Here is a 576,716-nt window from a genome sequence, read left to right on the forward strand (position 1 = left end):
GAACTCAGAAGTGCCTGATTCTGCTACTCTTGGTCTCAAAACACAAGAGACTAGACTAACCCTTTCTTTGGACTTGAGATGAAATCCTGCCTCCATTGACGTCACCAGGGGTTTTACTACTGACTTCAAAGGGGCCAGAATTTCACCCTTGGTCTCTTGGTTTGAGCACCCAGGAACTTCCATGCTCTAATCTTTACCGACACTGAATCCTTTTGTGGCCTTTAGCAAGTCGTCTAATTTATCTGCCTCAGTTTCCCCATCTGTAAAACAGAACTAAAAATACACATCTCTTAGGGGTGTTTTGAGGGACTAGTTCTGAAAGTTGAGTGCACTCAACTCCTACTGGGAGTACATTCAACACCTAGTATGATCAGACACTAATTTCTTACTTTATAAACAAACTAAAGCATGTTTCAGTATTTTTAAAGTGTGTGTGTAAGAAACAACAGTTGACGGGGCTTTACACTAGCTAGCAAAGACACTGTCCACCTATGTAATTATGAAACATACAAAAGCACAGGCTGAAACTACTATCAACCTCATCTGAGAATTAGTATACCTGAACGTCCTCTACCTACCTACACACCCCCAAGCAGTTCAGTTTGACCAATAAAATGTTAACCTGTAATGTTATTTTCAATGAAAGAGGTGCCTATATTTCAAGTTTTATTTTATATTTTATTAGTTTTTCCTTTTTATTTGTGAATATTTATCTGCATGTGAACAAACACTTTCACAATAGAAAAGAAAGGAAATTAGTGTTAATCTAAATAATTATAGGAACATATGATTTACCATACCTAATCATACCACTGGCCTGCCAATTTGGTATTCCTCATTCAAAAATAACCAATAACTGACGTTTCAGAGAAAAGCAAAATAAAAAAACTACACTGCATGTAGCCAATTGTGCATTACTTATGTAATCCCTCCTAATCCTGTGCTAAAATCCTTTTTCTAAAAAAAAATTGTAAAGATAATTCATTTTCCTTAAAATATAGATTAATAATTTCAATGACTGGAGTAATGTCTGTTGAAATGCCCCATCTCCTGGAAGCTTGAATTTCTCTCACTACAAGGGCATGTGCCTGTTGTGTGTTTTCTACATGTGTGTGAGATGTACAAATGGGAGAGAGATTATATAAATGAAAGAACATCTGAGTGCTCAACTAAAATAGGATTTACAGTTCAAAAAAACAAAATTAAATTATTTAATTATATAAGACCTTGAAGAGACACTAGTAAAAATCAGTTCTTCAAATTAAAAGCTATTTCTGGACAACAGTGAAGCAATATGTTGACCTAGTCTTTTTTTTTTTAAATGAAGTTTCTTTTTGTCATTAAACTTTTTGATGCATTGAATCAGAATATTTTAAATTACATTTTAATTCAGTAGAGCTAGAATTTGAACTGCTTAAAAAGCAACAGCCAGACAAATACAACAGTTAAGAAAAGATTGCTGCTGCTCTACAAAAGACATCATAACATTTTCTTTTCAGGAAGAAAAGGTAAGATATGATCCCATCAACAATACCTGTGATATTTAAATGACAGGACAGTGTGTGAAGAGATTAATATTGAAGAGACAGAAAATAACTTTAGACCTTTGTTTTGGCAACTCAGTAGTAAAGGAAGATGGGTACTGGAAGAATTGAGTTCTTCATGCCAAAAATGTGGTGCTTTTATGGCATACAAATACAATCAAATTTATCCAAACTAAAACCCCTTCATGAATAAAAATGCACGGAAGGGGAGCTTTGATTTTGAAAGTGGCAGCTGGGCAACCTCCATTCCATTGCATCATTCTTAGCTGAAGGAAAAGCTAAAGGGCCATAGGGTCTGTTTCCCACCTTGATTTTTGTAGCAGTCAAGATCCATTAGAGAGAACATTGCATAATTGTGAGTTGATCTTGGCCATTCCAGGGGTCCCATACTACTGCATGGATATTGGCTAGCTTTGTGCCAGCCACATGCTACTAACCCCTCTACAGTATGTTAATTATGCAAAAGGGAACTTGTTGCAATTACAATGTGTGTTGCATCACAACTTACACTGCTCTGAGGTGGGCGCATGCTGCTTCCTAACTTCATATCCTCTGGCTTTACATCACCCAATTAAGCTGCTAAAGCTCAACTACAGTGGGCACAGAGGGGCTAACAATGATGAGAGCGAGGTATGCGTTGGTTGGGAGATGTAACTGAATAGCTACCTCTCATCTGCCCAACAGAACTTTCACAATCTGGCTGTCCTATGAACCATACAGCAGAGGCATGTCTATAGCCCACATACTGTCTATCCAGCATATAGACCTTGATTACGTACAAACTTTATATTGGGGGTGATATGGCCTGCCTCTTATCAATTACCTATGTGAATTTGTACAGATAACTGTCATTAACAGTAGGAGGAATTACATGTTTGTTCCTGGACAGGGAAACAGACACCTATTAGCTGTATTAAAAATATTGCTTATTAAAAATACTTCCGTGTCTAGAGTGCAAGAAATTAAAATTTAAGTTGGATCCTTTTCTGTATTTTGTTTCACTGTTGGTACAGTGGGTGAAATCCTAGCTCTACTGAAGGCAATTGCTAACCTCCTCTTGACTTCAATGGGGCCATGATTTCACTCCATATGTACATTTAGAAAGAGATGGTTATAGAAATATTTGCTTAAATCACCCACAATCCCCTCAGGACTCAGTGTTGAAAATGAAGAGCAGCATAAGAGCCAGCTGAGTTCTGTCCGGCTGCCTCTCAAAGAGGCACTGTTCAGTGAAGAAGCTGTAAGTGGCTTTGCGAGTGTCCATCTTGCCTCACTGCCACATCTTTGAGGAGACACAGGGAACAAAATGGTGCTGATGAGAATGGATCAACCCCTCGAGACGTGTGATGATTTCATAGTCAGGGAGCGCAAGGCTGGTAACATTAAGGCCCAACATATGCGAGACCACCTCACGGAACTCTGCCAGCTGCAAGAGCAAACAAACAAATCAATCATTCAAACAAAGGGAAGTCTGGAAAAACATTTACACACACACACACACGTACGTACGTAGTACTTGTATCAGGGATTCAAAAATTATGTAATTGCTCCTTACAATTTGAAACTTTTGTCATTGTTCTTCCGCATGATTAGAGATTTTAGTGGACTAAATGGCTGGGGTGATTGGAGACTGGACATAGAGTCTTCACCTCTAGGTTTAATAGCAGAAAAAAAGTCATCCTATGAAGTCTGTTGAGCAGCCTGTGTTTAAAGGCAGGGGTTTTTGGTCCAGTTCCAAGTGGACAGGTGTCCACATGAAAAGTCACCATCAATATTATTGGCAGTCACAGCAGGAAAATTAGGACAACAGCAGCGATGACACTGCATGCACACGGGTGACACATCTACTGAGTAAAAATGGCCCAGGTCTACGTAGTCACTTTTCAGATTAGAACCACACTTTAATAAAAGCTATGAGGCAACATTCAGACACCATCTCTCCCTGATTAGATTTTCTAGCCAAGCTAGTTTAGCACTAAGGGAAAGGAGAAGTATTAGCAGATGTGCCTGAACTTGCAGCTTCTAACTTCCCCATATTGACTGTGGCAGGCTGCAGCCCTCGGCCAGCCTCTCCCAGCTAGTTACCTTTAAATTACCTTTATCCAGCTCCAGCCGCTGGCATCAAAAGTATTTCAAACAAAGTAGAACTCAAAACAGCATCTTTATGATATTGTCCTTTCCACCCAGGCATCTTGGCTTTTACATTCTTCAAATCTTCCTCCACCACTTGCAGGACAAGTCAACCCACCTGTCCTGTCCAGAAGAGGCCAGCAGGTAAACAATCCTTCTCCTGCTAAGATCTCTGCATTATGATGGAAGAGCCAGAGTATATACTGCCCTCCTTCCCAGAACTTGTCCTGATTGGAGAGGATTCTAGTTCCACCCTACACTACTAAGTCATGGTCCCAGACCCTTAAGGAAACAATAATCTGGGTTTTATCCCAGACACCGAATTTTACCCTTAGACCACTTCCTTTCCCCCAGCATCTGCCTCTGCCATTTCCTAGGCCCTCATCTGCTCCAGAACTTCTGGAACCTTATAGGGGCATGTCAACGGTAAGGGCTTGGCTGGACTCAATCCTCACTATTTCTTAAAGGGGACAGAACACCCTGTTACATCACCCATATCTGTCTTTGAATAGTGAGCTAGGTGGTTTTGCTGTTGGGATACTAGATGAATTTCTGTCATCATGGGCAAATGAGAGAGCCCCCCCACAACACAATTAAAAGAGAGAGTAAGAGAGAGAAAGCCTTCTCCTCCACAATTTCTAAATGGTTTTTATTTATATTACCAGCAGTACACAGAGGTCCCAACCAAGATCAAGGCCCCATTGTGCTAGAAAGGGTACAAACACAGAGTAAGCTATACTCAGGCCCTGAAGAGCTCACAATCTAAACCCCCTTAACTCACTGACAATTAAGCTGTAAAATAGAGTAGAAACAAAAAACAAATACACTCCCAAAATACGCAGGTTACCCCTCCCCCCCCAAATGGAATCCAGAACATTAAGGTTATTATAGCATACCTAAACCAAATTCAAATTAAGAAAAAACAAATGCAAAGGCCAGGTCCTGAAGACTTTAGTCAGGCAAAGTCTCACTGCAGTCAACAACAGCTTGCGTAACTACAGACCGAGTGAAAACCGAGTACAAACCTTCAGGATTTACAGCTAAGTTCAGAAAAATAAATAAATCAAATAATCATAAAGTACTGAGGGATCTTAAGGATTCAGACTGGTAATATCTGTCCTAAATTAGGTCCAAAAGTTGAGAGAGGAAGGTTATAATAGTAGGCTAAACAAATGCAGCACTGAAGGGGCCTCGTATTTCAAAGTGTTCTTCCCAGGGACTTCAGAGCCAAGCCCGGAGGCTATAACTCAGAAGCTGCGGTGGAATGCTGGAGCAGCATGGTGGAGAGTTAGCTGGATTTTTTTTAAAGGGCTCGCTCAAGGTTGGCTCCAATAGGCCGCTAAGCTGGCATTTGTCAACCAGGGCCTCAAACATGTTTTTAAAAAAAGTCTGGAGCACCCATGTAGTCCTCTAGCTCTTGGATCCATGAGCCAGTCGGCCAGGGAGCATCCAGCAAGAGTAGCTCCTCATGTTCCTCCTTTCCTTCCCCTCTAACATCCTCAAAGCTCCTGATCAGATTCATTCCTTTCTGTAGAAGAAAACTAGAAGAGGCTCCTCTTGCATCCTACTTTGGCCAAGAGGATTCACTCAAGAGCCACATGGGAAACTCTCTTCTCCCATAGGATAAATATGATGCCTCAACAGCACTTCCAGTCCAAGCTGACCAACATGCTCAAGATTGAGCTTGGTGCATGTTTGTTGTTCTCTGTATCGTAGCTGAAATCTGTTTTTCAACCTTTCCTTGAGTTGAAGTAACAGCCTTTATTTTTCAAATCTTGCCTTCATTTTTCGGGAGTCAATTCCACTGTAATAAGCCAGTTAAGGGACATGTGAGTATGCATGGTTTAGCACTGCTAAATGCCAGAATGAAGGGAAGCCACAAACTCTCAAGGTATGTCTACATTGCCATGCATGCAAGCCACAGAATTGCTGACACATGCCAGCCATAAGTGTTTTATTGTAGCATAAACATACCCTCAGACTACTACTCTGCTTGATTTCAGCCAGTGGAAGATGCATATAAAAGGATATATAGAAATCTCATTATTTCCTTTCTTGTCATGAAGGAAAGTTACTGGCATAAATGGCGACATTTAAGGAACTGTAAACATTTTAGGAATTTGGAATACTCACATACTTAGTATCTACTCCACCCTTCTGTACACACTATATCCATCATTTTCTTGGCCATCCTCTCATTCTTCCCCTGCAAACTTCATACTTATATCGTTTCAATCTCCTCCTTACAGCTTATCTGATATCACACACTTTGGTCTCGCTCCTGATGACATCATTCCACATATGTGCCCAAAAGGTCACCTCCTCACTGCCCTCAAATATATCATTACAATGGCTTTAAGTCTTCTCAAGTGCCTCTCTTTGGTCACCCATGTCTGTGATCCATACAGAAAAGTTGGACTTACCATGTTTTGTATAGTTGTCCCTTAAATAACCTGAGTAACTGTTTATCATAAATCACTCCCACTTATCTTGCTCCAGACTTCTCCTGCACTCAGCAGCCTTGCTTGCAGTTCTGTCAATTTCTTCATTTGCTGCTAACAAATCATGAAGGTACTTAACCAGAAACCTTTAACATTCATCTGTCTTGGTTCTGTGCAAGTCAACTACATGACTTCAGCCCTTGTTTTACTCATTTTGAGGCCATACTTTGTTAGTTCCCTGTTCCAAGTATTGATTGTCTGGATCAAATCTTCCTATCAGCCATTAGCGCAATATCAGAACAGATCAACTTCATACTACCTATGAAGTCTGTCACAATTATGAATACTAACAGACTAAGCACTGAACCCTGGTAGAGCCCAACCTTCACCTTGAAACCCTCCATTACCCAAAGGGCATCTGCTCTTTTTCATCATGGAACCATCATAAAAACCCATCACTATCTGGACAAGATCCTCTGTTATCCCACAGAATCATAGCAGAAGTCACCTAGGTAGTATGTTGAATGCTTTTTCCAAATTGAGGAAAGCCCAAGTGTACTTGATGTTTCCCTCCAACTTCTTTACCACTATTTGTTTAGCAATGCACATACCATCTGTTGTTCCTTTTCTAAAACCAAAATTACGCCTTTCTTAAAACGGGTTCCACTATTTGGCAAATGCGGCTATGATTCTCTCCGTTTCATGCAGTGAGAAAGCTTAATTCCTTGGTACACCTCCACCCCGATATAACGCGGTCCTCGGGAGACAAAAAAATTTCACCGTGTTATAGGTGAGACCGTGTTATATCAAACTTGCTTTGCCCCCCCCATTCCTTGTTCCCTGTCCGCCTCCTCCAGAGACACCTGTCCCTAATCACCCCCAGGACCCCAACTCCTACCCAACTCCCCTGTCCTGACTGCTCCAACCCCTATACACCCTCCCCACCCTCTGACAGGCACTCACCGGCAGCAGAGCATCCCGGCCCCAGCACGCTCCACTCCGCCACCTCCCACCCACGGTGCTCCGCTGCGTGCCGTCGGTGACTGCGGAGAGATTGGGGAAAGGATGCCCCCCCGCACTCACCTGTGACGGGAAGCAGAGCGACATTGCCCCAGCCTGCTGCGCTTTCCTTGCCCGGCCCCAGCCGTGTTACTGGGGGGCAGCTGGGGAAAAGTCCTGCACTAACCTGCGGCCGGAAGCAGAGCGCCATGGCTGGGAGCTGGCGGAGTAGAGCACTCTGGGACTGCGGCACCCCCAAAAGTGCCCTCCCACAGCTCCTGCCCCCCAGACCCTGGGGGGGAGACCCTGACCATCCCCTAGACCCTCTGCCCCTTATTGAAACCATCGGCCCCGGCCCGGCACCCTTAACACGCTGCTCAGAGCAGCGTATCAGAGCTTTATCGCCTTGTATGCGAACCTGCGTTATATTGGGTCACGTTATATCGGGGTAGAGGTGTACTTTGAACAGTCGTGTATCTCACCTTTTGTTTGTACATCAGTACCAGTATGGACGTTCTCCATTCTCTTGCCATTTTCTTCTCTTTTTAAACTGAGCACAGGACTCACCTGAGCCAGCATACACCAATCTCTCTCAAGTCTCTGCCATGACTTTGTCTAAATCTGTTGCTTTTCTGGATGCAATCTTCAGTAGTGCAGCCTTAACGTTTGCCTCTGACAAGTCAATAGATATTCAGTGTAACTGTAGTTGTGTTGGTCACAGGATATTAGACAGACAAGGAGGGTGAGGTAATATCTTTGACTGGACCAACTTCAAAAGCTTTTCTCTCTCACCTCCTGAAGTTGGTCCAATCAAAGATATTACCTCACCCGCCTTGTCTCAGGTCAATAGATAAATACTAAGAAAATCAGCTTTCCTGCTAATGAATTGTAGCAAGAAAACAGGAAAATCTGTTTGTTCAAGAAAGAGGTGAAAAGAGAGCTGACTGTCCAGCAGAGCAAAATACATTATAATAAGCTGACCAAAGAGCAACATTGCTCCCCTTGCAAAAGTGCTGAACAAGAGACATTGATTTTTATTCAGACTATTTTAACAAAGTGACAGGTCAAACAAAAGCAACGTAAGGAGCAGTGCAAATATACGTCTACCTCAATATAACGCTGTCCTTGGGAGCCAAAAAAAAATCTTACCGCGTTATAGGTGAAACCGTATTATATTGAACTTGCTTTGATTCACCAGAGTGCGCAGCTCCGCCCCACCGGAACACTGCTTTACCGCATTATATCCAAATTCGTGTTATATCGGGTGGCGTTATATTGAGGTAGCGTTGTATATACTAAAATATTTCCTTAATGCTACAGTATGTCTTGCCTGGAGCAGAACTACACATTTGTGTTCCTAATTTGATGCACTGCTGTATGTGTTTCATGAATATTTATTAAAATTTCGTACTAAAATATTTAGTGACTAGAAAAAAAAACAATGAAAATTCTGCTTCAACTTTGTAAACAATCATCATCATCATGACAAATATCCAAGGGACATGGCTTTGTGGCAAATCAAGCACCACCTGGGTTTATCTCTGACAAGGAGTTTGAGTGGTCTGGCTGTATATTCAGCATATGTGCATCACTGGCAATCCTGTTGTGTCACCAAAACTTTTGGTGGCCACATGCTCTCTGGCCATGTAGCCACAGTCCTTGGGACACACTTCAGAATTCATTGGTTTTCCATTCTTATATGTCCATACCAAGAAAGCTGCCAAAACTGAACTGATGCTGATGGAGGGATTGCTGGATTTGGCTTTGAATATACTCATTTCTGATTTTGCCATGCCACTTGCTATGGAACAGCTGGTGGAGATCACAAGAATCAAAAACGTCAGTCTGCTGTTCTTCAGCTTTCCTCAGTGCCCACATTTCACTTTCATACAAGAGACTTGTATGAAAGTATAACTGGTTGTGATGGGGTGGACTAGGCCCAAAGGCCCCCTGCTGGAGGTTTCAGGGTTCTGCCACACCCATCCCTTTAAAGGAGCAGTGGAGAGGTCCTCCAAGCAGGCTAGAGTAGCTGCAGGGGAAGCAGCCAATCAGGGCCCAGGAGGACCATATAAAAGGAGATGCAGAACAGAGCAGTAGTTAGTTGCTGCATGAAGCAGGAGAAGAATGGACAGCAGGCCTGGCTGCCGAAAGAGCTGCAGGACTAAGGCTGCTGGCAGGGACTGGGGAAGCAAGAGGCTCCTAGCTGGCTGCTAGGGACTCAGTAAGTACTGAGCCTGGGGTGGGCTACAGAAAGATAGCAGCTCCAGGAAGGAAGCCCTGAGGATACAGCCTCATACCAGGGCTGGAACACTTAAAGACTAAAGCCCAAGGAGGGCTACAGAGAGACACCATCAGAGGGGTACTGAGATAGGCCCTATGGACTGTATACCCCAGAAGGGGTTTGTGCTGGCTAATGTGCAGACAGTGTGACTCAGTTAAGTCACTGAAAACCCTCCTGAGCACCAATGAAAGGGATCCAGACCTAAAGAATGCAGACACGCCCAATAAGAAGGGGGCACTCACAAGAGGTGCCAACCCCGTTACACTGGTTCTACAGATCTGTCACTTTGTAGCAAGCTTGATATCATTATGCCCCATAGAGGACACTCAAAGGCCCAAAACATGGCAGCAGCTGCTGCTATAAGAGCATCTGCATCTTTCCGGCATCCTCCTTTGAAAACAATACCACATGGAAAATAAAAGCAAGACTGTTCGGCTGAAATATCAAAAACTGAGACTAGTATTACATATTGTATGAACACACTAGTATTACACAGCGAATGAACTTTCATTTAAGGGTTTCTTCAGATGCAACAAATTCTTTAGACACAACAAAACCTGGCAGGGGTTTTGACCCTTGTGGTCCCTTCTAACCCTATGATTGTATGAGTCTATTATTTCAAACTTATCGCATATATGCAGAGTCCTAAATTTCACTTCATCCAGTAACAATTTTCACTAATAATTAGAGAATAATAATCTCTATATAATCAATATTTCTGATGCAGAAATAAATAAATTCACATTATATTTTCTTTACCCTCAGCCCAAGAAGAAAGTTGAAAAGGGTCTTCAGCCATGGATAATAGGGAGAGCCAAAGGAATCTTACCGCACACAGACCAAAAACTGAACCAAGTGCGGTGACATTTACATTCCTATCAAACATTAAAATATTGCATTTCAGTGCTTGAGCTGAATCAATATCAAAATAAAATATATTTGGAATTTTCTTTGTGGTTGATTGTGTATAAAGGCCATGTAGGGATCTCAACAATTGCTTTGAATGCTCTTTAGACTGATCTTACTAAGATAGATGATATTAGATTTAATAAAATGCAAGTATTATTCTGGAATATGCAGTAATGACAGCTAAAATGGATATGATTTTCTTTTCATAGTGCAAATACAGAGCTCTAAGAGATTACAGGTGCTGAGGGGGGCTGCGCAGCGGTGCATGGCTTAGGATCCCCTTTGGTGCTGGGGGGGTTGGCAGGCTCTCTACCCAGTTCCGCATGTCCCTGCAGCTCCTAGGGGGAGGGGTGGCCAGAGGGGCTCCGTGTGCTGCTCCCACCACAAGAGCCAGCTCCGAGCTCCCCCTGGCCGGGAACCACAGCCAATAGGAGCTGCAGGGGTGGTGCCTGCAGGTGCGCACAGCGCGTGGAGCCCCCTGGCCCCTCCACTTAGGAGCTGCAGGGACATGCCGATGGGAGCTCCCCACCCCAAGGTGAGCACCACCCCTTTGCCCCAACCCCCAGCCCTGAGCCCCCTCCCACACACACAGACTGCTGCTGGCCACTGCAGAAGTCATGGAGGTCACGGAAAGTCACAGAATCTGTGACCATGACAGACACGCAGCCTTACTTATACAGAATATTATCTCAGCACGCTCCCCCACCCTCGAGCTTTGGCCTCTGTTTTCAGTTCAAGCAATATTTTTCTCTATAAATGAACGACTTCCTTCAATATTTATTTTATTATTATACCTGCAGATATATTTTTGCCCTAACTATGCTGCAGCCTCTGTTCCCTCCACACTGGTTCCTAGGCCCAGCCTCCTTGTCCAACCAGTCTCAGTCTTTCCCCCCCCCGCCACCCGTCTCCTTGTCCACTCTCAGTGTTCCCTACCCCCAGCCAACTGGCTCCCAGTCGCCTACCCATTTCCCCTCCCTGGATCTAGTCCCAAGCTCCCCTCCCCACAAGCTCCCAGTTTCTTTGTCCGGCCAACATCAGTCCCAGTTTCTCTCCTCCCTCTCCAGTCCAACCAAACTCCTTGTTGCAATCTACTCTTTTCCCCCTCCCACCAGTCTGATGTTTGTCCCCTCTGCATTCAGATCGGTGGCTTCCTCCTCCACACTGCATGGGTGGCCCAGCAGTAGGAGCAGGGTCACTGGGAGCACAGGAGAGACAGGCTCATATTTCCAGTGCCTGGCCCAGAGCAGCTGAGAGCAGCTATTACAGGAAAAGTCCAGTCTGGGCTGGAGCATGCTCAGTCACTCTGTGGGGATGGTGCATGTGCAGCCCAGTCACAGAGGCAGACATGAGTGGCTCCAATGTGCTCAGTGCGGATGGAATCTTCAGTGATTTTTTAGTTCCTAAAATCTAAGAATTCTCTACTGAGCATATGTGAATTGAGATTTTTTCAAACATGTAACCCTTCATGAAAATCTGCCCAGATTTGGCAGAGACAGCAAAAGGCTTGTTCCTTAACATAAAGGACAACTCCTTGCTAAATTTCAAGTCCCCGTTTCAAAGCATAGGGGCATTACAACTTTTCAAAGACACTGTTGCCAGGATTCTTTTTTGAAAACATGACCAAAACAATCTTTTTACCTAACTTTGTTCCTGGAAATGGGTGAACTGTTTTAGCTGAAATTTTCCCATAAATTTCAGCCCAGATGGTTAAAGTTTGGCAATGTAATAGGCAACTCAAAACGGTCTTATAATGGGAAGTGTTGGGAAACCTCAATAATTGCCCCACCTGTAATAATCAAACACAAGCAATATGTAGTAGCAATAGATGCACATATGTGATATGCAACAATGCAGTTGGTGGCTTTAATTTTGCACCTTCCAATGACCTCTCCACTCTCATTCTGGATTCCAAGATAACAGTATAAAGCATTTATTTATATCTAAACCTTGGAGGTTCATGAAGTATCAGATCTTAATGTCACAAGAGCCTGATACCAGGACTCACGCAGCCAAAGGTTCCTCAGGTGAGCCTGGGTCTAGCTGCTTCAACCTTCAGATGATAGCTTAAATGAGCCAAGCAGGGCTATGGAAGAACTGTCTGATTGGCTGGCTGGACCAAATTGGCTGAAAGGAACCAACAGGTCTGCATTTATGCTCAGCAGTGGATCGCTGGCTGCTCAACACTTACACCCACAGCTGTGATCATCCTGGCCTGCCTTTTTCCTGTCCTCTCCAGTCTGCCCCAGCCCTACTTTTTTGCCTTGCTTCTGACTCTGGCTGTGACTCCTGGCTCTGGTGATGATCTTTGGCTTGATTCCTGGATCCTAACTCCAGCTTTGGCCTGTGGTTCCTGACTCCTGTCTCCAGCTCTAACGACTAGGTCAGACTGCCCAGGTCCTGATCCTGACAGTTTGAGCAACCCCCCGCCCCAAAAAGAGAGGACTTTGTTCAGCTTTTGGGATGGCCCCCCCCTAAAGCCAATGTCTCTTTACTGGAGTTAGTGCGCACCCTGCTGAATCTATAGCGCTAGATCGATGCCTGGCAGGCGCAGAATGCAGGCTGCAGGCCATTAGTGCCATTAGTGATTCAGACCCATCGAGAACCAAAGTTTCCAATGCCTGACAAGCTTGATGGTGGACCACAGAAAATTCCGTCAGTTCTTAAATCAGTGCCACCTCTTGTTCCTGCTGTACCTACAGTCGTTTTCCAACATTTGAACCAGGGTGGGACTTAGCCTGCTGTCCAGGGAACCGCTGGTCTGAGCTTCCCCACTGCCTGAGAAATCCAGTCCCCTAATTGAGTCAGTTCAAGGAGTTTGCCCAAGCCATGTCAGTGATCTTCAACCATCCAAATCACAAGCACATAGCAGAATCCAAGTTCCAGATCCTCATGCAGGGATGCTGGCCAGTTGCTAACGATGCTGAAGATTTTCAGTGCCTGGTGACACAAAATGGAACAAGGTGCTACCACTTCTGGCTTCGTCTAAAGAATGAAATCAAGGATGAGTTGGCGTGGCTAGAACCCCCCAGCTTGTCCAGGCTCATTTATCAACCTGTCCATCGAGATTATCAATCGCTTATCAGAACGCCACCAAGAAAGAAGAATGGCTTCTCAACCCACACCCAACTTAACAGCTCCAGCCAGTCAACATCCAGCACCCACCCTACAGCCTGAACTCATGCAGGTTGATATGGCCCAGACCCACTCCGAAGCAGAGAAGGCCTGACATTAGGCATCAGGTGTCTGTCTCTACTGTGAGGAATCTGGGCACTTAGCCTCGACTTGCCCCACAAAGACCCGTTCTGCATCTTCATCAGGAAATGCCAAGTCCCACTCCCCACATCTGTCCACCATACCTCATCAGAGCCCAACTCAGCTTCTGCTCAGTCCACGGCATTCTGTCACATCTGAGGCCAGCTTGAAAGCACTGATTGACTATGGCATCTCCAGTAGTTTTATGGACTTGGTCTTCATTTGAATGCAGTGAATCCCAACTCATAAGGCCTTAGCTGATCTAAGAGAATCCACTGACAGATCACTCCTCATCAGGTCCCATCATGCATGATACTGCATGCTTAGAACTCAAGTCTTCAGGGCCATCGCAAAACTCTTCCGTTTCCACAATTTGCCTACTGCTCCTGACACAAGGTTTTAAATTCCTGGTAGAACTCCTTACCTCATCAGCATACCACCCACAGATCCCACCAATGGACAGACCAAACCAGATCTTAGAGCAGTACATCTAGTGCTTCCTGAATTATGACCAGCATAATAAGGTCTCCCTGCTGCCTTATGCAGAGTTGGCCTACAACAGTTCGATCTAGGCCTCCCCCTTACAGAGCCCATTCTATGCCAATTGCAACTTCCATCCCTGCTTTCATGCAGCATTGACCACAGACTCCCTGGCCACCCACCTGCAACAAGAACTTATTGAACATCTGGAAGCCACCAAAGTAACCTACAAGCATTATGACAACAGCAGCTGCCAGGATGCACCAAACATTAGTGTCAGGGACAGGGTCTTTATATCATCTCAGAATCTGAAAACAACCAAAGCATCAGCTAAGTTGGCTCATGAATACTTAGGCCCATTCGATATTCTTGAGCAGGTCAACCTGGTGACACTCAAGCTTCAATGACCACAGTCAATGAAGACCTATCCAGTGTTCCAAGTCTCTCTCTTAAAACCTTACCTATATAACCCTTTCTTTGGTCAATCCAATCCACTGCTGCTGCCCATAACAGTCCCTGGAGAAGAAGAGTACCCTGTCTGTCTGACAGATTCTTGACTCCAAGCAAGTTTAATTGCTTGGTGGACTAGGATGACTATGGTCCTGATGACCAGTCACGGGAACCGGCAGAGAACATTCATGAATCAAGATTAGTATGTGATTTTCATTGGGTCCATCTGAAAGAAGTCCAGGTGAAGGGCCCCAGAAGGTGCTCCTGACAGGGGGTTACTGTCAGGAACTATGGCATTGAGTTCCCTCAACAGAGCCTAGTGCTAGCCAGTTCAGCATTCAGGAAGGTTAATGGGCCCAGCTGGGCTGCAGCAGAATTGCCTGATTGGCTGGCCCACCTAATTGGCCAAAAGGAGACAAAAAGATCTGCATTTAAGCCAGCAGAAGCAGCAGTTTGCTGGCTGCTCAATGCTTACACTCACAACTGCCATCTCTCCTTTGCCTGTTTTCTTCCCAGCCTTGCTCCTGCCTTGTATCCAGTCTTGGCTCCGGCCTTGCTCCGGTTCTGCTCCAATTTGCTTCAGTATTCCCCCAGCTCTACTCCCCTGCCTGGTTTTTTACTCTGGCCATGACCCCTGACTCCAATTAGGCTCTGGCTCTAGTCTTTGGATTGATTTTTGACTTCAGCTTTGGCCAAGGGCTCTGGCTACCAACTCCTATCCCTGGCATTAACCAAGCATTGCTCAGACTCTAACCACTAGGTCAGACTACCCACATCCCAGTCCTGACACCTGGTTTGTTGAAAGAAAAAAAAAAGTTACCTTTGATATATTTTAAAAATATTTTTGAATTTCCCATGAATCTGTCGCCTATACATGGCAAAGTAACTAGGTTTTACTGGCTGATAAATATGAAAAATGGAACCCATAACAAAGAAGTTGGAGTTCTAAAGTATTTTTTAATCTAACTTCTCCAAAACGTGGCATAAACTGAATACTTAGTGTCATACAGTGACACAAAACGTCTTATTTGGCACTCTTTTGGGATGAGTTGCATAACTCTGATGACTTTGCCACTCATGAATAATGCACCCATCCCAAACTCATGTCAGTAAAACCTTAATACTAACATACACACACGTTTTCAGAATGGCAGTATAATTAGTCCAGATACCAAGTTCTCACTTTCCAAATGGCATCTAACAATTATCTATCACATTTATACCTACCTGCCTTTCTCTTTTTGATACCTCTGCCAGGGTTGTTTTAAGCGCCTTCAGTTCACTGGTAACTGCTTCTAGCATACTCCTGGCCCTTTCTTTATCCTCCTTAGCTTCATGCTCCGTAAACTGTAGTTCTGATTTGACACAGATCAGCTGCTTTTCAGCCTTCTCCTTCATCTTTTCCAGCTTGCCTTGAGACTTGTTTAGTTCCTCAATGGTTCTAGTCTGTTCTAGAGTTTTGACCTACAAGATCAATGATAAGAGGACTCTTAAGTTCTTCACATTGCCATTTATGAGTACTGCAGCACTGAGGTCAGTGCTCATGCTGACAGAATGAAGGAGTAAGTTGAAAACAAATGACACAAGAAGCTGAAAGAAGAAAGCGAGCTTTTGGATAAACAGTCAATATCAGGAGCTTTCTTTCATTAAAGGCCTAGAGAGAGGACACAGCATGATTGTGCCAATGAATTTGTATGTCATCGGACAACCGCTGTTAATTGCTAAGGGCCCTATTGTTGACTTTGTGCAACAATACTGTCCAGCAGCAAAACTCCTTCCTAATGCTGACAACCTCACTCATAAGTATCTGAAAGAAAATAACAATGCTTTACAATCTAAACAGATGGAATGAATTGATGGAAATGTGGTGTCTAGGCTGATTTTTTGATGAGTCTCCTCGTGCCTTGGACGGTCTGATTTTTGGCCTTTTGTTTTTTGTTTTCAAAGTGAATAAACCCACATTCTTTTGTGCTGATGTGACATGCATCCCCTCTACTAACACCCATTTTGTTGAGGCAGCAATAACTGACATGTTTGAGATGTACCAACTAACTTGGGATAATGTGGCCACAACTAACACAGATTCTGATTCCTACATGGCTAAGTTTGCACAGGAGATTAAACGCAACCAGTAACTGGAGATGCTACCTATTACCTGTCCTGCTAACCTGATTAACATTGCACTAGCAGCAGCTATTGCTATAGAAGAAATGAAAGAGGTGAAATCATTGGATCATTGGATTTGAGGTCATTTTCAAGCATGCAAACAAGCTGAAGGCTTTGTTTACACAGTGCAGAGCCAGCCGCTGATTACCTACCCGTTATGCCACATTAGTGGATGAGCTTGTACTTCACTGCCTGTTATGTAAATAATGTGTGGATTGTGCTAATGTGTCTCCTAGATCATACTGAATTTCTTGGTTCTAAAGCAGAAACTCTGAAGAGACTGGCAAATAACCAAAATTACAGCCAGATTCTGCCCACCAAGGTAATGTTCATTGTTGAAAACTTGGAATCACTGTGTGACACACACAAAACACTGGAGTTTTCTCTGACTACAACATGATTGCCAATACAGACAATTACCAGATCCTGACAACCAAAATCTCAGATGAATTAAGCATAAAAGTAGCAGGAGAAACATATAGCGAGAAAACCCAGATGCTTCTGGAAATCCTCCTGACCTCGCAACATGAGAGAACCAAAAAAAGCATTCCAAACCTTCAACACAATGCTCAGCGAAAAATGGGAGATGACTGTTGCCAATAATCTGAACCCTAAAGAGTTTGGTGCTGAAGATTCTTTTTGAAATGTCATCTAGGTGTTGTACCCATTCCTCTCAAGGTGAATTTTGCAGCAGGCTATGACCATTATGCTAGAGTGTTTCAATGATTTGCCACTAAAGATGAAATTTCAAATCTGAAAAGGGAATTTACTGCTTACATGAACATGCCTAACCATAACAACGTGAAACTGGATGTGCTGGCTTTTTGGAATAGTCATCAAGACACACTTCCCAACTTCAGCAAAGTGGCACAGCAAGCCCTGGGATCTATTAATACAGAGTGTTTATTTTCAAAATTGGACTACCTCCAAGACAGAATTATGTGAGTGTAGGCAAACCAGGATTTCTTGAAAAATTATTAGCTCAGAGAGACAAAAAAAACCTTTGTACATTTAAAAAAAGTTTTAATTTTACTGTAGTAAAATGTGTATATTATGAACTTTTTTTGGTTTTCTTTTTTCCCCCGTTTTAAAATTATTTTTAACCAATTTCATCCTGGTTTTAATGTTTGGGAAAATACCAAAAAATTCCTGGAATTAATTTTTACAAAAAAAGCTGAAAACATGGAACATTATTCATAATATAAAATGCGCTCCAATTGTATTCAGCCTTTTTCCTCCACTGGTAAACAGAAGCAGTAAAATGTAACCATGTTACTCACTTTCAGTTCACTGGTGTCAGACAGTTTGGCTTTGAGGTCAGTGTTAGAGTCTCTTGCCAGGCCCAGCTCCTTCTGTAACCTCTCCACCTTCTTCTGTAATTTTCTGATGGTGAGGTTGGCGTCATCTCTCTCCACAGCCAGAGCTGTTCGCACTTGCTTTTCCTCTTCCAGCTGGGATATTTTCTGCCGCAGAAGGTTCATATGCAGCTCTTTGCTCTCAAGCTTTTCTTTCTGAGCTTTCAACTAGTTTTAAGAGAACAAGGGGATTTCAAAAAAAAACAAAAAACAAACATATATCCAAATTTAGCAGCAATCACATGAATGGATTGTCATTGTAAGTTTGGTCCTTCTGAAGCACATTTCTGTAAGTCTGACCTTCTCATTGTTTCCTGCAAAGCTCCATACAACTCTGCCCTGCCTACATAGGTACTTCAGCTCTATCTAATCACCCTACACCTCACCTCTTACTGCTTCTCTTGTCCACCTCCACTGCTCCTTCTATTCTGCTGCTTACATGTAGAACACCGACCCTATCCTATAGGATTACATACTTCGGCATCATGCATAACACCTGAGCTTGCTTTTACAGTTACCAGACGTATGTTATCCTGCAGGTTAGCCTAACAGTGGGTGAAGAGCTCAACCACAGTAGGATGGCTTATAGTATTTGAGCCAAACCACACACACGTAACAGATTTCAATCAATGACATCATAGCTGTGTCTGAAAGTTTAAAATACCAAAAAGATCAAGTATTTACTAAAGTACTAGTTCAGTTTTATTAACTTCAGTGAATGTGATTTGCAGACTGTGCCAACAAAAGGATACTCCTACATTTAAATATTTTTGGTATGCTATAACAGTAGGGGTGTTGTTGTTAGGAGGTGTTCAATTGACCTACTTTTTTATTGTTGTTTTACTATGCAGTTTGGTTGCTCTGGGTTGCAAACATGTTTATCAACTCCTCTTCGGATGACAGACTATCTTTGTATGTTTGTACACAGTGGGGCTTCAATTTTGATTGGGGCCTCTGGCAACTACTTTAATGAAATATAGTAATAATAATGCTCTTCTTTTTAACAGATAGGAGATGAACTCAGCCCTCCTTTACCTACCTTCCTTTGTAGGTTGTGTGCCGTAGTCTTGTTTTCAATCACTGCATCACTTTCCAGTTTGACCAACTGCCCTGCACGGGCCAGAATTGCATCCAGGCTCATATCGAGCCCAATCTCAAATGCAACACTGTCCAGCTTCATTTTAGCTGAAAGTTGTTCCAGAAATTTAAGATACTGAAACAAGAAACGGGTAAGTGGGGAGAGAAGAGGAGTCATTTAGAGCCCTTAAATAATCCAAACTATTTTCCTCTGTGCTGGTAGCCATCTAAGTACAGCCAACAGTCACCATTTCAAAAACATGAAGCTCACACTTAGTATCCTCTTACAGTTAGTACAACTCAGATATTTCTCAAACTGATCTCTCTTTATAGGTATTTGCTAGAAAAGAGTTGAACCTATAGTATTTAGTAGTTTAGTGATACCAGGGATCCTATAAATCTGTTTGCCAGATAAAAACATGAAATTTGTGTTTTTACAGAGAATTTTTAGTTTTTACATTTTGTAAAAAAAATAAAAATGTATACAGTGGAACCCTGATTATCCAGTCTAACTGGGACCAAGGCCGGATTGGATAATCAGGAGAATGGGTGGGGCTCAGGCTGTCAGTATAAAAATTGTAAATATATTCAATAAAATATTGTGTTCAATCGATACCTATCTATATTGTGGCTAGAGACACTAAAGTTCAGCATTTAATCGTGGAAAAACACAGATTTTTATGTTTCTTTTTAATTGGAGAATTTGGGGGCGTTTATCATGGCAAACTCAGATCCCTGGTGATAACCTACCATGATACATGCCAAGCAAAACTGATCTAATAGATAGACTACAAGTCGAATTTGTATTATACTGTCACACATGACATTGCTGTGTAATATTTTGTTTAATTGTTCTGGAATGAGAAATGACATTTTAAATCCAACTAGATTTTGCCCCTAGCTTATACTTTATCTAGGATGAGGTTTGAAACAACATGAATATTTTGTGAGATAACCGTACAAGAATAAAACCAGAGACAGCAGATGTGAGGTCAGGTGTTGGGAGCGAGTACACAGAGGATGTGATGGTGGACTGAGGAGCAGCACAAACAGTACACAGAAGAGATCTACCGATTCAACTATTGGATCTTTCTTAATCTTCTATCCAGTGGCGTAGCCAGGTTCTAACATCAGGGGGAGCGAACACATAAAAAAAGGCGCCACCCGACATATCAAATTACACCTCTACCTCGATATAACATGAATTCGGATATAACGGGACAAAGCAGTGCTCCGGGGGGACAGCCCCTCTCATCTCTCCTGAGGGGGCTGCGCTGCTATCTGTGGCCCCTGGAAGCTGGCAGCACACAGGCACAGTCCCCCGCATAAGAGAGACAGTCAGACAGAGGTGAGCAGGGTCTGTTGGGGGTTCAAATGGGGGAGAGGTGGGTGGGCGGATGCACTGGGAGACTCTCCAATGCAGGACCTAGCCACGCTGGCTCTGTGCATCATGAAGCCACTCGGGGAAAGGAGGAAGCAAGAGAGAGAGGCTGAGGAGTGCCCTTCCCCTCCCAGCTGGGTCTGTGAGTCCCTGATCTCACAGAGTCTCAGTGCTGCAGGCACCCAGCCCCCAGGTACTGGGCTGCAGTGCAAGCTAGAGGGGCTGATACAGAGAAGTCAGGACCAGTCAGAGCACTTCCCATGTCATAATGAAAACTCACTCCTGGAAAGCTGGGTGAGGTAATATTGGGGGGGGGGGGGGGGTAATATATATCAAGGTGGGTGAGGTAATATATTTTATTGGACCAGCTTCTGTTGGTGAGAGAGACAAGCTTTTGAGCTTTAACAGAACTCTTCTTCGGGAAGAAGAAAGAATTCCATGAAATCTCCAAAGCTTGTCTCTCTCTCTCTCACCAACAAAAGTTGCTCCAATAAAAGATATTACCTCACCCACCTTGTGGCTCTAATTTCCTGGGAACAACAGGGCTACACCAACGCAGCATACAAAAATGCAAGATTCACATGAACAGCACAGAGTGACCATCACACCAGGACACTATTTTCATGATTCATCTTAGCATAATGTCATTGTCACACTAAGGCAGTAGCACTATCAGCACAATGAGATAAATATAGCCACATGTGCATGCCAAAAATTCACAGTACAAGCACACTGGGATCCACATAGCAGGATAGTAGTGTCAGTTTAGCTCTCTGTCTCTGAGTCCATCCCCACTAAACTACATCCAAAGTTTCAGCTAAACACAATTGGCACCTGCAAATAGCTGTACTAACAGCAGGATCTATACTGGCACAATAAGAGGAGTTGCATGTCAGGGCACTAATTCCCAATCCCAGTGCAAGGCAATATGGGATCCAGGCACCAGGTCCTTAGAACCAGAATTTGTACTAACAGGAGAGTGGGATGAAATTAGAGAAGTTAAAGAAGGCAACTCCCAAGAAACAAGGCATTGACCAAATGGCTGGGTGGATGTTAAACAACCATCACCAGCCACTGTGTGCAGCAAGTGAATGACAATTAGTAACTTAATGACCACCATCACCAGAGAATTACTCAACCCTGGGACTCACCAATGCCTCCCCCTCCTCCCAACGTGATCACAAGCCCTTCCCTTAGGAGCCAATTCAAGTTTCCCCTGATAGGAGAGGGAAAAATCAGGCTACCTCTCCCTGCCCCCCAACATGGCCACATCACTAATCACAGAATCTCAGGGTTGGAAGGGACCTCAGGAGGTCATCTAGTCCAACCCCCTGCTCAAAGCAGGACCAATTCCCAACTAAATCATCCCAGCCAGGGCTTTGTCAAGCCTGACTTTAAAAACCTCTAAGGAAGGAGATTCCACCACCTCCCTAGGTAACCCATTCCAGTACTTCACCACCCTACTAGTGAAAAAGTTTTTCCTAATATCCAACCTAAACCTCCCCCACTGCAACTTGAGATCTTTACTCCTCCTTCTGTCATCTGGTACCATTCAGAACCATCTAGATCCATCCTCTTTGGAACCCCCTTTCAGGTAGTTGAAAGCAGCTATCAAATTCCCCCCTCATTCTTCTCTTCTGCAGACTAAACAATCCCAGTTCCCTCAGCATCTCCTCATAAGTCATGTGCTCCAGACCCCTAATCATTTTTGTTGCCCTCCCCTGGACTCGTTCCAAATTTTCCACATCCTCCTTGTAGTGTGGGGCCCAAAACTGGACACAGTACTCCAGATGAGGACTCACCAATGTTGAATAGAGAAGAATGATCACGTCCCTCAATCTGCTGACAATGCCCCTACTTGTACAGCCAAAAATGCCATTAGCCTTCTTGGCCACACTGTTGGCACACTGACTCACATCCAGCTTCTCATCCACTGTAACCCCTAGGTCCTTTTCTGCAAAACTGCTGCCTAGCCACTCGGTCTCTAGTCTGTAACAGTGCATGGGATTCTTCCATTCTAAGTGCAGGACTCTGCACTTGAAGAGGTCTGCAACATCATCACCCAACGTGCTGGGTCATATGAAGACCTACTGATGACTGTGAAGAAGCACAAGCTGAAGCGGTACAGCCATGTAACATGATCATCTGGCCTATCCAAGATCATCCTCCAAGGGACAGTATAGGGGAAGAGAAGAAGAGGTAGACAGAAGAAGAGATGGATTGACAACATAAAAGAGTGGACAGGAATGGACTTCACAGAGACTCAAACACTTAGGCCTGGTCTACACTAGGCGTTTAAACCGGTTTTAGGAGCGTAAAACCGATTTAACGCCACACCCGTCCACACTAGGAGGCACCTTATATCGATTTTAATGGCTCTTTAAATCGGTTTCTGTACTCCTCCCCGACGAGAGGAGTAGCGCTAATATCGGGATTAACATATCGGAATAGGGTTAGTGTGGCCGCAAATCGACGGTATTGGCCTCCAGGCGGTATCCCACAGTGCACCACTGACCGCTCTGGACAGCATTCTGAACTCGGATGCACTGGCCAGGTAGACAGGAAAAGCCCCGCAAACTTTTGAAATTCATTTCCTGCTTCCCCAGCGTGGAGAGCTCATCAGCACAGGTGACCATGCAGAGCTCATCAGCACAGGTAACAATGCAGTCTCCTGAGAATCGAAAAAGAGCTCTAGCATGGACTGCACGGGAGGTACTGGATCTGATCGCTATATGGGAAGAGGATTCAGTGCTAACAGAACTGCGTTCCAAAAGACGAAATGAAAAAGTATTTGAAAGAATTTCTAAGGCTATGACGGATAAAGGCCACAGCAGGGACTCAGTGCAGTGCAGAGTGAAAGTTAAGGAGCTCAGACAAGCCTACCAGAAAACCAAAGAAGCAAACGGAAGGTCCAGGGCAGGTCGAAAAACATGCCGCTTCTATGCTGAGCTGCATGCAATTTTAGGGGGCTGCGCCACAACTACCCCACCCCTGACCGTGGATTCCGAGGTGGGGGTTGTAATCTCTGCCATGTCTGAGGATTATGCAGACGGGGAAGATGAAGATGAAGAAGAGGAGGACGACCTAGCAGAGAGCACACAGCACTCCGTGAGCCCCAGCAGCCAGGAGCTTTTTCTGACCCTGACGGAATTACCCTCCTCCCAGCCCTCCCAAGCAACTATCCCAGACAATGACGCCATGAAAGGGACCTCTGGTGAGTGTACCTTTGCAAATAGCAAACATTGTTTTTTAAGCAAGCGTTTTTTAATGACTGATTTGCCCTGAGGACTTGGGATGCATTCGCAGACAGTATAGTTACTTAGAAAAGTTTAACATGTCCGGGGATTGAGAGGAAATCCTCCAGGGACATCTCGATGAAGCGCTCCTGTAGGTACTCCAGAAGTCTTTGCAGAAGGTTTCTGGGCAAGGCAGCCTTGTTCCGCCCACCACGGTAGGACACTTTACCACGCCATGCATGTAGCAAGTAATCAGGTATCATAGCATGGCAAAGCATAGCAGCGTATGGTCCCGGTGATTGCTGGCATTCAAGAAGCATCCGTTCTTTATCTCGCTGTGTGATCCTCAGCAAAGTGATATCGTTCAGGATAACCTGGTTAAAAATCAGGAATTTAAGTAAGGGGGATGGCCATTTTCCTACTGGGTTCGTGGACTGCAGCAGCTTAAAAAAAACCTTTCCTGCACGTAGCTGCCGGGAGGGGAGGAGTGAAATGCCGATGATCTTTTTTGTGTTTGGTCACCGGCGATCTTCCCCAAGCTACCAGCCATGCAGTGGGTGGGGGGGTGGGAAGGGTGTTGATTAGCAGGGAGCTAGCGTGGTATTAGCCATGCATTGGGGGGAGGGGTAAATCACTGCAGAAGCCGAAAGACAGTGGCTTACCATGGCCGCATGCAAGTTGAATTCTGATGCCTGGACCTGTGTCTGTGAGATCTGTAACTCCAGAGCTGCAGGCACTCACTATTAAGATGAAAAATGCGACCTTGTAGGGAAATCACATGTGCTATGTAAAGTGAATAGTGCTGTTCACTGTGAAAGAGTATAACCATTGTTCTGTAAAATGTATCTTTTAAAATATTTCTCTCCCTCGTGCAGCTGCAAATATTTCAAGCGTCCCTCCTCTATCCCAAAGGCTAGCACAGATAAGGCGGAGGAAAAAGAAGACGAGAGATGAAATGTTCTCGGATATTATGGAAGTTACACGCAATGAAAGAGCTCATCTGAATGAGTGGAAGGACGTGGTATCAAATTACAGGAAAGATGCCAGTGAACGTGAGGACAGGAGAGACACCCGAGATGAGAGGTGGCGGCAGGAAGACCGGCAGGAAAATCAGAGGTGGCGGCAGGAAGATCAGCGGTGGCGGGATGCAACTCTGGGGCTGCTGCGTGATCAAACTGACATGCTCCGGCGTCTGGTGGAGCTTCAGGAACGGCAGCAGGATCACAGAGTGCCGCTGCAGCCCCTGTATAACCACCCTCAACCTTCACCATGTTCCATATCCTCCTCACCCAGACGTGTAAGAACGCGTGGGGGGAGGCTCCGTGCACCCGCCCACTCCACCCCCGTGGACAGCCCAACCAGAAGGCTGTCGTTAATGTGAAATTTTTTTAACGGCCTTCTCCATCCTTCCTATCCTCCTCCGAAACCACACCCTTACTTCTCTCCCTCTTTTTTATAATGAATTAATAAAGAATTCATGATTTTTAAACGAGAGTGACTTTATTTGCATAAGTAAGCTGTACTCGAAGGGGGAGGGTGAATTGCTTACAGGGAATGAGTCAATCAAGGGGGTTGGGTGTTAATCAACAAACACAGCAGTCACACTGTACCCTGCCCATTGATGAAGCTCGTTTTCAAAGCTTCTCTGATGCGCACCGCTTCCTGGTGTGCTCTTCTAATCTCCCTGGTGTCTGGCTGCGCGTAATAAGCAGCCAGGTGATTTGCCTCAGCCTCCCACCCCGCCATAAAGGTCTCCCCCTTACTCTCACAGAGATTGTGGAGAATACAGCAAGCAGCAATAACATAGGGGACATTGGTTTGGCTGAGGTCTGAGCGAGTCAGTAATGTCCGCCAGCGCGCCTTTAAACGGCCAAATGCACATTCCACCACCATTCTGCACTTGCTCAGCCTGTAATTGAACAGATCCTGACCACTGTCCAGGCTGCCTGTGTATGGCTTCATGAGCCATGGCATCAAGGGGTAGGCTGGGTCCCCCAGGATAACGACAGGCATTTCAACATCCCCAACTGTTATTTTCTGGTCTGGGAAGTAATTCCCTTGCTGCAGCCGTTTAAACAGAGTAGTGCTTCTGAATACGCGAGCGTCATGAACCCTCCCTGGCCATCCCACGTGGATGTTGGTGAAACGTCCCTTGTGATCCACCAGTGCTTGCAGCACCATTGAAAAGTACCCCTTCCGGTTTACGTACTGGGTGCCCTGGCGCTGCGGTGCCAAGATAGGGATATGGGTTCCATCTATCGCCCCCCCACAGTTAGGGAATCCCATTGCAGCAAAGCCATCCACTATGGCCTGCACGTTTCCCAGAGTCACAACCTTTTGTAGCAGCAGCTTAGTGATTGCTTTGGCTACTTGCATCACAGCAGCCCCCACAGTAGATTTTCCAACTCCAAATTGATTCCCGACTGACCGGTAGCTGTCTGGCGTTGCAAGCTTCCACAGGGCTATCGCCACTCGCTTCTCTACTGTGAGGGCTGCTCTCATCTTGGTATTATGGCGTTTCAGGGCAGGGGCAAGCAAGTCACAAAGTTCCATGAAAGTGCCCTTATGCATGCGAAAGTTTCGCAGCCACTGGGAATCGTCCCACACCTGCAACACAATGCGGTCCCACCAGTCAGTGCTTGTTTCCCGGGCCCAAAATTGGCGTTCAATGGATAGAATCTGCCCCATTACCATCAGGATCTGCAACGCTCCGGGGCCCGCGGTTTGAGAGAATTCTGTGTCTACGTCCTCATCACTGTCATCGCCGCGCTGCCGTATCCGCCTCCTCCTCGCCTCGGTTTGAAGGTCCTGGTTCACCATATACTGCACGAGAGTGCACGAGGTGTTTAAAACATCCACGATTGCGGTATTGAGCTGAGCAGGGTCCATGCTTGCTGTGCTATGGCGTCTGCACAGTTCACCAAGCAAAAAAGGCGCGAAACGGTTGTCTGCTGCTTTCAGGGAGGGAGGGGTGAGGCTGTACCCAGAACCACCCGCGACAATGATTTTTGCCCCATCAGGCACTGGGATCTCAACCCGGAAATGACAAGGGGCGGGGGAGGCTGCGGGAACTATGGGATAGCTACGGGATAGCTACCCACAGTGCAACGCTCCAGAAATCGACGCTAGCCTCGGACCATGGACGCACACCACCGATTTAATGTGTTTAGTCTGGCCGCGCGCACTCGATTTTATACAATCTGTTTTGCAAAACCGGTTTATGTAAATTCGGAATAATCCCGTAGTGTAGACGTACCCTTACATACAATTGTCAGGGGTGGAGACAATTGGTTGGTTGCTTATCAGTGATGGTGCCACAATGACCAATGTGGTTATGGGAGTGATGATGATGATGAATCCGACTATTAGGAGGCAAGAGGCACAAGGAATCAGTAATTTTGCTCATGTAAGGAGATTAGCTTCTAGATCTGCCGCTTGGCCCAGCCTCTCTCTCATAGAATATCAGGGTTGGAAGGGACCTCAGGAGGTCATCTAGTCCAACCCCCTGCTCAAAGCAGGACCAATCCCAAACTAAATCATCCCAGCCAGGGCTTTGTCAAGCCTGACCTTAGAAATCTCTAAGGAAGGAGGCTTGTCTTCACATACAGCACGCTGTTGCACTTTAATGAAGACGCTACTACACCAATGGGAGAGCTTCTCCCATTTGTGTAGTTAATCAACCTCCCCAAGAGGCAGTAGCTATGTCGGCAGAAGAAGCTCTCCCATCAGCATCGCACTGTCTACATAGGGGGTTAGGTCGGTATAACTACATCATTCAGGGATGTGGATTTTTCATATCCCTGAGTGACAGTTAGGCTATGGCTACACTTGCACTTCAAAGCGCTGCCGCGGCAGCGCTTTGAAGCGCTAAGTGTAGTCAAAGCGCCAGCGCTGGGAGAGAGCTCTCCCAGCGCTGTCCGTACTCCACCTCCCTGTGGGGAATAACGTACAGCGCTGGGAGCCGCGCTCCCAGCGCTGGGGCTTTGACCACACTGGCGCTTTGCAGCGCCGCAATTTGCAGCGCTGGAGAGGGTGTGTTTTCACACCCTGCTGCAGCGCTGCAAATTTGCAAGTGTAGCCAAGGCCTTATATTGATATAGATCTGTAGTGTAGACCTGGCCCTAGTCACTAGGGCCCTGAAAAAAAAAATAAGGCTCAATGCAAATTACTTTAAAAGAGTATTTTGTTGAACATGTCTGGTGTTAGTAACTTCTCTGTAAGAACTCAGATTGAAAAGAAAAGCATGGTTAGGCGGTGTTAATGGCTGCAACCAAGCAGGTCTTTGATGTATAGACAATCACAAACTTGATTAATGCTGATAGGTGTGCGCAAAGCACCCTTCTTTCAGGCTAAGTGGAAGGAGCAATTAAACTCTGATGTAGTGAGATAGCTGGAGGAAAACAGAAGCCACCACCCAAGGCAACATGCTGCATGTTGAGGCCTGATCAGAAGCTAAGCTCTATGGTTTGAGGGATTTCCTTGGGACAGATTGCAAATACAGTGGCTAGGGGATTGTTTGGCAAGGGTTGTGTGTGTTTGTGCATGTCTGCTTGTTTTAAAAAAAGCCAGTGGACAGTGAGAGAAACAGTGGTGACCCTGAGAGAGAGCAGAGAGAGAGAGTTCCTTGGGCACAGAACTGCCCGGAGGTGTAGTTTAGTGAGCAAGAAAACTGCCTGTTTGTTTCTACTGTGTTCAGGGAAACAGGACATTGTTTACATGTTTGGAAACAAACTAGATTGCACCAGAGAATATACCTGACTCAGTCATTTCTCCTCCTGATGGAAACAACCCTACAATGCCCCTACTATTGGCTAATCACTCTGGCCAAAGGGGGCAATGGTATGCAAACATCTTTGTATAAATATTGGATCCAATCCTAAGCACTGCTAGGAGCTCTTAGCTCCTTGCAGCATTGGGTCCAGTATGTTATCCTGCATGGACTGTCTCTCCAAATTACTGGTCCCTGCTCTTATTGCTGAATACATTTTGTTGGCCCCCTGAAATGTCTACGCAAAGTTAGGCTAATGAATACTTAAGAAATGGAAATCTGAAACCTCAGTCACTTATTCTGACTGCTTAAATTATTTATCCAATACATTGGAAAAATTAACATTGGCCAGGAAAGATAACTTGAAATACTACTATTTGATTTGGCACCATACGAAAGAAATATATGTCGTCTCTTCACAGCTTGCATTAGTTATTAACAACCCAGCAAAAATTAGCTTGCCATAGAGGTACAAGTTGGGGAAGCCTTGCTGGGTGTAGCAGAAGAAGGGTAGCAACATTTTTAAGGGATGATTTTTCAAATAAACCAGGAATCTGGGAACAACTGGAAGATTCTCTGCAGCTTGAGGTCTTCAAACCACAATTTGAGGACTTCAATAACTCAGACATAGGTTAGGGGTTTGTTATAGAAGTGGATGGGTGAGATTGTATGGCCTGCGTTGTGCAGGAGGTCAGACTAGATGATCATAATGGTCCCTTCTGACCTTAAAGTCTATGAGTTTTCTATGCATTCTGGTGAATTTAGTTGTTTTTTTCTATTATTTTCCCTTACCCTTTTCAGAAGGCAATGACATAAAACTCTTTGCAGACAAAGAGCACAAGCCCGTCTGCTGTTACTCATATTTTTGTAAAACAGCAACAGAGGTAAATTAAAAAGATCTTGTTCAGTTTCATGGCTGCCTTTAGCATCCAGGAGGGTGAAACTGTCAAGAATCCTTTCCGATTAATGCTGCTGCTGGTTGGAAAAGCTATGAATGTCAGCAGAGGCAGGAACTGGAGTTATTCACTGAGGATCAGAATCTAAAATATAGAGACTGCTGATGGGTGGCAGAGTAGTGAAGAAAGACCGTTTCCTCACACCACCTCCTTGCAGCAGACATCTGGAGACAAGTAAAAAAATGAAAAGCCTCTTCCCTTATGGGGGTAGTGGGAGGATTAAACAGAAAGCTCCATCTCCCTTCCTGTAGCTAGAGGTGGAGGTTGACATTTACCAAAATTTACTGTATTAGCAAGACACTGATACAAAAGGTGGAGGATCAGTGTCCAGAGACAGCAGTCTGGTAGACAACTCAAAACAGTCAATGGCTTCTCACCAAAGCATTGATCCTGGACGGATAACCTGGATACCTATCTTTGTCTTTCTTCTCTACCTCTCTGGCTAGTTAGTTTAGTCCTTTAGGTATCAGTTAATATTTCAAGCCCTTATTTAAAAATTTTATATGCCCCAAAGCACCAGCATGTGAACTCACAGTTTGAGTACTCACTAAAACAGGGGTTCTCAATCTTTTTCTCTCTGAGGCCCCTCTCGACAGGCTATAAAAACTCCAGGCCCCAGGAGGGGTGCGGGGGCATCAGGGCAGAGGCCTTGGGCATAGGCGTAGTTTGACTTCTATTTGGGGGGGCAGGGGCCAGCAGGGCTCAAGCCACCTCCACATGACGGGGTCCATGGAGGGAGTGCCACCCCCATCCCCTGACTCACCTCAGCAGGCCACTCAGGTTGCAGGGAGAGGGGTACTAGGTGCTATGTGCAGGCAGGGGGTAGCTCAGGGTGCAGGGAGAGGGTGGCTAGGGGCTGTGTGCAGGCAGGGGATAGCTCAGGATGCAGGGAGAGGGTGGCTAGGGGCTGTGTGCAGGCAGGGGATAGCTCAGGATGCAGGGAGAGGGTGGCTAGGGGCTGTGTGCAGGCAGGGGATAGCTCAGGATGCAGGGAGAGGGGTACTAGGTGCTGTGTGCAGGCAGTGGGGTAGCTCAGGATGCAGGGAGAAGAGTATTAGAGGCTGTGTGCTGGGAGGGCTCCTCTGCAGTCCCTATTCCTGGAGGGGTCTGCCAGCCACAGAGCCATGTCTCCTAACCAGCTGCCTCTGTGGGAGCAAAGGGAGCTGGGAGCTGAGGAGCAACTTCAACCTGGGGCACCAGCAGGAGATAAGGCAATGCTGCCACAGCCTGCTCCATGACACCAGCCAGAGCAGCAGCTAGCCCACGCTGCCCAGCTCCGGCTTCCCGCCTCCGACCTGGCCATGGGGCGGGAAGAGGAGATGGGGAGGGGTGTGGAGCTGCCTCCCCGGGACTTTCGTGACCTTTCGCTGCAATTGGGGGTGAGGGGCAATGCCCTTCAAGTCCCCAACTCTGCCTATGGGCTCAGGACTTCTGCCCCACAGGAAGCACCAGAGCTCAGGGTTCCAGGATTCAGCCCTGCACCTCCCAGCTTCAGCCCCCCGGGATGGTGCCAGGGATCAGGGCTTCAGTCCCACACCTCCCAGCTTCAGCCGTGTGGGGGGTGCTGGTTCGGGGATTCAGTCACGGGGCCCCACAGCCCCCTTGAAAGGGCTTGCGGACCCCCAGGGGATCACGGACCTGATCAAGAACCGCTACACTAAAATACAATAAATACACTCAGCTACATCTCTGGCTTGCGAAAAACATTCCCACAAATAGAAATAACATATGTTTGTTACTTTTTGTTTCTCAAGCTTCAAATCATCTCGCATCACATCTCCAGACACCAACTCCCCATCCAGACGCATCAATTGATCCTGGAGTGTCTCAAATTGTTTTTCTGCTTTCCTGGCCTTTTGCAGAGCCTCCTGGTACAATCTGGTCTGATTCTCCAGCTGCTCAGTCAGTTTAGCTATTTGGGCTTCAAGCTGGGACACCATCTGGGAAGCAAGAAAACCGACAAGACAGACTCAGTTAACTTGACATGTACATGTTAGAGGACAAGAAAGACGCATCCCCAAGCTACCAAACAGTGAAAGATTTCCCACTTCTAGATAAATATTTTTTTTAAAGAAAGGAAACAAAATGTGGGATAACTATCAGAAAAAATATTGTATGCAGTATTCTTGTATGCAGTTGGTCCCAGGAAATTAGAGAGACAAGTTGGGTGAAGTAATATCTTTTATTGGACCAACTTCTCTTGGTGAGAGAGACAAGCTTTCAAGCTTACAGAGCTCTTCAGAAAAAACGATAGAAGCTGTTGGGGGAAAAAATGCAGCAGTGAGCCACTGCCCACTGAATCCGAAATGGAGAACAACACGAAGACCCTATTATCTATGCCAGAGGTCAGCAACCTTTCAGAAGTGGTGTGCCGAGTCTTCATTTATTCACTCTAATTTAAGGTTTCGTGTGCCAGTAATACATTTTAATGTTTTTAGAAGCTCTCTCTCTATAAGTCTATAATATATGACTAAACTATTGTTGTATGTAAAGTAAATAAGGTTTTCAAAATGTTTAAGAAATTTCATTTAAAATTAAAGTAAAATGCAGAGCCCCTTGGACTGGTGGCCAGGACCCAGGCAGTGTGAGTGCCCCTGAAAATCAGCTCGTGTGCCGCCTTCGGCACCCGTGCCATAGGTCGCCTACCCCTGATCTATGCCTACACTGCCAATTAATTTGAAGTAGCTAACTCTTTTGTAAATGTTAATCTAGACGCTCCATGATCATTCCAGAACACCCATTCACAACTTACCCTACATTTCATCCTAGGGCATAAAACAAAAACTTTTCTGTCCTGAAATGTGGAGTGTCTAGATTAACATTTACAAAGATGTTTGCTAACTGACTGATTACTAATTAACTCAAATTTCAATTAAAATAGGCCTACAAACTCCGGTCTGCATATACTCTGGAAAAAAGGAACATTTTAGAAAGATTGACTAATACATTTTAACTAAGTGGGTTTTACAAACATGTTACCCCCTAGTGTAGATACTGTAGTGTTAAAAAAAAATTTAAATGTGTTCGCTTGTCCTGATCAACATTAGAGAGCGTAGGGTTCACCAGGAACAATTTATATGTTTTTAAAACATGTCTCCACTCAGTGTTAATGTGCTTTTAAGCACCACTTATTTAAAATGTGTTTGCTAAACACATTTTTTCTAAAGTGGATAAGAATTAAACCTCACAATATAAACCAAAAATCATTTAGCTGTTCTCTATTAACTTTACAACACTTACGTGATTCACTAACCAATAAACTCAATGGAATGGAATTAAAAAATGAATTGTTTAATAACTGGAAATAGCAACAAGATGGCTAATTACAATGCTGCCAAATGTTAAATTACTTGGCTATATTCAAAAGGTTGTTTTTTTTCCCCTCGCATTTGCATTGCATGCTCATTTTTAATTCCACCCTCAGATACTCATCCAATAGTCCCTTCATTTCTAGCATCTGTTGGCCTCATGTTTACAAACTGGCCTGATTCCTGATTTACACACACAAAACTGCCATTAATTTCGGTGACACTTATCAAAACATAAGGGCTGCAGCCCTGGGTTAGTGTTAAATAAAATGGCATAATTGAACCAGGACCAAAAAGGATTTACGGAAATATTATTGATTGCACACTGAGTGGAACGACCCAACAACAACAAAATACAACCCAAAGAGAAAAAAAATCGACAACCAATAAACACATTATTTTCTATTGTATGTCACTAAGGGGCAACTCTAGCCCTCATTAGATCGGAGGAGAAACTGGCGGCAGGGGAGGAAGACTCCTCCATCAGGCTACAGAAGCTCTGCAGCTGATTTACCTGGTTCACCTTTGGCAGAGAACAGAAGAAATGCACGTAGCTTCAGACCAACCCAGCCCCATCCTCTTTTTCTCCTGTACAATGCCATTCAGGAGGCTGCTAGCACACAGCAGGGTTCTGCAACACACACACACACACACACACCCATGCACAATAAAGCTACGCTAATTCTGCAGAACAGAGGTCCTTTGGGGTGGCAGAGTAAGAGGTGTGGATTCAACTGAGGGCTTGTCTATACTGGAAATGCTACAGCGGCACTGCTGTAATGCTTCAGTGTAGACACTACCTACACTGATGGGAAGGGTTCTCTCGGTGGTGTAGGTAATCCACTTCCCTAATTTGAGAGGAAGTAGGTAAGTCAACACAAGCATTCTTCCTTTGACCTCGTACTGTCTACATAGGAGGTTAGCTCGGCTTCGCTACATCACTCATGGGTGTGGATTTTACACACCACTGAGCAATGTGGCTAGGTTGACCTAACTTTTTAGTGTAGCCCAAGCCTCAGTGAGTGAAATATGCATCTCATGATGCTGCCACTCAAATGTTGCCATTTATTTCAATGGGAAAAGCATTAGGGCTTGATTCAAAACCCATTAAATCAATAGACGTTCCCGGGTTTTAAATTAGGTCAGTCCCATAACTGCAAAAGTATATACTATGTCAGAAGATGACAACTCATTTATTCTTAGAGCCTGTCTACACTATGGCTGCTATAGCAGCTCAGCTACGGCACTGCAGCTGTGCCACTATAGTGCCCTGAGTAGATGCTTCCTACGTAGATGGAAGGGGGTTTTCCACGGATGTAGTTAATCCACCTCTCTGAGAGGTGGCAGCTAGGCTGATGAAAGAATTCTTCTCATCCCTGAGCTACACAGCTGGGTCAATCTAATTTTTAAATGTAGACCAGCATTAGAGTCATCAGAAAGAAGGGGCTGATTCTGCAGTCATCACACTGGGGAAAGAACTGTGGAGTTTAATACAGTTGAACCCTGTTATGTCGCCGGCCTAGGGGTTTGCCAAAAAGTGTCGAGATAACCAATGATCGAGATATCATCAGGCGGCAGGCGAAGTGGGGACCGGGTATGCGGGGCCGGGCGGGCGGGACCGGGAAGCGGGCCGGGCAGGCGGGCGGCGGCGAGGACCGCGGCGGGGCCGGGCGGACGGGCGGGCAGCGAAGCGGGGACGCGGGGAGCCGGGCGGCTGGGGACGCGGGGACGCGGGGAGCCGGGCGGCGGGGGACGCGGTGGGTCGGGGACGCGGGGAGCCGGGCGGCCGGGGACGCGGGTCCGGGGCAGGAGTCGGGCGGCCGGGGACGCGGGGCCGGGGCAGGAGTCGGGCGGCCGGGGAGGGATGCGGCAGGAGCCGGGCAGGGCCGCCGCCGGAGTTAGTAGTTTACCGCTAAGTGGCAAATTCGGCGCTCTTCTGTGCTCGAGATATTAGGGTTCGGCGAGATTAAAGAATCGACATAACCAATGAGAAACCGATAAGACAAAGAGGGAGTTTGGCGGTTCCACTTCTAAAACGTCGACTTAATACGATTGGCAAGTTAACCGAGGTCGAGATAAATGGGTTCGACTGTAGTACTTTTGCCTGTAATGTGACTATAGATGTGATCCAGATTAGGAAAAAATATCTGAACCCTGACGACACGTAGGGCGCTCAAGACCTGATCTAGTAGCTTTAAAATGATTGCGATTTTAAATTTTAACTGCTGTAGAACAATAATTAATAGCAACATCTCTTTCCCACAACAGACTTTATATTAAAGGGCACTTGTCATTTTTTGTCTTAAAAAAAGGCATACCTCTGGGCTTTCTACAGATTAAATTATGCTTGTCAACAGATGCAAATTACTGTCAGGCATTCTCCCATTTCACTGGGTTAAATACCCAATTGCAGAAAGGTTTGTAGCAATTTTTAGCCACACATTTATTATCTATTATAAGCTGACTGGAATGCTGAAAAGTCATCCAGGTAATAGGATAGGCTAATGTGTAGGCAGTTAAAGCTCTAAAAATGGCCTTTCTTCTGTCACGTCATTGAAGGCATTTAATCCCTTCACTGACAATCTGGGTGCAAAGTATATACACACCATCTTCAACTTCTTGATTCTAATCCTAGAAAGGGACTAGATGGTACAGAGTTCCAGTGAGACCCTGCCCAGGCTAAAAGGTCAGCACAGGCATAAAGCTTTGTAGGACTGGGGCCTTTCATTAAGATTTGAAAAACAACTGCACTTACTCATGAATGTAGAAAGTGTAAGCAAAGCTAGACTAAAAACAACCTACACGCTCTTGGGAATGATTCCTTTCAGGGCATGCTCAAGTCCTTTCTCACATAGTTATTTCAAGGTCTGACCTTCATAAAGAAACTCTCCTGAGAGAAGCAGTCCATACTTCTTTATTAGAGTGCTTCACTTTAGGACAAGGCAGACAGAATAACTCCTCGTTCCCCATACCTGTGACACACAGTTGCAAATTAATAAAGTTTCCTCAGCATGCACGTTTGATATTTTTTTTGTATCTTTGTATTTACTGAGTTCAGTGGTAATTGATATGTAGCTAAAAATCCTCCCCATGTTTTTTTTTTAATTTAGAAAATGATAAAAAAGTAACAAAAATACAGGGACAGAAGGCAAAGAAAGGAGAAGGGAAGATTTGCTTTTCTCTCCCCTTTATTATTTTAAGGATGAAATAAAAATACTATGGAGGCACAGGTTAGCTCCATAGTTAAGGCTAACGTGAGTTTTGCATTTAAAGCAGCAGTGCCCAGTCGTGGCACCCAAACCACCTTAATCCTGCCCTGTAGTGACACCAAAGGTATGTCTACACTGAGACATGACATGTGGGGTGGTCAAACACCCCTCCTCCTGAACCTTTAAATTGTGCCGCACTATCAATATTTACATGTTGCCTCTTTAAAAAGGCGTAGTCTTAACTCAGATTAGCTAACCCTGTTGGAGGTATTTGGGTTGAAACAGCACAGCAACACAGCTTTTAACTTGGCTCAGCAGCTCAAGTTCAACCCTGAGCTGCCCTGGAGGCTTCAACTCGAGCAACTAACCCAGATAAAAAGCCAACTTGCTGTGTCTTCACTGTTATTTGAACCCAAGTTAGCAAATGTAGGTTAGCTAATCCAAGTTAAAACACATCTTTTCATGCAGTGTGTAATCTAGGTGGGGGGATTAAAAAAAAAAATCTAATGTGTCTTTAAAAAACAGTTTAATCGAACATGTAACTTCAACAACTATTATGCATTAATTACAATTGTCTAGTTACTGCATGATGTTACTACTGGGCAGAGTTAAGTTTGATTAAGGAAAAGAACATCTCCATACCTTCATGTTTGGATTTCTTAAATTCAACTTTAACTCTGAATTTCCTGGGTTTATACCACTTACTTTGGGGATAATTATGGCCCTATAATGGTTTTACCCTAAACATCTCATATATACTTCCAAAATTAACTTCATTTGAACACAGATTTTGTGTTGGAAAATATATACACACATGCGTGTGATACTACAGTTCTTACCTTTAAAACATCTTAAATGAATTTGCCTTGTGTGGTATCTTTGAAAAACCAATATACTGCAATGGAAAAATCATTCTCTTTTGCCATAGCTATCAAAACAAAGCAACTGTTAAGCAACCTTAGTGCTTGAAAACTACTCTTCCTTTAAAAAAGCCCTCCAGTAACCTTTACCTGCAGCTTTGGACTGTCTAACCGTGGGTCACTTTTTCAGTGTGTAGAGCCATAGTTTTCCACCATGAACCTCAAATAGCACTGCATGCATACCCCTCAGGCCGTTTTGTTCTCCCAATACCCAAACTGGCCAAGCCTGCCTCCTTGCAGCAATGTTTATGGGAAGGGGAGAGCCATTTCTTTAATTCCTTGACTTTGTACTTGGGCTGTCTCATCCTTAAGATTCCGGTTTTCAATGTCAGAGTTAGTTGCTCTTCTAGGTAGCCACAAGTGATTGTCCCAAACTAACAGTATCCAAGACCCAGTTCAGGTTACTTTGAATTTAAGTTGATTTTATTGTCACATCAGCAAATGGAAAGATCATAAAATAAAACGTATGCGGAAATAAACTCTTTGAATCAGACACTACAGAAAGCAATGCTTAGTGAGAACAAAGCTCAGAGTACTGAAATATTATCTATACGGCACAGCAGAAAAAGTCCTTGCTCTCCCTCAGCCTACAGCTGTTCATTTCAGCCATCTAGAAGAAAGCTCACTCACGTGTTCAGCAAGGTAGGGGTGGATGGGAGAGAGAGAGACCTTCATTTTATAGCCTTCTGTTAAGGTCATTATAATGTACCATTTCCTCACTTCCCCTGAACAGTAATTAACTTAACTTGTTTTCCACTAAAATGAAATGCATTCCTTTTCAGATGCCAGCTTATGCTAAATAAACAATGCCACTTTATGTTTCCCAATACATACAAACATTTAAGCAATACTGGGTCTGATTCTGATTGCACTTAAACTGGTATAAAACAGATGTACTGTAAAGTCCAAGTCACCTGAGTTGTGTGGGTACAAACAAGATCAGAGGCAGACTCAGTATCTTTAAGTACCCACACCTCCACTGTCATATAGGGTTTTTTTGCTCAACTTGCTAACAATCCAAACACAAGGCATGTTTTGGGAAAGTTCCTATCTGGTCAGGGAGGCAAAGTCACACAGCAGAAATAAGATTAATTAAGATAAGAGACACCAGATACATTTTGACATCAGAAAGATTCAGATTTAATTCAAAACTATAAATCAGTCTTTGTAACAATATTAAAGGGAAAAAAAAACTTACCCTTAAGGTTCAATTAAAACTGAACTCTCAAATCCTCAAAAGAAATTCCACAAATTGATCTTTTAAGAACAAGTCAGGGAAGCAAATTCATTATGGCATGTGAACTAGCCATGCGGCCATAAAAGGAGAGTGCCTAAATAGAGCATAGAGAAACTTCTACACCACTGTCCAGTCAGGGATCTGTGAATTTGGTCTGCAGCTTCCTGTGGATCCCTGGTCTACAACTACATGGACAATGCAAACACTGCTCTCTGCATCGTTTGTGAGGCTTCATAGCACACACAGGACCCAGGTCATGGATTTCTGAAGGAAAGTTTTCCTTCTTCTCTATGGAATCTTTTCCATCAAAGGGATCGAGCCTCACATAACATCCTCTTTCAGTAGAAAATTATTTAATCTTTTGTTAGATTTGAAGTTACTCCCATTAGATGCACAATCTGATTATACAAGCAAGTCAGTAAAAGCAAGCATTTGCACATGAACCGCTCTGTTACAACCATCAGCTGTTCAAACCAGAAAGCACAATACATATTTTACTGGTATGGGTGTGGTTAAATGGATGCTAGCAAGATTAAATATAAAGACAAGATTTTTTAAAATCGGAGCCCACATTAAGGCTCCTAGATCTAAATAAATGGCCTAATAAGAGGCCAAATGTTTAGAGGTATGAGCACTCAACAGTTCCTATTAAATTCTGGCCTGATTTTCAATGGGAGTTGCTGAGTGCTCAGCACTTCTGAAGAGCAAGAACCTTTACCTTAAGGTGCCCATTTCTGAACACAGAATCCTAGAAATGTAGGGCTGGAAAGGGCCTCAAGAAGTCATCAAGTCCAGACCTCTGCACTGAGGCAGAACCTAGTAAACCTAGACCATCCCTGACAGGGGTTTGTCCAACTAGTTCTTTAAAATCTCCATTCATGGGCATTAAGCCTATTCCAGAGTGTGATGGGACACCCCCTCATTCTGGTACAGAGAAGACTAACAAACTCTTCCTGGCCTCTTCAGCGCTAACAAGGCACACTTGCAAGGTTTGTTCAGCCTGGAGGGAGAAGAGCTTAAAAGAAGAAAAACTTACAGCAGAAAGGGGCAGTGAATAGGAAGAAGGCTGCTCTGTCCCAGAGACTGCTGGTAACAGAGGTGGTCCAGCTGAGGAGGAGACAGCCACCTCATGCACTGCTCATGAAGCTGGCCTGACTGGCAGCAAAGCAGTACGCCCCAGAACAAGAGGCAAAAGGTAAACCCCACAAAGGGGCAGTAGACTGACAGACTAGGCCCATAGGGCTAAATCCCAAGAGACTGCCTGAGAGACTGGCCATCTTTTCAGCCAGATCCTCTTCTCTTGCAAGGGGAGGAGAGGAGGCTAAGGCAATCCTTTGCCGGTGTGCGTTTGCCTCAGAGAGCTCCCCCAGGTGCTGCCAACTTGGGGAAGAGAGAGAGAGAGAAAGTAAATGACAGAGTGGGACCTGGCAGGGGGGGGAAATTCAGGGAGCCCCTGCACCCCACACAGACCTTAACAACCCTCACAGTTAGAAAGTTTTTCTTAATATCTAGCCTAACTCCCCCTTGCTGCAGATTAAGCTCATTACTTCTTGGCCTACCTTCAGTGGACATGGAGAACAATTGAGCACAATTCTCTTTACAACAGCCCTTCGTATGTTTGAAGGCTTATTAGGTCCCCCCTTCAGTCTTTTCTCACTGATTAAACCATGCCCAATTTTTAACCCTTCCTCATAGGTCAGCTTTTCTAAATCTTATAATTTTTGTTGCTCTCCTCTGAACTCTCTCCAATTTCTCTACATTTTTCCTAAAGTGTGGCACCCAGACCCAGTACTCCACCTGAGGCCTCTCCAGCATCGAGTAGAGTGGAACAATTTCCACCCATGTCTAGTATATGACACTCCTGTTAATACACCCCAGAATATTAGCCTTTTTCACAACTGCACTGCATTGTTGACTCATTCAACTTGTGATCCACTACAACCCTGAGATCCTTTTCAGCAGTATTAACACTTAGCCAGCTATTCACCATTTTTTAGTTGTGCTTTGGATTTTCCTTCCTATATGTAGTCCTTGGCACTTGTCTTTACTGAATTTCATCTTGTTGAATTAAGATCAATTTTCCAATTTGTCATGTTCATTTTGAATTCTAACCCTGTCTGCCAGAGTGTCTGCAACTCTGTTCCATCTTGATGTCATCCAGAAATTTTACAAGCATTGTCTCCACTCCATTATCCAAGTCATTAATGGGCACGTGCGCACACACAATTTTTAAATTAATGTCTTCACCTGTGTTACTAACACAATTATTGAAATTGCTTTCACTATTAATGCTGTTTGCTTACTTTTTGTCTCTCTCTTTACTTGAAAAGTGAAACTAGACTAATCAGTTTCACTTTGTTTTAAAAAAATCAATTAAAATATACCTATTTCCATTAGGTTTTGTATACACTTAATCGTCTTAGTCTTAAAAAACACAATCAAAATGTTGGGTCTAAATCTATGACAATGAAGATTTAAAATTGGTGTCTACTGTAGCTTAGTTGCTGATTTTTTCCTTTAGCATATTATACTAAAGTAACATGGCAAATACGCTCAAATGTTTTTTCCTCTTTCCCAAGCAAATAAAGGATGACTCCTCTCACTCAAGATGTGAGATGACCAGCATAGCAGCCCAGTATGAATACTTGGCATGAAGGAAGAAAGCAACAGCCAGAAAGAGCCAGTGGTGAAGCAATTTCTACAATTTCCGGCTGTATTATATACTACAGCTACAAAGGGACTGAACCACGGTTAGAGAACTAAATGGACAGATCCAGCATGCGACTGAGTCTTATATGACATATGAGATTTATGTCATATAAAAGACATAAATCACCTGAAGACATCCCCATTAAACTTCAGACATTGCTCTTAATCATCACTGGGCTTAAATCCGTTCCCAGTTAAACATTCCAATCAAGGGTATTGTATAAAAAGACGGCAAGCCGTCAACAAATGCACAAAATATTATTTCATACAAGAAATTCTCAGATCTGGAATTTTAAAGCATACCAGTTACAGTGACACAGTCAGACAGAGTGAAAAAAATGAAGTTTTCTGAAAACAAAATTTTGTAATACAAAAAATTCTAGTGCCTCAGTGGGAGGTGCTGGAAACCTGAAATTTGGAAAGGATGTAGACCCTAGGAGATGCTTTCCAGTGGTCCAATGAAAATGGTTTTGATGTGGCAGAATTATAAGGGTTTAACAATCATGTACTTCACATATGCACATTTGTTTTATCATTTAACAAAAAACAATCTGCCAGTGTTCCATTGGCAATGCCCACATAAATAGATTCATAATTTCCATGGAATAGATATATTCCACCTGATCTGTGCAGATGCATGGGTTAGAAAATTGAGTGGGATTTCAGCTTTAAATATGTAGGTGCTTTGTGGAATATGGTGTTGTGTAAGGAATCGGGGCTCAAATAATAAAGGTGCAGATGGAAGAAAAGACAGGATTCTGAAGAAGGCTATAGCCTCTTCCAAATTACAATGCATAAATAAGAACACAAAGGCTGCTATTTCATTCCTTGCACATGTTGTGCAGTCCACAATGTTCTACTAGCATACAGCAAATATGGAATTCATTTCCATCAATTCCTTCTTCCTTTTTTCTAAAAAAGCTTGGAAGTTCTATACAAAACAGCTGCATTAAATGAACATTAAGGCTACAAAGTGAAGCAACCAAACGTTAGGAAATGCCAATATTAGGACTGTCTATTATTAGGGATAGATTTTGTGCTGCACCTCTCAGGAGTATCCCTGGAGGAGGAGCCCTAAAGCTACCTTGGTGCCTTCTCAATTCTGCCAGCTCCAGGAGCTGGTGCCACCCTTAAGACTGCTCTTACGACAGCCTCCCCATGGCTCTCAATGAAATGTTTCACAGTTCAAAACAGCTGTAATGATGAACATAGCGGCCACTCCCTCACCAGGGTGCTGCAAGGGCTATCAGAGTACAGGTGCCATGGGAGGGGGACTATGATCTGGCCTTCAGTCTTTAATTATATGATCACTTCTTATTTTTTCCCCTCACAGAACCCACGACTTATTCACTGTGCACGATGGACTGATCAGTGAAGGAGGCAGATGTTTAAAGTTCATTTTTTTCCTTTGTTATTTAATGTGTGGTCCTGTGTCTCATACACTGCACAACATCAAAATTCCGCTAAGAGAAGAATTTTTCCTTCATTCTTAGACTTTCCTATGATGCCACTCACAGGCGCCTCTGATCACCTAATGTTACTGAATTTACTTTCAGAATAACCCTGTGAGCACTCCATTTTACAGATGGGGGAACTAAGCAACAGACCAATCAAGTAATTTACCCAAAGTCACACCAAAGTGAGACCCAGTTCAGTGTCTTAAACACAAGAGCATCATTTCCCCGCCCTGAGGACTCCTGTCTGACTTCCTGACTAAATCAGCTTCATAACAAACTACAACTTCAGTGAATGATCCAAAGTTGTTCTGGACCCAGGCCTGTCCAATTTGCATACTGAATGAGGCAGGAGTCCTGTGAAAAAAATATTATAGGACCACATTAGTTAAGATTCTATCATAAATGCAACACATACATGCAGAGTATGGAATTATAGCTAATATGGAAAAGGAGCCATACAAAAATCAAGCAGATTGAATAGGTACAGAAGCAATCCACTTACTATCTTTTTGCTCTCTTCCCTGCGGCCAAGTTCTCGAACTCGCTCCATGATGGCCTCCTCGGAGGGCTTAACTGTTACAGAACTGTTGCTAAGAAGGGTAGCTACTTGCTCTTTAAAAGCACTCAGCAGGCTCTGAGCAGTCCTGGCCTCGTCTATGCTGCTTTTCAGACTCCCATCCATCTCACTGGAACATCTCTTCAGGTGGTGCAGTTCCTGCTTTGAGGCTTCCCAAGCCCTCTGGCTAGCAGACAGCCTATCTTGGAGGCTTCTGATCTCCTTCTCTAGACTCTGTTTGGCTGTTAAAGCACTGTCCAGCTCCTAAAATAAAAGAAACAGAAAACCAGGCTTAATCCAGGCCAAAAATAAGGACTGGGGACTAAATGGCTAATTTTCAGCATGGAGAGGTGAGTAGCAGAGAGGTGCAGGAACTAGTAGCATTAGGGCCAAAATTGTTCATTATGGGCCCAATCTTGCAAGTCCTTCACAGACAGAATACCTAGTGAGGTAAATAGGACTCCCACATGCATTTATTATCAATTACCTTCATGGTATAGTGAATGGGGAAGTAAGATTTGAAGATGACACAAAATTACTTAGATCTATAAATACATTGCTTAGATTGTGATGACTTTCATTAAGAAAAATGGTGACTGGAAAACTCAGTGGTGGATGAAATTTAACACAGACAAGTGCTGGTAATGCACACTAGAAGAAATGGTGTAAAATTTAAAACTACTTGCATATACTGATGAGGTCTAAATTAGTGATATAGGAAAAGATCAAGACAACATCTCAGCACACTCCATGAAGACATCTGAATAATAGAGCCTCAGGGGTTTTAAAAACAACAAAAAAAAGAAACAAGCATACCAGGATTATTTCCACACAAAACAGGGGCGTGGCTAAATGAGAAAAAGTTATGATAGCATATAAGGAAAGTGCAAATATTCAAATATTGATTGGTTGCCTCATCTCAAAGACGGCACAGATGAGAGAGGTGGAGAGATGAAGAATAAATCAGATTAGAAGTGTGATGAGGAGACTTTCAAAGGAGAAATTTAAAAACTGGGACTATGCAGGGCCACATCATGTGGGGCCAAAGTTGTCAAAAGGAGGTGAGGAATGTCAATATCAAACTAGCCAGCCTTCCCCTTGAGCCTACAGTTACCCCTGTGTGTGAATACTGCTCAGTCTGGGAAACAACACAGCACCTGTGATCAAGTCCTGGCCTTGACCACCTTTATCGAAAACAGTTTTTGACAAAATCTAAAGACAGGCGCCGTCTTCTTGGATTTGACTGCCGCCTATGACACAATTTGGCACAGAAACCTTTTGTTTAAACTCTCTCAGGTTGCCCGCATTGGGTGTTCGAAGTAATAGAGCTCTCTTTCTCCAACACAGGCAGTTTACAGTACACCTGGGCAACTGCTGTAATTATTGGCAGTGTCAAATCAATGGCTTCCCTCAAGGCTCAGTTCTTTCACCAGTGCTGTTCAATGTGTACATCAACAACCTGCCAGCTATGCTCTCGTGCAAGTTCATCTATGCCAACGACATCTGCTGTAGCCACCAAGCTGTCCTCAGAAATTGACAAGATCTTGAATGAAGATGTGAATCTCATGGCAGAGTATTGTAGTCAATGGCACCTGCGGCAGAGCTTTTCTAAAACTGCTTCTAGTGTATTCCATCTGCATAATGCAAATGCAAACCAGGAGTTAAACATTTTCCTCAATGGCCAATGCCTGCGGCATGATCCAAACCCAGTTTACCTCAGTGTGACATTGGATAGATCATTAATGTATCGCAACCATTGAGGAAGACAGCAGTCAAAGTCAGCACTCAGAACAACCTGCTCAGAAAATTGGTCAGTTCAACCTGGAATGCGAGCACCAAGAAGCTTAGATCATCAGCCGTTTCCCTCTGCTATTCAACAGCAGAGTACGGTGCTCCTGTCTGGTGTCGCTCATCTCACGCAAAGTTGATCGATGTAGACCTTAACAAAGCTATGCATATTGTGAGTGGGACTCTGTTGCCATGGCTACCAATACTTAACATAGCACCACCCCATATTTGCCATGAAAAGGTCTCTTTCACACTGCTGGCTAAGATCCATGAGAACAGCGACCTGCCGCTGTACACAGACCTCTTCGACCACCCAGCAGCTCGCGTCTTCTAGACGCCTGTAATGAGGTTGGCTCTCACCTTTTATGAGCACCTCACATGGTCGATGGGTTCTTCGGCAAGTCTTCAGTGACTCAGCCCTCCAGCCACATCACACACTGTCTGTAGGTGGAACAGAACAAACCCATTTTGATATACAGTCTTTACCTTCCCCCAGCCCTGGCCTGGGGCCATACCTCCAGGGCTTCCTCCCTTAAGACATTATCTTCCTGCAGCGCTCCCTGGGCTGAGTTCTTGCTCAGTCCCCTCAGCCAGTCAGGAGCTCCTTCTTAGCTCTCCAGGTCCCTGCCCACACTGAGATTTCCATGGCCCTGATGCTCTTTCAGCCAGCCAGGAACACGATCATCTCTTCCAGCTCCAGGCAGCAACTCTGCTGCTCCTTTTTATATGGCCCTCCTGGCCCCTGATTGCCTGCTCCTGCAGTCCCTCTGATTGGCTGCTTCCCTTGCAGCCACTCTAGGCCACCTGGAGAACTTGTCTTCTGCTCCTCTCTGAACCAGGGTGTGGTAGGGTTCTGAGGCCTCCAGAAAGGGGCCTCTAGGCCTTGTCCAGCCTGTCACCATTTTCTTTATGCTCATTTATGCCACCACAGGACATGACGGTGGAATCTGCTTGGCACAAGTGGTCAATGAGGACAGTCCTTAATCACTCTCTCATCACTGATGCAACCTGTCCATCAGGTTTTGATCTGCCAAGGCACCTGTGTTCATCTCTGACTATGTCACATGTCATTGTCGACTGCCCACTGACTTATTTCGACGGCAGGCTACCGGCTCTCCACCTGGCTGATGATGACACCATTAAATGGCTGGGCATGTTGCACATATGCCGACAAATCTGGACTCCGCAAATTTAGGGGACATGGCAGGATAGGTGAGGCAGGACGGCAGCCCTATCTAGCATCCCTGTAGAATCATCTTTAGAAATTCCTGAGGAAGTTAATTCTTGCATAGTCCTTCTATGTCCTTAAACGGAGGGTACACAGCAGGAATACACAGACAACAATAGCAAAGGTCCCAAAGGAGCTATGTTGCCATGAGATACTGGAGCCTGGGGAATAATGCATAGGGGCTGCTGCTCTGTGAATACTCCAAGATCCTGGGAATATTCTCATGGATCTCATTGGATCTCACTGTTGTAAAGCCTTGACCCTTGCCTCATCTTGTGTAAACTCTCAGCGCTTGCCAAGTAAATTTTCTCTTCTTTGTGATGATCCAGTCATCAGTTTGAGAAAGAGATAGAGGCAGTAGATATGTCAGGGGTATATAAAATAAGGAATGGTATAGAGGCGGCCAGTTGGACCACGCTGCATACACTGTGCTGTGAAATAAGAATAAGAAGCCATTCAATGAAAGAGAAAAGATTTTAACACAGACAAAACCAAAAACATGGTTCTGCTTCATTTAATCAGCCTGTGAAACTCTTTGCCCCAGAATATTAATAAGACAAACAGTTTAGTAAGATTTTTAAAAGGATTAGAGATTTATATGAATAAGAATAAACTCCTCAGTCAAACCAGCTGGGATTATGATGTAGCAAGGAATATAATCCTTCACACTTCAGGGCACTGTTTGATTAACAACTAAGAATGGGAAGGAATTTCCCTTCCCACAAGGTACAACTTTACACGACGAGGTGGGTACATTTACAGGGAGTCATTTGCCTTCTCCAGAAGCATCAGGTTTCAAATATTGTGGGAGGCAGGATACCAGACTTAATTGGTCAGGTTTGTTGCAATGTGATAATCCCTGTGTTAACTATATTTAAGAATAAAAAAAAGAAACAAAACCATATTAATTAGGTAAATACTGTCATTACCCATTACTAAACTAATTTTAGAACTGTCAACCAAATCTTGGCATAGTTCATTTTATTTCCCTTCTTCAACTCTAAAGAGGTCCTCTTAACAGAGAAATTATGCCCAGAATCAAATTATGGGTATTATAGGAAAGAATGAAGGGAAGTCTATTCCAATTATAATATTACTTCATCAGTCTGTAGATTTCCTTTCGCAGGTTGCAGCACAACAGCAGCTAGTCAACATAAGTGTGAGCATTAACCAGTTATGATCTCAGTTTATTTTTTTAAAATTTGCAAACAAATACAGTTGCTTCAAAAGGCCACGGTACCGAAATGACAAATTGGATAAAATAATTCAAAAGGAACACAATTATCGTGCCTCTTTCTCATTTTAAGTGTCATGGGTTATAGTAAACCATTTATTTTTTTTAAAACTTTCTTTTTAAGAGTCATATTTACAAGTCAGCTGATGCATAAATCTTAAAAAAATAAACAAATGCAAGTTGAAAAATGTAGTAAAATTCTATGTTAAAATTAAATGCTGAACAGCTTCATAGATATAGTTTATCAGGTCAATATATGTATTTAACACATTTTTAATTATAATTTTTAGGATGGTCTTGCCAATCTTAGCAAATGTTGGAACTGCAGACAAGAAAATGCCAATATCTCAGATAGTCTGTGTATTCATAAAAAATTGTGCATATTACAAGCCAGATCAAAAGCCCACTGAATTTAATGAAAAACTCCAACTGACTTCAGTGGATTTTGAATCATGGATTGTGGAGTCATGCTGCTAGCCAGGATTTCTCAGTGTGCAAGTCAAATGACTATTTATGATTATTAAGTATGAGTTTATTATACCATACAAATAATCTGGTATCTGACAGACAAGATACTTCACTACCAGTTCCTTTAATGGAATCTTTAGGAAAACATTTTGTTAAATATTATTCAATGAATTTCTCTCTATTTCTGAAGAACAAATTTTACAGCAATTTAAAAAAAAAAATCTGGCTCCAACTGCATCTCCGGATACTCCTAATTCTCTATGGAAGAATACTTGTAATACTCCCTCAAGCTTACTTCAAGCAATAAAATATGGATTTCTTAGCATACATTTCTACTCATCTATCAGACTCCTACCTCAATAGTTCTATACGTTAATGCGGACTTACACAACATCTGCCCAGCTACCACTTTGAGAAGGCAGTAACCGGGGATACAGTTGTTGAAGGAGAGTGAAAACATCACTCTATCGGCATATAAGGAAACATCAACAGTAAAGCAGAGCTCTCTAACAAAAGCATTTTAATCTCCTAATATTCTTGAGCCTTCATGAACTTGAAGGTGATAACAGAAAAATACTTATTTTAAAACTAAGCATAAAAAATATATATATCCAACCAAACACCCTAGCCTGATAAGAGTTTTCCAAACTAAATTTTGTTGGTAATAGCATGTGTTGAAATCTTACCATAGTTTACTTTCATTTCACACCATGTTCTTCTACTGAAAAATGCATTTTTCATTTCTAGAAATAGATCTCTAAGACACACAGACATGCACACTAGAAAATAATTTACCTTGCTAAGCTTGTCCATGTCTTGGGAGTAGGCTACAGCCTTTTTCTGCTCTTTGCTGACTTCCGAAACAAGCCTCATGATGGTTTCTCTGCTAGCTTTTGACTCTATCTCATGAACATTGATAGCCTCTGCAAGAGTGGCAATCTGCCCTTTTAGCATTGTATTTTCTTTATGCATCTGATTGACCTAGACAGAAATACAATTCAAATAGTACATATTACTACAATTCTTACACTGTTTCCTGTTAACGATTGTCTTCACTCATTTAAATGCATTTTCTGTTCCTTGTCATCATAAAAAATGTTGTTTGTAAAACCTTTAGGGTCAGATCTATGACTATGTTCTTCTATTCATTTCCAATGTTTCCTTATAAACAAAGTAGAAAGAGCCCATAATATACCACGAGAAAAGTATGCCTTAGCATAGCAAAGGTTAATTTGGTTTAGTTATCCACATACAAATTCTCAGCACTAGATCAATCATCATCATCTGGAGGGCTGTTGTCATTTCTGCATGTCCACACTGGTGATAAGGCAGGGCAGAAAATAAAAATAGATTATACAACTATCTCTATGTGGGAAGCAGACAGCTTTTCCATAAGATTTATGGCTAGCAAGAATTTGGAATGGGAAACCAGCACTGGACATTGAGAAGTGATTTTACATTTGAAATATTCTGAGTCATAGGGAGCCATGTGATTTGGCAGCAGACTCTTCTTGACCATATGAGAGAGTAAGGCTATCTCCTAACAAAAAGGATTTGGGGAGCTCTTTTGAGCAGCAGCCAGAATTCAGGGAAAGACGAGCCCCAAGCATGATCTTGATCTGTTGAGGTAATGCTGCAGTAACTCCAAGAAGTGTAAAGCCCCACAGGTCTAAAACCCAAGCCTGTAAAACTACCAAGTAGCTGGCAGCTCCAGTCTGACACCCAGCAGAAGCTGTAACCAACTTGCACTCCATTTCCCATGACCCCCTGCGGTCACAGACCATGGGAAGTTCCACCTCAAGAGTCTGACAGACAGCAGCCCCATGGCTCCTGATTGGCTCACTGCCCTATATAAAGCCAAGGAGCATTCCAGGAAGCGTCCAGGCAACTGGCCGCTCTGTAGCTGCCATGACCTTTCCTGCTCGATCTCAGCTTGATTTGAACTTTGCCACCTGACTTAGACTCTGACACTGGCCTGGACCTGACTACAAACTCCTCTGCTACTCCCAGCCTCAGGTTTGCCACTGCTCTGTCCCTTGGCCCTGACTGCCATTGTGGGAATCCTACAAATCTGGGGTGGGGAATATCTCATGACACTTCAAAACGAGCAGAAAAATACAGGATTATATGTCCCCTTGAGTCCTACTTGAATGATGACTAAAGGTGAAGGTGGCTCCTATTCTGTCTTTAACTCTAGTCGTTGCTGAGAGAAAAGACATAGATGAGGGGGGGGAATCCAGAACAAATACTCTGTTCTAATACACATTGCTTTCAGTGTACCCCTTAGAAAAGAAGTAGAAGTGAAAGACTAGCCAGAGAGTGCAAAAGATGTATTAAAGGCAGGTAGGGAGTGCCATTGATTTCATTTTCCTGAATGGGAGCTCAGCTTTCAAAATTTTGGGAAATGCTGGAGGAGAAAGGTATTAAAGATTTTGTATAGCATTCTCTCAGAACTATGCATAATGAATGAATAAAATTCAATTGTACCTTGTAGTAATTGTGAGTGTTTTGGTACAGGTTCAGAATTAAGGTTGTTTCAGTGTGTGTCCCTGAGAATGTTTCTGTTTAATGGCATGACTGCATTAAATGAGTGTTAAGAGTACTGCCAGAATTGTCGTAGTGGAATTTTATAGTTTTTAATATTTTTAGACAAGCATTCACTTGTATGTATTTTCTTGATTTGTACTTAGCAATCGTAATTGTAAGTTAATATTACAGGAACATACATAAGGCCTCCCGGAGTTCAATGAGAGCTGTGGGAGATCACCTCTGAAAACCAGGCCAATACTTGTAAACACTATTTTTATGGTAATGTGCTCTGTATATCCTTATTTGACAACAAAATTCTGATCTTTAACATTTAAGTTGTTTAAACAAGTGTTCTGTTTTTCTATTATAAAAGAAAATTGCAGTATTAAATTTTCTACATCAAACCAAATATTTCAAAGACAGTGCATCCTTCTACATTAATATCTATTAGAGCAATACAATGCAGTTAAATATTTAACAAGTCTCTTCAGTATGTAGGAAAAAATAACTGCACATAAACACCTTTGAAATTAAATGTTTGTGTGGTTCCTCTTTTCCTCTGATGTCTACATCCAAGAATCCAGAAAGCTGTGCTAAGAATTCACCATGCTTCCAGCTGATCTTAGAAGCTTGATTCTTGCTTTCTTCACACTCATTCAAATATTTGCTAGTCAGACAAAACAAACACACGTCAGGAGGAATATTTACAAACAGTATTTTCTAAAGCAAAAGGCAAAATTATCTCAAGCTCATTGCTTCAGCCTACCTATTCTAGCACAACCTTCACCAAAGTTAAATGTGGTTTAATGCATATACTATGGGCCAACAGGGGCGGGGAGCACTGTTAGATGCAGCACATTCTGCCTCTAAGAAAACAAGCGCCTCACAGACTTATCAAATGATGCCCCTCTGATGATGGGCTCTGAAGATCTCTCATCAGTCCATGCCAGCAAGATGTTTCTATGATGTGGTTTGTTTGGTAGTTGTCCTATTATGAGTAAAGCATGGGTTGGAAAGGAAGGAAACTCCAGAAGCATTCCCCAATACACACCCTTGGAAAAATACCACATATTAAAATCATGTTCTGTATTTTAATAAATAGCATAATTTTTGTAATTGAAATTAATAAAACAATTACTATATTTTTAAACACACTGGATGAACTACTGGTTCCACATCACCAATTATGCATATTTAAGAGGACACTTAACTCTTTGGTTGAATTTTTTTTTTTTTTAAATTTCTGAAGAACAACCTTTACTCAAAGCCCCAAGAGAACAGAAAACTCACATAAAGCCAGAGACTTTCGCCTTGAATTCTGCACAGAAGGGGAAGTTACTTTTCAGTTACAGTAACTGGACTCCCACTGCAGAACCCCCAAATACTTAAACACGGTAGAGGGGATGGAAGGGTGAGAATGTGCATATGGACAACACATCTCAAAGAACTTCCCATTCTCCTCCAGGTGATTGTCCATATCCATATACCACTGCTAGTGACTCTCAAGCAGTAACTGTGCTAAGGAGGTGGGAACTAAGTGTAATTATTTAAATAGAGAGCGAAGAACTGCTATACTCTTTGGGCCTGGAGGCCTCAGTCATGATGTAGTGTCTTGGGAACATGTACATTGATGCCCAAGTGGCTGCTTTACAGATGCAGTACAAATAGGGTGACTAGATGTCCTGATTTTATAGGGACAGTCACGATACTCTGGACTTTGTCTTATACAGGCGCCTATTACCCCTCCATCCCATCCCAATTTTTCACACTTGCTATCTGGTCACCCTAAGTAGAACCTCAGAGTTACAAACCTCGGGAATGGAGGTTGTTCATAACTCTGAAAAACACATTATGTTTGTTCTTTCAAGTTTACAACTGAACATTGATTTAATGTAGCTTTGAAACTTTACTATGCAGAAGGAAAATGCTGCTTTTAACCATCTTAATTTAAATGAAAATAAGCACAGAAACAGGTTCCTTACCTTGTCAAAAAAAAATTAAGCTTTCCTTTTTTCTTTTTTGGAAGTAGTTTACGTTTAACACAGCACTGTACTGTATTTGCTTTTTGTATTTGTCTCTGCTGCTGCCTGCATACTTCTGGTTCCAAATGAGGTGTGTGGTTGACTGGTTAGTCCATAACTCTGATGTTCAGAACTCTGATGTTCTACTGTGTTTGATAATCGTAGACTTCACAGTGATGCTGCTGGTACAACTTGCACTCTAGTGGAGTGAGCCCTGATGGATGGTGGATCTACCATGGCCACTTCACGGCATGTTTTAATACCATCAGAAACTCAGTTTTATGGTATCTGGGATGAACTTGCAGAACCTTTTGACCTCTCTGTGATGGAGCTTAACATAAAGTCTTAGTGATTTTCTAAATACTTTGGTTCTGTTTAAATAGTAGGCCAGTGCTCTCCTGACGTGTAGAGCAGGGTTTTTCAATCCCCTGGGTTGTGACCCAAAACTAGGGTGCCAGAATGTGGCACACATTCACATAGGAAGCCCGGAGAGGAGAGTGTCAGGTCCTACCCCTGGGGTGAAGGCAGGCCCTGGGCGGTTTCAAAGCCCACCCTGCATTCACCCTGCAGTGGTCCTGTAAGGCTGGCTGCACTCAACTCCCTGCTCCAGGAGCTGATACCTGGTGCACAGGATTGCAGTGCTGCTCAGGTTTGTCCCAGCTGCTCCTCCAGGCCAAATTTGAGTGAGTGGTGCTGTGACCCTCTGCACAAAGTCACTACATCACTCTCCCAAATTTGGCCCAGCAAGCCCACAGGCTAAATCTGAGCAGTGCTGCAACCTCAAAGGTCACACTGCCTGGAGTGAGGAGCCGAGCTCACCCAGTTCCATGGGATAGGAGCCACATAAGTTGCCACTATGGAATGCCGGGTGTAATTATTTTGTACTTACTACATTAATGTGTATATTGTATTTCTTACCCACAATATATTTAGTAAACCAGATTTTTTTTTTTGCACTAAAGCTATTTACTGGTCACAAGAAGCCATCAAAGTTTAAAAACAGGGGCTAAACCCAAAAAGGCTGAGAACCACTGGTTTAGAGTGTGCAACATCGCCCCAGATTTGGATGCATGAGGTTTTGGGGGAAAATACCGGTAAGTGTATTTTTTGGTTCTAGTGGAAGTCTCTCACAATTCTGGGGAGACATGTAGGGTGTACGCTCCACCTTGTCTGGGTGGAGCACTATATAGGGTGGGTCAGCCATCAGTGCCTGAATCTCCTCTACTGGGCTGGCAGAAGTTATAGTGATTAAAAATGCAATTTTCACAGAAAGGTGTAGAAAGGAAGAAAAGGCCATAGGCCAAGGAAGAGTAGGTCCCTGAAGGCTGAGAGTACCACTTTTAAGTTCCATGAGGATCCAGGTTCCTTGATTGGTGGGAATACCTTAATTAGGACCTTCAGGAACCTAATTACTAACAGATTGAGGAAAAAATGGTATAGTCCTCCACTGGTGGAAGATGAGCTGAGATGACCAGTAGGTAATGCCTGACTGAACTGAGTGATGGGTTCTTGCATTTTAGTTTGGGTAAGTAGTCAAGAATTTCAGGGATCAAGGAATGATGTGGTACCACTGATTTTTGGTGGCACCAGTGAAAAACATCATCCATTTTGGCAGGCAGGTTTTTCTTGTTGATTCTTTTCTGCTGCTTATTAGAACTTCTCTAACTAGAGAGGTGCAGGCCTGCTCTATAGACAACAACCACCCTTGCTGTGAGCTGCAAGGATACAAGATTCAGGTGTTGGGTCTATCACTTGTTCTGAGACAGCAGGTCTGGGAGCAAAAGAAAGGCTCAGTAGGTCTGTGAGCTAGAACTGTCAGGACCACACTGGAGCTATGAGAACTAGCTTGGCCTAGTCCTGTTTCAGTTTGCAAAGTACTCTGGCAATAAGAGAGGCCAGGGGGAAGCATATATCACAGGGGTTCTCAAACTGGAGGTCGGGACCCCTCAGGAGGTTGCGAGCTGTCAGCATCCACCCCAAGCCCTATTTTGCCTCCAGCATTTATAATAGTGTTAAATATATTTAAGAGTGTTTTTTAATTTATATGGGGGGGGGTCACACTCAGAGGCTTGCAATGTGAAAGGGGTCACCAATACAAAAGTTTGAGAACCACTGATATATCAAGTCTCCTGTCCACAGTAACATAAAGGCATCTGCGATGGATTCCAGTCTCATTCCACCCCTTGAGCAGAATCTCAGGCACTTGTTGTATTGAGTGGCAAACAGGTCCATTTTGGGATTGCCCCAGTCCATGAAGATGTCCAACAGAATCTTGTCTTTGATCTCCCATTCACGATCTCGGAGGAAGTATCTGCTGCGATTGTCCACAAGCATATTCTGCAGTCCAGTTAAGTGTATCTACACACCAGCAATAACTATATGTTTGAGGCACCCGTTCCAGAGCGTGATGGCTTCCTGGCAGAGCAGAGAAGGCCTGTCTCCAACTTGTTTGTTGATATAAAACATGGTGGTCATGTTGTTGATCATGATTTATAGGGACTGACCTTCTATTAGGTGGAGAAAGGACTCACAGACCTCCTGTATGGTTTGAGTTTTAGGAGATTGATGTACGTTCTCTTTGCCTTTGGGGACCATAAATCCCGTGTCTTTAATGTGTCCATGTGAGCATCCCACTGTAGCAAGGATGTGTCTGTGACTACGGTCTTCGATGGCAGGAGCATCCAGAAGTCGACCCCTCTGCAAGCACTCTTTTTCCCCACCATTTCAGTGAAGACAGGACCATGGGCGAGTTAATGAGGCATCCAGGCAATTTTTGGAGGGTGTGTAAAACAGCTTCTACTAATCCTGCTAGCAGTGGAGGTGAAGTCTGGCAAGCGGTATCAAAAAGGTGCAAGAGGCCATCTGATCTAGAAGGGCAAGTGTAGAAGGGTTCGGCCGGGTTCGGCCCTCTCCGGGGTGGCGGGGAACCAGACCGCCTCGCTAGGTCCGTCGGGTTATTTCGGGGGAACTAGCCTGGCTGCGGGGTTTCATGCCGCGGCAACAGTAGAGATCAACAAACAGCTCTATTCCGCAGACCCAGGCCCTTGTACCTCTTCTGGGTAGCTTGCCACAGGCAGGCTTAACAGCTTCCCCCGGGTCTGGTCGGCATCAGGCCTCGGCTGGTCTGGCCAGTCCTCAGCTCGGTCGCAGACTGCAGGAGTCTCCCCACCGGGAGCTAAGCCACAGGCATCTGGCTTCTTGGCGGCCGGGGCTCTAGTGAGCTCTGGGGTTGGGCTTTTGTACTTCCTGTCCTGTGCCCTGACCTCTCGGGGGCGGGCGGAAGCTCCACTGGCTCCGCTCAATTTGGCGTCCGGAGGGGCTCGTCCCTCTCTGGGGCAGCTGGGAATCAGATCACCTCGCTACAGCAAGGCACAACCTTCCATTGGTACATGGATTTCCCTCCAACTGAGAGTTAGAATGGACAGGTTCTCAAATATGTCTTGAGGCATATGGGCCCTGGATGTGGAAGAGTCTAAGATCACACCAATGAATTCAATCCTCTGATCTGGGATTACCATCTATTTCCATTTGTTGACTTTCAGGCCTGACCTCTGAAAGAGGTTGAGTGCATTTTGGATGGCTTCAGAAACCTGTTTAGGAGCTGTCCCCCATATAAACCAGTCATCCAGGTAAGATTATTTATTGATGTTAAATCTTCTCAGGTAAGCTGCCACTACTGATAGCACCTTGCTAGATCTCCTCAATGTTGTGGAGAGTCCAAAAGGCAGGGTTCAATATTGATAGTAGTCCTGGCCAACCATAAATCTTAGGTACTTCTTGTAGGCAAAATGATGGAGATATGGAAGTACTCATCCTGCAGCACAAGATATTTGAACCAGACTCCAGACTCTAGAGTTGGGATTATCAGTGTGAGGGGTACCATCCTGAACTTCAATTTGTGAATGAATGTGAGGTTCTACAAGTCCAGGATGGGTTGCCAGTCTTCCTTTTTCTTCAGGATAAGAAAACAGCTGCTCTAAAACCTTTTCCCCTGGACTGAGGAGGGACCTCTTCCATCACACTGAGAGAAAGGAGCATGAGGACCTATTGATATTACAGATCCTTGTGAGAAGAATCCTGGGAAAGGGGAATTGAGTGTAGGCACTGCTGGAAACCAGATGGTGTACCCATGTCTTATTGTGTCTTTGGCTCGTTGGTCAGGGGCGAAATAGCCAAGGGAACCTCACGGGAAGGAATGCCATCACATCTTCAATGTTAACTATTTCAGAGACTGCTCTAAAAACACATGTCCAAAATGACTGGTTACATGACATACCATCAAATTTATCCTGTACTATTCATCAATTTTTTCCCCAATATAACAGTGAGTTACCCCCACGAACAGCATGTGTGTACAATATGTTCTCTATGACTACTGTCTCACTGGAAGATACGCCAACCAGGAATTATCTTGAAAGTTAATGAAAATAAATTTCTTAAGTGACAGCAACAGCACATAGCATTAACCTACTTTTTTTTTTAAGAGAGTGTACATTTGATCAAGTGAATTTCTGTAGAAATACCTGCACCTCTGATGTGTCTGAAACCACAAGACTGACCTAGCAAAACTAACCTGTGTGTGTATTCTGATCTAACAGTGTATACACTTTTGTTTGGCATGCATACGGTCCTGAAGACTGTTAAATTGATAAAGTCAGCATAGGACATTGCATCTTTTACAATGTAAAGTTGTATATGACAAAAAACATTGCCCAATGAATAGTGGGAGGGAAAAAAAATCAATGGATTGGAGTATCTAACAAAAGGGCATATCAGAACTGCACATGCTGGTAGATACTGCATGTAAGCTTTCTTCCTACCCTAATAGCTATCACCAGCAATGGTTCTCTTCCTCTCTCTTGGCATAACTATAACTACAAACATACCACAATATCTGAGCATCTTGATATTGAATTATCCAGAGTGGTGTATGTAATAGAGAAAAATACAAAAGGTTATATTAATGTAACATTATTAGTTACAAATATGAAAGTTCAAATACACGGAAATGAAAAATTTAAAAAATTTTCACAGTAAGTTGAGCCACGTTGTACAAACTGCATATTTTCTAGTGTATACTTACATAAAAAGTAATATATTCATGTATGTATTTAAAAACAAATACACAAATTGAAATTACAATGCATGTATAGCATAACTGAATTTTCCATATTATAAAAACCTTACTTTTCTGGTTTCATGACTATTGAGCATTTAAATATGCAATCAAGATCTTAAGCACAAATTTTTGTATTTTCACTTCCCTGCTTTTTCTTTCACGGAAAATCCAAGCTATTAAGCTGGAAGAGCTCACAAACTCCACTAGTGAAGCTAGTGGATCTCCTAAGCCCTTAGAAATTCAGACTGGGGAGATTACAGGCTCAATGACTGCTGGTGAAACTTATAGGAAAGTCATACAGATTTTCAGCTGCAAGTGATTAAATGCTTCACTGGAGTAAACCTCCCTCCTGCAGAGTTTATTTATAACCTTTGTAAAAACATATTGTTTTTCTGTCAGGTGCTACTGGCTGCCATCAGACAAGTCTTTGGTTCCAACAAGCACAGACCTAGTTACTGTTAGTAAGAGCATCAAGCATTCTTTCAGATTCAGTGGAATAAATAATTTAGCCTCTTTATTTAATACAAACAGCTATAAACAATGGAGGATAGCCCAGACTATGTGGCAGGTCAGGGATTTCCCCGATTGAAAACACAGGGGCTAAGAGATTGGTTTTTCAGCCTGTGTGTGGTAGAAGCAGAGAAAGCCTGTAGAAGGCATGGTGAATGTGACCCTGAGAGGAAGCAGAAAAAGACATTGTCAGGCACAGAGCTTGCTGGAGTGGCACACTTAGGGGTATCTAAGCTAAGAAAGTGTGCCTGCTATTTGTTTCTACTATGTTCAGGGAAACTGGGCTTTGTGTACGTTATTTGTAAATAAACAAGATTACACCAAAGAACATACCTGACTCATATCAAGTTCTCTTCCTAAAGGGCACAACTCTGCAAGGCCCTGAATACTGGCTTACTGCCCAGGCCAAAGGGCCAATAATATACAGCTCAATACAAAGCTGTAAATCTGTTTCTGCACTGAAATTTGACTACAAAAGTAGTTTTCTATGTTGGCAACTATAGTACAGTGACATCTCAACCCAAAATTATACCACAGCTTGATTGAAACTCTTACTTCAGTTTGGCTTCTTGGTCATGGATCTTTTCCTTCAGTTCCCAATTCTCCTGGAGCAACACCTGTGCTGTTAGGTCTGTCTGTTTTTTGGAAGTGGCAAGCACACCTGATTCCTCTTCCATCTCCTGAACGCGATTTTGCAAAGAGAGGAGTAGAGAGGATTGTCTAGCATTGTTTTCCTTGTAGCTTTCCACTTCAGCCTTCAGCTCCTGCAATGAGACTTCTTTAGAGACCATTTTGGATCTGAGATCTAGAAGCTATAGACAGAGGAGAGGAAGTGAGGAAAAAAACAAATAATTGTAAGAAGAATTCAATATAAACTACACATTTGAACAGTCTTAAATTATTATTTAATTTAATTATTATTAAATTGTTTATTTTTAAAAAATCTGGCAGGAAATACCTTTTGGAATCAAAGTATCTTATTCTTCTACTCTATTACCAACGGATTCAGTGGGGGGGGGGGGAGTGACAATAGCTACCACTTTTTCAATATTCACAGAAAGCAGTATGTAAACTCCAGCTTCAGTATGAAGTAAACAAAAATAGCCACATTGCTTTCAGTGCCATTCGAAACAATAGCAAAAATATGCATTAGCCAAATAAAATGGGCAAAGTTAGTAAGAAGAAAAATGTTATTTTTAAATATCTATAAAGGTATTTAAAAAAACAGAGCAGAAACAAAAAGAACCACTGTTTTTTAAATTATTTTAAATTGAGTTTTATATTAGGTTGAAACAACATTAAGGTTTGTAAAAATCACATGTACAAAAGTTAGGAAATGCCAGAATTAAGGTTTCCTGAGAAACCTTAATGATACAGTCTTTAATTGTGATCACACATTTTTTCACAAGATCTCTGCCTCCCTGTTCTCAGTTCTGGTGTCTGGTGCCACAGTGGCCTCTCATTAATGGAAAGAGTAATTGCAAGAAAAGTCCTGCTCAGTCCTGGGCTGGAGCGTACTCACTAAGTTCTATGGCAGGGGTAATCAATAGGCAGACCGCAGGTCTAATCCAGACTGCCAGATGCTTTTGAACAGACCCCAAAATCTTTTTATTTACTTATCATCATCATACTTTTTTAAAAAATTATTTCCTCCAGAGTCTTGACTATACTTTGACCAAGAAATTTGGACCTTGACAAAAAATAATTGACTACCCCTGCTTTATGGGAATGAAGCACGCTCACTGTGGCTGCGGCTCTGAAGAGCTGCAGAATGTTCAGGGAAGACAGAATGTTTGGAGAATTTTGCTAACAAACCTCTACACAGCATGTGCAAACAGTGATTTTCAGAGGCTTAAAATTCAGTCAAGTAGATTAGGTAGATTTCCATAGGAACAGCAAAAGGCACCTCTCTGATTCCCTAGTGGCACCCCTTGCCTAATTTCAAGTCCCTGTTCCAAAGTATGAAAATGCTAGAGCTTCTCAACAAACGGTTCTAACTTGTTTTGTTTTTTTTTAATAAACTCTGGCAAAATAATGTATTTTCCCTAGCCTCATTCTCAGAAAGAGTAGATCCATTTTTGCTGAAAATTTCCCAGAAACATTCAGCCTGAGGCAGACCTGGCATGTAAAATTTCAGCCTAAATGGTCTAAGTTATAAACAACTAAAAACAGGGATTTACAATAGAAAGTGCTAAGCAACATTAGGTGTTGTTTCCAGCTCCATTATAATGAAAAATATGCAATATGTGGCAGTTAGCTCTTACCACATGAAAACTAAAACTATGATTAACAAGCTATGTGAGTGCTCTTTTAATGCAAGAAGGATGGATCTGTGATTAAGGCACTGGACTGGAACTCAGGAGATCAGAGTTTAATTCCTGGCTTTGCCAAAGATATCCTGTGTGACCACAGATAAGATACCTAATCTCTCTGTGCTTTAATTCCCCACATAGACATGGGATAACAACACTTCCTTTTTCTCTCTTGTCAATTTAGACTGTATACCATTCAGTGTCCCTTATTATGAGTCTATACAGCACCAAGCACAAGGGGGCTCTGAATTCAGCTGGGACATGTAAATGTTACAAACAGCAACATGAATTTAACAAGAATTTGAGTATTTTGGATGAAAGTGAAGCTGGCTCTCTTTATTCCCTTTCTGCCTTTTCCAAAAACAGCAGTGAACAAAATTCTATAAAGTGGTCTGTCACCATGACAGTAAGGAAAGAGATTATTAAAGTATTTACTCCCTTCACTCAAGAGTTGGAGTCAAGTAGAGGATCAACAAGAATCTCATCTTCTTTAATTCTTTCTGATGAAATGTAAAGCCAAGCTACTGATCACATACATTAATTAAAGGTCGGTAGGCACTTTTTGCAACAATGTAAGGGTTAACTGGCCAAATTCCAGCTCAGATAATTACATTCTACTGATCTACATTCACCCCTGTTTCACTTGGATATAGTATTAATAATTTATTGTTCTAAACTGTTGCTTATCATTGCTGTGAACTATTTAAAAGTTGCTTGATTTCACAACAAATTTAGTTATATTTCATTCATGGGCAAAGTGAATTTTGATTTTGATGCACCATACAGGTGGATCCTAAGCATTTTACACAGAGAGAGAAGGGGAGAAAGAGAACATGCTCTTGTAACATTTATTAAATGCTTTAGATGCCACCTGGATGAAGAGTGCTATCAGTATAGGATGCTATTCATTTCTATCAGCACAGAAAAACCACCTCTCTGCATGACTGTACTGCACGGCTGTATCAACTAAGCTTCATTCAGTAATGGAAATAAAAAATGAGCATGTTAACAAGTGGGAAAATATGGGACCCCTGGAATCAACAAATGTTAAAATCACTCAGATAACCACAGTGTTGAAATATTAACTTTGGTTAGAATTGTGAAATGCTGTATTTTACATCCAAACACACACAATAAGAAAATCATCCTGGTGACAACTTCAATTAACGAACAAGATAATGGCACAAAGACTGACAACTGATATAAGCAGGAAAAAAAATCGTGGCAAATCTGAATAAATGTAATCTGAAAACAAAAACAAAATCCCACAATTAATTAAACAAAGATACATTTTACATTCCTTCAAAGGAGATTTAGTGGATCTACTTTCTCCGCAATGTGTGCATAGCTCACATTAACAGGAAAATAACTTTTAGGGGGTTCTTTTGGGGGGAAGGGAGGGAGGATGATTCTTTAAAACTTACCTCTGACTGGGCACATTCATACTTTACCAGAAGTGCTGCAAGTTCACTACGGGCAGTTTCAGCCACAGCCCGATAGTGATTTGTCTGTTCTCGAGTGACAGGTATATCCAGAAGAATGTGATCATAAGCTCCCTGGGAAGACATCACAGTCAAGGCAAAATGAGAACCATCAGACACCATGTTTCTGAACAACTTTTCTTCAGATTTGTTCTGTCATTCAGTAGCTCAAAGAAATCACACTGAAAATGCTGTGCACTAACATTGGGTGCCATAGCCACCAATGGTGTAAACAGACATAACTGTACTCAAATCAATGGAGTCTCTCTACTCACACTGGTGATGAATTTGGCCCTCAGTCTGTTAAATTGTTAAAATTCTAGAGTACAGCAGCAAAGTTACTTATGTAATTATTACATGATTAAACATTAAAGACAAAAAAAGCTTTACAGACTGTCCTTGGCCAGAGGGAGATTGTGTGTCTCTACTATTTCAGTATTTAAACTCTGTTCCCGCACTGCACACTGATTTATAGTTTTGCAGACAATAAAATATCTATGGGGGGGTGGAGGGGAAGTAGTATGAGGGATTAAAAAGCATCAAAACACAATACATAGCAATGTAACTATTCACTTCCCAACACCACCCTGTTCCTCTTAGCTTGTTGTTCCTCTTAGCTTTTAGACTTCTCCCATTCCCCAGCAGACCATATCTGACATTTTGATAATGTATAGAAGTGTTCAGCTTTTAGATGCTCTAATCTGGATGCTCTGAATCCTGAGTTTTGTTTTCGTTCTCCGAGTCCAAGAGCACCTTGCAGCACTTATCACAGGAATCCCAATTAGCTTAAGTAAAACCAGTCCATTTAATTTAGAAAAGAGAGAAATCAAAGCCAGGCCTTCCAATTTAGGTCTACTCCAGGGTCCGGGCAACAGCCCCATTCGATAGGACACATTTTGTAGTTATTGTAGATTGAAACAATATTAAATCTGACATTCTTAGAGCAGAACTGTGTTTAGTACATGCAGGGAATGCAAAGGCGTAGGGAAAGGGCACACAAAAAAAACCTCTCTCTACCTCCACCAACTCCCATGCAGAACTGAAACATAACTGTGGTCCTTGCACTATTACAAAAGAAAGAAACTCCCATCCAGCAATACTGTTAGAGCTAGAAACCCCAGAGCGGGCAGAGATAGAACACAATCCACACTGGCCTAAAGAGTTGGTCTCACTCTGGAAAGGGCACACTCCCTCCTCTTCAAGGGTTTCTCAGGGCTTGTCTACCCACAGAGTCATTCCTGATTAACTCCACATGTGGACACTTTTATTCCAGAATAAGAATGTTCATGCATATTGTTCTTCAAGAATAGTTATTCCAGAATAACTATTGTTAGGGGGCTTATTCCTTCACCCTCTCACTTCCCTGGTCCTTCTCGCATGAACAGAGAGCAACAATACCCGAAGTCCAAAGATATTGGACTTTTTTGGGGTGTTTATTGATGTTTATTGGGGTGAACTTTCAGCAAGCATGATTCCAGTTTCCTTCCTCAGTGTCCCCCTTCCCAGCTCTGACACCACAGAGCCTTGCCTGTGTCCCTGTTCCCATTCCCCCCTTAACTTCCTGATTGACTGCAGACTATATAGTAAAACTTGAGCTCAGCTTAGCTATACCATAACCAATCATTTTACTGACATTTAACTAGCCAATCCTAACATACTGTAACATGGTTATTTAAGCAATTAAATCCCACCACCTTAATTGCTTTACACCCAACAAAATTAATTATACAGCAGACAGAAACAATCACAGAACCAGACAGATTATACAGACAAACAATAGGGAAGTGGAGACTACAGTGACAGAACAATGCAGAAATGAGGATTTCACATCCCAGCTATTGATAAGTGAGTTCTTGCTAGACAGGATGCTATCAAACTAAGTTTCCTTTCACATTTTCTAGGCTCTTCCCTTTCTCTGGAGGTGATAGGAATATCAGGACAGGATTGTATTCCTAATAGCCCAATAGCATCTTATTTCAATGTGACTAGTTTGGAATGTCAGGATGTGACCATACACTTCCCAGCTTATGGCTGGCCTCTGCTGCTTAGCTGAAGGCCTTAGCCTAAGAACCAGGCCTCAGACTGTCACAGTAAGAGAAGGCCCTTACACCGGCAGACAGTGATTTTGATTCTCTCTTTTATACCTCTATAACTAGCTTAGTGATAAGAATACACCTAAATTCTTAAAGTATAGGCCTTTGCAGACAGGCCTGAATATCTATATCCTAACAACTGTCTCTGAAGAACTCCACCTGCAGACAAGTCCTCATGTCTATACCTCCAGGAGCTCCCACTGAGGCAGTGCACCACACCAAACCCATTGCATGCCAAATTGCACCCTTGAATTTTGCATCCACGTCTCTCTCCTAACTTGAAAGAGCGATGAGTAAATAAAAAAGGGAATTCACAATAGAAACCCATAGGCAACCTTATAGCTGGCAATTCAGCTATAATAGAGAAAATACATGCAGCAGTGTATTTTCTGAGCCTGAGTTTGGGATTATGCACATCAGTCACAAGTGGTGAAGATATTAAATTTATGCAGGTCATCCTAAGCAATTGTTTTGAGATATTTAAATTTTTCTTCTTATATGACTTTTGCATCCCTCTGCTTGTAAAGTCAGACTCCCTTATCATTTAAATCCAAATGTATAAGTCCATAAGGGAGAGGAAAATTATAATTAATATATTTTTTAAATCTCTAAAAACTACTACAAAGGTTTTCTATAAGTAAAATAATAGGTTACTATAGGTAAAATAATAGGTTACTATTTAAACCAAGGCAAGAAACAAGTGGTATGCATCTCCCTGGAAGAGGGAATGCCGAGCTTTCCAATGATCTAAAGCTCTAGTTTCCTCGATGGGTCACAAGAGATCAGTGAAAGCTGTCAGTGGTGCAAGACTGAATATTATCCCTCCTACTTCTGAGGATAGTCATTATTTTGGGGATAACAGTTAATTTCATATTTAAGGGGAAAAGGACAAAACATTTCTGTGGCAGGTTGTTTTAAGAAAACTTTGGAGTTGATGAGAGTTGAGGAATGTTAGCAGCCCTAGGGGTGACAGAGTAATGAGTAGAATGCAGGGAAACATATTTAGGTACACATGAGACAGCCAAAAATTAAAGATAAATGTGATTTATTACACTGCTCTGGAATTTATCACGACTGTTATCACCACATGGATGCACACATGTTCTTCTCCTATGCATATTTTAATTAGTAGTTTAGAAAAACATCAGCCTGCTGAGGATTAGTATCTTGGGAAAAGTCACAAAATAAATTATCTAGATGAAATAATGCCACATTTGTTCGTTGGTCAAATGTCAGTCTTAACATACAAAGGACTTGTTCTTGTCACTCAACGGCCTGGCACAGTTTTGGGGAAACTATAAAAAGCACAGGTCTGGTAATAACACTATATCTTTCCAATGACAACACAAAGAATTTTCATTGTTTTGATGTTGTAGTGAATACAACACCCTGCTAATGTACTTAGTAACTAGTTTTGTTTGCTGATCAAAGCAGGTACACAATTGAAAACTACATACTCTAGTGCTGAAAGAGTAAATACTGACATTATAGCTTATAATCAGGGCTTCTGTGTTGGGTTTCTTTAGTTTATTAATTTCATTTTGGGGCTTTACTTTTTGCAATTTTCGTTTGATGTAATACCCAATTTTTGGACATTTTCAGGGCTTGCTCTCTCTGTATATACTAGAATGAGTAATGTATATTATTTTACATTACTCATTACAGTAGCTCTGATATGAGTAATCTCTTTGTAATGTTCCCTAAAGCCCTTTAATGTACTGGTTCAAAGAGCACTAAGTTAAAACACAAGAGGGAACCTTTACTGCATGCCAGCAGGGCTACCCAGCAACACATTAGTGTGCTTTAGAAATCACACCTCCACAGGGCAGTGGTTTTCCCAGAATCCTGTCCTTACCACCATATTATGCTTGCTACTTATTACAAGCACTTATCTGCTACCATCCTCTCTCCTGTTTTACTCCACGGGTTGTCTAAACATCACGTGCTCAGATTTTTAGGACGGCTTTTATTTTTGTTCCATATGCATACAACACTCAGTATAACAGATCCCCAGTCCACGATTTGGGTTTCTAGGCACTACCACAATACCAACAAATGAAATAGTAATATCACCATCTCTTCAGGCTGAATTTCATATTACTGTGAATTTCTCCTTTCCTCTACACAAACATAAAATGAATAAATTTAACCACCATCTCTTATTCTCTAATATCATTACATAGGACTCTCATCAAACTGATAAATACAGCACAAAATAAGAGTGTAATGTTCTAGAGGAAGATCCCTGATCCTCAGCAATACAAAAATGCCTTACTGCCTGAGGGGCTAAAACCTGCACTGTTCATCTAGGGACAGATTGACAAAGGTATTTAGGTGGCTAAAGATGCAGACAGACACCTGAGGGATTTACAATAGTCCCTCAGTAGGTTCGGCACCTAACTCACATTAAAGTTAATGGAAGTTAGCGCCTAACTCATGCACTTTTGAAAATCCCTCTAAGTATCTATCTGCATCTTTAGCCACCTAAATACTTTTCTCAATCTGCCCCTAATGATCATTGTGGTACCAGGGACTGGAAAAGTTGGAACTTCTATATTATTGTCCATGTGGATTTTCTATATATATTCATGTGGGTTTTGGGGGGTGAATATGTATATTTATGTACACATTAAGTAAACACATTAAATTTCTACATTTTGCTACTTAGTATGCACAAACCTGACTGGTGAGCCATACCAGCACCAAGCAGTTAGCTAATCATGAGTGACTGAGAGATTTTAAAGTATATTAAGCAGATCTGGCACTCCCTCAAACAAGAACAGAAAAGCCCACTTGCATAATGCCTCATCTCTACCATTCATTCTTGTCTCACAAGCTGGTGCAAACAACATGAAATAAATTAAATAACATTTTTTAAATAATAACTACAAGCGAGTTTTATCAACTGTCACTCATCTTAGATCTGCATGGTATAATTCAGTTCAGAAGAAGTGTCTCCAATGCAGATCAATAAAATTCAAGTCATTAAAGCTAAATGAAAACAATCCAATCCATATAATACACACGTAACAGATGTCTCTCCTGTCCCTTTCACATGGGGAACAGTGGCAGCAATCTGGAGTGGATTATGGAAATCCCAAAACCAGCTACGGCCAAAGGGGTAAGGGGTAAAGTCAGTGCCTTCCAACCTCCCCTCCCCACCAGTTCCAGGGGAACAAGCCCATTATACTGGACCCAGAATCCAATCCTACAACTCCTTTATATGGGCAGTAGCAGCTGCCAGGAGAAGCCTTCACATATCCTTTGCTCAACTTTGTAACTTGGACTCTTGATGTATTATTGATTTCATTTGCTATAATACCTTTCATTGCTGTCCTCTTTCATCCCAAGTGCAAGCAGGTGGATACCCTCCAACAACACATGATGCCCGAAACAGTATCTCCACTCTTTGTAGTCTAAACATACCCCTTTTCCTGGGGTTTTTGGCTTTACTGGCTGATCACACAACAAGAAAAATGCAAACCTCAGCCTACTGGTGTTCCTATGGTTTCCCTGTAGAGACTTATCTGACCTAGGCCCCAGTTTCCTGTTACAAAGAGCCACTCTCATCTTCCTTATATAAAGAGTTGAGTCGGCAAGCTGCACCTGCCACAGTGAGTCAGCAGAACTTCAGTAGCTTTATGCACAGCTCCACCACCTCCTAAAGAAGGTGGATCACCAGAAGAACCACCTTGTTACACACCCCTGCCCTTTGATATCACTGCAATACTTTAGCTGCCCACCATCATTCTCTTCCCATTATGTTTTTGCCATCTTTCTTTCTTTAATTCACACAACCCCTTCCCCACCATTCTTCACTATCATTTAACCCCAACAACTGCCCTCCCAAAATCCCTAATACTAGTGAAACAAATATATAAAGAAATATACATCAAAACAATAAAAACCCTCCATAAGCCAAGTGTCAACCACCATCCTAATTGACCAGTTGGCACACTGCATCCCTTTCCCCAACACTTTGTCTGTTTCGACCCCGCATGCTATTCAGAACAGAGATGGCATCTTCCTCTGTATCTGAAAAGCAACTAGCACATTTCGCAACAGAAATAAAAAATGACTCACTAACCTTTTGTGCCTCTGTTCTTCCTTTGTTTCTAAAGAAACAAATGGGAGAAAGAATTGAAAAAAAAATGCTTGATATCAAAATATAGAATATCTGAGAATTTTCACATATCTGTTTTATTGACCTATTTCCTGTTGTTCCATCAACAAAATAAGGGTATAATAGCAGGAGACAGCAAGTGTAGGGAGAGCTTCTGTAGCAGCCCATCAAAGGCCCCAGCCACCAGAAGCCCTCCGATAGCAGCCAGAGCAGCCTTCAAACGCTCATCTACCCACTGTCATGATAGACTTTTTCACACAGCCTATGATCTCTGCTCCAGTTACATTACCAACTTTTGTCCAGTCACCTCCTCTACCTTTACCCCCTCTGATCTCCTTCCTCTTCTTGCCTCATCAATTTCCCATTTAAGCCCGCAGGCACAAATCAAAACAGAACAAAAAATAAAATCCATGCAATAAACATAACACGAGTCAACCTTAACCATAAGCTGTTATTTGTATGTTGCATCCCTTTCCACCACCATTTAACAGTTTTTAGTCTTTTTAGATTGCAAGCTCTTGGGGAACTGTGTCTGCCTATATATTTGTACAGTGCCTAGTACACCAGGTCTCAAGACTGATTGGAACCATTGGATCTTAGCACAATTAAATAAAAAAAGGGGAAAAGCTGACTAGTATTGCTAAGCCCAAAGCTTCATCTTCTACGTCATACCAGATTCTTATTTAACAAAATAAAGAAGAGTTGTGCTGACAGTGTTTCTATTTTTAATTACATTAATATTCATGGACACACATGTGCATTAAAAAGGGGCTCATTCTGAACAGTTAGGTCAGGGGTCCCCAACACGGCGCCCGCCGGAGTGTCTAAATGCACCCGTGTACTGGCCAGCGGACAAGCATCTGCCGAAATGCTGCCAACAAGCTGCGTCATCCAGAGGTGTCGCCGCCAAAATGCTGCCGATTTTCAGCGCTATTTCAGCGGTGACGCCTATTGACATTGCCACTTGTTGATGGAATTTCAGCGGATGCACGTCCGCCACCACGGTTCGGGACCACTGAGTTAGGTCAGTAGGAGGGGCGAGATTTGGACTGCACCTCTGATAGTATGTCTACACTGCAAAAAAAGAAAAAATGGTGTGTTCTTAACTTGGGTTATCTACCCTGTATTAACTAACACAGATTAAAATAGCAGCCAAGATGTGGTAATTTGGCTTTTAACTCAAGTTAGCCTGTAGGACAGCCAGGGGTTGAACTTGAGCTCTTAACTCAAGTTAAAAGCTAAATTGCCATGTCTTCACTGATATTTTAACCAGAGCTAGTTAATGTGGATTAGCTAACCTGAGTTAAAGAACACATCTTTTTTGCAGTGCAGACATACTGTAAGAGAGAAAGTACAGAACTAGCAAGCCTTGGGGGGTGGGGGTTAATGTGGCTTTAAGCCATTCTTGCACCATCCTGATTCTAGACAGCTTTGGGAAAAGGGTCTGTTGAAATCATGGCAGCCTGTCCCTGACAGCCTGTGGGTGACAGTGCTTCCCCCTCACCCCCACTGACACACACACCAGGGCTTGCAAGGGTACCCCAGAGGACAGCCTATGGCTGTCTTCCCGAATTCCACGAGCTGTGCCAGAATTCTCCCAGAGTTGAATCCACACCTTTTAAAGCCCCTTTCACACAACTTTGGTCATTTTACCTGGAGTAAAGGGCCCAGAAATCTTTGATATTAAAGCAAAATAATAATACACCTAAACCAACAGTTCTCAAACTTTAAAATCTAGCATATGAGATCTAAAACTCAAAAGTACTTAGTGTAACACCCTTATAATATTAACCAGTGTAGTTATAATGGATTCTACTCTGATAAACCAATCCATGTGGGTTGTGAGTTCAATCCTTGAGTTGGCCACTTAGGGATCTGGGGCAAAATCAGTACTTGGTCCTGCTAGTGAAGGCAGGAGGCTGGACTTGATGACCTTCAGGGTCCCTTCCAGTTCTATAAGATAGGTATATCTTCATATAGAATTACTGCATTTCAGTTTTATCCTCTTTATTTTCACATTATGGAAAAGGTTGAAAACAATGTCTGATCACTTTTCACTATATCCTTCATCATCAAAATCAAGTCTGCCTACCCAGTTAGTCTTCTCCTTTCCAAACAGACCTAACTTTTGGCTTGTAATTTCTGCCAATCCTCTGATTATTTCTGATGTGCTTCTCTGGATTTTTTCAAACATTACTGTACCTTTTCTGAAACAAGCATAACCTAAAAATAATAGTCCAGGTGAATAAAATCAATTATTTCTGGCATTTTCAGTGTTTCTCTTCTGAATGTAAGTCCTGCCCAATCTGCTGTAGTCATTAAAATATTGTTAGACAGATAATCATTCTCCACTATTGTTTATTTATTAACAAGCCTAATTCAAAGTTGTTTAATATGCTCAAAAGAAAGTCACATGGCAACCAAAAAGTTATTCTTACCTTCCAACACTACAGATAGCACTTAAATTCGCTCTCTCTTCCACTTGTCTCTTCATTATAGTGAGTTGATCTTGGACCTAAATGTGATAAATAACTGTTTAGCATGGTTAAGAACAGCAGTTATCTCAAGACAATTATGAAAACATTGGTATCTCAGCTTTTATAACAACTTCTTACATCTTCTGGTAAAGACTTGATTAATTAAGGGATGTAGTAAAAAGAAAACATCGGGGAAATGGGTCCCCCTGCTGCTTTGCTTCAACAGTTTTGTGAAATAAATGCTGTGGAAAAGCTGAATGTTTTATTATTTGTAATTATTTTGAGAGCAACACCTCTTATACGCTTTAAAAAACAAAAATGGAAACAGAGTACGGATCTTGCTGCCAGCAGACGAAGGGTGGGAGGAATGAGAGGCAGTAACAACAACTGACTGTGCAGAAAGTCACCACTTGCTCACATGCAAGTTTCATTGTTTGCTTTGTTTTATCTATTGGTTGTATAAGGCTTTTTAGAAGAAATTAGTATTAATGAAAGATTTGTAAATGGAGGAGAAACCACAAAGGTGATGGACATTCTAACAATGCCAATATTCTATTCTAATATCCTCTTTGTCTTACGCTTTCTATGTCTTGCATTTCACTGAACAGATATATGCTTATGAATATATAGTTGGCTTGCTCACAGCATCTCTCTCTACTCCACCAGCTCTGATCAGTCACAATTATTACATATACTTCTGCATACCTGTAGAAGTAATTTTAAGGGTGTTTTTCATTTAGAAGTCACCTAGTTACAGACCATTTTTTATATTTCTTTTTTACTATCGATTCTAAATTAGAAAACTTTTCAGTAGCATGAGTTTTTAACAGGTTGAAAGCTGTATTTACTAAAATGGCAATGGACTTCAGAATGTTGAAAAACAAAAATTCTAAGCAGAGCAACAAAATAATTTAGCGCAACAGAAAAATCACATCCCACTGTTAACAAAAAGTCAGCCGATACTCAGCCATTCACTCTATTAATAGCTGTTTTTCCTACTGAATAAAGTATTGTTAAAATGATGGACTTTTATATTAAATACGCTTTTTGCTATTGCTTTAGCAGGCAAGTGGTTTCATTTCCTTCCAAGCAATATCCTTGAGCCTCACCTTTAACTTCACATCAAAGCCATCATACCACAGTTTCAAAGGAATCAGTTCGAAGAAAGATAAAGAAATGCAACGAAGAAGAGCCTTGGATAACACAAGTAAATTCTTAGCACACTGAGCATACTCCCTTTTGCAACATTTAACAAGAAAAAAATTTGTCCTTGAATTTGTAAAGATAAGTTTTAATTATCAGTCAGACTTTATTTAAATTATTGATGAGGTGAAACTAAAAACTGAAACAAAAAGGGAACTTGTAGTCACATTTTGCAGTATGAAAATCAATGTCAGTCATCCTCCACAGAAACAAGCAATTAAATAAAAAGGCTATCTTTTTCCCCCTCCAAGTAACTGAAATGTCTGAAAACTGGTTAACGGATCAATAGAACAGCTTTGAGGCAGTTAGAAATTAGCCATTCTGTCTTGGAAACACTAGACTAGAATTTCTTGAACTTGAAAAAACTCTGGCCAAATTTTTCCAAAATTCATGCCTCCTCACAAACACATTAATTGCAATTAAAACTGCACACCCTACTCCTCTCAGACCCTGGTGTTAATATCAAGGATTAGTTTTTTTCCCAAGTTTGTAAATCCTCTGTCACTGGCTTCAGGAGTACCTTCATCTGATTTTTTTTTTTTAATTCCTGATGTGTGTATCAATCTGGAGGCTTCCAACGGGAAAAAAAATAAAATAATTATTCAAAAGTAAAACTGGAGATAAAAGTCAACTGAGTCTAGAAATGCTGGTTTAGCAGTATCTAGAAGCAGGAGTGGATTCAAAAAGAGGCAAATAAATTCTGCATACAAAAATATGAACCTTGGAACTGTCAAGGATCTGTGGAAAGTCTTTGCAGACCCTCTTATGCTATGGAACACAGTCTGAGAACCACTACATCAGGAAGTCACTAAAACAGGTAGGGTTTCTATCAGCTGTTAGTGAGCTGGATTGCATGTTCTTGTCTAAGGCTTTGTCTCCACTGCTAAAAAAGGGTGTGTTTTGCCACATGATAATTAATATGCATTAGCAACCGCACTGTAAAATCCCAGTGGAGAGGGGACATTGTAATTTTACCATGAGATAAACTAGGCAAGGTCAATCATCTGCAAGGAGTATAGTGCTAGTAGTGTGTACAGAAGATCTTCAATCTATCTCAACTCCATTCTGTAGGAAACCATCTAGACATGCATTTGTTGTTACACCTCTTAAACCCACAAATCTTCCAGGGGCCAAAAAGCCACTCCTTGAAATTGGTGGCATAGGTGGGAGCACACATCATAAGAGTCACGATGGGGAACGGTTTTCAGAAATGGCACACGCAATGAAGGGGTAGCAGGTCTTCAACAGAGTGAGTATACTCATCCTTACTAGAGTAAGGGTTAAAACTTGGGTGTCACAGCTGCATACAGCAAATATAGAAAAATATTTGAAAGGAACATAAAATTACAATGAAATGCAGGTTGATGCCTTTTTTAATTTTTGGAGGGGCACAGGGTTATTTAAAATTTTTAAGTAAATATCATGTGATACAAGGTGCTGGATTAGTAAAGTGTTAGTTAAAATGGGGAGGAGGAGGTTGGGATGCTCATTGGGAGTCTACAGTGAGGCTGAGGACCAGTATGTGGCAGATGCCAGAGTCAGCCAGGAGTTCTACTGCTCAGCCCTGGCCTTTGGTTCTTCTCCCCAGCCCATATTTGTGCCTCCCCACCATGAGAAGCAGCTGCTTCCTCTGGTGAAGCACCTGTGATTCTGACTACATTTACACTATGGTGACTCTACTGGCATCGCTAGGCCAGCACAGTCCCGTAGCAGAGGCACAGCTTTTCTGTCACTGTAGTAACACACCACCTGGGGGGAGACACAGCAATTGGGAGCAAGCCTGGGGTGCCAGAGTGCACTAATTAGCAGCAGAGCACCTGGATACCTCCGGGTCCCCAGGCCCCTGCAGTCAAAGCCCAGCTCCCTGGCCCTAGCGATGGCTCCCTACAGCCCTTTCCCACCTCTTGTTCTCTGTACCACTGTTACTCTTTAGGAGTGTTTCTTCTGACTCACAGTGTGACTCTACAACTGTGCATAAACTCCTCCACCCTGGAACTAGGCAGCCAAGCTCCCGGGAGGTGCAACGGGGTTCTGCAGCGGGCTGGGGCCAGGGAACTAAGGGGCAGTTCCGTTGCTCAGTCCATCCCGCCCCCACACACATAGAGCCTGCCTAAGAAACGTTCCCCCGGCCCGCCTTAGGACCCCACAGAGCAGTGAGATCCCGGCGCAGCGCTGCAGGAGGACGCTGAGCCCAGAGAAGAGCAAGGTCCTGGTCCCAGGCAGCGCAGCCTGATAGGAACAGGAGACGCTGCATCCAAGCCCGGCTCTGCCCCGCAGTCCGTGCAAACCGGACAGGGACGCGGCTCGGTACCTCAGCAGCGGGAGGCGCTGCAGCCGCGGGGCTGGGAGCGAGCAGCAGCGCCGCGTTGCTGGTCACGTCAATGAGCCGGGAGCAGGCGGACCCCGCGCGCGAGCTGCCGTCGCTGCTGCTGAGGCTGTTGCTGCTCATGTTCCCCGGGGCTCTGCGCCGGAACGTTCCATTCAAATCCTCCCTGCTGCTCTCTCCTCGCGCCCCCAGCCTGCAGCGCACAACGTTACCCGGGGCGCGGTCGCCATGGCGACGCGTACACTGAGGAGGCGGAGCTTCCTCAGCTGTCGCGAGACTTGTCCAAATCGCGTGGCCCTGTTGTCGTGGCTGAGGCTGGGCTCTCCCCAGCCCGCGCGGCCTCAGGGGCGGGTGCAGGCCCTGCTCTGGGCACCGGGGCAGCAGCGCCCCCGCCAGGCGTTCACACAACACATTTTTTGGTGGCCGCACTGACAAATTTTCCTAAAATAGTTAATTTACTTTAGGAAAAACAAATAAAGATGCACAGAGACACCTCTAAACCATTATGCTTTGCTGGCTAAATCATTGTGATTTATTGTGATGCAGGGTTTTTTGCACTCCGTAATAAAAATAATGTACAGTTGCCTATTCTTTACTGGATCTAAGCAGAATAGAACTAGAAGGTGCTTTATACGTTCATGTCTATTTTCTTATTGTTTTTTCTTATTTCACAGCAGACTTACTCAGTCCTAGCAAGCCTGGGGACAAATTAAGCCCTGGATGAGGAGCTGGTTATGGAGGCAATGGGGCATTAGGGAAGGCAGCAGGGGTCGGGGTGATTGGGGAGGGTGAGCTGGGTGCCACAGCACATCACCTAACAGCCAGGGAATGGCGCCCAAAGCCCTGTGAGTGTAGCCTGCCATGCACCACCCCAGGGCTGAAGTCCAATCTCACTCAGGGAAGGTGCAAGGATGGTTCGCGCCCTAGGCGAAACTTTCACCTTCCCCCCCCCCCGCCCGAGCCCTGTGGCAGCTCTCCGCCTCGGCCCTGAGGCGCCCCCCCCCCCCGGCAGCTCCCCGTGGCCCAGGGAGCCGTGCCGCAGCTCCCCGCCCCAGCTCACCTCTGCTCCGCCTCCTCCCCAAGCACGCTGTCACCTCTCCACTTCTCCCGCCTCCCAGGCTTGTGGCACCAATCAGCTGTTTGGCACCGCAAGCCTGGGCGGGAGAGAAGCAGAGCGGGGTGGTGTGCTCAGGGGAGGAGGCGGAGTAGAGGTGAGCTGGGGCGGGGAGTGGTTCCCCTGCGTGCCCGCCCCCCCCTTGCTGCAGGTGGCCCTCCCCGCACCCCCCTGCCCCAGGTTTCTCCGCCTGAATGCCAACGATGACCAGGCCGGCCAAAGATACGACCCCCACGGTCGCCGCCGAAGGACCCAAAATGCCACCCCACAAATGCTAGCACCCTAGGCAACCGCCTAGGTCACCTAATGGGTTGCACCGGCCCTGATCCCACCACCCCTGGGAAGATGAGGAACACACCAGCTGTCTGCTCCTCCAACTTTTCTATTTCCAGAGGTAGCCAGCGCCCAACCACTGCTGGCAGCCCTAGGGAAGGAGCCACTGCTTGGCCCCTCCCTACCCCATCACCACGCAGGAGGCTGTGTCCTCAAGAAAAGCCCCCTGGTGGCTGCATTTAAGAAACATGGGGCTAGACGATTTAATGGTTGCTTTTTTGGCCTCAGGTGCCCTTAATCCGTAAACACAGCTTTGTCTCGGCTCCTTCAAGACCACTGTGTTAACAGCTCCTCTGATTGTACTGGGAGCTGTGTAATGGTGGTGATTCACAAGGCCCAGCTCTTGGATTCAAATGGTCAGTGGCCTAAAGAAGAGCTATGTGTAAATGTGAGAGTTCGTCTCTCTTACCAACGGAAGTTGATCCAGTGAAAGATATTACCTCACCCATCTTGTCTCTCATGAAAATCCCGGCTTTCATTTAAATACATGAAAAAGGATGTTTATAGCTCAGGGAAGATAAGACAGACATACCCAGATGCAAGCATTAAACCCCACTCTGACCAGTGATCCAAACTGAGCGCTATTCACCACCATCATCTCTCGTTTCTTGTCATTATCCAAATCCTACAATCCTTTGTTTGGGTGTGTTTTGGGTCCGAGGTGGAAAAAGTGAAAACCACTGGCTTAGAGTATGGTTGTGTAGTTCATCTCTGTCTACACTGGAACAGAGGAAATTAGGTTATACTGTGGCAAGAATTGCATTTTATCATGGTTTTGGCTGGCTACGGAACTGACATCAGAGTGCTAGTGCCAGCAATAGCACAGCTCTATTTTACCAGGAACCATGACAGTTCCTGAGATTAGCAAGTTAAAACAATGTGTGTGTAGGAGATGATCCTGATAAAATTAGAGCTGCCCAGAAAATTCAGGATAGATGCTAACAGTTAAGGTAAAATTTAAATAAGATTATGCTTCTGTACAGACATGCTTTCTTCCCTATTGGCAAGTGCTTTGTGAAATTGATGGTCCTGATCATTTATCACTTTCATATTGCAGCTATGACTCCAACAACATGGGAAAAAGTTGCCATGCAAGAGTGCCACCCTAGTCTTTTCTTAAAATTAGCCCATGAGTTTGGGAGAGGAGTGCTTCAATCACTGTTCAACTAGCAGGGCTCCTCAGTGAAGTCACCACAAGCTAGTGTCCTGTAGTAGGGCACTATGGAGGTACTGTTAGGAAGGAGAAAAGGTGATTATTCACCTATAGCAAGGGTGGGCAAACTATGGCCTGGGGGCTGCATCCGGTCCTTCAGACGTTTTAATCCAGCCATCCAGCTCCCGGGATCTGGGGCTTGCACTGCTCCAGTGCTCCAGCCAGGGAGCGGGGTCGGGGGCTTGCCCCTGCTCCACATGTGCCATGGCTCTGTGTGGATCCGGAAGCAGCAGCATGTCCCCGCTCTGGCTCATAGGGTGCAGAGGCAGCCAAGGAACTCCGCACGCTGCCCCTGCCCCAAGTGCCACCCCCACAGCTCCTATTGGCCGAGAACCATGGCCAATGGGAGCTGCAGGGGCAGTGCCTGCAGACAGGGCAGGGCACAGAGATGCCTGGCCATGCCTCTGCATAGGAGCCAGTGGGGGGACATGCTGTTGCTTCCGGGAGCTACTTGAGGTAAGCGCCACTCAGAGACTGCACCCCTGACCCCGTTCCATGCCCCAACCCCCTGCCCCAGCCCTGATCCCCCTCCCACCCTCCAAACCTCTCAGTCCCAGCCCAGAGCACCCTCCTACACCTCCAACCCCTCATTCCCAGCCAGAGCCCCGCCCTTCCCCTCCACACCCCAACCCCCAATATCGTGAGCATTCATGGCCTGCCATACAATTTTCATACCCAGATGTGGCCCTCAGACCAAAACATTTGCCCACCCTGACCTATAGTAACTCCTGTTCTCCAACTACATTGCCCCCTACACAACTGATTCTCTGCATTGGAATCCAGCTGGAAACAGAGTTCCTGGAAGTAGAAAAAAATGCAGGGTCTGTTATTGGATGTGGGATTGACTATGCTCTCCATTTCAATAATTGGAATTGAGGAATCTACTTCTGCTTTAAAATGGTTCTTTGGTTGTGTATGAAGGAACAGGACTCCTACAGCATGGCTCTGTGCAGGCAGTACAGTTGGGAACAAGAGTTACTGTAGGTATCCCTTCTTCTGGATAATATGATGCCAGCACTACTAAGTAGCATCACTAGACTGCAACCAGGAATACCAAAGCTCTCTCCTCTTTTAACCAGAAGCCCTGACAGATCCTGGGCTTAAAAAGTAAAAGAAAAATGAAAGGCCCTTAATAAAACCAACAGTGATTTTATAGCAAAGTGGTGTCCCTACGGCATGGCCCCTCATGCTGATTGTGGCATTGTTGCAGCTGTGTCAGTTTTGCTCTTGTGTTCTTCAGCCTATTTCTGCTGTAGAAGCGGCCTGACCCTGCAGCCAAGACAATTCAAGAGTCTTCCCCTTTCTCAGTCCCAGAGTCCCTACACATCCAACATAAATATAAAGACAACTAAGTCTTCAGCCCCAACCAAGTCCAGTTGGTCACTGCTCTCCTTCACAGGTGAGCCTCAGTTGGGATGCAATATCCTCACATAGGTCCCCAGGCTCTAGGGTTGCCAGCCCTCCAGGATTGTCCTTGAGTCTCCAGGAATTAATCTTTAATTAAAGATTGTCATGTGATGAAATCTCCAGGAATATGTCGAACCAAAACTGGCAACCCTATCAAGCTCCTATATTGCACTCTATCCCATGGTCTAGAGCTAGCACAGTTCTCCACCTTCCCAGGGTTTCAGAAAGGCCATTGTCCCCCAGATTTCAGGCACTCCTCTGGAGCAGACTGCCAGCTTCTCTACCCTTCCAGCCTTCTTAGGGTGTGTCTACATTTCAGCGGGGATGTGAGATTCCCAGCTTTCATAGACATGCCCATGCTAGCTATGCTCAAGCTAGTGCCTAAAAATAGCAGGAGTCCGCAGAGGCACAGTCCGCTCCTCAGTCTATCTGCCTGAGTACAATCCCACCTGATCCCCGTGGTATTTACTTGGGTGGCTAACCCAAGCTGCTGCCTGTGCTGGCACTGACACACTGCTATTTTTAGGTGCTAGCTTGAGCACACCTAGCGCAGGTAAATCCCAGCTCAAATGTAAACATATGCTTGGCCTTCTATCAGACCCCTTCCTAGAGAAAGGAAACTCACTAAGTCCCATCCCCTAGTTTTCCTCTCCCAATTGTCCTCCTCTCTCCTCTTTTAAGTCCATCCCCTTCACCTGACCATACCCTCCCCAGGTGCAATCAGAGACATTACACTGTCAGGCCTCCCTTAACCCTTCTGGTGCATATATGGGGTTTACACCCCATCACATACACTCCTCTCAAGACTGTACCCTGCTTAGTACAGGGTCTTTCTGCCTGTAGTGTGGATGGAGGAACACAGAACATCCTCTGGGTACTGTCTTCTTCCCTGTATCCCTTTCTTCTTGGGTGTCGTCCATCCACAAATGAAGCCACACCTTCTTGTCTTCCAAAAACTCTACTAGGAAATCCAACCTGATCCTGTCTTTAGCCTAGGGCCGCCCAGAGAGGGGGGCAAGAGGGGCAATTTGCCCCAGGCCCCGAGCCCCACAGGGGCCCCCACCAGAGTTTTTCGGGGCCCCTGGAGCGGGGTCCCTCACTCACTCCGGGTGCCCGGCAAACTCTTGTGTGGCCGGGCGCAGGAGCTTCTGCCGCTCCCGGTCTTCGCCGGCGGGGGGGTCCTTCCGCTCCGGGGCGGAAGGACTCCCCCCGCTGGCGAATTACCGCCGAAGACGGAGCGGGACCCGCTGCCGAAGTTCAGCTCGGTCTTGCGGTAGTCGGCGGGGCCCTTCGTTCCTGGACCCTCCGCCGAAGTGCCCGAGACCAGCGGGGCCCCCTGCCGCCGAATTACCGCCGAAGACCGGGCTGTGCTTCGGCAGCGGGTCCCGCTTCGGCGGTAATTCGGCGGCGGGGGGCCCCCGCCGCGGGTCTTCGGGGCACTTCGGCGGAGGGTCCAGGAACGGAAGGGCCCCCCGCCGCTGAAGACCCCGGGCCCCCGGAATCCTCTGGGCGGCCCTGCTTTAGCCTCTTGCTTTTTCTCTAGCAGGCCATCTGCAAGCCAGTCTCTCTCAATGGCTTTTCATTTCTGTCGACACATCCTCAGTTTCCTTTGACCCACCTCTGACTTCACACAGCTCCTTTCCAGACCTCGGACTGTCCAGCGTCCCCACAGCCATACTATTCTCTGGGCACTATGGAGTCCCCAAATCTCTTTTCTTCACCCAGTGAATGATTCTTTTCTCATGCTCTCTGAAAGGCTCCTCTGCTGCCCATCCAATATGGACAGTCGCTTCGGCAGCTCCAACTGCACCTCCCACAGTTTGTGTTCCTGTTTTAGGAACTGCATGAGGACAGCCTAGATCTGTTTGGACTGCTTCTTGCCACTGAAACAGAACCTCTCTCTAGTAGTTTTTGCTCTAGATACACAGACTCAGGTGCACTGCACCCCACTCCCTCTTAAAGGGGCCCATCACCCTGTGACATCTCCCTTTTAAATTTTCAAGTCAAAGACTACTCCAACTTTACTTCAACCTCTAAAGAAAGTGGGCTCTGATTTGCATGTAATATTTACAGGGTATAAACTTAAGGAATAAGTGCTATAGCTCACCTATTATAGCAGAGCTTTAAAGTATCATGTCTCTATTTACAGATTCTTAGGAACTGCACTGTTAAACTGAAGGTGGAGCACAAGGAAGTCTTAGCAGGAGTTGTTTGATGTGCATTCACCAGACATTACTTTGTCTATAATAGGCTGCTTCCCTTTCCCCACCCCAGTACTGCACTATCATTCTGCCATCAGTTCAGCTCCATCAGTAGTACCATCTGTGCTAATACAGACAGACTTCCATGTGGCCACCAGCATTTTAAACACCATGTCGTCTAGCCAACAGAGCTAGTTGATGCAGTGCTAAAAATGTAATCGGCCATCTGCGGGATTGTCTAAACTAAAACTCCTGTCATTGCTACCCTGAGTGGAGCTGAACTGATGGTAACAATGATGGGACATTTTTAGCAAAACAGTCTAGTGTAGACAAGGCCACATCTAGGGGACAGGGTACAACACAGGAACCCAGTAACAAGTTCCAACTGCACTGAATCTCTCTGAGCCAAATTCTTCTCTCAGTTAAAATGGCATAAATCTAGATTAACATATTTGATTTATTACAAAAAAAGTAGCATTTTGACTAAAATTATGCTTCTGCACAGATGTACTTTCCTCTACACTGGCAGCTACACTGTGAAATTTCTGGTACCTATCCACTTGAAATTCCTGTTGGGGCTCCCATGGCAAGAAAACAGTTTCTGTGCAATTGTGCCCCCACCTACTAATAATTTTTCATAGACTGACAGTGTTCCTAAACTGAAAGAAAGAAAAAATAAATGGAAAGAGCAAGATTTAGAGGAAAAAAAGGAAGAACAGAGGGAAGAAAATACTACAAGTAGGGCCAGTACAAGACAAATGTACAGTGAATATAAAATAAATACATAGTATTCTATGGAATGGCACTGTGGTCTAATGGTCTGCTCACTAGACTAGAAGCTAAGAATTCTTGAGTTCTATATACCGGCTTAACTACTGTGCATCTTTTGGTATGTCACATCTTTGACCTAAGTTCTGCCTTGATTATACAGAGGTAAGTGAATTTAAGTCACTTGAATTACTTCAGATTTACCAGTTTAACTGAGAGCAAAATTTCGCTCTTAGTGTCTCACTTTCCCTATGTCTAAAATCAGGCTAATAGTCCCATCTACATAAGGAAATAATCGTGTTAGCTAATACAACTTTCAAAAATACATTAGTATTTAGTAGTAATAGTCTAGACAAGGCCATAGGGATGTTTTCATTTGTTAATGTTTGTACAACACTGTGAGAATGTAAAGTATTATGCAAATACTGAAGATAGATAATTGCAGGGTCTCATGTTTTCAGCGCTCATGAGAGAGATTAATTATATCAAACCATTAATGGTATCAGCCTTAAGTGCTGCCTTAAAGCACAATACATACTACTTGTATAATGAACTCAGTCCCTCCTTCCCCGACAGCACTGGAGCAGCACCTCAGAAACAAAACTCATTTAATAGGTGTGGTGCTGATAGGAAGTAAAAGAATGCCAAGAGGCATTGTAATGGAGTCAAGCCACATCTGTTGGAATAGTTCAAAGTAATGTTACCGTTATTATCTTCATGTATCTGTAACTTGTTGATTTGCATTGTGTATATATACCCCATATGCTTAATTAGCCCTAGATTAGTGATATGTGTTAGCATAAAGACGAGAATTTGCTTGATATGTGAACTTCCTGAAAACCAAATTAATGTTAACTTTATTGCTTTAAATTATCTATTTCTATTGTAATGAGTAACTGGCAATTGTATTATATCATTGTAACCAAATTACTTGTGTATGCATAGGAATTAGAATGTTAATTTCAAAGCAAGTAGTCCTTGATGTGGTGACCCAAGTCAAAGACTCAATATGCTAACTTCAAAGCAATAATGGAAGCCCTGTCTGCATTAGCTACCCGTCAGAGCCCATGCTGGGATGAACGGCCCTGTCAGCTTGCTTTCCTGTGAACAAGATCTATAAAATACTGGAGCCTTTGAGCAATTTTTATCTGATTCCTCTCAATGCTATCAGGGGGTATTCCAGATAACAGACAGAGGTTCCCCAAAAAGCCATTTTTGGGAAGCCCTGAGGAACTTTTGAAGAGACTCTAAGAGACTGGCAGACTACTACATCTCTGCTATATTTGGACTATAAACCCTGATCCAACTGTAATGTATTTTATCTGCTTTAACCTCTCAATAACTCATTTCTTTTCTTAGCTAATAAATCTTTAGTTTTAGTTTACTGAAGGAATTAGCTACAGCGTTGTTTTTGGTAAGCTCCTGAGTGACCTGGGGTAAGTGACCGATCCTTCAGAGTTGGAAGAACCTACTGTATGTGATTTTGTTTTTAATAACCTTTTATATCACAAAGTCCAGTTTATCTGGGTGGTAAAGAGAAGCTACAGAGCATAAGTGGATTGTCTGTGACTCCATGGGAAAACTAATATAGTGATCCAGGAGTACACTTTTGTTACACGCTTGGTGAAATCTAATGAGAGAATATACCACCAGTCTGGGGTGTTTGCTCTGGTTTCTAACAGTCTGATCTGAGTTTGGCGCACACAGCTTTGAGCCACTCCAGGCACCATGACAATAGGATTACACTAATTTTTGTACTCTATTACAAAAGATTAAAATATGATCCAAAGGAAAATAGACTTGGGGGGATGAAGATGGAGGGAAAGAAAACTGGTTACAGGATATCAGAAATTTAAAATATTAAAAAACAAAATTTAATGCATGGGGATGTGATGATAGCTGCATCTGCCTTCAAAATCTGTTCATATTTGTACTTTCTAAAATTAGAGACTACATAAATGATCATAGACATATCAGAGTTTCTCCAATGATTCCAGTGAGACTGCATGGTTCAGTAGACAGAGACCTGGCCTGGGAGTCAGAAGACATGAGTTCTAGTGTGACTATGATAAATTTTGTGCAAAGAGTGCCTTGAGAGATATAATTTGAAAACTCATAATCCACTGAACATTATTGTCCTGGTAAAATATGTGTTATCAACATTATAAGATTCTACTGTATCACATTGCTGTAACGTGATCCAAGTTTAAGAAAAGAAGGCCAAAACTAATTTCTCAGAAACAAAGGACAGACCAACACCCAGCCTGGTGTTAAAAGACCATCATCTGTTTAAGCGGCAACTCTCCAGCAGGGGGAAGGCATAAATAAGAAATTTACATTTCATCACAGGGACAGTTCAAACCTTACATCCACAGGAGACTGCTTGTCACCTGCAATCCAGCTGGGGGTAATCCTCAAAGAGGGGAGAGGGGTATAAGAATGAGAGTGAGTGGCCTCCAAATCACCTCTCTCCCCCTGCATCTTTACTCATGGCAACTACAATTCTGTAAAAACAAAGAAAGCACCATTGAACTGGAGGAGGAGTGGTCCCGGCTGGAAGGCTTTTCAGCCAGTACAGACAGCTGTAAGCATATGGTGAAACAAAATCTTTTTGCTTTTCAGTTCACTTAGCTTGTTAAATTAGATATTCACTTGTGCTTTTTTTTCCTTTTTATTTGCTTTGTAATCAGTTCTGACTCTTATGCATCATTACTTGCAATCACTTAAAAATCTATCTTTCTGTAGTTAATAAACTTATCTTGTTTTATTTTAACCAATGTGTTTGAATTAAAGTATGTGGAAAACTCCATTTGGGATAACAAGGCCTGTGCATATCATTTTCCTTTGATGAAATCATGGACTTTCTATGAGTTTGTACTGTTCAGGAGGGGACTTAGCAATACAAAATGGACATCTCTGGGGGACAAAGCTGGGACTAGGAATTTGTGGGTGTCACCATTTATGTCAGGGGTGGCCAACCTGAGCCTGAGAAGGAGCCAGAATTTACCAATGTACATTGCCAAAGAGCCACAGTACTATGTCAGCAGCCCCCCCCCCCATCAGCTCCCCAACCCCGCTCCCAGCACCTTCCGCTCACTGGCAGCCCCGCTGATCAGCACCTCCTCCTCCCTCCCTGCACCTCCCGCTCAGCTGTTTCGTGGGATGCAGGAGGCTCTGGAGGAAAGGGGAAGGAGCGATGGCACGACAGGCTCAGGGGAGGGGGTGGGAAGGGGTGGAATGGGGAAAGGGCCTGTGGCAGTGAGCATCCCCAGGCACATTAGAAAGTTGGTGCCTGTAGCTCCAGCCCCAGACTCTGTGCCTATACAAGGAGCCGCATATTGACTTCTGAAGGGTTGCATGTGGCTCCGGAGCCACAGGTTGGCCACCCCGATTTATGTAATTCATGAGTGACTAGTCAGAGCATTCATGTAATTTAGCTGGGAGTGATTTTACATGCTAGGGACTGTGTATGAACTGGCCAGGAGTGGCTGTTCTGACAGCCCAGCAGTATAAAAGGCACCCCAGGCTAGAGAGTTAAAGAGACACAGCTGTTCAACAGTCCAGATTGTACCCTCAGGCATCTTACACTCAGTCATTCATTTATTATGCAGGTCATTTTACTTTCTGTGCCCCAACTTCCTCCTCTGTTAAACAGACAGTTATACGGATTCACCTGCGTAAGTGCTAGAAGATCTGCAGTTATGAGTGCTAAGAATTATTACTATACAGGAGTGTGAGAACAGCCATCAGAAAATTTGAGTCCCCAAAGTAGTAGAAGTTACAGCTTAAAGGGACTAAAAACATAAAGCTCAGTAGGGTCAGCATCCTTTGGTGCTGTGGGAGGAATAAAGGAAGAATATGTATGTTAGTACTCAAAAATTCATTGGTTCGAAAAGCATCAAGAAAGCTTATTCTACAATAACTGGAGTTTCTGCTGGTTTTTATTTTTGTACTCTATGTTGGAATAAAATTCTTTTTGGGGTCACTCACTCTGTAACATTAAATGACTCATTTATGTTGTTAGTGAGTTTAAGCATATTTCATTTGACAGCGATAAGATAAGTCTAGATAACCCCATTATCAGTAGAGAAAGCATATATGCCAAACCTGTCTTCACTTATAAAAGTATACTAAATGGAACTGGTACAGAATTGAAATTGAAGATGTACATATATACAAAATTGATACTAGAGCTGGTGTTTTATTCCTTGCAAAAAAATGTAAGGAAAATGAAACTTTGTCAAATTTTCAATTAATTGTTTATATTTTAGTCAAAAAACATCATAGTTTCAACCGTCATATATATTGGGTTGTCAACAACTGAAAAAAATGTTTGGTTTACAGATTGTCATTGAATATTCACAACATTTCAAAGAAAATGGAAATTCTTCCATGAAAATGTTCATGCCGTTATAAATACATTTTTTTTGGCAAAGTGTTTCTGACCGACTCTAATCGATAGATTTTTCTCTTCCCTTTCCTCTACTACAGCAATTTTCTTTCTTATATAAAGGAACACAATCAAATTCAGTATGATTAGGCACTAGATGTGTTAGTCATACCTATCTGGCTAAGCCAAAAGAAGGAAAACAAATATGTATTTATTCAAAATATTTCACTTACATGTTTATCTCCCATAAAAACCTCTTTTCAAATTTGTGTGGTTGTTTCAGAAGTCTATACCATCTAGAGGTGAAGCAAACTGATATTTGTGACCTCAAACAAATTTAGAATAAATAAAAGAATTCACAGAAACATGTTTTAAAAGAAAGCCCCTTTCCTTATTTAGCTGTTTTAAAAAATAACCCATGGATTTAAAAAGAGGAGCATGGATCAAGGATATTAGGGAACTCACTGGAGAAGAATCCAACTTCTATCTCAAGCTACAGGAGGAAAAAGTTAGGTTTAACTAAGATCATCTGAGACAATTAGACTTCTAGGTCATTTTCACCAGAAATTGCCTTTCAGCTCATAAAAGTCCATTGGTAAGCCTTTCTCAAATCAAGAACACTTTGCTGAAGTCTAAAATAAACCTATAATCCCTTTTCTGAAATTTAGAAAGCGGCTTTCCATTTGGACAAGGTCCAAGCTCCCATTGTATGAACAATTAGTTTGGCTTTTGTTTTTATTATTGTTTTTAATTATTACATAGTGGTGGGGGGATTGTGGGATTTGCATGACCTCTTTTAGACATGATTTGGACTTCTTGAAAAGCATGCCAACTTCCTTGTAAAAGGGAACTATAACTCTTATTAATAAAAAGAGAGCATCCAAAACCTTTGTTCCTGCGATGGACCACTTTTGCTTGTTTAAGTTGATTGCCAGAGTTTTGACAGGAAGTTACAAACAGATTAGAAAAGTTTTTGCTGACTAGTAAAAATTCAGACAGTGTGGATTTATTACAAATTGGAGTTCTACCAGCAACGTATATGGAGACTCATTTATGGGAATACTTTTTCCAGAAACACAATAAAAATATATTCAACTCATTAGATTTTATCTTTCAGATTATAACATTTTTGGCCTCAACTATAACATGCCATTATTTACAGACTGACTCCCTGGCAATCAATTGAGTTTGGTCACACCCCTTCCCTTGAACAGAAGGGGCCACCGCAAATTCACCAGATGACTTGGTTTGCTTTTCAATATGGTCACTAAACTGCTAGCTGAGGCCTGGTCTACACCTAAAATTTAGGTCAATTTATCTATTTTGCTCAGAGGTGTAAAAAAAACCAACAAAACTCTCACACAGAGATTTTATTAAGATGACCTAAGCACCAGCGTAGACATTGCTAGATTGATGGAAGAAAGCTACGGCCTCTTGAGGGACTGGATTTTATACACCTGTAGTGTGGTGAAAGAGGAGACATGTTTCAGGGCATAAAACAACCTCTATTTACTGAGATTAAGGGGGAAAACTCTCTTTAAGAATTATTTCCATACTGCCTAATGCAGGGTTTCTTGAATCTTCCTCTGAAGTACCTGGTACGGGCCACTGCTATAGACAGGATGCTAGACAACAGGGACAAACAACTCTGATCCAATATGGTAATTCCTATGTTCCTTTGACTAAATGTACACTATTACAATCTTCTGTGGACTCTTGAGTTTAGCAGCACTCACCAAACCAGGGTACCAATAACCTGAGTTCTCTCCTAACTCTCTTGAATACTCAAGTTTGCCCTGCTGTCCTCACAAAAATAGATGGCAAGGGAGAAGTGGAATCTGCCAAAATTCTGGTTTTATTCCAAAGGCCAAGGAGAGAGCTTCTCAGTGAGTAATTGATCCTTCCACTGCACAGAAGTGATAACTCTATTTGGCCATAACACGGTGTTAGTGCACCTGGCGAATATAGTTCAAGACTCCCTTAGTGCTATTTTAAAAAGGAGATGGGCTCAAACTGTCAAATCCAGTTCTTGAATACTCTTAAGTCCTAGAGCAGTCAACTCACCCAAACTGAAAGTGACCCACAGATTCACTCTACCACCCTACTCACATCCATTGCCTGCATTTGGTGAGAAAGAGGGAATGGGAGAGGGGAACTGAATGATAATGGAGAGAGAAAGATGAGAGATTGTGACAGAAAGAGGGAGAGAAAACACTGAAGGTTTAAATTAGAGATAAAAACATTAAAAGTTTGTTCTTAGCTTCATTTTAAATCAAAGATTTAGTGAGTTTTGTTTTTGTTACACACAGCTAAACAAACAAAAAAAATCCAAACCCTGAGATTTTCCAGCTTTGGGAGGGGACTACACAAACCCTTGCAACATCTGATACCTCTTGGATTTTATACATCAAACATTCTTTTTGAAAATAAGACACATAGCAGGTTTGGGATGCTCAGATCACGGGATGTGAGATCAGCTCTTCAACTGATAATAGGGTTAAAATGGGATATAAAGGAATAATTTAGGTTGATACCAGTTTTTAAATTGAAAGGAAAAATATGAATGTCATGTGAATCTTAATATAATTTGTACATGTTCACTGGAAGGTAGGTTTGTAACTAAACAAGGTGCTTTCTTGGCCTTCAGTTCATTTTGAGTTGAAGGCAATCTATACCTCACATGAAGCGATCTGCATCTTTGGGGCTGGAGCCTTAACTGAGGGTGTTATTTAATTCTTCTTGTGGGTCAAAGCTTTCTTTTTCAACAGCATATGAAATCGCTTTGTTCTATAAACCAAGGCTGTAAGGTATTTGGGACATGGACTACAATTTATTACTTTTGGACAGTGGAGCCTTAGTTCTTGACTGAGACCTCTAAGCACTATTCCAACACAAATAATAAAATAAGTAAAATTATATTTAGAGATTTAAAAGGGAGTATTGTACATAGAGTTTCAGATAGATGAATGTATTCTTTTGTTTCCTGAACAGTGAAATCCTGAAGAAGTTAGGAAACACTCTTTGAGAATGCACCGAAGAACTTCTGGTGAAAGCACCAGAGGAACCAGCACCAGGTGCCAACAACAGTTTGGGAACCCCTGCCTAAGGAGATATATTCTGCTTTAAGTGAAATAGTTAGATAGGAAGCAAAGGTGAACATCCTCACCAGGGCTTGAATCTCCTTCGGGACTGTCTAATAGGAAATCAGGTTCCTTTACTAAAGCTGCAGTCATCCATTTCAAACCATAGTAGAGGATCTTGGAAGAGTCTCTCTTGAACTGGTTTTGGTGTAGCAGGAATTCCAAGACTTACAGACAAAGATACCTTCACGAGGCTGAAGCATCAGCTTGCTGTACTCCAAATTCTAAGGAAGGCTGTCCTATCCTGACATAAGTCTCAGCTGATGTGATGAGGAGGCGGCCCCAATATACCTGCTAGGCTGCAAGGCCCTTCCTCTAGATAAGCAAGGTTCTGTGGGCTAGGACATAGGGCCAGCCTTAAGGGTGGGTGATCAGTTTTATTGTTTTCTTTAAATGTGTAAACATTCCTATTGGCCTTAGGCTTTATAAAAAGGTGTGGTTTTGGGGGGGTAGTTTTAAGCTTTAAATTAAGCTAAATTTAAAGTATCATCCTAAAGATTATGCAGTGAACTGCATGAAATTTAATTCATCTGCCTTAGAAGGATGCAGTGCAGAATTTACTATAGTGGGGATTTAAATCTGTTATTTCCAGGAAGGGTTAAGGTGAAATCCTGGCCCTATTGAGTTTTGCCATTGACTTCCAATAGGGCCAGAATTTCAGTTCTAGTGTTTTCAGCCTGATGCTTACACTAGTAAGCCATTTCCTCCTGCCTTACAAAGATGTTAGTACAATCCAAATAGATATGGTTGAACAATTTGATTGGGAGTGGACTTAGGATGTGCCATGGGATGGACTAACCACAGAGAAAAGCTCTTCAGGTCAGACACCTTGCCTTATACTATCATGTTTTACAGGAATACATATGTGCTTAATAAGCCTGAACATCTCAGTCCTTCTCTTGCCCTCCGAACAAATAGCATGCATGATGGCGGATAATCCAAAAAAAGTGAACACTAAAAACATCAGATTTAAAAATGAAAGAAAACAAATCAGTCCACTGTTGTGTAGCTGTGACGAACAGCAAACCGTCATAATTCCTAAAAATAATACTTGTTTACAGACTGAACTGGGAATGAAGTGCAGTGAAGATTTCTCTCAAAAGGTGACATGCTACCTCTATTTTTGCATAATTAAAAAAAAAAAAATCAGCTCCACTACAATGGTTAACCATTTTTACTGATTTAGTATACTCACTCAAGGCTGCTATTTTAGGGGAACAGTCTTGGCTACACTTGCAGATGTGCAGCGCTGGGAGTTACTGCTGTCTTCGTACAGCTGTGTAGGGAAAGCGCTGGAGTGTGGCCACACTGACAGCTACCAGCGCTGCAGTGTGGCCACATTTGCAGCATTTGCAGCGGCGTTCGGAGTGGTGCATTATGGGCAGCTATACCAGCGTTCAAGTGGCTGCAACGTGCTTTTCTAAAGAGGGGGGTGGGGTGGAGTGTGACAGGGAGCGTGGGGGGGGAGAGAGAGAGAGAGAGAGAGGATTTTTGGAGCCGACACTGTGTCAGCTCCCTGCCTTGCAAATTCTGACCATTTCCCCGACGATGTCTCATTCACTCCTAAATGCAAACAGCCTGCAGACCAGATAAGCAGCTGCTCCTACGGACTCCCTCCCCCACACCCCCACCGTGCTGTTTCTCTCCTAAAGCAAACACTAGCTGTAGACATTCATCCCCCTGCCTGCCTCATTCATAGCAAACAGGAGCTGTGTTTGTTTTTTAGATAAGCAGCTCTGGGAGCCCTGAGTTCACAACAAAACAAAGAGAGGGATCATAACAAAACAAAGAGTTCTTTAGTTAAAAGCATTATGGAAAAATTCTGCTGGAGGCCAATTACAGCGCTTTTGGTGGCCACACTGGCGGAGCAGCGCTGCATCACCAGCGCTGCAATAGTTATACCCGAGGCAGAGCAGGAGTACAGCCAGCGCTGCAGCCAGGGAGATGCAGCGCTGTATGTGCCTTGCAAGTGTGGACGGTGTGTAAGTTGCAGTGCTGTAAACCCACCACCAGCGCTGCAACTCTCCAGTGTAGCCAAGCCCTAGGCCTCTAATCCTTGGAATGCCCCAGACTCCACCCATTCCTTAAGAAGTGTATTTTATCTTTCCAGATTTTCTTCATTAATAAAAACAATAGCCAAGTGGGTACCAAATAGAAATGAGCATTTCTACAAAAGTCTAGATTTTTCTGTAAGGGAAAAAAGGAGAGAATACTGAATCCATGTCACAGCTACAGACCTGATATTTTTCTATATTTTCTATCCAACATCCCTCAGGACCTGATGACATAGCCACCATTGGTCTATCTGAAGACACCTCATTAGGACTCCTTTGAGAAAATATCAAGGAAGCATTCATTCAGCTAAAGGACTGCTGTTTAGGGGTATTTTCAATACAATACTAAACATGTTTACATAATGCCTTTTATTTAAAAAAAAAAAGTGCTTTACAATGTATAGAGGAATAATTTCACCAGCAATAGAAATACAGCCACTTGTATGGAACATGGCAGCCTCGTAACAGTGCACAATAGTATATGTCTATTTAGGGCAGGAAATAAAATATCATCCACTCAAAACTGCAGGAATAATTTAGAGTAGACAATGCAATTACCTAAAGCAACAGGTTTAACAACCCCATTCTAAGAAAAGTCTTAAATTTTTCACTGATCACAAGTTTTCAGTCACTATTGAAAGACCTGCAATTTGAGCAGTTTACTAATCCCTATCACCACAATGGAGCATTTGCTCAGTACTGACTTAGAAGGAAGAGTGCCACTTAATGAGTCACCAACACCACATCATCAGCACCCTGGTTCTCTTGGGAGGTAACCTATCCAAGTGCTGATGTGGACTAATTCTGCATATAGCTTGAAAGGACTTTCCACTCTGTTTTTATGAAACACCTAAGAAAATGTGTTTGTTTTATTTTTCATGAGAGTTGGACAGAACAAGGGCAGACAAAACTTTGTGTACTAGCAGCCTGTTTTTACAGATCATTCCCCTCTCATTTGGCATCAAACCTTGGTTTTGCAACTTTAAGCTAGCTATGTCTCAATAGTGTGGAAAAAATTATATCCATTGGAAAGATTTTACAAAATGTTTCTTATATTGCAATAAAATTATCTAGTGTACCAATCAGCATGGAGATATTTAATAACTATAATCCAGAATAGTATCCAAATATTTAAATAACTTTCATTAGTATTCTTTCAGACCTGCTTTTTGGAGCAGAGTAACCATGGATTGAACCTAGCGTTTAACAGTTTGTATTGGAACACTGGCAAGAAACAACAAGGAAAAGACAGGAGTCTAGCTGATGCAACAAATACTACATTTATATTGCATTTAAAGTATGTTCTAAAATATGATGGGATGACATTGAATGAATACTGTAATACATTGGGGTTCAAGAATCACACTCAAAATCCAGACTAGTTTGTAGAGACTAGAAATTAGCTCTTAAAAGATTTTATGGTTTCTAAAGAAATTTTAAAAAAGATTTGACTAGATCATGTAATAGGAGAGAAATCCTACATAATCAGAATACAAACATAACACTGAGATTGTGATACTGGTTTCCAGTTCAGAACATTGATGAGTGCACAAAGTTGAAAGAAACTGAAGGCCACAAATTCTATTAATGGTAATTACAACTACCCAAATATTAGTTGGGCAAAAGTCAAATCAAGACAGTTCAGAGAAAAAAAAAAATCACTCATCAAGATGGTTGCTTGTTTGAAAAGCTGGTTTTGAAACAAAAAGTTTATTCTTGATTTAGACCATAGTAACACATTGAAAGGGATATCTATATAGAGATTTTAAAGGAGAAAGCTACTTAGAAAGACAAAAGTTAAGTTAAAATCCTTGGAATCAGGATGGAGGCTACTTATACTTCAGTTTAACTGAGATGCTGAAGTTATGCAAATACCTAAATAAGACAGGAAGAAGAAACACAATGAGGTTAAAGGGCAAGGTACAAAAGTTTATTCAAACTAAAAGGATGTCTTTCAAAAAGTGGAAATCCAGTCTGAGTAAAGCCAATAGAAAGAACACACCATAGCAGGTAAAATATGCCTAAATTAAGAGGACTATGAAATTTAAAGAGGAAACAGTAAACAAATAAAACAAAAACCAGCTGTCTTGGGGGTTGTTCCATTAGGAGGAGAAATAGATGATGTCAGGTATTTCTTTGATGCAATCCTGTTTATTTACAAAGCATGTACACACTGTCCTGTTTCCCTGAGCACAGTAGGAATCAAATAGTAGGAGACAATTTCTTTGCTCACAGTTCCAAGTCTCTTTCCAGGCAGCACTCTTCTCACAAGCACTCTCAGCTTTTTTGTGTGGATCATGCTGTATGTTTTATTCTGGCTGTTTCTAGGGCTTCCTTACTGCCTTCTCTGTATGCTTTCTTAGCTGCTTCTGATCAGACACACAACTGTAATCAAATGAAACCCCCAACCCCAGCATATTGTTATGGGACCCCCAGGAATCCGCTTTGGCCACATGGCCCAGCAATTCTCCAGGCTTGCATGCAGCCTAATTCTTGAGCCATGGTTTTCCATTGTTTCAGCTATCACTAAATAGAGAGGCATTTAATTTGTGAGGTGGTGTGATTGCCCATAGATAAGGCTATAATTTAGTCACAGAGGTCGTGAAGTCACAGAATCCATGACTTCCAGAGACCTCCATGACTTCAGCCTGTGATGGTCAGGAGCTGCAGGGTCCCCCACTGCCTGCGGGGCCAGTGAGCTCCCAGCCACAGCAGGGGAATCCCCCAGTTCCTGGATGCTGCTCATGGCGAGGGAACCCAGCTGTTCCCAGCTGCCGCAGGAAGCCCCAAACTGTGGGGGAACCTCACAGCTCCTGGCTGCCGCAGGTGGCAGGGGAATATCAGAGCTGTGGGAGGCAGGGTACCCCACTGCCTCCAGCTGCTGCAGGTGGGGGAGGGCAGGGGGCTCCCTCCCCTCTCAGCTGCTGCAGGCAGCAGGGGACCCTGGAGCTCCAACACCCAACCCACAGTGGGGACCCCGGGAGCTCCCAGCCACCCTACAGCTGCCCCCGCTGTGGTTAAAGGGCCCCCCGCTGGGGGCTGCGTGGGAACCCACAGAACCCTATTTTTTCACAGATATTTTTAATAAAAGTCATGGCTTCCATTAATTTTTCTTTAATGCTCATGATTTGTCCATGATGTTTACTAAAAGTATCGGTGACAAAATCTTAGCCTCACCCATAGATCACATATATGATTGGTGGGAGCTGCCCAACCGCCAGCATAACCGAACCTTTGGTTGAGTAGACAGTACCTATGTTTGGAAGGAACTGTTTTAAATCTCTTTAATCAGCTGCTAGTCATACGTTCTGGAAGGGAAGTATATTGCAGGTGCCAAGCACATTTGGACCTGTAGTATTACTGTGGTTGGAACAGGGGACTGCTGCCCTGGGATCCAGTCTGAGAGTAGAAGAAATTCAGGGTTCCAACTAGACAAACAAAGGTAGCAAAAGGTGTTGCATGAGGGGTATAAGGCAGCAAGCACCATATATAACTGGGGCCGTATAGTGGGAGCAAGGCATGTTGTAGCCTCGTGAACCAGTCTAAAGTGAGGTGAACTGTGAAGTTCCACTCTGGGAGAAGTACAGGTGGACGTCTATCACTTGAAAAGAATGCCCACCACAAGAATGGGACAGAGATCATCATGAAAGCTCAACTCTGAATCATGCCAGTAGGTAATAAAGAGATGTCAAAACAAGTGAATAATTATTTATGGTAACACCTAGAGGATCCAGTCAGAATTGGGGCCCCACTGACTTAGGCATTGTAAGAAGCACATAGGAAGACATGGTTGTGACACCCTGCACCCCATATTCACCATGGTGATATAATTATATGTTTTGTACAAGGTATGCCTTGTGAAGTATCATTCTAAAAGTATCAGAGGGGTAGCTGTTAGTCTGTATCCACAAAAATGAGGAGGCAGGTGGCATCTTAAAAGACAGGTTTATTTGGGCATAAGCTTTCGTGGGTAAAAACCCCACTTCTTCATATGCATGGAGTGAAAATTACAGAAACAGGCATAAATATATATTGGCACATGAAGAGAAGGGAGTTACCTTACAAGTGGAGAACCAATGTTGAAGGCTAATTCAGCTAGGGTGGATGTGGTCCACTCCCAATAATTGATGAGGAGGTGTCAATATCAAGAGGGGGAAATTGCTTTTGTAGTGAGCTAACCACTCCCCGTCCCGATTCAAGCCCAAATTGATGGTGTTAAGTTTGCAAATGAATTGTAGCTCAGCAGTTTCTCATCAACAATTTCTACCCCAGCATCAACCTCAGCCTGGACTAGCTGACACAAGAGATACACTTCCTGGACACTACAGTGCAAATAAATGATAGTCACATAAACACCACCCTATACTGGAAGTGGTTAGCTCACTACAAAAGCAATTTCCCCCTCTTGATATTGACACCTCCTCATCAATTATTGGGAGTGGACTACATCCACCCTAACTAAATTGGCCTTCAACATTGGTTCTCCAGTTGTAAGGTAACTCCCTTTTCTTCATGTGCCAATATATACATTTATGCCTCTTTCTGTAATTTTCACTCAATGCATTTGAAGAAGTGGGTTTTTTACCCATGAAAGCTTATGCCCAAATAAATCTGTTAGTCTTTAAGGTGCCACCGGACCCCTCATTATTCTGAAAGTCTTATTCTGTTGAACATTAATATCCTGTTAAGTTGTATGTGCTATCATATATAAAGTTATGAAGTTTTGCTATGTATGTGCTACTGTAATATATTGTGAGGTTGGGAACACCCACAAGCAGACTTTCAGGTACAACAATGAAAAGGCCAAAACAATGTTGATGGCCCATTGAGGAAATACACAAGGATTACCCCAGGAACTGGGTACAACAGGAACCTCTCAGAGATAGCACTACACAATGGGAACTGTTTGACTCAGGTCACAGCAAAAGATCTTTCTAGCAAGTTGAAAAAAAAGATATAAAAGAGGGCAAATGACATCATGACTGGCCTCACTCCCCACAAAAAGAACATCTGAGGAACAAAGACGGAACTGGGGGAAGTGCTGGTCCCAGGCAGGAAAGAAGGAAGTCTGTCTGTGTAGAAAACCTTGGTGTTTATACTATCTAACAGGGTGAGACACTGCTTAATTCAAACCCTATCTATTATATTAGGCTTAGTGTGCATTTTTATTTGCTAGGTAATCAACTTGGTCTATATGCTATCACTTTAATCACATTATGGAAGCTTTTACCCTTTTCTGTAAAACATCTTGTACTAGCTACAGTTGAACCTCAGAGTTATGAACACCAAAGTTACGAACACACCTCATTTGGAACTGGAAGTATGCATTCAGGCAGCAGCAGAGACAAAAAAAGTATATAGAGTACAGTATTGTATTAAATGTAAACTACTAAAAAAAGGAAAAGTTTAAAAAAGATTTGACAAGGTAAGGAAACTGTTTCTGTGCTTGTTTCATTTAAATTAAGATGGTTAAAAGTAGCATTTTTCTTCTGCATAGTAAAGTTTCAAAGCTGTATTAAGTCAATGTTCAGGTGTAAGCTTTTGAAAGAACTGTAACATTTTGTTCAGTTACAAACATTTCAGAGTTAAGAACAACCTCTATTCCTGAGGTGTTTGTAACTCTGAGGTTCTGCTATACTATTGGCTAAAGTATTGGGCTAGACTGGGGGTTCTCAAATTGGGGGTCGGGACCAGTCAGGGAATTGCAGTTATTACGTGGGGGGTCATGAGCTGTCAGCCTCCACCCCAAACCCCACTTCGCCTCCAGCATTTATAATAGTGTTAAATATTTTTAAGTGTTTTTAATTCATTAAGGGGGTCATACTCAGAGGCTTGCTGTGTGAAAGGGGTCACTAATACAAAAGTTTAAGAACCACTGGGCTAGACAGACCACTGATGTGGTTTCACAATTTTTATATTCCCAATAAAGTTTTAAATCATTTTTAATAATTAAATCTACAACTTGGCTAGCTCAACTTTTAATGCTTTGATCCAAATTCTTCAATAATATTCTTTGTACAATTATTCTCTACACCATGCAAGATGTAACATGGTTGTCACAAATAAGCTATTATCTAAAGAGGGACAAGAAATTGGACCCAAGAATAACTTCCAAACTCGCAGTTTAAGATTTTTTTCTGATTAGAAAACTAATTAAGTTTCCAGTGTGAACCAGATGTCTTGAAAGCATATGAAAAGTCCCAATTCCAGAAAAACAAAATCTTGAAAAATACTTGCTCTGATAACAGAAAACCAAATTGCTTAAATTAACAGTTGTGCATATTTTAAAGATGGAAATAGAAATGACCCTTAAAATACCATGTCAACATTGGTTTTGTGTGTGTATTCTGACCAAGTCTTAAGTCGTGCTATTTGTATTAATATTTTATTTTGCATTCTTAATTGCTACTCAGTTTAAGCAATTTTGAGTTTAGCTTCTTCAGTCAGGTGAGCATCATCCTAAGCCTTTGTTTTATAGTTTGAGAGCAAGTGAGAAATTCAGCAGACAGAAAAGTTCTTCAATCTGCAGATACTCTATGTAAATAAAGTTCTATTGTAATGGAACTGGTATTTTAAATTCAATTTGGTTTTTGTAAAGCGGTACATTTTATAGTAATCCTCACAGAAAACTAAAGTGACGGTTCTCTCTCTGTTGTCTGAACGATTCCAACTTGTCAGGGAGCAAGGAGTTAAGTGGTTTAAGTATAAGTGGAAGTTTTGTCTGAACTTGCAAGAAACTGTTTCAATTCCAACCATATATACACCCATAAGTTATTCAGGATGGCAGCAATAGACTAGTACATTTTAAAAGAATTATTGGGGAGAGACTTCAGTTATGCTTAGTGGGAAAATATTAAGTTGTTTTTCTCTTCCTTTGAGTTCTTTGAGTTCGGGAAACACTGTTGCTAAGATAACAGAAATTTGGCATGTGGTATAATACTTTGAAAGAGAGTCATTAGCACATATGCAGTTGAAGGAGGTTCAGGGCTACTGCCCCACATCCTTAAAACATTTTAACTTGCAAGATGAAATAACATTAAAAGCTGTTGGGCGGAGACTAATTGGTTTTATATATATTTTTAGGAACCCTTCTCTTTTTTGGTTATGCCCTATGAAGGAGTGTACTATCTCTTTAAGGGACAGGCTGCAGCCAACATTTGGAACAGCTTAGGGTGTAATCAAGGAAGTCCTATATGCCTGGGATATATAAACAGGAAGAGGAGGTGAAGAACCTGTGCATGCTGCAGTGGCTGATGGTTTCTCTCAGGCTCCAGAGGATCAGCCCTATGATACTCAAGGCTTGTCTATATTTACAGTGCTGTAGCTGCACCAGTGCAGGTGTAGCATGTAATGAAGATGTTACCTATGTCTCTGGGAGAGCTTCTCCCATCAGCACAGGTACTCCACCTCCCCAAGGGGCGGTAGCTATGTCAAAGGACCTCCTGTCAACATAGCACTATATACACTGGGAGTTAGGTCAGTATAACTGCATTGCTCATGAGTGTGGAATGACAGTTATACCAACATAAGTTGGTAGTGTAGACCAGGGCTCAGAGACTTAGTATTATGGGCTATTATGGGCTTTAAGATGAGAGCTCTCAACCAAGGTCTGGTCTGGAGGTGAGGACTTATGAATGTTTGTTGTGATTGCTGCTGCCCACAAGCCTCATTAAAGAAGGGACATACCATTTTGTTCTTTTGTGCTGTCTTCTCCTTGCCTTGGGCTTTTAAAATGGAAACCTATTGCCACCCAATCAGGGGAAATTAAGATGGGGCATATCTACAGCACCACACTGTGGTGCAAAGGGACTGCCCACATCTTTACATGTCCTACATTTTACATAGAACAATTCTTGATATAAGAGAAATATGGAAGTTTTACTAAGCTAGGACAGGATTTGTTGGAGGAAAACTTGAAGGTAAATTTGGGACGTATCTCACCCTAAATTTACCTTTTCTTTAATTAAATCAAGTTTTATAACAAAAGCCTATAAACAACCAGTATAAATTGAAAAGAAAGATTTCTGCAGTTCTAATCCTGTGCTTATACAAAGGTCTGCTTTTTCCATTCAAAAAATATTCATAATTAAAAGGGAAGGAACACAGACTTCCATTTTAAAACAAATGGAAATATATTGTAAGACTCTCGTGTTCAAAGGTTAGGTGTTGTCTGAAGATTCTTTTTAAGGTTTGACAAAACAATATCTATTTTGATGAAAGGGAAATTACAGTTCAGCATAAATCATTCTTACTGAAGAAACCCATACTTGAGTTTCAAGTTTATAAATGTATTGCATGTTTTTAATACCCGGATTTGTCTTAAGAAATATGTTTACAACTTTTTATACATTCATGTTGACTTACTGATTTCCAGAGGCTGCGAACTACGTGTGCAACAAATGATTTTCCTGGAGTTTGTATGATTATAGATAAGAGCCACCATTGTAGTTCAAAATTCAAAAAGTATGAGTTAGAGCTACACTTGTTCAGAAGGTGGATGGAAATGCCCGTATCCTGGTGATCATCTTGGAGTTGATTAGAAATACCCTTCGCTGTTATGAAAATTCAAATAGCACACAAGGAAAAGCCCAAGAAATTGGTTTAGAAATCCCCTGTGGGTTGTAGATTATAATAATGCAATAAATGTTAGAATAATTACATAGATATAATGTAAGTGAGCAGGAAGCATTTCCTTAAACAGAGGTATTAAAAGTATATCCTCATTCTATTTTGTTCCTACATTAATAAAAAGAATGAGTAGGCTTCCTCCTAATGACATAAGCATACTGTAAGTTACGTATTACAAAGGAGTGATTAATAAACATTTAGGAAAATACTTCACAATATACTTTGCTCCTAACAACTAAGCACATTTTTCTGATGAAGTATCTTATTGTAATAGGTAGGGTCTATATGACATGTTTGCATGGGATACAAATACCATTAGTTTTTTAGGAGAGGATAGTTAGTCTGCAAGCCCAGTAGCAATTCAATACGGTTCTACTGTGTATTCAGTATCACATAACAATCATTTAAAATCGTTTTTATAAGGTGCAAAGTTAAGCCTTCAAATTAGGAAGTGCCAGAATTAAGGTTGCCTCTGTACATTTAATGTGGCCTCTATTAGGGTGTAAATTATGATGGCGTCTTTAATTACATTATTACATACCATTATTTCCACCTTTCATTTAGTGTACAGGATGTGTCCTGAGAATGAATAGTGGTTGTGTTGCTAATGATGCTCTTAGCTGTTGGATCCCTGCCTCATTTGTTGCAGAAGTTGGAAGGAGTGTAGTGAATGAGGCAGGAGAATGCAGGAAGAGAGGCTATTTTCATGGTTTAGGGAGGATGGAATGCTCCTTAGAGAACTGGAGTCTCTACTAGAGAGTTCCTGGGTGATGCTGGGCAAGACACTAAACCAAACTTTTTACAGATGGTCACTGTGTTCCTCATTTTCAAGGTGGCCAATAAGATACCCAGGGGTCTGACTGAAGAAGTTCTAAACACTCACAGCTGCAACTGAAGTAAATGGGAGATATGCTCTGAATATATAAAGTGCTATAAAATACTAAGTTTTCTGGAAAGAGTCAGTCCCTAGGCATCTTAAATGGTACACCCAAAGTTAGTGTATGTTTTTACCTTAGTCTCTTTGCCTCAATTCCCTATCTGTAAAATGGGAATACCACCACCTAACTCCAGAGGTTGAAACATTCATTAATATTTGAGAAGCACTCTGATTAATACTTCTATATTCAGAGCAAGGTTTGAATAGTGTACAGTAATTAAAGCAAGGGGTCACATACTGGACAATGACAACAAATGAAATCCACTAGCTGCTCTTCAAGTGAGCACTGTCCATCCTATGCACTGAATGGGGTAGAGGTACTGTGCAAAAATATAGGATGTCATGTACTTAAAAGACGATCAAAACATATGCTCAAGGGTAGGGAAGAGAATGACAGTTGCCTAGGCAAGCTTAATTCTAGCTAAGACACTTATATAAGCCCCCATTCCTGCAGACCCTGAGTGCTTCATAGCACCCCAGTGAGGTAGGGAAATGCTATCTCCATTATACAGATGGGGAACTGAGGCACACTTTAAGTGACATACCCACAGTAACCCAGAAAATCTGTGAAAGCAGGCAACAGAACAGAGGCTTGAGTACCAAGCTGGCACCTTAACCACGGGACAATTCTTCCTGGTATTTCCTAGCTGTTGAGTACTTCGTTTTTAAACCTTAATGTTCTTTCTGTAGATTTTGTGTTTGTAATCTCCTAAGCTTTAAAAAAAAGCAAATTGGGGAAAAAATTCCAACATGTGGCTTACAGTGAGACCCAAGCAGTCATCAGCAGAGCAGGAACCTTTAGACCCACCTCACAGATATCTGCTGCTTGAGCTAACAGTAATTCACAGCAGTGGTAGGTTGTCACCCTGCACATGCACTCTCTATTAGAGGGAGATGAAAGACAGGTTGCGCTGCTATTTTCTGACAACACAGGAATTTGGGATTTAGTCTACGTTTTGAGGAGCGTGTGCAATAATGGTTAGACCCCAGTGCATACTTCTCCACCCCTGCACCCTTCTCCCCTTGTCCTTCCAGTCTGTCCTTGTCCCAGGTCTCTTCCCCCCCGCCCATACATGCAGCTCCCCCACTACACCCAGCTCACCTGAGACCGCCTGCCCTACCCCTTCCCTAGGCCTAGCTTCTCACCCCTCTATTACAATAAGAGCACTGCCACCACCTCACTGTATGGACTACAATAGCATAGGAAAGAAAATACCACTGCTCAGTTCCTGCTCCCAACATTTGGTTGCTGAGAGGAGGAACTCATGGGAAAATCCTTCTCCAGTGCAGAGCTGCTGGGTTAAGAATGCTCAATATTTTTCCCTTAACCTTGTTGAGAACAGCTGACACATTTTTGCTGAAACTTTCAACAAAAAAATTCTCTTCAGCAGGAGGCAGACACCCAGCACAGAAATTTCATCTGAAACAGATATCTTGCAGTATTATAAGCAGCTAAAATAGGGTTGCATCACTAATGGAAAGTCAGGCAACTTTAACTGTACATATTGTTACCTGTGCCCTCTCTCTACTACAAAGAAGGATTAAGCATAAATCCTGAATGAGTTTACCAAGATATCTGCTCCCTCACAACCATATTCAGGCTAACATCTAAATGAAGTAGGGGTGTGGTTTCCCTGCTCACTTACACATACTCATGCTAGCTCTCATTGTGCTAGTGCAAGTATAAACAGCAGTGTAGTTGCAGTCACACAGGATAGCAGCAGTAAAGGCACAGCTTGGCTGTGAGAGCAAGACTGAGTATGTGTTCACAAGTGGCGGGGGAAATCACACCCCTGGCTTGTCACAGTGTCAAACAATTCTTTCCACATCTTTAAAGATGGACTCTTACTCCCAATTTCAGAGTCTGAACTTGTCATGGGGGAGGTGGGGGGAGGAGGCTACCCCACTTGGCAGGCACTACTTGTGTCTTAGTGCTCTGACTCAGTTGGGCATCTGAGTCTTCTTTACAGGACCACAGTCTCACCCCCAAATGATCCTTCCTTAACCCACTGCTGACTACACCTACTTAGTTCTTTTTAATAGTTTTTGCCATTCTGAAAGCTATTTGCACATATTGACCACACAGATGAGAAAACATTGTCAATTTATGTAAAATACTCTTTGTGAGAGACAAATCAAACAGCTTTAAAATAAGACTTCTGTTGCAGTGATGCAGAAAACCCAGACGTTAATTTTTTTAAATGCATGAATCTAAGTACCATGCAACATATGGCACTTGAAAATGCCAAACAGTACTGGAACAGTAAATGCATGCGAAGGTGGAACCAGTTCCACAAGTAAATTGTATCTTCCACTGAGCATTAATTCTCTTTACTTACTGAAAGATAAAGTATTCTTAGGGACAATTGAAGTCATGTTCATCGTCAACAGATGTTGACATTTTAGATCATAAAATATCTACAATTTAATAACTTGAGTGTTAAAAGGAAAGTTTGTAAACTGTTGCACAACATCTTTAGCTTTTGTAAATCAGTAGTAACAAGCTACTTGCCAGAAACAGGTAAACGAAGAGCCCAAAATTGAACAGCAAAAGCACAGCTCTCTGAAACAGTGCAAATTAAACCTATTCCTCGGTAAACTATCAACCTCGCACCTGAATCACAAAGATGCATCAAACTGAACTACTCCGTATTTCCCACATATCATCCAGTCAGGTTCAGAAGTCACAAACTGCTCACCTTGTCCAGGTTTCAGACCAACCTGAACATCAGATTTTAGTGTTCTCAAGCTGCAGAGAGGTGCAGGATGAAATTTGTTTAAGGCTTGATGAAATGGAACAGTAAACTCCCATTTTCTATCTCCAGTTAGTTTCCTGTAGTTGAGATCACCTTTAAAAATAATTAAATGTGACTTCTGCAGCTCAGTGTACAAGTCAGTAGCAACCTGAGCCATACTACAAAATTCATGTGGCAGAGTCCAAAACATGTGATCATGGTAAACCAAAACTCCTTTTTTAATATAGCCCTCCCAGTTCATCCCACACCTAGACATCCACCTATTATTAGCAGACTGCAGCTGTTTAATAGTCCAGTTAAAATCTTGCTTTGTAGTATCCGATACATACCATGGTATACACTTTCCATGGAAATGGATTTCAGTAACTAACTTTGATGATAACAGGAAGTCAGCCAGTATTAGATCAGTAATAAGTTCATATCCAGCATTATCCAGGACTATGTCAACTCTAGTAACATCTTTTGACGTTCTTCTTTTCTTGCTGTTAATAAGCAGTGACCAAATGCTTTCCATATCATCCACTAAGATGAAAGTTTTCAAGTTGTCCAGCGATTTTAGAGGACTGGCTTTCTGAGAGTTGTCTTCACCAGCTGAAATGGAGAGGTCGCACTTATTCCCCCACAATGAAACCTGAAGAGAAAAAAGTCCATTTTGCTAAATCTCATTATTCTGTAGTATTTTGTTTTGTTCTAGAGACAGTGGGACCTGACTCCACATACATACTCCCTATTAACGCTCAACATTTTGTACATAAAGAGTTCAGAATGATTTCTGGGAGAGAAACCAAAATAATACTTTTCACTTCCAAAGAGACACCAGAAATGAATTGGAAGGGGGAAATACAAGCCTCTTTCCCATCTTTATCTTGGACTCACAACAGATTAGGTTTGGTATAAACACACTGACAGAGCTAAAGAAATTTATATTATATACACAACTCCAAAAAGCCTTGGCAGGGGTACACATAGGACTAATAATGGAAGGATAAGTGAGTTTTGATTACCTGGAATTTGTTAAGTTGATCTATATTGCAAGAATATGAAAATGTGCTCTTTTATGAAGTCTCAACAAACAGCTAGGTATGCAGCGTTGCCAACTTATGATTTTATTAAGTCTCATGGTATTTGGTGTTTTCCTAAAGCCTCAGCTCCTACGGCAATGAAATTATGAGAACTTCAACTTTCAGTTAAATAAATAAGTTTCTATCCCTAATGGTTAGAGAGAAAAGCTTGAATTTGTAAACACCACAACAATATTTTTTTTTAATCATGACAAGCAAATCTCATGACTTTTTGGAGCCTGACTCATGACTTTTGAATGCTTAGGGATGGCAACACTGGATGTACATGAAAAAGAATAAGCAGGGCTTGGAACATGTAATAGACCACCAGCGGCATGGAATTGACATGATTCTTGTCAATTACATGGCTACTCCTGTGGTCTTATTCAAAAACCCTATATCTAACCAGAGTCTTGTTAGTTTCACTCTGCTGCTCAGATCTTTAGCTAGCAGCAGAGGCACAAGAAATGTCTGCAGACTCAGCAGTAAACTGTATGTCAACATATGATAGGATATTTGCAAACATAAGGCCTAGAATTTTAAGTTTAAAGTTTAAGTTTTGCACAACTCAAATTTTGTAACTTGCCACAGGCAGGAACTGTGAATAAGAAATGCCAAGTTTACCTGCAGCAGCTTAAAAAATTCTTCTTGAAGTTGTTTTTCATTTAGGTCCTCAATGTTTTTAAGAAGTTCCTGCAAGTAAGTGCATATGGCAATAGCAGCTTGTTGGGATTCAAAGAAGCTGTGAACCTTTGCTTCTTTAAATACATCATAGTCGTCAATAGGAGGACTAAAATAGGAGGGAAAAAATATAAATATTAATATGCTTTCCATTTTCTCACAGCAGCAGCAGCAGCAAGTGTTAAATACAACTTGGTTTTTTTACATGAATGTTAAACTTGGGGTCCTAATCTGAAATTCTAGAGCAGGGGTAGGCAACCTATGACACGCATGCCAAAGGCAGCGCACAAATTGATTTTCAGTGGCACTCACAGTGCCTGGGTCCTGGCCACTGGGGGAGGGGGGGGGCCTCTGCATTTTAATTTAATTTTAAATGAAGCTTCTTAAACATTTTAAAAGCCTCATTTACTTCATCTTCAACAATAGTTTAGTTATATATTATAGACTTATAGAAAGAGACCTTCTAAAAACATTAAAATGTATTACTGGCATGCGAAACCTTAAATTAGAATGAATAAATGGAAACTCAGCACACCACTTCTGAAACGTTGCCAACCCGTTCTAGAGTAATGTGGCATGCCAGACTCCTACATAGCTCCAGTAATACTTACTTTGCATGATATTCTGTCTCATTTATTTTAAGCAGCACATACAGGTATTTATCAATAACAACCATATATATTATGGTTGTGGCCAAATGTCTCAATCACGATGGGCCCCCTTCTTCCTCCATTATATGGAGCACTGTATACACACTTTGGCTGCCCTTGAGGGTTTTCAATCCATGAGACAAATTGATGAAGGGTGACAAGCCAACTAGGGTTAAATAATTGGCCCCGTTTTTTTTCAGTACATTTGTATTTATGGTTGTGTAGCAACTTTTCACATGGACATACCTAAACCCTTTATGAAGGGAATGATTTTGTGAAAAATTTTCATCTGGGCATTCTAAAAATTAGCATAATAATTCTGTTAAACTTTATAAATGTAAAGGTTTTTTTTAAATGTATTGGAAAAGATAAAAACAATTTTTTTGGCAAATGACTCCGTATACCACACACACAAAAAAATAAAATAAAATAAATAAATAAATGTTTTAAGTCAAAGATCCTCCGGGATTTTGATTCGATGAACAGAAAAGCCCTTCATGTTGTTGACTTTCCCTAAGAGATTACAAAAGAAAAGAATTCTTCACTTTTGGTGTGAAGGGAGATTTAGAGAACACAATTCCAAAACAACAGGAAATACAATGAATGGATTCCCAAATGTGCAACTGACACTGAAACTGACATTTTCTGGTTTGGAAAAAATGTTCTTTCCCTACCTCATTTTGGAAACTAAAAACAATTTACCCATTTAGTTTACAAAGATTTGTGTGACATAGAATAAGTGAAAATTTTAGAAGCCTTCTTTCACACTATGATCTTTCATTATTTGTTTTGTGTATGGGGTGAAGCTTTGTTTTGGAGAACTGAATTCTTAATATTGTGGCTTACATTAATAACTCTTTTTCTACACAATGGGTACAATTTTCAGAAGTGCTTAAGTCTCACTGAAAGTCAGTGGGACAAAGAGGCCTAACTCAACTAGGCTCTTTTGAAAATTTTATCCAAAAATATCAGAGGTAAAAAGTGTATTAGTATGTGTGATTACAACTAACTACTGCCACCACATTTTTATCTTTTAGTGCCTGCTACTACTCCTGTTGAAATTAATGGGAGTTTTGCCATTAACTTCAAATGAAAGCTGGGGTTGGCTTTTTTTTCCCAAATGAAAAACACCAGCCAGTTTAACTTTTTTAGAGGGCACACAGAAAACGTTAGCTCAACCTCATATATTACTTAATTAAAAGGGAAGGCTAGCAGAGTTTGAATTATGTATGTTGCAAAGGAAGCAAAGTCTCACTAGTACCTTAACTGGGGAAATTGTTGCTAAGACTTTTTTTCAGTGTTCTACTTACTCCACTGCTCGGACTACTGCTCTACATTTGTAAGAAAGGTCTGCATTTTAAACTAAATCCTCTCGGAAGCATCAGTAACTTTTAACACTCAACCTGAATTACTCTGCAAGAAACTGAAAACTCAGGCTCAGATGTCTCAGCAAAGTGAATCACGAGAACTGGAGCAGAAAAGTGACTGACTTAATATACTTCCAAGATCTTCAGCACAAAAAAAATGACCAAAGACAGTGAGCGAATCGGGGGGGGGGGGGGTGTTGTACAAAGAAAAGGAAAGATGGTGAACGTTTAAAACAGCATTGTTTCATTTTAAGCTTACTCCCCTTTTTATGCCTCTCAGATGCACACAAAAAAAATCAGAAGAACTATACAAAGGGTAACAACTCATGTTAGAGTGTATACTTACTTATGAACTAGTGCTTCATGAATCCGGCGGTACATGTAACACTCCACATATAACCAAGGGGACTGAAACCAGCTTGGCTGTTCATTTCCATCTAATAAATTTTGTTGATATTCTAGGTATTGATTCCACAGTGGAACATCAGGGAGTTTATCATCCAAGGGAACCAATGGTTTGTCTGTTTGCAGCTCATTCCTTAACTTAGAGAGGATGGATATAGCGTTCTTCTCTGCCTCAATGCCTTTCTGAAATAAAATGGAAAATAAGTGTCCCTAGTCCAAAAATAAATTCCTGTATAGCTACATACTCTATGGTAGATAAATTTTACTGCAAAGGGAAATAAGTTTTGATTCTTAAAAATCAAATAAATATCAGACTCTTGGGATCTTGCACTTGAACAGAGACAAAAGTCTAAGTCTAAGTGATGCTCAGTGAAGCTTTTGTTCTACATCTGACATTCACTGCAGTTTCACACCTTCCAAGCTAGAAGAACCCCCATATGCCATGAAAAGTATTTGATTCTATGTTGAGACAGGACCTTTTGCTCATACTCCATTATGTTCAACAAAATGCCTGGTTCACTGGGGAGAACTGTTAGGGGTCTACTACAGTAGTGGGCAGATGAGGTTCTGTAGACTGCAATGTGCAGGAGATCAGACTAAATAATCATGATTGTCTCTTCCAACATTAAAGTCTACAAGTCTATGAGAACAGCAGCCTAAACCTTGCCATCCCCACAAGGGCCAAGATGGATATGCCACATACCGCCATCTAACCAAAGAACAGAAAACTCAGGAAGTTTCAGGAGCAGAAAGCCAAGAAAAAACATTAATAAAAGTCAGACGTAACATATAAGAAATAACCAGGAAAGGAGAGGAAAAAGACAACTCGGGGTTGAGAAAAAAAAAAGAGGCCACGTGAGAAAAATTAAGAGGGAAGACAACATGAGGAAAACAGGAATAAAAACAAAGCAGAGAAAAGAGATCTCTAAGAGGTTTCAGTATGAGAAAAATAGTATGAAACAACAGTACTCTTACCTCTCCATGTTCTTCAAAGAATTCATTTTTATGTCGGTGCAAAGTATCAATAACCCTAGTTAGGATTTGAGGCAACCTGTCCTTAATTGTAAAATATGCAAAAGACCTAACAAGAAAAGAATCACAGCAGTACATTACTTACTTTCATTAACACAAACAGATTTAATACCTTTTCCCTATTTATTCATTACTTTAATTTCAAGTGCAATCTATCACATTTAAGGATAGCATATAAAATGTAGTAATTTCTGTTTTGCTAGCTGCTTTTCAAGTTAGAGGAAGGAGTTGGCAAATGTGAAAAATTCATTTTTCATTTCCCCATATCCTAATGGACTAAGGAAATACTTTCGCCCTGGCAGACCAGTGAATTCCAGTGTAAAACACTCTTTCACTGAGAATGCTCAGCTATTAGATGTTGAAATCAAAGGAGGCAGGTTCAAGTGCCCAAATGGCTTATTAGAAGAAATGTACACTGTTTTAACCTTGTATCTTATTGACACAGCTAATAAAAGCAAAGTAACCTCAGACTTACCCTACACTTCCATTTATGTTACAACATACCCAATTCCTAAAACAATTTACCTGGATGAATAAAAACCAGATTTGAAGAAGGGCAATAAGTTAAACAAAATGACATGCATTAAAGCACTCACTATAACTAAGTCAGAACATTTTCATTTAAACTTCAATTCAGCAAACTATGTTTTGTCAAAATTAAAACGTTTCATGAAGACGTATTGTTTCCACTAAATTTCTGTCGGGAAGGTTTTGGGGTCCAGAAGGAGACTCTAGTTGGGTTGAGAGATGAAAAACCTTGGCTCTGAATGAGGCAGAGCAGGGACTTGAACCCGAGTCTCCCACATTCCAGACCAGTGTTTTAACCACCAAGTTGTAGAGTAACTGACATTCAGGCAGACTCCCCTTGACAATTCTGTTTTTCTAAAATAATTCAAAAGGAGTATTTTGGTGGTGTTGTTCCAATGAGGAACAAAAACAAATTTCAAAAACTCAAGAGCTGCCACAAAATAACACTGCCATCTTCCCATAGCTCTTGTTCTCATCCCAAGAAGTGTTTTTCCAACTCTGGTAACGAAGCTTTGTCAAGGAGGCAAATTGACAGGCATCACTTGTGTCATCTTTTCAGATGATAGTATAATACTGTCAAACTAGTGCTATAATGTATATACACTGATAGGGTGATATGCAATCCTATACATATGGTTACTTTAATACACATAAAAATTCACTGTTAAGCAATCAGGACTGCTAACCCCACAACATACCTGACCCAAACTCACAATATCAAGGAAAAGTTAGGGTATGTTAAAGTACATAGCCTCTGTTCCTCCACTCACACTTCATCACCACCACAAATATCAAACAACACTGACCATGCACTGCAACCTCAACTCTGCCCTCCTCCTTGTTTCTGCACATAACCTTTGCCAGATTTCTCCTCCTTCACCTCTTCCTCCAATACTATTAGTTATGGATATCAGGTACAAAGTAAAGGGCTAGATGCAGAAGGATTGCTAAAGGGAGACTGCCCAGCCTTCTGTCATGACAGGACAAAATTAAGGTTGTCATCCATGGTCTTTGTTGTATTGCATAAGCCTCTCTCTGCTGCTGTAGGATAAAAATCTGACAGAAAACTGTAGCTCCTGGTAAGGAAGATTTCATATGTCCCTGATTCCACTGAACCATTAAGCCAGCATATGCAGTGTATATACTTTTATTAATAACTAATAACCCTAAATCCAGTCTTTTTTTAAAAACCACTCATTACACCAGATCTACTCAGAATACACACCTCTCTACCAATTTTTTTGTAGCCAATGTTTTGAAGAGATATTGGTCAATAACAAAAAGGTAAAGCTTCCCCCAAAATTTTTTTTTGCCAGAACCCAATTTCAGAGACTTCCTATTAAAAACCAAACCAAACCAAAGCTACCAGGAAAAAAAAATCAAAGGGCATAAGAATTAATCCTGTGTGAAACTTCACCTCAATAAGTCACCTACCTTTAGAGAAAGGTAAGAATTCAAGCAATATTTTAAGTCAATTTTAGTCATTAGCAGGCACCTCCATTTACTAAATGTCAATAATAATACAGAGATGACAGGCTGACAAAGGTGGCTGGTATCTGCCACAGTGCAACAACTTAGCTAACTCAGTGTTAATGTGTCACAAAAACTACGTTAATAACCTTAAACTACAATTTTAATAGATACCTACGAAGCTGAGAGACTAAAACCCATCATAATCCTAGTACTAACCATCCAGCTGGAGGAACACCTCCATGGGTACTGAATACATGGAGATGTACCGGCGTTGGAGCCCGCAACGTAACTGCACCGACGGGGGGGGGAGGGGGGGGCAAGAGCTCAAGGTCTGGCCAGAGGAGCAGTTTCACTTCCACTGGCACGTCTGTACGTCTCTGCCTTGCTACCAAAACCGCGTTTGCAGTGCCCTCTAGGATGCAGGGAGTGCGGGCTTGTGTAGAAGGGAGACCAGCGATAAGGGCGAATTACCCAGGCCAGCCGCCCCAGCTGAGCTGGGGTAACAAGAGCCCAGGACAGCCTGGCCTCGCGGCCAGGGCACTGCACAGCGAGCGAAGCTGTCGGGCCGCGCTCTGTCCCCGCGTACGGAGGCGGATCTCGGACTCTTCGGTTACCGGGCCCTCCGCGCCTTGCCCCACAGGAGCCCGCCCCCGAGCCCGGGAGCCCCGCTAGTGCGCCGGCCCAGCGCTCTCCCGCCTACACCGCGGACCCGTGACTGGCGGGGAGTCACGACCCGGGGCAGGATTCGACTTTCCGCCCTGCCCGGCCGCGGAGCTCTGCGGAGGCAGCTGCTGGACGCAGCCCCCCAGGGCAGGTTCGCCCCCCGAGGGCCCATTCCCAGGTGCCCCCGCCCGCCGGGCGCTCTCGGCTCCTGAATGGACTGAGACGTGCCCCGCCCCGCCCCGCCCCAGCGATGCCCGGTTGCGAACCCCCGCCCGCCGAGCAGTGACGGACCCCTGGAAGCTGCCCGACAACGACACCGGCACCGCCGCCATCTTCCCCCCGCGGAGTAGCACTGCGGCGCCGCCCCGGAAATGACGCAAGCGCACCTCGCTGTGTCTCCAACGAGTATTATCAGCGCCGCAGGAAGGAGGAACAAGCACGCGGGGCGGGGCTAGTGGATGAGGGGGCGTGGTTACATGGTGAGCGCGCGGCGGGCGGGGGCACCGAAGGTCGGGAGCCGGGTGCAGGGACGGGCAGTTGGCGCTGCTGTTCCCCGCGCGCCAGGGAGACGAGCCGCCCCCTCCCTCCCGGAAGCTCAGGTCACTGGTAGGGCGCGACCCCCGCTCCGTGGGAACAGAGCCGCGCGGGGCTGGCGGGCCTTCCCCGTGTGTCCGTGTGGGGAGGGCGCGAGGCGCCCGCACGCCCCCGCTGGCTGCCAACGGCCGCTCGGGAGGAGGCGCTGACCCGGGGCCTTGAGCGCCGCGGGCTGGGCCTTATGAAGGGGAGGCCGAAGACGGCGCTGGCCTTCCCTCGGCTCCGGTTCCCGGCGGCTGCGCTCCTGCCCTGTAGCTCACGGGGCGCCCTACCGAGGAGTCGGTGTCATCGCCCCATTTTATAGATGGTGAAACTGAGGCCCCGGGGGTGTGCAGGCCTGGAGGGAGTGGGGAAAGCATATGCGTTTCTGTGCTAGGCCTGGCTGCCGTGGCCTGTGCCAGTTCAGCAGGCTGGTAGGAAGCACAGGCCCCGGTTCCTGACTGATGTGGGGAGGGGTTGGGGTCTCAGTACAACCCTTTCATGTGCCCTGCCCAACGGGGCTCTTCCCCTTTCAGGCATCTGAGGTAGGTTAGGACTCTGCAGCTGCGTCTACATCACAGCAGTGCTCAAATACAACCACCAGGGCTGTAAGCCACAATTCAGGGCATGTCTTCACTGGCAGAGTTACAGCACTGGCAGTTACAGCGCCGCTCAGAGAGTGCAGATGGGAAACCGCTGTTGTGTGTTCACACTGTCAGCTGCCTGCACAATAGCATGTTCACACACTTGCGGCACTTGCAGTGGTATTTGGAGTGGTGCACTGTGGGTAGCTACAGAGCACCTCTTTCTCTTCTGCTGCTAAGAGTTGTGGGAAGCTGGAGGGGGTCATGGGACATCCTGGGTCCCATCCAAGTGCCTCGTGATGCATTGCTTCGCATCCCAGCAGTCGCTGTGTTTCTATCTGCATTTGGCGCCATCTTTCAATGGCTTGTGATACCATGCCTCTTTGGGCTGCAGGAATGGATCCCGAACTGTTGACCAGTGTGCTGCTTGCTCTGACCAACGCATCATGAGTGGCACTGGAGTTACTCCTTAAACTACAAAGGCAAGAGGAGTGCACCTTTGATCTTGCCAAGCGTAGTAGCTATGACATGAGATTGCTTGTGGCATTCACGGAGCTGCTGACCACAGTGAAATGCCACTTTTGGACTTAGGAAACAAGCACTGAGTAGTGGGATCATATTGTGGTGCATGTCTGGGATGACGAGCAGTGGCTACAGACAGGGTGGATTTGATTTAAATCACTAGTCAGGAAGACTCGATTAAATCACGGATTTCTACATAAAAGTGCATTCTTGTTGGTTGTTACAACCTTAATAAATATTCTTCACAACTCAGATAGATGTAGTTTTCATTTTTAGAAGGTTTACACTATACATTTTTAAAGTGATTTATTTTGAAAACTTTTCAGATTAGGTTTACAGCTAAATCAGCCAGGTCAACATGAGAAATTTAAAATATTGGCTTCTGTAGCTAACTCAGTTGTCTTCACCTTCATTTCCTGTTTGTTCATAATCTGGGAAAGAAAAACAAGCTTTCCTGCTTTTTCAGGTCCCAAACGATTTCTCAATTTGGAATGAATTTGTCCAAAGGAATAAATATTCTTTCTACACTGGCAGAAGAAGCTACTGCTGTTAAAAGTGAGATTATCACTTCAACAGTCTCAGAATCCAAGTGCTTAAGTGACTTCCACCAGTTCGCTAGTGTGACTTCCTTTAAAACATCATCGGCAAACATATATTTCTTGAATGGTTCACCCTTAGCTCTGAAGTTTATTATAGTTGGCATGATGGAGGGATGATTGCTGGATGTCCATGTCCTAGCCAACGCCTCTTCTTCAGCAGTTAAGGTTTGACAAGTATTGAGAATATTTGCAAGAAAATAAACTGGAGATAGTGCTTGTCCCATTTGTTTTTTTTAATGCTTGTAATTTAACTCTGTCATGGGGGTGGGGAAGGCTAGCTCAGTGGTTTGAGCATTGGCCTGCTAAACCCAGAGTTGTGAGTTCAGTCCTTGAGGGGGCCATTTAGGGATCAGGGGCAAAAGTCTGTCTGGGGGATTGGTCCTGCTTTGAGCAGGGGGTTGGACTAGATGACCTCCTGAGGTCCCTTCAAACCCTGATATTCTATAATTGCATATTTTGCATAAATTTCTCAGTTCCTTCCAAATTTCAACACCATCAGCAATAAAACAGCTATTTCCCTGCATTTTGTTCAAGGCTACAGAAATAGGCTTCAAGGTACTCAGCATATGTTCAACATTTCTCTTAAGACCAATGTTGAGAAATTGTGCTGTGATGGTGCCATCTATTTTTTTCATAATTTTGTTCACAATCCGTCATCAGATTAGGCCAGTCTTGATATAGTGCTCAAAACAGTCCACTACAGAGTTCCATCGTACATCTTGTGAGAGTGTTAGCTTGGTTCCTCCAACTGTTTTCAGAGCAGTTGCTGCAAAGTGGTTGTTACAGAAGTATTTTGCAGTTTCAACAACATTAGCCTTTATTTCTGGAACACTGAAGTTTTTGGCTAGGAGGTGCATCAAATGAGCACTGCAACCGTATGTTATTAGCTTGGGACTCTCTTCTAAATAATTTCTTCTCATCTTGGATACATTTGCAGCATCGTCTGTGACCAAGCTGTTTACTAGACATTTTCACAGTTTGTTATAGCTTTTACTGCTACTTCTTGTAAGTATTCTGCTGTGTGTGCATTTCCTGATGTATCAGTTGTTTCTGTAAGGAAGACATTCCCTTCTGTTATCACACAAGCACATACAACAGGATCATTGTGGACATTGCTTCAGCCATCAAGACTCAGGTTAACAATTTCACCTTCTAGACCTTTTGCACACTGCTCAATTTCTCTTTCATACACTTTATCCAGCAGTTTGCCTGCGACATCTGTTCTGTTGGGTGTACTATATCCTGGTTCTCAATCATACAGAAAAGAGAGTTTGTTGCATAAACAAACGGGGCAATTTTTTCATCAATTACCTCTTTTTGTACTCTGCTGGTTCTTATCACAAACTTATCTGTGGTGGTTTCTGAATGATGGAGATTTTTTTTCTTTTTGCTACAGGTGATATACTGTGACTGAAACACTATCATTGGCAGATAACTCTGAAACGATAGAAAATTATGGTGATCTTTAAGGTGGATAGTCTTCAGAATCCTGTATGTTGAGTATGGATTCTCCTAAACAAAATAAGTCAATGCAATTATTTAATATTATTACCATACTGCTCATTTAGTATTACTTATTGCATTCACTGACACTCAGTACTATTTTAAAGGTGAAATTGTAAAAGGAAGAGCTGCCTATTTCAGCAATTTATTTTTTATCACAACTGCATCTAAAAAAGATAGTACCATAGAGTAACAACTATATTTTTTGCTCAAACATGAGAATTCAAGAATAGTCCAGAAGGAAGACAGGCAGTCCTTAAGAAAGAAGTATGAAATAAAAAAGTTTACCAACCTGCAGATCCTGCATGTTCAGACAAGTTCCTTTCATCATCTTCAACGCAGCTTCCTCCTGAGAAGCAACACTTCTCATGATGTTGTTTCATTCTGGCAACCAGGCATTTCATTTCTTGGTTGCACTGTTTGCATTTTGCACGCATGCCTGTCTTACCCACAGGTAGAGGAACTTCATTAAAATATTCCCAAACTGGGTCTCTTTTACGGCCTGCTGCCATTATAGGTTTTCCCTTCTAGTGAAGGAATGGTATGGTAGATCTCAAACCAATGACGGCTACACTCAGAAAGATTTCAAGACTTCTGGAATATGCTGCTCAAACAGTTTCACTTTTGTTTCTACTGACTGTCCCTCCCATCTCACATTTATCTCCAGACTTCTTCTCCTTGTCCAGATCTATGAATTGAACTGTTTGAAACTTTGCACTTTTAGAGAGAGGTAAGGGATTGACTCTGAGTACACAAATTTGCAGAGGGACAATAGGGTTGAGGTCTGTTATTTCTCACCTCTGTATATTATTTTATTTATTTATTTAAAAATATTTTTGCTGCTAACAAGCATGTTATCTTTGGAGAGACAAATCTACAGTTTGAGAACTGCAAAACTAAGCATCTCTAATGGTATCTTCTAGGCTGAGCTCTAGGTCCCATTGGGTAGATAGAAATATTAACCTAAATAATCTATACAGAAGACTCTGGAACGTCACAAGATCGGGTCCCTAATCCATGAACTATTGGAACTCATTTACAAAAATTTTCTTAAACATTACGTGAATATATTGTTTCATACTATAGAATTAAATTTATAATCCCTGTTCCATGATGAGATACCTCTGATCTATAATGTATCTTTAGATAGTTTTTTTTTCCACAAAAAGCATTTTATCAAAAAAATCCAATTTAAATGAAAAAAATCTGATTAAATTTTTTTTTTTAAATCATTGATTTTTATCCACCCTGGCTGCAGAACTTTCGGATGAAGACAGCCACATTCTTGGGACTGTGTGATGAGCTCTCCGCAGCCCTGCGGCGTAAGGACACAAGAATGAGAGCTGCCCTGCCACTGGAGAAGCATGTGGCGATTGCACTATGGAAGCTAGCTACTCCAGATTGCGGAGGGGCAATCGATGGCACGCATATTCCAATTCTGTTACCAGACTACCTGGCCACCGAATACATTAATCGCATGGGGTATTTCTCAGTGGTTCTCCAACCACTTTTAGACCACCCTGCGCGTTTCACAGACATTAATGCAGGCTGGTCTGGAAAGGTGCATGACGCACGCATCTTTTGGAACACTGGCGTGTTCAGGAAACTGCAAGCAGGGACTTTCTTCCCAGATCAGAAGATCATTGTAGGGGAAATCAAAATGCTCATTGTGATCCTGGGAGATCCCGGCTACCCCTTAATGCCATGGCTTATGAAGCTATACACGGGATAACTTGACAGCAGCAGGGAGCAGTTCAACAAGTGCAGAATGACTGTTGAGTGTGGTTTTGGCCATTTAAAGAACCACAGGTGCTACCTCTATGGGAAGCTGGACCTGGCCAATGATAATATTTCTATGCTTATAGATGTGTGCTGTATGCTCCATAACATTTATGAAGGGAAGGGTGAAAGCTTCACTCAGGTCTGGACTGCAGCACTTGGAGGCAAGTTTGAACAGCCAGAGACAAGGGCTATTAGAGGGGCACAGTGTGGGGCCATAAGGATAAGGGATGCCTTGAGGCAGCAATTTGAAGCTGAGCCACTAATATTTGTTGCTATGCGTGGGATTACAGTGCTTGTAATGCTAAGAAGTGATTGGTGCACATAATGCAATATGTGGGTTTAACATAATTGTATGTTGCTTTGCATGGCTCATTTTGCTTTCAATTAATAGAATAAAGATTGCTTTCAAACCAACACAATTCTTTTATTAAAAGACAACAACCAGAGGAGAGAGTCAAACAAAAAAAACAGCAGTGAGGGGGATAGGGGAAGGGAAGGTCCCAGGAGGAGGAGGAGGGTTCCCAGGGCAGCTAAAGATTTGTATATGTCCAGGGATCATATCCAACCTTCTTTGCAGTACAATGCAGCGGGTACTGTACTTCAGCAGGGCGAACCTGGAGAGGGATGGGTGTTGAGTGCAGTGGGTAGTGGGAGTCTGCAGTGCTGGACTGTGAGGAGGGAGGAGTGGAATGCTGCGGGTACAGACTGGAGCCAGGAGGTTGATAAGAGTGTGTTGGCAGTGTCTGGGGGGCTCATGGGAAAGAGTTTTGTGACAGCGGCTGCAGGGGACGGTGGGCGCAGAGCTGCTCGGTTTGAAGAGCTAGTATCACCTGAGTGTGTCTGCTTGGCGCTCCATAACCTTTAAGAGCCATTCCGTGGCTTCACTCTGGCATGCTGCATTCTCCTTTCAGTCCCTCTTCTCGCTATCCCGCCACTCCTTCAATTCCTGTTTCTCGGCAGCAGAGTGCATCATAACCTCATGGAGAAAGTCCACCTTAGTTTTTGGCTGCTTTCTAATTCTGCGCAGCCATTCAGCCGCCGATAACAAAGAGGGAGGCTGGGCTCCCACGGTTATCTCTGTGAAGTTTAAACAACATTTTACAGAAGCAATATTGTTTGCAACACACAGAACACTGATTCGGTGATTTAAAACGCAGCCAGTACTCACACACCTGTCACTAACTGGCTGATGCCAGGCAAGCACACATGAGCCACAAAACCCCCCAAATGCTGAGTAGCTGCAGGGGCAGGGTAAATCACTCTTCCTGGACCCTACTGTACACTGGGCACGTGGCTCCTGGGGGGGGCTGATAATCATTCCTGTCTCCACACTTTCCACAGGATGTGATCATTATGGAAAATATCTCACTGTTGAGGTGAGCGGAGAATCAAGGGAGGGTCTTCTCCAAGACTGCGGCTTCTGCCCTGGCCCTTATGCAGCTCGCCTGTGTGCAGCAGTGGTCCCTCCCACCCCCCATGATGGCACAGTGGCAAAGGAAAGTTACTGTTAATGGGACAAGAAAGAAAGCAGCTCTGCCGAAGAACCTGCGGCAGAGGATCGCCCAGTATTTCCACAAGAGTTTCCTGAAGATCTCTGAGGGAGATTCCCATGAAGTGAGAGAGTCACTCAACAGCCTGTTCGTCTGCTCAGACTAGGCATGCCGTGGGAGACAAACGCTTTCTGCAACCCTCCTGCCCCCAGCTCCTTGCTTCAGTGATTCCCAAAATCAAATCCACTTAGGGGCCTCCTCTCCTGTTTGCACTTCGCCAACATCCAACAGCTGTGACTGGCTAGCCTTATCTGGGGTAGAAAAGAGTTCCTGGCTGCATGCATCTCTGACCTCCGAGTCATCCTCTGCCTCTGGGTCTCCCTCCCCTTCCACATCCTCGTACAAGATTTCCTCATCCTAGCTTGGTCCACTCTCAACTGGCACGCGAGCCACCGAAGTATCCACAGTGGTCTTCACAATGAAGGTGGGGTCACCGCTGAGTATCACATACAGCTCTTTGTAGACCCGGCAGCTCGTGGGCCCAGCACCGGAGTGGCGGTTTGCCTCCTGGGCCTTGTGGTAGGCGTTCTGCAGCTCCTTCACTTTGACCCTGCACTGCAGTGTGTCGCGGTCATGGCCCCTTTCTGTCATGCATCGTGAAATTTGTCTGTAGGTATCATAATTCCTACGGCTGGAGTGCAGCTGGGACTGGGCAGCCTTCTCAACCCAAATGCCAATGAGGTCCAGCAGCTTGGTATTGCTCCAAGTGGGAGATCGCCTGGTGTGTGGAGCAGGCATGGCCACCTGGAAAGATGCGCTGAGACCACTGCATGCATCACCGAGTGAACAGGAAGGGGACTTTCAAAATTCCAAAGGAATTTACGGAGTGGGGATGACGGTCACCTGAGGGCAGGGCAGTAGAGTTCAAAGAGAGGCGAGAACAGGCATTGTGCGACACCTCCTATAGGCCAATCACAGCACTATAATCAACCACAGTGTCTACACTGCCACCACAGTGCTGTAGCCCCGTCACAGAAAGCTCTACACCTCTTGTTGGGGTGGTTTTTTTTGTAAAGCACTACAACCACACAGTTTTTGCGCACTAAGTGGCTTGGCAGTGTGTAAACCTCGGGAGTTACAGTGCAGAAAGCTGCTTTACTGTGCAGAAACTTGCCACTATAGACAGGACCTCAGGAATCAAGTTGGATCACTGAGGCCTTGTCTGCACCTCAAATGTAGGTCGACCTAGCTAAGTCGCTCAGGGCTGTGAAAAATTTTAAGTCCTCTATGGTGTGGTAGAGCCAACCTAACCGCCACTCTAGATACAGTAGGTCAGTGGAAGAATTCTTCCATCAACCGAGCTGTTGCCTCTTGGAGAGGTGGATTGCCTTTGTTGACAGAAAACCCCTTCTGTTACTGTAGCAAGAGTCTCTGCTGCAGTGCTTATGTAGACGTACACTGAGTCCCTCTGTCTTGAGAAAAGAGCTCTGTCCTTTGGGGAGGAGGTGCCTACTGTGTCTTCTGCCATTAGTCAGAATCTAAGAACTGATTGAAACTTCCTCTCTCCCACTCAGTTCATTTAGGTCTTTGTCCCTAATTATATCCTGTCTATAGTACAATTCAGCTAAACACAAATGGTCCATTGATACTCTTATTCTGCCACAACACATGAGTAAGCCCCCCATCCCACAAGTCTGCAAATACCTAGAAACATGTTTAACTTTGGGAGTAGTCTTATTGAACTCACATATGTTTTTACAGGACTGGGGTACAGGCTGTGCCTCCATTGAATATTTTCAGTAATTCTTGCACAGTTGGTCACTGGAGCTTCAGCAGTACCATTGCTGGTAATGGAAGAACAGTAGTGCATTTTCACCTCTGCTGTCTGCATCCAGTCTACATTAACGTTCCCACCATTGCAAGTACTGGTAGAACAGCAGTGCTTTAGACAAATGGTGGAAGAATTTCTGAAAATGCTTAATGGAGATAAGGCCTAAATGCAGAATGCTGGTGCAAGAATCGGTTATGATTAGTACATAATATTTAAAGGGCTCGTGTGGAAGAAACTGGAACCCATGATCCATTCACAGATTTTGATAATCCTACTTACCACATGTGGTCTCCTGCTGCATTTCCAGCTGAAACTGCAATTGACTGACTACTTATTATTTGTATGCATTACTTATATAGTGGCAGCAGCATTCTGGACTCTGTAAAGACATCAGAAAACAACCCATAGATATTTCTCCCAGTTAGTTGTTAGGTAAGCTGTAGTGCACTAATTGTCCTGATTATTTCTTAAAGGAGGAATCGGGACATGATTTTATACTACATTTCATTTGCTCCTATAAATTTGATGTCAGCTCTGACCTTTTTGGTGAATCTTAAACTGGGTCATGGCAAGTTTTTTGTTTAAAACTATTGAGTAAAAAATTATTCTTGGGATGATTTATTAAATTTGTGGAGTTACCCCCTAGATGGATTTAACTTTGTAGTCATGTTTTTGTTTGTAATTATTATTTGTATTATGTTAGCACCTATATGCGCCATTCAGAATTGGGGTCTTGTTACAGTGTGTGTTTTTGCACATTCTTCATGCCCAAGAACATAACAAGTTAAAATATTATTTCAAATACATGTTGGATGATTGGGAATTGGGTTCTTGTTAGGTATACTGTAATTTTAATTTGCATATTTCATTAGGAATGCTCTCATTCTTGAAAAACTTAGCACATTCAAACAAAAAAATAACCCCTAAGCAAGTGCAGTTTTAATTTCATTGTGCATTATGTCCCTATGAGGGAAAAGCATACCTTCTCCTAGTAAGAAGCCTAAAGACCCACTGAAGATGCCTCTATGCAGGAAGTTTTTCAAAAACTGTTCTCCAAAAAGGCAATTTTTTCATAATATAACACTTGCTGTATTTCTGTCTCTGCTTTTTATTACTCAGGTTATTTGCCTGAAAACCAATCCTGTATTTTCAGGCAAACGTTCCAAGTAATTAAAAGCAGGTGGGGAAAAGATTTAGAGTTGTGTAACTGTTTATAAATGGAATGTGCTCCATGAGGTGTTAGCAGCATGTTATATCTACCACCTCTGGAACCCTCTGGCAGCTTATTCATATTGGCACACATGATGTGGTCCAAAATCTTCAGGAACTCACTCTCATTCTAGCATAACTGATCTTATTTTGGTTAGTGCTGTCTAGTTACTGGACAATGTCAAACTCCTGTCAAATCAATGGGGTGGAATTCAAGCAGTCTTCTGCAATAACTTGCAGGATCAAGGCCTTGCTGACCTAATTGGTATCAGTTTCTCATGGGATTCTGTATGATAGATAAATAACCACAACACTTGTATCTGTGTTGGGCTGTTTGTGAGACATGGTAATTGGTATTGTCAGGCAACATGCGTGTATTGTAGGTGGCCTTTCTTTAGCAAGTGTTCACTAACTAATGTAAATGTTAGAGATCAGTATTCAGACTATGAGGTCTGTATAGTTTGATGTCCTAGTCATTGTGAGCATCTTAATCTGTGAGTTGAAGCTAATGGGGCCTACTCCATTATAAGGTGTTACTTGATGTGAGTAAGGGTTTGAGACTCTAACTGTTAAGCTACCTGATAGGTAGGCACTTTCAATCATTGCATTATTTTTTCCTGTCTTTTGCGGATGCTGGGCAAGAAATGCATTTTGACCTTATTCAGGAAGAATATCAAGTATTTAGGGAAAAGTATTCAGAACCATCAGTATTTTTTTATATACAATGCAAGAGAAGTATTGATAGACTCTTCTCTTTAAATACAACTGAACATAATGTGATTTATTTCCAAGAGTTGATCTTTTAATTTTTATTTTTTTATGCAGTTCAGAGTGAAGCAATGACAGTAAAACTGCTGGGATTCGTGGCTAGATGTTCCCATGTTTTAATGAAAATATGTGAGTGCCAAGGCCTTCATAAACCTAGGCATCCAGTGTTAAAACTAAGCAATGATGTTGTCAGGGCATCATTCAGAACTCTAGCACCAAACAAAGTCTTGAACTTGTGCACTCCTGAAACTGCTACCTGTTGCTTGACAAATCTGCGTGAACAACTCAAGAATTGGCAAATGTCAGAAGCAAAGATTGTGAATTACCAGATCGGAGAAGTTTATCCTCCATTCAGGGACCATTTTGATGCTCTAAGGACTGTGAACTACAAGCATGGACTAAGTAGTGTTAGAAAGTTTATGAAAATGCCAACAAGATCTTATTCAGTTGTATCAACTGGTAAAATACTGCCAAAACAAAGTATTCTGCCAATTAAGAGACCACCGAAGGCACCTAGGACCAAACAGCCATCCAGAGCTAACCAGCCACTAGTGTCAGAAACTGAGGTAAAGTATAAAACTTGTGTTGTCTGTGGAATGTTAAAGGAACACTGTCAATTTAATTTAGGTCCCATTTTTTTTAACAAATATTTTTCATAAAATTAAGTGTATTCTTTTTTGGTGGAAGGAGGAGGATTTAAACATTCACATACGTAATTGTGAACACAAACAGTAGGACTATACTAATAGAAGAAAAAAGTGAAATTCAGTAGAAATAAGAATTATTGTCTAAAATGAGGCAGATGCAGCAAGCAAACTGCACAAATAGTGAGAATACAATATTATTAGAACTGAATGAGCTATAAAGATTTTTTTTAAATGGATTTACCTTGTGTCCCTCTCTTGAGGTGTTGAAAGACAAATCGTTTAATCGTTTAATCTTTGAACACTTTTCTCTTTCTGCCTCAGTGATCAACTGTCACCATTTAAAAGGCTTTTACTCTTCTCCATTTTTCTTCTGTTAAGAAAGTAATATGAAGGTATACAAAATAAATATCCAAATTGGTTTAAAAAATTTCAGTTCAGGGAAGAAATGAGCAAAAATATTTAGGAAGTTTGTTTACATAGGCAACATTTTTTCTTTTTTAGTCTGATTTTGCTATTCTTATTTTTAAAAGGATGGTTACGTCATATCAAGCTATAGAGAAATAAATTATGCAAAAATGTTCCTTTCATTGGAAGCTCACGATATTTTCCCTATAATCAATCCTGAATTAGTGATAGTTGTTGCATGTACATTTCTCTAGGGGTTAGGGGAAAGACAGTTATACATTTTGTATAGCTAGTTTCTGGATCTGAGAATAAGCAAATCATTGCACCTAATGTTTGTGATACAGTTAATGACAGGACAAATCTTGCTTCCCTGATTCATGTGGGAAGTTCCGTTGAAGTTAATAGAACTACTTGAATAAGTTTGGTGAGGAAGATTTGGTCTGACATTTATAAAAGCCCTGCAGACCTGTTTGGTTGAATAACTCCCAAATGATGTCAGAGGATAGAAACTGCATCAACAGTGCAGGAGAACTGAATCATTCCAAAGGAAAAACTTCTATGCTCTTAAGAAACCATCTGGCATCGGGGTAAAGATGACTACTATGCCAGTGTAGTGTATGTTTGTATCCAATTGGAACAAATCAATCAAGAAATCCATTTAATAACAACTGTCAATAGTCTATAGACATCTTTGCTACCCATTTCTCAGCAAATACTAGACCATACTTAAAATTTTGCTACACACTAACCATTTTTCGCATTTTAGACTGTCTGAAAAATCTATATTTATGTGAGTATGGCCTGAGTCAAGGACAGGAAGCTAATGCCAGGCAACCACAAAAGTGACAGTAAAAATGTGGAAAAGGTAGAATGTTTTCTTTAATAGGCACATTATTGAAAGGTTACAGGCTTCAGTATTTATTTAGACACATGCACATTTCTTTCAAGAGGCAAAGATTCTAGGTAGAAGCTCCTTTTTAGTGCTCTGAGTTGGATGCAATGCAGTAGAAAACTGTTGCTAGGAAGTATATCTAAAAAACAAAACAAATCGTGGTCCAGGAATCGCCTATGTATTTGCCAGTAGAAACCCAATCAAAAGATCTCTTGAGGCAGGAAGCTGCTGCAACTTTACATGAGTTATTGGGGACCAGTGCAGCCCACAAAGTGAGTGTGGGATGAGGAATATATTGATCAAACATATCACTTGGCAGCTTCCATCATCAGGGCTCCTTTCTGTAGAGCAAGTGGGCAGGTGCACATACCACAACCTGTTCTTTTTCAGGATGAATTTCCCCACCTCCCTCCCCCCCGCTGAGGCTAAGGGGCCAGGCTAGCTCAGAGATGCAAATTATATTTCTCTTCAGCAGCTTGGGTGTATCTGGACTATATATTTGCTTTACAGAATGTAAATGATTAATCAGTTTTAAAGGTTGTTGGCAGGAATGGACCAGATGACTTGGGAAAGATCAAAGTAGAAATGGTAAAAATAATTTTATGATATCAATATAAGTTATTTTAGTAACTTACATTGTCAGGATCCAAACTTTTGCGATACAGTTTACTCCCTGTTCAAAGAGAAGGTAGTTTGGGGTATTGTGGGTGATTTGTTCACTGTGATGATGGTATGCCACTATATTTTTCCCTTGAACTGAACAACTATGCTTAGATGAATTTTTCAAGTAATAATAAATCATAATAATGACTTCTATCTGAGAATCTAAAAATACTTCATTAATATTTGAATCTTCACAACATCTCTGAGAGGTAGGGAAATAATATTCCCATGTTACAGGTAGGGAAACTGAGGCACAGAGGTGGAATGTCTTCCCAAGTCACACAGGACATCTACAGAAATAGTACTTAGATCTCCTGACTCCAGGGCCTAAGGTCTAACCACAAAGAATATGTTCCTTAGAGGAATCAAGTATATAAAGTGAATCTAATAAGTGGGTGTGAAACACCTCCTTGGAACAGATTGTTCCTATAACCATAACCCTTTGGGTGGTGATTTTTGTACAGGGCAGATCTAGACAGTACTTAGATAGGACATCTCAAAGAAAAACCCAGGTCCTGTAAGAAGCGGTGTTTGATTCAGTAACTGTCAATCTTTCCTCCAAGCCACTATTGAACTTCAAGGGTGGTGCTGTAGAATAGGCTATCTGTGGAATGAGGCTGAAAATTTAGGTATTAATATTTTCTAGTCATCTAAGCTTCCATTTCATTTTTTGAAACATATGCCCTATAATCTTGCAATGTAATATATGAATTTCAGTATGGATAATTTAATTCCTGTCTACATAAATTCTCCTGTTTCTTTAAGGAGAGATGGTATTCTTCTCCACTTCCTGTCCCTAAATTGTTATGTAGTGTTTTAGCATTATTATTCTAGCCACCCTGCTATGTGCAGAGGTTGCTGTAATTTGTTAGTGAGTGAACTGAAGTGATTCATACATAATAGCATGTACCTTGCAAATCTTTGGGTATGTCTACACTGCAACGTAAATCCAAGGTTAGTTGGACTTGAGTCAGATGACCTGTGTTAGGGAACTCTTGGCTTGAGCGTCCACATTGTATTTTAACCCTACGTTAAGACTTTTCTAACCTGTGCTGGAACCTAGGGTTCTGGTGTCCATACTGAAGTGTCCAGACCTGAGTCAAAGTAACCATATCCCAGAATCCCTAGTGACCCTCCCCAAAATGTGGCTGCTTTAGCCCTAGGACTGTGATGCACTGTGGGAAAACTTTACTGCCCACCCTGCATGTACAGGTAGTTTGAATAGCCTTCCAACACAGCCTGCTGAGCAGCCAATTTTGGTCTGTGAACTCCCAGCTCTCTGATAGTGTGCTTGCAGATCGGTCATCAGAAGAGAATGGGTTAATGCTGACCTGAGCTGCTGCTGTATGCCAAGCAGTAGTGGCTTCCATTTTCAGTGGAGTAAATTGCATGTTGCTGGGATAGAGAGAACTGAGGAAGTTGTTCTATAGGATTGTGGGATAGTTCTGAATGACTCCTGGGACCCAAGTCAAGCAGGGCTGCATCTACACTGTAATGCAATAGGGCTTGGGCGCTGGGTCCTAGCTTGACTCAAGGGATATTCCAGGGAGGGATAACTCAGTGGTTTGAGCATTGGCCTGCTAAACCCAAGGTTGTGAATTCAATCCTTGAGGGGGCCATTTAGGGATCTGGGGCAAAAATCTGTCTGGGGATTGGTCCTGCTTTGAGCAGGGAGTTGGACTAGATGATCTCCTGAGGTTCCTTCCAACCCTGATATTCTGTGATTCTATTCTATGAGGTCAGACTCTCCAGCCCTGCAGGGTCCTGAGACCCTAGGATTCAATTGCAGGGTAGATGCAAGAAGGGGTTATCATTGAGCTGAGGCTCAAGCATATGTCTACACTACAACGTAAGCCTACGCTTGAGCCTGGAATATGAATGGTTTGATTTGGGTCTGCATGCTGCCATGTGGACGCCAGAGTCTAAGTTCAAGTGCAGGTTAGAAAAGTCTTCATGTAGGGTTAAAACACAATGTAAATGCTCAAGCTTAAGGTTCCCTATCACAGTTTGGCTGACTTGAGTCTCACAAACCCACAAACCTTACGTTGCAGTATAGGCATACCTTTTGAGGTTGCGAAAGGCGCTATATAAAACTAACAAATTGCTTAATTTTGACACTTTCATAAGCAGAGTGTGCATGTAAAAATACATAGTGCAGCTGTGATTTTTCCATTGTCAAAAGGCAGAGCAAACTGTCTGAAGTACTGAAATAGTACTTCTTTCAGAGGAAGCTTGCACATTTCAAAACATTATGCCAGAGGTCACACAAACTCAGGCGTAATAAAAACATTTGTTATTTCAGAAATAACTTCTGGCTTTTTCTTAATGTATAGCTCCACCTACTGGAATGCTGACATTTTGTAACTCAGCGAAAGGTTGACGCAGAACACACTGCAACAAGAACACATTTTTTTTTAATGTCTACATACATTTCCTTACAGATGCATTGTGCAGAAAGCTCTCTTAAAGGCATGTCTGACTTCTGCAAGATGACTGATGTAGTCCCAATGAATGGAGCAGGGTGAATTGATTCAAATAATTCAATTGATTTAAACTGGCAAGCAGGAAACCTTGATTTAAGTAATTGATTTTAATCTTGTTTTGCATTTCTGTTTTTAATTATTTTCCCAAAAGTCTGATTCTCATTGGTTGGTTAATCATTGAGACATGTTGATTTGCAACAAAATATAGTTTTTTACATTAAATTTGGTACTTTTTGCTAACCATGAGGATAAACGATATCTACACACATTTAAGCAGTTACATAGCTTAACATACATGTATTCAGATTCTTAATGTTTATGTTTTTATTATGTTGAGAAATGTCATTCACCATTTTTTATTCATTAGATTTTTTTGATTTTTTGATTTTTTTTTTTTTACTTGTGATTGATGTCAAGCTGCCTTTGGTTGGAAATTGGAAATCAATTAAAGTGCACAATAACGACATTTTAAAATTGCTGTTCATTAGTTAAATAAAGCTACCTTAAATGTGTTGGACACAGAAGAAAAATTTATCAAAAGGTGTTTTGCATTTAAAACTGATTTATTAAACAAAGTATCTATGGTTAGGGATTGCACCGTTTCTGATCACCGTGTCTTGCAGAGTTTTAGAACTAGCAGATCTCATCCTTACACCTTCATAGTTTGGAAGAGGAAAATTAGCTTTCCTGGTCTTTCAACTCCCAATCAGTTTCTCAACTTAGAATGAGCTAGTCATTGAACTGAACAGTTAAATAAACTAAAAGGAAGAAAATATTTTATTTGTACCGGCAGAAGAGGCTACTCTTGTTAAAAGCTGGTTTAGCACTTCAACAAAGTCTGGTTTCAGATTCTTAGCCAGTGGGTTGACTTTCTTTAAAACTTTGGCAGCAAACACATACTGCTTGAATATTTTTATTTATATTATTTCAATAAATTATAATAAGTTTACCTTAATATAGGTTATCATAATTTCAAATTTAATTTTTCATACGTTTTTCTTTTTAAATATAAACCTATTTAAATGAAAAAAATCTGTTTTTGTGGAGTTTTTAAATCTGTTTTTATCCACCCTGAAATGGAAAATCTTTGAAGTATTTTTCCAAGGTGTCATTTGTTTTCCTCACTAAGTTTTATTCTTCATAGGCCCTTAAGACATGGTATATGAGTGCCTTCCAGGAGTGTATTAAACAGTGTGACTACACCTCTGTCACGTGTTGTTTGTTCTCTCATAATCTCCCCAAAGGGAGGAGCATATATAGTGTAGGGGTTTTTTAGAACTGTTTTCAAAAAAAAATTTAATATAGATGTTGCTATGTGTTGGTTAGAGAAGGCAATGTCAAGGAAATGTGTCTTGTACTGGTAACAGAAGGTGGTATGGTTTGTAATGGTCCTTAGTTCCTGGGGGAGTTCATTCCGTGGTCTCAGACTGGCCACGTAGAAAGTTCTGTCACCTGCACAGATGAGCTTTACCCTTACTGTAGAGAGTTCCACTGCCAGAGCAGTGTGGTTGTCAACCATGGTCTTCATCCCAGAGCTTTAGGCAGCCTTAGATATCCTAGGCCCACGCCATGGAGCACCTTGAAGATAAAGGCTTGAGACCTTGAATATGATTCAGTTCTATGGGAAATCAGTGCAGAGAGCAGGGAACCGCTTTTGTGTGCTCACAATGGCCTGTGTGGCTGAGAAGAGACACTGCAACATTCTGTACTAGTTGGGGTTTCCTGAGTGCTGAAGGTTTTATGGCTAGGTATATTACATTGTTGTACTCCAGCTGAGAAGTAACTAAGGCTTGTATAAATGATGCCAGGCCATCATCTGCCACGGTGGGACAGAATCTCTTAGCCTACTGGAGGTGATAGAAAGCATTGCTCATGAGTGCTTCTATGGAACAGTTTAGCATCAGTGAGGAATCCAAGAATACTCCTAAACTATTAACCAAATTGACCAATTGTGAATGTGTACCTTCCACCAATGGAGATTGTGCTGTGACTGAAAACTCTTGAAAATGCTTTTCTCTACCCACCAGTATCACCTCTGGTCCTTGAAAAGCACATCATTTATTCTTCCTTTGTATATCTTGAATTAACCCAGAACTCTTCAAATATTCAGGATATATTGTCGCTGCAGTTGTAAAAGAGCACGCTGCTGTATCTGAATCATCATAAGTAGCTTTTAGAGGGGGTTTGACTATATCCTGCCATTTGGAATGATGGCTTTAGGTTCCCTCTTTAGGTCTTCTGGCAGGTGATCCATGAGGGATTTCAGCTTGTTCAATTGGAGGTAGTCTCATCTGGCCAGAAGAGTCAGACAGTTAGTCATCCTCATTCACAGAGTAGATGAGGAATAAGCCTTCTTATCAAGGAGATTCAGTTTCCTTATACTCTGTCATGAGGAGAGGATTTTAGTATTACTTCAGCTGCTACTAAATACTTGCAGCAGGGTGCTGGTAGAAATATCCCAGCAATGGCAATGCAGATTTGTCTGTGGTAGTCTGTCAGCTTTTGTGGAAGAAACTGGGATGGATGGATTACTTGCAAATCCTTGGATTGACTAAACAAGTCCTCAGTGATTAGTGGTACCACTGTTCTGTCTAACTGCTGTGGCCACAAGGTATGAAACAGTCTCCTATTCAGCTGTCTAAAGTGGTAGCTATGCAGGCTAGTAAGAACTTAAATTTAAAATGCAGACACAGTAGGTGAGGTGGTTCTTACATTCCTAAGAGCCCATGAAGACTGACTCCCTACATGGATGCTAAGGAATAGGTGGTTCTTCCAGGTTTCCTCCTTTAAAGATGCAAATCCTTCAGCTAGTGGGACAGGGGATGCCGTCTTCAGTGGAAACTGGAGAGCTACATTTAAGAACCAGAGTCCCCAGTTTTGTTACAGGGTCTTTTTCTAGGTATTGATATTCACGTCTGTCCAAACCATTCTGCTAGTTCCATAGGGATAATGTGATGAACAGCACCCTGGTGCTTTAAACTGACTGAATCCTTCTGCCCCTTCAGTCCAAGGTCTTAATGGATCCACACCTCTGCTTGGCTTTTGCCACAGAAGAGGGCCTTGGGGCTCAGTCTGAGCTTCTCAGAGAGCCTGCACAATCAGGAAGGATGAGGTAAATGTAGTACAGCAGAACACCTCTCCAGCAAGTGAGTCTTTGAGGAAGATGAGCCATTGTGCATGCATTGACCTCTGTGCATTATACAAAGGGGGCACATGTGAAGCTGGTTACCTTACCAGCCAATCTTTGGTGCCAAATGAAGGCATCCATAACACAGAGAGTAAAATAACAAATTTAAATTGGAAAAATGAATGTCAAATCATATAACAAACTTGGCCACAGAGCCAAACAAATATCCCTTCAGCCTTTTTTTAACCCAAGCTTGTATTCCTTTGGCACAGGATCTGATGCAGTGTACAGCCTTCGCAACAGCAGATGAATATCATCTTGGTAATCTGTGTCATGACCTGACTTCATATGGATATGTTGAAATAACAAGTTTGCCTAGAGGTAGATTTTTAAAACCTATTTTGAGCAGCTTTATCTTATTTTGGGAACAAAATATGGGTGAGTTATATAGAAAAGTAGTGGTTATTTTTTACACTTTCATATGTACTTTATCTTTGATCTAGTATCAGGGAATATTTTCATACCTTCGAACAAAATTGCCTTCTCTCAAAAATTTTTTAATAAAACAAAAACTGAAGACAAAACAAAACAAACTTTTGACAGAGCAACATTCTCTGCACTTGCAAATAAATTGCCCTGAAAAAATCATTTTGAAAGTTTACAGGAATTTTCAAATGGAAGGTTGTTCTGCTTCTAATTAACATTTCAAAACAAAATGAAGTTTTTCATGGTTCTCCTTCTTCTTCTTCTTTTATGCCACTTTTCCTGGTGAGGTTTGCGGCAGCAGCATGGAGAATAGGAAGGATGAGACCTCCTTTTCCTCTGCAACAGATTCCAGCTGTTGTCCCACAACTTTTAAACAAATAAAAAAACGGTGGGGGTTTTGATAACCAAAATTCTTCATTTTGAAAAATTTCAGAAAAAAATCAATTGTCAAATGAAAATTTTTCAAATCTTTTGACAAACCCTACTTTCCAACGACAAAAATGTTTAGTCTGAAATTTTTTTGACCAGCTGTCACGTAATAAGAAGGTAGCTGGTAACTGTTAAGAAGATAACATAACCAATAAGTGGTGACCTATATATTGACTACAAAAGGTCTAAACTAGAATGCAGCAATATACTTTCTATTCTGCAACCTACTTGTCACCGCAAGTATGAAGCTTTTTCTAGTAAGTAGTCCTTTGCCATCAAATTTGGCAGAATTAAGCTTTCATGTGAAAGTTTCTAGATATTATAGTTATGAATATAGCACAGCAGTAGTTTATATGTAGATTGTCATCTTTTGTCTACAGACAGTTCTAATTCCTCTATAGCTGCTCATAACTTTACCAATCTGCAGCAAAATGAAAGTTGACCAGTCTTGGCAGTTTCACAGCTGTTAATCAGAGCCCTGCAGATAAAAGTAAAAACACGTCTTTCACTCCGCTGTTGCTCAGAAAAGCTATGAGGCATTGTTGCTTTTTATTGGGGGGGGGGAAGCTTGGGATGGGAATAGAATAGGGAAAGACGTCTTTTGTGGGAAGCTGAGTAGAGCAGTGGTGATATCCTCAACCCATCCATCCCACTGCATGGGTCTTTGGGGTGGGAAGGAGGGAGGGAGGGGATGCTGCTTCTTTCCAACAGCCAGAAAGTTTAGACACTTCATATTTATTGGGTACTTTCTAGCGTGAGGCTGATCTTAAAAGCCCAGAACAAGATCCTGGGACAGCAGCCTGGTTAGAATCCCCAAAATTTTCCCATTTCCTTGCAGCTGGCTGGATTTTTCACCAGGGCACTTTCCCTAATCATCGATGCTCTTTTCCTGATCTTTATTGGCCCTTGAGTGTCTGATAAACTTTTCCAGCCCTGATCTGTATTATGAATTTAAGAAGTATCCCCTGAATACTGCTAGTTGGCCATCAGTAGGAGGAGAGAGAAGCTTGTTGAATATTTGCCCTTTAAAACAAACACCAAAGTGAAAGGATACATTTCTGATCAAGAAAATACAGTGGACATAGTGGGCCAAATTTAATCACTGCTGTAACTGTTGAAGAGTCCACTTTAGCAAGCATTCAACAAAATATTTGGCAATGATTCCACATGAGATTTTTCAGAAAAGCTGGGAAGCTGTGGCTTGGATATGAATTGTGTGATGAATCCTGAATACTAACCAGAGAATAATTCTTGGAATCATTGTTGGTCTGGAAGACCGCAAGTGTGGTTCCACAAATGTTGTCTCTTGAACAGTTTACTATCTTGGAAGAAGTGGAGAGTACATTAATCAAACTGACAATGTATGTGAAGGTAAGAGGGATGGAAGATACTGTTAACAGGCATTTCAGCAGTGCTTAGCATAGTATCACAAACATTAATAAATTAAGCCTGGCCAAACACCAGTGATGAAAGAAAGTGATATTAACTCACATTACAGATGGGGATGCAGAGACAGCTTACACTACTGTAAACAAGAACAGAATCTAGCCCTTTGGCTTCAAACACACAATACTTTTGGACATATTTTGATTGGAAAGATTATTGTGAAACACTGTACAACAGGTCTATGTGTATTAGAACAAAGGAGGCAACATTTCCATATGAATACTGGCTTCTTTTACTTCAGGGCAGTAATTTTGTCTCTTCTCTTGTATACAGCATACAGCACAATGGGGTCCTAACCCAGTTGGCCTTTACCATAAGATAAATATTATTGTTGTTGCTGGTGCCGTCCCCCCGATTATAGCTGCCATCTCTCCTGTCTCCTCCCTGCTTGCTCTGACTTCTCTCATAGATGCTAGTTTTCTGTTGGGTTGGAGGGAGATTTAATACACTTGTTTTTTTCAAACTGTGATTGTGCTAGCAACTAGGATGTTTTGTGGGTACTTATATCCTCATGCTGAATGTAGTGTCAGATGGCATGCTGACATGGCAATGATTGGATAACAACTCGCTCAGTCTTGCACACTGGAAAGTAAAATGTTGAGCATATATAAGTACAAAGTAACAAATCTGGGAATTATGTCCCTAGTCCCTGCCTATTAAAGTGCACTGGTTGCATTGTTATTTCATTTGGAAGCTATAGAATCATAGGACTGGAAGGGACTTCTAATCCAGTCCTCTGCACTCAAATAATCTAGCCTAGTCCCCTGCAGTCAAGGCAGGACTAAGTATTACCTAAATCATCCCTGACAAGTGTTTGTCTAACCTGCCCTTAAAAACCTCCAATGACTAAGGAGATTTCACAATCTCCCTCGGCAGTTTGTTCTAGTACTTAAGTTCCCTGACAGGAAGTTTTTCCTAATGTCCAACCTAGACCTCCCATGCTGCAATTTAAGCCCCTTGCTTCTTGTCCTATCCTCACAGGTTAAGAAGAATTTTTTTTCTCCCTCCACCTTGTTACCAACCTTTTATGTACTTGAAAAGTTATGGTATCTCCCCTCAGTCTTCTCTTCTCTAGACTAAACAAAACCAGTTTTTTCAATCTTCCCTCATAGGTCATGTTTTTGAGACCTTTAATCATTTTTGTTGCTCTCCTCTGGACTTTCTCCAATTTGTCACATCTTTTCTGAAATGTGACTCCCAGAACTGGACACAATACTCTGTGCTGATAAGACCTCAGCTGGCGTAGAGTGGAAAAATTACTTCTTGTGTCTTGCTTACAACACTACTGCTAATATATCCCAGAATGATGTTTTGCTTTTTTTGCAACAGTGTTACACTGTTGACTCCTATTTAGTTTGTGATCCACTATGACCTCCAGATCCCTTTCTGCAGTACTCCTTCCTAGGCAGTCATTTCCCATTTTGTATGTGTGCAATTGTTCCTTCCTATGTGGAGTACTTCGCATTTGTTCAAATTAAAATTCAGCCTATTTACTTCAAACCATTTATCCAGTTTTTCCAAATCATTTTGAATTTTAATCCTGCCCTTCAATGCATTTGCAACCCCACGTAGCTTGGTATTGTCTGCAGACTTTATAAGCATACTGTCTATGCCGTTATCAAAATCATTGATGAAGATATGGAACAGAACCGGACCCAAGACCCATCCCTGTAGGACCCCACTCAATATGCCCTTCCAGCTTGACCGTGTACCACTAATAACTACTCTGGGAACGGTTTTCCAACCAGTTATGCACCCCCTTATAGTAGCTTCATCTAGGTTGTATTTCGTTAGTTGGTTTATGAGAAGGTCATGCAAGACCATATCAAAAGTCTTACTAAAGTCAAGATATACCACATCTGCCACTTCCCCCCTATTCACAAGACTTGTTATTCTTTCAAAGAAAGCGATTAGGTTGGTTTGACACAATTTGTTCTTGACAAATCAATGTTGATTGTTACTTGCCACCTTAGAAATACTATAGTGGCAGACTACCACAGATTTTCCTAGAAGACCACAGACATGGAGAAAACAAGTATTTGGTGGGATATGGAGATGAGAAGTTATGGCTTATCCTAACTAGGTCTAAACTTTTGAAATGCCTACATAATTAGTATCAGAGGGGTAGCCGTTTTAGTCTAGATCTGTAAAAGCAACAAAGAGTCTTGTGGCACCTTATAGACTAACAGACGTTTTGGAGCATGAGCTTTCGTGGGTGAATACCCACTTGGTCGGATTTATTATGCATAATTTATTACTAAATGATTCTTCATCTTTTCTCGCTCATTCTCTGTTCATGTAGTTCTCTGTTAACTACACTGGACTGAATTCTGGCATGATATAAGTGGACAAAACTCCCATTAAATTAAATGGGATTTGTGCCCACTTATACCATGATATTACACGATAGCTATGTCAAATGTATCTTAACCATGATGGAAAGTATAACAAATACAGAGGAAATAACTGGGCAGTGATATTTTAAAGTGGGAAAATGAAGGGGTATGCTGACAAAGAACATCAAAGAACACTGATGATATTGTAATAGTTTTGCTCAGCGTTTGAAACTTGATCAACCACTACAACAACTTTCCCAATTCTGACTGCCTTAGTGGATAAAAGTCATGGCTTTTAAGTGGCCGATGTCAAGTCAGTTGGTGGTGTCAATTCAGTTTCCATTGGAAATGAATCCACATCACACAGTCACCACCTCAGGTAGCCCTTATAGATACTTGTTTCCCAAGTAAGCTTGCAATAAGGCAAAGGACTAAGTGGGCACAGACACTGAATTTAACACTTCACCCCAGCCCTAGAAGTGATTCTGTCACATTGGGGTTGATGCACATTTGGCTGCTATCTTAAGCCTTGTCTGCACTAAAAAGGGTTTGCTGGTATAGCTACAGCAGCAGCCCCACATAGCTTATCCCAATTCACCAAATGAAATAAGCCATAGCAGCAAAAACACTCTTTTTGATAGTAAAATTGCATCAACACACTAGGGCTTTTGGCAGCATGGCTATGTCTGTTATGGGGTATGATTTTTCACACTCCTAACCAACATAACTATGCTGGCAAAACTTAGTGTAAACCTGGACTTTTCAGTCCTTGCTGTATGGGAAAAGAGGATTTCAGTTTTCTGGGCTGGCAAGCTCAACAAGAAGGTTGGCTGCAACTGTGGGGGCATACCATTGTTCCTCTCACATCAGTCAGAATTCCTCTGGGTGGCATCCACTGACTCCTGGGTTTCCTTCATAGAGCAGTGTATACTTTCCAGGGTTCTCTGCTTGGTATCCCCCATCTGATTTCCTTGTTTACACCTATGACCTCACTCCCATTCCTATTTTTCATTTGTTGTCCACTGCCATCAGTTCAATCCTATGTCCTATATTCTTCATGAGTACTACATTTCACTACAATTTTTAAGGGGAACTGGGCTAGTGGAGTGCAGAATCAAAATCAGGAATGAATGTGCATTTTTGAGAACCCATGCAATTTTATATATTGTAATTGCTTCCTATATTCCCTCCTTTAAAGCATTTCCATTTTAAAAAAATATAGTACTTTTATTTTGGAAGTACTGTTCCCAGATAAAGACTGTTAAAACTGGAGTTAGTTATAAATGTTTAACAGGTTTAAAAAACAGAAACTGTTCTGCCTTCTAAAGTGTTATTCCCTTCCTCTTATTTTTAAACTAGATGCAGCAAATGTTTTAGTGATTGGCACGGAAAACGCTGCAAAAGAATATGATCCTGGTATGATCTTTTTCTTCAGGTAAGTTGCAAACCAAGCCTGCCACATATGATATATGTGGATGTAGAAAGCTACTTTGTCAGAGTTCAGGGCAACTGCACCTGTATTTCCTCCTCATAGTCTGACAAGGGTACCCATTCTAGGCTTCAGGCTCCTCAAGCAGTCACGTCACTTGGGTAGAGCCCCACGGGTTTCTACAGTATGAAAGTCAGTCTGCCTTAGCAGACCTGCTTTGCTTCTCCTCAGAGGCTATAAACCTACACACATGCTAATAAGTTTACCAGAGATCATCCCAACTCCAACAGGGGCTCTGGCAGGTGACCAACCCTCTCATCCCCACCAAGAGTGTTTTCTGTGGTTACAAGTTCACAACAGCTGTTAGCGCAGAACAAGTACCCCATGAATCTGAGTTCCTCATTGTTAGGCCTCTGATCTTGTCCTCATGTAACAGGTAATGAGCAGACAAAAGTCCCCTTCTCAGGGTGAAGCTTCAAAAGGCTTAGTTGTTGCATAACTGGAGGGGTACATTTGCATACACCTTCCCCTAGAGATTTCCTGGGAAAACCCACATCTTTAAAATTCATTCTTGTCTAGCCCATTGTTTCAAATAGTCCTTTGACGCAAATAACACTTCCCAGGGTTTATGTTAATCATGTCTCTCCCCTAGGACATTACATATAATCCCCCAATAATGCTACACATTTTTATTTTCAATACAATGAACTTGTAAGATACTGAAACTTATTTAATTAAGTTAAATTTTAATGAATTAAAGTGTGTCTAGCCTATTGCAGGAAATAGCCATATCTGTCATGTATTTTATTTAAATTATGTTTAAAAAAAAAAAGACTGTTTCCTTCTGGAGATCCAGGAAACATGATTCAACTACTTAAAAACATAGGCGGCGAGTTCCATACCCACGTGGTGCTCGGGCACCAGCAATATTCAGAGCCCGGGGCCCAGCTCCACCAATATTTAGGGCCGTGGGGGGGAGACCCAGCCCCACCTGCGGCCCCCCACACCTTCCCCAAGTGTCCCTGGGCCCCGACTTGCTGCCCCCATCCCCTGCTCGCCTTTCCCGGGCTCCGGAGCAGAGAGGCACTGACACACTGTCTCTTCAGGGCAGCTCCATGTTGCCTCTCTGAAGCAACTGCTGCCACAGGGTTCTAGTGCCCCCCCTCTCACTGCCAGAGCAGACTGACTCTGAGCCTGCCCTTCCCCCTCAAACCCTTCCCTTTTCCGGCAGGACCCTCCAGCAGCACAACCCCCTCACCCCCCCCCCCCGGCCCACAGTCACTGCTCCTGCCCCATGCTGGGCAAGGAGGCAGCCCCTTCCCTCAGTCCCAGTGAGGCTATAGTCGGGCAACAGCAGGGGAGGAGGTGCACGCAGCACCCCCCGGCACCCCCACAGGGGAGGTGGGGGAGATTCCTGGACCTGAGAGAGGCCCTAGGAGCACATGCAGTGACAGTGGTGGGGGTGAGTGTGCTGCTGGGGGGGCAGGAAAGTGGGGCTCCTCCCCCAGAGCTTGCTGCTGCCGGCAGGGAAGGGCTGGGGCGGGGTCCTCCTCTCTGGCCCCTGTCCCAGAGCAGCCTGCCTGCATCCCAAACTCATCCCCAGCGCTGCCTCAACCCCAGAGCCCACACCCCAGCCAGAGCTTTCACCCCACACCACACCCTCAACCATCTGTCCAAGTCCTGAGCCCCTCCAGTACCCCAAACACCTTATCCCCAGTCCCAGCCAGAGCCCTCACCCCCAACACTCCTACTGTCACCCTGAGCCCCTCGCACACCCCAAGCCCCCCATTGCCAGCCCCAGACAGAGCCCTCATCCCCTACACCCCTATTCTCGCCCTGAGCCCCTCCCACATTCCAAACACCTCATCTTCAGCCACAGCCCTCCTCACCCCTGTACCCCATCCCTCTGCACCCCTCCCTCACCCAAACTCCCTCCCAGAGCCTTGGGCAGGTGGGGGGAAGAGTTGTGGGGGGACGGAGTTTGGGCACCACCAAAATTTCTACAAACCTGCTACCCCTGCTTAAGTATTAAGTAATTAAATAATTCTGACTTTAAAACTATATTTGAGTATTTTTTGTATTAAAAATTAAAGCATGATTAACAGCATCGGTTATGGGGCTCATAGGAAGACTAAGCATTGTAAATTTTCTTGATTCACTTTGTGCAGAGGCAATTCCTGACAACGTGACTGTAGCATTAAAACACTTTTAAGTACAAAACAATGTAATCTGACCCTCAAGCCTAATGCATCCTTATGTTCTGTTAACACAGGGAAGGGTCTGTTGTGTTTTGGAATGTGGAAGAGAAAACGGTAAGTAGAAAAAGGAGCTGTATCATTTAAATATCAAAGCTGATTAAGGTGAAATTCTTGTCATTCCTGCAAAGCCTGAGCAGATGGGTTTTGCGTAGGTAACCTATGCAGGCGAGGGGAGGATTGAATTCTTCTCCTCAGTGAAGGCAGCCACTTGGGACTGCTTTAGGCAAGTGTGGATTGTTCTTTTGTAATCTTTGCATCCTGTCTGCTTGCATAAGGTGGGCAGGTCTTCCACAGTGCTATCCTTAGAAAATAATATCCCAGTTACAACAAAGTAGAAGCTCTAAGATGCCTTGCAGACCATGCCACCTGGTGCTGAAAGCCAGTCATGTCTCATAAATTAACTGGAGTCAAGCCAGGTCAGTACAGCAGTGTAACAACAATGAACCTCTAGATGATTATTCAGTATGTGACACCTTTCCCTTTCTTTCAATACTGAACTACACCTGGATAAGATTTTGGGGCACTGTGCTGTTGGAGACATCGTCTTAGATCACAGGTCCCTCATCTCTTGCAGATCCCATATCCTGGCCATTTACCAACTTAAGCTTCCCCTGCAGCTGGAATTGGGTACAATGGAACTGATTCTTTGTTGCTGTGCATCTTGTACAGTTATTTACACCAGTACAAAGTGGATGTAAAATACTAACGGAGTAGAATGGGAGCATTTTATATCTACTTCTAATTCACTTTTCACTAGTATTTTTGTTTTTTAAAACTACACAAGGGTTAGACAACAGAGAAGCACATATAAGGTCTAGTGTACACACACTTTTTGCACTGGTATAACTGTCGTTCTGGGTGTGGTTTTTTTTTTAATTTATTTTTTTTAAATCAAAATAGTTATACCTGCATAACCTGTAGTATGAAATGCAGTTACACTGGTATAACGGTGCCACATACAGTGTAGTTTATTTCCCTTCCTCTACTGGAATAATCTACACTAGTATAAGTGCCTTTATACCAGTATATCTGAAGGGCACCCTCAATACTACATACGGCCCTTGGATGTTGTTGGAAGTTTTGCTTAATCCATTGGCCTGTCTTTAATTTCCAAAACTGATTTACCACCTGCCTCCTGATTTCTCTTGAGAAGTCTACAAGGAAGATTTTAGCTAGGCTGTTAGATTCCCGTTGACTTAAAGGGTATGTTTCTGTTGACTTTAGTGGGCTTTGGATCAGACCCCAAATAGACACAAGCAGGCTGCCAGTGAAGTGTAGTCACTTCTGCGATGGAACACAACAGTTCAAGATAGGGTGACCAGACAGCGAGTGTGAAAAATTGGGACAGGGAGTGTGGGGTAATAGGAGCCTATATAAGAAAAAGACCCAAAAATCGGGACTGTCCCTATAAAATCGGGACATCCGGTCACCGTAGTTCAACAGCATACAGCAATGATGCATGACAGCTTAGGAAATGAAGAGGAAAACTGCATCAATTTGTAAACTGAACAGGGCATTTAGCTTGGCAGACAGGAATTACCCAAGTGGGAATGGCCGGAAAACGAAGGCTAGCAGCCCTACTTTTTGAGTATAGTGCCATGAGAGTTTAATGATTGTCTCAGCTAGAACCTGGATTTTTGGTCTCATGTAAATGACAGTAGCTTCAGCAAAGAACAAGCCTATGATTTCCTAGCTAAACAAATAAAGACAGTTAAGTTCAGCAGCAAAGTGTCTCGTGGCCCAAGTATTCAGTATTTTCTAAGGGGAAGGTGTGCTGCCTACTGAATCACTAATATTCAAAGTCCTATAGCACCGTGGATTCTCCCCCCAGGTCTATACAAATGCTGATCTGGCCTGATCTTGCTTAGCCTACAGGATCTTGTGAGATCACAGCCATAGATATTATAACTGCTGTAAAAATTAAAGGTACTTTATCTCGGCAATACAAATCAGAATTTCTCTACCTTTTTAGCAGTAATTCATGAAATGCTTGGCAGACCTTAGACACTTCAGTATGAAATTCAAAATGATATGGCAATGTTTCAGAAATTGCAGACCTCCATAAAAACATATGGCAATGACTTCTTATAGCATCATGTATATTGTCAATAAATATTATGAAAGCAATGAAGAAAGCTAACACCGCAGAGAAAATTATAGATTCGTGTAGGTACTAACTGATTTTAAAGTATCTGTCTTTGGAAACTGCTTTATTAGAAATTGATGAAACTAAAATTTTGCATTGAAAGATCCACTATTCTCCTTATTTTGAAGAGATAAGTGTTTAAAACTTGGGTACCCTAGTATAGTATAGTATAAGTGCCTAGATGGCATAATCTTTTGGCCAAATTAGTTTAGAATTTCTGTTCTGAAATGTACAGGATCAAAAGTCTTGTACTGTGGAAGATTTTCTGAATGGGATGTAAAATAATATTAAAATGGTTACTTTATCCTAATGCAAAAAAGTATTTTCACCACACCTTTAACATTCTTTAAATAAACATCAGTGTATTGCTTTAATTTTATGTATTAGATATTTGAAGACTTATGTGGGGCAATTGTGTAGTATTTGCTAACCATTTTAATAATGTGCAATTGTCTTTTTCCTAGATGAAGAAAATAATGCAAGTGCTGGAGCGGCATGAAATTCAGCCTTATGAAGTTGCACTGGTTCATTGGGAGAATGAAGAAATTAACTACAGGAGAGGAGAGTAAGCATTTTTCTGCATCCTTTACCCAAAAACATTCCTTTCCTACCTCTCCTCCAAAGGAGTAAGATAAGTGTTTTGAGGGGTAAATAGTATGGGCTACAAACACTAAATCCATTGGTCTTAATGGAGTATGCATTAATTTAAAAAAAAAAAAATATGGCTTTGCAGCATTACTTGTGATTTTGATGTTATTTACTAATCTTACTAAAGTATTAGAGTAAACTCCATTGCTTACATAATTGTAAGTTAAGTGCTCTTCAGCAGTCTCAAATGGAAGAACTCACACCTCATGAGGGCAGATATAAAGGAAAGGTGCATATTGAGACAGCTCTGATACAGAATGGTCATCACAAGGAGTATCTTGCCTTCTTAGATACATTGAAATACACTGAAAACATAACAGTTTCTAATAGGAGTAAAACTGGCATATCATGGAAGAAGACATGTGACCTTCCTTGACTTTGTTTCTTGTTAAATCATATCTTGAGATCATGATGAACGGAAGTTCTTGTTCAGAAAGATTTTTCATTGCAAATCATTGCTATTTCATAGAATACATTGTATTTAGTCATTTGTAGTACAATGCTGCTACATAAGATGGCCATTTTCATAGCCAATGGAAAACTGAATGTGTCGTAAATTATGGAATCTGTAACTATTGAATTGTTCCATTGTTTTTAGCTTCTCCTTCACAAGCATTTGTACTTTAAATTTCGGGACGCTTCCCAGACTCTCAGGTGGGACTTATGCAAGGCACCTTGAAACTTGCAGGACTCATGACTTCTACTTTGCTGCTGGCACACTGAAGAGAGCTGTGTGTGGGTGGGGGGGAGAGTACCACAATTCAAGAAGGGAAAGGAGTGGAAATAGAGTGACAGAACAGAATAGGAGAGACAAAAACAAGAACAATGAAGTAGAAAGAGAAAGCACAAGAGGGGAGGAGGAGTGAGTGGGAAAGAGAAGTCCATCGTCCTGCTGTTTCTCTGAATTTTCTCAGTAGTGCTGCAGTTGATGTAGAAGATACTAATATTAGGTTTTTGCAGAGGAGTTGCTGGTGTAGAGGTTGAAGAAAGGGCTCTAGGTGGATTTTCTCTCACTTTAATCGTGACTGAGAGCAAAATGCAAGGAAGTGAGATGGAGCAGTCATATACACTGCTCCATGTTTTTAAATTTTAAAAAGGTGCATGAGGAATTTCCTTGTGTAAAAGATTCTACTCCGACTATCCATTTTTAGAGGTGACTTAGTCAATGAAGATGTCTCAATCCTGTTTTTACAGAGGCCAGTCAAAGCTCCACAGAGGAGAAATCTTGTTAAATTCTGACCTGGATATTGATGAAGTAATTCTGCAGAAATTTGCCTTTTCAAATGCTCTTTGCCTTTCTGGTAAGCTAATACTTTATGTAGTATCCAATTTTACCTAAGATTGTGAAATGCCATCACAAATTTGGACATATACAATATAAGGGATGGAGGGAGAAGATGACCTTAAGCAAACTTTATATATGGTGAATGTCTGTCTGTCTGGGAATCCGGTGTTGTTACATGGGTTACTCTCATTCATGAAAGTGAGGTATGCACATAAGTTGCCAGAGGCTGAATAGGAGGATTACTCTCATAGTTTTTAACGTGTGTTTTGTAAATTGGAGCCCTACTTTGGTCACAGGTAAATCTTTTAAAACAACATGCTTGAGGAAACATACCTTTTTTTTTCAGTTTACATCTCTTCCCTTCCCCAACCCTAAATACTCTACTAGTATTAGATGAACTAGAAGATAGCAGCAGTTTGTGCCTGAAGCACATAGTGTGCCTGCACAGCCACTACCCGTGCATGCTGAACATCTTCTATAGATAAACAGAAGACTTCTTTATCCAGTTCTGTCTGTTCTACACCTTTTATGAACACCAACTTCACCAAAAACAGAAGGAAATTTACCTCATTAAAATATATATTAACACAAACACTGCAGAAACATTGTTCTGACTCTCTCTGTTTGCAGAGCAATGTCAGGCAACTCCCAGATTAGTTATTCTAACACAAGCCTTGAACAGCTACAAGTGATAATGTATATTTATAGACTTAAAACTAATGAGCAAGTGATATTTATTTGAATGTCTGGTTATTTAGATAATTTAAGTCATAAAAAGTCAACTGCAGTTTAATGGAATCTTGAAACATTGGCAAATAGGCACTGTGTTTTATGGTTACTTGAATTCTGAGACAACACATGAGATGTAATGTCCTATTTTGTTAATTGTTTGTTGCAGTAAAACTGGCCATTTGGGAATCATCCTTGGATAATTTTGTGGAATCTATCCAGTCAATTCCTGAGGTGAAATTTCTGTTTACTTGTGTTTTTTTGTTTTTTTTTTTAAATTCTTTGTAAAGAATTAATTTTATCAGGAAAAAGATATTGGGAAAGCATTTGAATGGCTAATAGATTTGACTGTAAAGCCAAAGCAGGTATAGAAGCTCAGGGCATCTGCACTGGGTGGAATAAGGAAAGATGTTTAAAACCTTTTTTAAAGGGATGTGATTGTCTGCATGCAAAAATGTTTTCACACAGGTGCACTTGCTAGAACATACATATGCGTGTACAATAAAGTATCAACCTTTTCAAAATTCAGTCAGAGAATAGTGCAGCATCCCTGATCAAAATCTAAATCAACATGAACTTGATTAAAATCTCAAATGTGAGTTTTCCTGAGATTTTAATTAAATCAAGATTGCAATGTCCCATATCACCTATATAGAAACCACAGCATTGAAAGCACCGCTCAATGACTTCTTTCTCCAGGGAAAAGGGTGGGAATCCTTAGCTTGGCTCTTTAAAAACAATTTATTCACTTTTTTTTTGAGCGTCTCAAAAGAATAAATTAAGAAAGCTCAGTAGTTACATGATAAGAGAGAAAGTTCTATCATATATTAGAAACTAAATAGAGACAAAACAGAATAAAAGGGAATAAGTGGTCCATTTTCAGCCTGGCTAAAGTTTAACAAGGGGTGTTCCAAGGGTCTGTGTTAGAAGTGGTGGTGTTTAATATATTGATCAATGATCTAGAAAAAGGTTGATCAGTTGGATGTGACACAACAGGTTACCAAAGTATTTAGATAAATCAAGACTATAGAAGACTAAGGATCCCCAGAGTGACCTAACAATGCAAGGTAAATGGGCAGTAGTGCACATTAGAAGGAATAGTTTGAACAACTGGTACAATGGTCAGGGTGTAAGACTCATGATTTTTTTTTACCGAGCTTAAATAAAATAAGCAGTTATGGAATGTCTTTGGCTAATGATTTATCACTAACTTCTCTGCAGATATTAAAATCAAGAAAAAAAGTGAAACTCTCTCATGCTGATGTAATGCAGAAAATTGGGGAACTCTTTGCCTTACGGTAAACTTTTTTTTAAGGGCTCACACCCTATCATTTCAAAGAGTATATTAATAGATTCTTAGAGTCCAGTGCCAGAAAGAAAGAACCTTTGTGACCCATGATTAAAAGATTGGCAAACATCCTTATACTGATAATTTCAAGGAGCCCAATTTATTTACTTTAACAAAGAGAAGGCGAAGGGATAATTTGAACCCAATTTATAAGTGTCTACATGGGTAACAAACATTCGATAATGGGCTCTTCAATCTAGCAGAGAAAAGTATAACAATCCAATGCCTGGAAGGTGAAGCTAAACAAATTCAGACTGGAAATAAGGCATACTTTTTTAACAGTGCGGCTAATTAGCCATTGGAACAGTTTAGCAAAGGTTGTGGTGGATTCTCCATCACTGGCCATTTTTAAGTCAAAATCTGAGGAGTTTTACTGTGATAAAAATAATTCCTTTGTTGTGACCCTCTCACAAATCACATAAGTGTGATTGTAATAAACATTACTATATATGTCCCATACAACTTAAATTTAATAAGTTAACAGGTGGAAGGGGAAAAAAGGGCTATGAAGACACACAGCTATGATATGAACACTACCTGCTAAAGCTCTGGATTTCATATCCACACCTAAAGAGCCTTTTGCCAGTGGGCTGGAGGAAACTATTGTTAGTGATCCTGATAACCAGCATTCAATATCTGTTTTATGCTGGAGGTGGGAGATATTACAAAGTAACTTCGATGCTGTTGTGACAAAAGGCCTGGCATGGGAAGGTGCTTCCCACTCAAGTCTATTGCTGTAGGTGTTCAGCACCTCAGGCCTAAGCAATCTGTCACAATAAGTTTGTTTATTTCAAAACCATCTGTCTATACTGATATTGCTGTATAGCAAAAAGTGACTCATTCATGAGGGTCTAGTGACTTTCAGTTCTCAGAACAACCAATTTAAGCAATTATTACTGTTTAGTATTAGTCTCCTGTCCCCGGATTTGTTTTTTCTATAGGGAATAAGGGGAAATACTTCATACAGTTAAAGTTGATGTTTTTAAATAAACACTGTAGAAATTGGTAGGAAACTGAATAAACTTTAATCATTGCTTTGAAATAGCACTATAAATATTTCAACCTTTAATTGCCAAAAGAACTTTGAACTACCATAACCATCCCTCTTTAGGCACTGTATAAATCTGAGTTCAGACCTGCTGATAACTCCTGACTTCTACTGGGACAGAGAAAACCTTGAAGAGCTTTATGACAAAACCTGTCAGTTTCTCAGCATTAATCGCAGAGTTAAGGTAAGTTTTTCGCAAGTAGAAGGTTCTCCCTCACCCATAACAAGTCTTTGTAATTACATGAGAACATAAGAATGGCCATACTGAGTCAGACCAAGGGTCCATCTAGCCCAGTATCCTGTCTTCCAACAGTGGCCAATGCCAGGTGCCCCAGAGGGAATGAACAGAACAGGAAATCATCAAGTGATCCATCCCCCGTCGCCAATTCCCAGCTTCTGGCAAACAGAGGCTAGGGACACCATCCCTGCCCATCTTGGCTAATAGCCATTGATGGACCGATCCTCCCATGAATTTATCTAGTTCTTTTTTGAACCCACTTATAGTCTTGGCTTTCACAACATTTTCTGGCAAAGAGTTCCACTAGTTGACTGTGCGTTGTGTGAAGAAATATTTCTTGTTTTAAACCTGCTGCCTATTAGTTTCATTTGGTGACCCCCTAGTTCGTGTTATGAGAAGGAGTAAATAACACTTCCTTATTTACTTTCTCCACACCAGTCATGATTTTATAGATCTCTATGATATCCCCCCTTAGTTGTCTCTTTTCTAAGCTCAAAAGTCCCAGTCTTATTAATCGCTCCTCATACGGAAGCCATTTCATACCCCTAATCATTTTTGTTGCCCTTTTCTGAATCTTTTCCGATTCCAATATATCTTTTTTGAGATGGGGCAACCACATCTGCATGCAGTATTCAAGATGTGGGCGTACCAAGGATTTCTATAGAGGCAATATGACATTTTCTGTCTTATTATCTATCTCTTTCTTAATGATGCCCAACATTCTGCTCACTTTTTTAACTGTTGCTGCAGATTGGGTTGATGTTTTCAGAGAACTATCCACAATGATTTCAAGATCTCTTTCTTGAGTGATAACAGCTAATTTAGACCCCATCATTTTATATGGATAGTTGGGATTATGTTTTCCAATGTGCATTACTTTGCATTTATCAACATTGAATTTCATCTGCCATTTTGTTGCCTAGTCACCCAGTTTTGAGAGATCCTTTTGTGGCTTTTTGCAGTCTGCCTGGGACTTAACTCTCTTGGGTAGTTTTGTATCATCTGCAAATTTTGCCACCTCACAGTTTACCCCTTTTTCCAGATCATTTATGAATATGTTGAACAGGACTGGTCCCAGTACAGACCCCTGGGGGACACCGCTATTTACCCCTCTCCATTCTGAAAACTGACCATTTATTCCTATCCTTTGTTTCCCATCTTCTAACCAGTTACCAATCCATGAGAGGACCTTCCCTCTTATCCCATGACAGACTCTGGTTAGTCTTCTGCTGAGCAAGACTACTCCATGAGTTGTTATAAATTTGACTCTGTCCAGTGAAGCAGAGATTGAGAGACTGACCTGGATTTTTTAATGGTTTTAAACTCTTAATTAATAAAAGTTCAATATTATTTACTGCAAAAAAGATATTTTGTACAAAATAATAGGGGCCTGTAAGTTGCATCCTCTTCTATAAGTTTTTTATTTGCATTTTTTCTGTGACAGATTCATGATACTCCCCATTTTTGGCCATGACAAACAGCTAACCTTTATCATTCTGGCTTACATGTAAAGAGTATTTTTTCCAAGCCTTTAAGTAAAGTTTAAATTTTAACAGGAAGAGTTTTTCTTTTGTTCTAAAATACCAAACAATATGTAAAGAAGCAAATAAATTTTTTTCTTCTGCTTTTGGGGTTTTTTTTATCAAGTAAAAGTGTTTTAAAGAAACAATTGGTAGAATGAGCTGTAGTAAAATGAACATGCTGCTTAGGCCTTGTCTATACTACAGAGTTTTGTCGACACAAGTTATGCTGATGATCGAAAACTGGTATTATTACATTGCTTGTGCATGTTGACACAATGCTCCTTCTGTCGGCAGAGCATGTCCATAGTTGGTGCACTGTGAGTAGCTATCCCACTGTGCAACTTGTCACCTTCTTCAGCTAGGAGTTATGGGCTCAATGTCTTGTGATGCAGTTCCATGGGCTTCCGAATGCATTTTGTGGCATTTTTCAACGGCCTCAGTTTACTGTGTGCCTGCTATCTCTGTCTCAAAGGATGGATCCTGCACTGCTCTCTACTGTTGTGGTCACTGTTATGAACACATTGCGGCTGGTCATTCAGTATATCATGAACAGGAATCAGAGGTGCCTGACCTGCTGTGTGCCATGGAAAGAAACAACATCAGATTACTTTTGGCATTCACAGAGCAGCTGCACACGGTGGACCGTTGCTTTTGGCCTCGGGAAACAAGCACTGAGTGTTTAGGATCACATCATTATGCAGGTCTGGGATGACAAGCAGTAGCTGCAGAACTTTCGGATGTGGAAAGCAACCTGGAACTGTACGTGGAGCTCGCCCCAGCACTGCGGCACAAGGACACCAAAATGAGAGCTGCCCTCTCGGTGGAGAAGTGCGTGGCAATTGCTGTGTGGAAGCTGGTAACTCCAGACTGCTACCAGATGGTCACGAATCAGTTTGAAGTCGGTAAGTCCACCGTTAGGGTTGCAGTAATGCAAGCGTGCAGGGCCATTAATCGCATCATGCTACAAAGGACTGTGACTCTTGGGAATGTGCGTGAAATAGTGGTTACTTTGCGGCAATGGGATTCCCTAACTGCGGCGGGACATGTTGTGATTGAGTACATCAGTAGAAGGGGGACTTCTCTGTGATATTGCAGGAGCGTGTGAATCACCGTGGGCGTTTCACTGACATCAACGTGGGGTGATCTGAGACAGTGCATGACACACACATCTTCAGAAACACTGGCCTATACAGAAAGTTGCAAGCAGGGACTTTCTTTCCAGACCAGAAGATTCCAGTGGGGGACGTTGGAATGCCCATAGTGATCCTGGGAGACCCAGCGTACCCCTTACTCACATGGCTCACGAAGCCTTACCCTGGAAACCTGGACAGCAGCAAGGAGCACTTCAACAATAGGCCGAGCAGGTGCAGAATGACCATAGAATGTGCCTTTGGCAGATTAAAAGCATGCTGGTGCTGTCTTTATGGCAGGTTAGACCTCAATGAGAAACCAGAAGTCAATTACTGTTGATCTCAGTGGAAGTTACAGGCTCTTAATCCCAATCATTGACGGTCACAGAAGGAAAAAAAACCATGACTGAGATACAACAGAAAATTAAACCAGAGCCTTTTAATATTAGAAGTCTCTGAATTCTTGGGATACTTAACGTACTTGCCATTTGAGGGTCCTTGTTTTTCCAACAGCATTGGTTGTGACATAAAAGGAGTTTTAGTGGACACCAAAGGGTAAGAATGGTGTTGTTGAGTCCTGTGATAAAGAGCTGGGTATCTTTTCTCAACCCCAAACTGTATTACACAGCTGCTTAAGTAAAAAGATAGTGACAAAGTCAAGACAGGTTTCACTGTGTGAATACTGAATAGGCTAGATGCATACATTGTGGGTGATAGGGAAACTCTGAAGTTACAGAAGTCTCCTTCCTCCAAAATTGTTTTGGAAGGCAACACCTCACCTTGCTCCAGTAAATCACTCAGTTCACTGTTCTCAGTACTGCCCTGAACTGCATCAGCAGACGGACTAACCCAAAGATGTGTCACAGGCATTGCCTTATTGCTTACTTAATCTTTGACCTATTAATCTGTTTAAAAGTTTCTGGTTATGATGGACCTGATAGTATTTGGGGATGGTGGGGAGCGAAAGGAAGTTATACCTATCTAATGGTGGGATGTTGAGAGTCTTAAATCATTAGTGTTTGTAAAGCACTCCAAGGACTTTGGATGAAAGGTGCTATAAAAGTGGGTCGAGCTCATTCTACGAGAGTGCAAGCTACATCAATAGTGTTCCTCAGTGATGTCTCAATATTGGACATTCGCAAGGCTGACGTGGTCATCAATACATATGTTTTCGAACCATTCTGCCATTACCACATCATCCAAAGCAGATACAAATGTTAATGGGCCAGTCCTGCGGTCTTTGTTTAGATCAGGGGTGCCCAACCTATGTCCCAAGGCCATACACGGTACACAAGAACATTTCATAAGGCCCACGGCCTGCTTCAACACAATATACTAATGGCCGATTCATTACTGTTCTTTTTCTGTTTACTCTAATTCATCTGATACACGTTTTATGCACTGATTTCTTTGTTTTTTAAATAGACAATATTGTATATAGGTTGTTTCTATCTAAATAAATATCGAAACAAGCTGAACTTAAAATATAAATCAATACAGGTGCCTTTAAATCTTATTAAAATATGTAGAATCTATTTGGCCACACAAGGTTGTGCTTAGGTTTATGTAGCACTCGTGTGATAAGATTGGGCACCACTGGTTTAGATAAACTGAGTCCCACCTCCTGAGGTGGGTACTGCTTGAGTCACGTAAGTTGAATACACAGCTGCATCTTCTTGAAGAAGAAGAAACGGTTACTTACTGTAAATGGTTCCTTGAGATGTGACGCAGACATGTATTCCACAATCCCCCACCACATCCCTTCTGTATCAAGAGTCTAGTCTCTGGGCATTCAGGTGTGAATGAACTGAGAGGGTCGAGGTGGCATTGGCTCATATAGCCAAGGGAGGGGCTGTGGGCATGAGGTGCCAGTGCTGCCTCCTTTGGGTAACACTAGACAAAATTCTTTGGCCTTGGTACGCTGGGTGTGCACTCACCTAAGTGGAATACACATCTGCATCACATCTTGAGGACACTCAGTTACACTAAGTAACCGTTCCTCATTTTCTGTATAAACCAGGGAGATGTTAACAAAAGTGCTTCAGATGATCACTTGTCACAGTGTCATTTGGGGCAAGTGGCAGGTTCTGAAGGTAGTAAGAGCTCAAACCAATTAGGCTTTTTGAGTTCAAAACAACTTCTTTCATTTCACCTGGAATCCAATTGTAGGGCATTGGTGGCTGTGTGGCCTTTTCCTAAGTTCAGTGCTAGTCATATAAAACAGGCTTTGCTTTTTTAAAAGTTGATATGAATACTTATAAAATCACAGCTTTTTTTAAAAAATTCCAGCTGTTTATCTTACCACTATTACAATGTGCTCGATGGCTTTACATCACACAGATTCAGAGGTCTCGGGCATTCAATTTTTCCAGTAACTCAAAATGCCTATTAAATAATTAGTTGAAGCACTGAGAGAAACCACCCCTTCAATTTGGTTGAAGGGTAAGGATTTTTTTTTAATGGACTGTCTGAGTACCCACATGAGTTGTGCTTCCTGACTTAATTTCTTGTATTTTTAGGGTTTAGACTACATAGATGACCTATTAATTTTATTCATCTTGGCTCCTATGAACGTGTATTTTTACTGGACATTATTCATTCTTATGATGAATTGACAGACTAGCTTCAAGGTGTTTTCATTAAAAAGCTTGCTACTGTGTTTATGTGGAGTAACACAAGGGGCTGTGCTGTATACTTTTGCACAGTGAAAAATCTGTATCAGCCTGGAAACCAAACAGTCATGTTTAAGTTAGATAATTTCTGTGTTTGGTTAGCTTTCCTTAATGATTTCATAGAATTTGTTTAACTCAGGCTTTCTGCAGATGCAAACCCTTCAACAGAAAACATATGTTTTTGCTGCAGGTAATGAATGAGAAACTTCAGCACTGCATGGAGCTAACAGACCTGATGCGAAATCACCTGAATGAAAAACGTGCCCTGCGCTTGGAATGGATGATAGTCATACTCATCACTATAGAGGTTAGTTTGGTGTTCAGTTGCCACGCTTTTATTAATCACTCTGCAGAAGAAAATTAAATAATGAAAATACTATGATGCAGGAGTCACCCACTGTTGCAGGTGTAAGCAGCTGTATATTTTACATGGCATGATTTGAAATATCGTGGAATTAGTTTATGCTTATGTAGCCTGTGTGTAGGAGTAAGTCTTCAGTTTTGGTTATTTCATGTATCATCACTGAGCCTTTTCTTTTGGTTTGCAGCTATCAATAGTCCATCTCTTCAGATTATTTCGTTTACCTTTTACCTTTTTTGTAGTATTAAAAAGAACTTGTACTATGCAACTCCTTATTAATACTTGTATTCATTACTGTGCAGGTCATGTTTGAACTTGCCCGAGTAGTTTTCTGACCATGGCAGAAGCTAAGAACATCTGAGAAAAGTATGACAGGACCATATTCAGAACAGAAAAAAGTTCCTTGCTCCCACCTCTTTATTTTCTGTACACTTCTGGAAAATGCTGTAATTATCTTACTAAATAAATGTATTTATGTATAAATAAATGTACGTGTTCAAATAAACTGTAAACTTTGTGAATAAATCGTAAGTTAGGTTCAGCACTACTAGACAACTGATCTTTTGATATAACACTAATCTATAGAATTTATGCATTTTAAGTGAAGTTTCTGCAGTGAGTAGGAAATGCTGTGTGTCAATAAATGTCTCCAATGTGACATTAGTTTTGTCTCAGTCATCATGGAGGGGACTCACTCGGCCTGTTCTGGTCCATGGATACCAAAGTCCTCGATGCTGTCCCTGCTTCCTCTCCCCCCACCCCCACCCCCTGTACTGAAGTGTTTGCTGCCTGCTCCCTTTGAGCACTGAAAAGATATTGATACACCTACCCCCTCGGTTCCATTTTTGGTGAAAGCTTGTCTTCCTTTCACATTTTGTTGCTTGAAATGTCTAGGAGACATTCTGGATGTTTGATCTGTCAGACCTTCACCCCAGGAACCCACAACTGCAACAACTTCTGCTTAAGGAAGCCCTTGAGGCTAGATCCTTTGGATCCATTCAGACTTTGGTTCAAAGGTCTAAAGAGTCAGCCTCAGCCCCAGTGGTCTCTGTCAATTCCAAAGGGATCCAAGCAGCTGCAGCCCCTATCAGGGCCAGACTTGGTTCCTGCGGCTCCTACAGTCAAGCCCCTGAACGATACAAGGCTGAACCAAGAAGCATGTGGTTGGATCCCAATGCCCTGGTTCTGGTAGAAAGGATAATGAACTGTTCGGCCACCCTTGCCAGTACCAAACCTCGTACCTCACATCAATCTGATCCTGACGTAACCCCTGCAGCTGCAGGACATGGGTCAGTTCCAACTGCCTCTTCCAGATCTTGGAAGATGGATTTAAGCAGTGCCTTTGAACTAGAGCTGTCAATGCCTTTGGTTTCAGGTGCTGTGGCACTGAGGAAAAAGCACAGGAGCAAGACAGCCAAAGTTAGCAGTGCTGGTTCCTTTGCATCAGAGCTATCATCCATACAATTCTGATGGAGTTGTAGTTGCAAAGTGGAGACATGTTTCACCCCCAGCTTCAGTAATGAAAAAGATGAGCCCATGTATCATTGGATCCGATGTTGTCCAAATCTTCAGATCTGCTGTCAGTTTCTGTGTCAGTCTGGTTACCTCTTGGTTCCAGAAAGTTGTTACTGTGGCAAGTAGTCCAAGTCCACCTTTCGGCTCTGGTCCATGCTTTGGATCCAGGTTTGAAGCACACAGCACCTAAAGCAGGGGTTCTCAAATTGGGGGTCGGAACCCCTCAGGGGGTCACAAGGTTATTACCTGGGGGATCGCGAGCTGTCAGCCTCCACCCCAAACCCTGCTTTGCCTCCAGCATTTATAATGGTGTTAAATATATTAAAAAGTGTTTTTAATTTATTAGCTAGTCTTTGAATGTGACCCCCTATGTGAAAGGGGTCACCAGTACAAACGTTTGAGAACCAGTGGGGCATGTAGCCTCAGTTCCAGGGTAGTCGTCTTCATCTCCTGTTAGTAAGATGAGACCACATCCAGTTGCTGGATCTTCCCTGGAACACTTTCTGATTCCCTCCTAGGATCCATACAGATTCTTCACACTCGGTTCTCCATACCTCTCTCTGGATCCATTTTCTATGCTCAGTACACTCTCCAGACCTGGATCTCTCCAGGAGGAGGACAGAGGAAGAATACACCTCTACCTCGATATAACGTGACCCAATATAGCACGAATTTGGATATAATGCGGTAAAGCAGTGCTCCGGGGCGGGGCTACACACTCCGGTGGATCAAAGCAAGTTCAATATAAGACGGTTTCACCTATAACACGGTAAGATTTTTTGGCTCCTGAGGACAGCATTATATCGAGGTAAAGGTGTACAAAGAACTGGAGCGAGGTTCGTACCACTCTTTGGGCCACCTCTGTCGGGATGGTCCTGACTCTCAGTTGTTGGGGAGACTGGCAGTCTTGGGGCCTTATTGGGGGCCACCTCAGGATCTCTTCACTTATCCTCCGCATGGGTGGAGAGGTGATGTTTCATCTGAAAAGCCCAAAGATCCTCAGGTCTGACTCCCAGATCCATTGATGCTACAATGATAGCTAATGCTCTTTCTGAGGATGATGAAATAGTGAACTCCTGTCTTTTAACAGGAGCATTTAGAGCAGGGGTTCTCCCAAGAAAATTTTTGGTGGCCTCAGAATGCAGCCACTAACCATTGCTGGTGGCCGCTCTGACAGTTTTTCCTAAAATACTAAATTACCTTTAGGAAAAACAAATCACACATGTACATGTCCGAATCATTGTAATTTATTTATGTAGGATTTTTTTTTTTGCAGACTCAATAATAAAAATGTCATTTTCTCTGTTCTTTACTGGACCTAAACAGAATAGAAACAAATAATGTGTTTTGCATGCTCTTGTTTCTTTTGTTTTTTTGGTTGCTTATTTTTTTAAGACTTGCTAGCTAGTTAGGCTGTGGCCATCCGAAAAGCCTCCGGTGGCTACATGTGAGAAATGCTGATTTAGAAACTGACCTTGAGCCTGACCTATCACCCAATTAACATGCAGTGGCTTCAGCCTTCTCTCGTGGGGATGCTATGTAGTTCCACAATTTGATGGATCACATGGTGTACATTTTGAATCTCTCTTCGGTACTGGTGGAAGAAACTTCCCACCTGGTATTTGATATCCTCAATGCTACTGTCAATAGTAAAATGTCACTCCCCATCCTCGATGAGTTGTTACAGCCAGACAAATCCGTGTGGTCCAATCCCACATCTTGTCCATCTGTCTCTAAGAATGCAAATTATACCAGATACTCTCTGAAGGGTTCTCTTATTTCAATACCCACCCTGTGCCCAATTCATTGCGGGTGACTGCTGCCAGCAACAAGGCAGGGTCTGAACAATCACACTCCATCCCAAATGATAAAGGGGGAAAAGATTGACTCCTTAGGGAGAAAGGCATTCTCCTCTTCCTCTTCATCCATTGGTATCAGGGTGGCAAACTATCAGGCAGACATGGCCTATTACCAATTCCATGTATGGAGGAAAGTGTTGCTTTTTTTCCAGGAGTTGCCTAATGACAGAAGGTTGGCAAATGCCATCTTATTGGAGGGTCAGATTTTGACCAAACATGTCCTCAGGGCCTTCTTCAGTGCTTCAGACTCTGCTGCTAGAGCATTGGTGTTGGCTGTGATCTTGAAGAGGCATGCCTGGCTTAGATCCTTCTCCTCAAGCTATGGACATTAGAAAGTAAGATGGAGGATCTCTCTTTTGAAGGGGAGGGTTTTTTTCAGTGAAAAGACTGACAACTTATTAGAAAAATTAAAGGCCACAAGATTGACAGCTCAATCTCTGGGATTGAGTCCATCTACTCAAAGAAGGCCCTTCACTCCCTTTTTCCGATACTAGATGCAGATCTACCCCCTTTGGTGTTTCTACTTTTTGTCATGTAAAAAATGCCAACACCACCAATAGTCTGTAGTCTCTCAGAGCCATTGTAGAAAGAGGCCTTTCAAACAAGTTTCCAAATCCAAACAGCTCACTTCCCCGTCAGCTCCTTCACTCCAGAAAATTAAGCCTCAATTTTGACAAGCTGTTCAAGAGTCAGGAACCAACCAACCAGCACTTTTCTGCCTCTGCGTTTGGAGACAGGCTAGCCTACTTCATCAACACATAGAAACAGATTATATCAAACCAATGGGTCTTAGAGATCATGGGAAAAGGCTATGCTGTACCATTTGAAAGACTGCTTTCTCCAAAATGCCCTTATCTGTCCTCTTCAGGGACTCTTCTCAGAAGAAGAAGTGGAGAAGTTGCTTCTGATAGGAGCAATCTAAGAGCTTCCTGCTTACCTCAGAGGTTTTACTCCTGATATTTTCTGGTAAAAAGGAAGGGTTGGGGTAGTGGGCATTTTGGCTGATACTACACATGAGGGAATTTAACAAGTACATCCAGAAGTTTTGGTTCTGTACACTGCTCTGGCCTCCATAATCCCTTTGTTGTTGGTTCTGGATTGGTTCATGACCATCTAAAGGATGTGTATTTCCATATCCCAATTTGCCAAAATCATCAAAAGTAACTTTGATTCATGGTGGCTGGGCACCATTTCTAATACCAGGTGCTTCCCTTTGGCCTTTCCCCAGCAGCCAGGGTATTTAAAAAATGCCTCTCTGTGGTAGTGATGTAGCTGCATAATCAGGGTATTTTTGTTTACACTTATTGACTGCTGCAGGCCACTGTACACAAGGAGCCGTTGAGCCACATGGTCACCATAATCAATCTTTTCTCAGACCTAGCCTTTTTTCTCAACCTTCCAAAGTCAATCAAAAGGATTCCTTTTATAGGCACCATATTGAATTCAGTAAAAGGGAGAGCTTTTCTGCCAAATGAGAGATTTCTCAAAGTGAGGCAATGTCTATTAAAGACTCAAAGTTGCCCTACACTGAGGGTAAGAGTCGTCTTGTGGATCTCATGGGGTACATGGCAGCCACTACTTATGTGACAGCCCAGCTAACCATGAGACTTATACAGCAATGGATGGCCCAGCATGTTTACACTCCAGATTGGGACAGTCTTCAGTTATTGATCACCATGTCTCAGAACGTTATAATCTCGCTACACTAGTGGTCAAGCAGGAAGAACATGCAATTTGGCTCATCAGAGACAGCGCCTACATGCACAGGTGGTCCCTGAAGGATCAGTTGGATCAGACCATATTTTTCAGAGGGGTTGACTAACTGTGGACTGTTCACAATGAAGTTCAACAGAAAGTGTCATTGTTTATCTTCCAGAGCAGGCTTGGACAGTCTATCTCTAACAGATACTATCCTGCTGCAATGGGGGGAGAGTCTGATGTACATCTTTCCTCCTTTTCCCTTGAGACAGAAGGTGATAAGGAAGATACATCAGGGCAGGGCAAGGATGCTATTCATTGCTCTGCTGTGGCCACATCAACAGTGGCTTACTGATATCCAGCTATCCAGCAGTATCTTTATGCTCCTCCTCTCTCTCCATCTCTCGTGTCCCAGGAGGGGTGACTCTTCCTCACCTGATGGCATGAGCAACTAGACTTTGATTCTGCACTTGAGTAGTCATCTTTCTCTGTATGCAGGCCATACTAGTTAATTCTAGATAGTAGCAGTTTCTAGTTGACTGTTTTCTAAAGTAGTCCAGATTGCAGGCATGGATGCAGAGGAAGTCTGATTCTACTATAGTTGCCTCCATTCCTTGTGTTCTGGAATACTCAGAGAACGCCTGTTTTTTTAGGTGAGTTAATTCATCTTTAAATGTCCTTTTGACAGCCCTCGCTGCCTATCATACATTACTTGATGGTAGATTGCTGTTTGTTCATGTCTTGGTTGCAAAGTTTATGAAAGGTTTAACAAAAGTGTATCTCCATGTTAGATGCTCTGTCCCTTCTTGGAACCCACAATTTGGTTTTGACCACATTGGAAAAATCTCCGAGCCAGCAGTTGAGTGTTTAATCATCTCTCTAATCTAATCTATCTATCAAAACAGCCCTCATTATTGTTATTACATCAGCCAGGAGAGTGAGTAAACAGAATGCACTAATGGCTGATCCACCTTTTACTTTTTTTCATAAGGACAATGTCCTTAGACCTGATCCTTGGTTCATACCGAAGGTGGTGTCTGATTTTCTCATTAGTCTATTAATTTACCACTTTTCCCCCTTAACCACATTCTAATAAAGGAGAATCTGTTCTCTATACATTGTATGCTAGAAGGGCTGTTGCCTATTGTTTTAACAGAACTAAGAGTTTTTGTAAAACATCTAAACTGTTAGTTTTGTATGCTAAAACCACCATGGGGCGCACAGTTTCTTCCCAGACTATTTCCTGGTGGATTAAGCGAAGTATTGGTCAGTGTTACAGGCTAGCAAAAGTTTGTGTACATGCTTCAATTGGACCACATTCCTGTAGAGCTGTACCTACCTCCTTCACTAGTGTGAGGCAGATACCACTTGCTAAGATCTGCAGAGTTTTAACCTGGACTTTGGTACACACCTTCAGCAAGCACTATGCTCTGCATTTGGCTTTTAGAGCGGGCACAAGGAGGTGCTTTATTCAGCTAGGACTGTGTCCCTAGCCTCTGTTTGCCAGAAGCTGGGAAGGAGCGATGGGCTGGATCACTTGATGATTACCTGTTGTGTTCATTCCCTCTGGGGCACCTGGCACTGGCCCTGTCGGAAGACAGGATACTGGGCTAGATGGACCTTTGATCTGACCCCGTAGGGACATTCTTATGTTCTAGGACTCTTTCTTCCTCTAGGTTAGTTTCAGCACTGCTTATCAATCTTTCCCACGAGTCCTGTAACTGGACTCCAACCTGTCTCTGAATCTTCACACTTCCCATCTCTCCTCCTCTAGTGCATGTTCTTGAGTCTGGCATGGTGGTGGAAAAAACGGACGTCGGAGGGCACTATCGCTCCCTATTTAGCCTTGCCCGCAGTACAACGGGGTGGGAGGGGCAGGGGTACTAGCTGACATTGCTAGAATAGGGTTCTACCACAAGGTGGTGTAGTATCCCTTAAATGTGAATATGCAGAACCATCTTGAAGAACTCCAGTTACAGATAAGTAACCTTCACTTTTCCTTTCTGGCTCTTCAATCTGCAAATCACCATCTCCAAAACACTGCTATGATTCCTTCATTTTGCCTCTACTGAATCTTTTTATGGGGTCTTTTCATTAATTCAGTCTGCCTAAAGCCCTACTATCTAAATCGGTATTGAGAATTCACAGGCATAATCCTATTCCAGATAGTGGGATCATATCACCTTAGATTCACCAGCATTTTTAAACCTAAAGTTATCCTCATTTACTGAATTATCCCTGTCCCATTTTTAATCTTTACCCATGCTTGTTTACTCATTCCTTCTCTTGACTTCTTGCTACCATACATATGCTGGTGTGAAACAAGTCTTCTGGGAACTGGACTGAAATTAATTCTTTCCACATAACCCATCCAACTACTATCGACTAATAAAAGTTTGGGGCAGGACTAAATTTAGGCTGGAATCAAACTGATAAAAACTACTGTGAAAAGCACTCCTTTGCAATCCTCTATGCTCTCTCTAAAGCAGTGTTTCTTAACCTGGGTGTGGGCTTCTCTGGGAGGGTGCCAGGCTAGTCCAAGGGGCAGGGAAAGCTGTATGACATTAGATCCACCCTTCTGCCCTACTAAGAATATACTCCCATGGGTTCCAGATAAGCCACTGGCGTCCCTGCCTTCTGGGAAGTTTTTCTATCCTATCCCCTTTGCACGACAGTACAGTAGTCACCCACTCACAGTGAATATGCAGTAGTTTTAATGTAAATTTCTGTTTTGTTAAAAAAACAAACATTGAAGAAAAAATATTATATGGAACCATATTAAACTCTTACATGGGTCATCAGCAAGATTCAGATTTTTAGCTGCACAAGCACATCCTCTACTACTTGAACTAAGGGAGTAATAGGTAGCGCTTATCTTCTGTATAGTTCTTCCACTAGAAAGGAGGGGACACACCTTGCCAGTTAATTTCACAGCTAGCTGCTAGAGAACACAGGAATGATAAAATTTGGGATTCCTGGGTTCCATTCCAGGCTTTGAAGGGAAGTGTCTACTGGTTACAGATCATTCCTGCCTCTGCTGTCCCCCTCAGCTCTTGTTCCCATCCTACCTGCCCTATCCTTTTCCTGCTCCCATCCTCTTCTTCTGTCCTTATCTTCCCTCACTTCTGCCCTTCCCCAACTCCTGCTCCCCTGTCAATCTTCTCCCACAGCACCTCTGTGCTCCTATCCTCCCTCACTCCCACCCACCCCCTTAGCTGCATCTCTCCTATCTTCTGCTCCTGCCCCTATTCACGGCCCTGCATCTTTCCCCTCCCTCTGCTCCTTCCCCTATGCCCCTCCACATTGCAGGAGGACCAGCAGGGATAGCACTGAGAACTCAGAAAATACAGTCTACCTTTCCTCAATTTCTGTGCCCAGCACCACAGGAGCCCCCAAGATTCATTACTAAAGAATGACAGATTGTGATGAGAGAAGTACAAACTAAACTAGAAACTTGATCATAAAAAAATTTACATAGGAGATTGCCACACAATCAGCAAGGATGCTGAGATCTCTTCTGAAGAAAACATACACATAAAAGAAAAAATCTGCAGTGTAATCTACACAAACACCATCTATATATGTGCAACCACTCTAAAATTATTCCAGAAAGCTCCAGAATATTTTTTAGGAAGCAACCAATTTTTGCTGGTCTCTGGAGTATGAGATTATTATTTTATTATTTCACATTTTTCTTCTCTAAGAATTAAGACTGTGCACACAACCCCCATGGCTAACCTTTACAAGTTGAAAATTTCCATCATGCAAGTTCTCTTACAAGAGCTCATTAAGAAGTTGAATTGACACCACCAAATTTTTAAAAAATCACTTTGTTTTTTTCCCCACCCTGTTATAAGAAACTGAAAATTGCCTGTAAAAGATTAAACTGGTTTCTTCAGTTTACTTTAGGGTTTTGATAGTTCTCTTCCAGAGATGTTCAGTGTTTCCTCTATCAGAGAGGTAGACGTGTTAGTCTGGGGTTCTGTAAAAGCAGCAAAGAATCCTGTGGCACCTTATAGACTAACAGACATTTTGCAGCACCTAGTGTTTCCTCTGTTGTTTATGTGGCTCTTTCAAAGAGCAACTGGGCAGGAACAATTTGATTGTAAAATGATAGCAATTGGCAAGTATAATACCTGAAAGTACTTTGTTTTTAAATACTAACTAGATTTCAAGTAGCTGTTGACCAGTTAAGCACTCAAACTGGTTTTGCACATGCACAGTATCCCATTAATTTTAAATGTATGATACAATTTGAAGGAAACTCCAATACTGTAAATACTTATCAATGCTATTCAGCTAAGCAGGTGTGATTTTGTGCTTTTTCCACTGAAGAGTTCAGTACTTGCATAAGCTTTTAACTATACAAGTATGGAAGCACTCAGTAAAGGCAGTAGTATTTTTTTAGTATATTAATTTGTTCCCTCTCTTACAAGAAGTATACAATCATTCACATTGATGTATAATATAGTAGCTCTCTGAAAAATGTCAGTCAGGAGTGCACAGTCATATTCTGAGTTTGAGTACAGTGAGAGAAAGTTGGGCTCAAATATGAAGCTAAACTGGGAAGGAGGCTCAATCTGGAGATGGGAAACCTGCATTCCAATTCTCCAGTCTTCCACTTGACACAGGATATAGGAGAGGTGGTTTAAGCTACTTCTGTACTTGATGTATTCTCAGATTCAGGTACTCTGGCTGCAACAGCCACATAGGCTATTCACCGAACTGAGGCTAGTACATTCCAGTAACACTTTCAAGGGAAGGAGGAAAGATGCCAACACCTTTCGATTATTACCTGGAAATACACAAGCTATAATCTACACAGAACTACTACCACTCATCACCTAGGATAAGTACAAAATCCACTTGCTTCTAATGGGCCAGGGTTTATTGTTGAAAGAGATACAACTGTCCTGTCTGAGTGGAAAAGAAATATTGTGAACAGCAGGAAGGCAAGTGGTTATTCAGGGCACTGACTCTATTTTAGGTTTAAATGGTGCCAGACATCTCTTGAGGCACCCCTGGAAAAAATAATTAGCATCAGTCAGCCTGAACTGGATTAAAGTCAATAGGACCATCAGATTCTAGACACCCCACAGCAGGCTCAAGGCTGGCACTGAGAGCTGTGCTGTAGTCTCTTAGTTTAGTGTTAGTACTAATTATTACATTTACCAAAAATAAAAAATTAACTTGAGGGGTTTGGGTGTCTGGTCCAGGCTTCTCCCACTGCTAAATTGAATTCTTACTTGCATGCATTGACAATGGGATTAACGTGCATCTTCATCATCCCACCAGCACCTGTACCATCATTGGTGTCCACTCATCTAAATCATAGTATGCAGTACTTGTAATATAACTTTTATCTGGGTGCAGGATACTTGGCAGGACAGAATAAGGTCTACTGTTATGATCAGGTTGGAGCCTGTAGCCCAGGGGTAGGCAACCAGTGGCACTCACACTGCTCGGGTCCTGGCCACCAGTCCAGGGGGCTCTGCATTTTAATTTAATTTTAAATGAAGCTTCTTAAACATTTTTAAAATCTTATTTACTTTACATACAACAATGGTTTAGTTATATATTATAGACTTCTAGAAAGAGACCTTCTAAAAATGTTAAAATGTATTACTGGCACACGAAACCTTAAATTAGAGTGAATAAATGAAGAGTCGACACACCACTTCTGAAAGGTTGCTGACCCCTCCTGTAGCCCATAGTCACATGAATAGTCATTTCTGTACTCAAATAAGTAAGATTGCAGGATCAGGCCAGTATTTTAGTCAGTTTGATTGTGCCTGTCAAAAGTTGTACAAGGAAAGTAAAACCATTTTATTCATCTAGTATTCAGTGACGAAGGGGAAGAAATCTGCTTTTAGAAATACCATATGGCTCCGAATCAAATGGGAATCTTTCCATTGACTGATGGGCTTTGATCAGACCGAGGGGTCATTTTACATCAAGATGTCAGATTACTATTGATTGAAGTTTGATCCATGTTCCATTGAAGTTTGATCCAAACTATTGAAGTTTACAGTGGTTTATAACCTGTTGATGAAATTCTGACTATTAAATACAATTATTTACATTTTCCTCCAGCTTTAGAGCTTGATTCTCCTTCTCTTATGCTGATGTGAATGAGTAACTCCATGGAAGCCATGGGAGTAACACCAGTATAAAACTGTTTAAATATGACACTCAAAGCCCTCGCCTTCAATTATCAAATAGAAAGCTTGCCAGAAACATATTTGTTTTCCTCTTATGAGGAGCCCAGAGAATTATCTATAATTATTTCACTTTAAAATTATGATGGTTTTGTTGTTCTCAGTGAGAGTAGCATCTCTGTTTTGTGTGAACTCCCTAACTTAGTTTATATTTCAAATAGTCAAATCAAGTATGAAGCACTGTCAAAAAGAGCACAGACCATTCTAGCAAGTAGGTCAGAAATGTTCCCATTTATTAATTAAATATGTGCTGTAGAAGCTTCTTTAAATCACACATTCATTCATGGAATTGAACTCAAAGCTGTTGCAGTCAACTACATACATACAGCTAGGGACATGATACAGTACTCTGTTTATGCACAATACCAGAACATTAGTACATGTTACAGACTACCAACTTTGAGTTTGGTGAGCAGAAAACCAACTGAAATAATTGTTTTTCTAAACTTACTATAAAGTCTGATTTAAGATTTGTTTTATAATTCAGATTTTAAAATTATTTAAATTCTTATGGGCTAGATTCTATGGATCCAACCTGAGCACACCCCTGCATACATGCAGAGACCCACTGACTTTAGTGGGACTTCACACAAGCTTAGAGACACATCTTGACAGATTCATTTGCAGGATCAAGCCCTCCATCAATTTAGTGCTTGCAAAATGTGATGACAGACAGCCCAGAAAACTGCAGTTGCTTACTGTGTCTCAATCATGACTGGCTCTACAGGTGAAAAGTTTGTTTATTCTCCATTATTTGTGCACCACGTGGCCTTTTTTTATGCAGACTGCAAAAGAGTACTTAGTAATGAGAACACCTGTCCCCTAAGAACTGGGCTGAGACAAGTAAGTTCACCCACCATACTACTTAACAGCCATCAGAAAATTCTCTTTACTCCATAACATGGATCAAATTCAAACAGTTGACACGGTATTATATCCTACTCCTGTCAAATGGGAAAACTTCCTCTGATTTTAATGACATCAGGACAAGCCCCCTAGAGGGTAAAGCTTTATAACTAGTGCTGGTCAAAGATTTTTCCATCAAATTGTTTTAATGGAAAATTTGGATTTTTAACTAACTGAAATTTTTTGGTGAAAAGTGTTTGCTTTCTGCCTTAAAACTTTTGATTTTTCATCCAAAAAACCTGAAATTTTCAGCAGAAAATCTATTTTCTGACCAGCTCTATTCATAACATACACACACAAGTATTAAAGTTCAGGTCTGGACTTGGAGACTACAGAAGTACAGCAAAGAAAAATACATGTAGACCGCTGAGAAGGTGGGAAACTTCCATTTCTCAGATGACTCCCCCCCGCTCTTTCCAAAAGGGAAAGCCCACCCTCAATTCACATTAATGTCTATGGCCAATTCCAAAGTATTGAAATTTGTAAATAAACAAACAAACAATTCAAAGACCAAGGATCACATCAAACATCAATGTATTATGTTCAAATTTATTTATGCTACTTTGTAATACACAAGTGTTCTGCACAATATATCAAATCTTAGTAAGATGAGGTCTCACTCCAGTACTGCCTCTCCCTTCCCTCCCACTACAAGAAATGGGCATAGTCACAAGTGTAAAAGCTGCAGAGCAAACTTTTATGAAAGATTTTCTAAACTTTTAAAACTAGAAGTATTTTAAAAGTACAGGCAAAGAGTATGAAGAACTAAGACATTCTAACTGCATTTATACTTGAGAAATGTTTTAACTTAATATTTTAGACTGCAGAGTTTATGTATTATGTATTTGATAGTCCTATAAAATATAAAACCTGTGTTACCTAAATTAACCTCTTAGGGTATGTCTACATAGCAGTTAAACACCTAAGGGTGGCCTGTGTCAGCTGACTTAGGCTTTCAGGGCTCAGGCTGTAGAGCTATACAATTGTAGTGTAGACATTTGGGCTCAGGCTGGAGTCCTGGCTTTTGGACCCTTCCCCCTAGCAGGGTCCGAGCTTGGACTCCAGCCCCAAGCCTGAATTTTACAGCCATATACCTCAAGCTAAAATCAGCTGACACAGGGCAGCCACAAGTATTTAACTGCTGTGTAGCTGTACCTTTAAACCCCAGCACTAAAGTAAAGCCTACTATACTCTGCAGTTTCTGCTTTGACGGGTCTTTACCATCCCCTTTACAACAGACATTTCAACTTCCACATTAACTAGTGCGACCTGAGCAAGGGCACAACCACTTGCAATAGATAAAACCAACTAGATACATCTTAAAGCCTTGTTTTATCACAAAAGGTGCCTGTTGCTGATGAGCAGAACCAGATCAAGACTTTACTGTGGATTCAGAAATGATGCTGACCAGATAATCCTTGGCTACACTTACCGTTAAACCACATCCAGCACTGGATCAGTTCTGCCCAGTGCGGACAATGGGTATTTTTAATAATGTAGACAAGGTTTAAGTGGGCACTTTAAACTGCATTTTAAACTCAGTTTAGCCTCCACACCCAGTTTCAAGTATAATTTTGAAGATGCCACCCTGGCAGAGAGGCACTCCTGAGCAGCACAAGGTGGTCTCACTGGCTGAGCCCTACAGAAAGAAAGTGCAAGTCCAAAGTAGGCAGGTCCAGGGAGTTTTGGAGTATACACTGGGTGGGTGGGCACCGCACAGAAGTGGCTTTGCACTCCTCCACCCCAAGCAGGCCACTCTGGTCTGCTGAGTCTGAAACAGGCCCCGACATGAGCCAGGCCTTGGATCCCCCTCCCCAGGAGCAAGCTGCGCCCTCAGCAGCAGGATGTGGTTAGGGCTGGGGAAAGCTGCACTCGGGCTTCACCTCCCCCGCGGCCCCCCCACACCGTTTTTAAAGGGGCAGCTCCCCAACAATAACGTGCGGCAGGGCTGGCTCCCGGGCCCCATTCGGCCGCGGGAGGGGGGGGGGCTGTGGCTGGCGGTTCGGAGCAGGGGCTGAACGGGGAGCCCCGGCCCGGTGCGGCCTGTGCTGGGCGCCGCGAGAGAGAGGGGAGGGGCGGGGTGGCTCCTGCTGCTGCCGCCACCAGCGCTCGCCGCCTCCCCTCCCCCCCGGCGGGGGCTCCTCGCTGCAGCCTCTGTGCTCCGCTCTCGGTCATGTGACCCTAACGTAACCGGACAGGAAAAGCCGCCGCCGCCGCCGCGCTGACTCCGTTGTTGCTGCTGCTGCTGGGCGCGGAGACGGCGGCGGCCCGAGCGGGACCAGGCGCCACAGCGGCCCGAGCCCCCAGGTGAGCGTCCTGCGCCCGGGACCGCAGGGGCCGGGGCCGCTCCCACGTGCCCGATCCCCGCCGCACCGAGCCAGCCGGGAGAGCGCGGGCTGCGGCTGGGCCCGGCCCCGCCATTGTGTGTGAGGGCAGCGGGCCCGGCCCGCCCGCGGGAGCCTGAGCGGGCAGCGGCGGCCGGGCCGGCGGGGGCCAGGGGGCAACAGCAGCGACTGGCGCCGCCGGAGCTCCCTGGCCTCCCGACTGGGCCGGGCGGCTCCACCCAGGCCGCGCGGGGCGAGGGGGGTGGGGGCCGCGCGGGGCAGGGGGCGATTCAGCCTCCTTCCTCGCGCGCCCTCCCCCCTCCGGCCCGCGCGGGGCTCGGTTCGGTCGGTTGGGGCCCACTCGCCCTCGCGCTCTCTCCCCGCCCCTCGCGCCCGAAGCGGAGCGGCCCCCTGCGGCGGCATCCGGCGTGGGGGAGGGGCGAGGGCTGAGGGAGCCGCGCGAAGCGGAGGGGGCGGCTCCGTCTGGTTCTCCTCAGCAGGCTGGGCGGCAGCGGTGGATCCCGTCTCGCGCGCCCTGGCGGCTCCGCTCGCGCTGCGTCTTGCTTGCGCCGGCTCCGTCCCGTCCGTGCGCGCGTCGAGTGCGCTAGGGGGCGGGGCCCAGCCAGTCAGAGCGGCGCGCGGCTACTCAACCTTCCGCCTCAGCGACCAATGAGAAGGCGTCCTCAGTCCCCGCTGCCACAGGCCGAGCGTGACTCCTGAGGGGGTGGAGGAGTAGCCGCGAGACTCCACCCACCCAACCCCGCCGCGCGCCAGAGCCCGCTGCCCGCGGGGCTGGGGGAGGGGAGAGCTGCGCTGTGCGCTCACAGCAGCTGGGCCCAGCCCTAGCGAGGGCTCCGCGCTGCAGGCCCCGGCCGCTCCCGGCCCGGCCCGGCAGGGTCCGGCGGCGCCAGCCCTATGGCAGAAATAAGCCGCTGGCACCAAGCAGGCGCGTTAGCTGCCCCTGGGCACCCCGGGCGCGGCGGGGACCTGGCTGGGTGGGTCGGGCGCGGAGAACTGCCCGCCCAGCGCCCCGCTGCCTCCGCTCCGGGAGCTGCTGGTGTCCTGCCCGCGCAGCACCGGCCGCTCACCGCTAGCGTGAGCCCGGGGCTCGCTGGGGCGGCCCGGGGCCTGCGCGGGGCTCGGGTAGTGGCCAGGTGTTTACCGTATTCTGGCTACTACAGCAAAGCAGCCTGACCCCATGGCACCTTGGGAGAGTCTCCAGCCTCCCAGCCCTTCCAACGGCGAGAGAGTGCCCGCGTCCTAACCTGCTACCAGAACTACCCAGCCCCTGTGTCATTCCTTGAAAGTTATTTGTCATGATCTTCTCTTTATAATTGACCGAATTTTTCACTTTTATATTTTGATTCTCCATCACAGACTGAGTGTTTGCAAAGGGACAATTCTGTGAGTGGTGGTTTTCGCTGATCCTTAGAAGTGATCAGCAGTAGAACAAAGTAGCCCATCCAAGCTATGCTGCCAGAGTAATAGGATCGTCTCCATAATACTAAGCACAGAGATATTTCCATGTGGTAAAGTTGTTTTAAATACAAAATTGTATTCTTAGACTGATTTATTATATCAGCCTTATTTAGCTAATACTTCAGCTTAGGTGATCATATAATCAAGTCATGAAGTATCTTAGGCTGAAAACAACTTAGATATTGTTCAAAAACAAAATAAAATAGTTGGTTTCCTCAGTCTTTTCCTCTTCACCAGGGTGAGCATGAAAATGGAATTAGTTTTTAGTGCCTTTGATTCCAAAGCACTTCATCATTTTTAAGTACCCATAAATGTGATAGGTATACATACATACTGAGATCATGTCATCCTGGATAATAATTTAGCCAGCTGTGGGATGGAATGTGATATAGCTGTTCAATAGCCACCTTGACTCTACAGTTTAGAAAAGGAAATGATACTGTGTCCAGGACCAGCTTAGGTAGTAAAAGGTAAATAAAGAGTGTCTCTTAACAGATGCCACCACCTGGATCATTAATACCTTCTATCTCACCTAAAGGTCTACCCAAGTACAAATTGGACCCAGCCATGATTAGTTTGTAAATCCTGAGACGTTCACAAAAATATTGCATAAAAATGAAGGCTTGATCTTGCAAAGTGTTCCATGTTGTCAAAGAGTCTACTTGAGTGGAGCAGTTACAGGACTGGAACCTGAACTGTGAATGTGCTTTGTTGTTGTTGTTAAAGTCTAAACAGTAAATATTTGATCTATTATATTTGCAGAGCATATCAAATGCCAACTTGTGTGCTTTGTGGCCTTTATGATGATGGGAAGCTAATTTTTTCCTATTAAGCAGTAGTGTTCGTAACAAAATTGTCCTTTGTACACTGCATTCTTTCTTCCCCACTCCTGAATCACTTTACACATAGAATTGTAGGACTGGAAGGGATCTCGAGAGATCTTCTAGTCCAGTTCCCTGCACTCAGCGGGGTGCAGGAGGTGCTGGGGAGGAAGGAGGTGTGCTTGGGGGAGGGAGTGGAAAGAGGCATAGAAGAAGAGGGGAAGGGGTGGCGTCAAGGTGGGAAGAGGTGGAGTGGGGACATGGGCTGGGGCTGAGTGGAAGGTTTGGGGCTCCATGAAAATTTTAAAATCAAAATGGGGGTCCTTGGTTTGCTAAAGTTTGAGAACCACTGCTCTATGCCATTATCTAAATCACTGATGAAGATACGGAACCAGACCTAGAACTCATCGCTGTGGGACCCCATTTGATATGCACTTCCAGCTTGACTGTGAGCCACTGATAAATACTCTCTGGGAACAGTTTTCCAACCAGTTATGCACCCACCTTATAGTAGCTCCATCTATTTTATATTTCCCTAGTTTGTTTATGAGGTGATCATATTTCATAATTTCATATGAACTTCTGTGTCAGTGCAATGTATTCAAACAGCCTGGTGGCTAATTGCAGTCACAAAGTGTTATAATACCTTGGTCCTTCAGCAGGTTTAAAAAACATCTAATACCTTCTACTCCAATGACTAAACCTGTTAGCTAAGGTGAAATACCTACACCACCATCCCTCTCCTCCTGTAATTGAAAGGGAAAATACAGTTTTGCATTGTTGTAATATTGTTTAAAATGTTCTATTAAACTTTGGAAAACATAACTTTCTTTATGTCCTGGGGTCTTGTTACACTTCCCCCTTCCTGGCTTCATTGTATTTTTTTTTTTTAATAGATCATGTATGTTTTTCTTAATTGGTGTGGATGTTTGTTTTCCTTCCTACACATTCCACTGCTTTATACCCATTCCTCTGTTTCCTACTGGCTTTTGTTCTCTGTTTTCCATCTCTCCCTTCTTTCCAAAGTCTATCTCATGTACTTTATCCCTACTCATTTTCTTCTTCTCATTATCATTCCTGCCATACGCACTCATCCACTCAAAGGCTTTCTAGGCCCCCCGTCCCAAAAGTTAAAAACATTGGGTCCTAGAGGAAGCTGCACTCCCTACTCTGCCTCCAACTCGAGAAAGTAGTAGCAGCTCCTGAGCTGCTTCTCTACTGCAGTGTTTCCTGCATTCACCTCCTTAATCCTGAACAAAATCAGTAATGGCACCTCTGGACTGCTTTGCTCCTGTTCCGCCTCCCCCTTACTCTACAGCATCAACCTCTGAGCTGCTTCTGCTCACAGGTTTGCCCTCAGGGGAAAGAGTCAGCAAGTATAACATCCCTGGCTCCTCTTGCCTGTTCCAAATTATCACTCACCCTGGGCAAGTAAGGTTTTCCAAGCCCTGTTTGGATTTTCAGCTGTCCTGCAGGTAGGTGTTTACTTTTACACATGTTTGTCAGTGATCTCCTCTACCCACAGTGATGTATTGATGGAGGTGATTGAAATCCTGAGGAGATAAATGTCTACCCACTGACCAGACTATAATTATATAAACAATTAAATTAGTAGCAAAAAAGTCAATACAATCTCCCTGTAAAAATAAACTCATTCATCTCTTGCTCATCTCCTTTCTTTTGTCTTTCTTCCCCCTCTCTTGGATTGTGTATATTTATCTGTTACATATCTCCTACTCTAATACCCTTATTTCTACCACTGACTTATGTGACCCTGAGCAAATCAGTCAACCCTCTATAAAATGGGGATATTTACCTACTGATAAACTGTTTATAAAGCACCTTGATAATCTTGCATGAAAGGTGCAGTAGAAGCACAACGTATATTGAAAAAGAATGTTCATGTACATCTGCTGTTAAGTAAATACTTTTACATAAATGTCATTTGCTTTTCAGAGTGTAAAAAATGGATCTGGCCAACCACGGACTTATACTGCTACAGCAGCTAAATGCACAGAGGGAGTTTGGTTTCCTGTGTGACTGCACGGTTGCTATTGGTGATGTCTACTTCAAGGCGCACAAATCTGTCCTTGCTTCTTTCTCCAACTACTTTAAGATGTTGTTTGTTCATCAGACCAGGTAGCTACAGAAAGGTTGACTGTTAAAATGTTATTCATTTAACTTGGCTAAAAAAGTCTAGCTACATTCTGAAGCATTAAAAGTATTCATTTGATTTTTTTGTTAATATTCAAATCTATTCTTATTTGCAAATAAGGAACTTCATCAAGAAGTGGTAAGGTTGAAATTGTGTTTCATTGGAGTCCAGCTAACCTCCAAACCTAATATACTTCAACAAAAATTCTTCACCTTTAACAAACAAACACACATTAGAATATCTAGAAGTGAATAGTTAAGGTAGCCAGCCTCATCTCCACTGTAATTCTTGGTCACCATCATCCACCCAAACTTAACTTTATCTCCTCAAATCTGCAAAAGAATACCCAACAGCCAGTAACTAATTACTAGGAGAGTGTGAGAAATGGCATTGTAAAATTTGTTAGACATTTGTTTTTGATCTTTGCTCCATAAAAATTGCAAAAATATTACAAAGTTAAGATTTGGTGGGGTGATAGTGAACAATGAAGGATTACATGGCGGTGGAGCACAGGCTGCATCCCTTAGTTGTTTATTTCCAAATTTTTTTGGCGGGGGGAGGTGTTTTAAGGGTAGAATTTTTGAAAAGCAAGTATTGTTATTGGGTGTTAGCTGGACTTCAGTGAACAAGTTCAACCCTAACTCTTAACGTTTTTTGAACTAGCACTAAAATTTTGAATCTGGTATATAAAGTCCACAGGTAGAGAGCCAACTCAGATAGTTTTAACACCCATCAAGGTGCATATTTTAACAAGAACTGGAGAGGCAGAAGTTATACCTGGGGGAAAAATGGAAGTGGCGGACTATGGAGAGATGGAAGCCTCTTATTCAGATTGAAGGTAGTGAGGCAAGAAGGTAGTGAGGCAAGAGCCTGTGGGAACAGTGTTCCCATACTGTGTAGCACTGTTGACCTCACTCACTGTATGGGTGAGGTCATGCCACATGGCCAATGCCATTTTATACAGAAGCTTCCTGGTGGCAGTAGCAGAGTACCTGCACTTAAAAAAACCCCTAAAAACCAGGACTATACTCCTGATTAAATGGTTAATATCTTCTATCTAGAAAATTAAGCATTTAAAGTTTACTATGAATAAGAGTCTCTACCTATCGCTGTCCCTCCAGTCCCCTGCATTCCTTTCATCCCCCCCCCTAATCCTAACCTCTTGCTTCCCTTCTCCAGAGCCCTTCATCCCAAAACCAGGTAGTAATGCTCCATGCCAAAGTCCTTTACCCTCAGGCACTACCCCTTCTCATCCATTGCCCCTTTATCATCCCCCCCACTGTCTCCTCCCAAATCTCTGCCTAAAGTCATCAGTAGGTAATCCTATAAATAATTGTAGTAATGTGCTGTATACATGTGAAAACAGCTTCTTAAGATTATGGCCTAAATGTAGCTGCATTTAACCAAAAAAAGGGCTGGGAAATTAAAGAGAAAACATTGGCTGTAGCATGATCTATTTAGCCTCCAAAAGCATGTGTCAAATTTTGTACTGACAAATTCTTGAATTTCATTCATATTCATCTTGTACATTGAAACCCACGTAGTGACCTCTGATGTAATGAAACAGTAATGAATAAAAGCTCCCAATTGTTTCAGTGCTTTGCAGTGTGCAAAGTACACTTTTTGTTTTAGTGATCCACTACTTAAAGTGAATTGTCTCTAAGTAAGAATGCTTTGATAGGATTTAATCTAGCCGTTAGCAAGATTTTAATATAAGACTAGGGGGGGGAAAAACATTCTTGAAAACTGCAGAATATATTGTGTGGGACAGCAATTTCATAACATCAGAAAAGAGTTATTATCTTAGGGTCTGTCAGAACCCATTTATGTTTCAAAGCAGTTGGTTTACTGAGAATAAGATTGGCCGATTGAAAAATGGCAACTAAATTAATGCCTTTTGCCCCATCTACAAACCATGTCTCTTATGACAAACTACACCCCCTCTTTCCAAGCAAAACTAATCATTACTGCAATTGCAGGTTGGTATGAACTATGGAGACTATAGGTTACTGTTTTACACTTGCACTTTTAGCATTCACACATTTATAATTTAACAATAACAAATGTGATTCTCCCTATGTTTCTGCATGGCACTTGTAGAAGTGTTAATGCAAGAATTGTTTCCTGCACATAGGACCTAATATTCAGTTAAAATGAGGAGGTCGTTTTTAAAAGCAAATACATTTTGTAATACATTTTATGTTTGTATTTCAAGCATATAACACTAATTATTTTTTATTTAGACTTGAATCTAATCCAGGTTATTCTAGAGACTTTTCCTTATCTCATTGTTTACTAAACAATTATTTTTCTTTCAGTGAATGTGTCCGTTTGAAAGCAACTGACATACAACCAGATATCTTCAGCTATCTCTTGCATTTGATGTATACTGGGAAGATGGCACCTCAGCTCATTGACCCAGTTCGATTAGAACAGGGAATAAAGTTTCTGCATGCATATCCACTGATTCAAGAGGCCAGCCTTGCCAGCCAGGGTACCTTTTCTCATCCAGATCAAGTTTTTCCATTAGCCTCTTCTTTATATGGCATTCAAATTGCAGATCACCAGACAAGACATCCCACTAAAGTTACCTCAGCAACTGACAAACTTGGGCGAGACCCAAGGCCACAGGCTTCCAGGATGAGCCAAGAACCAGTGTCTGAGGGCTCACAGCTCTCACAGTTGGCTTCAAGTCTGCCACAAGTGACCCGGACAAATATGACCACTGCTGACCCCTTGCAGTCTTCACTGTCTCCAGAACTGGTTTCCACTGCTGGTAATAGTTCTCCTCCAGAGGAGGAAGCCAACATGGAAGCATCTTCTTCAGATGAACAGCCTGCTTCACTCACAATAGCACATGTCAAGCCAAGTATTATGAAAAGGAATGGAAGCTTCCCAAAATACTATGCCTGCCACCTCTGTGGTCGTCGGTTCAATCTGCGAAGCAGTTTGCGCGAGCACCTTCAGATCCACACAGGAGTACCCTTCACATCAAGCCAACAGGGAGAAAGTAGCATTTCCCTGTCTCTTTGTAATAATGCAGCTGAAAAAGATGCCATGGAAGTGCCTGAAGCAGGAATGATTAGTGACAGTGAGCTGCAACAGATCTCAGATTCCCCAATAATTGATGGACAGCAGCAGGCAGAAACACCACCACCGTCGGACATTGCAGACATAGACAACTTGGAGCAGGCAGATCAAGAAAGAGAAGTTAAAAGACGGAAATATGAGTGTTCCATCTGTGGACGCAAATTCATTCAAAAAAGCCACTGGAGGGAGCATATGTACATACATACTGGCAAACCTTTCAAGTGCAGCACTTGCGACAAAAGCTTCTGCAGGGCTAACCAAGCAGCCAGACATGTGTGCCTAAATCAGAGCATTGACACATATACTATGGTGGACAAACAGACTCTGGAACTGTGTACTTTTGAGGAAGGCAGTCAAATGGACAACATGTTAGTACAGACCAACAAGCCCTACAAATGTAACTTGTGTGACAAAACATTTTCAACTCCCAATGAAGTGGTCAAACATTCGTGCCAAAATCAAAACTCTGTCTTTGCTCTAGAAGAAGATAGATCCATTCTGCTAGGTAGTGAGGACACAGAAGCTACAGAGACTGATAACTCCGTGTTAACCTCCATCAAAAAGGAGCAGGAAGCAGTGTTGTTAGACTGAAGGTGAAACATATCAGTTTTTTAAAGTTCATTCATTTGTATCAAACTAATACTCCCCCTGCAACCAGAACTACACTGGCATGGTAAAAAATTGGATCTTGCCCCTCCCACAAATAAATAAAAGGCCTTTGCCTCAAGCCACAATATAATTGATTTTAATACAGAGGAAAGTGTGTAGAGGTAATTCAGCTAACTTTGTCAATAGTACTAGTAAACTCAAATTTAAATAGATTTTAAACAGATTTTAGATTATTTAAATGCATACATAGATGCAATGAAGTGTGTAATGAGAAATAAAATACCATTTTGGTAAACGAAGAATATATATATATTTAATTATAATTATTTTCTCTGGTAACAAGTCTTCCTTTTGAGAAGAAATAGCAGATGATGCAGCGTGCTTTCTAGAGCTACATGTACAAACTCTGTAAGATAAAAAGGCTTAAAACTTTTCACAGTGAACCCAGGAAACTTTGTTTTTAGTCTTTAGTTTTTCCTCAAGTATTCCCTGGGGTATGTATTTCAGGTATCATCATTGACATTATGTCCATTCAAGAAAATTTAGTTACTTAGTCAACTTTGACTAAAGTAGCAGTAATAATAATGTGATGGCAATCTTTTTATATGTATATATAGAAAGCGTGTGTGTGTTTGTGTGTTTGATATATACAGGTAAATGAATGCACACACCCTATCTAAACAATTGGTCATCTGCTTTCAAGTTCAACCAAAAAGGTCCATAAATTTTAGTTATTTGACAGATAAGCCATTTTACACAACACTTATTTTTAAATTACATTTAAACTGCCCCAGGATGTGTGCATTTTTATTATCGTGTTTGAATGGAAATTAATATAATTAGTGCTATCACTCAAGACATGGAGGAAACTAGAGAACAGAGAAATTGCATACTAGAGAGCACTGTGCAATTATCAGTGCTGCATTCACATGTGCTGTAGCAATAGATCCGAGTCATTCCTGATTTGAGGGGAGACTTGATCACCTTATTCACACAAGTAGTCTCAGACTTCAGTGAGTCTAATTGCATGAGTTAAGGTGAAAAAGATTTGGCCCTTTGTTTACTGTAGTCACCTTCTAGCAGCGGACAGAGGGAAAGGTGGCTATGGATCATGGTTGTTTTAAAAGTGAAGCTGCAGTGCTGGCCAGTGTATTCTATTGTTTAAGGGATTCCCATTACTTTAGACTCCAAGGCAAAGTATGCAAAATGCTGGGAGGGCAAATACCATAGCATTAGCTATTGCTCAGGATAGCACTGCATCTTTGTATTTAAAATCAAGTTGATGATTTTTATATTTAATTTTTTATAGATGCCTGGATTTTTTGCCCGTAGCCTAAAAACTAAGCTGACGGCAGTAAGGAAGCCCACTGATCAGTCATTGGGCCAATAGGAAGGCTTATGTAGGCAGAGTAAGTGCCCCACCATAAATGGAGGCAGTGTGGAGGGGAGGGGGGAAAGGGCAAGGCACAAAACATAGCTCTGCTCTGTGTATATGTTTAAACTGAGTATCATCCTATTTTGTGTATAGTTAAGTTCTCAGATTTGTAAGTTTTTATACATCATTTCATTGAATAAAAATTGAATTAAATGGAATGTGATTTATTTTGAGTCTGATCAAAGATTATTGGCTTGTGATCTGTTCAAAAGGACTCTTTTTGAAGCAGTATAAAAGCTATAGGAAGCATGAGATGTTAATAAAACTCTTTCATAGAAGCGAACAAATGGCTTATTTAAGAAAATTACACCTGCCTAAAAATAGTGAATTTAGACCAAAAGTACCATCTGAACCTTAAGTTTGTACTGTTCTGATAGACTGACAGAACTAAAATAAACTAAGAATTTACTGCACAGTATAACCTTCAAGGATGTTGAGTGCCCTATGAATTGCTATACTATATCAAAATAATGTCGTGCTACGTCTTATTGTTTATTCTTTACTTTCAGTGCTGACAGTTTGTCTCTGCTAGGAGCTTCAACTGATATTATGACTTTTCTGTAATTTGATCTTCGCTGGTTCTGGTGGTCACTATCTGAAGTGCACCCAAAGGAGGAAAATTAGATCTCCTTACACACCAATAAGTGGTATATACAGATATCTTTGGCTGTTCAAACCCATTCTACAGGGTCACTAAAACATGGGATCATTGGTGAAAAATAGTTTGTAAGCTATTATAAATGCACTGTGAAACTCCATTGACATACAGGTTTTCAGTGTAAATACATTTTCTTCACCTTTTTGTATATTAAATCCAATCTGAGTTAACCTTTTTAGTCCAAGGTGAAACTTAAGGTTTTATATAAGTCTCTTACATAGAAGGAAGGCTGTGACTGAATTCTTCATTAAATCTACCTAAGTGGTAAAATTGAAGAGCTCACCAAATTAGAGAAGACAATACTAAAGGAAATCTTAAATGTGCAGGGTGGAATCAGGCTCCATTTAAGTCAATAGGAGTTTTCTCCAATATATTTCCAAAGGCCGCGTCTACAGTACAGGTACTATAGCAGCATAGCTATGGCATCATACTTATGCCAGCATAACCCTGTAGCACAGACAGCGCCTACTGCGATAGAAGGGGTTTTCCAGCGGTTGTAGAACACCACCTCCCCAAGCAACAGTAGCTAGGTTGACAGTAGCATTCTTCTGTCAGCGTAGCTACAGCTACACAGGGGGTTAGGCTGGCATAGCACTCTGGTGGGGATTTTTCAGTCCTATGAGCACTGTGGTTATGTTGACCTAAATTGTAAGGGTAGACCAGGCCAAAAAGATAACTGTTGCCAGTGAGGTTGGTGCATTAATTTAAAACATAAAACACACCTATGGCCTGATTTCAGAAGTGCTGAGCACCCACACCTCCAGTTGCAAACAATGGAAGCAACCGATGATTAGCACTTCTGAAAGTTAAGACCATTGTGTACAGTACAAGTAAAGAGCTTCTTTTTATCACCTTTCTGTTAAGTCTCTTTATAGTCTTCTAGCTTCCCAATAATCCTTCTAATTGTGCAAGGGAAGATACTTAATTGGAAAAAGCTAGTTTTACTATCACTTTATATATTAATAGTTCAAGCATTGCTGCTGGTGGTGCTTGCTGCATATAAACAACAAATTACTGCCTTGTTTTTTTTAGAAAGTCGTCTGCTTTTCAGTTCAATTTTAATAGGTATAAAATAGTGTCTAAAAGAAACTAATTGTTCTATGAAATGTTATTTTAAAATAACTTTTCAGTATAAAAGTCCAAGTTTATTTCAGTAACACTCAACCCTACAAAACAGTTGGTGTCTCAGGAACAAGCATCAGATTCACTAGCACTTAGAAAATATTTTGCTACTCTCCAAAAATATATAGTGCTAGTTATATAGATACTTTTTTCATTGCTTTCTGGACAGTTAAATATCCATAGACAGAAGATATTGGGAGATGTTGGGTGTGAAGAGTTGGATCTCAGGAATGTAGCCCAGACAACACAGTTACTTACTATTTCACAGTTTTAATGATGGGCTATGTCTAATAAAGACTGTTATTGATAAAGGCAGTCAGTTTGTATAAAAAATGAGCCCAAATATTAGAAGGGCTATTGTCCTACTAAGGCATGGGTGTCTGTCCATGTTAAATGTGTTTTTATTTATCTAGCTAAGCTTGTAAGAGGTGCCTGGGTAACAAAATCCCAGTCATACACAGGAAAAGCATGAGCAAAGGGCAATGAATCTTTTGCATCCTTCCCCACTAATGTGCTTTAGCCTGGTCAGCAGTGACCACCTCTAGTTGAGTCATTCACCATCCATGCTAAATTTTGGCGTTTGCTGAGACCACCAGTAAGGGAGGCCAGTTGTGCGAACAGCTTTCCATGGAACTAGATGGAAGCCACCAAACTCACTTCACTTAATTCTTTGAAGTGCAGCTCTGTTGCAAGACAAAGTAAAGCATTACAGTTCCAAAATGTGGCCCTGCTGGAGCTAGCAAGAATTCCAAACAGGCACAAGGGCATTATGTTAATCCCTCTTTCCCCTTTCATGTCACTACCCAGATTGCTCTTGTCTAGACTCTCTAGACCACCACCCATAGTACCTTTCCCCTATGCTTTACTAGAAATTAAATATGAACATCCCCATGTCTTCTACTTAATTTCTCCACTCATAGTCCTTCTGCCTTATAAGCTTGACACACACCATTCTGTGATGCCAGGGCCAGTCCCTAGATGCACTTAGCTATAAGGGGCAGTCAGAAGTGGTGTAGCACCTTGTGGTGCTGGCCAAGCTTGAAAGGCAGGCGCATCAGAACAGGGGCGGCTCTAGGAATTTGGCTGCCCCAAGCACGGCGGCATGCCGCGGGGAGCGCGCTGGCGGTCGCTGGTCCCACGGCTCCGGGGGACCTCCTGCAGACATGCCTGCGGAGGGTCCACCGGAGCCGCGGGACCAGCAGACCTTCCGCAGTCATGCCTGCGGGAGGTCGACTGGAGCCGCGGGACCTGCGGACCCTCCGCAGTCATGCTTGCATGCAGGCATGACTGCGGAAGGTCTGCCGGAGCCGCCTGCCGCCCTCCCGGCAAAATGCCGCCCCAAGTGCGCGCTTGGCGCGCTGGGGTCTGGAGCCGGCCCTGCATCAGAACAAAACAGCAGATACTGGTATTTTCATTCTTTAGTAAAAGAGAGACTAAGGATCCCTGTAGGAGCATCTAGGGAAGCATAGGGGGAGCCAGGGGAGGGAGTATGAAAAAGATTTGAGGGGCTGAATGTAACCTCTAGACACATCATACTAGTCAGTCTCTTTGGTCGCTTTCTTTTGAGCCAGGATGTTTTCCTTGGACATTCTTCTTTATTTGAACTGGTAGCTTCTATTTTTAGTACATTATTTTCCATTCACCACAAACAATCTATTTGCTTCCTTATATTTTCCTTTATCAACCATAGGCATGAGCAGATGAGCAAGCGTTCAGGTTGGAATGAACTGATCATGATCAGGGCAGAAGGATTAGGAGAACAATTGAGTTAATTTAATATTGCAGAGGCTGTGAAAAATTTAGGGAGTTTACGGGAGACAAGATTACAGCATTGTGATCTTGCATGGTATCAATTTGCTAAATATTTGGTTAACAGGTAAAGCATATACTGTAGTAAAATTTATTTTCAGTGAACCAATTCATTACATTTCCATCCCCTCTTTCTCATTCAGAGTATGTGCCCTGTTAGTGGACTTTGGTAGAAGACAAAGGAAAAGTCGATGTACACCCCAGCCCCTGTAGACCTGTTGCCAAGACTTACTCAATTTAGTTTGTTTTGCATTCTTGAGAAAGGCAGGCTGGATCTCCTGCAAGACCCAGTCACAGAAATTAAAGATGGAAGAGACTTATTAGATCATCTATCCCGTGTCACACTAGAGATCTGTGTTTAAAGCCATTTTCAAACATGATCACAGCCTTGCACATTTTTAGATGGTTTGTGTTCACATCATCTCACCTCTACTGAAAAACCATCAGTATTGGGGGGGCTTTTGCAACATAGAAGTTCCCCAGATGCAGCTAATATATTATTCAAATTGCCAATTTAGATAGCACCTAAACATATCTTAACAGTGCTCTGTAACTGTATGCTATGTCCAAGGCGTTAACGTTTGGAGACATGGCTGTACCGTGCTGCAGTCCCAGCTACCTTAAGCACTGGGGAACTCCCATGTTGTAACAGAGACCTTAGACACTATTGATTTTACAGCATAGACAGGACCTAATAGTTACAAATTTCAGAGTAGTTACAAAGTGTTCACAAACTGCTCCATGGGGAGAGGGAAGAGAAGCACAAGACGGGCTAGCATGGGTCTAAGTACAGAGTAAGTGACCCTCTATTTACTGGACAGGGAATCCATAGTGTGACAGGATCCCAGTCCATCCCCTTAGCACTAGGAGATCTTGGGTATCCTGAGATTAAAATTTTATTATCCTAGAAGAGCCATCTTGTTAAGGAATTTTTTTCTTTTTTAATCCTCAAAACACTTTTTCTCAATAAAAGTAGACCCCTGAACAAGAATAAATTCAGGCTCTAAAAATACATTAAATGCTGCCCTGGTGAGCTGATGATGAGGCAGGGTGCTACTTTGGCGGGGGGTGGGGTCCTTCAGCATGGAACTGGGAAGGTCTGTGGAAGAACCATTTGTTTCAAAGCCATGCCATTCCACCTCTATGGTTAGACAAAGGGGCTAAATTTGACACAAATCTAAGGTCTTGTCTACAAGGGGAAATTGTCTGGCATAGCTATTTCAGAATAGCTCATAGTGTGAACATTCTGGAATAAAAATGTCCATACAGGGAATTATTCCAAAATATCTATAGTGCTTTAAATTCACACCCTACCTTATTGCAGAATAACTTCCTGGTGTAGCCAACCCGCAGACAATTTATACCTTCTGGCTCCATCCATGTGTAATTTACACTCATATAAGATCTGTTAGATTCACACAGGCTTATTAATGTGTATTTTATATCCCTCTATACATCACTTCTGAATCTGATCTACTTAGAGGATTTTAAATGATTGAATTATTTGCCAATGGGTAGATGACAAAGGACTGTACCTGTATCTCCAAATCCATACCCCAGTCTGTGTTAGGAGCTATACCCTTTCCTTCTGGCCCTTCCACGCATAAGGTACACTAGCTTAGCCTCCCCTAGTTTTGCTTACTCATGGGTGGATTTGACCTCTACTCTCGCCTTCTTCTATTGACAATGCTATGACCTATGCTGTCCTTAAAATCCCTTTAAGCTACACAAGGAAGTTAGCTTTCCCCAGATAATAAAGGTTTGGAGGGTTTTTTTGTACCAATATTTGCCCTGTATAGCAGGCCATTGTCTCAGTCAGTCCATCACAGGTGCAGCAAATGATCCAATCTGGGATGGTGAAATCAAATTCTACTACCAAACCAGCAAAAGAAAAGAATAAAACATTTAGAGGCTAAGCTACAAAAATGGAAGAATGCCAAGAAGAGAAAAATCTTCCTGAATCAGTGCAATTCCCTGGAAATGTGAGCAAAATTACTGCCTAAGGAAGCAGAATAAGTAGACAACGCCAACTAGGTTTTCACCTTGTGGACCCGCTTTGTGAAAAACATTGTTTAGCCTGCTGCATCTTTTGGCAATATTTTGGGGACCCTATTGTAACCGAATATGAAAATCCTGACAATGAAGAAAGATTCCATAGACACTTGGTGAATTATTTCTCCCCCAAAACTACCATCAGTCCACCAATCACTGTGAAGCATGAACTAATTATAAGCCTGATCATGCAAGTGTTCATGAGGGGAGAAGTCTCCCTGGAGTCAGTGGGGCTACTGGTATGAGATAGGATTACTCAGATGACTAAAGCCTGCACAGTAAGGCCTTGTATGTAAAAACCAAAAAATCACATTCTGTAACTTATTTGTCAAAATGAAAGAATAAAAGAGCATAGGATACTATGTAAATCCTGCTCAGATAAGTGCAAAGGAAAATTTTACTCACATACTTTGGTTTGCACCTGATATTAGTTCCTTTTGGATGTTGAAAGTCTCTGCTTGTTGAATTTCTTCCAGCTGGCCAGCTTTCTGATTGGTACAGGATTCCTAAATTCAACTATAAATGCATTCAAACAATTACATCTGCAGATCCAGAAGTTGGTCTCTATTTCCTTCATCTTTGTTCACTTGCCCTTGGAATTTTTTATATGGTTAAATAACTTCTATGCTTTATCCTAGCCACCACTAGTAGTATACTTGGTTCCTGACTCTGAGTTAAGGCTCTACTTATTCTCAAACACTTAAATTATTCTTCTAGCTGTAGTTGGTTTCTTATTTGTTACTGAGGGCAGAGTAAAAGACAGGTTTGCCTGCATAACACTTTATGGAGATCTAGTCTACTCCCCATTGGGTTGTCAGCTTGTCATTACAATTCCTCATCCAATTCTTTTACCCTTTTTGAAATTAAGGGCTGAATTATAATTAACCATTTCATTTCTGTCTGCATGACTTCCCTAAACAACTGGTTCTCATAAAGGAAGAAGTGAGATTCTGGCTATTTCTTCTACTGATCCTATAAAGCCTGTGCTGAATTCTCTGGTTTTCCCCAAGCCTCTTAAATTTGATTTAATTAATTATTTGTTTAATTTAATCACTTAGGCCATCAGAGACACCCAAAGATGGACTCCCCAGTTGCTTTCTTGGTGGACATGGAGGAAGTAGGCAGAGCCAACATCAGGAATGTTAATGATCATTTATTATTTGTACTAATAATAAATGTAGCACTGAGAAGCCCCAGTCATGGAGCAGGGACCCATTGTGCTAGGTGCTCTACAAACAAAAAGCTGACAGTCTAAATGGTTTTACCGGCAATGAAGCTTGCCAGCCAATTGCCTCAGCAGCTGATTTTTCCAGGCTTAACTGAGTGGAATCTTGGTCACTGACTCTGCTCCTAGAAACTGATTAATGGCCTTGGGGAAAAGAGAACAAAATTAAAATCCTGATGCAAACAAATTTGTATATTTGTTGCGATTTATTTTTAACTTCAAGGGAACAAATAAACAGAATTCATTGCTGAATGCTCATTATTTATATAGCCATATTTCAACTATTTAACAAATATGGCCCAAACCAATCAAGAATGTATGTATTTATGTGCTTAAGCTTACACGTGTGAGTTGGCTAGGCCCTGGAGCAGAGGCAGTCCCTAGGCTACTCAGATGTAATGGTGGGGCTTCTGCAAACTCTAGTGCGTCTCTGTGGAAGAGCCATACATGTCTCAATTGATTTTGCCTGCCACCAAGAACTAAACATAAGACCATCAGAACGGCCATATTGGGTCAGACCAAAGGTCCATCTAGCCAGTTTCCTGTCTTCCGACAGTGGCCAATGCCAGGTGCCCCAGAGGGATGACCAGAACAGGAAATCATCAAGTGATCCATCTCATCACCCATTCCCAGCTTCTGGCAAACAGAGGCTAGGGACACCATCCCTGCCCATTTGGGGAACTTATCCTCTGTGAACGTATCTAGTTCTTTTTTGAACCCTCTTATAGTCTTGGCCTTCACAACATCCTCTGGCAAATAGTTTTGACTGTGTATTGTGTGAAGAACGACGTCCTTTTGTTTTAAACCTGCTGCCTATTAATTTCATTTGGTGACTCCTAATTCGTGTGTTATGAGGAGTAAATAACACTTCCCTAATTACTGTCTCCACACCAATCATGAATTTATAGATCTCTATCATATCCCCCCCTTAGTCGTCTCTTTTCCAAGCTCAAAAGTCCCAGTCTTATTAATCACTCCTCATATGGAAACCGTTCCATACCCCTAATCATTTTTGTTGTCCTTTTCTGAACCTTTTCCAATTCCAATATATCTTTTTTAAGATGGGGCAACAACATCTGCATGCAGTATTCAAGATGTGAGAATACCATGGCTTTATATAGAGGCAATATATTTTCTGTCCTATTAGCTATCCCTTTTTTAATGATTCCCAACATTCTGTTTGCTTTTTTAAACTGTTGCTGCAGATTGGGTGGATGTTTTCAGAGAACTATCCACAATGACTTCAAGATCTCTTTCTTGAGTGCTAACAGCTAATTTAGACCCCCATCATTTTATATGTATAGTTGGGATTATGTTTTCCAATGTGCATTACTTTGCATGAATCAATATTGAATTTCATCTGCTATTTTCTTGCCCCGTCAGTTTTAAGAGATCTTTTTGTAGTTTTCGCAATCTGCGTGGGACTTAACTCTCTTGAGTAGTTTTGTATCATCTGCAAATTTTGCCACCTGTTTACTCCTTTTTCCAGATCATTTATGAAAATGTTGAACAGGACTGGTCCCAGTACAGACATTTGGGGGACACCACTATTTACCTTGCTCCATTCTGAAAACTGACCATTTATTCCTACCCTTTGTTTCCTATCTTTTAACCAATTACCAATCCATGAGAGGACCTTCCCTCTATCCCATGACAGCTTACTTTGCATAAGAGCTTTGGAGGGATGTTGTCAAAGGCTTTCTGAAAAATCTAAGTACACTATATCCACTGGATCCCCTTTGTCCACCCCCCGCCCAAAGAATTCTAATAGATTGGTGAGGCATAATTTCCCTTTACAAAAACAATGTTAACTCTTCCCCAATATATCATGTTCATCTAGGTTTCTGACAATTTTGTTCTTTACTATAGTTTCAACCAGTTTGCCCGGTACTGAAGTCAGGTTTACTGGCCTGTAATTGCTGGGATCACCTCTGGGGCCCTTTTAAAAAATTGATGTCACATTAGCTCTCCTGCAGTCATTTGGTACAGAAGCTGATCCCCTTAAAGACTAAATACTATGCTTGTGGACAGAGGAATTCAAACAACAAATATTATCCTCTGTAATCTGTGTCTTTCTGCATAACACCACCTCCTCCAATAAGCTGGTTCAGAGCTGTTATTTTGATAATTTCTACAGTGCCTGTAACCACAGACGTAAGAACTTTAATTACAGGGATTAAAATATAAACAAAAAATTAATGAAATGCTAATCAACATCAGTTTCTCTTGTCCTGCAGATCACTAGATTCTTGCTCTCCTGGACTGAAAAGTAGTGAAGTCTAAAACCCAACTCAGCTTAAGAGTGACCTTTCAGACTTGGGGGCGGGGAGGCTAGTCTCCACTGCCTTGACCTGGGGACAAGGGATGAGAAATACCACCATACAGATCTGCTCATGTTCTGTATTCACTTTGCACAGGTGTGACTGACTCTGCAAGGTGCAGGTGCAACGGGGTGGAGAATCAGGTCCAGCGCGCTCCAACAATACCAACAGCAAGAGCCTCCTTGCCAGTCTCAGCTGGGGCTTTGCAATCTTTGCCATCCTCAGCTGAACGCAGGTAATGAGGCCTTGTCAAGGTTTCCCCCCTCCCCACTTTGAACTTTAGCGTCCAAAAAGTGGGGACCTGCATGTACCCTTCTAAGCTTAATTTCTAGCTTAGATCTGATAGCGCTGCCACCAACCAAAAATATAGTGTTTTGGTACACTTTCCATTCCCCCCAAACCTTCCCTGGGGAAACCCAAGACCCAAACCCCTTGGGTCTTAACACAAGGAGAAATTAACCATTCCCCTCTCCTTTTCCCCTCCCTAGGTTGCCTTGAGAGGCTTTACACAGATCCAAAACTCCTTGGATCTTAAAACAAAGAAAATCAATCAGGTTCTTAAAAAGAAAGCTTTTAATTAAAGAAAAAGAAAAGGTTAAAAATTCTCTCTGTAAAATCAGGATGAAAAATGCTTACAGGGTATTTAAATTTATATAGCCAGAAAAATCCCCTCTATCCTCAGGTTCAAAGTTACAGCAAACAGAGGTAAAAATCCTTCCAGCAAAAGAAACATTTGCAAATAAAAAAAAACAAAAACAAAAGACTAATCCGCCTTCTAGCTAGTACTTACTATCTTGAATATGAGAGACTGTTTCAGAAAGATTGGAGAAACCTGGTTGCACATCTGGCCCCTCTTAGATCCAAGAGAGAACGGACAACAAAACAAAAAGCACAATCAAAGACTTCCCTCCACCGAGATTTGAAAGTATCTTGTCTCCTAATTGGTCTTCTGGTCAGGTGTTAGCCAGGTTCACGGAGCTTGTTAACCCTTTACAGGTAAAAGAGACATTAACCCTTAACTATCTGTTTATGACAGGCCTATAGTTAAGTTGCTCACCACTTACTATCCTAGACTTGGGCCTGTCAAGCTGAGCTGGGGGGGGGGGGGATTCCTTCCCACTCCCACCTATGAGAATCAGTTAGACCCTTAGCATGTGGGCAAGAACCAGGCAGCTACACACCTGAGAGAATTTTTGGTGCCACTTCAAAGCCCTGGTCCACCCCAGTATCCCATCTACAGCTATAGCTGTCCCTGATGCTTCAGAGGAAGGAGACAAAAAATAATTTCAGAATACATTTGGGGTGGGGTGGGGGGGATTCCTTCCTGACCCCTACAAGTCTGGCTGAAGCCCTGAAGCATGAGCTTTTAGGAATATAAAACAAACTGAAAGTGAGCCCTAATACTGGTGAGCCCTGCACCTCCTCCATTACAGGCAACCAATCATACACCCTCACTTATAAATATGTCCTGTTCTTTCTTAAAACTAGGTTGTTCATCCTCACAACTCCTATGTGGAGGCTCCTCTACCCTCACTTTTCTGATGGTTAGAGACCTTCTTTGCAGGCATGGCCAGTTTATATCCATTTTTTCTTGTGTCAACATTGGCCTTCAGGTTAATACCTCTCCCCTCCCCCCCTCGTTTACCCTTCTGATAGGCTGAGGAGATATGATTTCTTGCTTTTTTGCTACCTAACCAAGCCAAGCTCTTCCATTTTCCTAAGACAGGCCCTCCATTCCCTTGACCAGCCCAGTAGCTCTTCTCTGCATCTGTTCTAACTGCCATTCATCTTTCCTTAATGCAAGTGACCAGAATTGTACATAGTATTCCAAATAAAGTCTGACACCACCAGTGCCTTGTACAATGGCATTGTACTTCTCTAGCTCTGCAGGAAATGCCTCACCAGATAAAGCCTAGGAGCACACTTGCCTTTTTGCAGCTGCATCACGCTGGTGGCTTGGCATCCTGTGATTGACCAACGGACCAGGACATCTCCTCCTCCATTGCTTCCAACTGACAAGTCCCCACCAGCTCGAAGAAACCCTTATTGGACCCTAAGTACATGACCATGTGCTTTGTACTATTGAATTCCATCCCATTTCTGTCATTCCAAAGTCCTGCTCCCACCCTATGTGGTGTCATCATGGTGGTTGTTCCCAAAGAAATCTTCAGAGCCACAGCAGGATTTTTCTTATGTTCAGGTTATATTTAAATCCAGCTTTGCCTATAAGCTTTTGCTTAGTACAAATTTACTCTAGTCTATTCTATACATTAGTTCATATGGGCAGTAGGAATTGATGTTTTATAGTATATATATATCAGCTAAGGCACAATGTAAGTGTTAACTGTAAAGACATAATTGGATCAAATTCTCAGCTGGTGTTAAGTGGTGTAGCTCCACTGAAGTCCCTCACCATCACCAAACAGCACCATCCTCCTAAGATAACATGGTGTCTGTTCACTGCCTAGAATGGTAGAAACTGGGAACATTAGCCTTTTGAGAAAAATTGATGCAAGGACCCAGTCTAATAGCATCCCATTTACTGAGCACTTCAGTTTAATAATTAGGATGCCTGCTATTGATAAGGTAACAACCATTTCCTGCCCTGGGGCTCAGACACTGTGGTGATGAGGGCCACAAAAGGACATGTACAGACAACACAAATAGTGAGGACAAAGGCAGAGTTTATTAACCAAATAACCACCACATACTGGCCAACACTTTTTTTTTTAATTAAATGGTCTCAGTTTAAAAGAAAAACACACAAATCAATCTGTAAAACTTCACTATAGCAATGTTTTAATCTGGGTTTCAAAACTGAATCGAGAGGAAGAGGCTACAAACTAATGTCAACATAAGACTTACTGGGAGGATGCAAACCTTGCTGTCCTATAAAAAGGGAGGCCAATGCAATCTAGGGCCTGATGCTGCTTGCTCTATAGACGCAACTATAATTTCCTTTTGCTGTTAGGCTAGGCTGAAGGAGGGACAGGAGTCAAGTATTTTTTCCCCCAATATAGTTTCTTCTATCTATCCTGTCCCTCCTTCATTTGATAGCCCCAATTTTTATGTTTGGGTTTAAATCTTCTTTTATGTAATTTTTATTTATTTGCATCATCTCAAGGGAGATGTTGAGTTACCCCTGTGCTGTTGGAAACCGTTTGAAAATTCTGATCAGGGAGCCAGTGCAGAGAGCTTTGCATATTTGTTGTGGCAATTCAAGGTTAGTATTATGCTGTAACTTTAGTCACATTGATGCCTTATTTTTGCCTGACTTCAGTAGCTACACAAGGAAAGTGTACAATTGATTCCATAGCCTTTCCTGCTCATTGAACACAATCACCGAGCCTGAATTCAATCTGGAAATTGTTCTTCGAAATCCTCTGAAATAGCTTACTACATATACCCATTAATACATACACCCACACAACTGAAGCTTCAATGTAATCATATAATTAATTTTTTTTTAATTCAGATCTAAAGCTGAATGAGAAGATGTCAATCAACACTGTCTGTTGTCAAGCAGCAAAAATCTCCAGACAAGAGAATAAGTTATCAATAAACAGAGAAACCATTTCCAAGAAGTCGAAACTACAAAACACGTACACACATTAGAATGAACTTGTGGTTGTACTTTATTTAGTCAGTGAAAATCTACCTTAAAAACAGAAAATAGAAAATCAACATTTTTTTTAACCCAGTACATTGGATTAGAGGAAGCTGCAAGCTTGGAGTTTAAGCACAAGCTACAGGTTGCAGCGTGAGTATTTCAGGGGCCAAAGCAATACACTGGAACAAAGTAGTATCTGTATGTAGAGAGATGTTCCTTGCACCATTAGGAAGGTCTTAATGGTGCCATATTTTATAGGTGTCTGTTACAAGAAGAAACATTGGTTATACAGTTAACATTTGTTGCATTGCTTAGCTAGGCCCAGGATTAATATAAAAAACAAGCAAGATTAAGCACTTGCTTCTCAGCTTCTACCAACAGACAATTTACATTTTGATAAAAGCTAGCTTTCTTTAAATGAGGTTTAGACAAGAAATAACTTTACATATTATTAACAGCTTTGGAGCTACAAAGGTTTACACAGGTCATGCTATTGTTTTGTTTTACCTGTTGCAGTTATTGCAATATGGCTTAACGTACATAGGTATATAATTTTGTACAAATGGAACTGATTTCACTTTTGCATGGTGTTATAAAAATCACAAACAACACAAGCAACATAACCTCTGGGAACTGACAAGCCATTGTCAGAATTACTTTTGTAATTCATGCCCAAAGATAAGGGGGAAAGCTGCCACTAAGGAAAGACAGACTGGATTGTTTGATATCACATTTCTCAACTTTAAACTTCTATATATTTTTCTGTGAGTTAAGAAAAATCTTTATATTCTGCACTCACGGGAGTACTCTAGCAAGTTGCACCGGTGACAATGCAGATTGGCGTCACTTATAATTGGGCCAAAAATAAGGCCCTTCCTGCCATGTTCTTTGTAGGAGAATATTGACTTTTTAGAGAGCTAAAGGACACTTCTTTTTTCTGGGCATCCCCAGAGTCCCATCTGTTAATTATACCAACCTCTCCTGTCAATGTTATGCACACAGAGTGCGTGTGCATTATGTCAGGTAAAATCAAAGTCCTCAGAGCAGAGTGAAGATCCTAATTCATTTTAAGTACAGTATCAAAGTGTCTTGGAGAAACATTTATATGAAGCCTCAAGTCTCACAGGAATGACTAACTTCTGTTAAAATATGAGTGAGCTGAAAGAAGGGATTCAAAGGTTCTGAGCACTAGGTTGTTCTTTAGGGTTAAGGTGTCTCAGGTTAAATGTTTTACTGCAGCATCATCTGCCTGTAGTACAAGTTACTAAAGACCTGCTCTTAACTCAGAATAGTTTCCCAATTTTAGGACTGAAGTGATATTCAACTACAGTTAAAACTGTCAAGGGGAAAAAAAAAGAAGAAAAAAAAGGACTTCGGAGAAATTTTAGCCGATAAATTAGAAGTATTTAAAACAAACAAAAAAACAAACCAACCATTGTTCCTGGGCTAAGCACTTTGAGTGCTTCTTACAGAGAGTAGCAAGGGGGTGAGGGGAGAGAGAGTAAAAATGAAGAAAAGAAATTGTAAAACAAAAATACATTCAACCCTCTATTTTCTAATGTACCCTAAAATGTTCAGAAGATAGCTATAAACACTTCACATAACTGGATATTTCTGCAGAAAATTACTTTGTGTTTCTAACTCCTGATGACCAATATCTCCCTGCTCCAATACTTTGTGATGAGATGGTTTATGCCAAGTACAGTGGGAATATGCTCTAACTAACAACCTGATATTTGGAATTCTCATTTAGCAATTACAGCACAAGGATCCTGTCACTTTTCCGCTTAAGACTAAGGCATGTCTACACTAGCACTCATGTTGGGAAAACTTTTGACACTCTGGGGTGTGGAAAAAACCCACATCCCTGAGTGACATAAGCTTTGCCGGCATAAACACTTGGGTACACAGCACTGTATCTTGCTGACATAGCTACCACCACTCATTGAGCTGGTTTTATGTCAATGGGAGAGCTCTCCCCCATAGGCATAATGCGGCTACATGAGCAATCTTATAGAAGCACAGCTGTATTGGTATAGCTGTGCCACTGTAAGCTTGTATGTGCAGACATGACCGTATTTTGTTAGCAGATGCACGTGTTTTATACACATTTTAGGAGAAACCCATATCTGCTTGCCAGAGGTGAATTAGTTGGCTAACATACTTTTTCTGAGTAACAAGCTGCAAGTTGCAGAAAACCACCACCAGATGGTGCAATCCATCACATTTCTTTGCTTGCACACTGTGCAGCCCCAGAAACTGGGAGGCACCTGCAATAACAAGAACATTCGGTACATTAGAAGGAAACAGTTCATTTTACAATAAATTACTATACAGATAGGATAATGAAGTTATTGGTCAACATCTTGCTCAACCAGAATGATATGAAGTTCACAAAGTGCAACATATAACATGTATTTTAGAAACCAGATCTAAGACTACTGACGACCCACCATGCTTGTTCTGAGCCTAGAAGGTCGAGTACAGAATACTTTAAACATTTAATAATTGTTCAGTTATTTAATATTTCAAGCCTGCCCAGTTTTATGTATGCACTGATCTATACTTGTAACTTAACACCTGACAAAATTGAGAAATATTTTGTTCCAGGTTTGCCAAGTCTTAATTAAAACCAACAGAGCTAAGTATAAGCAAAGATTTTATTTAAATCATTTTCAGAAATCACAATTTGCCAAATGTACATGAGCATAATGAAACACACTGTTCTGAAAAGAAGTGGGCATAAATATGGAGCGGACATAATGCAGTATCTATCAAAACATTTTTTTAAAAAGAACATGTCTCATTTCATGGCATTTGTGTGATCCAGGAGACAGGGTAACATTAGAATGCAAAAATAAGAACAGTTAATCCTTTTCTTCATAACGCTGAAATATTTTGTCTCAGAGATTTAAGCACAATAATTTCTTGAAATCGCCATTTCAAGGTTGCTGAACAATTTGAAATGGATAAATTTGTAACTCTCAAGGATTTCCAGCTTCCACCAGGTGCTGTCAGAAAAATCAAATTGCAATAAAGTGAACTTTAAATGTTTTCAAGAAAATTATAGTGCACTTCCTATAGAGGAAGTGATGCAAAATTAACATCTGCCTAATAATTTACATCAGTAGGTTTCCAAATAGGAAATGTACCTTTCGATCATTAATGTTCTTTTATGGAAGCAGGAACAACAACTAGCATAATGCCTTAAATATCAGTTCTTACACCCTTCCACTAAGTGGAAAACCTGCCTAAATTTCATGGGGATAATTTGTGGCCAGCTGTAGCTCACTCACAGTGCTTCACCATGGTCACATGCACTTAGTCTCATATAGTGATGCAAATGTATGTCATTTTGTATTTTTAACATAAGATAGAGAAAATATACATTACAATCAGAACTGGGTTTATGATATACATATAAATACATCAAGAATTACACTCCAGTTTTGGAAGCATGTTAGAAGGGGGAAATCTGGAACAACAGAAACTGGGCATTGCCAATAGGCTATGGAAAGCATTTAATCAAAGACATCACTTTTTTCAATCATTTCAAACAAAAATAAAGAAGTCTTGAAAAGAGGAAGTGTTAACATCCAAGAGTAGAGGGTGATGACTAAAGCTCCTGATATTTCCTCAGGATTGTCAGCTACTCTCAAGGAATGACGTCAGATATTGATGGTCTAATCTCACAATTCAGAAACATTGGTCTACAGACCAATCAGCAGATTCCACTTTCTGCTCTTGCCTTCTTCACATTCTGGTCTCTCCAAATGTAACACACATTTAACAGAACAGCTGAAATAAAAGAACAAAAATATTAACAAAGCCTTATTAATCACAAATTTCACTCAAGTAATTTCTACTCTTCCTCAGAATTTCCTTAAGTGGTGAGGCTGTTTTTCAAGAGTGGTGTTGGAGAGACCTCATCAACTCAGTTAACATCCTCCAGTTTAAAAATAAAATGCTACGCTAAACACAACTGACGGTAAGGGTAAGGATGACCTGTGACCATTACCTCCCCTTAAAGAGAATTCACTTGAAAATCCAAACACACCTGAGAAAATCTTCCCCTCTTAAATCAGGGGTTCTCAAACTGGGGGTTGGGACCTCCAGTATTTATAATAGTGTTAAATATTTTAAAAAGTGTTTTAAATGTATAAGGGGGTGGCACTCAGAGGCTTGTTGTGTGAAAGGGATCACCAGTACAAAAGTTTGAGAACCACAGCTCTAAATCATTATTTTGGAAGTTGTTATACCAGCCAACAAGTGGAATCCCACTTAAACAATTACCACTTAATCAAAAGTCAGACCTTTCTGCTGGAACAAGGCTGTGATGAGCAACACCTTAGGATGCAGCTGGAGAGGGGGAGCCAGATGGAGAAAGCAAAAGAATTGGAGGGCAACACAGCCTGGGAGTTTTCCCTTTGCCCTTCCGGTGTACCTCCCAAAGCCCAAAATGAAGGGTGCCTGGACTCCTGGGGGCCTTCGGAGGTGCACAGGAGTTGGGCTCCCTTAAGCATTTTAAAGAGACAAGGTGGGTGAGGTAATATCTTTTACTGGACCAACTTCTGTTGGTGAGATAGACAAGCTTTCGACCTTACAAAGAGCTCATCTTCAGGTCTGTAAAAGGTACTGAGCAACACAGCCAAATGCAAGGTGGACCAGATTGTTTAGCATAGGTAGTTAGCACATAATATAAAGGTAGAGTGGCTCATTAAGCTCTGCAGTCATAGGACAAAAAGAGGAGGGTAGTGGGTTGCAGATTGGTAAAAAGCATAAATCCAGTGTCTGTTCAGTCCATGATTTTTACTGACTAACAGAGTTAGGAATTTAAGATCCCAGGCTCATCTTTTGAAAGCACCGAGAGCCTTTTTAGACTTGAGGGGGAGATATTGGAATACAGTGACAAGCCTCGTAGACCCCCATTCTGCCCTTGTTGCATGCCTCACATTCTGCTGCCTCCACAAAAACCTTCTTCACTATTCGCTCAGTTTTCCCATTTTCTCCAGTGAACACTTCCCATACCTCACTGACAACATTTGTACCACCTTCTTCACAGCCCTCCTTGAGCTCGATGCTCTGGTCAGCCCACTCACTACAACACAACACCCTCACTAAATGCACACTCACGCCCCTTTCCTGCAGAACTCCTAAGATTCACAGAAATGGAGCACCTAAGGAAATCCAGGGAGAGGGTAGCAGGAGACATGAGGGAGTAGCAGAACATGGAGGCACACCCTAAATAGATGTTCTAAATCTAGAATCTGGCAAAAGTGTTAGAAGAATTTTCAAGGGTGATGATCACTACATTTTCATTTTATTTCCACTCTTTTCAACGGCGTGTCTGATTAGCTTCAGTATATGTAAACATTCTCTTTTCTTCATTGACAAGCTACCCTAGTGATTGGTCATTTGACAGTCTATTTTAACATCTTCTGGATTGAGGTATCATTCTGACATTCCGATTTTAAATCTGAAGATTTAAAATCGGAATGTAGCCACCAAAACTTTGTCTTGTACTCTACATCAGAAATAGGAGACCTGAAAAAAAATCAGTTAAACTCTCTCTCCTTTTCCATTGTTTTTTATGAAAATGGGGAAAAAAAAAAAAAAGGATGAACACAATTTAGGATATCATAATTCAATAACTATTTGTTCACCTAACTTCATATTTCAGAGAAAAATTCTACTTCTTCCCCAGACATACCCCAAATTTTTTCCTTTGTTAGCAGAGTCATTTAAGTGGGGGAAAGACAGATAAATGCGCACCCTTCCAAATTACCCTGGAAACTCAAATGCTTAACCATGAACTAATCCATTCTAGAATCCATGCCAATTTTCTGGCCATAGACAGCTGAACTTGAACTTTCACCTTCTCCAGTTTGTTTCAGTTCTTGTTGAAAGGCAAGTCAACGCACAGAATCATAGAACTTAAGATCAGAAGGGACCATTATGATCATCTAGTCTGACCTCCCGCAAGATGCAGGCCACAAAAGCTGACCCACCCACTCCTGAAATAATTCTCTCCCTTGACTCAGCTGTTGAAGTCCCCAAATCCTGATTTAAAGACTTCAAGTAGCAGATAATCCTCAAAACCTCCAGGGCCACTGCCAATCTACCCTGGAGGAAAATTCCTTCCCGACCCCAAATATGGCGATCAGCGGAACCCCGAGCATGCGGGCAAGACTCTCCAGCCCAGACACTCAGGAAAAAGACTTTCAATATCCCAACATTGACCGTTATTGACCTATTGACTAAATCACGTTATCCTATCAAACCATTCCCTCCATAAACTTATCAAGCTTAAATAAACCTATCAGGTATATAGCTGGATTATTTTACTTAAAGATACTGTCAACATAGCTTTCAGAATTTAAACATGTTAATTACTTTTAAATCATACATCTCAGAAGCTTAAATGACATGACTGCACTGGTTTGTTATTGTCAAGTTGCTCATAATTATCCACCAGCTGACACTGACTGGAGTTTTATATAAGTGGCTGCATTTCCCTGCTGTGTTTGTATAGTTTTTAGAGTTTTTCCTACACTGAAGGGACTCTTTTTCAGTACTTTACCCCTTGTCTTCATTTCCCAGCAGAATCTCCATCTCACTTCTTGCTCTGAAGAGAACAACACTTCTCTCACTTCCACAGAACTCTAATACAACAAGAAGGTGGCAGCATCACAGCCTCATTATCCCAGTTTGCCTCACAGGTTCTGTACTGGTTTTTGCGCCGCTGGTTTTCAGCCAAACAGGATGGCTGGGTACCAGTAGCAAGGTAAGCAGGATCACAAGATGAGAAGGAGGAGACTGCCAGCAAAGGATAAGTAGGTGTGAGTTTTTTCTTTCAAAAGTCCTGAAGCAGACCCATCTTCCAGTGGCCAGAAACCGACCCTCCTCCCAGGGGTCCAACACTCAAGTGGCTACCTCTTAAAACTTGGAAGTTAGCCAGTTCCCAGGTTACATTCTTCTGGAAATCTAAGATCAGATCTAACATAAATCAGGACAGCTCTATTTGAAGTCTACAGAGTAACTGACTTACACTAGTTGATGATTTGGCCTCTAATTTTCAGAGGCAAAATGACAACGGCAATAGAAACGGTTAGAACTTCTGTTTTCTGTCTCAATTGACATCAACAGTTTAGTACTGTGCCAGAGGAAAGACTGCCACTACTGAATTATCAGCATTTCCTGCAGCAACTGGGGTTTGATGACAGTAATATAGCTGCATATCCAATTCCCCTATTCATTGATGAGTGGAGCAAACTCTCATTGTACTACCCAGGAAGGGGGATGGGGGACCTGTAGGGGAGCATGGCTCCCCCAAAGCATAAAGAGGAGGAATAGCTCTCTCAAGAGAAACAGTGCTGTGCTGCACCTGAATAAAAGTGTTACAGCAGGTGAAGGATAATACAGTAGGCAAGTGGAGATTAATTACCCATGAAGTTGACTAGTACAGCTGTTCAAGCCCTCTGCTTTACATCTCATCCAAAAGATCTGTTGCTTCTACTGAATAAAAGTGGCCTAATTTTCAGAGGTGCGGGTTCTCTTGTTGACGACAATGGAAGCTGTGAGTACTCAACAACCTTTTAAAAATAAGGCTCCTTATTTACGTTTTTAGATAGGAACATAATGGCCATACTGGGTCAGACCAATGGTTCATCTAGCCCAGTAGCCTGTCTTCCGACAGTGGCCAATGCCAGGTGATTCAGAAGGAATTAACAGAACAGGCAAGCAATGAGAATGGGATTCCTGGATGCCCCATCATCTCAGGCATTGGCACCCTGACAGCAGGATTATCTGGCTATGTAGACTCTCTCCTCAGGCCCTATGCTACCAGCACTCCCAGATATCTTTGAGACACCACTGACTTCCTAAGGAAACTACAATCCTTTGATGATCTTCCAGAAAATACCATCCTGGCCACTATGGATGTAGAAGCCCTCTACACCAACATTCCACACAAAGCTGGACTACAAGCCATCAGGAACAGTATCCCCGATAATGTCAAGGCAAACCTGGTGGCTGAACTTTGTGACTTTTTTGTCCTCACCCACAACTATTTCAGATGTGGGGACAATTTATACCTTCAAGTCAGTGGGACTGCAATGGGTACCCACATGGCCCCTCAATATGCCAACATTTTTATGGCTGACCATTGATGACATCTTCATCATCTGGACCCATGGGAAGGAGGGCCTTGAGGAATTCCACCAAGATTTCAACAAATTCCACCCTACCATCAACCTCAGCCTGGACCAGTCCACACAAGAGGTCCACTTCCTGGACACTACAGTGCTAATACACAATGGTCACATAAACACCATACATGCCTCCAGCTTTCATCCAGACCACATCACACAATCCATTGTCTTCAGCCAAGCTCTAAGGTACACTAGCTGTCATCTACAGCCCCCAACTAAAACCTGTCCAGCACATCAATGATCTACAACTTATCCTGACGGACAATCCCTCACCATCACAGACCTTGGGAGACAGGCCAGTCCTCACTTACAGACAGCCCCCGCAACCTGAAGCAAATAGTCATCAGCAACTACACACCACACAACAAAAATACCAACCCAGGAACCAAACCGTGCTACAAACCCCGGTGCCAACTCTGTCCACATATCTATTCAAGGGACACCATCATAGGACCTAACCACATCAGCCACACCATCAGGGGCTTGTTCACCTGCACATCTACCAATGTGATATACACCATCATGTGCCAGCAATGCCCCTCTGCCATGTACATTGGCCAAACCAGACAGTTTTTATACAAAAGAATAAATGGACACAAATCTGACATCAGGAATCATAACATTCAAAAACCAGCAGGAGAACACTTCAATCTCTCTGGTCACTCAATAGCAGACCTCAAAGTGGCAATTCTTCAAACAAAAAAACTTCAAAAACAGACTCCAACGTGAAGCTGCAGAACTGGAATTAATTTGCAAACTAGATACCATTAGGTTAGGCTTGAATAAAGACTAGGAGTGGTTGGGTCATTACAAAAGCTAAATGTAATTTCCCCAATACTAATTTCTCCCTACTGTTACTCACACCTTCTTGTCAACTGTCTGTAATGGGCCATTCTCTTACCACTTCAAAAGTTATTTCTCCTCCCTTGGTATCCTGCTGTTAATTGATTTATCTCGTTAGACTAATTAACACTTGGTAAAGCACCCCCATCCTTTCATGTATTTATACCTGCTCATCTTTTACTTCATACATCTGATGAAGTGGGTTCTAGCCCATGAAAGCTTATGCCTAAATAAAATTGTTAGTCTCTAAGGTGCCACAAGGACTTTTTTTTTTTTGCGCTTATACAGACTGACACGGCTACCACTGAAACCCATCCCCTGTTGTTCGCTCCCAGCTTCTGGCAATCAGAGACAAGGGACACCCAGAGCATGTGGTTCTCTCTGACCATCTTGGCTAATAGCCATTGATGGACCTATCCTCCATGAACTAATCTAATTCTTTTTGGAACCCCATTATATTTTTTCCCTTCACAACATCTCCTGGAAATGAGTTCCACAGGTTGACTGTCCACTGTATGAAGAAGTACTTCCTTTTGTTTTAAACCTGCTGCCTATTAATTTCATTGGGGGACTTTTTTTTTTAATTGTGTAAATGAGTAAATAACGCTTACTTATTCACTTCCACATCATTCACAATTTTCTAGATAGACCTCTATTCTATCCCCCACTTAATCATCTCTTTTCCAAGCTGAAAAGTCCCAGTCTTTTTAATCTCTCTGCACAAGGAAGCTGTTCCATACCTTAATCATTTTTGTTGCTCTTCTCTGTACCTTTTAAAATTCTAATAAACCTTTTTTGAGATGTGGTGACCAGAACTGCATGCAGTATTCAAGGTGTGGGTGTACCATGGAAATATATAGTGGCATAATGATATTGTGTGTCTTATTAGCCATCCCTTTCTTAATGGTTCCTAACATTGTTAGCTTTTTTCACTGCCACCACAATGACTCCAAGATCTCTTTGAGTGCTAACAGCTGATTTAGATCCCATCATTTTGTAAGTATAGTTGGGATTATGTTTTCCCCAATATGCATTACTTTGCATTTATCAACATTAAAATTTCATCTGCCAATTGCTTGCCCAGTCACCCAGTTTTCTGGGATACCTTTGTAACTCTTTGCAGTCTGCTTTGGATTTATCGGAGTAATTTTGTTCCTTCTGCAAATCTTGCCACCTCATTGTTTACCCCTTTTCCCAGATCCGCACTGGATCCAGTATAGATCCCTCCATTCTGAAAACTGACCATTTATTTCTACCCTTTGTTTTCTTTTAACTGGTTACTGATCCATGAGAGGACCTTCCCTCTTATCCCATGACTGCTTACTCTGTTCAAAAGCCTTTGGTGAGAGACCATGTCAAAGGCTTTCTGAAAGGTCAAGTACACTGTATCCACTGGATCACCCTTGTCCAAAGAATTCTAATAAAGATTGGTGAGACATGCTTTCCCTTTACAAAAGCAGTGTTGACTCTTCCTCAGATTGTGTTCATCTGTGTGTCTGTTAATTCTGTTCTTTACTATAGTTTCAACCAATATGGGTCTAGTTGTCTCAAATTAGGCAAAATAATTTGAAAATTTTGGCCCTGGTTTGCAATCTTGAGGAGGTCTTTGTTGCATGCAAAAGGCACTACACAGTATCAAATCAGTAACAATGAAAAAATGAAGATTCTGAATAATGCTACCAAAAAATAAGTAATGAAAATGCTACTTACATTGGGTCTCAAGATTTGGTGAGCTCTGACTTTGATTGTGGACTCCCACAAGATGCATATTTTTGATTATTTACGTCTTCCTCTGTGTGTCTCTTCATGTCTTCCACTGGTTGGCTATGTTTGTCTTCCTTCCTTTCTATATGTGTTTGCTGAACCATATATTTCTCTTGGGTGGCCACAGTCTGCCCCGCTTCTTTTTCTTTTAGCTTTGGTTGGTCTGTTCTTGTCTCTTTGGATAAGTCTTCTGAAACACTCATATCTATCGCTGAGTTTTGAGCCCCTAAACTTTCACTTGAAACATCTTCAGGGACAGCTACAATCTTTCCTGAATCCTGAATTTCAACCTCTTTCGACATATCAGAAATTAATGACGCATCTTCTGTTTGTTCTAGGGTAGCTTGTTTCTCTGCAGACTGTGTTAAAATAGTATGTTTGACTGTACTTGCTTGCTGGAACTCTTGTTCTTTACTCTCTATTGTCTTTTCACCTTTTACAAGAAGCTGCTGATGAGCCTGTACACTTTCCTGAACTTCAGATATATTTATACCTTTTTGACTTCCGTCTGTTGATTCAGTCTGCTGCTGGGATTCCATGCACACAGCAGCTGGCTCTTCTGTTCTTTCAAGTTTGTCAACGGCAGTCTGAATTATCTTTAATACAATTTTTGTACTCTGAGATTCTATAGTGACAGACTGAACAGTATCTTTTTCGAATTCTCTGTGGGTTAGAGATGGGCTTTTTGTATCTTGAGAAACTAGTTTTTCCCCAGCTTCTTCCCTAAACTCTGGCTTCTGTTGCTCCTTCCCCTGGGTTGTGTCATCCACGAAATCTTTTTGGACCAAATCAGGTTGTGTACATCTTGTTGCTTTCTCAGTCATTCCATCCACCATTGCAGCGGTCATCTCTGATACTGACACTGTTGCAGTTTCTTCACTCCTACTGTTTGCAGCCTCAAATCCCGAATGAGCAATGGTAATATCTTGGACTAGTTCAGGAAATAGTTTTTCAGGCACTGCTTCTAAAGGCTTTAAAGTTTCAGCTGAGGTTTCCATAGATGTTACAGTTTCTGCAATGATTTGTTCTTCAATTGCTGCAGCTGTAACAGGCACAGATGCTTTTTGAGCCTCAGAGCTTTCAATACTAGGAATGGGTGAGCCAGTATCTTCCAGCTGCACAGCTAAAATCTCTTGCTGCACTGGAGTTGAATAAAGTTTATCACCGCTTGCAAGTTCCAATTTTCCAGATTCAAACAAATCTTTTTCCACTTCTGTCATTAGCTCAAACTTGGTTTCCTCTCGCTGACTGTCATTTGAACTTGTCGCAGTCAGTAGAAGTGTTTGTTTTGCTTCCATAGGCTCCTCTTCGTCTCCCTTTCCACACACAGGCAGTTCTTTAGGACATATGTCGCTCTGTAGAGGGGCCCCATTTACAACTGCCCCTGGGTATTCTGATACTAGGTTAGATGGCGCATCTTCTACATCATTCTGCATGGGAGCCTCAGCTGCAACCGCTTCAGTGTGTTCTGATTCCAAGGTAAGCACAGCATCTTCTACCTCTGTCTTCACAGGTGCCTCAGTTACCCCACTCTGCATTGCATCCCCAGTTAAAATTATCTCTGTGCATTTTGATTCTAAGGAAAGCAGGGCATCTTCCATCTCACTCTGCATAGGGATCTCAGTTCCCTCATTCTTCACGGTGGTCTCTATTGCAGTGATTTCTGTGCATTTTGATTCTAAGGTAAGCATGGAATCGTCCACCTCATTCTGCACTGTAGCCTCCTCAGTTACCTCACTCTGCACAGTGGCCTCAGCAGCAATTGCTTCTATGCATTTGGAGTCCAAGAGAAGCAAGGCATCTTGCACCTCACTTTGCATGGGAGCCTCAGTTGCAAGTGCTTCTGTGCATTCTTTTTCTACAATATGCACAGCATCTTCCACCCCACTTTGCACAGCGGCCTCAGTCACATCACTCTGCATTGGAGCCTCAGATGAAACTGTTTCAGTGCATTCTGCTTCTAAGATAAGCACGGCACCTTCCACCTCTTTCTTCACAGGAGCCTCAGTTACCTCACTCTGCATCACCCCCTCAGTAGCAATTCCTTCCACCTCACTCTGCACAGTGGCCTCAGTGCCCTTAGGTTCCAAGGTAAGCATAGCATCTTGCCCCTCACTTTGCACAGAGGCCTCAGTCACATCACTCTGCACTGGAGCTTCAGTTGCAACTGCTTCAGTGCATTCTGAGTCTAAGATGAGCACGGCATCTTCCACCTCATTCTTCACAGGAACCTCAGTTACCCCACTCTGCATAGGGGCCTCATCTACATGTGCTTCTGTGCATTTTGGTTCTAAGGCCTCGCTGGCATGTTCCCTTTCACTCGGCACTGGGATGTCAGTGGGGGACTGAGCTGCAGTTGCTTCTGTACGTTTTGATTCTGAAGAGAGCACGGCATCTTCTGCCTCACTCTGCAAAGAGGCTTCTGTTACAGTTACTTTCATGCATTTTGATTCTAAGTTAGGCACCATGTCCACCACTTGCTTGAATTCCTGGGACATCTCAAGCTTTGCTTCATGTGTTTCACTTTCAGATCCATCCACTTCTGGAGCACCTTCATCTGTGATTTCACCTGGAATTATTACTTTTAAATTCACTTTGGCCTCTTCAGTTGAAATTTCTTGTTGTTTTACTACTGTAACATACTCAGCTTTCACTTCATGCTCTGCCTTGGTAGTTATTGTGACACTACTGTAAAATTCCTCGTCTTTCAATTTACCTTTCTCTAGAATCCTTTCTACTTCAGACGTTTCTTCATGTCTTTCTATAAATGCTTGTTCAGTTTCTTGCCATTGACTTTCATCTGCCAATCTATCCAGACTTTTAGCTTCTTCTGTGTGTTCCTTCATCACTGCACACTTTTCACTCATTTCTGACACTTCCTGTAGAACACTTCCGTCAGCTTCATTTCTGCCTCGAACACTTCTTGCACTTTCCATGTGTTGAATGTCAGCCTCTTCAGGTTCTTCTTTCTTTAAGGACTGTTCAACCAACACAGTTTCTTTGCATATGACTGTAGCTTCATCTTTCATTTCAGATCCAATTTTCTGCACTGACTGAATTATGACTCCAGTCACAGGTCTTTCACTAATCATCTGTACTTTATCTGACAGCTTCACTCTTTCTACAACTTCCTCAAGAATTTCCTGTGTTTGTTTATTTAATTCTTTTAAATTTTGCTCAGTCCCTTCTATCTCCTGAACAGGTGTAACTTCTTCTGTAGTATCTGGGGATTCAGTTAACTGTGACACTGCAGAAACCATCTCAGTCGTCTCCTCTGCAAGGGACACTTCTGATGCTTCTTCACCACAGGACACTTCTGCTGCCTCTTCCAGTGCTGTCAAGGCTTCTGACGTTAACTCCAGCTCACTTACTATAGTATCATCACTAATGTCCTTTCTCAACTCTGGCAAAGTTTTAGAAACCACCACTGTCTTTTCTACAACAACTTCAGTTTCAAATATCTGCTCAGTTTGTTCATCATCATCTTTTTCCTGTTCAATGGACTCTGTCACAGTAGCAGATATCCAAGATGGTGACCTTTCTTCAATACTGGTAACTGCTCTCTCCCCCTCTACAACAGTCACAGTAACTGCATGAACCAGTCCTTCATTAAATTGCTCAATAATTAAGGTATCTTCTAATTTTTCAGCTCTCTTTTCATCTAAAGTTTCTTCCCTTATTGCCTCAGCTTGTGTTGCTTGTTGGGCCTCAATTTTCTCTTGTTCAGCTGCTTCATACTCAGATAAAGGAACAACAGCTGGAACATCAGAGTCTTCTTCATTGGTTTCTGTCATCTCTTCTCCAGCTTCCTCAACACAAGCTTGTTCTGGCTTCCCGTCTGACTTTTTCTTCCGACGACCAGGTATTAATTTTTTAAATGAAACCCATGTTTCTTCTTTTCCAGGTTCACCATCTGAAGTAGAATGTTCGATGCTGGAAACTAACACAGATTCTTCAGTTCTCTCTTCCATTTTGGTTTTGGATTTTCTTCTTGGAGTGACTAATCTTTTAAATGATTCCCAGGTTGAAACACCCTCTCCTTCAGATGGACTTCCAGCTTGTTCTGGTGAGGAACTTCCTTGTCCTTGATCACTTTCTTGGGAACTAGTTAGGATCATGTCTGGAGCAGTTTCTTTGCTTTGGCCAACTTCATCTATTTTTTGGCCTTCTTGAGCAAGCCTCTGTCCTACTTCCTCATCAGAAGAGGAGGATTTCCTAGCTCTTTTCTTAGAGGAGCCTACACAAATTAAGGCTTCCCATGATACAGAAGTATCAACCTTTCGTTTTGGCTCTTCTGTGCTTTTTTCTAGCTTCTGCTCCTCACCATTTACTTTAGTTTCTTCCTGATTTTCAGAGACTGCACTTTCAGTAGAAGACAAGGTAGCACTCTTTGCCTTATCAATTTCTTCTTCTTTGTCACTTTCAGAAAGCCTTCTGACACGTTTCTTGGGAGTCACCATCTTTTTAAACGATGCCCAAGGAGTTACACACTCTCTTTTCCTCTCTACATCTGAAATTACTCCTTCTTCAGTTTCAGTGACCTGTGTTGCATCTATGGCTTTCTCCACAGAAGGAGGCTCTGTTGATTCTTCAGGTGAAGAGGCAGAGCTCTCTGCCTTTAGTTCTTCTGGACTTTCTGGGGAATCAGCTAAATGTTGAATTTGTTCTACTTGTTCCCCTGGCTTAGTTTCTTCTCTCTTTCCTTTATGCTTCTTTCCAGAAAGCTTCTTTAAGCCAGTTCCTGTAAAAAGTTTCTTTAGGGGGCTGCCTTGCACTTTGGCTCTTTCTTGTGATGACAACAGTTCAACCTCAGTAGTGATGCCTTCTGGAGGCTTACATGCAGCTGCATCTTCAGGGCTTGGTTCTGTTTGCTTGATGTGGTCATCTACTACTATGCATACTGTTCCTTTGGCCTTTAGTTGTTCCTCAGTGGGTTGAATTCTTTGTAGCTCACCATCTCCTTCAACTGATTGTTCAGAAGCTGAGGAGGGCATCTGTTCTATCTCATTTGTTTTAACCTCTTTTGCCTCTGTAGTGCTAACATGAACTTCTTCCTCTAACTTTTCATCAAAGATTTCAGTTGCCAGTGGAGCTTTTGGTTCAGGTTTCTCAATTTTTTCACCAAACACTTCTGAACTTGTAGCTCCAATGACAACAGATTCTTCTTTAGATTTTTCACCAACTATTTCCATGGTTGTGGGAGCTGGTAGTTCAGACTTCTCTTCAAAGTGTATTTCAGTTTTTTCTTCTAAGGATATTTTACATTCTTTCACTGGTTTTGGTTTTTCTTCAGGGGATAGGTCTACTTTTTCTTCACAGGACACTTCAGATTCCTTGTTTACACTTTCAATGGTCTCTTGTGGAAGTGACTGTTCAGAAGGAATAATAACTTCCTCCTTCAAACTTGCTTCTACTTGGATCTCTGTCACTTCCCTTTCTTGCTCTTCCTTTTCTTTCTCAGTTTTCTCCTTCTCAGGTGCTTCTACTGGGATCTCTGCCACTTCTCTTTCTTGCTCTTCCTTTTCTTTCTCAGGAGTCTGCTGCTCATCCTCTTTAGGCTTCCTAAAACTTGTCTTTTTCCTAAACCCAGCCCAACCCTGAGTAAAAAATTTTCTTAGTGGTGATGCGGTTTCATTAACTAATCCATTTGTTGGAGACTCTGGTGACTTGCTAGGTTCTTTTTTTCCTTCTGCCTCTTCCTCACTTGGGCTTTCTGCTACCTTTTCAGGAAGAGATTCATCTTTCTGTTCCTCATTCTTTGGTTCTTCTTCAATCTTTTCTGCAGGGTGGGTCACCTCACTTTCTGTTGCTTCCTCCACCATTTCTAATTTGACTTCTTTATGATCTCCAGCTCCATTTGCTGCCACTTCTGCTTCCTCTTTTTTTACAGTCAGTAGCTGAACAGGTTCAGACTTTTCAGTCTTATCTTTTTTAACAGTAAACTTGAAACCAACAAATTTAAAAACCTTTTTAAATCCAACATCATTAGACTGAGATTCACTGGGCTGTTCTAGCTCTTCTACTTTTTCTTCTTCTGATGGCAACTGTTCGTTAGCTTCTTGAACATCTTTCTGTCCGTCTTCAACACCATCCTTATCAGTTGATTCTGGTGGCATGGCTTCCATATTTTCAGCTAGCTCTTCTTTTACAATCACATTCGCAGGTTCTCTTTGTCCAACTGTAAAGTAAAAATCAGATAGAAACAAATTAGATTTACCATCTTAATTCACTAAAATATGTATTAAAATCACTCAAAAGATAATACATACTTCAACTTTTAATACAGATATATATTTACATTTTAAGGTGATCTTGTAAAATATAAATTCCAGTAGTATGATGGCACCTCTTAGGTCTGCTAATTAAGGGTTTATCTGCAGCTATTATAAAGCTAGTTTCCCCCTCATCTGTAAGAGGTGAAGAAAATCAGATCTGGATTGGTCTTGTTGCTTGACAGAAAGCTCATTCAGAACATTCTAGGCTCACTCTCATTCTTTCTGGGCAAGCGAAGTTCAAGAGTATAAAACAAGTTCAATTCTCAGGTTTTGTTTGGGAAACTGCTGTTCACTTCAGTAATGCCTCTACTTAGAAGATACATACGACATTAGTAATTTTTTCTGAAGCAGATGCTCAACCTCATTCCCAGTTCGGAGAAGAGCATAGCATCAAGAATGAAAGCACCAATCCTGCAAACTCACCCTGAGATCTTTATCCTTTTCCACACATTGCCAGTATTGAAATGTTCTGACGGCTAGATCTTATCTACTCACCAGTGCAACAGCTTATCAAATCAGTGAGGTTGCAGAGGTGTAAAAAGAATATAGTTTGGCTTGCAGAATCAAAGCTGGTGATGATGCATGAGAAGGCAAGAACCCAGTTTTAATCTCAGGTGCTAGCAGCTTTATCTCTGCTTAGCTGCTCCCTGCGTGCTGCTCTAGTGGCTTTTGCCCCCATTAGACAGAGCACTGCCCCAGTGAAGGCAGAGGACATCTGATTTAAAAAATACAATATAGTGTGGGGAGGGAAGGAAAAGAGAACAAGTACACGCCATCTGGTCTATATTATGCACTCTATGTAATGCATGTCCTCTGGTGCAGTGGTGCTGGTTATAGTATTGGGGTGGAGGATCGACCAGGATCTTCCTGTTCCCTACCACTCTCAGGTCCATGCGCAGGAGTGGGAGTACAAGCCCCAAGGAAACTAGTCATTCCATCTCCCTCCCTGCGCAGGTATGGTAGAATGCAACAGAATGCGGTGTCTTCCACCCTCTTACTCCCCTGCACTGCCAAACAAATCACAATTTAGCTCTAAATAAAAATACAGACTAAAAGAAGTTTATTTTTTCCTCTCCACAAGAGATTTTCCAGAGCCTTATAATTAAAAAAAAAAGTAAGATTTTCATCAAACATTTTAAGTTAGTTTCTACTTACAATGAACCTTTCTGCACCACATGCTGACACCTGCTTCTGTGCATGTCAGTCTCTGAGCCCCCCCTTCCTGGTTTCCTACAGATCGTCAAAGGGGGCAAATCTCATTACAGGTTTCCTGCCAAGATCATTTGGCCTGTAGGTGGAGACAGTTTAGTTTATGCCTTACATGGAGTACAATCAGAATTCTAATAGGCACTGTAGTCTTTCTGGATGAGTGCCAGGGTTCTTGATTTATATAGTACATTATAGCTGTTTTGGCAAAATGTGCCAATGACTGCGTCCTTATTAGTATATTGCCAGTACGGTTAGCAACAACCCAAGAGAGACAGCAGTTGTGAACTTAAATGCAGTGTATGCACTCTAATGTTTAGACTATAAGATTATAATGTTACCCTAATGGCCAAATGCACTTAGCAGGAAAAATAAAATGGAACGGCATGGGGGGGGAGAGGAGGAGGAGCAGTTTGGAATGTAAGTAAAAGGAAAAGCTCAGAGACTCCAAAACGCGCACAGAAGAAATGAATGCAGGAATGCATTGCATTCCACTCACAACTACTGACTTATGACAGTTAAAATTATTGAATTCCATATAATCAACATAGACCTTGTGCTGACCCTGCTGTTGCTAAATGCGGACAATACCAACTTACAACTATTTTGCTTTGAAGAAACGCAGTTGCACAGAGTAAGTTGCAAACAAAAAATTTCAACCTTGGTCCTCCAATCAAATAGAGACTATAGATCCTTGGCACCTGTGAAGGGCAACTGGCTTCACTGGGGCAGGAGAGTCACAAAGGTGTACCTGTCTGCATCCAATTGTAGGATCGGGGTTATATTGTATAAAACCCACTCAAATAACGAATCTATGAAACTTCCAACAGTTTAACCCTGAGGGAGGACCTCGGCGCTCATATCCAAGAAGGATCAATGAATTTTGAAGGTATTTTTAAAAAGTGAACTAGCTCAGAATATTTCATATTAGTAGTAGCATGTTGATATTACTGGTATTAAGGTAGCACTGTAATAACTCTCACGAGATGAAAATGAAAATACTATGTAAGAGACAATAAGAGAATCAAATGTGTTGTATTTATGTGAACACACAACTATATAAAAGTTAGTCACTGGCAAAGAAAAATTAAAGCAAATATAGAAATAGTTACAAGGAATTCTCTTTTTGGAAGAAGTTCACATTTTATTTTCGGAATTAACTATACATTTTTGTTTTAAACTTATTTCATGACTACAGTAGGGTTGCCAATTTTGGTTGGAAGTATTCCTGGTGGTTTCATCACAACATAATCTTTAATTAAATATTAAATCTTTATTCCTGGAGACTCCAGGACAATCCTGGAGGGTTGGCAACCCTAGACTACAGGAAAAAAACATCCAGAACTGGCAATAAGACCCTTATATTACCTCTGCAGTTTACTGTATACAGAAACTATAGGCTAAAGTGAAAAATAAAAAGCACCATATGAACCCATAATCCTAGAAGAACATACTAAATCATAGCTAATCTGGTGACTCAAGTATAATGCTCTACTATTAGAGAGACCAAAACTGAAGCCTGCTTGTCATGGGATTTGGGACAGTGTCAGGGACATGAAGAAAGTTCTTAACCTTTAGAGAAGATTTACAGGTAAATTATAATAATCACTCTTAGGACAGTCATTGCTTCTAGCATTTGATTACTGGGAATTTTTCCAGCTGGAATTCTAAAACTGTTTACTGCCTAGAAGTGGTAGTTATACAAATGACATTCCTTATTTTTATAGTATGTTGAGAGGGAGGTTTTATTTGCTTGTAGTCTGCCACTGTTTTCACACCCATATTCATTAATTTCTTAAAATAACGTGAAAGGAATAAAATGAAAAAGATATATGAATGCTAAATGACAAAATCTGACCCTGGAGAAGGTGAGCTGAGTTATCGCATCACAACTAACCACTGAAACTAAGAAAATTATTTATCTATACTGCTTGTTCTCTGAAGGTAAGTTACGTGAATAGATTCCTGACTCCTGGAAACTCAAAACTTCCAGAAGTTATTTTGTGGAGATTAACTAGAAAAAAAATGGGCCTCGTATAGTCATTTATACTAGTGTAAAGTATTTTGCATGCGGGGAAATGATTATTCAAGGTGTTGGATACTAGTGTCCAGCATACACAAAGAGATGCTGGCTTCAAATTTTTGAAAAAAAATATGACCGCATTGGCATAAATTGCAAAAATTCCACCCTCCCCGCAAAATCCATCAAAGCCACCAGAGCAACATTTAAATATCTAATGGACAGGGCAGTCAGAGCACTCCCAGCTTTACTTAGAAAGGTCAAATTTGGTTTCTTGCTAGGAGATTGAGTTCAAGCAATAATGATTTAGAAAAGTATGCAGAGAAATCAGCCTGGTGGGGTAAGGCAGATATTCTAGGTAGGAAGTAGGAATTTCTCTTACTCAGCATGCCTTAATATGACCCATAAACTGTAAGTATGCCAAGGAGCAAAATGAGAGATGCAAATAGACCAGTGCTTCAACTGGAGACAGGGAAGGTAGTAGTGACTCTGCTCTCCTTCCCACCCACTGGGGCTGCAAGTGACTCCAAGTTTCTCTTTTCCCACCCTCAATCTCCCCTTCAGAGCTGTAACCACCCCACCCCCGCATTTTGCTTTTATTTTCCAACTTCGAAAACATTCTCTTTTCCAATCACCTCCTCAACTTTAAAAACTAAATTAAACTCAAATTCTAAAGAAAGCTTAATTTCTCCACCTTTACAGCAAATTTCAGTTTGCTGGACTTGGTAGGAGGGGTAGTTCTGGCTCTTGTCACTACTGAGTCAAGAGACTGGTAAGTCTCATGGTTGTCCCAGATATCACTCAAGCTTGGAGATCTAGCAGAAGAGCTGGGACTGTCTTGAAACCCTGGACACATGGTCAGTAGCATGTACCCCTTTCAGCCAGCTCCTTTCAACTATCATCCCAACAATATCTACTTCCTCTCCCCACTTCTACACCAACTCCATACTCCTGCTGCTGCAACAGGGTGAAAGAAAAAAAGTATTGATAGAAGTTTGTCATCCCTGACCAAAAAAACAAAAAACAACAAAAACAAACAAAAAAATCAATCCCCAAGTCTAAGTAATTTTCTTGCGGTAAGTATGCTGCTGCACTGGTGTCAAATGGAACAAAAACTGGTTAGATCATTCCTGATCCTTTTTAACAGATCTTCAGCATTACTCTGGATTTGAAAAATTTACCAGACACCTACTATTCTGAGAACTCTCTCTATTAATCAGAGGTAGATCCTAAGTTAAAGTACAATGGAAGGGAGAAGTTACACTGCAAGATCCAGGGGCTATAGGTGTGAGGCAGCCAGCACACTGCTATTGGGAAGTGAAAGGGGCTGGTATTTCTATTAGACTATTTTCCTTGAACCAGATCTGCATTTGGCTAAAAAAATATGTTGTAAAACTTGAAAATCCACTTCTGCTTAGCTCCTGGGGAAAATGTTCTGTCCCTTCCCCTCCCTAGCCTCTCCTGGCTTGTATGAAAGTGACCAGAAGGTGGGGGAAGCGCACCGTTACTCTACCGCTCCCTTCCCTGGTATGATGATGTGACTAAGTGAGGGGCATATAGGAGTCACAGTGGAGTTGCCATGCTCAACTTAACTTACATTTAAAAAACAAAAACAAAAACACACCACACCACACCATTAAGGCCTCCTTACTCACACCCTCAGTGTCCAAGAGGCAAATGGATTTTCCAAGCCTTTGTCTAAATGGGAAGGGGAAGAAGTTGTTTGGACTGTTTTATGGTGTTGTTTCTTCTAGTCTAAGTAGTAGTATTCTACAGGCAGGTCTACACTGACAATGCTGCAGCGGTACCGCTGCACCACTGTAGTGCTTCAGTGAAGATGCTACTATTCTCCCGTCTGCAGAGTTAATCCACCTCTACAAGAGGCAGTAGCTATGTTGACAGGAGTCGACACAGTAGCTGTCTACAGCTGGGATTAGGTCAGTATAACTGCATTGCTCAAGGGTGTGGATTTTTCATACCCCTGAGCAACGTAGTTATAATGATGCACATTTATACTGTAGAATTGGCCTCAGTAGATGAAGATTTTATCTGATGGAAATTGGACCACAACAGTAATGAGTTTTCACTAGACCATTGCCACATGTTCCTTCTTACTATCTTAAACAACAGATCTAGTGTCCTCAAACCAGAAATCAGTTTTATCCTTAAATTACCAATTTTAAATCTCTACTGTACTAAATTCAGATATCTGATCGGTTGAATGTTATAACCACAACATTTATCAATTTACTGTATGGCAATCTCATTAGTTTCTACTGATCCACTTGATATATATAGGTCTTAAACATTACTAAAATATTGCAGCTATCTCTGCCAGGTTGCACTATTAAATACACTGTCCTAGTCAGGGAACATTATTGCTAATCTCAGACTAACAAGTTTAAATGTCAGCTAGGCTGGAAGTAGAATATCTGCAAATATATTGGTTTTATTGGGGAAGAAACTTGTTTTTATTTTGAAAAAAATGAAAGCCACAATATAAAAAAACCCTCTCTTCATAACCTAGAACAGGGATTGGCAATTTTTGGCATGCGGCCCACCAGGGTGGCCGGTTTATTTACCTGCTGTGTCCGCAGTCGGGTGGATCGCAGCTCCCACTGGCCACAGTTCGCTGTCCCAGGCCAATGGGGGATGCAGGAAGTGGCGGCCAGCGTATCCCTCCGGCCGGCCATGCCGCTTCCCATAGCCCCCATTGGCCTAGAGTGGTGAACCACAGCCAGTCGGCGGATCGGCCGAACCTGCAGACGCGGCAGGTAAACAAACCGGCCCAGCCCGCCAGGGAGCTTACCCTGGTGGGTCACATGCCAAAGGTTGCCGATCCCTGATCTAGAATTTAACAACTATATCATCCACAACTGTGTCAGCAGTTTTGTTTTGTATTACATTAAACTAGTTTCCTGAGCAGAAAAACCTGTAGTAAAGTGATAAATCAATGGCTACCAGTCCCTCAATGCACATGTCTTCAATCTCCAGCCAGCCCCAGAATAAACTATATGATACATACATGGACTTTCAGAAACTACCAAATTTACTCATCTGCAGTGCAGCACCTTACCTTGCTAACTAGCTTGGTGATTCAAAGTTGTACAGCTTCCAATATATTAAACTTTGGGAAGTAAAGTGACTTGCTCTAGAAATTACTTAATATCCTTTATTAAGATCATGTAATTCTACCATATTTGTCAGAATATTGTTTAGTTAATATTAGGTATCTTGTGTATTTAGATGAATACGTTTGGATTATATAACAAATCTGACATTGAGAGCAGAGGAGACGGCGGGGGGGCGAGGATTTCCCCCTCCCCAACACCTTGTTTTGGGAATTCAGTGCTGGTGACAGGTGATAACTTGACATCCCTGAAAGTCCTTTATTTATTCACAGGTCAGGCACAATAAGCATGACCAATAGCAATGCAAGCTAGCCTTGTTACTGTGCTATTAACCCACACATGCAGGAACCACTTCTCAGAGTGAGAGGTTTGTTTAGCACTTCCATCCATTAAATCCTTCTTGATGTTGCCAACCAAGGAGCCAAATAGCACCAAATGTTACAGTGATTGCAGTCATATAGACGTCTGTTCTCTAGAAGTAAGATTGAGACCACCACACCCATTTCACATAGGCTGTCAAACAGCCATCAAATGGCAGCAGCTTTTGGTCACCACCAAGCTGGGCTAGATTTGAAAGCCAAGAAATTTTGTTCTGAGATGATGCTTTCTATGACTAATGGAAGGCATAATAGACCTTTGAGAAAATTACATCAGTGGAGGAAGGGATTACACTTGTGTTCACATTAGCACTTACAGGAATTACATACCTGCATGAACTCCCATGCACTGACAAAGAGAGAGAGAATCCTATACTTATATGCAAGTTTCGCAATATTCAGTAAAACGAAAGGGTCACCCAGAGCTTAATTTGTAATGAAAGAGGTGCCAGGCTCAAGCAATTAGGTGCTGGGGCTATGAACTGCCAGGCCTAGAGATGCCAAGGCTCAGCCCTGGCACTCCCACTGAAGCATCTGGCACTGGACATTGTCAGAAGACAGAATACTAAGCCAGACAGACCATCGGTCTGACCCAGTATGGCCATTCTTATTTCTTACATTAAATCAATGCAAATTCTAGTTTTCTTAAAAAAACTAGACAAAAAACCCCTCCCCAACAAATACTTAAAGAGTTTAGACAATCTGCTTTCTTGTGACCACTGCACTACCTATTTGCATCTCTCTCCTTTCCCTTACTCCCCACACCCATAAATTTGAGACAGGACCATAGGCCAAGAACCTATGCTATAAGCAGAGGCCACAACAGATAGGCTCAGCTCTAGGGAGGCATAACCCTCTAGGTGGCTTTGGCCTAACAAACCCGCTCTCCCTCCCAGCAAAGGCAGACTTATTTCCCTCCGTCCACCTTGAATGACGACAAGTAGGTGCTGCTGGTCCTGCTTTGGATGCATCCAGAGCAGGGTGGGCAAACTTTTTGGCCCAAGGGCCACATCCCAAGTTTTTGCCCAAGGTTGTTTCTGAGTCCCAATGAATCAATCCATAGTGAAAACAATGCCAGAGAGATTTGGACACTCAGTTGTCAGCCAACTCCAGACAGCGTGACAGTTAATATCCATCAAAACTGAGCTTATATTTGTCCACAGTTTGATTATTCATGACATTTAAAGAAAAATAGCTGGAATTCTCTGCAGTTATTGAAAAGATGCCAAATAATTGGAAGTATCCGCTCTTCCATCTGTGAGTGGAAGACAAATCTGCAGGAAATCAAGAGCATTGGGGGGCGGGGGAGAAAAAGTATCTTCAAAAGGAATGAAAATGGCTGCTGGTAATTTTTCAGCTGCCACTTCCTACCTTAACATTTGAGCTCTTCCCTGCCAAAGCAGAAGCAAAGTAATTATGCGTGCATACAAAAATGCCACAGTTTAAAGTAGCTAAGTATCAAAATACACATTTCCACATTAAAAACGTTGCCAGCATGCTTCATGACAGGTAGGTCCTTTCCCTCAGACTGCAGAATTGAAACACCAGACAATTACCACATTACTGAAAAGAACAGCAGATGGCAGTACAGCAACATTTTTACAGCTATCACTATAGTTTATCAGGCACACATGTCTGCCTCTCTTGAAGTTCATAGTATACAAAAATAGGTAATATCAAGATTTAAGTATCATTAATGGTTTGTCAAATTACATTAGCCCTAAGTTAATATACTTAGGCTTTGTTTGTTTCTTTGGGGTGTGGGGAAAGATCCTTGAGCAATGAATCTGAAATGACAGATAATATTGTATACAAGAGGACATTAAGGGTGAAATCCTGGCCCCGTTTAAATCAATGAGACTTGAAGTCAATTATTCTACCAGATCCCTGATATTGTGTAAGAGGTGAAATTAAGAAAGGATGAGAATGTGCATTCCTTTGCTCTGTAGATCTGACTGGAATGCTAAGAATACACAAAGAAAAATAGATCAAAGTCAAATGGCCACAACTTCGGGACAAGTATTCTGCACCAGACATTTGGATAAATGCAGTAATTCTGCTACAGGGCACAAAGGGTAAAATTTTCAAAACTGCCTAAGTTACACTTTCAAAAGTGACTTAAGCTTCTAATTCCCTCTGGAAGAGACTACATCTTCGTGCATGGACAGTGCATTGTGGATATAATTGTAATACAAACAAACAAACCTAAAAATACATCTACATGATCCCAAGTAATACTAGGGAGAAAAAGGTAGTATTCATATCCACATTTAATAGGCCAGTGACAACTGCTTATTCAACAATTGGAATCTCTAATGGTAATTGTATTTATCTGACAAGTAAAAATCTTCCTTTTAATTGTTAACTCTCAGGACTATCCAACCTTATCTAACTCAAAGAGTAACATCCAGTAACATCCTTGCCTCCATGGAATTTTAAGTCATTAAAAGTTCAAACTGAGTAATTTGCAAGGGCAGGAATTGGGGTAAAACACTTCTAAAAGAATCTGGGATTACTCTCCCTTTGGGAATGTATGTCTTTTGTAGACTTCAGTGCATTCCACGAGCAAAAATATTTATCTGAGAATCCTAGGTAGGAAGGGCTTAGCAATGGTCTGAGTGCAATTAACTTTACCAGACACAGGTAACTCACTGTCTCTCTAGCCCCCAGTGAAAAATGATTGTGAATAAGTGATTTATTGAATTTTCTGGGTTTTTAACTCTTAAAAATTAAAGCCATCCCATTCACGTGCTGAGAGGAAACAAGAAAGAAACCCAAACAATCTATGAAAAATCTTTCTTTCATTCATTCTTTGCCCTAGAAAGCATACTTCAATTAAGTCATTTCCACAAAACTATACAGTTTAACGGGAAGCTTGTCACAAAGTATGAGTGGAATTTCCCAAAGGGAAAAAAGGGTTGGGCTCTTCAAATACGAGGCATGTATCAGATATTTGAAAAATGATTAGTAAAATGAGAGGAAAACAACCGGTGACAACAGTAGTCATTTAATATTGCTATAGTTTAAGATCTAACAGTGTTTCCATTATAAAAACCTCAATTTCAGGTGGCAAGCAGCAAATGATGGGGGAGGGGGAGTGTCAGAGAGAGACTGGTCTTTCCCCTCCTTTCAGCAGGAGCCCCTCCTGCTCTTCCTCCCTCTTCCTAATAAGACCTTTCAGCCACCCTAGCTTAGCTGTATCCTCCAATCACCTCCAAAAGTGCCTCCTTACCCTCCAAGGCTTTGTTTACACTGCAAAATTTTAAAACACTTGAACATGGTTGTGAAGAACCAAGTTAGCTAATATGAAGCTGAATATGATTTGTCCTGGTCTACAATGACCACTAAGTTATATGCAGCATTGCGTCAGCTACCTTAATTCTTCACAACCATGTTCTACCCTGGTAATGTTTCGTAGTGTAGACAAGGCCCAAAGTATGTGTCTACACAGGGATAAAAAACCCACAGCTGGCCATAGGGTTGCAAACTTTCTAATTGCACAAAACCAAACATCCTTGCCCTGAACCTTCTCTGAAGCTCCCCTTCTTCTGTTGCTTGCTCTTCCCCACCCTTACTCACTATAACTGGGCTGGGGCAGGGGGTTAGGGGGCAGGGCAAGAGTTCTGGCTGGTGGTGTGGGCTCTGGGCTGGGGCTGTGGACAAGGAGTTTGGAGTGAGGGGTTCAGGAGGGGGCTCGGGGTGAGGCCAAGAGGTTTGGAGTGCCGAAGGGGGTGAGGGCTCCAGTGGGGGTATGGGCTCTGGGGATGAGGCATTTGGGATGCAGGAGGGGGCTCCGGGCTGGGGCAAGGGGTCTGGAGTGCAGAAGTGGGCTCAGGGCTGGGGCAGGAGGTTGGTGTGTGGGAGGGGGTGCAGGCTCTGGATGGGAGTTTGGGTGCGGGAGATGGTTCCGACCCAGGGCAGGGTGTTGGGGTGCGGGGGAGTTTGGGTGCAGCAGAGGGTTCAGACCTAGGGCAGAGGGTTGGGGTGCAGGTTCTGGCTGGGTGGCGCTTACCTCAGATGGCTCCCAGCCAGTGGCGCAATGGGGCTAAGGCAGGCTTCCCTGCCTGCCCTGGCTCCACCCTGCCCTCAGAAGTAGACAATGTCCAGCACCTAGGTGGAGGTGCGGCCCGGTGGGTCTTTGTGGTTTGCGCTGCCCACACCTGCAGGCACTGCTTCCACAGCTCCCATTGGCCACCGTTTCCAGCCAATGGGAGCTGCAGAGCTGGTGCTTGGGGTGGGGGCAGCACAGGGAGCTTCTCTGATCACCACTGTGCCTAGGGGTTTCAGAGACATGCCAGCCGCTTCCAGGGAGCTGCGCAGAATCAGGGCAGCCAGGGAGCTGCCCGGGTCCCGTTTTGACCAGGCGTTCTGGCGGAAAACCAGACCTCTGGCAAACCTAGCTGGCCCTTAGTCAACTGACTAAGTTCATGGAGCTCAAGTTGTGGGGCTGCGGGGGGTGGGGGGGGGGGTGGAAAATTGCTTGGTAGATGTACACTGCCTTGGGCTGGCATCTGAGCCCTGGGACTCTCTGAGGCTGGAGCTTGAGCTAGCCTGAGCCCAAACATCTATGCAGCAGTTTTTAGCCTAGCAGCCTGATCCCTGTATGCCTAACTCAGCTGACCTGGGCCAGCCATGGTCGTGCCACAGGTCTTTTATTCCTGTGATGGTGTGTGCCCAAAGAGGTTGGAAAGCCTCATGCTCTCTCCATCAACCTCCCCGATCTGCAATGCTTGAAGCAACATGCTTGTTCCTTCTCAGACTGAAACCCTGCCTTCCTTGATGATTTGCAGACCGAAGGAGGAATCAGTAAAGGACTGAGGGCATGTTAGGAATGCAGATTGGTACTGGAGGTGCCAGAGGCAGGAAGGGCAGCAGGAACAAGTATAGTGATGACTCATTCTAGGCAAGAATCTTGACCTAGACCAGCCTCCTAGAAGTTAGAAATTGTCCTTCCACAAGGCCCCCACAAGGCCTCCTAATAGCAAGTGTTGGACCCTAAGAATTAACTATTGTCTCCAAGGGTCAAATTGGTTCTTTAGTTTTGAAAAACTAGAGGTACAGAAAATATATCCAAGTTTACCAGTTTGGGTTCCTTTTTAGTATTCTTAAAACCCAAATACACAGTTTAATTTCAGTTTAACAAGAAACTTAAACAGAATCAGTTGCTTTTTCTGTTTTAAAGATGAGTGCTGAGTCTGACAGATGCAGGACTGCTGTTCACAAAGGCATTGCTTTATATGCATGGTAATCGCTTACAAAGTATTTTTACTTCTAATTTTATAATACTATCGTTCATACCAGGGGCGGCTCTAGGATTTGCGCCGCCCGGCACGCCGCGGGGGGCACTCTGGCGGTCGCCGGTCCCGCGGCTCCGGTGGACCTCCTGCAGACGTGCCTGCGGAGGGTCCGCTGGTCCCGCGGCTCCGGTGGACCTCCCGCAGGCACGCCTGCGGATGCTCCACCGGAGTCGTGGGACCAGCGGACCCTCCGCAGGCATGCCTGTGGGAGGTCCACCGGAGCCGCCTGCCGCCCTCCCATGGGACGCCGCCCCAAGCGCGCGCTTGGCGCACTGGGGTCTAGAGCCAGCCCTGGTTCATACCATGCTAAGACAAAGAATCCATTAATTAGTTAATGTCTGTAAAACACTTTGAAGATAAAAATAGAGCTGTATACTTATTATGAAAGCTACAGACATGTAGTAAGAATTAATAAATACAATTTCTAAATGTAGTTTGTGAGCTGTGTAGTAAGCTTTTCAAAAGTGCTGAAGTAATTTTATAATAATTAGAGCTTTCAAGGCCATTTGGATTAAATACCTACCCCTCATTTCAATATTTCATTAAATGAAAGTTAGAAAAAAAATGATGAGTACAAAAAGTGTACATTCAAATTCCTTTAAAAAAAAAAGTAGTAGTAGTTAAGGATGGAAGTCAAATATTTAGGATGAGGGCTGAAACTATCTTTACCTCAAACACCCCACATGCCACACATGTACAATGTGCTGCTGGAGTGACAAGAACATGGGCCATAAGAACATGGGTCATCTCACACAATGCATCAGCTCAGTACTTACCCAGAATGGTTCCGCTCTTTACTGCTTTCATGCCTAAAATCAACCCAATTGAATGGTTTAGTCTGTACTCTAATAAAACTACAAGGGCACAGTAGTATTTTATGTGGGCTTTAAGGAGCAAGGATGCTTGATTTTACAAACTTTTATGGTAGCTAGGAGTCCAGGGGATAAGAATTTATTTTCAGTTATATGTTGCTGCTAAAGTATTGATACAACATTAAGATTTTAATACATATTTCAGTCATTTCCTATCTCATTAAAATCCAATGAGCAACACAGAGAATTAATAACCTTTTTTGCATTTATCTTTTATTAAGTTGGCAGACAGTGTTGGTAGCTTTTCTTAACTCCTCCTACCATCTCTTTTCCCTTTAGGGGTGAGAATGTATTCCATTTCCAGTATTTGGAAGATAGAAAAAAAGTCTCAGGCTGCAACAGTTAAATCTGCAGCATTTCATGTTCTTGCAGTCAACCATGTCAACATCTGGAGCTGGTTGAGTTTTCTCCCCCTAGGATTTGTAGCACAGCCCTGGATTTTTTCCATAAATTCCCTACATTCTAAATCCATCAGATATATGTCATACACGCCCAACACCCCTCTTCCAAACTCCACTAGTCATTGAAAGACTCCAAAAAGGGTTTTTTGGTCTTAGCTTATTAAAATGTTTAAATAGTAAGGGGCCAGATTCTGCTCTTGGTCATATATTGTGATTACTGGGGTTACATGAGTGTAAAAGAAAGTCTCTGGCTTAAACCCAAGATATAAAGGAAATTAACAGTATTTTGCCTCCATTGTGTCTAGAGTTGCAACATATTTGACATGTAAAAACCACCCACTGTTCTGACACTAAAACAACAGCCAGACACAGGGCAATTTTAAGAATGAATTTGGATGGACAGATTTCCTTGCTTCTGATAGTTTAATTCACGCCTTTTATTATTTACATGCATTTGTTGGACTTGTTTAGCTTTTATTATTAATAGAAGCATGAAAAGAAAATTATGAAAGAAGTCCAAAGATTATAAGTGTTGGTAAAAGCAATAACTCTTGATGGTCTACCATGTCAAAAATATACTTTAAAAAGATGTTTACTTTGCAAAGATTTGTTTTCCAAATAGCTATCCTATCATGATGATAGTCAATTTGACTTTTTCTAGCAAGCAAAAGACAAGCTGTGGATTTCAATTTTCATTATCGAAAATTAGAATTAAAAACTGTTTTATAACCCCAGGTGTGGCTTGCTGGTTTTTTTTAAACCTCAGATTTGAGGGTATAGCTTTTAATAATAAATCAGATGATCAGTTAGCCTTACTAATAAAAATAACTTAAGGAAACATTTTAGACAGGACTTTTTCAAGAGCTACATTAAATTTTAAACTGAATAACTTAATGTACTGCAGTCTGGAGGACTGCTGATTCTTGACAAGGTATTTTGCAAGTCTTTTCTCTCCTTGTTGACCTTCCAATGGCTATATTTACATCTACACCTCAAATTACAAATACCTCCTTTTAAAGTCTATACTACATCCTTGACTATTCTATCCACTCACCTATTTTTGAGCCCAGATTTACTTGTGCCTAATTGTGGGGAGGGTTTCTTTGTAGATAGCAGTAATTAGCATTTAAAGGAGATTTACACACTGGCTTTCACAATGAATACTTGTAATCCATGACCTTTCCAATGATTTATTTCAGAGATTTAAATACAAATTCACTGTTAACTCCACCTTGGATGCTCCTAGTAGTGTTTAGCAAATTGGTAGTCAAGCAGCTGAATGTTGTAATCCCACACTTTTTTTTTTTTATTTACATAAAGGAAATAAGGGGGGCGGATCATAAGTCAATTACCATTTTTCATGCATTTTGTTTCTCTGTGAAAAAGCACAAGCATGGTCCTGAAGAAGGTAATTAAATTTATATTAACTTATGCGTAACTAACTTAAAAGAAAGCACAAGCATTACTAATGTTATGGTATTGCCTTCCATCATAAACACCTTATTTTCAGACATTTATGATATAGCTGTAAAAGTTTGCTCCAGACTGAGGTCTGACTTATGAAATTCCTGCCAGGGGGTTTACCAGTTTAACATTTTTAAAAATCAAGCATATTTGTATTTATCTAAATATTTCTAAAATACGTATTTAAGTTGTTTTGATGCTCTTTAAAGTTCACTAACAATTTTTCAGTTACTTACTGTATTTAGAGATTCTTTGCTAAATGAATTTCTCACAACCATCCTGCTTTCAAGTCAGCCCAGCCACTATGCAGGTTAACCCAACCAACATGCTACAAATAATTATGACATCTGGGTTTAAGTTTGGCTACTCTCCTCATGTTCAGAGGTATTTAAAATAAAATAAAAAAAATCTTAGTTTCCCCAATATGACATATAGTTGTAATACTACTACTCAGATATTTGAAAAAATACCTGATGCATTAGGGACAAACAAGAGTTAAAGTTATATATCACAGTATTTACTTAGAGTGTTGTTATAAATGTAAATCAGGATGTTTCTGAAATGTAACAATGAATAATGCCAATTCACAATGAGAACCAGATTGAAAGTTCTCCTTCTCAGGACATCTCAATGAAGAATAAATTTTAGCATTACTTGCAAACTGGGGGGAGGGATAGCTCAGTTGTTTGAGCATTGGCCTGCTAAACCCAGGGTTGTGAGTTCAATCTTTAAGGGGGCCACCTAGGGATCTGGGGCAAAAATTGGTCCTGCTAGTGAAGGCAGGGGGCAACAACCTTTCAAGGTCCCTTCCAGTTCTAGGAGATTGGTATCTCTCCAATTATTATTTATTTTTATTAAGAGATTTACACTAATTTTAGCTCACATATTCCTGCTTATCAAAAAGACCTCTACATTCAGCTGGTAACTGGTCCTATGAACAAGTTCAAATGCTTGCAAAATGTCATTCAAATGCAAGCATTCTACAATTTACCCAAGTCAGTTTGGTAGTTCATTATCTTTTTCTTTCTTTCATCATTCTTGTGACCCTATAAAAAGGTTTCCTCAAAAATAAATAATACATAAATTAGCCTTTAATTACTAGCAATAAAAGAAAAGAGCCCTTGAGGATAGACTCAGCATGCAATAAGCTCATTAAGCATCTAGTTTAATGAAAACCCCATTGTAAACAACAGGGCCAAGTAAAGCTTGGGCCACAGAACCCCCCTTCTTTCCCCCAACCTCACCAGCTGTTACAGACCACATACCATCCTCCCCCAGGCTCAAATTCTCCCACAGCTAGACTTTTGGAGGTTTTATTCTCAGTAGAAATGCAAACATGAAAAGCCAGGACTCAGGTATTTGTCATTTCCATTTACTAGCTCAAGTAAATGCCATGAGGGTGAATGAATAGTTGTTCAAACAGTTAAGATAGTAATCAGTTCAGCTTCATTTTTCCTCAAGAAATGTTTATAATCAGCTGACAGCAAAATTAAGAGAGACAGCAAGCAAGCAAGTCTACAGGAAGTAATAAGATTTTATTTAGTTCATACTCTGGCTAAACTCATCACTTTAATTTTCACAAGAAGGAACTATCTGCACAAAAAACTCTGTGAAGAGGTGTTTTCAAAAAAACCCAGAGTTTTTAATTTAAAGCCAAACAAACAATTTGTAGTATTTTCCTGACACACCCACAAAAATGTTGATCTCTTTAAGATGTAGCTTAAAATACAAATTGTTTAATGGATAGGGAGCGACAGTTCCATTCTTCACACTACTCTTAGTCAAACACTTTATTTTTAATTGCTATTACTGTCGTCATAAAGACAAACAATTGGACAAGGAATGTACTTTTTTAATTAACAAAGTGAAGTGAATGGTGATCATTTGACCTCCAGAAGTTAAAAAAATGAAATTATGGGAGTTTTTAAAAAGAGAGAATTTATATTTTAAAAGTCCTTATACTGCACTTAACTGATGTATGGGAAAATAGCTGATATAACAAAACGTTCATAATAAAGTTCAATGTAAAACAAAGTTTTAACAAGTTCATTAACTCTTAAGAGTTCAAGGCTGCAAGAAGTACATTAGAATGTCTTCTAAGAAACCTTGAAGGCTACTATGAAATACTAATCTACATACACAAGGAAAACCTCTAGTGATTGAACTCAAATTTATAGAGAAATTAATGTAGGTTAAACACTATCAAGCAACAAAGATACATTAATGTTTTTGGAGGGTCTAAATTTTATCTCCCTTCCATATAGCTGTTTCAATTCCATTTACCTAATTTGAGTCTGAAGGATAATAATTTTGTATTATATTATCTGTTGATTCATACTTATCAACAGAATCAAGGCAGTCATGGATAGTTTTTCTTTTGCACTTATCCTTTAATTCAGCTGCTAGTTTATTTTCTGCTACTCCAACATAAGTCGTTATTTCTCTGAAACCCAGGAGCCTATCAATTGTTCTTGTATTACAAATTCTATATCACATGTCCTATTAAAAGTGACAAGAAATTCTAACATACATATACACTCTAAACTTGGCAATGGTTCTTACTCGGATAAAATGTTTAAGTCAACTTCTTTAAAGTGTGTCCCCCTTCTGCGCCCCCGCCCCGCACGCTACCGTTAAAGTTTTAAGAAATAAACCAATGTTTGTGCAAGTTAAAGGAGCACGCCTGTGTGCACGGGATACTCTGCCACACCCTAGACTCTGAATCATCCCTGTAGGCAGTAAAAAATAATAATAATCGCAGCATAAAATCACCTGGATGCCACAAACCACAAAGAAAGCCAATAATCAATATAGTCAACACGTACAGCTTAGCAACACCACTTCGTCCTACCTGTAATCGTTATGGTCCCCAGCATTTTTAAAACAACTCTGATGACAATAAATTTTCTCCCCAGAGTATGATGCTCCCTTATTTCTGTCCTGTGGAGACTCAGTGTAATCAAGAGTGACACAGCAAAACAGCGTCTTGCACTAACAAGAGCACACGGAATCCTTCCTCCACTGCCTGTGAGGAAAGCAAACTGAAGTCGCGTTGCAGCAGTCCCTCTTACGTGATCGACAGGCCTTTGTGGTCCATTCGGTTCTCAGCTGTTCTCCTTAGGACTAGAAGCAACTGACTCGGGTGGGCAGACCATGTGGTTCATTTTAAGGAAAACCCCTCCCCTTGCCCACTCCAGTTCCTGTTGTTGGCAAGCAGCCCGGCCCCTCATGTGGAGACCTGGGAATTGTTTAAATAAAGGCTGCTGAAATACACCTTAACTACTTTGTTTCCAATATTTTACTACTTTAACATCTTTATGTCAGAGAACACTTTTTAAAAAAAAACAAATGTGAGGGAATTGCAGAAGTCTGCGACACATTGTGTTTCCTCTAGTCGTCTCTCTCCAGCCCAAATATCAAGGCAGTGTTTAAAACGTGGATACGATTTTGAATTGGGTTACTTAAGAATGACTTCTCAATTTAATGAAAAATGGTACAAAGGGAAAAAACAACCCCAAAACACTTCCTCCACTTTCAGGCTGGTTTCCTCACTACAACCTGCCCGCCTAGGTACCTGGGAAAAAGACTGCTAGTCGGACACATCTACTACAGATTTGCTATAAAGTCTGTTACCCATTTTCTTAGCAGAAGAAATATATTTTAAAAAACCTCTCTCAAGTATCTTGAACACAAAAACAGTCTCCGATGTCTCCCCCTACCTCCCAATTCCTGTTTAAAAGCCAAGTGCATCTTACTGCTAAGTGTATTAGAAAAATAGTTTTGTATTGCTAGTATCTGTGAAGCTGTTTTCTCCCCTCCCATGTAGTTAAAAGGCACAGAGGAGACTTTTTACTTGGAAATCTCTACACAAAATGTAAAATTTACCCCAAATTATCCTGTCAAGAAGGGTAGTTGCACCCCAAATCTGATGATTTTCCTGGGATCTATATGGATCCTGGTGATCCATGAGAAGCCAGAGCCATCCATGCAGGGGCCCTCTATTACTAACTCCCAGCACCAAACACTCTCTACCCTTAACTACAACCTACCCTGTATGCCCCCCCTTCCAGAAACTCCCAGCTGGCCATGGCAAATCCTGAAGATACGTGGAGCAATAAGAAAAATTTATACAGCCTGGAGCCCATACATCTCAAGGTGTCAAGACCTAAATGTAAATCCATGTGCAATAAAGATCCAAAAATAAAGGACAGAAAAAAACAATCCAGCAGAAACCTTGTAACCCCTGTGGGATTCATTCATCTACGCTAAAGAACCTTCTTCTTCCTATAACCTCAGTTTCGTGGTTCTTTATTTCTTGTTTTAAATAATTTCCAACAATAAAAGGGGACATCAAATTTGTGTGGAATGTAGGGAACTTTAGAGCAAATGAGGGACATTTGAGAGGTATTACTAGGGCCCTGCTTCCACCCCTCCTCTTTACATATGCCCCAGGCCACACGGAGAACCCACTACATGGTCCAGAGAGGGCAGGCATGCTGATGATCAACATTTCAGAAATGTAGTTTACTTGAGAAACTGGCTTCCCAATAGTTGGCTCTGCAGCTGTTTTTCAGATGGTGCCATTAGTAGCAATAGTTTTCACTTTGTGTGAGTTTTTTTTATTTCCTCTCACTACTTTTCATAACCCCACTCCTCTTTCTCCCTTCCAAAGAGCAATTCTCTAGACATTTTTGGTTTATGCTTGTTCTCCCCTTTAATACAGATTTTATTACCAACTAGGCCCAATCCTATTTCTCTTGACTTCAGTAGGAGCCTAGTTAGGTCCAAATAATGGAACACCACTAGCACAAGCAGAAGAGTAGAAATTATAAGGGAATTTGTAGGATTTATAAGACAAACTGCTCAAATACAATCTTCATGCTGCCAGTTTCCAGCAAGGAAAAGGCTGACCAATTTGGTCTCCAATTTTGGTTCTGAGAGGAAGTTCCAGTCTGTTCATCATGCATTTTAGTGTCATAAATTTCATATTTTTAAATGCTTGGTTTTCACACTTTCTGTGCATCCACAACTCCAAATGAAATAAATTAAAGTTGCTGGTGCTTAGTATCTACAAAAAACCAGGCCTTTAGAAATGTTTTGCTTCTAGAACCATGAGCTCCAATGCCTGAACAGTTACATGATCTCTGATTTCATTACATCTTATTTCAGTTTTAATTTTTAAGACATACCTTAAAGTTTATGGAGGGAAAAATTACCTTAATGTGAGGTATAGAGATTACCCATCCTCAAGATGAACCTATCCATTTAAAGTAAACGCCAAATAGAAACATCAAGTTCTTGCCATCTTTGGAAGATAGTTATAAAATGAAGGAGACAAATACAACATAGATCCATGTGAAATGGACAGTTGCTCTATTTGGAAGCAAAATATTAATCTCCACGATTACTTAGTGCTTCATCATGGAGCTAGGCAAACTCTCAGCAACTTTGCATTCTTTACAATCCATTTAATAATTAAAGGAATGCAAGGCCATTGATGGGATTTGCTGATAATTGCTTTTTTATACAGAAGGAAGAGGCAGAGTAAAGAGGAGAGAATATGTACTCGTAGTCAGACAATGGGAAAAAAACCTAGTAGTAAAGTAGCCCTTATGAAAATGGTTAAAAGCTTGTTTAATTTGTTTTTATGTTTGTAAAGCCATGGAAACAGAGCATGACTGACTGTCAAATAACTCAATTTAGAGATAGTCCACTTTGATCTATTCTCTCAAAAGTAATCAGGGACAAGCTGTGGAGTTCATCTGATTAGTTACTGTGTCTGGGTTTACAATGAAAAGAGACTATCTATCAAGATAAAAAAAACCCAGAAGATCCAGAATAAAAACAAAGCATCACCATACAATACAGATGACCCCCTATTACGTTAATTGAACAGAATTTGTGGTAAATCATTGCCTTTAGAGGATTTTTAAACCACAAACAGCATTGAGGCCTTCCTGAGTACAGTTTTTTAAATCTTTTTTACTCAGGAAATGTTTAAGTAGAACAGTGGTTCTCAACCAGGGGTACACGTACCCCTGGGGGTATGCAGAGGTCTTCCAGGGGGTACATCAACTCATCTAGATATTTGCTTAGTTTTACAACAGGCTACAGAAAAAAACACTAGCTAAGTCAGTACAAACTAAAATTTCATACAGACAATGACTTATTAATACTACTCTTTATACTATACACTGAAATATAAGTACAATATTTATATCCAAATTGATTTATTTTATAATTATATGGTAAAAATGAGAACATAAGCAATGTTTCAGTATTTTTTGTATTTTTCTGTTTGATTTGATAAGCAAGTAGTTTTAAAGTGAGGTGAAATTTGAGGGCAAATCAGACTCCCAAAAGGGGTAGAGTAGTCTGGAAAGGTTGAGAGCCACTGTAGTACAATGTGTGAAAAATGTTTCCCAAGGACTTTTCTGTACACGCAAACTGTCACCAAAATTACTAAATCAGTTTTAATTCACAATTTTGTTGTTTTGGTGAAAATCTATAAGGACACTTATTTTAGATTAAGGCCTCATCTACACACAGTTTTTGTATTGGTATAATTATATTGGTTAGGTGATGTGATTTTTCCCCCCCTGATACTTATAGCTAGACAACCTCTAGTTTGGGAATAAACTAGTGTGGGAATAAATGATCCTGTGGCCTGGGCTACACTAGGAATTTACATCGGTATAATTATATCTCTCAAGGGTGAGAAAAATCCACACCCGTGGAAATGTAGCTATAGCAACCTAATCTCCCAGTGTAGACAGTAGTAGGTCAACAGAGGAATTCTTCCATCAACCTAGCCACTGCCTCTCTGGGATGTGGATTACTTAGGGTATGTCTACACTACAAGAGTAGTTCGATTTAACTTAGGTCGAATTTGTGGATTCGACCTTATGAAGTCGAATTTGTGTATCCACACTAAGGACACTAATTCGACTTTGTGAGTCCACACTAACGGGGCAAGCGTCGACATTGGAAGCGGTGCATTCTGAGCAGCTATCCCACAGTTCCCGCAGTCCCCGCTTTCCATTGGAATGCTGGGTAGAGCCCCCAATGCCTGCTGGGGGAAAAATGTGTCGAGGGTGGTTTTGGGTAACTGTCGTCATTCAACCGTCACTCCCGCCCTCCGACCCTGAAAGCGCCGGCGGGAAATCTGTTAGTGCACTTTTCTGGTCAGTGACAGTGCGGACGCCACAGCACTGCGAGCATGGAGCCCGCTGCGATCATCACTGCACTTATGGCCATTGTCAATTCCTCGCACCTTATCGTCCACCTCTTCCACAGTCAGCTGCTGAGAAATTGGGCGAGGAGGCTCCGGCAGCGCGGTGAGGACATGAAGTGTGAGATTGGCACAGACCTCTCACAAAGCACGGGATTCCGCGCCTTGGAGATCATGGTGGCAATGGGTCACGTTCATGCTATGGGACGGCGATTCTGGGCCCGGGAAACAAGCACGGACTGGTGGGACCGCATAGTGCTGCAGGTCTGGGATGAATCACAGTGGCTGCGAAACTTCAGGATGCGTAAGGGCACTTTCCTTGAACTGTGTGACTTGCTGGCCCCTGCCCTGAAGCGCCAGGACACCCGGATGCGAGCAGCCCTGAGTGTGCAGAAGTGAGTGGCCATAGCCCTCTGGAAACTTGCAACGCCAGACAGCTACCGGTCAGTAGCGAACCACTTTGGCGTGGGCAAATCTACCATGGGGGTTGCTGTGATGCAAGTAGCCCACGCAATCGTTGACCTACTGCTCTCAAAGGTAGTGACCCTGGGAAACATCCAGGTCGTCATAGATGGCTTCGCTGCAATGGGATTCCCAAACTGCGGTGGGGCTATAGATGGCACTCACATCCCTATCCTGGGACCGGCCCACCAGGCCAGCCAGTATATTAACCGAAAGGGCTACTTTTCAATGGTGCTGCAAGCACTGGTGGACCATAGAGGACGTTTTACCAACATCTACGTCGGGTGGCCGGGCAAGGTTCATGACGCGCGTGTTTTCAGGAACTCTTGTCTGTTTAGACGCCTGCAGGAAGGTAGTTTCTTCCCGGACCAAAAAATAACTGTTGGGGATGTGGAGATGCCTACAGTGATCCTCGGGGACCCAGCCTACGTGCTAATGCCCTGGCTCATGAAGCCCTATACAGGCGCCTTGGACAGTGACAAGGAGCTCTTCAACTACCGGCTGAGCAAGTGCAGAATGGTGGTGGAGTGTGCTTTCGGACGTCTCAAGGGGAGATGGAGGAGCTTACTGACTCGCTCAGATCTCAGCGAAACCAATATCCCCATTGTTATTGCAGCTTGCTGTGTGCTCCACAATCTCTGTGAGAGCAAGGGGGAGACCTTTATGGCGGGATGGGAGGTTGAGGCAAATCGCCTGGCTGCTGATTACGCTCAGCCAGACACCCGTGCGATTAGAAGAGCCCAGCAGGAAGCGCTGTGCATCCGGGAGGCTTTGAAAGCTAGGTTCCTCAGAGAGCAGGGTAACCTATGACTGTCCAGTCTCTTTACAGAGAAGCTGAACCTGCCCCTGTTTCAGTTACTATTGACTTTTTTCAGCAGTTACATACCCCGTTCACCAGGTTTCCCCCCTTCCAACAGACGTTTAAAAATAAAGTTATTGGAACATTTTTAATTAACAAAGTTTTCTTTACTAACGAATTTGCGTTAAAGGGTTCAAACAGGGACGCAGACTGTGGTGGGTACGGTGTGCAGTGATGTACAGACCGCTTCTACACTCGAGGACTGACAGGCTCCTGCTCCTACAGCGGTCTCTGGGGGGAGGACGGTTACAGGAGGGTGTGCAGGAAGGGGTGGGTTTGCAGGAAGGGATGAGGGGTGTGTGGGAAGGGTGAGTAGGTGTAGGGGGATGATGGCTCTGGCTGGGGCTCAGGGCATCGGAGAGGTTAATGGCTAGGGTGGAAGGGCATGGTAAGGGCAGCCTGCCTTGCCATTTGTGGATGCCAGGCGCTCGGACCCTGGGGCAGCAGACACCTCCCAGACTGTCCTGGGGCAGCAGACACCTCCCAGAGTGACCCGAGTGCCTAGTGACTGCACTCTGTGTGTGACCTGCTGTTGATCCTGCCCCCATGTCTGTACCCTGGTAATGGTGGTTGTCCTTTGCAATTAACAAACCCCTATCTCCCCTTCACACAAAGTCTTCTGCAAAGAAACATGACGGAAACAGTAATGAACAGCAAACTATTTTTAATACTCAACTACACAGTTGGGGGATGAAACTGGGATTTTGGATTGGGTGAGCCAGGAAGGGAAGCAATTCTCATACTTTAGGGAATGAGAGCTGTTTGGTACATGAGCGCTCTGCTGGGGTGGAGTGACAGTTTTCACGGCCCCTAGCGCCCCTCCTTCTTGTGATTTTGGGTGAGGGGGGGACAGGACTTTGTGGCGGGGGAGGGGGTTGCAGATACAGTGCAGGGGGGCTCTCTCCTCCTGCCTGCGGTCCTGCAGAACATCCACAAGGCGCCGGAGCATGTCCGTTTGCTCCCTCATTAGTCCAAGCAGCGTTTGAGTCGCCTGCTGGTCTTCCTGCCGCCACCTGTCCTCCCGTTCGCTGTGTGAGCGCTGCTGCTGAGAGAGGGTCTCCCTCCACTGGCTCTGCTGGGCCGCCTCGGCTCTGGAGCAGGCCATCAGTTCAGCGAACATCTCGTCCCGAGTCTTTTTCTTTCGCCGCCTAATCTGCGCCAGCCTCTGTGAGGGGGATGCCGGGGCAGTTCGGGAAAGAGCTGCAGCTGCGTGATGGGAAAAAGGAAGTGATTTCCTTGCAAAGATACATGTTTGCAAACACTGAACACAGTCTACTCAGTTTCTGTGAACAAGACCATATAGGCCACCTATCTCATGTACTCTCAGGACAAGTTCGAATTTTCGGCATTCGCTTTCATTGCCTGGGGTCTTGCACTGGAGATCAGACAAGCGGGGCAGGACAGCAGAATCCGTGTAGCAGCCAGGCCTGGTAAGCCGTAAACTTTAGGCTGCTTAACAGTTAATGGATAGCAGTGCCCTCCTGCTGCAGGCAATCTGGAAAGCATAAAGTCTGACCCTGTTCCAGCCCCTCGCGGCTGTCCCCGGGAAAGATCCCTGTATGCTTTTCCTCTGCAGCCTCCACCACGTGGCTGTTAAACGACGGTCATTGTTATGCAAAGGAAAAGTCAAGCATTCACAATAGTAACATTACAGTAATTCCCCTAATTAGATGCAGCAGTCGCTGAGCGAGATCACCCTGAGGCAGGTCACTAGGAGAGACAGAGAGCGCATGCTGCGTGAATCCCTGCACAGACCAGGGCCCTATGCTGCCATGCTGGTCGAGGCAATGCTCCCACTGTACCTCAGGATGGCCTGGCGCGGAAGAGTGTGCTTCCACGGAGCACCCAATAAGGCACCTCTCCCCAGGAACCTCCTGCGGAGGCTTTTCGAGTACCTCTATGAGAGCTTCGTGGAACTGTCCCAAGAGGATTTCTGTTTGATCCCTATATGTATTGACCTTCTTTTCATATAGTTTTTATTCCTGTTTTTAAAAAAATAAATGTTTACATGTTTATAGCACTTACCAACTGATCCTTCCCCTGATTCAGAGTCCGGGTTAGCGGCCGAGGAGGGTTGGTAGGGGATCTCCGTGAGGGTGATGAAGAGATCCTGGCTGTCGGGGAAAGCAGTATTGTAAGCGCTGTCGCCTGCCTCGTCCTCCACAAACCCTTCCTCATCTTCCCCATCCGCGAACATCGCCGAGGAACTGCCCGTCAACACTATCCCATCCTCAGAGTCCACGGTCACTGGTGGGGCAGTGGTGGCAGACCCACCGAGAATGGCATGCAGTGCCTCGTAGAAGTGGCATGTCTGGGGCTGGGCTCCGGAGTGTCCGTTTGCCACTTTGATTTTTTGATAGCCTTGTCTCAGGTCCTTGATTTTCACGCGGCACTGCGTTGCATCCCGGTTGTATCCTCTGAGTGCCATGGCTTTGGAGACCTTCTCGTAGGTCTTTGCATTCCATTTTTTGGAGCGCAGCTCCGAAAGCACAGACTCATCGCCCCACACAGCGATCAGATCCAAGACTTCCCGGTCAGTCCATGCTGGGGCCCTCTTTCTACTCTGAGATTGCATGGACCCCTCTCCCGGAGAGCTCTGCATCGTTGCCGGTGCTGCTGAACTCGCCCCGATGTCCAACCAGGAATTGAGATTCAAACTGGCCAGACAGGAAAAGGAATTCAAATTTTCCCGGGGCTTTTCCTGTATGGCTGATCAGAACATCTGAGCTCGGACTGCTGTCCAGAGCGTCAACACAGTGGTGCACTGTGGGATAGCTCCCGGAGCTACTAAGGTCGATTTCCGTCCACACATAGGCTAACTCGACATAGCCATGTCGAATTTAGCGCTACTCCCCTCATCGGGGTGGAGTACCGAATTCGAACTAAAGAGCCCTCTAGGTCGAACTAATTAGCTTCCTGGTGTGGACGGTTGCACGGTTAAATCGAATTAACACTGCTAAATTCGACATAAACTCCTAGTGTAGACCAGGCCTTACAATGACAGGAGAATCTATCTTGTCAGTGTAGGTAATGTCCACACTGAGTCACTGAGTTTTTGCCATCTATGGATGATGACAGTTATAAAATGAGGGAGCCAAATACAACCATAGACACCAACTCTGTGGGTGCTCCGGGGCTGGAGCACCCACGGGGAAAAATTAGTGGGTGCTCTGCACCCACTGGCAGCCAAGCTCTCCCCCCCCCCGCTTCCTTCTACCCCATGAGCATGCCGCGTCCCTGCTCCTCCCCCTCCCTCCCAGCGCTTCCTGCCCCCCTACTGCCTAACAGCAGTTTGGCGGCGCTTAGGACTTTCCGAGAGGGAGGGGGAGGGGCGGTGATGCAGCTTGCTCAGGTGAGGAGGCAGAGAAGAGGCAGGGCAGGGGCATGGACTTTGGGGAAGGGGTGGAATGGGGGTAGGGCAAGGGTGGGGAAGAGGTGAGGCCAGGGGCGGGGAAGGGTGGGTTGAGCACCCACTGGGCAGAGGGGAAGTCGGCGCCTATGAATACAACACAGATCCATGTGAAACAGACAACGCAGTAAGCACATGTGGAAACATAGATATGCCTTTAGGACCCCTTCAGACACTTTAGGACAACTTCAGAAAATTAGTTATGGACATTCAGCCAAGGGTATTGTCTAGACACAAAATTGCACTGATTTAACTAAAAGTGTGATTTTTAAACCATTTAGTTAAATCTTTTCAATTGTGTGGCTTGATACTTATATCAGTTTAAATTTGATTTACATTGGTTTAACTTATCCAGATAAATTTGCAGGAATAATCTAAACCATATAATTAATTTTAAACCAATTTAAGAATTAAATAAAAATGATTTTTAAAATCCTTAATTATTTCAGTAGCAGTTTATTGTAAACAAGCCTTAATGGGTGTATTTTATTTTTCTTTCCTTGGTGAATTTAGAGACAGTCCTTCTGGTTTTCACGTTTAGTCTCTTTTCCTCAATGTAACATGTTCATACAACTTGTATTGTCGAGGAGACCCCATTGTTGGAAATGCAAGAAAGTTAACCTGATATTTTAAGATTAATTTATAGTTTATGTATAGGTCTGGTAAGTGTTTTGATCATAAAAGGCTTAATGTACACAGTGCCTTGTTTCCTTTAAAAATATTGTGTTAGGAGTTTAACAAGTTTTGTTGTTTAAAATCTGATGGATAATTTTACTGATGGGTGAAAATTATTGAATGGTATTGTAAAAATATGAGCTGAATTGATACATCATCTTCAATAACCATTCAGATACAGGGAACCCACAAAAATATTCCATTCATTGTACAGATTCTTCACACATACTCAAAATATCAATATGTGGCCAAGTTGCCCAATACAAAGTCCACTGACTCAAACTATGAAGAATGAGATAAATATACACACAAGAGAAGTTTAGGCGACCCAGAGGTTGAAAAATGGAAGAGATGCTTCAATTTTTTCCCTTCATAATCCAGAATAGACAACCACATGGCACACAAATTTGCCTTTAGAACAACTTCTGAAAATAAATTATGGACATTTAGCTGTAGTTAAAAAAATAGTTAAAAAATTAAAAATATATTTTCCTAAATATAATTTTGATATAATAGTAAGCAAATATGATGTTCTTTCCATATATATTCCAACAGAACAACAAGGAAAGACAAGCACCAGACCACACGGAAGCAAAAAATTTGACCCTTAAAAGTAAAGGCACTTAAAATTTAGGGATAATTATTTTAAAGGGCTACCAATGATACTGTTTATGATAGAAATGCATGCACATGTTATATTAACTACTGCTGACAAAATAAAAACCAGACTGAAATTTTCATACATTCACTACAAGAAAGGACAGAAACACAGCAGTTAAATCATTCATAATTAGTTTAGGGAAGATAATTTTAAACCCTACCTTTAAGAATTCTAAGTATCTTTGTTTTAATTTTGATTTTAAAAGATCTAAAAAATACATTGATTTTTTTTAAATATACACCTCTACCCCGATAAAACACAAATTTGGATATAACGCGGTAAAGCAGTGCTCCGGGCGGGGCTGCTCACTCCGGCGGATCAAAGCAAGTTCGATATAACGCAGTTTCACCTATAATGCAGTACGATTTTTTGGCTCCCGAGGACAGCATTATATCGGGGTAGAGGTGTATTAGCATTAATCTATAAAGATAACACTCCTTTTTTATCCAAAGTTTATCTTTTTATTAAAATATTAAGAGCAATTTGCCTCATGGGTATACAGGATTACAAACATTCTGTCCAACTAAAATTAATGCCTGTCTATACATGCAAAAAGAAAAATTTAAATTAGCAATGTATGTAGGCATCATATACAGCAAATAAAATGCCATGGGCGAAATCTCGGACACAATGGGAGTTTTGCCATTGACTTCAGTGAGGTCAGGATTTCACTCTGTATATCTTTCTTCAGAACTCTGCTATACCGGATAAATTCAAAACATATGGAATTTGGACAAGTCCCACTTCACATTTGACACAACTATTTTGTCTGAGTTTATTACATTGTTTAATTTGAGAAAAGCAAATGGTGTCAAGCAAAACACCCTGCTTTCTATAATCACTTCAATTTATTACATATGAGCAGTTTTCTACACAATCTGTATAACAGGAGACCATTCTCTTCCCCCCCCCCCCCCCGGTATTATTTTTGCATCTCTTCATTACAATTATCTTAATTAGATGCCTTAAGATTTGTTTGTCCTTCCCTTATTGCTCTATAAATACCAAGGCTCTGATTTTGCAAGCTGCCCTGCAGTAGGGTCTCTGTGTTAGTGGAGAAATCTGCCTGCATGGACTTGCAGGGCTAGAGACCAAATTAGTATTCTATGCGCTAGACAGAAGAGTGATAGACCTGGGGGTAGATACCTGGGTCCAGCACAGTTTGGCCAAGCAATGTGGGTAGGAGCCAGTCATGTTAGAACAACTATGGTGGTCTAATCTAGGATCCTGGCTAAAGTATGCTTGTGATAACTCAGTCTGACCTCCCACCAACACTGGCTAGGCAAATCAGGCTTGGAGTGCTGTTTGTCTATAAATATGCTTAGACCGTTTTTAAGCACAGTTCTTAAATTCTGTTGAAAGGCCCCTATAGATCGAGCCATAATCTATCTATATTTTACCATTAAACTTGTGGTTCTACCACACTTCAACTATTGGCATAAGGCTTTTAGTGCTTTTAATAAAGTCCCAGGTTTTTGAGCCATGTTGATTATTTGAGAATTTCAGCTTTCATTTAAAAATAAAAAAGTATGTTTCTAGCCCTTGTGGCTGCAGAGATAAGTTTGAAAATATGGCTCAAATGTAACCTAAAGGCTCTAAACCCAGAAGGCAAATAAAAAGAACACCCAAACTGATTAGTAAAAGTCTCGCAATTTTTAAACTAATATCAAGACTTTTGGGGCCTAGATCATTAATTTTGAATGCTTGGAGTTGGCAATACTGCAACCTCCTTTCCATGGCCTGTAAAAAAAAAAAAAAAAAAGACATAGATCCAGAAAGTTTGCTTGCTCTAGAGACAGATTGCAGTTGTTGTTAGTGGAACATCAATGGTGATGGGAGTGGGGAGATGGATAAAGAAGTACACATCCCCACACAAATATCCCTCCTTGGAGGTAGAGCCTGAACACATAGAGACTGACTCCAGTTGCTGCTAAAGATGCCACGTCACTGGGAAACAGGATAGACTCCACACCCACCTCTGCTAGTTCTGCATACCAGAGGGAGATATTGAACAGATACTATGACTGTACTAAGGGAACTACAAAGGTTTTTCATTTTCTTTCCTTTGTTTTCCTCTGGATGCCTTTGCACTGGACGGGAGCAGAAAGGCCTTAGCTTTCAAACGAAAACACAGCATGTCTGCTAGCCTTCCTCACACCATCAACTTTGTAAATTATTCTTTGGTTACAAGCTCTTTTAAAAGAACATTATGAACAAGTCCTGGCTCTGTGCCAAATTATGCTTAAAGCTGGCTATGGTTTTAGGTTCATAGAATAAATTGTGCAGATTATCCTTGTCCAAAATACCATAACCTTTCCCTAGACAGTCCCAAAAGGAAAACTATTTAAAAAACAATGTTTTTCAGGACCAGAGTATTAAATATGTTGCACTTTTTAAAAAAGAGAAAATAATCTCACTATTTCTGGGAAAGTAAAATATGCAGCCAAATGAAGCCATCTCTGAAGGGCTCCTGGAGTCCACAGATGTGTCTGCTATAAGGTTGTGTACATTGGATTGCTTGCAGTTTGGGTTACAACTGTCTTGTACCAAACTCTGAAGTTTAACTTATTTCCTATTTAATATTTAGAATAAGCCTTCTTCCACAGCATGATACATGTTCCAAAGAAAATCAATTGCTGATGTTAAACACATGCCATTGCGCTGCAGGTTTGTTTGTTTTTTAAAAATATTGGGTTAACTATGAATTTGTCATGACTGAGCATCCATGAACATAATCCTGTCAGGTCAATTAAAAGGTTTGTCTTAAAATTAAAACTTTTTTTTTTTTTTGCAGTGGTGATACAGTTTTCCCCAGACTAAACATCACTTGGAGACTTCTGCATTCAAAGTCAGAATTCTATGCCAGTGTTGCCAAAATATAGGACAAAAAAAGGACAGAACCTCAGGTAGCTGTCACAGGCCTCATCTTTGCTGCTAAATAATATGCATTTTTTTATCTTGGGACAACTAATGCATGAGAGCTATCTTGAGGTAAAAACATAGCGAAGACCGGGTTGCGCAGTAAACTAGGCAAGTTCAGCACTGTGCCCCCACACCTGGGGTTGACTTCGAGCCATGGTGAAACTAAAGTGTCTGGTCTTCATTAGGATAACTCACATGGGTTAATTACCCCAAGGTTAAAAAAGACACTTTTTTTTTTAGCAGTGAAGAGGCCACAGATGCAGACCCACGGAGGAAATTCATCCCTGTCCTATAACCCTTTGTGTTTGTGCCAACTTTTCCCTTTTTTGCTGTATGAAGCCTTGTTTGTTTGTATGTTGAAGCATTGTTTGTTTGTATGTTGGCAGTTTTTTTCTTGTTTTCTACTTTACAAATATAAAGAAATTCTAGTTTTGTCTTCCACGGTTTTGCTGCAGGGCTACTTAATGGATTCAGAGAACTTTAATTCAAGGGTCAGGGTACAGAATTTTTAACAAAAATCTTTTCTTCCAGTTGTGTGGTGTGTGTTAGCAAAAAAACAGAAAGAGACACAGTATTGGAAATTGCAATGCCAGATATTTATTGTACTGAGAAACATCAGCATCAGGCTGCAGCTTGTAAATTATGATGGACGGGTGGGGGTGGGGGCAGGAGGCAGAAAGACAGAAATGGCAATTAGATGCCTAACTCCTATCAAGCTTTTCATGGGAATTAGGCACCAAACTGCTATTTCTGTCTTTGACATTCCCCTTCATGGTTTGAATTTGTCCACACACTACTGCTAGACACTCAGACTAAAGCATTTATTTAGCAGGCATAAAAATTGTCATTCTGCATTCTATTGCACATGTGAAAGTGAGTGATATTTATTGTGATGGCCCACTTGACAGTTAGGGGGGGAAAAAGCTTGGATCTGTCGATAGCACTTACTGCAAGTCAACACATTCAGGGCTGGAAATCTGCCATTGGTAATAACTATCCAAGCCCTAATATTCCCCCAGCTTTCAAGAATCAACTCCCATTATCTCTTTATCAGCCAGCCTTAATTTTACAATTAAATTAAAGTTGTAATACTGCTTGTCCCTCACCTCCATTGAAGCTCCCTCCACCTTTCCAAACAAGGTTCTCCTGGGTCATCATCCAAGAGAAATCAGCATGCACCACCATTTAAATTATTGGAGCCTTCCTTTCCCTCACTGGAACCCTTGGTGTACGTCTACACAGTACACTCCTTTCAGTGGTATGTAGCAGACATACATGGCTAGCTCCCCTAGCACAGGTATAAATAGCAGTGTAGACAGTGAGGCACTGCTTAGGGGAGTAAAGACACTCCTGAACCCTGATGGTATGTACTCTCTACATGCCCAAGCAGTGCCTCTATGCTATTTTTATCAGTTTAGCAGTCCACTGCCTCCCAGGTGCTGGAAAATTTCCCTGCCACTGGGAGCTTTCAGAGTCTTTCTCCACTGCAGGGAAAGAGTCTTGCAACAGGGAGCTGCCAGAACCAGCAACTTCTGGCTGCAGGAGTCCTTCCTCTGGCAGACAGGGGCGGCTCCAGGCCCCAGCATGACAAGCGCGTGCTTGGGACGGCAAGCCACAGGGGGCGCTCTGCCGGCGCTGCGAGGGCGGCATGCAGGCTGCCTTCCGCAGCTTGCCTGCGGAGGGTCCGCTGGTCCCGCGGCTTCAGTGGACCTCCCACAGGCGTGCCTGCAGAGGGTCCGCCGAAGCCGCGGGACCAGTGGACCCTCCACAGGCAAGCCGCCGAAGGCAGCCTGCTTGCCATGCTTGGGGCGGCAAAATGCCTAGAGCCGCACCTGCTGGCAGAGAAAGGCTCCAGAAGCTCCCTGTTGCAGGAGTCTTTCCCTGCTTCCTCCCACCTACCAGAGCTTTTCACTGATGTGTAGCTACACACAACAGTGAGGATGCAGCCTGCTTTTCACTAAGGTGTGTAGCTACACATACCCTACACACCACTGCAAGAGGTGTGTAGCGTAATCATAGCTTTAGAAGAAACATTTTTCAGATGGCCTCTGTTGGGTGTTCATGTGTGTCTTGATGCCTTCAAGTAGCCTTATCAGAGACTATTTGTTCTGACTCACAGCCAGTTCTAAAGCTCTAAAATAAAACAAAAAACACCAGTTAAGAGACAGCATTTTGATATTGCTGCTTCATTTTTCAAAAAAGAGGCTGTACAGAGTATCCTCAGAGACTGAGAATTGCAACCGTTAAGACTCCTTTGAAGGAAAAAGAAGTATGCTGCTGAAAAAGCAATGCAACATGCATTAATATTACTTTTAACCTTTTGCTTTGCTTTTCCTTTTCAGATCCCCCTCAGTACTAGGAGAAGGAACCCAGAAATGTTGGTCCATCACAGGTCAGATAAGTGAGCAGCAGTCCAGTAGCTAAACGGGCAGAGCATTTGGCAAGATAAGGGGGAACCAGCACAGAAACATGGGTGACATCTCAGTGGAATTGCAAAAGGAAATGAGAACAATGATCAGTAAATTAAATGGAGCTGAAGAGACAAATTCAAAGAGGATAATGCTGCTTATAAGCCTTCAGGGCTGATACAGAGATATGATCTCTGAGCAATAAAGGGAATCATGAGGAGACATGAGGCAATAGATATTTGTAGGGAGACCATGAGATTACAGGAGCTCTGTGAGATAGCTCATGCAGACTACGTGCCATCCTCAAGTACCTCAGTATGGCCCTCCTCATACACACAGGCAGATTCATAAGGACACATCACAGAACAGCCTCAACATGTATTAGATTGTCCCATTTTCTCCTCCCCATTCTACAGTTAGACCATAGCTAGGACCAGGAGAACAGAAACCAAAATATAGCACATTTCCACTCTTCACAGTGCTTGACAGTGGATGGACTATGTATGTTTTTTGTTTACAGTTGTTTTGGTCTGGTGCTGCCAGACATAGTTATTGCAGACAGGCTGCTTGTTTGTTGTTAAATAAAGTTGCTTTTCTATCTCTTTGTCATGATGTTATGTGACAAATTGATGTTACATGACATTAAGAACAGTGATACTGAGAACAGTCATACTGGCAATGATATGGAAACAAAATGAATGTATTACCCTTCAAATCAGAAAATGAAAGCCTAACATTCCCTAGAGCACAGGTGGCATTTCGGCGGCAACGCCTCTGGATGCTGCTGCTTGTCAGCGGCATTTTGGCAGATGCTCGTTCACCGGCCAGTACGCGGGCGCACTTAGACACCCCGGCGGGCGCCACTGCACCCACAGGCACTACGTTGGGGACCCCTGCCCGAGAAGATACTATATCCTAACTATTGTCACCTGCAGAATCTATTGTATTTACACAGAAGCATTTGAGTAACATTGCTCATAAATTAATGCATATTATCCATCAAAATACATGGAGACATACAGTAACTAGAACTCATGAAAACAAAACCATCCCAAAACACCATGCAAAAGCAAATTTGAAATGCAAACAGTACATTAAGCATGGTTCAAACCTCACCATTCTCCTGGACAACAACTACCACATCACATACTCCCTTCATTTCCAAAATAAGTATGTAGATTACCTTTAATAAGGGTAACATGCCTGGTACTGAGAGTGGCATAACAGACCTTTGGTGCATGTCTGGCTATATATAATCAGCAACAAGGTTTGAAACCTCTTCAGCCTACAATGTGTTAAACAATACATCCTTGCTTTCATAAATTTTATGTAGAACGTAAGAAGTGGTTACGTACAAACACTTACTACTTCTCTCCAAATGTATAGCCTTGATACACATCCTTCTTTCTATATGCAGACAGAAGGAGAAACACAGTATCTCCTATAAACCCAGAACTGAGTAAGCCTCCAGGGTTGTGCCTAGACACAGAAACGTTCCAAATTTAGCCTCTAATGTAAAGACATCCTGTGAACAACAGCTAAAGGCTAAGTCGTGAGAGAATTTAGAACTTTTGTCCCAAAACATGTAACAGACACATATATACTGGGCCTGGACTGATGTTCAGAGACTGAAAGCAAGTAATAGCTCTTTGTAAAAGCACGAGGCAGAGACAATGAAGCTATTTATGATTTGAGATTACTAATTTTACTAATCCCACCAGAATAAAAGCCATGATATGACCTTCAATTGTGGTCCCACTGATTATAACTAGGGCTGTCAAGCATTTAAAAAAATTAATCATGATTAAAAAAATTAATCATGATTAATCACTGTTAAACAGTAATAGAATACCATTTATTTAAATATTTGTGGATGTTTTCTACAATTTCAAATATATTGATTTCAATTACAACACAAAATACAAAGTGTACAGTGCTCACTTTATATTTATTTTTATTACAAATATTTGTGCTGTAAAAAACAAAAGAAATTGTATTTTTCAATTCGCCTAATACAAGTACTGTAGTGCAATCTCTGTATCATGAAAGTTGAACTGACAAATGTAGAATTATGTACAAAAAAAACTGCATTCAAAAATAAAACAATGTAAAACTTTAAAGCCTACAAGTCCACTCAGTCCTACTTCTTGTTCAGCCAGTCACTCAGACCAAACAATTTTATTTACATTTGCAGGAGCTAATGCTGCCCTCTTCTTATTTACAATGTCACCTGAAAGTGAGAAAAGATGTTCGGATGGCACTGTTGTAGCCAGCATTGCAAGATATTTACATGCCAGATGCGCTAAAGATTCATATGTCCCTTCATTTTCAACCAACATTCCAGAGGACATGCGTCCATGCTGATGACAGGTTATGCTCGATAACGATCCAAAGCAGTGCAGACCGACACATGTTCACTTTCATCATCTGAGTCAGATACCACCAGCAGAAGATTGATTTTCTTTTTTTGATGGTTCAGGTTCTGTAGTTTTCGTATCGGAGTGTTGCTCTTTTAAGATTTTTGAAAACATGCTCCACACCTCGTCCTCTCCTATTTTGGGAGGCACTTCAGATTCTTAAATCTTGGGTTGAGTGCTGTAGCGATCTTTAGAAATCTCACATTGGTACCTTCTTTGCATTCTGTCAAATCTGCAGTGAAAGTGTTCTTAAAACGAACAAGATGCGCTGGGTCATCATCCGAGACTGCTATAATATGAAATACATGGCAGAATGCGGGTAAAACAGAGCAGGAGACATACTATTCTCCCACAGGGAGTTCAGTCAAAATTTAATTAATGCATTATTTTTTTAACAAGTGTCATCAGCATGGAAGCATGTCCTCTGGAATGGTAGCTGAAGCATGAAGGGGCATATGAATGTTTAGCATATCTGGCACGTAAATACCTTGCAATGCTGGCTACAAAAGTGCCATGTGAACGCGTGTTCTCGCTTTCAGGTGACATTGTAAATAAGAAGCCGGCAGCATTATCTCCCCTAAATGTAAACAAACATGTTTGTCTTAGCAATTGGCTGAATAAGAAGTAGGACTGAGTGCACTTGTAGGCTCTAAACTTTTACATCAGTGGTGGGCAATCAGTGGTCGGCAAAGTGGACTGGCCGGGAATGGTGAACCACAGCCACTTGGAGCTGTGGGCGGCCATGCCTGCAGACGATTAAGGTAAACAAACTGTCTCACGGCCCACCCAGCGGATTACCCTGATGGGCCGCAGGTTGCCAACTGCTGTTTTACATTGTTTTATTTTTGAGTGCAGTTATGTAACAAAAAAAAAATCTACATTTGTAAGTTGCATTTTCATGACAAAAAGATATTGCATTATGGTACTTGTATGAGGTGAATTGAAAAAACTGTTTCTTTTGTTTAACCTTTTTGCAGTGCAAATATTTGTAATAAAAATAATAATATAAATTGAGCACTGTACACTTTATATTGTGTTGTAATTTAAATCAATATATTTGAAAATGTAGAAAAACTTCCAAAAATAGTTAATAAATTTCAATTAATATTCTATTTTTTAACAGAATGATTAAAACTGCCATTAATCGTTCTTAATTTTTTTAATCACAATTAATTTTTAGAGTTAATCACATGAGTTAATTGCAATTAATCGAAAGCCCTAATTATAACAGTAAAGAAAGTCATTTGCTATCTCCTTATGATATTGGTGTATCAGAGGCAATAGTGCCCAGAAAGTTGGTGTCCAGGGACAGCAACGAGGTACATTTCCTAAAAACTTTAGTATACTTCAAAGTGTAATCTTCAAGACCTTTCTATATTATCTAAATGGAGATAGGAGCTTCTGTGATTGACATGACAACCTGCTGAAGAGACAGAAATTAAAAAACTGCTAGCCAGATCAAGTGGATGCCCCCTTGGGAGAAGATTCAACTGAATATCACAGACTGTCACTCGCTCACTTTGGGTGTCGAAGACTAACCCTGTTCATAGTGACTTTATGTGTGGACATGAAGTCACTGAAAACGTTAAGCAAACAAAGGCCTTTTTTTGTTTGTTGTTTGTTTTAAAGATTATATTGAGACTGGCCCAGGTAATATCAGGGCACGTCTTCACTAGCAACGTTAAAGCACTGCCGCGGCACTGCTTTAACATGGCTGGTGTAGTCGCGACGTAGCGCTGGGAGAGAGCACTCCCAGCGCTCTAAATAAACCACTTCCACAAGGAGAATAGCTACCAGACACATGGGAGCGTGGTTCCCAGTGCTGGTGCACTGTCTACACTGGCACTTTACAGCAATGAAACCTGCAGTACTCAGGGGTGTGTTTTTTCACACCTCCCGAGTGAGAAAGTTGAAGCACTGTAAAGCGCCAGTGTAGACAAGCCCTTTGTCAAGCAAAAGTGGGAGCAGGGTGTTGGGGATGAGAAGAATATTGTACAAAGTATTCCTCCTCCTCTTTGCAGTCCTGGCACGGGGTCTCTGTTCTGCCGATCCAGGACCGCAGCTTTCCCCACACCTTGCGCCTTGGTGTCTTGGGCCCCCGGGCCATGCAAGAAGCTGTCTCCAGCCCTCTTCTCAGTGCTGCTCTAGCCCTAATCCCAACCTCATCCCCCCTTAATTTCCAGCAACTGTAACAATAAAAATAGTTTAAAAAATGAAAAAAAACCCATGAAAAATAAAAATAAAATAAAAAGTTGATATTAATTATCAAAATTAGGGAAAAAAAATTCTGCCAAGCCTAGATATAGTTAAAGGAATATACAGGGCCTCGAGTATACCATACCATAAAGCCTTTCCCCTTATGGCTGAAATACCCATAAGTAGACTTCCTCCAAGGTGCAAACAGACACAAGGCAGATATACTGAAATCTTGCCTCTAGAGCTTACACTCCTCAGTAACCAGGTGTTCAGAAGGAAGTGCCACAGGACAGATGAGGTGCCCTAATTGAGAGCTCCTTTGTGGCTACATCATTAATCTGATGAGTGTCCACTATTACCTGCAGCCTGAAGAAGAATATTCCTAGAGTCAAAAGGGGTCTAAGAGACTGTCACACTCTTGCCTCTCCTCACTTTGGAAAAGCTTCTTGCTATTAATGGAACTGATGGGTAAGTATGCAGGAGTTTCTCTCCCATGAAAGGAGCATGTATGCCCAGGCAGCACAAACTTCTAGCTTCAAGAGAAGCAAACTGATAGTGCTTCCTCCAGACGAGAGGAAACAAAATGATCTACTATGCCGTGATTTGAGGACTTTCTTTAGAGCTACCAAGGGCTTGATTACATGGTGCCTGTGTTAACACAACTGGAAACCATTTCGTTTGTGCCAGCGCATCCACACGGGGCAGTTAGCGGCCAGCACTTTGGTGCGCCCTGCAATTCACCCCCCCGTAGTCCACACTGTGTTGCAGTGTAGACATAGGCCAAGATTTTTTGGCGCTGCATCCTTCTTTCTAACCAGGTAGCAACAAATCCTGTGAGAAAAGGCCCAGCCCTACATGTACAGGCTTTCAGACACAGTTGTATCAGGGCTCTATGTAATGCAATTATGTGAAAATAAACATTGCAACTTTAATAAAAATCTTGCAAATGCAGTAACTCAGAGCACTTGGAAACACAGCCCTGTCCTATGATCCCCTCTGGGTTATTAAATAATACCACGTTGGAAATTAGAACCTGCACTCTCTCAGGCCTGTCTTGACAGGCAAAAAGTGTGTCTTTTTCAATTGTGCTAGCTGAAAAAGACTGAAAAGCCCCATTAAGATGCATGGTAACACATATGATATATATGTTGTAGCTCCCCCCTGACTACAACATAGCCAGCTAACAAACATAACAAGCAAATGTGCCTTCAGATGTGCTAGCTTGCATCTTACCAGACTATCCACTACTGGCCTCTACTGTGAGAGTAGGTTATAGAAATGGCTGTGATTCTTACCAGGTTATGGAAGTTGAATCTCTTAATCTCCCAGAATATTTTGCCCAATTTACCTCAAGAGCTGTTCTGGGTACTGTGGGACAGGCAAGCAGAGGCAGTGCAACTGCAAGGATTGATTAGAGTGCTCTTTGTGGAGGTGGAGAAAAACCACTCCTGAAACACGATGCTTGGGAAATTTGCACGGATTCCATTTGTAATGGGATTTGTTATCTGGTGAGGGCAAAGCTCTCATGATAGTGTGCCCTGAAGTGACAATAGCCTCCCTAAAAATACTGGTGATACAAAACCAGAACTCAGTGCTCCATAGGAAATGGCTAGTAGATTCTTATTTCATTTCCCAGTCCATCAAGCTATCCTCAGTGCTCTGTAACCTAGTCCATTCACTGTAGACTTTTACTTACCATCTGTTACAACTGTTTCTGTCTGCTGTCCATTCAGCTCCTCTGGCTGGAGGTTCAGCTCCACTTGCTCTTCCGCTATACCATTAATGTTGGATATCTGTCCATTCTTCTGTAAAAGCTGTATTGGCAAGGGGTGAGGTGGAAGGGGAAAAAGAGAGGGATACCGGTAAAATGTATTATAATTTTCAAGCTCAAAGTATCATTCCTTCTCTTCTTTCACATAATAAAAAAAATTCACCACTTCTCCTAGAAATTGTTTCACATTCAAATTCATTTTTATATGCATATGGTTTGGGGGAAATATAAGTACTAGACACTTACATAACGCTGTTCTTTTTAAAAGATATTAATATTAACTTTAATAAACCATTCGATCACCAAAGCACCTCTGTGAGAGAAGCAGGTATCTGGGATCATATATTTTCTTAGTCTGCTGCATAGGATTTACTGAAGAAACCATCTTGCCTCAGAATTGTGCAGCAGAATCTAACCTTGCATTTAAGAAATAATTTAAGATTCTAGCACTTATGATTGAGAAGAAAAACTTCTGAATGTGAACTGAAGCTGACTGATGCAGTGGTATCTTCCTGCGTCTACAGACAGCCTGAAACAGTAGCTCAGAGACTGATTTTCAGCATTCAGTTTGGGGAATGTAGGGGGTTAGCTCTGAAGATCAATGATCATTTAAAATGTCAACAACATTATTGCCATGTCAGCTTTTGGGGAAGGGACTTTTGGGAGGTGATCTAGGAGTTCAAGCCCTTCCCTCAAGATTTTGTCACATATGACCACCCCCCCCAAAAAACCCAAAAAACCCCAAAAACCTGAAGCCCCAACCAATCCCCATGTACCCAAAATGAAAACCACTCTCACACCTTCCAGGATTATAAAAGCTCCAACTGATCCTTGCCAACATGCCAAAACCAGCTGTTTCTCCTTCTCCCAGACAACATAAAAAAGGCTGTGAGTCTGTCACGGAGGTCACAGATTCCGGGACTTCTGCAGCGGCCGGTGCAGCTGACCGGGGGGCCACCTGAGCAGCTCGAGCACCCCCCAGCCATCCGCACGGACTACCGCTGGGGCAGTCTCGTCCCCTTGCCTCCTAGCATCCACAGGAATTTGGATGTGGGAGGGGGCTCAGGGCTGGGGCGTGGGAGGGGGTGAGGCCTCTGGGCAGCGCTTACCTCGGGGGGGGGGCTCCCCAGAAGCAGTGACATGTCCCTCCCTTAGCTCCTAGCTCTGCGCACTGTCTCTGCCCACAGGCAGCACCCCCGTAGCTCCCATTGGCTGCGATTCCCGGCCAATGAGATCTACGGAGCTGGCGCTTGAGGCAGCATGTGGAGCCCCCTGGGCACGCCTTCACCTAGGAGACGAGGGATATGTTGCTGCTTCCATGGAGGAGCAGAGCCGGGTAAGGAGCCTGCCAACCCCACCAACCCCTACTCAGCAGCAGCAGGGGACCCAGGTTATGTACTGCTGCCCGCCCCTTCCCCACCCCTTCTCCCGTCCCAGCACCAGACCTGTCCACACCCCCAGAGCATCCATGGCACCCCCGGCCTCCTGCCCCAGAATACCTGCAGTGCCCCTGGGCCGCACTCTGCCCCAGAGCACCCAAGTTTTAGTTAGGGGTATATAGTACAAGTCATGGACACGTCACAGGCCATGAATTTTTGTTTACTGCCCATGACCTGTCCATGGCTTTTATTAAAAATACCTGTGACTAAAACATAGCCTTAAACATCAACAATGGAGATTTGACTTGTTAATTCAAATACATGAGGTATATTGACCATGGAAATTTTGGGGCAGTGTAAAATAAACTAAAACAACATACAATATACTTGTATTATTCAGTTTCATATTTAAATCAGTCAGCAAAACCTTCCATCTTTTAAATTTAGCACTGAAGTACCAGAGAAACGAAAGTGCTTTACTACAGAATTTAGACCCAGCTTGCTGCACAATGCATGGATACTTGATTATCATCCCCATTTTGCAGTTGAGTAAACAAGGAAAACTAACCCAAGGCAAGATGTCGATGGAATCTACACTGCACCTTTTGGGCAATCTCAACCACTACACCACAATTGGGGCAGGCAGCTCCACTGGTGGCAGTGTTCATTCCACCAGCTCATCTAACCACACTCAGAGCAAGTCTAGATGACACAGTGGTAGCAAGAATACCCATGTCTACATAACAACTTTCACTGTTACTACACGTTTAAGGTACTTAACTTTACTACTGTAACCATTCCCACTGAAATCACTGAGACAACTCGTAGTCAAATTAGGCATGTGCTTAAGTGTTTGCAAGATTGGGGCCTAATTTCCTACTGTAGAGAAGTCCCACGAAGGACTTTTTGTCAAATCCAGGCAAGGGCGGCTCTAGGTATTTTGCCGCCCCAAGCACAACAGGCATGCTGCCTTCGGCGGCTTGCCTGCGGGAGGTCCCCGGTCCCGAGAATTCGGCGTCAGCCTGCAGGAGGTCTGCCGAAGCCGCAGGACCAGCGGATCCTCCGCAGGCATGCCGCCAAAGGCAGCCTGCCTGCCGCCCTCGCGGCGACCAGCAGAGCGCCCCCCGCAGCTTGCCGCCCCAAGCACGCGCTTGGTGTGCTGGTGCCTGGAGCCACCCCTGAATCCAGGATTAGAACAAGAGAGCTTGGTTCCCAGTCATGTATATAGACTATACCTCTCTGAAAAAAATATTTATATTGCTTCAAGGAATTTATTTATTTAGCGTGTGCATCGTTGTCTAGCCAAGCGATGGCATGTTCAGTGGCGTGATGCAGTTCTTCTAGGCCACTGCTTAACCTAGTCAGCAGGCATTCATCGACAATGTGCGTCACCAGCTGTGTCACGCCACAGCTACACAAAGGGCTGTCACGAAGGCCCCAGCGATACTGGTTGGCTGCACAGAGACCTTGCCTGGTCCTGAACCTGTTCAACAGGGACCATTGGCACCAGGGCAGGTCAAAACCAGGCGAGCAAATTATAGGGTCGGCAACAAGGAACTGGTTAGGGATTACAACAGATATCTCATCCCTCTCACCAAAGTGTTTCCACCCTAACATCCTGGCATGGAGGATGAGACCATAATGGGCGATGTGACGGCAAACATGCAGCTGGTGGTTTTAAAAGGTCATTGTGCAGTGGAAGGCTTGAGTTGGCGCGTACTTTCTCCAGTATTTGCCAGTGGCAACCTCTCATCTGATATGAGGAGGAGCAATATTGCTCAGAACTGGAAGCCATGGGAGTGAAGTCGGACGCAGGGTGCCAGAGATGATACACAGGATACACATATCGGCATGTAACTGTGTATCCACCAGTTCAAGGACTAGAATACTGTAGATGACCAAAGCTGTGTATTCTTTCTAACTAGGTTTAATTAAGCATAAGGCAATTAACATATGTTACCTTTGTCTAGGAACAAATTACAAATGAATGAATATAAAAAGTAAAAGGTCACTCAGTTATATTTCTGCATGAAATGTTTTCCCCAATATTGTTACAAATAACACCTAAAATTACTATAATGGCACAATTAAAGAAAAAAATCTCCGTATTTCAGCTTCTTTAATTTGTACAGTATTTCGTATATAGGCAATTTAACCTGTTTTTGAGGGTCTTCCACAGTAAGAGAGATTTTTTTAAAATATGAAATAAATTTATGAAAAAGCATAGGGGGGAGTGCTCAGTGGTTTGAGCATTGGCCTGCTAAACCCAGGGTTGTGAGTTCAATCCTTGAGGATGCCACTTAGGGATCTGGGGCAAAAATTGGTCCTGCTAGTGAAGGCAAGGGGCTGGACTCAATGACCTTTCAAGGTCCCTTCCAGTTCTAGGAGATTGGCATATCTCCAAAAAGGAAAAAAAAAAAAAAGAAGAGCACAAACATTGGCAGAGAAATTTAGGATAGTACCTGAAACTTTAAAGTAATTTTTTGAAATTGACTAAATATCCAGTTGATTGTGTCTCTTAAAGAGCTTTGTGTAAGCTCAAAGAGAGCCCCTCTGCCTGGAAAGGAGTGTGTTTTGGTAGCTCCCACAATGGGAGATGGTACAAAGAACAGGATGGGCCAGGTCCTGTGGGATTTCTAGCCTCCATGTGACTTCTGGGGTAGGCTTGAGATTTTGCAGGATTCAGCACAGGATTTGGAGCCGTAATATCTCATGGGATCTGGCACAAGATCAGGGCTTCCTGGGGGCAATGTGCCCCAGGCCCCGCAGGGGCGCCCAGGAGAGTTTTTCGAGGCCCCTAGAGCGGGGTCCTTCACTCACTCCAGGGACCCCAGAAAACTCTCGTGGGGCCCGGGCCCCCGGACCGTCTTCCGCTCTGGGTCTTCAGCAGCAATTCGGCGGAGGGGGCCCCCCACCGCCGAAGACCCCAGGCCCCCTAAATCCTCTGGGCGGCTCTGCACAAGATTTGGAGCCATGATCAGAGCCAGGTACTCAGAAACTGTTTGCTTGTTTCCCCACTCTCCCTGCTGTGCCCATCCAGATGAGGACTCAGTGGGACAATCTCCCTGGGCTCTGCCTCCTGCTGCTGCATGTGGGCTAGCAGGCATGTGAGCTGGTGGGACTGTGCCTGAATCACTTTACCCCAGAGTGGTTCACTTTTGTGGTGCCCCGTGCAAAGCTGCTGTGGGGCCAACTCTGGCAGCAAGGTAAAGGATGCCTCCCCTCTCCTGTGTGCTCCCAGTTCTCGGGGAGGCTGTGGGGCTAGGAATTCCTAGGGAGGGCAGGGCTAAATTCCATGACCTGGGCAGATCCCAGGTGGAGATTCCTGGCTGCCTCAGGCTATGGGCCATGCCCATGAGGGGCTGCAGGACTTGAGTTGGTGGCAGCTGCTGTTGGATGTGTGAGTGAGCCCAGTCTGCCCCCTACCTGTGGGGTGGATTTTACCTGGTAACTCTGTCTTGCTGTGTTAATCTAGTTGGTTCTTACCACGGGCCCATTACTGCTCCAGCAGGGCAGTGTGGTGGCTGGGCTGATCGTCCTGATCTGGGACTGGGTCTGACACTCCCTGGCTTAGTTTTTGCTCCTAGTACAGATCCCCTTTCTAGTTGTGCATTTGTCTGTGCTTGTGGTCTCTCCCTAATCTCCTGTGAGACACTAGGCATGCTTGTAGCCTATACATAAGTACAACATAGAAATTTGGATGTGAAAATGGAAACCTTCCATAGAATCATAGAATATCAGGGTTGGAAGGGACCTCAGGAGGTCATTTAGTCCAACCCCCTGCTCAAAGCAGGACCAATTCCCAACTAAATAATCCCAGCCAGGGCTTTGTCAAACCTGACCTTAAAAACCTCTAAGGCTGTGGCTACACTTAGCACTTCTAAGCGCTGCCACGATAGCACTGCCGCGGCAGCGCTTTGAAGCGCTAAGTGTAGTCAAAGTCCGTACTCCACCTCCCTGTGGGGAATAACGTACAGCGCTGGGAGCCGCGCTCCCAGCGCTGGGGCTTTGACCACACTGGCGCTTTACAGCGCCACAATTTGCAGCGCTGGAGAGGGTGTGTTTTCACACCCTGCTGCAGCGCTGCAAATTTGTAAGTGTAGCCAAGCCCTAAGGAAGGAGATTCCACCACCTCCCTAGGTAACCCATTCCAGTGCTTCACCACTCTCTGAGTGAAAAAGTTTTTCCTAATATCCAACCTATCCATCATGGGCCATAGGTAGTATGTCTGGTGTTGATACTGCTGGTGATGAGATGTGGGCAGCAAGACTGTTTTAATCAGACACTTATTCGGGAGTATCCATTTCCACTCCAAATATAATGGATTAAAGCCCTGCTTCAGACTGATGCACTTTAGTTACGGGATTTGCACATTTACATAATTACACTAGGGCAAACTTCGTTATTGTGGTTAGGAACTTAGACTGTAGAGATTGTATCATGTGTCTCACTCCGAAGATGGGACATTTCCACTCCTAAACATACTGATTATCTCTGTTCCTCCTCCCTGAAGTACAAGAATCTTTGTCCAGAATGCAGCCTTTTAAATTATAATGTACAAGCTGAAGAAGAACAATCATTTGCAATTGGAAGGCAAATGACTACTCCCTGACCTTGCTGAGCCCCATCCTGTCCAATGGAAACCAAGACAATAGAGGTATGAATAGATTATCTAGTGAAAGATGCTTGAAAAGCCCTGTGATAATCATCCATTGAGCAAACAGTGGTGGGAAGGAGCTTGTATGTGAGACTCTGCAGAACTGAGCTGATTGTTAGCTTAGCTTAGCCAGGTAGTGTCTCAACAGAGACATTCCCCTCCAATGAACCCTTGCTTATAGAGCCAAAGTGACTCTGCTTGTCAAGTTAGGAGCTGCCTCTACATTAGAATTTCTGCCATTCTGTGAATATGGATAAATACGGTAGCCCCTGATGTACCTCTGTCCCTCAGTGCTCATAAAACTGAGCATGTCACCAAAGCATGATGCACCCTTCAACTTTGCTGGGCTGCAGTCTGGTCTGTTAAATGGGAGAATTTGAGCCCCATGTCCTAACTGTAGCCTCAAGGCAAGGCATTAGTGTAGGTGGAAGCTTAACCCCCATTCTGTAGCCAATGCCTGCATTATTAGACTATGCCTTAAAAATGACTTTCAGTATATCTATCTCTGTCCTTGCATACCATTCCTGCTCAAGCACTTCAGTCAGTGCCAGTGAAGAATTCTTCCAGTCAGATGAGTGGTTTATGGACCTGGCTACTGTGTGAGTGCACCAGTCATTTGCTAGATGAACTGAACACTCATTACTAGATACCTAAATGGTGGAAATGGCTCAACTTTGGAATTTTTTCCTGCTCTCTCTCTCTTGTGTGCCCTCAAGTGAGCATGGGGAGTGCAGTTCTGATGCTGAATGAGCAGAACCAGCCCAGAAATGGAGTCCTACTTGCTCCAAATAGTCCATGCTTGTCAAATGTGCACATTGTGATCTCAGCAGAGACCTGTCTCAGTCTGTCTCCTCTGTACTCCCTGACACCACTGGAATGCATATAACTCCACGCTTGCTGGATTTAAGGACAGGACACCAGGGCTTATTTTCGCTCATGTCTTCCCCACTACCTGTGAAAGTGAGAGATTTGCCTTCCTAGCATGGGGCACAGCAGCCCTTCATAGGGAAGGGAAGTAGTGACTCCACCTGCATGGAATCCTTAATGTGACTAAGGCTCTCAAAGCACTCTCTCTTCTGTGTAGAGATGTTTAACAATTACCACCACCAAACAGAAACATTCATGCAATATTCATTTCATGGCCAAGCATGTGCCTGGGCTTAACAACGGCATAGCTGATGTTCTCTCAGGGTTTGTCTACACTGGCAAGTTTCTGCACAGTAAAGCAACTTTTTGCGCTCAAACTACAGATGTGTACACACTGCCAAGCCACTTTGTGTGCAGAAACTCCTCAGTTGCATCACTGCAAAAAAAACCACCTCAAAGAGAGTAATAAGGCTATTTGTGCAGAGGCTCCAGGGCTGTAATTGGCCTCCGGAGTTGTCCTATGAACACAGAGGATGTGTGTGTGTGTGTGGCGGGAGCTGATGTCAGGGTTTCCCCCTCTCCCGCCCTCAGGACTGGTTGCTTCCTGTCGCAGTCTGAACATACAAGACAGCGGGCTTGGCTACACTTGCAAGTTGCAGCGCTGGTAGAGGCTTTCCAGCGCTGCAATTACACCCCGTCCACACCTGCAGGGCACAACCAGCGCTGCAACTCCCTGGCTGCAGTGCTGGCTGTACACCTGGCCAGGTTAGGGTGTAGCGATTGCAGCGCTGGTGATCCAGCGCTGCTCATCAAGTGTGGACACACACCAGCGCTTTTATTGGCCTCCGGGGAATAAGGAGATATCCCAGAATGCTTTTAACTAAAATTACTCCCTTTGTTTTGTTATGCAGCCTCTCTTTGTTTTGTTGTGAACCTCCGGAGCTCCGTTTCTACCGGAGCTGCTAATCAGCTCCTGTTTGCTGTGATCAATCTGTGAACAATCAAATGAGATCCTCCTCCCTGTTGTGAACAGCTCTGTGGAGCTCCTCCGTTGCCCCTGCTGCTATCTAAAAAACAAACATAGCTCCTGTTTGCTGTGATCATCTGTACCTGGCTGTAAACAATCAAATGAGAGGCAGGCAGGGAAACAGCGGGGAGTCGGAGTCGTGCAGGCTGTTTGCAATTAAGAGTTAAGACTAAGGGGTCAGAAAAATGTTCTGATTTTTCAAGTCAGGAAGCTAAACACACAGTGTTGGCTCCAAAAATCCCCTCTCTCTTTCCCCCCGCTCCCTGTCACACTAGACCCCACTCCACCCCCCTCTTTTGAAAAGCACGTTGTGGCCACTTGAATGCTGGGATAGCTGCCCATAATGCATCACTCCCAACAGCGCTGGAAATGCTGCAAATGTGGCCACACACCAGCGCTGGTAGCTGTGAGTGTGGCCACACACCAGTGCTGCTCCTACACAGCTGGATGACCAGCGCTGCAAACGACCAGCGCTGCAAACTGTAAGTGTAGCCAAGCCCAGCAAGCGAAGGTTGTGGATTTCTCGAGCCATCTAGACAGACTTATGTGTAGTGCTGGAGAGGAGCCGGTGGTCGTGGTACATGTAGGTACCAATGACAAAGGGAAGGGTAGGAGAGACATCCTGGAGGCCAAATTTAGGCGGCTAGGAAAGAGACTGAAATCCAGGACCTCTATGGTGGCATTCTCAGAAATGTTCCCAGTTCCACGCGCAGGGCTAGGTAGGTAGGCAGGCAGAGCTTCAGAGTCTCAATGCGTGAGTGTAGAGAGGAGGGGTTTATGTTCATTAGGAACTGGGGAAACTTTTGGGATGGGGGGAGCCTATACAGGAGAGATGGGCTCCACCTAAACCAAAGTGGAACCAGACTGCTGGCACTAAACATTAAAAAGGTCATAGAGCAGTTTTTAAACTAGGAGATTGGGAAAAGCCAACTGGTGCAGACGAGCATGTGGATCGGACAGAGACTTCTCTTAGAGGAGAATCTATTGATAGAGATTGTCTAGGTTTATAGTCAGGAACAGAGGATGGAAGAGGATAATGTAAGGGCCAGATCAGACAAGAAACATTCACGTAAAAAGGAATCTGACACATCAGAAAAGGGCAGACAATTAAACAGTGACAAGTTTTTAAAGTGCTTGTACACAAATGCTAGAAGTCTAAATAATAAGATGGGTGAACTAGAGTGCCTTGTGATAAAGGAGGATATTGATATAATAGGCATCACAGAAACCTGGTGGACTGAGGACAATCAATGGGACACAATCATTCCGGGGTACAAAATATATCAGAAGGACAGAACAGGTCATGCGGGGGCACTATATGTGAAAGAAAATGTAGAATCAAATGAAGTAAAAATCTTAAGTGAATCCACATGTTCCATAGAATCTCTATGGATAGTACTTTCATGCTCTAATAAGAATATAACATTAGGGATCTATTATCGACCACCTGACCAGGGCAGTGATAGTGATGATGAAATGCTAAGGGAAATTAGAGAGGCTATCAAAATTAAGAACTCAATAATAGTGGGGGATTTCAATTATCCCCATAATGACTGGGAACATGTCACCTCAGGACGAAATGCAGAGACAAAATTTCTCGATACTTTAAATGACTGCTTCTTGGAGCAGCTGGTATGGGAACCCACAAGGGGAGTGGCAACTCTAGATTTAGTCCTGAGTGGAGCGCAGGAGCTGGTCCAAGAGGTAATAATAACAGAACTGCTTGGAAATAGTGACCATAATATAATAACATTTAACATCCTTGTGGTGGGAAGAACATCTCAACAGCCCAACACTGTGGCACGTGATTTCAAAAAGGGGCACTATGCAAAAATGAGGGGGTTAGTTAAACAGAAATTAAAAGGTACAGTGACTAAAGTGAAATCCCTGCAAGCTGCATGGGTGCTTTTTAAAGACACCATAATAGAGGCCCAACTTAAATGTATACCCCAAATTAAGAAACACAGTAAAAGAAATAAAAAAGAGCCACCGTGGCTTAACAACCATGTAAAAGAAGCAGTGAGAGATAAAAAGACTTGCTTTAAAAAGTGGAAGTCAAATCCTAGCGAGGTAAATAGAAAGGAGCATAAACACTTCCAAATCAAGTGTAAAAATGTAATAAGAAAAGCCAAAGAGGAGTTTAAAGAACGGCTAGCCAAAAACTCAAAAGGTAATAACAAAATGTTTTTTAAGAACATCAGAAGCAGGAAGCCTGCTAAACAACCGGTGGGGCCCCTCGATGACAGAGATAGAAAAGGAGCACTTAAAGACGATAAAATCATTGCGGAGAAACTAAACGAATTTTTTGCTTCAGTCTTCACGGCTGAGGGTGTTAGGGAGATTCCCAAACCTGAGACGGTTTTTGTAGGTGACAAATCGGAGGAATTGTCACAGATTGAGGTGTCACTAGAGGAGGTTTTGGAATTAATTGATAAACTTAACAGTAACAAGTCACCGGGACCAGATGGCATTCACCCAAGAGTTCTGAAAGAACTCAAATGTGAAATTGTGGAACTATTAACTATGGTTTGTAACCTGTCCTTTAAATCGGCTTCTGTACCCAACGACTGGAAGACAGCTAACGTAACACCAATATTTAAAAAGGGCTCTAGAGGTGATCCCGGCAATTACAGACCGGTAAGTCTAACGTCAGTACCGGGCAAATTAGTTGAAACAATAGTAAAGAATAAAATTGTTAGACACACAGAAGAACATAAATTGTTGGGCAAAAGTCAACATGGTTTCTGTAAAGGGAAATCGTGTCTTACTAATCTATTAGAGTTCTTTGAAGAGGTCAACAAACATGTGGACAAGGTGGATCCAGTGGACATAGTGTACCTAGATTTCCAGAAAGCCTTTGACAAGGTCCCTCACCAAAGGCTCTTACGTAAATTAAGCTGTCATGGGATAAAAGGGAAGGTCCTTTCATAGACTGAGAACTGGTTAAAAGACAGGGAGCAAAGGGTAGGAATTAATGGTAAATTCTCAGAATGGAGAGGGGTAACTAGTGGTGTTCCCCAAGGGTCAGTCCTAGGACCAATCCTATTCAACTTGTTCATAAATGATCTGGAGAAAGGGGTAAAAAGTGAGGTGGCAAAGTTTGCAGATGATACTAAACTGCTCAAGATAGTTAAGACTGAAGCAGACTGTGAAGAACTTCAAAAAGATATCACAAAACTAAGTGATTGGGCAACAAAATGGCAAATGAAATATAATGTGGATAAATGTAAAGTAATGCACATTGGAAAAAATAACCCCAACTATACATACAACATGATGGGGGCTAATTTAGCTACAACAAATCAGGAAAAAGATCTTGGAGTCATCGTGGATAGTTCTCTGAAGATGTCCACGCAGTGTGCAGAGGAAGTCAAAAAAGCAAACAGGATGTTAGGAATCATTCAAAAAGGGATAGAGAATGAGACAGAGAATATCTTATTGCCCTTATATAAATCGATGGTACGCCCACATCTTTAATACTGTGTACAGATGTGGTCGCCTCATCTCAAAAAAGATATACTGGCACTAGAAAAGGTTCAGAGAAGGTCAACTGAAATGATTAGGGGTTTGGAGAGGGTCCCATATGAGGAGAGATTAAAGAGGCTAGGACTTTTCAGCTTGGAAAAGAGGAGACTAAGGGGGGATATGATAGAGGTATATAAAATTATGAGTGATGTGGAGAAAGTAGATAAGGAAAAGTTATTTACTTATTCCCATAATACAAGAACTAGGAGTCACCAAATGAAATTAATAGGCAGCAGGTTTAAAACAAATAAAAGGAAGTTCTTCTTCATACCGCGCACAGTCAACTTGTGGAACTCCTTGCCTGAGGAGGTTGTGAAGGCTAGGACTATAACAGCATTTAAAAGAGAACTGGATAAATTCATGGAGGTTGTCCATTTACGGCTATTGGCCACGATGGGTAAATAATGGTGTCCCTAGACTCTGTTTGTCAGAGGGTGGAGATGGATGGCAGGAGGGAGATCACTTGATCATTACCTGTTAGGTTCACTCCCTCTGGGGCACCTGGCATTGGCCACTGTTGGTAGACAGGATACTGGGCTAGATGGACCTTTGTTCTGACCCTGTATGGCCATTCTTATGTTATGTTCTTATGCTGACACACTCTCTGTTCCCCAAAACACATTGTCTCTTTCCCTCCCTCCATACACACACACACACTCCCTATCACACACTCCCCCGCCCCGCCCCCGCCAACTTAAGTTGAAAAGCAGCTGGCAATGTAGTAGGATGCCCATGCAACAATGGGATTGGGGAACCTGCATCATGTGATGCTGTGCCTACCCCCCTGAGGCATTGCAAACCCTTCCCAAAGCACCCTGCGGCCAGTTGTACAGTGGGATAGCTACCACAATGCATTGCTGTCTTTGCCATTGCAAGAGCTGCTAATGTGGATGCGCTCCAGTGTCACAAGGAGCACAATGTGGACACGCAACAGAGGTTTAATTCCAGTGTTTTAATAAAAGTGGTATAACTTGTGGCACAGAAACTTGCCAGCATAGACATACCCTTAGTTGCAGGTCAGTGGATTCAGAGCACTAGCACAGGAAGCCAAGGCAGTGCTAGAACAGATGCTGGGAACCCTATGGAATCTTGGTTACTAGAATCAATATCCACTGCCAAGAGAGCACTTGCACCACACACCTTTTTACCTTACACAATGGCATGAGGAGTTTCGGGGGGGCTGGGGTCTACATCAGAACCCCAAATTTGGCAGTTCATGATCTTGCTATAGCTAACTGGTTGTCCAGGGTGTTCTTTTACTGCAGGTCTGCTGATTGTCTGGACCCCTATTGTGGATTGATGGTCCCCAGGATATGGAAGGGTTGGGCCATGCTCCTGGGGTGTGGAGCAATGTCAGGAAGCCAGGTTCCTTGCAGGTCCTTAGGAATTAGTTGAGGTTCTTCCTTGAGTCTCTCGTTTGGAGGGTAAGGCTGTACTCTACAAGGCAGCCTTCTGTTGGCTTTTTTCAGGGCCTTCCCTATCAGTGAGTTGTTCCCTTCAGCCAAGGGAGATTCTTTGGGGTGGGGGTGGGGGCTTCTTCATAAAAATCTTGTAGCTGTGAATGGTGGTTTTGAGGAGCCTGGGAACACCACCAGGCGGAATCAACTTATGTCACTCAGGGGTGTGAAAAAACACGACATACATTTTGCTGGCATAAGTGGTAGTGTGCACAGTGCTATGTTGCTCTCCATCCTGTCCGCCTAGAGTGGCTTCAAGAGCGATCTTACAGTGGTGCCGGTGTAAGGTCTCTAGTATAGACGTAACCTAAGTGTCCTTGCCTTCTTCTATATTGTGAGCACACCAAAGCTGTCTCTCTCACCAACAGAAGTTGGCCCAAAATAAATAAAATAAAGCCACCTCAAGAAGAGGCATAAAGCTTTTGCAATAAAGCTAAAGTGACGAAGTGTCAGTGTAGACACTGCTGCTTGATTTGTCGACATAACTGGCCTCCCCCAGTATCCCACAATTCCTGCCCTGACTGCTCTGCTCACTGTTTTGATCTATGCTGCCCTGCAGGCATGCACCCCTCTCCTTTCAAAGATTAAATCATTAATGTGGAATGCTTCTGGTGCCCTGCACTAGGAATACAGGGGCAGGCAGACTGGTGCTGCAGGGGGAAGGGGGGGAAGTGTGAGGGAGGGGGAGATGGACTGCTGTGCTGCTTTGACATTCCTCAGCACTGAGAGCTCACAGAGCTGCTCAGGATGTGTCTCCCGGCAGCTGAGGAGGCTGTGGGAGAACAGAGGGAATCACAGAACCATAGGCAGAGCAGGCTGCTTCGGGAGCATAACTTTTACTGACAAAACTTTGTTGTGTAGACGAGGCCTTAGAAATGGAGCTTTGAGATATGGTTAGTGACTGCAAACTGCTCCTGTTTTAAAAGTTGTTTGCAGTGTTGTTGTAGCCGTGTAGATCCCAGGATATTAGAGAGACAAAATGGGTGAGGTAACAGCAGAGTTTTGCCGCCAAAAGTAGCTTTGTAGTGAGTACGCCTCCCCTGTTTTGTCAGTTTGTAGACAAGACCTAAAGCAGATCCCCCTAGTTACATATAATTTCCTTCAATACCTAGTCACACTCATGTGTCATCTACATTGAAGACCTGCTAATTAAATGAAGGGTCCTTTGCTAAATGCCACCTTTCAAACAAAGTAAAGAACAAAATAATCTCTGGATGTGTGAAGCACCAAACTGGGTGGAGAAGGAACAACACTTTGGATTATAAAAATCCTTCCCAAACCAGTTAAAACAAGCTTTTGAATTGAGAGGTTTATTTCTTTGGATTAACAAATATCCTGTTGCAATGGAATCTCAAATCAGCATACAAAGCACTTGGCAAAGGTGTTAAATCTGCCTCTTATTTCAATGACCCACTTATTTGCCAAACCTCTGTCTGAGAAAGCTCCATTGTTGTTTGCAGTGTTGGTCTGAGGATATGAGAAAGACCAGGTGGGTGAAATAATATCTTTTATTGGATCAACTTCTGCTGGCGAAAGAGCTCTGTGTAGCTCAAAAGCTTGTCTCTTTCACCAACAGAAGTTGGTCCAATAAAAGATATTACTTCACCCACCTTGTCTCTCTGACAAAACTCCACACACTCCAGTGGAGTGTGTATTAGGTTCATGGTAGTCTGTTGAAAAGCCCTTAATTAAGTCAAATTGATTCCACCTGGTGGTGTTCCCAGGCTCCTCAAAACTGCCCTTCAGAGCTACAAGATTTATGAAAAAAGATACCAATGTAGCATAATGCTAATACCACAGATGGAATAATTTGGTTTCACAGTTTTCATTACATGCTGAGACCAGATATTAAATAGAAGTGGGGAAATGGGGAAGAGTTCAACACTCAGATTACATTCCCACTTCTCACATTTTCTTGTTTGCAAAGGTAAAGCACAGGCCCCTTAGAATGAGTAGTACTCCGGAGTATGAGGAACTGCAGACTTTGATATGGTTGTTTTGCACGTCTACACAGAATTAATTTAAGCTTTTAAATTCCATTGTAACATACTAAAGGCAGTAATAAAGATGGAGTATTGACTTAAAGTTTGTAAAGTACTTTGAGATTCTCTAATAAAAATCTACCAAAGGATATATTATACACTTTTAAAAGGTGTTTTCATAATTTCTTTGTACCAAGCTTGCTTGAATAAATTTAAATTTGTTTTGCTAAATATTATTTGTACAGACTATTATTCAGAATTGAAATTAAATAGCAAATAAATAAAATTGGTAACCAAGGACCTAATTATCAAACAAATCTACATGTTTAACTTTACATAAATGAGTTGACTCATTGGCTCCAATAGGACTACTCATGAATAAAGTTACGCTCATGCACATGCATTTATTTGCAGGCCCTCAGAGTTAAGGTTGCTTAAAGTCAAATTCAGTTACCACCATCTCTAAATTTCAAGGAAACCACAAGGCAATAATAATTCATGTATTATAACACTCAAATATTGCAGCCTCCTCACCTCCACCACAAACTCTCTTGAGTTTCCTTTTCCACTTTTCTCACCCAAACACACAACCTTAACTCCAACCACAGCTAAATTAAGATATATTCTCTATAGACACACACGCACTCAAAATCTACCATTTGTTTATTTGTAGATTAAAAAGTATGAGGTCGGAGACATTGTTGTGAATTTGAATTTGTTTTAGATGACATAAAATTATGCATTGTGGTTGGTTATACATTGGAAGTGCTAGGGAAAGTATGTTTTTTTGTGCTGGAATTAGAAATAACAGGTCTTCACTGACCTCTTTTTCCTGTAGCATTTTGTCTGGAAATGAGACATCACAGCTAGAGGTTGAAATCTGAGCTGTAGCTGTGTCCTCACATTCCAAGTCCTCCAAAGGCTGGCCAAGGAATGCAAAATTCCAGCCCAAGCACTGTTTATGGCAGAATGAGCTATAAGCCTCTGAAAGTACAGTAGCAAGACTCTGATCAGAAAAATTACAAGTGTTGGCCTTAGTAAGTGTTTATTTTAAACTATGTAATTAAAGAAGATTTTTTTTTCCAGAAGAGGAGATTTCTTGACGCCTACATGAAGGGCACCTGTAAAGGAATTATGGAATATTTATTTATTTATTTATTTCGAATTCCTACAAATATATGCAAAAGCACTTACCATATGTCATCAGTACCTTTGCCACAAATTACAAGTAGAACAAAACCAGCAGCTAACCCTTCACCAAAAAACTTGGGCCTCAATACAACTCCTTTACCTCACAAACTTAAGCCTTATCAAGCTCATCTCCACTCCAAAGCTTATGAGCGCTTGCAGTGTTCTCTGACTCAAACCTGGGTTACTTCAGACAGAATTCAGTGGTGAACCCCCCATCCACCGCTGCCCTCATTTAAACCAGCAATTCTGACAGAGTAAGATTTTTAGTTAAGTAAATTGAGGTGATCCAGTTCCTGCAGTGAATGTCATTTTACTGTGGCAAATAGCTTACTAGTATAAAGACAAAACTCACTTCAAAAGGATTTTCAAAAATCCTGGAAAAGGATAGCGCTATACACTGTTCTACATTCTTCTCAGACAATCACTCATGGCATACTAAAAAAGAAAACATGGCAAAAAAACAAAAGTACAATTTAATTGGCAGTGAAAGTTTAAGGTTCATTTGAATAGTACACTGATTCATCCATTTTTTTTAAAAAACAGTGTACTGTCTTAGTCTGCTCTTCTGCTGTCGCTATGAAGCTTGAATCACAAGTAAAGATCTGAGCTGCCAACTTCTAACCCATGGTTTCTCAACCCATATATTGCGACCCAAAATTGGGTTGTCTCAATGTGTCAAAGTGTAGTGTGGTAGGCCCAGGAGGAAGGAGGAGATCAGGTCTGGGGAGAGGGGTCGGGTCCTACCCTCAGTGGAGAGGGGGACCCTAGTGGTGGAGGGGAGAAAGGGCTGGTGCTGCAGAATCCACTCTGTGGCAGCTGTTCCTGCAGTTCCAGTCCTGCAGGGCTGGCAGGGCTTGGCTCCCTGGGTGTTGCAATCGGATTCATGGGGTTACAGCACTGCTCATTGTTTGGCCTAGCTGGTCTCCCTGTCATCTGCTCCCCTCCTGGTTAGGAGAGCCAGGCCAAACCTGAGTGATGGCTGCAACCCTGTAAGTAACAATGGCTGGAATGGAGAGCTGAGCCCAGCCAGCCTCGCTAGACAGGAGCCTCTGCTATAGTACACCCTGTGTACTTATTACATTAAAGTCTGTATTATATATTGTGGTTTAGAATATTTAGTAAGGTAGATTTTTTTTGCACTAAAGCTATTTGCTGGGTTGCAACAGATCATCAAAGTTAACAAATAGGTCCTGAGCCCAACAACCACTGCTCTAACCTATGATTACCAGTCAGCTGAATGGATCTACTAGCCTGCTCTCTGAGTTCAGACTAATGATTCAGCAAAATAAAATAAAATTAAAGATAGCCACAACCACTACAAACCACGCATACGCCCTTTACAAAGATGTTAATCTAAATCTTGACACTTCTGTTTTTGTGGAACTAAAGTACATTTTTAAAAAGTTTTAATTAACACACCAAACAAGGGAAAGCGTTTTTCTCTTTACTTGACTCACACCACTAGACTACTATCAATTAAAGATACACTACATACAACATCACATTCTGGTTTGTAAAAAGAACAGGAGTACTTGTGGCACCTTAGAGACTAACCAATTTATTTGAGCATAAGCTTTCGTGGGCTACAGCTCACTTCATCGGATGCATAGAATGGAACATATAGTAAGGAGATATATATACACATACAGAGATCATGAAAAGGTGGGAGTTGTCCTTTTTTTTTTTTTTGGTGGATACAGACTAACAGCTGCTACTCTGAATTCTGGTCTGTGACTGTTTGGAGAGGGGGCTGGGAAAACAAATTAACACTAATGTCATTTACTAAAGCCAAAATGCTGAAAACTGTAAGTATTGTTTATACTCCTATAATGTGAAATTATTACATTACATAGAGCTATCAACGATGTTCACCTGCCATATATTTAGCCATAGTTCTGTTATGCAGAAGATATTTTTTCCTTCCATCCACTGAAATCATACTCAGATATGTTTTTAATAAATATGCTTTTAATTCTACTATCTTGTTTTCCCACTTTAGGAAATACTGCTCTGATACGTCTGATTACTAGAAGTAATAGAATTATTTCCACAATTCCAAAACCAAAGAGCTTTAACTGAAAACCAAGTTAAGGTTGCTAAGTGAAAACACTGGTGCCACCTATAGTATAATTTACAACACCCAACCACTTAAGAAAATTATTAGTTAACAGCATAATAAATTTTACGCTGCCTATGTAATAAACGAACATACTGTCAGTATGAAGAAATGCATATTTAATTACAGAGCCTTTGTACCTGAGTTAGTCCAGATGAAAAATGTGGATAGCAATACTGCTCTGTACTTACCTAGTAATTTTTCATCTGTCGTTCTCAAAACACTTTACAAAGATAGGTAAACATTAGTCTCTTCTTTACAGTTGGCCTGGTTCAGATCTCTGTGCTTAGAGGCAACTTGCCAATGCTATGGACGTACCATTTCAGAGATCTAGGTTCTGCTCCCAGCTCTACCACAAACTTCTTGTAAATTTTGACAGGTCACTTCTTTGTTACTCATTCTGAAATTTCAGAGGGACACGAAGAAACGATACATCCTTTGTAAACATTTCCAAAAGGAGACACTAAATTTTTAACCTTATTAAGTACTGAAATTATTCAAAGTTGTAAGAAAGGTGTTCTAGCTGTAAAATTCTGTCCTGTTTAGGCTTTTTTTAATCATACCTATCACCAGGGTATCTGAATGCCTAGAAAGACTTAATCCTAAAAATTTCAAAGCAGAGACTGGTCATGAAACCATCAATCCTCTGAAAAACTCATACACAATGGTGCAGCTGGCATCCTCAGCAACACAAACTACTGCGAGCATATCAAATCTGTCATCCACTCCCCACACTGGCTTACCACAGAATACCATATCAAATTCAAGGTGCCAAGTGCACACCTTCAAGGCACTCAATGGTTTGGGCCCAGGATATCTAAAAGATCACCTCAAACTCCATGACAAGGTCCACAGTGAGCAGCTCTGGCACAATGGAACTCTCCACAGCAAGAGTGGGAAACAGAACACTCCTGGGACTCAGTCCAACACCACGGAATAAACTCCCACAAAAATTAAGAACCACCACAAATCATTTGTTGCAAGTGCAAGGCACACTCCTTTACCTTGCTTTTGCTAATATAAACACATAGCACAGTGCAGATATATTTTCAAAAATAGAAATAAAACCCACATATAATTTCTTGTTGGGGAGAAGAAGAGAGCTGGGCAGGAAATGATTTTCCCATCTCATGAGAATTTTCGAGATTTAAAAAAAAAAATTGCCCCAGATGGTATCAAAAACCTCAAAAATGCTCCAGGGGCTATAGTGTACTTAGATTTTCAGAAAGTCCTCTCATGGACTGGTAACTGGTTAAAAGATAGGAAACAAAGGGTAGGAATAAATGGTCAGTTTTCAGAATGGAGAGAGGTAAATGGTGGGGTTAGGGTGAAAAATCAGGACACGGGGAGGGGGGGAATAGGCATCTATTAGAAAAAGCCCCGAATATCGGGACTAACCCTATAAAATTTGGACATCTGGTCACCCTAGGTGGTGTTCCCCCAGGGGTCTGTATTGAGACCAGTCCTATTCAAGATATTCATAAATGATCTGGGAAAAGGGGTAAACAGTGAGGTGGAAAAATTTGCAGATGATACAAAACTACTCAAGATAGTTAAGTCCCAAGGAGACTGGGAAGAACTACAAAAGGATCTCTCAAAACTGGGTAACTGGGCAACAAAATGGCAGATTAAATTCAATGTTGATAAATGCAAAGTAATGCACATTGGAAAACATAATCCCAACTATACACATAAAATGATGGGGTCTAAATTAGCTGTTACCACTCAAGAGAGAGAGCTTGGAGTCATTGTGGATAGTTCTCTGAAAACATCCACCCAATGTGCAGCGGCAGTTAAAAAATTGAACAGAATGTTGGGCATCACAAAGAAAGGGATAGATAATAAGACAGAAAATATCATATTGCTTCTATATAAATCCATGGTACGCCCACATCTTGACTACTGTGTGCAGATGTGGTTGCCCCATCTCAAAAAAGAAAGATTAGAATTGGAAAGGGTTCAGAAAAGGGCAACAAAAATGATCAGGGGTATGGAACAGCATCCATATGAGGAGAGATTAATAAGACTGGGACTTTTCAGCTTGGAAAAGAGACGACTAAGAGGGGGATATGATAGGTCTATAAAATCATGACTGGTGTGTAAAAAGTATATAAGGAAGTGTTATTTACTCTTTCTCATAACACATGAACCAGGGGTCACCAGATGAAATTAATAGGCAGCAGGTTTAAAACAAACCAAAGGAAGTATTTTTTCACACAATGCACAGTCAACCTGATGTTGTAAAGGCCAAGATTACAACGGGGTTAAAAAAAGAACAAGATAAGTTCATGGAGGATAAGTCCATAAATGGCTATTAGCCAGAATGGGCAGGGATGGTGTCCCTAGCCTCTGTTTGCCAGAAGCTGGGAATGGGTGACAGGGTATGGATCACTTGATGATTACCTGTTCTGTTTATTCCCTCTGGGGCACCTGGCATTGGCCACTGTTGGAAGACAGGATACTGGGCTAGATGGACCTTTGGTCTGACTCAGTATGGCTGTTATGTTCAAACCACAACACCCCCAAAAATGTATTGGATCAATCAGAATGTTTAGTTTTGATATTTTCAAAATGTTTAGTTTTTAATTTAAAATTTTAACTTTTTGTTTCAAAATTTAGTTAATTATAGTTAAAAAAGTAATTTCAAACAAAAAAATTGAAATTTTTATTTCAAAATGTTTGTATATATAGAACATTGCTGTGGTGTTGTCCGTCAGTACCGAGACACATTTGCCCTGAAGATGGGCCTGGAATGTCTGGCAAGCCAGGCGAACCGCTCTCAGCTTCCTGACATTGATATGCATCGATAGTTCTGGTTGTGACCACATGCTTTGAGTTCTGATACTGCCCAGGTGTGCTCCCCAGCCTGTCTCTGATGTATCTGTGACCAGCGACAGTGAGGGCTGAGGTTTGGCGAAGGGTACTCCCTCACAGACCACCTGAAGTTGAAGCCTCTGGCTGAGGGACTCAAGAATCTTAGGTGGAAGGGTAACCAGAGAGTTCCGGCTGGGTCTATATACCCTCGCCAACCAAGCCTGGAGGGGGCGAAGGTACAACCTGGCGTGCTGCATTACATATGTGCAGGCCGCCATATGCCCCAGAAGCTTCATGCAGTTTCTGACCATGGTAGTTGGGAACTGGTGGAGGCTGTGAATGATGCCCTTGATGCTTTGGAACCAGGACTCAGATAGGGAGGCATTGGCCTGAGTGGAGTCCAGGAGAGCGCTGATGAACTTTATCTTCTGGGTTGGAACCAGTGTAGACTTGGGCATATTCAGAATGAGCCCCAGCCTGCTGAAAGTGGTTCGTGCCAGGACCACATGCTCCAGCACTTGCACTCGTGAATTGCCCTTGATGAGCCAATCATCCAAGTACGGGAAGACCTGTACCCGGCGTATGTGCAGGAAGGCTGCCATGACTATTGTGCACTTTGTGAACAGGCACGGGGCTGCTGAAAGTCCGAACAGTAGTACGGTGAACTGATAGTGTAGGCCACTGACTACAAATCTCAGGAATCTCTTGTGTTTGGCTTAGAGCCGGGGGCTGCTTAGAGGAGCCCTGACTCTGGCCGGAGGAGGACTGCAGGAGACACCTCCTGTTATTTCTGCCTCTGCTTCGATTATAGTCCTGCCTGGGGGGATCTGGATAGAATCATGAGTGGGGCTGGGGTTGAAGGGTTTTCTCTGGGGTGTTGATGTGTGAATTCCCAGACACTTGAGAGTTGCTCATGAGTCCTTGAGATTGTGCAGTCTCGAATCTGTCTGGTCAGCGAACAACCCCTCACAGTCAAATGGGAGGTCCTGTATGGTATTCTGGATCTCTGCTAGGAGTCCCGAGACCTGTGGCCATGAGCTACGCCTCATTGTGATGCCTGTAGCCATGGTTCGTGCTGCTGAGTCGGCAGAGTCCAGAGCAGGCTGGAGGGAGGTTATAGCCACCACCATGCCCTCTTCCAGGACTGCAGTGAATTCCTGTCGCCCTGAAATTCCACGAGTTGTACGCATAGCAGTTAAGTACCACCTGCTGGTTGGAAATTCGAAACTGAAGCCCCCCAGTCGAGTACACCTTTTGACCGAAAAGGTCCAGCTTCCTAGTGTCTTTATTCTTAGGGGCAGGCCCTCGCTGCCCCTGCTGCTCTTTGTGGTTTGCTGTGTCCACTACCAAGGTCCTGGGTGGGGGTTGGGTGAAGAGGTGCTCGTACCCCTACTGAGGGACAAAGCAAACACCTCTCTACTCCCCTGGCTGTTGGTGGTAGAGAGGCCAGGGTTTCCCAGAGCAACGTCATGGTGTTCTGAATGGTTTTTATAAGTGGCAGTGCCACCTTAGAGGGACCCTCAGGGCGAGAATGTCCATCATGTCATCCGAGTCTTCAACCACCTCCTCTGTCATCATGTTGAGGTTCTGGGCCACCCTCCTAAGGAGGTCCTGCTGGGCTTTCATGTCTATCGCCAGAAGGGACATGGTAGTGCCCGCCACTGCCTCATCCAGCGAGGAAAAATACAAGGCTTGAGGTGGGACGGGGTCTTCCTACCACTCCAGTTCCCTGTTGACTTGCTCAGGGACATCCATTGTCACTGCTACTGGTGGTATGGGAGCTGCCGTCGTTGGCATCTCTGACCTTGCGCTCAATATGGGACACCCGGGGTCTGAACCCCGTGGTGGGTCCTCCTGACCCTGGACTGATCAGGGGCAACCACCAATGCTGCCCTGGAACCATACCCTTGCCCCTGGTGGAAGGCCCAAGGTGTCCAAAAGGGTCATTTTACCGATTCCTGCCATTGGGGAGGACACCATCGGTATCGAGTGATAACTTCACCTTAGGGTGCCAGGATCTTGACTGGTACCGGCTGCGTCGGGACACATACGACTCCACTTCTGACTCCGATGAATAGGCCGAGCCCAACCAGGGAGGGGCGGATCCCAATGGTGCCGGGGAGTGGTAGCGCAGCGATAGGGAATGGCACCACATCGTGGTGGGCTTGCACCAGTGCTGGATAGGAGGTGCCACAATTGGTGCTGCAGCTGGTGACGGAAGTGGTGCAGCAGCTGGTTCTTGCACCACCTGCACCTGAGTCGATGCATGGGAATAGGAGGCCGGGGACTGTGCCATCATGGCAATTAAGTCCCGCGCAGGCTCAAAAGTGTCTGATGTGGAAGGGAGGTCCAGGTCCTCCTCCAACACTTCCCAGACCGAGAGTCCACCAACACCAGACTCGACGGACCCCCACTTCAAGGCCGGAGTCGACGGTGCCGGGACCGACGGACCGGCCTTCTGATGTCCCAACATGGGACGCACCACGCTGGAGTCCTTTCTGCTCTTGTTGGCAGGGAGCGTCCTTGTTCTGCCTTCTTCTTATGTGGCATCGGGGATTGTGATCAGTGGTGCACCGATGAGCTGGCCTTCCACGCAGGAGAACGGTGCCGATGCTCCTTATGTGGGTCCTTCTTCGATGCCGAGATGTCCTGCACCGAGGCCGGTGCGCTGTATACTGAGGCTGCTGGGTGCCAATTCTTGAGCCGGTTGGGGCCAGAGAGTGGACTCCATCAAGAGGAGCTTGAGGTGATAGTGTCTCTCCCTCTTAGTTCTGGGCTAGAAGCCTCTGCAGATGGTGCACTTGTCTTGCAAATGACCCTCTCCCAGGCACTTCAGACAAGCAGACCCCTCTGGGCATTAGCTTACCACACCTATAGCATGGCTTGAACCCTTGGGGCCATGGCATGCTCCGGTGATGGGGGGAAATACTGGGGGGGATCCCCCCAATTTAAATGCACTAACGAACGAACTAACTAACTGACTAACTAACTAAGATGAAGGGTAACAACTATATACAGAGAAAACCACTAGGAAGCACTTGCTAAAGCAAGAGACCAGTTGCTCCAACGACCATCACTGGCGCTAAGAAGGAACTGAGCACGCGGCGGGTCGGCAGGGATGTATGTACATCGCCACAAAGGCGTCACTCCAGGGGGCTCCACAGCCAACCCGACAGGTACCATAGGGTAAAAACTTCCGACAATCATGCACGCACACACACCTATTGGAATGGACATGAGCAATCACTCGAAGAACCAGCAATATTACTGTGTGATAACAGGAAAATCTGATGCTGAAAGTGGTGTAAGGAACGGTGTGTGCGTGTGTGTGTGGGGGAAATAAGCATTACGCAAAGTAAAACTATTTCCCCATGCTTATTCCCCCCGCCCCCAGTTCCTCACATCTTCTTGTCAATTGCTGGAAATAGGCCGTTTTCATTACCACTACAAACAGTTATTTTTCTCTCCTGCTGATAATAGCTCATCTTAACTGATCACTCTCCTTATAGAGTGTATGGTAACACCATTGTTTCATGTTCTCTGTGTATTGTGACAGACCCAGGCCAGTGGGGTACAGGAGTCTGGTAGAGGGCAAATATACTGGTCACTGGATGAGTAGTTTTCTGTTCCCTGAGTGACCAGAGCAGGGGCTGCACTAGAGTAATCAGGAACCTGCTAGAACCAATTAAGGCAGACAGGCTGATTAGAACACCTGCAGCCAATCAAAGCAGGCTAATCAGGGCACCTGGGTTTAAAAAGGATCTCACTTCAGTTTGTGGTGTGCGTGTGAGGAACTGGGAGCAAGGGACGCAAGGAGCTGAGAGTGAGAGTGAGAGTGAGAGTGAGAGTGAGAGTGAGAGTGAGAGTGAGAGGGTGTGCTGCTGGAGGACTAAGGAGTACAAGCATTATCAGACACCAGGAGGAAGGTCCTGTGGTGAGGATAAAGAAGGTGTTTGGAGGAGGCCATAGGGAAGTAGCCCAGGGAGTTGTAGCTGTCATGCGACTGCTACAGGAGGCACTATAGACAGCTGCAATCCACAGGGCCCTGGGCTGGAACCTGGAGTAGAGGGTGGGCCCGGGTTCCCCCCAAACCTCCCAACTCCTGATCAGACACAGGAGGAGTTGACCTGGACTGTGGGTTCCACCAGAGGGGAAGATCTCTGAAGTAAGCAAATCTGCCAATAAGTGCAGGATCCACCAAGGTAGAGGAGGAACTTTGTCACTGTATATAACACATTTATTTGAGCATAAGCTTTTGTGGGCTACAGCCCACTTCATCGGATGCATGTAGTGGAAAATACATGCAAAATACAGTAGGAAGAGATTATATATATATATATATATATATATATATATATATATATATATAAAATCTCTTCCTAAAATCTCTTCCTACTGTATTTTGCATGTATTTTCCACTACATGCATCCGATGAAGTGGGCTGTAGCACACAAAAGCTTATGCTCAAATAAATGTGTTAGTCTCTAAGGTGCCACAAGTACTCCTGTTCTTTTTGCAGATACAGACTAACACGGCTGCTACTCTGAAACCTGGTGTTAATTCAGAGTTTCAACCAAAATCATATTCTGGTAATTACATTTTACTTCCTAAATTTAAAGTCTGAAGTTTCAAATGGAAATATTTTTCCATTCCATCCTAAGCTGCTGGCTAGTGCAACCATACACTAATAAACAGCTGCAATGTTTCACCCCAAAGATGCTTTTCAATTTTGGCCACTGAATGATTTTGGCATATATCAGTTTAAATCTGTAAAGTGCTTTGAGATCCTCCAGTCTGAGAAGCACTGAATAAATGAAAGATTAATAGTAACTTTTACTTGAGTGAGGGGAAATTATCATTCTTACCATCTCAGCTATTCAAAGCCTTTAGAATCAGAGCATCATTCTAGCAACTAGAAATTGAGAAGAAATCTCAGTATAGGACGGACTTGGTGTTTTAAAGGTAGATTGGATTTTACTTTTCCTCTCATGTTCCAGTGCAATATTTTCCTCTTACTCTCTTTTTCTCAAATCTCTCTCCCAACCCTTCCTTTTTTACTTAAAGAGTGTTGTCACATGTATCATTCTTAACTAATTTTCTTGCCTACCAGAAGAGCTGAATTTTAAGATTTTAAAATAAAGTGCTTTGAGAAAAAATTCCTTCTGTAAAAATAATTAAAACAAAACAAAAGCACACACACAAAGGAGAAAAAAAGTGTCTCGTTAGAATATAGATATTTTTGTAATAACTATAGCAAAGACAAAAAGAAGGACATAAAATGACACATTTGCTTTTTAAAGCAGATCCTCTTTTCAGGGCAAGTTGCACAGGCTCTTTTATGAATGTATTCTCTCACAGTCCTTACTTTGTGGGTCAGTGCAGTCTGTCCCACTGAATTAGTACTTCAGAGAAACTAATTTCAATTTCCAGTCACATTAACTGCCTCATTTCTCTGAAGGGATCTGAGCTGCAATTTAGTCCAGTTATGTCTAATTTAGTCAGCAATGTTTCTAATTCCGCTGGGAATTGTTATATAGTTTAGACATACATTAAGTCAAAGTTTTGGGAGATGAGTGAGAACTTCCAAGACAAAAGTAAGGGTAAGAACAAGAGGATTGGAGGGAGTCTCATTAGTTCAGTTCTGCATATATCTACAGGTACAGAGACAAACATATACAGTTATCTGTCAGGTTTTGGAGGCACCTATTCATGGCTCTTCTGGGATTATGAAACAGTTTATGGATGTGGTGTCTCACATATATAAGAAACTAAAGAGAACCGGTTATTCAGTTCATTGGTCCTTCAATTTATTCATTCTCAAGACAAAGGATTTTCACTGATGTAATGTTTCTGCTTCTACCATGTCACTATAATACATCATGTGCAACAAGTTTTTTTTTAAATCCTTTCCTTACACCCCACCACAGAAAATGAAGCGAAGCACAGATGTCAAGTTAAGAATCTTAAAATACACATGGAATATTACACAAACCCTTGAAGTTCCTGATGCAGCCAACTACAATCAGCACACTATTTTCTATTGTGTGTAATGCAAATCATTAGACTTTACTACACTCTTCCACAAACAACACACAGAAATGAAAAATGAATATATGTCACAGTACAGGAATGAATAAAAGGTTCTTGGCCTATAACTGGGTGATAGAGCAAGTTTAATTATTCTCAGCGGGGAAGCAGGATGCAACCACATCCTTCTCCATTACTAATCACCAACCATCATTCCCAACATTCCTCAGTCCAGACCCAGACCCATTCCAATGATTCCTCATACCAGACCCAAAAACACTAGAGTTAATTTTGCCTCATTCTTTTAATCTTTCTATACTGATTCTACATTAGATTGCTAAAATAGCCAGATCCAGCTGTCTGAACAACTGACCAAAGTAACAGGAATGTACTGCAATACTCCCCTACCCCCCAGTTTGATTTTTAAAGCTCACTTGTTGATGAGCTATTCAATTTGCAGTTCTATCATACATTGTCACATGTTTAAAAAAATCCTTAAATATCAACATTTTAAAAAAATGAAGTTAGATTATTTCCAAACTTTATATGCTCTTAGCAGTCTGCCTGGCTTGGCATAAAATCATTCAGTAAAAGGTGCTCAAGGCAGTAGATATTCTTGGTGGAGCTAAATAAGGCAATGATCCTTCAAATACATATGCAAGTACTTAACTCTACTACCATGATTAGTCCCATTAATTTCAATGAGCAGTCCTATAGTGTGTAAGAATTTGTGGTATCAGAGTCTAAAAGAGTAAAAATCCAATCAGGTATCTTGATAGTACTTTTGGTGAAGTGCACACATAAGGCAGGAGTCTACATTTCTCCTCCTACCTCCCTCTCTTCCACAATTAATAGCTAATGTCAATATTTCTGCCCGCAGAGCTCTTGTCTTCCTTTTAAAAAAAATGGTTAAAATTTAGAGTTGGTCGGGTGCAGGGGGAAAAAAAGTTGATAATACTTTTATGCAATTGAAAAAACAAAACCTGAAAATGTGTTATTTTGTAAAATAAAAAATGCTCTGAAAATATTGAAAACTGATTTTTTTCTTGAAATTTTTGAAAAAAGGTTATTTTTTTACTAACTTTTTAATAGAAAAATTTCAGCCAGATCTCAAACATTTTTCTGTAATGATGCAAGCTCTAGTGTTGGCTGGGTGCTGTTACCTTTAAAGTATTGCCAATCCCACATGTTCAAAAATCATGAATCAGAAGCCCCAAAAATCATGAGACTGGGCTTAAAATCATGAGATTGTATAAAAATAATAGATTTGCTGTTCTTTTTATTTTCCTTCTGCTTTTTGAGCCTTTAGGGGTCACTGGGGGGCACATTTTGAAGCTTTCTCCACAGCCACGCGGGCTAGAAACTTACTTTTTCTTTAAGGATGAAGGCTGAAATCATCACATATCCACTTGACTCCAGTCATAAAACTCATGACAAAATCATGAGAATTGGCAACACTGCCTTCAGCACTATGATTTAGATCAGGCGTTGGCAACCTTTCAGAAGCGGTGTGCCGAGTCTTCATTTATTCACTCTAATTTAAGGTTTTGCGTGCCAGTAATACATTTTAATGTTTTTAGAAAGTCTGTTTCTCTAAGTCTATAATATATAACTAAACTATTGTTGTATGTAAAGTAAATAAGGTTTTTAAAATGTTTAAGAAGCTTCATTTAAAATTAAATTAAAATGCAGATCTCCCCGGACCGGTGGCCAGGACCCGGGCAGCGGGAGTGCCACTGAAAATCAGCTTGCGTGCCGCCTTCGGCACACATGCCATAGGTTGCCTACCCCTGATTTAGATGTTATGGTGGTAAAAATGCCTCTGTCTGATCTACATTAGATCTTACACTTTAAATGGAAAAAAAATGTAAATTTCATGATTTCACCTATTTAAATCTGAAATTTCACAGTGTTGTAATTGTAGGGGTCCTGATCCAAAAAGGAGTTGAAGGGGGTCACAAGGTTATTGGGGGGGGGGGTTTTCGCAGTACTGCTACCCTTTACTTCTGCACAGCTGGGCAGCTGGAGAGCGACGGCTGCTGGCTGGGAGCCCAGCTCTGAAGGCAGAACCGCAAGAATGGCATAGTACGGTATTGCCATCCTTACTTCTGTGCTGCTGAATGCAGAGTTGGGCCCTCTCTTTTGGGTCAGGACTCCCAATTTGAGAAATGCTGGTGTCCTCCATGAAATCTGCATAGGATAGGGTAAAAGCACACAAGTCCAGATTTCGTGGTCTGTGATGTGTTTTTCATGGCCGTGAATTTGGAAAGGCCCTACTAATTAGCCCTCATTTACCTTTTACCACTCATCACTATCTATTCCCAGGATCGAGATTTGTAATTTTAAAATATAGCATAAGAATTATAAGATCAAACAAACCCTGTGCTGGGAGAGATCTTTGTGGCAATAGGAATGTCATCATCTTGAAGCACTCAAACTGGCAGAGTCTCCACAACATTTTGCCTTGGCAGAGGTGCAGACCTGTATATGCTGTAAGAATGTGGATTATTTAAGAAAAGTCACTATACAAGAAGATTCTTAAACTGATCATTTGGCAAAACAGAAGACTCAGTCCTGTTGTAAATGAAAGTCAGACAGTCTAGCACTTCTCTCCTTTTAAAGCCTGCTTACACCATTCACAGCAAATAGCCTCAAACTTGAGTCATTTTTAATCAATAAGTATTTGGGCTCTTAGAGAGACAGTCTGGGGACTTTCCTCTGGTGCTTGAGTAAGTTTGGTTTTATCATTCAGTAATGGGAGGTATGCTTATTTTTTCAGACAGATTCAGCTTTGTCACCAGAACACAGCTGTTTAAACAGCAGATATAAGTCTGTCACAGCTGTTATTTGTCAGGCACTCAACCAGTAAGACATTCTGACATCTCAGCTGGTAACCTCTTTGGAAAAGACAGAGCCCCCAAATATTTACTGTCTAGCAGACACTTGCTGGTCTTAAGGCACAGGTAGAAGAATCAAGTTACTACTCAGAAACTGTAATTTTCCAAAGATACATATGGAATAGATCCCCATTCTTTGGTCTGGACCCCTGAATGCGACCAAGCCAGGATCATATGAAGCTCAATGTTTTAAAGCCTTTGTTTCCAGTAGAGGGGTATCTTGTGCCTCATCTATATTTCACTACTGCCATTTCCTTCTGGAGGCCACATATAAAAGAGTTTCCATTTAGGTGGCTGTTCCAGCATAGTTCATGGACACACCCCTCCAGCACAGCTGCTTGAAAAAAAAAATTCCTATGTAAAAAAAATTTTTTCCAAAGGAAATTTCAAAACAAAAATGTCAAAATGTCTGGCCTGCCCGGGGTGGGAACTCATGGTGAGGGGGGCTACGGCCCACCTCAGCTCCACCCACCAGGAAGAGGTTGGCACTGCCCTTGAGCCTCAGGCAGGTGCAGAGTGGTGCTGCAGGGAATCCAGGACAAATTATATTCCAGAGTCATTCAGCCTGGAATCAGGACTTGAAATGTACATTTCGGAACTGTTCCACCCAATTAGGGACAGGTGGTCACCCTACAACAGACCATTCCTGTGATCTCTGAAGACAGCAGGAAGTATTGCTAGACCTCATATCTTTCCTCAGATAAGATCATTCCAATGGTTCTACTGTTTTTTCTGCTAACATCAGGCACTAGAATTACTCCTATAATTGAGTTAACTCCTCTGACACTCAGTATAGGCATTGTCACAGTACATCAGTGCAACTTATGCCATACCCATTGATTGCGTGGCATTCAAAGTGATTTTTGATAATGCAACCAAGTCACAGTCACTCATTCTGAAACTATACTGTGTACATTACCACTTAAACAATTTTCAATACTAGTTTAGGGGACAAACTCAGCCCTGGATCTGAAAATCAAGCTGTGATTCTTCTGGTCACAGTTCAGGGTTATCTGCACCTTTGACCCCTCTAAGTGCAATCCCTCCTCCTGGTGACATGCCCTCTCTGGGGTGGAATCCTGCCATTCTCCCACTCTTTAGACTGGGTCCTCAGGGTGCCAGCTCACCTGTGTACTGCCTGTGATTCCTCAGCAAACTTGACTGGATTTGGCTTCCCTGCATGACTTCCCTTTGGGATCTGTGACCAGTGGGAACACAATGACATTGGAAGAAAGAGAAAGGAAGGTCCAGTAGTCAGGGTACTGGCCTAGGGCTTGGGTAACCAGGGTTCAGGTGCCTGCTTACCACAGACTTCCTTTGTGGCAAGTCACTTAGCCTCTCTGTGCCTCAATTCCCTGTGAATGTAAAATGGGGGTTCTACTTCACAGGGGATTTGTGAGGATAAATACACTAAAGATGGTGAGGCACTCAGATACTATAGCAATGGGGGCTCTGCCCTATAAGTACTTAATAGGAACTCCCCACCATGAAATAGCCTTTTCAAAACAAGATATTCAATTGTTTATTCTCAACAGTAGGAATCCAAGCATAACAAAACAAACTGTCTACATGCACCAATCTTACCTATGTGGGGTCGGGAAGGAATTTTTCCCCAGGTCAGACAGGCAGTGACCCTGGGGATTTTTCATCTTCCTCTGCAGTGTGTGGGTGCAGGTAACTTGCCAGGATTATCTGCTCAGTTAATCATTTCCCTGCTACTGTGAGGTCATTGGATATTGATGCACCTTGGTCCCTCTTATTCTCTGCCTGTAGCAAATAAGAGTCTAGTTTCCTGTGGGCTGTAATACTTTTGTCTAATTCTGGTTGTTGGGTATAGTGTGCAGGTGCTGGTGGAGGCCTGTGATGTACAGGAGATCAGACTAGATGATCTGATGGTCCCTTCTGGCCTTATTCTATGACTCTAAGAAATCCTCCTCCCATATTGCCAGTTGGCCAGAAGCTGACATCAGCCTTCTGGTAAAGCTGTGGAGTAGTATCAGTAAGATCCATCATTTGGGGAAATGTATCAAAATGATATTTTTATGTGCAGTGGACAACAAACAAACAGAGAGACAGGGAAGTCAGTCTGATGATGAATCACTTTGTGGTCTGCAGACTGAATTCCTTAATGACAGTCTCATTAAAAGTTCTTGCTGCCAAATGTTATTTGCTTTTGCCTTCAGAACAGTCTGCATTAATAATGAGTAACTCTCCTTGGAAGTTATTTACATACAGTATTGTTCTCTTATCACTCTCACAGAGCAGGCCAGTTTAATGTACCACTCAGAACCATGGGATTTCCCATTTCTGCACCACTGGGGACACAGTTACATGGGTCTCATGTCGGATGCTCCATCAATGGTAGACTATCCTGGGCTAACTCTGCTGTTAATACGTATACACTCGATCATAAGCTGGTTCATTTATAAGCTGATCCCCTCAAGATGGATAAGTAAAAAATGGAAAAATGTTATGACCCATTCATAAGCCGACCCTACAATTCAGGGGTCAGTAAACTTTGGCTCCTGGGCCATCAGGAGAAGCTGCTGGTGGGCCGAAATGGTTTGTTTACTTCGAGCGTCCGCAGGCACGGAGGTAAACCTAAGTAAACAAAGTGTCCCAGCAAGCCAGCTGCTTACCCTGACCGGCCGGGACAGCAACTGGTAGGGAAATTTTCTGGAGGGGGAGAAGCTGGGAGTCAGGGGAGTAACCCTTGTGACCATCCCCCACATGACCCCACCCCTAGCCCGGGACCCCCCCCACTCTCCCCATCCCATCCCTTCCCACCTTATCTGGGCAGGGCCGGGGAGGATGTCTCTGGCCTGGCCGGAGTTGCTCCGGCAGGCCAGACTAGGCAGTGCGGCCGCAGCATGTTCCAGCGGGCTGGGCCGGGCAGCACAGCCGCAGCATGCTCTGGCGGGCTGGGCGGAGCGGCCACTGCCTGCTCTGGGGAGCAGGGCTGAGCGGTATGGCTGCAGCCTGCCAGCCCTGGAGTTGCAGCTGCTTCAGAGGCTGGGAGGAGAGTGGCATGGCCAGAAGTGGAGAGACTCTGGCCCTGCCTCTTCCCTTCTGGCTCTGCTGGCTGTGCTGCCTCTCCTTGCTCCCTCTGTTGGGGGGAGGGGCTGTGTCCCACCTCTCCCTCTCTATACCCGTTCATAAGCCGACCCCCTTCTCTGGTGCTTCCCTTTTTTACTAAAAAAAATTCAGCTTATGAATGAGTATATATGGTACATATCCTTAGTAATCATATAGCAACCAACACGAACACAATCAAACAAATAGATGGACAGCTAATATTCATAAAACAATACAGGCATCTTCCACATCCTTCAAACTCATCTGTACCTGTGCAACTCCACTGTCATTACAATATGCCATTACAGAACCCTACTGCCTTCAGTGGTGTTGCACAGCTGTAGATGAAGGCATCATTTGAAGAGAATGGTGTTGCACAAATGGCCATGAAATGGAACCCTTAATCAACATTGTGCCACTTTGGTGTTCAACCTGGATGAGTAAGTCCCAAAACCCAGCTCACATGAAGAAGCCGGGGTAAGGAGGGAGGGTCTAACCCCCTGTAGATGGGCACAGGACCCTTAGATCTTGGAACACACACACACACACACACACACACACACACACACACACACACACACACACACACACACACACACACACACAGAGGACACAGTGAGAGGGGCTCAGACACCTACAGAGGGGCAAGAGCCTCCCATGACTCAAATTATAGCAACCACCAGTCACTAAGGGCTTGTCTACACTTACAGCACTGCAGTGGCGCAGCTGCACCAGTTCAGCTGAGCTACTGTAGCGCTTAGTGAAGACACTCTACCTCTCCGACAGGCAGCAGCTATACTGACAGTAGAAGCCCTCCCATTGACATAGCTCTGTCTACACCAGGAGTGCGGTCAGCATAACTGAGTTGCTCAGGTGTGTCATTATACCAACATAAGTTTGTAGTGTAGACCAGGGCTCACACCAAAACTCCTTTTGTGTTAGGTGGGGGCTTGTGATTAACTTATCCTTAGCTATGTTAATTGAAGGATGAGGTCACAGCCATTAGTTTCAATTATGTGTGGGATCATCCAATCATTAAGGCTACAATTTGGTCACAGAGGTTGCGGAAGTCATGGAATCCGTGACTTAGGCTGTGGCTACACTTAGCACTTCAAAGCGCTGCCGCGGTAGCGCTGCCGCGGCAGCGCTTTGAAGCGTTAAGTGTAGTCAAAGCGCCAGCGCTGGGAGAGAGCTCTCCCAGCGCTGTCCGTACTCCACCTCCCTCTGGGGAATAACGGACAGCGCTGGAAGCTTTGACCACACTGGCGCTTTGCAGCGCCGCAATTTGCAGCGCTAGAGAGGGTGTGTTTTCACACCCTGCTGCAGCGCTGCAAATTTGTAAGTGTAGCCAAGCCCTTTCAGACCTCTGTGACTTCAGCCCACAGCCACTGGGAGCTGCAGGGTACCCCCATCTCCAGTGGTGGCTGGGAGCTGCAGGGTATGGCAGGGGAATCCCCCGTCAGCTCCCCTGCTGCGGATGCAGGAGGCAGGGGGGAATCCCCCGGAAGCTCCACAGCCCCCGCGGGTGGCAGGGGAGATCCTCCTCAGCTCCCCAGCCGCCACAGGCAGGCGTCCATCCCAGGTCCCAGCCATGGGGCAGGAGCTGCAGCTCCCAGCCACAGCAGGACAGGGTGCTGGACCTTCCTCCCTCCACCTTTTTGTCATGGACATTTTTAGTAAAAGTCAGGGACAGGTCACAGTTTCCATGAATTTCTGGGTGGGACCCATAACTCAGGAATCCCTCAGTCAAATGACTGAAAATTTGGATCACAAATGCTATCAATACCAAAGCAATCCAAGTAACAATGCAGAGTTTACAGCACTTACAAGAGTTGGGCTTCTAAAGCATATAAAGTAGGAGGGGGAAATAGAAACCCTCTAGCCATTTTTCTCTTTTGATGCATGTGCACTGTAAAAATGTACACTTTGAAAATACCATTCTCAATCTGGGTCCTCCAAAGATTTAGTGGGTGCCATGCACTACATTGGGTAAGTCACAGATTAAGACCATTTTGACCTTTATTACATCAAATAGTTCAATCTCTAGCTATGCATGAAAAACAAAGACAAAAAACCCCAAACATTCACCTAGAAACATTTTGAAAATAGCTATATTTTTCTGGGCTTTTATCTCTGTATGCCCTAGTTCAAATTACCCACAATTTGGGTCATTAGACCTAAACTTCACCCATCCTGAGGCATACCAAATATCAGAGAAATACAACTAAGCACGTCAACTTTAGGTGACTTAGACAGGTTGACCTTTAAACAAAAGTCATGACGCAACCTTAACTATAGTGGTGCTGTGGCGCAATAATAATCAAATATACCAGTCCTAGTACAGAGTTGTTGGGCATCCCATTATTACCCATTTTACATGTTGAAAATTGATTATTTAGTAATGAGACAGGAGGGATTAGCTCTTAGTTTAAATGACCATCCAAAACCTTTTTCGTTTTCCATGCCAGCAGTCTAGTTTCACAAATCCCTTTTGACAATCTCTCTTTTCTCCAAAAAGTTCCTTAATGGATAATAAATGTTAACCTCTCCTCTGTACAACACTTTCTCATCCCATGTATTGAGACTCTGAAGTTCTAAAGTTGCTCAACATGGGGAATAAGAAGGATTTCAGAGAAAGCTTCCATACATTTGCTAAACCCAAATCATTTCATAGTAATTTAAATTTAGCTTCCAAGTCCTCTCTCTTACATCACTGGTAGGCTTCTCCTCAGCACTCACTAGAAATCTGTTCAAAAACATCTCTTAAGATCTACTACCACCTTTTTGCATGGTGGGCAAATCACTGAATGATGCTCTTCCTAATCACCTACCCAGCTATTGCTATGGCTAATAACTGAATACCCTCCATCACCATAGCACAGGGGTCGGCAACCTACAGCACGCGTACCAAAGGTGGCACGCAAGCCGATTTTTAATGGCACACTGCTGCCAGCTGAGATCCCGGCCACCAGCCCCGCTCAGCCCGCTGCCGGCCTGGGTGAAAGTGGCCAGGACCCCCAGGCTGGCAGTGGGCTGAGTGGGGCCGGCAGCCAGGACCCTAGAGCGGCGGCGGGCTGAGCGGCTCAGCCTGCTGCTGGTCTGGGATCCCGGCTGCCGGCCCCACTCAGCCCGCTGCTCTCTGACAGGGAGTTCCTCCAGGAAGGGCAGGCAGCCACTGGACAGGGATTCTTCCCGTGGGGCAGCGGAAAGGCACCTCGGTGATCTTGGATGTGAGTTCCGAAGCCCGTGCCCACGGGGCTTGGGGAGCACTGGGGGAACTGGGCTCTGAGAAGCAGCTGCGTTAGGGCTCCCAGATGCTGCATGAGCAGCTTGTGCGACTCTCTCCTGGCCCCTGGAGTCTAAAGGGGGAGCCTGGACTGGTGCAAGGTGCCGTGAGTCACAACTAGCCCCCGCTTTGCATGGTCCCGCTGCCGCCTCATGCTCCCATTCTCCTCTCCCCTTCTCTGGCACTGCATCAGCCCAGGAGGGGGCCGTGCCCCCGGCCCCCTGAGCCAGCTGGGCAGTGGTGGGGTTGGAGAGGTTTTGCAGCCTCTGGAAAGAGCAGATGGAGACTCTTGCTGTGTCTGCTGCGCATCCTAACACGGTGGCACTTCAGCTCGGGAGAGAGTGGCGCCCCTGTCTGGGCACCTTTCAGCCCCCAGGAGAGTTCAGGTTTAAAATGCGCAAACTGCAGAGTGATCTGGGTAGGTCTTGCATCGCAGGGGATCTGCATCTCAAAGGGGAAGGCAGTGGGGAGCGCAGTGGTCCCTAGAAGCAGCCATATGAGTTTTTTGGGCAGCCGGGACCTGGGTCTTAGGGGCTGCTTCTGAGAGCTCTAATCCCTGCTGTGTCAGTTTCATGTCAGGAGTTGCAGCTGAGCTGCTTCTCTGAACCATTAGCATCACCGAAAAGGAGAAGCTGAAACTCCCCTGGGCACTGTGTCAATAAGAGTATTCGGTGCACAGGTTCATTTGAAAGAACCTCCTAATGCTCCTTTATGTGGTAGCAGTATCCCCCGTCCCCCACCCTGTTGCTGGTACAGTCGCTGCTTTTCCTCTTAAATGCACATGCTGAACTTGAAAAGTATCTGAGGTGTCTGTGTGGATCAATATTGAAGAGAGAGATGGGAGCCAGAAAGGGCGAAATCTATATGGACTGTCCATTTAGATCAACGGTAGGCAACCTATGGCACTTGCACTGCCTGGGTCCTGGCCACCGGTCTGGGGGGCTCTGCATTTTAGTTTAATTTTAAATGAAGCTTCTTAAACACTGTTAAAATCTTATTTACTTTACATACAACAATGGTTTAGTTATATATTATAGACTTATAGAAAGAGACCTTCAAAAACGTTAAAATGTATTACTGGCACATGAAACCTTAAACTAGAGTGAATAAATGAAGACTTAGCACACCACTTCTGAAAGGTTGCAGACCCCTGCCACAGCTGTCTCACAAGTGGAACCCGGTGTTTGGGGGAGACCTCCATGGTGTCTAAGGAATGTTCAGCCTCTACTAACTATTGGAAGTTGAGTCCCTCCGTCTTTCATTTGTCCCTCCAGTTCTGAGGCCAGATTTCTCAATGGGAGGATTAGTACAGCCAATTCTGTGGTGGATTTGCTCTATAATGTCCCTCTATGCTATCTATAAATAATTCAGTCTCTGTGCTCCTCCACTTCAGTAACTCAAGGTGTTGTACTTAAGCTGTGGGGACTGGGCCACCAAATTATTTGCATCAGGTATATCTCTTGGTCACATTCTGCCCTCCATGTGGTAAACTTAGTGCTGTCTACACCACAAAGTTAGGCTGGCTTAACTACATTGTTCAGAGCCATGAAAAAATTCATGCCTTGTGCAATGTAATTAAGTCAACCTAAGCCTTGGTATAGATACCTCTAGCTCAATGGCAGAATTCTTCCATCAACCTAGCTACTGCATCTTGGATTTACTACCACAATGGAAAAATCCCTTTCCTTCATTGTAATGTCAACATGATAGCGTTGCAGCTGTGCTGCTATGGCATTTCTAGTGTAGACATTCCCATAAAGCTCTATCCTGGTTAATCTGCTGATGGGCTCCTCTGAACCCCAATCCTAGGTTATCGTTACATCTCTCTCCCTCTTTTTATATATATATATATATATATATATATATATATATATATATATATATAATAAAGAGAGAGAGATCTATATATCTTTAAGTCAGAAACTGGGGGGGTTTCAGCACTAACCTAATTAACCCATTTATTGTCCCTCAGTGACAAACTCCTCAATCCAAACTCTCCTGAGCGCACTCTGCCAGTGCTTCTCACCACTGGTAGCTAATAAAGGCTACCAAACTCCCAGGTTTCTTCCAGCTACTTTGGTAGCCTGGGTTCCCAGGGCTTCCAGGCTTCTCCTGGTTCTTGGCAGTCCACATGGCAGGCTGACAAGGGCCCCTGGCTCCCAAACTCACAGCTCCTCAGCACCATGAGCTCCGTGGCTCCTGCCTCCTTGCCTGACTAGCCTCCCAAGGCTTCCATTCCCTGGCTTTGGGCCAGTTCAGACTCCTGGCTCCAGGGCAGCCCTCCAGAATGACTACTTCAGAGTCGAGCCTTCCAGGCTCTCAGAAGTGCTTGGCTTCCAACCTGGTAGGGTGCCAGCACTCAGGGTGGCTTAGGGAGCCCCAGAAACATTTAGAAAAGGTCAAAACAAAGTGTTATTTTGACTTTTTTGAACAGAAATTTTAAAATTCCTGTTCTGCAGAAAATTTCAAAATTTGGGGTTTTGTTCCGTTTGGGAATTTATTTTATTTTTAATTTGGAATTTCCATCAGTACAGACATTCCAAATTCTAGCCAGCTCTATTTCTGTTTAAGTCACAAGTGTCCCAGCACTGCTGTAACTTACACAATATTTCCCAAGGACCAATGTGGCTGTGAAAAGTAGAGAATACCTGGGGCACAGTGTGCTTTCAGCCATGCCTCTTCCCCACCTCTGACACAGGGGTCCAGGAAAGGCGCCAGCACAGGGATGTTCGTGCAGCTCTACACTGGCAGATGGAACTCCTTTACAGGGGATTTTCCCTTGGGACTCTTTCTGCCTCGTTTATACAGCCAAGTAGGCATAAATGGTCCCAGAGTGTAGTGGAAAATTGGCTTCCAGTGATTTTTTCTTGACAATAAAAAAAAATCTTGTGATTCAAAAAAAAAAAGTTAATAACCACAGGCATTGGTAAAATATATGAGCACACTAGGGCAGTGGTTCTCAACCAGGGAACACATACCCCTGGGGGTACCCAGAGGTCTTCCTGGGGGTACTCAACTCAACTAGATCAGTATTTCTCAATCTGGGGGTTGAAACCTCCTGGGGGGAGTGTGGTTACAGGATAGGTTAAGGGGAGTCACAAGTGCAGAGTTGGCATTAAGGGGTGGCAAGCAGGGCAATTCCCTGCAGCCCCATGCCATAGGGGCCCCCGCAAAGCTAGGTTACATGCTTCATCCTCTGGCGGTGGGGCTCGGGCTTCAGCCCCGCCGCCTGAGGATCTGACTTCAGACAAGGCTCATAAGTGAAAAACATGCTCAAGTATCACACTGAACTGTAAATACAATATTTATATTCCAATCTATTTATTTTATAATTACTGTATATGGTAAAAATGAGAACATAAGCAATTTTTCAGTGATAGTAGTTTTTAAGTGAGGTGGAACTTGGAATATGCAAGACAAATCAGACTCCCAAAAAGGGTACAGTAGTCTGGAAACATTGAGAACCACTGCGCTAGGACATAGGAAGGAGAAGCACATAGCAGCAACTTTTCAACAACAAACTTAATTCAGGTGTCTTGTTTTTTTCTTAAGTCTATGAGGCTATTAACCTACTGTATAAACTGTAATAAACAGTTGGTCAAAATTAGCACTTTATTACAGTGCTCTCTAGTTTTAAAATCAAGTGGTACCTACACTCATTTGCTTTACATTTTTTGCAGTTTTATCTTGCAACTTTGGCAAACAGAGTTGTGACTGGTTCTTATAGCTGACATAGCTAGGAAGTGCCTTCACTCATAAGTGATCATTCAATCTTTTAGTTTAAAATAAAACAATTCAAAATTTTATTTTCCCCAACTTGTGTTTGTGTTGTCCCAGGTGCTTTCACAAAGACTGACTCATCTCTCTCCCTTCTCTCTCATAAACTACTGTCTGCTGCCAAGCTCTTTGGATATCAGTCTCTCTGAAATCACACACACTGAAGTTTTACAGACCATTCTCTTTCTGGCATGCACAGACAACTGCTGCCTAGGGGAAAATGTCCTAAATAACAGTAAGCCAAAATGCCAGAATCACTGCAAATGAAGTAGAGAGTGTTATATCCTTGGGGCAGCCGGTGTAGGAAGCAATCACTTGAGGCCAGAGAGCAGACAGCTAACCAAAACCTCCATTTTATTTACAGACACAGAGAGCTCACCCAGCCGGTTGAAACCAGCTGAGCTATCCCTTAATAGTCTAACTCAGTTGCCATAGTAACAAAACCCATGACAACCAAATACACAACATATTCCTCCCCCCCCTAATAAGAACATCCCCAAAATAAAACACACACTAAACTAGAGAAGGAGGGTAGACTGCCTCCATTCCCGGCTAAACCCTGGGGATTATTTTGCCCCATAACCGTGGGTTCGCCCTAACTAAAGATCCAGCCGATGAGGAGGCCTTCTGTCTCTAGGTGGATTATGGCGAACTTCTGGTGTTGTTGCACCCGAAAGTACTAGGGGCTCAGGGTCCGCAGCACGAATAGGTGAGGAGGTGGTATCAGCTCGTGCTGGGCAAAGGGGTATCTCAGCTGCCGGCAGTAATGGAGGAGAACAGTCAGGAACAGGTGACTCATGATTCGGTGTCTCACCAGGAGGGGTGAAGTCAGACCCCTCAACTGCAGATGGGTCCTGAAGACTGGCATGACCTGGCAACAGCTGATCTACATGTCGCCGCCAGGTAAGATTCTCTGCAGTCAAAACATTCAAAAACCTGTAGGAGAACACTTCAACCTCTTGGGTCACTCAGTAACAGACTTAAAGGTGGCAATATTGCAACAGAAAAGCTTCAAAACCAGACTCCAACAAGAAACCGCTGAACTTGAATTAATATGCAAATTAGACACCATGAACTCAGGTTTGAATAGAGACTGGGAATGGCTGAGCCATTATACACATTGAATCTATTTCCCCATGTTAAGTATCTTCACACCTTGTTGTCAAAGTGTCTGCAATGGGCTATCTTGATTATTACTCCAAAGTTTTTTTTCTCTCCTGCTGATTATAGCTCATCTTAATTAATTAGCCTCTTAAAGTGGGTGGGACAACCCCCACCTTTTCATGTTCTCTGTATGTATATATAGCTCCTTGCTACATGTTCCATTCTATGCATCCGATGAAGTGGGCTGTAGCCCACGAAAGCTTATGCTCAAATAAATTTGTTAGTCTCTAAGGTGCCACAAGTACTCCTGTTCTTTTTGCGATACAGACTAACACGGCTGCTACTCTGAAACAACTCAAGCACTCTCCTCCAAGCTATACCAGCCCTAGCTTTGCATTGCAGGTTAGCAGTAGGTGCAACCCAGTCCCTGAGTCCCCTTGAAGCGTTCCCAGATATCCAGATCTAAAACTCGCTACTCACAAAAATCTCAGATCTTCTGCTCCCAAAGGAACAGTAACCCGTTTGCCAGTTTTACCTTAAACCACTGCTCCCTTATAACACACAATACTTGCAATCACTTATAATGAAACAGAAGATTTATTTAAAAGAGAATAGAAGTTCCACTGGAAACAAGAGGGAGCCATGAAAATAAGTGGTTACAATATAAAACAAAATCACAAAATGCAAACTAGGGCCTATGCTTATCAGTAGTTATCTTTCCTATCTCATAAAGTAGGAATCTCACCTAAAGTTCAGTGTGATGCAAAACTGGTTGACCTCCCAGAAACCAGGATCCAAAGTTTCATGAAAAACACCCCCACGCTCTACAAGATATCTCCTCAGTGAAGGGATACAGAGTGCCTTTAATAAAAATTTAATTTAATAATTGGAGATATACCAATGTCCTAGAATTGGAAGGGACCTTGAAAGGTCATCAAGTCCAGCCCCCTGCCTTTACTAGCAGGACCAAGTACTGATTTTTTTTGCCCTAGATCCCTAAGTGGTCCCCTCAAGGATTAAACTCACAACCCTGGGTTTAGCAAGCCAACACTCAAACCACTGAGCTATGCCTCTCCTTACTCTACTATCATGAAACAGTCTTTTATCACACACAGGGCAATCCCTTGTCAGTTGTAATGTTCTTTTATTACTTCCAAGTTGTTTTAATTGTTTGCAGCCGTCTTTGATGGTTTTCTGTGGATTGTTCTGTGATGGGGACAATGGTATACAATTGAGCCTTGCATTATATCACTAGCTAACCAGCAACTCCCTCCAGCATTAATTGGCCGTCACTAAGGCTATGTCTACACTGGCAATTGAATGACAAAACTCTTTTGTCTTTCAGAGGTCTTAAACCCACCACTCCCACACAAAAACCCAAAGACACAAGTTTTGCCCTGACAAGTGCCAGTGTGAACAACGCATTCTTGGCAGAAGCGCTCCTGCCGACAATGCAAATGCCACTCGTTGGGGGTGGAAGCTTTTGTAGGCAGGAGAGCTGACAAACAGTGGCTACACTGCATGACTTTTAGTGGCATGGCTGTAGCGACACAGCCATGTCACTAAAAGCTGTGTAATGTAGACATAGCCTAAGTAAATATTACTCCCCAGTGATTCTTTTTAAACTTAAGACCATAAAGGCATAAACTTCAATACAGTTACATTATTCCTTAAATATTGTAGGCCTCGCTTGACATGAGTAATTAAATATGGGTGAAGCCTCATTTCTTGGGAGACAGGATTAGGGTGGTAAATGGATCAGCAGGCTGGAAACAGAAAATCTGCACTAGCTCAAATAAGAGAGAACACCCAAGGAACCATTTACATTAGACAAGATAACAATGGATAAAATAAGCCTGGAACATAAGATGAGGTAAAGAGTAAGGCCAGGTCTACACTATAAACATATATTGGTGTAACTACGTCACTCAGGGGTGTGAAAAATCCACACCTCTGAGCGATGCAATTATACCAACCTCCTCCCCCACCCCCATGTAGACAGCATTATTATGTTGACAAGAGGGCTTCTCTCGTTGACATAGCTACCACCTCTCACAGAGGTGGATTAAGTATGGTGACGGGAGAAGCTCTCCTGTCAGTTTAGTAGCGTCTTCACTGAAGTACTAAAGCTGCACAGCTGCACCAGTGCAACAGCACTGCAGCTGCAGCGTGATAAGTGTTCACACCTGCCCTAAATCCTGCATGGACAGAGCATATTGTACAGGGATTGATTCCTACGAAATGACCAAACCAATCTCAACATGAGTGATGCAATGTATAGTAAATGCCATGTAATGTGTAAATGTATATAAAGAAGATGTTTGCTGTATAACTTTGGATGTGTGGTATACCCTGTACCCACCCCCTATATGTGAGCCTAATCAACTCAAGTGTTGTATGCCAATTAAAAAAAGCTCAGTGATGAGTCTGGATTTGAACTGATTTCTTGAATTCCAGAGAACTTTCAAGGAGATAGTTAATTCAGTTATGAGTTGACCTGCATGTAGGAAGGAAAGCAGACAAACACCTCTGATGGCTTCCCATTACTAGGGCCCTACCAAATTCACAGTTCACTTTGGTCAATTTCACAGCCACAGAGTCTTAAAATTGGTCAGTTTCATGATTTACAACTCAAATTTCAAGGTGTTGTAACCATGGGGTCCTGATTCAAAAGGGGATGGGGGGTATCCCAAAGCTGTTGTAAGGGGATGTTGGATTGCCACCCTCACTTCTTCACTGCCTTCAGAACTGGGTCCTGCAGCTGGGGGAGGTTCCTGGAGGTGGGCCTGACCTCCCTCATGCTGCTGGGAACGGTGGAGGTTCCTAGCTGCCTGGCTGGGCTGGGGAGGGATAAGACTTCTTCCCCTGCACAGCCACTCTGGGGGAGAGATGAGACCCACCTGTGGGTACCTCCCCTGGCTGAGATTCCCAGCCTGCAGGGACATACTCGTGCTAGCTCTGGTTAACCTAGAGCACTAAAAATAGTGTATAGTTGCAGCAGCCTGACTGGCATGAAGGGCTCAGCTTCCAAGTACTGTCCAAGACCATAGGCATGTACTCAGGGCACCTGGTCCCTCGCGCCGGTTGCGCGGTCACAGCTACATTCTGTTTTTAGTGCCCTAGCTGAATCAGAGCTAACACCAGTATGTCTCCTCAAATTGGGAATTACACCCCAGCTCAAAGTGTAGACATACCCTTAATCCCTTCACTGCTATTTAGCATGGATAGCATGAAGCATCAAACTTCAAAATCAATCATTCAAATGGGTTGTGACGAGTTGGATCACAGAAACCCCCTTCGGCCTGCCAATTGATGTGCTAAGACTACTTCTGCCCCTGCTTTCCCTGTCAATTTGGGACTCCAGAGCCCTGTCTTGTTGAGCCAGACATACCAGTCTGCTCCAACAGAGACCCAGGGTCTGAACCACATGCCCCAAAGCTGCAGACTTAACTGAAAGCAACTTTAACACTCAGATGCCCTACTCCTAATGGGGTCTAAACCCCAAATAAATCAGTTTAATCCTGTATAAAGCTTATACGGGGTAAACTCATAAATTGTTTGTCCTCTATAACACTGATAGAGAGATATGTATAGCTGTTTGTCCCCCCCATACTCTGAGTTAATAAGTAAAAAGTGATTTTATTAAATACAGAAAGTAGGATTTAAGTGGTTCCAAGTAGTAACAGACAGAACAAAGTGAATTACCAATCAAAATAAAATAAAACATGCAAGCCTATGCCTAATACAGTAATAAAACTGAATACAGATAAAATCTCACCCTCAGAGATATTTCAATAAGCTTCTATCACAGACTGGACGCCTTCCTAGTCTGGGCACAATCCTTTCCCCTGGTACAGCCCTTGTTCCAGCTCAGATGGTAGCTTGGGGAGTTCTCATGATTGCAACCCTCTTTGTTCTGTTCCGCCCCCTTATATGGCTTTGGCACAAGACGGGAATCTTTTGTCTCTCTGGGTCCCCACCCCTCCTTCTAAATGGTTTAAGATGGATTTCAGTACCAGGTTCTAAATGGTTTAAGATGGATTTCAGTACCAGGAGACATGGTCACATGTCCTGTGACACCCCAAGCCTTCATTCCTCCCAGCCTGACTCACAGGAAGGCCCTGCCTGCAAACAGAGCCATCCACAGTCAACTGTCCTGGTTGATGGGAGCCATCAAGATTCCAAACCACCATTAATAGCCCACACTTTGCATAATTACAGTAGGCCCTCAAAGTTATACTTCATATTTCTAGTTTCAGATACAAGAGTGATACATTTATACAAATAGGATGATCACACTCAGTAGATTATAAGCTTTGTAATGATATCTTACAAGAGACCTTTTGGATGAAGCATATTTTAGTTACATTATATTCACACTCAGCAGCATATTTTCATAAAATCATATAGAGTGCAACGTCACATGGGTATCTGACCAAAGGGAAGACTGACAGTTGTCAGGGCATTACCTTCAGAGCTGCTGGTAGGCATGAACTTCTCCTTCTCACTCAAGGTTTTGATTAAAACAGAACATACTGATGAAATACAAAAGTGATAGAATGCTGCCTATCTGGTAAATACTGTACTTTGAATGTACCTACCATTTTACTAAGTGAAGACAAAAAATTAAGGCCTGAATTGTAAATGTGCATTTTAATATTAAACCAAAAGACTATTAAGTAAATTTTAATCAGAGCATGTATTGTCCAGGCTCAACTACCACTCCACGTTATGAATGTAGAGGGTGTTTCTGCAATAAACATGGAATATAAAATGTTGAAGTACTACCAAAAAGTCTTGCATAGATTTGGTAAAGAAAGGAGACCCTATGGAAAATGTAGGGCATGATTTTTAAATTATTGAATCCCCTCCTCCCCCCACACACATATCTTCATATGTGTTTTCAGAAAAAACCTGAATAAACTACATATTTACAGTCTTGACTTATTGGGGATACACATTAACAAATCTACTGCATTTCCCTCAAATGGAAATATACAGTCACAGCTCCTGAAGATGTATCATTGATAGGGCCCTACCAAATTCATGGCCATGAAAAACAAGTCACACACTGTGAAATCTCATCTCCCTCCATGAAATCTGGTCTTCTGTGTGCTTTTACTCTATACTATACAAATTTCACGGGGGAGACCAGCGTTTCTCAAATTGTGGGTCTTGATCCAAAAGTGAGTAGCGGGTGGGTGGGGGCGTGTCATAAGGTTATTTAGGGGGGTTGCAGTATTGCTACCCTTATTTCTGAGCTGCCTTACTTCTGGGCAGCTGGAGAGTGGCGGCTGCTGACTGAGGGCCCAGCTCTGCCGGCAGCAGCACAGAAGTAAGGGTGGCAATAGCATACCATGCCATCCTTACTTCTGTGCTGCTGCTGGAAGCGGCTCTGCCTTCAGAGCTAGGCTCCTGGCCAGCAGCTACCACTCTCCAGCTGCCCAACTCTGAAGGCAGAGCCACTGTCAGCAGCAGCACAGAAATAAGGGCAGCATTACCACAACTCCCCCTACAATAACCTTGCAAACTCTCCCCCCGCACCACCCACAACTCCTTTTTGGGTCAGGACCCCTACAATTACACCATGAAATTTCAGATTTAAGTAGGTGAAATCATGAAATTTATGATTTTAAAAATCCTATGACTGTGAAATTGACCAAAATGGACTGTGGATGATAGGGCCCTAATCATTGGCTATTTTACAAGTGGGGAAAACTGAGGCACAGAGGGGAGAACGTATGCAAACCAGGAAGATTTGAATTCTAATCCTGCCTCTGCCAATGGCTGTCAGTTTGGTATCCTACCCACTGAGTTAAACTTCAGACTTAACTCAGATGGCTTCCCCCCACCAACACCTAGAACAATTCTGAAATAAATACCAAGAAAGATATAATTAATACAGAAAACAGAACAAAAACAAACAGGCACCCCAAAGAGGTTTCTGCTCCTTTTTCCCACTGCACCCTTTTCTCCCTTGTGTGTGCTTGCTTGAAAATAAATTTGATTTTACAAGTGCAAGAGGACATTCCATTCTCTCTTTTGTATATAAATGTACATGGGAGTTTGATGAATAAGCACTCTTGCCTCTGCATATCAATATTACTGGATATTACAATATTACAAATTCCCTGAAGTCACAGATTAGTAACCATATTTTACATCTTAATCCACAAACAACAGTCCTCTCTGACTCTCAAGCTTTTGGAACTAACTCACCTTTAAACAGCTGCAGAAGTAGTTGCCACTATGAAAGGGGGGATCCATTTTCTTTCTTCTCTATTTTCAGGGTTTTAGTAACTTTATAGTTCTTGTACAATCAAGACAAGTTTTTAAATAAATCTAAGTTTGTGTCACTGAAACTCCCACAGATCCACCCAGTGTCCAGCCCTGTCCTTCCCTCTTCCTAACCTTGACAAAGGAAAAGGCATTAAAAATGCCACCATGAACAACATTTTGTTGTTTGGGGGGAGGCTGGGAGGAGCAAAGAAAGGATGTCTTCTGCTTTTTAAAAAATATTAAAATGTTATTTAAAATAAAAAAAATTAAAATAGTTATGTAATATCTTTACATAAAAATGAGCTTCTAGCACATATAAGTATATATATATATATATTATATTATAAATTTAGGAAAAAAGTCTGTGTTAGAAAAATTTCTAAGACCCTAACCAAATGAAAGATTTTTTAAACAACAAATATTCAGTTGAAGACTCCTGGATAGTTCATCATATTTTGTAATCTAAAATCAGCCACTCCCAGTTTTGTTAAGCTATCCTGTTTCTTTGTGTGATGCTGGGCAAACTATACCCAATAGGAGGTTACACTGAATAACTGCAAGAGTGTGCTGAAGAGCTACACAAAGTGGAACTGCATTGCCTCATCCTTATCAGAACTGCTTACTAAGACAGCTGTAATCATGCACCTTTGCTCAGATCAGCTAAAAAATACTACATGATCATCCAAACTATGAAGAGAGAGGCTAGCTAAAGAAATATGCAGCACTGTCAATGCAGGAAAGCTAGGAATGTTTATGTGCAAGTAAATAATATTACAATTTAAGTTTGATGTAACGATTCAAATGGTATGTATTTTTAAAAAGTGGCTGACCCAAGCCCTTAGCCAATGAATTTTAACTTGGTTTAGCACAACAAAAATATCCAGGAGTTTCTCCAAATTCACTGAAGACTCAACGTTGCTAATGCTATCACAATTCTCCTCCTAACAAGGGCAACATTACTCATAATGATATTGACAACAAGAAACCTAGACATTTTTACAAAGAAAAGCCTTACAGACAACAGGGTATTCTATTTAGTTAGTTTCCATGTGGCCATTCAACAAAAGCAAGAAATTTCAGCTGGTCTTCAAGCCATCATGGATAAAAATCAGTATTTAAAATACAAAACAAAAAATCAGATTTTTTAAATTTAAATTAAATACATTTTCCTTTTCAAAAATAACCCTGTCTGAAATTAAATATGAACTCATGGCAACCTATGTTAAAGTCTAAGATTATACATAATCTGTGAAAGTAATCTAAATAAATTAAAAATGCTTCTTCCTCAAATTAATGAATTAAAGGGGTGCTGCTTTTTTAATGCAAAATAGGAGGAAGACATTTAACTTCTGAGGTCAACTCAAACTTTATAAATATGTCACAATGTCATTTACTGTAGTAAGTGACTAATTTTTAGTTTCAATCTTTACAGTGCAGCAAATGCTGGTATCTACATTTTCCCAAATGTAAGTACTTTCAGTTTCTGTTGTGCAGAAAAGCTTTTGCCTTAATTACCTCAGTTTCAGTTTAGCTAGTAGGTGCAGGAAGAATATTTTCTTTATTTGAACTAGTTCAAAGTTGATAAATGAATTGGGAATTGAAAAGGCAGGAAAGCATGTTTTTCTCTTCCTAGCTATGACTAAAAAAAGATGGGAGAGGATGAGATCCACCAATTCTAAAAAACTGAAGGACATGGAAGGATGTCAGATTTTCAAAGGTATTTAGGCATTTAAAAATGCAAATAGGCACCTACTGGGATTTTCAAAAATTGTTAGGCATCTAAATATGTTTGAAAATCTGGCCCCATGGTGACCAGAAATCAGGAACCTATTTTTGCTAAGAATCAGTAATCTGAGAGATTTCCTAATTGGACACTATGCATGATTACAGTTTAAAGTCCTGATCATGCAAACATATATGCAAGCTCTTAACTTTATGCACAGGAGTAGCCCCATAGAGTTCAATAACACTACTTACCTGTGTAAAGTTAAGCACATGAGTATTTTCAGAATTGGGGCCTAAATCATCAACTTTATTGCTAAGAACTCAGGGTGATGGTTTTTAACCATGCTACAAAGAGCAACAACCGCAAACATAAATATGAAGAAAAAAGTGACAAATCATAACTCTTTAAAAAACTAATGTATAATATAATATACGTAGTTGACACCATCATATTTAACATCCCATAAGATCAATTTTAATTTAATAAATTTACTCTGTTTTGACAAGGAAATCCTTCTAACAGTAGCCTTTTCTGGATCTGCATCTTGCAGGAGGTCAGACTAGATGATCATAATGGTCCCTTCTGATCTTGAATTCTATGATTCTATAAAAGTAAAATAATTTGGAAACATTTTTTCAGTCCTCCTATCTTAAAAAGATTTTTTTCAGTACTGGTTAAAGAGTTTTTAATGACAGAAAAATGGGTTAGAATAAAGTGAGGTGATAGTAAAACAAATATTTTGAAAACTGCCCAATTTTTGTTTGTGTGTATATATGTATGCATGTATGTATGTATGCAGACATCAGTGGAAATTCAATAGTTAAGACTGCACTGAGCTGTTCACTTAGGGCCTGATCTAACTTACATTAAAGTCAACAGAAGATCTTCCACTGAATTCAGTGAATATTGGATCAGGCCCTTCAAACAGGATCAAAATCCCCTCTGCCACTACATTTAATGATTAAACCAAGGCTTCCTATTTTTCACAATAGGGGCAATTGAGTTTTCTCAGACATTTTCTTGAGAAAACATTTCTAGAGCATATGAAACAAACAAAAAATCATCCAGTTTTGAAATTTAGCCTCATTATTGCTTTATAAGCAGAGTCTCTACACGTGCCAAAGTAACATGCTATTACATTAGCACCACATTTCAAAAATAAGCCACTTTTGGAATTTAAAAATTATACAGATCAAAAGTTATTCCCCCATCATAACACCATGTAATATAGTCATACCAAATTTTACATATGCCAAGAGAAGTTAATGGATGAGACAGAATTTGACATATTTCCATTCTCTGATGCTGTCTCCCTGGCCCTACTGCACAGCCTACTACCTCTCTCCTTCCAACTCCTCTCTTCAGTTCGCAGCCAACCCCTGACATTAAGTCAGGCTAGGGCAGCAGGGCTATTCAGGAAGCACGGGAGAAATAGAATTACATGGTGAAGACCTGTTATTACATATTCCCAGCTCTGTAACTGTTCGGCTGGCTGGATAGTCTACAATCAGGAAGCTCACATAGATCCCAGCCAGAATGTACACTGTTCACCAAACCTTTCTCCTCACATTTCCTCCTCTCAATGCAATGCAAAGCTCCCTCCTACCCAGGCTCCCAGCAGACCAGATTAGTTTTGCACACAGAGCAAGTTCCATGAATTTGGATGTATGTACTGGTACCAGGAATCACCATCTCCCTCTCTACCTCAAAGCCATAAATGAAAGAGGGAGAAATCAAGTGGCTTTGTAATAAAGGCACTTGGATTTCAGGGCTATGATAGTGTGTGTCAGAGACCTGCTGGCTCCCTCATCACACCCCATGTCTTGGCCTGTTCAGCCAATGCTCCAGAGCTCAGTACCACCAGCTTCAAGTATCAGAGCTCCAAAAGTGTTGACAAAGCCCTCTGTTCCACAGATGGCACAGCATGAGGAAAAAAGCTGAGTTTATATACTCGGTAGTCACAGAACTTGGCAGTATTGGTTGACTCCAGCTTCAAGAGTTTACTCTTTGGGCCAGCCTTGCACCAGACTTACTGAAGTATTCTGAGTGGGAAACAGAGGCACTCTACATTTTCTCAGCCCCTGAGGAAACAGCTGCAAAACTTATCTGGGATCTCACAATATTGTGATTTACTCTGAAGCAAATGAGACAACAAACACTGGACTGTTTATCAACAGGGTTTGAAGTCGGTGAGTGATCTTCCCTGCTTCTGAGGAAGGAATGACAAGGGGAACATCCCACAACAGAAAAAACCTAATAAATAAATAAATAAATAAACAAAATGCCATAGAAATTGAGATGGTGCACTGAACTGAAGTTCTAGAGAACAAAAGAGAGAGCATTGTGGCCCTTAAAACATAGCACTGCCCAAGGAGTGCAACATAACATCTAATATAGTCCTATAACCACAAGAAATGCCAAAGTGCTGACATGGATACTAAGCAACAGAACCATAGCACCAAAGCACAAAGTCAGTTGCTATTAAACTGTTGCCGAAGTGCCAAAGTTACTGGCTCTGCAGCAAAGAACAAAATAAGGCACCACAGTACAGTGGCAAAACACAAAAGACACAGATTTTTTTTTTTTTTAATTGGAGATATACCAATCTCTTAGAACTGGAAGGAACCTTAAAAGGTCATTAAGTCCAGCCCCCTGCCTTCACTAGCAGGACCAATTTTTGCCCCAAATCCCTAAGTGGCCCCCTCAAGGACTGAACTCACAATCCTGGGTTTAGCAGGCCAATGCTCAAACCACTGAGCTATCCTTCCCCCCATAGGTCTGTCATTCTGTGGGGAGAACTACAGCAGCAGCTGGTAAAGACAGGGCTCCAGAGGCCAACAAGGGACATACTAAAAAGTTCCCAGAGCAGAAGTGAAGATGAGCAGGTGACACAGGACCAACTGCAGACCGCCTGGCTCACAGCTCCATCTTGCTACCATTGCCCTTTGGGGCCAAAAGAACTTTAAGGGCCTGATTTAAAGCCCACCCAAATAAATGGAAAATCTCCCATTTACTTCAGTGGACTTTTGGATCAAGTCCTAAGTGATTAATGAGTTCTGTTAGTGTCATACTCAATAGCAGAGACCCAGGAGTGGTATCTTTAGATAATGAATTTTTCAAAACAGTTTTATAGGGAAAATGAAAGTAGTTAAATTAAAATAGAACAAGTCACTCACCAATGGTTTCAAAGCTGTTTTGTTTTGGGAGTTTTTTAAACTGTCAAATTACTTCCCCTTTAGTGATAGAAAAAGCCCAACACATTCATTTATCATTGACTTATTGATTTGAATATATTTCTTTACCTTTTTGGAAATTTTATTTTTCCTTAGCAAACAGAATTGTATCAGGTCATAGCATAATCTGTAACCAATCTCCAGACTTTCCTAAAAGCTAAACACTTGAACACTCCACAACATATGACTAAGCAAACTATTCCCAGGCTTGCAGTGTGTGTGCTGCTTCATACAGAATATTACATATTCTGTATTTACATGCATTACTTTCAGTTTGGTTTTTTACTGCCTGCATCAACTAAATAGATCACAATAAGGGATCACATTATTTTCTGAGGTTATTAGTAGAAAAGGTAAGAGGACAGCTGCACCAGTTTCAATTTCCATACAGGTTGACCAAAAACCTTAGTTTGCTTCTCCAAACAGCATTAACAGTTTTCCATTGGGTATTCAGTACTATGCCTGGTGTTGTATACATGCTTTTTCAGGAGACAACATTTCCCCTTGTGTATCAGTTTCTTACTGAGAAAAATTTGAAAGAAAGGGAAGTATTACCATGCACATGACACAACAATTGTGTTAGGACAATATAGAAAAGAAATACAGCATATTCTTTAACTCTACATTATTTCCACCAGACAATCTAGCAATCATGGAGGATTGGCGTTAACCCCATTTTCCACTGACTTCTAAGTGCCACTCCTCACCATACGTCTTTTAGTTTAATGCCTGTGTAGACCGAACAATAATTTATCAACATCCTTTACATTTCCCCTACAAAATAGCTATATTTGTTCATATTGAGAATAAATTATGACAGTATGTGAAATAGTAGAAGAAAAAGCAATTCACTCTGCTCTGAAAATTATCTTTCCATTTCATATACAAAAGCAATTAAATACACAGTTGATCATGGGCCTGTATTAAGTGATGATTCACAGAGTTGTTATATAGATTAAATAGAGCACACAAAGTACAGCATCAAACTAAATCATCTGAAAGTACACTTATGTTCTTGGTACCTATTTTCCTGTAACAGATAGAGGATCTCAGGCCAACAACTTTATTTCAAAGGGGTTTAGAGAAGTGAAGAGAACATGTTGACCAACTTATGTAGCTTTTAGTCCTTAAAAGCAACAAACATTATTCAGTGCTATATTCAAATAAACTATTAGTGAACTTGTGTGCGATATCAGTGACTTGAACTGTAATTAGTCTCAGGAACTATTAATTTGCAAATAGAGATGTGCCTAATATGGCTTTAATAACCAGATTTGCACAGCAGTGTAAACTTCTTTGTCAAATATATAATCAGTAGTGGGACAATTTCACTGTTCATGCATGTAACAAATTGTATACCAATTAATTTCTTTATTTAGGCAACAAAAAATTAATTAACAGTAGTTGTCAGTAAAAATTTTTAAATGATTATAAAAGTAAATAAACTATCAGAACTGTTTTGAAACTAATCCTAACATTAGAACAAATGGGAGAGGTGACCTTCATTGGCACTAATCAACAGCACACTTTAGTCTGTATTCATTTCCAGCTCTTATGAAAAGAGTTTCATCATTTAATCGAAACCTTTATCTGACCACAGCCATTTAACTGCATACTAATCAAAACACCATCTGTGGGAGTCAGACAGTCAGTCTTCAGAAAAGGTGCTGTTAGAAGGATGGTTATTATAAAAGGAATCATAATGGGGAGTAAGATATACACTAGCCTTGCATCATCCTTTTTTAATAGTATGACTGCTAATCTGTCAGTGCTAATGTAAGGACAAGATCACTCAGATTTTTTGTTATGTTTGGCTAGAAAAATCTAAGTCTATTGGCATGATAAATATACCAATTCTTCAGTTTTAATACAATTAGACAGCTTCGCCTGTAGTTCTCAAAGTCCAGGCTCTCTCTGGTTTCTAATAACTATGTTTCTAGCTCTTACAATTAAAATACACCTCTACTCCGATATAACGCGACCGGCTATAACACAAATTTGGATATAACGCGGTAAAGCAGTGCTCTGGGGGGCCGGAGCTCCGCACTCCAGCGGATCAAAGCAAGTTTGATATAACGCGGTTTCACCTATAACACAGTAAGATTTTTTGGCTTCCAAGGACAGCGTTATATCAGGGTAGAGGTGTATTAGTCAATCTGTGATATTTAGATCAATCAGCTTAATAGCCATTGACTTTAAAACTTAGCTGTGAACATTTAAAATGTCAATATACAACGTACCCAGAACACCCACCTCCCAGCTCAGATAATTTACATTAAATTAGTGGCATCTGTTGCTAGTGTTAGACTTTGAAACTTTAACATTCTTTTAACATTTTTTGCCATAATATGTACATAAATTAGACTAGAATAACATAGTCTGTGTATATCTATTAATTTCCCTGAGAAGTAAAATAACTCATTCCTGGATTCCAAAATGCCTTGATTGATCAAGAAACAGTTACAAGATAAAATACACATCTGCTACCAAAGTACCTTTATTTTAAAAAGTACACGAGTTTAGCCAATAAGAAGTTGTCAGCCTGTAAACATAGCTGTAATTCATTTATTCTACAAAAAATTAACCACTGTTATAGAAGTGCTCTATAAAAGAGATGCCTTAGAGGTTTTCCTGGGACTAGCTGCAAACACTGGGGTGAATAGATTGATTGTTGCAGCTGTGTGTGTATGAGCCCAAAAGACAATGAGAGAAGCAGCAGAGCATCCCAAAGAGAGAGCAAAGGGACAGAGCTCTTTGGGGCACATTTGGATTTCTGAACAAGGAAACTGCCTGCTCTTTGTTTCTACTGTAGTTCTGTGATACATAACTTTGTGTACATTCTTTGTAAATAAACAAGATTGCACCTAAGAAATACTTTATTCGTCTCATCCATTTCTCTTCCTAATGGAAACAAACCTACAAGACCCAGAATAGTGGTTAACCACTCTGGCCAGCAATATATTACATAGACATTAAAACCCTCAGTCATATGTAAAAGGAAAGTTATGTAGGTAATGAAGTCATACACTAGAAAATATCAGAATTACAGTTGCTCATGCAGCCTTAATTCTGCTGCCTCCTGTGTGGGCATGTTACAGAATGTACAGTTAACAGCCACCTGCAACATTGTGGGTGTTAACAACACACCATCTTACAAGCACTTTGTGGCAGAGGTCAGAACAGAACCAAGTTCTCCTAGGTGACAGTCACATGCATTAACCACAGGCCCACCCTTTCTAAATTATAATTACATGTAACCATCCACCCACCCCTGCAACTTTAACAGAGTTTGAACCACCTTTCTCATGTCAACACTCCATCACAGTTTTACCCTTTGCACTACAAGTTTAACAATATTAGTTGTCACTAGAAAAAGTTTTTTATTTTATGTGAACCAGCGAGAAAAGGAGGTTGCCTGACAGTGGAACAGTGGGTTACTGCACATGAATAGATTCATTTTACAGACAGCATAGCCAAGGACAAAGAAATGGCAGGTTCTTCTTGCAAGACATGTGACTAAATGGCTGGGGTTTGGGCCTGTAATATGAGAGAGCTGGATCTAGTCCAAACCTATGTAACCTCTTGGTGGGATATAAGGCCTTGTTTAGTAATAAGGGTTGTAAGCAGTACAGAATTAATACCTGTCAATGGAAGCAGTAAGTGTAGAATTAATGGTCACCTGGTTCCTACAACAGCACGTTTGCATAGGCCAAAAATTATTTTTATTAGCAGTAAAAGCATCCATTTTCTCTGTCCTGTCTGGAATTTGAGCTCTGTGTAAAATGCTGAAACAAGAGACTGGATGGTGTATGCCACTCACTGCAAAGCAGATCCGCCATTTTAGAGTTATTGTTAGATATTGAATACTCAGGTGGCAGCAGTAGCCAAGAATGATTTAAAAAAAAAAAAAGAGGAACTCTGCCTCAGCTAAGGGTTTGGCCAGTTGTTGTTATTATTTAGTGGCTCAACTGTTTGTTACTCCTTGAGCCAGCTCCTGAATATTACTTAAGTTATGAATAACCTCTCTTCTTGTTTGCTCTAGAACTAACTCTTCCAAGAAACAATTGTTTAAGGTGTTGGGAAACTGCTTCTCTAAACTGTGCCCCATTATAATATTTGACCAGTTTACATGCCGGTAGTTCAAATCACCTATTATTACTCTAATACCTGATTATGTCTCCTAATTTCCAATATATGTGCATTAAATGCAGATATTGAGAGCAATATTTAATCTAATCTTTTTACCACCATGGCTTTGATCATACTGAACATTTGTGTTTACTCAGAGGCTGACTGGCAAAAAGCAAGAGAACAACTCCTGTAGCTTTACAGGCCGACTCTTCATCAGGGATTGAAAGGAACTGAAATGGATTTGAACAAAAAAAGCAATTGAATTGTAGTTAATCTCTCTATTGGTAATAAAGCTGCTTAAGCCATTCACCACTGACAAGAAGATGGGAACCTGAATCTCAAGGTGGTTTGATCATTCTAAAGTACCTGTCAAAATTCTAAAACCTTCAAGATCCGATGATCTCTTCCAGCCCTCTTAAAAATGGAAAGAATTTACATACTACAAGCATTAGAAAATCCTACAGATGCTTCTGAAAAAGAAAAGCCATTTTCTGGCATTCAAGGGAAGAACTAGCTCATTACATACAGCATTTTCCGTATACCACCAGTTAAATATGGTACAGAACAGGTTAATTTAGGCTTAAGATATAGGTTTTCTAAGAATCAAGTTTTATAAAGTTTAACAGAGTTTACTTTAAAAGAAAATGGGATAAGCTCCAAAAGTACTCCACTGTTCCCCCTCCCAAAAGCAACACACACTTTTTTTTGCCAGATGTTGTTGCACTTTAGTAAGGCATCTACTGAATATACATTTAAAACCCTACCCCAATGAGCTTGATGACCAGAAAAGATAGTGATTAGAGATTCAGAGACATGGTCACATGCATTGATTTAAGGAAGGGAATGTGTCCTCATTACATCCAACCACAAAGCTGCTATGCTTCATGAGCATTACAAAACAAAAACAAAAAGTCTCCAAACAGTCCAAACTATTGGATGACATTAATATTTGGCTGAAGAAGAATTTCAACTCTGATCATGCAAATGCCATTTGACCTGACCCAGCTCTTTATTAGAGTTCAGATACAGTTACAATACAACTAGTATTCATAGCAGAATCTGGAAAGAGTTTGGAGAGTAAAATCAATTTCAGCATTTAACTCCACAGTAGTCCAATTGTCTTTGGCTGCAGTAAATATGGTAAAGATTATAAATAGTGAAAGTCTGAATGGTGGTTTTTGCTCAGCAGCTTAGCTCTAAAAATTAAGTACTGTAAAGGTGGTGACAATAAACTGCTCTTAGAGATCATTAGATCTTGTTCTTGCATTTCTGATTTCCTGACTTCCTCCATTCCTCCCTTTATCCCCCAGAACAGATAAGAACCACACTGGTTAACTTCTACTGACAAGACATCATTAAATGAAAACATTAAAAGAGAAATATTTTTGGAATAGCTTTGCTACGCTGTTGCAAGCATTACAAACATTTGAGAATGCTTCTGTTGAGTATCTTCTTAAAACCCCTTAAGGGATCAGACAAAAATAAAAGTGTTGACATTAAAAGGTAAGTTTGATACTAGTAATTTGGAACTGGTGCCTAATTATTGCTTCTTTCTTCTGTGAAATATAAGACTGTATAGGAATTCCAATGGAGATGACAAACTGATCTTCCATATCCAATGTACTCAGTTCTTTTCTGTCCTGTATTTTATTCCACACACACAAAGTGCTTTTTTTCCCAGTTGAGTACCATTTTATAGAACAGTCTAGATTTATTTTTTTATTGAATAGTAGTAACTTTATTTTTAAAAAGACACCAAAACAAATTAATCATTTCTGTACTAGCTAAGAGTTCTCAATCCTTTTATTTTACAAATAATAGAAAGAAGAGAATTACCATTCCTCTATTAATGTATTATTCAGTGAAAGCAGAATAAAACCAGAGTAACCTGTTACAGATTTTCCTATGTCATGGTCAAAATCCCTAGAGGTTGATAAAGTTTATTCAATCCCCAATTAGATTTATAATTTAGTCTCATAGATTAGGGATAATAGCAGGCTTCCAGGTTCACAAGAACTTTTTGAGGAACTTCTATTCACTAAAGCAAAGCTTTATAAACCATGACCTACATCCAAGAGCATTTAAGCATTCCTTGCATTCCTCCCCATCATGGAAAAACTGTTTATCTGGCACAGCTATACAAATGGGTGGGAATCTCTAGTCACACTTTCAGTGCAGATTCAAGGAAATTATCCTGGTCCTCTGTCTAATAACAGTGATTCTCCACATAGAACAGAAGGCTCTTTGGTTCTGATTCAAGAAGTGCATATGTACTGAAGTTTACAATGAGTACCCATCTTCATTTCAGCAAAACACAGCTTACAAGTACACCTCTACCCCGATATAACGCGGGTTCGCATGCAATGCGGTAAAGCTCTGACACGCTGCTCTGAGCAGCGTGTTACGGGTGCCAGGCCAGGCTGGGGCTGAGGGGTTGGATAAGGGGCAGTGGGTCTCGGGTGTGGCCAGGGGCTCCCCCACCCCGGGTCTGGGGGGGCAGGAGCTGTGGGATGGCATTTTTGGGGGCCCCACAGTCCCAGAGTGGCCCGGGGGATTAGCGGGGGGCCGGGAGCAGCCCGCTCCACTTCCCTCGCCCCGGCCCCAGCCAAGTCGCTTGGGGGAGGGGCCTGGGGGAAGGGATCCCCCCTGCACTCACCAGCAGCGGCAGAAGCGGAGCAGCCTGGCCACAGCCTGCTCCACTTCGCCAGCTCCCAGCAGCAGCACTCCGCTTCCTGCCGCAGGTGAGTGCAGTACCTTTCCCCAGCCGCCCCCCAGCGACACGGCTGGGGCAAGGAAAGCGGAGCGGGCTAGGGCCGCATCGCTCCGCTTCCCACCACAGGTGAGTGCGGGGGAGGGGGGGTGGATCCTTTCCCCAACCTCCCCGCACTCACCGATGGCGGGAAGCGGAGCACTGCGAGGTGGCGGAGTGGAGCAGGCTGGGGCCGGGCTGCTCCGCTTCCCACTGCTGCCGGTGAGTGCCTGCCAAGGGGTGGGGGGGTGGATGGGGTCGGATCAGTCAGGGGACAGGGGGGTTGGGTAGGGGGTGTGGTCCTGGGGGTGATTAGGGATGGGGGTCTCTGGAGGGGGCAGTCAGGAAACAAGGAACGGGGGCAAAGCAATTTTTAAATAACGCGTTCTCACCTATAACCCAGTAAGATTTTTTTGTCTCCCGAGGACCGCGTTATATCGGGGGTAGAGGTGTAACTATACTGTGTCCATTTACTATATGTAAAGACACCACATCGTCCCACATCCTGGCCCCCACAAGAGTTTAGATGTAAATTTGGATGTCATCTTCTCAAAGAAAGATATTCAATATAAACAGAAAAATCCCTGTCAAGAAAAATATATTTAAGCAAGGATCTGTTAGATAAGCCTTGAAAAAACTTCCACTGTTGCTAGCATTAGTCAGGGCCGCCCAGAGGGGGGGGGGGCAAGAGGGGCAATTTTCCCCGAGCCCCACAGGGGCCCCCACGAGAGTTTTTCGAGGCCCCTGGAGCGGGGTCCTTCACTTGCTCCGGGGGCCCCGGAAAACTCTTGCGGGGCCGGGCGCAGGAGCTTCTTACGCTCCCGGTCTTCGCCGGCGGGGGGTCCTTCCGCTCCGGGGCGGAAGGACCCTCCGCTGGCGAATTACCGCCGAAGACGGAGCGGGTCCCGCCGCCGAAGTTCAGCTCGGTCTTCGGCAGTAATTTGGCGGCGGGGGGCCCTTCCGTTCCGGGACCCGCCGCCGAAGTGCCCTCAAGACCGCGCGGGGCCCCGCCGCAGAATTACCGCCGAAGACTGGGCTGCACTTCGGCGGCGGGTCCCGCTTCGGCGTAATTCGGCGGCGCGGGAGTCCCCGCCGCAGGTCTTCGGGGCACTTCAGCGGCGGGTCCCGGAACGGAAGGGCCCCCCGCCGCCGAAGACCCCGGGCCTCCGGAATCTTCTGGGCGGCCCTGGCATTAGTTCAACCCACCAGTGTTAAGAACATTGGGAGCCCTAGAATAAATCACCAGCATTTTAAGTATCATGTCAATTTGACTTGCTCCAAGTAGTTTTAGATGACACAATACTGAAAAATAATTTTAGCTGCTGATGGTCCATCTATGCTAGGGCTTCCAGTGTTGCTAATAGTAGTGAAGTTGAACCAGTGTTAGGATGGGAAGGAAGTTTTTTGCAAAGCTTCCCTAATGTAGATATAGCTTTAAAGCCCATCCTCCCAAAGAGTGAAAGGACATTCTTAGATCCACTGTTGGGTGCTGGGCAAGAATAGTAGGATTGAAGGCCTCAAGAGCGGTAGTGAGAATGAAGGGTAGAATAAAAGATTAATTCTTAACACAGTCTCTGGATTCTTTCACTGGGTGAAGGGGAGTCCTCTGTCAAACACCTTGAGAGGGAGAAAAGCTCTTGTTCAAATTGCTTTGGTTTCATACATCTCTATAAAATACCAGCAGCAGCAGTTATTACCTAGCTCAGAAGACATAGTGGGGGAAAAAATAGCAATGACACAGTACCATAACTTCACTCACAATCCCAGGTTAGCCAACACAGCCAAGGGGTAGTAAACTGGATTCTGTTTCTTCCTGCACATAAGTAGGACCTATTAGTTACACCAATGCAAAGCCAATGAAGGAACTTGGAATTCTGAGGGGTATATCTCCCTTTCATGATTAGACTGAGAAAGAAAGATTATTAGGGACAGGGAAATTTTTGAGGGATTTAGAAAAGTGATCTTCAAGATGTGAACTACACTCAGAGCAAAGACTGCTTAGTTTATATTTGAGGGTCACTAAAAAAGGAATTCCTAGAGCAGAATCTCTCTTTTCTCTTCCATGTCTTTCCTTGGAGGTGGCTATGGGTGCCCAAATGGGAGGGGGTTTGTGCATGTTATTTTAATAGTTGTAAGGAATGGCAAATTATTTACTATGTATATGTCAGTATTCTTTTTGTTCTTTTCTTTATTGGCTGTCACTTTTTCTTTCCTCCCTCTCTCCTTTTTTTTTTTTTTTTTTGGTAGGGTGGATGAGGAAGTCAACTACTACAATATACCCTGAAAAAAAGGGCTCAAAATGAGAAAGAAATATTGTGCAATTAAAAAAACATAGCCTATGGGAGTGACTGCTGGAGATATATGCCTCCTTACCTATCAAGTGGGTAAGGGCATCTAATGAGGATACATTACCAGTGTGTACAGATGGAAATGTAATGATGTCAGAGGAATGGGAGTTTGTTGACAGTTGTTTATTTGCTTGCTGCCACTTGTTTTGTGCATTTACAAGACTAAAACTCTTTGTGTAGTATACTGTAAAGCCAACAATTTGTCTTTTCAGCTACTTTCAGGGATCAGTGGGTGTCAATGAAGATGTAATTTATCTTGCAAGAACTTTATTAATAGTGATGATGCATGAGAATGATAGGACACAGCTTCACTTTCAGAGACCAGGTAGAGTTTACAGCACTGGAGGTTACAAAAACAAATCTCTTTCCTTGTGAACTGACTGGTCTTGTTCCAGAATCAGTGATGACTATAAATATGGAACCTACAGTACCACTTTTCAAAGCAGAACCTTAAAAGACAAACTACAAAAGGATTTTTTAAAGTTAAGTTTGTGCTCTTGCTTGTTTTTGTTTGTTGGTTGGTTTTTTTTATGATGTAGAGCAAAGACCTGGGGGAGGAGAGGACCTGAACTTATTTTTGTTATATAAAAATTATTTTCCTTGTTTTTTACCATTAGGAATTTTGCTGGAGGACTTCTCTGGAGCTCAGGAATGTTTACGGGAGTTCTTACAACTTAGCTGAAGGAGCAGAGGTCCAGAACCTTGAAGGGTCAGGATGCTGAGCCTTTGACAAGCACAGCTTTTCTCCAAAATACAAAAATATCACTCCAAAAACCACTCTGTCCACTGTGTATAAATATTAAAGAGTCAGTAGCTCAGATAGTGAGAATGACTTTATAACCCAGTGATTAAGGCACTGACCTGGGAGGTGAGAGACCCAGAATCCAGTCCCATGCTCCAGTCACTCTTTAATTATTTATCCAAACAGGAAGAGCTTCAAAAGGAGAAACTGAAAGAGACTTGCATCAGAATATAACAAAATTCAATGGTTAGAACACTCTCCTGAGAGGTGGGAGACCCCCTTCAAATCCTTTCTCCCCCTTCAGCAGAGGGGGGAATTGAACATGGTCCCAGGTGAGTGCTCTAATCACTGAGCTGAAAGTTATAAGGTGGGCACTACCACCAACACCTTCACCTGCTGTTTTCTGTGGCTAGCACGCTGGCTTTTGCAAATTGCATTTTAGGTGCTTAGCTCTCTCCCTTGCATTGGATAGGGAGCCTAAGTGCCTAACTCAGGCTTTGTGGATCCCATTGTTGTTCCAGTGATTTTCTAGTAGACTAAGAGTTATGTGTTGCAATGCTCAGGGAAGATCTTGGCTGAGAAGAAATGTTCACGATGGAGGAAAAGAACTTTCACATTTCTGATATAAATACACATCCTTTCATAAGTCATAACTCTGTTAGTGACATCACAATAATTTAAATGTCAAACAGAATTATTATTTCACTGCAAAATCAAGAACAAGTTTTGGTTAAGGACTTCATCTCACATACAAACAATTTCACCTCATTTACACCAGTGGCATACAGAGTAATAGTAGATGAGTATATTTTTTTTAAATACAGACTGACTTTTTTCCTAAGGCTCCTGTAGTGTTAAAATTCCTCTTTAAAATAATTTAATTTCCTAACGAATGGGGAGTTGTGTGTATCTGCAGGGTAACAGACCCTTTGAAGCTATCTCCTCAGATGGTATAAATCAGTGTAGTTCCATTGACTTTAGTGAAACCATAATCATTTACACCTGTTGAGGATCTGGTCCTTTAGGGCTTGCCCTTAGTAGAAAAGTGCACGTGTTTAACTAAATCAATTTTAAAAAAATCTAACACAGACACACTTAAACTAAATTGATATAAGCAAAGGTTAAACCATTTAAGTGAGTCTACATTAAGAGTTTGCATCAGTTTAACTAGAGCTGTTTTTAAATCTATGTATAATTAAACTTGCATACTTTTCCAGTACATACAGCATCTTAAGTCTCCAGTCATTTCAGTAACTTTATTTTCATACTTTTCAGACGTGAAGGGAATTTAACACCCCATGAAGTTCACTTAAGTTTTGTCCTTCTTTCTTCTTAAAAGAATCAAAATATACTGTTCATAGAAATAAGATATACTCTGTAGATAAGTTCCATTATTACTCAAAGACTGAAAAATAGTTTACATAATTCTATTCTTACTCTTTTTGGCCTCTCCCACTTGAGTGCCTCACACAAATCAATAGTTTTATAAGTCTATACCACAAAGAATCCCACTTCATCAACAAAATTCTGTAGATGTTTGATAACTAAGAAAATGAAGAGAAATGAAAATACAATTTTCTTTCAAACACAGTTTAATTGCTTTGCAGAGAAATGACTGTGCACTCACATGGAAGATATAAGAGAGTGTAGCTTGAATTTCAAGAGCAACACAATGACCCTTTTAGGCCCAAGGAAACTGTTGCAATCCCCATTCTTTACACTTCATATCACCAAGATTAGTTGAGATTACTAGTCTAAATTTTAAACAAGACCTATATTTTCACATGCATTCTCTCTCTTTACTACATAAATTGTCAGAAAACAGTTCAAATATGGAAGCCAATATATGCAATAGATTTGTAACAGGCTTCACTAAAACCTTCTGATATTACACTGATCTGTTTAATAGGATTCCTAATAACCAAAGATAATCCTATTGGTTTTACTTCATTGGTGTTTATATAGCAGTTTGGATGAATGCTACTGTCTGGTTGGCTGATGAAGGTCTTGAAAACCATACAACTCTCCTAGCCAATGTACATCTGGACTATATAGCCACAGTCAGCCAAAACACTATGACACGTTCATACAGTTGGGTATTTTTAATTAAGCACTTATTTAGCAATAGTTAGTTTTAAATGGTAAATTCTAATTTTAATTTTGAAGTGGTATCAAAACATATACTCAATCATAAGCCAGTTCATTTATAAGCCGATCCACCCAAGATAGATAAGTAAAAATGGAAAATTTTTATAACGCGTTCACAAGCCGACCCTATAATTCCGGGGTCAGCAAACTTTAGCTCCTGGGCCATCAGGAGAAGCCGCTGGTGGGCCAAAATGGTTTGTTTACCTCGAGTGTCCACAGGCAAAGTGTAAACAAAGTGTCCCAGCGCACCAGCTGCTTACCCTGACCGGCTGGGACAGCAACTATTGGGGAAATTTTTTGGAGGAGAAGAAGCTGGGAGTCAGAGGAGTAACCCCTGTGACCACCCCCCCACATGACCCCACCCCTAGCCCGGGACCCCCACACTCTCCCCATCCCATCCCTTCCCACCTTATCTGGGCAGGGCCGGGGAGGATGTCTCTGACCTGGCTGGACTGCTCCGGCAGGCTGGGCAGTGCGGCCGCAGCCTGCTCCAGCGGCCAGACTGGGCAGCGCAGCCACAGCATGTTCCAGTGGGCTGGGACGGGCAGCACTGCCGCAGCGTGCTCTGGCGGGCCGGGTGGCGCAGCCACAGCCTGCTCTGGGGGGCGGGGCCGAGCGGCACGGCTGCAGCCTACCAGCCCCGGAGCTGCAGCTGCTTCAGAGGCTGGTAGGAGAGCAGCACGGCCTGAAGTGGAGACACTCTGGCCCTGCCTCTTCCCTGCTGGCTCTGCTGGCTGTGCTGCCTCTCCTTGTTCCCTCTGTTGGGGGCAGGGGCTGTGTCCCACCTCTCCCTCTCTATACCCATTCATAAGCCGACCCCCTTCTCTGGTGCTTCCCTTTTTTACTAAAAAAATTTGGCTTATGAACAAGTATATACGGTACTAAAATGTATATGAGCTGTGAAATTTAAAATCTCTTTGAGTGTCTCCCTTTCTACATCTAACAGATAATTGGATTACGTAATGTACTCTGCAAGGGACTACATTTAAAAACCACTCGTAAAAAGTGAAATGGCTCATTTTGTTAGTGGGATTGACCATACAGTACACATTATAGAAGTACTCTAACAAACATTGGTCTGTAACTCTGTCACAACTGAGGTTTGGTCTACACTTAAGCGTTAGGTCAACACAGCTACATTGCTCAGGGGTGTGAATAAATCACAGGCCTGAGTGACAATTATGCTGACCTAACCTCCAGTATAGATGCAGTATGTTTATGGAAGAATGCTTCACTGTTTACAGTGTTGGTCCCAGGATATGAGAAAGACAAGGTGGGTAAGGTAATGTCTTTTATTGGACCTACTTCTCTTGGGTTATGTCTACACTACCAGATTAGTTCGATTTAACTTAATTCAAATTTGTGGAATCGACCTTACAAAGTCGAATTTGTGTGTCCACACTAAGGACACTAATTCGACTTTGTGAGTCCACACTAACGGGGCAAGCGTCGACATTGGAAGCGGTGCACTGTGGGAAGCCATCCCACAGTTCCCGCAGTCCCCGCTGCCCATTTGAACTCTGGGATTTCCCCACAATGCATGCTGGGGGGAAAAATGTGTCGAGGGTGGTCTTGGGTAACTGTCATCATTCAACCGTCACTCCCGCCGGCGGGAAATCAGTTCGCGCACTTTTCCTGTTAGTGACAGCGCGGACGCCACAGCACTCCACTGCGATCATGGAGCCCGCTGTGATCATCGCTGCACTTACGGCCGTTGTCCACTCCTCGCACCTTATTGTACACCTCTTCTACAGTCAGATGCTGAGAAATCGGGCGAGGAGGCAACGGCAGCGCGGTGAGGACATGAAGTCAGAGAGTGGCTCAGACCTCTCACAAAGCATAGTACGCCGCGCCGTGGAGATCATGGTGGCAATGGGTCATGTTCATGCTATGGGACGGCGATTCTGGGCCCAGGAAACAAGCACGTACTGGTGGGACCGCATAGTGCTGCAGGTCTGGGATGAATCACAGTGGCTGCGAAACTTCAGGATGCGTAAGGGCACTTTCCTTGAACTCTGTGACTTGCTGTCCCCTGCCCTGAAGCGCAAGGACACCCGGATGCGAGCAGCCCTGAGTGTGCAGAAGCAAGTGGCCATAGCCCTCTGGAAACTTGCAACGCCAGACAGCTACCGGTCAGTAGCGAACCACTTTGGCGTGGGCAAATCTACCGTGGGGGTTGCTGTGATGCAAGTAGCCCACGCAATCGTTGACCTACTGCTCTCAAAGGTAGTGACCCTGGGAAACGTCCAGGTCATCATAGATGGCTTCGCCACGATGGAATTCCCAAACTGCGGTGGGGCTATAGATGGGACTCACATTCCTATCCTGGGACCGGCCCACCAGGCCAGCCAGTATATCAACCGAAAGGGCTACTTTTCAATAGTGCTGCAAGCACTGGTGGACCATAGGGGACGCTTTACCAACATCAACGTCGAGTGGCCGGGCAAGGTTCATGACGCACGTGTGTTGAGGAACTCTGGTCTGTTTAGACGCCTGCAGGAAGGTAGTTTCTTCCCGGACCACAAAATAACTGTTGAGGATGTGCAGATGCCTACAGTGATCCTCGGGGACCCAGCCTACCCGCTGATGCCCTGGCTCATGAAGCCCTATACAGGCGCCTTGGACAGTGACAAGGAACTCTTCAACTACCGGCTGAGCAAGTGCAGAATGGTGGTGGAGTGTGCTTTCGGACGTCTCAAGGGGAGATGGAGGAGCTTACTGACTCGCTCGGATCTCAGCGAAACCAATATCCCCATTGTTATTGCAGCTTGCTGTGTGCTCCACAATCTCTGTGAGAGCAAGGGGGAGACCTTTATGGCGGGATGGGAGGTTGAGGCAAATCGCCTGGCTGCTGATTATGCTCAGCCTGACAGCTGTGCAATTAGAAGAGCCCAGCGGGAAGCGCTGTGCATCCGGGAGGCTTTGAAAGCTAGGTTCCTCAGGGAGCAGGGTAACCTGTGACTGTTCAGTTTCTTTACAGAGAAGCTGAACCTGCCCCTGCTTCAGTTACTGTTGACTTTCTTCTGCGGTTACATACCCCGTTCACCACGTTTCCCCCCTTCCAACACACGTTTAAAAATAAAGTTAATGGAACATTGTTAATTAACAACGTTTTCTTTATTAATGAATTCACGTTAAAGGGTTGAAACAGGGACGCAGACTGTGGTGGGTAGGGTGTGCAGTGATGTTAACACCGCTTCTACACTCGAGGAATGATAGGCTCCTGCCCCTAGAGCGGTCTGCAGTGCCGGACTGGTTGTTTCAACGGAGCCTGCCATCCCTCCTTTTCGGGACTCTGTGTGCGGGGGCTATGTGACCTTGTGGCGGGGGAGGACGGTTACATATTCCCCTGCTGCGTGGCTCTGTGGGCCGGGACAAGGACCGCAGCATAAGTTCTATACCCGCCCTCCCATGCCACAAAGTCACGTACCCCCCACCCACACAGAACATGGAAAACACCTCCCAGACCGACCAGGGTGCCTACTGACTGCACTGTGTGTGTGACCTGCTATTGATCCTGCCCCCGTGTCTGTACCCTGGTAAAGGTGACTGTCCTATGCAATTAACAACCCCCTTCCCCCCCACCGCCTTCACAGACAGTCTTCTGTAGAAAAACTTGACGGAAATAGTAATTAACAGCAAACTACTTTTAATAATCAACTACACAGTTAGGGGATGAAACTGGGATTGGGGCCAGGAAGGGAAGGACTTCTCAACATTTAGGGAATGAGAGCCTTCTTGTATTTGTGCACTCTGCAGGGGTGCAGTGACAGTTTTCACGGCCCCTGTCGCCCCTCCTTCTTGTTACTTTGGGTGAGGGGGGTTTGGGACTTTGTGGCGGGGGAGGGCGGTTGCAGATACAGTGCAGGGGGGCTCTGTCCTCCTGCCTGCAGTCCTGCAGAACATCCACAAGGCGCCGGAGCGTGTCCATTTGCTCCCTCATTAGTCCAAGCAGCGTTTGAGTCGCCTGCTGGTCCTCCTGATGCCACCTGTCCTCCCGTTCACTGTGTGAGCGCTGGTACTGAGAGAGGTTCTCCCTCCACTGGCTCTGCTGGGCCGCCTCGGCTCGGGAGCAGCCCATAAGTTCAGCGAACATCTCGTCCCTTGTCCTTGTCTTGCGCCTCCTAATCTGCGCCAGCCTCTGTGAGGGGGATGCTGGAACAGGTCTGGATACAGTGCAGCTGTGTGATGGGAAAAAGGGAGTGAATTCCTTACAAAGATACATTATGAACATAGTCTAGTCAGTCTCTGTGAACAAGACCATGCACAGCACGTATCTCATGAGCACTGACTCAGGACAAGTTCTAATTTTCGGCTTTCGCTTTCATTGCCTGGGGTCTTGCACTGGAGATCAGACAAGCGGGGCAGGACAGCAGAATCCGTGCAGCAGCCAGGCATGGTAAGCCATAGACTTTAGGCTGCTTAAAACTGAATGTATGGCACTGTCCTCTTGCTGCAGGCAATCCGGAAAGCATAAACTCTGCCCCTGTTCCACCTCCTCGCGGCTGTTCCCTGGGAAAGATCCCTGTATGCTGCCCCTCTGCAGCCTCCACCACGTGGCTCTAAATGGAGGCTTATTGTCATGCAAAGGAACAGTCAAGCATTCCCAATACTAACAGTACACAAATTACTCTAATTAAATGCAGGAGTCTCCGAGTGAGATCACCCTGAGGAGGATCACAGAGCGAGATAGAGAGCGCATGCTGCGTGAAAGCCAGCAAAAACCAGGGGCCTATGCTGCCATGCTCGTGGAGGCAATGCTCCCAGAATACCTCATGAAAGCCTGGCGCGGAAAAGTGTGCTACCACGGAGCACCCAATAAGGCACCTCTCCCCAGGAACCTCCTGCGGAGGCTTTCCGATTACCTCCAGGAGAGCTTCGTGGAGATCTCCCAGGAGGATTTCTGTTCTATCCCCATATATATAAATCTCCTTTTCACATAGTTCAGATTCCTGTTACATTAATAATAAAAGTTTACATGTTTAAAGCACTTACCGACTGATCCTTCCCCTGATTCAGGGTCCGGGGTAAGGAGAGGGTTGGTAGGGGATCTCCGTGAGGGTGATGAAGAGATCCTGGCTGTTGGGGAAATCAGCGTTGTAAGCGCTGTCGACTGCCTCCTCCTCCTCATCTCCTTCCTCATCTTCCCCGTCCGCGAACATCGCCGAGGAACTGGCCGTCGACACTATCCCATCGTCGGAGTCCACGGACACTGGTGGGGCAGTTGTGGCAGACCCACCGAGAATGGCATGCAGTGCCTCGTAGAAGCGGCATGTCTGGGGCTGGGCTCCGGAGCGTCCGTTTGCCGCTTTGATTTTTTGGTAGCCTTGTCTCAGGTCCTTGATTTTCACGCGGCACTGCGTTGCATCCCGGCTGTATCCTCTGTCTGCCATGGCTTTGGAGACCTTATCGTAGGTCTTTGCATTCCGTTTTTCGGAGCACAGCTCCGAAAGCACAGACTCATTGCCCCACACAGCGATCAGATCCAAGACTTCCCGGTCAGTCCATGCTGGGGCCCTCTTTCTATTCTGAGATTGCATGGACTCTTCTGCTGGAGAGCTCTGCATCGTTGCCATTGCTGCTGAGCTCGCCCGGATGTCCAACCAGGAAATGAGATTCAAACTGGCCAGACAGGAAAAGGAATTCAAATTTTCCCTGGGCATTTCCTGTGTGGCTGGTCAGAACATCCAAGCTCGGACTGCTGTCCAAAGCGTCAACAGAGTGATGCACTGTGGGATAGCTCCCGGAGCTACTAAGATCGATTTCCGTCCACACATAGCCTAATTTGACATAGCCATGTCGAATTTAGCGCTACTCCCCTCGTCGGGGAGGAGTACAGAATTCAAACTAAAGAGCCCTCAAGGTCGAACTAATTAGCTTCCTGGTGTGGACAGGTGCATGGTTAAGTCGAATTAACGCTGCTAAATTCGACATAAACTCCTAGTGTAGACCAGGCCTTGGTGAAAGAGACAAGCTTTCACCAACAGAAGTTGGTCCAATAAAATATATTAACCTCATCCACCTTGTCTCTCCAGCAGCTAACTTCATTTGTGGAGGTGGTGTTCCTACACCAACAAAAAAAAACAAAAAACCTTTTGTCAGTGCAGGCTGCATCTACACTATGCAGTTATGCTGGAATAGCTATACCAGTTTAGTCTCCATAGTGTAGATATTCTTGCCAATAGCTCCTAGATATGAGTGTTCAGAGGCTGAGCTTTCATGGTGGAAAGCCTTTGACTTTGGAATTCACCTCCCAACTTGGTCCAACAGAGCAAGAGTTTTGTTAAATGTGAGGTGCAAAGGTTCATGTTCACCTTGTCTACAGTAGGGGTACAACAATACTTCAACAACAGGTGTGTTCTTAACTCAGTTTAGCTAATCCGGGTTAAAACAGCAGTGAGGACATGGGATAGGATACAGAGGGACCTAGACCAATTAGAGGATTGGGCCAAAAGAAATATGATGAGGTTCAACAAGGACAAGTGCAGAGTCCTGCACTTAGGACGGAAGAATCCCATGCACTGCTATAGACTAGGGACCGAATGGCTGGGCAGCAGTTCTGCAGAAAAGGACCTAGGGGTTATGGTGGACGAAAAGCTGAATATGAGTCAACAGTGTGCCCTTGTTGCCAAGAAGGCTAATGGCATTTTGGGTTGTATAAGTAGGGGCATTTCCAGCAGATCGAGGGATGTGATCATTCCCCTCTATTCAGCACTGGTGAGGCCTCATCTGGAGTACTGTGTCCAGTTTTGGGCCCCACACTACAAGAAGGATGTGGATAAATTGGAGAGAGTCCAGCGGAGGGCAACAAAAATGATTAGGGGGCTGGAGCACATGACTTATGAGGAGAGGCTGAGGGAACTGGGATTGTTTAGCCTGCAGAAGAGAAGAATGAGGGGGGATTTGATAGCTGCTTTCAACTACCTGAAAGGGGGTTCCAAAGAGGATGGATCTAGACTGTTCTCAGTGGTAGAAGATGACAGAACAAGGAGTAATGGTCTCAAGTTGCAGAGGGGGAGGTTTAGGTTGGATATTAGGAAAAACTTTTTCACTAGTAGGGTGGTGAAGAACTGGAATGGGTTAACTAGGGAGGTGGTGGAATCTCCTTCCTTAGAGGTTTTTAAGGTCAGGCTTGACAAAGCCCTGGCTGGGATGATTTAGTTGGGAATTGGTCCTGCTTTGAGCAGGGGGTTGGACTAGATGACCTCCTGAGGTCCCTTCCAACCCTGAGATTCTATGATTCTAACTCAGATGAGCTGTTCAAGTTCAAACTCAGTTTCCCTCTATAGACTTTTACTTGCACTGTTAACATGAGTTAAAAGCTGAGTTACCATGTCTTCCCCCCTATTTTAATCCAAGATGGCTAATGTGAGTTAAGGATACACCTTTTTTAAAAAAATAATTTATTTATTTCAGTGTAGACATATTCTAGGAAATATGTGGGTGGGGGAACCAATGCAATCACCAGATTGTCCGTACCAGTGTGTCATAGGGTGAAATTGGACCTATTGAAGTCAATGGCAAAAGTAACACAAGATTTAACTTTTGTTTAATTGTGATTTAGTGATATAAATGAGGCAGAAGTGATGGGCACGTGGTTCTGTAAGTGAAATTATAAAACAGAACAATGGATAATACAGTGAAACCCCGCTATAACGCGATGTTTGAGGTCCAAAAAATTCCATCGCGATAAATGCGGGGTCGCGGTATAGCGGGGTTTCAAGCCAGTCAGTTTAAGTCAGTGGTCCCCAACGCGGTGCATTGATGTGCGCTGCCTAGTTCCCCTAGTGCCTAGCAGGGGAGAGAAGCCGCGGCCCCGTGCCTGCTGGGGACAGAGAGCACCGGTGCCCGCAGCCTCGGAGTTCTCTGTCCCCGGCAGGCGCGGGGCCGCAGCTTCTCTCTCCTGCTGGGCACTAGGCGGGGGCACATCAATGTCCCAGCGGGCGCCATGGCGTTGGGGGCCTTAAAGGGGAGCCAACTTATGATCGTGTTATATGCAATTTCGCGTTATGGTGGGGTGCGTTATTGCGAGGTTTGACTGTAATTGGACTTCAAAAGAGAACTCACTGTTGATGATCCCATTATGCCACTTGGCAGTAGTAGTGGGATTCAAAGAATAAACAGCAAGAAAACATACTACTGCCAAAAAACCAAGCTGAGCAATACCACTGGCAGCAGATTCTTTTTAAAAACCTGCTACCACCAAGCAGGTGGGAGGGGAAAGAAAGGAGGAGGAAAAAAAGGGAAGCCTTCGGGAAATTTTAAAAACTCTTTCCTCATACACATAGTGTAGCATGTTTATTTGATACATCTACAGGCTAGTATGTAGTCATAGTTGCAAAATTTTGGATGCTACAGACAATAAAAGGTTTTGTTTTTTATTGTCTATGCGGTCAAACATTTTGCAACTATAACTCTATACTATGCAGATGTACCATATCAAATAAACACAGTAACAATGGAACTATTGACTTTGACAGATTAATATTTTATAGATACATTTAAAATACTTCAAAATTGTCCCCACAGATTCCTATATTCATCAACAAATATATGCACACCATGGATGTGATAAGACACTAAATAAATATATATTGGCTGATGAATGCATCCACTATCATGTTACTACTTACTTGACTGGACAGAAATCATACTGAAGACCTGAGTGATTATATTTGCATTAATTATTAATTCTTCAATTATAATTCTAAGATTTGAAAACAATATAATGGTTTTGTACTCATGTTCTGGCTGAATTGCACTACTGAAGATTATTATATTAGCATATTGTGAAAACTGATATCCTGTGGTGCCTGCAACAATACACCCAACCCAGAATATGAATGTGGCACTCTCTAGAAGTGAGCAAGATAAATGTTGGTCTAGTACAGGAACAGACTAAATTCTGAGAAACTATGACTTAATGTTCTGGGTCATTTTAAGTGTTGGAAAAACTAAAATAAAACCTCTGTCAGATTTTGAAATAATATTGGGCCCTACCCAGGATCTCAGAGTTGACTGTCCAAGTGCTTTGGCCTGTAATTGACCTGCCAAGTCTCACTCAATTTGAATTACTTTTAAAAAGCAGTTTGCAAAATTTCAGTTGATGTGTTTCAATAAAAACACACTAAAAAAGATCATTCCTTTAAAGTTGTCACATTAGCAGCTCTTCAGTAAACAAATTAGCTCTCTAATAGTTCTGAATTTTTAAACAGTAAAAGAGGTTGTAACCAAAAGGAAATACAAGCATAATAATCTGGTAATTTCCCAGTTTGAAAGGGTTGAATGGAATGAATATTAAAAAAATGCTCTATGCAATTATATACTACTTTACTGTAGTATTCTGTATATTGTACTAAAGTGTACACTATTATGTTGTAATAAGCACGGAACAAGATGTTGTAGTTGAGATTTTTAGTGTAGTGAGGTTGCAAAAGTGAACAAAGCTAAACCTCATGGAAAAAAAAATCTTCCATCAGGCTATGGAAAACAAAGCAAGACAAAGCTGTTAATTTAGATCCAAATTAAATTTTGTAAAATAGTATTTTACAGAGATGAAACCATTATCAATAAAATAAAACTATTAGTAATAAAAACAGTTAAAAGTATAAAGGAGGATTCCTTTTTCACAGCTTTTTCTAGATGACAAGATTAATTCTATTAATTATAAAGATTTTTTTCTTAAGGAGAAAAATGGAAAAAACAATTTAAAAAATATATGTAAAGTTACTTTTAGGTAGCCCTGGGCCCTCTACAAAAAGGGCATTACTTAGATTACCTAAAATTATTTTATCCTGTCTTTATTCTGATACTTGGATTAATGATTATGAATTTTATGTCCCTTCTTAGATATTAACATTATCTTGACTGTGAAACATATTTTTCACATAATTTGAAAAGATACTGGCTTGACCTTCTCAGGATTTTTTTCCTCTCCAGAGTAAAGTAATATTGTCTTCAATCACCTTTGTCAGATATTTCAGATATATTTAATGATTTCTGCCATTAATGTCTACCAAAAAGATTCACAACAATCATCTTGCCTGCTGTAAACTTTTGGCTTCTAAATACCAAACTACTATTGCAAAATACCGCAAAATCTTATAAACTAACATTGATGTTAAAGCAGTTTAATGTGCACTATTGAATCTGTCAAAACATGCAGACAAGGTCTACTGGAGGCCAGGAACTATGGAAAATTGTAGCTGAAAGTTAAAATCAGAATCACAAGGTCAAGGAAACCAAGCCACCACCAGTTCTCAAGCTTTCACACCCACACATTAGATTAAAAGAATTTTTGAATGCTCGTACTTTAAAGACCCCCAGCCCTGAAGAACGGGAAAAGTTGCGTAACTTCTGCATCAATACATACTGCTTCCCCTCTGTTATATAGAACAATCTAAAAATGAAGCTAATGTTATGAAAACATCCTTGATGCACATAATTTCCCTCCCTCCCCCATCATCCTCCCAACCAAGGAAGTGTTCCAGCACCTTGAAAATGTATTCGTTCATAACTTATTGTAAACAGCAAACTTTAAAATAATGTCTTGCAATTCTCCAACACATCTATTAAGACACTTACAGTGGGATGTTTACTCAGCACAGATGCTGTCATAACGTAGGGAAAGGGGCGTGCGGATGGGGGGAGGGAGGCGGGGAAGGCTGCTGTCGAGTTTGAGCAACTTGTCAAGGCAGGAGAGCCTGGAAAAGCCATAGATTTGCTGGTTTTCTTTCGCACAGACCAGTGGCGCCTCCCACCTGCATCCTCTGTGGGGAGGAGAGACTGCAGAGAGCAGCAGCACGAGCACGGGGTACCACTGAGCGCTGACTGCAGGAGCGCACCGCAGTCAGGCGGCTCCAGCCCCGGGTCCCGGGTGGGGTCTCCCCGCAAGCACACGCATACACAGGGGCTGACGAAGGGGGGTGGCTGTGGTGACCCCTCCCCCGAGAGGCTGCCCCGCGGGCTGAGCGGAGCCAGCTGCACTGCAGGGAGCAGATGCAAAGGGATGTAGCTAGCGTCCGAAGGTGAGCGAGGCGCTTACCAGGGGCAGTGCAGGAGCGGGCCCGCCCGAGCTCCGCAGCAGCCGCGGCGCGTAGGGGAGGAAGGGGACTCCCGCCCCTGGCCCCCTTGGCGGCCCGCATCAGGCGCGGGGCTGGCCGTCGGGGGGAGTTTGAGGACTGCGGCCGGAGCCGCGGCTGGCGCAGTTCCCCGCCCCAGAGCGCTGCGGGCAAAGCGCCGCGCCGCGCCCCGCACCACACTCGGCCGCCTCCACGCGCGGGGAGGGGCAGGTGCCGGAGGCAGGTGTCCAGCCGCGGGCGGGCGGGAAGTTTGCCCCGGCCGGCGGGTGGGTGTAAGGGGGAAATGCCCCCTCCCCCCACCCACCACGCACCCAGCGGGGTCAGCCCCGCGCCGCTTTGCAAGGGACGAGCCTGGTACCTTGGCGGGGTCCTCGGGCTGCTCAAGCGGCGCCGCCGCCTCCGGACTGGCGGGCTCGGACTCCGCTGCTGCAATGGGCGCGTCCTGCGGACTCCGCTGCTCCGCCGAGCTGCCCGCGCCCATGTCGGTGTGTGCGGCTGCCGCTCTCCCGGCGCCCCGCTCCTGTCCGCTCGCTCGCCCGCCCAGCACCGGTAACAATGGGGGTGTCCGCCCGGCCAGCCCCCGCGGGCTCCGGCCGCTCCTGCTCAGGGTGAGCCTAGCCTGCGAATGAAGGAGCCAGCCCAGCTTCCAGCCAACTCCTTTAAAAAAATCACCTCCTCCCTTGTCCCCCCGCCCGTCTCTCCCGCTGGCTCCATCACATGAGCAGAGCCCCGGACACGCCTTGCAGCATCCACTCCGGCTGATAAGGAGGACAAGAGCCAGCCGTGGCCGAGCCCCTGCTCCCCAGCGCGGAGGTTAGCCCGGGCTCCTAGGCCATCGCTTCAGTGAGTGGCGAAGGTGGGGGGTGAAAGAGCCCCCCATGGCACTGGGGCACTGGGCATTAATTCCAGCCCCGAGAGCAAATGGGAAGGGGCTGTGGAGCGTGCCTGACCTTCGGCTCTCAGCTAAACAAGCACAGCGCTCCCCCCTCCAGCCAAGGACAAGGCAAAGAAAAGGTGGCTGCTCTCTTGGAGGCATCAGCCAGCCGGGCACTGGATTTGTGATGTAAGAAGATCACGACCAGCTTGATGCAGTCAAGCCCACTGAGGCATTAATAAATTGTGATCCTATCAGCTGATTTGTTGTTTTACATTTGTGTTGCAATGTACCCATCCAGGAGCAGGGCCCCAGTTGAACTAAGATGTGTGCAATCACATATGAAGACATGGTTCCTGCCCCAAAGGGCTTACAATCTAAGAACTCCTTGAACTATGCTGCATCAGGCCTGTTCATTAAATAGCTGAGAGACTACCAAAGAAAATGTAGGTGCTGAAAGATGCATTGCACCGTGGTAGCACTGTTAACTCAGCAGACACTACTGAAATGATGCTGGTAAAGCTGTCTTTCAGATGGGACTTCAAACGGAGACTTTGTTCACTTGCAGATAGAAAAGATCCCCTGGTACTTTTCATAATGTAGGAACTGACACTTGAGATGTGTTGACTGAATTCCAGTTAGAGTAATTATATATATACACACACATTTTTCTGGATTTCTGCTGCATTTTCAATTTAAAAAGTACTTCTCCCCCTACAATGATGGAGCATTGTGCTGTTAGCGCAGAATGGTTGCTGCATTCCACCTCATTTCAGCAGTGGGTGAAGAGAAGTGATCTCAGTACAATGTTCAGTGGCCCATTTTGGTAACTCTTTGGGGGAAAAAAACATTATGTAACTAAGTGTCAGTTGATAGATGTAGAGATGACCCTACACAATAGGGTCCTGGTCCATGACACGGGCTTTTAGGAGTTACAGTAATATAAATTAATAATCTAGAACTAGGCGGTTGGAGGGTAAAGTTCAAAGGAAACAAACCTTTAATCTAGGCAGTTTTGGAAAACTTTATCTCATGGTTTGAAATAAGCTGCAGACCATGAAGGAAGGAAGGAATCCCACATTCATAATGTTTTCAGTAAAACACATAGTCATGATCTTTGCATCTAATTTGCAGTATCCCACTACCATGGGAAAGCTGCTTTTGGCTTGAACCAAGCCCTCCACATTAGAAGGCTTGGTAGAGTAACAGCAATAGAAATTAGTGGCTGCAGTGAGGATTATTCAGTTTATTATTATCTAAGGAGACAGCACTATGATTCTATTGGATCGGCTTATGTGGCCTACATCTTGCAGGAGGTCAGACTAGATGATCATAATGGTCCCTTCTGATCTTGAATTCTATGATTCTATGAGCACTGTAGCAGTTATTTTTAAAAAGAGGTCCCCAACACGGTGCCCGCGGGCGCCATGGTGCCCACCGGGGCATCTAAGTGCCCCCGCGTACTGGCCAGCGAATAAGCATCCGCCAAAATGCCATTGACAAGCTGCATCATCCAGAAGTGTCACCGCCGAAATGCCACCGATTTTCTGCGGTATTTCGGTGGTGACGCCTCTAGATGACGCTGCTTGTCGGCGGCATTTCGGCGGTGAAGCCTACTGACGTTGCCGCTTGTTGGTGGAATTTTGGTGGATGCTCGTCCGCCGCCATGGTCCTCCATGGCCAGACGAAAAAGGTTGGGGACCACTGAGCTAGATGTTTGGTCAGGAGTTAACAGTTATTGGATAGTAGTTAACCTACTCTAGACATCCTCATTTGAGAGCTTCAATACATACACTTAAACATAGGCTATCAAATGAGGGAGTATACAGTAGTTAACCTCTGATCCTACATGCTGATCTGCACAGGCCCTTTATAGCCATGTGGAGCCCCACTGAAGCCAGAGGGGCTCCCTGTGTTTGCAGGGATCTACCCATGCGGGTCAGCTTACAGGATCATGCCTTGTGCAGAATAAAGCAGTGTAAATGAAAAGGGAGTCCATTTAAAGATAGCCATGATTTGCTTATCTTTTTGAGACCATGGTTTTAAGATTTTTCATTGAAATAAGAGAATTTTTTTCTGCTTTCCTCTGCTGAGCTTCTGAAAGGTAAAGCACATTTAAAAAAAAAAAACAAAGTAAAATTTCTTCTGATATGTTGAAAAACTGCTGCTTCTTTGAAAGCTAGTGACAAATCCAACAGAGCAAGGTCCCAAACCTTTAGATACAACTTCAGAAAAAATATAAACAGATTTTTTTTTCATCCAGAACAGGTTCTCTTGTATTAATTCATGCCAGGTTAAATTGCAGCAGTGAACAAAACAAGGAGCATGGGATTTTCTGTCCTGATACTAAACAAACACAACTTTCTTTCCCATGCCACAGCAGCTAGACCAGCATATTAAATACTTAAGCATGCCTTCTTTCAGTACTTTCAAAAAGTATCAATATCAAAGGAGAAACAATACTTATATTAAAATATACCAGATGGAATCTGCCAAATAGCCTGCTGGATAAACTCAATATTATTTATAGAACACAGTAAGTATATGCCGTGTTTTAACATATGAGACAAGGTCCCTCCCCTAAAGAGTTTACAGCCCAACTCAGACAAATGATAAACTGAATAAAGTATAAAGTTATTCAGTGTAAAAAGTTAAAAATCTTTTTTCAGCTAAACCCCAGCTTAGTCATAAAAACAAGGCATACAGTTTTTAAAACTATTTTTATGAGTAAGCTGCTCTCTGAATTAATATGCCCATTAGTCAGTCCTTTTTTTTAAACCATTCAAAATGTACAAGATCTCTAATGGCAATTGGAGCAACTGTCACTCCACTGCATCAACACCCATTAGTTAATGATTAAAATCTACATCAGTCTTTTCATTTGAGTTTAATAGAATAAAATAATTGTCTTACATCATCACAAAGGGATCAACATCTCCTGTTTTCAAACTCAAATCTCTCCACTTCATACCAACATTTATTTCCACATTTGTATATGGTAGCAGGAGTCCATTGTGCTGCTGAGCCATCAACTGATTCCATAAAGTATTTTTTTTAATTCTCCTTTTTTTTTTTTGGCCAACAGGGAATTAGTGTTGGATCGTTTATCATACATAATAGCAACTGTCAAGGGGAAATAACATTGGTGGTGAAATGTGCCCTGTAGGAGGACATAAAATCTGCCACACCTCCTAAAATTTACTTCTAATTTTTTTCACAGCACTTTGTTCCTAATTACTAGCACCACAGTGACTGTGTCACTGTAACACTGGATTGTTGTTTTCCCAAGAATATGAGAGGCTTTTAGGGTAGAGGAGGGCAGGGCAACAATATATTTTTCCTTTTGTTTTAAGTACTTTTCTAAAATTAAATAGCCCATCAGAATGATATGCCCTAGTTTTACAACTGGGGGGGGGACATTTTATTAAACCAATCTCAACTGTGTTCACAAGTTCTAAAGGGAGAATAAAAAAACTCTTCAACTGATCTGGATTCAACAGAACATAATTTGGTTTTACAGAGTTGCCTTTCATATTCAAGATACGTCAAAGTGCTTTACTGCATAATTAATTAAATACTAGCGCTGCAGTGACTGTGTAAGAAAACACAGTAGCCATTACAGGCCCTTCAATATGACCTTAGACATTAGACCCTGTTTAATTTGAGACAGCAAGGATTTATTTTTCTAGTTTCAGGAAGGGTCATGCAAGGGATCTTTAACTGGTAGAGAGCAACAAGAAATGGTCATCAGGAACCTTGATATTAAGAGAAACTCAAGTGTAATATATTCTAATTGTTAAATGATTATTTAAAAAATGTCTTAAATATAATGCTAAAGAATAATTAACAAAAAGGAATCTGCTATCTTGACAATTTGATGAGGCAAAACAGCTAAAAAGATAGCTTTTTCATTAGAAGTCAGGCATACTCAAAATAACTATTAAAGAGGTAACACTTGATTACTATAATACTGCTCTTAATACTAAATACCATTTTCAAAACATGAATAATTGGTCTGTTAATTTTCCTTTATCTATTTACTGTTGATTAAGAATAAAATATACATGATTAGTAAATAAAAATACCCAATTGCATAAGGATTCAGATATAATAGCAACAATAATAATACTGTGAAAACTTACAGTGCTTTTACTTAGAAGAGCTCAAAGTACTTTACAAACAGCCTTACAACTACTCTGTGAGCTAGACGGGTAGGTACTATTTCCATTTCTACTGGTGGTGAAACTGAACTATAATAAGGCTACCCCCCCTCCCTCAAAGTTACACAAGGAGTGAGAGTGGCAGAGCAGGGACCAGAACTTCACAATGATCAAGGTCACAACTTTATGTTATATGAACACTAATAATTTAGAGAAGAGTGCACAGGATTTGTTTAGCAATAATATCTACATTTTCACTTCACCTGTCTTCCCTGCCTTCCTTTCTCCGTCCGTCTCTTGCTCGCTTTTTCTATTGCCTCCTTGGTCTTTCGTCCTCTGAGGATTCTCTTTAACACTTTGCCTTTGTTCTGGTTCTTTTCACTGTAAATTTCCTCATAGCCTGGCCCCTCCTGCCTGGTTTCCCCTGGGGGAAGGTGGGATCAGGGATCCACAGCCCGTCCACCGACACAGCCTGAGCCACCTGTCTCAACTGTACTGGAACCCTCATCTCTTCAAGAGATGACATTCTGTTGGCCAGTTTTAAAGGGGCCAACACCTGAAAAAGTTTGTCTCCATACAAAACCCTTCAGCACCAGTCAGAGTGATAAAGATTGAGAGAGCTAAGGTCTGTGATGTGATTATCTTCTAGAGAAGAAACAAGCTCTTACTGTACTATACTATAACTGTGAAGGGTCCACGCTTCTCCTGCTAACCCTCCCGAAGTGTCAGCACTGGGGATGATGAAGCCAAATCTTGGTGTGGGATTTGGATTTGAACTCATATCCCAAAGCATTTCAGAATTAAAATTAATGGGTTTAATGCTCCTACATGCAAGAAACAAGCTGCCTAGCACTCAGAGTTTCCTTCAAGGTTTGCTCCCAAGGTAGTTACTCAGAGTTCAGTCCCAAAAACTCACTGAAGTTCCCAACGTGCTGTACTTCTCAGTGACCTTTGTGGCAGCCCTTGGCAGCATGGCTCCAGTAAACCTGCTCCCAGCACTTCCTTCAGTGTGTGGGTGGAGGTGGGGTTCCCCCAGGGCAGAGGGTGAACCCGTGCATGTTAACAGACATGGAACAAACTGGTGATGTAACATATACATTCTCAAGCTCTTTATCCTGTGATCTTTCTGTATTTGAAATACTACACAGAATGGCAGGAGACCAACATATAGTACAACATGAATTATTATAATATTAAAAAAAGTAGGAGTCTTTGTGGCACCTTAGAGGCTAACACATTTATTTGGGTATAAGCTTTCGTGGGATATAACCCACTTCATCAGATGCATGGAGTGGAAAATACAGTTAGCAGGTATAAATATACAACATATGAAAAGATGGGAATTGCCTTACCAAGAGGGGGGTCAGTGCTAACGAGGCCAATTCAATCAAGGTGGATGTGGCCCATTCCCAACAGTTGACAAGAAGGGGTAAGTATCAACAGAGGGAAAATTATTTTTTATAGTATCCCAGCCACTCCCAATCTTTATTCAGGCCTAATTTTATTGTGTCAAGTTTGCAAATTAATTCCAGTTCTGCAGTTTCTCGTTGAAGTCTGGTTTTGAAGTTTTTTTGTTGAAGAATGGCGACTTTTAAGTCTGTTATTGAGTGTCCAGGGAGATTGAAGTGCTCTCTTACTGGTTTTTGAATGTTACAATTCTTGATGTCTGATTTGTATCCATTTATTCTTTTGCGTAGGGACTGTCCAGTTTGGCCAATGTACATGGCAGAGGGGCATTGCTGGCACATGATGGCATATATCACATTGGTAGATGTGCAGGTGAATGAGCCCTTGATGGTGTGACTGATGTGGTTGGGCCCTATGATGGTGTCCCTTGAATAGATATGTGGACAGAGTTGGCAACGGGGTTTATTGCAGGGCTTGTTCCTGAGTTAGTGTTTCCAGTCCCTCAGACAAACACCTACAGGATCTCTATCAGGCGTTCTTAAAAGTACAATTCCCACCCGGGGAAGTGAAGAAACAGATTGACAGAGCCAGAAGGGTACCTAGAATTCACCTACTACAGGACAGGCCCAACAAAGAAAGTAACAGACCACCACTAGCCATCACCTACAGCCCCCAACTAAAATCTCTCCAGCGCATCATCAAGGCTCTACAACCTATCCTGAAGGACGATCCCTCACTCTCACAGACCTTGGGAGACAGGCCAGTCCTCGCTTACAGACAGCCCCCCAACCTGAGGCAAATACTCATCAGCAACTACACACTGCACAACAGAACCGCGGCAACAGGTAGCTGAGGGGGCTCCATGCTTGTGGACACTCTAGGTAAACAAAACAACAATGTATTAGGTATTCAATTCAATAATTCCATAGAGTTTAAAATCATCAAATTTTGGTGTAGACCCATTTATAAGCCGACCCCCACTCTTTTATGCTTCACTTTTTTACCAAAAATATTCGGCTTATGAATGAGTATATACAGTACTTTTTCAGCTGCAATTTCTCAGGTTTGCTCTTACTCCAAAGACGAATTTAGAAAATGTGAAGAAAATCCATTCATTTTTTAAAATGATCTGAACATGATGGTTTGAGAATATAGCTGTCATATTTTTATGCTTCGATAACTGAAAAAAAGGGCTGCATTTTAAAATTTCAGATTTGACCTCTATGGTTCTGAACAAGAAATGCACACTTTGATGAATGTTTGTTGTGAAATAAAGTGAGCACTGCAGTATCATCTTTACAAATAAAGGCTCTGATCATGCAACTGGATCCATACAGGCAAAGCCTTGCACCCACAGAGAACCTCACTGAAGTTGATAGAGCTCTGAACGGATGTCACTGACGGTCTGCCTTTACAGTTCTGATTGCAGAATTTCGGTCTTCAAAAGTGTTTTTGATCCAGTATCTCCTTTTCTTCTTCCTTGCCGCTTCCCTATTCAGGATCAGCAACTTTTATAGCCTTCTTCCAAAATTCATGATTGTATGCCTTGCTGTTGTACAAATTGCTCTCTCTTTTGATCCTATAACTATTGCCTCAGAATTCATTTGGAGTGAAACCACAATCTTCCCCCCCCCCCCACAACATTATTTGTTTCCATGTTTTAATTTACTGTAATCATTTTCCCCCTTCAAATGAACCTCTTCTTCCTGATTTTAGGTGGTATGCCCTTCAATCATCCTAATAGTGATGTCAGGGGTCAGAATCACTTCCCGTGGTAGATATAGGTGTTGTAGTTTAGTTGTAGCAGCTTTTGTTGCTCTTCTTCTTCCAAGACTGCAGCTCAAGGAAGCTGTTGTGGGAGTTAGAGAGGACCCCCATAGATAATATGGAGAAGGGTGTCAATTCTCTGTCTGATGGGGCATGCTGATGGCATCAGGTGCACTGCCAATGATAGAGAGAAGTGTGCTGCTGAACATTAAAGGCCACTTTCCAGTGAAACATGCTGACAAAACAGGAGACTGCTTCCAATGAGAAATCAGCAAGGAGAAACAGGAGGACAGCCCCTTCTAGATGTTTGTAAGCACACATCCAACCCTGGGACTCACAACTCACTCTCCAAATACACACACAACATGCATCAAAATAAACCACATAAGAACATTAGGCAGGGAGAGGGGTTGGAGAAGGGTGTCTGAGCCATTGAATGCTTGAATCCCTGTGACATAACTTAGTTCTAATAAACTGCAAAGAACCCAGAGCCTTTGATAAGAGACAAGCTGAACCCTTGTTTTAACTGTCAGGCACAAAGATAGTCTAACTAGGTACTGCACAACATGATTGATATTAATAGTGTAGACTGGGCCTAATCTGAGTTCTTTAATGCAAGTCTGAAATAAAATTCTGAAATAAGTGGCACTGTTCTTGTAGTAAGACACTAATTAATGTGAGTATGTGAGTGAGGGCAGAATTGGTTCCTTAATTATTAACAAAATGCACAGACTACCTTCTCCTGTGGTTTAATCACTGTTTTCCAAGGTACTTTTTGCTTACCCATCTTACTGGGGAACCTCATTCTCGGGTTCTCCCTTGCACTATGCCTTGTGCAGCTGTTTACACCTGTGCAAGGTGGGTGTAAAACATCACCATTCTAATCTGGCAATGCCATACATCCAAATTTTGCAGGTGTAAATGATTACTGCAGGTGCCAAGTAATGGAAAATCAGATGTACCTGTTCAAAATTAGGATCATAGAAGCTAGATTTGGGAGAAGGGGTTGGAATGGGGGCAGGGAAGGGGTGGGAAGAGGCGGGGCTTCATGGAAGGGGTGGAGTTGGGGCGGGGCCGAGGGCAGCTGGGGAGAGGTGTCAGTAATGCGGCCCTCGGGCCAATGTACTAGTCCTCATGTGGCCTTCATGGTTATTTGAGTTTGAGACCCCTGATCTAGATGGGCTGTGAGCAGGGTTAGGTGACACTGGCCCAGATCCTTAAAGGTATTTAGGCTCCGAATGCCCAATGAAATCAGTGGAAGTTAGAAGCCCAGGAGTGCCGGCAGCCTTTTTGGCGCCCTAGGCGACGGAAAGTCCCGCCCCCAGAATGGCATCCCGAATAGAGGCGATGGAAGGTCCCGCCCCCGAAATACCACCGACGACTGCAGCGGCCAAACATCAGGCCGCCGCGGTCGCCGCCCCCCAAATGTTAGTGCCCTTGGCGACCGCCTAGGTGGCCTAATGGGTTGCGCCGGCCCTGTAGAAGCCTAAATACCTTTGAGGATCTGGGTCACTGTGCTTAAAGCTCCCGCAGCTGCCTGAAGCCCTATCTGCACTGATGGTATACACAGTGAACCTGCACTGGTGGTATTGACACTGGAATATGTTTGGCAGAAAAGTCTGATGTAGATCTAACATATAAGTGCTCCCTAGAAATGTGAAGGTGCAATGGAGCAGACCATGGATGTGGATTCAGAATATAGAGATCATCAGCTGTCATCACCAACTAACTGTTAGCTTTGGGTGCCTGTAGACATTGCCAGTTATGGTAAGAAATCACAGTGCTGTGAGAAACAAACATGCACCTAGAAAGTTGATAAGTGTCTGTCAATCGAACAAAAAAATTCTGAGAAGCAGAATTTAAATGTGTAAATGGAAGAAAGTGAAGAAAAATAAAAGGTCTGATTGTAGCCAACACTCTCCAAGGCCATGTGAAGGATATGATTGGAAAGGAATAAAACTGGAGAACAAGATGTGAGAAAATCATCCATTAGTTCATGAGATCTAACTACCGCAGACAAATTTCAGAGGTTTAAAAAAAAAAAAAAGCCCAATATATTTCAGCTTCTGAAATGTTCAAGAGAAGAGACATATTACTGAATAAATTATTGTTACCGTAAGTGTGCAATTTAAAGAGAAATATTCAGAGGTGAAAGTAAGCCGGTACGGGCGGGTATGGAGGACCGGTAAGAAAAGGAGACTGGCTGAGGGGGAGGGAGAAGCCTGCCCCCTGCATAAGAATAGTTTAAACTCAGCTGTTCCCTGAGTGGTTCAGCCCTCGCGGTTAGGAGTGGTTTCTGGCATCCTTGTTAATTTCACTCAAAGTAGTTGGGGGGAGTGGGGAGGGTGTGTTTGACCATGGCAGGGGCCAGGGGCGGCTCCAGGCACCAGCACGCCAAGTGCGTGCCTGGGGCGGCAAGCCATGGGGGGCATTCTGCTGGTCGCCGGGAGGGCGGCAGGCAGGCTGCCTTCGACAGCATGCCTGCGGAGGGTCCGCTGGTCCTGTGGCTTTGGCAGACCTCCCGCAGGCTGCCACCGAATTCGCAGGACCGGGGACCTCCTGCAGGCAAGCCGCGGAAGGCAGCCTGCCTGCCATGCTTGGGGCAGCAAAATGCCTAGAGCCACCCCTGCAGGGACTGTCCTTGTCTGCCCCCAGGGATGATGAGATCTCTCTCCAATACTAATATACACAACAAATATGAGCATTTGGCTGCACAGCTTAAATCCAGAGCTAATAAAAGCAGGTGGAAGGGGAAAACTCACTGTCACATTGGTTTCTCGTCTCCTCCCGCCCCCTCCTCCAGCCAGGCTGCAGACAAGGCTCTGCATTCCTCCCCCCCAGCAGGGTTCTCCTCTAGGCTCTAGCTTGCAGTAGGGATACTGGCTGAGATGCCTGCTGCTGCTGCCTGGATAAGAACAGTGTGTGACCATGGCAGGGGCAGTTCTTTTCTGCCCCCAGGATGAGGGGATCTCCTATACACAAAAAACACAATCAAAATCAGGAACCATTTCCAAGTTCAAATCTATCCCATTCCCTCCCCAGCAGAGGATCATGGTTGTGATGTCCAAATTGCTTGCAGATCCTCTTTGAAATGTTACTGAACTGAGCAGGGAACAGCTGAGTTTAAACTGTTCTTATGCAGGAGGCAGGCTTCTCTCTCCCTCCCTCAGCCAGTCTCCCTGCTCCCTGCTGCAAGCTAGAGGGAAGCCCCTGAAGCTGCTGAGTGCTAGGCAGGGAGAAAGAACGGAGCCTAGTGTCCACAGCCTGACTGGAGGAGGAGGGAAGACACGGAGAAAAATGTGATGGTGAGTTTTCACTTTTTCAGGCTTATTCCAATAGCAAAGTTTTATTACAGACAGTACTGGTAGTAGTAATAGTAGTTTTATTTTCTCTATCTATGTCATGCAATGGGAGGGATCCATGAAGTACGTAGGAGAGGTGGGTTGCTTGCAATTGGACCATATGGGTAAGAAATGTAAATTACTTTCACCCCTGCCCAAACCCCAGGGCTCCCAGCTGCCTCTGCAGCTGGGAGCTCTGGGGGTGATTTAAAGGGCCCAGCCCCTAGCTTCAGCTGAATCCCCAAGCCCTTTAAATCCTGATTTAAAAGCCCTGAGATTTAAAGGCCCCACCTTTTCCGATAGAGGCCACACCTCTTCTGGTTGAGGCCCCTCGCCCCCGCAGGACTCTGGAGTACCGGCAAGTCCTTTAAATTACTTTCACCCCAGAAATATTAGTAACACAAGCTGAATTTCAGGCCTGAATGGAAGTTTCCTTTGGTAGAGGCTGTACCTTTGAATAACAGATGTGCCATCTCATAAACATCTCCACACTATGCCAGTTTTCAGATGACATCATTTGGCATCTTGGAACTACACTTAGAAAGGCTGGATGGTTCTGGACCTAATCTGTAAACTAATTTCTTATTGTTCCGGAGGGAAAGAGAGATGAGCCACTAGTACAGTGTTCCAGGGGAACAGTGAATCTAGTTGGTAGGAGTTCTCTATTGCATTGTTTCCCCCATATAAGCCCTTCAGTCGGTGCTCTGTGGGATTCAGGTTCAGCGGTAAAGGAGGACATGCAGCAGGGAAATGCTCTACAAAATGTCATCAGCCCACCACAGGACTTTAGCAGGTAAGTTAATACTGTCCCTGTCTGAAAATGTGGAATCCCGTTGAGGTGGGGTTCTGAGGACTGTGGCTATGGAGTGAGCATTTGGCAATGCAGGCTGTTTGGAGCTGTGCTGTCCTGGGGGCTGAGAGCATTGGGGAGCTCTGCAGTCAATGCAGAAGCAGTTGGCATCTTCGAGTTTAAGGGCCTAAACTTCCTTTCTGATCTTGATGTGGTGGAAACTGAGAATCAGACTTGCTGAATTTCCAGTACCTTAAATGCAATAATCTGGGAAGTGAATACAGCGAGCTGCATGTGGGTTAGTCTAGAACAGCAAAGCATTTTCTGAAGTGGGGAAAAGACAGAGGGAGTGAGGGAAAAAAAAAAGAGGAATAGTAGACATTACAGTTTTTGCCAGACTAGCAGAAAGCACAGTCCCGCCATTACTGAGGGTGTGTCTACAATTACGATTTAATGCGCAAAAAGTCCCTTTTTTGGTGCTAAAACTGTGGGAGTGTCTATACTTGTTAATGACTTTGTTAATGAAACTCAGAAGTTTCACCACAAAAAGAAAACCACTTTCACAAGAGGCGTACAGCTCTTACTGCTATTCTTTTTGCGCTGCTGTGAAAGTGAAGACACGTTCCACCAGTGTAAACACCCTTTGACCTCTGAAGGATATCCCACAGTTCCAAAAGCGACCTCTCTGACCAGCATCTCCACTGCTCTCATGCACCCCCATTCGCCCCTCCCCCTGTAAGCCCTGGAGGGTGGTGGTGGGGGGGGAAGTTTGAAGCTCCCTTTCCCTTTGTTTGTAGATGTGGTGGGGAAGTTAGCCAGACAGAAGGAGATTTAAAAAAAAAAGTGAGTACACAAACCAGCGCTTTACTTTTACCGGTTCCGGTGAAACTTACAGCACAAAAACTCTATAAGTGTAGACATACCCTGACTGGTAAAGCATTAACAGGCATCCAGTCTTCCCCTCTGTTCTGACAGCCTTTGATCACTTGTCAAAATGTTTGTCTGCAGAAGTGAAAAGGGCTGCTTTATTATCATTTTTAAAGAGAAGCAGCAACCTCCAGAAATTTAAAATTATTATTACTGAAGCAAGCCTGTAATTCAGTAAAGCAAGGTGACAGTTAAGTACATTAAAAATTGGTTTCTAAGGCCAATGTAATATATGTGTATGTATTTATATGCGTGTGCATATGTGTAGATGATACAGGAATGAAGCAAAAGAGGGGGCATATGTGGATTATTTCTACAGCCAATTATTTGTCCAAGACTGTCCAAGATTATTATAAAACTACTGGAATGATGAGAATGATCTCCTACTTTCTCATTGGTTCCTAAATTGGTCTTTAACTAGAGAAACAAAAAAACCTAGTTCTGCTAGCAGAACACAAAGTTGATGGCAAGATGCTAGCACTGACTCAAACTCCCATGTCCACTTAATAAAAGAAAATGGAACAACCACTGCATACAAGGCTGCAGGAAGTACCAACTGAATACTATATAAACCTCACTCCCACTTCGTGATGCCATTTCTTGTCATGTTATGTTTCATCCAGCTAAAGGCTTCAAGCACTATGAACACTAGACATAGTGCTTACTATCATAAGTGGTCTGATTGACTTCACCATGACAGGCAGTAAATCCCACTGAACTATTCACATTATTAACCACTACAACCAGTCATAAATGTTTGCAGGATCAGGCACTTTGTTTATAGACTCCTTGGGGCAGGGGCAACGTCCATTCACTGTTAAAGCATCCTGCACAGTTATGGCTCAGTGTAAATGCTAACTCATCATAACAATAATAATGTGCAATTCAACTTCTCAAATTTTAACACGTAAAAAGGTAATTTTTTTACGTTTGTAAAAATGAAAAAAATGTACATGGCTTTTAAGAGCAGGCGTAAATTCTGGATCAGTCCAGTAAATGCCCTCCACGTTATTTATTCTTGCTTTAAAAAAATTAACATAGCTGGTGTTATTTCTACTGCCAGCTGAGCCACCATTGCATTTCAAACAATCCCTGATAAGAGTTCAAGTGAGGGGAGGGGGGAGAGGGGGAGAAAGATGGGGTAAGATCCTCCTCCCCCCACAGATTCTTTTGGTTGACCTGCCAGCTTCTATGTTACTACATTTGGACTTGAATTTCTGAGCAAGGTCAAAGAAGATTAGAAGCTGCTTTCATATCTGGCAGAAATATTACTCCCTTGTAAACGGGGGGTGTTCCCTGAACTTCAAGTGGAAAAAAAGTTTCTGTCTCTCTCAACCAGCTATGGAATGAGACACCTCAAGGCCTCTCTGTATTAACTAAGATTTGCACAGGCAGGTCATCTTTCTATAATCTTTTTTTTTCTCTCTTCCCCACCCTTTCTTGCTTTGATTCAAACTGCAGATTCTAAAAGCACAACTGAAAACACTATTAATTAACGGCAGGATTTGGAAAACCATATGATATTCTCGTAATATTCAGAATTCACTGGTTTTTATGTTAATTAGAAAAAATGCACCTTTTTTTTCTAAATCAACCTTGAAACTCAGCAACAGCATTACATGCAGCCAGGTGGGTACTTGGCATTGGGAGTGACCTCAGGACTCTTACCTTTTAGTCTAATCCACATTTGTAGAGAACTTGCTCACTGGGAAGCGTGTTTTCTTTAAATGTCCAATAGCTGCAAAGAAGCAGGGCAGGAAATAGAGCAGAGAGGCAGAGAAAGAATAAAAATAATAGTAATTTGCTCTTCTACAGCATCTTAAATCAAGAGGCTCTGGAGGTGGTTTATAAACAAACCCTGGAAACACTGATATGATGAAACTGAGACACTGAGCTTAAGAGGCATGCCAGAGGTCACAAAGGGTAGAGCCTGGGAATAGAGCCAAATATCCTGACTCTGGCTTTATTTGCATTTGGAAATATTTATAAAAATTTCCCACTGTTGCCAAGACCAATTCTAGCTCCACCAGTGTTTGGAGCCCTAGTGTGGACCAGCCATCTATGTTTTAAGCACTGATCTTACCAACACAGTGCTTAAAACACTGTTGGGCAGCCAGCAGTCCATATATTTGTGGGCTCCTGATATTACCTACAGCAGTGGAACTGAAGTGCTGGTAGCAATGGTGAAATATTTTGAACAAAAAACTTCTAATGTAGACAAGGCTGAGAGAGAAGACCAGCAGAGGAGGTTGGGGGAAAGATGTGCAATAGCACAGAAGGGAGACAACAATTGTATTTACCAACTGGTGGGCACATGCTACAGCAGGTTAACATTAAACAAAGATTCCCATTTGGTTATTGGACTTCTTATGAGTGCAGCTGACCTTCGTTATGAAGATAAAGACTCAACCTGGCATCCTTGTAGCAGGTAAGCCAATAGGAAGCTTTCCCTGCTTTAACTTTCCCTCTTTTAACTGGCAGCAGTTGTGTGAAGCCTCACTCAGCTGGAAGTCAATATTTTATGTCTCCGGTTAAGAAGGAAAATTACTGAGGGGAGAGGAGAGAGAAGAGGGGGTGAGGAACAAAGAAAGGCAGAGAAGTATGAGGAAGGGAAATCAGCAGAGAGGGAAATATGAGGAAGGATGGGGTGGCTAGGAGGAGAGACATATGGCAGCAGTGGGGGAGGCAGGAAATGGAAGCAGAGAGAAACAGAAAAGTGAGAGAGGAAAAGGAGGATAAATAGGAAGGGGGTGGGGTTTGCAAATACACCATAATTTGCTTTGTAAAATTAATGCAAAGTAAACTGAAGAGGTTTAACCAGTCTTGCTGATTATCTCTTTTGCTGCTGTGCCAGTGTTCACTTTCAGGTTCAATTGCTAATCATTGGTCTGTCTCTGTCCCTGCAATTTGTAATATGATTAGTAGACCGAATTCTCACTGTGTGAGTGCGTGTCAGGGCAGGGAGGGGAGTGGAAGCATTGCTGACAGAAATTGATTCTGCTTTATCTGCCTGGCTACAAGCCTAGGTGCACCAATCTTATTAATATTAAAGATGCTAGGGCCACTAAAGGTGCAATTAGCAATTCAAAGCTGCCATTGCAATGATTGGTGAGGCAAATCCAAATACAGGTTTATCCTGGGCACTGTCACGGTCATTCAAAACATGCAAGCTTAGATTCAAATGTATGTATATTTCTGGAAGGCTACTTTAGGGGCAACGACTCTAGTTTTCCAGTCTGACCAGAGGACTGCTTGGCAAAAGTCCAGGGTGAGAGGGGCAAAAGTGGCTTTAAGCCATCATCATGATTATGATCCATCCTCCTCCCATGATCCTGTGGCTGTCCAGGCACCATATCAGTGCGTGGCATACATTAGAGCCCCCATATAGGCTGTTACATAGCCAGAAATCAGCTAGGTACAGACATATCTCAGCCATGCCTCTGTACTCCCACGTTTGGGAAGTGTGTCCTTATAGCTAACATTCACATTTTGCAAAGCTACACTACTAGCAGGGTTAGAGGTTATGACAAAGCAATAAACTTCTGCAGAGAAATGTATGTTCCAAGTACACAAGTAGCCATCTAAGGAAAGATAAACAATTTCTCTCTGGGGTGTGGATGTCACTCTATAATTTACCTCCAGAGAAACAGTGGCTTTGCTTGTCTACAAGTCACTGTTGTATTTGTCAGTGCTTGGAAGAAATTAGAGAACCATCCTGTGATTGTAAAGACAAAAAAGAAAATCTGTCCAGCACAATGTCACAGCAGTGATAAAGCTATTATCAATCATTATCCGGAACTGTTCTGCTGAGCATCAGCCAACTCTTCATAAATCAAATACATAATTCAGAAGCATAATAAATCATTTTGGCCAGTTTGATAATTTACACATGGTTGAGTTGGGAGTAATGGCACTACAAAGTCCACAAGGTAGAAAGAAAAATAAAAACTGGGTTGTAGTAAGTGTTTGATTTTCAAATATTTTCACTGGCCTAACTCTGTTCGCATTGAAGTCAATGGTAAACCTCCCACTGATTTCAGTGTGGATAGAGGTAGGCCAATGCTGAGTGCTTTTGAAAATCCCATCCTAAGAGTTTACTTGAGTTATAAAATAGGGAAGTGCTTATGTAAAGCTTTCCAATGCAGGATTTCAAGTGGCAGGACACGCAGCCAATGACACATTATTAGAGTCATTACATCAGATGACCAGACTCATTTGCAGCTCACACTCTGAGAGCATGACATGCACTTACCAGCTTCTCAAATTAACCTTTTCATGGGGGTCACTCTCCACCCCACAAATCATTCGGAGGCAGTCCCTGTGGCTGTTTTGTTGGGATCCCTGTTTCCCTAATTATATTCTCTTGGATGGAAGCCATGTTGAAGAGCCCAAGGATTATGTAAAGACCCTGAAGTTCTTTCTTGTCATTGTTCTTTTCTTCTGAGGCCTTTCTTAGCTGCTTGCTGTGTCTATGACAGACAGCTAGCTGATAGGTGCCTTAAGAATATCTTAGCTAGGCTCCAATATATACCTTTGATGCATTTTCCCTATTGTTTAATCACCTAGTTTTCATTAATAAGAGCTGTGTCTGCAACCTGCAATGACTGCTTAATGCCTAGCATGCAGTCCTCAGTATATTAATATTAGTATATAAGATCTCCCATGATATTGGACAGTCTACTTGAGATACAATCTATTGCCTTATCTCCTATTTCTCCTGAAATTGGGAGGGTTAGAACTGCTGACTCTCTCCGTGTACTCTTGGAAGGACAGGCATCTAACTCTGGAATGCTCTCTCCTTCAGCATGCTCAAGTGTAAATCTTGAGACAGCCTTCCAATGGGAGTTCATGACTTTGTGGTTTCCTTTTTAGTTTGCGGTTTCTCATGAGTGGTAATTTTAGCCTGTGTATGTTGGAGGTTATTTATTTTTTGAGGAAGGTCTTTTTAAAAATCAAGTTATATGTTTCAGTTCTAGCTTGTTAAGCACACCACAAAGAAAAAAATAGTATAAATTTGTCTGCTTTTGTTGAGATCTTAAAAATAGCAATAAAACTAAGGTCATGACCCCCCCCCCCAAGTGACTGTGTGGGCTTACCCCTACACTCACACACAGCTCAACTGACTTACATAGGTCTCTGTGTGAGTACAAAGAGATCAGTCCGTGTGGAGGCAATTATAGTTTTGGGCCTAAATTGATAAACTTTCCATCAACTTATGAATCATAGGTCAGAAATTATGGGAATGTAGGATTTGTCATACTGGATCAGACCCAAAGTCCATTTAGTCTTGTCTCTGACAGCATTCAGTACCTGACATTTCAGAAGGATAAATCAATAGTGGAAGATTATGGAATAACTTTCCTATAGAATACATTTCTTCCTAAATCTTGTCAATTAGTGGTTGGTTTATGCCTTAAAGAATAAGGGTTTATATTAGGGCTGTCGATTAATCACAGTTAACTCATGCGATTAATTCAAAAAAATTAATTGCAATTAATTGCACCGTTGAACAATAAAACACCAATTGAAATTTATTAAATAATTTTGGATGGTTTTCTACATTTTTCAAATATATTGATTTCAATTACAACACAGAATACAAAGTGCACAGTGCTCACTTTATATTTATTTTTATTACAAATATTTGCACTGTAAAAATGATAAAAGAAATAGTATTTTCAGTTCACCTCATACAAGTACTGTAATGCTATCTCTTTTGAAAGTGCAACTTACAAATGTAGGGTTTTTTTTGTTACATAACTGCTCTCAAAAACAAAACAGTGTAAAACTTTAGAGCCTACAATTCCACTCAGTCCTACTTCTTGTTCAGCCAATCGCTAAAAGAAACAAGTTTGTTTACATTTATGGGAGAAAATGCTGCCCACTTCTTAATTACAATGTCATCTGAAAGTGAGAACAGGCATTCGCATGGCACTGTTGTTGCTGGTGTTGCAAGATATTTATGTGCCAGATGCGCTAAAGATTCATATGTCCCTTCGTGCTTCAACCATGATTCTAGAGGACATGCTTCCATGCTGATGACCCTCGTTAAAAAAATAATGCATTCATTAAATTTGTGACTGAACTCCTTAGGGGAGAATTGTATGTCTGCTGCTCTGTTTTATCTGCATTCTGCCATGTATTTCATGTTATAGCAGTCTTGGATGATGACCCAGCACATCTTGTTCATTTTTAGAACACTTTCACTGCAAATTTGACAAAATGCAAAGAAGGTACCAATGTGAGATTTCTAAAGATAGCTATGGCACTCGACCCAAGGCCAGTAGGAGCCGCGGTCGGCTGAACCTGCCGACATGGCAGATAAACAAACTGGCCCGGCCCACCAGGGTGCTTACCGACCCCTGATATAATCAGTGGATGCTTATCCTTCAGTATTATTAACCCTAATTCAAAAACTATGAGTCTGCCTGTAAAAAATCATGGTGTTGGCATTAAAAATCATGAGATTTTAAAAAATAATAAAATTGGGGTTCTTTGTATTTACCTTACGCGTTCAAGCTTCTTCAGGACCAGAAATGTACTTCTTTTAAAATGCAAGCTCAGCTTCTCACATCAAAACATGGATTCCAGGATCTGCGGCTTTAAAAAAAGACACAAGCATTGTTGGAGTTGGCAAGGTGGGAGACATTGGGCAATCTGTAAGTAGAAAGAGATATAGTTGTGAATAGCAGTTACTGGCTAAGAGGGAACACTGGAGGTGGATAATTTGATTCTAGGAGGGAGCAAAAGAACAATGGTCTCTTTGTGTTACAATCAAACAGCTTCTCAAACTGCTTTTGTTGCTCTTTTATTTATTTGTATTTTTTCTTGTTAAGAATGAAAGAAACAAAGAAATCAATTTTTGAACCAGTTCCTGGCTATGTTGCTGATAGAGATCAGCCCCAAACAATCTTCATCTGAGCATAAACAGTATGGAGACATTACATTCACAAAACATTAAAAGTGAGAGAAGACAGCCTATACAAAGAGCTTGTCTTGTCACTTGCAAAAGTTGCCTTTTAGTACCGGATACAGCTACTGCTTTTGTCAGCACAGTGCATCTCACGTAAAAATTATAGCTCTGTTTCATGAGAGCTGAGAAGTGACAGGAATATAACGTTTGCATTTCCATCCCAAAAAAGGAAAGTAACTAGACATACAGCCTTACCACTATATATGTTATACAAGCCCATTTGTCAAGTAGTCAAAGATCCCAATCACTTGTTTCAATCTGGCTGGTCAGTCTTAGACTTTATAAAATATTCAGATACTGCCTGAATTTAGTTTTTTCAGACAAGCCCTTACCTTAAGAAGATAGGCAAGTGTACTAAAAATAAGAGAACAGTTTAAATTTGGTGGCGATTTAATGAACCACTACTTCAGTGTTTCTTTTCTGATTGACTGAAAAGTGATTTTAAAAGACAAGGATATGTATCATGGGGCAAGTGTCATAATGATTTTCCTCCTAACACCAACAAACATAAAAATATGAAACAAATTATGCTAAGCCTCCACTAGTGAAAGAATCCCAGCAAATGTGATCCCAAATTTAGAGTTAATGTACATTTCGAGCAGCTAGAGGTAATCTCTGAAGAAAACATACAAGTGTCATCCATACATTGTACAGGTTATTATTGGTTGAGCTGGTAGCAGTGCCCATCTGGATACACTGATTCTGGAATCAGAGCCCTTTTTTCCATTTCCCCTTGGAGACAAGTCCTTAATGTGATTGTAAAACTATTTGTAACTATAAATTGTTCATGATGCCAAAGCAAACATGCTATCAAACATAGTTAAAAGCGGTGCTCAAATTAAGGGGAAAAAGTAGGGAGGCCCTGAATGTCAAATGGCTCACTTATTTCGCACAACTTTTTCAGTTGTGAAAAATAAGGGGGCTATAAGGCAGAAGTGATACAGCCCCTAAAAGTAGTAATGGGGCCCTCTCCCCACCCCAATAATGCCGCCCACGTCTTGTTTACAATGCCACCTGAAAGTGAGAACAGGTGTTCACATGGCACTGTTGTAGCTGGCATTGCAAGATATTTACATTACAGATGTGCAAAAGATTCATATGTCCCATCATGCTACAATCACCATTCTAGAATACGTGTGTCCATGCTGATGACAGGTTCTGCTCAATAACGATCCAAAGCAGAGCGGACCGACGCATGTTCATTTTCATCATCTGAGTCAGATGTCGCCAGGTTGATTTTCTTTTTTGGTGGTTTGGGTTCGGTAGTTTCCGCATCAGGGTGTTGCTCTTTTAAAGATATCTGAAATCATGCTCTACACCTCGTCCCTCTCAGATTTTGGAAGGCACTTCAGATTCTTAAACCTTGGGTCGAGTGTTGTATCTATCCTTAGAAATTTCACATTGGTACCTTCTTTGCGTTTTGTCAAATCCGCAGTGAATGTGTTCTTAAAATGAACGTGTGTTGGATCATCATCCAAGGCTGCTATAATATGAAATATATGGCAGAATGCAGGTAAAACAGAATAGTAGACATACAATTCTCCCCCAAGGAGTTCAGTCACAAATTTAATTGATGCATTGTTTTTTTAACGAGCATCATCAGCATGGAAGCATGTCCTCTGGAATGGTGGCCGAAGCATGAAGGGACATATGAATGTTTAGCATATCTGGCATGTAAATATCTTGCAATGCTGGCTACAAAAGTGCCAGGCGAACGCCTGTTCTCATTTTCAGGTGACATGGTACATAAGAAGCAGTCAGCATTATCTCCCATAAATGTAAACAAACTTGTTTGTCTTAGCAATTGGCTGAACAAGAAGTAGGACTGAGTAGACTTGTAGGCTCTAAAGTTTTACATTGTTTTGTTTTTGAGTGCAGTTATGTAACAAAAAAATTTACATTTCTAAGTTACACTTTCACGATAAAGAGTGCACTACAGTACTTGTATGAGGTGAATTGAAAAATGCTATTTCTTTTATCATTTTTACAGTGCAAACATTTGTAATAAAAATAATATAAAGTGAGTACTGTACACTTTGTATTCTGTGTTGTAATAGAAATCAATATATTTGAAAATGTAGAAGAACATCCAAAAATATTTAATAAATTTCAATTGGTATTCTATTGTTTAACAGTGCCATTAATCACAATTAATTTGTAATTGCAATTAATTGTTTTGAGTTAATCGAATGAGTTAATGTGATTAATTGACAGCCCTAGTAATCATATAATTACTAATAAGTATTCATAAACATAATACTTATTAAATAATTGAAATAGTCAAACATTGTATTAATAATCATTTAAAAATCCTAGTAACTCCTGCCAATGGATTTCCTACTGCATCAGGCCACTCTATTTCTGTCCTGTTTGGACTGAAAGCTTTTTGGAGCAGGCCCTGTGTGTATCTTGTGTCTGGTACAGCATGGAGTACATTGTCAGCACTTAGGAACAGGGGTGGCTCTAGGCACCAGCAAAACAAGCTGGTGCCTAGGGCGGCAAAATCTAGGGGGCAGCAGGCTGGGCCGGCGGACCTGCCGCAGTCATGCCTGCAGGAGGTCCACCGGAGCCCCGGGACGACTGGACCTGCCGCAGGCATGACTGCGGAGGGGGCGCTCGTCCCGCGGCTCGGCTGGACCTCCCGCAGGCATGACTGCGGCAGCTCAAGCGGAGCCGCCGGACCCGCGAACTGTCCGCAGCCGCGGGAGGTCCAGCCGAGCCACGCGGGACCAGCGGTCCCTCTGCAGTCATGCCCGCGGGAGGTCCGCTGCTCCCGCGGCTCCGGGGCGCCTCCCGCACATAACTGCTTGGGGCGGCCAAAAAGGTAGAGCCGCCCCTGCTTAGGAAGGTGCTAACATTAATACTCAAACTTTGTGCAGAATCAACAATGCTCTGAGCCAGTTAACATTGTGGTAAAAATCTGTAGTGTAAAAGATTCCTTAGAAACCTGGAGATTGTATTTCAGCCCTTCAGATCCCTGTGTGAATGGAGGCTTATCCAAACCTTTATTGCAAACAAAACTTGTATAAGCACCTCTACTCATATTGTGAGCAAATATGGAAACAAGAAAGCTCAGGTGGGTGATTTGCAGCTTAAGGGGGGGCGGGGGGTAAAATTGCCCAAGCAATTAGGGAGACAGTGGGGCAGATTTTCTGCTAGGCCCAGCTTCCATTCCCCTCTAGCATTAACCTTAACTCCTTAACATGTTTTAAAGGTGTTAAACCCTTTCTACCCTAGTGCTTAAAAACATGTTAGTTAAAATACATTAGCTGACATATTTTTTAACAAAACCTGTTTTCCTAATTTGGACGTGACACTGATCCTGCACTCAGATCTGCTTGAGTTGACTCCTGTGGGTGTGCAGAACTCCATTGACTTCAGTGGGACTCTGCATGGTTATAAACAGTCTGCCCACCTAGAGCTCACTGCAGGATTATGGTCGATAAAACTGGCAGAGAATGAAGAATGAACAAGTAAGGTAGCCGAGAGTGTATAAAAAAAGTAAATTTATTGTCCCTGGTTCTTATGTGGGGGTTATACAGAGAGGAAAGGCCCCTCTTCTCCCAAGCACCTGTGCGATGGAAAAAGAATCTAGGCTTAATCTTAACAAAACTGTTACGTCTTAAAATAAAAAAGGGGAGGGGGCCCATGAGTCTACTTCTTGGAGCAGCAGTCTGTATTATTTTCATAACCTAAATCTATATTGAATTAACTTTGATTTGAACTCAAAAAGTGTCCAAAACTGCAACACTTTTTAAAAAAAAAAACCAAACCAAAACAAAAAAACCCCACTCTCATAACTTTAAAAATGGCCAGGCTGATTTAAACCATGTTTTGAGGGGAAAGAGAGGGGAAAAAGTCAAAGTAAAATAAAAGTTGTCCCCAAACCCTATGATTTTGAATGTGACATTTCATTCCATTCTGCAGCCTGTTTTCAGGGCTGAGCTTTAAATCCTTGGAATTAGTGTTTATACTGGAAATGTTGACAGACCCATAAATACAGAGGCTCTAGTGAGTGCAGCTATGTTCAACGTTTCTTTTTGAATCACACGCTAATTTCTTATCCAAACTGAGAGAACATTCTGTTGCTAATACAGTACAAAGGGATATTTTACATTGCAAATATATTTTATTTTCATTTTTGATCATTTTAGTTTCAATGCCATCATGTTCTGGGTCCAGAATTGTTCTACAATGTCTCCATTTCCAGTGTTCAGTGTATTCCGAACCAGAGTTATTTGATCATTCACACTCACAAATAAATAGGGGTAGGGGAGATTTTCAAGGCACATAGGTCACTTTGATATCCAATTCTCACTGAAAGCTAATGGGAATTGGGCACCTAGCTTCCATTTTGTGACTTTGAAAATCTCCTTCTTCATCTTTACATACCGCATACCTTTTGTGTGACCAAAATTAACAGAGAATCTTACCATTAAATATAATCCTATTAAGGTGGTTAACAATTTTTGTATTGCAAATAAGTTTACCCAGGTGACAGAAGCTAAAGGGTAGGTGTCTGGGAATGCTTGTCTTTTAATATCCTGTCATTGTTACAAGCATAATTCTCAGGGCAGGGTGGATTTGGTAAATATTTACTCAGTTTGTGTCACTCTCCTGGTTATGTCTAGACTGAATATGAGAATCCACAACTCTGAACCTGAAAAAATAAAACCGATAAATAATTCAACACTGGTTATTGAAATCTGACATAAGGCAGAATCAGACTGAAGAGAGCCAAAATGACCATACATACTGTTTTTAAGGAGCATCATGGAGTTGTTGCCTAATGTCCTGTACAGTGTATCCAAAAAGAAACTTGCTCAGATAAAAATATGCTTTTAAGCAAAATTCCAGCATATGATCATAGTCTGTGACAGAAATGTGTAATTTTACACTATGAATGCACATTGGGGGATGATTACACCTAAAAACTAGCTTTCCCCTTAAATTTTCATATACTCATACTTTAATTTCCTAACCTGTAAGTGGTCACATTAATCAATAACATTATTTTCCAAGTCTTTTTTTGGGGGGTGGGGAAGGAGATCTCTCTGTAGATGGCTATGAAACTGATCAGACATGTGAGATAATGTTATTAAAGGTGCAGTTAGTCTTCAATGTGAGCACAGACTTGGTGGTTAGAAGAGCTTTCATTGATTTTATAATAGCACGTGTTCTTCCGGGAAATCCTTTCCTAGGGTCTGATCCTATTGTCGCTGATGTCAGGGTTAAAACTCCTGTTAATTCAGTGGGGCCGGATGAAGCTTCTAATGCACAAAACGCACACTGACGGCATAATTTTCTTTTGTGAAGGCCAGTTTCTGAGGGTGTTTCATAGTAACAAAGTAATAACCTTCAGCAATCAACTTTGCTTAAAAGGAAACTGTCTAGTTGATTTAGGGTCATATGTAGGTTTTGTAAAATCCATGGTCAATGGAAGTGTCTCCATGATTTATTTATTTATTTATTTTTAATCCAATGAAAACAGATGTTATGGTTGGATTTAAACATTTCCTTGCTGCACTTTCTAAGGCAAAACATTGCAACATTGTGTAAGTGCCTGCCCCCCAGAAGGGAAAGAGACTAGAAACAAAAATAAAACTGATGTCTATTTACACAGCCCAAACTAAATGAAATGCAAAAAATAAACACCAGGCATTAATAAAGAAATTAATAGTGAATGACTCTTGAAAGTCCAATTTATAATCCAATAACACAGGTTGTTTTAAAAAAACAATCCGTTTAACCTGACACCATTTCTCTTTCAAAGGAGCCTTCTCTAGCAATCCAGGGGAGCAGAGAAGCATTACATTCTGTCAACAGCTTAATCAAAACATGGGAAGTGTTTGAAGATAGCTGAAATATGAATTATGTGTGTTAAGTTTGACCTCCCAGGCAAAGCAAGACCACCTTGTGGAGTTGGGAATGTTAGCTTTTGCATGCTTGACCTGGGAAATTTACTTTTCTGTATGAACTTCAATGTAATCTTATTTAATTGGCTTTTTAAAAAAAAATCCCTGCACAAGAGATTAATGGAGAATACTTGAATCAGAAATAGAGGCCTGGGAAAGATATTCTTTTTGATTCCCTGCATCATGCCAAGCAGTGTAATGGGGAAGGGATGGAAGTCCCATCGAGAGGAATCAGGCGAGTGGTTCTATACTAGCTAAAACATATATAATTAAAACCCCCAGAAACAAATGACTGTTTTCCAAGGATAGTGTTATTCAAATGTAAAATAGATTCCCCAGGCAATTAAAATGTATATAAATTAAATCCTGATGGATGGTCTTCTTGTGAGGAAATCCTGCCCGGTTCTCTCTCCCAGTACAGCCTCTTTAAGGTGATCAGGCACAGGGTTGCTACCTTAAAAGGAGATTCTGGTACTGTAGGGAGGTAACAGGCCATTGTGCCATACTCTTACAGAAGAAAGATTGCTTGTAGTGGGAGGGGGCATATACTGGGTGAGGAGACTTCTGAAGCAAGTTTCACAGGGCCTATTGAGAGGAACAAGGAGAATATTTTTTACCTTTTTGATAGCCCCTTTGCCAACTCTGTTTTTCCAGATAACAGCTATCAAGAAATCCATTAAACTTTACTTACTGGGTCAAAGGAATATTAATCGCGTACATTATAAATTTATGGATGCTGAATAACTTTGAAAAATAAAGTGCCATTAGAAATTAGATGTTTTCTTTTTCATCCCCAGAGATAGTTATATTTCATGCCCGTGTCACCTTGCCACTTGATGGCTATAATTGTTTGTTTTTTTCTGTTAAATCTGACTGTAATATTAGGCCTGGTCTACATGAGGATGTTGCACTGATTTAACAAAATGGTTTAAAATCACACCTTTAATTTAAGCTGGTGCAAAATTGGTTCAGGCACTTATTTCAGTTTAAACCAGGTTTATTTTGATTTAGCTTCAGTCAGTTAGCAACTGGCTTAAGCTACACTGAAATAAGCCACTCTTAGGCCTAGTCTACACACACTTTTTGTGCTAGTATAATTATTTTTATTAGAGGTGTTTTTTAACCAAAATAATTATACCAGGACAATCCTAGTGCGTGGATGCAATTATTCCAGTATCAAAGTGGCTTATACCGGTATTGCTTATTCCCCTTCTTGTATGGAAGTGTAGTTAGACTGTACAACTTTTGTGTGGGGACAAAACCTAAACTGAAATAGGAGCATCCACACAGGGGTTTGCAGCCATTTAACTAATCTGATTTAAAAACTGATTTTAGTTAAACTATTCCAACTCTCTCATATAGACTCAGGCTACATCTACACTTGCAGATGTAGAGTGCCGGGAGTTAAACCAGCCCTCGTAGACAGGAGCAGGGAAAGCGCTGCTGTGTGTTCACACTGTGCTCCTTGTGACGGTAGAGCATTGCCACATTAGCTGCTCTTGCAATGCCACAGAGAGCAGTGCACTGTGGTAGCTATCCCAGTGTGCAAGTGGCTGCAGCATGCTTTAGAAAGGGTTTGCAATGCCTCATGGGGCAGGCACAACATCACATGAAGCAAGTGTCCCAATCCCATTGTTCCATGGGCATCCTACTAGCTTGCCAGCTGCTTTTCAAATAAGGAGGTTGGGAGTGTGACAGGGAGTGTGTTGTGGTGTATGTGGGGGCAGGGTTGCCAGTGCAACCACTTGGGCAAACTAGGCAGCTGCCTAGGGCGCCTAGTGGTTGAGGGCGTCTAAAAGTCCGCTCAGGCAAGGAGGTGGAGTGGAGATGAGCTGGGGCGGGGAGGGCCGACCACAGTAACGTGGGGGGGCCACACAGGGGGACCGCTACCCGCCCCAGATCACCTCCACTATGCCTCCTCTTCTGAGCACACAGCCCCCGCTCTAAATCTCCTCCAATCGGTGCCGCAAGCCTGGGAGGGGAGGAGAATTAGAGCGGTGCTGGCGTGCTCAGCGGAGGAGGTGGAGCCGAGGTGAGCTGGGGCAGGCTCACCAGGTGGGGTTAGCTGCCGCGGCAGTGGTCTCCCCAGGCGGGGTTAGCTGCTTCAGGGGCGGGGACTCCCCAGGCTGGGTTAGCTTCCGAGGGGGGGAGTCTCCCGAGGCAGGGTTAGCTGCCGTGGGGGGAGGTCTCCCCAGGTGGAGTTAGCTGCTGCAGAGGGGGGGGGGGGGGGCTCCCAGGCACGGTTAGCTTCCATGGGAGGCGTCTCCCCGGGGGGGTTAGCTTCCACGGCAGGGGGCTCCCCGGGCAGGAGGGTGGTGGGCTCCCTGGGTAGGGGGCTGGGTTATCTGCCATGGGGGGGCTCCTCTGGTGGGTGGGCGGGGGTGTGTGGTTAGCTGCCGTGGGGGGGAGGGGTTAGCTGGGTGGGGGGGTAGCGGCGCAAGGTGGAAGTTTCGCCTAGGGTGCAAAACTTCCTTGCACCGGCCCTGTGTGGTGGGAGAGACAGTGTGTTTTGGGGGGCAGAGAGTGTCAGCATGCTATCTTGTAAGTTCAGACAGCGGTGGGGGAAGAGGGAAACCCGACATCAGCCCCCACCCCCTGCCTCTCTCTCTCTCTCACACACATACACACACCTGCCTCTGCAGCAGGAGCATTCCACAGTAGTGCTTTGCTTTGTGTCATGGAGCAGATAAGCATGCCGGATGTCCGAAACAGAGCTTTGAAAGGGAGTATCCTCATGCCTGCAGCTGAGTTCAAAACAATGACCAGAGTGGCCACTTGACTTCAGGGGATTATGGGATGTTTCTGGAGGCCAATCACAGCGCAGTAATGCAACACGTCATCCACATTGACACCCTGGCGCTCCAACCTGAGCGCACCAAGCTCTATGCTTCTCGTGGAGGTGGATTACCAAGGGTGCTCCAGCTGCAGAGTCCAGGTGCTCTAAGAGCCTTGCCAGTATGGACACCTCAGGAGTTATGGCGCCTGAGGCTGTTTTAATGTGCTCCAACTTGCAAGTGTAGACAGGGCCAAAGCCTTATAGTCAGGCCTGTCTGATAGATTCTCATCTCAAGAATATTGTTAGGAAGCTTTTCTTTCTCATCAGAGTTAACTGGATGATTTTATATCATGACTTTATATCAGTTGATCACTGTAATTTTGTTTCTTGGATTCTGCCACACTGATATGCAGATTTGAGTTTATTCAGAATTCAGCTGCTAGATTTTAAACTAGGACTGGGTGAACTCAGCATATCACCCCATTAGAGTAATTATATTGGCTTCTAGCAAGATGCTATGTGGACTTTAACATACTACTTATGACTTCTAAGAAATGTCCTGAGCTGGTCTTTCATTTATTTATGATTTGCCTGCCTTCCGAGCTCTCAGTGCTAACAAAAGTCCTCTAAATAAATGCTCTGATCTGTTCCATCTTTGAATTTGGCTCTTTGCAGACTGAGTATACATATGTTCTTGTAATCTTTTGTTCCTTGTGTAACATACTGGAACACCCCACTTCCCAGCTGCTCATTTTGAAGAAGGTATGACTAAAATTAACACACAACAGCAGTCTTTCCCAGCTGGGAGTGATGTAAACAAGCTAATGCAATTAATGCAAAACAATAGTGCATGATGTTACAATCCCTCTAAGCAAGTTTGTCTGAAGTATGGAAAAAGCCAGCATTCTAAGGGTTAAATTCTTATGGTGCCAAGAGTTTGGCCTTTGTGAGCCTTATTTATGGAAGTTGTTATCTTCTGATGTCAGGAACTTAGAAACTCACTGGTTTCTAAATCTCATTTTAAGATTTTTCTTTTGAATCTAGTTTTACCCCTAATTTCATTGTAAAACACTGAGACATCTTGGCTCTGATTGTCCTCCCCAGCTCAGTACCTGGAAGGACACACTGCTTACAGATCTCCCCATTCCTCTGTGGAAGAGAGGGTGAGCTGCCTCTGCAATACTCTTCCTACCCCCACCAGACCCTATATCTGTGGGTCTAAGGTCAGTTCTGGTGGAGGGAGTGGAGAGTCACTGGGCAGGCCTGGGAAAGGACTAAGCAGGCTGAGTCAAGGGGGAAATGGCCCACTGGAAATTGGGCTGTATGGTCTTTTCCATAAAGCCCCTCTCTGGGGGCTTCCCAGGGGGAATCTCTCTTAGCATGGCTCCAGTAGAGTAGTGCTGCCAGGGAGTCAGAGACCCAACAGGGACCAAAGCAGGTAGAGAGGCCTTTGGTATGGACAACGCTGGCCTCCTGTAGATCCCTGCTTAGCATCAATACAATTCAAACTGCAGCAAACAGCAACAAGTGACAGATAGGGTTACCCAAAATAGATTCCCAAGGCAATGAAAACACATATGGCTTTGAGGACAAGCCCTTCACAAATAAAACCAGGGCCGCCCAGAGGGCGGGGGGGGGGGGGGGAAGAAAGTGGGGCAATTTGCCCCAGGCCCCGGGACCCACAGGGGCCCCCACGAGAGTTTTTTGGGACCCCTGGAGCGGGGTCCTTCACTTGCTCCAGGGGCCCCAGAAAACTCTTGTGGGGCCTGGGCCCCCGGAGCTTCTTCCGCTCTGGTCCCGCCACCGAAGTGCCGGGTCTTCGGCAGTAATTCGGGGGGCGGGAGGGGGGCCGCTGCGGGTCTTCGGAGAACTTTGGCAGTGGGTCCCGGAGCGGAAGGACCCCCCGCTGCTGAATTGCTGCCGAAGCGGGGGGCCCCCCACCGCCAAAGACCCCAGAAACCCTGAATCCTCTGGGCGGCCCTGAATTAAACTGTGGTGGAAGGTCTCCTGGTGAGAAAATCCTGCAAATTACCCTCTCCAGTGCATCCTCTTCAGGGTGATCAGGCAACAGCAGTGAATATTACTGGCTGTTTTCACAGGCAGTGGTGATTTTAGCTAATATCTCACTCCTGAGGGTGACGAAGGAACAAAGAATCCAGTTTGTGGTGTCCCAAAGCTGACCAAGCCTGTATGCCGCTAGCAATGGTGCCAGCCGAACTCATGGCAGAGTGGTGTGGGGAAAAGTGTCCTATCATGGTGAAAGAATTACAAGGCTGCCATCCTTACAAATCTTTGGAGAGGATTGCAGAGTATCTCCATGAATTCATTAAGATCTCTCAGGAGGGTAAAAGGGGCAGCCTATTCAGATTAGCAGAGTACTCTAACTGTGTCCCCAACAAGCCAGAGAGTGGATGCTGACTCCATCTCTGTTTGCTCCACACAACACTGATCTGATGTGATTGTGTAACTGGCCTGCCCTATAATCCTTTTTAGAATTTGTTCCCTAATGTGTTAGTTATTTTCTAACATATACCAGCAAAGCAATGAAAAGTCAATACTTTTGTCTTAACTTGTGGGTGGGCCAGATGCCATTTTTACATGGATAACCAAGACAGGTGTGGGGAGGAAGATGAGGTTTGAGGGAAAGAAAAAAAAAAAAAGGCAAGGAATAATGTATGTACACACTTACCGAGTCCCCTTCTCTTTCATTGGTGGGCTGATCTGCACTTGCCTGGTGGAACTGGCTAAACTCCTGCAGCATTCCTGGCTCACAGCATGGTTTGAGTCCCCTCTTCCATGTTAGCTCCATCTTGAGCTCCTCCAAGGTATCCACATTCATCTGCGGGTGCTGGTGGGGTCACAGCCCAGCATGGCATGCAGTTAGTTAGAAAAGCAGCTGGTCCACAGGGCAATGCCCTGCTTTGTGGTTTGCCTGGCGTAGTTCCTTCACTTTGATGCGGCACTACTGCTGAGCCTTGTTGTGCCCTTTTACCTGCATCCCCCGTGCAATCTGCTCATAGATGTTGATGTTTCTATGGCTGGTCCACAGCTATGTTTGCACAGCCTCTTCTTCCCACAGACTGAGGACGTCCAATAGTTCTTTCCTGCTCCAGGCTGGAGCACATCTATTACTTTTGTGTGCATGGAGCAGGCAGGGTTGGTTGGGCAGTCGGATGCAAACAAAGGTGAGCAGCTAGGTGTGCTCACCAAGGTAAGCAATCAAGAAAAGGCATTTTAAAAACATGCAGGAGTTTTAAAGGGAGAGAGGGCGGCTTCTGGTCTCTGTGACTCCTGGGCAATGACCAGGGTAGTCACTGTCACGGGGACAGGGGACTGGTGGGACAGCTGCTAGCAGACTGTTAGGGCCAGCACAACTAATGTGCTGTCTACACTCAGATTCCATTGCCCTAAGTTAAGCTGGTTGAGTGTGGATCTCTGTCGTTCGGGGAGGTGGTGTTACTGCATCACTCTACACTGGCACACTTATGTCTGCAAGAGACACATTTTTGTGTAGACACATGCTAGGTTGACAAAAGTTGATTTACGTTAAACTTTTTTAGTATAGACCAATCCTAACAGTATGTGCCAAATGTAGCCCAGTCACCCTACCATTCCATTCATTTTGATGGAATCTGGATAGAACAACAGTTACCAGGCCCATCATCTCAAGGTGGGGGCAGATGTCCTGACCAGGGCTGAAATCAGGGGCACAAACAAAGGGAGAGAGAGTGCAGAGAAAAGGGGAAAAAGAGGAGAAGACCAAAAACTGGAGACAGGCAATGGGATTGCAACAAAAACAGAGACACCTGCAGGGCACAACCAGCGCTGCAACTCCCTGGCTGCAGCGCTGGCTGTACACCTGGCCAGGTTGGGATCCAGCACTGCTCATCAAGTGTGGACACACACAGCGCTTTTATTGGCCTCCGGGAATAAGGAGATATCCCAGAATGCTTTTAACTAAAATTACTCCCTTTGTTTTGTTATGCAGCCTGTCTTTGTTTTGTTGTGAACCTCTGAGCAGCTGCTTATCAGCTCCTGTTTGCTGTGATCAATCTATGAACAATCAAAGGAGATCCTCCTCTATCTAAAAACAAACATAGCTCCTGTTTGCTGTGATCATCTGTACCTGGCTGTAAACAATCAAATGAGAGGCAGGTGTTCTGATTTTTCAAGTCAGGAAGCTAAACACACAGTGTTGGCTACACAGCTGGATGACCAGGCCCAGAGAGTGAAGAAAAGCAAAGGAAGAGAAACAAGTAGTTATTCATCCAATCATTTTCACACCAGGTCAGCGAGAAAGTGAGTTGGTAAGTACTTTAAGTAGTGCTTAATTTGTGCCAGCAGGACTTGCCAGGGCTGAGACCCGGCACCTCTGGGCTTGCCACGTCAGTCATGAAAGTAAAAAAATTGCTTGAGCCCCAGTGCCTCTTGCATTACAAATTAAGCACTGCCTGTAAGGGAGGCCTGGGAGATGCTGTGGGGCTGCAAAAATTCTGTCTGCAGCCCTTGCAGATGCTACAGAGAATCATGAGTGAATGGATTAGCATCTCTCTCCCTTCCTTTGGTTATAGAGGTGTATGTGTGTGTGTTATGGTGAGGCAGGCATTGGCATTTCAATTTCTTCCTTATTTTACGGATTTAATCTTCATGCTCAAATGTTTCACATATGAGTCTGAATTTATTTCCTTCAATACTCAGTTCCTAGAAAAGCAGCTGACAGGATTGCTAATAATCCTCTAAGGTTGGCAACTGTTTTACCAGAGCACAGCAGTAGGATGTATACAGTGCAATGCCTGAGAGGTATGCAAACAGCAGTGTACAACAACTCTGGCTAAACATTAATATACCTGTATGTTAAGTACATTTGGAATGAGGCACACACCAGCTAAAGCCCTGCGCAGATACAAATTTGTATCTGTGGATGCGGATATAAATTGGTGTCTGCAGAAGTGCAGCACTCTCCCAGGAACCACAGCGGCGAAAGGAGCAGAACCTGGGGCTGCTTCTCCTAGGAGCCAGTGCCCTGCACCGGCAGCTCCCCAGTGCAGCTGTACTGCCTGCAGCCCTGCCCCCATCCCTTCCATGCAGCTGTCTGTCTCTCCTGTCTGGGGGTGTGCACGCCGCATAAACACAAGAGCAGGACCAGGGACAGCTGCGGGTGAGCCTGGTGCCCGTCCCAGTGGGTGGGACTTGGGGGTGGTACAGCTGCGCCAGAGGAGCTGCCAGCGTGGGGCGCTGGCTCCTGGGAACAGCCTAGGGTGATCAGACAGCAAGTGTGAAAAATCGGGACAGGGGTTAGGCATTGGCCTATGGAATAGGCGCCTATGGAAGAAAAAGCCCCAAATATCCAGACTGTCTCTAGGGACATCTGGTCATCCTAGAACAGCAGCCCATGTTCTGTTGCTTTCACCGTTGCCGTTCCCGGGCGATCCCTGCAGTTCCGCGGATATCTGCATCCATGGATATAAATTTGTATCCTCGTAGGGCTCTACACACAGCCCTGGGACACAACTTCTGTTTTAATTCAAAAAGGGATGTTAACGTTATGCAAACATAGCACTAACGCTATAATACAGTATATTATTAAGGGCCCTTTATTTTATTTAATCTCCGAAACAGCTACAAACAGCTCTAAATCCACATGCCATACATTCTGAACCCATAACATCACCACTATACTTGGAGTACCCTGTTAGTGCTACCTTGATGCAAGCCACTCGCAAAAGGGGCAGGGAGGGGAAGGCTCTGTTCCTCCCATACCACTGCAGACAGGCAAGCATGGGTGCTGCATGCTTCTGAGGGGTGGCATGAACAGCACACTCTCTTCATGTACTCAGGGAGGTATTGTGCATCTCTTTCCTTGGGGCATGAAGAACTTCATTCTCCCTCCAGCATAGGGCTGTGACTTAATGGCTCAATCTGGCTCTGTATTTACATATTGATGTACAGTGAGTAATTAGAGGAGGGAGCTGTATTTCCCCCTTCCTCTTATCCCTTGAAGCATAACATTTTGGCTGCTCGCCTTCTTGGAGAGGAATAGGAGGCATGATTTGTGTACTATTCCCCTTATCTGGTGAGGTTATTACACATCAGAAGATGAGATAACTCCCTCTCTCAGGGGAGGAGCAGGCCATGTTCACAGGCTCCTGGCCTAGGAGAGGGGAGATTTTGAACAACAAATCTAAGGCATGAGGCTAGGCATGTTTAGGGAGATATCCTCCCAGATTGAGCTGGAATTCTTCAAATGGAGGCCTCTCCCTTTCCCCAGATCTCAGTCATTTGCATCAGTTTCTAATCAGCTACCAGCGAAAGAATGTGTCTGTTTGGCAGCAGAGCATCAGGGTTACTGAAACAGCATTTGAATGACAATATTATCAAAGATCACCATCTGAACAATACCAGACAGGAGTCAGAATGCATTTAAATAGATAAATTATTATATCCTTGGGGAATAGCATTAATAAATCTACTTAGCACGTTGTAAAGAGATTTGCATCTTCAAACAGCTTTGCAAATACCAACTAATCTCGAACTGCTGAAACATATGTAGCTGCTCTAATTTTTTCAGTTTCTGTTCATTCTGGAGAAGAGATGATTATGTTGAAGATAAACATTCCTTTTCTCCTCCTCCTGAGTAATTGTGGTTCTAACACAGTAGATCAGACACTCCTTCTAAAAGCTCTTTTTTATCTGCCTTTAATAAGGAATCTAAATGCACATGAAATGGTTGGGATTTAGCATTTCTATTGGGCACTGACTCATGCTTTCAGATTTGACATTACTTTTGTACTTGCTTTTACACGTATTCAAGAGGAATATAAAATGTGTATAAAGGCGTATTTCCTGGCAGTCTGGCTCCGAAGGAATAGAGTTTAAATTCAAGGTGTAACCATTCATAGCAATGCTCCATGTCCCTCTTTGTCTTGTAGGAGTTTTTGAACAATTAAGTTCATTGGCACACACCAGCATACTAACTGCTCACTAATGGTTGGTGTAGCCCCACTAGCTGAGCATCTGGCCCTTGGGTGTGTCTAGGAACTAACACCTTTTTTTCCTAGTGAAGAGAGATCTGTTGTGTAAATCTGTGCTATAGATGTTGGCTTCTGCATTTCTATTGAATTTAAGGACAGCCTGCAGACAAGATTCTGGAGTCAGGGTTAGCCATAGCTTAATGTGAAAGCTACTTAACATCTTGGAGCTCAAATGTTTACTTTTGTGTCTGTCTGTCTGTCTGTATAACTATATCCTCTGTAAGGGAGTCAGCCCTTCAGTTCACCTGTATGCAACATTTTTGAATCATGCCTGAAAGTTTCTAAGAAAAACAATAATTAACTAGAGGGTATTGAGATAGGGGTGCACTTAAGCATAATGATGAAATATGAGGCTGGGGAGAGAGGGGGTTAAAGTTTGTTTGCACTCAGCTTTTAAACCATCTGGATTTGGTTTTTAATATACATTCCGCAGCATCTGCATTGCAGACCAGAGGATTCCCCTGTTTTCCTTTCTTTCATTACCCCATTGTTGAGATTCTGTATCACAGCCAACTCTGTAGATGCAGAGAGGACTGGATAAGACTGTCCAAGGGGAGCTGCAAGTGCTCAGCAATTTTCAGGGGAAGGCCACTGAGTAACAAGAAACATATGGACTGGGTGTGATCTTATACCAATGTTACATAATGTAATAACTGACTTCAGGGAAGTTATTTCTGGTTTAAATGGGTGGGAGATCAGGCCAGAGCACTATTTTATGGTAACAGGGAATTTATAGTGTACTGGAATTGGTCTCCCCCTACCCATCATTTCATACTGAAATAATATCAATGTTTCCATGCAAAAGAAAATGGAAAAATAAAGTGAGATGAAAGCAGAGCTGTGCAATAGTCTCAAGTTTTTCAAGTGAAATTTTGACTTCAGTAGGCCCTGGATCTGGCCCAAAGTGGCTCCTTGTCAGTAGTTTGATTCCTTCAATAGGAAACCTAAAGTATGTTTACTTTTAAAAGTCCTGATCCTGTGAGACATTATGGTATAGGCCTTTTGTGTGGAACAGAGAGCCCTCAATGCCTGCATTAAGAGCATTCCCTACCTTGCAGAATCAGGTCCAAAGTTTGCAGTGTGTGGTTTTTAAGATAATAATAATACATAAACCACTGGTTAACAGTCAGCATGTGTGATCCAGATACTGGCTCCAGATACTGGCCCCCGTTGTGATCCTGTGGTAATGTTAATAGATGGATTTTGATCAAAGTCAGACTCTGTGGTCTGTATTGTTTCTAACACGCAGTTGAGGTTTGAGATTTCTAAGTTAAATAAAACACAATCCTGAGTCAAGAAAACACTAAACAGCTTTTGTAATCTGCTATATTGCTAGGGCAACATGGAAAATTATCAAAATCTGTCAAAGGTATAATAAAAATCTGTTTTTTTTTTTAAAAGGAGAATTTTATTTTAAACAATCTACAGATGGAATAAAAGGCTATATCTTTAACTGTAGGCAAGGAGCACTCAGCAAAGCAGATGAGTGTGGGGGGTGTCAAAGATGACCGCTGCATTCTCCCAACCTTGGGGAGACTCTGTTGTCTTAACCCATAGATGACTCATGCCTTCCCATATTGGTGAGGGGCACACACTCTAAAGGGGAGGACATGTGACCGCCCCACATGTCTTCCCTGCAGGGCTGGCTCCATTTTTTTGCCGCCCCAAGCAGCGAAGAATAAAAAGAAAAACCCGATTGAGCTGCCGCCGAAGAGGAAGAGACGGAGTGAAGGATCCGCTGCCGAACTGCTGCTGAAGGCTCAAGCGGAGTGCTTCAGCTGCTGCCGAAGTGCCGCCAAAGACCCAGACATGCCGCCCCAATAATGGAAGGAGTGTCACCCCTTTCTACTGGCTGCCCCGGGCTCCTGCTTCCTTCATTGGTGCCTGGAGCCGGCCCTGCTCCCCTGCCCAATGACACCACCCCTCCACCCACTCCAAAGCTTCGGCATTCTCTGTCCCCACCCACATTACCTGCAGGGGCAGGGCCCACTATGTTCTCTCCCGCAGCCTCCCCCACACAGGTTCAGCTGCTCTTCCTGGCAGCCAGGTGGGGAGCGGGATGGAACTGCTTCTGCCTGAGAACGCTTGGCTGGGAGGCAGTGGCAGCCTGCCTCCAGCCCAGGCTCGGCTGCTGGGATAGGAGCTGAGCACGCCAGGTGGGAGTGGGGGCTCCGGCTCGCTCAGCCTCTGTTCCCAGCAGCTGAGCCCAGGCAGGGAGAGCAGTGAACATGTCAGGGGGAGGTGCAGGGAGAGAAGGACACAACCCCTCTCTCTCCCCCAGCAGGCCAATCATGGGGGCGGGGGGCACTTGATTGAGCCTCCATACCTCCCCACATGCATTGCCTCTGTCTTAATCTGCAGTAGGTCAACAGCCCATAGAGCTATTACAGCACCTAGAGATTACTGGAGCTCCAGCCACACTCTTTAGTCTCCTGCCATACACCTGATACCAGAGGTTCTATAACTTTTTACTAAGGCAACCGTCACGAGGTGCACTCACCCACCATGGGTGCCTCCTCCTAGCCACTCTGGGAATTAGCAACACTCAACTCCTATGCCCTCTTCTTGCAGACTCTCCACCCATTGTCTTCTCTCACTCTGAGACCCCTCTCGCTTCAGGAGCTGCAGCTTCATCTTCATGACTTGGGGCCCTCTGCCTGGTCACTAGGCACATTTCCCCTTTCTGGGATATCAAAGTCTTTCCTCACTAGCAGTCTTCCACTTCACTGCCCCATGGTGGCACTTCCCCAGTTGCTAGTTGGGGAACCCAGGCCTGATCTCTACTCTGGGTTCCAGCTCAGAGCCCCTCTAGTCAGCAGCCAAGGTCTGTTCCCTCCTGGATCTTGCTGCCTTTCCCTGAGCTACTTCTGTTCCTTCTGGCTGTCCACACTTCTCTGTGTTTGCCAACCTCACAACTCCCTTCTCCAAGGAAGTGGCTGCAAACTACTCCCCTATAGCCCCCTAGCTGTTTTCAGCTCCTGGGCTTTATACAGGCCTCTCTTGTTCCTGGCCAGATGAGCCTCATCTAATTAATCCCTGCTCCTTGGCTTCTCCTCCAGGTGCAGGCTGGGCAGTTAATTAGCCTACCTAGCCACCTTAACTCCTTCAAGTCTTGTGTGGGGTGGACACTCCATCACAGCAACCCACCAACTCCATTTTGTCTTTTTGTGGTAACCCATTGTTACATATATGCATCCTCTGTCCCAGCACCACAACCCTAATCCTGGCCTGGTGTAGAGGGGAGGCTGCAGTTAGAGAGGGAATCTGCCCTGCACTCACCCTGCAATGGTGGGTCTTGTCCCATGGGGCTGGGCCTGGGCTTGGGCCTCTGCTCTGGGTGCTGCAACGTGATGCACAGGGTCGCAGCACCACTCAGGTTTTCTCAGGTGCCCTTCCTTCATGATGTAGGGATGGTCAGGAGAAACCTGAGTGCTGCTGTGACCCTGCGTGCCAGTTTGCAATGCCATTCACTCAGATATAAGTATATGTTTGCTCTGGGCCCTAAGACTCATATAGAACCTTCCTGGGACCTGTGTAAAAGGCTTCTCTTTCCTCTAACTACTCGGACTGGTATACACAGACATACACTATGATCAGTGTTGGTCAAACCTCTTAGAAATAAGGTACAGCTTTTCACATGATCAAGAATTCTCCCTTTATCTGTTCCTTGATAGTTAAAGATGAAGGAGAACATGTGCTGATAGCAAATACCCTCTGTCACACCCTATAGTTCAACAAGCATCAAGTACTTAACAGCCCATGAAGCCTAAATTGATCACTAGATGGCATAGGGCATATAGCGTCTTAGGGCTTGGCTACACTTAGAAGTTGCAGCGCTGGGAGTTACAGCGCTGGTCATGCAGCTGTGTAGGGCCAGCGCTGGAGTGTGGCCACACTGACAGCTACCAGCGCTGCAGTGTGGCCACACTTGCAGCACTTTCCAGCGCTGTATTGAGAGGTGCATTGTGGGCAGCTATCCCACAGAACACCTCGTCCCATTTTGGCGCTGAGTATTGTGGGAAGGGGAAGGAAGTGTGCGGGTCATTCCGCTTCCTGTGTGCCAACGCCCCGTGGTGCATCGCTTCACATCCCAGCATTCACTCTTTCCGGCAGCGTTTGGCGCCATTGTGAGTGTCTTTCTGTTTTACTCTCTGTGTGAATCGCGATTTCTGTGGCAAATGGAGCCCAAGCTGCTGAGGACTGTGCTGATGAGTGTCGCCAGCACAACACGTTTGGCAGTCGAGCTATTCCTTCAGCTCCAAAGTGACAGTGAGGAGTCTGACGATGATATCGATATTGATTCTCCTTCCGCGTGTGACACCAAAGTGCTTGTGGCATTCACAGAAATGCTCAGCACCGTTGAACGCCGCTTTTGGGCTCGGGAAACAAGCACTGAGTGGTGGGAACACATCGTCATGGAAGTCTGGGATGACAAGCAGTGGCTGCAGAACTTTCGTATGAGAAAAGCCACTTTCATGGGACTGTGTGCTGAGCTCGCCCCCACTCTGCGGCGCAAGGACACGAGATTGAGAGCTGCCCTGACGGTGGAAAAGTGGGTGGCTATTGCAATCTGGAAGCTGGCAACTCCAGACAGCTACCGGTCGGTCGGGAACCAGTTTGGTGTGGGAAAGTCGACCGTGGGAATCGTTTTGATGCAAGTTTGCAAGGCAATTAATCGCATCCTGCTAAGAAAGACCGTGACTCTGGGGAGCGTGCAGGACATTGTGGATGGCTTTGCACAAATGGGTTTCCCTAACTGTGGAGGGGCGATAGATGGGACGCATATTCCTATTCTGGCCCCCCCCCCACCTGGCATCAGAGTACGTTAATCGTAAGGGGTATTTCTCTATGGTTCTCCAGGCGCTTGTGGATCACCGCGGGCGTTTCATTGACATTTACACAGGCTGGCCTGGAAAGGTGCATGATGCACGCATCTTTCGGAACAGTGGCCTGTTCAGGAAGATGCAGGCAGGGACTTTTTTCCCAGACAGGAAGATCACAGTAGGGGATGTCGAAATGCCCACTGTGATCCTTGGAGATCCCGTGTACCCGTTACTGCCTTGGCTCATGAAACCCTATACAGGGAAGCTTGACAGGAGCAAGGACCGGTTCAACTACAGGCTGAGCCGGTGCAGAATGACTGTGGAGTGTGCTTTTGGGCGTTTAAAAGCCCGCTGTAGATGTCTGTATGGGAAGCTAGACTTGGGGGAAAGCAGCATCCCCGCGGTTATATGCGCTTGCTGTACCCTCCATAATATTTGTGAAGGGAAGGGTGAAACATTCAGTGAGGCATGGACCACCGAGGTTCAAGTCCTGGAGGCTGAATATGCACAGCCAGAGAGCAGGGCTAATAGAGAGGCCCAGCACAGGGCTACAAGGATTAGGGATGCCTTGAGGGAAGAATTTGAGGCTGAAAGCCAACAGTAATGTTTGCTGCCTTGCATGGGAGTGAATTGCACTGCTTACACTGTTATTCTATTATCCATAATAATAATATGATTTGCAGTGCCTCTTTCTTTACTGGGCTAAGGTATCTTTCACTATCTGCTATAATAAAGACTGTTTTCAAAGCCAAGAATTGTTTTATTGAAAAGAAAAAAACTTCCTTGACAGACAGACAGACACACAACATTTCATGAACACAAGAGGGCAGGGGTGTGGGTTGGTGAACTGTACAGTCACAAGTTTGCATATGTCCTGTCTGGATTGCTGTTTAATGAATCCTGCACTTCAGGGTGCATATACTGCATGGTGATGGGGGTTGAATGCAGAGGGTAAGGGTGGTAGGTATCAGGGCTGGTTGGTGAACGTACAGCTGTTGGAGGCAGCTGGTGGTGGTAAGAACCTGGATGCTGGGGAAAGGTGGTTTGAGCTGACATTGGGGCACAAGGCAAAAAGCTTTGGGACGGGGGGGGCTGTGGGGCAGCACGGGACTGCTCTGCCTGCATGGCTACGATAGCCTGGAGAGAGTCCGCTTGGCGCGACAGGATCTCTAGCAGCTGGTTTGTGCTTTTCCTCTTTGCCACAGCGTTTCTACGCCAATGTCTCTGGCGGATCATGCTTTCCTTCTCTCTCCACTCCTTCAATTCTTTTCTCTCTGTAGCAGAGTGATGAAGAACAGTTTTCAGCATGTCCTCTTTGCTCTTTCGGGGATTTTTTCTCAAATTCTGAAGCCTCTGTGATGTTGAACATCTGGGCAGTCCAGTAGTCAAGGTCACTGTAGAAACACAGAAATGACAACATTTAACACGGGCAGCATTGTATCCACTATCTCCAGACATGAATTGTTACACTGAGGGAGTTCTCACTTTAGCATTCTTTTCCCCACACGCATAACACAACAGAAGCCACGAAATGGTGAGTGAGGGGTGCTTATATAGGGAGAAGTGGGGCTTGAGTGATAGAGGGGAGCTGGTTGCTTCGGGTAATCTGGAGTGCTAGAGGGGTTGAGTGAAGATGCAGCTGCAGGGGTGATCTTATCTCCCTATCTCTTCACTAAAGAGTCTCCCAACATTTTTCACAGGAGTTAATCCTGGAAGATGTCTCCCTACTGCGAGTCACTAGGGAACAGCGGGAGGCTCTTTTAGAGCAATGTGGATTCCGCCCAGGACCCTATGCGGCTTGCCTGTGTTCAGAAATGGTCCCCCCACCACTGGCAGCAGAGTGGCGCGGACGCGTCACCGTCACTGGGACAAGGGACACAGTGGCTCTGCCTATAAACCTGCGCAGGCATATTGCCCACGCTCTGGATGAAACTTTTGCTGAGATAACTGAAGCAGATTACCGCGACGTGATAGACCACATCAACGGGCTATTCCACATCTAGATGCTGGCATGCATGCAGCCATAACCCCCCTTCCTCTCCAGAAACATTTCCACCCAGAAAATAAAAGCCGCTTACCGGTAACCCGCTCCTCTGCTTGTCCTTCTGCAACTGCTGGCTGCTGCAATTGGGTACTTTCCTCCTGGCTTGAGAAGAGCTCCTGGCTGCATGCCTCCAGGGACTCTGGGGTGTCTTCCCCCATCCCAGGAGCTTCACTCGCGGTTTCCTCTCCCCCCCCCGCCGCCTCCTCCGCCTCCTCCTCCTCCTGTCCCCCAGCCTGCTCAGAAGTGTCCATCGTTATCCTGGGATTGGCAGTGGGGTCACCCCCAAGTATCTTGTCCATCTCCCTGTAAAAACGGCAGGTCGTGGGGGCAGCTCCGGATCGTCGATTCCCCTCTCGGGCTTTGTAATAGGCACTCCGCAGCTCTTTAACTTTCACCCTGCATTGTAGTGCGTCCCGATCATGGCCCCTATCCAGCATGGCCCTTGATATCTGCTCAAAGATATCGTAATTCCTACGGCCGGAGCGCAGCTGTGCCTGCACAGATTCCTCACCCCAAACACTGATGAGGTCCATCAGCTCGCCATTGCTCCATGCTGGGGCTCGTTTGCCACGTGGAGGCATGGTCACCTGGAAAGATTAAGTGATTGCACTCCACACCTGGCTGCAGCAAACAGGAAGGAGATTTTTAAAATTCCCAGGGCATTTAAAGGGCGGGTCACCTGAGGCAAGAGCAGTAGAGTGCAAACTGATGAGCAGAGTGGCTGAACAGGAATTCTGGGATACCTCCTTATTCCCTGGAGGACAATTAAAGCGCTGGTGAGTGTCCACACCTGCTGAGCAGCGCTGGATCACCAGCGCTGCACTCCTTATACCCCTGCCGGGATGGGTTTTCAGCCAGCGCTGCAACCAGAGAGTTGCAGCGCTGGTTGTGCCCTGCAAGTGTGGACGGGGTGTAATTGCAGCGCTGGAAAGCCTCCACCAGCGCTGCAACTTGTAAGTGTAGCCAAGCCCTTAGTTATAGCATAGTGTCATTAGGTGGCATTTTATTTAGAGTGGCCTTTATCACTTAAAATGTACAGATAGAGAGCCCAGGAATAAGATTTGACTCAAGTAGGATGGGAGTCTGTTCAGTGCACAGTTTCACAAGTGCATAAGTTGACTGTGTGAAAAAGTTGGTCACCATCTGGGTCCACACGGGACAACCCTTGAAACAAAAGCTTTGATCTGAACGAGAACTGTGGGAATTCTGACATAAGACAAGACATACTCTGAACCTAGTTAGTCCCATGTTTAAAAAAGGCCTTTTTCTGAAGGTTCCATAATTAGAACCTTTCCAATTGTTTTGCCAAAGGCATGGATGACACCAGGCCTCTATTAAAGGACATCACATCAAGCCATCAGCATAACAGACAATTACAATTAAGAGGTTGCAAGGTCAAAAAGTGACATTGTGCCCCACCGAAAACATATTTATTCAGCTTTTTTCTTGTTTAGTCAATTGTTTATGGATGGAGGGGAGTCAGTCCCCCAAAGCATTAAGTATTGAATTTCACTTGAGGATGGAACATGGGATGCAGAGTTTCAAAGCCCAGAAGCATTCCCCCCCATATACAATGCCAAACTGGCCCCCAAAATATACTATGCAAACCCCAGGCAGTGGTCACTAGAATGTAAATGAATACAGAAGGTTTCAGATGTTTGTCTGGGTTTATGTAGTCTAATAGGTTTTGCCATTGGGGGGGGGGGGGAAATAAAAGAAAACAATAAGAACACAACACATTTTTGGCCAATTGTGGAATCAGTTCCAAAATGGAGGCCAGGACCCTCTTCCACTACACTCAGGTGTCCTGCCAGCAGTAATCTGTATAAGTGAGGAACAATTTCTGATGCTGAGGTGATACCAAACACCTCTGTGTTCTTGGGGAACCAGGGTGCAGTATCCAGCCTGACCCATGAAAGATACCGCCCCCCCCCCCGCCCCAAGCCTCTACTTAAACCAAAACCCATCCGAGGAAAAAACTTGCAGAGAGCAAAAAATCTTGCAGAGAGCAGTGAAGGGCCTTGAGAGACACGCCTAGACCCCTCCTGACAAAGGTGACAAGATTAAGACATCTCCATTAGCATACAGAATGGAGAGCAGAGACAACTCCCCTAGCCTCATCTGCATGAAAGATGGGACAGGAAGACATTTCAATTTACATACATAATTCTGGGCAGCAGTCACATTAGTAATATATTTAGTTAGGAATTCATGCATGTCCTCAATCTGTAACAATGCTGTGCTCTGGTGGTGTTAAATTGTTTTAGGATACATCTGACCCAATGATAGATGTATTGTATTAAAGTTCATTTATTGGAGATAAGGGAAAGGCTAACACTATTTAGTGGAGAGACAGCTGGGCCAATGTAGCCAATGATTCACAGGAGAGTAGTACCTGTACCGCTATCTATTATTTGTTCACTTCCCAGAGTCTGGGAGTTCCTGTGCAAACACATGATATCATGTCATTATCCGTACTAATGGTAAGTATCCAGAACGCTTTTTCTCTATCTATAGCATGAGTTCTGTTCCAATATATTATATAAAAAACAGCACAACACATTCATTTTTGCCAAACAGTTTTGCATGCAATTTGTCAAGTTCTCTTATATCTCTGGCACAGTTTCAGAAGCCTCTAAGTAGTTACAACTTGCCTGGTTGTCTGTTAAATGAAGTATAATGGAAGATTATCTTTAAATCAAAGCTATTCCTATATGAACCATAATTTTAGGTCATTGGTAGATTTCACCATATCCCGACTAAACTCTATGCTACATTCTCTCTACACAAAGGGACTCCAGCCTAATAATGTCTGTACTGTATTATAACACCGACAGTTGAGTGGAGTGAGGCACTACCAGCAATGGGGTTGCCATGTAATCAGGAGAGAATAGAGAATTTGAACACAGACTTGAATATCATACGATGAATGAATGAAGAAAATTGACTTCAACTTCTTCTTTATCATCACTAGTGGTCTGATGCAATCTTTGAGCTTTGTTTCCTGGGATGAAAGAAGTAGGAATTCATCTCTTGCTATCCCTAGTCACAACAGCTAGAGTTGAGCATTTTTTTTCCATATTGAACAGAATTTTGGGTTCTGAAAGAAGTCGCCTTCTGCCTGATCATGAGCATATCATGAAGAACTGGAAGTACTGGACACATGAGAAGCCACCAAAGATGATCGCACTGCATTTGAGTTCATTAATAGAGTTGTGCAACATTACAACAAGAAACCAAGAAGGATGTAGATATAGTGCTTCAAAGTAGGATTGAATAGCCAACTTTAATTTGTGTGATGATTTTAAAATGCGAGTTAAATCTAATAAAATGGTTGTGAAACATTTTTCAGTTTTTACTATGGTGTCATACAGCCCACCTTCACCCTAATGGTCTCACCCCCCCTTTAAATTCAAACACACGCCCCTCTAACCCCCAATTTCAATTCCTGGGGAAACACTGGCCTCAGGAGCAACTCTGATGGAGCACTGGAAACACCTCCCATTTTCCCTGCTTTATCCCCTTTTCCCTTTGAAGCAGCGGCTGGAAAGGAGCCTGTCTGTCAGAGCTGCTCTCAGGGGTGTTTCTGATGAACCTGGGATTAGGAAGGTGATTTTTTGGAACAGAAATTCTTTTAAAAGTATGTAATAGTAATCCAGCTATTTTAGGGTTTTATACCACTGCCCATCGCTGTAGTATCTAACTGCTGTCCATGTTACATCAATAATGATAATACCTAGCTGTTATATAGCACTTTTTAAGCACTGATCTCAAAGCACTTTACAGAGGACATCAATAGCCTTATCCCCATTTTACAGATGTGGAAGCTAAGGCATGGGAAGGTGAACTGACATGTTCAAGATTTCTTAGCAAGACACTGGTAGACCTGAGAACAGAACACAGGTCTTCAGAGCCCCAGTGTGGTGCCCTGCCCACTGTATCACACAGTCTAACTCCATAATCCGGTTAGCAGGGCATTTAGTTTCCATTTCCAAAATACTCATAATTTTTAGGTTTTATATTCAAGTCACTCACCTCCATACATCTCACTCCTTGCTACTTACCTTTCAGGAGCTTTTTGAATAGCACCTGTTACCATCATGGGCCCCGGGTTATGGGCCTGTGGGGCCTGGGCACAAGCAATATCCAGGACCTGGATTGGAGTTGGCGCCCCCTAGAGGGGAAATGCCCAACACCAGTGCTGGAATGCTCTAGAATGGTGTTCCAGCATTTTTGGGGGGGGAGCTGGAACATTTTTCTGGTACTTCTGACCTGGCTCTCCACTCCAGGAGGAGTTATGGGAGCTTGATAACCTGCCCAGGTTCCTAAGCCGCCACCTCTACTTCTGGAGAAGGGAGCCAGCTCCCTTAGAGTTCACCCAGGTTATCACAGCACCATCTTTGCTTCCAGAGCTAGGCCTGGAGGGCCCCTGAGGTCTGCCAGGTTACCAAAATGCCTGAGCAGGGAGCCAGGTCTGGAAATTATTTTCAAATATTTCTCCTACTGAGGGGGCTTCACACACAACCCCAGCCCCAAGTACAGAGGATTCTGTCCATTACATCCTGCTGGGGGATTTGCCCCCTGACCTCTGAGCCCCATCAGAAATGCTACAAACATGACATCTATGATTACCACAGTACTTGGAGCAGGTTGAAGGAAAATAGATGTTCTCATTCCTCCATGTTAGTTCTCTTCCTCAAGCCCATTTCCACCCCATTCATTCCCATGTGTTCCCCCCACATAACCTTTTTAGCCCTCCCTCATTCCCCTGTCCTTCCCTCCATCCTCTCCTCTCACCCACTATGTCACCTCCCTGTTTCCAGTTTGTTTGCTCCATTCTTGCTCAGGCCTCATCAGTCTCTCTGCTACCCACATCTGTCTCTCTTCTCATGGCCACATCTCAGGAACCAGATCTTTGAACTCCTCTCACAGGAACGCCTTCCAGTTTCTGCCACATACCCCATGAACCACTCTTCTGCCTCTACCTTTCTCAATCTCTCCTCCCTCCTTGTCCTCTTCCCGTTGTCCCCCATCTCTGCCTTCCTCTTGCAATCTCCTAGGGACTCTCTCCACTTTTAGCTGTATCACTCCACCTATCTCCCAAACTCCCTCACCCCCAAATCACTTCCCTGCCCCACCCGCTCCGCCCCAGAAAACCACCCCAATTATTTCTGTCCTGCCTTCTCTGGTGTCCTGCTTTTGCTCCCATTTTCTGTGGGGATGGGGTGGGAAGACTTAAGGGCAGGCTGAGTGCATCCCAGCTCATGTTGCCTCTTCTGGACCCAGGTGTGAATTGTTTGCTGGGCTCCTACTCTGCTTAGCTACCTGGCTCCCTGCTGGCTAGAGGCAGCAATAACATCACAGCTGGAGCAGCCAGATGGTTGAGCTGCAGCCAGCCATGGAGTAGTTATGGATGTAGACGCCACCAGCATTTGTTCCCCTCATTCCTTCCTCCACCTTTCTGAGACTAAGCATGCTGTCATGGGGGTCACTTCTCCCTCTATTGGCCTGGGAAGAGAGACCCAAGGACGGCAAGTCATACACAGGTCTCCCACATGGCAGTACAGAATATTATGTCTGACAACAAGCTTGGCCTACAGAAACTGTTTATAATTTTCTTTCTCATTTAAAAGAAGGCTCTCAGACTTAAAACAATACTTTCAGCTCAGCAGTTAAAGGCAACCGGTTTAAAAAAACCCATCTCCCAGATCTGGTGGTAAAACAAAATGATGATAATAATCTTCTCCCTGCTTGTTAATAAAAAAGTAATGATACAAAGTCTGATGTAATGATACAAAGCTCCATAGATAGTCAAGTATGCATCTGTCAAGAAAAGCTGTCATGTCAAGCTTTCTGAGGCATATGCAAGCTATACTCAAACATGGCTCTTCAGTCCATTTAAACAATACTGCAGGTAAAGGCCCTGGATTATAGCTATCTGCTTCTTTAGATTGGTCTGAACAGCTTTTTTATGGTATGTAACTCAATAAAAGCACAAAGCCAAGTCTTTGTCATGAGGATTCATTTATGATACTTACTGTAAACAAGAATAATCACTAGAATTATTTTCCTTTCTTACTCTAGGAATGGAATGCAAACCAGTAGCTTCACTGTACAAACGCACTCCCTATTCTGTCCTTTTGTTTAGAATCTTTCAAGCTTTTTCCCATGTTTTTGGACAACTTCATAAGGAAGCTTTAAAAAATGTTGTGCCATAAAGGAGCTATGCCAGGGGTGGGCAAACTTTTTGGCCTGAGGGCCACATTGGGTTTAGTAAATTGTATGGAGGGCCGGTTAGGGGAGGGGGTCGTGGCCCGGCCCCCACCTCCTATCTGCCTCCCTGGGACTCCTGCCCCATCCAACCCCCCCGGTTCCCTGACGACCTCCCTGGGACCCCTGCCCCATCCACACACCCCCACTCCCTGTCCCCTGACCGCTCCTGGACTCCTGCCTCCCCATCCAACCCTTCCTGTCATTCCTGACTACCTTCCCGGGACTGCTGCCCCATCCAACCACCCCTTCTCCCTGTCCCCTGACTGCCCCCGGAACCTCTGCCCCTGACTGCCCTCTGCAGCCCCATCCAACCCCTCCTTCTTCCTGATTGCCCCCCTCCCCAGGATCCCTGCCCTCATTCAACCCCATTCTCCCCCAATCGCCCTGCCCTCTATCCAACCCCCCCTGCTCCGTGCCCCCTTATGGTGCACCGATGGCTGGCAGCGTTACAGCCATGCCACCCGGTTGGAGCTGGGCCATGCTGCCGCCGCTGCCACCACCTTGCAGCACAGAGACTGGGTCAGGCTGGGCTCTGCAGCTGCGCTGCCCCAGGAGCTTGCCGCCCTGCTGTCCAGAGCATTACGCTGGTGGCGGTGGAGCGAGCGAGCTGAGGCTGAGGGGGAGGGAGAACAGCAGGGAAGGGGCCGGGGGCTAGCCTCCCAGGCCAGGAGCTCGGGGGCTGGGCAGGATGGTCCCGCAGGCCACGTAGTTTACCCACCTCTGAGTTATGCCAATTTAAATTAGCTGAGAATTTGTCCTGTTGACTTCATATGAAAATTTGTGAGGTTTTAAAATCTCCTGTTAAAATAGTGGCCTTTAAATAGTTTTATTCATAACCTTATCTCACTTTGTAGTTATACTTAATGTAATAGCAACATGAGTCTTTTTAATGCTGTATATAATACAGTGAATGTAGTTTCCTATTTCATTAAACTGAGATGTAATTATGTACCATAGAAAGAAAATACCATATTCAGCACATTAGTTTCCATATCAAGTTATGCCCTAAGAAATGAACTGTAACAAATAAAAATGAGAATTCTGCAGACTCAAAGTGCAGAACTTCTACTGATACAAAGTAGAATGGTTATAACTAGAAATTATTAACAGAAGCCAGTGGAAATCCTTACTCTGTCTTCTGCAGATTTTATTTTAGGTTATGAATGAAAATTGGATTGCATTCATTAACATTTTTTAGTGGCAATGTTTTCAAATTTCTCAGGCTAATCTGCAAATTGAATTGTTTTAGTGTTACTAAAAATGTTCATAAGTTAAAATTCTAATTCTCCTGGAGCGAAGGAGAGCAGGGGCGAGTTAAGTTAAGTTAAGTGGGATTTTCCTCACTATTCTGAAACCCAATTTTTTTTTAAAGGGACTATTTTTTCAAATGCATCCGAGGAAGTGGGTATTCACCCACGAAAGCTCATGCTCCAAAACTTCTGTTAGTCTATAAGGTGCCACAGGACTCTCTGCTATTTTTTCAAAATGTTTCATTTGAAATACTGTATTTAAAAAAAAAATTCATTGAAAATGACAATTTCCCACAAAAATACTGTTTTTGACCAACCCCCTTTTCTGACACAAAAATTTCAACTACTCTGCTTGCCTTTGTAAGAGTGAATGACTCACCCATTCTCCAAGTAGTCAAGACCTTAGTGCTAATAATGGCAGAGATACTTGGAATGAAGGAACCCCGCCCCCCCCCTCCAATCTGTCAACACACATACCTTGTGTTTTATCTTATTCTAAACCCTTAGCTAAACAGGATAAAATCCACACATAGCTTTGGTCAGTCTATACATTTTTTCAAACCTTAATCACTAACCAAGAAAACAAAAGTGTTTAGAAAGATGAAAGGGGAAGTGTTCCTCACCTCCTTGCAGCCTTCTCTGACAACATTTACATTCAACAAAAGGTCTCACTACAAAGCATTTTTCCTTGGAATTTGTTTTAGAACATCTCCTTTGCAGCCCCACCCTCCCTTTTCTCCTGGTTCCAGTCCTTAATTTGTACCAGGGCTCATAGACCAGTACAGGGGTAGGCAACCTATGGGACACTTGCTGAAGGCGGCACACGAGCTGATTTTCAGTGGCACTCACACTGCCCGGGTCCTGGCCACCGGTCCAGGGGGCTCTGCATTTTAATTTAATTTTAAATGAAGCTTCTTAAACATTTTAAAAACCTTATTTACTTTATATACAACAATAGTTTAGTTATATATTATAGACTTATAGAAAGAGACCACCTAAAAAGGTTAAAATGTATTACTGGCACGTGAAACCTTAAATTAGAGTGAACAAATGAAGAGTCAGCACACCACTTCTGAAAGGTTGTTGACCCCTGGACCAGTAGTTCTCAACCTTTCCAGACTACTGTACCCCTTTGAGGAGGCTGATTTGTCTTCCCCATTCGAAGTTTCACCTCCCTTGAAAAAACTACTTGCTTACAAAATGAGACATAAAAATACAAGTGTCACAGCACACTATCACTGAAACCTGAGCCCCAGGCAGCAGGACTGAAGTATGTAACTTAGCTTTGCGTGCCCCCCCCCCATGGCATGGAGTCCTTGGCATTGCTTTGCTTGCACCCCCTAATTCCAGCCCTGCATTTGTGATGCCCCTACACCTGTCTCATGAACCCTCCTGGGGGCTGCAACCCCCAGATTAAGAAACACTGATTTAGATGATTTGAGTACCCCCTGGAAGACCTCTGGGTATCCCCAGGGGTACACAAAGGGTTGCCAACTTTCCATGTTTTCAAAACCAAACACTACAGTTCCCTGTTGTTTACACCCCCTCAGCGAGAACAGCTGAACGTGCTGGGGAAGAGGCACGGGGAGAGAAGGACAAAGCCCCTCTCCCTCCCTGCCCCTGGCAGGCCAATGACCCCACATGTCCACCTACATGTGGTCTCTGCCAGGGCTTGCCAGGGCTGAGCCCCGGCACCTCTAGCTTGGCAGTTCATAGCCGCAGCACCTCTGAGCTTGTTGCATCAGTTATGAAAGTAAAAAAATTGCTTGAGCCCCAGGACCTAATGGCTTGAGCCCTGGCACCTCTTTCATTACAAATTAGCACTGCCTGGAACCAGCGCACAGCCCGGCAGCTCCTCCTACGTGGCTGTACTGCTCCCCCAGCCCTGCCCATTGCGAAGGGCACCAGGCTCACCAACAGCTGAACCTGCTTGTGCTAGTGTGTGCAAACAGCTCGTGCAGCTATGTTCCCAGACAGGCGTCCCTTCCACCTAGCGGTGTGCATCTCCTGTCTGGGGCGGGCCCAGAAAGTCAGGGTGGTGAAGCACCGGAATGGGTTACCTAGGGAGGTGGTGGAATCTCCTTCCTTAGAAGTTTTTAAGGTCAGGCTTGACAAAGCCCTGGCTGGGATGATTTAGTTGGGTTTGGTCCTGCTTTGAGCAGGGGGTTGGACTAGATGACCTCCTGAGGTCCCTTCCAACCCTGAGATTCTATGATTCTATGAAAGTCCCATGGATAGAGAGCACTCAGAAGACCAAAGTTCTAGTGATGTTACTCTGTCACTGACCTGTTGTGTGCCCTTGAAGAAGTCATTTTGCCTGTTTCCCCTCCTACACTTTGTTTGGTCTTGTTGATTTAGGGCAGTGATACTCAGACCTCAGTGGTTCAGAAGCCAAATCAGTGATCAGCAATATGCAAAAGAGCCACAGTAGTGTAAATTCATTGTTTCATTTGTCTGGGGGGGAGGGAGGATGATGCTTTCCCCCATCTATCTGAGGGGAGAGTGAGCACTGGCCTGCCACATTGGGCCACCCTCTAAATGGACCTTTGGACCCTCCAGACCCCTTGGAGTGTGACTCTCTAGTAGGGGCAAAGGGCAGTAGTAGCAATGGACCAGGGAGGGAGCCATGGGATTTGGAAAGGATTTTGCAGAGAAAGGAGAGACTCTTCTTTTCCCTCATGAAATGTGCCAGCCATTAGCTGCACAGTTTGAAAGTAATTATTTAATTGATTCCGTTAATACTGTTTATTGCCCTGAAACCCTTATTAGTTAACCTCTATTTTCAGTTGCCTTGATCCTATGAAATTCTGAGTGCCTCAGCATCCCCTGAATTCAATTAGTGCTTCACAGACGTGGGACTAACTTCTTCCTGTTGATTGTAATGTGAGCTGGATTGGACTGTACACAAGGGCAAAACTACACTGAGTACTTTTTGTAGATTAAGTGAAGTGATGCTTTCATGTTTTCCTGTTCTCTTCTTAAATTATAACCCATTAAATACATATCGAACCACGAGGAGTAATCCATGACTTCCTCTAAGTGCCCCTATCTTAAACATGTGAATTAAAACATTTGTGTTTTTTTAACCATTTCTGGACCAAGAACAGCTTCCCCAACCCCCCAGTGTCTCCTACCATTGTAGACCATTGCAAAATTAAAACCCCAATAGGGATAGAATTGTTCTAGTCTTCAGAGCAATTTTTAAATAGCATTACATCGGGCTTGTCTTCACTGTGAAGTCAACTCAAGATATGTCTCAAGCGTTGCCCCTAACTTGAGTTTTGTTCACACACAAAACCCTTTAACTCAATTGTGGTGGTGTTTTTAACCTCAATTTAGGCTAGCTACATTCAGATGCCCCTGGTCCTGTAATGCCTTGCCACAATTCCCTCTCTCCTCCCACATGTGCCCAGAAAGGACAGGCAAGTTCTTCCCCAAGTCACTGGGAAAGAAAGAATTGATAGAGCAACTCAACTTACTGTCAGAATGGCCATTCTTATGTTTCATTTGTCTTATGTTCTGATTGGTCTTAAAATGTAACTGTAAATGGGGAATTGTCATCAAGTGGGTGCAGTTCCAGTGGAGTCTGCACGGAACAGTTCTTGGCCCAGTGCTATTTAACATTTTTTTTTATCAATGACCTGGAAGGAAATATAAAATTATTGCTGATAAAGTATGCAGATGAAACAAAAATTGTGGGTGTGGGCAATAATGAAGAGCTCAGGTCACTGATACAGAGCAACCTGGGTTGCTCAGTAAACTGGGTGCAAGCAAACAAAATGTGTTTTAATATGGCTAAATGTAAATGTATACATGTAGGAACAAAGCGTATAGGCCATACTTGCAGGTTGGGGGAATCTATCCTGGGAAGCAGTGACTCTGAAAAAAGATTCGGGGGAGCAGTGTTGAACATGAACTCCTACGGTGATGTTGTGGCCAAAAGAGCTAATGTGATAATTGGATGCATAAACAGGGGAATCTTGAGTAGGAGTAGAGAGGTTATTTTGCCTCTGTATTTGGCACTCCTACGAATATTTGTGGAACACTGTGTCCAGTTCTGGTGCCCACAATTCAAGAAGGATGTTGATAAATTGGAGAGGGTTCAGAGACGATCCATGAGACTAATTAAAGGATTAGAAAACATGCTTTACAGTGATAGACTCTAAGAACTCAATTGATATAGCTTAACAAAGGGAAGGCTAAGAAGTCATTTGATGAGTTTATAAGTATCTAGATGAGGAACAAATATTTAATAATGGGCTATTCAATCTGGCAGAGAAAAGTATAACATGATCCAGGAGCTGGAAGTTGAAGCTAAACAAATTCAGACTCGAAATAAGGCAAAAGTTTTGACAGTGAGGGCAATTAACCACTGGAATAATTTACTAATGGTTGTGGTGGATTCTCCATCACTGATAATTTTTAAATCAAGATTGGATGTTTTTCTAAAGATCTGCTTTAGAAATTATTTTGGGAAAGTTCTATGGCCTGTGTTATACAGGAGGTCAAACTAGATTATCACAATGGTCCCATCCGGCCTTGGAAGCTATGACTCCATCCCCTGAATTTATGGCAGCCTATGCTATTTTTGGCACTTTTTTCTTCTGGGGTGCAGTACTACTAGGGTGACCAGATGTCCTGATTTTATAGGGACAGTCCTGATTTTTGAGTCTTTTTCTTATATAGGCTCCTATTATCTCCCACCCCCGTCCTGATTTTTCACACTTGCTGTCTGGTCACCCTAAGTATTACTGCCCCCAAATGCTCAAAGATCTTGAGCCAGGACTCCAAAAAATTGTGAGATTTTAAAGAAAATATTAAATTATGGATTCTTATTTGCCTTCTGAATTCTGAGCCTTTAGGATGTACTCAGGTCATGTTTCTAAGCTTTTCCCTGCAAACATTAGGTCTAGAAGCTTTCTTTTTTTAAGAAATGAAAGCCAAGAGACTCCCCCGATAACTTGAATATTTTGCATGCAGACATTTAGCCTCCCATTCCAAAATGTCCCTTGGCACTTTCACAAGAGTTTGGGTACTAATTCTGGTGTATTGGCCAAATTCCAGTTGGAAAAATTCCCGATTCAACTGGACATGGCATGTCTCTTCACTTCCTCTCCTGAACTCTCTGAGCTAAGAGGTGAAAACTTTATCTGTGGTGTTAAAAAGTTGTTGCATTGTACCTTAGAAATGGTTACACAGTGGTGATGGTCAAAGTGACTCCTAGTAATATAAGTTCCAGTGGTTTGGGATCCTTCCAGATGAAAGGTACTATAAACAACTCTCTCACACACTGGCAGCCCTTTACTGCAGTGCCCATCCTATTACTTTCCTCACCCACACATAAGTATTTTCAGGGAGAAGCTGTCCAAGTTTCTGCGACAGAGAACGGTACCTCTCTAAAGAACATTTGGTTACTTGGGGGCGGTATGTATTTGAAACTCGCTGAAGCAACAGAGGTCAGGGAATAAAAATACTTCAGTTACTTTCCCAGACACCACCTCATCATGGATAAACAGGGACAAATCCTCTCCCACATAGACTTCATGCCTACTCCAAAGAAAACTCAGGGCAATTATTAATCTTGCTCCCATGGAGAGGACAAAATTTATTTAGCATTTTTGCTCAGATAACATGTTGAGCGTATGGTTTACAACCTTAATTTCTCCCCTCCATGTTGTAGCTGTATTGCACTGCTGGGCTGCCTCTAAACCAGACTGTATCTCCCAAGAAAAAGGGTAGTGAATAACTAGGGTGGAGACTCAGCATGCTTCTTCATTTTGAAGTAATTAATAACAAAGCTGTGAATAGCCACATGCTTCTGATAGACTGAGTCAAGACTGTAACAGCTCAAAGTGTTATTCTGAGTTGGTGGCTTCCTGTGGATGCACTGATCTGTAGTCTTAGCATGATGCACATGTCTGCAGTCACAGGAGATGGGCCTTTAATTAGCATTGAAGCTCTGACAAAATGAAGGCCGAGGCTTCAGTCCCTGAACCTGGAGCAGAGATTAGTTCTGTGTTGTGTGGAATGTTCTTTGGCTCTTTCTTGTACAGTAGCTGTTGTGCTGCAAGGAAACAAAAGCACTGAGAAAGAGAGAGGTTACAGAATTAGGGTGAAGACAATACAGCAATATCTTCTTAAGCCTACAAACTGCAACCGGGGCCAGGATCAGGGCTGTTTTAAGATTGTTAGGCACCCAAGGTTTGAAATTATGTCTGTAGGAGTTTTATACCTTCAGAAATCAAGTGAGGGTCCTGCAGGGATCAATTCTGGCTCCGGTTCTGTTCAATATCTTCATCAATGATTTAGATAATGGCATAGAGAGTACACTTACAAAGTTTACAGACGATATCAAGATGGGTGGTGTTGCCATTGCTTTGGAGGATAGGATTAACATTCAAAATGATCTGGACAAATGGGAGAAATGGTCTGAAGTAAATAGGATGAAATTTAATAAGGACAAATGCAAAATACTTAGGAAGGAACAATCATTTGCACACATACAAAATGGGAAATGACTGCCTAGGAAGGAGTACTGCAGAAAGGGATTTGGGGGTCATAGTGGATCACAAGCTAAAGAGTTGTCAACAGTGTAACATTGTTGCAAAAAATAAAACATCACTGTAGGATGTATTAGCAGGAGTGTTGTAAGCAAGTCACGAAAAGTAATTCTTCTGCTCTACTCTGCTCTGATTAGGCCCCAGTTGGAGAATTGTGTCCAGTTCTGGGTGCCACATTTCAGGAAAGATGTGGACAAACTGGAGAAAGTCCGGAGAAGAGCAACAAAAATGAATAAAGGTCTAGAAAACATGACCTATGAGGGGAGATTGAAAAAACTGGGTTTGTTGAGGCTGGAGAAGATAAGGCTGAGAGGGGACATGATAACAGTTTTCAAGTACATAAAAGGTTGTTGCAAGAAGGAGGGAGAAAAATTGTTCTTGTTAACCTCTGAGGATAGGACAAGAAGCAATGGGCTTAAATTGCAGCAAGGGCGGTTTAGGTTAGACCTTAGGAAAAACTCCCTAACGGTCAGGGTGACTATGAATTGGAATAAATTGCCTACGGAGGTTGTGGAATCTCCGTCATTGGAGATTTTTAAGAGCAAGTTAGACACCTGTTAGGGATGGTCTAGAAGATAATACTTAGTCCTGCCATGAGTGCGGGGGACTGGACTAGAAGACCTCTTGAGGTCCCTTCCAGTCCTACAATTCTATGAAATAGCAAAATTCCCAGCTTCTGGATGAGAGACACAGCACTGGCTTCTAACCAATGTATGAAGCCTGTACAGTAACATTCGTGATACTAACATATTATCCCTTGTTTACAAGCAGACAGCTATAAAAATATTCCGAATCATTTGAAAGCAAAACAAAACCAACCAACAAAAACACCCTCTTTAAAACATTCTACAATAGTTTTTCTTAAAGTGTGTGATATGTACAGAATATATTATAGTGTAGGGTAGTATAAACTTAATTAGTACTCGTTTAGAGGTGAGCTGTATAACTCACTTGTGGCCATCCCCCAACTCTCTCTCGCTCTCTCTCTCTCTCACACACACACACAATTTGTTGATATAAATTGTCTATTGAGAATCATCAAATTATAATTACCCAAAAGGCAAAGGTCCAATCAAATTCAAGGTTTATTTTAAATCTAGGAAAAAAATACATTTTGAATAACCTATGCCATGACCTCTGAAACCTAATTGTCTAGTCAGTAGTAATTATCCATAGCCGATTAAATTAACAGACTGTTAGGTAGTAATGTTTTGTATCTCTGAAGAAGTATAGGGATTAAACAGACATTGTCCAAATACCAAGAGACCAGCCTGCACTGTAATGACTCCAGATGTAAAGCATACAATCCCAAGTAAACTGAGCATTCCTTCCATCCCCTTTCCTCCCTTCATGCACTCTCTAGAATTATGAATGCATGTCACATGCCTGTGATTCCTCACAGCTGATTTATCTAATTGGATGCAAATGATGTCTGAATACCAGTATTTGGTCTGTTTGCACACACTCAGTTTTTCAGACATTTGTTATTGTAAACAACCTCGTGATTAGGTCCTGTTATGTGACCGTTTTCATAAGCTAACCCCACACCTGCTTACCCCAGTGGCAAAAGAGACATTTCATATTAATATGGCATTACATTTTATTTTAAATCTTAATGTTGAGAAAAACCTCTTCTCCTCAAAAACCATGCAGACTTCTTGTTCTAGGAGAAATGCATCTGGTCTAATTCAGAGAGTCTATCATGAACAAAGGCGTGAGACGCCACACACATCACCCAGTTCTGCAGATTGCCTTCCTCTTCTACATCAATAAGCTGAAGTCACACTGCTCAACTCCTACTTATAATAAATCATGAAGACATGGCTGAATGTTAAAAATGGAGATGGGCCAGAGTTATGGGGCCAATATGCGTGAGGCAAGTGGGATTCTGAATTGGTGTAACTGGCATTTTTTTCTGTGCCTTAAATATATATGTCACAACAACTTAACAATGTTTCCATCAGTTGCCCTAACTACTGCACCTGTGGGGGGGACTACCTACAGTGACAAAAAAACCCATTCTGTAGGACGTGTCTACACTATGGGCGTACAGCGAGCACCTTGCTATAGCACTATCGTTGTGCTGCTATAGCACCCATAGTGTAGACATGGCCCTAGACTTATTTACCCTTGCTTATATTCACATCCCCCTTCCAATGTGCAATGTACACTCCCCTTTACACTTTGTCTATGCTGAGGCCTATTTTTTAAAAAATAACATCTGTAAAAACCACATCTAGACAAGAGCTATTGCAGGCATATGTATGGGTATACCAGCAAAAAATTCATGTTGCCAGGATAGCTTATTTCATTCAGGGAATTGGTTTCAGCTCTACCAGCTAAAGAACTCTTGGACCAGTATAAGCCACATCTCCGCATAGCTGCATTGGCATATGCTTTCTAGTCTGGATGAGGCCTGAGTATAAGGTGGCAGAAGAGAGGAGGATAACAAGAAAAATAAGGTATAAGAATGCACTAGTTAAAGCAGTGTGCCACCTGGCACCTAGATTTGTAATACTCTATTTGTAGACTCTATTATTCAACACTAAATGGTTGTAAGTATGATTAAAAGGCACTGATTCTCCTGCCACATGAACTGTTTTTACATCATGGTAATTTCATTGACTTCAATAGAGCTACTCCTTATTTATAGTGGTGTAAGTGATAGACTCTTTGGACACAAGTGTCCTAAGTGAATGTAATTGTAAGGGAGCCTGAGTTCCACTACCTTACATATCACCTCTAAATTTGGCCTGTGGAGTTTAGATGTAGAAGCTGGGAAATCTTAGGATCTGGTCTTGGCTATCGTTTTTTAAAGAAACAAATCTAGGTAAAGAAAAGTTTTCATTGTTGATGTGATAAAGCATCATTTGGTATTTGATTCAGCTATAAATACAGACAAGCTGAGTTGAATTAATTGAAGTGTGATGTATGTATAAGAATGAATTTTGAATAATTTCATACATAATGTATGATGATGCATGTCACTTAGAGCCATGGCATGCTAATATTAAATGGTCTGTCATGTAGAATGTTGACCATCATGACAGAGTCTGCATTCTGATAAGCCAATCCTGTATGACTTATTGAGATCCCTGCATTTATATCTGGCTGTTTACTATAATTTATTATTATTTGGAAGGTGGAAGCACATAGAGGCCACAGCTAGGAATGAAGGATTGAGTGTCCTTGGCACTCTATATACATAGGCTAGATCCTCAGAAGTCAATGGAGCTACACTGCTTTACACCAGCTGAGGATCCTAGAAGAGAGAGAACGTAGTCCCTTGGTGAAGCGGTGATAAGATATGCAGACTTAATCGGTGGTGGTGGTGGTGAAGATTGTCTGACTGCTAATGAGTCTAGACCTCATTGATCAAATCTCTTCCCACTTTTTTCCTGCAAACAGTGATTCTTTATATTTATGAATAAGTGCTAAAATATTAATGATGTTACAAACTGCACAATGGAGCTGCTTTACACTGGTAACTGGACCCAGAACAATACAACATACCTTTTTATTTTGGGGGGGGGGGGCGCGGAGGTGCTATTCACTGGATCAATGACTAGCTCACCAGACAAACTTTTTGTTTGCTAGTAATTACATACAATTACTAATAGCAGGGTCTGTACTAGATGCCTAGTGAAAAATGTATGCTATTTTTTTAGTCTAAGTAAATAGTGTATTAATCTGTTAGCATAACAGCTACAAACTCTCTCAACTGCTAACTTTTTTATTTTAAAATTATTACATATATAGAACTTTTTAAAAAATATGGAACATTTTAAAACAAACTGCATACTTAAAGTACTAGAAGATAAATTTTAAACAGGGCGGCGTAACGTCTCTGAAAGAGAGGACTGAATGCATAGTTAAGAGTTGCAATAGGCAGCTGTGGTTTTCTTCATCAGAAATCCAATTTACTTGAATAGGACTCCTATTTGGCACAACCAGACTTCAGAAAAATGCTACACTCAATTTTACATTGATTTCAAAGTAGTCTTGGTCTCCTCTGGTCGCTTGTATTAGTGTCCAATTTTTTATTAACTGTTATATACTACATTACATAACTGTGATAGGACAATGTGTTTTATAGTTGAACACACACTTACTACTTTCCTTTGTTTAACCCAAAGATATATGGGGAGAGCAACTCGTGTGTGTGTGTGTTTTAAAGGAGTTGCATTTGGCTAGCTAACGGTGGTTTTTATTGTCACCTTTTTAATACAGAAGTCTACAGCATATACACAGAACTTGACTTTGTTCATAATAGCTACCAACCAAGAAGTACACTCAACTGCTCCCTGGTGTCTATTTGTGAACAAACAATTTATCATCGTTGTTTATTTCTGATTAACGACAGCTGCAGGTTTCTGGCACAACTTCAAGGTTTCTACATAGACATGTAGAAAAGCCCAAGTGTAAATCTGACAAAATCTAGCGTCTGGTTCAAGAAGAAAGAGAACCGTTTATTTGATACATATCAGCAACCATACTTTTGTAAATCATGGCTCATATACATTTACGTAACTGGACTGGAGTTTAAACAAAGTAATGAGAAATTAAATGTGTGAGTTTGAATGTTGGAGTTTAGTGTGTAGCTTTAGAAACCTCAGAGTCATTATGAAATCAGATGTTACATAACTGCATACATGGCAACAAATCCATTCATGTTACCAGGCCTGCCTTGATCCTGCAAGTGACTGGAGAGACCAGAGATTGTTTTGGGGCAGGGGCTTTTTGTTCTGTGTTTGTACAGCACCTAGCACAGTGGGGTCCTGGGTCTCCTACATTCTACCACAGTACAACTAACTAACTAAATAAATAACGAATGAGATAAATGTAGCTGACTCATCTGTAGTACATTTGAGAACACAGCAGAGATAGGCCTATTTTTTCCCCCTTTGACTTATTTTGGTTCATAAACACGAACCACATTTTTATGACATCTTGGTCTCTTTTTCAGATGATTGTTAAACATTTAAAAACTTACCAAATCACTTATGGCCCATACAGGAGCAATATAGAATATGCTGTACTTTGATACTTTTTTGGTCACTTTTCTTAGCGCTCGTCTACACTTGAAATGCTACAGCTGCATTGCAGTAGCACTTCATTGTAGACACTACCTACGCCAGTGGAAGGGGTTCTCTTGTCGGCATAAGTAATCCACCTCCCTGAGTGGCAATCCATCGACCTACCAGTGTCTACATGGGGACTTAGATTGGCTTATCTCTGTTGCTCAGAGGTGTGGATTTTTCACACCCCTGAGTGACATAGGGAAGCTGACCAAATTTTCTAGTGCAGACCAGGCCTTAGCAGTAAAAGCAGCTTCCTCTTCCCATCCCTGATCCGCCCTTTCCCCCCGCCACTGCCCACTGCTCACACTTCTCTGCCTCTTTGCCCCCTGAGAGGCAGAGAAGTGCAGGGGAGGGAGGCAGACACAGGCGGTGGATGGGGGGCACCTCAGGGGCAGAGAGAGGCACAAGTGGCAGGGGAGGGGGCAGAGAGGTATGGGCAGCAGGCAGAGGGGGCCTTTGGGATGCAGAGGTGTGAGCAGAGGGGGCCTGGGGGTGCAGAGGTGCAAGTGATGGGCAGGGAGGGCCTCGGGGGAAGGGATGAAGAGGTATGAGAAGTGGGCAGGAGGGCCTTGGGGGAGGGGAGCTGAACAGGACTGGGGCTTGGGGTGAAATGGAGGTGAAGCATGGGGGGAGCTGGCCAAGTGGGGGTGGTACGGTCTGGGAACCAGTGGCCCCTCCCACTCATAGGGAGCTCTGGCGCTCAGACACAGCCTCCCCAAATGCGAGAGTCATGTGTCACCCATGCACTAACCCTTGAACTAACCCCCCCACCACTTTATTTAGATTTAGCAATATTGTGCCTCAGATACATGGTTAAGCAGTTCTGATTCCATATCCTACCTTCTGTGTATGATCACAAAAACTATCCCAAACTCTTGAGTTTCACAATGCACATTTCAAACTATGATCTATGGGTCTTCATTCTGTGCTTACTGAGGTTGCTAAACTTCACTGTGAATTAAGAGGAAGACTTTCAACAAAAAAAAAGGGAAAAAAATTAACAAAATAAGACAAGCATCATAAACAAAATGTGTGATAGTGTGGAGTAGTGCTTTCTTTGATGCCTGCTTAGGAAAGGTTTCATCACATGGTATTAACATGGACATCCCAGCTTCATTCCAATCCTGACTAGCACTTGGTGGAAAGCAGTTTTCCTACCTCAAATAGTTTTCCCATCTTGACTTGGGTCAAAAATGTGAAATCTCAACATTTTTCTGGTGCCAAAACACCAACATTTTGTTGGTTCAGGTCAATCAAAAGGTTTAGTTTAAAAAAAAATTGAACTGCTTTGATTTTGACCTTATTAGCTTTTATTTTTTGTGTAATTAGCTTAAATTTCTAAATGAGAAGTTGTTTTGAATCATAATTTTATGTCAAAACAAAAGTATTTTGACTATTTCACAAACTCCCCCTCCCCGCAACCTTTTTTTTTTTTTTTTTTTTGAGTCCGGCGATCCTGCAGCTGATTTGCAAACAGTTTCCGTTTTGACAAATCACCATTTTTTCCAATGGGAAAAAAAAATCAGTTCTCTTCACTCCCAGCCTGATGCCCTATTCACTGGACCATACGGTCTTCTGCTGGGAGCAATCAGAAGACTACTTAGGCAATTGAATGGGTGACAGAAGCCTCCAGATGGTTGTTGAATTCTGTGGCACATCCCATCCCTCAGTTTATCATCACTAATATTGATGTTATTGATACTGATCACTAATATTATGTTACAATATCTAACATTTAGGTGAACAACAAATGACAAAACATGTACCAGTGTTTTGAGTAAGTTACCATAGCTTCAAGATATGAGCAAACTTCATTCAATTTTGCTACAGGGAATGGCTGTGAACATTTCTGTAACTGTTCAAGCTCAAGTCAAGCTGGTTGTTGCAATGTGAAATGCAAGGTCAAGAGGTGAACACACTGCAAAACTTGAGCTTAGTATTTATGTGTATGAACAAATGGCTATTTGGAATGGTTCCATTTAAAGCACACTAAATAAGGCATAGCTGTTACAATGGAGAGTTTTTCTTTCCAGCTGGTAATGTGGTAATTTTCACAGAAATTAAGAGTTGAAAAAGCCTTCATGGGGCCATATTTTCATGTGTAATCACACACATACATTTGTATGCACCTAATGTAAATGCTCAGATCTGATCCCATAGGTTCATTTGTCCACCCCACAGCGCAGAAATAGTCTTACTGTATTTACCTGCATCTTATTTAAAAAAGACAAGTAATTGGCTTCCTACTGCTTGTCTTCCAATATTGGTAAAAGCTCAAGGATCAGATGGATAATGCAAGGAACATACATGAAATATGCAAGTTCCCTTAATTAGATATGATCCCGGCATGTTCTTTGCATTAATCCTGGAAATGTTGGAAGGAGCCTCTTGTCTGATTTAAGAAAATCCTTTCTTGGATACAGAAAGCAAGAAAAAAAGCAGAAGTGCTACAGGACTTGGTGATGACAATTCAATAGGTGTGCCACTCTTTTTTTTCCAGATCAGTACTGCACTATTACTCCAGACTGGTGATAGGCTGCATGGTGTTGCTGAGAGTACTATCTTTTGAATGAAATGTCAAACCAAGGTCACCTGTTGTTTTAAAGAGCCCATGGCACTTTCCAAGAGATTAGGGGATGGTGAGCTGGGTGTCCTCACCTAATTCCAATTCAGGTAATTACAGTCTACCTACTGAAATCCCCACTGCAGTTTAAAATCACACAAGATTCTTTTTCATTTCCTCTTCCAAACTGGTCTGTAGTATTGCTAAGTACGGTTAAACAGTAGCTGTATTTCAGTACACAGGTGGCTGAATTTCAGTAGAGGAAGTAACACAAGTAATGCATTTTGGGAACTGTGGAGATGAGAGAATTGCCTGAATATAAGATGAGTCACTCTCTCCTGCCCACTAATAATTTGTTGTACTTTTGTTAATTCCTTTCAGTTTGTCAGTAACTTTCCAGCACTGACCCATTCAGAACTGGCTGCTATATCCAGGTGTAATCTTGCTAGGACAATACAGAGAAATCTGAGACACTTCTCTATAAATTGTCAAAAATTTGGTGGTAAAATCACATTGCAAGCTCATATCTAATTTGTTGTTCACTATCAGGTAGAACTTTCCAAATATATTTCTCCTGTTGAATTGTGAGATTTAAATCTAATTTTATCAATCCCTGTCCATATTTCTAACCTCTTTATCTCCTTTTATACTTCTTTCCTTCTGACAGTCTTCATCACCTCCCAATTTAGCATCATCTGTGAATTTAATTAGCATGCTTTCCCCTACCCCACTCATTAATAAAAGCAAGCCTAACACCAATCTCTGAAGCTCCCTCAAGATTTATACTTCCTCAATTCAATACATCATCATTGATCAATGCACTTTAATTAAAAGTCATTGATTCAGTAGGTGCTCATATCCACTTGAAGTTTTTCTAATAAGATTTGGTGAGGCACTAAGTCAAATGCTTTTCTGAAATAAAGATGTATCTACTGCATTCTTTTAATCCACTGGAGGTATCATTCAGTCCCCAAAGGGCTCAGATTTGTCTAGAAAAACTTGTTCTTATAAAGCCATCCTATTTTTTATCCAGTTTTATTATCCTCTAAGAACTTTAAATTATGTTAACAAATTCCTTTAGAGTATCATCCATTGTTTTACAGGGACTGAATAGTTTCCAGTTTTCAATTTATTTACTTTTCATTAACAAGAAATGTAGGTGAAAAGCTGCTATTAGACTTAGGAACTGTGACTGTTTGAATCAAAGTTTAAAGTAGATCAATTTATGAAGGAGAGTTCACCACTTCTGGTGGCTGCATGTTGTCATGGTTTTTATAAAAAATTAATTACTGTTCCATAAATAATGAAAATTAACTGCATGCTATATACCAGTGGTCCCCAAACTATGGGGCATGCCCCCTAGGGGGTCTTGGAGAAACATTTTGGGGGGGCCTGGGCCTGCCCCCATGGGAGGCAGTGAGGGAGCGCCACCCAGCCCCGCTCTGCTCCGGCTCCAGCCCCGCTCTGAGTTACAGCCCTAGCCTTGGACCCTAGCTCCTGGCTTGGCCATGGTGCCACACCTGGCCCCAGCTGCTGGCCCGACCACAGTCCCACTGCTGGCCCCCCTCCCCAGCCTTGGCCCCCAACCACAGCTCCACTCTTGGCCTGGGCTCCAGAGACACCCCCAGTTGCAGCCCTGACCTCAGCCCATGGCTCCCTGCCCAGCCATGGCTCTTGTCCCAGCCTCGGACCCCTTACCCTATCCACACCCCTCTACTCCGGGAGCCTTGACTTTATGTTGCTTCTGCAGGTGATGTTACTAAAGCAGCATAAAGAGGCACTTATGTCAATGGTAGCCAAATTTAAGTGAAGACACTTCCACAGCTAGGTTGATGCAAGGCAGCTTACTTCTACGTCACCACCTAGCGTTGACCAGGTTTAAGTCACTGCTTGGAAAAGGGCTGTTTTGGCATCATACCTTGAGAAATACCAACATTTTGGTTTAAAGCACATTAAAAAAAATTTACGATATAAACTGAACTGTTTCAATAAATCCTATTGGTCTGGAGAATAACCACATATTATTTGTATTGTGGTAGTTTCCAGAGGTCTCACTTTGGAACCAGGCTCCTTTGTAGTACGTGCTGTACAAACATATAGTGAAGAAATAGTCCCTTCCCTAAAGAGCTTACATTGTGTTGTTGCACTGGCAATCTACCTCCAATGGCAATTACTAATACATTATCGGTTCATGTTAACAATATGGTTGGTGCTGCACTATGGAAAAACAGATGGTGACAATTTAGCTTCTTCAATTAATATTTCATTATTATAGAACCTCAGAAATGCAGGGATGGAAGGGACCTCAAGAGGCCATTTTGTACTTAGCCCTGTGCTGAGGCAGGAACACGTATACTTAGCTCAACCTTCCCCTCCTATAATTATAGACTCACGTCTTCTGAGTGGTGTATAAGGAATGGGTTTTACATGGGCTTTGGATAATTTTTCAGATGTTCTTTTCTTCACTAACACTTTGCTTTAGGAAGAAAAATATACAATTTCTACATTTCTTTTAAAGTCCATAAGGTTTGCCCCATAAGGTTTTGCACTCTCATGTTGTTAATCCCTTTCATTGTTCTGGCAGGTCCCAACTGTATTGCTGCTTACCAAAGTGGAACTTTGTCCAAACATTTCTCAAAGCTTGAGAATTAAAAAGTTTACTGGGTGAATAAATATTTGAGTTTTTACATGAAAACCACACACACGCACAAATACATATCTACTCACACACGGCTGTGTGTGTATAATACATTACACTCAAGTGTATTGGGCAGAGGAACACTATTATGACCACACTTGTAGAAATATTTTAGTTTGACTGATTTGTTACATAAACACTGAGGCCTCAAGCATTGTGTAATCACACTGCTCTGTTATAGCAGTCCCAGGCTCAGCCCTAAAGCCAAAGGCGCTTTCAGTGTTTCTAAGATCCCCTCAGTTGCGGATTCTAGTTCAGCCCCTAAAATTTAAACTCAGTTGAAATTTCTTTGGTTTAAGGACTGTCTTCCTTTGTGAAAAACTAAAAAGAGAGACAAATTGCCTGCAGCCCTAAGAAGTTAAAGTGCCACACAAGGTTGGACTTAAAATCCTTAGAGTTCAATGAAGTGGTGATGCTGGGGGAGTGAGGGAAAGTAAGAAATCCAGCCTCCCATTTCAAATCCACTTGCTCTCCTTGATTTTAGGGCTCAGTCTTTGAGCCCTATGCAGAGCTGTGCTTGATGCAGGACCTGAGCTGTCCATCACCTGTGCTCTCTGGCAAGTAAGAGGAATCTCTGGGCTTCTCTAACTTATGTGATTTGGTAATAGCCCTCAAGGGGACACTATGCCCTCCAAGGAGTGCTGAAGTGCAGCAGTGCTCCAGCTTCACCTCCCCCTCAGCTATGCTCCTGGCATACTCTTGATGCTGGACAAAATACTGTAGAGCTTTATGCCACTGGGGGAGCTCTCAGCTGCTCTGCATCCGGCACTGACTATGGGAGGCTGTGGGGCATTGGAAGGAGCAGTGGGGTGTGTCTCAAGAGCTTGGTGGTGTTTTGGCAGCTGACAGGGGTCAGGATCAAATGTGAGATGGGGTAAGAACTAGAGGATTTGGCAGGTGCAAGAAAGTTTGGATACAGCTGCTCATTGAAGTTTTTGGGAGAGGCAGGAAAAACTGGGAAAATTTCGCTGTGAGGAGGGGGTTGGGGAACTTGGATGTAGGGGAAGGGAGGTAAGTTCAGGTGCTTTGCAGAGAGTTACAAATAGAATCCTACAGGTGACCCCAACAATCCTGATCAGCTACAAGAGACATAAACCAGCCACACACAAAGAATTAACTCAGCTGCCTGCAAGTAGACAAAGACATGGCTGTTTTCCCTCCTCCTCCTCCCTTCCAAACTGAAAATGCTGCAGAGGGTGAAGCAAAGTTTATTGTTTGAACAGGCTATTGGAGATCACCCATTACAAAAGACTATAAAACTCACCTGGCCAGACACTCCTGAGGGCTTGGCTACACTTGCGAGTTAGACCGCATTAAAGCAGCCCCAGGCACCCTAGCTCACGACCTGTCCACACTGGCAAGGCACGTAGAGCGCTCTGTCTCCACAGCTAGAGCGCTCCTAGTACTCCACCTCGGCAAGAAGATTAACACTTGGTGTGCATTGGCTGAAATGCCCACTTCACTTCTGCTCCCTTCTGCCTCCTCCTCTGAGCATGCCCTGCCCCCGCTCCTCCCTTTCCCCCAGCACCTCGCTGAACAGCTGATCACTGGTGGGTGGGCGGTGATGTGGGGGAGGATCTGTTTGAAGGGGTCCATCAGTAGGTGGGAGGCACTTGGGGGGAGGAGCTGACCAGCAGGGTAGCTGAGCACCCAGTTTCCCCCCCCAACATAACGTGGAGTAAATTGAAAAGAGATACTCTGTTAGGGAAAATTTCTAAGCAGCATGTGTTTCCATGTTTCTGCCAACTCTATATCCAGTTACCTTCATTAGGATTTAGATTTAAATCTGAGATGCCCTGAATCACAGTGAATGCTTGTGTGCACCACTCTCTCCCAATACAACTTTGCTATTAGAGTGAACATTGGGAGGGGATTAGTTACTGCTCTGAATATGCAGTATCCAAGGGAGTGTTGTGACAATGGAATGCTTATTGGATTTATGGCCTATGCACTATTATCCTTGAATGTCGAGCAAAGCCTAAAAATTCACTTAAATTAAGTTATGCTAAGGAAAGCCCAGTGCATGCTGGGAACTTTGCTATGAGAACTGGGCTTTGTATAGATGTTCTGAGATTGTGTTCAAGGCACTTTATGAATATTGTTTGGGTTAAACAGACTATTGAACTCTAGTAAGGATTACTCTGGACAGGCTGGGTACTTTTCTGGGGACAGAAATGCAGGAAGGAGACTTCATTTTCTCTATTTGTTTTGTGTCCTCCCATTTCTTGGCTTCTCTTTGTTTTCTGCTCTAGTTAGGGCCCAGGAAGTGCAGTGTCTACAGTGCCTGGTATTTCTTGGGCTTAAACACTATACCCTAAATAATCCCGGATTTGAATTTTGTTTGCACAATTGATGCTGCCTCATGTGGTTGCAGCTATGAGAAGGAAGGAGGAAACTTAGTCCAGGAACTGACTTCTCACCTGTGATACAGCCTTCCAACTTGACTGACGTACTAGTGACACCGCCTGCCCAAGGAAAGAATCACAAAACTGGCACCACTCACTCCATTACCTATTTCCTTTCCTGCTTTCCTTTCCCTGTCTCCTACTGGTCTCTCTTTTTTAATCTGTGATTGGTTGGAGAAAAGCACTTGACAAAGCTAGCAGGTTTATGAGTGAACTGTTTATCTTTCCTGTCAGAAATGGTCTAGTTATTACGGAGTCCTGCCTTGAGTGCAGGGGACTGGACTAGATGACCTACTGAGGCCAGGGCCACCTGGAGGGAAGAGAGGGGATAAGTGGGGCAATTTGCCCCAGGCCCCGCAAGGGTCCTGCAAGCCCTGGCCGAGAATCCCTTCCCTGGCTAGAGGCGCCTTTTTAATTTTTATTCACCTGGTGGAGGTCTTCGTCTTTGGCGGTGGGCCCTTCACTCACTCCGGGTCTTTGGCGGCACTTCAGCAGCGGGTCCTTCAATGCTGCCGAAGACACAGAGCAAGTGAAGGACCCGCCACCACCGACTCGGAGCGCCGCCTGGTGAGTACAAGTGCCGCAGTGGGTGGCACCTTTTTTATGTCTGCTCCCACGCTTTGCCCCAGGCCCCCTGAATCTTCTGGGTGGCCCTGCTGAGATCCCTTTCATTCCTACATTTCACTGATTGTTCCAATTAACATTGCCATTGTAACCCTTCTGCAAGTCAGAGTTGGCAGCAACAAGGGCTGGGTTCAGTATCTAGAGCAGGGATAGGCAACCTATGGCACGGGTGCCAAAGGTGGCACGGGAGCTGATTTTCAGTGGCACTCACACTGCCCAGGTCCTGGCCACCAGTCCGGGGGCTCTGCATTTTAATTTTAAATAAAAATTCTTAAACATTTTAAAAACCTTATTTACTTTACATACAACAATAGTTTAGTTATATTTTATAGACTTTTAGAAAGAGACCTTCTAAAAACATAAAAATGTATTACCGGCCCCCAAACCTTAAATTAGAGTGAATAAATGAAGACTTGGCACACCACTTCTGAAAGGTTGCCGACCCCTGATCTAAGGGTTCCTTTTCAACAATACAACATAAAACCGTCTCGAGCCTCAACCCAGTGACCTGGGACAATTACACACCACCCCCTGGGTGTCTCTAAGAGGCGATACTACTTCTCTCACAAGCACAGAGTCTGAGTGTAGCAAAAACTTTCAATAAAAGGAGGGAAGTAACTTGGCATTATTTGGGGGAAACATGCAAGCAGGGTTCACAAACAAACCATGAGCAAATGACCCACCTCTAAATAAGTTGGGCAGAGTCCTTTTCCACTCAGATCCAGCAACCCAAAAGCCCCTTTCACGTGCCCATCCCTTCTCTGCTCCCCATTCAGAGTTGCTGTCCTTGGCCCGTGCAGCCCCAGAGTTCAGAGGTGCATCTGCAGAGTTCACCTCCCACCCTGGGTGGAGGTGGGGTAAGGAGGCACCTTACTTGCTCTGCAACTTGGGCACTCACTCGCCACCCTGCTGGCTGCTTGCCAGGCCTTTCCGCCAGCCACCCTGCTGGCCACTCACCACACCTCTCCACCAACCACCTTGCTGGCCTCTCACCAAAATGTCTCCAGGGCCCATCATTTAACACAGCTCTCAGTGATGTCAGCTGTTAGTGGGCCTCACTGCTGGTGCGCACACTGGGCAGTCTCTTGCATCAGAGACACTGTCCCAAAGCAGGTCATACTTAGACCTAGGTATCAGTGATTTCAGCTCTGCTGCATGTAACAAGACTCTCAGTTGAGTCTAAATTAGCTCTGTTATTACACACTGGAGAGACAGAAAGGGTCAAATGGTGTCTGGGACCCTTCAATAGGGCCCACATCACTGGGCACAAAAACCTGTCCCCATCCTCTCTCTACTCACTTGGCTTTGGAACCCATGTCCCTTGCCTAGTGAGTGCCAGTTCTCGTGTCCTTGAGTCATGCTGCCCTTGCTTTCCTTTATTACATCTGCCCCAAAACCAAGGAGACTGGGGATCCCACACTAGCCAAAAGTGACCATTTGGACAATCAATCCCATTATGCTGAGCACCTAGGCAGGGTGGGTGTGCCCATGCAAATAAGATTAGCTAATGAAGTCGTCTTCCACAGCTCATCATTAGATGTAAGGGAGTGCTCATTCAGACTCTGCTTATCATCATCATCATCATCATCAAGAAAAAGGGTCAGGAAAGGAAAAGCTGGTTTTGCAACTTGGTTGCATCCCTGACCACTTGGCTAATAGCCATTGAGGGACTTACCCTCCCAGAACTTATCTAATTCTTTTTGGAACCCAGTTATACTTTTGGTCTTCCCAGCATCCCCTCTGGCAATGAGTTCCACAGGTTGTCAGGGGATTAAAAAACTTCTGCAAATTGTTCATTGGTATCCATAAGGAGGTATATACTTTATTTTTTTTTCAAATGTACACACCACTGAGAGTTTTGGATTTTAAAATACAAAAAAAAGGACAACAAAACTTACATGTAGCTTGAACATATTTCTGTGCTGTCAGGTTTTTACTCCAGCGGTAGCAAATACTAAGTTTTAACTGAGTACAAAAAAAGCAGATTTATAAATGATAATACAAAAGTTGCCATGTGGCTCCTAACATCAAAAATAAGAAGCAAAGAAAAATGGTTCACGTCTTTTTGTAAAGTTGTGATTATGGAACATATCTTAAAACTGGTCTGGGGTTACAGCCAAGAACAGGGAGTCAGGTCACCTGGATTCTATTTCTAGCTCTGCAGCAGACTCACTGTGACCAAGCACATCACATTGCTTCTTTGTGCCTCATATTGCAAACCAGTAACCGGGGAGTACTACTGGCTACCCGCTTTTGCAAACTCCTTCGAAATCTTCCAAAAAAGATTCTATAAAAGTATGTCATTGCTTGATTTCCTCTCTCCACCCAGGATATTTTTCTGGATTTATCTCTTGAGACTGCTGCAGCTTTTATAAAGAGCTGCAGACTTCACAAATGTTGCTATATACTATGCAATGTGAAAGGATTCCAAACCTTTTATAGCAATATGTTCATGACCACTCATACCTCAGCGTGAAGTGTGTTTTAAAAGCTTTTTACATTCCACAATACTTTGCAATTTGCAAGCATAGTACACAGGTCACTTGTAATATTTCGTAACAATTAGATTCTCTACAATGAGCAATATTCACTGCCTTCTCTTCTGTAACTTCAATCCTTTCTCTTACATTTCCTCCCCAACCACAATCTGTTAGCATCTGTGCTAACCTCGTGTGGTTTGAAAAGTCCTCAGGCGAGGGACTTTATCTTCCTATACGTCCATAAAGCACCAGTAACACCTACAGCACTATATAACTAATGATACTCATGATAATTTTTTCCACTTTAAAGAATAAATAACCTAGAAGGCATTCAAAATAAAGCAAACGAAAGGAAAAACAACACACTGAGGGCAGGATTTTCAGAAGAGCTCAGTGATGGCTTAAGTCTGCTCCCACTCAATGGTAAAACTCCCACTGATGTCAGTGGGACCAGAATGAGGGCAGTGCTGAGTGCTTTAGAACATCTCACCCTAAAACTTGAAAGGATAAATAGGTGAAGAAGCTGAAACTGGTTAGTTCAAAAGATTTTTGCAGATATTTGAGTAGGGAAAAGCAAACCTGGGAAATAATGAAAGGTGATTGAAACGGCTCAAAGATTTCTTGGTGATGAATACATCAGCACATTGTAGCATTAAAAAAAAATTCTCTACCCAGATGACTGTCAAGAAATCACACACACCTCATTAACTCCTGGCTATCTTCACTGGCTCTTGTGCTGCGGTAAGATAAATAAGTACCAGAAATATTGTTCAGGGAGGAAAGACAGTATGGTCTAAATTAAAAATATTTACCTGGAACACATGCTATGGGGACCCATGTGTATATAAAATGGGAGTTTGGGGAGTGGTTTGTTAAATCCTATCACTCTGAGAGCCTCATATTCCTCATGCAGCGTTCACTGGTCAACAGCAGTGGATGCTTCAAAACCAGGAGTGCTTCGAATCCACACTGCACTGAGGTCAGAACTGATTTAGCTATGGTAGAGCCACGTATAGAACATTTCTTTAGCAGTTTCTTTAGGCAGTGTGGAGCAGAATGTTTTTCTGACAACCACTCTAGGAAACCCCTCAAGTGTAGATTTATATTTTTCGCCCAGGTGGTGTTCAAGCCTGTCTACACGACAAATACAAATGAGTCGTGGGATTAGACTACAATATAGGTATAAATATAGCGTAGATTGAGCCTAGGGGACAGTTTCATAAAATCTCTCAGACCAAAAATCTCTGCCCACAATTGTCTGGAAAACTGGGCTCAAATCTTGCTAGTAACAGCCTTGTTTATACATCATTGTAGCTGGTATGGGTATAATCACAGAGTGCCCAGAGTCTAGCCTGGCATAAGCTAAATTTGTGAAGTGAACCTTGTTAACAGAACATGTCAAATGCCTTGGAACCATCAGAGTCCCATCTTTACTGTAACTCCATGCTAGAGGTCTAAGTTACAACACAGTAGTCCTCATAGCTAAAATATGTTTCACTCTTGCACTCTGGAAGGAGCATTATGTCAACTGTGCTCCAGTACGTGCTGCTGTCTCACTAGAGTCCAAGGCTCTGGCACAGGTAGGGTACACAGTTAAAACAACGTTTCATCCCTGCAAGACTAAACTCTTTTAAAAAAAAACAGGTTAGAGAACCATGTGATGTAATGGAGTCCCCAAACATGGTGGGAATGGTGATGTAAACAGGACATATATAGACATGAGTAAGCTGGGTGGAGCACCACTGGAGGATGTCACTTGGGAAATAAACCATTTCTGGTCATTATTTCACTGTTTTCACTTAAAAGGACAATGATATATTGTCTCTCCGGACCCCATTGTTTTGTTGCTCTTTTATTGAAGGAACCAGTCCATGAGCATTTCCTGAGAAGGAGCACTTTCAAAAGCTTGAAAATACAATATTCTGTGTATTTTCAGACTCCTCTTTTATTCTGGATTGCTGCCAGAAAAAAAGTCCAAAGCAAGACGAGTCAGTTACTGTGGTGGTCTAAAAGCACACTGCGTGAGATTCTACTCACAATCTGCTGAATACTTCTTTAAATGAATATCCAATTCAGCTATGAGGCACACTCAGTTTTACATGTTAACTATGATGGTTAAAAATGGAAAACATGATCTTGAGAGGCCCAAAATTCTGTGTCATATGAAAGCGCCATGGTTTCAAGAATGCTCTGCTTTTGTGACTACACATATGTATCCTGTTCACTACATACAGGATACACACTATATAGAAAAAACAGCATAGCAGGAGAAAGCCAGAACCATGTGCCTGAATATAGCCAAGGACCCAAAAAAGTGCAACACCCTGCTTTAGCAACCAACCCCACCACCATAACCACCTCATCACACAGAAAGCTTGTTTTTTTCATTGTGTGCCTTTCTTTTTGAAAACCAAACCCTACCAGCTTGTAGTTCTTGAATACAAGCGGAGAAAACTGGCTCCATCTCTTTTTTAAATTATAAATTGCATGTAATAATCAAACTAGGGAAGTGTTGAGAAAATGAACCAAATAATTTTAAAAAATTGGCTTATTAGGGTTCTTATCAGCCAGATCCTCCATGGCAGAAGTGGTGTCCTAGTGCAATGCATTCTCAGGTGACAGAGAGCAGCTGGAGCTCACTAATGTGACTTTTGGAGGTTCAGGGCTTTTGTTTGTGCCCAGAAATAACTGAAAGGTGTCAACATTTTGCTACTGGAAACCTAAATGAGGCCATATTAAAGTATTAAATATGAGCATTATTTCTGCATAAGACACCAGACATTTTTAGCAGCTGGCCCTTACAGCTAGTGAGATAATTATGTGGACTTGGTTGATGATGTACAATGTATTATCTGAGTAGCATGACATTTTGGGCTGTTCTCCACTTTACTAGGTGGTGGTGTAATAATGTGTTTTCAATGTCCAAAATATTGCAAAGGAGTTCACTGAATGGATTAGGTCAAAAGAACATGTGCATTAGGAGGAAGACCCTTCTTTCAGGGAGATATTTGGAAAATAAACAGTAATAATGAGAAAGGAAATACTCAAAAGTAACCTGATAAATATGTTCTGTGTGAAAGTTTGCTCTACTGTAGCAGTGATTCATTCAATAGGCACTCAAAGAAAGTCAAAAGAACTGCTCCATTTTGGATTTTTGACATGCTACAGCACCCAACTGTCCCTACAGAGGGTGGCTGGAGCATGGGAATAGCATACTGCAACCCCCAAATAAAGAATGGTCCATTTTCACTGGCAGTACCACCTGCTGACTGTAAATGCAACACTAGACCCTCAATTTTACACTGTAAGAAAAACACTCCAGAATAATGACACTAACTCACTTCACTGGGAAACAAGGTTGGAGGTTGATATTTTTAAAAAAACTGACAAGACAGACATTCCTTCTGTCTCCTTAGACAGCTGATTTTAAAAAGAAACAAAGCTTGTTGACATTTGGGATTTATAGCCGAGATACTGAACAAAATAGACCCAAAACACTGTAGAACTGGTAACAAGCACCTTTGACAGATAAAAGTACCTTTGACTATAGGACACACTATGTTTTAAGTTTTTCAAAGCTGTCTGCCCACAGAGGAAATACAAATTCTGTATTAAAAAAGTCTTGTTTGTTATTCTTCAACAGTCCCCGCATTTGAAATTTGGCTCTTCCCCAGCAGTGCCCATAGCAACACTTGCTGATAACTCAGAAATGTGCAGCTAATTTGTGTGTGGTTTCAGCTCCTGAATGCCAGCAGCTGAACTGTACTCTTTCAAGAGCAACAGGCTTTATAAGGCCGTGTAATCCTGTTTATGTTAATTTTTTAGATGGCCATTGACGAGGGAAATACTTTTGTTAGAAGCTCAAATAAAGAATACAAAATCCTGGAGTGGAAAATTTCACCTTTCTGTTCACACCATTTCATCGACAAAACAAACATTCAGAAATGCAAGCAATAGTAAGCATGGCAAAAAATTTCTCTCCACTAAACCAATAATAAATTAGTTTGTAACAAACTTTTTTTTATGTCATAAAAATGGGTAGAAGGAAGAGTAGATTTTTTCTCTTTAGTCTATCTTGATATCCCTCCAGAGACACATAACAGGCATATTTCAAATTCACTCTTGTCTCCTATTGCAGGAAACAGTGAAGTAGCAGTTGGTATTTTCAGAATTCTGGAAAAGAAGAAAAGTATTGCAGTAATAATTTTCATTGGTTGAAGAAACAGGAATAAAGAAACAAAAGCTTTAACAAAATAAAGAGGCTCTGTAATGTTTCAGTGGTAGAAGTTTTTACCCTGAGCAAAATTAGATCAAATATTTAACTATACCATGTGCTACAAATAACACACACCTCTACTCCAATATAACGCGACGCGATATAACATGAATTCAGATATGACGCAGTAAAGCAGTGCTTCGGCAGATCAAAGCAAGTTCGATATAATGCGGTAAGATTTTTTGGCTCCCGAGGACAGCGTTTTATCGGGGTAGAGGTGTATTTCCACTTAATACAAACCCTTTCTGTATATCCATTGGAAGTAAAACACAAAACACACACACATATGCTAGTACTACTATGGGCTCTTGAAGAGTTGATATTTTGCAACAAAGAGTTCCACTGACTTAAAACTTGGTGCATAGAATTTTGGAACATTTTTGTTAAAGTGATTTAAAAAAACCCCAACAAGATGCATTTTCAACAAGAATTGATCAAGAAACTACAACAATATAAACATTTGTGGTTTTCAGATCAACTTTTAATTACCCTTCCAAGAGGATAACACAAATGATTCGCTAGTAGTGAAGACTAATTAAGAATAATCTCAACCCGTTTATATGGGGAGAAAGTCGTCAGCAAACGGATCTGGGGGAAATAGTGCATAGAAAGTGACAATCCCAACCCCAATATCTAACAACAATTAGGAAAACAACCAGAAATCTGGAGTGTATCAGCAGCAGAATAAAGCACAACTCCCAAGAGATAGTTATGGCAATGTCACAAGGTGGCTGGCGGGGTCACAAGTGAAGTACTGTGTTATAATTTTTGATGAGGTAGCATCTACCACGCCCATTTGTAATTGGATCCCATTGTGCTAGGTACTGTATACGGGATAAAGAAGATGGGGTATTTGTTAAATCTAACAGGTTGAAAGGGTGAGGATCGCTGTTGACTTGCTTTGTGTCACCTGTTCCTCGATTTAAATATACGTGAGCCCACAGTGAAAGGATAGGTAGGCTTTTTTAGAAATTTAAATAAATATATTGGTGGAGTCATATTACAGGGATTCTAGCGAAGAATTAGGAAAGATTCAAAAGGGGCACAATCAAGAGTCACCGGGGTTATCATTATGTGGAAAGGTTATTAAAATGGGCTTAGAGGATGAAGCCCTGGCCCATTGAAGTCAATGGTAGGTCTGCCAGGCAGTGGGGCTAGGATTTCATCCAGAGTCATTAAAAATCTGAATAGGACATGACTGAACTTCTCAAGAGTAAAATTTCTAGAGGCTAACAGATACAAAAGAAGGGAACTGGGAATGGAATGTGTTGGGAAACATTTTGCTACACAGGCTGTAATTAATGCATACAATGCACTAACAAAGGCAGCGGATGACTCTACAATGTATTCTCAAGGAGTTATACAGGCAATTAAAAGACCCAAACATGACAAGTACATGCAGCAGCTGGGAAGGTAGAAAGACCATAACAGACTAAGTACAGTTTAGTTCGTCCCTCTCTTTCTCACACATACCCTGCTTTAACAATCTTTCTTCCTCACATGTTCTTGTCCCTAATTCTCCATCTCTCCCCAGGGTAGCAATGTAAGGAGAGTGTACAATCAGCAAAGGTTAGCAGTACAGTAATATTTGGATGTAAAATCAAGGGACAATTCTAAAAATGTGGATTTGTATACATGCAGATATAAGATTCTTCTGTTTTCTTAAGGGGGCTTAAAGTGTAGGAAAATGCTCCGTCCCCACCCATATTCAAAGGCCCATCGTGGCTGGCCAAAGGTAAACTGGATAAGTTCCTTCAAGATCCAGCCACACTGTGTTTATGATATTGCCAGGTAGTGACATGAGGTACTTGCTTCTCCTTTCCCTGTGGCAAAAAGATAGTTTCTTCTACAGACCTGCAAATTCCTGCTGCCTAAAATGCAAGATTGGTATAGACTGGAAGGGGAACAAAGGTAAAGTTGGAAAGAAAGGGGAGGGGGAAGAATAACAAAAGGAGAAAAAAGAAAGATTTCAAGAATATCTTTTCCAGGTGACTATGTCTGAATGAATACAGGCTAAAACTCCTCTCAAACAGTTTTCTATTCTCTGCCATCAGGCAGTTGTAGTCTCCTGTTTTGTGCTTCCTTCTGGGATTTATGCACCTCATAATGCCTTGCATAAGGTGACCTAGGTTAACAGCTCTTTAGAAAAGCTGCAGAAGTGTCACAGTATCAGTTCTTAATGCTGCAAAGCATCCTGCTTCACCTCAGCCCTGGAAGGAAGTGTAAAATGCAAGAACATGACTGATAGCTGGGGCCTTGCCTGGTTACAAGAACTCAAGGACAATGAAAGAATGGAAGTCTGGTAACTGGTAAGGGGAAGGTAGATACAGGAGACACCTACTACATCTAGTTTCAGAGAGCTGGACCAAAAGACAAAGTGAAAAGGGATTCTTGTCACCCATAGCGTGGGATCCCTATAGCCTTCTCTTTCCCAGCATGGGTCTGGTTCTCAGATCTTATCAGATCCAGAGCACAAATAACCCAACAGCTTGCTCTTCTTTTAGCTCCTCCAGCTGGCACAATTGCCTCTATTTAGCCCAATGCCACTGGCTGGTCTCCCTAAGAATCTCTGTAGTGAGGGTAGATACCTGTTGTAGAATCTCTGCTTCGGGAGCGAGTGTCAACTTTTCCCTGTTAAGTATCTCATTAAACAGTGGAGGTTGGGTGGGGCAATAATGAGTGATGAAGAATTATATAGTAGTGGGGAATTAGCTCATTCCCTTGAATGCTTGTTGCCAGATTTTTAAAGGCTTGGGTGTTTTTTAATGGTGCACGGTACATTTTGCAAAGAAAGTGTGAAGTTGTCTTTTGAGTGTTGGCTGCGTTTGATTGAAAAACATTTTCAGCCTTGACTTTTTTTTCCAATTAATTTTTTGGTTAGAATATACTCTAAAAATTCATACAAACTGCAAGCTACACCACAGTACACACCGTGGCTTGTACTATTCTGCAGAATCTTGTAAGAACTTTCACCAGCTTTCTTAACAGTATTGACAAGTAAAGCAGACTGATGGACTCCAAAGCTTAGCTCAGTATTAGCAAGGCACACCAGAGAATTGTTCTAGCAGCACAAACTTTGCCTATCTGAATATCCTTATAAAGCCTCATGAGGTTAAGCACGGTGCAGAGTGGGATACAGAATGCACATTAGCACAACTGTTCTCAGTTAGGCATGTGTGTTTATAATGAAACAGCTGTAGTTCTTGGACTAATCTCTGAATACTTTACAACTGCCACATCTTAGCTGGCAAAACACAATATTACTGTAATTTACATTATACACCATGACCACAACAAAAGTATTTCAATCAAACAGACAGAAAATTACTGTATCTGTCATCATATGAACACACCCACGCATACCTCCGTGCAGTCCATCTGCCCTTGGGGCAGACTGCTTCAGTGCTGAGACCTTTCTCATGGGTGAAAAATGAACTCAGAGAATGATTCTTGACTAGGCTAATATAAGTCAGTTTATGATAGCACATATAATTTGTGGCTGGAAAAAAAAATGAAAGCTCAAACTTGGGGGAAGGTTGTTGTTTTTTTTTAAATTCTGCCATTTCTCTTATTACCCTGGCTTTAGCTCTCCCACATTTTTTCCAGGTTCCTAGAAAGCCTAATGAACTTCTTATTCAGCTCTCAGTATTTTGGGAGTGAAGGGAAGATGCACAAAGACCTCACAGGGTAACAGTCTTTTTCTGAGGTGCTGAACGCCCATCGCTTTCACTGGAGTTAATCAGACCAGTGTATCCATAGCACTTCAGAAAACACTTATTAGGTGCCTAACTATAGGTACCTAAGTTGGAAAATCTAGGCCCATATTTTTCAACATATTATGGTCAAAATGTCTTCAGAATTCAAACTCACAGGGTTCTCTCCTCATGTGGTTGATTTTACCAGCACATCCTCAATGGATTAATAGCTTTAGTATTTTATGCTGGGATGCACGTGAATCTTAAGAACCTGATTTGAGTTTAATTTACTGGCATTTCCTTTTCAACCCCAAAAGATACCCAAGCTGATTAAAAAACCAAGTTCAATATTTTCACTTTGTATATTACTCCAGAGCAAAGTCCTTTATAGTTGGAAGGAGAGTTTCTTATTTGTTTTCTGACTATTGTTCTTGAAGATATATGTAGCAAAAAAAAAACAACAACAACAACAACAAAAACCAACCAACCAACCAACCAAAAAAAACCCCAAACTCTTTCTTGCCCTTTGGGTATGATGGCCTTTAACAAGACTAAAAGTAGCAAACATGTTGGTTGAACCACTTCACTGAAGAAAGCACATGCGTCTGTATATAGGTCTTACCTTAGGATTCTGCTGTCATTTTAGATTGTTCAAAGAGGATCACATGCCACTTTCTGAGCAAATACCCATCTAGTTTATAGTGTTAATAATTCCTCCCAAAATAACAGGGTATGTACCAAGAAATACCATGCATAGAGCTACACAGCAGTAAAATAGCCAAAGGCACTTAGTACATAAGATAATTGTCGAAACCTATCATTTAACTTTCAGTCTAACCAGTTTTTGCTGAAATAGAAAGAACACAGGAAAATGTAAGAGTCTGCTTTGACCAGATTGAAGGATACTATCTTATAGCATAGGCAAATGAACAGTTACTTTTGCTTTTTTGGGGTACTTGGGGCACACTAAAATGAAGTAAACCTATTTATCCTAAATATAGGGCAGGCAAAGAATAGCTAGAATGTAGCATCACTGTGAAGAATCTGAGAGTTACCATGTATGATATACTGAATGAGTAACTAACAAAAAAGCCACATTAGTTGATTTTATACAGGCTTATGATGTCTAAAGAGAGGCAATTATTCTACACCACTTGACATGTTCTAAGCCTCAACTGGAGTTCTGAATTCAGTGTTGGTAACCACTTTGATTTTAAAAGGCTGGACAAGCTAGAGGAGGTTTAGAGTAAAAAGGATGAGGGGCTTGGAAAACGCACCTTCTCAGGAAAGATTAAAAGACCTGTATTTGAAAAGTGTGCAGAAAAACAAATGAGAAAAAAAAAGGCTTTAAATACATACAATAAATATATTGTTTGCTGTGTCGTAGCCATATTGGTCCCAGGCTATGAGACAGACAAGGTGGGTGAGGTAATCTCTGTTATTGGACCAACTTCTGTTGGTGAGAGAGACAAGCTTTTGAGCTCCGCAGAGCCGTTCTTCAGGTCTGTGAAATGTAATCAGGTAGCTGTGACATGCTAATAACCTTTCCTACACCTGAGGAAGAGCTCTGTGGAGCCTGAAAGCTTATCCCCTCTTTCACTAACAGAAGTTGGTCCAATAAAAGAGATTACATCATCCACCTTGTCTCTCTCAAATATATTGTCATATGATAGAGAGGACAGGGATCAATTAGTCTCTATTTAAGAGGACAGAATGAAGAGTAATAATGGGGCAGATTTTTTTCTGGAAAAACTATTGGGAAAATCTATGTAACAACAAAAACAGGCTGTGAAAGGGAATCACCATCAGAAGCAATATGCGAGATCAGACTAGACACATCTATTAGGGATGATTTCAGAAAATAAAAGCCCTGTTGTTTGGCCCTGTGGAAGGCCAGATGCTCACCTGGTATAGTTTGAAATAGCTCCATTAAAGACAATGGGCCAAGCCAATTTATACCAATTGAGGACTTAGTACCAGCCATTACCATATACCGATACAATATGATGCAATAATGAAATAAATATTTCCCAAATCTCAATACTGATTCCTTGATGTATCAATGACAAAACCTCTACTAATTTCTTACTCCTGGAAATAATTAGTAGTTTTGTAAAGTGAGAAAGAAAACAGCCCATTAAACACTGTTACACATAACCCACCTGAACTTGGATACCTCTCTCAAAACAACCCTTTAACTTGCTCTGTGTCTGGGTCAAGGTCAATGTCATAGAAGCAAGGCCTTGTAGGAAGTCCTGGCATGGTGCTCATCTGTGGGGACAATAAAATAAAGTTACACTCCTGCAACTGTAAGCGGATAATCACACTGTGCATATATACCTTTGATGAAGTGAAAGGCTAGATTGTTCTTCATGGACTCAACAACTACAGCTGCAATTTTTTTTAAAATGTCAAACCATCTGCTACTTCAATTTATTTTTTAAATCTGAGCCTATGAGAGACAGGAAAGGGGAAAAATAAAAACTATTACAGTGTTTAAGGTTGTAAACTAGGAAGATACAAGAATGACCTTCTTCACAAAATGCAGACACACTCTGGATTTCTTTGTGCCTCTGAGTATTTATCCATTTAAAGTTATGATACCAGGAATGTTGTAGATCAAAGTATAGGGCAATACTACGTGAATTCCCCTGGTACTACACACAAGTTAAACTGTGTGTCTTTTGTGAATGAATGCAGTACATGGCAAAGGAATTAGTCTTAACACCTTCATGACTATGGATACTTAATTAACACCAAGAGTGAACTGAGATAATTAAAATAAATTATGGGTGATTCCTAATTCATCATCTAGGAGTTCCCAGCTCTTGGGCTCCATGCATTTTTCCTGAGAGTTCCCAGCACCAAGAAGTTATAGAGCCTGCAATGAGCGCTACAATGCACTAAAGCAGTAACAGTTCTGGCAGAAGATCCAATCCCTATATGTTGGCTGAAATATAAAGCCACAAAAGCCCGATTAGTTTTAATTATGCATAATTAAGGCCCTGCTCCAGGATAGCACTTCAGCACATGCTTAACTTTAAATAATGGGAGTAGTCTCACATACTGCCTACTTCTAGCTTCACCTGGATTACTTATGCTACTATTATTTATTATCTGTATTGCAGTAGCACCTTTCAAAAAATTGCTAAGTGACTTAGGGGCCCATTTTCATAAGTGTTATAGGCACTTAGGAACTCTACATCTCATTATGCTTCTCAATTGCTTTTGAAAATAGGACTTAGGCTCCTAAATCACTTAAACATGTTTGAGACTTTTAATCCCTGTCAAAACATGCAATGAAGTAATGCCCCTTGCCCCAAGGAGCTTACAGTCTAACTAAGGCTACATCTACACTATGAGCTTGGGGTGCGATTCCCAGCTTGTGCAGACATACTCACTCTGAACTAGTGCACTAAGAACTGTAGTGTAGCCAAGGTACGCAGGCTATCTGCCCTGATTACAAACCCGCCCACACCCTCCGGGTACATACTCAGTGTGGCTAGAACATGCTGCTGCCTGTGCTACCCTGGCTACACTATTATTTTTAGTGTGCTAGCTCAGACGAGAGCTAGCAGGAGTATATCTGTGGGAGCTGGGAATCACACACTTGGCTTGTAGTGGAGACGTAGCCTATATGTGCTTAAAGTTTAGCATGTGCTCAAGTGTTGAGACTATTTGCACCAAAATTTTATTAAAAACAAAAAAAATCTATGGACTTTTGAGGACCAGGATCTCAGCCAGGATAAATCAGCATAGGTCCACTAAAGCCAATGTTCAATCTGGCCCTGAGGGTCTCTCCTTAAAATCAATTTATGTATCTGCTAGGGAAATGACATTTTCTCTGGCCACAGTGAGAGCTGCACCATGCTGATGGGTCTCAGAAAAGGAAAACATATGCTTGCTATTTTAGCCCCAGAGAGCCAAATTTAATGGCCCCTCTCTGACTGGAGTTGTTTCTAGTTCTCTATAAGTCAACCTGTTTTAATGCATGTACAATGATCTAGTTAGCATTACCCACTGCTTTACACTGCAGCTGTGCTCTGAAATCTACTTTAGTATTACTATTACAATAGTGGAAAAGAAACAACAATATCACTTAAAACTCCCTCACAGAAACTTAAATACTCATGTATATTATATAAAGTAACTCCACTTTCCCTCCTTGCGTTAATCCAAGGGGGAAAGGAGTTCAGTTTACATGGATTAGTGATATAGTCTGGCTTCTTCTAATCTAGACCAACTGCTGATGAGAAAAAAAACTTCAGATATTACATTTCCTTCCCCCCCCCCCAAATAGTTTCAATTTAGTCATTTGTGGTCTTTTATTACATTACAGGGATATGAAACCCTGCTAGTTTGAATTAAACAGAGGCTCTTACTCAAAACACAGCATTAATTACATATGTACAGTAACTGCTCACTTAAAGTCGTCCCAGTTAACGTTGTTTCACTGTTACACTGCCAATCAACTAGGGAACATGCTCGTTTAAAGTTGTACAGTGCTCCCCTCTTAATGTCATTTGGCAGCCGCCTGCTTTGTCCACTGCTTGCAGGAAGAGCAGCCCATTGCAGCTAGCTGGTGGGGGCTTGGAACCAGGGTGGACCAGCAGCCCCCCTATCAGCTCCCCGCTACCCTAAGTTCCCTGTGCTGCAGCCCTCCAGCAGGCTATCAATTGCCAGGCAGTTCAGCTGTCCCTCCCCCCACTGCCATGTGCTGCTCCTGCCCTCTGCCTTGGAGCTGCTCCCCGAGCCTCCAGCTTGCTGTGCGGGGGGAGGGGAGGAGGGCTAATGTCAGGGTGTCCCCCTCCCCCTGCATCCCACTTACCCCTTCTTCTCCACACAGAGCAGGGTGGGTACACAGACGGAGAGAGACAGAGAGAGCCTGGGGCAGCAGCTGCTGTCTCAACTTCCTGATCCACTTAAAAAGACAATGCACTTAAGAGTGGGTCAGCTTACTTAAAGGGGCAGTGTGCATTTCTCTCTCTCCCACACACAAGGTGTGTCTGTCTCTGCCATGCTGTCTCCCCTCCCCTCCATTCCCACTGTCTTGTAGAATGAGAGGCTACATTAACAACGTGTTAACCCTTGAGGGCTCAGCCAAGTGCTAGTTCATCATTTAGCACAGGGGTTCTCAAACTGGGGGTCGGGACCCATCAGGAGGTCATGAAGTTATTACATGGGGGGTCGCAAGCTGTCAGCCTCCACCCCAAGCCCTGCTTTGCCTCCAGCATTTATAATGGTGTTAAATATATAAAAAAGTATTTTTAATTTAGGGTAGGGTGGGGTGGGGTGGGGGTGGCACTCAGAGGCTTGCTATGTGAAAGGGGTCACCAGTACAAAAGGTTGAGAACCACTGATTTAGCAGTAAGACATTCCCTGGGAAATATCCCACCCTCTTCCACCCTCTAACTTCACCACCTCAACCAAGCTTCACAATCATCATAGCTGTGAACAGTATTAAATTGTTTAAAATGTATACGGTGTGTATATCTATATAATATATAGTTTTTTGTCTGATGAAAACAATTTCCCTGGAACCTAACCCCCTCCCCCCATTTACATTAATTCTTGTGGGGAAATTGGATTCGCTTAACATCGTTTCGCTTAAAGTTGCATTTTTCAGGAACATAACTACAATGTTAAGTGAGGAGTTACAGTATTATGTTGGCTTGGCTTCTTGGGGAATGCTGACACTGCAATCTCAGGTATGACTGCAGCACTGATAGATGTACCGACACTAGCTTTACCTGTGCTAGCACAGCCAAAGATAACAGTGTAGACATAGCGGGACAGACTTCCGTGTGGACTAGCAATGCAAGTATGTATCTAGCATCTCTGGTTCAGCCCTTGCTACCACATTGACACTGCTGTTTTTAGCCATGCTAGAATGGGTATGTCTATCCATGCTGCAATCACTCCTCAGGTTGCAGCACAGACATACACTGGGCTAAAATCTGGGATATTGTCTTTTCTCTGGTGACCATATCTCGCAATTGCAGGGGATGCACTAATTGGGATAGCAGGTTTTTTCCCATTTGTGACTTCTCAAACTGAAGGACTTACCTTGATATGAAATTGCCTTAATAAAATTTACAACATTACATGTATACACACCTCCCCTGAGACTTTGGTTTCTGGCTGAATTGGAGATGGCCTTGCTATAACCCAGAGAAAGTGAGCTCCCAAGTTCCCTATAACTTGTAAAGTAGATCTACAGATATGTACATCCAACCACATGGACAGTCTTCATTCCCTCTATATAAACATCACATCCTAACAGAAATAACATTCTTAAAATCACCGATTCTAAATTAAAGTCAAACATTTTTTTAATTAGTTAATACCGTGGGCCAGATTCTCTTCTCATATAAATCACTCAGAGGCCACTAAAGTCAATGGAGTGATGCTGATTTACACCAGTTGAGGATCAGTCGCTGTGCTTCTAATTCCTTGCAGAGTGACACCCAATATGATTTTCATTAACAGATGACAAACATTTAAATTTTCTGAAGCGTGAATTCCAAACACTTTAATATTAATGCAGGGGGCTGTAACTCTTCTGACACAGAGGAATGAAGTCAACACAAGGGAGTGATTTCAACTGTATTAAAATCCCTGCTGCATAAAAAAGTATATTTTATCTAAATCACAGTACAGAAAACATCTTCTATCTCAGTGTATCACAGAGTAATACTGACATGCCTTGTGAATTTCACCATTGCCCACAGTTCTGAATAGCAATGGTGAACCTGAGTAGATTCTCTGCTGTTGCCAGTTGTATGCACAAATGTAACACAGGACAGAATTTGGCCCTTTATCTTTACTACAGGGTCACAAAGGAGGAGATGGCTGAATGGTTTATGGGATTATTACTGAATGATCCCCTCACTAGTGCTCCACTACTTTATGAAAATTAAAAGGAAATGATAGAAAGAAGGTTGCTCAGTAGATTGCAAAGCAGTGACAATAGGTTTGACAGGCTTACTTTCTGCATGGCTGCATATTCAGAAGCAAAGCTCCCTCCCCTCCACTGATTTCTACTTTCTCCCAAAAGAGTACAGGGTGGGATTAGTGTTTGTGAGTTTATAGACTGACCTCAAACCCAGCAGGTAGAACTCAGCAGGGCCGGCTCCAGGCACCAGCCGAGCAAGCTGGTGCTTGGGGCGGCAGATTCCAAGGGGCGACACTCCGCCCAATCCCTTTTTTTTGGCGCTTCGCTGCTTCCGCCGCCCCTGCAGGATTTTTTCTTTTGGTTTGCTGCTCCTGCCGCCCTGTAGGGGGTGGCAGTGCAGAGGAGGGGAGCTGCTCGGAGCGGTGCCAGTTCTGCAGCAAGCCCAGCACGGCAGCCCGCGTCCCTCCCTGCCTGCCCCCCGGAGCGGCGCAGAGCCCTCCCAGCAGGCAGCGTGGCAGGAGGGGCCACATGGCGAGCGCCTCGCTTAAGGAAGCCCTTGCTGCCCCCTTCTCTCTCTCCCTCTCCCCCCCGCTAGCTGGGGTGTGCACTCCGCTGCCTGGGTTCTGCAGGGCTGGGAGACCCCTGCACCCACGCTCCCGTCACCCCGCAGGTATTTTTTTTCTTTTTGGTTTTTTGTTTTTTCTTCCCTTTGCCACTCCGGCCAGCCGGGCGGTTTGTTTCACACCCCTCCCCCCCTTCATTGCTCCGACCGGCTGGCAGGTTTCCTGGAATTCCTGCCCCCCCCTTTGCTGCTCCAGCCAGCAGGTAGGTTGGTTTCCCGCCCTGCCCCCCCCCTGTTTTCTGCTCCAGCTGGGCGGCAGGTAGGTTGGTTTCCCGCTCCCCCTCTTTGCTGCTCCAGCCGGCCGTCAGGTAGGTTGGTTTTTGGGCCCCCCCTCCTTTGCTGCTCCAGCCGGGCGGCAGGTTGGTTTCCTGCCCCCTCCCCCCCCTTTGCTGTTCCAGCCGCCACGCAGGTTTTTTTTTGTTTTTTGTTTTTTTTTCGCTTGGGGCGGCAAAAAAGCTAGAGCCGGCCCTGGAACTCAGAAGCCCTCTGGAGGTAGTGGGAGCCTGGATCTTCATGTACAGACAGTCTTGTTAATCTGCCATTGGTTGCTACACATGCTGTACCCTGCTCAGTGGATAAATAAAATACTTCAGTCTCCAAGGCTTGTTCATCTTAAATAAGCACTAAATTGACACCAGTATTTTAAAGTAAAAAATAGAAGCAAATAATGGGCTTTGAAAGAGCAAATTCTCCTATGAAAAGAAATCACTTGGGCAATTGGCCAGTCTTCAGCAGGGAAAATGCACTGAAACAGCATATAAGAACTTCACACAGTGCCTTTCACGCACACCAGATCCTGATGTGTCTCACAGTTTACACATCATATATACTACACAGGGATCACTTCACCCACCACTGATATTCAGTGACCTCTACAATGTAATGTGGCTGCTAAGTAACACCACACAGCAAGGCTATAAAAACAGGTTGGGGTAAGTAGCCGTGAATGAGAATGTTATCCAAATGAAACTACAGGTGGAATTTAGGTAGGCAGAATAAAACTACCCAAACTAGAATCTAATGGCTATCACATCTTCTCTTGCCAAAACTGCAATGGAACTTCAATAACCACGGGTGGTGTGGACTTCAAGTTTAAACTCTTCATTCAATATATCTGAATGTTTTCTCCATCCAAGAAATCTCATCCACCAAGAATCCACACAGCTTTTAAACATATGCTAAGAAATGCAACAAGGGAATTGGGGGCAAGTTTGTAGGAACTCACTTAGATCAATAATTTCCAATAAGATATTTGCAATTCTCTACAAACCCCTGAAAGCTTTTTTGTAACTCTGCAGTACAGCCAATAATCCTTTAGAAAGATTTTGTGATAGGTGCAACACTTGTGTTGATGGCTACACTATTATGTGCATGTAGTTATAGTATTACACAAACAATGCGGTTTGGAGGAAAAAGCAATATGCTTTAAATATAAAAGTTATTGTGGGGATTATGTTAATAATTATACTTCTTGGAAACCAACACTGGCAAAAGTAAAGCATGATTTTAGTTGAAAAAGGTCTAATACAACCACTATCTGTCTTACGTATTTATGACGTCGGAGTTTCAAAAAGGTAGAAGGATACTTATGATTCCTTACAAGAGCAGGGTGTCAGTTATTCTTAAGGAAGCTTCATTAAGGCTGTTCTCAGAAATCTTGCTAATATTGAGCTACATCTCATTTTCCTTTTTGGGGAAGGGTGGTGAAAGTTCATTTAGAAAGTTGTGGTAGTAGCACTCTGGTAGTTTCTGCAAACCTCCGGTCTCCTCAATCCCAGTCAACCATGTTTTAGGCTTTGGTATTGGACAGAAAATGCTCTGGTTGAGTTTAATGATTAATTCTTAGTGATCACAGAAGATAAAAGGATTTTCAAAAGCCCTCAGCATTAGCCTAACTCTGCTATCACTGACATCAAGGGGAGATTTACCATTGGTTCCCAGAGTGTCTTCCGCTGATTGTTATGGATGTGACAAGCAGCCTGTGATATCATTAACCGCCAGGTATTGCTGAGATGCCTGCAATCACTGGAAGAGTCGGACTAACTCATGCTACATGGCCTCTGTTCCTTTCTTCATGAGAGGTCTCAGAGGCTATGGCTACACTTGCACTTCAAAGCGCTGCCGCGGCAGCGCTTTGAAGCGCTAAGTGTAGTCAAAGCGCCAGCGCTGGGAGAGAGCTCTCCCAGCGCTGTCTGTACTCCACCTCCCTGTGGGGAATAACAGCGCTTGGGCTTTGACCACTCTGGCGCTTTGCAGCGCCGCAATTTGCAGCGCTGGAGAGGGTGTGTTTTCACACCCTGCTGCAGCGCTGCAAATTTGCAAGTGTAGCCATGGCCAGAGAGAATCTTTGAACAATTGCTTGTGGCACTTCTAGAATTGAATCCCACTGTCCGCTAGCGAAAATAACATTTTAAGCTATTTAAGTCTCAGATTAGTTACGTACATGTGTTTGTTGGATATGTCCACTACAGATAATTTGTTATATCTGTAACAGATTTTATTCATGCAATAATGTCTCAGAAAATTTAAACAACACATTAAATTATTGTTGACATACAGATCTCTATAGAGGATACACTAGTTTCTTGCCAAGAACTGGTTGGAGGATTTTTTTTTTTTTATCAGTTTTTAAAAAGGACTTATTCCATAAAGAGGAATTTATTTGCTGACTTCCTTGGGTGCATATTATTCAATCAATATAATTGATCTAAACAGTTATTGTATATACAGGACTCGGCTTTGCTGTAGCTGTGAAGTTCAAAGACAGTCAATGACAATACAGGAAAAAGGATGAGCCATTTCTGATTCTCTTTTCCTCCATATTACTGGTATTTCACTTTTGCTCAGCATTGCTGACTCGCCTACAGGCAAATTGATCTTCTGAAGTCACAGAGAAATGTGTTGGAGTTAATGTGGCTACGTGGGTGAGTAAATGTTCGCTACTTACCCCCTTACCAGCTTGACCCCTGTGCAAAGGGCCAGACAGAAGGCCTGTATACCATTTAAGTCTCACCTAAATGCTAATCTGAAGCCGGAGGTGATGCATAAGGCCTAGGCACAGGGATGAATTTCACCCCAATGTGAGTTACAGTTTCACAATCAGGCTCTGAGATTCTGTTAACCAGATTTGTCAAGGTTTCCCAACAGGAACTATTTTGCTTAGCTTCCTCATTTTATTATACAGCTGCCTATCAGTGCTTGACGTAACCTGCCTCTTATTTCCAATATATAAACAAATAAAATTAAAAATCCTTATCGGAACTGACAATGCCTTAGCCTTATTAGCACAATGGTATGATTTTAAAACCAGATGGCTTGAGTTCTACGAGCAATTCATGTTTAGTGACTTTCAGATACAGTTCAACATCTGTCTGCTTTACAAGCATGGTAAGATCTGTAAATTAGAGGAAAAAACCAGGAGATTATGCTTCTTAGGCGAAGAGTTGAAACCAAAAGAATACAGGATATGAAAAATCTTTGAAGAACTCAGTCAGGAAATTTCTCCTTGTTGCGGTTTATGGAGTTATGTTGCTCCCACTGTGGAATCTGAGTTATTCACATTATCTAATTGTGTCCTTTTGCTAATTAAACAATCTGAGACAATTCTGAATCCCTTGAAACTTTGAAATTGTACAGAGAGCAGATGATGTTTCTCAAGGGAACACGGCAGACTTATAACTTGGGATAGTTTATCAATAAAATCCTAAAAGGGAGGATTGTATATTCTCTACCCTCTCAACTAAAATCAATACAAGAGAAAAACTCCATTTATGAAGATCACTGCACGCATGCAGGCGTTATGTTTAACTTGGTTTTATTATTACACATAAACATACAGGGGCAGCTCCTAAACCAGTGGTATTCAAACTTTTCCTGTCACACACCCCCTTACCATGGAATCTGTCCATCCCTCCCCCCATTACTGCATAGTTGGCTCATCAGAGGAGCTTGGGCTGCAGGCAGAGCTGGAGGCTAAACTGGGGATGGGGGAGGAGCTGGGGCTAGAGGCAGAGCTGGCCTGGGAGTGGAGAGGGAATGAGGGCAGAGCTGGGCTGCGGGTGGCGCAGAGGGTGGAGCAGAGTTGCGGCTGGGGCCAGAACTAAGCTGGGGTCAGAGTGGGGCTGGGTGGTGCTACCTCCCTACTCCCCACGAGGGCTAGCCGAAGCCCTGCTGCACTCACCCCTGAACGTTCCTCTGTGCCCCCTAGAGTGGGTGCACCCCACAGTTTGGGGACCACTGTCTGAAACTGATGTAAAGGAACTATGGTTATTTACACCAGCTGAGGATCTGGCCAACAATTTTCTTTGCTTGAATTACTCACCGTCTTAATGCCTGTGTTGCTAAAGAGACCTTGTTAGCCAGAAGCAATCGTGTAGGTCCCTGATACTGCAAATACTTACACAGGTTCTTAATCTTAAGCATGGGAGTAATCTCACTGACATCAATCAGACTTGTACATCAACACACGTCAGTTTACAGAATCGAGGCCCTATAAAACTTCAATTGTAGCTCACTTTTTCAATAAGGAAGTAAAATAGCATAAAAGTGAAAGCAGAATGAGAGTAATTACAAGAAGAAGAAAAGCAATATTTAATGCAAAGAAATACAGCTGATATGGCTGCCTTGAAGCAATAGAGGAAATATATACCTGCTAAGGGAATGGTGTAGAGCTATCCCCAAAACAGAATTAGCTCTCTGAAGTGACCTTCATCCTGCCTCTTAGAAAAAAAATAGAACAAACCCTCAGAGTGGAAAAACACATGGATAATGCAGGCAAGTTGGGGCTTTCTTGGAAAAGAATCAACGGTTTTAAAAAAGCCTAATAAATTAGACTTAGAAATTACACTATTTCTCAAAAAAGCTATTGTACTAACTAAATAATATTTTAAAAATATAATTTCAGCATGTTTCAGTACCTCAAAACAAATACGTGGTTTATGAAAGTTGCTCAGCAACAATTTTTAGTCAGTGCTTAAAATAAAAGTTTAATTATAAGGTTTTATGAAAATCTGTCCAAACCTGGTAATATTCAGACAATAAAATGAAGTTCACGTTTCTTCTTTTTTGGGAGGAAAGCTTAATATAAAGGAGGCTTCTTGCACTCAGAAGCCTCATAACAAGACACATAAAATGTTAATTCCTCCCAAAAGAACAAAATAATGCTTATAAAGAAGATCTGCAACTTTAATCAATTCTATTGTCTGCAAAGAAGAACTCTGCTTCACTGGCATGTTGCCGGATTTTAGGCACCGACTACCCCGATATCAGTTTTTCCATTGATTTTTTTCTGTGATGGCTTCTTAAGCAAGGGTCTGGGCCCCCACATGTTTGAGGTGTGCTGGAGTTGCTCTGCCTCAAGGAAGTATTGATAATCTCTGGCAATAAAAGAGAGACACATTCCTTGTCTGCTTTCACCATCCAGCTGGAATTTAAGATATTGGTTACACTACAGAAAGCCCTAAATGGCCTGGACCAGCCTACTTGAGTGATCACCCCTTTCTCCCAATTGCATATTGTCACAGTTCCAGACAGTAGATCGCTTGAACTGGATTGCCCTTATACAAAAGAGGGGCGGGCGGGGTGTGACTGGCAGGGCTCTAGGACTCTGGAATTTGCTTCCCCTTTGGTCCGAAATAGTCCAGCTTTTGGTGACCTTTTGGGAACACCGCAAAAGACATCTGTTTCACCGGGCTTTTGGAGAAGGCTCAGGCTATGCTTCCTAGATGATGGAAGGGCAGAAAGAGGTTTTTTAGGTATATGGCTGGGCAAGTTCCTGTTGAATTTTAACACAGTTGAGATTTAAATGTTATTGTTAGTGAGTGTGTTAGAGAACATGGAGGCTTGGATGGGCACATCTTTAGTTATTTCAAGAAAAATAAGTAATTTTACATAAATAAATAAGTGAAGTGTACAGATATAACTCACAGGTGAGTTGGGCGAATCTCCCTCAAAAAGTAAAATATATTTGTGCATCACATACATGGCAGCAATTTCTCTAAGTGGAATAACTCTAGCATTTTCATCTTTGAAGATACAAAAGTACATCTGAAGCTGGAGATAATTCGCCCCCTAATCACAATACAATATCAACCTTTTAGGTTTTACTTGAAAAATAATCACCTATTCTGAGATTGTGTGGGTCAAGTATTCAGATGCAGCTTCCAAATTTGCATGACTATTTTGGGGACACACAATTCTCATAGTCACTTGTCCTAATATTATTATTTATCCACAGCAGCCACAATATTCTTGGATGCTTTACAGATAATACAGAAATGTTGCCTGTGCTGAAGAGCTAACAGTCAAGGACAAACAATGCAACAAGTGAGAGCTACAAACAGTAGGTAAAGAAATATGAGGATGAGAAAACTAGGGTTACAAATCTGAGGTGACTTGTTCCAAAGTATGTTCCAAATCCCCCTGCAAGTATAACATGCTCCATTACCCAACCCCCACATCCCCTCTCACCAGGCAACCAGCCTGACTCCACACAGCAACTCTGGATAGAGAGCATCTACACCTCCCATGAATGATCATCCTCTTCCTTCTACTTCACTTCTAATAGCAGAGCCTCCACAGGCTGTTTCCATTCCTGACAAGCTGCCCGATGATCAGAAAATGCTGATAAATTCTCTCAGGAAGAACTAGTTCATCGGAGGGGGCAGGAAAGGGGGTCCTATTTCATATGGCTTCAGGGAGCATGGGTATCATTGATGCTTGGTGGCCTTGGGGTATTGTCCCTCAATTATCTGGTGACCAGGACCAAATGTCAAATAACAGGTTCATTAACATCATAGGAATCCAGAGGCTGACAAGATAGAATTAGGTAACAGTTTTCAAATACATAAAAGGTTGCTGGAAGGAGAAAAATTGTTCTGAGGATAGGACAAGAGGCAATGGGCTTAAATTGCAGGAAAGTGTGGTTTAGATTAGACATTAGAAAAAAATTCTTGCCAGGATGGTTAAGCACTGGATTAAATTTCCTAGGGAGGTTGTGGAATCTCCATCATTGGACAAACACCTGTCAGGGATGGTGTAGATAACACTTAGTCCTGCCTTGAGTGCAGGGGACTGGACTAGAAGACCTCTCGAGGTCCCTTCCAGTTCTATGATTCTATGTTCTATGTAACTCCTCTCTCCCCTGCTGGTATCCAGGTTCCGTAGAAAGAAGTGTTTTGGGGTGGGACTATCCCCCGAGCCCTGCTAGTGCACCATCTCCAAACTAATTTTCTCTGCATTTATTGAAACCTGTACATTTCACACTCACTATTTTCCCACAAGGGCCAGCCCTCTATAAATCAGGTATCATGGGGGAAAGTCCAATTCGGCACTCTGCTGCCCTACTATGGCATTTTGGTTAAAAGCCTCTTCTTTTCACATGGAATTTCAGCTGATTGCTGCTGACAGATTGACACCACTGCTGAAAATGTGAAACTGCTATAAGTCTTAGAAGATGAAGGAAAATGGTAGCAGGTAATTGCATAAAGCAGACGCAAGGTGTGCTCAGTACTCAGCAAATTTCACTCCTTCCAATTACTGATGCCTTGGGAAAATGGCCAGGTTCACCTAGAGTGACCAGATGTCCCGATTTTATAGGGACAGTCCTGATTTTGGGGGCTTTTTCTTATATAGGCTCCTATTACCCCCCACCCCGGTCCCAATTTTTCACACTAGCTGTCTGTTCACCCTGGGTTCACCTGCCCCTAACGGACACCAAATTTCAGCATTGAAAAACCCAAGAACGCCGCAAAATTTTACTGAATAGAAAAATATGTAACTGTTGATAAAGTAGCAAAGAATCCTGTGGCACCTTATAGACTAACAGACGTTTTGCAGCATGAGCTTTCGTGGGTGAATACCCACTTCTTCGGATGCAAGCCTTCGGATGTTGATAAAGTGACTCCCTCAAGTATAGTTAACCAGATCCACCAGCCTCTGAACAGATAAAGAGTTTTCTGAAGTCTGAGGGTATAACATACTGTAAAAAAACCGAGCTAGTTCTGTACAACGTCAACCTGTAGGTTACCCAGAGAGGGGATATGGCAGAGGACCAGCTTGCTATTTTTTTTTTTAAATCACAGTCATGTTCCATTTTTAATCCTGACAATGGGTTGATTACATGGTCTCATAATTTAACTTCTAAAAATACTTAAAAAGAGCTAATGGCCATCTATTAATTACCCAAAAGGTTGCAGTCTTTCGGAAAATATCTGAAATGAGAGGTCTTCATGAGGAGGGGGAGAGGGAATTGAGTTCATCATGTTAATCTCATTTCAGCAGACATTACCTAGCTTTCAGGACATTGGAATAACAAAATCCAGGATGCAGATTTCACAGAACAGCTCAATTTCTCTGTCTTTGTCATTATTTGTTTCTCATGAATGGTGCCTAATGGAAAGCTCCAGAGACTGAAATGTTTGTTTTAAGAACAGGTGCACTGCAGACAGCAACAGCACAAACTTCTCCATCACTGCAACATCAGTGTGCCTCCGCCTTGACCAGGGGATCAGCTCTAGACATCAGAGACTAGTTAAGTCTCCACATCCATGTGGTTTAGTGATGTGAACATCTATCCATTAGGACCTGCATTGACACCACCAATTTATTTTACATAAGCCATGAACAGCCACCAGATGGTAACAATTTTAAGTCACTAGTTGCCTGGACTAACAGTTTAGAGGTATTTTTTCCTCTTCCTTTCCTCTTAACAAAATAGTAAAGGTAACTGAAATAAGACCCTTGTGACTCTATAAGTGAAGTTAACGGAAAATACACACTCATACAAACAGCCACTGATTTTAAATGTGGACAGGGAGATTGCTTATTGAAAAACAACAGTTTTGTTTGCCTCATCTTTGTCATCCAGACAAATTGTGGTTATTGCATCACTGATCAGAAACACAGGACTGGAAGGGAACTGCTGGGTCCTAGAGTCCGGTTCTCTGCTATTGTAGACAGCCCTGCCATATACTACCATTCAGACATTTATCAAGCCCCATATTAGTCAGATTACCTGCCCCCACAAATCCTACTGGGAGGCTGTTTTGGAACCTCCCTCCTCTGATAGTTAGGAACTTCTAATTTCCAGCCTAAATTTATTCATAGCCAGTTTCTTCCCATTTGTTCTCATACCAACATTGTCCTTTAGCTTAAACAGCTCTTCTCCCTCCTTTGTGTTTACCCCCAGATGTATTTATAGAGGGGAATCGTTTTTCTCTCAGTCTTCATTCTGCAGTCTTCACCACTGCTTGCATCCGAAGAAGTGGGTATTCACCCACGAAAGCTCATGCTGCAAAACATCTGTTAGTCTATAAGGTGCCACAGGATTCTTTGCTGCTTCTACAGAATCAGACTAACACGGCTACCCCTCTGCTGCTTGACTAAACAAGTCAAGCTCTTCCAGTCTCTTCTCATTAGACAGGCCTTTCATTCCTTCATCATCCTAGTAGCCCTTATTTGCACCTATTCCAGTCCGAATTCACTTTTCTTGAACATGGGTGACCAGAATTGTACACAGTATTCCACATGAAGTCTCTTACCGGTGCCTTGTAAAATAGCATTCATACTTCTTTCTCTCTACTGGAAATGCATCACTTGATACATCCTGGAATTGTATTTGCCTTTTTTGGTGCTGACATGCCATACCACACTGGTGGCTCATACTCATCTTGTGATCAACCAATAAATACACCCAGGTGTTTCTCTTCCTCTGTTATCTCCAACTGATGAGCCTTCTGCTTTATAGCAGAATTTGTTTGTTATTAGTCCCTAAGTGCATGACTGTGCCCTTTGTACTATTACATTTCATCCCACTTCTATTATTCCAGTCCTCAAGGTCATCCCATTCTTCCTGGGTAAAATTCCAATGATCCTCTGTATTGATGATGCCTTCCAACTTGTGTCACCAGCAAATTTCACTACTCACTCCTACTTTTCATGCCAAGGCCATTGATGAAAATATTAAATAAGATCAATCCCAAGATTGATCCCTGAGGGACTCCAATAGTAATCTCCTTCCAGCAGGAAGTTCTCCTTTCAGTATAATCCATTGTCATCTCTCTCTTAGCCACTTCCTTACCCACTTTACAATTCTCATACTAATCCCCATCTTCTGCAGCTTAATTTCATATGTCGTACTATGCCAAATACTTCACTGAAGTCCGGATAGATTAAATCTACCACATTTCCAGTTATCTTATCAAATAAACAATGGATCCCATATCTAAAGAAGTGGAAATACTGCCTTTTCACCCCCACTAAAAAAATCAAACTTTTCCATAGTTACAACATATTTAAACTTTATTTTATTTTTAGTTCTGGGTCAATAATAAAGGTTTAATACTCTTGGCCATCCAACATGGCGTTCTGTGTCCGGGCTACATATCATGCCCCAAGCTAAGTGCCTTTTCTAAAGACTAATTTTCTCCACTTTTTCCATGACTTGTAAGCTTTACATCAGCTCATTCTTAACTGAGATGATCCAGAAAGGAATCAATTTGTCTGGACATATGAACAGTAAACTGTTGATTTCTCAGACTCAGTGAACTGGATTCCCTAACGGGTATTCTCCTAAGTGTATCACAGAACTGATAACTCTGTTGAATGTCAAGTTCTGCCATATCCCTTATACCAGTCCAGACCGTACAGCAATTCCCGTTGACAAGTAGGTAGAAATATAGAAACAAACTATAGCTCTGCTGAATGTCAACTTTGCATGGTAACTTCTGTGTTTTGTTTCCATGGGATATCATCCCTGATACAATATGCACTCTGTATGTGTTTTCTTTCTGCTCTCCTTCAAAAAAAAAAAAAGAGCTTTTAAAAATCTATATTAATTTTTTCAAAGTAGTCAGACACATTATTTATATTGTGATAGCACTGAATGGCCCTAATCAGGATGGGGTTCAATGCTGGGTGCTGTATGAAGGCATGGTCCCTGTCATGAAGCACTTAGAATTGAATTAAAAACAAGGCGCAAGTGACTGTGACAAAATAGGAGAGAAGGGGAGAAAGAGGATGATGGTATCGGTAGTAAGTTTATGGGGTTGCACAGAGTTGCACTGGGCAACACTTAATGGTTCCAAATCATATACAATATTTTATTATTATTTGAACAAAGATCAAATATTAGTTGGCTGATTTCCTGTAGGAGCCATGGCAAAAGTGAGACCAGAAGGTGAGGAGATAGTAGTTCCATGAGTAAAGGACAACTGGTTGTGGGACAACTAAGGAAGGGATGGTTGAGACTAGCAACTGGTGGAACGGAGAGAGCAGCAAGGACAAATAAGTGGGGAGTGGATGTGTGGGCAGAGTCATGAAGGGTCCTGAAGTTGTGAACAAGAAATTTGAAATTGCAGTGGAAAATGGGGGGCCAGTGAAGATATTTGTGGGCTTGCATGTGATATAATCAGCATGACTGGAAAAGTGGAAGATCTTAGCAGCTGCTAAGCTACTTAATGGAGGAGGATGATTGGGAATTGAATCAAGGAGACTGGTGAGGGGGTTACACGAATAAAGACACAAGATGAGGAGGCCCTAGACAAAAGGTTTAGTTGAGTGAATAGAGAAAAGGTCACTGTTTAGAAAAGTTATAATGGATAAAAGCAGAAGGAATTAGACTGGGCCTGGGTGATAAGGAGAAGGTGGTGTTAATAACAGAGAATATTGAAGGTTTTGGAGAAAGTTGCATAGGAGGAGGGGATCCAGGACAGATCTTTATAGTGTATTAAAAAATGGATCCCCTTATTTTGGAGAGTCTTATGCTTACACCACTGTGGGTACTACGTGGAGAGATCTGTAACATAGATGTCGAAGGAATAGAAGAGATCTCCACATATAAGATTAAGAATTAGAAGCTTTTTTTCTTTTTAAACTCTGGATAAACTCTGACTCATGTTTTTGGATTTATTCCTGCATTCTAATTAAGAGTGAGATATCAAGATGTTTAATGACTGCAGTCTATTGAGTAGGCACATCTACATGCCTGCTACATTGAATGATGAGTCTTGCCTGATTTCTGATACATGAGCCTGGAGCTGAAAATGAAGCTATGAAAATGAGCAGTGTTTAAGGTAGAAAATTATTCATACCACTATTTTAAAGGTTTTCAAATAAAAAGACCTTTGCAATTTCTATTAGTGGATAACCAGCTTACTTTTACAGCCATTTTTAAAACAGCTGCGATGAATCTACACCCTGACACTACCAAAGTATTAATAATTTCCCCTCTGTGCCTGATAAATGTGGTAAGATTGCAGAAAAACTGCAGGCTGTCTTGTAGCCGGTGACTATTTATCTACTTAGTACAAAACAAATATGCCCCTTCCTTACCCCATTAAGGAATGACAATCTTCCTTTTTGATGTCAACTCTAAATATGGCTGAAATCTAGAGTTTCTACATAGCCTTACTGGGAGTTTGAACTGCCAGAAGGGAATCAAGTTAATGGTCCAAAGGGCAGGCAGCTAATGCATTAACGGAATCACACTCTCTGGAAATTTCCTGAATAGAAATAATGGATTCAAGAAGAGAAGAAAAGAAAAAACATTTTAGAAATGATAAGTGTGATTTAATTCCCTCATCACTACAATATTCATATCAAAACTTATTTTAAAAAGAGAGACACTAAAATAAATACTCTTATTTGCTGAACACATGCACACATGCCATGGCTACTGTGGGAAAAAACAAAATGCCATTAGATATATTTAATTTTTGGACAACAAACAATTTTTTTACAGTATTCTTAATACTACAACTGTGCATTTATAAATAGGCTTGGCAGAATTCACTTTAAAAAGTTTAAGCTTTATAACCATTAAAAGAAATTGTCAATAGCAGAGGTCAAAATATACAAAAGTAAATATCCTTAAATCAAACTGTAATAAGTTCTCAAGTGAATTTTTCTTACTTTGTGTATCTGTCCATTCTGATTATTATTGATGGACATTTTTTGTGTCGGTTTGTGTGTGTACAGAAATATCAATGTTCATCGACATTTACTGATAAAAATCTAATCCTTCCGAGCCTACAGATTTTCATTTTTAAAGCACTTTACAAACATGAAATAATTAATCCTCAATACACCTGAAGCACACATAAATAGAATCCCCATTTTACCAAGGGGGAAAATGAGACAGGAGTCAGTTTCATGGCTGAGATTAGAATTTAGGCGGCTTCCTGTCTTGGGTTCATACCATTAGAATTTGCTATCTATTATGTCAGAGAAGTCCCCTTCCATGAAAAATGCCTTCTATTATATGATGAAAGCAAACAGGGTTCATCCTATGAAGTCTTCATATCATAATTCATCAATAAAGAAACCCTCTCAGAATCCTTGCACCTTGAAATGAAGTACAATGCCTGAACCTCTGCTATAATTCACTTTTTAAACCATTGTTCATATTATATAAAATAAGGGGACTATATTTTCCTGTAAAGAACCAAAGAATGTTGTTTAAACAGTATTGTTAAATCAACATTTGGAAACACTCATTTTTGTATTTGTCTGGGGTGTCAAGTGTTTTAATCCAAACTACAGAAGAGTGATAAGATAACACAGTTGCATTCAACACTGGTATGTAAGGGTTTAATGTTAAAAGGAGGAAAACTAGTGTTTTCTTGATATTTATGACCACTTCTGCAAGCTCCAAGTCTCCATTTTGCGAGGACAGGCATTCTTATGTTACATTCATATGTAAAAAGAACACGAGTACTTGTGGCACCTTAGAGACTAAAATTTATTTGAGCATAAGCTTCCGTGGGCTACAGCCCACTTCATCGGATGCATGCAGTGGAAAATACAGTAGGAAGAGATAGATACAGAGAACATGAAACAATGGGTGTTACCATACACACACTAACGAGAGTGATCAGTTAAGATGAGCTATTACCAACAGGAGAGAAAAAACTTTTTGTAGTGGTAATCAAAATGGTCCATTTACAGCAGTTGACAGGAAGGTGTTAGGAACAGTGTGTGTGTGGGGAAATAAACATGAGGAAATAGTTTTACTTTGTGTAATGACCCATCCACTCCCAGTCTTTATTCAAGCCTAATTTAATGGTGTCCATTCTGCGAATTAATTCCAATTCAGCAGTCTCTCGCTGGAGTCTGTTTTTGAGGTTTTTTGTTGTAATATTGTGACTTTTAGGTCTGTAATCAAATGACCAGTGACCTAATAGTCGCAATATTACAACAAAAAAACTTCAAAAACAGACTCCAACGAGACACTGCTGAGTTGGAATTAATTCGCAGAATGGACACCATTAAATTAGGCTTGAATAAAGACTGGGAGTGGATGGGTCATTACACAAAGTAAAACTATTTCCCCCCGCCACCATTCCTCACACCTTTTTGTCAATTGCTGCAAATGGACCATTTTGATTACCACTACAAAAAGTTTCTCTCTCTTCTGCTGGTAATAGCTCACCTTAACTGATCACTCTTGTTAGAGTGTGTATGGTAACACCCATTGTTTCATGGTGTGTGTGTGTGTGTGTGTGTGTGTGTGTGTGTGTGTGTGTGTGTGTGTGTGTGTGTGTGTGTGTGTATATATATATATATATATATTCCTACTGTATTTTCCACTGCATGCATCCGATGAAGTGGAATGTAGCCCACGAAAGCTTATGGTCAAATACATTTGTTAGTCTCTAAGGTGCCACAAGTACTCCTGTTCTTTTTGCGGATACAGACTAACACAGCTGCTATTCTGAAACGATTCATGTGTAACAGAACAATGATGCAGTAGGAACTTCTCCACCCTCTCTTTGATGATGACATATTTTGCATATTCTCTTAATGTTTTAAGCCTTGACATGGCTTAAAGTACATCCAGCATAAACCATAAAAGGTTATTAGCTTGCAGTTAATCTGATAATATGGGAAATAAAATAGGGTTAAAATAAAATATCTACAATGCTAAGCTAAACAAACTAGTAAATAAAACCATAAGCTGTTATTTATTCTTATGTCACAGCCTCTGGCTCCACTTAATCAAAACAAGCAAGTTTCTAATAAACTTTCAGCTTTGGCAAACAAATAATTTATAACTTCACTGCTTAGCCACAGGCATAACAGAAACACAACAAGCCAGAAACCATCTAAAGTTCAACTTGCCTCTCCTTACTCCCCTTTTTGTGACCTTGGTGAATGAAAGCTTCCCATAATGGCACATTCTCAATTAATACGCTGCTCAAGAGTTTAAGTAATTTTGCAGCATGTTTAAGCAGAGTGATGCCATCAACCGACTAAGTATTTTCCCACAGAAGCCAGCCAAGAAAGTCTACAGCGTTTCCAAATACGTACTTTCTGTATGTATTAGCGAGTATCCATGTTCATAGCTAAACATCATTCCAAACCATCAGGATTCTTGTGTATTACTCTCCTCGTATATGTATTTTTAGCTGAGGGGGTCTTTTTGTTTTACACTTTATTTTCACCCTATTTACTTCTCTTCCACTGCACATTATTTAAATGTTAAACAAGTGTAAAGTTACTGAACTTTAAGAGTCCTGGAGACTAAGATTTTACATTTACAGAAAGAGTGAATAAAAATATCACTTCACAGATATCGAGAGGTTCTCCACACTGTTCTACAAATGCACCTCAATCTTTTATCTGAAGAGAATAGCTGTACAGTGGTAGGGCAGTTAATTTCCACACCTACTCACTCCTCTGCTTCTTTCTTAAGACTGCTAATAAGGGTGACAATTTTGGTGGTGTTTTTGGTAACAAAGATGGCTATTGACTGGAAACTAGACTGAAATAATCAACTGAGTTCACACAGGGTCACTAGGCAGACTATGAATTATAACATTCAGCCATTAATCTCTGGCAGCGATCCAATTAATGATACAATTGTAAATGCTTTTTGCTCCTTTTCCTTGCTTTCTAGACGTATGGAGCATACGGGCATTGCATATGGGTAGAAAACTAGGATAACACGGTTTAGCTAAAAAGAATTGCCAATTTTAGATCAGCTAAAACACAAGATAACAGGAACTGCCAGAATTGATCAGGCCAAAGTCCATCTAGTCCAGTATCTTGTCTCCAGATGCTGCAGACAGAGGTGTAAGAACCCCAGCAGTAGGTAGATGTGTGATAATCAGCCCCCCACATAGGCTTCATCCTGGTCTTCAATACTTAGCAGATTGGCTGAAGCTCTACAGCAAGAAGTTTAATATTCCTTCCACAATTTGTTATTAATTATAACTCTGGATAGTCTTGATACCAATATAAATGTCCAATCTCTTTTAAAATCTTAAATTCTTGGCCTGAATGACTTCCAGTGTTAATAAGTTCCATAGTTTAATTGCTTGATGTGAGAAGAAGTATTTCCTTTATTGGGAGGGGGGAAGGGGCAGTGTTTAGTGGAGGAACATGGGCAGCTGCTAACCTCCCTTAACAGAAATATTTTAATAAAACAAAACACTAGTTTCCACAAAGAAAGAAGAAGGAGGCTTAGGGTGGCTCCCAAATGCAATTTCATGTTTAATAAAGGGTGTGAAGTCCACAGGACAGAAGCTTATTTCCACACAAATTCGGTGATATTTACAAATCCTTGGTCCACTTAATATTTTCAAATATTACATACAGACTAATACATCAGGAGTCCTAAGATTGCTGCTGCATTATGGATTGCAACGTGACAGATTGGTTTGAGTTATTAGTTCAACTACGTGGCCAATTGATAACTGTGCTGTAGCAGTAGTGATCCTGACATTTTTTCAGCTAGCAACAGGAGAAGCCTCCACTGTATGTATGGTCCCAGAGAGGGAGATGACTGTGTCTGGAGGAAAGACGACAAGAAAGGGACATTGGGTAACCTGATAACTCAGCAACAAATTTTTAAAAACAAACAATGAAAGACAAAATGGTTGAATCACTGAACAATATGAACACATTGCCAAACTGATTTGAGTCTCACTACAGAGTAGAATCCAGCTACCACAAGTTAACTTGAAGTGCAGAATTTATTTAACCATTGAAGCTATGTACAGGAGTATGTACAATATCGTTTTTATACTGGTGTTAATAGCAGGTACTAAAGTTGATCATAATAGTAAAGAGATAACCCAAACATTATTAAATTATTCCCAATATTGTCACAAAAACACTTTTACTTTTAAAAAACAGTTTCTGGTCACCTAGCTATTGATTCAATTTTCCCAGAGGAAGAGAGAGCACTATGAAAACTCATTGAACTCAGTTTTTTAGATTTTATAAACTCCAAGATATAGTGTGGCTGCATATGCTTAAAGGGTACATTGGGTAAGTCTAAAGAATACTGTACCTTTAAAGTTTTTTTTCTTTTAGATAATACTGCTTTGCTGCTTTAGTTATTAAATAGCTTTTGGATTCCAATAGTGCAGCTGAAGTGACTCTGATATTATGTAATTAAAGATATTTTGGTTTTGTGTATGTATCTTCTGGGATTAGTGGAGAAGGGAGATTAGGAGACTGGCACCGTTTGAAAAACAGGACAGGGTCAGGAAGTCAGTTTGGAAAGCAGATGGTTTTATAATTGAATCTGCAGATGGACACCGAGCAAAGGGAAGGTGGCATGCGGAAGCTAGCATGTACTTAGATCCATTTATTGTCATTATAGCTACTATTTTAAAAAGGACTTTTAGACTAGAGAGAACTCTCACAAATATAGCCCTGGGAATCAAGTGATATGGGCTCTGCTGTGTGACATCTCTATGCCTCACTCTTCTCTTCATAAAAAAAGAATTGTTAATACTTACCCACCTCATACAGATACTGTGAGGCTTAATAGACGCTGCTAAGTAGGATTCCCCAGTAAGGGAGAATCTTGTGTTGGTGTGAAGTGGGTGCAGCTAAGACCAACCCCCTCTGGATATCCTCCCACAGAGAAGGGAGTGCATCAGGGCTAGTGCATGATGTGTGGGGTACATTTTTCAAAAGCTTCCAAGTGCCATGGGACTTAAGATTTTTGGATTCTATTTCCACCTCTACCACTAACTCACTGTGCAACCTTGACCAAGTCACTAAGGATATGTCTACACTGCAATTAAACACCGGAGGCTGGTGCATGTCAGCTGACTTGGGCTTGTGGGGCTCAGGCTACAGGGCTGTTTAATTGTGGTGTAGACATTCAGCCTCGGGCTGATTCTGAGACCACACTAGGTCCAAGGGCTCAGGCTCCAGTGTGAGCCTGAATGTCTACGTGGCAATTAAACAGCCCCTTAGCCTGAGTCTCATGAGCCTGAGGAGCTGAGATGGGCCAGACACAGCTGTTTCCTTGCAGTGTAGACATAACCTGTGGGTGTATTTTCAAAAGCACTTAAAGTTCCACTGGATGGAAACAGAAACCAGGAGTCCTGACTTCTTGTCCCTTGCCCTAACTACAGTTCCTTCAAAGAGTATATTTGTATTTGTATTTAATTCTTGCTGAATTCAGTCCTTTCAGTAAATATAACAATTGGAGATACAAATGACAAATTTATTGTGAAACCTACAATCAAATTATAGTATAAAAAAGAAAACTAAATACCCTACATTCTTGCACGTTAAGATAAAAACAAGCATTAAGTCTCACACTAAACTCTCATCATGTATGATACTGGAAGTGTACCCAGCTGACAGCTCTTTATTCTTCCTAACCTCCCTTAATGCTTGGGAATTTAAGAATTCCACTCACTTGAATATCAAAAAATAGTGGCATAAGATTGTAATTTCTCAAGTGGAAAGACACAAGAAACGGTCAACATTATTTCTGCCTACTGTGATGAATAGGAAGACTATTTAGCCGTAAGACAATCCTATAAAAACGTTCACAATACATCTCTTTTCCGTCTGGGAATAGTAATGTGACTGATCACAACTTATTAAAGGGGTAAAATATGAAGCTGAATTTTCTTCAACAGTATTTAGGTCTGGCTCAAGGCCAAGAGAAGACCCATGGTGGCATCAAATCAGGGGCCATTAAATCCTTCAAAAGATCAATTATTTTATCCACTTTAAGCCTTGCTTCTGTCAATGAATCCCTGGAAACTGGTGTCCCAGAGGTCACTGGGAATGCGGGTACCTAGTATCAGTCTTGTACATACCTTATAAAATACTTTCTGCTTTGTGCCTCTTTTTTACTGTATATGGGAATAATGTTGAAAGCCCTATAGGATAAAAACGTTTTAAGATAGCCCTGGCTGTCATATCTGTAGAGAGAATTTGGAATAAGGATTTAATGAAATGGTCCATTTGACACAAACAATCTGAGGAAAACAGAGTCACCATCCTTTTAAAATATGAGGTTTTGAAGCATATCAAATGTTTTTCAGTGATCCCTACAGCTGCATGGTACCTGCACATGGAGTTTTTCTGGAATAACTATTCTGTGTTAAAGTCACACCCGACTTTATTCTGAAGTAATGTTTATGTGCACACAAGGCCAGAATCTCAATTTCTCTCTTGTTTTACATAAGGAACAAGGTGAAAATGTGAGTTAATCTACTCAGTTTTGCAAAGTCCTTTGAGGAGTTTTGGGATTTAAAAGGCACTTAAATTATTTGAAACTGCTATTTCCTTTTAAAATGGCTGGCATCCCACCTGCAGGTCAGTACCCAAGAATTTCCTTCAATTTCATTTATAATACTGGCATCTGAGGGCCGGGAATCAAGCTCCAGTAACTTTCTGAGCATGAGGAGGTATACAATTATGGACAAAGTTATGAGACCAAGTATCTCATACAGCTTAGCAGTAGTAGCAGACTAGATGGGTTTTATAAGATGTGTCCATTTTGCATCCCTATCAAAACAAAACAGTTTGAGAGCCTGTGTGTGCCCTTAGACTTCACTTCTCAATGTTGTGGCATATAGAAAAGGGAAATAAATACTGTACTACAAATGAGCTACCTATCTACTGCTTTTAATCAGAGTTTCTCTTTTTACTCTTGAGTGACTTAAGTTCAACTAATAAAACATAGAATTGTGTCCCCTGTGCTTGCCCTTGTTCAGTCTCACCACTGGAATGCTAACCTGTAATTACCCCATGAGAAACCAGTTGGTATGCTGGAATGGTAAGTTATGTTACGTTGAATCTTTCTCCTGAAATGATGACCAAACAAAGGCATTAGAATGATTTTTATTTCCTTTTTTGATCACATTTCTGGGAGACAGGAGCTAACCAGCACCCTTTGGATGCACTCCTGTAATTTGATGTCTCTATAGCATATTAGGAAGTTTTTTCCCCCCCTGGCTTCAGACCACTTGGGTAAACTTTAATATTGCCCTAAGTATCTTTATCTCTCTTTGCCTTATAGACAGATTACATGTCCCATTCACGAGCAGGGGAAACTAATAAATCTATTTGGATAGCTGTGCCATGCATTCCTCTTATTCTCTTCCTGTGCTGCATTTGTAATTGTATCTGTCTTGCAAAAATTCAATTAAGGGAAAGTTAATGAAAATTAAGTTAGCTCTTTGACAGCACAGTGCAGTGTCACATGGAAGACATACCATAGGTCTACAATGGGTAATGAGATAGTAGAAGGAAAATGCTGAGTGAGTCTTCTGGGTTTCTCCCCCAGTTCATCGAGACCATAAGAGAAAGCTGCCCAGAAATTGGTTCAGAGAAATCTCCCCATTGTTACCACTCAGTCAGCAGAAGGCAAAATGTGATCACAAATACTGATTTAAAGAGACTAGGGTGAAACTAACACACACAAAAGAGAGGGTTGATTATAAAGATCCAGAAACTTTTTTCACTCATCTCAAATGTAAAACAGCATCCCAGCACCTAGCCGAGGAACAGAGGGCCAAAGTGAGGAATGGAGGAATGAAATTCTCTCTTTACAATCACGCCAGGAATGAGTGACACAGGGTCAAAAGAGGTTGAGTTTGTCAGGATGAAGACTTATAAGTGGTTTAAAGATATCTAAGTTCACTACATAACAAAGATATTATTTTGAAACTATTCAAACCAGTGATTTTTTTTGTTTTTGTCAAGAAAGTGGCAAAAATCCTTAAATACTTTACCCTGAGAATTAGTGAAACTTTACAAATATGTAACCCTATTCCACCACATGCTAAATACATCAAGGACTAAAAATACCACTAGTACCTCAGCTATGCCCACAAAATATGCAGATGTATTTCTGCATACAAACTGGGTTGTAACTGCATTTGCAAATGGCTGCTTGTGCATGAAATTATCCCTCTGTGAACACAGTTACTTGCTGACACAACATGCATATTTTCCAGCTGCAATTTAGGGGCCAATGTGTGAAAATTTGACCCATAGGATTAGATTAAGCCAGCAAAAGCCAGAAAAGACATGGTCTTGGCTGGAAGTTTCTTTAACTCATCCTGCTGTGAGTACGTATAATATTCTCCCACTCTTCTGAGCACCTGTGGATAGAACACAGTATTCCTCTCTGCTCTGCTTTGCCCTTACAAATGCAATGACCATTTTTATTTTGAATTGTCTGTGTATTTCATGCTGTAAATTTAAAACTCAGGTTACAATTTAGGTTTATATTGTGCTTTTCCTTACTCCAACTGTTCCAAAACACTTTACAAAATAATGAGTTAGAGCAGGCCTGCACAACATGCGGCCCAGGGGCCACATGCGGCCCGCGTGGACTCATTGTGCGGCCCGCGGGGGGTGAGTAGGCAAGCGGCGGGTGAGGGAGGGGGGCTGAAGAGGTGGGTGGGCAGTAGCGGGGATGAGGAGGCGAGCCAAGGGGTGGGGTGGGGGCTGAGGAGGCGAGTGGGAAGGCAGTGGCGGGGGGGTGAGTAGGCGAGCCGAGGTGGGGTGGGGGGCTGAGGAGGCGAGCGGGTGGGCAGTGGCGGGGGGTGAGTAGGCAAGCCAAGGAGGTGGGGGGCTGAGGAGGCGAGTGGGAAGGCAGTGGCGGGGGCTGAGGAGGTGAGCGGGAAGGCAGTGGCGGGGGCTGAGGAGGCGAGCGAGGAGTCAGTGGCTGACCTGTTCTACTGATCTGCTCTGGCTCCTAACCCTCCCCAAGGGTTGCCGCTGTCTGGAGGTGCTGCCTTCCACGCCTTCCTCAGTCACACCTCATTCATTCAACAGGGCAATTGATTACAAAAGTTGGGGGAAGAGCTTGTTCTACTTCTAGCAAAAAGACAGTTTTCTTTTACCTTAATTATACTACCTTAGGGGCCCGCTATAACATATTACCAAGGTTCAATACTGCTGTTTCGGTGGGGCAGCGCTGGGGAAGGAGGGTTTGTTTCCGCAGGGCGGGTGGTGCTGAGGGGAGGAGTATTTCTGGGGGGCGGGGCGGCGCTGGGGGGTGGTGGTGTGTTTTGGGGGGGGCATGGCAGCGCTGGGGGGGTCGGCGGGGCTGGGGGGGGGTTCGGCCCTCAGCTGTTTTCTTTGGAGTAATATGGCTCTCGCCGCTTTACGAGTTGTGCAGGCCTGAGTTAGAGGCTGAGAAGGTAGGGTATTGATTGCGTAAGCAAACAGCAGCCACTGGGCTGTTAAAAACACTTCAGGTCCCCTTCCACCAGTGCTCTCAGTTCATCACACACTGTATCTGTCATAGCAATCCATGCATTCACGACTCCAGGCTCATTTATTGCATTCCGTATCTCGGAATGCAGCCAAACAGCCCAAGAAAGCGTCATCTAATACAAAACACAGCATCCTACCTGGTCAAAAATACAGCTCGATATGAACAAATCATTCAGGTGCTCTGTTCTCTGCACTGGCTCTCCTCTGAATACAAAATCCAGTGCAAGGTTTCTGTGCTCATACTGAAAGTTCTGCATGGGATTGGCCCTAGTTAGCTGAGCAGTCATCTTTCCCTCAGTTACCACGGCCTCCCACAAAAATTACATTCTGTTGGAACAATGAAACTGTTGCCAACAGAGATAAGATATGCAGAAAGCAGTACTTTAATGGAAGCTGGATCTATGCTCTGGAACGCACTCCTGCAAGAAATAAGAATGACCTCATCACTTTCAGAACTAAATGCAAACTAATTTCTTCAGCTTAGTTTTCCTGCAATGAGCTCTTCACATAGTCTATATACATGGAAGAAAAAGAAAGATGGTCGATAAAATAGATATGGAATGTTGGTCAACCCAATTAGATTATCCTCATCTCTTTTCAAAACAAATGCCATTTGATCTTTGTCAGCCACATGAATAATCAACAGAGATTGGCATGAGGCACATCTGTTTCAGTTTCATCCAAAGGACAGAACCTCTAACAGTGCAGCATCCCTTTAGTACTGTTCTACATAGAATATAAACTCAGGTTGTGGTGTTGAACTTTGACCTATGACCTACTGCTCTTGAGAGCTATTAACAACAGGAATTATAAATGCTCACTGATGAAAGAATAGATCTGTTATAATGGAAATTATTAATTATTTAGGGTGTCACTGTGCTATATGCATCAGCTTTGGATTCATGTCTCCATATCTTTGGCACACTAATGGAAATAGTAGAATTTTAGCTTTTTAGCAAACAAATGGAAAAAGATGCCTGTGCAGGATACAGTGACAGATATTTCAAGGAAATGAGAATCAGCTGACAAATCTGAATGTGATCCATTACAGATATGTTGTAAACATCCAAATAATTCTCTTTCAAGAACCTTATGATCCAAGTACATGTGAAAGCAATTCATATTACGAAATATAGCACTTGATATAATAAAACATTGTCAGTAGTGTGATCTTTTTCTCAGAATAGTTCTCCCCTTTCCTATCACTTCTCAACAGGTAAGAGAATGCTGGTTATAGATATTTGGCTATTTTAGACTTAAGACGACAACAGAAAAGGGATAATTTTTTTTTTAGCAGTAATTTACTTGTTTCTCTTTGCATTTGTTTCTCTGACAAGATTTGTAGATACATAAAAGTCTCTTCTTCCAACTTTTAGTTACATTTTCACTTTTTTGTTCACTTTGACTAAACAGCAATGGATCCGCAAGACTTGACCACCAAGGGGCTGATGAGAACAGCAAGTTAATGATATAGGGGAACATCGCTGACAAATTTTTCTGCAGCCTTCACTAATTCTCTGTATTTCACTCAATAGTCATATGAAACTAATAACCCACAACACTGCTGCTTGTTAAGAAAGAGCATCATAAAAGCATTGACATGTCACACAAACTGCCTACAGTCTGTCAACTCAGGGCACTGTCAAGAAAGCTACTGTAGGACATACCACACACAAAAGGAAAAAAAACGTTAACTACACATCATGGCATGAAAACAGAAGTATTAAGCAGGCATGGAGCCTGAGCCATGTTCTCACTGCCACAGCTAGTTTCCCCAAGTTCAAAGCTAAGGCACTTTGCAGGGCAGGATGTGAAATCTTGTGCTGCTGTTACCACCTATGCTGGATGTGTTCCATGGAGAGTCTTCAACACTGCAGAGGGGTCAATCTGGCATTTTTGCAAAGCGCTGAAAAAAATCACTTATGAAAGTGGTTAATTTACTAACTAGAAACATTATGCTGCATAAGAGTACACGTTTTGGAAGTTGGATATTACTTGTCTCCTCTGAACACTACCACCCTTTGCAATGCATCCCACTTCGAACTGCGCTTAACATAGTTTGCCTTCATACTTTCTGAAAGCTGAAACACCACCTTTCTTCAAGTCAAGCTTTCACTAGTAACAGCCAAACAGTAGTTGTGATTAAACTTTTTATTTCCTAATGGATTTGGACAAATATGGAACTACAGGCCAGTCAGTGTCACCTCAGTCCCTGGAAAAATCATGGAGCAGGTCCTCAAGGAATCAATTTTGAAGCACTTCGAGAAGAGGAAAGTGATCAGGAACAGTCAGCATGGATTAACCAAGGGCAAGACATGCCTGACTAACCTAATTGCCTTCTATGAGGAGATAACTGGCCCTGTGGATGAAGGAAAAGCAGTGGATGTGTTATTCCTTGACTTTAGCAAAGCTTTTGATACGGTCTCCCACAGTATTCTCGCCAGCAAGTTAAAGTAGTATGGGCTGGCTACATCATCGGGCTCAACAGGTAGTGATCAATGGCTCCATGTCTAGTTGGCAGCCGGTATCAAGCAGAGTGCCCCAAGGGTCAGTCCTTGGACCAGTTTTGTTCAATATCTTCATTAATGAACTGGAGGATGGCATGGATTGCACCCTCAGCAAGTTTGCAAATGACACTAAACTGGGAAGAGCAGTAGATACGCTGGAGGGTAGGGATAGGATACAGAGGTACCTAGACAAATTAGAGGATTGGGCCAAAAGAAATATGATAAGGTTCAACAAGGACAAGTGCAGAGTCCTGCACTTAACATGGAAGAATCCCATGCACTGCTACAGACTAGGGACTGAGTGGCTAGGCAGCAGTTCTGCAGAAAAGGACCTAGGGGTTGCAGTGGACGAGAAGCTGGATATGAGTCAACAGCGTGCCCTTGTTGTCAAGAAGGCTAACAGCATTTTGGGCTGTATTAATAGAAGCATTGCCAGCAGATTGAGGGACGTGATCATTCCTCTCTATTCGGAATTGGTGAGGTCTCATCTGGAGTACTGTGTCCAGTTTTGGGCCCCACACTACAAGAAGGATGAGGAAAAAATTGGAAAGAGTCCAGTGGAGGGCAACAAAAATGATTAGGGGGCTGGAGCATATGACTTACGAGGAGAGGCTGAGGGAACTAGGATTATTTAGTCTGCAGAAGAGAAGAATGAGGGGGGATTTGATAGCTGCTTTCAACTACCTGTAAGGGGTTTCCAAAGAGGATGGATCTAGACTGTTCTCAGTGGTACCAGATGACAGAACAAGGAGTAATGGCCTCATGCTGCAGTGGGGGAGGTTTAGGTTGGATATTAGGAAAAACTTTTTCACTAGGAGGGTGGTGAAGCACTGGAATGGGTTACCTAGGGAGGTGGTGGAATCTTGTTCCTTAGATGTTTTTAAGGTCAAGCTTGACAAAGCCCTGGCTGGGATGATTTGGTTGGGGATTGGTCCTGCTTTGAGCAGGGGGTTGGACTAAATGACCTCCTGAGGCCCCTTCCAACCCTGATATTCTATGATTCTATGATTATTTCAACTTCAAATAATGAAATCAGTAGTAAACGTGTTACTGAAACTAGTACCACAATGAGGACATAAAAGAAGATTTAACTGTCCAGAAATGTTGATGGCTAATCCAAAATTTAATTCTACTTCTGACATGACAGAAAGCCCATCTCTCCTCATCCAGGCCTCTGTGACTATTCTTTTTCCTTGTTCCTCCCTATAAAGGTCCATTTGACAACCCACCTCCATTTGTCATCTTTTGACCTTCCAAGACAGTATGATATCCTCTTCACCTCTTTAAAGATGTGACACAGAGCCCAGCTGCAGCCTCACTGTATTTCTCATGAGCTTTGGCTTGTAAATACCATCTGGAGTATATCAATACCTAGAACTTGCATTTTAATGTGTGATTATTGCTGAAGAAATAAAAGATTAAATGTGGAAGTGCTGTCATCTAGCAAAAACAACCCACTTCCCTCTGATCACCAAAAGCTCCAAACAGATCCTGCAGTTAAATTTTTTAAAAGGGTTGCTTGGATTTAATTTTTTTTGAAGGACAGGAAAAGGAGGGCAGCTAGGGTTGGACATGACAAACATGAGCACCATGAAAGAAAGTGGTTCAGAAGGTTTTCCTTTAATCAAACTGATCCCCAATTAAAGAAATAAAAAGGTCTGTTTCAGAGAGGAAAAAAAAAGAAAAGAAATTCAATACGGATTCTAAGCTGCTTAAGGGATCTGGGTGCCCAATTACCATTAAAACTAATATTAATTTTGTGCCCAAATCCTCCATGTGGCTTTGAAAAATCTCAGTCTCTGTTTCTTAAAATAGTAGGACCATTTCACCAATGTCTAATTGAAACAAAACTCAGAAAAACCTGCTTCAAACATGATAAAATAAGAGATTCTAAAGGATATTTGGTTAACTATTTAAAACGCAAAGGAAATTGCATTAACATTAAACCCATTATGGAATTCACAAAATCGGTATGTCCCCAGAGATATGCTAGTACTGTTCCAGAACTGTTTAACTGTGCCATGTAATTTCTTTGACAATTTCCCCCTGACAAAATGTCCCCTAAAACAACCCCCCCCTACATACCCATCCTGAATAAACTGTTTTGTGGCGCTTACTATAGAAAGATAGGCAGAAGTATGCACACAGCTGTATAACATCTGGCATACAGGTGTATGAGATTGCATTTGCTTGCTGTCTGGCCAGTCTCCACACTTTTTTTTTTTTGAAGGATAACAAACAGTCCTTGCCCAGAAAGACAGATAGCAGTACTTTGTCCACTGTTCAAAATTACATTTATCTTCAGTGCATTAATCTCAGGAGGGTAACAGAATGGTATATTTATATTAATTTTTAAGAAATATTAAATTTTAAGACTACTATGGAACTGAGTCTGTACTAAGCCTGGTTCTTTGGTTTGATACAAATGGGGTTAGCTTGTATTTAGTAAGAAGTGGGCATCAGTATTACATTAAATACACATCACATTAAATAAATACTCCAATACAGTATAAAATGGAACAGGAGTAAATATTTTCATTAACCAACTTAAACTTGCAAGTTAGTACCAGCAATATTACTGACGTTAACCCTAAATATAGCACCAAAGACAGACTAAACAAACCATTGCACAAGATGAAGGACATGCACAAATGTGAAGCTCTCATTTAAAGGCAGACAGAACATTTACACAAAGCACTGAATGTAGAGTATTCCTTTCAACCAGAGAAAAATCAACAGTACATTAAATCCATGCTATATCTGCCTAAGACTTCGATTCAGCAAAGCTCTGAAGCATGTGCTTATCTTTAAGCTGGTATTTACATCCATTCCTATTCAGCAAAGCACTTCAGCACTTGCAAGCATGTGCTTAAATGTTTTGCTGCTCAGGAATGGATTTAAGCTGGTGGTTAAAATGGTTTGCTGAACTGAGGCCTAAGACAGGGAATGCAGTGTTGTCAGAGGCCACAGGCTTTCCCCAGAAACCCATCATCAGTGCTATCATACTCACAACATAAAAGCATGCTCTTAAACAAAAAAAATCCCCAAAGAATGCATTTTCTGATTTACAATGTGTTAACTGTTATCTCTCCAGCTTGCAAACCAGCACTGCAGTGAAACTCAATGTGCCTAACAACATAAAAGTACACGTGTTTTTCTTTCTTCTCTTCTTGCTGTTAAGAAAGAATGCTGCCTTTACAGAATTATAGCACCAAGTTGTGAGTGGGGTATGATATAAAGTTGAAATAAAAACTGCCCAATACAGTCTAACTACCTCAGCAATACGGAGCGCCCCTCCCCCTTTCATTCACTGAAGAAAACCATAACTGGAAATCTTAATGTTTTCTTTTTACATTTTTTCTTCCATCAAGTGTTTCTCTCCAGACAGCTCCAGACAACAAGGGAAGTGATTCCTCTTTGTCATGCAACTCTCGCCCTCCCCCAAGACTGAGATGAATTGAACATGAGCAAGCATACATGGATAAGCATGAAGAGTCCAAGTAACTAGATGGCTGACTTTTCAAAGGAAGGGGCGTCCTTTGCATAAACACAGAAGCTTGCCAAATTTTTCCAGTGCTGGATTGGATTGGGAGCATGAATTTGCAGGCTGCTTGGCAGTGAGAAAATTGATAACGAGTAGTAAAATATGGGCAAGATAATAAAATTTAAGGTTTGATGGCACATGAACTTGTTCAGCCTATATCTAACCTAAATGGCATGCTCCACCCATTTCCAGGAGCTTTAAGGCTTGTCTAACTAGCCCTGAAAACAAAAGAGCACATTTTCCACTACTGATGTGTGAAATGCTTTTCAGTGTACTTAGGTTTCTGCAAATCTGGTTGTTTTGAGTTGAGTTTGTTTTTACCATTATGTAGAGCTGTACTAACAACAGACCCCAGTCGTCAGTGGGCGGGATCGAACCTGGGGTCTCTGGAGCTTAGTGCATGAGCCTCTACAGCAGGGATGGCCAACCTGAGCCTAAGAAGGAGCCAGAATTTACAAATGTACATTACCAAAGAGCCACAGTAATATGTAATGATTATATACGTTGATAATGTATACTATGAATTTATAATATATAGTTAATAACTTAATGGGACTTCTGGCAATCTTTGCTTTCAACAATTCCCTTCAAGTTTAGTTTGTGTTCAGCTGTGCTCACATGCAGCAGTTCTCTTAAGTAGCTGTCTGTCAAAATGGATCTTGGATTTCACATGTTTGAGTGTCAAGAAAACAGACTCACAAAGATAGGTCAAGGCAAACATCGAGATAAATTTTAGGGCTGCACCTCTGATGTTGGGGTATTTATCCTTTGGTACAGATTTCCAGAAAGTAAGGGTCCCCTGTCTTCTGAACAGATTTCAATCTGTCATCTTCCAAAAGTTCTATTGTTTCCATCTGGGATGTTGCTTCATCAGCGACTAAAGGGGGCTTCAGACAATTGGCTTCAGCACTAAAAGGGTCAATCAGAAATCTGATGTGAGGTCTTTGCTGCTGCTAATCTTGGAATCTTTCCTCAAAAGTGTCCTTAAGATCTTTAATCACACTTGTATATCTAGTTGTGCTCCGTTTTAGGGGTTCTGCTGCATTCTCTTTTGATCTGGCTTGAAGCTGTGACATTGAGGGAAAGTGTGTCAGTTCTCCCTCAAGCATGTGAAACAACTGCAGTTTGTTCATGAATGCAAATATGCCTTGCACTTGATCAGACAGCAACCAAAATTTTCCTTGTAAGTAAACATTTAGTTTATCCAAATGCAGCAGCATGTCTGCAAGAAATATCACGTCTAGAACCCACCTAGGACTGTAAGCTCCAGATGTATTCTGTGCTTCTCCTCCACAAACAATTGTACTGGTTCCAGGAGTTAAAAAAAATGGGAAATAACTTTACCTCTTGAGAGCCATCAACCTGCGCAGTGAAATGGCAAATCGGCAGGGGAGTCGTCTTCATCCAGTTCTTCGATTAGATTTTGAAATTTGAGAGAATGAAATTCACAATGTGCAAGACAGTTTTCATGATGTGATCAAATTTGAGATTTTTAGATACCAGTTGCTCCTGACGAATAATACAGTGAAATGTCCAAAATTCAGGAAAGCTCTCAGACTTACAAAGCCCTACTAATCCATTTGCAGATCCCCACATGGATGGAGCCTCATCCGTTGCAATGGCAGTGAGCTTCTGTAAAGGCAAGTGGCTTTTTGCAACTACTAACATCAACACCTCCTTTAGATCTCATCCATGAGTTCTGTCCTTCAGTGACATGATATCTAGGAGTTCTTCCCTTGCAACACAGTCGTCAGACACAGTGCAGACAAATACAGATAATTGAGGTTTATCCTGTGCATGGCACGACTCATCCAAAGTGATATTCAAATACTCACACTGCTGAAGTTGCAAGTGCAGTTGCAATTCGATGTCACTGTTCAGGTCGGAGATTCTGCATTCTATTGTGTGGCGTGAAAGCTGCAGGTCAGGAATTTTCTTCTGTAGATTCTCGTTCTCTGGTGACAGGATTAAAATCACGCAGTGAGGCACATTTTTATAACCTCACCTTCAGAGTAGGGCTTTTTTGCACGGGCTATGTGCCAGGCCACATAATAGAAGGCTAACATTACGGTTTGCATTTGGTTGGCAATTCTGGTGAAGAACTGGGCTTCTACATCTGTTTGTTTTTTCAAAGTTCTCAGTTTTAAAGTGCGGCATTCAGGACCTTGTGGGAATTTTTGATCCATATGTGCATGGCTTGAAGCGAAATGATGCTGCAAGTTTGAAGCTCTGAACTGAGAGATACACATCTGGCAAAGAAGACACACGGCCTTACAATTACGTTCAATGACAAGGTACTTACTCTCCCATTCTTGTTGGAAGTATCGATTTTCATCTCTGTATTTTCTTTTCTGTTTGCACTTGCCTTCCATTGTTAGATGGTGTAAGAAAAAATTTGATTAAAAATTTCCACACCAGCTAGTAACTGTGTGCTTTATTCAAGGAGACCCTAGTGCCGGCCAGGGGGTGCCCCCTCTCCCTTTCCCCAAGTCCCCACCTCCGCCTTGCCTCTTCCCACCCCCTCCCCTGAGTGAGCCATGTCCTTGCTCCTCCCCCTCACCCTAAGCCTCCTGCGAGTCACAAAACAGCTGATCATGGCAGGCAGGAGGTGCAGGGAGGGAAGAGGCAGGCACTGGGAGAGGGAGTGGGGAGGTTGCACACCACGTCCCCTCTCCTCCCTCAAGAGCCTCCTCAATGCCGCGAAACAGCTGATCGCAGCAGACAGGAGGCATGGGGAAGAGAGGAGGCGCTGATTGGGGGGGTCTCCAGTGGGCATGAGGCACTGGGGGATGGAGAGGGGGCTGACAGGGCTGCTGAGCACCCACCATTTCCCCCCAGAGTAGGCTCCTAGCAGGAGCCGCATATTATCTTCTGAAGATGTTGGCCACCCCCACTCTACAGCATGAGCTAAAAGCCACCTGGCTCTTAACTAAAGCTGCAGAGCAGACTCATGTAACTCCCTCTCTCCAAGTGGTCTCAGTTCCATTAGATGGGACAGAACACCACACCCAGGAGATGTGTGGTTACATACTTCCCTTAGCTGAGGAAGCACATCCCGAGCTTCAGAGACTTCTCAATTGAAATCCCGGAAGAGTCCCGAATTGTAACGCCAACAGAAACCGGGCGGGATTGAACCAGGGACCTCTGGAGCTTAGTGCATGAGCCTCTACCGCATGAGCTAAAAGCCAACTGGCTCTTAACTAAGGCTGTCAAGCAGACTCATTTAACGCTCTCTCTCTAAGTGGTCTCCATGCCACTAAATGAGACAGAACACCACACTCAGGAGCTGTGGGGATTACACAGCCCTCTAGTTTCACTTTAAAAGCAGCTGATACCACTTACCAGACTTATCTGGCTCAGATATTTTAAAATAATTCAGCTGTTCCCAGTAGTCTTTGCAGTACTCATCTGTGAGTTGCCCGCTGTGTCATTACCATATGACCAAGATAACCTGCAGACAAGTTACTGGCTGCTGTTTCCTAAAGCAGAAGCAATCCTAGGAAGATTTACTTGGACTGAGGGAAGAGAACCTCTGCTCCCCCTAACTAGAGGAAAGTTGACTGGCAAAGAGAATATTCATACAGGTAGGTGGAATATCCTGAAGGAAAACTCAGTTGGGGCCAACCCTTGGCAGTGAGCTGTTGGCAGCTTACTCACCTACACTTAGAGAGTGTGGCCAGTGAGAGGAAGGTCTGGCCAAGACCGTGTCATATTTTTTATTTATTTGAAACAATATGGCAAACATGGAGTTCAGAAAGAAACTGGTAAGATTCATGAAGCCATTATGCATTTTGTAAGCATTTGCAGGATTTCCTAAGACTAGGGCAGTGTGCATTTTACTCAACCTAGAAGACCAGGACTCATAAGGAAACCAAAGCAATCCAGAGAAACTCCATTCCAGAGGCAGGAGAAAGATTCTGTTTTGAGTTTTATTGAAAGCCTGGCAGCTCTCACCAAAGCATTGCCTGAAACTCGGCTTGTTTCATTTCTAGATTTGAACTAGCGTCATGTCATTCAAATTTCTTTGTGAAAGAATTGCTTGGCTCTATCACCAATTAGTTTCTCTCAGCTCATAAAAACAATTCTGGAAAACAAAACGTTTACATATTTCCAATTTTAAAATCAGGAAAAAATACTACAGGTCCAGTACATACAGGGCAGCCAGCAGGTGATACAGGGCCAGAACCTCAGTGCAGAAATTAACATGACTGTCATTCCCAATAGGAGGATCAGCCTCTCTCCTGATCAGCATAGTGTGTGTTGAGGCCAACAAGACAGTGGCACAGATCAGAAGAACACAACTTTTGAAGTAACAAAGATTGCACTGGCAGCTAACTGGCAACCCAACAGCTGCAATTTATTTGCACTTTTATATGAATTGGGTGCCTGAATGCCTAGCACATTTCCAGGTGCTTGAAACATATTCCCACCAACACTGTATTTAGAATAAAGAAGTGTACAAGTGAAAAATGTTCTAACCTTAAAGCACTGAGTCTTTTCTTGATTATGTTTTGCCCTTTCCCTCTATTCTCCCTTTCCACCTGCCACTTGTTTCTTTTTTCTTTCCCTTTCACAATGTTTTCCGCTCTTTCTATTCTATCCTCACTATTTTCTTTTTTGCCTTGTCTCGTCATTTTCCGTTCCATTCTTCAACATTTCTCAGCATTCTCTCCCCTCCTCTATCTCTTTCTCTAAATTCTCTACTCCTGAACCATGCTTAGCTTAAGAACAGTGCCTCCTCTCAAAGGCCAAGTTCATCAGAGCCTGAAAAGAGAGGCAACAAGGAAGGCCAATTACACTTTGATCCTCTGCTTTGCTTAATCCAGGTTTGAGCTGCACATTGGGGAGATTACCTGGTTTTCACTTTCCACTGTTCAGTGGCTGGCAGTGTTGGTAGGGGAGGGGCACTGCTGCTTGCAAGGGCTAGGAGCAGCTGAGGGGAGCCAGCCAAGGGCAGGAGAAATTATCTTAGAAGCTACAAGCTTCAAGTAAAACAACTCTCAAATTGGATGAGTTTTCAAATCAGTAACTTTCCATTACCTAAGCATTCAAAATAGCTGCTTTTTAAAGTGCAGATTTGAACGAGAGTGCAAAGTACAAGGGGTGGTGTTCTGACTAATATTGCACTGTTTTAGTGTAGGTCTTTGAATAGTTAAACTTTTTCAAATTTCAGTGGCAACTTTACTGCACTTAAAGTCTTAGAACATGCTGCTGCTCAAGCCAGGCCCACAGAAGCCGTACTACTGTTCACAATGGCAGCAATGGGCAGTGTTGCCTAGTGGATACTAGACTAGAACTCACAAGGCTTGAATGCTATTCCCAGCTTTACCACTGGCTTGTTGGGTGACATGAGCAAGTTATTTCACCTCCGCTTTACTTTCCCCATTTGTATAAAAGGGTTAACACTGTACTTCTTACTTCCTTTGTGAAGCTGTGAGATGTATGATGAAAAACACTATATAAGAGCTAGGAATTATACTACATCTGTACCTTGGGAGGTAGCAAAACAGACCTCAATGGACAGATTGTATACCCATGGCATAATCTGATTTTGAAAAAGGAGACTATAAAAATTGAAATGAATCATCAGATAACTATGGATAATGCTAAAGATATATGAAAAACATCTAGTGCTCAAATAAGAAGTACTGGTATTGGAAGTAACTCTTCATATCAACTATAAAAATAGACTATTTAAAATATAGGGAGTCTCAATCCACTCCATTGCTATAAATTGTTTATGAGATGCCTTATATATATTTCAAGAATACTTTGAGGCACCAGATTGGCATGCTGAGAATAAACAAGGACTCCTGTAATTAAGTAATCAAATATGTTTGAAAGAACAATTGTAAATTCTCCATAAACAGATAGTTTTTAGAGATAAGCTAAAGTATTATCCAGAAAAGAATCATATCTAATAAGTGAATGAATGAGGAAGATTGGAATGTGTTTATATATTTATTTATTATTCAATTAAAAATAGAATTTTTTTTCTGAGCAAAGCATTTTTATAGGGCGTGTGTGTGTGTGTGTGTGTAACTATTTGGAGTGCCACAAAATTATCAGTATTTGATTACTGGACACTGAGAAAAGAGTAATTAATAACAGAGTAAGCAAATATAAGAAACAAAAAGGTGATGTAATAATTAATTCTAGTAATTAAAAGTACACATAAAGATGTCAGGAAGAAGGGTGTTTCAAATGGCAGAACAGGAAAGATTCTGATTTGTAGTAAATGCAAACCTGGAGTGAGTTGAGTTAAGAGAAAGAAAGAGAGAAAAGAAAAAAAAAAAAAACAAAAAAACAAAAGTAACAAAATAAAAAATAAGAAAGCCAAGCTCAAAAAAAAAAAAGGTTGAGGTTCAGAGGTGTTTATACATATCTCTTACTTAGTAAAATAATAAATAATTTTTCTCTTCTCCAAAAAAAAAAAAAAAATTAAAATCTTCATCTCTCACACACAACACTTTTTTTTGGGGTAGCAGTTGCATGGCGCATCTGGGACACCTCCAATATTGGAAAACCCCAGTGCATACAAATCCTGTGGAAGCAGCCAGCTAAGACCATAAATATCTGCTAGAATTTCATCATGGGACTGTATCACTAAATATAAATTGATTGGCCTACCTGAGGCAGGACTGGCACTGGAAAGGAGAAGGTGACAGGAGAAACAGAAGAATTGAGGGAGTAGCAAACAGCACATGTGAGAGTGTGAAGTAAGTTAGGAAGATTGACTTGAGAGAACTGCACTCTGTGGAAAGGCAGTGACTGGTTCCCAGAGAATTAGGAAGAAAGGAAAGGATGGGAGCAGGGGAAGGACTGACTAGGTTGAGAGGTAGAATGCTGCAGTGCAGAACAAAAGGATTAGGGAGGGACAAGACCTCAAAAGGAGAGTCATCCAAAAGAAGAGCAAAGCATGGAAATAATATGATAGTAACAATATTACATGATACTTATCACATCTTAGCTTCCGAAAGCTGAGACAGTAAATAAATTTAAGTATTATATGTATTTGTAATATGCAAAGGCCTAGAGGCCGTAAGACTGGGCACTTTTGCGCTGGACTTTCTATGTACAGATACTATGGACAGTGTCTCTCTGTCTTGAAGTACTTAAGGAAACCATCTCTTAGCAACATGCCTGTAGTTAATTCTCAACAAAATTTAAATGGAATTGGGAATCAAGATATTACCACACCCAAGAACAGACAGCTTCATATAATGTAAATTCCACTTGCGTGTTTTGGCACAGGTTTGCATTAAATTAGTCTTTTAATGCATGGAGATAGCATGTAGCACTGGAAACTGTGGAATGAAAACATAACCCTTCAAGATGGTGTGGAGGCAGAAACATTTAACATTCTACTTTTCTTTTTAAAGGATAATTTTCTTGTACCATTTTTCCAGATTGTTAAAAGACATTTCAACAACTAGTTCCTCTCTCACTCCCAATCTTCCTATTAACTGTTATGGTTTTGTCTGGAAGTCTAATTAACAAGCGGTATAATTACACAATGAATTTTAGCAATGTCTCAATGCTGCCGAACACAACCTAACTCAAATGGAAACAGATTGCATAAAAAGGGCCATTTGCAAAGAGCTAGTTCATAGCTGCTGAGAAATCTTCAGTAAAATTAGTTTCAGATTTAGAAAGACCTAATGTCTGGTTAAAACATAACACAGTACATTAATGTATTAAAGACTAGTAGGCCTCATTTTTCAGAAGTGCTAGCCACCTGCGGCTCCCATTTGATTTCAGTTGGAATTGTGGGTGTTCAACATTTCTTAACGGTTAGGCAGCTGGTGTGCTGAGACTACAACCTATCATGCTTATTAATATTATTTCATTGTTCCTTTGCGCTTTCCCATCTGTATCCATCTGCTATTTCCTGTTCTCTGTTTGTACAGCACTTAGCGCACTGGGGGCTGTTAAGGACAACCACAATACAAATAAATGAAATAATTTCTGAAAATTAGGCCCAGTGTTTTTTCATTTAAAATTAGGGGTTTGTAATTTTATTACAGTGAAAGCCAATTTAGATCTCAGATTCTTTTCTATAAAATTACAACAGCCCTCGTGTTTCTGTGATTTCTTCTGTACAACTACAATAGCTCCTGTCACAGTGTATCTGTGATTTATCATGTAACAATGTAACCTCTTGGTGCAGCTGCTTTTATTTGTTTAGTGCAAAATTTATGTTCTGAAATTTTTGTCTTGCTGAGCCGCATTAGGACTTCTTGTTTTACATGCGAGCAAGAAAGCTAAAATGAACTATCTGGCAGGGCTTTGTGGCTTTTGTTGTTGTTGGTTAACACATAACCCATCTGTTTAGAATGGAAGACCTCCTCACAAAAGTCAGATGAAAACAGCTTTAATTATTTTTCTATGAATGTTTGATTGTTCATTTTATAATGATGTTATTTTGTGAAGCATTTCAACTTTACTCTCTGGTAAATGCATCTGCCCCACCCCCAGGGCCGGCTCCAGACCCCAGTGCGCCAAGCGCGCGCTTGGGGCTGCATTTTGCCGGCAGGGCGGCAGGCAGCTCCAGCGGACCTTCCGCAGTCATGCCTGCGGGAGGTCCACTGGAGCCGCGGGTCCAGCGGACCTCCCGCAGGCATGACTGCGGAGGGTCCGCTGGTCCCGCAGCTCCGGTGGACCTCCCGCAGGCATGACTGCGGAGGGTTCGCTGGTCCTGCGGCTCGGGTGGACCTCCCGCAGGCATGCCTGTGGATGCTCCACCGGAACCGTGGGACCAGCGGACCCTCCGCAGGCACGTCTGCAAGAGGTTCCCCGGAGCCGTGGGACTGGTGGACCCTCCGCAGTCATGCCCTGCTTGGGGCAGCCAAATTCCTAGAGCTGCCCCTGCCCACCCCTGGCTCTTCTATTCTGTGTTTGTACAGTGCCTAGCACAATGGGTTCCTGGTCCATAATTAGGGCTTCTAGATGCTACTGCAATACAAAAACAGCAGCAGCTGTCATCGCCACCACCCTCCTTTTAGGTCACTTAGAGAACTGATGAAACATATTTTACATACCTGTCAGTTTATTTTATCCTTAACAGACTCCTAAGTATTATTACCTATAGCGACAACAGATGTAAATAACAAGGTAGCAAGACCAAAGGAGGCCTCCTGCAGTCTAAAATGTATACTACCGAAGTTATTTCAATGACTATTAGCAATCAGTAAGAACCCACCCAGGTTTATGCATGCTCAGAACTCTGTGAAAGCAGTGAGGTCAGTGGACAGAGCACCGGATTCAGCAAACTGGGGTTCTATTCCAGGTTCTACCATTGACCTGCTGTGTGATCCTGGGAAAGTCATTCACCTCTCTGAGCCTCTGTTTTCCCTCCCACCTTTTCTTGGTCTTGTCTATTTTGGTTGTAAGCTCTTTGGGGGCAGGGAGTCTACAATATCTAGAACAATGGGACCCAGATTGCTCTAATACAAATAATAATCATATTTTTTATGCATGATGCATGCAGTCTCAAGAGGGACAGGGACAAAATGGAGTTACCAGGAGTACTTCTCTAGGTATAATTTGTAAGGAGCCTTTCTGAGTGGGTGTCCATTCTCTAGAAAACTCCTAAATAGGGAATTCATACAACTGTTATAGTCCTATGGTGCTTCTGATGGGTAGGGAAATTAGCTTGGGGGAGGCTCCCTGCTCTTCACCGAGTTTGTCCAGAATATCTTCCATCTATTGCATACAGCACCTTTGATCCTGGTTATCAATCATGTTTTAAAAATCCCTCATAACCACCAACTAAATCCCTATAGCCACCTAATAAACTATACCTAATATTGTCAATAAAACCCTTAATTTCTGGACTCATCTCACTGTAGCATGGAAAGTCTATAATGTCCTAATTTCCTTCTGGATGTTTTAACACCCAACTATTGCCCCAATCCTGTTCACCCACTATGAAACCACCATGGGTTTTTTTTTGTTTGTTTTGTTTTTTTACAAATGCTGCCTCTTCTTACTCTTCTTATGTTAGCCTGTCGTCATGTCCATGAAATAACAGATTCCTCACTTCTTAGAACAAAACAGGCTTATTGGGAAGGAAAATATTTAGAAATGGAACTATGGGTGAGGGTCAAATAATATTTGCAAATAGTATCCTTAGGCCCATCCTGTTAGAGCCTAATGCTATAAACTATAAGCTACATATGTACTTCTTTTTGAAGTCAATGGGAGTTCCATACAGAGAAGACAGCAGGATCAGAATCTTCAGTAGTAACTCAAAACATTTCAATAAGGGGATAGAAGAATTGGGGTTGGAGAGTGAGGGAGGGGAAGGAGGGAGAAGGAGTCAGTGGCTTCAGGAATGGAGTCCTGATGTCACAGGTGCTTACTGCTCAGGAAAGCAGAGCCAGAAGTAATCTTCTGATCAGTACTCCAATGGCTCGTTCCTTCATAGGCACAGCCAGAAGCACTCCAGTCAGCATACTTCTCTTCTGCTCTGTCTGGCAAGTCTTACAATACTTGGCAGAGCACAGAAACAATCCTTCTTGAGGCCCTAATGCAAGAGGATATAACATTTTAACAGTCATGGACTAAAACATGGTTACAAGGACTAGACTGATAGATAAATCTAGAAAGGGGTACCCGGCCCAATCAGACACACACACACTTTTCTTGTGTATATGCTCCACCACCTCTGCATGCAAAAACTGATAGATGCATGCATGTGCACTGGCACTAGAACATTTTAAATAGTGGGGAAGCTGCAAGCCAGCCCCCTTATCTCTGTTCATGGCATGCCCCCCTACTAGAGCTGGGGCCGGGAACAGGGCTGTGTCTCTGGAAGGGGGGGACCTGGACTGGGATAAGGGGGCCAAGGCTGGGCCCACAGCTGGAGGCGGGCACGGGGCCAGGAGAGGAGTCTTGGGTGCGGGGCCTGCAGCTGGGACCCCACATGCGGGGCCAGGAGTGGAGTCCCACATAAAACCTGGGGGTGCTACAGCACTCCCCGCACCTCTAGTTCCTACGCCTATGTGTATGTGTCCATTAGAACTATTATTATTATTATTAAGTAGTAGTGCACAATTATAGATTCACTAACTAAAGGTCCTGAAGAAAGTTAATTTTAAATGTGCTTTGAGATTCTTTTGCTTTCAGTGTTGAACACAATAAAAAAAGCACAAAATATTGGGGAATAGCACTAGAATGTAGGTAATGCCATTTTATTTGCTGCAAGATGTAATTAGTCACAAACAATTTCCATGTAATTCTATTTTGAGAGGATATTTGTTTAATTTTAATAAAGATAAAAAAGGTCTAGGTGAGACAGGTCAATGGACAAGACTAGCCTGTAACCTGTAGAAACCTGGGTTTTTAAAACCTTCACTTCTAAGTGAAAGTCTGTGTGGTGATCACATCTTACCTGTCATTTGTCTACACCACATGGTCAACGCCAAATTAAACATGGTTTGAAGATCACAACTGACATTTCTTGCACATCATTACCAGTAATAAAGATTCTGCAGAATGAATTGTGCACTCTGAGTCATTTGTGCAACCCCATTGTAGTCAAGTTATACCCTTAAAAGTGTTCAATAGATAGCAACTGTGAAAAAACAGGACAGGGGGTGGGGGGTAATAGGCGCCTATATAAGAAAAGGTCCCAAAAAACGGGACTTTCCCTATAAAAATGGGACATCTGGTCACCCTGTCAATAGAAGTACAGCCCTGAAATAGCAGCAGTGTTTGTAGGCCAGGATTGAGATGCATTGGCAAAGCTTTGTGAGGAAGCTTACATTATACTGTTTGCATTATGCCTGGTTTAAGTCAATGGTATTCATCCTTAGATTTAGCAAATTAACCCACAAAATTACGAAGTGAAAAGGTTAAACCAAAGGTTAAAAATAACTATCTTGGCAGTTTATATTACTAAATTATTGTTTTCCCCTTGGCACCAGTGGCCCCAAGATCTTGCCACTCGACAATGATTTATTTTTGCATTAGCACGTACTGCTGAAAACTTCTCACCCTCAGAGGCAAAGGGTTAACCTCTGCACTTGTCAATAGAACTGTACAAACCATGAACATAAAATGGTTGTAATTGAAGATTAGATATAATGAATATATCAGTCATAATTTGGTGTGTGAAAAATTCCCTTGTAATAACCTTAAATACAGAGAGACGTAAATCCTGAGCGTGAATCTGTTGCTAAAAGAATGTGTATAGTTTGGGTCACATGCTGGTGTGCAGGCCATATTTCAACATAATTTAATTATAAAGGGTCAGTTTGCTGCTGCGACAGGTCAGCAGTATTCTCAGTTCCATTTTGTCATTACGTTGGTTCTGATTATAGAATGTGATGACCACATATATTTATTATTTAATCACTATATACTGTACTAAGCCCTGGACGCCCCATCATCTCAGGCATTGGAACTCTTACAGCAGGTTTATCTGGCTATTTGGACTCTCTCCTCAGACCCTACGCTACCAGCACTGCCAGCTGTCTTCGAGACACCACTGACTTCCTGAGGAAACTACAATGCATTGGTGATCTTCCTGAAAACACCATCCTGGCCACCATGGATGTAGAAGCACTTTACACCAATATTCCACATGAGGATGGACTACAAGCTGTCAGGAATAGTATCCCTGATGAGGCCACAGCACACCTGGTGGCTGAGCTTTGTGACTTTGTCCTCACCCACAACCATTTTAGATCTGGGGACAACTTATACCTTCAAGTCAGTGGCACTGCTATGGGTACGACAACTTATACCTTCAAGTCAGTGGCACTGCTATGGGTACCTGCATGGCCCCACAGTATGCCCACATTTTTATGGCTGACTTAGAACAACGCTTTTTCAGCTCTCATCCCCTAGTGCCCCTCCTCTACTTATGCTACATTGATGACATCTTCATCATATGGACCCATGTAAAGGAGGCCCTTGAAGAATTCCACCTGGATTTCAACAATTTGCACCCCACCATCAACCTCAGCCTGAACCAGTCCACACAAGAGATCCACTTCCTGGACACTACAGTGCAAATAAGTGATGGTCACATAAAACACCACCCTATACCGGAAACCTACTGATCGCTATACTTACCTACATGCCTCCAGCTTCCATCCAGGACACATCACATGATTCATTGTCTATAGCCAAGCCCTAAGATACAACTGAATTTGCTCCAATCCCTCAGATAAACACCTACAAGATCTTTATCAAGCATTCTCAAAACTACAATACCCACCTGGAGAAGTGAGGAAACAGACTGACAGGGCAAGATGGGTACCCAGAAATCACCTACTACAAGACAGGCCCAACAAGGAAAATTACAGAATACCACTGGCCATCACGTACAGCCCCCAGCTAAAACCACTTCAGCGCATTATCAACAATCTACAACCTATCCTGGAAAACAATCCCTCACTCTCACAGTCCTTGGGAGGCAGGCCAGTCCTCGCTTTCAGACAACCCCCGAACCTGACGCAAATACTCACTGGCAAGTACAAACACCACAACACAGAAACACCAACCCAGGAACCAATCCCTGTAGCAAGCCTCATTGCCGACTCTGTCTCCATATCTACCCTAGCGACACCATCAGAGGACCCAGCCACATCAGCCACATCATCAAGGGCTCATTCACCTGCATGTCTACTAATGTTATATATGCCATCATGTGCAAGCAATGCCCCTCTGCCACGTACATTGGCCAAACCGGACAGTCCCTACATAAAAGAATAAATGGACACAAATTGGACATCAGGAATGGTAACATATAAAAGCCACTTCAATCTCCCTGGACATTCTATAACAGATTTAAAAGTAACTATTCTTGAACAAAAAACCTTCAGAAACAGACTTCAAAGAGAAACAGCAGAACTAAAATTAATTTGCAAATTTAACACCATTAATTTGGGCTTGAATAGGGACTGGGAGTGGCTAGCTCAACACAAAAGCAGCTTTGCCTCTCCTGGAATTGATACTTCCTCATCTATTATTGGGAGTGGACTACATCCACCCTGATCGAATTGGCCCTGTCAACACTGGTTCTCCACTGGAGAGGTACTCCCTTCTCTTCATGTGTCATTATATAATGCCTGCATCTGTAACTTTCACTCCATGCATCTGAAAAAGTGAGGTTTTTTTACCCACAAAAGCTTATGCCAAATAAATCTGTTAGTCTTTAAGGTGCCACCGGATTCCTTGTTGTTTTTGTTGATACAGACTAACACAGTTACCCTGATACTTGTAGTAAACAGTGCAGCATTTGTTTCATTTTATTGTGCTTTGTTGCAATGAATGAAAATAATTCCACAATGACCTTAGGTCTTTATTGCGTAATGAAAACAATAGTTTATAACAGTGATTTTTTTTCTTGAAACTGTTATGGCAACTGGAAATAGTTACAATTTTAATAAGTTTGACATAAGGAATGAAATGTGTTCAGTTTTGGAAACAGAAAATTCTAGGAGGGCAGGAAAAGGGATTATCACCTTCATATGAAAATGAGAACATGTTCTCCTTTCAGTTGCCTAAAAACAGTTTTAATTTTCATTTAAGGATATAAATCAAAGACCCTTTTTGGTGTTAGATGCTTCACATGAAGAAAAAAAGAATTGGGTGATACTGTTGGCACTGCAAAAATTTCTTTGCAATTAATTTGTTGGAAGCAAGATGGAAACAAAAGTAGAGATCATGGGGTATGCTGAATGTGTCGTGTCTAAGTTAGATCTGCGGGTTTCTAGCTAGGAGGAAGTTAAATGGGTAAAAAAAGCACACACAAGCTCTTATGGGGAACCCTTTTAGATTTATAGACATGTGCATGCAAAACTTGACCAGGTGTTTCTTCTCTGTAGTCAAAATTCAAAATGTGTATGCTGATGGACTGCACAGAGTTCAGTTACAGTATTTGCTCAGTCTCATTCGTTGCCCAGATCAACAGACCTGTTCCAAGTGTTGCCCAGCTCAACAGACCTGTTCCAAGCTGATTTTAAAGAACAAAAAAGGGGTCTGAATAGTTTTACACACACATTTTTCTGGTATCTTCACAGAAACGTTGTATTGGTTTTATTGCAGTTATCAATATAGAGCCTACACAGCTCTGATAGCTAGATTCAATTTCTTCTTGTGCATCACTAGAACTTTCCAATAGTCATGGCTCCACGTCATTTTTTTCAGAATTACTTTTCAGAGTAGAACCGAACTTTAAGGGTGATCAGAAAAGCATTTTGTGAAGAATATGCAAGACGGCCATAATTTTTTAATTACTATTACATGATCCCCTGCATGTTTGATAGTTACTGGGTTGCTTGCTAAAGGATAACTAAGAGTATGTCTACACTGCAAGTGACAGTGTGATGGTAGCCCGGGTAGGTATATCTATACTAGTTTTAATCTAGCTAGTGTGCGTAACATTAATAGTGTAGAGGTGCTGACATGAGCTTCGGCACCGGCAAGTCACCAGAATACAAGCACATCAGGGACCTTGCTTATGTATACATTGCTAGCCTGTGCCACTATGTCAATTTGAGGACTTCAATAGCTCAGACATAGGTTAGGGGTTTGTTACAAGAGTGGGTGGGTGAGATTCTGTGGCCTGAGTTGTGCAGGAGGTCAGACTAGATGATCATAATGGTCCCTTCTGACCTTAAAGTCTATGAGTCTATGTCAAGACTACTATTGTTACTGATGCTAGCTAGATGAAAGTTATCACAGGTATATTTAACCAGGCTACAGTCATACCTTCACTTACAGTGTAGACATACCCCAAGGGTTAAGTCACTCTTAGGTGGCTTTGCACATCTGTAGGTATCAAAGTCAATGGCTTTAAATAGCTGAAACACCAGTGCTAAATTGACAATATAGATTCAAAGTCTTTGAGGTTTTGTCTCTGTCCGAGCTGGGCACCATAGTGCTTAGTCTGGGAGAAGCGTGTCAGGTACTAAACTTTAAAACTAAAAACTTTAGAATAGCTAAAGGAGTAGCCCTTGTAAACTGAGTAGGAAAGACATGATCTGCAGAGCAGCAAGTTGAAACTCAGTCCCCAGAAGAAGTTGGGTACCTGGGATAAGATGGGCATTCCTAAATCCTGAGGGAAACACTAAACTTTTGGTAAGGCAATATGCATATAGGTCATTTGTTGTTTTAAACCTTTTCTCTCCAACTGTTATGTTCCTATGCATAAACGATCATATTTTATGTTTTGAAGAAGCAGTTTGATGTTGCTACATTTTCCTACTGTTTACAGCTCCCGATGAGAAGTCTTTTGCAGGAACCAAACCTAGTTGGGCCTGCTAAAGAAACACAGCTGGTGAACAAGCATGCTGTGGCCTGGAGACCCAGTCTAAAAGTGGGGTGAATTGCGGAAGAGATGGACCGTACAACCCCTAGCCATGGCAAGGCTGGGGTTCAAACATATTTTTGATGGGTACTGAATTCCAGAGGTAAGGGGTCACTACTATTAATACCTTATTTCTCCATCCCTTCAAGCTTTTGCCTTAGGGTATCTAACAAACATTCCCTCTGAGCATAGTTGTCACAGTGAAACACAAAAAGGAAGAAGGTATCCAACTCACCTTGGGCAAAAAGCTTTCATGGCAATGCAAATCCCTTATTAGGTGTGTATTTCAAATATTTTTATTCTATATCCCAATTCCTAAAATATAAAGAACTGCGCAAATAGTTTAAATTGAATTCAATTTTTAAAAATATCAAGTTTTGGCCCAGAGCTTGAGAGTCAAGTTTTATCTTGAAGCAAAATTTAATGGTGAAATAATAAAGAAAATAAAATCAAGTGTTCCTGAAGGAAAATAATGCATATACGGTAGTTTTTTAACTATATGGATGACAACAAGATGCTATAATACATGCTTCTTCACCACAAATATCACTGTACAAGTTTATTTTCTTTGGCAATACTACTACCCATGAACCATATGTTAGTGCTGGAGGGCAAAGGTAAGGAGAGACAAAGACAATTTTTCCCCTTATCTATCAATTCCTCTTCTCAGGAACATCCACCGGTTTTCACAGCTGGATTAGATTCTCTTCTCAGGGGACCACAGAGGCAGCTAATGCTATTAATAGCAGCGAGGGCCCTGCTTCTTGGGAGCCCAGCTCTACCCTTTATCAGAAAGATTTTTTTCCAGACTTCTAAGGCTAACCATAACAACATTAAAGAAGCGTTTAACTGCATTTTAATGTAGTAATGCAGAATAGGCATTTAAACTGGATGGAAGGGTTAATCTTGGCATGCAGATGAACATATCTCTGTCCCAATAAGAGGGTTGGGAGAAGGGATGTGTCAGATTGGCAGATAGGTTTGTCTTAGAGAAGAGTATTTGGGAGAACAAGAATTGCCATGTTGGGCCAGACGACTGGTCCATCTAATCCATTATTCTGCCTCTAGTGGTGGCCCATACCAGAGGCTTCAGTGCAAGATATAAGAAACCCTGTGGTTATAATTTATGGAATAATTTTCCCAATGAGACAATTTCTCTCACCCTGTGCAGTAAGCAGTTGGCTGATGCCTCAAGCATGAAAATATAATGTTTTATAATTTCACTAAGGTTTTTCGCGTTTTTGGGAAGGGATCACCAGCAAGAGTAGACAGGAAGGACAAATTGGAGATAGGACAGAAAAGGACATTCTATACTCCATGACATGTTAAGGAACTGAGTACCTCAAATGTGTCTGCAGATGCCTTTGGATCAATTTTTGAGTGCTTTGTGAAGTTAATCTGGTGGCATGTACCGTTGTTCTTCTGGATTTATATGCCTCTGATGCAGTTTCTGATCTATCTTTATGGAACTTTTCTCCCTTGAAGTAGGGTTGAAATTTAGGTACGAGACTGATATCCTTAAATGTTTGGTTGTTTCAAAGCAATTCGTTGGTTCATATCAGATAACCAGGATATAGTGAGAGAGAACATGTCCTATGATTTTGAGTCAAGATTAAATGAATGGGGGGGAGGGGGGAGGTCAAAGGGGGGAATGACATTTTTTATGATTTGGGAAAGACTTTTCTGGGGAGGGCACATTTTTCTAGTGTTCTAAATTCCATCTTATCCTCACGAAATGTAAAACAGGGCACTTCAATGGAGAGGATTCACAAGTTTGTATTTCAAATTCTTACAACTAAAAGTCTCATACAGGTGGTCTATCCAGTGATTAAAGAATGATTTTGTAGGTCAGGAGACTGGCGTTTTGTTTCTGGATCTGTCACTGACTTGTAAAGGGCCTTACTTAAACTCTGTGTCTCAGTTTCCCCATTTGTAAAATGGGAACAACACTTCGCCTCCTTTGTGAAATACGAAGATCCTAAGCTGAAGTCCACAGGATGTAACTATAAGGTATTATAGTTATAAAACCAGAGTAGCATGAAAATGACAGGAGCTCAGTTTCTGGTGTCTCTATATGCTTTGCACACTTAATGCGACAACATACTTCATTTTTCAATTAAAGATGAAAATAATTTGCCAAATATGCATTCCTTTCTCTCAAAACCTCTAAAGAGGCATATGTTTACTATGTACAGCGTAACCTGTTTTTAACCCCACATCTTCTTTCAAAGATTAAGCACAAAATAGTTTTACAACAGGAAATCAGAGTTCATTTCCTGTTTTAACAAGGATAATCCCTTGACCAATAGGCACAAATATTCAGTCCTCTTTATTGTCAATTAGTGCATTATTCATCATATATTACACAATTTAATGAAGGAAAGCAAGTTGCTGAGAACATTATTAAGTTCAAAATGTCTTTCACCTTATTTATCCGGACTCAATAAAACAGTTCAGTTACTGACTAGCAGCCTCCAGCTAGATTCCTGCTAGCGGCCCTTAAATCACTTTTAAACTCAAAATAACATATTTCCAAACTCATACATATATACACTAAATATTTTCCATATTCATGTATACATAGGAAGAATTTGAATAATTTGACACAAACTCCACTCTTTGAATCTCTGGCTGCCCACAAGGGACATATCAGATATTTGTCTCTCCAAATCATATGACTAACAACCATCTGATAAATGATTTATAGAAACCAAAGAATGATCAGCAAAATAAAAATCCCAAGAGGTGTTCTTCCAACAAACTTGATACACTATTTGTACATTCAGTTCTATCTGCCTTCTACAAAGGTAGCACATTCAACATACATAATCACACAGCTTTTAATATTACAATGTCAAGAGAACTGGTGAATCAATAGCTTGAAAATATAGGCCCTAATCTGAAGTGCACTGGAGTCAATGAGAGTCTTTCTAGAGATCTGAATGGTTATCGAATCAGGCCTTTGTTTTCCCCCAAACCATATATGAACTCAAACACACAAAAAGGCAGTGCCGCAGTGGCTGTTGACAAGTGGCAGTCTTCTTAAAATGTTAATCACTATTGGGATCAGCCAGAAGATTGCCACCTATAAAAATGCAGTGGCAGAAGGCAGCCTCTTCCGGCTCTGTCTTCACTACCAGTGAATGCATGCGATACACTGTGGGTAAACTGCCCAAAACCCTAACTTCCCATTGCTGGGTTGCAATTCAGTACATGCAGAGTTTTCCCCTTCATGTTGTGTTAGTTGCAAATAAAGCTGAAGCCAAAAATCTACTGTTTGTTTTGGTCCCAAATGGCACCTCCCATGTGTAACTGTGCTATTTTCTTGTAAGTCTTTTAAGATAACTGAAAACAAGCTACTATGCATTGTCTAAAGAGTTGCTACCTCCACAGAAGATCCTCATCTCTTTTGTCCTTTTATAACTGCTGAAAAGACAACCTTCTCTCCTGCACTGAGGTTATCATCAGTACTGCATCAGAGAGAGGTGAATGAAATGTTCAGAAAGAGGGGCCATGTTGGTGGGCCACATTACAACATGACTGTCACACATTATGGTTAAAGAATAACTGAATCTGTAGCCAAGATTTTGAAGCATGGACCTTAACTGTCCCCATACTGTACTAAAACCATGGATGTAATGATGGTATAATGAATTCCAGTAACTCCTCACTTACAGTCCCGGTTAACATTGTTTCATTATTAGGTTGCTGATCTATTAGAGAACATATTAGTTTAAAGTCATGCAATGTTCTGTTATAAAGTTGTTTGGCTTGCCCTGCTCTGCCTGCCCACCCGGCGCTCCTGCTGGGGAGCAGGGTTGGGGGCTTGCCCCACTCCACCCACCCGGCATTCTACCTGGGGAGTGGGTAAGTCTCCAACCCTGCTTCCCGGCAGGAGCACTGGGTGGGTGGAATGGGGCAACCCCCACGCCTCAACCCCGCTCGAACACCCAGTGGGTGGAGTGGGGCAAGCCCCTGCGTCCCGACCCCACTCCCCGGCTGGAATGCCCGACAGGTGTCCTTTGAAGTCTTTAGCTATATGTTTAAATACTGTCATATTACAATAATTCTCTTTAATGGGGGTCATGCCCATGGAGTATATATGGCTAGGGATACTCTTGCTTTGTATATGCAGAACTAATTCCTTAGTACAAGCACTTTGAGTGTGACAGCTCTTAGGCACACTGATCTGGGCAAATACAGCTCTTTGCTGCAAAAGATTAAATAATCCACCAAGTCAAAGGCTTTTTGTTTTTTGCTGTGCTAAGATCTATTGTCTAAGTTTACAAATTGAGCTATTTCCATCTCCTGCCCAGAAACAGTTTTGCAAAGCAGTGACACAGGTGACTATTTAATCTGCAGAAGTGATGCAATGGGCTATGCAAATGTTATTTCTCAACCAGAAATTTCTTAGCCGTTTCAGGGTATAATGCACTCTGCTAAACTCAACAGATGTTGGACCTTGATCAATCTAAAAGCAATTCAGAATGGTGCAGAGGAAATTCAGTATGTTGTAACTTGTTTTATTGGTGCCCTGCAGCTGGGTTTAGGCTTGAATTTAGAATAAAGTTCCAAATTTGTCAGCATAAGGTGGTGGGTTAGCAGTACTTCTGGCATTAAAATCTTCTAAACCTGGCTGTCAACAGAAACTAAATATGTACTATTTACGGAGAATGAAAATACCTTGAGTATATGTCAAGAAATGGTATGTGCCAGGTGATTTTTCCTCTCCCTGTTTTCTATTTATCTCACTGATTTAAATAAGCATTTGTGCAACAATGACATAACTAGATATAAATGTGTGTGAGAGAGAGACAATGATCTTGTGCCTTTGCTCTACTCTTCCAATGCTTCAGGCAAACAGCAGTTAATGTTAGACTTCATGAAGAAGTCGGAGTTGGCTGTCCTATTAAATACATGGCCTTCTACCTTTAATACTATTGTTAAATTTCTTAGATTTTTGTGAAGTATGCTAGCAGCTCTTTCTCAATCCAACTACACCTATTGGGTTTTTCCATCCATTTCATATGCTTATTCAAAGAATTCCCTAATAATCAGCAGTGCCGTCTCCACTGCACTGAAACTACTCTGATTAACTGCTCTAATGACCTCTTCATAGCCAAGTCTCAGGGCCTGTACTCCATCCTCATTGTTCTTTCTCTCTCCATTGCCTATGACACTGTTGTACTAGTGTTGGTCCCAGGATATTAGAGAGACTAGGTGGGCGAGGTAATATCTTTTATAGGAGCAACTTCTGTTTTACCTCACCCACCTTGTCTCTATGGCATTATTGGTTATAATTCTTGTCAAACTTAACATGATTTACACTGAGCTTATCTTTCCTTCCAAACCATCCCCCCTCTCCCATTCTCTGTCGTTGTTGGCAATACCCCATCCTCTCACCAGACTCATAACCTGGTGTTCATCCTTGTCTCTTACCTCTTCCTTGCCCCACACATTTAGGCTGAGTCCAAACGCTGCCATTTCTCTCTCTGTAACATATCTAGAGTCTGACCTTTTCTTTCTTTCCACTCAGCTACAACTTTCATTCAGATCCTATCATCTCCTGCCTTCTCCTCTCTGTCCTACCCCAAATACACATATCGCCCCTTCAATCCATTCAAAATGCAGCTGCTGAGATAGTTATGAACACATAAAAGCACCTCTTTCAATCCTTATTTTCCATTGCATCAGATTTCAAACTTCAATTTGTCCTCACCTTTAAGAATCTTCACCACTCTGTCTACACTGATCTGCTCATCTTTTATCACATTAACCTCCATCATTTGATCAGTGTTTTCAGCTTTCTCCTGCACACATCTACATACTGTCCCTTGTACATGGAATATCCTCCCTGAATTAATCCATAAAGCCAGTTCCCTCTCCACCTTCAAATCCCTCCCCAAGACCTATTTCTACTGTGATGTCTACAGGGAAGCAGCCAAATCAATGAGGCTAGGTTGTGTGGTGGTTGGAGACAGCTCATTTTATTAAAACTTTCCAATTTGAAACCACCATGTTACGCAATAGCTAACCTGTGTAACCAAGTGATCTTGTCCTCTTCCCCAACTCTCACTTCTATTTATTTGTCACATCTCATTTCAAACTAGATTGAAAGCTCTATAAGCAGGGATCATTTCTGCATCTGTGTTTGTGCAACACAATGAGGCTTCTTAGTGTTATCACAGTGCAGACCGCAGCATAATACTTACAGGACAAATTGCGCAACCGGCAGATCAAGGGGTGCACTCTTCAGCCTGTTACACTTTGGCCTAGAGTCTAGCTGAGCACTATTTCTTTGTGAGCATGCTAAAGATTGTACTTAAAAGCTCTTCTTAACTTAGACAGTTTGCAAGCTAGTTATAAATCTCACCACCATACACATTTTAAAAGGATAACTCCTCCACACCACAGGATGGTTGGCCCTTGAAGAGGAATTGGGCCCAGACCCACTTGTGACTAATCAGCTGCCTCCCGGCTGGGGCGGGTGATCTTCAAACTATCACCTGATCCCTGGCCTCACAGCTTCAGCTGGTAGGCAGCTGATTGGTCATTGGTGGAGCTGGGCCCAACTCCCCTTAAAGGGCCAGCCACACTGGCACCCCCTCACAAAATGTATTTATGTTATTAGTCACAATAATAAGATGCCAATAAATTGTAAATGCACTAGTGGTGTGAAAAATTCCTCTCCTCACAAAGCACTTAAATAGTTTAGTCTATTAAGAGGCCTCCTTTTAATACCATCCAAGGAATTATTTTAGCATGGCAGATTGCAGGGCAGGCTGTCTCCTCATTGTGGGCCACACTTGGAAATTAATGAGGGCTTTATAATTCTTATAACTAGTGTCAAATCAGGCAAGGAGATGGGCTGTCCCAAGAATCACTGCTAGCAGAGTGAGAGCATATCATTTCACAATTCATCACAGAGGGTCTGGAGGTGTTTTCTGTGTGAAGGGGAGGAATAACATTCTGTGACAGGCTGACCTTTCCTCCAGATAGGTCAGTACAAAGCATCTGTGACATTCCAGGTCTTGCCTGGTGCAGAAGGCAGTGAATATTTTCAGCTGGATCTTGCCTCATAAATAACATTAACCTGTATTTAAAAATCTTTATTTAAAATGTGACGTGGGCTGTAAATGTTTCAAGTTCACGGTGATGTTATCAGAGATGAATCACGGCAAAAGTTGTAGTTGTACTATGAATACCTCACAATTAATGGCAAAGTCAAATATGTTTTCTTTCTCATCTCTTAAAGAAGAGACTTTTTTTGCATGATTGAAAATACTGTTTCTTAACTGAACCAGAATGCAGTAAAAGCTTGCATACTCGTGCAGTATATGGAACAGAGGAACAACAACAAAAAAGGCTTAACTGAAAAGCGAGAAAGTACAAAACTGCAGTGGCTTTCTGAGGGTGGGTAGAATCACATTACAACATCGAGTAATTCTCCACCCAAGCATTACTAGTGAATGACTTCACTGGTTTCCTAAACATACTCCAACAGCCTTCCTGCCTCCACTTTGTAAAGCCAAGCAATGATGTCAACAGTCCACCTGTGAGAGTGATGCAGCCCGTGGGTCAGGGTCACAGGGAACTGTGATAAAAGCCATGCAGTGTTAATTACATAAACCTCTTGTTTTACTGCTGATTTCCTCTGATAAGACTCAGTTCATTTTTCCTGGAAAGACTTCCATGCTGAAAGGGAAACAGAGCCAACCATAACACAAAGCTAACACTGCTTATAGAATGTGAAGACACACCATGTTTGTGTTACACAAGAAGCTATATGTCCCATTTCAATGCTAGGTTAAATATGAATTGTATTAATTTACACATTCTAGTGATACAAAGTTAAATCACATGTTTGTTATTGCAAATAATTGCTGAAAGAGAATTTATTACCTTTTTTTTTCTTGAAAATACTCTTTCAGGTTCAGTTTGTTCTTATAGTAGAGAGCTTTTAGCCATGCCAATTAATGCGGTTATAATAAGCTGTTTGCTGTACTAAAGCGATTAACAAAAACAACTGAACAGCTCTTCCATGTTGAAGTGAAGGGAATACCTACAGGTGAAAATGATACTTTAAGACTACAGTGTGATGCCTGACACTTAATTAGTATTAGAATTATCATTGCAGTTTCAATGAATGTGCTGTGCTATATCATGTACTATAGAATTAAAAGATTTCCGAACACCTTAAAGGTCTCTGCAGATTAAATATTGGGATCCTTGTCCCTTCCCTAACTGAACCAACAACCAACAAAATAATTATTTTTAAAATACTGTGTTTCTTCTTCATAATCTAATCCAACCTGATCTCAAAATGGGATGTTTTCCCAAGTGCTATCTATTTTAAGGATAATACCATAGTATCTGATCACTGGTTACTCTGATGTTCAAGGTAAAAACCTTTAGCATTTATAACCCGTCTAATTTTTTTTTTGGCTAACCAAATGTTTTCAGGTGGCTTCCTTACATATGTAGACTAAGTGACTCTGGAATAATGAGCTATGCAAGAAAGAATAATGCCTGCAAATCCTAGGGCTCAATGAAACACACAAATTTGCTGACAGCATAGCACTTCCAGAGCATGGAACATCTGGATGGGGGTGAAACAGAAAAATGCACTAAAGTATCACTACAGTTTGGTTAATGACAATCATAACCTTTAATTCTGTAATGTGAGTGAGTGATAACTCTTTATGAGTGATCCTTCTAGAAATCTGATTCCAGAGCTCCAAATGTATTAAATATACATTTATTTTCATTTAATTACATTTAGTTTGTATAGGACAACGAGAGTTTTAAGGAGCTTATTTTAAAAGTTTACTTTATTTTTTATATAAAGTAAAAATGAATAAACTAAGAGCCACAGAAGAAATCTTATTTGGACTCCTTAGTGACCACTGGATTATAATGTCTTGCTTAACAAGTTCACAAGTGCCAACAAATCTTTAAAGAGGGGCTGTTATGATTACCTTATGTAAGCAATATTAGAAAAACTAGTTAAAAGTATAGTATTGAAAACAATCAACTAAACAACAACAAGAAAGGAGGAAATTGTAGAATTAATATGACTCTTGCATAGAATCATGTGATCATTCTGCTTGTACGTTACATCCAGTGTCTGTCTATTTAGACTATAACTCTTTGGACACTTACTCTGTGTACACAATAGGGGGCTTTAGGTTCTGTTAGAATACAAAACATAATAATAAAGAATGACTAAAAGTACATACAGACATACTGTAGGTTACACAATAAATTGTCTGTTCAGTTCTTGATATGAAAAAGATCTGCATATGAGCACTATGTCTCTCATTAAAGATAGAGTGCCTGGCTCACATGTGCCTTTCAAAGTCTGTCCAGTCGGAAATTACATATGCAAAACCTGCTCTATGACCACCTACATTTTGGTTCCAGGCTTGAAACTGGCATAACTGCCCCAGATGGGCAAACACTACAAAAGGCACACTTAAGCCCTTATTCTGGCCACCACTGACCCATGGACAACCCTCCCCATGCACATTACTGCAGTTAGGCCTAACAGTAATCTGCACAAGACACAGATTTATGCTGAGTCATGGCTAGTATGCACTAAAACATGCATACTAGGCCTCACTACTATGGCCATCTCTGGCAACCTAAAGAGTAGCATTTCCATGAATTTGATTGGGCACCAGACAGTATCTGACTTTCATTTCCCCACATGGCCATATGTATGTGTGCAGTCCAAGCTTGAATTTGGCAGTAAGAAGAAAACTTTTAATTATTTCATTCTATAGTCAGTAATTCGAGTTTAGTCTTATTCATCAAAGTATCGGATGTTATGAGTATCATTTACTAACTATACATGGAAGGGTCCAACCATATGATTGACAGCACTTTTAGAAAATCCTAGTAACCACTGTGCCGCACTTGTGGTGAATGCACTTACCCATGTCATGTACATAGAAAGCATATCCCCAAGGCCAGTGAGTCCTAATGACACAGTTCCCTGAACTCCAGGACCTCTCCTTCACAGGAACAACTTCCTTCCTTGCTTCTAACATTTGATTGTTTCAGAGGGAATTTAAAACAATAAGTTAGATGCTCTCAGCCATTCCCCAGTGTGCTGCCATGTAAGGAAATCAGGCTGCGTTCTGGGAAGATGAGATAACACCAGGCAAGTGTTCTCCTCCGGAAATGCAGTAGTGCCTGTGTCCCTTCTCTAGCACCATTCCATGATTCAGCTACAGGACTAGTAATAGCTCATGCCATGTGATGTCAGAAGTGGTTCACAAACAAAATTTATATGGCTGGCGATAAGGACAGCAGCTTCTACGAATCACAACAGTACACCAAATGAAAAAGTAGAGCGTTACATATTATAAGCCTTGTACTCTAAGCTGTTACTTTTAAGGGATGGGTTGGAAGAAAATGTTTCTATAATGAACAGAGTTACAAAGTTATTCCTAAAAATGCAATGATGGGTTCTTATTAGTATCTTATACTTTATGCAAGCATAGTAGAATACTGGCAAATATACTTAAAAAAACGCATGCAAATGCTTCAGTCTGTTCATCTAAATCCAGCAGGCTGTGGATACAGGCTGAGATTTTCAGGAAACTAAGGAAGCCAGGCATGTAAATCTCATTTTCTGTGTGATTTGGGTGCCTAACTCCCTTAAGCTCACTTGAAAATGTCCAAAACACCTAAACAAGAGCTACTTTTTAAAATGAAATGTGAAACTCCAGCTGAGGAATTACACTAGCCCATCTTGTCGTACTGGCCTGGAGCCAAAAGGTACAGGAGAATAAAATGATTTTTAAAACATGAACTCTCTGGGATCACTTATATTACAAACGAAAACTCACCTAACTACTTATAGTCTGTTGCTCTGAATAGCAAAAGGGAAATGTGCTTTCATGACAAACTGTGTTATGAAGAGAGAGAAAAGAAACATTTCAAGTCTAATATTTGTCACTCACCGTTCCTACTAATGGGTAGATGAACCCAGCTCCGATGCTGGCCCGCACATCACTAATAGGAAGAATGAAGCCAGTTGGAACACCTTTCCTCTCAGACTGGTGGGAGAGGGACAAGTGAGTTTTTGCCATACAAATTGGTAGATTTCCAAAACCCTGACAGAAGAGAAAGAAGGAAGAAATATTATTTGTAAGATTATTCACAGATTAATACTGTCACAGACTCCAAGGCAAGAATGGACCACTGTGATCATCTAGTCTGCCTTCCTGTCTAACTCAGGCCACAGAAATTCCCCAAAATAATTCCTGTTTGAACAAGAGCCTATCTTTTAGGAAAACATCTAATTCTGACTTTTAAAGTTGCAAATGAAGTCCCCAGCCTGCAGCATCTTACCTGTTACACATCTACTCAATCATCTGTTTTAGGATTAAATAAAGGCACCCAGTTTTCAAACATGTAGACACACTCACAATATTTAAAAGAGATGCTTGACCAGAATGACTGAAAAGCCTCGGTACAAATAGCACCTATGATATGCAATCTAGCAGTAACTGATGCCTTAACAGGAAAGCGATTGTGATTAACCACATGGAAGAAACAGTTTGTACAAATGAAATTTATCTTGAAAAAAAAAGTATTGATCCATGTGCTGTGGCTTATACACCAGCTTGAAAAATCAATAAAACACAAATGTTGAATGTATCAGATAAGAAAAAAGTTGCATTAATTATATTCTATGAAATACAAAATCAAACCTTTCCAATTTTTGGCCCAATTCTCCAGTACCTTGCACTTTGTGTAGATATTTACACTTGTGCAAAGTAAGTTTTAAGGAAATGGTACATGGTGATGGCAAAGTACAACAGAGAGCTGTGATTTGTAAAGTATTCTGCCATGTAGTACCTATCTTTAAAATGGGGAACAAGGAAGACCTGGGGAATTATAGACCAGACACTCTAATTTCAATACATGGAAAGATACTGGAGCAAATTATTAAACAATCAATTTGTAAGCATCTGGAGGATAATAGGGTTATAAGGAAAAGTTAGCATGGATTTGTCAAGAACAAATCAAGACAAACCAACTTAATCTTTTTCTTTGAAAGGATTACTGACCTAGTGAATAAGGGGGAAGACTAGACATGATATACCTTGATTTTAGAAAGGGTTTTCACACAGTTCCACAAGACATTCTCCTAAGTAAACTAGGGAAATGTGGTCTATATGAAATTACTATAAGGTGGGTGCACAATTGGTTCAAAGACTGTAGTAAAAGAGTAGTTAATGAAAGGTTTTCTATCAAACTGGGAGGACATATCTAGTTGGGTCCTATGAGGGTCAGTCCTAGATACAGTACTATTCAACATTTTCATTAATGACTTGGATAATGAAATAGAGAGTATGCTTATAAAATTTTCAGATGACACCAAGTTGGGAGGGATTGCAAGCATTTTGGAAGACAGGTTTAAAATTCAAAATGACCTTGACAAATTGCCGAATTGGTCTGAATTCAACAAGATGAAATTCAATAAAGACAAATGCAAATTTCTTCACTTAAGGAAGGGACAATCTAATGCACAACTACAAAATGGGGAATAACTGGCTAGGCGGTAGTACTGTTGAAAAGGATCTGGGGGTGATAGTGGACCATAAATTGAATAGGAGTCATCAATATGATGCAGCTGCAAAAAAGGCTAGTATGATTCTAAGATGTATTAACAGGAATGTTGTATGTAATATGCAGGAGGTAACTGTCCCGCTCTACTCGGCACTGGTGAGGCCCAGCTGGAGTACTGCGTCCATTCTGGGCATCACAATTTAGGAAGGACGTGGACAAATTGGAAAGAGTCCAGGAGGGCAGCAACAAAAATGATGAAAACCTGACCTGTGAGGAAAACCTGAAAAAATGGGGAATGCTTAGTCTTGAGAAAAGAAAACCGAGGGGCAACCTGATAACATTGTTCCAATATGGTAAGGGGTGTTCTAAAGAGGATGGTGATCAATTATTCTCCATGTCCACTAAAGATAAGACAAGAAGTAATGGGCTTAATCTGCAGAATGGATGACTTAGTTTAGATATTAGGAAAAAAAATTCTAACTCTCAGGGTAGTTAAGCTCTGGAACATGCTTCCAAGGGAGGTCATGGAGTTCCCATCATAGGAAGCATTTAAAGAACAGTTGACAAACACCTGTCAGGGATGGTCTAGGTTTACTTGATCCTGCCACAGTGCAGGGGTCTGGACTTGATGACATTTCGAGGTCCCTTCCAGCCCTACATTTCTATGATTCTATGTTGTGCTCTATCTGCCCCTTGTAGACCCTGATAGTTCGCAGGTACTTAGTTCATGTTAACATAGTCCTCTTTGAAACAATTAACGTCAATTGCATTCGTGCACTTTACAAATCACACCCCTTCAATGCACTTTGCCATGTAGACAAGCCCTAAAATGGACCATATTGATGTGATAACATTTTACAACCACTTTGTACTCCATTTGCACAAATATAAGTATAAGGTGCAAGGCTGTGGAGAATCAAGTCCAGTGTGTTCCTGATTGTGTGCTTTGATGTCACTTTTACCTGTTTGCTGTAACGACTGATTTGAGATTGTGCTGCAGGAGACAATTCTATATCCTCAGCTCCATAAACCTTCTGAGCAATGATCCTTATTTTTTCAATAATAGGAAGCTGTAGAAACAAAGATGGGCACAAAAATATTAATAGGGGTCGTTGAGGGACTAAGATACTCTGTATTGAGGGTTTGTCCAAGTCTCTCAGACAGATTCAGTCCAGAGGAAGGCAGGTTACCTCTGGTAAGTGAAGGGCCTTTGTAATGGAAAAAGCATTATATAGGAGGAGTACACGGGGTGGAAAATGGTTTTGGCTGCTCCATGGTTTTGGGGGGATGTCAGCCATAGGTGGTTTGTACATCCCCGAAACCAGGCAGTAATAGCCAGGCACAGGGCACAGCCACAACGGTGTGGGGATGCACTGATTCCCCTTCCCTCTGGCAGAAATCCCAAAATAGTGGGGATGGCTACATCATCTGCCCTTCCTCAGAAGGCATCCTGGGGTGCAAGGGAATCTCATAAACAAAATAGTGTAAATTTACTTTTCATTTTCAGGCCTACGTGAAAGGAGGAAATTCTTGGCTTAGTTTTAAGTGGCAGGAATTGACATAGGACATGAGCCAAAAAGCTGCAGTGGATAACAGTGATCACTACCAGGGTTGACTGGGAGGGGAGGAGGAGACAGAAGAAGAGGGAACAATTGCACCAGGGCCGCAAGCTCCAAAATGTCTGTGTAAAAGTGCAATGGGAGAAGGTAAGGCCCCAGAAAACAATGTACTGGGGGCCTCAAATTTCTCTCAACAGACCGGATCACTACATAATTGTGTTTGCTATCATGATTAACAAAACTGCTGTTAATGTAACAGGGTACTGAGCAAATGCTTGTACCTCAGAAGTAAAAGAAACTTTATAGCAGGGTACCATATAAGCACCTACGTTGTAAAGCACTTTGAGATCTTTGGAGGAAAGGTGTTATAGAAATACAAAGCATTCTAGAGTAATATTTTAAAATCACATTTAACTTGATAATTGTCCAATTTTAAAAGTTTTACCATGAGGATTCCAGACCTCTTTTAAAGTAAGTACATTAGGAGGTGAAAACAATATTTCAAAAATCTGTAAAGAAAGACCTGATAACCTCTCATTTCCCCTGAGCTTTTAAAGCAGAAATATTTATTTTGACTCTGAGTCAAGAAATTGTTTCATGAATATTAGCACACAGAGCATGTGTGCACCAGCTTTTGTTTATAAGAGATCCACAGTATCCCTTTAAAGATATCCTTATTACACAGAGCTATATCAACTGAACACAAGGGTTTGTGTCAGCCAGGCTCTTTTTGTGGCTCCTATTACTTCTGATTTTATGATTTATTTTTTAAAGATAAAATTCCAAAGCAAACTGACTTCACATTAATGGGATCTCCAGTACTAGCAAGAACAAAAAGCTGGCTTGCCACCCATTAGAATAAACTAAATCACAATACAAATAAGGCTTCTAAGTCTTGTTCCAAACCCTTCTCCCCCACAAGTCTGGTAAAATGGGATCTAATGAAAACCATGCCACTGGATATCTTTTGAACATGACGACTACATGGCTACTGTCGTTTAATTGCATGGGATTATGTCACATTCTTGACTCCAGGCTTTCTAACAGTTTCCAACCCATGCAATAAAATCTAATGAAGGATGGCGATAATGCATCATAAATATCCCGGATGCAATTCTAAACTGAGTGGAATACTTCAGCTGGCATAGATAGCCATCATGAGACTAAATCTCTCCCATGACCATTATTATGATGCTTTCATGTCAGCTGCAGTTGTAAATACAGAGGAAAAAATGCAAAACGTCTCTGTTAACTTGTCTTTTGGGTGCTGCCTGGATGCAGCCAAGTACTCAAAGCCACAGCACAAGAAAACATTCCACTGTCTACTGTCAATAAGCTGACTGGCAGAGAACAGAAAGCCTCCTGTTACCTCTTTGTCTGGTTTTTAACTTTTTTTTTTTTTTTAAGAAGCAGAATGTGTTAGTCACAATAAAGTGTTCAAAAGGCAGAGCTGTTCATTTAGAGTCAAACTGTATTTGCTTCACAATACTGCAGACTATTTTTCCAGAAACAGGCCACTCCAAGACAATTCTTGTAATTATTCCTCCAGTGACCATATTTCCAAACAAAGGGCCCATTCCTGCCAGGTGCTGGCTGCCACCTGCTCTGATTACTTTAATCAGGACAGAGGGTGTCCTGCTGCTTCCAGAAGTTGCTTAAAAACTTGCAGGATTGAGTCTAAGCCTATCAGTGGAGTTGTATGAGATAAACCAGCTGTCTGCTTTACAAGAATTTAGAATACTCCTCAAGCTCCTATTTAGACTACATTTGGGTAATGATAATGTCCCAATTTTTGAACGTTTGGCCAGGCAGAAACATAAAATTGTAGGAGTATGTGCAAGTGCAGTTTTCAAAGGTGGAGGAGGCTGTCACAAGAGTCAGACACGTACACACCAATGGGGAGGCTAGTAGCTGAGGCCTTGCATATATGCCTGAGCCTATTTTCAGAATTGCATGGAACTTAGTCAGGTCGAACTGGATGTGCACAAGCTAAGTACTGTCTAGGCAGAAGCAAGCCACGAGCTCTCTAATCCAGGGGTTCTCAACCTTTTTCTTTCTGAGACCCCCACAACATGCTATAAAAACTCCACAGCCCACCTGTGCCACAGTAACTGGTTTTCTGCATATAAAAGCCAGGGCCAGTGTTAGGGGGTAGCAAGCAGAGCAATTGCCTGGGGTCTCAGGCCACCAGGGCCCCCTTGAAGCTACATTGCTCAGGGTTTGGCTTCAGTCGTGGGTGACGGGGCTCTGGTCCTGGGCTTCAATCCATGCAACAGGGCTTCGGCTTTCTGCCCTGGGCCCCTGCGAGTTTAATGCTGGCCCTGCTTGGTGGCCCCCTGGAAACCTGCTTACGGCCCCTCAGGGGGCCTTGGACCCCTGGTTGGGAATCACTGCTCTAATCAGCCCTGAGCTTGCTCTCACACACACTTTGCTTGAGTTTGAGGGGCACTGTACTGAGTGCAGGATTCCCCTGTTTATCTGAAACTAACCTTTTCAAAAGGTATTCTATTTGTAGAGTCCCATAGCTATCCCTATTTAATACCAGTTCAGAGTTTGGAAAAGTTTTCCTCCATGACTCAGACTTTAAGTAAAACATCTAAACAATTTAATGTAATTTCATGAACTATTTTCTAAATAGAAACCACAAGGTACAGTACGTGATGCATACACTCAATTCAATTAAAACAACAAAAAACATATTTATTAAGATCGAGGCTCTACTAATTGAAGTCAGTTTTTGCTTATTTACCACAGCAGTGAGCAGGATGTCTACATAACATTTATGAACAATTTATGATTCTTCTTGTGTTTGCCTTTTAAGAAGGCTTATTGTCCCTACTTTCTCAACAAAATTATCAAACACTTTGCTACTAAAATCCTATAACCTTAATAGGGTCATTGAGTAACACCTCCAACTACCAGGTCACTCAAAGAAACAAGAACAGCCTAAACATCTTTTTCATACAAAGGTTTTATGCTATGAATTTTAACAGTTAGAATTAACGAAAACTCAAACAAAAACATTAAAGTTGCTTGTTTCTGTTCCATACTTAAACGATTCCACAAAATCCAATGAGATAGAAATTCCTAAGTGGAGAGGACTAGTCAGAAGAATCTGCATGCATAAAAATCCCAAACTACAAGAACACAAATATTCTAGTAGTGTTGAACAAGTGGCCACCAAATCAGAGAAAGGATATTGAGTGTGCATTGTTAAGAGAATTCTAAGAGGAAAACAGCATCTTGAACAGCAATAATGTGCAAAAACAGTCAGAGATGACATGGCAATTCAATAGAAGTTGAGAGCATATTGCAGTATAGGAACCAATAATTTTAATGATGTTAACAACAACAACTTTCATAGGGCTAGATCCTGTAACTGATGGGCACAGGGATCCAAATTTGCAGATCCAGTTGCAAGATCTGGGCCATACTTTGCACTGCCAAGGTTCCCAATTTAGCAAAGCATGCTTAACTTTAAGTCCATGGGACTTAAGCACATGCTGAATCAGGGCCACAGGGTAAAATTTTAAGACATGCCTGAATAACTTAGGCTTCTAAGCCCCATTTGCAAAAGGGATTTAGACCAGATTTTTAAACATATTTAGGGGTCTAGTGGGATTTCCAAAAGCACTTAGGTACTTTACTCCCATTGAAATTAATAAAAATCTCACTAGCCACCTATCTGCATCTTTAGGTGCCTAAAGAGCTTTAGAAATTTGACAATTAGAAGCCCAAAACTCTCAATCACAATGAGAATTAGACTCCTAAGTCACTTTTTTTTTAAAACAATGTTATCCACAGTATCTTACATCGGATGCTCTTAAGCTTCACAATGCTCCTGCTATCTAGGTAAGTATTGTATCAACTCCATTTTACAAACAATTAAAAATCAAAATTAAAAAAAAACCAAAGCCAATCCCCCTCTCCCCCCAGTGCTTTACATAAGGCTGTAGATGTTTTTACATAAACTGAATACATTTAAGCAGCTGATAAAAAAAAAGACATTTTCAGCAACCACCTCATTAATTTTGGTAGTTTTGGTGTCTTTAAAAGCAGTATAAATTAAAGATACTGGAGAACTCATTTCAGATGAGCTCCTTGTGCAAAATATAGCATGAAACGGTCAATGTCCATTTATACTGAACATGACATGAAATGCAGTAGGGTCACATTGCATGCATACCTGTTGGTGCCATTCTAGGGAAACAACAGACCCTCACAGCTTTGTTAGAAAGCATACATATTGCCGGAAAGTGACACATTTAGAGATATCTGAGGTACATGCTTCAACCCATAAGAATGCAGAATGTGGAAACAAGTTCATTCAAACGGCAAGTCACGAACATCACGAATATGATTAACTCCTTAGCTCCGAGAGCGGGATATAACCCCCATCCTGCAGCATTTAATATAGTACAGCAAAATGCAACAAGTGCTATTGCAACAGTCACAAAAATATTAACTTCATTATTTTAATACAAAATAATAACACTGAGGAATCCACCTGAATAAAACTACATATGCAAGATATACAGTAGAACCGCAGAGTTACGTACACTAGTTACAAACTGACCAGTCAACCACACACCTCATTTGGAACCTAAGTATGCAATCAGGCAGTGGCAAAGACAAAAAAAAGTAAATACAGTACAGTACAGTACAGTGTTAAATGTAAACTACTAAAAACATACACGGAAAGTTTAAAAAAAGATTTGACAAGGTAAGGAAACTGTTTCTGTACGTGTTTCATTTAAATTAAGATGGTTAAATGCAGCATTTTTCTTCTGCACAGTAAAGTCGCAAAGCTGTATTAAGTCAATGTTGAATTGTAAACTTTTGAAAGAACCATAATGTTTTTTCAGATTTACGAACAACTTCCATTCCCAAAGTGTTTGTAGCTCTGAGGTTCTACTGTAGATAATAAATAATAATAATATTACAAAATATGTTTCATAACGTCAGAACAAGAGCTCTGTATAAGCTCAAAAACTTGTCTCTGTCAGCAACAGAAGTTTGCCAATGAAAGATATTACCTCACCCACCATGTCTATCTAATACCCTGGGACCAACATGACTACTACAACACTGCAAACTATATATGCAAAGATAGTGGTAATAATAACAATAATCTATTAATAAAGATTACCTCTAAACTAGATTCCGGACTATTCTGACTCCTCAATACTTAGTCCAACTTTAATTATGACTTTGAATCTATCCCAGTCATGAAAGCTATTTGAAGATGTACAGTAATGGTAACAAAATATCTAGGGGCAAAATTCACCTATTTCCTGCTATAATCTTTAAGGGAGAGATTTTAAGAAGCTCTCAGAATAGGCCTAACTCTGCTCCCATTGAACTCAGTGGTAAAATTCCTGTGGACTTCAATGTGGTCAGAGTTAGATCAATGCTGAGCGCTGCTGAAAATCTCATCTGTAAAGATCTGACTTCACACACTGTTCCAATGCTGCTTCCACAGAGTTCATTGCTGAACTGTGGGTGATTATTAGTAAGATAAAGGACATTGTTTGGGTATGATGATGCTGTTGTCTAAAACCATCTAGAGCTCTGACCTGAAAGATTCGTATAAGAACGTGTTGTCTGATTCTGAAGTCTTGGAATTAACATTTTTTACTTTAATGGATTTGCTTAAACTGCTTTATAAATTGGACATTTATATGCCAATATGTGTATTTATGACAACTAATTCCTGCACTGGTAGATATTTCTAAGACTGCTCCTTAAATTTTCCAGGAAATTTTTAAAAGATTTTGTCAAGTTTCTAAATTGTATTATGGTTCTGTTTTTGTTTCCTGCACTGTCCTGACAGTGTTATCAAGGTGTTGTCATGCATGTTTAACTGTGAAAATATCAATAACAGAAAAATGAAAATGTATTACTGTGTTACTAGCAAAACCTGAACTAAAATTACATTGAAAATAGAAATACTTTTTCAGGTGACCAAAAATTATATTACATCATTACATTAACAGCAATTTTATTAGTGAAGTTTAAAATGCTAATACTTTCATGGAATGGATTTTGATAATATTCATTCAAGTTATTAAATGTCTGAGCAGAGTTGCCTTCAGGTTTCACCCTTCTCATGAGTCATCTTCCCTTTATCAGGTCAAGTTATAAGAATCTCAGTGTGATTCAAAGAAACCTAGATCTCATTCCCTTTACTAGTGAGCTAGGCTTGAAAAATTTCCCAATACCTACTAGCCCAATAATTAAATCTAGTAGCCAGGGCTACTATGTGCCTTCTGTCCCACCACCAAGTCACTCCAGAGCCGTTTCCTGTAATGTAAAGGAATAGCACATCTTGGTACTACTTATTACTAGGGCCCTATCAATTTCATGGCCATGAAAAACACATCATGGACCGTGAAATCTGGTCTCTCCCCCTTGAAATGTTTTGTGTGCTTTTACCCTATACTATACAGATTACATAGGGAGACCAGCGTTTCTCAAATTGGGGGGCCTGACTCAAAAGGGAGTTGCGGGGAGGGGGGTCACAAGGTTATTTTAGGGGGGTAGCAGTATTGCTACCCTTACTTCTGCGCTGATTTCAGAGCTGGGCAGCTGGAGAGTGGCAGCTGTTGGCCAGGTGCCCAGCTCTGAAGGCATTACCCCAGCAGTAGCAGCAGCACAGAAGTAAGGGTGGCAATACCATACTATGTATCAGAGGGGTAGCCGTGTTAGTCTGGTTCTGTAGAAGCAGCAAAGAATCCTGTGGCACCTTATAGACTAACAGATGTTTTGCAGCATGAGCTTTCGTGGGTGAATACCCACTTCTTCGGATGCAAGCAGTGGAAATTTCCAGGGGCAGGTGTGTATATATAAGCAAGCAAGAAGCAGGCTAGAGATAACGAGGTTAGATCAATCAGGGAGGATGGGGCCCTGTTCCAGCAGCTGAGGTGTGAAAACCAAGGGAGGAGAAACTGGTTCTGTAATTGGCAAGCCATTCACATACCATGCCACCCTTACTTCTGTGCTGCTTCCTTCAGAACTGGGCAGCCAGACAGTGGCAGCTTCTGACTCAGGGCCCAGCTCTGCAGGCAGCAGCGTAGAAGGGTGGCAATGCCATGCCATGCCATCCTTACTTCTGCACTGCTGCTGGCAGTGGCTCTGCTTTCAGAGCTGGGTTCCTGCCTGTAGCCACCACTCTCCAGCTGCCCAGCTCTGAAGGCAGTGCTGCCACCACCAGCAGCATCGCAAAAGGGTTGCACCACCCAACTACCCCCCTACCATAAACCCTTCCCAACTCCTTTTTGGGTCAAGCTCCCTACAATTACACCACCATGAAATTTCAGATTTAAATAGCTGAAATAATGAAATTTATGATTTTTAAAATCCTATGACTGTCAAGATGATCAAAATGGACTGTGAATTTGGTAGGGCCCTACTTATTATGTAATGTACTTAATTCCAACATTGTCAACACACTTTCTATTTACAAATGTAATTTACAATGGCTCTCATTTATAATAGACTCTCACATCCCGGCCTTACTCACTGACTCCCCCCATCCCCATTTGCTTTCTTACAATGGGCTATATTTTTCGGAGTTGTCTTCAGTGTGCTTCCTCTTTTCTTTCTCTCTCCATCTACCCCCCTTCTATCATTTTCTTTTTATATACATTTTCTTCTGATTTTTCGTCTTCTTTCTTCTTCTCCTCACCAAAATCCCCCTCTCTCACACCTCCCAATAGAGTACTTGTATAATTTATCACATCAGTCTCTCACTAAACCATGTGCTCACCCATTCACTCCCATCCTCTCACATGTAATGCCTGGACATTTTACCAGACACCAATAAGCCAGAGATTAAACCTAGTATCCAAAGGCCAATGTGAAGGAGGGGGGAAGCGGGGAATGTGTTCCCGGACAACTCCAAGATTAGAATCCAACTCCCTACCTTACCTGATAGGAAAGGTAAAGGTGGTGAGCTAGGGTGTTGACCCTGCTCAGAATTCCCACTTTGGTATCAGATACTGGCTAATAGATTTGAAGCCCCTTCAAGCTTCTCTGGCTGCTAGTAGAAGGCGCATTCTCTCACTTTCCCCATCCAGCCCCAGAGACTGCTGCACGAGTGGATGTGGCCTGTTACTTTAGTTTTTAAATCCTCCTTCTCACGGTATTTCCCAAATAGCAGCAGAGTCAAATCCAATGGCTAGAGTGAAAACTGACAAGACTCTATTCCGTCTTCACTCTAGTGGAGTTTGGCAAAGCTATAGGCAGCAGCAGAAGCACAGGAGTTATTTGAATGAGATTTGAGCAAACAGCACTGCATTGATTCCTGCTTGTATCATGTTTGAAAGGTGCTCTTCACAATTATAAGGGATAGACATTTCAGGTTATTTTATCTTTAAGTTTATATTTTGCAGAAACTGTTGGTGCTCACCCATGGAAGCTTTCTAAACACCTGTGTTATGTATGTCCACGCTGCTGTGCCATCATTTCTTCTTTAAAAGTTTTATAGTTTAAATACTTTAAACATTTGTCTTAGTCCAGTTGTCTATTAGCAATATGTTGGCTGGTTTATTGTTCTGTGATGAGAAGCCGCCCCTGGGTTTGTTATTTTGTTATATGGCTTGCATTTTAAAAAAATTCTTAAAATAGCATAGAGCTTGGGGTTGATGCTTTTTAACTTGTATATACACTGAAAAGATAATAAATAGTAATCTCTTGACTAAATGAAACCGTCTTTATACATCTCTCTCATTTAGCATCAGGAACACTGCCAAGCGAAAATACATGACAAGAGTATAGCTGTAGGTGCTGTGGGGTGATAGAGTGCCATGCTAAAATAATAGCTGACTGCACAGCTAAGCTTTTATTTCTTTGAGTTTTCCTCTACACTTTAATAAATATGTTTTTTATTTCATCTGTATATTCTGGTTTCAGAAGTTCTGTGGTTGACCAGATGATCCCCAAGCCCATAGCACACCCTTTCTCTGTGGGCATAGGGTAGATTTTTGGTTTTTAATTTGTGGAAAAGCTCCTATCTAGTTGAGTTAAACAGTTCACGAAACAACACCTAAGCCTGTGGCCTGAGAGATTTATTTTCATCTCCCCAACATTCAAACCCCAGCTGTGTCTAAAAATTGCTTGACGCAAAGAATGGGAAAAATATTTAATAAAAACAAACATAAAACTGCTGTGCTGTCAAGAGCCTCCCCCAAAAAAGGCAAGAGAGGGATGGGAACAAAGAATTTCCAACCTCAAAACTTTTGATTCAGTGCAAAACACATCCAGATTCTGCTTGAAGCAAGCTCTCTTGGGGAAGACTGGGGTTTATACAACAGTGTGGAAATGGGCTTTTTTTTTTTTTAAATAATGTGGCTATGCTGAGAGATGGTTCTTTGATCAAATGGGTGGAAGAGAAAGCAGGGTGGCCTGAGTTTCAAGGTGAGTGAAAAATGGTCACAAGTCATGGGGTGGGAGGTGTTCCAGCAAAGGGACAAATTGAGTATTATTATTTATTTCTATTGTAGTAGCATCTGCAGATCCCAAGCAGGGTTTGGTGCCTCATTTGGTGGTATAAAACACCTCCCTAAGACTATTCGCTGTTCCATAGAGCTCATAGGATTGAGACGAAAGGCAACAAGAGAACAGACAGACAAATGGGAGGACATGGTCACCTTAGAATGTGATGGGTTTGGTAGTGGGGCTGTCACTGAAGATAAGTGCTCATTCCTCCCCCAATACTCCTCAGCCATCCTCTTCCCTTCTCTTTTCAGAATGAAAACACAGGACTGTCTTAGACTAAAGGAAAGCCATGCTAGATTACTAGAGTATTTAAAGCAGTGGTCCCCAAACTTTTTGTCTGGCAGGCGCCAGACGAAGGACCGTGGTGCAGTGGCAAGTGGCGTCATCCAGAGGCATCGCCGCCGAAATTCGGCAGCATTTCGGCGGATGCTTGACCGTCGGCCAGGACGCGGGTGCATTTAGATGCCCCTGCGGCACTGCATTGGGGACCCCGGATTTAAAGAGTATTTAATTCTGTGCCCCCTTTACTGTTTATCCCTAGTTCCAGCTCCTTTAATATACTTTCAAACAAGGAACCCATAAACCTCGGTCCTTTTAATAAAAATTGTGTTTTCTCCCCTGCTGAAATCTTACTGCATTTCCTGCCCTCCTCTTTATATGTTCTTATTGTTCTACGTCAGTGGTTTTCAACCTTTTTTCATTTGCAGACCTCTAAAAAGTTTCAAATGGCGGTGCAGACTCCTTTGTAAATCTTAGACATAATGTGCAGACCCTCAGGGGTCCATGGACCCCAGGTGGAAAATCATTGTTTTCTGGTAATAACCACCTTTTGTGGAACCCCTTAGACAGTCTGCAGACTCCCAGGGGGCCATGGACCACAGGCTGAAAACCACTGTTCTACGCTTTTGCCCTTCCTCCCATTCCCTCTCCTACTCACTTTCAATTTACAGGCTCTTTTCTCCCTCCTCCTCTATTGCGCCAACTCATTCTTATTCTCTACCCCTTTTCTGAGGCTATGAGGTGCAGACAGACGATGAGCCAAACAATGCAGAGTTGCTGCCTGCACTCTTTGCATTGTCTGATGCTTTACTGAGCTCCTCCTTCATGGCGGCACCAGATCTCTTCCACTTCAAATTCAGATCAGCAGAACTGGTGCCAACGTGTGCACCGAGTGACCACAGGAGCATAAAAGAGCTAGGACAGCCAAAGTCCTGGCTCAGTTTACAAAACTGACTGAGAGGCCAGGAGCATCTTGATTTTCTATATGGCATGGTCACCCTCAGAGAGGAGGAAGAAGGAACACCATTGCTGAAGTTGCTAATGGCTTTGAATACTGACTACAAGTGGCTGCCTCTCTGCTTGATTTTCCACAGAATGGCCCTGATTCTGTTGACGCTGTCCTGTACCCTGAAAATTGGCCACGCAGGACACTGGAAATGTTCCAAAATATCTTTGTGACTCACTCTACACCCTAATGTGTCAACATTGGTGACATCATGATGCCGTGCTAACACAGGAAGTTGACAAAAATATTAGAAAAATAGAAGTAATCTAGAAATGCTGAAATGCCAAAGAAACCCTTCCCCTTCCTTCTCCTGTGATTTCTCCCCTCTCCCAATTTAGTTTTCCTTTGTAGCAGAAGTTAGGTGATTTTTGGCTTCCCTATCACAGCTGTCAGTTCACCATGTCCGAACCTGTTTAAGAGACACTGGCAAGTCTCTGTGACTGAAAGAATGTGCTGATTCTCTGCACCAGTTACCTCTCCCCTAGTCTCATCTCTCTCTTCTCTCTAATTCCAGCTGTCAGTCTTGTCTTCCTGCTGATGCACTGGCTCACTGTGCTCAAGCTGCTTTGGTGGATAGAACACCACTTCCAGCTGAGGACTTAGTGAAGTGCCCTGATTCAAACCAGTGCTTCCTTATCTCTTTGTCCCAGGTATGTTGATGCTAACAGAGAGAGTTCAGTGTAACCGCAGGGAGACTAAATGCTGAATCATTTAATTTGCCAAAACAAAGGGATATGAAAACCCAGATACTTTACTGGGCATGCACTACCACAGCAAGTTACCTTTTTTTTTTTTTTTTTAAAAAGAAAGGGAGCACTTTAATCATTGAAGCCAGGAAGATTTTGGAATGGATGCACATGCTTCTATCTATCTCCTTCTCTTCTCCCTCCTTAACCCTGGTTATCTAAGCTTAGGTTAATAGATCAGTCAGTTTATTCTGAGTAATAGCTTTCTGCTGTAATTTAAAGACTCATACTTCAAGAAAAGTGAACCCAGAAAGGAAGTCTACACTGATAAGAATTGAAATTCTGATATTTTCCATATGTGCCAAATATATTTTCTCCAAAAAAACACAATGAAGTACAGATTACTTTGTAAAGAGTTCAGAAGGTCTTTGCAGCCAACCTCATTCTCCAACCACCAAAAAAGAAATACTCAACAAGAAAAAACTTTCAAGCGACAAAGTAAGATGGGTTAGCGTATGCACCAGGGCCAAACTTTTTTTGTCTTTTTAAAACCACATGCTAATAAAATATTTCTTCCTACTGCTAATAATATTTTAAACAAAGTCTTATGATGGGTCTTCAAAGCCTATCATATAAAAACTCAGTCTTACTTCTGACTATTTTTTTCTTTTTTTAAGTTTTCCATGTGTAATTTCTGATATTATAAGCCTTTTATGTATGCTCCTCTTTACACTTTTAGTATGACAGGCCCTCTGGGAAACTTGTTGTAGGCTGTTCCTTGTCCTAGACACCAGACATGTTGATGTTCACATCTCTCTCTTGCATGTTCAGAATCAATATACAGCTATTCTTCACACCACCCTCCAAATATGCTTGAAATTTATTTTACTCTCATAGTACTTATTTGCTTTTTCATACTAGCTCTTGAAAAATTATTTGTTAATATGGTGCTAAATGCCAGCTAAACCTAATGTTTAAAAAACAACCGCTGAGTGGAAAATTAAATTCAACATAGCTTGTTTTATAACCAGGAATACCTTGGTGGAGTCTGAAAAGAAGGTTATTTTACATATCCACATTACGACATTTAGAGTAAGATATAACAGAGGAACTATGATTCTCAATTCCTACCACTATTTGATTGTATGTGACATTTATCATACCAGTTCATCTTGAAAATATTTCTTTGTTTTTCATATACTAAGCAGACTTCAAAACATGTGAAAACAGAATTTTCTTAGAAGACTTAAAGTTGGAAACATGACGTGAAGCAATACAAAGTTAGACATGCTGCTTGGAAAAAATCCAGAGAAATAAAGTTCAGATGATTTGAAGTATTTTCCTAATTTGAAACACAAAAACAATATACTACAACCTTTTGTTTACTACATAAGCGAGAAAAATAAAAAGGATCTAAGAATCAGATTTAAAGTTTTTTTCACCCGACTCTGGGCAACACTTGGAACACAATGTTAAGATAATGAATTAATCTACCCTGGCGCTTTTAAGTTCTCCCAAAGTAACTTGACTTGTTGGAAGAGGTTAGGACTTCATGCATATCTGAAAGTAATCCACACCAGCGGAAATCAATGAACATTAATGGACTAAATGGATGAAGAGTGAATCTGAAGGAGTAAGAGATGAATAAAGGGGTTTCTGCAATATTCTCACTCCTCCCTTACCACCCTGATTCCTTGGAATCCCCGTTGGTGATCTCTTGGAGTTTGCAGATGATTGTCTTTCATAAAATGAAAGCCAGTTATCACTGGTGGATCTGCAGGTAGCTAACGAGACTGATCCAGGACCCACAGATCTTGTCACAACTGGGGCAGACATTTCCCAATGGAAGGGGCAGATCTGGATTGCTGAGTCTGGGTGCGGCAGGTTCTTTCCTCCTTTCCCGTTTCTCTGTTGGATCTCGAAATACCGGGATCCTTGCTACCATGTCCTTTTCCATTTTGGTCTGTCAAGCGCTTGGGTTTCCAATGAGTTTGTCAATACTGCACTCCTTCATGTTGGCTTTAAGGTTGTCTTTGAAGCATTTTTTTTTTTTTTGGCCCGCCACTTGTCTGTTGAGCCTTGGCAAAAAATCCCAATAAAAACCAAACCAAACCAGAGAAGACTCATTGAATTTGGCAGTCTCTTGATTTTTGGTTTGAAACAAATCTGCTTTTTTATTTTTCAGAACAGCCACTGAACCAAAGAAATCAATTATTCACTCAGCTCTAAGTATGAACAGGCCAAGTCGTTACAGACAAGACTGACAGCAACACTTAGAGTTAAGACTGCCTGACACTTTCCATTATGAGACCTCATTTTCAGTTGCTTATAACTACCAAACTTCAACCATTCTGGATGAAATTTTCCATGCCGGGTGTCTGCCATAGGCTGAAATTTTAAGAAAGTTTCAGCAGAAAGAATTCTGTTATTTGCAAGACTTAATTTAAGTAAAATAAATTGGTTTTGCTCATGTTAAAAAAAAGTCTTACAAACATTTTTCTTGATAAGCTCTAGCACCTTCATCTATTGAAATAGAGATTGAAACTTGGCCCTGTTGGGAGAGGACCAGGGGAGGGTGTCACCAAGGAGTTAGATAGTTGCATTTTGCTGTTCCAGTGAAAATCCATCCAGACTTGGCCAAGTTGTTAGCTTCTGAAAACCATTATTTGCACAAGCTCAGTAGAGGCTTGTTAACAAAATTCTTGGCAATATAATTCTCCAAACATTCTGTCTGCACTGAGTGTGTTCCATCCTGGGGCTGTAGGGGCCAAGCAGGACTTTGTCTGCAATTGCTCCTCCTGGCAACCTGGGGATGCTGTAACACGCAGACAAGTAAACTGAAGAACAGTGAGTGTAAGTGACTTTTTCAATGTCAGAGAAGTGCATACAACATAAGTCTTGAGAAACTATCCTTTGCCTAAAGAAGGAAAGGAACACTTTAGGGAGTCACAGGTGTATGCATTTCAAACAGGATGACATTAAGAAAATGAAATTTCAGCTGAATGCCATGAAAAGCCTCCTAGGACCAGTAGAGGCCTCGTTACTGGGGATATTTAAAGCTAAACAAGACAAAGCACTAGTAAGTATGCTATTGTGCAGTGAGTAATCCTGTACTGCCAGAAGTACTCACTATTTGATCTTCAGTAATAGTTTTATTTTTTAATCTGCAATGTCTGGGATGATATTAAACCAATCATGCATCTTCTTAAAGCTGACATCTAAAAGGAACTCTAAATAGATTTGTTGCAACATCCTCTTTGTTCTGCATCTGAAACTATTGCAATAGTCTTTTTAATCATCTTACCTCCAAGTTATACAGATATTTGAAGTGGTTTTCCTGACTGGCAGCTTTTCTCACAGCCTGAGCCAATTCCACAGCTCCTCTACCGCCAGCTGACCAGTGATTGCAGGGCACTGCATCAAATGCTCCAGACTGTTTTGCAATCTCACAGACTAAATCAACTTCAGCATGGGAGTCAGTTCTGCCAACCAAACAGTTCTATGTCATTATTTTGTTTATTTACTCTTGTACAGACTTATTTGTTAAGCAATGATCTGTAGTTACAGTTGTGAAACAAGTTAGTTATGGAAATCATACAATTATTAAATGTTTATAAAAACCCCAAATGTCTTAAGTACATTGAAGTAGGAATATTTCATTTAAATAAGTATTACAAATCACATACAATACCATTCTATATTTATGTGATTTGAAAACCTCTAAAAGAGGCAGCTAGAGGGGTTTTTAAAATGTTTATATGCCTCAGGATGTATAAAAAGTTTGATGAATTTACTCTTTTTTTAAAAATCCTTTCTACAAGTCAAATATAAACTTTCCTCTCTTTCTTTTAAAAGCTTCTCTCTTCATGCCATGTAACAAATGTAAATAGGAAGTGCTCTAAATGAAACACTGAACATTACATTACAGTTTTCTGAATTTTAAAATATTTTCAGGACTGAACAAGCATATTTAACTACGTCACAACACCAGTAGAATCTTTGTAACTCTTTTAGGTGGTATATGAAGTTAATACTGATTCCACTTCCTGGATTTTCACCCAGCTGTGAGTGGTAATATATTTAATATACTATATGAGGTGCGGAAGTAAGTGATTACACCTTGTGCAAAGACAATGAGCTTGATCTTTGGGTCTACTAGCATGAGTAAAGGATGGACTGACTTACTTGAAGACATTTAGAGCAACTACAACAGGAACTCCAAAGAGTTGAGCAATCTGAATTTGCTTCTGTAGATTACAACAGCCATCAGCTACCAGCTGGAGATTCTACATCATTAAACAAACAAAAAAATAAGCAAAACGAAATGGCAAGATGTGTCGCATCTTTTCTAGCCAAAGAAATTTCCAGAAATCACAACAAACAAGGTTAGATATAATTATTTTTATATTTATGGGTAACCTTCATAATAGGCTTCAGACAAAATACTTTTATGTATCCTATTCATTCTGACTTCAGTAGCAGCAGCCGCATTTACATAACTGAGCAGGGTCCAGATCTTTTACATTTGAGCATGCTGCCAGATTGCTCCCTTCTGGGACACAAGCTGCCAATCAATAAATAAGATGCCAGAAAACATCTGTGGGCTGGTCCCCCCACTCTAATTCATGGCTCCATCTAAAGGAGTTACACAGTAATACATTAAGACATTTGCTGCTGAAGCTTTCCATCACAGGACTGGCGCTATCTCATCTGGTTCCTCTGAGGATCCTTTTTCACCACATATTCAGGCCCAGGGAGGACAAATGGAAGGAGGAGATGGACTAGCCTTCTCATTCTCCTTCCAAGCTCAAATGCAGGGAGAGCTCACTCAAATCAAAATCCTCTGTGTGATGCCACTTAACTTGTGAGACAGCACTAATGTGGGCATTCTATTAAATGCCCAAATACCAAAAGCTTCCCAGAGAGGATGGTTGACAGGGATGCTAGCTGACATGAGGCCCCATTCAACTCCCACTGAAGTGAATGGAAAATCCCACTGACTTCAGTGGGAGGCGGTTCAGGCCCATAGAAATGTAGATCATAAACCTCTCAAACTTGGGACATTTAAAATACAAGACAAGCCCACTCAGACAGCTCTCTCTTTCCCACACATGTGAACATACAAGCATACAATCCAGGTGATTTACTACTGTTGAATTTCTCAGGTTGTTCCATCCTGTTCTCTACTTAGAGGTTTTAGGCTTTGCCAACCAAGGCTGTATACTGATTTTCCATGGAAAAGTATATTGGAATAGGAATTTGCCAATCATGTAATGTAAGGACTGATATAAAAAAATATTTTATCTTCATTAATCCCTCCATTCCTGAATCCACTGTTTATAACTACTATATGAGAACTAGGTATTATTTGTATGAGCCAAACATACTATGGTAATGGTTTATAGAAGTAAAGTGGTTGGAAGATTTCTACATCAGAAACACATACTAAACCTAATAATAACCAGGTTGCAAAACTGTAATTAAAAAAAGTAGACAGCACTAAAGCACAAGTAATAGGCTATGCAAAGGCTTTATCCACAAAGATAAAACATAGCCCACACATTTATTCTTTAAACATGTATAGCCTATATTTGAGCTGTGCCATCTTGCTGTCTAACCCCAGGCATGAAGAGCAGGATTAATATTAAGCCTTAGAGTCAGCACATTATCCTAACACCTGAGACTGGACATGACACTTTATTTTGAATGTGTTAAAGAGCCTCGTCCTGTTTCATTTCCTAGGGCCATTTGTTTATGGGGTTTTTTTGTATAAGGTGAGGCTTGGAAATAGTGGCTACCTGTCCTTAGCATGGACAGATATATATACACACAGTTCCATTCTTGGTACACTCAGTTTATGTTTATAGTTATATAAATGCCACACTATTACTTTCTGTAGATTTTCATATATACTTTAATTTCACTTACAAATGTCAAGGGAAGGAGGGACAGAAAAAGGGGAAGAAATGCCAACATTTCAGCCCCTAAATTGTAAAGGGCCTTAGGCATGGATATTAATCTCTCCATAGGTAAATAAAATACTTGTGAAAAAAGATAACTGAACACACACAATGAATAATCAGGTTCCTTCATATGGTAATGACATAAGTAGATCCCTTAAAGGGCATCTTGGTTAATCCATGAATTCAGATAATATACCAAGAACAATTGTCATCTCCTGAAACTTGGAAAGTTAAAGAAGTTTCCACAACATTTTACTATAGTTACATATTTGTCTGATAAGCTGAATTCAAGTGTAATTGTTTTGATGTAAAACTCAATTTTTAACCTGAAACATCTTTTGATCAAGGAAAAAAGGAGGCTACACTTCACAGTCGCTCTCTCTCATAAGAGTACTGAAGTGAAATAGAGTTCCTTTGTAGGTGGCTCAGTTCTCCAATACTATAGTGGTGGGTGCTCTAGAAATATCTGAGAGTTACTCAATTGAAGTAACTTCCAAGGTCAAAGATATCTAACACTAGGAAATGGCTTCTTAAGTCTGAACACTACCATTGCTATCTTACTATGATATTGCACCCAATCCACACAACCAAGTAAATAGAGATTTTCTTCCCTTTCAAATCAGAACTTTTTAAAAAGGACAGGATTAAGTTTTACAGTAATTGCTCTTACCTCTTCTGTATATTCCTTCTTAAGAGGGGCACCAGCAGTTACCTGAAATCATAAGCAAGTAAAATTAACAATCATCTAACAATACTAGTCAACTACCTGCCTGGTCAGGAGTATAACTTTAAAAAAACTTTTGTATTCCAAAACATCACCCGCATTGTCAATACTAAACAATAAGACAACTACCTTCCTTTCCAGCAACAAAAGTTCAGTACAACCACAGACCATAGCCTTAGAGAAAGTTAAAGCTGTACAAAGCGAACGGCAAAATTTATCACTTTCCCCCAACCCAAAAATAAGAATTTATGGTCTTCTCAGTTTATTCCAGCAGTGACTTGGTGTCAGGGCTTTCTTACCAAAAAAACCAAACCAAGCCAGCAGTTATGGTCAGAAAATTACTATGAAAAAATGGCAACTGGTTACTCAAGAAATCGGTTCTCTGTGTGCATTTTAAATCCTATCTGCTGATTTTGGTGACACAAAATGAATTTTTACATCTCTACACAATGTTTGTACTCTAAGGTTAATATAGCTATTGAGACAGATATAGCAATTTCCTGCAATATCCTTGGGAGACCTTCTTGAATTAAGTATCTTTGGTAGCCATCATATTGAATGGTTTATGTATTATTGTGGGCTGGAATTGTATGTAACCTTTTGACAGGGGAGATGTGACAGATATGAGACCTGGGGATTCAAAGGACTATGCTGAACAATGTGCCAGACAAGAATGGATTTTGGATCAAAATGTGTGAACTCGTTTTCCTGGGGAATAACTAGGAGGAGGTGAATGCAAATTCCTCACCTCCCATTATGCAAAAATCCAGCCTTTTGAAGCTCCGCCCTGAGAAATGAGCCACTGTCTACTGATCACTATTATATGCAGTCAAGATCAAAGGACCAAGCTGAATAAAGGAAAGACTGATCTATTCCTGGGGGTTCTGGCTCTGAATTTGAGACAGTTATGAACTTGTAACCATGGGAAAACCCAGCTGTGAGATTTGAAGGATTGACACCTACCAAAGCCTGAGGCTGGAGTTGGGAGGACCTCTGGTAAACTTTTTAGCATGTGTGTAGATTGTTTTATTGTTTTCTCTGGAATGCTTTCACCTTAAGAATAAATGAGCTTGCTTATGTCGTTAGTAACATATAACTTGGTCAATTAAGCTATTCACAGCCTTTAAAGAGAAAGCAAACCACAGATGTTGAATTGTTTAGGTAGTCTGGCTTGATGGGAATATCACAGTGTAGGCAGGGAACTGTGAAGCCTGGAAAAACCCTGGTCAGGAGGGAGAGAGACATGGGTCTCTGCCCAAGAGATGTGACACCCGAGAAGCCAGGTGCCTAGGTGCCCCTGAGGGACCACAGAGCGGAAATACAGGTGCAACTGCACTGAACTGTGACAGCTATAGGAGAGTGAGCTGGCTTTGCTCCTGGCTTGGGCATCTACAGAACTTTAACTAGGTTCTGACTGTAGAATCCTATTTTTATTGGTGATGATGTGAGAGACAGCAAGAATCCTGCTTGGCTTTCAAATTCCAGGCTGAGTTTGTGGGGCTTGTAAAAGGAGCAAAATGGATATGGAGTCAGTGAGATGCAAACATGGAAGACTGTTGTGCCATTTTAGAGTCACTTTTCAGTGTATATTTACAGTTTAAAACCTGTCAGGTTTCAGAGTGGTAGCCGTGTCAGTCTGTATCAGCAAAAAGAATGAGGAGTACTTGTGGCATCTTAGAGACTAACAAATTTATTTGAGCATAAGCTTTTGTGGGCTAAACCCCACTTCATCAGATGCATGCAGTGGAAAATACAGTAGGAAGATATATATACACACAGAGAACATGAAAAAATGGGTTTTGCCAAAGCCAACTGTAACGAGAGTAATCAATTAAGGTGGGCTATTATCAGCAGGAGAAAAAATAAAGTTTGTAGTGATAATCAGGATGGCCCATTTCCAACAGTTGACAAGGTGTGAGTAACAGTAGGGGAAAAATTAGCATGGGAAAATATTTTTTTACTTTGTGTAATGTCCCATACACTCCCAGTCTTTTTCAAGCTTAATTTAATGGTGTCCATTTTGCAAATTAATTCCAATTCTGCAGTTTTTCATTGGAGTGTTTTTGAAGTTTTTTTGTTGGAGTATTGTGACTCTGAGGTCTGTAATTGAGTGACCAGGGAGGTTGAAGTGTTCTCCGACTGGTTTTTTAATGTTATAATTCTTGACGTCTGATTTGTGTCCATTTATTCTTTTGCATAGAGACTGTCCGGTTTGGCCAATGTACATGGCAGAGGGGCTTTGCTGGCACCTGATGGCATATATCACCTTGGTAGATGTGCAGGTGAATGAGCCTCTGATAGTGTGGCTGATGTGATCAGATCCTATGATGGTGTCTCCTGAACAGATATGTGGACAGAGTTGGTAATGGGCTTTGTTGCAAGGATAGGTACCTGTGTTAGTGTTTTTGTTGTGTGGTTGCTGGTGAGTATTTGCTTCAGGTTTGGGGGCTGTCTGTAAGCGAGGACTGGCCTGTCTCCCAAGATCTACGAGAGTGAGGGATCGTCCTTCAGGATAGGTTGTAGATCCTTGATGATGTGCTAGAGAGGTTTTAGTTAGAAGGTAATGGCTAGCGGCGTTCTGTTACTTTCTTTGTTGGGCCTGTCCTGTAGTAAGTGACTTCTGGGTACTCTTCTGGCTCTGTCAATCTGTTTCCTCACTTCAGCAGGTGGGTATTGTAGTTGTAAGAATGCTTGATAGAGATCTTGTAGGTTTTTGTCTTTGTCTGAGGGGTTGGAGCAGTTGTATCTTAGAGCTTGGCTGTAGACAATGTGTGGTGTGGTCTGGATGAAAGCTGGAGGCATGTAGGTAGGTATAGCGGTCAGTAGGTTTCTGGTATAGGGTGGTGTTTATGTGACCATCACTTATTAGCACTGTAGTGTCCAGGAAGTGGATATCTTGTGTGGACTGGTCCAGGCTGAGGTTGATGGTATGATGGAAATTGTTGAAATCGTGGTGGAATTCCTCCAGGGCTTCGTTTCCATGGGTCCAGATGATGAAGATGTCATCAATGTAGCGCAAGTAGAGTAGGGGCGTTAGGGGACGAGAGCTGAGGAAACGTTGTTCTAAGTCAGCCATAAAAATGTTGGCATACTGTGGGGCCATGCGGGTACCCATAGCAGTGCTGCTCACTTGAAGCTGCTCATTGTCCCCAAATGTGAAATAGTTGTGGGTGAGGAAAAAGTCACAAAGTTCAGCCACCAGGTTTGCCATGACAATATTGGGGATACTGTTTCTGACGGCTTGTATTCCATCTTTGTGTGGAATGTTGGTGTAGAGGGCTTCTACATCCGTAGTGGCCAGGATGTTTTCTGGAAGACCACCAATGGATTGTAGTTTCCTCAGGAAGTCAGTGGAGTCTCGAAGATAGCTAGGAGTGCTGGTAGCGTACGGCCTGAGGAGAGAGTCTACATAGCCAGACAATCCTGCTGTCAGGTGCCAATGCCTGATGATGGGGTATCCAGGATTTCCAGGTTTATGGATCTTGGGTAGCAGATACAACACCCCTGGTCAGAGTTCTAGGGGTGTGTCTGTGCAGATTTGTTCTTGTGCTTTTTTCAGGGAGTTTCTTGAGCAGATGGTGTAGTTTTTTTTGGTAACCCTCAGTGGGATCAAAGGGTAAAGGCCTGTAGAATGTGATGTTAGACAGCTACCTAGCAGCCTCTCGTTCATATTCCGACCTATTCATGACGACGACAGCACTCCTTTATCAGCCTTTTTGATTATGATGTCAGAGTTGTTCCTGAGGTTGTGGATAGCATTGTGTTTGCACGGCTGAGGTTATGGGGCAAGTGATGCTGCTTTTCCACAATTTCAGCCCATGCATGTTGGCAGAAGCACTCTATGTAAGTCCAGTCTGTTGTTTCAACCTTCAGGAAGAGTCCGTGCAGAATCCTTCTTTCTGTAGTGTTGGTAGGAAGGTTTCTGTGGGTTAGTATGCTGTTCAGAGGTGTGTTGGAAATATTCCTTGAGTCGGGGATGTCAAAAACAGGATTCTAGGTCACCACAGAACTGTATCATGTTCATGGAGGTGGAGGGGCAGAAGGAGAGGCCCCGAGATAGCCCAGCAGAAGAATCTGTCCTAAGAGTATAACTGGATAGATTAACAATATTCTTGGGTGGGTGAAGGGAACCACTGTTGTTGCCCCTTGTGGCATGTAGTAGTTTAGATAGTTTAGTGTCCTTTTTCCTTTGTAGAGAAGCAAAGTGTGTGTTGTAAATGGCTTGTCTAGTTTTTGTAAAGTCCAGCCATGAGGAAGTTTGTGTGGAAGGTTGTTTTTTTTACGAGAGTATCCAGTTTTAAAAGCTGGTTCCTCACCAAATTTGAGGTGGCTCTACTGCTTAAAAAAATCAATATTAACACATATAGAACTCCTACAATTTCATTTAGGATTTCTTCAGAATGGAAACATGAGCATGTAAAAAATGGCAATTGAAATCCACATATTAAAATACCCACTTCTTAGAAACTCAGTGCATCCGACAAACAGTAGGTATTCTAAGTGATTATTTTTGGTCATAACTCACTTGTGAAGGTAAAACACACCTTTGCAATGTCCTACAGTATAATCCATCTACAACAAGGATGGTAAATATATCAGGATACAATTAAAATCCTATTGATAGTGAAAGTCTTGCTGTGCATTTCCAGGTAACAAACCAATGTCAAGAATACACCTATTTCTTGAAATAGAAAACTGGCTTCTGCATACATTTTAGTAAAAGGTTTAGGAGAAGTCATGCTATTGCCTCAAAGTGCACCCCCATATTGGGGAGAGTGTGAAAATTAACAAATAAAAATCAAACAATGAGATGATCACCGTGACTGCAGTCACTTTACACTGGGCAAAAGTGCTGGAGTAGCATAAAGAGGGCCCCCCTGCATCTGCTGAAGGAGGATTCTCCCATTGCTGGAATTGTGGAAGACTGCCATAATGCTGCCTTCCAAGGACCCCTGGAAAGTTCTGGTGTAAGGAGCATGCCGAGGGCAGGGGTGTAGTGCTGCAGTCCAGGGATGCTGCTATTACTTATACAGCTCTCCGGGGCTGTCTAAATTACATCAGGGACTGCTATCCAACCATAAAAGAAAGAAAATATATACTGTTTCCAGGAATTGGTTCCACTGCAGTGCCTGTCTGGTGATGTTGGTTGGCTGCTTGCGTAGTGTATGTCCTATCCAGCCCCACCTTCTCCTTCTAATTTCTTCCTCTGCTGGGAGTTGACGGGTCCTCTCCAAGAGGTGGATGTTACTGATGGTGTCTGGCCAGCGGATCTGGAGAAGGCAAGCGGAAAAGAGGCCGCCCAAGAAATACCTGGCGACGCGACCTTCAGGTTGATAGCAAAAAAATGGGCTATACCTGGAACCAGCTAGAGCGAATGGCCCAGGATAGAAGACTATGGAGATCTGTTGTTGGCGGCCCATACCCCGGTTGGGGTGACGGGCATGAATGAATGAATGAATCCAGGAATTGGAAACACTGCCTTTCCTCCAACCACATGATTAGTGTGCAGATTTAGGTATAAAGTTACTAAATAGTTGATCATAGGTGACACAGATATTGTCATCTTTCATATATATATATACACACACAGCACACAAAGAAGGCAGAACTCTGTATTAACTAGCAGACTGAGAGGATAGCAACCCAGCACAGAGAGCATAAGTAGCTGACAGCAGGAATGGACACACCACTCTTGTGGCTGATGGAACCGTACCTTGGGGGCAGCTGCAAATTAGAGCAACTCTAAGGCTGTTCTACATGATTCCTTGGGACCCGACTGGCAGCACAAATATCAAGAAGTCGTAAAGGTTTGGTTTATACAACCACTTTTATAGCTAACGTTCCAGACCTATGATTTGACCCATTCTGTCCTCGTACAGTGTATTGTGTGGGGCAATCTACAACATACATTTGTGAAAGACAAAGGTTAGATAAAATCAATACATAGTTAGAAAGGGCAGGTTTAAATTCCCCTTTTGCTAGACTGAATGGAAATTTTCACCTCAACGTACCATCGTGAAATTTATGGAGGAACATGTCAAAAGACAAAAGAGCTGTATGTGTTGGGTGAGAATGATAGACAGGTAACACTATGACAACAATATTTTGGGTATTTAATCTTAGAAAACTTGGCACCAAAAGGTATGAATAAGGGAAAATCTCAGCACTTATTCTCTCTGAGATGATTAGATATAAGGAAGGCTCTGTGCATTCCAAAATTCTGTGGTTGTAGAAACAGCTATGGAATTTGCCCCCAGTATGAGGCTCCACAGAAAGTTGTTTCCCTGGCAGTATCAGATCCTTTCAGAAGGCTGGGCAGAGAAGCTGACGCATGTTACTAAGCTTTCAGTGTCTTTGCCAGGTTAGTAGAGCGCCAGTCACTCACAGGAGTACTCCTGATTCTGCCTGATTGAGTGAGGAGTGCCTCTGTGATTAGCAATCTACAAGACCCGGTTTGGGCCCAAGCAGAGGGAGTGATATAGAGAGGATGGGGGAACACCATACATTTGTTTATATCAGGTGGCTTGGAAAAGAAAAAGAGTCAACCCTACAGGGGAGAGAGGGAAGAAGTAGGACCAGACTCCAGAGAGAAACTGCTGAGCTCCAATTCATTTGCAAATTTAACACCATCAGTTTAGGACTAAACAAAGACTGTGAATGGCTTGCCAATTACAGAACCAGTTTCTCCTCCCTTGGTTTTCACACCTCAGCTGCTGGAACAGGGCCCCATCCTCCCTGATTGATCTAACCTCGTTATCTCTAGCCTGCTTCTTGCTTGCTTATATATATACACACCTGCCCCTGGAAATTTCCACTGCTTGCATCCGAAGAAGTGGGTATTCACCCACGAAAGTTCATGCTGCAAAACATCTGTTAGTCTATAAGGTGCCACAGGATTCTTTGCTGTTCCTCCACCTCAGTGGCAAAAGCCTCAGGCCTTCCAGTCACAAGACAAGAGTCTCAAAACTCCCTGATTCCACTAAGCACACTGCAATCTGAATTCCTCTCCCGCTCAGCTGCCAAGCTCTCTGGCTCATAACAACCCTGCACTCACAGTGACCGTGCACTTAGGTATTAACACCACTGAGATTTACAAATCACTATTTTAAGAGGCATGGGAGAGAATGTATATAAAATTTAAAAGGATTTTTAAAAATTATAAACAAATGTCACTCTCTTTTCTAAGAATCAGTACTTCATAGCTATATAATCCTTACTCATTTGGTTTGAGTTCTATAATCTCCTAGGGAAATTCAGGAATGGACATCAGTGTGATGAGGGAGTTTAGGAAGGAGAATTTCTAAATAACTGTTTACATTAAGAGCTTTTCTAGTCACTTTTAACATTCAGAATTTTATACATATTTCAAATGTTAATGACAATTTTTCAGGTTATCATTTGTGTTCCAAGAAAGGTGCAGATACTTACATTTGGCCCTCCTCCGTGCATTTTCAAAGCCCTCACTGTAGCAACAAGCACAACCACACTGGGAACTAAGCCAGATGCTCTGCATTTGATGTTGAAGAATTTCTCCATCCCAATGTCAGCACCAAAACCAGCTTCAGTTACTGTTAAGGATAAAGAACTCAGTTAAAGGCAAGGGATGTTTCACTTTATTCTAGTATGCCGCATACTTTTAAAAATGCAACTGCCTTCGTTTTGCCAGACCTCCAGAGTTCTATTTACATGACTGATTTTGATTATCTTCAACCATTTACTGCTTACAATAAGTTCTCTTTTTCCTGGTAAGTACAATATGTCACCCAAGCGTACTGCATAAAAAAGTTAATTGAGATCTTTTAGTAGCATCCAGTCCTGTGTTACAACTATTTTAGTGTAGTTATGTACATTAAAATATTTTTAAAAACCCAAACATCTGCTCTCAGACAATGTTTAAACAAATACAATATGAAATACCTATAAAATCATATTGATATTGTGCAATTGAACAGTGAGAGTAATTAATCATTGGAACAATTTACCAAGTTTTATGGTGGATTCTCCATCACTGACAATTCTTAAATCAAGATTGGATGTTTCTTCTAAAAGATATGAATTATTTTGGGGACGTTCTATGGCCTGTGCTATACAGAATGTCATACTAGATGACCACAATGGTCCCTTCTGGCCTTGGAATCTATGAAACCATTAATCTACGAGTTAAAAATATCAAAGGGAAAATGTCCATATTAGATGAAATAATTATATTGTTGTGTCTCTTGAGCCATTTGCATTAGTTTCTTCTCCACTTGCCATATATTCAATTGCTTCAAACCTGGTGGGGTGCTAGGCTCCCTGGGATACCCACATCCGCAGCAGTCCATGGAGACAGCCAAGCTGCGTGGGAGCAAGCTAAGTTCTGTTCCACTCCCGCCCATTCCACTACAAATCAGTAATGATTCTGCTTCTTAACTGCCCTTCCCCTGAACTTCTCCATCATCCAACAGACTCCACTCTTTGGGATCGTCTCTTATCCTTAACTCTTAATAGGGACACAACAGATCTTGCAGTCTCCCAGCGAGACATCAAAGCAACATGCATGATTCTCCATGGCTTCCCAGTTAGTTGTGTCTTGTTGCATTAAAAGCTGGATGGGAATCCCCAGAATTCAGTAGAGGGGGACACCTTTATTTGTTCAGCTATGCATCTACGACTCTTCATCCTCCTAAGTCCTCTTTCCCTTCAAATGCTGAAATACCTAAACTCAGCATTTTACAAGTGAATTGAACTCTGTACAATGTGAGAAAAGTTAGGTGTGAACAATACAACTACGGACAGGATGAATTTTCTTATTTTAAAGGCCAAAGAGGGAGAAACACAAAGTCAGGTACGTCAGAGCTTGACTTCTGTGTGAGGAAGGAAACAGGATGCAGTAGAAAAGCTGCTGGGATGATGGCTACCAACTGCAAAGGAAATAAAATGCAGAATAATGAGAAGGTTAAGTAATGTGCCAAACTCTTGTACTTTGAATCCTGTTTGTGCTCAAATAATCAGTGCAATCACTTTTATATTATTTCCTGCTTTCAAATCAGTGTGCCAATTAAAACAAACAAACAGAGGCCATGGGGACTTAGGAGGGTTCAAACTGGTTTTAGTTTAATGATTACAAGTTTAAGGAAACCATTTAACCAGCTATTATGAAAAACTATTAACTTAAAAGAACACAGTTATTTCTTTATTTCAGGGTTATAATTTATATTGTGTGTTTTGTCTCCAAAACAAAAGTGCAATCAGCTGTTACACATGAAATGTTAAGGATTTTCAGCAAGAAATAAATATACAATAAATACCCCTTGCTAAGCCTGGTTGTGATAAGTAATGGACAAAACTATGAATAACAAACAGAAAAATACTGGAAAGTCATTATACTTCATACTGTGTAATTATCAAATGATCAGTCAAAATTTGTTTCTGGAAAGGTGACTTACTTACTGCCTGACTTTTTTACAAGTAGAAATTAAAAAATCATAAAGAGCTTATATTTTAAAACTCGGTGAATCTTGCATTAGGATATCCAGTAAAAACCAGGAAATGGTACTCTTTATGAATGTGCTTCTTTCTGAACTAGTTCCAGTCCTCCAAAGGTGGGGAGATGCAACACAATAGCAAGGTTGTCACTTTTCATTCTCTCAGAGGATACAGTCTAGGTGCCACTTTCACAGGGTTCACAAGTTTTCTTTTTCAAATAAAATACTCAGGACGGCAGTTTTAAACTAAAGAAAGCTTAGACAGTCTCTAAAAATCATCACAATAGATTATTGGGGCCACTAGTACAAAATGGCACAGTGCAGCTCCTCAACAACACAGGCTACCATGCACACATTACACCTGTTTGTTCTCTACACTTGGCTTCCCATAGAATACTGAATGAATTCAAAGCCTCGACCCCTATCTTCAAAGCTCTCCTTGGCCTGGGCCCAGGATACCTGAATGACCATCTAAAGCTCCAGGATGAAGAACGTGGTCGACAACTTAGCTCCTCTGGCAGAGTAAAGCTCCTCTATATGGGAGACAGAACTTTCTCTTGGGATGGTTCAACGCTGTGGAATGAACTCCTTCAGGAACTAAGGACCATCAAAATCCTCACCACTTTCCACTCCAAGTCCAAGGCACATTTATTTGACCTTGCCATGTCTAATATAAACAAGTAGCAACAGGCATATTTATTTAATAAAACAACAAACCAACCTATCAAAATAAGACATTCCACTCCCCCTGCTTCTCCCTCTGGGAAGATGATGAGAGAAAAACAACACATGACTGATTGGTAGTCATGTTGCTTAATGCACTACTGAAAGGTGCTCAGATACTATGGTGATGTATGTGCTATAAGAACTTATATAGAACAGAACAGAATTATGTTTGAGTAAAGGAAGCTAACTTAGAATAATCCCAGATTTTTCATTTTCATTTCTTTCATTTAAAAAAGCCACTGTTCTTTGTTGTTATAGATTTATTGTAAAACTCCTACAGTGGGATTTATAATAAACATTTGAAAACAGCTTTTAGGACAGTGCACATTATAAATGTGTGTAACAGAATGGTCTGAAGCAGCTTTGACCTTTGATTAAAAAACATTTAGAATGCCTATTACTTTATTTTTTAATACCCATACCTTTGACCCCATAAACAATGAAGCATCTGCATACATTTTCCCTCACATTACTGACTGTTCACATGTGTAAAGCTTACTTTTATTGAATAAATAATTAAAAACAAAAACCAACCAACTAAGACACACTACTGCACATGTTTCTTCCTCTGGGGAGAGGATGAGAGAACAAACACCACATGACAGAGATTAGTCATGTGGCTTAATGCACTACTGGAAGGCAGTCAGATGTTACAGTGTATACAGAATACAATAGTATATAGAATTTTGGATTCTTTTTTCAAGAGAAAAGAACTCAACAGCTGTTGTAAAAGCTACACTTTTTATTTAGACTTGCTATAATATGGTTAACTTTTAAAGAACATTAGTTGAAATGGTCTATAACCATCTTAACTGCAGCTCAACTTCTTTGAGACGATATATGGCTGGATTCTTGTTTGCACTAAGATCTCTTTAAATTGCTCTGTCAGTGTAAATGGACCTCAACCATAACCTGGGTATAAAAGCAATGTACTCCTATATTAAGGCTTCTTTACACTTGCAGAAACGTGTAAAGGGGCCCTATTGTAATTGAGAATCAATCTATTACTAGCATGCAAACTTTTTCTGCAAATATTTTGTTGGTTAATTCTACTCTAAATTTTGTATTCCACCACCAGTAGTATTTGAGGCCTGTTATTAGAGAAAAAAATAAACATATACAATTTAGTAATATAAAGGGCACTGAGATCCTACAAGGATAATATATACCAGGGATAGGCAACGTTTGGCCCGTGGCCCACCAGAGTAAGCCCTCTGGAGGACCAGGCCGGTTTGTTTACTTGCCGTGTCCACAGGTTCGGCCGATTGCAGCTCCCACTGGCCACGGTTCGCCGCTCCAGGCCAATGGGGGCTGCAGGAAGCGGCTTGGGACGAGGGATGTGCTGGACGTGGCTTCCAGCAGCCCTCATTGGCCTGCAGTGGGAGCTGCGATCGGCTGAACTTGCAGATGCAGCAGGTAAACAAACCGGCCCGGCCCACCAGGGGCTTATCAAATGGCTAAAACAGGTTCAAATAACAATGCTTTTTCTATTTTGCTTAAGATTCATCGAATGATAATCTAAAAAGCAGGTACATTTTAATATAGTGCAAGTAACTTAGAAGAGGATTCCACTCTAAATTGGGCCAAGCCCAAAATAGTGAATTATTATGGGACCTTAGACAAATCACTTAATTTCCATATACCTTGGTCAATTCAGCTACCAAAACAATTAAAAAAGCAAAACATTCTTACTCAGGAAAGAGATGCAGTATGTAAACCAAACACCACAGAGGGTTTGGCCAAGGAGAGGGAGAAAATCAGAGAAAGCTCAGAAACATGTGGAGACAGGAGAAAGGATAACAACAAGAAAGAGATATTTGTGGGAGAGGTATAAAAGAAAAACCAAGGGAAATGATTATTTTCCAACTTTCTACAAAGTAGGTACTTGTCACTGAAGTCTATAATTCCACTTCAGGGTGGGGATCGGTATGAGCAAACCTCTCTAATGGTTCCCTATCACGGTTTATGTCATCACTAGAATCCCTCAATGGAATTATTGCCTGGCTGTGCACAGTTGGGGATATTTTATTTCTTGTACAGTATGAAGGATGTCAGAAAAACCAGAACAAACAGTGTTGTGGTTCCTACACCTGATCAGATTTCATAGTCATGACCACTTTAGAAAAATAGTAAAGTTTCTTCACCTAAAAATACATTTATCATGCTATAACTAAATATATAAAACAGTTCAATGTTAAGTGATGCACGCTAGTTTAGATTTATGGACTGTAGGAGACCTTACAAAAAGAGCAACATTTGTAATCAGCATGGCTACAGTGAAATTGTGATATGAAAGCTTATTTATTCCACAATAGAATTTCTTGTAAACTGAGGCTGATTTTAGATGAAACGAACTTCCCTTCCATCAGCATTTTCTATCAGCAAATCAAAATCAAAACAAAACATTTGTATTTGAATACCAAGTCAGAGACATAGACATGAGGCTAAGTTTCAGGACGCAGAATTGTGAGCCTGAATTCCTGAACAATGCAAAAGGAAATGGAAACTATGAACTGTGAGCTGCCTTTTACTCCTCTGATGTAAACAGATCAGTTCTGGTGCAGCTGTCTGCTGGTAAACTCAGGAAAAGAAGAGTTCAAAGTCACAGGAGCACATGAACTTTGAACCTGGAGCTCAAGGCATGTTAGCTGTAATATACTGACAGATTCTTGTTTAAGTCAAAAGTACCAAGGTGCACAGATGCCAAAATAAACTAGGTTGGATCAGTGATTTATCTAACAGGATACCACATTTTTGTTAGTGCAGTGAGGGATGAATAAACCAGATGTTTGTCCATTTTGACTCTCGCAATTTATCTGACCTGACCCTCTACCCTTGTGACTGATTTTGGAATTTAATAAGCTTAATCTTATTCAGAATTTTAAAAGAATGGGGCTTCTCTATTCTCTTTACTTCAGATTCCAGTCAACTCAGCCAGTACCTGTTCTCTGAAATGCTCTGACACATATACTCCTATTTTCATTGTCCATATGTATCTAATGTACTACGTTGCAACAAAAGTTTGTGGAGCTAGAAGAGGACATATGGCAGATGTTGCAGCTACCAGCAAGTTGAGGGACATACATTGGGGGATGCTCTACTGATCATGAGAAACGTTTTTCATCCTGTAAGGAAGTAGGTAGTTGAATTTGCTTTCAAAAATTTAAGCTCCAGTTTCACTGCATGGCTGAGAGAGGCAGAGGTGCGCACCAAACTGAGTATATAGTATTTTCCCACTCAGTTTGACTGAACATGTGGTCATTCAGCTCAGCCTCCAAGCCATGAGGATGGCTCATCCTTAACTGCAATGATCTCAGCTGAAAGATGCCCTATGATATGGCAGGATGGTCCCTACAGAGCTGAAAGCAGGGATTTCCTCAGCGTTGACTGCTAATCCAGACTGCTGGTATTACTGAGCTAGCAGCACTATCTTGGAATTTCAGTTTCCTATGTCAGTTATTCATGGTTTTTGACCGAAGTTAAATTTAATTCTGGGAAACTAGATTATATGAAAATGAAATTATTTTACAATATTCTATCTGCAGGGACTGTTTTTTTGTTCTGTGTTTGTACAGCACCTAGCACAATGGGGTCCTGGTCCATGACACGCTATGGTAATACAGAACAACAACAAGCTACCAAAAACTGAATTTCCGATTCCAACTAGTTCACCTCCAAAGGTAAATCTATAGCATGATATTATAGCATCACATTGATATAGGAACTCAGTCTTTAAAAAGTTGTCCTTTAATAGGGAAATGACATAAAAGTCTGAAGAAACTATGAAATCTAGAAAGATGCCTTTAAACCAAACAGCAGAGATGTTACTTATAGGGCTGGTCAAAAATTTTCTATCAATGCGATTTTTTGATGGAAATGTGGATTTTTGAACAATTTTTTTTTGCACAAAATGTCTGCTTTTTAAGTAACATTTTGATTTTTTTTTACATAAACCAAAATATTTAAGCTGAAAACCAAAATATTTTGATTCAGATATCCTGGCAGTGTCTCAGACAGCTGCAGTTTCCTCATATCCCCATTCTCATCTGTGGGCTGGGCTCCCCAGCCAGACTACATCTCCCATAATGCCCCATGGCATAGGCACTACGTTTTTCTTTTCCCTGGTGGTGCTCCCTCCCACTCTGCCCCAAGTCTCCCCTCTCGCTCTGCCTTTTCCCGCCCCCTCCCCAAACCCCCACTGTCACTCCACCTCTTCCTGCTTCCACTCTGCTCCCTCCCCGATACGCCTGCTCACTCGCTGCTCTCTGCCCCGCCCCCCAGCCACCAAACAGCTGTTTGGCAGTGTCTCCAGCTGAGCACCCACTATTTCTTTCTGTGGGTGCTTCAGCCCCTGAGCACTCACAGAGCTGGTGCCTACACCCTATGGCCAGAAATTCCAATGGCGCAACTGCTTTGCCTCACTGTGAGATGAGACCGTGGTGCCAGGACATCCAGAATAGAATGGGAGCGTAATGTACCTACACTACAATTAACACAAGGCACCACAGCAGCATTTCTGAATCAAAGTATTTACATTTTCAGCTGAAATATTTTGTTTTCCGATGTCTATCAGAAAGCAGAACTTTTCCCATTGAAAATTTCACCAAAAACAATGTTTAAAAAAGTTTTTGTTGAAATTTTCAGAGAGTGGGGGAAGAGTGTCGGTTCATTTTCCGACCACCTCTAGCTAGTTGGTTTAAGTGTCTATATCTCTTTCCATCCAACGCTTTCATATGCTATACATATATTTTATAAATTAATTGTCACAATGACTCTGGTGTAAGTAGGTTAGTATTATTATCCCCATTTTACAGATGGAGAAACTGAGACAAAGAAAACTTGACTTATTTATTGAGGCCAGATAGCAGGATATAGAACTCTGATCTACTGATTTCCATACCACTAAGACTATGCTTCCTCTTCATTTGATTTACGAGTCACTTTCCAGAAAGGCACATTTAATCAATATATCAGTTTCATTTAATTCCTTTGTTTTGTAAAGTCTAAGGATGTACAAGGAGAAATATTCATGTATAATATGAATTCTGTGTTAAGTACTCCTCATTTGAGAGCATTTCATATTGCTGTATAGATACTGGATTTGAAATTAGTAAAATAAAAAGCAGGACATTACAGACATTTGGCCATGTTTGTGCAAAAAGCTTCCTTTCCACACCCTGACAGCTCTGATATTTTCTCCTCTTGAAAATATGTGGAGTCACTGTTGTTGCTCCCACTTTCAGAGGTTGTGCATAGTACCAGCCTAGTACGTGCTCAAGTCCCCATTGGACCAGGCACGAGATCTCAGACATAGGTCTCTGATGCTCGTGCTGTCCACTACCAATGAGATGGTCCCATTTATATCACTTTAAAATTTATTACTAGAGCTTACACAACAGAAATATTAAAGAGTCATCATCATCTTGAAATCTAGTCAACTACTAAAATAACTAGTTTAATGTACCACACATGCCCCTGACCCTCTTTTCCAAGTTTTGCGGTTTTACAATCACATTTTTTTATTTTCTCTGCCTTGGTGTGGTGTAACAGACCCACAAAAACAACAAGGGGAATCTTGCTAATCAGGGCAAACAGAAAAAGTGACTATTTATGAAGTGTTGTTGAATTAATGCATTAATTGAAAAATAGAAAAAAGTTCTCTCTCTCACAATTCCAGTTGTAAACTTCTCAGGTGTTATTTGTAGCAATAATAGATAGAAGAATTCAGACATAAGTTTGATTTTTTTCAAGTCAGCTGTGTCCTTTTAATATCTTTGCTAACAGAAAAAAAACACATTTTCCTCTAATCTTTCTTTTGCTACAACAGATGATCCTATATTTAAAAAGAGTGTACTTAATGATGTTACCAAGGTAACTACATATTTTCTCATTCATATCCTATCATATTCATTTAGCAAAGAATTATTGTAGTGTTTAAAAAACTAAAACCTTTTTACTTTTTATGTGGAGTTGCATGGGACAACAATTAACACAACAGCAGCATTAGTAGATCTCACTGACCAATTTTTGAGGCAAGGTAATTGGCCAGTGCTGTTCATAGCATTTAAAAGAATTCTGCTGGGATACAGTCTGCCATTTTATAACTCTCTCTTTTTCCCTTTTAACTATTGCGGTAATGTATTGGATGCTTTAAGCTGAAAAGGGTTTTCTTACTACTAAATTATGTTTAATTCTGGACACCTCGATACCAGAAATATGTAAATATTTACTTCCATTTGTAAAACCACACTTCTCTAAAGCTCTGGGCACAAGTACAAATTCATGTGACAAACTCCTTCTCCCGTCAACCTCCAACTGCCTAAGAAAAAAACCTAGGAAAAGAGAAAGGCTTTGCAACGTGCTTTGAAAAGTCAGTCAATATTGGTTCTGAAAAAACAAGGAGGGAGCAGGAAGAGAGTTAGAACCGCTTCACTGAAAACCTGTCCTCTCCAAATTCAGCCTGTGGGCTGTTAGCTTCAGCACCTCGTCTAGCCATTGCTTTTGCAGTTTTGTCCATCTCATGAAAAGTTGGGGTGGCTGAGGAATGCATTCTGGGTGGAAGTAGAATAAAACTTTAACATGCATCTTTGAATACAATGTATTTTTAATAGCAGTGGAAATACAAGGAAGTGGTAGTGAAGGGAAATGCAGAGTGTGCTGAGTAAGCATGTTTTCTGCAACATCAAGTGGTATCCTTGGAGATTGCCACAAATCACAGAACAAGAACACAGTATTAAATCAACTAACATCAAGAGTTAGGCAGAGAGAGAGGAGAGAGAGAGAGAGTGTGTGTGTGTGTTTCTGTTTCAAATGGGTACAATTATCAGAAGGGGAAGGCAGACAGAATACCTTGCCACTTCCCCTCAATCTGCTTTGGTCATAAAACAAAAAGTGTTTGCACACAGAGAGTGGAGCTTGGTGCCCACAGAGAACATAACAGATGTCACTGCAGAGAGCAGTGTTGAATCAGAATGATCAATGTTTCTATCTTTTGGTCCAATCACTCAGGGCATGCCAAGTACTGAGTCATCAATCATTCCTATGTAAGGCTACATCATAATGCATGCACCATTCTGGATCTGGTTGCTGTTCAGCTACAATCTCTCTCCCTGTGATGCGGTTTACAGACCGCAAACAAAGGCTAAGGGAGTGCAGGAGCGGTGCTAGCCCCAGAGGGTCCTCACACCTCAGCAGCTGCAGAGCATGCTCCAAATGGAGGATCTGCTTAAAAGGGGACTCTGACAGTGGATAAGACCCAACTGGAAAGCCAAGGGCATGATCCTTTTCCATCCCCTGCTCCCTGCCAAGGGAGAATAACCAGAAACTGAGAAGTGGGCTGGGGAATACCCATCTGACTGCTGAGACTCATTGGGAACCCTCTGCTGGGAGTGGGGAGAATACAGCAACCACACACCAAACTGAAGAGAGAGTGGGGGGGTAGAAAGTGGTCTAGGGGAGGCTGGTCTGATGTATCAGGAAGAGGCAACTCTGAGACACTGCTAGCTTCCCCCTTGATCCCTGAGCAGTGATCCAGTGGAGAGGAAGGGCTGGGGTCCCTGTACCTCCCCCCTCGCTCCCACCATCGGGAAGAACTCTGGGGGCACCAGGGAATGACAGACTCCAGCTTGGCTACAGGGCACACAGACTGCCTGGAAAAGTGACCCTAGGACTTTGGGGACTGTTGAGCCACAGCCTGATCACTGGTCTCCGAGGGAAGCCTGCTTCAATCCCCCACATTCTTCACTAAGACAAAAACGTTGGAAGTGATAGTTCCCTCAACCCCACTCTTCCCCATAATGCAGGTTAGTGCCAATTCATTATGGGCAGGGACAGTGCTCTTCACCATGATTTAAACATAACCTTTTTACTGTATATGACTGGTGAAACTACTAAAATGGAAAGCAGCTCTAGTTATTTTCATTCATATTTAATTTTAGCTGGAGGGTATCTTCTCTTTGTAAACTGATTACGGAGACGTTATCAGGATTGGTATTTTTGACAAAGTTGCTGAGCCATGTTTTGTGAATCTGTGAAAAGGGACATCTTCTAGTTATTACCTGCAGGAGGAACAGTATTTCACTGTGTTAGCTACATGTCTCAGTGGGGAAAAGAATGTTGAAATGTATGACACTAGGCCTATAAATTACTCTTCAAGATTATGCAGGGAGCCTAGAAAGAGAGCGGTTTGCTGGTGAGAGTCTACAAAGAGGATAATAAATGTTTCAAACTCATGGAGAAGTTAATATCAACAAATAGCATGCCTTTCCATAAACTGTTCAAGAAGAAAAAGTACCAGTTCATGGCAGCAGTAGTTAAAGACAAAAAGAAATCTTCTCATGAGGCAGGAGTATGCAACACACGTCAAAGAACAATAATTGGCAACTCACACCCATGACACTGCAAAAATCAGAGTGGGGTACCTAGAGGCATGAAAAACGCAGAGGAGCCTTGATCTGCATGGCTGACCTAAAAGCATTCAAGACTGCCCAGGAACTTTGCTAGTGGGAATCCCACCTATGTCTTTTATGTCTATGTCTGTCTAGCTGGTTAGTCCTCTGATTAGAAGTTGTGTGGTAACTTTTTCAAATCCTAGCATCAAGATAAGGACACAAACTACTGGGTCTACAGCCTGCATCATAAAATTACAGAAATGACACTAACATACTTTTATTATTTTACTTGGTATTCTCGGGAAAGGAAGAAGGATTCAGCTGCTGAAAATCACTGTGAGAAAGTAACTCCACTTGCAGAGCTGCACCGATCATAGAATAGAATCGCAACTGATGGGTAAAATGAAACCACTTGGGTCATGCAGTCCCCAATTCCTACAGAGAGCAGGATTGTAACATTTCCCACGAAGATTTTTAGCTAACTCAGCTAGATTACAAGCCAATTTATCTCACTCTCCTTCTGGTTAAGCCATTTGTCTAATAACTAATGTGAATTTCTCCATTTTCCATTTAAGACCATCACACTTCATTTAGCCAACTCAGCAAGAGAAGTCCCTTTGCAACCTTCTATTAATAATCACTCAAATATCTGTACAGTATTCACATCCTCCCTTATTCACCTTTGCCTAAAGTTACAGTTATATTATATACATTTCTTTCACACACTCTTTATTTATATCCTTTATCATTTTAGGTGCCCTTCTCTGAACTTCAACTTTTTGTATCCTCCAACTAATGCTGTAACGAAGGGACCCAAATTGCATGATGGATTCCAAATTGGCTGCAGTAAAATCTGAACCTGCAACCTCTGATTTATGAGACTATTTACTCAACCCTCTGGGAGCTCTTTTTGTGATATGGGGATTGATGCAGGGTCCTCATGCATGAAAAGCATCTGCACTGTTCCCATTCTGAACTTATAACCAGAGCTTAAATTGAAGGCACTTTAGAAGCATTAGTTCATCATGTAATAAGGCCATTAGAGTAGCAATCCCACCACAATTCATTATTTTAACCATACTTTCAATAGATGTCTTTTCCACTCTTGTAGGATGGGCAACTCAGTTCAAGACAATTTTATATAATGAAAGAACAGTCCTTAGTCAGTTACTTTCAAATGTAAACACCCAACCTTCAAAACCATACACCAATTTGCTCGATTCTGCTATTCTCCAGGACTGGTTTAGCCATACTCTGTGTACTCCAGAGGTTCCATGGTCTCTTCTGTTTTAGACCTGTCAGAGCCACATTCTATCAAGAATTTATTAAGTGTTGATTTGGAATGTGCTAGAAATGTTAGCCAATATGGTTGAGCTCCCAATGTTTCTACAGAAAACTACTTTCTACCAGTCTACCTGGACTGAGCAGCAGCATTGCTAGGACAGATGTACTACTGAGCCCAGTTCACTAAATCAACAGAACAGCAACTATGTTTTGTTAGTAGAGTCTAGTTTTGTCAGCATGAGATACATTCTACAGTGTATGTTTTTCAGTATAATACAGTGCCAATGACCAATTGTTGCAACCAAATCTCCAGTTTGAAGTCCATATAGTTATTGGCTGGTCATTGTTTTGTCTTTTCTCTCAATCACATCTAATCTCAGACCACTACGATGTGTAGAGCAAAACAGAGTAGCTGAAAATACCAATACATAGGGAATTCTTTTAATTCTTGTTTGCTTTTGACCCTCAGAAAAGTATCCCCAGAGAATAGCTGTCAAGTCTTGATACTGTTTCACCAAGGCATGTATAGTTCGGTGTAGCACAGGACTGGTAGGCCTGGAATTTTTGAATTTTAATCTCAGATCAGACACCAATTCCATCTATGAATTTAGATAATCCCCAAACAGTGTGCCTCAGATTGTGCACATCCAATGGAATCCTGAAGCGACATCTATTCAATTGAAATTCCCATTCTGTTTATGTATGTATGTATGTATGCATGCATGCATGCATGCATGCATGCATGTATGCATGCATGTATGTATGCATAGGCAGTGCCAATAGAAAACTAGGAGACTGTTAGTTTTATTCGACATAATCCAGGCATAAAGTATGTTTCCCAAACATCTACGGCTCTGCCAATCAATTCCAATTTCTACCAATACCACTGAAAGGTACATCTCTGTCTTTTCCAAATTTCAAGTTTCCACTGACATTTGCTGAGTCGCCAGAACATTTGTTTTTAAAAAAAAAGTCAGCATTTTTTTTCTTTGCAAACTGCATTTTTTCACTTATTTCATGCTTGAAAACTACTCAGTCATTTTTGAGAAAACTTTATGGGGAAAAAAAGATCACTCCCTACCTGAGCATATGCCTATCACCCATGAATTTTGACTGAAAAGATAAATGACTGAGAAAGTGCAAAGCAACTGAAAACAACCCTTTCCAATGAAAATATTTAGGCAATCTTAACTGACAAGCAAGTTGCCCATAATTAAGGGCATTCCAGTTTTAACTATAAAAAATGAGCTATTAAATCAAACAAGTCTACTGAAGGTGTTTAATTCTTGAATGGTATTAAAAATAAACTAGCTACTAAAATAAAAAGTCAGCATTAGGGATAGGACTCAACATAACATGTACAATACTCTGTAGAATCTGGTGGGTGGACATAGGTCACTGTAAAATACTCAGAAGTAGGCAGAATGAAGGATTTCCTGCCAAATAATCCTAAACACAAGAGATGCTCTTAGCTAGGGAACTCACTCTTATTTCCATGCCAAGTATTGAATTAAGTGCAGCATTTCCTAGCACACATGATGTTTTATTAGTTGTGTTTGAGTAATATTTTTATTCTGGGATCAACTGTTTTTCTAAAAACAAAAACAATAGAGCTAGAAGGTAATGAAAGGCCTTTATTGGCTTTTCATGGAGGGTTGGGGTTTTAAAACTAGGTGGGATTACGAAGATGGGATGGGAAGAGATAAACAGAGAGGACATTGCAATGTCTCAAATTCAACTTACTAGAGTGGCATTTTATTCAGTAGGATTCAGACAGCAAGTCTCCCTTCTGAATGAGTGACAGCCTCTATTTATTTGGTTTAACTCAGGAGAATGGACCTGGGATCCAGAATAACGGATAGTCATTTTGAGCTACATAAGCTGTGCTCTTAAATTATGTCACTGATAAAAGAAAGGGTTATGTCATGAGTGATGAGTTCCAGCACTTAAAGGGAGATGTCAAGAGCAAATATACAAAACTATATTAAAATACCACGTCAGCTTGTCAGTGAATTCTTGATGCATTTTCAAATGACAAGAAATGGCATGGCATTAAAAGTAATATGGCCCTATTACCATTATTTGTATTACAGTAATGCTTAGAATATCCCATGAGATCAGGATCTCATTGTGTTAGATGCTATACACACACACAGTGAGAGACAGTCCCTACTCCAGACAGTTTATAACCTAAACAGACAAGACAGACAAAGTGGGAGGGGAGACAGGCACTAGGGTGACCAGATGTCCTAGTCCTGATATTTGGGGCATGTATTTCTATAGATGCCTATTACCGCCCCCCCCTGTCCCGATTTTTCACACTTGCTGTCTGGTTACCCTAACAGGCACAAAGAGGTTGATGTAACTGGCCTAATGCCATATGGGAGGCCAGTGGTGGTGCTGGAAAGAGAACCCAGCTCACCCAATTCCCAGTCCAGTGCCTTAGCCAGTAGACCATGCTACCGCCTCACCAATTTGCTACATCTTACACTTAATTTTCAAAAACGCTCCCTCGTCATACAGAAAACTTCCAGACTGCATAAAATATTAGCAGCACATGAACTGATGCTCCTTCAGATGTGCTGCCTACCTTAAAATATGAGATGAGGTGATTTTCACTACTACATGCACTACATCATACAGGCCTAAGAACTGCACATAATGATACCTTCAGATCACTGAGAGGAAAAGTAATTTGAACAGCTATGTTCTATTACCCAGAAGGATGGCAACTTTGGGCATGTAATATTTCACAGTCAGTACTAAATTCACTAGAAATACAGAATTATTTTAAAGAAGGTTTCCTAACAGCTAAATAAACTATAAACTGCAGTTTGTAACTGGTAATTTTCTGGTTTGAATAATGCAACTTGCTGGGACTCCAGACCTTTCTACCCAATGGATTTAAAATTTTTATTAAAGCTAATGTTAAAAAATCATATAATACATAGGTTGAGAAAAAAGTGTCTGTACATCTGGGTGTAGTGCTTAGATTATCCACGAATACAAAGTTTGTTTTAAAAGTCATAAGATACATATAGTGCATAATCAGCAATAACCCAAATTAAGGTGAATACATTTAACAATACAGTTTAGATATTAGTATCCAAGTATTTGGGTACATCACTCATGAAAAATTATACAGAGAGTTAGCTGTGGAAAGCAAATATATCAATGAGCGAAGATTGTCCCTCAGTAAATGAGAATTTAGGGTAAGTTGCCCATTTATTACATTGAGATGCTGTCCATTAGCTTCAGTGAGAGTACTCTGATGACAACTTGCATATGACTGGCTTAACAATTGAATCTACCAAAATAATAAAAAATTGTATTTTTTGATTTAACCAAAAAAAACCTCCAATACTATATGGCTGCATTTTTTCTCCTTTGCTTCTATGCATCAAATCAGCATCAATACAACTTTCCTGATTATTTGGTTAGAAAAGAGATACAGCTAGATAAGAATTCTATTCTAAATAGGTATTTATACCAAGTTTGTCACCACAGTATCTGAGCGCAAGAAACAAATCCACTAGGCAAGTCTTCATTTACAGTATCACGTTATTCCAAACGCCATACCTTTATATTTGAAGTATTTTTCCCACATGGGACAGTTATTCTCAGAGATAAATTTCAATATCTTTTTATTTAATTTTTTTTTTGGAGGTGAGTGGGTGGAAGAACAGGAATAAAACCAACACCTGTGTGGATAAATCCTGTGTTATTTTACACTTGTATTTACTGGTTGTGGTTCTTTTGACATAATTAATTATTATATTATTTATTCTATAGTTCCTATAGGTCCCAACCAAAATTGAGACTTGCTTGTGCAAGGAACTATATGAGCATATAGTAAGAGACAATCTTTGCCCCAAAGAACTTGAAGTCTAAATAGACATGGCAGAAAAAAGGTAGAAGGGGAAAGAGAGGCACAGTGAAGTGAAGTGCCAGATCAGTGAGTCACAGCAGGAACAGAGCTGGGATAGCACATCTATGAGAACCTATTCAAGAGTAGAACTCCAAATGGCTTTTTAGTAATAACACCTATGTAGATTTACCTTTCTCCACAGGCTAGAATTCAGAATCCCAACAACAAAATCACTGAGGACTTTCAGCTAGGAGCAACTTTGCTTTAAAAAAAAAGGCCAAATTCCTTCTTTGTGCTGAGCATTTCTTTCATGAATTCTAACTACAGGATATCACTAACCTTGCTGTATTAGCCAGATAACATCATTCAACTATCCAAAACTAAGGCTATGGCTACACTTGCAGCGCTTTGAAGCGCTAAGTGTAGTCAAAGCGCCAGCGCTGGGAGAGAGCTCTCCCAGCGCTGTCCGTACTCCACCTCCCTGTGGGGAATAAGGTACAGCGCTGGGAGCCGTGCTCCCAGCGCTGGGGCTTTGACCACACTGGCGCTTTGCAGCGCCGCAATTTGCAGCGCTGGAGAGGGTGTGTTTTCACACCCTGCTGCAGCGCTGCAAATTTCCAAGTGTAGCCATGGCCTTAGTGTCTGAACTCCTCCAACTTTGAAACACATCACAAAAGAATGCGTGCTGACTCCACGTCAATACTAAAACACTTCCCAACCCACAAAATCAGTCAAGCCACCACCTCAGAAAAAATCTGGTCAGACGTATAGGTTTTGCGAAGTTTCCCAAAGATCAATAAATTTTGGGAGGTAGGGGATTGGTGGGGGGAGGGGAAGAAAGTTCAGAGATAAGGACCTTTGCCAGGACATTAAAACACTAGTCTTCTTTCCAAACATACATAGCAATTATCAGCTCAAGTATGCTTACCAGCTGAATATTACAGTTGGTCTTCGGGTATAGTACCAAATAGAGCAGTGGTTCCCAAACTGGGGTTCGTGAACCCCTGGGGGTTCATGAAACGTTACAGGTGTGTTCTCGGGGGAAAAAAATCCCTAATGGCGGACAGAGCTGTCCCTAGGGACACTGTGCAGCACAGGGCCAGCAGCCTGGAGCCCCTGGACTTCCAAGAGCTAAGCAGATCAAAGCAAGCATATCTATCACACTGAGGAGATTTAAACTTCAAGACTCCTTATAAGAAATGGAAAGGGAGGTGGATATTTTTTGCCATTTTTAAAATAAAATAGGCAGCTAGTATTGTTTTTAAAATTATTCTGAAGAACAAGTTTAAGCTTTGTTGTAATGTGTGTTGTTTGCCTGGACTGCTCAAGACCTGAAAGCTTGTGTAGGAGGAACTCTGAGTTGGCTTCTTAAATACCTTCATGCTGTTTCACATCTGGTGCTCCTTGATGAAACATACAAGCCTTGTTGTATAACAGGTTTATTCAAAGTCATACAAGCTACAAAAGTGAGATCTTGGAAGAGTGTTGCCAGTTTCTTATTGTACTAAAAATACTGTAATGATAAATAATAATAAATAGTGTGTAATAAGCATGTCATAAAACAGATTTTATATTTCCAAGATCACTGCTTTTATAATTTATACTCAGGTAAAGGAGAAAATCCCTGGAAATATTCATTTTTAGGAGGGGGTTCGCGAGACTTGACATTCTATTGAAAGGGGTTTGCAGATTGTTAAAGTCTGGGAACCACTGAAGTAGAATGAATTGTAGTAATCTAATCTGAAGAGGAAAGTTGCAGCCTTCTTGCCAGAGCAGATGAAAAAACAAGATTTTTTTGATACCTGCTGCTGCAGTACAGGCTCAGTCAGAAATAGATAAAGAGCCCAAAATCTCCCAAATTGCAAACTTGAGTAACAAAAGGCTGACACATTCCCTCAGTAGAAGGGACAGACAATACCTCTGCCATCTCCTGCATTTGCTTCCACAAGTCTCCATGCTGAGCTTCCGACAGCACTCTCTCACATCCAAGCCACCATCTTGGCAAGACAGTGTGAATGCTAATGGCGTGCACCATCTGGGTCTCATGAAACAGAGATAGAACTGAGTACCATCAGCAGACCAACACTGCAATCCAAACTGCCTCTCCTCCCCGCCCTCCTTTCATTACACTTTAGATAGTAGGGCTAACAGACTAGGACCCTGAGAAGACCAGATATTAACAGTGTCTCATTAAGCCTTCCCCCCACAAAACAACTAGTGCTCGGACACCAGCCAATAACCGAGAAGGATGACAGTGTCACAGCCCCAGCTTGACCACTCTTAGCTCTAAGTGGTTTATACAGTGAGTTCTTTCTTCTGGGCTCCAGATGCCTTGAGCTGTTTGGGTCCCTGTCAAGGCTGATTTCCCACTTTGGCACTTTGAGTGCAGAAGGTGGGGGCACGCAAGGATTTTAAAAATTAATGCTGGCCACTTCAGGCTTATATTAAATTCCCAAGGTTACAGCTTTTTTTTTTTGACCTTGGATTGGTAAATGCTACCACCACCCAAGTGCAGAAGCCCTCTGAGAATCCAGGAAGGTGTGCTTGGGAATTCCTTCCTGTGGGGTACCCTCAAGCTCTTTCACCCACCCCTCCTGTTCTTAAAAAAAGGTAAAATTTATTAAAAAGAAAAAGAAAAAATACATCTGGAAACTCAGGCTATTGCTAGATTTAAGAAAAAAGCCACTTACAAGGATTAAGTATCAAGACTAACGTTTTTGAGGATCAGCTTAAAGGTTACAAGCAAAATAAAAGTATTTAGGGTTAGCATAGAGGAGTCCACAAGCTATAAGGAAATAAAAGGGATAAACCTAATTGCATCTTTCTAGACATTTCCTGATCTACTTACATATCTGGGGTTTTAAATTAGTAGCTTCTAGGTATGATCCTGATGATTTTTTCATACCTGGCCCTAAGCTTCTTACAGCATAGTTCCGCCCTGTCCCCTCGCCCTGGGAGAACAACCACAAATAGCCAAAAGGGACGTCTTGTTTCAATGTTAAAAGTTCTAGTCTTTCCATTGGCTTTCCTGGCCAGGTGCCCACTCACTTCTTTTAACCCTTTACAGGTAAAGCAAGTAAAAAATAGCTACTAAAAGAAATTTTATAGCTAACTGGCTGTCTGGCTCCAAAAAAGGAAGTTATCCCCCACTCCTCTTTCATTTATCACAGTCCCCAAGTGTGCTCCTCAGCCCTCTAGCCTGATGTCAGTTGTGAGAACCAGAGGATCTGGAAAACATAGGGGCATACCTGTGCAGCTATTGCCTTAAGCTGACCACCATTTTAAAGAGCTGAGCACTGCATCAGGATCTTTACCTGATCCTTCATGTGTTCCGGGAAGTGGTCCCACACATTTAAGATGAAGTCTTGAAGGCAACTGATGTGTGATTACGCCCATGGAGAGGTCCCTATGCATGACATTTGGTGGACTAGCAGCTGAAGGTCCAATGCTATGGCAGGCCTCTTGCAGCTACAGAACACCAGAAGACGGTTCTGAATCTTCCAGAATCTTTCTAGAAATGGGTAGCTCTTTGCTATTGAGGTGGTTTATGTCCACTTCTAGGTGAATTATTAAGGTGGACTGAGTCAGGGAACTTTTCTTGACATTGATAACAAAGCTGTGCACCTGCAGGAGATTGAGCATCAAGGACGTGCCTCTGTGCACTGTTGCTGGGGATGGACCTCTGATGAAGATATTTTCCAAGAAAGCATACTACAGGCAGATACACTACAACGTGAGTCTGGCTATGATGACCACCATCATCTTTGTAAAGACCTTTGGGGCTGAGAAGAGACCCAAAGGGAGCATCCAGTATCAATAATAATTCTTGCTGTAAGCAAACCTTAGAAATCTGCAGTGGCATGTTCAGACAGGAATATGAAGATATGCATCTACTAGATCCACTGAAGTCAGAAAAATCCACGTTGGACAGGGACACCACCATAGAGGGCTAGGTCTCCATCCAAAACCTCTCTTCACCCACTCATTGAGCCTTTTGAGATATAAGATGCCTCGGAATACCCCGTATGCTTCTGAACAATGAAGAAGATGGAGTAGAACCCTGTGAATATTTCTTCTGAGGGAATGCTATTACTCCCACATCTAAAAGATGAGATATCTCGGTCTGGATCAGATTGTGCCTTACAGGGTTGTTGGAGATAGCGGACATGATAAAGAATGGATTGGGGTGAAGCCCATAATTTGAGGGACTAACCTTAATTATCTTCCTGACCCACTTGTCCATGGACAATGCAACCCATTCCTCCAGGAAGTGGAAAATTTGGCTCCCTAGCTTCACCTCTGGGTAGAGGCCTATGAGGTCTTAGTCATAAAAGTCTTTGGGAGGGGTGGGATTCCCTCTTGTTCCCCTGAACCTTGGTTCCATTGCTTTTCTTTGGAGAATCTGCTGTATCTCTGTGAGAATGAGGATGAAAAGAGCACCTCTGTCTGAAGTCTGGTCTGTCCTCTCTCCTAAAGGCACTAAGTGGCATCAAGAGACACTGATTGGATATTGCCTCACTGTCCGTCACTTCTTTGTCTAGCTTCTCCCCGAAAAGGAGAGCACAGAACCTACTTTGGCTCCTGGTTACTGAGCTGGAAGTCCTGGCTCTATTGAGAATGTTATTGCATCCATTGAGCTACAAATGCTGTGGCCAGGAAAACTTTATTTAAAATAGAGTCGAAGTTAGGGTGATCTCTACACTTTAGGGCCCTGAGATCTTCCAGACAGGAGAGAGATGCCCTTGCAAAACAGGTAGCTGCTAGGGATGGCCTGAGGGTGGCTGAGTAGGCCTCAAAGACTTTTTAGAGAGTGGCCACCATCTTTCTAGCCAAGAGGTCCTTAGGGTAGAACTTCCATTCTGAATGGATAACCATCTCTCTTGCTAGGGGCTACAGTGGCATCAACCTTCAGTACCTCCTGCAGTAGAGTCCCATGCTCCTGAATCTTACAGAACTTAAGGTCTTTTTTTCTTTTTTTTTTTTTTAAATGTGCTTGCCCTTATCAAGCTTATCCCATTCATCTCCAATCAATCCCTTTTGCACTTTTTCTTTCTCTTTCCTTTCTTTGATCTTTTAACTTTTTTGCATGCTTTGTGAGCGTATGAGTTCTGTGGTTGCTTTGTTGAGGCCTTTTGCAGTTAGTCTTCCTTCAGGCTTGAAGCCTTCTCGAGACATCTCTCTGAGTCCTCTCCTGCTGGGTTCCGTTCCCCCAAGGAGTGGGGAGGGGATATGATGTCACAGCCCTCCGGGTTGAATTGTGAAGCAGGGGACTGTTTATGAGCCCTGCTTCATCTTTAGAGGCCCCTTCTGCTCCCCTCAGAGACTCCTGTTCCCTTTTCCCCATCTTGGGAGTCACAGTCACTCTGGTGGGTGGGGGACCCAACACGTCTGTCCAATTCAGAGCCCTGGGACCCAACGGAGTTAGGGACAGAAGGCTCAGCACAACTGACTATCTGCCAAGACCAGGAAGTCTCTCTCACAGATGGAACACCATTTAAATTTTGTTCTGTGCTGTTTAAATTGCTCTGCCACGTCCAAATTTTGTTCTGTGCTGTTTAAATTGCTCTGCCACGTCCGAGGTGTGCAGATAAGCCAGCATGGAGACAATGCAATGGAGGCTTGACTCAGGGAGGAAGAAAGAGTTAGAGAGGGAGAACAATCCTCACCATGGCCCCCAAAATAGCCAAGAACTCATGGAAACGGAGAAATTAGGCAACAGCAACAAAACTACTGTACACACACTGCCCTGCAGGCAGACAATCTGGCAGCAAGCAGGAGCAAAGGGGGCATGGCTAGAGTATGTAGCACTGAGACTTTGATCAGCCGCTGTGAACTGCAGAGAGCAGGGGAGCAGCTCAGACGTCCACAACTGTTGGAGATGCTGGGCTGCAGAATTAAGGAAAGATGTGCACAGGTGATATAAACAATGTTTTTAATCACATCTGAAGGGCAGTCAAGGACCTGTAAAGTTGTTCTACCTACAGTGATACTGTATATGCAGTAAGTTATCATTGTGCCATATTAGTAGATTAAGAAATCTCCCCGCACCCCCTACAAAAGTAGGAAAACAGTCCCCTCCTTCATAAAAAGTAGGAATTTTGTTAGCACAATAGAATGCTGTTGAGGCACAACATTTTCTCCACTGTGAAAATAAGTAGAATTGAAGAAGTTAGAGATGGAATGTTATAAATCAAGGTAACCAGAAGCTGGGAAAAATCTTAAAAATTAAAATTCTCCGGTGGGCCTCTGCATGGAACCTTTTCAGTGACATCAAGCAACAAAAACAAATAAAAGATCCGTTAACTCAAATGCAAATTTAATACATTGCATGTCCTATTGGAGTCAAAAGAAGTTTAGCCAAAGCATTCAGCCTTTATTTCCTTTTTTAGAAAAAAGATTACTACTGAGGCAATATTTCAAAGTATTTTACAATGTAAAAAATTCTACTGGAGATTATTCATTTAGTACATTAAACACATACACACTATTTTTATAAGGTGGCTTGTAAACTTGTTACACAGTGTCTGTTTTGAGTGTATATAAAAAGGATGCCTTTTTTAATACAACTGCATATGTACTGAATCGATCACTAAGAAGCTAGCATCACTAGTTTGTTTATTCTAACGAGAATTCGAGTGCAATATAAAGAAAGTCAAATATTTAGACAGTTTATAAAACTTTACTGCTTCTACTTAGGTTTACACCAGTAAAAATGTCTGCCAAAGTCTTTCCAATTATGCTAAGTGCGTCAGCTAAGAGCAACAACAAAAAACAAAGAAAGAAAAAAAGGAATCTTTTCTGAAGGGGAAAAAACCATTATGGATCACAATAAACCCCCTCTTCCCCTGCCCAAAGCACCTCTCAGATTACACTGGGAATGACAAAATTGTATTCTATTCATTCTAATGCTGAGGTCATTCTGTATAGAATGAGGGAACCAGTTCAGGACAAACTGCTTGGACGAGCAAGCAATTATCCAAACCGTAGCCCAAAGAGATCAGGATCAATTTATTTTACCTTTTAAAAAACATATTCACTTTACTCTCAACTCCTTGATTTACAACAGACCTCATCCTTGGCTGAAACTCATCCCAGAATTTCAAGAGACGTGGCAATCTGTTAGGACACTTATGTTTTCTATTCCCCCAGTGGACCACAGGTAATACAACTTATACAGACAAGCAGCGAAGAGTCAGGAAAAGAGAAGGATTTGACAACAGAGGGCAGTAATAGGACAGGACTAGTAGAGGAAAGGAATCGTAGACCAACAAAAAAGAAAAGGGAGACCGTGAGAACTTTATCAGTGGAGAATGCAGCTGACTGCTTGCTTATGGTTAGATTGTGTAACATTTGCTCACAGTAGTGAGCACTTACATAAGTAATCTCAGAAGGGACTTGCCAACATGAGCACCAATCTAGCTGTGAGAGAGTGGCCAGCTGCATTCTACATTGCTGAGGTTCTCAAGGTCTTTTCTTTTTGGTGTCTCCTTTCTCTTCCTCAATGGGATCACTGGTGTAAACATTCAGAAGTGTACACAGGGGTTGCAAAATCTAGTCCTTTAGTAGCATTTCTTAGGTGGAATCTTCCAATTAATGTCTTGAAATGATTCCATTCAAGAAAAATCTTAACTTGTATTCTGCTGAGACATTTGAGATCAGTTCATACACTCAAGCTAACCACAATGAGATTTCAGCTTACGTGAGTTGAAGGGAGGGTTTTCTTAGTGAGTGTCTGTTGACTTTGAAACCTACTCTCTCCATTGGTCTGAGAAAGCCTGAATTCTCAAATTTCAGGGCATAATGTATGAACTATCTATACATACACATTTACATGAGGTGATGGTTTATGGGGCTTCAAGGTTTTTTCAGGGAGGAAATACTTTGAGCCCTTTAGTTAACACTGAGGCAATTTAGGGTGTTAATTTATGTATTTTTATTTATTTATATACATGAAACTAAAGATTCTAAAAATATTTTACAAAGCAAGCCATAAAGCTTTGATAACAAACATTTGAGTTCTGCTCAATACCAACCTACTATAATCTGAAGACAAAAGCTTTGGTATTCAACTTGAGCAAAGAAACATTAAGCAAGTAATATAACTATGTAGTTTCTTGATTCACTTATCTAAACAATTTTTTACATTTAAAAACATATAGTTGAACCATCAGGAATTCATTGAATGGGTTTTCTACAATCACTGTTTGAAGTTCCTCTTCTCCAGTTTGGCTTGCTCCATCCCTTCAATTAAAACGACTCTCTAATGACTTATTCCTGGCCAAAGAGCAGAACCAGTGCTCTCGCTTCATCTTCCTTGATTCTTGGCTGCCTTTGACACTGTTGGTTCTTCCTGATATCTTGTCCTGATCTTGTTCTCTCATGATTCTCCTACTGCTCTAATTGCTCCTTCAGTGTGTCATTCAGATGATCCTCCCACAGAGCTCTGTCCTCAGTCCCCTTCTTTTCTTCCTCTACACCTTTATCTATGGTTATGCTCATCTGCAAACACTAATTTAACTAAACTATCATACTATACTGATGACTTTCAGACCTGCCTGCCGATCCAAACTAAAATCTTGGCCTCTGTCTCTGGCATCAAATTGTGGATGTCCACTATCAGTTTAATGTCAGTGTGGCTAAAACAGAGCTCAATCTCTCCGCTCCCTTCCTTTCTCAGTCACCAAGACGAAACCACCATCCTCTCCTTCACTCAGACCCATAACCTGGGGGATACCTTCAACTCAGCCCTCTTTCTAAATCCTCATATCCAGGCTGTATCTAAATCTTGCAGACTCTTATTGAATAACATCTCTAAGGTACGGCCTTTCAATTCCATCCACACAGTGAAAACTCCAGCCTAAGTGTTCATCTTATGTCTTGATTACGACAACATCCTATTCTCTGGCCTTCACAAATGCAATCTTGTCCCTCTTTTATCCAATCAAAACACTGCTGCAAAAGACAGTTTTCCTAGCTTGTCACTTTGACCATGTCAAAGTGCCATTGAGTTGTAAGTTTGTCTACTATACTGCTCCAGGTCAGATATAGCATCTAATAGTATTTCTTTAGAATGGTTACTGTAGGTAGCAAATGATATAGACAGACAGAAGCCTATTAAAATACTTATGTTTGCAAATACTCTCATTTACATATTTGAAAAAAAAAATACTAAAAAGATAATCTTCAAAGTGCCAGTGAGAAATCATGAGGGAGAGAAAGGTATTTTGTACTCTCCACACAAATGTTTGACAATAGATTCAAGATACAGCTTTATTAATTGCCAGTTTTCTAAACTTGAGTAGAAGCACAATTATGAAGAAAAATGACAAATATGGGTACAATAAATAAGTAAAAAAAGTTTCCCTAGAACAAGGGAGCTTATCCTCAAGGAGGTCAGAGCCTCAGTTGGTCTATGGATCTATGCCAGTTTACCCCAGCTGAGGACTGGCTCCCATTATTGACTAACTTTTGTGGATCAGGGAGCTACTCCTAGAACACATGCGTGAGAGAACTGGGGAAAAGGGAAATCTGAAAAACACTGTAACCGAATACAAATAAAGACATTATATTTCCTGAACCACAGCATGGGACATATAAACTAGGCTCACAATTTCTTTCCCTGCCACACCAGCTGTCCGCTTTGTTTAACCATAAATTTAAACCGCAAGGAAATGATTTAGAGTTGATTTAAGAAAGCAATTCAAGCAAGCTTTCATAAAAAAAGAAAACGAAGACCAAGGAAGGGACTGTCCACTGCTGGCACACAGGATAAAGAGGCATGTGAAAGGCTGCAAAGGTCTAAAACAATGTGTAGATCAGTATCGCAGACCTGCCAGGAAGCATGAAGTTATGGGAATCGTTAGTTTGGTTAGGTGTCCTTCTACAGTTAAGCTAATTTTGTCTATAAAGCGCAAGATACACACCAGTGCAGTACAGAAATTGGAAAAAAATTGTCAAGTGGTTGGGTGTGTCTCTCCAGAGTTGTCTACAGTGGTTCATTAGAACAACAGTAAATTATAAACTCCTGTTGACAGCAACGACAAGAGGAATTTGTAGATAAATGGTGCACAGAGCCAGGGATGAAGCAGTGAGAAGATTTGACAATGCAAACCAATGAAGAACGAGATGCTGATTGGAGTGTCAGAGATATAGATGCAAAAGAAAAGCTCTAAAAGAGAGCCATTTAGAAATAGACTAGACAAAGCACATAAGGTTACACTATACAGAACAATCCTGCCCTGGGGAAGTGACCTAAAACACCTACTCTATATGTCTCTATGATTGCCCATATGAGACTTCAGTTCACTTGAATGACTCACATATTAAACTCCCAAGCAGAGATAGTTTGACAAATCCAAGGCTTCACAATAAAGAGACCTGACTTCAGCTCTGGTTGTACTTTGATCAAAAGAGTCAAAGTTAAAATGATACATATGGACTTAACTTTAAATCAACCTTTTAAAAAAAAATTCCAAAAGCACAGCACAGCACCATGCATTTCCAACTCATTTGTAGAATAAATAACTGGTTATAGAAATGGGAGACAGAATTTATCCTGAACTTCTGAAAAAGCTTCATTTGCAAAACTTTTATCTTTGATTTAAAAAATGGAAGTTCCATCAAAATGGATTCACAATCTATTTTAGAGGTAAAATACAGTAGAATATTAACTCCTGTGGGTGAAGAGTAATAATAAATGTGGTGCTAAGGACACTTTTGTTTATCTTTTTACAATGACAGAAATGACAGAATTTTGTGATATTTGGCAAAGGGGGTAATAAAACAAAATGGATCCAGACTTCTCTAGACTCAAATTACAGGACAGCACACATCACCTTTAACACTAAGTACGCTGTGTTATAATATGTGCCTGTTTTATATAAACTATTAAAAACTCAAGATGGAGCCTTTTTCATGCAGGTTTTTGCAATTTTTCAACATGACAACTCTTCATATAACTTGATCTGACATAGAAAAGACAATGAAGCAACACCAGCTCATGCACAGAAACGAACACTAAGGAAAGGTGGTTTATTGTGCTTGCAGACACAAATACTCTTGGTCAATACAAAAGGATAAATAATACACTTTCCCATGAATTAAACAACATTCAGCTCCAAGTAAGGGGAATAAACAGTCTGACTGAGCCTTTCCAACCATTAGCTATTCACAATAGCTCTCTCTCTACTTTCCTTATTATTTATTTATATTATCGTAGCACCTAGAGCAGGGGTTCTCAAACTGGGGGTCGGGACCCCTCAGGGGGTCATGAGATTATTACATGGGGGGTTGCGAGCTGTAAGCCTCCACCCCAAACCCTGCTTTGCACCCAGCATTTATAATGGTGTTAAATATATTAAAAAGTGTTTTTAATTTCTAAGGGGGGTTGCACTCAGAGGCTTGCTATGTGAAAGAGGTCAACAGTGCATAAGTTTGAGAGCCACTGACCTAGAGGCTCCAGCTGAGAGCATGGCTCCATTGTACCACTAGGTACTGTACAAACACACAGCAGGAGACAGCTCCTGCCTTGAAAAGCCACAATTTAATTACACAAGATAGACAGAGAAAATATTTTTATCCCCATTTTACAGATAGTGAGTGGAGGTATGGAGACAGTAAGTGATTTACCCAAGGTCATACCAAAAGTATGGGGCAGAGCCCGAACCTGAATTCAGTTTTCCTGAGCCATAGTCCTATGCAGCAACTACAAGCCCATCCTTCTCTATCTGAAGAGAGAAGTATTGAGACCATGGTTCTGCAACTGAACAATCTCCATGTCACATATCTGAAGACTCAATGACACAAAGCAGGGTTTTTTAGTGAACGTTTCACAATGCAGCTTAGTGTAGCTCCTGGTGGTAGCACTAATGTAGACAGGGCCCCAGCAGGGGCTGGGGCAGTTTTTACGCCATTTGTTTTAGATCTATTCTGCACAGAGTCAGATAACATGTTACCTAAAATGCTCTTGCTGTTGCTACTGCTATTTACTAGCAACAGTGAGAAATTTTTCCCAAAAATCACTCCATGAGATAAAGTAATTAAGGCCCCACCTTAGCAAATCACTTAAATACATTATTGATTTAAAGTATATGCCTAAATGCTTTGCTGAACAGAGATGTGCATAAAGTTAAGCATGTGCTGAAGTGCTTTGCTAAATGGAGGCATAAGAGTCTATTAATTCAGAGTTTAGAGGAAAGCCTTCTCTTAGTGGACCAAAGACTGCATTACCTAAAGCTAAAAAGAGCCCAGTTGTATAGAAATTTATTTTTTGCACCCCCTATTGAGTAGCTACAGAAGAAGATTGAGATTTGAAGAAACTGTCCTAACTACACTGCCTCACGCTCTGGCAGAGAAAGTGGATCAAACAAACAATGGAAGAGAAAAGAATTTTAAACAGACAAGTGTATAGCAAATGATATGAAGTGCAAATACAGGCTGTGAATGCCTGAGAGCAACACTAAGCTGAACTGAATGCAGAAATAATAGTCAGCAACAAAGGTAGTTCTTCCACCTTCTACATCTTGCATACAGATTCAAATGTGTTTGCCACATCCTCCTTCCATTGTGATAATATGAATCAGACCTACCATGTGGAAAGGTTACTGGATATAGCAATAGAAGTCACTAAAATGAACACATTAAAAATGTTAAACCCTTAAAAAGCTTTTGATTTATTTGAGGAAAGCACGTAACAGTGAACTGGGCTTATATCTGCTATACATCTTAATGCAATATTGATTCCATTATCAGAGAGTAACTAATGTATCAAGAGTACAAAGTGCTCCCACCTAGTATGAGCTTTCAGACTATCACGTGGGAATGAACAGATCCTGTCCAGATGTACATCAGCAAAACTAGTGATAAAGAAAATCCATCTCTTGCAATATCAGTGCACTTTAAACAGATTACCACCATTGCATGAAACATTTTTAAATGCATACACTCTACTTGGAAAATCTCATTTTCCATACAACTCTACATTTTCATGAACAATTCACCATTTTCTTAATTATTGCTGTTCATTTGACAGCCACGAGACATCAGATCAGAAGTCCTACTCAAACTTTGAGTAGAACATTGTTCTTGCAAACAAAAATTAAATTCAAATGCCAACCAATCACTGCCCAATGATACAAAGGCCTGAAATGGCGCCAGATATTACAACCATTATTAAAACTTTGATTTTCAATGTTTTGAAAATTTAAAAAATTTAAAAAACAAAACAAAAAAAAACATTTTATCCAAAATGATTTTATGCAACTAATTTTGCTGCTGTTCAGGAAAACAACAACAGCAACAAAAATACGTCCCCAATTGGTGAGTCTTTGTTTCCAAGGACAGTAGTATTAGGAGAGGTTAAAAAATGACCTGTGCAAGATGAATATCCCGTGATAAGTGAACGGTAAATCCATAGTATATAAAAAAAGATATAAAACTCAAGTTAATGAAATACCGACAAATCAAGCAATTTCTACCTGTTGTAAGGGTCCATGGACTAGAACCTGGGTCTGCAGACATTCCCACAGTGCCACTGGGTGGCCATGCAGACCCACAACCAGGGAGCACTTTGAAGAGTAGGTACCACAAGAAGTACAACCTAAAGGACTCAGAATGATATTATCCTGAGTCCTCTGATTGGCCAAGCACCCTATTTAACCCTGGAGGGTGCCCTAGGAAATTATCTGGGCAACCACACAGACTTTGGGTCTTCTGATCTCCAGTTTCAGATCCCAGCCTGAATCTGATCCTGACTCCGGCCTGGTTCTTCCTCTGATCTCCGACTCTAGCCTGACTCCGATCCTGACTCTTGCTTACCAAACCCGGCTCTAGTGCAGGGGTTCTCAAATTGTGGGTCGGGACCCCAAAGTGGGTCACAACCCCATTTTAATGGGGTCCCCAAGGCTGGTGTTGGCCCTGGCCCCCAGCAAGTCTGAAGCCCAAGCCCCACTGCCCAGGGCTGAAGCCCAAGCCCCCACCTCTCTCCCTCCCGGGCCCAGGACTAAGGTTACATTCCCTCCAACAAGGGCAGAAGCCCTTGGGCTTCAGCTTTGGTCCCCCTCACCTGAGGTGGTGGATCTTGGTCTTCAGTTCCCCCTTCTGGGGTCGTGTAGTAATTTTGGTTGTCAGAAAGGGGTCATGATGCACTGAAGTTTGAAAACCGCTTCTCTAATGATTTCTCCAACTCCTGTTCATTGTCTACAGTCCCTCATATGCAGATTCCAGTCGAGCTGTGACTGCTAGGCCAGACCACCTGTGCCCCAGTCCCTTACATCTGTTTGGTTTTAAATCTCCACTGCTACTTAAATTATAGAGAAAAACTATAACAAACAGATACTTTACACAATTAATGTATCTTCTGTTACATCCAATGTTGATCTTAATGGGGTTTAATTCGTCACAGTTATTATGACTATTCAGCTTCAATATGTTTTTAAAAGTTTTCTTCTACTCATATGTTTGCATTATTTTTATAAGGCTCATTATCATCATCTTACACAAGACTACCTTCTTTTTCTCTACCGTGGTGAATGTAGTTTGGTTACAGCATAGTGAATGACAAACCATCTGTAACTATGTTTCAGACCCTTACATACCACACCAATTCTTTTGATTTGGTAGGGTAAATTGATAAATTCAATATTGTAAACATCTTTTGAGAGAAGAATTTGTCCTCTGTGTGCAGTTTATACCAATGTTTGGGTATAAAACATGCATATACATGAATTTCTCCAGCATTACGATCAGAAATGGAAGAAACTTTTCCTGACGATAATACCCCAAAGAGTTCACTGCAAGTCTTGTACTCTATCCTGTATAAAGTCTCTCTAATAGCAAGCTACTACTTATGGAGGATTTTAATGTTAATGTGTTAGATGAATAACCTGATTCAATTCTAGCAAAGTCCACCTCCACTCAGCTATAAAAAGTCATAATGTCCTAGCCAATCCATCAGTAGATAAAAGGACTTTCTTCCACTGCTACCTGTGAATCCAAGGGCAGACAAGGTTTCAGAGAATCCCTGGATGGGTACTTCCTTGACAAAGAGTGAGCACAACTCCTCAAAGGGAGCAGACACATAACACTGACATTTATGTGTACACTTGATATCTGTTAGCCATGGTGTTACGTAGTGACAAAATAGGCTAGATAGTAAGTCACTCAGTTTCCCAACGTAGTCATAGTAAAAATAAACTGCATCTATGATTGCTAGGGATTCCAAGATGTGAAAAGTTAGAAAAGCAGGGCAGTTTGTTTTCAGTCATCACAAGCATATTTGTAAAAATAACTAAACTGTAAGAACTTCAGTGTCACCTTTGATATCTATAGTAAGGATTAAAAAAATATACATATCTTCCCTTACACAAGATGTTTATATTTTAGAACTCAGCAGGAACCAGAGAAATAGGCAGCAGTAACTGAAATGTTTTCACAAAATACAAGCCTCACCTCTCTGTACGATGTATATGTGCATGCTAATATTACAAGGCACGTGAACTTGTTTGGAGTACGTAGCTGCAAACTTGTTTTTTAGGGTTATACATTGCTCATGAAAACGGACCAAATGAGCATGTTTATAATGCCATCTTATGAAGATGTTGAATGGAAAAGGACAAAGTGGTTCTAGGGGGAAAACGTCTAATATTGATTATTTCTCCTATGTTTCGAATGAAGTAAGAATATAGCTGTGTCTGTTTAACAAACTTACAATTACCATAGCACCTTATTTTACAAAAACATCTTTATGTTTGCTTAACCAGAATCATCAATCTATACCAACATAACTCTGGGAATAATAAAAAGAATCTTTAATTTTAATTTTGAGATTATAAATAAACAAAAGACTATTGAAAAACGAATTTACTTTCATTATTTAAGTTCTGCATTTATTTTGCCTTTCACTCAGTTTAGATCATTATAAAGAGATTTTCTGGTTCTCCTGCTCTCAAACTGTGCTGTTATTGTTTGGCTTCACAACACAGTGGAGGAGTATTTAAATACCAATTATACTATAAAAAAGTTGAAACTGTTCCATCAGATTCCATGTTTGACTTTCATATAAAATTTAGTCCGTTTACATGTAAACAATTTTCTATTTCTAAATGTCAGCAGCACAATCTCAACCTGGAATCTAAAACTCAAGCTGAATTCTTTCTAATTTCTGATATCTTCACTACTAAAATTCTGTAATTTAACTAATCATTCTGCTGAGAGATTTGAGCTATAATAGGATCCAGTCCTCTTCCAAAGCTATATTGGTCCTGAACTGCTAATAAGTAGTAAAAATGTATTTTAGGCCCTGTCCTGCAATAAAAACTGTGCAGATGGAAATCCACAGATCCTCTTTGGTGTTAATAGGGCTCTGTCCATTCATGTGACTCTCAATGCAGGCTAGGGATGTAGTTAGCAAAGTGAACAGAGCAGACACAGAGTAAGAAGCTGCCATTTTTACACTATGACTTTTGAAGATGTATTAAACAATATTCTTAACTTCAGTCTGGAACACACTAGTAACATAGTTTGTCAGTACAATTTTATCCTTCAATATTAACTTATTGATTGCGGCAACAATACAGCTACTGTTTATACACCTTATTATACAGTCAGAGTTTAAGGCCAGAAGGAACCATCTGATCATCTACTCTGATCTCCAGTATATCACAAGCCACCAACACCACCAAGCACCCGCACATTAAATCCAACAATTGGCAGGAACTGGTCATGAGAAAGTAGTAATAATAAAATGGAGGGGTGGGGGGGAAACCTTACCCACAAATCCTTCTTCTCCAACCAGCTTCAGGGCAATCTTGTCTGCCAAAACTGAAGAGTTTCCATGTGCAATATTAGCAAACGGTCCAGCATGCACAAATACTGGAGTTCCCTGGAAGATACAAAAAGAGAATTTACAACCCAGGTAATACAACAGCCAGAGAAGGGAACCGACTCCATAGGTGTATACTTTTTTGATGTATACAATTTTGAAAAAACTGCCTAGGGAGCACAGGGACTAGAAACCATATAATAGTTAAGAGATAACATGGACATTGTTGACAGATAATTTTTTGGGGGATTGTGTTCAGTGAAATCTCAGGGGCATATAGTCCCATTCATGTGAAAGTCTAGATGTTAAGAAGCAACAAACGATCACTTTTGTTTTAGGTCTTCATTCCTAACAGAACACTAAATGACAGTAGTTCAAACTGCAGGACTACACACACAACAGGATACTGTATTATATTAGTATTATTGTAGTGCCTAGGAGCCCAAGGTACTGTACAAAACACAGAATAAAAGATGGTCCCAGACCCAGTCTAAGGCCTGGTCTACACTAAAAAGTTAGGTTGAAGGAAGCCGGCTTAAGTTGACCTGTTAATGTACGTGTCTATACTACCAGGTCCCTTATACCAACCTAAATCGCTTCTAAGGTCGACTTCCGTAATCCATCTCTGCGAGAGGCGTAGTGCTTAATTTGATTTTCATGGATCGACTGTGAGGTAGTGCAGACACAGCCTTATGTAATTCGACTTAATTGGCTTCCAAGTGGTATCCCACAATGCTCATCTGTGATCGCTCTGGGGATCATTTTCAACTCTGCAGCACTGCAGCCAGGTACACAGGAAACAGCCCCTCCCCTGCTAAAACCCTGGGAACTTTTGATTTCCCATTTCCTGTTTGATCAGCATTGGGAGTGTGCTAGCTTGAGCACAGCTGATCATGGAGCCTACACACCCCAAACACACTCCAGCCTGGTCTTCACAGGAGTTGGTGGATCTCATCACTGTGTGGGGAGAAGAGTCTGTGCAGGCAGAGCTCCAATCCAGCAGAAGAAACGCTGACATCTATGCAAAGATCGCTCGGGGAATGGGGGAGAAGGGCTACACGAGGGACACATGGCAGTGCTGTGTGAAAATAAAAGAACTTCGCCAAGAGTAGCAGAAGGCAAGGGAGACGAACAGTCGTTCTGGTGCTGAACCCCACATATGCGTTCTACAACAAGCTGCATGCGATTCTTGGGGGTGACCCTCCAGCACCCCCACAAGCAACGTGGACACCTCACAGGTGTGTGAGTCTAGAGACAGCAAGGAGGATGATATGGTGGATGAGGAGGAGGAGGAGGAGACAGGCAAACAGTGGATCCATTCTCCCCAAGAGCCAGGAAATATTTTTAACCCTGGAGCCCTGTGGGTCGCAGGACATCACGGTAGCTGACTGTGATGCTGTGGAAGACACCTCTGGTGAGTATACAGTTACAATCGAAGTCCAGTTAAACTTTAGCGGGGGCACACATTCGGTGGTATTGCATGTTTATTGTGAAGAAAAAGCAAGGTGCTGTGGCTTACAAGAGGGCGCTCCAGCTACGCATAGGGTGGCCCCTGGAAAAGACTGTTTATGCGGACTGCGATAGCCCTGGAATCCTCCATGGACATCTCTAGGAAACTTTCATGGAGGTACTCTGCAATCCTTTGCAGAAGGTTTTTGGGCAAGGCAGTCTTACTTCTTCCACTATGGTAGGACACTTTCCCACACAACTCCTGAATTAATTCTGCTGGAATCATTGCAGTACACAGCATAGCAGCATAAGGACCGGGTCTATACCCAGACACTTGCAGCATTTCCTTCCTTTCCACCTCTGTTACTCTCAGGAGATTGATATCAAAATAGGGTCAACTACAAGAAAAAAAGGCATGTAGACCCACCCCACTCCATATATTCCGGATCACCAAACCACGTTGCCGCTAATGTGCCTTTACTGTGCTTGGCATGGGTGGTCAAGTAGTTTAAAGTGGCTGATAGGAGACTGGGGCCCCACATGAGAGATTCCGCAATTTGGGAGTGAAAACGTTCCCCCTCGTTCCATTCGTAAACAGCTTCCCGTGGTGCTATGGGGAAGGGCCATTGTTGGACTAGCTACCTCTGCTCCCGACGTGAGCCTCCCATAAACTTCATTAAAAGTGCGGTCAACCATGACCCAGGGGGGTGGGGAGGGGGTGGCTACTCACCATGGCTGGAGCAGCAAAACGGCACAGTGAACAGTTACGGATTCTGATTATGTTATGGCTTGCACCTAGTGTAATAAGGTTTTTTTTTTTTTAAATTAAAACCATCTTGCTATGGAAACATTTCATTCATGTACAATGGCTCCTTTATTTTTTTCTCCCATGATTGACTGGAAATGTGTCCTTCGGCATGTCATCAACACTTCAAAGCAGACTTTCGGTGATTAGAAGGAGGAGAAAGAGAACGTGGGAGGACAAGTTCACCGAGATAATTAATGCCTCTGGGACAGCTGACACAGAGCTGAGACCACGGAGGATTTTACTGTCCGAGAAGTTAAACATGGAGAGCAGGAAAGCTTCCAATGAGCAAGAGCGTGCAGCACAGGATGAGATGCTTTAGATTATGAATGACCAAGCAAACCCATGGAGGTTTCTGGTTGAACTGCAGGAACAGAAGCAGGAGGGTAGAGTCCCCTCTGCAGATCCTGGTGGACCGTCAGCCAGCATCGCCTGGCGCAGAATCACTCTCCCTCAAGCATTCCATGAGGCGTGGGCAAAAAGTCCATTATCCCTTTCACTTAACTCAGAGGGAGGGTACAAGGAACAGAAGCTGCCTATTCACAGACCTTTGATGGTCTGGAATGTGGTGTTATGTTACACAGCTGAAAATGTTTCTCCTGTTCCAACTTGACAACCCCTTTCTCCCAAAGTTACCTTTTTTTTCCTGTTCTCCCTCTTTACTTATGTTTGTTAAATAAAGTAAATGTTCTTTATTGAATAGAAGCAGTGGGCTTGGGTTGGGGGTTGGCTTTACAGGGACAAGGATACAAGCCAGGTGAAGGTTTGGGAAAGCACAATGCAGATAAGCAGCTCACATTACTGAGATTCATTACTAAAACAGCTTTTCAAAGCCTCACGGATACGCAGCCCCCCTTGCTGTGCTCTTCTTATTGCCCTGGTGTCTAGCTGCTCAAAAATGGCTGCCATGCGATCTGCCTCAACTGCCCACCCCTGCGGAAAATTTTCCCCCTTCCTTTCCACAGATATTATGGAGCACACAGCAGGCAGCTAAAACCATGGGGATGTTCTCTTCACTAAGGTCCAACCCTGTTAGTAAACTCCAGAGCCCTTTTAAATGACCAAAGGCACATTCAACCACCATTCTGCACTTGCTGAGCCTATAGTTGAACTGTTCCTTACTGCTGTGCAGACAGCCGGTGTATGGCTTCATGAGCCATGGGAGTAAGGGGTAGTCTGGGTTCCACAGGGTAACTATAGGCATCTCAACGTTGTCAATGTTCATTTTGTGGTCTAGAAAGAAATTCCCAGACTGCAGTTTTTTGAACAGAATCGAGTTCCTAAAGATGCACGCGTCATTAACCTTTCCCGACCATCCCACGTTGATGTCAGTGCAATGCCCCCTATGATCCACCAGTGCTCGCCACACCATTGAAAAGTATCGTTTGGTTTATGTACTCTTTGGCAAGGTGGTCTGGTGCCAAGACGACGGGGATATGTGTGCCATCTATTGCCCCACCACAATTAGGGAACCTCATCGCAGCAAAACCATCCACTATGTCCTGCACGTTTCCCAGACTCACTACCCTTCGTAGCAGAAGTCGATTAATTGCCCTGCACAGCAGCTCCCATGGTTGATTCACCTACTCCAAATTGATTCCCCACTGACCGGTAACTGTCTGGTGCTGCAAGTTTCCAAACAGCCATCGCCACTCACTTCTTCACTGTCAGAGAAGCTCTCATTTTTGTGTTGCTGAACTGCAGGGCAGGGGAAAGCTCTGCACAAAGTTCCTGGAAGGTGGCCTTCTGCATTTGAAAGTTCTGCAGCCACCGCTCGTCACCCCATACCTGCAAAACGATGCGGTCCCGCCAGTCAATGCTTGTTTCACAGGACCAGAAACAGCACTCAGAGTGCAGCTGCTCTGTGACTGCCAGCAGCAACTGTGAATTGTTTTTTTCAATGGCTCGAAGCAGGGCTGCTTTCAGAACATCGCTATGTTCCGTGTGGCAGATCCTACTTTGGCTCTGGAAACACTGAAGGAGAAGGTGCGAGGTGTTTGAGACGCTCACAGCAAGAGTGCACAACCGAGCAGCCTCCATGCTTCTGGGATTATGGTGTAGGTGTGAAAACCACTGGGTTGTTTGCCATTGATATAAGGGAGGGAGCACAGTGCATCCGAAGCTGCCTGCAGGGTTGCCCTGGCAGCCGCTGCACCCTCCTCCACCAGTGCTTTGAACTCCTTCCTGTCATGCTCCTGGAGGGAGTCCTCAAACTTGGGCAGTAAGCCCCACACACTGAACTCATACTGGCCCGGGAAAGCCTGGTGGTTTGTCCACGCGTCACTGGAAGCTCGAGGATGAATAAATTTTTCTTCCAAATAAGGCCAGTCTCCTTTAATCTTTATTTTTCAGGGTAGGGGCTGGTTGGCCCTGCCGTTCCCTGTGGTTGACCGAGTCGACCACCAGGAAGTTAGGAGCAGAGTGGTTGTATAAGTATTCATGCCCCTTGGTGGGTACAAAATACTTGCGTTCTGCTCTCTTAGAGATGGGGACCAATGAGGCCAGGGTTTGCCACAGGGCATTTGAAATTTTCGCCACCCCTTCGTGGAGAGGCAAGGCCACCCTGCCCAGAGTCCGAGGGCTCCTCCATCTCCTCTGCCTGGAGGTGGAGACTTGATGCCACCCTTTTAAAGAGTTCTTGGTGGGCCCTAAAGTCCCCCTGCGGGATGGAGGGGCCGTAATCCACCTGGTCGGTCTCCGGGCACAGTGCCGAGGATGTACGTCCCACCGACTCCTTACTGGGAGGTCTGGAGAGGGAGGCTGATGGTCCACCTGAGGCTTTGGCCACCGAGCAAGCCCCCATTGGGGGCCACAGTGCCCACTGGTACCACTGGGCCTACCACGGGGCCCGGTGCCACTGCATCTGTTGTGGCACCGGCGGAGCTGGGTGTTCGGCCTGGCTGGCCCATCGATGGACAACTATGAAGGGAGGCTGGGCTAACAACGGTGCCATGCAAACGCCTGTTCTCACTTTCAGGTGACACTGAAAACAAGAAGACAGCAGCATTATCTCCTGCAAATGTAAACAAATTTGTCTGAGCAATTGGATGAACAAGAAGTAGGACTCAGTGGACTTGAAGGCTCTAAAGTTTTACATTGTTTGATTTTTGAATGCAGTTATTTTTATACATAATTCTATATTTGTAAGTTCAACTTTCATGATAAAGAGATTGCACTAAAGTACTTGTATTAGGCACACTGAAAAAATACTAAATCTTGTTTTTACAGTGCAAATGTTTGTAATAAAAAATAAATATAAAGTGAGCACTGTACACTTTGTATTCTGTGTTGTAACTGAAATCAGTATATTTTAAAATGTAGACAAAAATCCAAAAATATTTAATAAATTCAATTGAAATGCTATTGTTTAACAGTGTGATTTAAACAGCAATTAATCATTATTAATTTTTTTAACCACATTATTAATCGTGTTTTTTTAATCGCTTTACAGACCTACTCTTAATCCTTTAAATAATTTTTCTGTTTTAATGACACTATTTTTAGTCCTCACCATTACAGAATGCCAACCACAATCATCTAATCTTATATTTTATCTGTGAGTGATTTGCACACACACACAATCACTTTCCTTCAAGCAAACAAAACAGTACTTTAGACTCCTACATATAAAATTTCAGGATTCGTCTGTGAAAACACAATTTGTCTTTGTTGGAAAATGTGTGTGTACATCCATGTGAGCGCACATGTGTGAGAATGGGGATATTATCGAAAAGATAGACAATTCCCATGAACCATCTTATGGCTACTCTGCTGTACATGTTTTAAAGATGAAACAGTGGAACAAGACCAGAAAGAAAGAGCAACAAACATTATGTCTTAGAACAAAAAGAATGATATAGATTAACATTACTATACTCCCTCTCTTTTGAGTCAGTGTTCCTTTATGTCCTCTAGGGACCATAGCAGTGAAACACCAGCAGAGTTTTACAAATGTATGCAAAAACTCAACTTGAACTAGGGAAACCTTCAAATTGCAAGTGAGCTTCTAAACATCTGATCCTCCCCTCTAGTCAAAGTTTGTTATTGTTGCAGCAGATCCTAAGGGCCCTAATCATGCAATATGCACATTACAAAACACACAGCAAAAAGATGGCCCCCGCTCCAAACAGCTTAAAACCTAAGTAAAACAAACAACAAACCATTTCCTCCTATGCTGTTTTTAATAAGGCTTTTAATAGCTTCTACAAATCTAGCCTGTTTGTTTCTATAATCCAAATTTTTTCTCATATTAAATGAATTACCTGTGTAACTACCACAGCAGTAAAATTAACATATCAAAATCTATTGTGGATTCTAGTCCACTGAATTTATTTTTACCTTGGGCTTTATTGTTCAGCAGATTTACATACTGTACTGTGAGCAATCTGTTTTAAAAAATGATAACTAAAGCTAGCTGAAAAAGAGTTGCATAGTGTCTGCTTCTAAAGCATTTTTTTTTAAATTATCATGTGTCCTGAAGTGCCTGATTCAAGTGACCTTAAGCAGCAAAAGCCCCAAAGGCTTGTTTAATTAGAAACAATCACATCTGAGGCACTTTAATCTGACAGACTTTTAGCTACATATAGGGCCTGATCCTGCAGCTTTTAATCAGAAAAGGCTCCTAGTGAAACAAAGACACCAAAAATAGCTCAATGGAGTTCCAAAATCCAGAAAATAGAAGGGAGTTAATTAAATGTTTCATTCTCTCATTAGCTCTTGGAGGCAACAAAACTCCTGGAGTGAAAAAGCACGGGCTGATTACCCATGGGAATGAACCCCAAACAGACCTTTGGTGCCTCAGGCACACTCTTGAATGAATGGATTAAAAATCTTCTCAGAATGACGTTCATAGCTATAAAAGCAACCCCCCTACCCCACCTCCCGCCTCACACACACAGAAAGACCCACATCAGACATCTCCAAAGCCTCCTTAAAAATTTATGGAAACTCTCACAATGCCTCAGAATGTACAGCTGCCACTTATTTTGCGACCCATTCCTAATAAACTATATATACAAACTATCAACAGCATTGTGTATACATTTAATAAGGGAAATTCTTGGTTTTCAAAAGATTGCAGGAAGAAAATCATGCATGAAGCAAAATATGCAAGATTATCAATAGCAGACAAGATGTTTACGTATTTATCACCCCTTGCTATGATTGGTACTTTAACTATAACATGAGTTATAGGGCAACCATATTACCACTCCACAGAGTTGTTAGATACTGTCATTTCTCTGCTACACATGGTATAAATAAATGTCAAATGTTATAGGAGCAGTTCACCGGAGTATCCTTCATGACAGACATGGATATAACACTATGAAAACATTATGTACAGCTAAAACAAGCATAATAGTCACATCAGATGTAAAAGTAGCTGAAGTACGACATTTATTATATGCAGAGCTGGTATCATGACCTATTAAGGTTGCCCAATACTTCCTATTATTAGCTCCTGTTTTCAGTTGCTTACAGTTTTGCCAAACATTAACAACTCTTCAGGTTGAAATTTCCATGACAGGTGACTGCCTTAGGCTGATTTTATTTTATTTTAAAAGTTTCAGCAAAAATGGTTCAGTCATCTCTGAGAATGGAATTAGGAGAAATATTTTGCTCATGTTAGGAAGGTGCTTTTTGTTGTCCCCAGGAAAAAATACAAATTTGGAAGAGCTGAAAATCTTTGAAAAATCTCAGTTGGCAAATGTTTAGCAGACTTGTAAAAGTTCTGCAGCTACATTCTTCGAAGATTCTAACTGCACTGAGCATACTCCAGCCTAGAACCACAGGGGCTGAGCAAGATTTTCTCTACAATTGCTACTACCAGATGCTGCAGGCTGCTGAAGGGCTGGGCACAGGAACTGACAGCAAGGAGAATGTCTATCCTGTGCTCTTCCAACAGTCCCCCTGCTGACACCCAAGCAGCAAGAGAGGAGGATGCAGCTTGAGTGGAAGGCCAGGATTACTGGGAGCTAGGAGGAGTTGAGAAGGGATGAGAAAGAGACTAGGAGTCAGTGGGGAGTGGAGTGGTGGAGACTAAAATTGAATGAGGAGCTCTGGGAAAGGATGTGGAACCTAGATGTGAATTCTGGAACAAGGAGCCAGAGGTGGGATGAGAAACAGGACTGGAGGGGGGACAATCTAAAAAGGTTCACGCTTCAGGGAGACAGGTCAGAAAGGTTTATAATCACTGGAGCACACTCTCCACCAGAATATTAAACCCCAGATTCCAGAGACTCAGCATTCCTTTGCTGCCAGCAAATATCTATAGAATCTATGATGCAAAGCATTAAGTCTCATCCCCTTTAGCTGCTGGTCCACATAAATGATGACAACCTACTATTTCTAACAGTTACTGCATCAGCTCAAGTGACAGAGGTCTGTGATGTGGATCTAAATTCCGGCCCTAATGATGATCCATGTAGTGGGCAGTATAATTTCACATGATGGAATTTCTATTTTTTCAGCTAACTTTAAAAAAAAACAAAAAAAACAAAACTAGGAACATACTAGGGCTGTCGATTAATCACAGTTAACTCATGCGATTAACTCAAAAAAATTAATCACAATTAATTGCAATTTTAATTGCACTGTTAAACAATAGAATATAAACTGAAATTTATTAAATTTTTCGGTTTTTCTACATTTTATCGTATATTGTATTCTGTGTTGTAATTGAAATCAAAGTGTATATTATGTTTGATTACAAATGTTTGCACTGTAAAAATAATAAACAAAAGAAATAGTATTTTTCAATTCACCTCATACAAGTACTGTAGAGTGTAATCTCTTTGTTGTGAAAATACAACTTACAAATGTAGGGTTTTTTTGTTACATAACTGCACGCAAAAACAAAACAAAGTCCACTCAGTCCTACTTCTTGTTCAGCCAATCGCTAAGACAAACAAGTTTGTTTACATTCACAGGAGATACTGCTGACCTCTTCTAATTTACAAAGTCACCAGAAAGTAAGAACAGGCATTTGCATGGCACTTCTGTAGCCAGCATTGCTCTGTTTTACCCGCATTCTGCCATATATTTCATGTTATAGCAGTCTCAGATGATGACCCAGCACGTTTGTTTTAAGAACACGGTCACTGCAGATTTGGTAAAACACAAAGAAAGTATCAACATGAGATTTCAAAAGATAGATACAACACTCGACCCAAGGTTTAAGAATCCCAAGTGCCTTCCAAAATCCGAGAGGGATGAGGTGTGGAGCATGCTTTCAGAAGTCTTAAAAGAGCAACACTCTAATGTGGAAATTACAGAATCTGAACCACCAAAAAAGAAAATCAACCTGTGCTGGTGGCATCTGACTCAGATAATAAAAATGAACATGTGTTGGTCCACACTGCTTTGGAATCTTATTGAGCAGAACCCATCATCAGCATGGATACATGCCTTCTGGAAGGGAAATCCCTAGGCACTGTGGGCAGGGAAATGATGCTAGAACTCACTATTCACAATGGTCTTTGATCATGGTTATTGATGGGGTAGTAACATAAAAATCCCTCAATGCAAGATGGCAAGGGGGTTATAAGAATACCCGATTCTGGTATGTACAGTCTAGTTTGCCAAAGGATGTCACAGAAGGTCTTAAATGAAAACCAGAGTCACACTGGTTATTAATATCATTGGTGAAAAGTACATAGATACTTCGTAAAGAGTTATGTATCTATACTGAAAATATGTTCTCAGAGGGTTTGGCTACACTTGCAGGTGTTCAACGCTGGGAGTGTTCAACGCTGTCTTCGTACAGCTCTGTAGGGAAAGCACTGCAGTGTGGCCACACTGACAGCTACCAGCGCTGCAGTGTGGCCACATTTGCAGCGGTGTTGGGAGTGGTGCATTATTGGCAGCTATCCCACAGAGCACCTCATCCCATTTTGGCGCCATGGGTTGTGGGAAGGGGGCGGAGGGTGCGGGTCATTCTGCTCCTGTCCCAACACCCCATGATGCATCGCTTCACATCCCAGCAATCCCTGTTTTTCCGTCCACGTTTGGTGCCATCTTGACTCTCTCAACGGTTTCTGTGCAGCGCGATTTCTGTGGGAAATGGAGCCCGAACTGCTGAGGAGTATGCTGACGAGTCTGGCCAGCACATCACATTTGGCAGTTGAGCTATTCCTTAAGATCCAAAGTGATGAGGAGTCCGACGATGATAGCAAGTCGCCTGATGCATATGACACTAAATTGCTTCTGGCATTCACGGAAATGCTCAGCACCGTGGAACATCGCTTTTGGGCTCGGGAAACAAGCACTGAGTGGTGGGATCACATCGTCATGGAAGTCTGGGATGACAAGCAGTGGTTGCAGAACTTTCGGATGAGAAAAGCCACTTTCATGGGACTGTGTGAGGAGCTCGCCCCCACCCTGCGGCGCAAGGACACGAGATTGAGAGCTGCCCTGCTGGTGGAGAAGCGGGTGGCTATTGCAATCTGGAAGCTGGCAACTCCAGACAACTACCGATCGCTCGGGAACCAGTTTGGAGTGGGAAAGTCGACCGTTGGAATCGTGTTGATGCAAGTTTGCAGGGCCATTAATCACATCCTGCTAAGAAGAACCGTGACTCTGGGGAACATGCAGGACATTGTGGATGGCTTTGCACAAATGGGTTTCCCTAACTGTGGAGGGGCGATAGATGGGACGTATATTCCTATTCTGGCACCTAGCATCCGAGTACGTTAATCAGAAGGGGTATTTTTCTATGGTTCTCCAGGCGCTTGTGGATCACCGTGGGCATTTCATTGACATTAACACACGCTGGCCCGGAAAGGTGCATGATGCACGCATCTTTCGGAATACTGGCCTATTCAGGAAGCTGCAGGCCGGCACTTTTTTCCCAGACCGGAATATCACAGTAGGGGACGTTGAAATGCCCATTGTGATCCTTGGAGACCCCGCTTACCCGTTAATGCCTTGGCTCATGAAGCCGTATACAGGGAAGCTTTACACGAGCAAGGACCGGTTCAACTACAGGCTGAGCCAGTGCCGAATGACTAGAGTGTGCTTTTGGCCGTTTAAAGGGGCGCTGGCGATCTTTGTATGGGAAGCTAGACTTGGGGGAAAGCAGCATCCCTGTGGTTATAGCTGCGTGCTGTACCCTCCATAATATTTGTGAAGGGAAGGGTGAAAGATTCAGTCAGGCATGGACCTCTGAGGTTCAACGCCTGGAGGCTGAATTTGCACAGCCAGAGAGCAGGGCTACTAGAGAGGCCCAGCACAGGGCTGCAAGGATTAGGGATGCCTTGAGGGAGGAATTTGAGGCTGAAAACCAACAATAATGTTTGGTGCCTTGCACGGGAGTGAAGTGCAGTGGTTACAATGTTAGTAGGAATCTGTGTTTCCTAAGCTGATTTGCAGTGCCTGTTTCTTTCCTGGGCTAAGGTATCTTTGACTTTCTGCAATAATAAAGACTGTTTTCAAAGCCAAGAATTCATTTATTGAAAAGAAAATAACTTTATTGACAGACACACAATATTTTGGGAACCTAAAAGAGCAGGGGGGTGGGGTGGGGAACTGTACAGTCACTGGTTTGAATATGTCCTGTCTGGAGTGCTGTGCAATGACTGCTGCACTTCAGGATGCCTATACTGCATGGTGATGGGGGTTGAGTGCAGAGGGTAAGGGTCGTAATTCTCAGGGCTGGTTGGTGAACGTACAGGTGTTGGAGGCAGCTGGTGGTGGTAAGAACCTGGATGCTGGGGAAGGGGGTTTTGAGCTGACATTGGGGCACAAGGGAAAGAGCTTTGGGACGCGGGGGGGGAGGGTGGTAGTGCTCTGCCTGTATGGCTACAAGCGCCTGGATAGAGTCCGCTTGGCGTGCCAGGATGCTTATCAGCTGCTTTGCGCTTTTCTTCCTGGCCGCTGCGTTTCTCTGGCGGATCCTGCTTTCCCTTTCCCTCCAGTCCCTGCACTTTTTGATTCTCTGTGATAGAGTGATCCATAACTGTTTGCAGCATGTCTTCTTTGCTTTTTCGTGGCTTCTTCCGGAGATTTTGGAGTCTTTGAGCTGTTGATAACATGGGGCAGCCGAGATCTCAAGGTTGCTTGTGGAAAGGCAAAAAAGGCAACACTCAACAGAGGCAGCATTGTGTATATCAGACAGTTATTCCCACACAGTGAAGGAGTTTACAGTCTTCACAATAGCATAATTTTCCCATCCCAAGGAGAGTGCACATAACCCACGGGAGCCCTGAAATGGTGAGTAGGGAGAACTAATTGCTTCAGGGCTCTACTGTCCTCGGGGTTTCTGTGCGTTGGGGAAAGCAAACAGCTGCAGGGGGCACCTACACTGAACACTATCCCAACATTTTTCACAGAAGTTGAGCCTGGAAGATATCTCGCTGCTGCGGGTCACCTGGGAAGCGCTGGAGGGTCTTCTACAGCAATGCGGATTCCGCCCTGGCCCCTATACAGCTTGCCTGTGTCTTGCAATGGTCCCCCCACCCCTCGCAGCACAGTGGCGCGGACGCGTTAGCTTGACTGGGACAAGGACCACAGTGGCTCTCCCAATAAACTTGCGCAAACGCATTGCCCACGCTCTGGCTGAAACTTTTGAAGAGATTACCGAGGCCGATTACCGCGACGTGATAGACCACATCAATGCGCTATTCCACATCTAGGCATGCATGCATGCAGCCCTAATCCTCCCTCCTCTCCCGAAAAATTTCCATCCTGAAAATAAAAGCCGCTTACCGGGAACCCACTCCTCTCTTTGTCCTCCACCAAGTACCGGCTGCTGCGACTGGCTACCTTCCTCCTGGCTTGAGAAAAGCTCCTGGCTGCATGCCTCCTGGGACTCCGGGGTGTCTCCCCCCACCCCAGTACCCTCACTCTCGGTTTCCTCCTCCCCCCTCTCTGAAGTGTCCATCGTGGTCCTCGGATTGGCGGTGGGGTCACCCCCAAGTATCGCGCCCAGCTCTTTGTAAAAACGGCAGGTCGTGGGGGCAGCTCCGGAGCGGCAGTTTCCCTCATGGGCTTTGCAATAGGCACTCCGCAGCTCTTTCACTTTAACCCTGCACTGCAGCGCGTCCCGGTCATGGCCCCTTTCCAGCACGGCCCTTGATATCTGCCCATAGGTATCGTAATTCCTATGGCTGGAGCGCAGCTGGGACTGCACAGCTTCCTCCCCCCAAACACTGATGAGGTCCAGCAACTTGCCATTGCTCCATGATGGGGCTCGTTTGGCGCGTGGAGGCATGGTCACCTGGAAAGATTCACTGATTGCACTCCACACCTGGCTGAGCAAACAGGAAGGGGATTTTTAAAATTCCCAGGGCATTTAAAGGGCGGGTCATCTGAGGCCAGGGCAGTAAAGTTCGAACTGATGAGCAGAGTGGCTGAACAGGCATTCTGGGATACCTCTGAAGGCCAATAACAGCGCTTTTGGTGGCCACACTGGCGGAGCAGCGCTGCATCAGCAGCGCTATAGTCGTTATTCCCCAGGCCGAGGTGGAGTACAACCAGCGCTGTAGCCAGGGAGATACAGCGCTGTATGTGCCTTGCAAGTGTGGATGGTGAGTGAGTTGCAGCGCTGTAAAGCCACCACCAGCGCTGCAAATCTCCAGTGTAGCCAAGCCCAGAGTCTGTATCACAGCAGAGGTGGAAAACAGGTTTCCTGTCAGACAAAAATGTTTATTCGCCTGTCTCTCTGTTGAGATTTAAATTAAGCACTGCAAGCTAACACAATGGAGACACATTTACATGCAAAATCAACAAGAAGATATGAAGTCAACAAGGGCGAGACAGAATGGAGGAATCTCTGGTAAAAACTTATCCTTGATTTCACTATAAGCATATCTCAATGATGTGGTAATAAGCAAGTTGTATGATTCTGCTGATCCTGAACTATCTGATATGTATATTGTCCCTTGAGGACAGAAGACCTGGTATTTCTGTGAATGTTCAGTGGAGAAGGGGCTGGAGCCTGGATATTACAGAGGAATGCTTCAAAGGGACTCAAGTGCACCATTTGTTAACATGCAAGGCAAAGTCAGGCTGGCATTGCCCCAAGGACAGTGATTAGGTGGTCAACAGGCTGGTGGCGTCAGGGAGCCGACACTCAGTTAAGCACAAACAAGTTTCCCTCTCTCTGGAGGGCACGGGGTGGCAAGGTGACTCAGAGTCCTGGGTACCCCGAAAACCGTCACAGCGTGTTTCCGCCATAGCAGAACAGACTAGTGCCACATAAAAGGCAGAAATCAGTACTGTTTAGAAGGGTGAATAAAGGAATACATACTGAAAAATAAAAGTATGGCTCTCATGACTAAATGCCCATGAATCAAATAAAACTATTGACATTTATCATTTTCTTTTAAAACAACACAACAAAACAACAGCTTTACATGATACCATTTCCGAACAGATACACATGGTGCTAATACAGTGATACAAACTAGACAGCAGAACCAAAGCTACTTCATGACTGATGTACCCCAAAGGTAGTCTGGATAACAATTTAGTACCCAAATTCATGCAAGCATTTTTCTTGGTTCTGGATGATCTCTGGTTTCTGTTATTGAACGTCACCAAAACACACGTACATTCTTTATACAGCTGCATGAAAGAAAAACCTTTGCAAGAGAAACTTATTCAGCTCACAAAAGGCAAACTAAAGTGAATTGCACAGCATGACAAACTATTTTAATATAACAACATTCCTTGGATGAAATGAAAAACATGTTGTATCAAATTCCTTCCGTAAGCAATAATCCGTTAGAAAAAACTCAAACCAAAAAATTGATGATGTTTTGAATTCTCATGGGCTGAAGTTCTTATAAGCTGGGGAATTGATTTCAATATGTTGAGCGGACAGGGAGTTGTGTGTATCACGGCACTTTCTAAATATTTTTACAGTTGAGTTTTTCAACAATAAAAATCTATTTACAAAAAGCCGGAGAGCTACTTGCATTTGGCACAGAATTTTCTAGGATGACACAAACTAAGTTTCTAACACTCCATTATTTATTTTTCTCAACATCAATGTCTGTAAATAGAGCCGAATGAATAATCCACAACTAATAATTTATTTCAAAGAATTTTGTGGATATTCCAATTTTTCCCAAATATATTAACTATTCAAAACTTTTTTTTTAATGAATATTGTTCACTTGTTGGCTTGTTGTGATTGGTCAGAAGTCACCCTGTATTGTTTCTGGCTGGAGAAACATAATCCTTGTCCAATTTCTGGTAAAAATACTGACCCGAAGAAAATTTTAAATTCTCTTTCCAAAAGCAACAAAACTCAGTTTTTTCTCTACAAGCATTACATCAATAAAGGGTCAAACTGCAGGTGCAAGCGTGGTTATGCAAGGCAGTAAGTGCGTGTAAGGCACCCACGTTCCAGGTCTCTCATGTTCCAGAATTCAGAATCACAGACTGCAGCGCAGGGGAGAGCAACCTCTGTGAGTCTGCTATTTCCTCTCCACTATTTCCCACCCAAGAAGAAAGGATTTAGCAAGAGCTTGGTTCCACCCACTCAACAAGCCATTAGTATAACTACCTGACATATGCATCATGTAGAAACCTAGTGCAGGGTACTTCTTTCCTATCACATTAAGGTGGAAATGGAAGGCAGACTGTAATTGGGACAATTCACTGCTCCTTGCTTGGAACTCATGTCAAAGCCATAAGGGAGACCAAAAGGTTCATGGAAAGCAAATACAAGGGAGGAACTAACACAGCTGAAGTTAATTAGTTAAAGCATATATATTTGCTCTGAGTCCTAAAATGTTAAGTGCAGGAAGAATGGCAGGAGTAATATGGAGTCTTAAAACAAGGACTAACAAGACGTCTAAAAAGGTTCACAAGTTGAACTCACCTCTAAAGTCTGCATTAGTGTTGGCTTAATTGCATCCTTCATCAAAACTGCCAAAGCACCTGTTACTCCCTACAAAACAAGAGAGTGCACATTATAAGAATCCCTATTTTACACTCATTCCAACAGCTTAAGTTTAATGAGTTTGAAATATGAAACTTTAGTTCTAACGAGAAAATTCGCTCACAAAAAAGGGAAATATTTTTCACTATACACACTGTAATACTATGCCATCATCATTATAAGAGAAATCTATTTAGATTTAGTTACTTCGTGGCCTTTATTACCATAGTATCAGAATGCCTCACAAACATCAATGGAGTTATCCTCATAACATCTGTGAGAGATATGGTAGAGAAATATTTTTGCCATTTCAGAGACAGAGAACTGAGACAGAGATAGAAACAGCAATTAGCCCAAGGTCACTCACAGGAGAGGAAAGAGAACCAAAGTGTGGGCCCATTACAAACACTAAGAAAGCAAAGGGCAACAATAATGCACAAAGAAATGAAAGATGTACTTTGCTCATGAGAGAATGGACATCAATAGCATGGGTTTCTAGGTACAAAGGTGGAGAAATGAACTGACAGTCTCTGCAAGACCTATATAATCATATGGTTGAGAAAAGGATGTAAACAGATACCATGAGATTGCCTCTCATTTTTAATCCCTACAAACTAACTGTACAGAACTCCTCAAACAGCTCTGCCAATGAATCTACATTTGAACCAACAGGCCCAGCAATGTAAACCCTGAAAATAATATATTATGAGGCAATTTTGCAATAATTACTATTACTACTAATATGCATCAAATTAATTTTTCATTTGCAACACATCACATTTGAACCCAGGTCTCCAGAAGAGAAAGGAATAATGTATGATACTTGGCCTCTGGTACATATGAATTAAGGAAACTGAGGCCACGTTAGGATTTCTTTGTTAAATATTGCTATGTTGTAAGTGTCTCTGATACAAGAGTCTAAATATCCACAGTCATCACAAAATGAACTACACGGAAATGGGATGAGACAAAATGGTAATGAGATAATGTGTGTGTCCCTTGTCTATGGATTAATACTGAATAGATTTTCAATTGCACATTAGTTTCTTAAAAAAAAGGTCTTGTTTACATTTTGGGGATCAGAAACAAAGAACGGCAAAATTCCGATGTTTACCAAAATAGATATGGGTCTATCATTTCTCGCATAAAGAGAGAAGGTGCTATTCCATCTCTGACTAACAATGTAATGATAAGCACAGAGACATATGAAATAGAAATAGACATATTAAAAAAAAAAGAAAAAAGATTGCCACCCTGTCTCACTGTTCTTTTCCGTACAGCCGCAAACACACCAAAATAACATATTGTAGCTAAGAACAGGTCATTTATTTTAGACAAAGAGGAAAAAATAGAGATGAAATGCCATTGAAAAGTCAGCATCAAGTTAAGTACTCAATCAACTAGTGTACCATATGCTATATTCTGAAAGTTTATAAACCTTAATTTTTACTTCTATACTTTATTTATATGCTATTTTTCCTCTTTATTGCCCCCAAGCTACTCAGTAAAAATGACTGATGATGCTGTTGCTTTTGATTCCCTATATCCTGGTCATTTAAAAAAAAAAATCTTTATAAAGTGTAGATTTTTTTTTTTAAGGATATTAAATTTTTCATCTGTTCAACATGACTTTACTTGCTGTGAAAGGAAACCATTTGACTCATTTCCAAAACCTGAAGCATTACCAAAAAAAACTTGAAGCACTGAATTCCGCACCCCAATACCTAACAACTTAAAATTAAACTAAACATTTTTCATTTTTAGCAATTTCTCCATTAAATCTCAGGTTTACTGAATTGTGCAATTAGAAATCAAATACAGAACATGTCAAACATTGTTCTTCCTAGTTTAACAAGCGCACATTTTAAAGTAATGACTTCAAAATAGTGTTTTCATTTTAAGGTAATGAACATAAAAGCTTGTTGTTTTGCCTACACTGCACAATATGGCCACTCAGAACACTACAGTGGCAGGTGGGGGTAGAATTCTGATTCTCCCATTCCAAAAACACAGTCCCCTACGTTTGAACTAACATTAGCTGTTAGCAGCATAGGGACTATAACACACAGCTGAGCATTTCAGATTCTACCTAGTGAAAAGTAGTGCAATATATACATGCTAGGCAGTACATTCCAATAGTAAAAACACTGCCAAAATTTTTTAATACAAAGGCAAAATTTTGTTCCTATGATGCAATTCTTTATGCCATCACACATTGTTTGCCACTTTCATAGGTAATGAAACCACATTGATTTAACCTGAATCATTACCCCAGGCCAAAAGAAAGAAACAAACACTGATATCTTCAGAGCACGAATGGCAAAATATTTATATTGAAATGCTTTGGAGAACTAACCAAGAAGCACCCCTCCCCACATTCCCACTGGCAATATGTTTCAAGGTAGTTCAAAGCCTGGAGTTTGTTCTACTCTTTACTGAGTTTAGATGACTTAACAGTGCTACTGAATTTAAAAAAAAAAAAAAAAAAAAAACACGCCACCAGTTTACACCTCCCCATTTGTTGGGAAATTTCATCTCTTCCTCCCAGACAAGAACCTGGCCCCAGTGATGCATGCATTTGTCAACTCTGGACTCGATTTCTGTATCTGAAGCTGAATGTGATGATAATGTAAAGCCTCTAGCTGGTACATAATGTGTCTGCCCACCTTCTCCATGGATTAGACCCCCATGAGTACCTCAGAGCTGAACTGTAATTTCTCCACCAGCACCCAGTCCATTTCCAAAGCCAATTTGAAGTCTTGGGCCTAATCTTCAAAGTCATTCATGGATCAGGTTCCAGCTACATTAGAGGCCATGGGGAAAATTTTACAAAAGCACTTAAGTGACTTAGAATCTTAAGTTCCAGTTAAAAAAATGACGTAGACACCTAGGAGTTTTAGTCTTCAAGTGCCTATGTCTCTTTTGAAAATAGGAATTAGGTGCTTTTGAAAAATTTACCCCACATCTCCATTTGTGAGACACTGAGGCAGTTGTGCTCCTTTGAGACAATACCTACTACAAAGTGCATGAGAGCTTTATCCAACGCACCTTCAGTTGAGAAGATCTGGCTTTAGAGAGGAGGTTGGACTGCATGAAGCTCACTAGAAAACGAGAAAGCTGACTTACAGATTTTAAAGACATTTCAAGAACACTGACCATAGGGCAGAGGAGAACAACAGAGGGTTCCCTAGTAAGAAATTGGGTAACTGACTTTTCTTTGTTCCTGTCATCATAAAACTAATTGTGAGATATATTTTTCTGAAGTTTTAGTACGGTAAACAGTTTATTAAATTCAAAAAAGTTGACTGTGAATAGTTGTAGCTGAGTAGTCCCACTGACTTCACCAAGACCTGTTTGTGCTTAAAAGTTAAGCACATGTGTGTTTGATGGACTGGAGCCTAAGTTTGCAGAAAAAATATTTAGGCTATAAAGTATTTATAAAATAAAAATGAAACTGTAAAATCTAATAATTTTAATAATTGTTAAGAAACCTTGCATAATAACCTGAGAAGCTTCTTTTACTAAAAAAATAGCTACATAGTTATTTAATATTATTCATGGCTGCTGAAATACTAAACTAGGGCATACCCATTTAATTTGACATGAAGATATGGCACCTGTCCATCAAATTTCTACTACAGTATAGGAGCCAAAAAGCAATTCAGCCTTCTGAATATTGTACAATTAACCTCACATTTTGGCAAATACTTCTTTATGTTCCATTACACATGCTAGATATTTAATTCATTACACTTGTGGAAGCCGTCTCCTCAATTCACGAAATATTTAATTTCTCTCTACTTCTCCTCCTGCTTCTCAATCCCCTCTGCATCTGGTTTCCATCTGCCAATGTATATTTTAGGTTTTATTATTGTATTATCATAAATATGTGGCATAGAAGGATGAAATTAAGAGCAATTGCATTTTTGTACAATGTATTAAACATTATTCACATCCAGAAACAAATGAAAGAGACAGAGGATTAATGGTTTCGATTAACATAAATTAAATAATGAACTTTGTCAAGATATCATTTTAATGTATAAAAATAAATGTTGGCAACAGAAATTCGTGGAATTTGGTTTATCTATACAAATTCTAGGCGTGGCTGGTAGTGTTGCCTATTATTAAAGTTGCCCATTATAAAAACCCCGCTGTCAGTTGCTTAGAGCTTTTGGAAAACTTTACCTGTTCAGGCAGAAATTTTCCATGTTGGATGTCTGCCTGAGTCTGAAATCTATTTTATTTTATTTATTTAGCAAAATTTAAGCCAGAGCAGTTCAGCCATTTTTGAGAATGAAACTATTGAAAAATATGATATTTTGCTGATGTTAAAAAATTTCGGTGACCTTCTCTTTGAAAAGCTCTAGTGTCCCAAGGCTTTGGGGCAGGCACTTGAAATTTGGCAAGCAGATTGACCTGTGTGTCAGGGATGTGCCTTTTGCGGTCTCTTTGAAAACTGTCCACATCTGGCCAAGTTACAAGCTTTTTAAAAAAAAAAAAATCACAGTTTAAACATGATCTGCACAGACTTAAGAGTTTTAGCAGCTAAATGCTAAACTGAGCAATGGGGGGAAAGGGTGGAGAGGAGCAAGCGGGGAATGGGACCCTGGGGGAAAGGGCAGCGTGGGAGCAGTGCCTTAGGAGGAAGGGGCGGTGCCTCGGGGGGGGAAGGGCCATGGTTCCGGTGCTGGTGGTCCCCCGACTTTTAGGAAGCTGCCACTGCTCCTGAGACCAGGATGTACTGTCTGCTCATAAAAAACCTGCTGACTGCTATTATCCACTCAGGATCCCACAGGCCGAAGAAGAGAAAAGAGGGAGGATTTGTACATACATTAGGCTGAATGCTGGCTGCTGACAATAATATTCTGGCTATTTAAGGGGTTAGAATTTGGTGCCAAGAAAAAGGCGTATATGCTTCTTTCACAGCTGAAAGTGGGAAGGGGCAATTTAGCAGACAACCTGGACTGCTGGATGGATACTTGAATAAGAATAACCAATGTGTGTCCTTAAAAAATAGACCTTACAGATGTGTAAAGTTAACCCTTCACAAGCATTATCACTAACCTAAATTAACTTTTTTTTTTTTTTTAAGATTACTGCTGCAAGCATTCATCATGCAGCCCCACTGTAATATTTGAGAATATTGTATAAGAACAATAGCAAACATTACCACCTGAAAAGGAGCTCCTTGATTTTCTGTAGCACCTAATTAGCTTGCCTTAGAGATGTGGAACTCTACCTAAGTAGCTTATGCGACAAGTGGTTTCAGAAGCAGAAGTTACCAGAAGGCTTGGACAAAGGTAAGCTTTACATCCTGTTCCGACTGTGGCCAGATTTGGGATCAAAGCCCTACATGCATTGTTAAAAACAAAACTAAAAGACATAGTGTACAGTTGCCATTTTGCTGATTCAGCAGGCAAAGCAAAAGAGCCAGGAGTTATTCACAGGGCTTTTATACTGTACATACCAAATCCTCAGCTGTCACTGGCTGTCCATTTTTGTCATTAGCCACCACCATTTTCCCCAGTCTCTCTTTCATATCCGCCAGGCTGGTGGTCAGTGCTAAGATTGCCATGATTTCACTTGCAACAGCAATGTCAAACTGAGCCTACAAAGATAAAAGCAAGAGTAGTAAACCACATCAGACACTGGCAAGAGGATACTTTCACAGCAAAATTACAAGAAATACAGTGTGATTATTACCTTGAGAGTGAAATTTAAAAAGTTCTTAACACTTATTAACAACACCTAAGATTATTCAAACTGAACTAACAGTGAAATGGAAATTAGATGTTTAAAATAAGATTTTCGAGGGTTTTTTGTTTTGAATTTGGCATTTCACTCATTTGGGGACTCAGCGCCTTGCTGGACTGAACCCCTCAATTGCTATTTCCTTTAATGGGAGTTCAAGTTGTTGAACCACTGACAGAACAGGACCTTGTGTAGTCAGTGAAACAACACTGGTCAGTTTCATTTTCCACATCATATGCACTAGCACAAGTGTCTTTATATTTGGGTTTATTTGTAGGGTGACCAGACAGCAAGTATGAAAAATCAGGACAGGGGATGGGGGGTAACAGGACCCTATGTAAGAAAAAGACCCCAAAATCAGGACTGTCCCTATAAAATTGGGACATCTGGTCACCATAGGAATTTGTATATTTAAAAAATCCTCTGTATTTCATCAAAATATATTCATATTACATTTTGTAATTTTTAGTTTACAAAACTCTAAATGTGAGGGGTTAAACTACTTGACAATGTTCCTTTAAAATAGTATTTTCTTGGATTTAGCATATAAAACTTGTGCTTTTTTCGCCTCCTGGATTAACTTTGTGCAGCACCAATCCTATTGCTCTTGTAGAAATAGATCTATAAACTGCAATACTTCTTTAGAAGGATTCAAACTAAGCCCCTGGCAAGTGAAATATCTCATTGACGATACTTAGACCAGGGGTTCTCACAACAAATTTTTTGGTGGCCTCAGAGTGCGGCCAACAACTCTTGCTGGTGACAGTTTTTCTTAAAATATTTGATTAACTTTAGGAAAGACTAATACATATGCATGTCCAAATCATTGTAATTTATTTATGCAGGATTTTTTTTCCCAAACAATAATAAAAATAATGTACAGTTGTCTCTATTCTTTACTGGACCTAAACAGAAAGAACATGCAAAGCACCTTATTTGTGTTTCTAGTCTTTTTTTCTTGTTGTTTCTTTTGCTTTTTGGTTGCTTATTTAAAGACTTGCTAGCTACTAAGAAAAGTGATATTAAGAAACATACAAATATCACTTTTCATAGCAGACTAACTCAGCCCCGGCAAGCCTGGGGACAAATTAAGAGTTGGATGGGGAGGTGGGTACGGAGACAGTGGCAATGGGGGAGGCAGCGAGGGCCAAGGGTGATGGGGAGGGGGGATGTCGGTGAGCTCGGGGCCAGAGCCCACCACCATCTGGATGGGGAATGGAGCCTGAAGCCTGCCACCCACTACCCCAGGCTGAAGCTCGACCTCTCCTTCCCCTCCCCGCCCCCCCCCACCGCAGGAAGGTGAGGAACTCATTGACTGCCTACTCCTCCAGCTTTTGTCTCTCCAGAGGGGGCAAGGCCCAATTACTACTGGCAGCCACAGAGAAGGGGCTGTTGCTTTGTGCCCCCCCCCCCCCATCACTGCCAAGGAGGCTGTGGCCACAAGAAAAGCCCGGCCGCATTTGAGAAACGCTGACTTAGACACCAAAGTGACAGGCACTTCGTAAATACTTAAGGCCCCAGTTCTGCAAAGACTGCAGGATCAGGCCCCATGACAGGCCCCTATTTCATGTACCTCATGCTGGGTACTAACATGAGAGGACTCTAGATTTATTAAACTAAATTGGCTCTTTATTAAAGCAACCATATACAGAGCTGCTCCAGCCACAACTTAATATATTTTATGCATCTGCACAAGCCACAAGGAATGACTGATGTTTCTCCCAACTCTTCTCTCCTGCAATCCATGCTCCTCCCTTCAGCTTTCATGCAAATTGCTACAGTTTTGCTAGAGCAAATCTCTTAGCACTTGATTAAATTTAAGCATGTGAATAATTGTACTGATGTCAGCGTGGCAACTTGTTCGTTTAAAGTTAAACACATGCTTGAATGTTTTTCTGGATCAGGATATAAATAGGTTTACATACGTACAAGTGAATAAAGACTATTTGTACGTGAGTAAAGATTTACAGGATTTGGATCCAAAATGAAAACAGTAAAGTTATAAAACAGATATTTTCAAACTTGAATTTGGGCTAGCACTTTATTAATAGAGAAACAAGCTGTGCATCCAACAAAACAGATGGGGGTACATAGTTAGACCATCCCAGCTATGTTAAAACAGGGTTATGGTCACACTTTCCTTGAACTAACGAAAATAAGAAAATCCAGAGTTAAGGATGACACTCCTTCTCTAACTTATCCTTGCAGCACTGAGAGATGGTGAATGAATCTTAGATCATAGAGAGATTTCACACACCATATAAACTGCAACACCATCTAAGTTTATCAGGATGGTTTTAACAACAGAGTTTATGCTTTTATTATGAATTCCAGAGTTTTCATCACCATCATTAAAATGCCTATTTCCCTTTTGTATATTAGGATTTTTGTTTTTTTAAATAAATTAAAAAGAAAGGGGAATGAACCCACTTCCGGGAAATGTTTGAGGAATCATATAACATTTTATTTAAAAAACAGCCACAACCCTAACTATTAGTATAAAATAGTATGTGTATCCGTCAATGTTACTTTCTGTGACGCAGTCAGGGTCCAGACACCCCAAAGAATAAGCAATTGAATCAACTGATTGTGAGACCAAAAACAATGGAAGCTCTATTTACATATGGATCAGCAGAAGGATGAGAAGTCCACAGGAACAGAAGAACAACAGGAAGCCTTCCCAACTCTTGAAACAAAGACAATGAACTTTGGGAGATAATATAAGGGGGGGCAAAAAGACATTTGAGTTATCCATCACTTGAATGACTGAAGAAGCCAGAGCTCTTGAAATCACAGAACAGTGGGTCTTTCAAACAAGGATGTTGAAGTCTATGGAAAATGAATATAGGCGAGAAACCTGCTTAAACCATGAATATAACTTGCTGAAGTTAAATTTAATCAATAGAAAGTGTGTTTTGTTTGTAACCCTTCGTACCTTTCACTATTACTAGAAATCACTTCACCCTACGTTCTTTGTTAATAAACTTTGTGACATTGCATCCCATATTCTTCATAGAGATATTACTATGATATGATTATGGCATAAAGAATGGTTACCTACCTCTCGTAACTGTTGTTCTTCGAGATGTGTTGTTCATGTCCATTACACATTAGGTGTGCGTGCGATGCGTGCATGAACATCAGAAACGTTTTCCCTTAGTGGATCCCGTTGGGCCGGCAGGGGAGCCCCCGCCAGAGTGGCACCTCCATGTTGGTGCATATATACCCCTGCCGACAAGACCCCCATTCAGTTCCTTCTTGCCGGTGATTCTGACAGAGGGGAAGGAGGGTGGGAAGTGTAATGGACGTGAACAACACATCTCAAAGAACAACACTTACGAGAGGTAGGTAACCGTTTTTTCTTCTTCAAGCGATTGTTCACGTCCATTGCACATGGAACAATTGATTGGAGAGCAGCCCTGCCGACCGCCACGTCATCTCTGGTCTCCTGATTGACAGCATAGTAGGTTGTGAATGTGTGCACCGATGAACAGATGGCTGCTTTACAGATCTCCTGGAGTGGAACCTGTGCCAGGAAAGCTGCAGAGGATGCTTGAGCCCTAGTTGAGTGAGCTGTGATCGGTGAGGCTGGCACCTTGGCAAGCTTGTTGCACGTGCGGATGCAGTCTGCAATCCATGATGATACACTCTGCGCCGAGACTGGAAGCCCTTTCATTCTCTCGGCGATGGCGACAAACAGTTGTGTCAACTTGTGGAAAGGTCTAGTTTGCTGTAGATAGAACGCCAGGGCCCTTCAGACAGCTAGAGTGTGCAGGGTACGGTGACTGGGGTCCATGTGTGATTTAGGAAAGAACACCGGCAAACAAATGTCCTGCCCCATATGAAATTGTGAGAGTACCTTAGGGAGGAATTTAGGGTGTGGCCTGAGCTGCACTTTGTCCTTATAAAAAACTGTATACGGAGGCCCCGAGGTGAGGGCTCCCAACTCGGACACCCTCCTCGCAGACATAATGGCCACCAGGAATGCCACCTTCCAGGAGCGGTGAAGGAGAGAGTAAGAGGCCAGGGGCTCAAAAGGGGGTCCCATAAGTTTGACCAGGACCAGGTTAAGGTTCCAGGGAGGGACCGGTGGCCATGAGCAAGGAAACACCCTTTCCGATCCCTTAAGGGATCGGGTTACCATGGGGTTAGAAAACACAGAATGCCCCGATACCCCCGGGTGGAATGCCGAAATGGCAGCTAGATGCACTCTAATTGAGTAAGGAGTGAGACCCTGATGTTTGAGGTACAGGAGGTATTCTAGGACAACTGGAATGGTGGCCTGAAGTGGCTGTATTTGCTTTGGTTCACACCAGCAGGAGAATCTTTTCCACTTAGTTAAGCAGGTCACCCTAGTGGAAGGTTTCCCACTGCCAAGGAGAATTTGCTGCACTGGAAGGGAGCACTGGCTCTCCACAGCATTCAACCACAGAGTTTCCACGCCATAAGATGCAGCGACTGTAGATCCGGGTGGAGCAGGTGCCCGCAGTCCTGTGTGATGAGCTCTCGGTGCAGGGGCAGGGCAATTGGGGCAGCCACTGACAGCTCCAGCAGGGCCGTAAACCAGTGCTGGCGAGGCCAAGCTGGGGCAATCAGAATTATTACTGCTTTGTCCCTGCGAACTTTGATGAGAACTCTGTGGATGAGGGGGAGCGGTGGAAAGGCATACTTCAAACTCCCGCTCCAGGGGATCGCAAAGGCATCTGCGACCGAGCCCGGACTGCAGTTCTGGAAGGAGCAAAACTGTGGACATTGGCTGTTATCCTTGGTGGCAAAGAGGTCCATTTGGGGAAACCCCCACTTTTGGAAGATCGATTGCAAGACATCCAATCTCATCAACCACTTGTGCATGCGGTACGACCTGCTGAGGTGGTCCGCCAGTTCATTTCGCTCTCCCGGGAAGTATGACACTACGAGATGGATGGAGCGGGCTATACAAAAGTCCCACAGGAGAAGAGCCTTTCTGGTGTTGTCTGTCAGAACTGTCACACTGTGCTCTTCTAAAGCAGCGTGAAAGGTTGGCAGGCTAGGCAAACCGCCTTGAGTTCCTCCACATTGATGTGGAGCAGCCTCTCGTCTCTGCACCACAAGCCTTGCATCCTCAGATCCCCTAAATGGTCTCCCCAGCCGAGGTCTGACGCATGTGTCACCAGCGTCAGAGCCGGCTGCGGTGCTGTGAAGGGGATACTCTCGCATACTACCGGCTGATTGAGCCACTATCGCAGGGAGTCCAATACTCAGGCAGGAACTGTCACGACAAGGTCTAGGGGATCTCTGCCCGGGCAATACGATTGGGCTAGCCACACCTGTAAAGTCCTGAGCCGTAGCCAAGTGTACTTGACTATGTGAGTGCATGCCGTCATGTGTCCTAGGAGCTGCAGGCAGCATCTGGCCATGGTTGTGGGGAACCTTAGCATCGAGTCTATGACGCACTGGATGGCCAGGAACCTGGATTCCGGGAGGCTTGCTTGTGCCTGTACCGAGTCCAGCACTGCCCTGATGAACTCCATTCTTTGCGTAGGTATCAAGGAGGACTTGGGCACATTGACTAGAAGACCCAGCCTGCGGAATACGTCCAGGGCCACCGTCACATAAGAATGGACCGCCTCCTCGGACCGACCTCTGAGAAGCCAATTGTCGAGGTATGGGTATACTCGTATTCTCCTCTTTCACAGAAAGGCTGCCACTACTGACATGCATTTCATGAACATGTGGGGGGCTGCCGCCAGGCCGAAAGGAAGGACCATAAACTGGTAGTGGTGCTGGTTTATGGCGAACCCCAGGAACCGCCAGTGAGCGGGATGAATAGCGACATGAAAGTATGCATCTTTCATGTCGAGGGTAGTGTACCAATCCCCCAGATTCAGGGACAGAATGATAGTGCCAAGGGAGACCATGCGGAAGCGGACCTTGACTAAGAACTTGTTGAGCCCATGCAGGTCTAAAATGGGCCAAAGGCCCCCCTTTGCGTTGGGAATGAGAAAATAATGGGAATAAAACCCTTTCCCCCTTAATTCCCGAGGGACTTCCTCCACCGCCCCCGCCTCAAGGAGTGACTGTACTTCCTGCATGAGGAGGTGCTCGTGAGAGGGGTCCCTGAAGAGGGACAGGGAAGGAGGAGAACTGAAGTGTGTATCCCACTTGTGCCGTGCGTAAGATCCAACGGTCCAATGTTATGCAGACCCTGCATGGCAGAAATGGGACAAGTGGTTCAAGAAACATCGGGAAGGATCTGGGAGCTGGTTTGGTACGCTGTCCTCGAGAGCACCTTGAAAACCCCTGCTTGTTGCCGGGTTGGGCTTTGCCCGGGCTCTGGCCTTGGCTACGCATGTTTTCCACCTACACCTGTTGTCTCTGCCTCTCCTACATTAAGGCTCCTGTCTAGGATGAGGCTGGTACTGCCGTTGCTGTGGCGGCTGGGGCTTGAAAGGCTTCCTCTGAATCGCCGGGGTGTGCATCCCCAACGACTTGAGGGTTGCCTGGGAGTCTTTGAGGCTATGCAGCCTGGCATCCATTTGGTCCGAAAAGAGACCCGACCCTTCAAAGGGGAGGTCTTGAAGGGCATTCTGCACCTCTGGTGGAAAGCCCGAAGCCTGGAGCCATGCTGTGTGCCTCATCACCACACCTGAGGCGATTGTTCTGGCTGCTGCAGCCACCAAGTCCAGAGAGGCCTGCAAAGAGGTCTTGGCTACTGCCTTTCCCTCAGTAGGGCCATAAACTCAGGCTGAGAGCCCTGGGGTAAGGAGTCTTTAAATTTGGAAACTGCCTCCCAGGAGTCAAAATTGTGCCTGTTCAGGATCAGCTGCTGGTTGGCAATCCTCAATTGGAAGCCCCCAGAGGAACAGACCTTCCTCCCAAATAGGTCTAGAGGTTTAGCCTCCTTGGCCTTGGGAGCCGGGGCTTGCTGACCATGATGTTCCCGCTCATTGACAGCTGAGACTACCAGTGAACAGGGGGCCAGATGACAAAAGAGAAAGTCGTATCCCTTAGAAGGAGCAAAGTACTTCTTCTCCATGCCCTTTGCCATCGGCATGCTAGAAGCTGGGGTCTGCCAGACTGTCTTGTAATTGGACTGGATTGTCTTTATGAGTGGGAGCGCAATTCTGGAGGGGCCTTCGGGGCTTAAGATGTGCACCACAGGATCCTCCTGCTCTACTGCTTCCTCCGCCTGTAGGCCCAAATTTTGGGAAACCTGTGGGACGGCTCCTGGTGTGCTCTGTGGTCAATCGGAGGAGCCATGACACCACCATCGTGCCCGCCACAGCTTCGTCTGGGGATGACAAGGAGGTGAGGGCCTGTTGCATCTCCTCCTTGCCCCAATTTGTATGCCGGGGGCTCGTTTGAGTCCTGTTTAATTGACTGACCCCGGGATGGTCCCAGGCTCGGTGCTGCTTCCGTTCGCCAGTGCTCTGGAGAAGCATCTGGTGGCGTGGATATCGTGGCCTCCTTGGGTGCAGAGGGGTGCCTGCGCAGGGACCAGGACCGATGCACTGAGTAGCCAGATCTCGAGGCTCTGGAGGAGTGCACTTGCTGCTGGTGATAGGCCCCTGGTGTCCAAAAGGGCCACTGCCCTGATGGGCCCCACTGGGGATGCCACACGGTCTGGGGCTCCCTGCTAGCCGGCACTCTACAGGTATAGCTGGAGAGGCCTGAGTCCACCTCGGATTCCGAGGGTGCCGACCTCAAAGGCCAAGGTGATGTTGTGGAACGGTGCCATCGGGGGGCTGGGGAACGGTTCCTCACTGATCGGGACCGGGATCGTTACCCATGCTCCTGGGACCGGGATCATTGTGTTCTGCTCAGGCCCGGGGACTTTGGCTTAGCGTCTCCTCAGTGTTGGCTTGGTGACAGCGCCGGGGAGCGGTGTGCTGACGGGGCCGGTGCTGCATGTTGGCTCAAACCCAGTATCCTCAAGTCCTGTTGTGTTAGGGGACACTGGGAGTCCACAGAGGATAAGCTCGACCAGTGCCGGGGCAGTGACCTCGATCGGCGCACCATTGCCGGCTTGCCTCTGGATGGCATCCTTGGTGACAGTGACGGAGGCTTCTCTTTAACAGGGCGGGGGCTCACCGACAGCTCGATAAAGTCCTTTGCCGCCTCAAAGGTGTCCGGCGTGGAGGGTGTTCTAGGAGCTCTTCCAGCCCTTCCTCCGCACTCAAAGTGCTTAGCCGGAGCTTGAACGGCTCTGCGGCGCCGGAGCCACTGGTGCCAAAGCATGTCCTGGGGCTGCACCGCTCTTTTGAGTGCGTGGTCCTTTTGGAGGCGCCTCCTTCTTATGTGGGTAACGCCCTCTGCCTCTAGGTTGGCCCTTCGACCGTGCTGGCGAGGTCAAATGGTGCTGAGGCCTGTCCTGCTGCCTCAGTGTCATATGCTTGCAGTGCGCTGCCGGTGCTGGATCATGAACTGACGCCGGGGCACTCTGCACCGAGGATACCGGCTCCATAGATCATTTTTGTATCTGAAGTTAGGATTTCAGTTATTTTTAAAAATTATTTTAATCCTCTGTCAATTTGATCCTGTGTTCTCCTCCCACTATTTGCCCATTTATTCACTTCCTGGTTCTAATCCTCATGCCACTCTATTCAACCAAGCTGTACATTAAACAGCACTGAGCACAGTATGTCATATCTGACTTGCTTCACTAATGTTAACAATGTCATGCTTTTAATAAATTGTTGGGATCGTACTGAAAAAATACTTAACACTAACTTTCTTGGAGTAATAGTGGGACAAGCCCTACACACGAAGGATGCTTGAAACTAAAGAATTAACTGTTGCCTACGGAATATATGCAAGGAACATTTGCACCAATTTCCAATGTGATTAATTATTGTGTATTCACTTAGTACTCTCAAATCAAGCTAATTTTTAAGTCATCAACTTCCTATTGTGGGTGGGAAGACTATTATCACCACTAAACCCTCTAGAAATGTTTAGTGACTTATGGCACACTGGAGCAACAAAAATCCATGTATATAAACCTGGGCTCAAGAAAATTGGTGCATTTAAAGCCAATGGATGTTACTTTTAAGTTTATCAGAAAGTTCTGCATTAACTGTTTCCAACTGGCTTGCCAGAAATGGTATAGTTATCACTGCAAGGCGCTGAAATTTCAAAGACTATCACATGTGCTTACATTTGACACACTAAGCAGTTCCGTTGACTTCAATTAAAATTAAGCTCATGCTTAAGTCTGAACAGTTTCAGGGCCCAAGTCTGTAATGTATGAGAAAGTACAGAAAATGATGATGCGCTATAATTTATACCAAGGGCATCTAAAGCACATGAAGAACCACCCTTTTTCACATATAAATTAAAACAAATACAGAAATAAATACTAATTAAACAAAACTAAACTAAACTAAGGGCCTAAGCAGAAGATAATAAAATTTAAGCAGGGCACAAAATACAAAAAGAAAAGATGTTACATAAATTAGTTAATTGCATTAAATATATATGGGCAATAAAGTTGAGACTCTAAGAGTTACAGATTACAGATAACAATTACAATTTTCTTAAACTACTTGTGAAAGACCATGCAGTACACATTGGTTTCAGTTTCTATGACATAACACTGAATTACTCATTAATGCATCGAGTTTCATTGCTAGGATACTACAAATACATATAACAATTAGACTATGGCAATTTAATCCTAAACAATTTATTGAAAGGATTGTAGAACAGCAAATATTTCTCATGCTTGAAAACAAATCCTGCCCAGAAAATCAACTACATATAGTATATAATAGTGCATACCTGTCGGAAAAATCCCTTCTCTGTATTTGCCTGCCCAATTGTTATTTTTCGTAGGAATCGGTCATTTGTATCCAATACTGGAAAGAGGGTGGGGGAAAAGAGAGGAAAGAAGAAAAATGAAACATTTACATTGACACAGAATCAGCCACCTCGTTTCTCTCCCCATATGCCTGATATAAGAATACATTATTTTTGCAGTATATGCCTGTGTACCCAGTTGAGCATACGTCTACATCTAGATTCACTTTGCAATAGCGCACATAGCTAGGAAAGAGGAGCCTGAGATATACCAGCTTTTACACTCTTAAATGTCCAGTCTGAAATGTCTCAACTATAACTTCTTTGGTAAAGTAATCTTCTGTTGGGAGCTAACAACATCTTACTGGAATCCTTCTGTTTAGCTAGTACAGCAAAATCTTAATCTCTATCCACAGGTGTAACAAAAGCCTGTTTTGGTGGATCAGCACCATTCAGACCTACCCACTGCGCTCCTCTTCATGACAAGGTTTTGAGAATAGATTTTTAGACTACAAGATGGCCACATAAGTATTCCCACATTGTAAATGTACCTTTAACTTGAGCCCTTCCCCTTCAAAAACATCATTACATTAGCAAATTTGGCCCCAAGAAATTCCACACCATGTCATTTTTCTGCATCTCAATATGTAGTTTTCTGCATCTCCAATTTTACTTCCATGTCTGTCTGACACCATTTGGCAGGAAGTCTTTTCCAATTGCCAAGCCCAAGCAACATTTATCTAACATACTTAACCCTTATTTGGATACCCACTGAGCTCTTAACTGAGAAATGTCTTCACAATACTCAAAGTGCAGCCCAATCCATTACATGGATCCCCTCCCCCATCTTTATTTAAATTTATGCTGAAGCAAACTTAACTTCAAGCATGCGTTTTTGAGCACCAAAAGGAAGGGCCCACTAATCTGACAGAGCTCCTGCTGTGAAGAGACCAGCAAGTTAGTGTAGAGGTAGGCATTCATAGTGGTGGAGTAATGCCTTTGGTATTTAGCCAGGTATAGGTCCCTGCAGCGTTCCACTAAAAGTGCCTTTGAATTTACTGTTACCATTTGGGTACCCCTGGGAATTAAACTGGGACCTCTACTCAGCATCCTCTTCTTGAGGCATACCACTTTTCTTTTAAATTTATAATATCCTCTGTGCTAGTCTACACGGACTCCCACTTAGCTGCTTCTTTTAAGCACAAGGAATAAAACAGATAGGGTTGATTTTTATTCAGTTTGGTTTCTGCCTATCACAATCCTTACATTCTGAGAACAAAATAATTAGATTACATACAACTAAGGCAGCAGTATCTGAACTGGCAAATGGCATAAAATACAGATGGCTCTTGAGTGTGTCATTTTATTTAGACTATCCTTTCTGGCTGTCTTGTTAACAAGAAAGAGACATCAAATTAATCTTTCTTGTTTCTGATTTGAAGTCAAAATGAAGAACCACCCAACTATTTTTCTAATTCCTTACCAACTAAAAAGCCAACCATGCACAAAAAAGATATTACAACTATATGAACCATGTATCCTTTTTACCTGTTAAGAGATTCAGACTCAACATCAGTTACATATTCTATAACAAACCACACTCGTGATGGCTAATTACCATATTCATTGCATCAGGTCTCATGGACTGAATATTTACAAGAACTTAGATATAAAATTTAATTATCAGAGGGGTAGCTGTGTTAGTCTGGATCTGTAAAAGCAGCAAAGAGTCTTGTGGCACCTTATAGACTAACAGACGTTTTGGAGCATGAGCTTTCGTGGATGAATATCCACTTCGTTGGATGCATATAGTGGAAATTTCCAGGGGCAGGTATATATAAGCAAGCAAGAAGCAGGCTAGAGATAATGAGGTTAGTTCAATCAGGGAGGATGAGGCCCTCTTCTAGCAGCTGAGGTGTGAAAACCAAGAGAAGAGAAACTGGTTTTGTAGTTGGCAAGCCATTCACAGTCTTTGTTTAATCCTGAGCTGATGGTGTCAAATTTGCAGATGAACTGAAGCTCAGCAGTTTCTCTTTGAAGTCTGGTCCTGAAGTTTTTTTGCTGCAGGATGGCCACCTTAAGAGCTGCTATTGTGTGGCCAGGGAGGTTGAAGTATTCTCCTACAGGTTTTTGTATATTGCCATTCCTAATATCTGATGTGTGTCCATTTATCCTGTTCGGAAGAGACTGTCCAGTTTGGCCGATGTACATAGCAGAGGGGCATTGCTGGCATATGATGGTGTATATTACATTGGTGGACGTGCAGGTGAATGAACCGGTGATGGTGTGGCTGATCTGGTTAGGTCCTGTTATGATTGAGATATGTGGGCAGGGTTGGCATCGAGGTTTGTTGCATGGATTGGTTCCTGAGTTAGAGTTACTATGGTGCAGTGTGCAGTTACTGGTGAGAATATGCTTCAGGGTGGCAGGTTGTCTGTGGGAGAGGACTGGCCTGCCACCCAAAGCCTGTGAAAGTGTGGGATCATTGTCCAGGATGGGTTGCCCTGATGATGCGTTGTCCCTGATGATGTGTTGGAGAGGTTTTAGCTGGGGACTGTATGTGATGGCCAGTGGAATTCCACCACGATTTCAACAGCTTCCACCCCACCATCAACCTCAGCCTGGACCAATCTACACGGGAGGTCCACTTCCTAGACACCACGGTGCAAATAAGTGATGGTCACACTAACACCACCCTATACCAAAAACCTACCAACCGCTATGCCTACCTTCATGCCTCCAGCTTCCATCCCGGGCACACCACATGATCCATTGTCTACAGCCAAGCACTGAGGTACAACCGTATCTGCTCTAACCCCTCAGACAGAGACCAACACCTACAAAATCTCCATCAAGCATTCTCAAAACTACAATATGCGCACAAGGAAATAAGGAAACAGATCAACAGAGCCAGACGTGTATCCAGAAGCCTCCTACTGCAGGACAAACCCAAGAAAGAAACCAACAGGACTCCACTGGCCATCACATACAGTCTCCAGCTAAAACCCCTCCAACGCATCATCAGGGATCTACAACCCATCCTGGACAATGATCCCACACTTTCACAGGCCTGGGTGGCAGGCCAGTCCTCGCCCACAGACAACCTGCCAACCTGAAGCATATTCTCACCAGTAACTGCACACTGCACCATAGTAACTCTAACTCAGGAACCAATCCATGCAACAAACCTCGATGCCAACTCTGCCCACATATCTACACCAGTGACACCATCACAGGACCTAACCAGATCAGCCACACCATCACCGGTTCATTCACCTGCACGTCCACCAATGTAATATATGCCATCATATGCCAGCAATGCCCCTCTGCTATGTACATCGGCCAAACTGGACAGTCTCTACGGAAAAGGATAAATGGACACAAATCAGATATTAGGAATGGCAATATACAAAAACCTGTAGGAGAACACTTCAACCTCCCTGGCCACACAATAGCAGATCTTAAGGTGGCCATCCTGCAGCAAAAAAACTTCAGGACCAGACTTCAAAGAGAAACTGCTGAGCTTCAGTTCATCTGCAAATTTGACACCATCAGCTCAGGATTAAACAAAGACTGTGAATGGCTTGCCAACTACAAAACCAGTTTCTCCTCTCTTGGTTTTCACACCTCAGCTGCTAGAAGAGGGCCTCATCCTCCCTGATTGAACTAACCTCATTATCTCTAGCCTGCTTCTTGCTTGCTTATATATACCTGCCCCTGGAAATTTCATAAAATTTAATATCACTCAAAATCTAAGTTTTATTTTTCCATCAGTATCCTTTCATTAAAGATTTGTGTTATTTATATTCAACTGCTGGCACATGGAAACAATGAGATAATATTGGTCAGCAAGACAGGCGGTGGTCTCAGCTCACCAGCAGCCTAATCACTTTCATGTTTTTTATAGGCCTCCTGGCAAAAAAGTTTTAAGGAGAGTTCATGAAAGTGCTTGATTGAAAATTCAACAAGTGGGTGAAGGAGGCTGAATCATGGACTGATTGGAGGTGAAAGATGACCTTTTGAGATTGGCTTGATCACTTTCCAGGAATCAATCCCGCCACAGCATGAGTGCTCTGTTCATTTTTACTCTTTACCTCAGGCTTTATGCTCTTGATTTCTCTTGTCCATTATCTTTTTTTTTTTTAGTAAATGGTTCCCTGGATTTTCTCCCTCTTATCTTATCTAGCTCAGACATTGTCTTTTACCTTACCGACCCATTTACCATCTTAGCAAACAAAGCATTCAATTTTCAGTCTGCTGATCTAGTTACCACCCTAGTCTTGTCTTCCAAGAACTGAACCTTCCCCATTTTAAATTACTTATGTCAAGCCAGGTAGGGTGGGGATCGGTCATGAAGGGTCTTGAAAGTGAAGTAGCTTATGTTTGATACAGAAAAGAGGGAGCCAGCAAAAGGGATGCAAAGAGAGGATTGCAATGGTCAAAATGATAGTAACTCGTTTTCATAAACTTAAAGCAAAGCCTTTGCTCTTAGTATCTCGAGAATCAGAACATGGCCAAAATGCTAGAATGCAATGACTTCTCGAGGTCCCTTCCACCCCTACATTTCCATGATTCTACAATGCCTTATTAATATTAAAAGCAATTTTCGCATAGATGAAGACAATTCTAATGAAACTAAAGCCATTAGTGGATAATTCTTGCATTTTAAAGGACACTGGATAAAGAGAAAGTCTAGCATTTTCTTTAGAAAAAATGGTAACCCACCTAAACCAAACCAAGGTTTCTGGTTTGATTATAGTAGCATTACATTTAAGGGTCCATCTGCATTTCTACTGGAGATCTATGTCATTTAAGCCACAATTCTACATGGGTGAGTGGGCCCACCCACTCACAGCTCACTGCATGAATGGAGCCTTAGTGTTCAAATACAGCACATACGTCTCAACCAAGGACATCTTTTACCAAATCTGTAAAAAAAAAGGTTAATCCTGCTGGTTTGGTGCTAAATAAAAGTAAAAACACAAATGGGAACCCAGCAGCTCAGTGGTGACCCTAAAGAGCCAAAAGCCACTGAAAAGCACAAGCATTACCAATATGGTTCAGAGTGACAGTGAGGGGGATCTCACTGAGGGGTGAACAGCACATTTTAAGTATTTTTTTAAATGGGTGAGGACAAGGAGAGAAGAAGATATAGAGACAGAGTGATTACTACCAGCACCAGAGAGCAAGGAGGAGGAGAGCAAACATTGGCTGGTGGCAGTGGGAACTTCCTCTAAAAAGACACAGCATTTAAAAAAAATAAAAAAATCCAACGTAAAGCTACTGTCATGACTAAAAGAATTAGGATAGTTAGAGCTGAGGATGCCAAACCACCCTCAACTCCTTGCATGTATTTATTATGGGATTTGTCCTGGAAGGTGTCAAAAGCCCCTAATTCCTACTGATCACCTTTTAGTATTAAGTCCAACAAAATAATCCATTTATAAAACCTGATCGCTCACTACAATACAGGAACAATTTACGGCTCTATCTCTCCATAGTAAATCCACCTTTGTTCTATACGTGATATTTGATATAAAAACATACACTATAGATACTTAGATGCCATGACGAATGGCATGGTATAAAAATCTAAACAGAACATAATAAGTGGAGGTCATATCCATGTGCTAAACTGCAGGGCCATATGATAAGTTACAGGGTAATATGCTAAACTTATTTCTTTTGAGCTTTTGACCAGTTCACCTGCTCTCTGTCCACTAATCCAGCTCCACCAGGGTTTATTTCAATATTTCAATTCCACGAGCTGCCATTTCAAACAGTTGCCATTTCTAAAAAATCAACCTGCCAAACAAGTGTTTCTTCCTTCTTACCCAAAATGACCAGGTTTAATCCTGAGTCAGTGACAGATTTAAGATCTATTATCTCCTAATCCACCATGGGTAAAACTGGGAGCTTTATACCACTTTACTACTGAAAAAAGGAGATTTCCTGTTGTCCAATGATGTGCAGCACCTGCTTAATCTAGCACAGCAATGTAATTGACTTTAAATTTAACATAAATGTTGTTTTAGGTCATTTTTAGAGAGTTCCCAGTCTCCCTCTTCAGCTCCATCCAGATGAATCTTTGGTAATCTAGGCACTTGGTTTACAGGCAGAGGGATTAAATACCTTGCTGAAGTGAGGCCTTATTGACCGTTAATACTTACCTCTTTGCCATGTTATGGTAGATGGGTCAATATCAAGGCGTACAAATGTATTAATCTCATCTGCTGTTAAAGTGCCTGGATCGGTCTTGTTTATCCCCAACCTCTAGACAAAAATGAGAAGAAAAGCAATCAAGCAGACTTCCTGCTTAGAAAGCTATATAAACACATATACCCACCCTGGTTTTCCTCCTCCTCTTATATCTTTACAAACTTTTACTTTTTTTTAAAAAAAGCAGCAGGCTGAAACACTTCAATAAATCACAACATTGAGGCTAAGGCTCAAATGATAAACTACACAGAAAAGAGCCTATAACAACAATGGAAAAAAATGTGGAGAGGAAAAAGGAGAAATACTCAAAGGCAATTACTCAAAAGGTCTCTATATAACACAACACCACCCCCTTAAGATAAACCAAAGAGAAGAGGCAACAAAGGAGACAATGTGAAAAAGATAATTAACAAATAATTTATGCGTGATAGCTCTTTATCTTGGCCGAGGACACATCCTTGCAAATATCCGTGTGTGGCTTTACATGATGACTCTGTGCTGTGAGTTATAAACTTCTATCTGCCTAATTGATGTGCTATTTCAACAGCTCCTACACAACATTTAAAAAAAAAAAAACCCAAACCCTATCATTTAGAAAGAGCAGCACAATATATTTTAAAAAGAACAGGAGTACTTGTGGCACCTTAGAGACTAACAAATTTATTTGAGCATAAGCTTTCGAGGGTTACAGCCCACTTCATCGGATGCACAGAATGGAACATATAAGAACAGTATATAGCTACACACATACAGAGAAGACGCCATACCAGCTCTAAGAGGCTAATTCATTAAGATAACCTGTTATCATCAGGAAAAAAAACGTTTGTAGTGATAATCAAGATGGTCAATTACAGACAGTTGACAAGAGGTGTAAGGATAGTTATCATAAGGAAATAGATTCAAGTAGTGTAATGACTCAGCCATTCCCAGTCTCTATTCAAGCCAGAGTTAATGGTATCTAATTAATTAATTAGATAATTAGCCTCTTAGAGCTGGTATGGCATCTTCTCTGTGTGTGTGTGTGTGTGTACATACATACATACACACACACACACTTACACTCTCTCTCTCTCTTTTCTTATATGTTCCATTCTATGCATCTGATGAAGTGGGTTGTAGCTTATACTCAAATAAATTTGTTAGTCTCTAAGGTGCCCAAGTACTCCTGTTCTTTTTACGGATACAGACTAACATGGCTGCTACTCTGAAACCTGACACACTATATTATGACTGTTCTGCAGCATTTGCTCCTAATTCAGCAATGTCAAAAAAACTTTTTTAAATGAATCTGCATAGAGATGAACCAAGAGAAAATTGTACAATAGAATCCCGATTTTATACAAAATGACTGTGTCCCCACGGCCCTAGAAAGTATTCTTCAGTGAATTACCAAGTACACTCAGTTTTTAATGTTAACATTTATAAATTTTAGATTTAATGTTTGTTTCAGTCACACAAATACACTCACATATTTGAATGTCAGCTTCACTAAACATTTAAAATTAACATGCAGTACTGTACCGAACAAAAACGCCTTTGCTCCTATGTCCCCAGTTTTACCAACCCCTGTTTAATAAAGGTTGTGGATGTTCTTTTGAGACTGCCATTAAAAATAGAGCCCCACTGTATTTCTTTTTAAATAGCACTCTCCCCCAGCATTTGTGTAGTATTCTTCCAAACAGTACTGGGGGACTATGTGAAAAAAGTCTTCACAAACATTTGAAAAAACCCACAAAGTTGTTCTGACAATATTCACCACCCCTTTATTCACTTTCTGCAAACATATTACCCAATAATATTTGCAGAGAGCGAAAGTGTCATGAATACTCACATGGATGTTTTTGCACCATTAGTAACTATTCAAACCCTCCTCCTTCTTATAAAATCTTCGCTCAGTGACCCAGGAAGCAGAAACAGTATTATTTATTACTAAGGTGACCAATCACAAATACTGACTACTCGTAGCAATACTGTTCAGCACTGGAAGGGAGGAGGAGGAATTGATCTTAGTGAGGCTGTCGGAAGGCAGGAGGCACTGGGGGAAGCTTGGCTGCCGGTGGGCGCTAAGCACATGCTATTTGATCATGTAGTTAAAGATTGTATCATAATGCATATGCAAAAGAGATCCTAATAAAGGTTGCACCAGCACCCTCACTTCTGGCATTTCCTAACTTGTGAGTGCTTGTCTTTGTAGCCTTGATAATATTCTTTTAACATAGTTTTCCGTAACTTAAAAAATAATTAACACCAAAATAATTGAGTTGCAATAGAAATTCTGCTGCACTTATTCAGAAGCTTTTAAGTTAATAAGCAGAAATCATTTGCAGCTCTACTAGCACAGAGAAACCCACCACCTACTGCAGAGCTATTTGATATTCCATGAATAACTGCAGTATCAGCACCTTTTTTTTTCCTCCAGGCACCCTAATATAAACAAAGACAAACTGAAAATATTCACTAATAGATTCTCTCAGACAAACTTCTGTGAGAGCCACTTTGCAACAGAGGTAAACAGACACCACACATATCCTGTTTTACTTTAAACAAGACAACTGAGTAGCACAAAAACTAAAAATACATAATTATAAGAACCATTTTTTAACAATTTGATATTAACCTAAAAAAAGTGTAACATGGCTCCATAAGCACTTTGCAAACATTCATTGCCATCCAGTGGCTGTCAAATAGTCCTAATTAGGACTATGAATTGCTTCCTCAAAGGAATATAACAGTAATATAAAACTTTCATATGCCAAAGCTGAACATAGCAAAACAGCCCATGTCCTGGGTGTTTGTAGCCAAAATTTCCCCTCTTCCAACACTGGTAGATTGTGCTACAAGCTAACTGTTTATCTGTCTACCAATTCCCACCTCACACAGAATATATAATAGACAGGGAAGCTCAGGGAACATTTGGGATGAAAGTTTATATGTAAACATAAAATATGTGGAGAAATGCATTTTTATCACTCCATGCAGAGAAATGTGAGGACAGCCAGTAGTTCTCAACAAGTCTCCAGAAAGTCCCTCTTAAAAATGAGAAAATAAAATAAAAATTGAAAAATACTAGAGTAATTCAGCTTTCCCATGTAACTGCGCCATAATGGAAAGTATCAAAAAAACTAATCTTGACATTTATCACGGAAAAGTCAGCTTATAAAACATTATGGTCTCACTTTGTGAGGAAAGAGATACTAGTTTATAAAAAAAAATATTGGAACTTGACTCTGTAACTGCAAAACAGGAAGCTGCCAGAAAGCCTGTTAAAGCCTTAAGGAAAGCCAAATCCTTAAGGAAAGAGTGGACCACATTAAGGCACTTTCGGCTACAAATCTCCTTGTAACTCGTTAAAAATAATTTTAAATAGCACATTTTATAAGTTATATTATACTTGGGGGAAAAAAACAGGGAAAATACATTAGCAACTTACTTTCAAGCGGGCAAGCTGAATAGAAGAAAATTCTCTCACACCATTAACTACTGGAACCAGCCTATTATACAAAGCCTAAAAAAAACCACACACGAGAGAAAATGTTGCAGCTAAAATACACAAATACAATAAAAGCCTAACTTGATTCAAATTATTTAGATTATAATCTCAAACATTTTTGAACCAACGTAAATTGTTAGTGGATACTTACATTTAACCAATTAAAAAGAAAACCTGACTGGCAAGCAAATTTTCAAAAGAACTTAAGTGACTAAAGTGCCTAAGCTACATTTTCAAAGGTGATTTAGGCCCTTCAGCACCAAAGTCCCATTAACTTTCAATGAGACTTAGGTTCCTAAATGCCTACATTACTTTTAGAAATGGACTTAGGTGCTTTTGAAAATGTTAATCAAGGTCTGAAATAACCCATTTTGTAATTAGTATCTGTAAAGAGATTTAAGTGCACTTTTCTGGATTCAGAAGTCTGTCATGTCAATGAAGCAACAACTATCAGCAAATTAAGGGGATAAGGCTGTGCTCCCCAGTTACAATAGAAGATCCACAAACAAAGAAGGATCTCTTTCCCAAACCTTATTTCTCTGAAAACCCATGTTAACAATTAAGCAAAGTTCACAATAAGTTCAGTAGGGGCTAGAGAAAAGGTATATGGTAGTTTATTTCCCAGTAAAGGCCCTCCAGAGCACACCTTAGGATCAATACCTAACAGTGTCACTTTCTATCATTTCTTGTCTCAAAAACATGACATGACCATACAGTGAATAAATATACTGTCCAAAAAGAAAGGGTTTGGCAGACAGCTATGGCGCTCGAAGCACGCTGAACAGAATGCTGGAGACAAAACAAGAACTATAAAATGATATAATCAACAAAAATATTTATGTAGATGTTTACGGGAAACTTCAAAAGAAAGCCACGGATGGAACTCGTACAGGTAAACCTCACCTTATCAGATTGAGTGCTTTCATGCAAGATCCTTGCATCAATAGCAGCAGCCAGCAAATTATTAGCAGCAGTAATAGCATGGATATCTCCAGTCAAATGAAGGTTGAACTACAGATTGAAGATGAAATACAAGAATTTATTTAAACACACTCCACTAATTTAGTAAAGATTAACAAAAGCAATCACTGCTTGTTCGGTTTTTACAGATCAGATCAGCCATTTAGCAGTGTTGCTAAAATATTATGATTAGACAGACTGAAAATGTAACAAGCCAAATGAATTTACTTGGTCTCAGCTCAGTGTCTGATATACTACAGTCAACAAGACAAAAACAAAACACAGATGTCATGGAGGGATATCTCAGCGGTTTGAGCATTGGCCTGCTAAACCCAGAGTTGTGAGTTCAATCCTTGAGGGAGCCATTTGGGGCAAAAATCTGTCTGTGGATTGGTCCTGCTTTGAGCAGCGGGTTGGACTAGATGACCTCCTGAGGTCCCTTCCAACCCTGATATTCTATGATTCACCCAAATGACCCAAGAATGGAATCTAATGTGCTGACCACAACTCTGATACATGCACTTTTAAAGTCATATGTAATGGAGTATCAAAACTTGGAATCAGATAATAATCAGCCTTTGACTAGCTGAAAATTTTCAAGTTTCATTTCCTTTGACACTTCATTGATTTCAAGAGAAACATTCACTCAAATTTTACAGGAAAGTTAAAGCATGTGGTGGGGAAAAAGGGAAGATGTGCTGATTTCATTTATTTAGCATGGAGAAAGAAAGATGTTCCAAGGAAATTATAAAAATTATGATTTACTGATATGAAATGAGCTAATGGAACCTTTTCTTTGAATTGTCAGTCTTACACTTCAAAGATGTATCCAAAATCATAGAGTAAAATCTCTGGTGTTTTACAGAATGATTGGGTCATCACCCATCTTCACCCTAAAGGATTCAGAATTTTTAGTATAATGATGTGCTGCTAATATTTTAACAAGATGCTCCTATAAAACTGTTCTCCCTTACTTAATGATAAACTCACATAAAAGGGGTTGCACGCATTCAGTAAGAATGGAAGTGACCAAAGAATCTGTTTCACTGCTTTTGTCATTTGAACAAAACCTGGTTCATAACCATGAAGAAGAAGAAAAAATACTTGGTGAACAAGTGCACTTGTTGTATATGAGGGAGAGAGTTGGACTTTGCTGGAAACATAAATTTAACATTTATATTAAAGTAGTGCTCAGAGGTCCCAATCAGAATCTGGCCTGTACTGTGCTAGATTCAGTACAAACCCATATAAAGACAAATCTTTGGTGCAGAGACCATAACAGTTTAATAGTGACATGGTATGGATAGGAGTAGGGGGACACGTGTATGTATGTGATGATCCTCATCCACCCCCTCAATCTAGCCACTCTGCTTATAAAATGTTTATATTTTGCTCCTGAAAAGAACCACTAAGTGTATTCATAAGAAACCACACTGCCCAAGGTGCATTATTTGAGGAAGAGTAAAGACCTTGGTAGTATCTTCCCCAGTGAAAATATTTTGAAAGTGTTCCACATATGGAGCAATCTGGTCTATTTCAAAGGCTAGCATATGTTCTTCAGAAGTATTTGAGGCCCAGGGATAAAGTCATCTTTGGCAGAGATTAATTTAAAGTTGCTAGCTGGATGAATTCCACCAGAGGCAGAAAAAAAAAATCCTTTCATTTTGTGAGGGGGACATTTTAATACAAGACACCCACCCACACGTGCATCACTATTTTGGAATCAAATTAATTTCCCATTTATTTTCCTGATGTTCATCAAAAGCTCCTAACTTTTGCGACATTTTCTCAAAACAGTTACAGTGAAGGTATCATTATTAGAGACTGGCCAACCTGGTTGAACATAATGTAATTTGGCTACCGTTAATGGAAGGACTTTTGCTCCAAATAAATAAGAAATCTGTATTTAAAATTAAATCATTTCTTGAAACTACTGGGCCTCTCTGTTCCTGCCCTCATCTGCAAAAAAGAAATAGGTATTCAGACCTTTTGTAACAGAGATATATAGACAAGGAACACTTAACAGCAGCAAGTCAGATACTATTGTTTCTCCTTGTACCTTATTCACAGCTAGCAGACTTTCTTCAGTACACTGGAAATCCGGTGGTGTTTGAATAATAGCTGGGACTTCATGCAACATGCTTTAATACCCACAGTCTATTGGCTTTTTCTCTACACTTCATATTTATTGTTTAGGTAATTCAGAATTTGTTTTTTTACTGGGTCTATAACCACGGCTCTAGAATTGAAGCAGCTGCCCATTGTTACAATTGGAAAATTCTATTCACACTCTAGTACAAGACCATGAAAGCCAGCCTTCTCCATAACTGTGATGGAGAGCCTGAACTCTCAGTGGCTGTACGAGGGAGGCAATCCCTCTCTCCCACTTTACCCTCTGACATAAACATATGCTTTAAGTGCTTTTCTGGATCATGTCCATAGTTGGCTGCCTGCGCACATGCTTTACCGTGAGAGCACAGGGGAGCAGCTGGTAATGGTCTTTTTTCCATCCTGTCTTACCTCTTCCATTGGAATGACTTGAGCATATCCACCTCCAGCAGCCCCACCTGAGCAATTAAGCACATGGTCATGTCAGATTCACACCAATTCTGAAATAATCCTTAAACACACAAGAAATAAAGCACACAGCTTTGATACTTAAACATAATCAATATTTTAATTTCTATTACAGAAATCACTCAAACACTGGACCCAAAAAAAGTGTATTAATAATAAAAGCCATCAGCAGTTAGACAGTGATCTCAGTGATGAATGCTACCAACCTTGTAAAGCAAAATCTGGCAAAACATGTAATTTCCATGGCTGCACAGACTTATAAGCAAACCTGAAGCAGGATGTGTCAACTTTCATGACTTTGCTATTTCAAATAAAATTGGATACTTTAAAGATTCTTCCTCAAGGTTAATTAATTTGATTACTAAACCTGAAGAAGACACAGCATGGACCAAAGGAGGAATTAAATCCTGACTCTGAATGGCTGTTTTCATCACTTTACTTGATGAACATCTCAGACTACCATCGACGTTTTACAGCACTATTGCACTTGTTTACACAGTAATTTAAACAAATGTAGAAGCCCTACAAGTTAGAGATGGTAAAAACTTGTTAGATTGTTCAATCCTTCTCCTTACTAGTTCAATATTGTCTCCTGCATTATGTTTCCTAGTGTTTTGTGTGTATATATATATATATATATATATATATATATATATATATATATATATATATATGCTTCTTCCCATTCAAGGCTCTTACAAGAGGCCTGCAAATATTAGTCATGCTAGTCAGGAAAACTGACACCGTCTGGCCAAACTACACTTCAATAAAACAACTAAGAAGTTGAAAACAAACTAAACCCAAATGCAATATTCCCTTTTGATATGAAAGAGGAAGTAAGTTTTGCAAACAGTAAGTACCTTTAACTCCAAAAGTAGGCCCCTGGGAAGGTTGTCTCAGACATGCAAAGGAATTTACATTAAGATGTGCAGTTAGAGCTTGAACAAGACCAATCGTGACAGTGCTCTTCCCCTCTCCAAGCGGTGTAGGTGTTATCCTAACAAAACAAAGAGAAAAGATTTATCAGCATCTCTACTGATGTCAACTGAAGCAAGGATATCAAAACTTACACCTTTTTATTTGAATTAAGAATATTTGTACAATGAATTTCAACAAGATTGCATTATTGCCACAATACCTGTTATGCCCTACCTAAAGCTGGAATGTTGATGTACATGTGTCTTCTATGTGAGCTATTTACTAGGACAGCAGAAAATAGAAGGTTATTTTGGCAAAATTTCTGAGGACTATTGAATTTTCTATAGATTTCATTTAGACACAAAAGTCTCACCAGTCTCATGAATAAGTCATGCATCTAATGCAAACTAAGCATGCAATTGAGCCTATTGTGTCGTAAATCATGGGATTTTTATTTCCTACTGCTCAATACATAAATGAAATACTATTGAATGTTTCATTAAAACAACACAGATTTTGTTTGAAAGTCTTGACTACTTGTTCTTTAACTTCCATGTCCTTTAACTCCCAGCAACAATGTAAGACAGGGAGAATTATTTAAAAAAAAAAACCCCAAAAAACCCCCCACACAACTGGAACCAACTAAACCAACTATAGTCACTATGTTCAGTTAAACGTGATGATGTTCTCTCAGCATTTTGCAGATTTAGAGCCCAGAAGGGACCGTTATGATCATGTAGACTGACCTTCTACATAACATAGGGCAAAGATTTCATGCTTAGATTCCTGTATCTAGCCCAAAAACTTGTACTTGCACTACAGCATTTATATTTTAGAAAGACATTTACTTTTGACTCAAAAGCTGCCAAGTAATGGAAGGATTCTTATTTCCTTAGAAAGCAACGAGTCCTGTGGCACCTTAAAGACTAACAGATGTATTGGAGCATAAGCTTTCGTGGGTGAATACCTGTGCCACAGGACTCATTGTTGCTTTTTACAGATCCAGACTAACATGGCTATCCCTCTGATACTTTACATTATTTTCTTAGAGTTCAATTTCTATCTTTCAATCAGCCAATGCACATGCATTGGTAGCTGCTTTGGCAAGATGTGCGGTGTGTCATAAGTGAAAAAACCCAGCAGACTTACTACATATTCCCAGTCGAAGGCCAATTAGAGGGCACTTTCATGGGATCAAAAGGAATACTACAACACTGTGCCTTGCATAGCGAAAATGTTTCTTAACCCTCAATTTCTGCACAAATCCTAAGACCTTCAAAGCTAATTGTTTCAGATAAATGTGACTTAGGGGTATACTCTTCTCTTGATGAGAGCACATGGCCTCCATTAGCTACAGTGGGAGTTCTGAAAACATTTTCTGAGAATATTACACTTCTGAGCGATAAAAGACTAAGTGAAATGAAAGACGCTCAGTTTATAGATGTCCTTCCCTCCTTCAGTTCAACACACTTGGCTATTTGCATGTCACTTTAAAAAAAGAAAAGAAAACGTTACTCACCTTGTGCAGTAACTCGTTCTTCAAGATGTCCCCCACTATGGGTGCTCCACTTCAGGTGTGCATGCGCCTCTCAAGCCCTTGACTGGAGATTTTCCACAAGCAGTGTCTGTTCAGGCTGCGCATGTCCTCTACATAACCTCATGCCATGCTCTGAGGATATTTAGGGGTGCTCTGATGAATCACCCCTCTCAGTTCCTTCTCTATCTGAACGTCCATCAAGAACAGTCTGAAGCAGAAGGGAAGGAGGCTGGGTAGTGGAGCACCCTTTGGGACACCTCACAAAGAATCCCAGTTACTGTACAGGGTGAATAACTTTTTCTTCGATGAGTAGTGGTCCTATGGGTGCTCCACTTCAGGAGACTCCCCAGCATCCTCCTCACAGGGAGGGGGGGAGCTTTGGAATCAAGTCCAAGACTGAAGACAGTACAAGTAATGCTGGATCAGATCTGACTGTGTGCAGCAATGCATAGTGTTTAGAAACTATATGCACTGAATCCCATGTAGCAGCTCTGCATATCTCAAAAACCGGAATGTTTTTGAGCAATGCTGTGGAAGTTGCTTGTGATCTGGTAGAGTGTGCTACAATCCTTTGGAGCAAAGCACCAGCTGCATCAGAGTAAACAGTAATACACCCAGGAATCCATCTTGACAGTCTCTGTGATGAGATCGTGGACCCTGTAGCAGAGTGGACCCCTGCTCTGGCCCTGAAGGGGTTAAAAACAGCCCTGGGAAGGGGCCAAGGCTTGAGAAAGCAGCTTTTAGGCTGGGTTGATTGAGGAAGTGGCTGCAGGTGAGGCCACGCCCCAAACTGAGCGACAGCTGGCCCCTATAAAAGGCCAGGGAAGCCAGAAGCAAGGCAGTCTCTCTCTAGCTGTAGAGTGAGATGGGCCTGGCTGCAGGGAGCTGGACACAAGGTACCTGAGTGAAGCAGGGCTGGAGAAAGGCAGAGGAACTGGGGAGCTCTAGCCTGGAAAGCCCCAGGCTGTGGCCTAGCATTGGGCTAATAGGTACTGGGGTTGCAGAGGGCAGCCCAGGGGTAGGCCAAGGCAGCAGGCCCAAACCCAACCTTGCCAGTGATGAGTAGGCTGATACTGCAGTCTGCCCCAGGGTGTGGGGCTAGACAATGACTGGCAGTAGCCATACACTGAGGCAAGGTGGAGATAGAGGGTGGGGGTTCCCTGAGGCAGGGAGATCCAGAGAGAAAGGGGTTACTGCCAGGGGGCAGCACCCCATGTGAAAGGGCACCGGGGTCCAGGGAAGGACATGGGGGCCTGAGGACAGGCGGATCACCAGCCTGCAGAGGGCGCTCCAGTGCTGGAACAGAGCTAATTCCCGGAGTCACCAGCAGGAGGCGTCGCAGGGGTGAGTTTGACCCGTCTACAGACCCCTTTGATTTTTCTGCGATGGAGACAGTGTCTAGGTGACTTCTGAAATTGCTTGGACCTATCCAGATAAAAGGCCAATGCTCATCCTGCATTTAATGTATCAAGGAAAGTCTCTCACTGAGATTTATGTGGTGGGGGCGGGGAGGAACTGGTAAATGAATAGATTGGTTAAGTTGGAAATCTGACTGCAACTTAGATAAGAACTTTGGGAGTGGTTGTAGCGAGACCTTGTCCTGGAAAAATACTGTAAATAGTGGGTCTGCCATCCAGGCTTCAATTACTTCAGCCCTGTGGGCTGACATGATAGCTACTAGAAAGGTCATCTATATAGATAAGTGAAGCAGCAAGCTGATTGCCATAGGTTCAAAAGGAAGTCCCATAAGGTATCTAAGTACCAGGTTGAGAGCCCAAGTGGGATTAGCATTCTTAATCTGGGGCAGGGGGGAGGGAGTGTATGTAAAATTCCCCAGGTCCTTAATAAATCTCAAAGATATAGGGTGCGCAAAATTAGAAAAAGCTGATATTGTGGCAAGATGAAACTTAACAAAGCTAATCAATAAACCACATTTTTTTAAAGTCTAGTAGATAATTCAAGATGGCTGAGAACAGAGAAGATTCAGAAAACAGGTGATAACAGTGACACCAGTGGTGCAACCTCTTCCATTTCTAAAGGGAAGTAATTCAAGTTGATTCCCTCTGACTTTATTTTCTTTAGTAAAACTTGTACTCTTGTCGAGCAGATGGATTCTAATCCTGCGAATCATCTAAGAGCAATGCTTGGTGATGGAGGACCCCTATCTTGGAGTGCTGCAGAGGACCTGCATCCTGGGAGTGGACATGGGAAATAGTAGGAAGCTTGAGCACAGGTTGAACAAAGGTGAAGCAGGTAAGGATACCAAGCTTGCCATGGCCAGGTCAGTACAACAAGTATAATCCTGGCCTTGTCCTGCCCTATCTTGTTCATCATTCCTAGAATTACTGGTGGTGAAGGGACTGCATAGAACAAACCCTTTGTTCAAGGAAGGAGAAAGGAGTCTGTGAAAGAGAGATGACCTAAGCCGCTTCTTGAGCAGAATAAATACTATTTCCTGTTACTGGATGTTGCAAGTAGATCCACCTGTGGAAGTCCCACCTCTGTAATATCCCATGAAGGATTTGCGAGTCTAACTCCCATTCATAGTCCCAGGAGAAGCACCTGCTGAGCATATTATCAGCTGTGACATTCTGGACTCCAGGAAGGTAAAAAGCTGAGATCTCAATCCAATAGGCTATACAACAATTCCATAACTTTACAGCTTCAGCACACAGTGAGGGGAGATCGTGTTCCTCCCTGTTTGTTGACACAGATCATGCAAGCTACTTTGTATATATCATGATTTTGATTGAGTTGTACAAAATGAGGGGTCAGAGCTGAAGGCAGGCATTCTTGAGTGCCTTGAGTTCCAACAAGTTGATGTAGAGACTGGTTTCCTGAGGAGACCAT

The 576,716-nt window shown here is 42.3% G+C and overlaps 6 protein-coding genes and 3 long non-coding RNA genes across 21 annotated transcripts in view; 5 read left to right on the forward strand and 4 right to left on the reverse strand.

Annotated features, from left to right (window-relative positions):
* Positions 1-1,368: 1,368 nt before the first annotated feature.
* On the reverse strand, positions 1,369-103,122 carry CCDC170 (coiled-coil domain containing 170). Its single transcript, XM_039531940.1, is given in 15 exon segments — positions 1,369-2,835; positions 2,838-2,970; positions 15,717-15,953; positions 17,936-18,178; positions 19,050-19,223; positions 31,168-31,368; positions 42,771-43,088; positions 48,338-48,523; positions 50,594-50,738; positions 58,277-58,533; positions 61,458-61,589; positions 67,695-67,722; positions 70,169-70,245; positions 83,140-83,276; positions 103,007-103,122. Coding segments are annotated over 14 exon segments (2,310 nt in total). The 5' UTR covers positions 83,254-83,276; positions 103,007-103,122; the 3' UTR covers positions 1,369-2,770.
* Positions 98,470-110,924, reverse strand: ARMT1 (acidic residue methyltransferase 1). The gene is made up of 5 exons (XM_039531944.1): positions 110,829-110,924; positions 107,817-107,922; positions 106,783-107,024; positions 104,363-104,528; positions 98,470-103,308 (listed from the first exon to the last, which is right to left on the reverse strand). Exons 1-5 carry the CDS (start codon positions 110,867-110,869, stop codon positions 102,541-102,543), a joined length of 1,323 nt encoding a protein of 440 aa, XP_039387878.1. The 5' UTR covers positions 110,870-110,924; the 3' UTR covers positions 98,470-102,540.
* A 113-nt stretch (positions 110,925-111,037) lies between these two features.
* Positions 111,038-151,671, forward strand: RMND1 (required for meiotic nuclear division 1 homolog). Of its 3 annotated transcripts, XM_039531942.1 has the most exons (13): positions 111,260-111,438; positions 119,781-119,853; positions 121,456-121,964; positions 129,888-129,996; positions 135,672-135,747; positions 138,014-138,053; positions 140,610-140,710; positions 141,988-142,094; positions 142,977-143,041; positions 144,029-144,105; positions 145,267-145,387; positions 150,957-151,073; positions 151,430-151,671. In XM_039531942.1, exons 3-13 carry the CDS (start codon positions 121,470-121,472, stop codon positions 151,460-151,462), a joined length of 1,341 nt encoding a protein of 446 aa, XP_039387876.1. In that variant the 5' UTR covers positions 111,260-111,438; positions 119,781-119,853; positions 121,456-121,469; the 3' UTR covers positions 151,463-151,671. The 3 variants fall into 3 exon arrangements, with proteins under 3 accessions (XP_039387875.1, XP_039387876.1, XP_039387877.1); XM_039531941.1 differs by lacking the exons at positions 111,260-111,438; positions 119,781-119,853 and adding an exon at positions 111,038-111,143; XM_039531943.1 differs by lacking the exon at positions 119,781-119,853.
* A 13,669-nt stretch (positions 151,672-165,340) lies between these two features.
* ZBTB2 (zinc finger and BTB domain containing 2) lies at positions 165,341-181,953 on the forward strand. 4 transcript variants are annotated; one of them, XM_039532374.1, is made up of 4 exons: positions 165,341-165,630; positions 169,904-170,086; positions 172,421-173,785; positions 181,936-181,953. In XM_039532374.1, the coding sequence occupies exons 2-3, from the start codon at positions 169,914-169,916 to the stop codon at positions 173,781-173,783; spliced, it is 1,536 nt and encodes a 511-aa protein (XP_039388308.1). In that variant the 5' UTR covers positions 165,341-165,630; positions 169,904-169,913; the 3' UTR covers positions 173,784-173,785; positions 181,936-181,953. The 4 variants fall into 4 exon arrangements, with proteins under 4 accessions (XP_039388308.1, XP_039388307.1, XP_039388305.1 ...); XM_039532373.1 differs by lacking the exon at positions 181,936-181,953 and adding an exon at positions 175,111-175,330; XM_039532371.1 differs by lacking the exons at positions 165,341-165,630; positions 181,936-181,953 and adding an exon at positions 167,204-167,596 and having other exon boundaries at positions 172,421-175,331.
* A 6,081-nt stretch (positions 181,954-188,034) lies between these two features.
* AKAP12 (A-kinase anchoring protein 12) lies at positions 188,035-321,146 on the reverse strand. The gene is made up of 4 exons (XM_039529365.1): positions 320,881-321,146; positions 244,830-244,947; positions 198,797-205,028; positions 188,035-191,831 (listed from the first exon to the last, which is right to left on the reverse strand). Exons 1-3 carry the CDS (start codon positions 321,001-321,003, stop codon positions 198,805-198,807), a joined length of 6,465 nt encoding a protein of 2,154 aa, XP_039385299.1. The 5' UTR covers positions 321,004-321,146; the 3' UTR covers positions 188,035-191,831; positions 198,797-198,804.
* On the forward strand, positions 219,772-240,223 carry LOC120400600. The gene is made up of 4 exons (XR_005595914.1): positions 219,772-219,837; positions 222,809-223,035; positions 235,985-236,096; positions 238,455-240,223. It is a non-coding gene; the product is annotated as an uncharacterized LOC120400600 (long non-coding RNA).
* Positions 321,147-321,222: 76 nt separating the features above from the next.
* Positions 321,223-321,653, forward strand: LOC120400601. Its single transcript, XR_005595915.1, has 2 exons — positions 321,223-321,365; positions 321,515-321,653. It is a non-coding gene; the product is annotated as an uncharacterized LOC120400601 (long non-coding RNA).
* Positions 321,654-395,486: 73,833 nt separating this feature from the next.
* Positions 395,487-576,716, reverse strand: part of MTHFD1L (methylenetetrahydrofolate dehydrogenase (NADP+ dependent) 1 like) — a 234,081-nt gene continuing 52,851 nt past the window's right edge. Inside the window, exons 12-28 of one of the 8 annotated variants that reach the window (XM_039529908.1) lie at positions 572,272-572,408; positions 571,355-571,401; positions 568,778-568,885; positions 567,815-567,889; positions 564,336-564,438; positions 558,148-558,224; positions 548,105-548,245; positions 542,575-542,643; positions 526,441-526,552; positions 493,367-493,506; positions 485,885-485,926; positions 483,437-483,537; positions 482,556-482,733; positions 467,186-467,293; positions 464,609-464,761; positions 403,418-403,526; positions 395,487-397,457 (exon numbers count right to left, since the gene is read on the reverse strand). In XM_039529908.1, coding sequence (XP_039385842.1) covers positions 403,437-403,526; positions 464,609-464,761; positions 467,186-467,293; positions 482,556-482,733; positions 483,437-483,537; positions 485,885-485,926; positions 493,367-493,506; positions 526,441-526,552; positions 542,575-542,643; positions 548,105-548,245; positions 558,148-558,224; positions 564,336-564,438; positions 567,815-567,889; positions 568,778-568,885; positions 571,355-571,401; positions 572,272-572,408 — 1,681 coding nt within the window. In that variant the 3' untranslated portion in view covers positions 395,487-397,457; positions 403,418-403,436. Of the gene's footprint in view, positions 397,458-403,417; positions 403,527-425,262; positions 425,562-446,521; positions 447,843-460,262; positions 461,334-461,540; positions 461,701-463,575; positions 463,959-464,608; positions 464,762-467,185; positions 467,294-482,555; positions 482,734-483,436; positions 483,538-485,884; positions 485,927-493,366; positions 493,507-526,440; positions 526,553-540,339; positions 540,993-542,574; positions 542,644-548,104; positions 548,246-558,147; positions 558,225-564,335; positions 564,439-567,814; positions 567,890-568,777; positions 568,886-571,354; positions 571,402-572,271; positions 572,409-576,716 lie in introns of those variants that run through there. The other 7 variants (XR_005596097.1, XR_005596096.1, XM_039529907.1 and 4 more) reach the window with 7 other exon arrangements.
* The window catches only part of LOC120400821, a 7,680-nt gene continuing 6,778 nt past the window's right edge, over positions 575,815-576,716 (forward strand). Inside the window, exons 1-3 of the long non-coding RNA XR_005596098.1 lie at positions 575,815-575,860; positions 575,974-576,119; positions 576,207-576,472. This is a non-coding gene — a long non-coding RNA (uncharacterized LOC120400821). The remainder of the gene's footprint in view (positions 575,861-575,973; positions 576,120-576,206; positions 576,473-576,716) is intronic.

This window comes from Mauremys reevesii, linkage group 3, assembly GCF_016161935.1.
Source record: "Mauremys reevesii isolate NIE-2019 linkage group 3, ASM1616193v1, whole genome shotgun sequence".
In the NCBI taxonomy this organism is placed as follows: domain Eukaryota; kingdom Metazoa; phylum Chordata; order Testudines; family Geoemydidae; genus Mauremys; species Mauremys reevesii.

Excerpts from the sequence above, each read along its gene's own strand:
- ZBTB2 (XM_039532374.1), top strand. The coding sequence starts at position 169,914 with ATGGATCTGGCCAACCACGGACTTATACTGCTACAGCAGCTAAATGCA. Across the intron at positions 170,087-172,420 it reads TTGTTTGTTCATCAGACCAG|TGAATGTGTCCGTTTGAAAG; the intron begins GTAGCTACAGAA and ends TTTTTCTTTCAG.
- AKAP12 (XM_039529365.1), bottom strand. The coding sequence starts at position 321,003 with ATGGGCGCGGGCAGCTCGGCGGAGCAGCGGAGTCCGCAGGACGCGCCC. Across the intron at positions 244,948-320,880 it reads AGCCCGAGGACCCCGCCAAG|CTTTTACAGAAGAATGGACA; the intron begins GTACCAGGCTCG and ends TTGCCAATACAG. Across the intron at positions 205,029-244,829 it reads AGAAACAGTTGTAACAGATG|TTGGACAAAGAGAACCTGCG; the intron begins GTAAGTAAAAGT and ends TTTACTTTACAG.
- ARMT1 (XM_039531944.1), bottom strand. The coding sequence starts at position 110,869 with ATGGCGGCGGTGCCGGTGTCGTTGTCGGGCAGCTTCCAGGG. Across the intron at positions 107,923-110,828 it reads TTGTCGGGCAGCTTCCAGGG|GTCTTTTGCATATTTTACAA; the intron begins GTCCGTCACTGC and ends TTTTCTTGTTAG. Across the intron at positions 103,309-104,362 it reads AATTTTTTAAGCTGCTGCAG|GTTTCATTGTGGGGGAATAA; the intron begins GTAAACTTGGCA and ends TTTTCTCTTCAG.
- RMND1 (XM_039531941.1), top strand. The coding sequence starts at position 121,470 with ATGACAGTAAAACTGCTGGGATTCGTGGCTAGATGTTCCCATGTTTTA. Across the intron at positions 140,711-141,987 it reads ATTAACTACAGGAGAGGAGA|AGGCCAGTCAAAGCTCCACA; the intron begins GTAAGCATTTTT and ends CTGTTTTTACAG. Across the intron at positions 145,388-150,956 it reads GCATTAATCGCAGAGTTAAG|GTAATGAATGAGAAACTTCA; the intron begins GTAAGTTTTTCG and ends TTTTTGCTGCAG.